This window comes from Arvicanthis niloticus, chromosome 15 (genome assembly GCF_011762505.2).
Source record: "Arvicanthis niloticus isolate mArvNil1 chromosome 15, mArvNil1.pat.X, whole genome shotgun sequence".
Lineage (NCBI taxonomy): Eukaryota > Metazoa > Chordata > Mammalia > Rodentia > Muridae > Arvicanthis > Arvicanthis niloticus.
The window spans coordinates 31598621-32175336 of NC_047672.1; the positions used below are offsets into that span (position 1 = coordinate 31598621).

The window sequence follows — 576716 nt, forward strand, 5'->3', positions numbered from 1 at the left end:
GCCATAGTGACAATCACTGTCCCCAAATGAAGATGGCACACACATTTTATAGCAATATCTAAATGTTATTACTTCTTAACCAATATACACTTTTAATCTCATTATTCTCTTATCATAAACAGAAGCATATATGATTTACAATGATTTGACTTTTTTTTTTTTTAAAGCAATACAATAGTTCTAAACAGTGTCATAGAAAAATCTAGGAAGTAATGAATAAAGTTGAATTAGCCAAGGAAAATAAATAGAAACACAATTCACAGTAATTGAATAGAATTAATTTAAAAAATTCATCTAAAAATAAATTCTGAGACAGCATTTAATTAGAAAACAAGAAGCGCATTTGGTGAAGAAAACAATCCACTGCAATAACCCCACCTAGCAAACAAGCAAACTACTCCTGTCACTCGGCTGTACTAGCCAGCTCCACAGAATTTCAACACAATTGGGAACTCTGACCTCCAACTGATACATCTATATATAGAGGAGATATATATATATATGTGTGTGTGTGTGTGTGTAGAGGGTATATATATACATATATATGTGTATAGAGGATATATATACACATATATATGCATATATATGTATATATATATGCATATATATGTGTATATATATATGTGTGTGTATGTGTGTGTGTATATACATATACCTGACATACACTAGATGCTTTGGATAGCCAAGTCATTTCAACATTAAGACAAATTATACAGACAACCCCTCACAGTCAAAAACCACATATAAAAATTAGTATTATTTGCCTAATGCAAAAAACAAAAACTACATTAAAGAGCCCAACATCTTAATTTGTAAATATTGTCATATACAGACCTCTTTGACATACCTCCAGCAACTATAGAATTTTTGTTCTTGTAGAGCCTGTACATCCTAAACCACAGACTAGCTAAAACTTGGTGAAAATTCAGGTAAGAATTTCTGTAGTGGGATGAGACTATAGATGAGCAAGGATTTTTAAGAAACCAAGTGTTAGGAAGGGCATCTTTAAGAGCTTTGTGACTTTGTCTAAAGTGCACACTATCATGACTTCTACCCATGAAGTCACTTCATAGCAGAGTCCCCAGCTGTTACATGACAGTCAGCAAAGGGCTTTACACTTGTTTCACAGGAAATAAATGACTCACAATTTTCTAAAACAACAAAATAATGACGAGGTAACTTCCTTATATAATTACCATAAGACTTACTATAACTCAGAGAATAGCAATCTGAACATTCTTTTAAGTGCTTTTTGACTTAAGCAACAATCTCAGTCTCTCACTAGATGGTTAGGGTCCTCAGCTACCTTTTATTTACAGATGGACTTGAAGCCTGTTTTGTCACATGAAATTGTTACAATGTATTTCTATGATATTTTTTAAGGCAGATGTGGAGAGCCAATGGAATGGCAAGCTGCCAACATTTATTCACATAATACATATTTCACTCAATATAGTTTTTTAAACAAAGCACTGGACATTAAATCTGACCCAACTTTCCAGTGCTTTCTATCAGTCTTTACTCCTTGGACACAGCAAGGTCAGTTTTAGTAGAGATGGAAAGCATATCAAAAAAGGTAACTTTGATAAAGGCTAATGTTGTTTGTTACCTTTAACACAGAGGTGGGAATCCAATTCTAAATTACTTTGTGTGTAAAAACGTGACATAACTCTGAATCAAACAAACTGGCCAAGTAAAGTCTCATGACATTTCATAAGTAAAATGTAAATACATTTGTGAAGTGACTTGCAATCCAGATTTTTACAGAACACAAGGGTAAAGTAGCATCAGGTATCAATAGCTTATTTCTGATGGAAAGCCATAAATTCTGCTAGAAAAGGGAGATGGAGGTGAGGCTGAGCTGAGGACTCTGTCAAGGAACAGTTTCTACTAGTTAATGTATTTACAGCTAAGTGTTTTAATTTGGGGCTACACTAGACTATAAAAAAAATATTTTTAGGAAAGCACACATATTTGGTTCCTTAAATACTAACTTTTATTGTTTAAATTATAATATTCTGCTCTTACTCCTTATAAACATCTGTACGAGTTCTCAATCAGAGCTGTCATGGGGAATGTGGTGAGCAGCATGCCCATCTTGGTCCTAGCTGTGTAAGCCCTACACTTCCTAAAGTTATCCCTGGAGTGCCCCACTAAATGCCCAAGGCACAGACTCTGGCTTGCCTGAGAAGTCATGTCACTCACCCCCTTAGTGTCAAATGCATCTTATTACTTAGGTAGCTCTGAGTGGTTTCCTAGGATTCAATCATTTAAACATGGTAGTAAAAAATGAAAAATTCTAAACTAAATAAAAGTGAGGGAGGATGGAACTAAAGCAGGCACTATAAAAACAGAGCAAAGAAGGGAGGAAGGGGAAGAATCACCAAGGTTAAGACATGAACTTCACCCAAACAATAGTCAGAGGAATTGATGGGGGAAAAAAAAAAAAAAACAAAACCCTTAGGGTGTGGGAAGCATATAGGTACAAAGGCTGCAGACAGCAGAATCCCAGTTGCCTGTAGTGTCAAGGTGCCAGAGCTACAGTATTCAGCCATGGCTCTCTATATGTTGGCAATTTTCAGTTTAAAAAACAATTTTTTTTTTGGGTCAACTACTGATTTGCATGAGATCCACCAGGATACACTATTAGCTATACAGTTTTTATTCTTCTTGTCCTTGGCTGTTACTTAGAAGAATCACTTTAGGAAGCTGTAAAGTCTTTGAATAGCACAGATTTACTCAAATGTACAGGTAAGAGATTATTCTGTATTGTATACAATTTGGTACTTCCTAATTTATACTGCACACTTTTGACAGGGTAGGGTATTGACATACATGTTTATTAAGTCACTACTGACTACCTTGGGATGCTTGTAAAACTAAAAAGGCTCAAACTGGCAAAAATATATTCCTATTCATCCTCAAAAGTAAACCCAGAAAAGTAAGTAAAGACAGAAGGATGTATCAAAGTCTCCTTACTACACATGACACTTTTGGAAGTACAGGTCAATTTCATAGTCACATAGTCCTAATAGCTGGCACATGGATGGGACACATCCTGCTTTCAACATAGTGGTACTAGCTGCATATGGCACACTTCTGAGCAAATGTGAATGCTAACTGGTCAGATATGAGTTTCTTATGCTACATTCCACAACATCTGATATGAAGGGATGCTCCTGTTTTTGTATGTACAAAATCACAACAATGAAAAGGGCAAACTGTTATACTTTTCTGTCTAATGAAAAACTCTTATTATATATTTTTCTTTTTATCCATTTAAAAAAGTCTGGCCCACATGCTTATTACTAAATGCCTGTTAAGTTGTATGCCAAAAGACAACCACAAACTTCAAAATAGTAGGGTTACATATCAGAAAAATATGAAAGCACAGCTCTGGAACCTATCGTCCCAGATACAACTACGACAAAAAGATCACTCAGAGGAGCGTGAGAGCGTGGGTTCTGCACAGCTCTACCAGCCGAGAGTCTTTTCCTTTAAAATCTCACAAAGATGTAAGTGAAAACAGCGGTCAGGACAGGACCTCTCCTGCTGGTCATCTGGAACATCTCTTAAAGTTTCTGGGTAAGAGCCTTGGTTTCAGGTTTCTGTGATTCTATGCCAATGCCTATTGTAATGTCCACTACAGAATATCAATACAGAAATATCAATTTCTGATCAGGTGTCTGGGCCAATCCTGAGTTTTGCTTTTTGGTGGTATGAAAAAAAAAGTATAAATTCAAGGCCTCTAACCACTCTGTGTTTAATACAAGAAAAGTCAACAACCACAAGTCAACAATCACAGTCACCTAAACATATCCCACCTGTGTCCCACAGAGCTGCACGCCTGTTAAGGATGAGGGAGTAAACCAGAGACAGCGCTCACAGGCTGTGATGTGAGGGAAAATGAAGGGGAAGAGAAGAAAAAGGAAACAAAGGCCAAACACTCAGCAGCACAACCCCAAATTCCTACAGCACTGAGTCTACTGACAGTGCTGGTTTCCTAACTAAAACTAAACTTTGAAAACTTGTAAACCAGAAAAAAAGCCTAATTTTCATTAACTCTTGTTAATTCTTAAAAGCTAAAGAAAAATATGCGTAATTAAATGGGAAGTATATCAATTTCACTTTATTAGCCTAATGCAAGACTATGAGGACAAGGGGACTGAGGCCAGGTATGAGGGAAGAGGGTTAAAACTTGTGACAATCAGGATCCTTCAAAGCTCTGACGCAGTCTGCAGTCACTCCAGTGCCACCTCTGCCCACATCAACAGCCAACTCCAGTTCCTGTCTCCACTTCTGAGCCCACTAATTCCTCAATTCGACTCCCCAGTTTACAGTGTGATGAGGTCAACCAGGTTGCCTTTAGGAGGAGTCATGCTGTCAGGAAAGAAATTTACTAAGGTGTCAAAGAGCTGAGTTCTTTGAGCGTAGGTGTGATCCACATCTGAAAAGCCTGGTGAGGAAAATAAAACAAATGTATGTATTATTTCAAAAGTGCAACACAGAACGAAAAAGTTAGTGTGTACTAACTTAGATGGTAGTCATGTACAATGGGCAAATCAAAATCAAAATAGGCTTTAAGACAACACCTAGAGCAGTGGTTCTCATACTTCCTAATGCTGAGACCCTTTAATACAGTTCCTCATGTTGTGATCCCAACCATAAAATTATTTTCATTGCTACTTCATAACTGTAATCTTGTTACAATTATGAATCATAATGTTAATATTTGTGTTTTCTGATGGTCTTAGGTGACCCCTATGACAGGCGCATTTGACCCCAAAAGGGTCAGGACCCACAAGTTGAGAACCACTGACCTAGCAGCAATGTGGACTATACTATCCATTCCCTCACAGATGCATATTTGTGAAGTCAGTTTACTTCACAGACTATTGTGCAGACTAAATGCAATTACATGGGAATACCTAGCAGAAAGACTGTCACTTGAGAACTTAAAACTGACTTCTCATCTCTCCTTTACTAGACTATTCCTATATTAGTTCATTAAGGAAATTCCATTTCTCTATCTCTTTAGTGCTTTTGTTCATTAATGGTTTTGATAGGGTAATAAAAATAAAACAAAATCACAATTAAGAGATCTTTAGGAATGCAGGCTAAAATCAGAAAGATCTTTAGAGGCAGATGCACTATCAGAGAACTGAGTGAAAGTATAGACAACCAAGAGAAAGAGATGTGTACATAGCACACAGGGTACCTCAGCAAATGCCATTATTATGTTACTATGTAACAGGGTCCATACTAAGTATATTTAAGGAGAATAATTAAGTACTTTATGCAAATAAGTACCCGAGGGTAGAAGGCATTTTTACAAGGCAGTGTTTGTTAATACAAAGGATTCTTTTTCTTCCCTTCATTCACATCTAGCAAACATTGCATTTTCAAGTTCACAGCAACCAATGTCCCATTTTGGTCAGTTTGATCTCAGTTGTTTCAAACTTCTAACACACAAATTAAATACTTAACTTTTTAATGTGCATTGGTGTTTTGCCTGCATGTATGTGTGTGTGAGGATGTGAGATTCCCTGGAACTGGAGTTACAGACAGTTGTGAGCTGACATGTGGGTGCTAGAGACTAAACCCGGATCCTCTGGAAGAGCAGCCAGTGCTCTTACCCACTGAGCCATCTCTCCAGCCCTCAAACTAAATACTTAAGTAATAAATGATTTTCCTATTATACTGAATGGCTAGCTGGGACATGTTAGCCTGTTGTGCCATCAGAAAAAGAACCACCATGGCTGTAATAGTTCAGGGAAAATGCAAATTGGACCAATTACACTCAACATTTTTAGATCCTATTTGTTTTAATCTTGTAAAGAACAGAAATAGGACATAATACTGTCAAGGATACTCGTTTCCTGGAAGGAAATAAACAATGCCCCAAGAATGGTTCATTCCTTTTTATTTTTTAAGAAATTATTATTGTTGTTGTCTTAAGTTTGAGGGGGAGATGTTTCTTCTTTTGAGTGTAGCTTAACAAAGCCTACTATCATATGACAGAAATGAATAGAAGGAAATACTGCAAAATACCTAACAAAGCTTATTTGTGTAGGTAAGATTATAATTCTTTTTCTTTATTATGCTTTTTCGGAATTTCCCAAATTGCTTTGCTTTCGAAACATTTCAAGCACACAGAGGTTTCAAAAGTATAAGATGAACTCATTCAAACCCTTTACTTTGATGAGTCTGTTGTTAGTGTCTCACCTGACACTGTGTCTCACAGTGGATGCATACATGCCCAACTCCTAACCTTTTTGTGTAAGCACCTATGGACTCTATACAGCCTCACTCCTGCATTCTTGAACTCGTTTCAGCTAAACACAGAATCTCCACTAACATGACCAACCACCTCCTTCCTCTTCCCCCCTCCCCCGCCCCAACCCTACACATATTCTTTTGTGGTGTTAGGGAGTGAATGAGGGATGCTGCACACGGCAGTGTTTTCCCACTGAGCTACATCCTCACCCTAACTACATAGTAAACTCAGGAAATTTAACAATGACCTTTTAATAATCTTTTTACTATTCATTTATCTCTAACCAATGTTCTAATCCAAGATCACATGCTGCATTTGCTTTTGAAGTCTCCTTGACCTGAATCTGATCTGCATCTTCTCTGTTTTCTAATGGCATGGATATTTTTAAAGCATATAGAAAAGTTATATTGTGTGTCTTAAATTTGGATTAATTTGTCTCGACTGTTCCTTGATCAGATGCTGGCTATGTAGTCTTGGTGGGATATACTACAGAGCAACACTGTGCCTTCTCAGTGCATTATCTCAGAAAGCACATGGTCGTCAGTTTGTATCAGTATCAACAATATTAACTTGGATCATATGGTTAGCTCTGCCTATGCCAAATTTCTCTGATCAATTTTTAGTTCTACATCTGAAATTTAAACTATTAATGGGAAGATTGTTCGACACTGCATAGATACTGTGCTTCCCAAGACTCCAGGACCTATGATTTAGTAATCACCAATGGTTCTTACTGAAAAAGCAATTATCTAAGTCACTGTGACATTCTGACTGTGATTCTAACTGGCATTCTGTTTAACTTACTTGTTTGGTCAGCGTGCACCCCTCAGTTCTTCTCTTGTTCAATCTGATACTGACATCATTTCAGACTTGACCAATGAGAAATAGACCCACCAATTTTAAAGCACTTCTTCACTTTTCTATATAGTAAGATTTCAAGCTTATTTGTTTAAAAAAAATTTTTTTAATTAACTCATTTTTTTCATTTTATATTTATTAGTGTTTTGCCAGCATATATGCTTGTGTAAGGATGTCAGATCTTGGAGTTACAGACAGTTGTAAGCTGCCATATGGGTGCTGGGATTTAAATACAGTTCCTCTGGAAGAGCAGTCAGTGCTCTTAACTGCTGAGCTATCTCTCCAGCCCTCAATCTTATTCTTTTTCGAGACAGGGTTTCTCTGTGTAGCCCTGGCTGTCCTAGAACTCACTCTGTAGACCAGGCTGGCCTCGAACTCAGAAATCCGCCTGCCTCTGCCTCCCAAGTGCTGTGATTAAAGGCTCAATCTTATTCTTAGCGCTGCTCTGGAGTCAGTCATTTTCCCAAGGAGTCATGATTCTTTGTAGTAGCAAATTATTTGAGAAATCCAAAATCAGTTACACTAACTGCCAATGTACCATTTCTAGGCTTGTACGTATAAACTGCATTCTTAGAATCACTTAAGAAATTGAGTTGTTTAATGAGATCTCTCAGACAGTGGGTGAGGAGACTCTGAAGTCCATCTACTTACTCATATTGCATTTACTGAGTGTGTAGGGCAATGTGTTATGTTCATTTAGTCCTCAAAAGTATCTTCATCACTATTTACCAATAAAAAAATCAAAACTTATACATCCATTAGATGAACTGTTCAACTACAGAGGGGCCCTAGTATCCATCCCTTCAAAAGGACAAGAACAGATTTAGCATAGTTTCATAAAAATATTTCAAAGCCACACAATTAAATAGTATATGCTGTAGAGTATGTTTTTACACTACGTATCAAAACCAGCATATTCAAAACCATATGCTTATATATGCATATTTACAGAAAATCTTCATTATTTAAAGACTTTATATTTACAAAGTCACCTTATCACTGGAATTTATTTGTAATTCCACAATCAAGCTTGTGCATTTCTGTGAGTATTTATAGGCAGGTGTGGAACAGCAGACCAGCTGAGCTCCAGAAGCACATCCTAGCTAAAGTCTGCCTTCTTGTTTCAGGTCTAAAGCATATACAGGTGGCACTTCACACTCTGCTTGGAGGCACATTTTTCAAATTCTGTGATGTTTGATGGTGATCCCACCATTTAATGTGCTCGAGCTGCAGGCCAGTGCTGTCTATGGTTTCTAAGAATAGATAGCTGTGATGTACCTTTCAAAGAGAACACGTTGCAATAGTCTATTGGAGAAGCTAGCAGAAACCTAATTCCCTGAATTTCTCACAAGAGCAGTGACTTGCCTTCTAATTTATTGTCCCTGGGGGCTATAAAACATAATTACTTTGAATAATCAGAATCAAATATATCAACATGTCTCTTTACAAAGTAGTGTTGGGTAAAGACACAGGTAGAGCAGGACCTTACACTTAATCTGTATTCAGTATTTTCCTTTTCAATATATGCAAAAGGTGCAGGTGTAGAGGAATTTTAATCCAGCAACATGGCTGCTCTGCCAAAGGATCATATCCAAAGATATGATCTGTGAAGAATGCAGACGTGCCCTGGATTACAGTATAATCTGTCTGAAATACAGACACGCCCTTAGTACACACCTCAATCCTTAACAATGAGGGTAAGGTTAGTTTGTAGAAGGAAGCAGCCATGTTTGAAAGTGACATCTAATTGAGGGGCAAAGTGACGAATCAGAGAAAGACTTGACAGAGTGAGTCAGAGATAGGATAGGCCCAACTCTCAGGAGAACAGACAAGAAGAGGCTACTTTAAAGCAGAGAGAGAGAAAAAAAAAGGTAGTGTGGTGTGTGGTGTCTAGGGTGTGTGGTGTCTAGGGTGTGTGTGTGTGTGTGTATGGTGGCCATTTTACTAGAACAGTTTTACAGAGACAGGTGACAGAAAGAACAAGCCAGTGACAAGTAAAGACAGAATGAGCCAGAGAGTGAGAAGGAGCCAGAAGATTAGAACATATTGCCAGAGTTAGTATGCGTTAGTTAGAGCAGTTCAGTCAGAAGCTGAGAAAAGCCAGATTGAATTAAGTAAGCTTGGAAGATGAGATTGTATGGAGGCTAGAAGCTTCCAGGCCTGGGCTTAGAGAAAGAACAGAGAAGGAAACACTATGGGCTCAGCCCAAGCATGTGTTTGCACAGCTTGGTTACAGTTCTCATGTCACTTCATCTGAGGAAATAAAAGTGACATTTATAGGCAAGAATCCAGGACACTCCAAAGTCTGAAACAACCTGAATACAGAGAAAGGCAGTACTGATGCCAAGCCTCTTGCTCCTGAGCCTCACCGCTTCTCTCACTCTGCCACTGTGTGCTAAGCATGAGAAGACAGTCACTGCTCTGAAGAGGAGAGGATCTACTAGGAATAAGCTATTTATACTCCACAGAAAACAAACTGCTCTGACAAAAGATGGCAGGGAGCAGGGCAGAGGACAGGAGAAAGGAATTAAGCTAAATGGTAAAAATATTTGCTGACACAATCCTAACATATTTAATCACTGTCAAGAAATTCTTGTAAGACAATTCTTGTAAACATTAGCCAAAGACAGTTTAGTGCTGGCCATCAATAAAGAAAGTACTGGCCCTGGGCTGTGCTTTCTGTATATACAAGGCACACACTCTTTCAAACGAATGGCAGACTCACAATTGGGTACCACTATGTCTGCTTCAAGGAATAAACTTATGAAAGGCATGACCTTTCTAGCAATGTTTTTGCCTAGTTTCTCCCAGTTTTTCATGACAGGGCTGCAATGTTTTGTTCCCTAAAGACACACCCACTGCAATGATGTTTGACAGTGCTTGGTAATTTAGCCTGTGGAGTCCTACATACTCTGGAGTTAGGGACTGCAAGTTTTCCATTTTGTTCTTTCAGTTTCCTATCTTACCATAATGGTCTCACACTATTCTAAAGTTAGAAGTGAAGGCCAGCATTACCTTAATTATTAGAGATGTCTCAACTACTTGCTACAGACAAAGGCGGGCAAAATCCCAAGAACACGGCTATTCTTTCCCATCCCAGGGAACAGCACCAGAATCACATAGTGATGTTCTTTTTTCTTCTGAAAAACATTTATTTTTAGCCAAAAAAATAAAGGACCACCAATTTAAAAACTAAACTAACACTATCCAGGAGTCATTTGGTTCCAAATAAGAGAGCAATATGCACACTACTGTACAGCTCTTGGGAACACTGACAGCACTGGTGTCAGCAGGGCTAGTGTACTCACGCACAATTGTACTTCACAATGCCAACTTCAGTGCTACAACTTCTTATGTTTCACAGATTAGTCTTTAAGGCAAAAGAATCTTTAGTCCTAGGCCAGTATGAAACTGAAACAGTAAAATGTGGTGAAGACTGAAGCTACCTATCCTGAGTTCTAATGAAAACACCCTTGAAAACTCACCAGCACAAAAGCTCTGGTTTCTGAAATTTCTATAGAATCACCAAACTTAAACTTTATGATAGTCTACTTTAGCTGCTCTGTGTGTGTGAGTGGATGTGTGTTAATTTAACTTTTAAATTAGCATACAAAGTAACAGGTTTCCTCTTGGTGTTCTCATGTATTGCTAGCTTATCTGATCCTCTGCCCCTTCAGTCCTCCTGGGCATCTTCTTGCCTGTCTCTCTGCCTGTGCCCTTGAGCCCCAAGAATCTCCCTTCATTCTTATATCGCATGTGTTCGCTTACTCCCTACCTCCCTTCTTGGGGCCTCTATTTTTCTCCCCTCACTGCTCCTTTCTAGTTGTCTGGCATCTCCCTATCAATAAACACATGAAATTTACAAGTTAGGATCTGTGTACGACAAACGTAGTGCTTGTCTCTCCGAGTCTGAGTTACCTCACTTAGTACACATTTTCTGGTTCCACCTATTTTACTGCAAATTTCATTTTTCTTTATGCATGATTAAGATTGCATGTGTGCATGCAATACACTTTCATTTAAGGTGGTTGCATTTCCTTGTGAACAGACAGCAATGAAAAACAATATGTAAGTATTTCTGGGGTGGGATACAGAGTCCTTTGGGTACACATTCAGGAATAACGTAGGTGGATCATATCAGACTTTTATTTTTAGTTTTTGAGAAGCTGTCACATTAGTTTCCATAACTGCTGCACCAGTTTACAACCCCAGCAATACTAAAAGAGGGATCCTCTTTCCCGATATCCTTTGCCAGAGTTTGGTGTCTTGTTTCCTTGAGAACAGCCATTGTGAGGACTGCAGTGAAATGGAGTCTCAAGTATTTATCTACACTTACTTCTCTTGTAGCTAACTATATTGAAAACCTTTAAAAACATTTATTGGCCATTTGCATTTCTTCTTTTGAAAAAATGTTCATTAGCCCAGTTATTGGTTGGCATAATTAATTATTAGATTTCTGTGTATGTGTACTGAATGAAACTCTGCAGCTTTTTATATATTCTAGTTGCCTAAATTATCAGCTGTTTACTAAGCTGATAGTCTTTATCTATGCAAAGGCTACTTGACTTCATGGAGTTAATTTTCAAATTCTTGTGATCATTTCTTGTGCTACTGGGATTCTATAACTTTAGTTAATCATTCATTAATACCATTGAATCCCTAGCACCAAAACTGTTTCCAAGCAACTCATTAATACTAAATAAGAGTACTTCCTAATGGAGACTACTTCCTGAAGTTTAAGGGGGAAAATTTAAAGGGAACTTGAGAATTAATTTATCAACAAGTAACAATTTTCATTTTAAAAAGTTTTTTTTTTTTTTAACTTTCAAAACATTTCACTCCCCACCCCATTTACCAATTCCTGACACAACACAACTTCCCAAAGAACAAGAAGAAATGAGCCCACCCAATCCACCCAGTGGATTTCAAAGGAGTGCTCCAAAGATTACTGTGTTTTGAGCATGCTTCTGTTGCCATGCTTGATGCCTGCATCAAGTGGCATATGAACCGCAAGCGGCAGGCAGGAGATGGCAAATGGTTGCCTGAGCAGTGCACTCTAGCAGCTAGGAATCACTGCCTGCACTTGTACGGATATGTGTCTCACCTAACGTTCTATACAAGAGACCAACATCCAACCAAACATTAGTGTAAAAAGATAAACTGCTGGCATGCTTACCTAGAGCTGTGAAATCTGAGCCAGATTTGAACAGAGCTGAGGCTAGGAGCTGAAACTGTAAAAAAAAAAAAAAAAAAAGAAAGAAAGAAAGAAAGAAAGAAAGAAAGAAAGAAAGAAAGAAAGAAAGGAAAGAAAGAAAGAAAGAAAGAAAGAAAGAAAAAGAATGAAAAGAAAAAAGAAAAAAGAAAAAATACAAGGCAAATTAGCCAGGTGGCACACTTAAGAGAAACAACTTCTGAGACTTTTTACTCATTATTAGCCTCTGTTTTTAATGCATGCATTGTACAGATCTAACCACCAAATATCGGAAAACAAAAACAAACAAACACCATCACATTTAGATTTAAAAGCATGCTGTTTTCTCCTCTTTATTTTTTGAAACAAAGTTTTCCCTGTGTTGCCCAGACTAGCCTTGAACTCATACTCCTCCTGGCTCCATAAGCTTGGATGTCTTTACATTTTCATGTAATGTTTACACACTAATATTTGTAAGGGCCAATTGTCTTTTAGAAGTTCAAAATGGAACAAATATTTCAGACTTACCTTTCTTTTCAAAATTATTTTTTACTATTTTATGCAAATGAATGTTTGGTTGCATGTCTATCTGGTGTCCATGGAGGCCAGATGAGGGTGCTGGATGCCCTGGAACTGCAGTCACATATGGTTGTGAGCCACCATGTGGGTGCTTCAAATTGAACCCAAGTCCTCTGGAAGAGCAGCAAGTGCTCTTCTATCTGCTGGTAGTAACCTTCCCAGTCCCAGTCTATATATTTCTGCTTGTAATATCTTTGTTTAGTTCTCACAGCAGAATTTTGCTGGATTCACCCAAAGACTTAGGAATTATCTTCATCTAATTTCTGAGAATTTATGTAGAATTATAATTTTGTTTCTTAAATGATTAATAAAATTACTTATGGAGACACTGAGGCTGAAGTATTGTACCAACACAGTTTTCATAAACTATGTAACAATTGTAGACCTCTTTAAGATCTCATTTTTTCTCATTTGAGTTTTGGTAAATTACATGTTTTAAGGAATCTGCCCAGTTCCTCAGTGTGCTGACAACATTTTTTATTGTATCTTTTTGCTATATTTTTCATACTGCTAGGGTTTTAGTGACTTTACTTTTTCATGTAATGTTGATAGTTTATGTTTTCTTGTTGAATCTTAATAAGAGGTTATCCATTTTAGTTTTTCAAAGAACCACCATTATATTTATACTTTACTTTTTATAGCATGTTTTCTATTTCACTAATCTTCTATTTTATCTTGAGTTTTTCTTTTCTAACTCCTTTAAAATGAAAAGTAAGCTTCACTGATTCCTTATGGTGAAATTCCAGAGAAATCTGTTCTTTTAACAAATTGACAAAGTAAATTGAACTGATATATACTACTATAATTTTAGCCAATACCAAATTGTATCACAGACCTCATTCTCAAGTCTCACAAATGTCTCTCTGCCACCTAAACACCTCAAGATGGTTGTCTCTGGGTATTTCAAACTGGCCATATGCAAATTAGGCTCATATTTCAGTCAGGAACCCTACTACCTTATGATAACAAGCTGCACCACAGCTGTCTTTGTTCAGCTGGTGATAATTTTATTTTTCCAAGTTAATACTTTCAACTCACTTTTTTAAAATTACATTTAAGTCTTGATATGTTGGTTCTACCTTTACATTTCTGATCTATTTTTACTTCTTACTACTCTCCTGCTGCTCCTGTATTCTGAACAACATAATTTGAGTTTCTGCCACCTCTCTCATGAGTCTTCTTGGCTTTACCCTTGCTCCCTTTTGGTCTTTCCTCAATACAGTAATCAGTGTGGTCTAATTCAAGTACAGAGGTCTTATCATTCCTGTGCACCATATATGGAATTGACTCCTTAATCAAAGTAAAAGCTAAAATGTTCTAAGCAGGCTTATGAAGCCATAAGAGTTTGCTTTCCCAACACCATGTACACCCCATAGCACAGCCAGCCTCATTTATCACACTGTTCTTGTCCTCCCTTCTCCACTTCAGTTACCATGAGCTCCTTGCCATTCTCCTAACCATGCGCAGATGCTCCAGGACTCCCATGGATCTCTGTTCCTGCTGTCAGTAATTGTCCTCAGAGAACTCCCTTACATCTTTCAAGTCTTTGTGCAAATCTAATTTCTATTGAAGCCTAGTAGGATGAGCCCGTTTTTTACTTCAACTACCCCAATTCTTACCCTTATAATTTATGATCCCTTGCCACAGGCTTTCAACTCACTTTAATTTTAGCCAATACCAAATTGTATCACAGACCTTATACAGGGTCTTCTGTAGGCCAGGGTGGGCTTGAACACACAGTGCTGCTGAGAATGACCTGGACTGTCATATTCTCCTGCCTTCACCTCTCAAGTGCTGAGATCTCAGGTATGAGCTCCACACTGCTTCTTCACTCTTCTTATAACATTACCCTTCCATACCACCAGCCAAATTATAATAAAGCATGAAATTTGCTTACTTAATATGTTTATATCTCCCTCAATAGGATGTCAGCATCTTCTGGACTAGGATCTTGTTCTATTTACAAATATATTTCCTACACCAAGAATGCCTGGCATTGTGTAAGGAATCAATACACAGCTATTAAATGAATGAGAGTAATATTTTAAAAACATAAGAGAAGAATTGTATAATTAATATAAAATGTGGTACAGTAGCTGAAAATTTGTTTTTTCCCACTTCTTTATTACAATGTCCTTTTGAAACTGGCAGGCTTGATTTTCCGCACATTTTTCTCAAGCCTTTTCTAGAAAAAAAATACATCATTTTTATTATCATGTTAATTATGTTTCATCATGATATTTTCACACACATATATAATCATACTGTATATGTCCTCTCTCACCAGATAATCCTGTTTCTTTTTTTGTTTGTTTGTTTTTTCAAGACAGGGTTTCTCTGTGTAGCCCTGGCTGTCCTGAAACTCACTCTGTAGACCAGGCTGGCCTTGAACTCAGAAATCAGCCTGCCTCTGCCTCCCAAGTGCTGGGATTAAAGGCGTGTGCCACCGCTGCCCGGCCTTGTTTCTTTTTCATGATTTTTTTTAAAAATTATTTGTTTCTTGTTTTGGTGGTTGTTTTGTAACTACTCCATTTTATTAGTTTAAAAAAAAAAAAAACCAAAAAACAGGATTCTGAGATTTACAAAAGCATGGCATAAATACAATTTCTATAAAGTGTACTGCAAGTTCATCACCAATTCAGACCCAATACTCTAGAGACTGAAGGAAACCAAGAACCATGCTTTGATTTACAATGGTAGGCAATAGTTAGTGTCCTAATCCTAGGTATAATACAATGATGATTATGATAACAGCCACATCTACTTAAAACATAAAATACTTTTTGTTGATGAGAAGTTAAAAGTGAGAAAATGTGTAAAACATAAAACGTACACACAGGAAAAAATAACTCAGATTTTTGAATTATAAAGTAGTTTAAAAGTTAAACCTGATTCTTCATTTTGAACCTACATTGTAGTCTCATAGACCCACAATACACAGTATCAAGTGCTTCTTGTGTTTCGCTATACATGCAAAAAGGACAGAGTTTGAGGGTACAGTGTGAAGTTTAGAGACCATTCTGCTGTTTATAAGCACATACCATCTTACTAACTTCTAGGGCTAAACAACTCTTGCTTAAGCTTTTAGACAATGCAATGGTAATCTATATCACACAAAATATTATGATTCACAAAATATTGTAGCTAACTACCAATACCTATTAAAATGTCTATATTTGAATTTGTAATAGCCCCATGTTCTGATTTTTTCCCCATCAGTTTTATTTGACCTACTTACGGCTCCCACAGTTGAAATTATTTTCTCTGAAATATTTTGTTTTGGTCTGGTTTTTAAAAATAAGGGGAAAATACAGGTGTCCAATTATGGTCACTTTGTATAGAACATGGAGAAAATATAAAGAAATCTATTTAGAACTCTCAAATGCATGATGTAACAAAAATGTTCACTGATGTATTCTCATAACTACATGGTATAACAAATCATAGCGGATTAAACCAAATGTACTCTTTCTCAGCAAAACTACAATAATTTCCCACATTTCAAAATATCACACTCAAAGAGGCAACTTTCTTTGAGGCAAACACTTAAAGAAAAGCAACTTACTGTCACCAACTGAGGGTTCTAAATTGTAGTTTGTTAACTCTAAACCCCGTGAAGAACTATAACCAATCTGAGTGAGAGAGTCAGAACTTATTTTCCCAGCAGGCTAGGAGAGAGTATCTCCCTGTTTTGGTGAGGAAGATATGCAGGCTTTATTGCCTTAAAAACATAATGATACTGCTGTCGGGAAGAATCTGACATTAAATCAAAATCCATGTCAATACCGAAGAAAGGAAAGTGCTTGATAGCGCAGTTGCAAGCCAAAGTAAGGCAGCACTGAGCAAGGAACAGGTTAAGGACCAGAGCTGCAACCCATTCACTCCAGCTGCTATGGTGGAAGGGCCAAATGGCTGCAGTTCAGATGCTGCTGAAATAATGAAAACAGCAGGCAGAGGGACAGGGACACCTGAAGCTGCTAGAAAGAGAAACTATAAGCTCTACTGAAGACATGTTCACACAGCAGATAGGCAAATATCTGTAAGATAGAAATCTTGAAAAAGATTTGCTTCTACCTCATGGAACAAAATTCTGAGAGTCATTTCTCAAGCTTAGGGATTAGGTGAATGAAATTACTGGGTTATAGTCAAGTTATACTGCTAGAACCTTCTTACAAATATTGACACTGCAAGTATTCCAAACCGGCCAACCTCTCTTTCTCTCTACTTTCTCCACACAGACAAGGGAAGTTTAATTCCTCTTTCTTGAAAGATCCTGAACATCAACAGAAAAGTGTGTATTTCACTATTATATATAATACTTGATGGATCTATAAAAACTAGACTTTAAATTTTTTCCTTCATAAACACAGAACACCTAATTTGAAATTTTATACCTAAAAATTATTTTGGAATTAATCAAATGTGATTGTTCTATTTCTTTCTTTCCCCTCAGATGGATGGTGTTAAGAGACACCTTGTCAGTTCAGCGAGCCTGTAATTAGTGGATCGATCCTCCTGCCTCAACTTTCCTAACGCTGGAGTGCAGGCGTTGGTCACTACAGCTGTTGACTTTTATTTCACCCAACTGAGCACTGAGCAGCCTTACGAGCACTGCATCTTAGTTCCTTCATTCTCCTTTAAGCACTTATAGTAGAAATACATTTAAAAGAATATTCTGAATTTTAACCTTCTTTCTTTACCTCTTTTGTCTCTTCCGGGTCCGAATGATCCACAGTTATATAAAGATCGTTCTGTAAATACTTCAGAGCACTAAGGGGATCTATTTGGGCCTTTTCTTCAAACCTAGAAAAAATAAAACAAGGGAAACAATTACTGTGAGTTATAAGAAAAATTCTTTTAAGGCTTGAAGAAAGGTATATTGCTTAGAGATGAACTCTTCTGGATATCCAAAACAAACTGTGTTTCAGCATTCCGAGTAAGAGTTCTCCCAGGCAGACAGTACAGATGTCAGCTCTGTAGAGAGGCAATGGAAATGCTCTGTGGCACAGACATGCTGTGCTGCTAGGAAGTGTGTGACAGCGCTTCCTACCTTTCCCTATGAGACAGCTTTCCCTGTAGAATGTGGAAAGGCTGGCAAAATGCCTCAGTAGATAAGAGTCTTCACCACCTCGATTACTGAGGAGAGTTCAATCCTCAGAACTGACTTTCCTCAGTTGTTCTCTGACCTCCACACATATACTGTAGTATGCACATACATGTAAGTGTGCATACACACTCACATAATAACTTTCAAAGACCCCAATGTATCACATCAAAACCAAGTGGTTATAGACTAAACTTGCTTCCTTAAACTCACAGACTAGGCTCTGTAAGCTCTGAGGCCCTAGAGAAAGCAAAATCAGAAGCAGTCAGCTGAACAGTAGGAGACAATGAAGCAAACAATAAAGTCTCTGAAGCTGTTTCAGCATCATACACAACTCTTCATCTGGCCTCACTAAAAGTAGAGGAGTCTTTCTGCCTGGATTACACCTAAAACAACTGTTTTAACTCAAGTAGCTTATACATACCCCAACCCCCTGCAACCTGAAATAAACCCAAATTTTACTTTCCAGTAGTCTACTAAGTTCAGTTAAAGAACTCAGTTTGCTGAAAGTTCCATCTTGTTTGTGGGCTCTGTTGTTGTTTCCACTCTAGGCTCCTCTTAACCACTAAAGAATGTTTCCAAAATTGGTTTCTGTAGTCTAGAACTGCATTTAATCAACCATTCTTCTCTATTGCTAAACATGATTTTAATATTATTAGAAGTCTTGTTTTTTTCTATACACAAGTCATCATCAAATTTAGAAGCTGAATATTATATGAAAAGCCAATCTGTTCACAAGATTCTTCATTTCCTCAAAATCTATATTTTATCTAAATAGAACAAACAACTTACCTTAAGAAAAGAAGTACTACTAGTAGTACTGGGTAGGTGTCTGTATAATCAAGACTGTCTAATTAGTAGGCTATTTCTATCAAAATGTGTCAGTCACTTTATAGAAACAAGCTTCTATATGTAATATCACCAACTCTTAAATTTAACAAAAGTTTAGCAGAAGGTCTATATGTTTTCAAATGTTTAAAGTGGGCCTTCTATTATCCAGCTGAATGCACCTTGATACCTCTGTCTCATATCCATACAAAAACCTCCAAAAATTCTATTTGTAGAACCTTTGGTGTTCACCCAGAACTTTACTGCGTATCTCAATCTGCCCTGTAGTGTGTGAGCCTCCAGATAACACCAAACATCATTTTGGCTCTTCCTATTCTACAAACTCTCTGCTGATGGCTGAATAATGTACTGTAAGGTCCAGGTACTTCTTGAAATGCTCACAGAGGACTTCCAAAGCACATAAAAGTTTCCCAAATTGGACTTAGCTTTCCCAAAACCTACTGTTTCTGAAGAATTCTCCACGACCTTTTACTCTGTTTGGTAAGTCTGAATGTGTCACTCACTTTTGACAGTTTCTAATCCTGTTTTCTCACAGTCAGAGCTGGAGCCTTTCACAATATGTCCTTGTCGGTCTCTCTGGTCTCTTACTTTCACTTCACTCATTCCACTTCTATACACAGCACTCCTCACATAATTTAAGCACAAACACACCTTTAACCCCAGAACGCTGAATCACCTGGCTAGAACATTTCTACTTCAAAAAGCCATTTCCACTTTATGTGGTTATTTTCTTAAGTCTTTGGGTGGAACTTTAAAAAAAAATCATGTATTTTTTACTGAAAATAATAAAATCAGCTCCTTTACAAGTAAAAAAGGCATCTTTTGATATATTTTGTTTTTATCTTATTCCTACTACCTAGCATACACTTACTGTTAGGCTCCATTTTTAAGAGAGGAAACTTGAGGGCAGGATATTTTTTTCTTCACTGGTAAATTCTGAGACCAGGCCCATGGCTGCCACACACACATGCTCAATAAGTATTTTGAAATAAATGAATAGTTTTGTTAATGCTTTTAAAGACTCTATGTGGCTAACTGATTTAACCATTCCACAAGTGAGAAGGTAGTCTCCAGAGAAGTCAAGATAGGCAATTTAGTAAAAAAGAATAAATAAAAGATAATGCATATTATCTCAGGATGTAGCTCAATGGTAGAACACTTGTCTGGCATGTACAGGGTCTGGGCTCAATAACAAGCACAGATAGATAGATAGATAGGTAGATAGATAGATAGATAGATAGATAGATGATATGCAGGCAATACTCTCTTCATTAAAATCTGAAGGAAAGGCAGGAGAATTAGCTCAGTGGGTAAAGTGCTTGCTGAGTAAGCATGGGGTCCTGAGTTCAGATCTCCAGAATGCACATCAAAAGCCTGGGGAGGCAGTGCACACTTGCCGGGAGGCGGAGACGGGGAGAATAGAATCTCTGGAGTCAGTCTAGCTGAATGGCTAACTCATCTCAGAACTTAACCCACAAAAGCTCTTGAAACAGAATTTAGTGTTTAAAGGCCATTTATCCAGTTTCTTTACTTAGAGTAATAGTACTAGCATAAAAATATAGAACACATTGCCTCGGGCCTTTCTTATGGTTACTTTTGGCATTTGTTCCAATAGCTAATGTCTAATATTGGAAAAAGGACCTTGAATATATATTTATTTTTGTCTTTTAAAAGTTTACTTATGGGATGGAGGGAGGGCTCAATAGTTAAAAGCACTGACTACTTTTCCAGAGGTTCTGAGTTCAATTCCCAGCACACAACTGTCTGTAATGGAATCCGATGTCCTCTTCTGGTGTGTCTGAAGAGAGTGACAGTGTACTTGTATAAAACAAACAAACAAACAAAACTTAAAAAAATTTTACTTACTCTTTTTGCTATGTAGACCAGGCTGGCCTTGAATAGATCATTCTGACTTTGCTTGCTAAGTGCTGAGATTAAAGGCTTGAATCATTTCTCTGGGCTGCATTAGAAGTCTTTTCAAAGCTAACTTTAACTTTTCACCTACCACTTGTTCCAGGTAGCTCAAAGTGCCTCAACAGTTAAACCTTATAATAGTCCATTCTTTGTCAGACTGCCTGTGAAAGCCATACCTCCTCTTTTTAGATTCTATAGAAAACAAACTTGTTAATTTACAAAGATGCCTCATAGTAGCTTCTGCATTAATTTTTCTAAAATACAACTTGTGAAAGCTGAGAAAGATAAGTATATGGTTTTTTTAAAAAAAGCAAAGGTTTGCTTTATACATACATATAAAATCTAAAATGTAAATACACGTGATAAACATAAAAATGCACACGTATGTATACATGTATATCCCTATACATGCATAGTGGTTACATTGAGCTCTCTGTAGCCAGAATGGTCAGGATCAAACCCTCACTTTACCAGTTCAGCTGAGTGACCTTATGAGTTATATAAGCCATTTAAAAATTCCCTCACTTTTCTACTTTGACGAAATAATGACAAAGGCAGTTTTCATTCCATTATCTAATTATGAGACTAAGAATCAGATACTAACATATAGTAATAAATAAATGATGACCTTCTTCTAAACTACAAGCTTTTATTAGCACTTAAGACTGGCAGTAACTCAAACAACAAGTACATTTCTTTTAGTGACTTGCTAGATTAGAATAAATCATGTCTAACCAGTCACACAATTTTTTAAATTATTTCACAATTGATATTTTTTCTATTAACAATTAATTAATTGTAATTTCTTATAAAATTTTACTTGCTTTTTAAAAAATTAGCACCTGTATGTATCCTTACTTTGTATCTTCCTTTGAAAGAAGAAAGCAAAAAGGAAGAACAGACATTTATAAAACCCAGTACCTTAACAACACTTGACTACCTGACAATCACAAGAGACCTTTATCCCACAGTTAGGTCATACCAAGAGTAGCTAACAATGCTAATTAAAGACTTTTTAGTTTTTTAAAAAAAAATCTTTTCAGACAGGGTCTCACTAAGTAGCTTTGGCTATCCTGGAACTTACTATGTAGATCATGTAGGCCTTGAACTCACAGAGCCTCTGTCTCCTAAGTGCTAGTATTTACGATGTGAGCTACCACACCTAGCTTAGTAAACTATATTTATACCTGTGTTTTCTTATGAGGTACTTGCAATGCCTCAGTAAGTAATCTTTTGAAGGTCTGCACAACTTCAGTGACCAGAAGTCATCTAGTCTCATCTTTGGAGAGCAAGATTTTCCTGGATTTCCACCAAATAAATAATGAACCTATAAAACAAAAACCATGTACAGACAACAAACCAGATTTTAAAGAACACAGACACACTCAAAAGACTACAAAGGTCATAATGAAATTTCTTTTACCAGGAGTACTTAATAGTTAACTCTTTTTGACTTATTCATTTGACAATCTTTTAAATTGATACATCCTTATGAAAGGTTTCCCATGATTTTTTTCCATTTTCATTTTACTCTAGAGCATTTTCCTAACCTACTTTTGTATTAAAATCATACTACCATAATTACAATTATAATGGAGGATATTAACAAAAACCATTGTAGAAATAAGCTAATCCAACATAGTTTTTTAGAGAATTACAAATAAAAGGCTTATCTAGTTAATTAAGTGTTGATTAAACTAGAAAACAGTATATTATTTAAAATAATTCTGACACAATATTTAATAAAATCACTGAAGGTCAAGAGAATAAACTTTAATATCTTACTTTGTTTTAACCTAAATGTCAACTAGTATAAGACACTTAAAACTTTCAGAATATTATTCCATTGTTCGATTAGTACTAAGCAAGAAATGTAAGAGAATTCCAGTAGCAATTTCACATTAGAGTAGTTTTGATGTTATTATAAACTTATATTAAGTATTAAAACATTTCTCTGAAAATGTGAAAACATCTGTATGTCTTAGCACATGTGAGATATTACAAAATAAATATTATTTCTAGCCCATTAAATGAAAATTATTCATTAACCTCTCAAGTTGGAAAAGTCTAAGAGAAAGAGCTTGTATTCCTTTTCATGCTATTGTTTATCTGGTTTCAAGTTATATAGCACGGATATTAAACATTCATCTATAGTTGAAATGAAAAAGTAAATTTCAAGATAATCCAAGTCCAGTCACTAAATTACATCAAATTTAAGTGAAAATAGTTACAGAAATCTCTGAACACTTAATAATACAAAAACTATTTTTACAATGCTGGTAGACAGAGGTCACTTATACCAGAAATATATAGATGAAATGATTTGTTACATAATTAGAAAAGCTAATGCTTGCTCCTTTTCAAAATGCAAAAACTATGTTTTATACTTGGATATTGTAATGGTTTAAATTTGCTTGGCCCAGGGAGCAGCACTATTAGGAGGTGTGAATATACAGGAGTAGGTGTGGCCTTGAAGACCCTCATCCTAGCTGCCTGGAAGTCAGTCTTCCACTAGCAGCCTTCAGATGAAGATGTAGAACTCTCAGCTCCTTCTGCACCAGGCCTGTCTGGATGCTGCCATGTTCCCACCTTGATGATAATGGACTAAACCTCTAAACCTGTAAGCCAGACCCAATTAAATGTTGTCCTTAGAAGAGTTGCCTTAGTCATGGTGTCTGTTTAGAGCAATAAAATCCAAACTAAGACAGATATTCACAACATATATACAATGACACAGGTTATTTATCTGTTCTGTAGAATTATAAAGAAGCCAGTAATGATTTCAAAATAGGAAAAATGTTATGGTATAAACCCGTAATCTCAACATTTGAGAGGCTAAGGCAAAAGAAGCTTGAGTTTGAGACTGGCCTAGGCTAGTTAGTGAGACCCTGTTTCAGAGTTGGGTAGAAAAATACAAATAACATAAGAAGTGCCAAGAATTATGAACCATACAAAAGGTATATATATTCTCTTCAAGAATTTTAGGAAAAACTGGGGCTAACAGTTTAATCCTAGTTCAATCCTGTAATCCTAGCTATTTGAGAAGCTGAGGCAGGAGGATTCTAAGCTGCTTGGGCTACAGAGAGTTCAAGGCATCCTGGGCAACTTACCCAGTATCAAAATAAAAAATAGAAACAGAGCAGGAGACAGATATATAGGTACCGTGCTTGCTTACCATGTGTGAGGCTCTAAATTCAATCCCTATTGTGTTGAAAGGGCTGTTAAAAAAAATAGTATTAAATGCCTGCCTCTTATATTAAAACTTTTCCTTCAAATGCACTTAAAAATAATCAGAAATAAGATACTTTCAGATTGCATTTCACTGAAAATGTACAGATCAAAGTGGTCAGCATACCTTGTGTAATTCATCATAAACGAGCTGATGGGCAAACCTTGGACATGGTTCTTCTTCCTGAAGACTTTTATTCAGATTATCTTTTGCAGCTTGATCATTCTTATAGACACAAGACCTGGAAGACATTGCTTTTAAGATGCTGTACTTGAGAGAATCACCAGCAGCCATATTGCTTATACAACTATAGCCAGTAAGTAAGCCAATGCCCAAATTATCAGCAGAAACAAATGTATACTTGTTCATATCAAAGTGCAAAGGCAGTAACTCTCATGAAAGAATACACACTTTTTAGAACTAATTCTGACCTTTCAAAATAGCTCACTTCAGAACTACCTGTCTTGTACTAGGAAACAGAGACTGTTTACACGGACAGACTGATGTGGTGTTTTACTGTGTACTCACTGTACAAGACTCAAGCACTCTTGTTCTGAATGCAAACAAAACATCTTTCTCAGAAAACAACAGCTTTCAGTTGCCAACCATACTGCCATAGAAAATAGAGCTGTTCTTGGAAGTGTTTCTGTTCTGTCACTGAATACAAGACAAGAGCTGGATCTTCTACAACTGTGTTTCCCCAGCAAAACATGTAGCGTCTGCTCAGCCAGATGCTCTGGGACAAGGCTTGGCTTAGAAATGCTAAGTCAAACCTATCCCTTCACCAGCTTTAGGACATGGAGATGTTTACAGAACATGAATTTCAATTTTAACTAGCTACTTGGTGGCAGAACCTAGACCAGTGTACAACTCTTTAAATCTCCTGAAAAGAAAGTGAACAGAGCAAAATCCCACTCCTTTAACACCACTGCATACACAAGTACTAATTTTATTTAAAGAAATACTCATTTCTTTAAAGTACTAATATTTTAGGCCAGGTGGGGTAGGTAGCTCACACCTATAATCCCAGGTAGAAGCAAGAAAACTATGAATCTAAAGCCAGCTAGGGCTATATAATAAGTCTGTTTCAAAATACGTAACAAAAATTTAGTATTCTTTCAATATCACAAATTAACATAAGCCTCCCACTCCTCTCATTTTTAAATAAACCAAATTCATTATGTATCACTGGGATTGCAGCACAGACAAGAGTCCTTACCAGCTATTCCTCACAATATCATAAATCCAGAATGAATTTCTGACATTCTCTTCCCTCTTTTCTTTGTCTTTGCTAAGTCCGGATAAGACATGTATTTCATTCAGTTCTGGATCAATAGTTGCTCTCTGTGTGAATCCAGTCATTGGAACTAAAAATGAAAAAAATAATTAAGATGACAATATTCACAATAAACAGCAGACTAGAACTAACTCATTATATATCTTTAATTTGCTCTATATGACCACTGTATTTATCTTTTAACACACCTCACAGTCTTCTGACTAAAACAACAGACATTGTTTACAGCCTTCCTCTTGATCTAGAATGTAATCAACATAAAGGCAGAGGTTGCTTTGTTTCCTACTTGTTCTTAGGGTCAAAAGTAGAACACATACACAACACACACATACGCAGAAAGGGGGAGGGGAGGGGAAGATGGGAGAAGAGGAGAAAGGGGGAGACGGAGGGAGGGAGCACACAAGTGAGTTTGTGCACAAGAGTGAGCACCAGAAACAAGAGTGAAAATGAATTTAAAAATGTAAAGGTAACCTATAGAATGGGAACAAAGATGTGCAAGTCATAGATCTAAATTGCCTGTGTCCAAGGTAAATAACTGATAACTCATTCTTATATAACAGGTAAGACATTTCCAAGAATATACAGAAGTGGCCAATAGGCACAGTAAATACTACTCAAAGTCATTAGTCCTTAAGAAATACAAATCCAAACCTTGATGCAGCATCATTTTATGCAGGCAAGGTGACACATACCCCTATAATCCTAGCACTCAGGAAGCTAAGGCAGAATTTAAGATTAAGATTAAGGTTTTGATCACATATTCTGTGAGTTTACTGATCTCTTTCTGAGACAGCTCTAGTGTCTACTCATGTTGACCAAGGAGGAAGCAATGGTTTTCAGGGAATGAGCAATATATTCTTTTGGATTGTATAGAGGTGAGGATTCCTAGGCTAAACTTGGAACTGGGACCCACACCAGTGGGTTTATGCAAAATAGAAGAGGAAGAGCAGTAAGGGAGTGAAGCCTAGGCAACAGTGACCACAGCCCTATACAAGGACTCTGTACTTTGAAACCCTTTGGGGGTAAACACAAGGCAGTCCCTAAAAGAGAAGAGAAGAAATGACTAGTGAGCTCAGAGGCCAGTACACTTCTGCTTTCATCAGTTCTGAGCACCTCAGGAGTTCCTGCTGTGGTGGTCTGAATGAGAATGGCCCCACAGCCTCCTGTGTTTGAATACTTTATTCCCAGTTGGGGGAACTCTTTGTTGGGGGGGTGGTGGAGGGATGGACTTTGAGGTTTCAAAAGCACACACCATTCCTAGTGCCTCTCTGTCACTGCTTCCTGTTTGTGGATGAGGTTGTAAGCTCTCAGCTAATGCTTCAGTGCCATGTTTAGCTACCTGCTGCCATGTTCCCTGCCATGTCAGTCATGGGTCTAATCCTTGGAAAATGTGAGCCCCAAATTAAACTCCTTCTGTTATAAGTTGCCTTGATCATGGTGTTTTTCCAGGGCAATAGAACAGTAACTAAGACACCTACATTGCATAATGCTGCTCTTTGGATTCTGACAATGAATGGGTTACTGCTAAGTGCTTCTATAATGATGGGCTAAGAATTACTAATTCAAGGTAGTTTGGAGATAGAGCCTTTGGGTCACTTAGAATGAGTTCTTGACTCCACTTGCCACTCTGTCTTAGGGTTTTACTGCTGTGAACAGACACCATAACCAAGGGAACTCTTATAAAGACTACATTTAACTGGGATTAGCTTATAGGTTCAGAGGTTCAGTCCATTGTCATCAAGGTGAGAAGTATGGCAGTGTGCAGGCAGGCATGGCACTGGAGAAACAGAGTTCTACATCTTCATCCAAAAGAAGCCAGGAACAGACTGTCTTCCAGGCAGCTAGGAAGATATCAAAGTCCACCCCGACAGTGACACACTTCCTCCAATAAGGCCACACCTCCTAATAGTGTCACTGCCTGGGCCAAGCATATTCAAACCACCATACATACTCTCATTTTTACTTCTCTTAGGTTTAATTCGGATAAAGAAACTAGCAGACTGTGTTAATTTACTACTTTGATAATAATATTTTGTACTATAACATCCTATATTGTTTGAATCTTGCTTCATTAATTACATGTACCACTTCTATAATAATAAACTAAAAACTCGATTGAATAAAAACAGCACTATCACAACTCCAAAAGACCCAAAGGTCAAAAAAGCAAAAGAACATTTCACCCTAACATGCCATAACTATCAATCTGGTCATGTATATTATTATTCCCAAGAAAAGGCTATCTTCTCATTTTAATGGTTTTTAATAGATGGCAGAGGTGCTGTGCTGAGCAAGGGGGTAGGGAATTCAGGGTTGTGGTGTGTAACATAGGAGATTTAAAACACATGTGATTTTAAATGCTTTTCAATTCATCTGTTTTTAATAAGCTTGATCAAATGCCAGAGATTTAACCAGTCTTTACAAACTGACCCACAGAAAGAAATGAATCACGCAGATGAGTGAGACCACAAGTTAACCCAGCACGCATACTGAATATATGCTTGTCTGATACCACAATTTAACCATGAACACATTCTCAACACGTACTTGTCTGAGATCACAAATTAACCATGCACACATTCTGAATACATATTTGTTTGAGAAAACAGCAGAATTACACAGCAATTATCTGTCAGTCTGTTGTTTTTGGTTTGTTTAAAAGAATTGTGATAATTCTTCACCTTTCCTACTTTTTGCAGGAAACAGGACAAGTAAGAGGGGAATTAAGAAATCGTGATAGTCTGAATATTATTTCTTTCTTTTCCCCTTCCTTGTTTTGACCACATGATAAGCAGGGATGCCAGATTTTTTTACTTAGAAGAAAACCTTAGAAAGGGGACAAAGAAACTAGTATTTTTAAGTCCTTTCCATTTCTGAGGAAATTTATGTTATTGCATTAATTAATACATTAATCTCATCTCTATTTTGCTTCGTGGTCCACAATATATATTCATAAATTTCTTTAGCTAAGACATAGATAAGAACAATTGGAAAACTTCCACAGAAACATGAAACAAGAAGAACAGCTCTCAGAGGTTCTCTTATTTGGTAGAACACTTTTAAACCCAAGACACAGAAAAACCCAAGTAGTTGATTAACTCATCCCGGCTCTAGGGGTGTCTCAGCACATCTCTGCAGAGTCTCTGGATTGTACTGCTTTTCTCAAAGTTGCCAGCTGTAGCTCTAAGTGTCACACACTGTCACAAAGCATTCAGGAGATGGAGAACACTCCCTTAGCACCTCTCTACTGTCATGAGAAAGGATGTTTTTCTAAATGCCTTTTAACACTTTGCTACGTGTGACTAGCTAGACCTGAGTTACACACAGGTAAAATGAAAGAACCTTTGAAAGGATAATGATGACTGGCTTGAACTAGCTACGACTACTCCCTTGGGACTAGGTAACTGTCATTAAACAAAATTATGGCCTAGATATTAAAAAAAAAAAGGGGGGGGGGACAGTGGCTCCTTGGTAGGCAACAACAGTGTTGTCATCTTTTTTTAAACAAAAATGTGTATTTTTATTTTATGTATATATGTGTTTTGTACACATTTATGTTTGTACATGAGGCATATATCCAATCTCCAGCACTGCATAGACTAGGTGTTATGGTGCATGCATGTAATGTCAAGGCTAAAGTATTAAAATTTCAAGCTATATAGCCAGCTAGAAGACAGTCAGGTATGCATGAGACCATGTCTCAAAAAATGATACAAGAAAAAAATTACCATCCCAACCAGTACTTCATAATAAGAATAACAAAAAGTCATTAGCTTAGAGCCTCTGTACTGCCTAACGTGGTATTAATCGATGGTATAATATAAGAGGGCCAAAACTAAAGCAACTTCTTACATCTTTTTGTTTTCTTCAATGTCATAAGCATAATAAATACATTCCTATGGACAATTTTAAAGTATGATTTTCTTTTAAGGTTTTTATGAAAATAAACTGATATTAACTCACGTAACCCTTGTATGACAAGGAAGAGAGTATAATCTAATATGGTGCCAGAGAAAGACGGCACTTTCAGCTCTGCTGGCCCAATCCTCTCGTTTTCAGAGGGCTTATTAGGTCCAAAGATGCTACACCAGGTGCTAATGTTGAACACTTGGACCAAGTCTTTTGATTCAATTTACTGTGTACCAAACAATCAATCTGCTGCAACAGAACACAATGGAATAAAGAAGGGCAAGTATGAAAGTCAGAGAAGACAGGAAAGACCAAAACAAGGACAGGAAGCTACCACAGGAGCAGGGCAAGACTCTAGGAGCTCTTTATCACCAATGCTTCATTCCCTATCTGCAATATGGGAAGGTTGCATTTCTGCAACATGTACATTTCCGACCTCAACTAAGCAGAAGAAACACTCTAACACAGTCTACAGCTACCTTGAAAGCTGTGTGTCTGACAGTCAAACATACTCACAAACTGCGGCTAAATACAGAGGTTCCATGTGAGAACTATGCCAAATGGCTTGTATTCAGGTTAACACAGGCAACTTAGAAATAAACCCACCCTTCAGCATACTGAATTTTGATGTTAACACAATGCTAATAAGTCCCATCTTTCTGAACTACAGCCATCCGCCAATTTCAATTATAATTTTGTTCTAAGGAAAATGCAAAAGTGTTATATACAGTTAGAAAATAAGAGTTGAGTCAAGTTAGAAAATAAAAAGGTTGAAGGTTTTTTTAGATCCTGATGGTGAATCCAAGAGAATACATTTAAATAACTATAAAGAGCAATGGTTGAAGATTTTATAGTGTTTGACACTTAGAAAGCATTAATAAAGAGAAGCTATTTTGCAGTAAGAAATATATCATCTCTAACTGGAATCTCAACAGCTAAAAAACTTGTTCTATGATTTCAAACAATGTAAAACTCACATTGTAAATGCAGTTTTAACCAAAAAACCCACATGAATGAAGCGCAAACATGTAATCATATATTAAGTCCATCTCAAATTACAGTAATTAACTGGAATACAAAAGCTTCAGAAAAACAGCTAATAAACACTAGAATGTCTTAATACATTACAAAACATCTACATAATAGGTAAAAGTGGTGTTTTCTAGGAACATTTGATAATGTGGGAATTTAAAGAGCGTTCCACCTCATTACTAAAAATTTTTTCTTGCATAGTAATGCTCTAATGAGATAAAATAAAATTTAAGTGTACACTGGTTAAAGTTAAGTAAAAATAATTCTATGAAAACACAATACAATAAGCCATTCTTACTAATATGAGGTTTTCTCAATTATTTAACTTTGTACAGTATATTTTAACAGGAGATTTAGGGTATGGAAGAGGCTGGATGCTTTTAAAGAAATTCTGAGTAAAATGTGTCCCTCCTCAGAGTTTTCTAAAGTTTCTGGAATGCATAGTCAAGGCTGCCCTTGACTATGTTAGCCATTAAGGATAGAACCATATGCTTCAATTCCTAGCCTGTCTTGAGTTGGAAACAAATTTTGAGACCAAAATCTACACGGTAAGATCTGAGGAGTGAACAGAGTTAGGTTTTGGAAGTAAGATGGGAATAGCATGGCAGAAGGGTCAGAGACAAGAGCAATGTTATGTCTAAAGGCAATAGTCAGTGCCAATGAAGTAAGCAGTGCAGGAAGAATACAGCAGCAAGAATAGGGCTGGGGCCTCTTCTAATATCTCAACGCCCATAATCAGCTTGAAGAAGTTAATGAAGAATCAGTGTCCCTATTCCCTGGGCTTGGGGACTAAGGTGGTTAATATTGGGCTGTCTTCCTAGGGAAAAGTAGTGGTTTTATTGGAACAGGGAGGATTAGCTAGGATTTATTTCATAGCCATAACCTATTGGTAGAAATCTGTATAATTATTATCAAGATGAAGTTATAATTTCTTAAATGGTATAAAATTTACTTTGATTTCAAATTTAAGGTTTTCTTTGGTACGAGCTTCTTATTGATATAAAAGTGAGATGAATATTGTTACTCTCATAGGCACTGTGCCTGTATAACACATTTAGGAATACAAGGCTTAGACCCAGTCCTTCTTTAACCTTTTTTAACTGATTTGAGATGGTTAGCCTGTGAGTTAAGGGACTATAGCAAATTCATGGCTTTGAGTTTATTGTTAGGTGTTTTCTATATTTTATTTAGAAATAGCTGAGAGGAGTTAACAGACAACAGTCCAGATTACCTTACATGGATAGTTGGTTTTCAAAACGTCAGAAGTCCACAGAATTGACGTTACAAACATTTCTGTAGTAATGTTCATTTTGATTAGAGACCTGTCTGCTCCTGACAGCTTCCTGTCTTGGATTGTAAGAAGAAATTGAGCATCTTTGGAGTTACTCCGATTGTGGTGAGACAGCCACTAGGCAAGAATTGCCTCTTTCCATCTACAGACAAATTACTATCCAGAAAGGACACACTTGCAGAATAGTCGACTGATTATATCTGCCTAGACAGAGTAATCAGCCCTTAATAATTCTGCATCACTAAGGTCTGGGCTTAAGACCTGGATCCTGGGCCAGAAGGCTGAAGATCAGATGCTCCAACATTTTGTAATATGGGGACTGTCCAGGTGTTCAGCGGTCTCTATAAATTGGCTAAGTTTTAGAAGCTAAGCTTTGTGCTTCCCATAATTTCAATTAACTCAGTCATTCTGGATTTCTGATGGGGTTGAAGACCTATAGTCTCATAGCCAATCCTGGCTATTTACTTCGAGAGAAAAGATTTGAGAGGATGGTTTTCAGCTGACATTCATTCTAAAGCCAAGAAAAAAGCCAGGTTCAGAACTAAGTGTTTTAGTTAGGAGAGATGACAGAGGTTCTAGTTAGTCAACAAAATGATGGACTGGGTATTAGGACTATCTTGTACCTCACTGGTACAAATTGGTATAATATTATGCTCTAATTGTATTTTGAGAGAAAAGTTTTATTTTAACAGGAAGGGTGATATGTAGGAGGAGCTAAGGTGGGAGGAGTACTGAGAGGAAGAGAAGGAGTAAGGAGAGGAGGAGAAGGAGTAAGGAGAGGAGGAGAAGGAGTAAGGAGAGGAGGAGAAGGAGTAAGGAGAGGAGGAGAAGAAGGAGAGGAGAAGCTAGGTGATGAGAGAGAGAAAGAGAGAGAAGGTGTGTGTGTGTGTGGGTGACATGGAGGCAGATGTCTCCACCAGTCAAAGATAGTTGATATATCTAGGTTGGGTGTTGGGTTACACTTCTGATTGAGCATTACCAAACTTATAAAGCCTTTGATTAACATTTTTAAAAAATTGTATAAAAGCAAAAGGGAAAAGAGGGCATGGGATAGGGGTTTTCTAGGGAAGGGAAATGGGGAAAGGGGATGATGGCATCTGAAATGTAAATAAAATATACAATAAAAAAAAAAAAAAAAGAATAGGGCTGGGGAACTAAGCCATAGTCTCTCATGCAGGCAGGCTTCTAAAACAAGATTCCTTTTTTTCTGAATTAGCTCTAATCAAAAAGTCAGATCAGCTTACTTCTTTGTCTTTTCCATTCTCAAAAAGAGCTGTATGAAGACAGAGCCCATATACATAACTGTATTCCTACTGCCTAGCTTATTGTTTGGTACCTGTAGGTGACCAGAAACCATCTACATATTAAAGGTTAGGCCTATGGCTCTCTGTCCTTCATTAGTAATGCAGCAGAGAATGGTTGGAAGAGCTAAGGCTAGTGGAGAGAAGACGACTAACTACAGAAGGCAAATGGGTGATACAGCCCAAACTCTGGAGTAAGGCGGCGATGGGCAAAGTCATGCTACAGCACTGAGGTGACCTGATGGCGACTGGGTGAAACAATATTACCCGAGGTAGTGATGGCATCACTGGAGAAAATTAAGATACCCAACAATACCAGCCAAACTAGAGGATTAGATCACCTCCACTAACACAGAGGCTGTGCATAACCCTCCCCCTTTCTTCAACTGTAACCCTGGTAATTTACAAGTGCAGATGCACGGTCTAAGATATCAGATAAGGCTATCTAAGAACCAAAATAGAACCCTGAGAGCAAGAACTGGGGTTCTCAATCCCTGCCAGGTACTACAATTCTTTAAGAAAGAAAGTTGCAGGGCTGGAGAGATGGCTCAGAGGTTAAGACTACTCTTCCAAAGGTCCTGAGTTCAATTCTCAGCAACCACATGGTGGCTCATAAACATCTATAATGAGATCTTATACTCTCTTCTGACATGCAGACATATATGCAAGCAGAACACTGTGTCCTTCATCAATATTTAATAATAAATAAATAAATAAGGTTGGGGGTTTAGCTCAGTGGTAGAGTGCTTGCCTAGCAAGAGCCAAGACTCTGGGTTTGGTCCCTAGCACTGGGGGAAAAAAAAGAAAAAAGAAAGAAAAGAAAAAAAGAAAGTTTTAAAAAGTTTAAAAAAAAAAGGAGAGGGAAGGAGCAGGTACTTATGGGGGCAGACCAAAACCAACCACTCCCCACCCCCACATACACACCCCAAAACAAAACCCCAAAACCAAACAGAAAAGTAAAAAATTAATTTCAGTTAAACTCTGATATGTCAATTGAGTCAGTGTGTTCTTCAATTCCAAGCATAACTCTTCAAGTTTTAGGTGGGCACATTTACCAGTTAGTTCAAACAAGATGTTCAACTGAACACACAATATACTAGTTTGGAACTTTTTGAGCAATGAAATTCTTAGGATTATTGTAAATATCAGCCACTTGGAAAATGTATACTTAACAGTGATATCCTCAAAAGAAATCTGACCTAGACCCAGAAACAAAATCTTACAATAACTTACTTAGGAAAAAGAAAAATCATTGTTTGGTGGTTCTAATTCTCTCCTCATTTTTAGTCCTAAACATTCCCTCCTCAGAGATGCTTTCCCAAACTACTGTATCATAAGGGTGCCTCTCACGCTACACATTAGCAAAGCATTCAACTTCTTAACAGTACTAAGAATACAACTGCAGCCAGTTTTCACTGGAATATAAACTTTTAGAGTTAGCTTATTCCCTGGGGTCCTCATATAGATCCTTAGTGCCTAAAACAATCTTTGGTAAATCGAAGTCAATGAACTATTTGAGGAGACAGGGTCTAAAAACCTTAAATGATAGTAAACAATCAATAACTACTACTAAATTAATGAATGGATTTGTATGCTTTGTGTGGTTAACTCCCTGTAAACAAATTAAAAATTAATTAAACAATGTACAGCAAGCATGTAATTCTAATTTTGGAAGAGTTGACAATAGCAGTAACTAGTGAGAGACAACTTGCCTGTCTGTTACTTTAAGTTCACAGCAATAAGACTATGATAAAGAAAAATCATCAAAAAAAAATCTATGTAAAATTTAAAATGTCTGAAAACAAAACTGGATACAAACTCCCTTTTAAAAGATTAGGAGGTGATGCATCAAAATGTTAATAGAGTATCTCTGAATAGTTGGATTGTTTTATATCATCCTGAGTTTTGTTGTTGTTATTGTTTTAGAATCTTAATCATGATATTACTTTGTAGTTACAAGACCCCCCACAAAAAGAATTGCCACAATTTGGTAGTCATAACTGATTAAAGACAACAATGTTGCAAATGACTACAAGATTGTTACAAATTTAAATGTTTAAAAATTATAGCCATTAAATTTATTACAATAAAATTTTTTTAAGTAGCTTTGTTTCCACTATTATTACACTAACTTTTTTTTTTTTTTTTTTTTTTTTTTTTTAAGTTTTGGGAAGTGGTGCAATACGGTAAAATCTTCAATCTCTGTTCTATCACCATGTAGTTGAATTATGTTCAATGACTTATTAACCATAGCAGAATCTTACCACCAATAAAAGATAATCTAGCATATAGTAAGGTCAAAATAACTATAGCTGCTGGGCTTAACATGAAGCTTAGACCCTGAGCACATGCCTGGATTCGATTAATAACATGTCATTAGCATTCAATTAACAGTAAAACTAAGAAATGATACTACCAAAAAGACATGGTTATTACTGTCCATCAAACTTCTATTTAGTAGTCTACAAACACTCTGTGAGAATGAATTTAATGCCTGTGTTTCCACAGTATATTCGCTCATACTCTGAGACAACATACTATAGCTTTTAATGTATCTGTTCTATCAGTTACCACCCTTGAAGCATGTACAGGGAGAGCTGAATCATACATTACCCCCCCCCCCAATCCCCTGAGAATGCCAGGGAAAACTAGAATGACTCTTACAAATCAGAAGTAATTAAAGATTAAGTCATGTGTCCCCACACTATCCTCCTACAGTGAGTTAGTAGACGGAAGTGACAGCATGAGCCACCTAAGCTTGTATTCCTGAAGCATAAGCTGAGGCTGCTGTTCAGGTATAACCAAGTGACTTCTGTCTCAGAATAGGCTGATGACACTATCTTCCCACTAAATTTTAATTCCAATTCTTTTGTTAAGCTGATTGTAGTTTCTGTATTATATTGTTTAAAAAAGTATGGTTCATTATAGGGCCAAAAACTTCACTATCTTTTTTCTTAAAATTTTGCTTTTTTCTTTTTACTATCATGTTCCTATCCCCAACCTTTTATGTCACTTGTTACCTGACTACTAATATTTTTATTATAAATGCTTAAATACATCATTAAAACCTACTTTGATCTAGAAGCCCCATGCCCTGCTGGTGCTCACTGGGACACATCTTAAAAATCTCCTTTGTTTTTCTATGTTGGGTTTTCTTTTTATCTTAGCTTCTGTGTTTTCTCTTTTGGTACTTTTACTGGTTTGTTAGTATATAAAGTATCTTCCTAAAAAATAGTATATAAAAGTTCTACCACTTTCTTATCTTGAGACAACAGCTATTTGTCTCAAACCCCTTTCCCTCATTCCCTAAACACATGCATCTCCAGACTCTAGTGAAGCTTGGTTTCAGTTCTAGGCAATGAAATCTAAGCAGCATCCAAGCAGCATCCTACTGGGAGCTGTCAGGACAAGTAGTGCATTCCCTGCCTTCCCTCTACTGAAGGAAAGGAATGATATTTGAAGAGCTTCTAGTAACTTGTCTCCAGATAGCTAAGGCCTTTTATTAAAGACAGTGCAGCAGAAGAGGGAACCTGGGGGCTGAATCACTGCATCAGTCCCAGATGGTCTACTCTGGCCTTAAAGAGATGATTCTGCAACTGTTTAAACTGCTAAGAGGGTAGGTCTAGATTTACCCAGTAGATCTAAAAATATTTCTTCTTTTTATTCTTCACTATTTTGGCTACAAAAATATCTCCAGTTTAGTAACTTTTCCAAGAATTCTCTTTATCTTATAGTACCTAATGGCACTGAGAGTTTCGATATCCTTCTAAGTCCTGTTTCCTTGAGTGCAACTCATTTTGTTCTAGGAGAATTTAGGAGGTCCTCTTTCAACAGAATATAAAAATGCACCTTAATATACAATGATCTGCCTTAATGGTAAGAGGACTTTTTGGTTTTCTGAGATGTAACTTCTTTTATTTTATTTTATTTGTAGAGGGCTATTTATAATCTGAAGAGCAGTGTTTTGGGTCTGCAGAAATTTTCAAATATTTATTTCCATATCTTCCATTTACTTTGTTATATACTGTTGGTAAAACTCTAGGGACACAGGACTGTAGACCTGGCCGTTGAATCAGAGACTAGGCTGTAAGACTGTCCATTTTACTCGTAGTCACAAAGAATAGAACATAGCAAATAAACCTCTAGCCTGAACTCCATTAAGGAGGATATGAGTACAGATCCTGATAGCCAAGTGACATTTTTTCTTTAGTGTTAAGTTTTATTTAAAGAAAATAACTTTTCTTCTTTGCACCGCAAGGACTTTACCCACTGAGCCATCTCACTAGACCAGCTTTTTAACTCTTCTATGTAAACAACTTTAATTAAAAGAGGATTACTCTAACATAGTGCCCATAAATGACACCAACAACATTATGTATTTGTGTGTGTGGATATAGACGTGTGTATGTGGGGGGTGGGGTGGGGTGGGTAAGGTAGGTGTGTGTGTTTGTGTGTGGTAGTGTGCGCGCGCGTGCGCGCGCGTGTGCATGTTTGTTGGTACCCATGGAGGCCAGAGGTCAACAGTGGGTGTTTTCTTCTATTGTTCTCTACCTTTTTCTTTTCAGAGACAGGGTCCCACTGACTCAGCTAGACTGGCTGAGCAAGCTCCGATGATCTGCTTGTTTACTCCCCTAGCACACGTGTTCCAGACCATGCCTAGCTCTCAAATGGGTGCTGGCAATCTGAACTCGGGTCCTCATGCTTGTGCACAGCACTTTACTGACAGAACACCTTCCCAGCTCGAACATAGGTATTTAAAATTTATTTTGTAAAAGTACCATTGTTAAGAGAATCCTTTTTATATATGGCAGCTAAAATGAAAAACAAGCTGATTATATTCTAACTCTAGTGCCAAACTGGGCCTTAATCAAATCTACTCTTCTGGATATAGTATTCATAGGTAAGGCAATTACTGTGTTGGTGAACTGTTCGTTATCAAAATGAGACTTTTAAAGATAGTGTGTACAGTGTTCTACTAATCATGCCAGGACAGTGTACATGAACCTGGTTGGTAAACAACCACCTTATCAGGAGATCCTGATAAGATGATAAGCTTTCACATTTGCAGGGTATAAATGACTGCACGAGACTACCCTAGGCCAGCCATACTCTACTGTGCTCATGTCTCACCTACAGTTTACTACAGCAAACACAAGAAGGAGACAGCATCGGCAAGTGCAGAATGCTGTTTTAGAGGCTGCTATTTCACAAAGCCCATCCCCCAGGAAGCATAGACACACAAGTTTACTTCAGAAATTCACATATTGTATTTGCCTTAAAATAAGTATTAGCAAATCACGTATTTTTAAACAGTGGAATTAGACAGTTTTATTCCTTTTATTTAGAATTATTTCAATTAAAGTAGAGAAAGTATGAAGATTACAAAGAGAAGAAAATGGACATTAGTTTTCTATAAGAAGCAATTACAGCATGAGAAATATTCTTACCCATTCCAGAGTCTTTCTTGGTGCCATCGGAAATTATGTCTACATGATCAGAGTCCACATCATAACTAAAAAAATCATTCAAATAGGTCTTAGATCTCTGGCCGCCAAACACATATAAGCAACGGTTTTTCTAAAATAAAAAGGAGAAAAGGGAGTTGTCATTTCCAATGAAGCACTGAGAATGAGCCTTCACACTTACATCCCTTCATGAGTAGTCTCCCGAGCAACCGCACACATCACTACTTGGTCAAATCAGGAGGAAATAAAGAGTCAGCTCTCTCCACACGACCACTGCTAAGGTATGCCACGAAAGCTCAAGAGCAAGGTTGCTCACTGAGAGCAAAAGTAAGAGTGAACGAGCAAGCAAGAAGTGCGTTTGGATAAATCAAAACAGAATAAAGGATATCTACCCATAAGGAAGAACTCTAACTTCTTACCCCTAAAATAAAAACCAAAGTTCTCTAAAAGTACCTTGACTTATAGTTTTATTTTATAACCATATACATGTTTTATTAGAATTTTAAACTTAAAAACAGAAACAAAAATGAAAAATCTGTCTGTATATAAAGCTATGGCTTTATACATAGAATTCTAACCATAGTCAAATATTGTACTGATTTTTAGTTTTCCATAATATGATCTTATGGTGTAAGTCCTAAATTAAAATTTCACCAGAAAGCAATTATTTTGGAAGCACAGTGAATTTGTTGTCAGCATTGACAGGTGGGAAATTTCACAGATGAAACATACTGTAATACACATGAAATAAGATTTTAACCTTAAAAGATATATAAATACAAAAATCAAAGTCACTAAATAAAAGAAAAAGCATTAACTTGTATTAGATTTACTATCAAGAACTCACGGTTTGCCCTTGCCAAAAAAAATTAACTATGTATATATAAGGGTAAAGAAGCTCCTAGTGGCTACAGACAGATTTAAAAAACAAACCATGGATAAAAAGACAGCATTTAATTTTAAATATGTATATAAAAACCTCATGAGCTCATAATGATGACATTTCTATGACGTCACTAGCTAACTTTGGAACCTGAATCCATTAATATTCAAATCAACAATCAGACGTCCATCCATTGGCTGAGACAGAGTCTTCCTGCATAGCTCTGGCTGATCTAGAATTCACTATGTAGGCCAGAGTAGCCTGGAACTGACAGAGATTCCTACTGTCTCTGTTCATGTTAAAGGCATGCACTACAACACCCAACATTCACTTAGATTTCTTTAAGATAGGGTTTTTCTATGTGTTCCAGGATAGCTTTGAACTTGCTGTGTGTAGCCCAGGTGCATGGTCTACATGTCTTAAGTCTCCATCGTGCTGGGATCACAGGTGTGCATCATCAGGCCCAAGAATTTCATTTTAGAGTAACCAAACAATTTGTAACATAAGGATGAGATTCTGCTGTTCTTTAATTCTAAAGTAGAATTACAGTTAATAAATGCAGAAGAAACAAGAACATCAGAAAAATCACCATTTTGTGATATCTAATGAACTCTAGACAATGACTATCAATGACTGCTGAAAGCAAATTCATACAGGAAATTTAATAAGTGATCAAACTAAAAATTTCTAAAGTCACTGGTACATAAAAAAATTACAACTAGATATTAAATGCCTGTTGATATTCTATGATCAGGGTACTGGTGAAGTGCTGATGTGTTTCCTCTTGGATTCCCCTTGAAAGGACAGCGAATACAGATCAAGCCTCCAGAGAGAAATAGCTAGTTCATAGAAAATATGCTAGAGAAACATATTAAAAGATATAATGACAGTATAATGAGTCAAATGAGGATGAGAAAGATCATAGATTATAAATGATTCTAATTTTTGTTTTTAAAAAGCAGGAATAAGTAGCATGTATGTGGAGAACAGAAGGGCATAGGTACTGATAGGGATGGAGAGAAATGCAGTGCACAGATGTAATGGGATCCTGACCTCAACAAACCAATTTTGAAAAGATATCACTTGGTATCAGAACAACACACATGCGGAGGAGGCATTATCAATACAATGCTTTTGTTGTGGGTGGTATAACGGTAAACACCATTTTTAAGTTTGTGTCAGTCTGTCATACAGAATAGTATTTGTAGGTGCAGCTGTCATACAGTGTCAGCACGGGTCTGCATCCTGATGGCTCCCAAAGTCCTTTAGGACTTGCACATAACATATACATATCCTCTTAGGTACTCTAAATCATCTCTACATTTACTTTTATTTTTTATCTTTTTTTTTTTTTTTAAAAAGATTTATTTTTTAAGCATATGAGTACACTGTAGCTGTCTTCATGCACACCAGAAGAGGGCAACAGATCCCATTACAGATGGATGTGAGCCACCATGTGGTTGCTGGGAATTGAACTCAGGACCTCTGGAAGAGCAGTCAGTGCTCTTAACCACTGAGCCATCTCTTTAGCCCTGTACATTACTTTTAATATTAATATAAACTATAAACTATAGGACACGAGAGCAGTCTTTTAATAAATAAAGTTTTTTTAAAAGTCTGTACATGTTCAGTGGAGACAAAAAAATTTTTAAATATTTTTCAATTCATAGTTGTTTGAATCTGTGGATGCATAGCCCACAGATATAAAGGCCCTGGTAAAGAAGAACATCCCAGCTGAAGTCTTCCTGAAAACACTCCCAACACAATAAAATGTGATAAGCTCTAAAAATGACAAGAAATGAAATTAAGCTAAGAAAACTATATTAAAAACACACAGATTGTTTACTGATCAAAGGACAAATCTGTACATGAAAATTAACTATTATATCCTTCATTGTAATTCATATAATGAATATTTTAAAAACATGCATGCTAAATACCATATGCTCTAAAGCTCTGTTCATAAAAATAAGGATTTCATTATATGCTTCAAAAGTTAAAGTCTTTTTGTTGAATTTGCCAATAAACTCTTGTTAAATTCTATACAATCAAGCCAAAAAAAATAAGCACAAATTATCTTTCTAGTTGCTAAGAAAAGGTTTGCAAATGATTAAATCTTAAAATAGAGAGCTAACTACTCTAGGCAAGTAGTAAGGTCAATAATAAAAGCATCCAGCTTTATGTTCAGGTAATAACTATGGAGGAGTTTCTAAGCTGATGGAAACAACTAAAGGACAGTTCACTGCTAATGCTCTGTTTTCTCTGTCACTGCTGTATTAATCATTTATTTCTAGAAAAGGCTTTGCTTTCTTACTGATTCTTTCATATAAAGACACACATGACAAAATAAATGCACAGGACAGTTTTACCGAGTGGAACAGCATGCAGTGTCCAATCCGAGACTGGATGTCCTCAGGGCCAGCATTACAGGAGTCCTCTCGAAGAAGTTTCCAGGTTTGACACTGGCAGTTGAATGCAAACAAACCACTGAATTGTGGTTCACTGGCTCTGCTGTCATCTACACTGCCATTACATGTCAAAATCCTACCACCAAAGGTGTAGATCATATGTTTTTCTGAGTCCATACACATCTATAAGAACAAAGCAACAGATTGAACAGTTTTAGTTTGCACCTTTCATGTGCCAAAATGAGATTAGTATGTATGCTTTCACATTCTCAAAGAAACCCCAAACTTTGCTCTTGATGTTAAATATGTATTATACACACATACTGTCCAGACATTCAGGATAGTTTTCTAAACACCTTTTGAATTTTCATTCATCCCAAATTGAAATGAATATATCAAGTTAAGGAACTTTGTTTTCTTGATGCTATGATAGAAACATTTTTATATCATGATGATCCATGATATACTGGTTTTCACTAGGAGTGCATAATGATCACAACTCTATGTATACTTCATGATCATAAGCTCCTCTTAATCCTCCTTAGAAAACCTTCCATCTTTCAGTTCTAGGAAAGCATCTTACTTGACATGCTGTGACTTGTTTAATGATAGCAGATACCCAACATGCAAATTAGAGTGATGCAGCTAAATTAACTTTTACATGTATTTTACAAAACTCTTCAAACTATGTTGTAAAATAATACAACAAGCGGGTGGTGGAGGCACACCCCTTTAATCTTAGGATCCTCAGGAGGCAGTTTGAGGCCAGCGCAGTCTACAGAGTGAGTTCTAGGACAGCCAAGACAGAGTGAGTTCTAGTACAGCCAAGACAGAGTGAGTTCTAGGACAGCCAAGACAGAGAGACCCTATCTGAAACAAAACAAAACAAAACAAAACAAAAACAAAAGGCATTTGCAAACATATCTCCAGACTGATTTCCATAATGTGAAGAACTCTGCCTCTTTTTACATTATAAATTTAATTTTCATTGACTTAAGCTATGTGATTAAAAGTAACCTTGGTTTTGTTATATTCCTTCAAATAAAAACTACAGCCTTCTATAAAATAACACGAGGAAAGAGATGTTTGTTACAAGATATTAACAATCAAATCCCATCTCAAAGTCAAGCTCAAGTTCAGCTATCAAAGCTAAGTGGCATCTGCGCTTGAAGAATATATTACGTTCACAAAACATCTGTGCTTTCACTAAAGCACAGTACTGGTTGTTACAAGTCTGATGCTCTTCTTCCACTGAAAACCTGTTTTTATCATATAATTACTTTTTATTTTTATTTTTCCAGACAGGGTTTCTTTGTGTAGCCCTGGTTGTCCTGGAACTCACTCTGTAGACCAGGCTGGCCTCGAACTCAGAAATCCGCCTGCCTCTGCCTCCTAAGTGCTGGGATTAAAGGTGTGTGCCACCACCGCCCAGCTTACTTTGTAATTTTAAACACAAAGCTATTTTAATAGTTGTTAAGGCCAATTAAAAAAAAAAACTACTGCAAAAAGATTCTAGCATGCTTTCTCTGTGTGTGTCTCTCTCTGTCTTCCTCACACTTCCAGCACATGAAACAGGAATAACTTTTATTTATACTACTATGTATATGTAGGTCCTGTACTGATACATATTATTTTCTTTTAATGAGAGACATTTACTAACAAATTTTCATCACTCTAGGCATCTTGATGCTGTTTACCCATTTAATAATTAGCTCATTTTATATCTTTATTTAGTTTTTTTAATCTATATTTTTTAGCATTTATTTTATCTTAAATATGTGTGCCCGTGTCTATGCATGGGCATGTACATATGTGTGAAAAGTGCCATTGGAGCTCAAAAGAAGGTCTGGCTCCCTGGAGCTGGCAATACAGGTAGTTGTGGGACACTAAACATGGGAGCTAGGAACTGAACATGGGTCTTCTGCAAGAGTACTACATGCTTTTACCTGCCCAGCCATCTCCAGGTCCTATTTTGTACTTTTTAATCTCTGAAAAATAGTTATAAAAAACAATGATAAATTGTGGTGTTTTTATAATAATTTGTAAATCAAATTTGAACAACTAGTGGGTATGGTAACATGTGTCTTGATCTCAGCATTAAGGAGGCCAGGGCAAATCACGAGTTTGAGGCTAGTCTTTTCTACATAGTAATTTTCTGAGCAGCCACAAAATGAACCCCCCCGCCCCCCCCCCCCACATATACACAATAAACAAAACCCTATTTAAAAGCTGGAAAACTACTTATCTACTCTATCAGGTTGATATTTCCTAAAACCCCATAAGCAGTCAACAGTCCCAATTTTCTTCTTCTATATTTTACCCATTTTCTAATTTTTCATGAATTATCACAGCTAAGTGCTACTTCATCAAACTAGAGGATGACCTGCTATTTAGTCCTAACCCACAACTCACTTTTGGCTCAGGGTATATAGACTTCTGTTTCCTGATTTTACTGGCTGGACGTGATCTTGCTACTGTCTGCTACCTTCAGGAAAACTTGCACAAACTGGTGACATCCTGAAGGATGAACACTGTTGTTTGCAGCATCACTGCTAACATGTTCCCCTGCAATAGCATCTTCAACTATTTGCTCTGTCAATTACCCACTTTGGTCCAGACAGAAGGCCAAGACAGAGATCTTCACAGGACTCTTTTCTGCTACTTACTGACCAGCTCATATTCCGTTTACTAATTTCTTACAGTGTTTATATTTAAAGAGCAGTTTAGTAGGAACTTACTTCTCGAACACCTTTTTAGATGTTACTTTTTTGTCTCTTGGCATTTGCTATAGTCTGAATATGGGCAGTGTCTCCCAAAGGTTTATATATTAATAGTTTGGATTTACTGACAGATGATGTGGCTTTTGGAAGGTCATTAGCATAAGATCATGAGCACAAAGAAGACTATGAGACTCTGGTCTGCCCTTTCTCTTCTGTGCACCAGTTCATGTAAGTAGTATGGCTCTGCCACATGGTTCTGTCATAATGTGTTGCCCTTACCAGAATACCAGAGCAATGATGCCACCTAGACTATAACATCCACCACCATGAGCCAAAATAGTCTTTTTTCTCTTTCTAAGTTAAATGCTTCAGTTATTTCATCATAGTTATAGAAAGCCAAAATAGCACAGAAAGTAGATATATAACTAGTCTCATTTTAATTCTAAGTGGGCCCATAATTTTGTCTAATAACTAAAGATAGTGGTTTTAAATTTAGTGTTATTAATGAATGTCTTAAGAGGTAGCTAGCTGCCTGTCATTTGACAGTCTTCTCTGTAGTCCTCTCGCAAATACATTTTATTTCTGTTTTATACTACTACGATTCCTATTCTTATTTATGCTTATAGATTAGTCTCCATTTCTAAAAATAATGTATTCTTTGATTTTTATTATTATTTTTTCCCTGTGAGGTGAAGGTATGTGTGCACAGTGGTTAGGCGAGAACTCTGTAGAGCAGCTTCTCTCCTTTACCTTTCCCAGGGGCCCAGGGATTGAACTTAGGTCACCATGCTTGAGTCACAAGTGCTTTTACCCCTGAGCCATCTCGTCGGCCCTCATTTCTGATTTGTATGTGGTTTCTTCAATCTGCTCTTACCATATGGTTATCACATAGGCATTTTTCAATGTATACTTTGTATGTAGTTATCTTCAGTTTCAGGCTTCATTATGTTGTTAAACTGTTAGAATGCTGAAATATAACTCTCACCTACTTTGTTCCAAAGAAAGTATTTTTTCTCCATTCTTTTCTTTGTTTTTAAATATTTATTCATTTTATGTATGTGAGTACACTGTAGCTGTCTTCAGACACACCAGAAGAGGGCATCGGATCCCATTACAGATGGTTGTGAGCCACCATGGGTTGTTAGGAATTGAACTCAAGACCTCTGGAAGAGTAGTCAGTGCTCTTAACTGCTGAGCCATCTCTCCAGCCCCTCCATTATTTTCTTTATTCTCTAAAGATCTGGTGCTTGTAACTGCTCATAATTTTTCATATTTAAGTAAGCTGTTTTTCCTTGGCCCCAACAGCTTTCACAGAGTTCCTACGGAAGAGGGACAATAGGGCTTAAGGACCCTGGTGTTACTAAACAGACATGTACTTCTGGGAGGCCATGTCTTGTCTAACTCTAAGAGCTCATCTGGTTTAAACGTCGTCTATCGCAAGGTTCTGTATGAGCGTGCTTATTTATATACTTGTGCATGCATGCACGGGCCAGGGTCCGTATGGATGTCAGATAATAACTTGCAGGAGTCACTTCTTTCCTTTCATCCTGTACATGCTAGAGATTAAACTTGGCAACAAGCTCCTTTAACCACTAAGCCATCTCACTGCCTGGTTCATGGCATGGTTTGAATCCCCCTAGCTCACTAGCCACTGCAAAGGAACAGTGTCCCCACCTGTCAAAGTGCTTCCCTTTCAGAAAACACTGGTTCTACAACACCATGTGCTTTCTGACACTGCTACAGGTTAATGCTCTGTCTCTCTCCCTGTAGCTGCTCTGCTCTTGACACTGAGGAGTCTGTTGTACTACTCAGGGTTCCCCCTGCATCTCAAGCTCTCTTCATTGCAACGTGTGGGCTTCAGTACATGAACCAAAGTTTTCTGTTGTTTTTGATTAAACTTACAAAAAATTATGAACTTTCCCTGGTTCCCAATTTTTCTGGGTATGTGATTTACATATGGTTTAAAAAGCCTTTCTGTTGGAAATCTCCTAGGCAAAGCAACAACATGGAAAGTCTGAGAACTAAGCTGCCATACGCTCACCAGAAATACAAGTCTTTGAATTTCACTTTTTAATGTTAAAAGTCAAAATGGGAAAATAATTTTAAACATGTCTTTATCTTTCCCACTTTCTTCTAAATTTTGAACATGAAGTATTGAGCCCTAAAGCATCATGGTACCACAAATGATTTTTGGAGTGTCAAATACACAAGTTAGTAAGTTTTAACTCACCACTTCATTTGCACAAAATAAAGCACAAACTGGAGACCAAGACAGATGCCGCTTGCTCAGCAGCATGGGTTATCACTGATCATCTGAACTAGGACTAAATTCTGGTTTCTTCCCCTCTACTGTTCTTTTACACCATGTAATCAGTTAAAAGCCTAGTCTTATTTGTAATACTAGCCAATTTCCAAGGAACATTTAATTTTATCACAGTCAGACAAACAAATGTCATACGCAACTTTGTGTGCCACAGCCAGACTATCACTAAGCTATTCTATTTTCAATCCTATACAAGTAAAATTTGAAAACTTCAGTACTTTTTTGGTAAAGTACTAACAATTTTTTGATCAAAAAGATAGATTGTTCCCTGATAAGATCACCCGCTGATGTTCTGTTCTTAAACAACCAGAATCCGTCTAATGTCTTTTAGAGTTCTTTGTCTCCAGGAGAACAACCCTGAGGATGCCATCAAGGATGAGCATGGCTTTGGAAAAACTCTGCACAGTTCCAAACTTAACTAGAGCACTGCCATTTTTATTTTCCACTACAGCACTGGACAAATGTAGTTGTTTTTCTCCATACTATACCCAGCTACACATTAACAGAACTATAAAAAGAATTTCAAAGCAAAGCAAAACACTCTATAAGGAAACAAAAAAAAAAAAAAAGGCCTGGAATTAGCTGCTATGTTAGACTGTAGGCCAAAGGTGGAAACCAGCACAATTTTATCATTACTTCCTATTTCCCAAGTAATATACAACACTAGCTGATACAGTGGAACAAACCATAAGTCTCTCCCACCTCTGAAAGCTGTTGTAAACAGGTTAACTAAGTAAAACTGCTTATAACATTCAAAGCAGTTCCTGTTCCCTTTGATTATGAGAAGGATGATGGAGATACATCCATAATAATTCAAGTGGCTCCACATCACTAGTCATGACAGTCTTGCCCATAACACCGTTACACGCTGAGTTGAAACTTAATCTACAACATGCCAACGTTCTACATAGTTTTGTAACAAGTTTCTGCTTACAAACAAAGCTGAGTACATTTTAGTTTAACTGGAAGGAAGGCTCTAGATTTCAAACTCATTAACAAATGATTTAAAATTTCTTCAAAAAAAAAACAGAACAAAAATATTAATAGGGTAAGCTGTGATTCTTATAATATATATGTGTATATACATACATACACACATATATACGTACTTATAAAGCTCTAGATTTGTTTTCTAATACTGTTCCATCTACTCTATATTAAAGTTTTAAATACATTAACAATTATGTAACTATTAAGATTAATAGCTTAATATTTTATCTTGTACCAAATTAAAAAACATAAAAATAACATTGCACTTCCTGAAATCATTTTATATCTGCTAATGGCATCAGTTAAACAGCACTGCATGCACATCTAGAGCAGACCTGGAGAGCACAGGCTACTCAGCCCTACTAACTCTACTAGCATTGAACTGCACCAAACCTGATGATCAAACACCAATTTTGGTCCACCATCGGCAGCAGTGTCTTCACTTAGTAACATCCAGGTATTGGTGTCAATGTCGTAACGGTAGAAATCACTTTTCAGAGATTTGCTGTTCCTCACAGAGGAATCCAAGTAACGGCCCAATGTGTAGATTTGTCTCCTCTGAATGTCGATGCACATTTTATGACACGATCTGGCACTAGGACCATTCTGGAGAAAGGGGAGGAAAGAAAAGAGGATATCAAAAACCAAAGCATAGAAATGCTCTTCTCTGCTGTCCTTCATTAAAACTCCCAACAAGTCAACTAATGTGGATCTCACACTAGACAATAATCTCTAAAAGGAAGCAAAAGAAGCAGTGGGAGACACAAACTTTACCCTACAAGTGTTTTAAACCTGCCGGGAAACAGGCATAACCTACGCTGTCCTCTCCGGTACTTGTTTTAATATCCATCATATCATATACAACATTGTGTTTTACTTGACTTGGACACAACTCAATTCCCTATTACACATTAATCTAGTTTAAGGCATATGGGGTCTTTAAAAGTATTGTGAACAAAAATTAAAAAAATCTACGTGTATGATCTTATATATGTATAAGGTGTATGGGTGTGTGTGTGTGTGTGTGTGTAAGCCTAAGGTCAACATCAGTCACCTTAGTTTGACTGTTTTTCTCTACCTTGTTTCAACTTTGACATATAACTAGCCAGTACATTTTCTCAATTAAGATTTCAGCTCCCCAGATGTCTAGGTTTGTGTCACGCTGACAAAAACCAACCTGTATACTTGCTAAATTCTGTTTCCATTTTATTATTGTGGATAAATATGTTTCATTGAATCCTTATAAAAACCAGTAAGGAAGCCATTTATCACTACTTCACAGTCTAACTTACTAATCACAAAACTAGAAAAAGATAATATCCGAGTCCCACTGTAACCAGATTGAAAACATCAGAAAGCCCTTTCTTTTTCACTTTTATAAACAGTTGTTTTTCCTCAGAAGAGAGAAATAAGCAAAAATCTAACTGCTAATAAAATGTATATGCTCACGACTAAGATGGTGAGACAAAGGAAGACTGTTGAATGACTAACAGGAGCTTGGGTGTAATCTGCTGAAAATAAAAAGCCACTGTATGTTCCTAAAACAAGACACATCACAAAATAGCAATATTTTAAGAGAAGTAATATAATGTAATTAACTTGATTAAACGAGAAAATATTACACAAGAAAAAGGCTTGACATTAGTAACAATAATTGAGAAAATAAGCTGATTGGAATCTGTGATTTTATATTCATACAAATTATTCCACTACACATATTTTAGATTTTTTTTTTTTTGCTAAGATTTCATAGATAAGGTCAAAATTTTATTTAAGGGAAAGTTTGTTTCATGATCTCAGAAACAAAGATGAAGTTATATGCCAGAAGCCCATGTGGGATATTCTTTAATATGAAATTTTAATTTTTAAATGAGAGAAACTCTTGGTTCTGTCCAAGTAGCACCGATACCGTTAAAATGACAAGTAAACTGTACGTCAGGGAGAGGGAAACTGAAAACGAAAGTGACAGGAATGAATGTAGAAAACAGCCAGAGAATGCTAACATGTAGGTACCTGGAAAGAGTGACAGTATTTTAAACACTAACAAAGCTAGTTTTTTATAGAGAGAAAATTCTACCAACACCAGAAATAAACTCGGGAATATTACTTAAAAATAACAGGAATTACAAGGAAAATAATGTTTATTAAGAAAAGCAAGTACAATTTGACAATAGTTAACAGTGTAGGTAAAAATTGGACAAATAAAATACGTAGATAAAATAGACACAATCCTTGAAAAAAAATATAACCTACCAAATGTTATGAGACACGGAATAAAGACAGAGACCCCTTCCACACAAAAAATGATTGTATCATTCTAAAATCTTCCTGTGACAATGGACTCAGATATCTGCCCTGGTAAATTTTATCAAGCATTCATACAAGAAATTGTCAATTTTAGACAAACTCCATTTTAAAATATGTTCTCCTTCACCTCTAAGTTAGTTTTCTGCAGATAACAGTGCTGAAACTCAATTACCACTGTCACAGGTGGCAGAGTTAAAAGCAGAAGGAAAAGGGAAGGGAAAACCAATTGATACATAGTGTGAACACCTTTAGAACAAGCACATAAAAGGAACCGTTAATATGATGTTAACAATAGGATCCAGTGATTTAAAAATTACTGAATTTTATGTATTTTATATGATTTTGCATGTGTGCATGCATGTATACATGTATACCATTTGCACGTCTGATACATGTCTGATGCAGGAAGAAACTGGATCTCATGAAAGTAGACAGTTGTGAGCTGGCAGGTGGGTGCTGGGAACTGAACTCAGGTCCTCTGAAAGAGTGGCACATGCTCTTAATTGCTGAGCCATCTCTTATTACCAGATCCAGTAATTTTGAATAGAATAATTCAGTAAAAAGTTTCTTGTAAAAATGCAAAACCAATTTTATAGCTGAAATAATCATGGTAATTTGTTACATTAACAGGACAAAAATATTAATACCAATACAAAAGGAATTTTTGACACAACTCAATACATGTTCATAATAAAAACAAAACAAAAAAACACAGCAAAAGAGGAACAGAAAGTGCTTCAATCTGATAAAGGAATAAGGAAATTTGAAACCTAAGTAACAGGTTTCAAAGTAACACACAAACATTCTACAACTAAGATCTGAAGACAAGGATGCTCACTCTCACCACTCTGCTGTACAGTCAAGGTCAATGGTAAGATGGGAAAGGCATTAGCAAACAATAAAGTTATGAGGTAAAGAAGAGGAACATGAGGCAGTCTCTAGTCATACATAACATAATTATAGCAAAATTATACTATAATTTGGTAAAATCATATAATCCAAACAAATGCCTCTCTCTGGAGTACTTGAGGCAGTCTATAATGTCAAAGTTCTTTCCATGATAATACTTAAATATTTGTCTCTTCATTCTCATTTATAGGCAACAGTTCCCAGAGGCCAAATGCTTTTCTGATAACCAGGTCTGAACGCAGAAGCAGTTGTGGTTCAACTACTTCAACTTCCTTCTATTGCATCAAACATTAAAGAGACTTGAGCAGGGTGGTGGTGACTCATGCCTTTAATCCCAGAGCTTGGGAGGCGGAGGCAGGCAGATTTCTGAGTCTGAGGCCAGCCTGGTCTACAGAATAAGTTCCAGGACAGCCAGGGCTACACAGAGAAACCCTATCTCGAAAAAACAAAACAAAACAAAACAAAAAGAAAAGAAAAAGAAAAGAGAGAGAGACAGAGAGAGAAACTTGAAAAGTAGAAAACAATGCCATTTTTGTGTAGAATGGTTATCTTAAAAAAAACATTTATATAGCTGTTGGTGTCCCAAGTTCATACAGTAATTTTCCCCATGGACTATATTGGGAGAAGAATTACAACTAACCAAAGTATGCTTATTCAGCTGGTTATAGTGGCACAACCTTTAATCCCAGCTCTGGGGAAGCAGTTGCAAGCAGATTTCTGTGAATTTGAGGCCAGCCTGGTCGACATAGTAAGTTCCAGGATAGCCAAAGCTACATAAGTGAGACCCTGTCTCAGGAAATAACAACAGCAACAAAACCCAAATAGTATGCTTATTCAGAAATTATGATCAAGACAGACATTGTTTCAAAAGAAAAGAACCACATTAGAATTGAAGTAAAATGGACCAAATATGTTGCCAATGATATAAAACACATTTTTAAAGAAACAATTAGAACTATGGAAGACTGTCCATTTCCTATTGAGACCGGCAGCAATATGAACAAATGTGTTTGAGACATCACATGATAAAAATAGGCCAACCCTTAGAAGTGAGTCAGCATTTTTCACGTGACTGACACAGAAGTGAACAGCATGTGCATGTTTATAAAATCTATCCAACCAGCACACAAGACCATGGATTTTAACACAGCAGATAGAAAGCACTAAGTGATACGGACTATGTGACAAACTACCATTAAGAAACATTTGTCTGTTTGAGACACAACATTAAAGAAAGCAATATGGAGTTGCCTGGAAAGGACGCTAAAGATCCTTTCCCTTGCCCCAAATACATCTCTATATGGTCCAATTTTCTTCCCTTATTTCATGTACAACATGTCTTACGAGGGTAAATATATAAACAGATACAAGAATTTAGCTGTCCTTGATAGTTATTAATGATATCTCTAAAAATCTGAAACAATGCCATTTTTGAAAATAGTTCTAAACATCTTAACAAAAATATGTACACATGTTGTTGTAAACTAATTGATAAATATTAAAGGTATTTCTAACATTGTACCTTTCAATAAGCATAACCTAAATAAACTGAGAAAACACTAGTAAGTTTTTTAAGTACACAATGGAATTCTAAAACCCTAAGATTTGAAAATCACTAATACAAATAAATATCCAGTAAGTAGAGCCCTGCCTGGTACCTTCTTGCTCAATAATGCAATGAATGAAAACAAGAGACACAATTAAAATGTGTGTGTGTGTGTGTGTGTGTGTGTGCGCACACACAGATGACATTTTCCAGCACTCCCTGTATGAAAAACTAACCCAGCCTTTTCTAAGAAGACATCTCTTCCTATAAAACTCATTTGTATTAATACTGTTAGCCTGGAAAGCACACTAAAGGTAGACCAGGGTTAATAAAAATGCTTTTCTTTGTGCTTACTTGTAGTGCCAAGAAACCCAGGCTCCCAGGCTCTTGCACAAGGCAAGTCCTCTACCCTTAATAACACCCCCGGGCTTTTATTATTTCATTCTAGCTTTCTTTCATTATTAGCTACTTTAAAGAACATCCCAAATCAATAAAAACATACTAGCCTAACTACATAAACATTTACAATTATTTTCTCCTTAAGAACTCAGTCTATTAGCTTTTGATCGCTAAGTGTTCTACTAGACACATGTTTAAATAAATTCAAGTGATTAAGTCACTTTGCTTCCTGATTGTATATCACACTTTTGATATAAATGCACACCCTGAGATTCCATCAACAATAACCTAGACTCAATGGTACAAAAAAGTAGGTATGCAAAATAGTAACTGCTGAGCGTTAGAAGCAATGAACGAGGGCAACGTTAGCACTCAGTTCATAGATAGATCAACTAAAGATGTTTAGGCACTGTCTTAGACACTGTTCTATTGCTGTGAAGAGACACCATGATCAAGGCAACTCTTATGAAAAAGAACATTTAATCGGAGGCTTCCTTATCATTTCAGAGGTTTGTCCATTATCATCATGGCAGGGAGTATGGCAGCATGCAGGCAGGTGCTGTAGCAGTAGCTGAGAACTACATCCTGATCAGTAGGCAGAGAGAAAGAGAAAAAAAGACTCTGGGCATGACATGGGCTTTTGAAACCTCAAAGCCCACCCAAGTTCATATTTCCTCCAACAAGGCCACACCTTCTGATCCTTCTCAAATAGTGCTGCACCCTGATGGCTAAGCATTTAAATATATGAGCCTATGGGGGCCATCTTTCTTCAAACCACCACAGGCATCTATATAATGGAGAAGCAAACTGTAAGAAACCTGAGCTCCAGTATTAAAACATTTTATTAGTTTCAAAGTAACAGAAAATGTTTTCATCAAAGTAATCACTGTGATTTTTAACTTCATATTACAATGTATGCATATGGTATAAAAATAATAGAATGAGCTGGACACAGTGACAAATGCCTGTTATTCCAGCACAGAACAGGTAAAGCCAGAAAGTGGCCAGGTTCAAGGATAGCCTTGAATTTGAGGCCACAGTGCCCTATCTAGTGAGACCTTGTCTCAAAAACACAAAACATCTGATAAAGCCTCACACCCAAATACTCATTCTCCTGAATTTTTATTTATTCTTTTGCTCTACTCCAACACTAACTTTTTATTAATTTACCTCATCTGTTTACTTACAAAAGAATAAGCATATCTATTAGCTGTTTAAAGTAAATTCTAAATAATATGCTTCATGACTATAGAGAATTCAGACTCTAGGTGGGAAAACAAGAATACAAACCAGGCACACCAAAGGAGGTTTCAATTCTGCTTAGCCTCAAGAAAGGCTACAATGAACAAGGAAAGTCTAAACTGAGCTTTAGAGAACATACTGGCTGAAGCTGGAGATAGGAGATCTTAGGGAGAACACAGGGAAAACACTGGCAAATGAGACAAGGGAAGACATGGCGGAACTGCAGAAATGGTTAAATGCAGCTGTTACAGTCAGGGTATACTGCTGGCAAATCGGTGAGGGCTAAACCTGCATGAAAAATGGAAGCTTTCACTAAAGTAAAAGAAATATGGGCAGACTCATTATTTAATTATTGGCTCCCCTCCATACACACTTCCCCATACCCTTTAACATCCCACCATACACTGACTCTGGATTTAGTTATCTAGATCCTTTTCACAAAAGAGAGAAAAAGAAACTTGGTGAATTGTTCATGGCTTCATCCCCTGACAGTCTTGTTCTTGTCCTGAGAACAAGTCCCAGTTAACCTACAGATAGGCAAAACAATTAAGTAAAACGCAGCCATGTCTCAGCTGAAGAATCTAGGCTAGTCAACAGCTGTCTCCCACTGAGTGCAACCAGCCAACCTACTGCCTCACAAGCAAATAAAGGCTTACTGGTATACAACACTGAAGTTCTATCAGTCACTAACATTAGGGATAACTCAACAAGGATCAAAGTAAATGTTTGCAAAAGACTAATAACTTACTAATTTTGTTTATTTGTTTAGAGGCACGGTTTAGATGTGTGGCACAGGTTAATTTAGAACTTCCCTATGTAGTCACAGCTGGACTCAAACTTAAGGCAACCCCTAAGAGGTTACTCAGCATGGTCGTGCATTTCTGTAATTCCAGGAAGATGAAGAAGTATCACAAATCAAAGCCAGTCTAGGTAATTTTATAAGTTGGAAGGAGTAGGGAGTGGAGAGGGGAAGGGAGGAAAGGAGATGGACAGGAAAAAAAATAGCATCAAAAGAAGAGAGAGGAAAGGACATTTGAAATGAAGCACTGACATCAATAGACCCTTGGCGAGAATTTGACATAATCAATGAATAGGGAAGATTTTAAGATGAACCCTATGCTGAAAGAACAGTTACAGATGTAATTAACTCAATTTAAAACATCTGAGAATAAGTAAATTGATTTCAGATATGTCTTTATTTTTGTTGAGTACAGAAAATTTCAGAAAATGATACTTCAACCCTGAAGATTGAAGACCATTTTTTTTAAATGTACTTGGGATTAGAAAAAAAATTAGAATTTCAAGGTCTTATTTGGAAAAATAATTATTACCCAAATGATTAATCCTTGGAGCAGACTGAGTAAGCAAGTACCCCATTTTCAAAGACTGAAGGCACATCACCAGACACTTTGAATCAGCCTTCCTAAATAAAAGTCAGTGGGTTTGATTTAGATTTTTTTCATTTCTTTCTGTTACAGTTTATTTTCCAGTCTACAATCTGAAACAGCTTAGATGGAAAATACAATAAAAATTCTATAATAATTTGAGAACAAAGATGAATATTTCCTTTTCCCTATATATATAATAATGTAATTATTTAATTCAAAGTCATAAATGAAACCTATTTTCATTATAGAAACGCTTCATTTATACATATATACATATATACATATATACATATATACATATATACATATATACATATATACATATATACATATAGGCACAAACACAAATACATATATAGGTACTGTTTTACTTAAACATCAATTATAAAAACTGACAGGTCTAGCTTAATGATGTGAAGTCATCCTTAGAAATGCATTGTTATGCAATTTCATCATGTGCCAACATTCTATACTATATCTATATAAACAACTATTCCTGTCTTGACTATACACGACTGTACAGTGAAATAATGAGGGGCTAAAATGGTGAGACCAGGGGCTGGAGAAAAGCTCAGCAGTAAGAGCACAGGCTGCTCTTGCAGAGGATCTGAGTTCAGTTTCCAGAACTCACATGGTGGGCCATAACCATCCATAACTCCAGTTCAAGGGGATCTGATGACCTTTTGAGACCTCTGCAGACTCAGGCCTGCATATGATACACATATATGCTGGCTGCCAAAACACTCATACACAAAAAATAAAAGGTATTTTTTTTTAAAAGCTAGACAGTGTGGACGTCAAAAGTAGACATCAAAAGCAAGTTTTCCAGAGGAAGTACAAATAAGATGGCGGAGGCTAGGCTAACTCAGTTACACTGTACTCGAGGGTGTGGGCTCCATCCTTTCCAGTGCTCAGGAAAAACAAAAAGAATTTGGAAAACAAGAGTAGAGTGCTGAGGCATGAGAAGGTGCTACATAGCTACACCGCTCAGGTAAAGTGCTCAAAAGTTAAAAAACAAAAACAACAATAACAAAAACCTACTGCTATCTAATTCTACGGAATAAACTTGGCTAACTATATCAGTAATTGATAAGCCAGGGATAGAAATTCAAATGCAGGAGTTCTTAAAACTAACTGATTTTCTTACTTCAAAATTATTTTGCTACAACTGTAGGGAAACATCAGAGAAGAAAAAAAGCATGCAGAAAGTGTATAACCACACTCCTACCATGAGATAGATGAACGAAAAGACTAGGAACTTGCCTCTTTCTCAGTGTCTCTAGAAATACATGTCCACTGGTTCTCCTTCACACTGTATGCCCAGAAGTCAGCAAGATCTTGTGTTCCATCCCAGCCACCAAACAAATACACAGTCTCTATGAAAATCAAAAAAAAAGTACGTATTAAAAAAGCCTTAAGGATAAGGGTATAGGCACCAGACTCACTCAATTGTTTCAAAGCATATTTAAGAAGGTACTTTTCATAATTCTTACAGTGATATCTTTAAATGTGTAGCTTTCAAAATGGACTCCAACCATTCTTAAACCTAAGTATGTGGAAAGTCTGCTGCAGAACTATATTTTGAGAAATTTATTTAAAAATCCTATCACTAGACCATGTTCCCGAGGATTCTGACTCTAAAAAGTTTTTTAGTAGATAAAGAGTCTGTGTTTATAAAGTATCCCAGATGAAGATGCTGCAGTCAGTTGAAGAATTTGTCAGACCATGTGCAGTTTATATTTATCAGTTTAACAATGCAGCAACATTTTAGCTACTAAAGACTGACGGAATTACTCAAAACTCTAAAAATCAAAATTTAGAATACACAGGGGGAAAAGGGTAACATGAGGACGCATGGCTATTACTAGGGGGGAATGGGGGAGGATCACATTAAAAGTGATGTCTCCTTAATGCTGAAGCAATGGTTAAAACTAGCTAAAACTTAAGAATAAACTGATATAAAACATTGGTAGTCCCATAAGAACTGGGCTAATATTTTACAAGTATACTGTAGTAGAGTCTTCCATTTTAAAGATGAATCTAATACCTTAAGAAATAAATATATTGTTAATCTGAAATGTCTACTGCATTTATAAACTTTATTACTGTAACAAAATTATGTCTCAGTGAATCTTTATATAACACTATATCATAGATCCCTTTCCTATATAATGCCTTTCCTTTTGTTAAGTAATTCCTTTTGTAAATATGTTGTACCAACTGCTTATAAACTGTCAAGCCACTGACCCATTGAAGTGTGTGTTTTAAGACTATACACATGGCAGCTATCATATAAATTGTGACTGACCATGAAGACACGAAATTGAAAACTGCCTGTGGAAATACTGTAACACTAAGAAAGCTCTTTCCAGTCATAGTTGGGCTGTCATCTAAGATTTTTGTCATGTTCTCATATTATTTCAAATTTTAAGCATATTTTCTAAGTAAAATGTCTATAAATCCTTCACCTGCTCTCAGAGTAAGAACAGCCTACTGGAGGAAGACTGAGATCTAGTGCTAACTGGATATTATGGTTCAAAACCGAAATATCTCCCAAAGGCTACTCTTGAAGGGTTGGTCCTAGTTGGTGGCAGTATCTGGAACTCTCAGAAGGAGGCTTTAGTTGCAAGAGGTAGGTAACTAGGAGTGTCCTTTAAGACACTATGCTGTCTTGGCACTCCTGTCCTCTTTCCTGGCCTCCACTGTGTAAGAAGTTCTGACAACCCTTTCCTACACTGAACAAATCCCCCCTAAAACTTTTGTCAGGTGTGTTGTCATAGTGACAAAAGGACTTGACTAATGCAGAAACCTGATTCCAGGCGTGTTGTTGTCACTGACTAACCACATGGTTCTTGGAACTTGGTTTGTAGAAAGAGCTTAGGAACGTTTCAGAACAGGCTAGAGAACAACTAGGCTGGCAGAGGGAGAGTTCAGCTGGAATTCCAGTGGAGCTCAGAAGACCATGTGACTGCTAGCTGCATTTAGCCACGTTTAGAGTGAAAACAAAGCTAAGGGCAGATAGACAGATTTGAAAAGCTTCATTTGTTTAGAAAAACTACATGTTTCAAACATGAAGGAAGACATGGTTTCTGAAGAGCTTGGTGCCATTTCAAAGGAAGCCAGGTTCTTTTCAATGAGACAATAGTAAAGATGCCACAAGAACATGTCAGGAATTGGCCAGATGCCCATCTACTGCAATGAGTAAACAAATTAGAAGACTTTTCATTAAGAAACCATTGCCTCTAGGGTACTATGACCTCACACCAAATGAAGTTGCTTCCCCATGCTGATCTATCCAGGCACTCCGAGACCTCTTACACTGGCAGCAGACTTTGGTGTAGTTTACCTGATGCTGGTTTTGCAAACATATAGAATACTAGAGTCTAAATAATGAAGGATTTCAAAGGAAAGCTTAGAAGTGAGACAATGTGTACATAAAGTTCCTGAAAGAAAAATGCATGAAGCTGTGGGAACAAAGCCAAAGATACAAATGAACACCAGGAAGTTAAAAGATTTCAGGAACATGGGATTATACTGAGGAATGCTGCAGGCAATGAGAAAAGCTAGCCTTAAAGAAAGACCATGTGAGTTTTAACCATCAAATGGTGGGAAGCAATCCCTCTTAGAGCTGGCTTTCAATGTTGTTTCTGAAAAGCAGGTTTCTTCCTCATATCCTAACATCACTCATGTACCCCGGATACTGGAGATAGGCTATAAATTTCATTTCTATAAGTTCGTTCCTCCATTTTGGAATGAAAATATTTACTCTTGTCATTTTATGTTTGAAGTTTACCTAACATTATATAGAGGGCTACCTTTAAAAGCTTGCCTTGAGTCTTAGGAGAAATTTTGAACTTGAACTTCTACCCTCTACAGGCTGTCTCTTAAAGGCTTGGTTATGACTAAAAGCACTACTTTAGTAGGTTCTAGGATCTTTAAGAGGTAGGTATAGTTAGAAGAAGTAGGTCATTGGAGCAATGTTCTTAAAGGAAGTATCTTTTCTTAGCTCCCTGTCTATCCTCCCACCTTCCTTCCCTCCCTCCCTCTGCTTCATGGCCATTGTGATGAACTAAAACCTTTAAAACTGTGAACCAAAATAAATACTTTCTCCTCCTAAGCTATTTTTCTGAGGTATCTGGTAACAATGGCAGGAGATTAATACAGAGTGACCAAGCACCAGTCATTCCACCTTCTTCAGTCTGAGTATTTTATTTACAAAACTCTATTGGGAGGTCCCCCAGATCTAAGTTATACAAAAGCATTCTGAAAGTTGTCAAAAATGAACGTTTCTATTTTTAAAAAGGAAAAATGAACAAAAAAAAACAAACCTCCAGTTACTTTTCAGTTCCTAAGTATCTTAGACACAGTAACAAAAGCATTACTGAACTGGTCCCCAGCTAACCAATACCTGGAATCCCTTTGGCACTATAAAACTATGAAACAATGGCAATTATTTTAAACTACTAAAAATCTATTGTATTTCATAACTATAAAACAATCCATTATCATTAGTTAAATAGCATTGTTTCCTCAATGACACACAGTAATGTCCAGACACATAATTTTATAGGAAGAAGAAATCAAAGAATTTTCATCTGGCTTAAGAGTATTTGCCAAGACCTCACTATAACAGCAATTAACCCTGTTAATTTCTGAAGCTTGTAAGAGAACCATATAACTAAAATAGCAATAGCAATTGACCTTTTGTTTTATAGTACTTCTGGGCACCCTCTGGATAAGGTTACCCTGGTTCATTAACTTTAATAACCCTTCCTCTTAGGCTCTGAGTTCTCAATGTTCTTTCTGAAAAGCAGGTCTCTTTGTACACATAAACTCTCACAGCAAAGAAAGCCCACATTTCCACAACAGCCTCATTGATAGCTGAGCAAAATAAAATCTGGCACAGGGCAAGCATCCCAACAGAATTAAGCCAAGATGTCATTCCTGTCCATGGAAGCTTTGTGGCCCAACTGAAGCAATAATACAGCAGAGTGAATTCTGTAAAAACTTATTTTTTGATATACCTGAATAAAAGAGGCGTAACAAAAATTTCTAACTACATCAACTAATCACTTAAGTCTTACAAAGATAAATCATCTAGAAACAAATACCAAAAAGTATCACTAATCCATAAAAGACAAAAAGGCTTAAACTATGAAGCTATATAGAGAGAACTATGGTAAGAAGTACAGTGTAGAAAAGAAAGGAAAAGCATAAATCTTAGCACTGGAAATCTATGCTCATACACACAGGTCCTGTGACAATATATGTGTATATCCTGAGGCAACACAATCTTCCTCAAGCAGCAACCTTCTTCTGTTCATTTTTTCCCCTTAAAGGAATATACGGTATCCTGGCTATGAATTTTTTTAGCACTCCAACAATATATATTTGAAAGGATTAAAGCACTGTTTTGAACTCACAAACCACTGAAAAGAAAGTTGGAATAGTCCCTTATCCTTGAAGAACTTACAATCTAGTGACTATAAAGGGTATGTAAGTGACCACATGGCAGAGTACACCAAGTCCCATATAAAAGTAAAAAGCAAAATAGGTGTTTTAAAAGGGGAAGAGTACCTGGCTGGGAGACACAGCACAGATCTGTGGTAAGGTAGCTTTGTACTCATGGTGAGTAGAATGAGGCACAGAAAAGCTGTTCAAGCAAAGTTAAATGAGTAACAATGATATGGAGACAGCACAATGACAGGGTTTTAAAGGCATGAACTCCAAAGTCAGGCTTTAATCTCGACTCCCTAACTACAGCTGTGTGACCACTAATGTTCTTGAACCATTAATTTGCTAATTTCTAAAATGTGATATGGTTATCTTTCATAAAGACGCAGTAAAGACTAAACCTTCTTTGCATTCAAAGAAGTTAAACTATGTGATGAATAAGTAAATTAAAGAAAATGTATAAAAAATAAGGACACAAAGGTATTAGCCAGATGGGAAGTTTAAAAAGACAGGCAGTGACTAGATCAAGTCAAAGTTCAACTATTAAGGCTTAAACTGAATCCCACAAACACTGAAGGAACTACAGACAACCTTAAGCAGAGGGGTTAGGATCTGAACTTACTGCAGAATTAACTGAAGGAAGACAGGGAATGAGAGAGATCAGCGGTGATATGATTAATAGTAGCCTATTTTCAAAATTTCAAGCCAATTTCATTTAAGAGACCACATTAGGCAATCACAAATCAATCCACAAATTAGTATTTCACAAATGTTACAATTAAACTCTAATTTCTTGGTACAAAGGATCTAATATTTAGTACTAGAAACAAATAAACCATGGATCTACAGTGCTACAATTTACACTGAACATGAATTAAAAATAAGGGAGATATGTTAACACAAGCAAAAAATTTGGCCTTTGTACACCATTTGCACACAGTTTTTTGTACAGTAAAACAGACTTTTTACTTCAAGTGCTCAACTGCAGTATCTACCACTCTACTTAGTAAACCAGACCGCTGATTGCATAAACTTCCACAAGATGGCACACTACAATTAAACAAGTTTGTCCATTTTGAAACTATAGACTATATCAACTATGTTCTAACAGAAAGAGCCAAAAAGTCAGACACAAAATCTCAAGTGTCAACAAGAAGGCAGGAGCCAGTGAAATGGCTCAGTCGATAAAGGCAGATGACCCGAGTTCACCTGACTACACAAAGTTGTCCTCTGACCTCCATATACACATTGTGACACTCACACCCAAACACAAATCATACACACACAATAAAAAAGGCAGAATTATAGCCACAGGAATGTCTGACTGTAGTTAACAACCCAAACTCTTCTTTATTCACTTAATTAAAAAGCTTAAGGAAAAGTGAGATAGTTTTTTGTTTGTTTTTTTTTTAAGCACTTTAATATGATTGTCACAGAGGTAGTTCAAGGTTCAGGAAGTTACAGTGGAGAGCCTCTGTGACAACTCCATCAGCTTCTTTGCATGTATCAAATAACGGCATGTGTTGCCTGAGTCTTATAACCTACTCAGAGGGCAGTCGTGGGATTTATACTTTAAGTTCCTAAAATTCAGCAATAATTACACAGGAAGAATAAATAACCTAAGACATACTATGCAGAAAAAAAAAACATGTCTTTTCATACAACCTGTTTTACCAAAATCACAGTTGAAACCCAATTCACAATTAAAGAATATTAAGTAAAGAGGTATCAGTTTCAGGGACTAAAGTTAATAAAACTAACATCCAGATAGATACAGTAAGACAAACTATCACTTTCGTTTGCTACTACGGTAAGTACAATATGATTCTCATATGATGGAAGTAGTTTTGGCAATTAAATATTAAAATTTAAGCCACTGTAATTTTTATGGTTACTTTACCCTTGGATCTGGCATTAAGCAAGCTTCCAATCAAACTACTGACTGGAAAAAAAAAAAAAAAAAAAAACCACTGAAACTTAGAAACTACGAACCTGAATGTTTAAGAAAACAAGGTATATGAAACACCAGGAAGGAACAACTGTTTTAGCATACAACCACATTAAATGGGCCGAAATAAAACTTACTCAGTTTTACAGGCATGCATCATTATGCCTAGCCGTACTTGGCTTTTAATTTATTTCCATACGTGACTCACTACTACTTGTGGCTATTTTGTTTTTTCCCTTTTAGGATCTGCTGGGAAAGGAGCATGACAGCTACTGTATCCTGTATCTGACCTACTGCTAATCAACATGGCTAGTAGAGGCCTGAGACAGTACAATGCTTCACTCCATCTAGCCCTGCTCAAACCTCAAGTGACTCATATAAACTCTGAGAGTAGGAGAAATCTCAACAATAAACAGACTCAAACACATAAGACAGGGAGGTTTGTTGAAGACCTGCTCTTGGACATCCACCCACCCTACAAGAGCAGAAGAAAACAATACAAAGATTATATACAGCATTGCACCTAGCTAGGAAAGACCTTAGCATGACTTACTCCCATCTCCTTTTAGAACATGCAACACTAACCACACTAGAAGAATAATTATAGGATTAGACAGACTTACTGCAGAATTTAATAAAACCTTTACAGAACCAAGAACAATGCTCTTCAAACTATCCCATAAAACAGAAAAAAAAGACAGTTTCTAGACTCATTCTATAAAGCCAATATTATCCTGGTAACAAATATAGAGACATAACAAAAAGAACATATGCTATATGAATATATGTAAAAATAATTAATAAAAATATTGCAAACTAAATTCAATTAATACCATGAGAGACTATACACCATGATCACATTGGTTTCATTCTAAGAATACAAAGATGTAGTAACATATGCAAATTAACAAATATAATACAACACATAGAACAAGAAGGCAAAAAAAAATTCACACGATCCTCTTCATATGATAGCAGATGTCATATTGAATGAGAAAATTGAAAACATTTCATCTAAAATTGCCTTTCAGCAAAGTAATGAGAGAGATTAAAGGATTATAAGTACAAAGAAAGGAAGAGAGAGGGAAAGGCCAGAGAGAGGGAGAGGGAGGGATGGAGAGAAACAGAAAGATAGAGAGAGAGAGAGAGGAACTGATTAACAGGTTACATGTAGAGAAGCCATTATAAAAAGATAAAATTAGGTACTAGTAGATGGCTAGACTAGTAAATTGCCTGTCACATATACATGAGGACCTGAATTTGATCCCAATACCCAGCTTGTAATCCCAGAGCTGGGGAGACAGAAACCAGGAGGCATCCATCCAGTCTAGACAAACTGGTGAACTCCCCATTTAGAGAGACTATCTCAAGAAGCAGAACGGACAGAAAATGATAGCCATTGTCAACCTCTGTCTCTACATACACATGCATAAATGTGCAAAAATATATGCATGGGTGTGCACACATGAATATGAGTAAACACAATATGTGTGTGTAACACACAAGATTAAACTGCATGACTGTAATAATCATTCTTATTATACTTGTTAAAAACACAATTTCCATAGTTATTCAAACAGGAATGGTGATATGATTGTGGGCCACTTAGAATCTGCTATAATTCGGTCTCTGTTGCATAAAACAGATAATGGCAGGAAAAATGTCCACACTTTCACCTTCTGAGTTTCCTAAGAAGGAATTGCTAAATTCAATCTTTAGACACGTTGTTCAAACTAAGTTCTGTCTTGACACTTGAAACTTTATTTTCCACCTTCAAATCCCATACCTATTTTTAAATTACCTTTTTTTTCACATGTGCACTTGCCCTGTCATGTATGGTCTCTTTCCCCAGACAGCAGAGTAATAAGCACTCTGGAGCTTCTGCCAGTTAAAGGTCAGCTTTAAGTGTCAAGGTCGCCAAACTGGAACAAAGTGCATTTTGCTGAGGAAATGTAGGGGGCTTTTCCATACAATTTCCCTTAGCATGTTAATAACAAGAAAACAGTCTATATTCAAATTTGCCTCTTTAATAAACAAACCTAGGCAAGCTTGTTACTCTGACACAGGAAAGCAAGCGCCTAAGAAACTGCATCCTATTCAAGCCTACTTATGTATGACAGGCGAGTATTTGTGAGAGGGGCAGATTAAGAAACAATATCTTACACCTTGAAAGAAAAGTTTTCCAAAGACTCTAACAGTATTCTCAAATTCTGAAGTTACTATATTTTAACACAGTTTAAAGTGAAATATTCAATCTTATTACTAACAGTTTTGAAAACAGTTGAGACTTAGTATCCAAACTGTATTTTTCTAATTATTCACAAAATAATGAGTCTACAAAATAAATATTTTTATTCCTTAAGTACTAAGGCAGCACAACAAAGTAACAAATACTCTTAGAAAAAAAAAGTAAAATGCTGCTTAAGCAACTACATGCATTGTACAGAGTGAAGGTTTATAAAGTAAAACTACAGAAAGGCCAAGTTTTTCTTAGGATATCTAACGTTATCAGCACAACAGCCTCCTCACTCACTGTCAACTTTCAGATGGGCAGTCAGTGCTTGTTGTCTTTGCTACTCAGTTTAATGAATAATATTTAACCTTAATCATAAATGGAAAGAGAAGTGCCCACTCATATAAACTATTTTAAACGTAGGCAACACTACATCTTAGCATGCAGCTTTAGAATGGTGCTGAACTGCTGCTTATGTGACTCACCTGTCTGAACGTCAATGACCATCTGATGGCCCCCTCTCATTCCTGGTCGGTTATCTTCTCCATCACCTGGAGAAGAAAGTATATGTTCTATAAAGAAATAACAAAACCTTATATTCTAGAGGAGTAATCCCACTGTAAGTCTATAAAGAGTAGTAACAAATATTAAAAATAAGTAAAAAAATTCATAAAGAAAAAATACTTTTGTTTCAAATATTCAAAAGGTTACAGGATTCTAGGATATAGTGTGCCTGCACATGTGCTAAGGATCAAACACAGGTACCCACAAATAATAAGCAAGGGTTCAACACTGAGTTATATTCTTGGTCCTAAGGTTACAGAATGCTAATATCACATTTGATATAAACCAGAAGGCCTAAGGTTTTCTAAATAAATCTCCCATTAGTTGAAAATTAGTTTGGTAAATAAACTTCCCTGGTTTTTATATATAAATTGACATTATCTAACTCTGTACTAATTACACAGGAACACTCTAAAAAACTGAAAGGTCAACTGTTACACAGTCATGAGTTACTTAATAAGGAATACTTTATGAGAAATGCATCATTAGGTGAATTCTGTTGTTGTGTAAACATCAGTATATTTACACAAATCTACATGGATTGCCTATTTTATATCTAGCCATATGGCAAAGCATGTTACTACACTAAGTAGTAACTTCAGGCAACTACAATGTCTGTATTTTTCAGAATAATTACAGAAAAGGTTCAGTTCTTACACTAGATAGGAATTTTCCAGCTCAATTAAAAGCTCCCGGGATCATCATTATTGACCAAAATGTCACTATGAAATATTGTATACAGAAAGCAGAGCCAAGCCAAATTCTTTCATCTACTCTGCATGCAACAATTCTTTCTCCTCTGGCACAGCTAGGTGCCCTTTAGATCCTGCAGATCATTACCACTGAGGCCTTGCCCTTTTCTTCTCTCCTCCAGCCAATCTCATTTGTTTACCTCAAAAATAAATTAACAAAATACTAAGATATTAATTCTTAGCATTAGTGTTTTGTGTATTTAATCTGTTTGTTTGTAAAGAAGTATCTGAATAAAATCACCTTACATAGGTCTATAAAAATACAAGTATGTTCACATAACATATTTAAGTTCAAGCGGAAATTTCAGTGCATATTAACAATTAAAGCTATAAAAGGTTTCTCACAAGCAAAGAGAAAATCTTGGAAATATATGAAGATCACAAGAACCAAGTGAACACCTCCAGAACCATCTTTCTTTCTTTCTTTTTTCTTAAAGGTTTATTTATTTATTTTATGTATATGAACACACTGTCACCAGAAGAGGGCATCAGATCCCATTACAGATGGTTATGAGCCACCATGTGGTTGCTGGGAATTGAACTCATGAACTCTGGAAGAGCACCTAGTGCTCTTAACCCCTGAGCCATCTCTCCAGCCCCAGAACCATCCTTCTTTAATGTAAATATATGCAATAAAACATTGCTTCTATCTGATAAAAAAGTGAATACAATCTACAAGAAAGTGACAAAAATCCCCCATATAAAAATAAGGGGTTAATAAAGAAGACTCAACTCTGAATCAGATTCTGGGTTTGAAAAACAAAACAAGCAAGCCAGTCCCTATTAGACATAAAGGCCCTGTGGATCTGTGCCTCCCAGAAGAAAGCATGAGAAGCAATCACTAAGGCATTCGGATACTCAAATCAAGTGCCTCTAAGATGCAACTATACTGTGCTTTAATTAGAATTATAATGTCAACCTTATTATCTGTGTATAAAGTTCAACATTTCTCCCTCTTATTCTTAAAAGGTCCTGTTGTGTTTCGATATTTTGTAGAAGTTAGATTTCCAGGAGCATATACAGTGACAGCAGTGTGCCTCTCATGATACACACCTATATAAAGTAGTTTGAAACAGCACTCTGTGTAAAGAACAAACAGCACTGCTCAATGTTTTGTCATAGTGATGAAACAAGAACTTAAAAGACAAGTTTAAATACAGTAACCTCGGGCTGGGACTATTGCTCATCAGGGAGAGTGACTACCAAACATGTACAAGATCCGAGTTCAATCGTTTGCCTCAGGAAAAAAAATATGCATAATAATTCATTCTGCCATCTAGTTAAATAACCTATGCTTTCTATTAAACACCTGTTATTTATTAACAGAGAAGGAGAATGTTTGGGCCATCTAATAAAAATAGACTGTAAGGAAGAAACAGAACAAGGGGGCCATCTAATAAAAATAGACTGTAAGGAAGAAACAGAACAAGCCAGATGGTGCACCTCACCTTTGGTGCTCTTAGGAATAATCTGACTCCACCGTGGCTTATACTCCTGTTGACTGATATACTGATTAAACAAGCCATCTGCAAGTATAAAAAATAAGAATTATATTTTATTATATATATAAACATACACATACATACATGCATATATATATATATATATATATATATATATATATATATCCTCCCAGTATGTAGTTGACATAACAACAGAAACAAAACGCAGCAGCAGCAGCCCATATTAAGTTGATGTTCTCACGATGAGTGCATTGGGTGCTGTAAAGTTACTAACAGACTCAATGGATAAGTATGTGACCTCAACAAAGACCCTGCAAGAAGGAAAATGCTGAAAGGGAAAAAAGTAAGGACAATTGAAGGCTAGAAACCATAAGCAACAGAAAATAATTCATAAATAATCTGAATATATGTTTTATTTCATCAAAACACAATCATATATCTTAAAAATAATTTCTTTCATCAACATAAATTCAAATGGAGAAAAGGAAGAATAATGAAAGCCTGGAAGAATTATCTGCCCTAGTGATTTCTCATCACCATTCTCTATTTGGTTTATTATTTTTAAAGCTTTAGCCTCTTTGTAATAATTGATTTTTCAATTCTAATGTTTTCCCATTAAAAGTACTTAGAGCCAATACATTTTGTGACCAGAATACAAAAACAAAAGGAAAAAATTAAGCAAAAACAAGTGCCAACAGCTTTGTTATAGGTACTTTAGAGCAGAACCTCAGAGAAAGAGAAAATACTTTAAAATGCAAGTTCCAGTTTTCTTTGATCACAAACTGACGAAGAGATAAAGGTACTGCCAATAGCAATGGAACTGTATTTATTGATGTTGCCAAATGTTAAAAACCTGTTGTGTCTTAGTTCATTTAATCCTAAGAACAACCCTAAGAAGGATTGCACCTCCCTATTTTAAGATGGAGATGTGCCTATTTAGAGAATTAAGGAGATTCCTCAAACTCACAAATCTTAAGTAGTGGTGTGATGACTCAGATTCCACTTTGCTTTTCTTTGGAATCTTCCCTAGGTATACTTTTCATCTTCGTCCTGGAGGAGTTACTACACTAGCTACTGTCTTGATACGGAGACTGCACTCGTCCTGCCCCTCAGCCCCCAAACTACTACTCCAATGATTATCACGCCCTACACTTCATTTCTGTCAAAAGTTTATAAATGATATCTAGAACCCAATTCTAGATAAGGAGACAGGAGGAATATTCTAGAGAACTTGTAAACAATGTTTTATGCTTCTAAACAGACATTAGCCAAGAAAAAAGAGACTTTTATTATTCTGGACACATTTTTATATACATATGCAATATGTAATATACACAACTACTAAAGCCTAATGTAGACCTAGGGACAGAGTCAACTCTGTAATAACGACAGAGCAGAGGAAGATAAAGAAACTAGATCAGTGAATCAACCAACCCGGAAAGCCACCTCACTCTGAGCACCTTGTTGGGTCACAGGCTTCTTTTCCATCTCTCCACATAAATAACTGAGAGTGCATTTGCTCTCTCAGGAACCTGTCCTTTGACCCTGATTTCTACCTGAATGAGGATTTCCCCTGACACTGAAAACAGAGCATGGTTCAAAAACATAATAAAATGTCTCTTTTCCATAACTTGCATACTTAGAACTTAACCACCCTAATAGCTTTCTTTTCTGGGTTATTCATGAAGCTGTTGTAGCCAACCCTATACAATCACTGATTTCTTTCTTTGCCTTTGTAACCTTATAAAATTAGGGGGAAAAGAAAGTTCCTGTATACATCAGCACCAAAGCTAGATACCTTGACTCCTGCCTATAATCCTTGCACTTTGAAGGCTGAAGTACTAGTACTGCCTTAAGAATGAAGCCAGCCTGGCCTATATGGTAACTTCCAGGTTTCTAGGTTTCCTGGGATAGTCCAGATTCTGTCTCACCTCCAACTCTTGTCACACTCAGAAGTTGGCACTTATATTTTCATTGCTACAGGAAGAAGTACATGCAGCACAATTTGACTTAGTGCATGTTTCTATTACATCATTCACCCCTCCATGGAGTCTTGCTTTATTCAGCCTTCCTGACCCAAACCTTCTTCACCAAAAAATCTGGGAATCTTTTCCCTGCTTCCAGATAAAATGTGTTGGGCTCTTGTTCATTGTAGTAATATGACATGAAAACAAAACAATAAGAAACAAAACCAAATGTAAACATTATATAAACAAAAAAATAAATTTATTTAGTTTTATTTATTTAGGGAGATACAAAGCTTTAAAATGACTTTCAAATTTAAAAAGAATATAAAATTATTAATGAAAGAATTAGAGTAGCCAGGGGAGCTAGTTCGATGGGTACTGCACTTTCCATGATGACGATGTAAATATAGAGAGAAAACAGAAGAATACTGAAGGTAGGAAAAACACAAGGTAAGAAGTCAGGAAAACTACAATAGAAAAATAATACATTGCACTTTTCTGTTTGTTTTCTGAGACAAGATCTCACTATGTAACCTTGGCTGGCCTGGAATTCAATATAAAGGAGGCTGTCCTAGAACTCACAGAGGGCTACCTGCCTCTACCTCCCGAGAGCTGAGATCAAAAGTGTACGGGGCCTTTTCCCATTTGATGTAATTTTTAAAAATTAACACATATTACTTTCCCTGACCCCACTCCTTTCACTCTTCTCCTTTTTAAAGAGAACAACATGTATCCCAGTTTGTCTTCCAATTCACTATTTAGCTGATTCTGACCTGAACTTTGCTCCTCCTGCCTGAGAGGAACTGAGCTTACATGTGCCTATCCTCACTTGTGGAGAGCTGCTATAAAACTTATGGCTTTGCCCATGCTTGACAAGTAATCACCAGCTGGTCTACCTTTCCAGGCCGGAGAAAAATCTTCAAAGAGAAATTTAAAACTTAAATAGGAGAACTAAGAAGATAAAATTAAGAGTAAAACAAATCACAGTGGGTTTTTTTTTTAATTCTTTTTTTCTTGGATATTTTATTTATTTACATTTCAGATGTCATCTCCTTTCCCCCTTTCCCCTCACCAGACACCCCCTATCCCATCCCCCTCCTCCTCTTTGCTTTTATACCATTTTAATTACATGCAAGTATTAAGGTCACTTCCAGGTTGAAGGAGGGTCTAGCAATACAATAGATGCAAATAGTTGAGGAACAAGCAAGACAATAAACACAAATAGTCAAAGAACAAGCAAGGCAATAAACAAAGTTCCATAAACACTCCCTTGATCACTGTTTCTAAGGGCTTATCAGGAAGATCAAAATATCTGAGCCTACTTCCCTGTTCTAGCCCAAAGTCATTTTCATGTCTGAAGCCTACTTTTTTGTTCTAGCCTAAGATTTAGATTCCTGCCTGAAATTACTTCTTTGTTCTAGCCTAATGTCATATTCCTGCCTGAAGCCCATTTCCTTGTCCTTGGCCCATGTCAGATTCTTGCCAAGCAGCCCTAAAAGCTTTCTGCCTCTCCCACTTTTTTATTTTATAAACAAGACTGAGCCTGTCTTAGGTTGTTGTGACAAGAATGCCTTCCTTACCCATCATGGAATATGCATTATCCAAAGCAATGCACTTCTGTCTTAGGTTTGTAAGGCTCTGTGCAGAATCTTACCAGTCCTTGGCTTGCCAGCCTGTTAAATTAATAACTCTGCCTGGGGACAAATTACAGTTTTTAATAGGCTGACTAGTTCAGCACCATAACTAAAGACAACTTTACAAAAGAAGCTAAAGTATAAATGGACTATTTAAACAACCCAAGAAAAACAACAGATTTCTTTCAAAGAAACAGGTAGAAAATTAACAATACATATTTGTCAATGATATCAATAAGAGCCAGTTAACAGTGAAATAATATTGAAAATGTGTTTAAAAGAATAACTGCTAGCCAAAAAAATTCTAAATCCAATAAAAATACCCATCTTTAAGAAACAAATGGTTCAAACAAACAAAAAAGACTTGCCTTCATATTATAAGAATTTCTAAAAGATGTGTGTTAAGCCAAAGGAAATAAAATCTTAGATGAAAGATGTACACAGTACTAAAGAGAAAATAAATCAGACTACAAAAGATAGGGGGAAACCTCAGGAACCCTGTATAAAATGAAGCAATATTTGCAGGGCCTCAAGTATACCATCATAATGACAGTGAGGGGATAAGTAAATAAAGCTGAAAATGCATTTATAATCCTTGTATTAGAAGACAAAAAAGGTGCTCACCAATTTTGTTAACAGTATACTTGTCACAATTTCTATCAGAAATATAATGCAGACCACATTAGAGTCAAGTAAACAAAAGGAAAACTGAAAATAGGCAAGAGATGACAAGCACAAAGAAGAAATAAAGAACATGACAAAACATACAAAGTAAAAAAGGAATGCTCTGACTGGGAGTGCCTCAGGCCCTACTGCAGGAGCAGAAACAGGAAGATCTCAGGATCAGGCTGGTGAGTGGGCCAGCCTACAGAAAGGTTCAGTGAGAGGCTTTATCTCAAGAGACAAAGTAAGAGAATGTTAAAGGAAGACACCCATCATTCTCACCTGGCCTTTGCACATGCACCATACACAAAAATTAATAACAATAAAGAATAAATTTATAAGAGTAACTTCTTTAAAACAAGATAAAGAAAGGTTGAAATTTAAAGACTTTAATAAGTGCTTGCCTAGCATGCACAAAGCCCTGGCTTCAATCTCCAGCACCACATAAAACTGGGCATGTTAACAACCATCTGTAATCTCAGCACTCATGAGAGAGAGGCAAGAGGATCAGACATTCCACATCATCCTCAACTACAGAGCACAATGGGCTACAAGAAACCATGCTTAAAGTGTATAATATTGTCTTTAAGATACTGAAAAAAATACATTTTGCAAATACTATGTAAAAGTTGGTAAGCATCTCAGTAAAATTTAATTAAAATTCTAAAAAAATTATGACATGTAACTACAAACACGGCAACAAAATATAGGAAGAAAATGAGAACCATAAAGAGACATGCAATCTAAACTTACATTCTTCTCCATAATTGTTATCAAATAGAAGCTGCTGATAAAGGTTTATGCAATGGATTAGCAAACCTGACTTACGGATATATACAGAAAACTGCCCCCCAACAACTGCCAAATCCACAGGCTGCTCAAGCACGAAATGTATAAAAGCTGAACAAATCTGGTCATGTAGTGAGTCTAAGTTTGGAAGGACTGCTATAAGCTTGGAAGGACATGTACCTGACCACTGTGTAACTCCAATAGGAGTCAGAAACAAAGACAACAACCCAAAAACTCAATTTATCTGGAAATTTAAAACTATAAAACTCTAAAATTATGATTCACAAAAAAGCCATTTCATTACATAATGAAAATACTGAACCAGACAACAACATATGTAGATCTAATTTTAGAACCTTAATGCATATGAAAATTTTTTTTTAAAATCTGATAATTAGCTTGGCATCTATCTAAAGATGTTATTTTAAAAAAGATATAAAGGCTAGGCATAGTCTAGGCATAGTGGCACATGCCTTTAATTCCAGCAGTCAGGAGACAGAGCAGGAAGAACTCTGTGACTTCAAGACCAGCCTTGGCTACATAGCAAATTCTAGGCCAGCTAGCACTACACAGCAAGGTCTAGGCCAGCTAGACTCTGTCTCAAAATGAGAAGCAAGACAAAACACACACAGAGTGTAGAAAATAACAGAAAAGATAAACAAAGCAGGAATTAATCCTAAACAACTAATTAGCCAAATAAATTGTTTGTAACTGTTGAAATTTTAAAAAGTTAACAATTCATAATAACTAACCAACATAAACAACAAATCACAGGAAACCTTGCAAACATTAAACAGTTAAAAAGATATTAAATATTCATTAATCTCCCTAAGAGTTAAGTTTTACATGTCAATAGACAACTCTTCTTAAAAACATTGTAACTGATTAAAGCTAAGGCAAACAGACTGCTTCTATGAACAGGAGTCCTGCCCTGTTCATAGAAACCTAACAGTTAGGTAAAGTGCTCCCCAAAGGCTCATCTCAAACTAGAATACCTAGCTCTAAGAAGCTCTTCCAGGGAAGTAAGTGAGAAAGAATTTAAATCTTAACACAGAAAGAAGAGATTAACTTCTGAGTTCACTAGGTGAAATTAGAATACTAGATCTGAAAAGACTATAAAGAAAACATTATACAACCTTCTCACTAATAAAACCATGGGGAAGAATTCAAGGTAAACGCTAATCAATCTAAATTTATGATAGACCCAAGGAAATACATAATGACAATGTTAAGTGCATCTGAGATATAAAAAGTCAGCTTAAAATTTTAAAAAAAGTAACTGATTTTCTACATTAAAGGGTTAAATCAGGAAAAACTCGTTATCACAGAAGGTAGAAAAAGAAATAAAATTCAATATTTGTTAATACAAATGCTTAGCAATTTGGGAATCTGATGCAAGACCCTCCAAAATGGCACATCAAATATAACATGTAAGAACACTACACAAGATGTTAATCCATAGGTGCCCATGGATATTTTCCAGGCTAAGGCAACTTCTATCTCTAGTCTGCCACACCCTATCAAGAACAGATGTTGTATTCAGCAAATGTTTCTCCTGTATTTTCTGAAGTGATGATAAAAAGATTTGCTTTTGAGAATACAAACTATACCAGAACATATGCTACCATTATGTCCTCAACCTTATAGAAATACCTTAGCTCAAAAACTAAACATAAAGAGAAAAGGAAAGGGATTGGAAGGAAAAAAAATAAGCCTGTGACTTCAACATTCATAGCAAGAAATTAGAAAAAAAAGAAGAAGAAGAGGAAGAGGAGGAGGAGGAGGAGGAGGAGGAGGAGGAGGAGGAGGAGGAGGAAGGGGGGCTGTTATCACACAATTAGAATTCCAAAACTAGGAAGACAGACGAAGGTAGGCTGGTACAGGTAGGCTGGTACAAGTTCAAGGCCAGCCTAGGGTATAAAACTTGTTTCAGGCCAATCCAGGCTTCAAAAAAGGACCCTGTTTCAGGAAATGAGGAAGAGAGAGAAAAAAAAAGAGGAGGGGGAGGGGGAGGGGGAGGGGGAGGGGGGGAGGGGGAGGGGGAGGGGGAGAGAGGAGAGGGAGGGGGAGGGGGGGGAGGGGGAGGGGGAGGGGGAGGGGGAAGGGGAGGGGGAGGGGGAGGGGGAGGGGGAGAGGGGAGAGAGGGAGAGGGGAGAGAGGGAGAGGGGAGAGAGGGAGAGGGGAGAGAGGGAGAGAGGGAGAGAGAGAGAGAAGCAAAAAAGGAAGAACAAAGTAAGGAGAAGAAAAGAAACCCTAAGAATAAGTCACAAAATAAAGATTCAAAAAGAAATTTTTTTTAAAACTCTGAATTTCATACTGATAAATTTACCAACTTAAATGAGGTGTGCATGCTGTACATATTACTCAAAGGAATAAGCTACAACACTCACTCAAGAATATAAAACATGAGCAGCCTCTTATCCATTACTGTAATTCATTTGAAGTTTAGAAATCACAAATGAACTTCAGGCCCACTTCTCATCATTTATCCTTTTAAGAGTCCACCGTGGTACAATTAATTTATATAAAATTTATATAAATTTTCTTCAGAAAATTAATACGAGACTAATTCTCACCTCATTCTTTCTGTAAAGGTCAGAAGTACCAACACAAGATATACACATTATAACAAAATTGTAGACCAGTATCCAAACTACTCAACTACAGATAAGAACACTCAATACAATTTTACAGATCAAACATACCAAGACCTAAAATGAATACCAAACAGGGAATTTCATAGTATTTCAAAGTTGAATTTAAAAATGAAAATTAGTGTGATTTAAGGTATGAGAAGTTGAAAAGAGCAGAGTCTTTCACCACCTCAAAAGACACAGGAAACACTTTGATAAAATGCAGTATCTATTCCTGATAAAGATTATAACTACAGGTCCTCTATATGACAAAAGGTGTCTATAGAAATTATAACTAGCACTATACTTAATGACTGCTTTACAAAGCAAAGATATCTACTGTCTCCACACTACTCAATATACTACGGAAAGCCTCAACTAATACAGTAAGAAAAAAAAAAACCTTAAAAATATCATGACTGGATGCAAACATGAAAAGGGTCTTTTAATAGTATGACAAGACTAAATCTCTACCGAATCTCTCAGAATACCAAAAAAAGTGAATTTAGCAAGGCTGCAGAGTGAAAAGTCACATAAAAATATTTGCTTCATTCATATATACTAGCAATTACCAATTAGAACTTGAATTTTTAAAGTACTATTTATAATAGGAATATAAAACATAAAATACTATGTAACTGTGGGCTTTTCCACCCATGCTCCAGTTCCCAAGTAACTAGCTGAAGGCTTATTCTTTATTAAAAAATACCTAGGCCATAAGCTAGGGTTGTTCTCATCAGCTCGTAACTTAGCCCATTTAAACTATTCTATGTCTGCCATATTGCTGGTTACCTCTCCTCTGACTTCCTTGAGTCCTGGGTGGATCTTCCCACGACTGACTACCTCCCAGTGTTCCTCTCTACCAGAACTCCCACCTTCTGCTTCCTGCGATTTGCTAATAATAGGCCATCAGTTTTTAACTGACAGATAATTCTTCCACACAGTACTCAAGAGATTATCCCTACAGTACTATGGGACAACCAATATACATATCATATTCAAGACCCAGATACTAAGAACTAATGACAATAAAATAAATGTTAAAAGAAATGGGAAAATGGAAAGTACAAACCACGTTTTAAATAAAGCACTGAAGATTTCAATTCTTGCCAAGTTGATCATGACTGTATTATAAACAAAATAAAACCCTATTAGATATTTTTTAGGCACTAACAACCAGTGTCATATGCTTCTAAAATTCTAAAATTCACATGAGAATTCAGATGACCAAGATTAGACAAAATAGTTTTGAAACAGAACAATGCTTAAAGACTTATACTACTTCATTTGAAGACTTACTATCAAGTTGGGTAAGCAAGACAGTGTGGTTTTGGTGAAACATACTGCACTGTCAAACCAGAAATTATTACATTCCTATCTGGTACCATACACAAAAAATTAACTCCAAATCAAACATAATCATGAATGAAAATCTTAACTACAAAGCTCTTGCAAGAAAACAAAGGAAGTTCTGATCTTTAGTTAGACAAAAAACGCTCAGCTCTAACATCAAGGGCACATTAACAAGCACACAGATAGAAAACTTCTTACCACAAGGTAAAACTTCCAATGTTCAGAAAATGCAGTAAGAAGATGAAAAAATAAACCACAGACTTAGCATATATTATCTTCCTATATGTCTGGGACAATTGATTTTTGGTTTGTTTGTTTGTTTTTGTTTCCTAGACTGCCCTCAAACTTCCTATACATCTGTCCCATCTCCATCCATTACATACAACACAGGCCAGTATACCCGATCCTATGAAAAATATGTTTTCTTATTTTCTTTTTTATCAGTATATACTAATTGTACAAAATAGTGGGTTTCATTATGACATTTTAAATCATATCCCATTAGAATCACGTCTCCCCCACACTGAAAGAATATATTTTGAAATCCCTCCTATATTTCTTAATAAATGACATGTCTCCAGATAGAAGTCTCAAAACACAGACATAGGAAAACAATTCACTAAAAGAATGGGTAAAGATAAGAACAAATGCTTCACCGATGAAGACATAAAAATGAGAATATGCTGAGCATTAGTTATTACAAATGGAAAGAAGAAAATATAGACAGAGATTAGAATACCTAATATTACAATTATTGACAGACGTTACAATGTATGGGCAATTATGTATAGCAACTGGCATTTTAAATTTCTATTCTTTTATTAGAATTCCCAACATGAGCACTGTATTTACATCATTTCCAACAACCACTCTTCCCTCCAACTCCGTCCATGCCCCCCTTACTCCTTCTCAATTTCATGACGGTACCTTCATCACTGAAACACAACTGAAACTCTCATGCGCTATTGTATGACTAGAAAACAGCAATGCTGAAGAACTGAGATTTAAAAGTTAAAACAGACATACAATATGTCACCTGGTGGTCCTATCCCTAAGTATCTGCCTAAAAAAGGCAGGTATTTCCGTACAAAATGTATATGCAAATGTTTACATCAACAGCAATAGCCCACAAGTGTGAACAGCCCAAATGTCCATCAACAGCCGAACGCAGAAGAAAACTAGTATATTTGTATCATGTCTGACTTAGCAATAAGAAAAATGAGTTTCCACAAACCTAGATGAAATTCCAAATAAGCCAAGTGAAAGAAGTCCAAGAGTATGGTCTGTTTACATGAAGTTATAGAAGTACAATCTCATCTACAGTAACAGAAAGGAAACAGTTGCCTAAGGATGAAATGCAAGCAATGCATGAGGGCTAGATTACAAAAGAAGAAAGGAAAATTCAGGGACTGTCAATGTTTGTTACTATGTATAGTGCTGGAAAACTCAGGTATGTGGGTATACACACATATGTCAACATGTAGATCAAAGTATATATTCCAAGTATGTATAGCTTATAGTGTCGTTTTATACACACACACACACACACACAAATCGACCTCTAAAAAGGCTTGTCTTTTTTTTTTTTAAACAAAGCTTAGTCTTATTCTCATATGAAAATTTTAGGTATTAGAAAAAAAGATGCCTCAAAACACAGATCACACGTGTAGATCATATCAATGAGTACATTAAATACACTAAGAGGTTTTTGCTTGCTCCATTTTAAAAAGCTTGATAAAAGATGTTTCAATGTCCTACTTTCCTGCTCAGTGGGCAAAAACTTCTTGGCCTCTTCTATGTTTTCAGTGGAAGAGAAGCCAAACATTTCTCCACTGTTCTTTTCCTTATTTGTTCAACAAATCATCATCAGTGAGGTCAGCAGCGAACTGAAGAACCCTGAAAGGAATCACTATTAACTAAGTGTTCCTAGGCAACTGAGAAAGCAGCCCTTGCCAATACAGAATATTATGTGGCTCTACGTTTTGGTTACTATCACTTCAACTAAACTGGGTTCCCTTTCTAGAGTCAGAATTGCAAGCAACTATAGTAAAGAGAGTTGCATTTGCTTTTAACAGCTTTTCCTAACAATGGGCATTCAACTGAAATCAGTTTAAAAATGTAATTATCATTAATTTGCCTTACATTGGAATGAAATTATAAATGGTAGCTGCTGTTACTTTATATCACCAACACAGTAAAATCGGGTGCCTTAGTGATAAGGATGTAAAACAAGTCAACTTAAAATTATATATACCTCTCTCATACTGAGATTAGAAAAATATGTAAACTCATGCTTAGAAATTGAGACACATTTATATACTTTCATTGGTGGCATTTTAATAGTTTGAGATGACATCAATCATCAATATTCTTAAGTATACTTAATTTCAAAACTATGGCTCCTGTATTTGTAAATATGCGTCATCATGAAGTAAGTAAGGGACAGCGGTGTACAAGGCCTGGGGTAGCTCTGCCACTGTACTTAACAAAGGGAGCAGCTGGGTTTAGGGTAAAGTTTATAAGCTAAAAGAGCAAAGGATGAGTTCTAGTTTCTTTAGTTATAAAGTACCCAACACCATCTCTGAACAATGCAAGCACCTAGTAATAATGAATGACAGCAAAGAGATTAAAATATATAAAAGCAAAGGACTAAAGTATATTATTTCTTACTCTTTGTATAAAAAGATTTAACCCCACAACTTAGCTTGTTTGTTGAGAAAGGTTTAAGCAGCACAGGCTCGTTTGGAACTTGCTATGTAGCTCAAGATGACATTGAACTACTGACCGACCCTCTTGCCTCTACTCTCTTCAGTGCTGGGTCAGACCCAGTTTATGCAGTGCTGAAGTTGAAACCCAGGGCTTTGTGTATGCTAAGCAAGTATTCTACAAATGAGCCATACCCTAGCCCTCCACAAGCTTTATACTGAGTATCTATAATATTCTTGGTCACTATGAAAACCACTGTGGAAGAAAAAAGGGGGAAAAAAGGATAAAAGAAAGTTCTCTCATTCACTAAGGAGTAACAGAGCCTTCTTTTTATTTCAAATAACTGAGACCTTAAATATTCAAATTCAAAACATCTCATTATATTATATACACATGTTGAAAGCCAAATTACAGGCCACTTAAGGAAGTCAGCAAAATTCTACAAGAAAATCAAAGATTATGTAGTATCATTCACACTACAAAGAAAATCATTTTAGTGCAAATTTCCTTGTCAGATACTTTTGCCAATACTCTTTGAATATGTAATTCCCTCCTATCCAAATCACACTATTAAAAATTGAATATTGGCTATCGAAAAAATTAAGGAATAAATCATTGATAATAGTAGTATCAAAATTTGTTTACCTGATTTATTGTTAGCTAAGAGCTTGGTTTCTCAGAATGACAATGTGTAATTTCAATAAACGAGTTCAAATCCATTTCTAATCTTTTTTAAAATTCCTGTGATATTATAAACTTATCTTACATAAAATTCCCTACTCCAAGGGAATAAACAAACTTTATAAAGTAAGAGCACAGGAAAAATATAAAAGAGTAATAGCTGCGTGTAGGCAGCATATATTCTTTTAGAAAGCTTCCTGTAAATACTGAAATATTCCCGATAATACAAGTTTTGAAGTTTCTTACCATTTACAGCTTTTTCAATCAACTCCTCGCAAGCATCAAAGTCACCCTTTAACACCAATTTGTCGTGCATATCTGTCAACATTGGATGCTCCAGTGCAATCTTGGTTTTCTTCTGCAGGGATTCAAAAGCCTCTGTATAGTTGTGTTGTCTGAAGTGTTTTAGGCAAAGGCGAATGGCTTCCTGTTCGCGGTACTACTGGAACACAAGAAAAGTAGGGGGAGGAAAGAGATCTGCTTAGCTGCCACTGTAGGAAACAGTTAACAATTAAACAAACTAACTAATTAAACTGAGCATTTACTATTTACCAAGCACTATATTTAATCTTGTTCATTAGTTACCTTTATTTTCACCTGTCAAGTAGTAAAACTGAAGCTTAATGCTACTGTAATAATTAGCCCAAGATCACAAGTATGTTATCAAAGGAGACCAAACCAGATATAATTCAAAAGCCTTTTACAGGAGGAGGAGGAGGAAGGAGAAGAGGAGGAGGAGGAGGAAGAGAAAGAGGAGGAAAGGAGGAGGAGGAGGAGGAAGAGGAGGAAGAGGAGGAAGAAGAAGCAGGAAGAAGAAGAAGAAGGAAGAAGAAAGAAGAAAGAAGAAGAAGAAAGAAGAAGAAAGGAGGAAGAAGAAGAAGAAAGAAGAAGAAGAAAGAAGAAAGAAGAAAGAAGAAAGAAGAAGAATGTAAAAAGCTGCCAAGCAGTGATGGCATATGCCTTTAGTACCAGCAATTAGGAGGCAGAGGCAGGCAGATCTCAGTGAGTTCAAGGACAGGCTGGTCTATAGAGCAAGTTCCAGGACAGCCAAGGCTACACAGAGAAACTCTATCTAGACAAAACAACAACAAAAAAACTTCTGTACCCCTTAAGGATGTAATTTTATAATTCCAAGGACATCAACTAATAACATCTCAATGCAGACACTAAGATAAAGAACAGCATAAATTTGAAACTCAGCACTCAATTTACAAAACACTTTCTTTAACAGGGAAAATGCTAGAAATAAATATAAGCTCCAAAAAATAATTTAAAAGCAAGTTAAAAATATGTGCTGAAATTACCTCAAATTTTCTAAACAGACTGCTTTACAATGAGAATTAAGAAAACCAATTACATAAAACATTGTACGGCAATTAAAAAGATTTACTGATAAACATTACTTGAATAAAAACTATACCACCCAAAGACTTGGAAAAACAGCCAGTTTAGAGTTACCTCGCTTCTCAACTAATACAAGGTTATCAAATACCTATTCCTTATACAATATAATTGCCAATATGTAAACCCATCAAATAATCAGAGTAATTCTGTCTGGATCCTGCTGATTTTACTTTTTTCGCCTTTGGACCTGGTTTATTATAACGTATGTAACAGCAGTTCTAGTAGGATGAGTGACATCTAGCTAGCATACTGACTTTAGGCATTTCAATCATGGCCAAACATGAAATTTTCTACCAGGCTACAAAAGTAACCCACTAAAAATGTATTCAAAATATTCTTATCACTTTATATTAAAAATAAAATTGAGGGCTAAGTAAATATAATAAGATAACAGCAAACTGTAGAGCCATGCTGCCCAAGCCCAGACTGGCCTAAGCAATTTACAACTGTGAACCTCTCTGCTCTATTCCCTCATCTATAAAATAATGTGGATTGATAATTACTTTTCACAGAATAGTAATAATTTAAATGAGTTAAGACTGCTGAGAAGCTGACAGACCAAAATGCTTTAAAATGTTAGCTGATTATTTATAATTTTTATTATCAACATTTTAAGTTGGTCACAATAAAAAAAATTGGCACATTTCTCCCTCACTAGGTATTAAAGTCTAATTTTAAAGCATGGTCCTACCTTGCTGTACCAGTTCAGACAGGGCTGCACTATATCAGGATCATCAATGCCACTAAGTTCAACATACCAGATGCTAAAATTAAAGCTGGGCCCCCAGGACAAAAGTGGAACTTTAAGGAGAAAAAGCAAAAAGAAGAGAAAAAATTAATGATTCAAATAAAGTTTTAACAAAGCAAAGCCACTAATGTTTAAGTCTATATGGATTTATTCATCAAAATTACTACACATGTGGTACCCACCTAGATTTTTAGCTCTCAGGAAACTATGGTAGAAAGAACAAGAGTTTCTGGACTACACAGTGAAACTCTTGTCTCATAAACAGATTACTATTTTTAGCAAGTGTATCTTAAAAACAAGTATTTAATTTTTAAAGAATGGCTTGCGATATTAAAAAACAAATCTGACTGATGCTATCATATTTTCTTAGTTAATATAAACTGTAATATAAGTTCAAAGTTATGATATATCTACTCCTAAATAAATAAAACTAGAACTAGATAATATAACAGAGGTGATATATACTGGCCCTACATACAGCAGATAATATTTTTAACCTATATCCAAGTATAGAAAGTAAATTTCAACTATGTATCAATATATCAATATAGAAGCCTGAAAACAAAGCCAAAGGGAAAAGTCTTGAAAGGCAATCTCAGCATCTCAGCTCCGAAAACACATCCAAAGAGTAGGAAAGATGTAACAACAACAAAAATATCATGGGTTTTCTTTGTAAGAAACCAGACTTCATTCAAGGATGATTCAATGACAAGATGACTGAATAAAAAGAAATACAGTGATGTAATTTACTACCTTAACAAAAGCTAAAAGGAAAAAAAATGTGCTCAATTACTTTAAAAATCCATCTTAAGCATTAAACATAACCTACGGAAATATTAAATTACTCAAGTCAGAACAAGACAAAGAAGCCAATTCCTCTACTAATTCAATACTACACTAGATGTCTTTTTTTTTCACTTATTTTTATTTTCCAATTACTTTATATCCTGCTCACTGTCCCCCTCCCGGTCAGCCCCTCCCATAATACTCCCCCCCCACCCTCTTAGCAGGTGGGCCCCCCCCCCCCCGAGGTATTCCCCAACTCTGGCACTTCAAGTCTCTGCCAGTCTAGACAGTACCTCTCCCACTGAGGCCAGACAAGTCAGCCCAGCTAGAAGAACACATCCCACAGACAGGCAACAGCTTTTGGGCTAGCCCCTGCTCTAGTTGTTCAGGAGTCACATAAAGACCAAGCTGCACATCTGCTATATATGTACAAGGTACACTAGATGTCTTAACAAGTACAATGGAGGTAGGGGGCTAAAGAGATGGCTCAGCAGTTAAAAGTACTTGTTGCTCTTCCAGGGGACCCAGGACTCACACAACAGCTCACAACCATACATAATTCCAATTCCATGGGATCTGATGCCCTCTTCTGACCTCCTCTTGTATTAGGCACATAGTGCATGATACACACACATAAATGCAGGTAAAGTAGATAAAGTAATTGAAAACTAATTTTAAAAAAAAAAATTACAATAAGAAAAAACTGATCACTTGGAGATGACATAGCTGTCTAACTGAAATTTTAAAAGACTTGACTGGCTATCCAATATTTCTTTTCAACTACTAGGTACACAGAAGAAATTAGACTATAACACAAGTGCTTAAAGGGCTTTAATAAAAATCAATGTTTTTCTGGGACCTGAATAAATACAATAATTCGTACCATAGTTTTGAATCTCAACTATTCCTTTTAAGCCTATTCTTGAATATACAAATGTGTGGGACTCTGGCATTAATTATTGTATTAGACTTCTTTGATTCTAATTTTAATAAAATACGTCTAAAGGTGAGGCAGAAATGGAAATCCAAAGACTCAATCCTCAGTCCTCAACATCCCTGCCCTCCCTCATAATACTAAATCTAAAGGAACACAGAAGAACATGAGAAGGATGTATTACAAGCACCATCATAAGCTAAAACCCTTGATGACAAATACATGCCTTAAGACAGTGTTTCTGAACTGTGGTTTGCAAATCTGAACCACAAGAGTGACTAAGTCAGCTTAACCAACATTTCATGTAAAAGGTGAAACAAGAACAAAGCAAATAATCACATTACAGTGCCTTGAAAACCTCATCAGGGTTTGGTTTCAGCTGATAGCTCTAGAAGAGATGACAAGCCTCCATGAATAATTAAGGCAATTATGTAACTACTCCCCACAAAACCCTGTAAAAACCCTTCCAAGTGAGAAAAAAATTGGAAAATATCCTCATGAAGTTAAATGTCACTTAAAAATGGATTCATAAAGCAATTGTCAGCAAACAGTTCTATAAAGGGCCAACAGGAATCTCTTCAGCTTGCTGGGCCATGTGATCTCTATTCAACTATTCATCTCTGCATCTGGAGCACAAAAGCAGTCAAAACCAGTGTATAAACTAACTACAAACTAATTTAAAAACTAAAATGTAAGGACCCATAAAACCTCATCCATACATTAGTCTATGAACCAAAGGCATTAAGAAATGGTTTTAATTAAAAAACACTAAAACCTTACCAATTTTAATGAATCGACAAGGGAACATCTGTTCATCGATTTTATGTTTCAAGGTAAATGTCTCTTTGTTATAATCGTTCTTCAAGCCACTGTTGGGTGGTGGGGGAAAGGAGAAAAAAATTGATGTTATAAAACATGACTTCATAATTTAGTAAACACACTAATCCTATATTCGGATGTTAAGCTTATGCCAATGCTCACACTGTAGACTCAAGACAATATCAACAAGTGGGTGAAAACAGAACTGGTCAGAATGTGCACATCACAATCAACTGCAATACTGTAGTTCTTAAAACTATGCAAAAGCAATGAAGAATGTTCCATATGAACCAGAGAATGTGGCTAGCTATATGCAAATATGTGGCTATCTTTAATGTATAAGTTAATCTTACAATTTTTCAAGTAGTAGGAAAAGAATTAAAAACAAGTTAGTCATATCTAACAACTCCAACAGATCAAATATTAGAATTTGTAAAGGAATTAAATTTCTTACTTATCTTTTTATCATCCACAAATTTTCAAAGGCAATCTTGTTCTGCTGATTTACTAGCATCTCCTTTAACCTAAATAAAAGCTAGCCCTTATCACCTCTTGTTTAACCAAGACTGATGCATGTGTTTACAGGAAAATCCCTTACCATAAGACCACCGTACACCCTAAAATACTTCTATGACTTAAATCAGAGCATAAAAATAGTATTAATGCAAGTGAAGTCTTTTCTAAATGGGATAACTATGTTACAAATATATTCCAAATCGCCATGGCTTTGTTTCTACTGACTGTATGGCTTTTCCTCCTGTTTGGGATTTAACTGATCTAGAACTCCAGGTTACAAGGCTCTTTCCAGATGGCAAGGCATGCTGTCATGTTTTGGTTTTGGTTACCGAGCCTTCTCCCCCCCACCCCTTTTTTTTTTTTTTTTTTTTTTTTTTTTTTTCCTCTAACAGTAAAATCTTAGAGCACTATTTCTGGACTAGGCAATTCATGTTTGAGTTAGGTTTGTATTTTCCAATAGCCATGGCTTTTGTCCTTCTACCCACAAATGGGTAATTTGTTTTGGAAGTGGTAGGAATTGAACCCAGGCCTTTGGCAGTATCAGAGATTTTCATTAAAGTAGAAAGTATTTCTAAAGTTACTGACAGATCAAAATTATGAGTGGGGGGAAAAAAAGAAACAAGTATTTGATTCTTTCTCCATTATTTAACAATTTTTAACTAGTATCTATCTGGTAGTTAAAAAAAAAAAAGTACCAACTTAAGCCACAGCATTAACAAAGGTACTAGGAATAAAACCAGAAAAAGGTTCTTTACTTCCTAGGAAAGGGCACAAAGATTCAGCTATATAGAAAGTAGACTAGGTCTGCAGTATGTTTCAAAGACAGTCCTTTCTACCCCACAACGAAACCCACCTGGACAACAGCTCTGTCATATTTTCTTCATTCATTCCACCAAAAACTTTGAATTTCTTCAAATTGCACACATGAGTTTTCTCATATTTTCCAAATGTAATATTCTGAACTATAGCAGGCCTTTCAAGCTTCAGAATCAGGTACTGAGGGAAAAAGACAGAAAGAAGAAACAAAACTATACCTTCTGCTGAAAACATGTAACAACTTTAAATATTAGAACTCTTGACAGTTAACAGAATAATAAGAAAGCTCCATCTTAGGTTGGCAAGCTTAAAGATTTTTTATTTTGTTTTAAAGCTAAGAGAATAATATACAGCACCTTAATAATGGCTGTTACTATTCTTCACTCAGAGGCTGCCAACTGTACTCTCCTGAATGCTGAAAACAGACTAAAAGAAGCCTAGTAATGAAAATTCTTATCAGTAAATGATACTGAACTGAAGACACACAGAGTAGGACTAACCGAATACAGCATAAAGCAAGATTAAAATTCAAAAATAGCAACCAACCTATTCTCACAGAATAAAGTTGGTGGATCAAAATCTCACTACATAATTACACACACACACACACACACACACACACAGAGAGAGAGAGAGAGAGAGAGAGAGAGAGAGAGAGAGAGAACTTAAAATTAATCAAAGCTGATCAAAATTCATTTTTAGACTAAAATATTTAAATATAATTTAGATTAAAACTTGGAAGCTCTACACAAAAAGCACACGAGTAAATTTTATGGTATTTTTTTATGTTTCCAAATAAATTTTAAGATTGCTTTTTCTATTTTTGTTAAGGATGGTACTGTCTTTTTTAATTGGGATTCCATTCAATCCTATAGACTACTTTTGTTAAGATACTCATGTTCACCACTCTTCCAATCCATGAACACAGGAGGTCTTTTTATCTTCTATTATCTTTTTCAATTTCTCTCTTGAATGTTTTAATGTTTTCCATGTCTCTCACATCCCTGGTTAGATTTAGCTCAAGGATATGGGTGTGAATTATGATAGGACTGTTCCTCTAACTTCCTTCTCAACATGCTGCTGATATAAAAGACTGCTACTGATTTTGTAGCCTGCCACTTTGCTCAGTGTCTGTCAGCTCTAAGAGTTTCTGGTACAGTCTGTAGAATCTTATACATAGACTCTTATTGTATGCAAATCTGCCCTACTTTTATGTCTTTTGTTTTTCTAGTATGGACCCTCTAGCTAAGAATCCCAGAACTGTACTGAATAACCAATGAAAACGAACACCCTTCTTTGATTTTAGTGGAAATACTTTGACCTCTGTCTCATTTAGTATAATGTTGGCTATAGGTTTGTTATGCACAGCTTTTATAATGTTGAGATATGTTCCTCCTACTCTCAATTCCTTGGGTGTTTTGCCTGCATGAACTAAAAGTATTGTTGGTGCCAGTGAAGGCCAGAAGAGGGTGATGAACCCCGGAGAACTGGAGTTATGGAAGATTTTGAATTGCCATATGGGTATTGGGAATTGAACCCATAGCCTCCAGAAGCGCAGTTAACACTCTGAACCACTGAGCCATAGCTTCAGCTGCCATTTCAGGATTCTTATCATGAAAACAAGTTGTATGATATCAAAAATTGAGATGATCATGATGGTCATTGAGTCTATTCATATGACATATTAGATTCCTTGATTCTGAATGTTGAGTCCTTCTAGCATCTCTGGACTAACGCTAACCCAATAAAAGTGATGATCCTCTTTACATGCTCCTATTTTCAGTTTGTGAGTACTTTGCTGAGAAATTCTGCAGTTATACACATCAGGGAGATTGATCTAATTATATGTTTACAGAATTTTGATATGAGTAATACTACCTTTATAATTAAGTGCTTGATAATGTTTCTTCATTTACTATTTTATGAAAGAATTTCAGAAGAGTTACTTCTAGTTCTTTGGAGATGTGATAAAACTCACCAGTGAACCCAACTGGAACTATATTTTTCTAGTTAGATTTATTATTATTATTATTAATTCAATCTCTCTGCTTGTTACAGAAGTGTTTAAATTATTTCACCACAGTCTAATTTTGGTAGGTTATATGAACCTAGAAATACATCATTCCTTTTAGATTTCCCACTGTAATAAAATACAAGTATATTCATATATGTTGGATTTTGAGAGAGCTACTATTAAGTAGCTCTAGTTGGCCTAGCACTCACTATGTAAATCAGGCTGGCCTTGGAAACTCAGAGACCTGCCAGGCTCTGCCTCCATCAGATGTGCTTGGTTAAAGGCATGTGTCATCATACTCAGGGAGCATATATTTTCCATCTCTAATTTTATTAATTTGAGATATCTCTTTTGGTCATTTTGTCTACAGTTATAGATCTTGTTTATCCTTTCAAAGAACCAGCTCTCTGTTACAGTGATTTTTTGTACTACTTTTGCTTTTTGTTTCTTATTAATATCTGCCCATAACTTCTTATTTATGTATTTATTTGTGTGTATGAGGAAGTAGTATACAGAGGTTAAAAGATGGTGTTGGGTGGCCTCCTCCATTATTTTCACATTATTCCTTTGAGGTCAGGTCACTCCCCATAGTGGGCATGACCTAATGCTGCTTGCATTCTGATATTATTTTGGGTCTCCAAAATTGTTTGCACAAGAGAGTCCAAGTGTCTGCACAGAAAGACACTGAGGGACCCTGCCCCTAGTTGGTTCAAACTGTTAAATAAAGATGCTGGCAGCCAATGGCTGGGCTGGGCTGGGCAGGGCAGACAGAGGCTGGGTTTGATGATTCCCTGGTTTGGAACAGGGAGAAGGAGGAAGAAGAGGAAGATCTGCCATGCCAGGAGAGGTGGAGGGGAGGAGATGTCATACCTAAGATGAGTGGAGGATAGGGAAGCATAGCAGCCACGTGAAGGAGCTGGGAGAGTGTGGCCCAGAGGCTGCCCAACTGGGTCCAGCGAATTTGGTAATTGATAACTCAGAATTATCGGTGGGAGGTGGATTAACAGCATGGAGGTCAGGAAGTGGCCCAGCTATAGCACTGTTTAAGCCATATCAAAATATAAAGGCTATGCATGTGTCTTTCATTCGGGAGTGTAAACTGGGAGCTAGTAGCGAATCACTGGAAGATGGGATTGATTTAAATAACTAATACAACTCCCTAAACCTTACTTTTGTTCTTTTCTTTTTGTTTGTTTTCTGTTTGTTTGTTTTTCCAGCCAGGCTGGCAGCCAACAAACCCTAAGAGTCTTCTTGTCCCTGCTCCCTAGGAACTGCAGCCAACGTGCCCATGGGACCATAAGCGGGTGCAGAGATCTGAACTCAGGTCTTCATGCTTACACAAGTACTCTTGCCTGCTGAACCATGTCTCCTGATCCTTAATTATTTCTTTTTATCTACTGACAGAGTTTTATTCTTATTTCTTTTGTGTTGTTGTAGTTTTTGGTTTGGGGGATTTGTTGTTGTTGTTGTTGTTTTTTGAGACAAGATTTCTCTGTGTAGCCCTCACTGTCCTCGAACTCAACTCTATAGACCAGGCTGACCTTGAACCCAGAGATCCTCCAGCCTTTGCCTCTTGAGTGTAAAAATTAAAGGTATGAGCCACCATTGCTCAGGTTGTTCCTATTTCTTTTTTATAGTCCTAAGATGTAGCCTTGTATGACGAGGTCTTCGGATTTCTAACGTAGGCACTAAGCAGTCCAATCTTCTCTCTTAGTATTACTTTCATTCTACCCAATAGGCTTTGGTATGTTGTGTTTCATTTTCATTTGATTTTAAAATGTTTTTATTTCTTTTTGATAGTGTGCTATTAAACCTCTGTGAGTTTATATATTTTCTATAGTCATTCTTACTGTTGGTTTGTAGTTTTTTCTTTCCTTGTGATCAAACAGAATACCCGAAGTTATTTCTATTTTCTTATAATTGTTAATATTTCTTTTATGTCCTAAAATAAAATTTTAAACAAAATTCCATGGGCTGCTGAGAAGAAAGTATATTCTGCAGTTTTAGGAGAGAATGTTATGTAGATACTTGTTAAGCTCATTTGGTCCATAATGTCAGAATCCAGATGATTTGATTTACTTTTTGACACAACCTCAAAATGGATAGAGTCGAATCACCCACTACAATTGTATTGAGGTCAAGCTGTATCCTCACACCTAGCAAAGTGTGCTTTGTGAAACTGAGGGTACCTATATTCAGTGCATATATGTTTAAATGTTTAAAACTGTAATGTCTTCTCAATGGAGGTCTCTCTCTTTCTCTCTCTCTCTCTCTCTCTCTCTCTCTCTCTCTCTCTCTCTCTCATTTTTTTGTTTTTTGAGTTTGCAGGGTTTCTTGTTTTTTATTGGTTGAGAATTTTGTACTATGTACTTTGACTGTCATACAACCCTATTTCTCCCAGATCCACCCTTACCCACTCAGCTCTGTATCCTCTTTTTAGAAACCCATGAAGCTCAGTTCATGCTTCCCATATATTCTAGCATGTGTTGCCTTTTCTAGAGAATGGTCCACCAGCCAGGGGCCACCTCCTTAAAGAAAAATGACTGTTCCTTTCACAGCAATTATCAACTGTCTTAGCTAGGAGTAGGACTTCATGCCCACCTCTCATCTCCATGTTGTTAGACAGTCTGACCTGCACCTACACAGGACTTTTGTATGCTGCTAACGACTACTGTGAATTCATGTGTGCAACTTCCCTACTGTGTCCAGAAAATCCACTTTCCTTTTAGTCATCTACTGGCTTTGGCTCTTATAATCTGTCTGTCCTCTCTTCCCAAATCATCTCTGAGCCTTGAGAGAAGGAGGTATTAAACAGATGTCCCATTAAGGGGAGCATTCCTCTGTCTCTTACTCTTTGCATCCTGATCATTGTAGGTCCTTGGGTTTATCACCATTTAGTACAAAAAGTATTGATTAGTTGACAGATGTAAATAATCCACGGGTATAAGAACTCACTGGGAGTCAATGTAATACTATATCCATTTAGCAAAGTAATAGTAATAGATTCTTTCCTAGGACCTACACCCTATCCAGCCACAGGTTCTTGGCCCTGATAACAGTGCCATACCTGGGTTCCAACTTATGAAGCATGCCTTAAATCCAATCAGGAATCTTTCTTTCCAAGGGTTACCTCATCACATGTGTGCCACTACTGTACAAGCAGGCAAGTCTTGCCAGGTTGTAGTAGTGTATGAAGCATCCTTTGTTTCTTCAGACTCGGTTGCCTATTTCTCAGTGGTGGTCATTATGCTGGAATTGTAAGGGGAGAGTAATTGGTTTTTCATGTTACCTATTGTTTTTGCATTGGGACTTATGCATCAGAAATTCAATAGTGGGTTGTCACTGCTGTTTTAAGGTCACCTTTCTTTTCTTCAATGGCACTATCTGTAGTTTCTTGGAAGGACTGGGTAGCAGCATGGTTGAGGTGTCATTTTCCACTGTTAAAATATTGGTCAGGGTATCAAATTCTATCCTCAGTCCTCTTCTGAGAGGAAACTACTAACTAACACAATGCCCAGGGGTAGATTTTCCTGACTGTAGAGCCCATCTGGCATTGCTCACATTCCTTTCTTACTTCCCAGAAGGCTGTCTTGCAGCTGGCAGTTCCTCCCTGATGGGAAGTCTTCTTCCTACCCTCTGTATCTGAGGACTACTCTGGATCAGTATTTGGGTCTGAATCTTGTTTTGACTCTGATTCTGGATCCAGATCAGGTTCTAGTTCTGGTTTTAGCATGATATTCCAAAGCCTCTGCAAGTGGGTATCTAAGTACTGAAATGAGTTTCTGGCATTCCTGTACTGCATGAATATTTGGGTTGGTGTTCAGTGTTTCCTTGCCTTAGCTGGTCTTGGTTCAGCTACGAGTATGTGAAGGTTAATCATGGGGATAAGTGGTGTCAATTTCTGGGTGAAGGAGCTGAAGTGAAGCATGCCTTAAATCCAATCACGAATCTTTCTTTCTAAGGGTTACCTCATCACATGTGTAAGGGATCACAGTCTCTGACTTCTCAGGTGGGTTTTCAAGATTAATCTTAAAGTAACTACTTTGAATTAAGTAAGCCGTGCGTGTGTGCGTGTGCGTGTGCGTGTGCGTGTGTGTGTGTGTGTGTAATTAGTTGTCACTGCTGCTTTAAGGTCCTAGCTTTCATAAACCTTAAGCACATGTACAGCTTTAAATCAAGTCCTTTCCACAGTCTTCAAACCAGGAGTCAAAAACAAGTTTTATAACCAACTAATAGTGTAAAACTTCTCACTATTTATGTAAACACCAAAACTGTGCCTATTCTGCCCAATAAGTAAAACCAAGTTGTTCATGTCCCTTGAGACTGGCCACAAAGAATCTCAGATTTGGGTCATAATTATAACTAAGACACATTGATTACATGTTATCTATTTCAAAATTAAAGTAAGTTTACTTAATTACAAAACTTTAGGTTTCTTTTATCCAAGGATTCAATAGATGGACTCCTAACTGATTCAGGGGCCTGCTTGATTCATCAGGAACAGAGAAAATATTTTGCAGCTATACTTCCAATATTTAATTTGGTGCCTTTTGAGTACTTACTAAATAATTTTATTAATGAATGAGAAAGAAAAACACTAAATGATACTACCTTCAAAATATAGTTGAAATGGGAAATTCACAGTAAAAACATTATAATTTCAATAATAATGTCAAAGTAAATAAAAATACAATCTTCGCTCTGACAATACAGTGGTACCATGTTTGGGTAACATATAGCATTTTGAGATAGAGTATATAACTATCAAGTGACCCAAATAGCTACAGCCACAGACAAATAAAGGAAAAGAAAAAGAAGTACAGAAACTAGGCATTCATGAAATCTATTTTTTTGTTTACCCATCTACTTTACGGCACAATATACACTTTATTATACCCTAAGCAGGTACAATGAAAGAATGGTCTCCTTTAGTAACAGTACTACTTACCAGGAAAAAGGAGTATATAGCTCCTGGCCATAACACCTTCTATGTTATATATAATAATGTACACACCATCTTAACATAGCACACCTAGCCAGTGTGATGGCTCAGCAGGTGAAGGTGCTTGCAAAACTCGTATGATGGAAGGACAGACTCCCATAATTCATCCTTGCATCTCCACACGCACATACTCACCCATGCTCAACACACATACATATATATATGTAAATAGACATATTTTTTTAAAGATTACAATAATAATGTAACAAACTATGTTGACTTTTCTCACTAGGCCCCTCAGTCAAAGTTCAACTTACTAACATTTACAGAATGATTTGAGCATAATAGAATGGGAACATAACCTGACTTGAATCAGCACAGCACTCTAGTCCTTGTCTAAAATTTTCTTCATAAGTAGGGTTTTTTTTTTTTTTAGAACAAAACAAAAACAATTTAATTTTGCATCTTTATTGATACATTAAAAATATAAATTAGAATTTAAAATTTCAATAGGAAGTAAAAGTGTCTCATCAAATCCTACATTGTTTTTAGCCATAAAGTAAAAATTTAACAGCCCAAAAAGAAAATGTTGCTCATAATCCTGAAGACCAAATCAATTCTCAATGGATTCTAGAAAGCGGAGAGCAATTGTGTAAGTGCCCATCTATGACAACGTCTAACAGTCTCAGGTGCTACATGCAACCTTACCTGAGGAGGATAGTTGCTCTCTGAAGACCATCTGGAAGATTGATCATTTGGTTTATCCACTAAAATGTTCCTAGAATTAAAGAAAGAAAGATAACTGAAGTGATTAGTTAAAATAGTAAATCAGTAGTCAAAAAATAATAATAATCCACCATTCTAAAACTACTGGAACTACCACAAAGTTACAGAATATTTGTGGTTTGAAAAAGAATAGTATATAAACCATAAAAAGAAGCACAGAAAACTTCTAATTAATATAAGTTTTAAAAAACATTAAAAAGAATGCTGGGCCAAGAAGGAGTCAACCTAGAGGTACGAGAGAAGCTGGTAAAGAACAGAAACAAAATAAAGGCTGTAACATGTGGTTATGACAGGAAGTATGAAATACTACTCAGAGTCCATACTGCCACAAACAATCCCAACACAAACACTGAAGGAGGGGGGAACAACCCACAAATCCAAACTGTGACACTTTAAATAAAAGTTATGACTAGTATTCTTCCAAACACTATCAACTGAAAAACAAACAGGACTGGAGAGATGGCTCTGTGCTTAAAAGTCCTTGTTTTTGCAGAGAACCAGTGTTCAATTCCCAGCACACCACATGGAGGCTCACAACCTCAGGAAGACAGAAAATTGTACAGAGGTTATAGGTTAACTCCTGGAATGACATATTATAGAAAAGAAACTGGATTGATAGTTATCAATGAATTCACAATTAGAAAGCACGCTAGAATTGAACAGAGTATCAAGCAAACACCATACATAAGAGGCTGCACAAGACCTGGGAGAAAAGTACATGGAAGAGGAGAAGGGAAGAGGGAGAGTGGAGAGGGAAAGTCCCCTAAAAGATCTTTTTTTAGAAAAAGTTTGAATAAACAATATATTAGAACCAGACTCAGGTAATACAGATTCTAGAATTACCAGATAAAAAGTGATTTTAAATAAATATGATTATCACTTTAAGAGTTCTATAGAAGTAAGTAGATAATACATAAGATAGGTAGGTAACATTAAAGAAAGAATCTGAGCTTGAAAATATTCTAACAGAAAATTCCCAAACTGAAAAGAGAGGGGGAAAAGAGAGTGGGGGTATCCAAGGGCTGCAAGAAATCAAAGAGTTATGACATATGCATAGCTGCAATAAAAAAAAAAAAAACAGGAACAGAAGAAATATTTAAGGCAATATAGTGACTGAGAAATTTTGGAAGCCAGTAACAGATATCAAACCATCTATCCAGAAAGATAAGACAAAACCAAGAAACAAATACAACAACAACAATAGAAAGAAAAAAGGGAAGAAAATCTACGTCTAGACTATACTGGTTAAGTTTCTCTATTGTTGTGATTAAAACTATACCAAAACCAAGCAGGGGAGGGGTTGGGGTGGACAGCTTACGTTTAAGAAAAGTCAGACTAAGAACTCAAGAAGAGGCAGAGGCAAGAACCAGGGTGGAAGTCTTCATACTGGCCTGTTCTCCATTGCTTGCCCAGCTTATTTGCTTTTTTATACAACCCAGGACCACTTGCCTGTGGTGGCAATCAATCATTTAATCAAGAAAATGCTCCATAGACATGTCCACAGGCCAATCTGATAGGGGCAATTCCTTAATTAGGGTTCCCTCTTCTTAGGGGAATTAGGTTTGTATCAAGCAGGTAAAACTAACACATAGGCATAGCATATTCAAGCAGTAGAAAACAAAACCCGCAGAGAAAGTCATGAAAAAAAGTCAGGAAGAGTGGGAAAAGTCCACTACAGAGAAACAAAGATAAGAATTATATTAAACTTCTCATCAAAAACTCTACAGCCAAATAAAGGAACTATTTCAAGTATTGAAAGGGGAGGGGAAAGAAATCCAATCTTGATATGTGATTTCAAAGTAGAGAGGGAATACTCAGGGTTAAAGGTTTAAGTGGGGTAGGTCATAGTGAGTGGATGGAGGAAGAGACAGGGGTCATCAAAACTAAGGATGGAGTAAAGATCTTCCACTACTTTGTGAGCTATTAAAAAGAAAGTAAAGGTATTTGAACACAGTTCTCTATGTGGGTAAGCAATAATTTCCTCAGAAGACATGGGTTATTAAATGTAAATCTTAGTACCAGGACTGGGATACTTCCTTGTAAGTTATTCATCAAAAATGTCCCATAGCCCCCCCCCCCCCACAAACAATATTGCCACTGCTCTTCATGCCCACAAGAACTAGATCTTAAATACTCTTCCGATCCTCAGCACACAGTTTGATTGTAGGACTTTTATACAGAAATCAAACTAGAATTGACCTAAAACCTTATTCAGACAGCTACTGTTCACAATGCTGGAAGGTGCTACACAGGCAAGTGGGAGAGTGGAGTCATCAACGGTCTGACCCAGCAACGAATCCTGGACATTACAATACTCACTTACTAGGTAAGAAGTGCCCACCAATACAGTGATGGAGTAAAGATTATGGGACAACCAACCACTTTCTGCTTGGCTCTAAGCCCTGCTCCTCAGAAGGGAATTCATGCCCGACACTGTAAACCTGGTCAAAACTCCATGGTTCTGGAGGTCACGGGCCATGGGGGTGGGGATGAAGGTGGGGGCAACCCAAGTCAAAATGCCTTCTAGATATTTGCTTATGCCCACAGATGAGTGCTGCTCTCAACCCTGACCAGAGAAGGTGATTCTATGGCGAGTGACAATTAATGCAAAGATTCATAACTAAGTCAATGTACTGAGAAAAAGTGACTGTTAGCATTCAAATGGGACAACTATTCCCCTGCTCTGCCAAGCTCCAGCAACACAGTGAAGAAAAGGTAGAAAGAATGGACAAGTTGAAGGATGGGGTGGGAACCTGTGAATACAGTATGCTGGGCATGATGTGGCTGCTACATTCATGAACTCACTGCAATGAAGATTACCTGATTATCTGCACAAAACCAAGCCAACAACATCAGTCCATATTCTAGTCGGTAGCACCATCTGGACTCAGTGAGGTTTGTTGTTGTTGTTGTTGTTGTTGTTTTGTTTAAAAAAAGAGAGAGAGGGCATAAAGATGGGAAGGGAATATGTTGGCATGTTGGGAGTGTGTAAGATCCATGTATACATGTATGAAATTGCCAAAGAATCAGTAGTTTTTTTTAAAATATGGGAACTTCCCGAGATGGGTAGTCATAAAGCAGACTTCTGACTGTTTTGATCTTGTCACATATCCTGCATACCAAGACTGAGCTCATTCAAGAAGGATAGAGGAAAGTCCTCTGTCACCAGCACTCCCTTTCCCACCCTTCTGCCATGGGATGCTTCCCACAAAAGACCTTTCCCCCAGATGTTAGTTCCTGAATCTTGGATAGCTCAGCTTCTAAAACTGTAATCCAATACATTTCCTTTACAAACCACCTAATCTGTGTCACTCTGATACGGTCAAACAAGAGAGGAATCAAATATATTCTGAAAATTCAGTATCTATACCATTCATAAGCAGTTTACTATTACTTAAAGCTAGAGTTAGATTAGTTATAAACGTATTTAACAAACTTTAGGATAAGCAGTGTGATGTTTTGAATGAGAAAATGCCTCTAGAGTATCAGGCATTTCCACACAGGGTCCAGTTGAGAGCCCTGTTGAGAGGAGACTTAGGCGGTGCAGTCTCCTGGAGGGAGTATGTCACTGGAGGTGGGCTTTGAGAATAAAAAGCTTTGCCTACTTTAAGCTTGCAGTTCAAGATGTGAGTTTCGTGTTCCTGCCACCTGCTTCCAGGCAGTCCCAGCCATTGTGGACTCTAACCCTCTAGAACTGTACAAAATACACTCTTGTATTAACACAAGCACTAAAAAATTTCAGAGAAATGTAATTAATATGTAAAAGAAAATAGTCACGCTGGAGGCTCATTTCAAATCAGAGATAGAAAAAGAAAAGATGCAAGAAACAAGTGTATGAAATGGAAAACAGTTTTACATATGATAGATACCAATTCAATTATATCAAAAATCAATTTGTATGTGAATGGCTGAAATAAACCAACTAAAAAAGAATGCTAGAATGGGTGAGAAAAACAACTGCTCAAGTACATCACGTAAAAATAAGACACGGTGAACGTAAAGCAACAGATGAAGATGCAGCATGTTTTAAATAGAAGGCAGAATAGCTGGATCCATATCAGGCTTACGCAAGAAGGGGAATTCATCAGGGACAGAGGGGCATTAATGAAATGTGTCAATTCTTCAAGAAGACACAACAATTCTTAATTTGACTGTACCAAACCAAAAAAAAAAAAAAAAAATGTCAAAATACTTGAGGAAAAAATCGTTAGAATTGCAAGAAGCACTGTTATAATTGCAGATTCCCAACCTCCCACTTTCAGCAACTGACAGATTCAGTAGGCAGAAGCTCAGAACACCACTGAACTAAAAAGCACTATCAATCAACTAGATGTAACTGTCATATACAGAACACTTCACCAACAGCAAAATGAATTCTCCTCAACTCACTCACACGGGAGCACTCACTACCAGTGGAAAACGTGTCAGTAACACAAGCAGCTCACAGATCTCAACAGGATTAAATTAGAATCATTCATACAAGATAGCTAGAAAGTCTTAAAATATTTGGCATCTACAACACAGTTCCAAATAATACACAAATCAAGGAAGCCTCAGGATAAAAACAAATAAATCAAACTAGATAAAAATTTTTAAAAAGGAAAGAAAACTTACTGAAATGGTGCAACACAATGAAAACAACACTTAACCGATGTGTTATATACATACTAGAAAAGTGAGAAGACTTTAAAATCAATCACCTAAGCTTCCACCCTAAGAAGCTAAGACATAAAAAGAAATATAACCATGAATATCACAAAAAATAAAAAAACAAAAATTACAGTAGAAATCAAACTAAAAATGAGAACAAGGGAAAAGAATGAAACCAAAGCCTGATTACTTAAAAACAAAACAAACAAACAACCCCCCCCCCCCAGACCTCTAACTAGGGTAAGCAAGAGGAAGGGAAAATCAAAACAAAACAAACAAATGTAAAACAGAAAATACAGATCACCATGCCTGGAAGTTTGGGGTTCGTGGGTTTAGCTCTCCTTTCTTGCTCAGAGGCAGGAGTGCTGGGCAACCTTGAAAAGGAGGCAATAACAGCCTGGCTAGCAGCTAGGAGTTAACGGTTCCATCTCCACCAGCACGAGTAGCTTCCATTCCTGGCTTTAATGCCCAACCTATTTCTTTGGCTCCCAGTCCCTGCTACTTCTTCCCAGCCACAACAGAAACAGAAAAATAAGCTCCAAGGAAGGGAGGACTCATGAGTAAGTGTGTGAGAATATGTTGTGAGTATCTGTGTCTAGAGAAAACAAAGAGGATGTCAGATTCTCTGGAGCTGGAGTTGCAGGCAGTTGTACATCATCAACCATGAAAGCTGGGAATGGACTCAGCTCCTGAGACTGCCAAATGCTCTTTCTAACCACTGAGCCATCTTTCCAGCTCCTGGGTTTCTATTTTTTTAATTAAAATATAATATTTACACTCACTTATGTGAGTGTAAATCAAATGTGATTATAAATCAAATCTATGTGCAAATACAATGTACAATGACCAAACCAAAGTACTCAGAACTTCTATTCCTTAAATATCAACATGCCTATGATCCTGGGAATTCAAATCTTCCTCTCTAGTTATTTTGAAATGTACAATTAATCGCTCTGGATTAGTTCCCCAACTTTGTAACATATGAGAACTATAGCAACTGTATGGACACACTGATTATCCTACCCTCTGACAGCTTCCCCTTCCTAGCTTCTACTAAGTGCTTTTGTACATCTACTTTTATGCGATTCATGTCTTTAGTTTCTGCAATATTTGTCTCTCTATACCTAATTTATTTTACTTAACATAATGACCTCAAATTTCAGTCATGCAATGGCAGGACTGTACCCTTTTTATGATTAAACAGCATTCTTCCCAACCCCTGCTCCTCGCCATACACATAAATATTCATGCACGCATACACACCTTTAAAAACAAAATCTGTGTGTACACATGAATGCCTGTATATGTGAATGCTATTTGTGTGTATGCCTTAGAGGCCAGAAGAGGGCACCAGAACCCCTGAGACGGGAGTTCTAGATGATTGTGAGCTACCATGTAGGTGCTGTCAATCAAATTCCAGTCCTATGCAAGAGCAGCAAATGTTCTTAACCACTGAGCCATCTCTGTTTCCACACAATTTTTAAAATCCATTCATCTGCTGATGGACATCTTGGCTGACTCTATAATTCTGGTTCCTGTGACTAGTGCTGCAATAAGCAGGGATGTGGGTATCTCTTTGATGCAATGACTTTTATATACCCAGGAGTAGGGCTGCTAGATCATAAAGCTTTTTGAGGGGCCTCTGTACTGTTTCTATAACAGCTACACAATGTTATTACTTCCTTCCTTCCTTCTTCCCTCCCTCCCTTCCTTCCTTCCTTTCTTCCTTTTTTTTTTCTCATATCACTAACCACAACATACAATTATCCTTTCTCTAAATCCTAGGCAAGTTCTTACACAAAAATCCACAAAAATCAGTCTACAGAAAGAGTAAAATCTTGTTCTGGTAAGGAGTCTGTTAAAAGGATAAGATGAGAAGATACAGCCTGGAAGCACGTATTTATACATTCAAAAAAAGGACTTACATCTAAAATAAACAATTATTCACAACAATTAGGCTTAAAAACAAACAAACAATTCAATTAGAAAACAAGCAAGACATGAATAACAACTCTTTGAGTATACCCAAGGGGGCAGATAAGCACATGAAAACACATGTAACACCGGTAGCCATCACACACAAACATATACAACCAGTTATCATTACTTGCCTATTAGAACAGCTAAAATGGAAAAACAGTGATGGCTCAAAAGCTATTACCAATTTAGAGAAACTTCAGATGTCTGACAATGGCTCAATGGATAATGACCTGAATTCAATCCACGTGGTTAAGACGGAACTGACTCCTGCATATTCATACTCACACACACATACATACACACATACATATATATATATGCACATATATACATATATGGGGAGAGAGAGAAAGAGAGAGAGAGAGAGAGAGAGAGACTGACTCAGAGAAACTAGAATACCTGTACCCTAATGTGAGTATGAAATAGTACCGTCATTTTAGATGTATATTACGGTTTCTTACAAAAGTATTTTTCGTGTGACTCAGTAACTAAATTCGCCAGGCAGTACTAGCACACGCCTTTATCCCAGCACTGGGAGGCAGAGGCAGGTAGATCTCTATAAGCTTGTGTCCAGTCTGGTCTACAGAGCAAGTTCAAGGACAGCCAAGGCTATATTGAGAAACCTTGTCAAAAAAACCCAAAATCCAAAACCAAACAAAACAAAAAACTTCAGACTCTTAAACACTATCTCAAGGGAAATAACATTTTATGTCCAAATAAAAACCTATATACAAATGTTTAAAAATACCTTACTTCTAATAATCCCAAACTGGAAACAATTCAGATATCCTTTAAATGATAAAGATCAAACCATAGTACATTAAGTGAACAGATATACACGTTAATTGTTTTTATTTGCTTGAACTAGAAACTAATAAAGATAGCTACTCAAATTAGAAGAAATAAAAAGTGCTACAGGGACAGATATGAAGCTGTACAGCTTAAAATTTGAATCCACAAGAGCTGGACAGATGGCTCCTAAGATGAAAGTCCATGTTGCTCTTGGAGAAGACCCAGGTTGGGTTCCCAAGCCCCCACACGGTGCCTCACAACCATCCATAACTTCAGTTCTAAGGGATCAGAGACCCTCTTCCTACCTCCACAGGCATAAATCTAAGAACTTATTTTTCTTAATTTGAAACAATAGAAATATTTTACATATTATAAATAAAACATTAAGAAACAAAATAATCTCTAAAAACTGAAAATAAACTCAAACAAATGTTTCCAAATGAAAACGACAATAAACAGAAGCCAATTAATGTGATTGGGTATCAAGTTAGTGATATAACCATAAGAAGCTATCTTTTAAAACATTTACATTAACATTAAAAGCAATTTTTAAAATCACCCACAGTTGAACACTCTTTGGGCTTGCAAAGAATTACTAAATTTAATCTAATAATACTGATGTTTTTCTTTGGAAATTATATTTGAAGACACACTGTGTACACCAAATAGTGAAGTGGGAAAGTGGTAATTCTACTACTGCTATTAGGAAATACTGCCAACACTAATGGTAAAAAATAGGGCCAAAGAGGGAAAAGTGCTTTTTATTCTTTCAGAGACCCAGGATTAGTTCCTGGCACCCACACAGTAGCTAACAACCAGTTATCACACCAATGCCAAGGGATCAATGCCCTCTTCTGGCCTCTGTGCCGCCATGCACTTGGTGCATAAAAACACACGAGCAAACATACATACATATTAAAGTATTAAATTAATTTTTTGTTAAATTAAGTAACAAATGTGACATAAAAAAATAGAATCTGGCAAATCCAATCTAAAATTAAAATAGTCTAAAGTGCACATTATTTTTTCTATAAAAATTACTTCTTAGGTATGTATCCTATAGAGGTTTAAAAAAAATGACAATCCGGTAGCAACAATTTTTCCTAGCTTCCAGTTATACATTCTAAGTATCATCCTTTTACTAACATGTATATAAAGGACATACTTCCTATGTCAAAAAAATTCAAAATAATAATGAGGGCATGTCAAAGGAACATAGGAGCAAGTCTAGAGAGCCTCCAACTGCTCAAAGTGTTTACAATCTGGCATCAAAGGCAAGGACTGCTAAAGTTGTCTAAAATATAGTGATGGCTGCAGAGACTGCTCTGTAGTTAGGAGCACTGGTTGCTCTTCCAGAGGCCTTAGGTTTGGTTCCCAATGCCCACATGGCAGCTCGCAACTGTCTGTAACTCCAGTTCCAGGGATCTGACACACTCTTGTCTTATCAAGCACCAGGTATGCACTTGGTCTACATACATGTAGACAAGTCACTCACACATATAAAAATAAACTAATTAAAATTTTGAAAGATAAAATATAATAGACATATAAACAGTCTAATGAACAAAAGCTTTCTTTAAAAACCAAATTACACATCTAGGGAAATATGCAACTTAGTTCATTATTCTGCAGTTGGTCATTAAAAGGAAAGAATTAAACACTTGCTTTCCAGTTGATGTGTTTTCAGTAACTAAAAGCTCTTATCACTGAGGGTAATTTCTATGCATAAAAATCAACTAGTGTGTGTGGTGAGGCCTTAGGTTTGATGACAAAGGAAAGGAGGGGAACTGCAACTAACAAGTGTGAAAATAAAATAATTACATTATGTCCACCTTTCATAACTCTCGTTAAACATTTTTTTCCAACAATGATTATCAATGAATGTTAATACCAGTAGTAAAAAGCCAATGGGACTACATTTCTCACAAACTCTAACAACTCAAAAGATAAAATGTAGTCACCATTATCTTTCCTGCTGGAAGGACTTATGGTAATTTTTAAGGCAGTGTAATAGTTCAATTATTCCTCAGTTTCCAGCCTGTGAAGGCAGTAAGAGAATGGTCCCTTCTGCAACTATTGAAGCAAATTAGCTACACTGAGCATAATTCAATCAATAATTTTGCCAATGCATATAGTCTTCTGATTAAAATTGCTGTGGTTGGTTGCAATAAATGACTGTCCTCTACCTCACATGAAATAAATATTTTATATGGTTTTACCAAAAAAGAAAATGACTCATCTATCTGGTTACTTAGTTTACAAATTTTGGATTGTATTTATTGAATAGTCGCATTTATTGAAACATAACATACTGTGCTCTTAGTGTATACCTCAACCATATTTTGTGCTGCTTGCCATTTTCATGCCTTGTACATAACTTGTATAGACTGGATGATATTCCCAATAAAAACTTTTAATGCCAAAAAAAAAAAAAAAAAAAAAAAAGCCAATGGGAAATCTTACCAGAAATTACTACTAGACTATGCATCCTGAATTATTAGCAATACAAGGCACATTATACTAGAGAGTAGTCCTTTTAAAAAGATTCAAATTATAAATCCTAGTATTGTTTAAAACTAGAGAAAGTAGTTAAATGCTACTATAGAAAAGCAACTAGATGCTGGGCAGTGGTGTCATACACCTTTAATCCTAGCACTTGGGAGGAGGAGGCAGGCAGATTTCTGAGTTCGAGGTCAGCCTGGTCTACAGAGTGAGTTCCAGGACAGCCAGGGCTACACAGAGAAACCCTGTCTTGAAAAACAAAAACAAAACAAAACAAAACAAAAAAGCAACTAGACACAAACAAATATAAAAGCCTCTCAGGGCAAATGACAGTTTCTTTAGAAATAGCAGCTGGTAAGGCTAGGAATATAGCTCAAATTGGTAGCTTGCCTAACTAGTAGCATGCACAAAGCCCTGCATTCAATTCTTAACACCCAGGAAACTAACTGGGCATGGTAGCAAACACCTATATTCTCAGCAATATGAAGGTAAAAGGCTAATAATCAAAAGTTCTAGGTTATCCCTAGCTACAGTTTGAAGATACCCTAGGATATATGAGAGCCTGTCTTAAAAGAACAAAACACACACACACACACACACACACACACACACACACACACACAAAACCCCAATGAATTAAAAAAAAAATGGCAAGAAGATGGAAAGACTTCTTGATAAAAGAATTTGAAAGGGGCATAACAATACAATAGGTGCTTAAATTCTGATTCAAAGAGTGAAGAGAAAGCTGGACACGGAAGTGACATCAGTTGTTACTGAAGGGTTACTGCTAACCCTGTAACATCAATGAAGTTATAAGGAGAAAACATTTCTAACAGACTCCAAATTCTAAAGACTCCAAATGATTTCTTCTTGGTATTCATACCTTCATATGATCTCTATTGTAGGATGGCCTAGAGACTTATTTCAAACAACAGAACAAGAAATGACAATATAGTGCAATTTTAAAGCCAGGATACATAAAAGTGGTTTAGCTCTTACTAACAAACTTTCCCTGTTAGTTAGCAGAACATGACTGAAGTCCTGTAAGAGACTTGGAGCAGAAGACGCTTCTAAATCATGCCCAAACCCTTGATACTAAAGGATTATGTAACAAATGTATTGTTTTAAGCTATAATTTGTGGCGGACTGTTACTGAGGCAAAAGATAATTAATGTGGTATATCTGTCTTCATTCATATTGAAGTATTTAGGAGTGAAACAACTTAATTTAAGAAATACCAGAAGAGAAATAGGTAAGTGCAAATAGAGACTGGACATTTTAGAGTGCAAACAGAAGATCACTATAGTACCTACTTACCATCACACAAAGGAAAAATTGACTCAGCTTATTATTGCCATGGAATTGAGCATGTTTGAGCCTATAATAACTGTCTCTAAGGATTCAAAGCACTCTGGGGACACAAGCATGCATACATACTCCACACAAGCAGAGTAACCACTGGGGAAAGCATGCTAATGAAAGAAAACAAGCATTCCAATGCAGATGATAGATGGGGAAATTCTCAGTGGTCAAAAATCAAACTGAAAAGTTATCTCTTATATATTCCAATACTAAGAATTTCCCTGCTTCAACCTAAAGTAAAAATTATTAAATGTGGACATGACTTAGGAAAGGCTTACTGGTTTTAGTATACACATTCATTTGGATTAGACAAAACAACAGTATATACAAAGGGTTTATAAATATTTAAGTGATCAAACTTTCCAGCTGACCTACAAGGTTCATTTATATGTAGATAACTTTAGTAAGGTAATCAGAGTCAAATTCTGACTTTATCAAATCCTCAAACTATCTTTTCTGGGCAATAATTTAATTTACTGTGTTACTGGGGCGGGATGCTTGACTTTTAAAATTTATTCTAAAACATCTTAAAAGGCATAATAAAGAGAGGAAAATGAGTTAGAATAATAGGGATGCAGAAGTAAGGCTAACTGGGAAAAAGGTAGCAGCCAGAGTCCAGGAAAGGGGAGTGAGGGGGACCGAATACAAGAAAAAGTATAATGACACACATGCATACAGAAACCAAATGAAACCTAAACAGGCTATGCTAACCTAAAACACAGTCGCCTTTTCTGGACTATCAACTTTATGCCATCCCTTTACAAAAGACTATCAACTCCTAAACTGCTCACACTGTATGAGAATAGAGAAAATCATGGAGACTTGTCAACACCAGGACTGGGCCAGAACACCTCCTTGTTCAGTGTTCTATCACACTGCACTTCCCACCGCACACGTCCTTCATTCTAGAGCTGGCCGTCTTCCCTCAGTGGAGTCCACTGACTTAAACTATACTAATGAGAGGCCAAGAGAACTTACATTAATCCCAAACTACTCACTCACTGAAAACACTCCCATGACAGTATCTTTGACCAAGACCAAAGTCTTATGATACATGTTGGAAAGTATTTTTCAATGTTATTCCTTAGAAATACTCCAAAGTACTCATTGGCACATTACAAACTATATTAACTTATCTCAAAACTGTTAAAATTTTCAATACCATATACTAATCCTTAACACAGGGGAGACCACTGACCATAAAACCTTTTTATCTGATGTTTGTAATAGATTTCAAGTAAAATTTCAAGAGCTACACTTACCCGTTAACTTCTAAAGCATTTTTACTTATAATCAGTATGCATACATGTGCATGTACATGCATGCATGATGGAGGAACATGATGTGCCATAACTTGTGTGTGCAGGTTGGAAGACAACTGTGTGGAGCCAGTCCTCTTCTTTCATGGGTTCTTTGGATCAAACTCAGGCCATGGGCTTGTGCAGCAAGTGCTTTCACCCACTGAGCCATTCATCTCACTCACCCCTGTACACAGTATCTTCACAAACGTTTCCGAACAGAGTCACTGAATAATATGCTCTTATTAAAGCCTTTCTACAGATCTGTTCCTGTAAAATTAAATGAGTCCGCAACTAAATCATATTCACAGGACTGAGCAGAGCTATTTAACTGTGTTGGGGCTGAGAAATGACACCCTGAAGACCAGAACTTTATCAGGCTAAAAGGCAACAGAGCATGTTTCAGATTCAAAGTCCCTCTGACTTTATTTTACCCTTCCCAGCACATGGAGAGGCTTTCTGCCATATCCACTAGCTTCCTATCCTGACTGGACCTGCCAAAGGGGAACACAATCGCCTTCAGTCTCTCACTGAAATCTCACTAATTAGAGAAGACTAAATTCTTATCACAGGGACAAAGATGGAACTCTGTCCATATACCTAGCCACACTTTTCTCAAACACCACTTATCTTCTATTTCAAATCCCATAAAGAATAACTTACAAACCACTGTCAACTGTTCTGTAGGCCCAGCAGACTTTACTCCAAGCCACGGTATGTTCTCCAAGCCCATTGAGTTCCACTAGAAAGCATTACTAATTTCCTAAAATGATTAACATTCCCCCATTTCCGTCTCCTTTATAGAAAAAGAGTACATATATTATACTGGGGTAGTAAGTACACAATGGTTTCCCCCCCAAGATTTGACTTTTCCCTTTTGCATATTAATAAAATGGTAGGCCTTTTCTTCTATTAGTTTATTGCAACAACCCTTCAAAAGACAGGAGAGTAATTTCCCTATGCACCTAAAATGTTTGTGCTTTCCTTATCAGTCACTAAGAGGGTCATATGGGCACATCATGTTATAGATAATATACATAAATTCAGAGTGCTTTACTTATCTTCAAACTATATAGAATGTGAGAAATTGAGAGATGACTTTGAAATCAAGATTATCCTTGTTCAACCTTCAGACAACTGAGACATCAATCTTTCCACCAGCAAATAAAATAATAGTTTATGGACTAGAGAGATGGCTCTGAGACTAAAGAGTGCTTGCTGCTCTTCCTGTACTCATGTCTGGTAACATACAACTCCCTGCAACTCCAGCTCCTGAGGATCTGAGGCCCTCATCTGTGTTCTAACAATGCCAGCACCAGCACATAAGTGTCACACATTCATGAACATACAAAGACATTAATAAAAATACATCTTTAAATAAGAACAGTTCAAGGCATAATGCTGGGATGCTCCTACAAGCTGGCCAATATTTTGAGACACCCAAATCCTAGACATCCCAGTGACTTATAGCGCATCTTCATGAAATATATTCTTGTCTGCCCCTTCTCAGTAAGGCAACACCTGGAACCTCCTCTCCAGTGGATAATTTATGGACATCATGGTAGGAAGAAATCTTAAAAAGCCAGCTTAGATGGACATTGGGACCAACTATAGCTAATGCCAACCTGTCCTGATGAACTGTCAGGAAAAATTCCTGTTTACCATCTTGCATACACAAGATAAGAGATGTATAAGCATATATATATATATATATATATATATATATATATATCACATTTATATGCAGATCAACCAAACTTATATAGCAGCTGGTTTGCCAATCAGGGTAAGAATCCACCCCCTGGAGGTTGTCTCCTCCCTCCACCTACATTCATAAAAAGAACTCCCAGAAAAGAACCCCCGAATCTTGAGTCATAGGATTGCTAGAGCCCGCTTCCATTCTGTGGAGTGTAGTCTATGCTTTTACTCTCACTTTTAATAAACGTATACTTTTACCTCTCTCTTTTTGTGTCCTGTTCAATTCCCTGTCCAAGACATAAAGACCTAAAACCCTCTGGTAACAATCTTAGTTTCCACAGACTGCTATCTTCATAGTTCAGCATTCATTTCTGCAATGTTATTATACTTTTTGTGCCACTCCTTTTATTATATAAGAGTGAGTGTAGAGGGCTGGTGAGATGGCTCAGCCGTTATGAGTACCAACTGCTCTTCAGGAGGTCATGAGTTCAAATCCCAGCAACCACATAGTGGCTCATAACTATCCATAATGAGATCTGATGCCCTCATATGAGTGTCTAAAGACAGCTACAGTGTACTTTGGGCCAGAGCAAGGGGAGCCAGAGTAAGTGGGGCAAATAAAAGTAAGAGCTTACCAATACTACTCCATCTGAAACTCTAAACCTAGCCTTTAGTGCCTTCAACTCTGCCACTCCACTGAACAATGATGATTACAGCATAATCAGACACTCTCACCCCTTACCTTCAAATAGCCCCAAGGATTACCCACAAGTCAACAAAATACCCTATGGTCTGTGGTAAAGATAGCCAGAAATCTGAAAAGCTCTAATTGCAACTCAAATGTTATAATATAGCAAGAAAATATTTTTTTAAGTCTGTCTTTAAATTTATCATCCAGAGTATCACAGCCTGTTGAAAATCAAGACTTCATTCAAGAAATGCCAAAGACCTAGATGTGTGAATTTTCAACTACCCAAAAATTCTAATCTCTGGGAGAAATTCATTCAAGAAATGCCAAAGACCTAGATGTGTGAATTTTCAACTACCCAAAAATTCTAATCTCTGGGAGAAATTAGAAGTTATTTTCAACACTTTAAAAATGTATGCCTCAGTTTCTATGAGGAGCAAATTCATAAACAACTTTCAACCCTTTCAGAAATATCTTATTCATATTTTATATATAAACAATATACATTTTGTTTGTTTGTTTGTTTGTTTGTTTTGAGACAGGGCTTTTCTGTTTTCTAGGCTGGCCTGGAACTTGCTATATAGACCAAGCTGGCCTCAAACTTGGAGATCCACCTGCCTCTGCCTCCTGAGTGCTGGAAATAAAAATGTGTGCCACAGCCATAAATAACATAATTCTAAAGGTCAATTTTCAACCAATTTCTCAGCACTAATATATAAAAAGTATACACATTAATAGGGAGGAGCAAAAGATCTTCAAGGATGAAAGTATGGAGCACACACACACTCACACACAGTCACACACACACACTCATACATACACACACTCATACACACACACACACTCATACATACACACACTCACACACACACTCACACACACTCATACACACACTCTTACACACACACTCACATACACACACTCACACACACTCACCCAGACACACACACACTCACATACACACACTCACACACACTCACTCAGACACACTCATACACACACTCACACACATTAAAAAAACACTCACACACACTCATACACACACACTCTCCCACTCATGCACTCACACACACTCACTCAGACACACAATCACACTCACACACACACACTCATACTCACACAATCACATACACACACACACACACACTCAACAAAAATAAAGGAAGATAAAAGATTAATCTGTCACAAAAAGTAGTGCAATTGAGTTAATAGCAAGATAATCTAATCTCATATGGTCATTTCAATATAGAGCGTTTGTTTATGAAGTTATATTAAGTAGTTTTTTTAGGCATTTCTTTAATAACAAAAAAGAGAACTGACCAAAAAAAAAAAAAAAAAACCTGACAGTTCCTCAAATAGTTAAATCCAAAAATTCTACCCCTAGACATACATGCTAAAGAAATGAAAACATTACACTCACATAAACAATGTTTATGGAAGCATTGTTCATAATGTATATATAGTCCAAGTGCCCATCAACTAATGAATACACAAACTGTAATACCTCTACATACATTCATATTACCAGTCAGAAAACACATATAGCACTGACACATGATATGGTATTGTGATCTTTAAAACAGGACCACAGAAAGGAGCCAATAATGAAAGAATGCTTTTCATCATTCCATCTATATGAAGGACCTAGAACAGACACTCTTCAGAGACAGAGACACTGCAGTAACTGCTTACAGAAAGAAGGGTGGCTAAGGGGCACTACTCTCTACAGACTACAAAGGTGTAAAATGACTACAGTCACAGTCACACTTATCTCTCACTATACTAAACCTCACTGACTGGGTTACTTTAAATAGCTAAAATGTACTGTACATAAGTTATATGTTAAGAGCAGTATTACATTAAAAAACTAAAAACACTTATAATCAAGGAACTAGAAGAAACCATATCTTACAAGTAATCAAAATGTTGGTAATAATCCTCTAAATTACTAAGTTATTTGGCAAATCAAATTCTGCATTAAACTGAACTAGAAATAAAGGTCTTATTAGAAATATTGTCTATAAAATTTTAAATAACTTCATGATAAATGTCTCAAAGACACAGATTAGAAACACTATTCCAAGTCCTTCCAAACATTATATCCTTACCCATTTCATTTAAGATACTCTCAGCCTTTGTTGAAAACCACTTTAAGACATTTAAAATAAATTATTTTCTATTTTGAACACATCAACATGATATTCCACCCCTTAAGTACCCATCTTTGATACTTTTCTATTGCAGTAAAGAGATACCTTGACCAAGGCAACTTATAAAGGAAAGTATCTAACTGGGGGCTTACTTAGAGTTTCAGAGGTGAGTTCATGACCATCAACAGCAGGGAGCATGGCAGTAGGTGGGCAAACAGGGTACTGGAGCAGTAGCTGACAGTTTACAAGTTGGAGGCACAGAGGGAGAGGAGAGAGGGTGAGAGGGAGAGAGGGAGACAGGAAGAAAGGGTGAGAGAAAGAAAGAGGGAGAAGAGGAGAGGGGGAAAGAGAGAGGGAGAGAGGGAGAAACAGACAGACACAAGACAGAAACTGGGCCTGCCATGGAAGCCCACTCCCAGGGACACACTTCCTCCAACAAGGCCACACCTCCTAATCCTTCCCAAACAGTTCACCAACTGGGAACCAAACATTCAAATATATGAGCATATGGGAGCCATTCTCATTAAGACCACCACAGTCATAATCTTAATAATAATATGATATACTAGTCATAGTAAAGTAACATAAGGATATTCTTAAAATATTAAAAACTAACAGTCATAAGCCAAAAGACTGATACTAAATCCAATTATCTCCCCTCTAAGCATGCCTTAACATAAATAGGTTTCCACAAATGTTCTAATAAAAACACAAACAATATATAATCATATTATAAGAATGGACAAATACCATTTAAGAAAAATTAAATTTTAAATTCCAGACCTTACCAAAAAAAAAAAAAAAAAAAAGTCTCAAAAGAGATTTACAGATCATCAAAAACGCTTGAAGTATTCATAACAAAGATTAGCATATGAAAGGCAAAAGTAATAATTTTTTGTAATTATTACCACCAACCCAAAATGCCTAGATTTCTGTCAATAAATATTTGCTCTTTTCTGAACAATTTCAACAAATGACTGGTTAGACCTTAAAAGAAAAATCACACCTGCTTAAGACATTACATAATGCCTTTCTTTCACTGTTTCACCCCATTAGAGGTGATTTTTTTTTTTGGGGGGGGGGGGGGGGGAATCAATCTCTTTCTTAAATTTCCTGTCATACAAAGATGTAGACTTGCTAACCTAAGTTCAGAACCAAGAATTTCATAGCTAAGGCAAGACATACACACACCAGCCTGCCTGACAAAATTCTCAAACTCACGCTTCCTAACACTTACCTACACTCCTTCAAAGGAAAAACTTCAGATTACTGAACTCCAAAGTGCTTTAAAATAAAAACTATACTACATGTTTGAAATGTCGTTGGGGTTACACAAGATGCACTAAGTGGAAGTACTAAGTGAAAATAAACTGTTTTCTCTGTGGCCTTAAGGAAGCTATAGCAATGGCTTCTTCCACCTACAGTCTAACCAGCTACAGTCTAACTGTAACAGTGGGTGCTGTCCACTACTAACTGGAGGCTGACTAAAGTTACTAACTATCCCACCAGATCAACGACCCCTTTTAGAAATGCCTTCCTCTCTAACATGCCCGTACAACAGGTAACTAACTGGGATTTGGGATATCCAAGTCCCATGCTTACACCACAATGTAAAGGAATGGCAGACAACCTAAAGTGTTAAGTAATCTAACTAAGGACCAGGGGAAGAAAAAAGTCATTCCAGGTAGTGACACACCACCAACTCTCTATCCTAGACACAGAAGATGTTATCTTCAGATTCAAAGGAGTTGGTCAAAACAAACAAACTAAAAATAAAAAGGCCCCCCAAAAAACAAACACCCCCCCAAACCACCAAAAAGGAAAAAAAAAAAAAAAAAGGTTCATATAATGAACAATGAACAGCCACAAGTCCACTTCAACCGAAGTTAGTGTTTATCCAGCTCGCCCTCAAATTAAAAGTTGGGTTCTAACGTCAATCAGAGATGTGGTCATGTACCAGGCATCAACAGGCCACAACCGGCCAGATCAGACCACAGGTCAGCCTTCATTGAGCCAGAGCTACAACGCTCCAGTGCCAACCCTTGACCTGGTGATAGGAAGGAGGAGGGTAGGTGGGCACGCTTCACCTGCAGCTTCGCAAGTCCTGACTGACTGGACTTGACAAATCAAATCTGAAGGAACGTGAAGAATTTTTAAAATACAAATGGGAGGCAATCACTGTTCGGTACACTCCCGAGGTGTAGCAATTCTATGTGAAATAGCAACAGAAAACCGTGCCAGTTACTTGTTCTGTTCATAAAGCCATTTCTGCTGAGGTGGTGGTTCCCTGGGACAAGCAGAACTCCTCCAGACCTGCCTTCCCTTCCCTATCTTTCTTCAGAACTTCCAGCCCCCCCCAAAGCAAAGACACCCCTCTGCCAGTCCTCCAAGTTCTTGCCAGGATGCAGATGGACTCCTCAACTTCTCTCGCCACTCCTGCAAAGCTAAGCACTTTCAACGCGGGCTCACGAACTCGGGCGCTGCTCCCGTCCGAGCCGTACTGGAAGGACCCGGCCCCCGTCGCCCTGACTACCTCCGATGGCGGGGGCGACTCGCCCGCGGCCCGGGCCCCGGGCCCCGAGCCCCGCTCCGCCTCAACTCCCGCTGCGCAAGCTCGCCTCGCCGCCACCCCGAGCTCACACCCGGGCCCTCACATTGGCCTCGGCCCGCCAGGCCGGAGCTCTCGGCCGCCGCACCGAGAGGCTCCAGAGGCCGCGCGTTCCCCTCACAGGCCCCGCCTGGGCCTCTCGGCTCCGCTCCCCTCCACCGCACGCTCTGCCCGGCCGCGCTCTCGCCGAGCAGCGCCGACAGCTCGAGCGCAGGGCCCCGCACTTACTCGGGAAGGTAGGTGGAGGAGAAGGAGCTCCACTTATGCAGCGCGTAGGGCAGAAGCCGGCACTCGGGCGCCGCAGCAACAGCCCCGCCAGCCGCCATCTTGTCAGCACCGTAGCGGCCGCCACCGACCGCCAGCCCCGCCAGGAGGAGGGCGGGGACGTGGCCTGCTCTTAAAGGGGCCGCGCCGTGAACCCAACCGCGCAGGGCCGGGACTGGCTGGTTGGAGGACGCTTCCTCAGGTTTCCCACGCTGTCCTTTCCTAGCTGACCCTCCCATGGAGGCTTTCCTGTGAGGCTGGAAGAGGAGTGGCACAGAGGACTTTTCTCACAAGCGCAGGTAAAGACAAAGCCAAGGACATTTTGAAAAAAAAAAAAAAAAATCTTATCGTACAGGTAGGGAAATTTAGATGAGCTTTGAAAGGGAATACCTTTCCGACTTTGCAAACCACAGCCTTAGCCTGTTTATAAAGCCTTTCCGGAAACAGAGGTGAGGAGAATTGAAGTGCAATAATAATGTATGGCCTTTGTCTCTGCAGTTGTCCTGGGGTAAAAAAATGTCCTTGTCACCGTGTTTAAGGGTCAGGTGGACGCAAGAAAAGGGAAAGCTAGTGTGTTCGCTATCCGTCTCTAATGTCCTTCATTGTAAACATTTCTTGTGAGCCTCTCTTACTGATATTCTTATGGCATCGTTATCCTCAGAAATGATATTCGCCCACATACCAGGAAAACACTCATAGAGTTGGAAAGCTGTGTGCCATCATTTGTCTCGGGTGGTAAATCTGCTTGCTTTTAATTTTAACATAAATTCCAAATGTGAATCACAACCTCTTCAGAAGGGGTAATGAGTACACCCGACCCCACCCCCAACATACATACTGTTCAGAAAGTCTGACAGCAGGCATCATTCCAGCTTTTTTTTTTTTTTTAATCACAAAGGGAACATCTGGTCTAAATATGTGGCAAAGTTAGGTAATGCTCCCACCCAGTACCTTTTAGTCAGGGTTATAAATATTTCCTTGCTTACCCATTGGCATCACTCAAAATTGTGTCACTCTTTGCCTAAGAGGTTGGACTCCTGGAAGTTTGGATCACATCATTGTGTTAACCAGAGGATGCAAAAAACTCAAGCAAAGAATTTATCAATAAATGATCCAATAGTTTACTCCTTTTGATTATGATCATTAATCTGCCCATCAGCTCTCTCCAATTCTTTATTGGCTTCATTTCCATTGGCGAAATGTTAGTAGTAGCCTCTACCAGGATATCATCAGAAATGTCAGCTAGGCCACAAGTATACTCAGTGTTTAAGATTCCACACACTGTAAGTGTGAGACTTTGTTGGGAATGGGTATGACCCCTGAGGTAATGACCCCTGAGGTAATGCTGTAACCACTGACTTGAGTTAGAGACCTGCCTGCCATGGAGGAAGTTAGCTACAGAGAATATCTTAGAGGGAAACATTGTCTCTAAAAGGGAGAAGATAAGGTGGGGAATCACTCCAGTTAGAGGACCCACAATTTGCTAATTCGTCTTCTTCTCTGGTCTTAATAAGTCTTGTTATTATTGTTGTTTTTCCAGGCATAGAATTATATAGTTCCTGATCAAACTTTGTGAAAAACAGGTATAAACCAAGTATTCTTATTAAGATTGTAATTTAAAGCCGGGCGGTGGTGGTGCACGCCTTTAATCCCAGCACTTGGGAGGCAGAGGCTGGCGGATTTCTGAGTTCAAGGCCAGCCTGGTCTACAGAGTGAGTTCCACGACAGCCAGGGCTACACAGAGAAACCCTGTCTCGAAAAACCAAAAAAAAAAAAAAAAAAAAAAAAAAAAAAAAAAAAGATTGTAATTTAATTACAATATTTCTCCCATCCCTTTCCTTTCTCCAAACGTCCTATATAGCTGTCCCTACTCTTTAAATTAATGGTTACTTTTTCATTAATTATTATTGCATATATGTACTTGTATATAAATATTTATTCTCCAGTATAACCAGTTGAGTCCATATAATGTTACCTGAATTACATTTTCAGGTGTGACCATTTGGCACTGGACAACCAACTGGTACACTCTTCCTTCCCAGGGGTCCACTCTCCAGCTCCCAGCTTTACTCGGTGCCTGTAGTTCTTCATGTAGGTTTGAGGGCCCCATGGGCTTCTCCTCACCTTACCCTCTATGCCGCTTTCAGCCAATTCTTGTAAAGTGTTAGACTTTCCTGCAATTGTTTGTTTGTTTGGAAGGGGAGAGTTGCCATGGTTGTTGTTTCTTACTATGTAAACCTGAATTTGCAGAGTACCTCTTGCCTCTGCTTCTCTTAAAGACTGCGGTCTGCCAGGCAGTGGTGGCGCACGCCTTTAATCCCAGCACTTGGGAGGCAGAGGCAGGTGGATTTCTGAGTTCGAGGCCAGCCTGGTCTACAGAGTGAGTTCCAGGACAGCCAGGGCTACACAGAGAAACTCTGTCTTGAAAAAAAAAAAAAAACAACAACAACAACAAAAAAAAAAAAAAAAAAAAAAAAAAAAAAACTGCGGTCACCATGCTCAGCTCCTGTGTGGCTTTCTCTTCTCTTCCATTATCAATGGCTTACCAGGAGGATCTTCAGTGAGTGCTCAGGCTTTCTTCTTTTCCTGCTTCCCTCCCCTACACACACACACACACACACACACACACACACACACACGGGTGGGGGGAGAGGGAGAGACACACACACAGAGACACACACACCCCTCGGCATCAGCACTCTATTCCAGTGACACTAAACACACATTCCAAATTGGTACTTCCTGGTGTACATCCTCTCTGTCCTCGAGGCATAGTCTCTCCCTGGCCTGGAACATCTCCCACCCTACCTTCTACCCTGCTTCTTCTTCAGATCACTTTATCTTGGGAAATCTTTCCCCATCACCTACTTTAAGATCACTTGACATTTTCTACATTTCCCTTAACACCCAGACTTCCCCTTCCTTAGCTTAACAGTCACCACGATATGTTTCTATGTCTTTTGTATTTCTCTGTCCTGTAAAGATGACCCACACTGTGGCAGGAGCCATGCATAGCCAATTCTCAGTCACAGCTACGTGTTGTGGTCTCGATGGAGTGTGGTCTAGTACATAGTAGATGTTCAGTGAGTGCTCACTGAAGAATAAATACGTTGTGCTGAGAGTTTCAGTTAGAGGCCAGTGTGCCACAAAGGAAAACTGAGTGTCACACACAGTAACTGTGTGCCCCTTAGGTATGATTGCCAAGCTCAGTGTGAGGCCCTCACCGTAAGAAGAGCATGGGTTTCCTATGCCACAAATCTCACAAAGGATGACACTTTTAAAGTACTCCTATGTTAATAGAAATACAAACAGGTATATTAATACTCAACCCAAAATTTGTAGAAATGTTAAAATAAAATTAGAGACTCAAGAAACTGCAAACCCCTGACATGCTAGACTTCTAGTAAAAATGGGGTCCATTTTCATTCTCTTCAGCCTTGGAGACAGGACTTTGGGTGATGGGGTTGTTTCCAGAGATGCACATGGAAAGCCTGGGAACTGACAGCAGCCAGAGAGTTACCTTGTACCATTGTACTTCACAGATGGGGCCTGTTATAAACCATCAGGGAGCATGAGGGTCATCATTTTTCAGGGACCAACAGTGTGATAGCAACACACAGCACCAGTGAGCCAGTCTTCTTGTCCTCCAGAGGCCCATGTGCTATGCTTAACACTTCCCAGAGGGTAGCTCATTATCTTTGGGGTTTTGAGGTCCTTCCTCTCTCTCTCTCTCTCTCTCTCTCTCTCTCTCTCTCTCTCTCTCTCTCTCTCTCTCTCTCTCTGCAAGGAGGACTTATCAAGGGAAGCTATGAAGCTATGATGCCCCAGGCATTCCCGGATGCTAGGGAGACAGTGGTGCATAGCAGAGCCAGACAAGGCTGCACTTCATGAAGCTACCATTCTCTGTTCGGCCAATACATATAATAAGTCATAAATAATTTTAGTCTGTGCTAAATTCTGAAAAGAGACTAATCCAGAGTAACTCTTAGATTGCCCAGGTTCCCTAAGAAGGTAGTAGTTGAGCTAATACCTATATAATGAGGAAGCGCCAACCACTGTAGAACACTTGTTTTTAAAACTTCCGGGCCTTTAAAGCATGAATCATTGACTGCTGTGATGATTTATCCAAAGAGACCCAGCTCTCCATGGTGCATGCAGATTGTCATTGGTTCAAAAGCCTATCCTGTTTGATCCTAATTCTTCCAAAATGAGTTGATAATTGGGAATAAATTTAATAAACTATGAAGTACTATTCAAATATCAAATGTAGCCAAGTGATAGTAATAAAGGCCACGAGAGATGCAAAGCAAAACAAACACAGCTGAGTCTACTTTTATGCAAAGGAACACATACCAGTTGGCAGAGGGCAAAAGGCATTTGCTTATTGTTAAGGAAGGGATTTTATAGTTGCTATGCTTGGTAGATTATACACTGCCATGACAAAACACTTGAGGCAGGGTAATTTATAAAGAAAAATTTATTTCTCAGAGATTCAGAGGCTGGCAGTTCAAGATCAAAAGGCCAGCATGTTTGGTGTTTAGTGAGAGTCTGTCTTTCTGCTTCTAAGATGGCTTACATCATCTGGAGGGGAGATGTGTTACATTATAACAATGGAGGAGGAGGGAAAAGGAGCCTAGATAGTTCCCTCCCATCTCTTTATAATAAAGTACTAACCCCATGAATAAAGGGGAAGCCCTATCTCTTATTTGGGGATTATGCTTCAACATGAATGTTGGAGGGAATAATATTTAAACCATAGCAAAGGATTAAAACATATTTGAAAGAAGACTGGAATATACTCGATGCTCTACATGATTGGTTAAAATAAGACTAAAATAAAATAGTTAAGGAAAGCAATCTAGACATAAAGCCCTCTGAGTTCTTGTTTTAGCTTATCAGGGCCACTCAGAGGTCACTAACAGATTTAGAAGGTTAGAACCGGTGAAACATGACAGATTATTCAACTTGCTGTCTTCTAAGCAAACTCTGATGTAGATGAAAAATGCCCTTTTACAGGAGTATACAACAGATGAAACCACTAATGCCTAAGACATCTATACAACTGAGCTGTTTTCAGATGTGCATCTAGAACCCAAATCCCCGATTTTTCCTATGCTTCTCATGAGAAATGTGTGTTATGTATGTTTATATTTATGTGACTATTCTTCAACTCCCCTATCACAGGCACATGCTAAGTACTCAAGAAGCATGCCTTTTTGCTTCCCTTTAAATTTCTTCTTGACAATTTATGTTTTCCACAAAATTGAAAACTAGACAAAATTAAAGATAGAGGTTGTCAGTTCAAATTTTGGTCAGTGTGATGGTTAGTGTTGCCACCCTGGCAGAATCCAGAGTCACCTAGGAGGAAAGCCTCCAAGTGCACTGTATGTTATAATCTAGATGAAGGTTTTGTTCTGAGAAAGTCTGTGGAGAATTATTTCCATTATGTTTATTGATGTGGGAAGACTATTCCCTAGATGGGGAATTCTAAAGTGTGTACTCTGAATAAAGCAGGCAGAGTGTTCTCTGCTTCTTGACTGTGGATACAGTGTGACCTCAAGCTCAGGCTGTCTTAGGTCCCTCCGAAACGTGAGCTAGAATAAACCCTTTCTCCCCTAAGTTACTTTTGTTGGGGTATTTTATACCAACAGGGAGAGAAAGTAAGATAGAAGAGTGGCACCAAGAATGAGGTGATGGCTCCATAAACCTGATCACTTGGCTTTTAGGCCTCTGGAAACAGTGGAATGTGGAAGAGTTTGGCACTTAGGACTAAAAAAGCCCTGGGAGGCTGGAAACAGGGATTCGTGGATTGTTCTGATAGGCCCTTAGGATACAAGAGTGCTGAACAAACACAGTGGAGGCCCAGCTCATGAGTTATCAGAGAGAACCAAAGACTCCACCAGGAACTGGGCCAAGGACCATTCATGTGATATTTTGGCTAAGAATCTGGCTTCGTTTTGACTGTAAACTAAGAACCTGTATGAAGCTGGATTTAAAGTTAATAGATTAACTTGTTTAGCAGTGGAAAGTTCAAGTTAGGAGAGCATCCAGGGCAGTAATGAGGAAACAGAAATGGAGCCTCCTGTACTGCACTGGGAAAAGGAGAAAGGGACCCTGAGAGCAAGACCCCACCCATCAGAGGCTCCATCTCATGAGGGACTACATTTGTTTGAAAGGAGAGAACCCAAACTTAAGAAGGTGTCTTCTGCTCAAACCCAACCACCTAAGGAAGTGTTTTACCAAAGTTGGCCCAGAAAGCATACGGATGTAGCTATGACTGTGGTACAGGGGGCTGGACTACATGAACTGGCAGCAGAATCTGGCAGCCTCATCTGCATGGCACTGGTTTTGAAATCACTAAAAACTTAGAAGCAGTCATGGAGTCCTGATCTAGGGTGATAACTGCAGAGCCACTACAAGCAGGCCCTGAAAGCCAGTGCACGTGGCTGTGAAGGTGACCTGGGGGTACTGGAGATAGCTAGGACCATGGGATATCTGCCAAGGAGAGCTGACAGGATGAACGGAGCCAGCCTAGGAAAAAGGCTGTGTGTGCTGCAGGCAGCAGAGCTGGAGGAGTGAAGCCATCCAGCCCATTTGGAGCCCAGATGATTGTATTACAAGCCTCTGATGCAAGACCCAAAGCTGTAGGATTTGGTGTTTGCCCTACTGGATTTTCATTTTGCTTTGATCCAGTCACTCCTTTCTATGCCCTTAATCTTTCTTTTTGGAATAGGAACATTTACCATTTTATGTTGGAAGCACATAGCTTGCTTATTTTGTAGGAACTCACAGTTAAAAGACTTTGTAATTGTTGTTGGCAACCTCTTTGGGGGATTGAAGGACCCTTTCACAGGGGTTGCATATCAGATATACAACATATTAAATATTTATATATTCATAACAATAGCAAAATTAGTTATGAAGTAGCAACAAAAGTAATTTTATGGTTGGGTGTCACCACTACATGAGGAACTGTATTAAAGGGTTGCAGCATTAGGAAGGCTGAGAACCGCTGGGCTATAGGGACTTTCACTATTAGAATGCAATGTACTTTGCTTTATAAGATGGTCCTAAGCCTGTGAGGACAAGGGGTTGGGCCCTCTGGGATGAGATTCCTAGATGATTATTAGCCACTATGTGGATTCTGGGAACTGAACCTGGGTCCTCTGCAAGAAGAACAAGTATTCTTAACCACTGAGCTATCTCACTTTCAGCTGTAAGGGAGACTGTTCCCTGGGTAGAAATTCTGAATTAAATAAAATGATAAAGTGGCCAGGCGGTGGTGGCACACGCCTTTAATCCCAGCACTTGGGAGGCAGAGGCAGGCAGATTTCTGAGTTCGAGGCCAGCCTGGTCTACAGAGTGAGTTCCAGGCCAGCCAGGGCTACACAGAGAAACCCTGTCTTGAAAAACAAAAACAAAAACAAAAACAAAAACAAAACAACCCAAAAAAGATAAAGTGAGCTGAGTACTTTAGATGAGCGCTCATCTTTTTTTTTTTTTTTTTTTTTTTTTTTTTTTTTTTTTTTTTGCTTTCTGACTCTGGGTGTAGTGTGACCAACTGTCAGCTTCTCTGCCAGGATGGATTGTACTCTTGCAGCATGAGCTGAAGTAAACCCTTTCTCCTTTGAGTTGCTTTTGGTAGTTCTTAGTTTGTTTGTTGTTTTATTAGTTTGCTTTTTTTTTCTTTTTAATCACAGCAACAGGAAAAGAAACTAAAATACTAAAGAAGCTGCCCCTGGAGATGGGAAGCATGAACTTGTCCCCGTCGACCATTCCTTGACTACTTGGAGCTTCCATTGCTATCTCAACTCTTGGAACGCCCCAGTAGGTAAACTGAGGTGCTTGGACATCAAGGATCAGCAAGCTTGTATGTATCCTGTCCTGTAAAAACCCCACGTGTATGGGTCCCCACCATTACCCGAAGGCTCGGGGGTTAGAGAGCTAAGAGGAGGAGTCTTTCATATATTCCTAAAACTGACAGTTCTGAAGTCTATTTTTTTTTCCAGTTTTGGGAGTGGAATTCTGAGCCTCATGCATACTAGATAAGCCCTTTTTACCTGTCTATACTCCCTAGCCCTGAAATCATTTCTTTAAACAAAATGCTGTCCAAAAAGAACAAAGGAAATGCAAAAAGGACAGATGTGATATTTTTGTTGTTGTTGTTGAGTAAGTAGGTAATTAGTTTGGAGTGGTTCATTTCTTAAGGCAAAGCTATTTCAGCCTTTTGCCCAGTGGAGCCTTTAGCCAAGTCAGGGGTGAACCTAGACATGGGCTTCAGGTGTGAAGTTCAGGCCTATCTTCTCCCAGGAGGTGGCAGCAGCAGCAGCAGCATCTGTGTCAGCGGTCAGGGAAGTAGGGCAGAATGCATCTGCTTTCCCTTTGGCATTCAAACCTAAAAATTCTTGGTTCCAGAGGCCACTTTATCCCTTCCTTGGTTTTCTGAGCTTGTTTGGAGCCAGGCACTGGGAGTGTAGGAGCTGGCAGAGAGTCCTCTTCATAAGTGCCTGGCTTTTTCTGTAAACATTTTGGTCTAGGCTACGACCTTGAAGCCAGTGTGAAGGAGCTGAGAAAGTCTCTGGCCAAAAGGAAAGAGCTTCAAAAAGAAACAGTCAGTAACTTTACTCTCTCAGCCCCACAAGCATAAATCTAGAGGGCATCCTACAAAGAATACAGACTCTTGACCTGGGCTCCCAGCCACCAGCCTGCTGACCTTGTCCTTGAACCTGTCAGAGCTACAGTTCTTATCAGCCCGTTGTAGACTGAGGCAGTCTTTAGGCACCTGCTGCTTTTTAATTTGGAGAGGGTGGTCATGGACACATGGGCACAAGAGTATGAAAGCCAGAGGTCAGCTCAAGTGTCATCAACTTTGCCCTTTTGAGACACATCCTCTCACTGACCTGGAGCTCACCAAGGAGGTGAGGCTGCTGGCCAGCAGCCACCCACCCTTCCAGTGCCGGGCTTCCTTGTGCATACTACCACTCCTGACCTTTTCACACGGCTCCTGGGGACTGAGCTCAGGTCCTCCTGCTTGTGCGAGTGAGCCCTTTACCCAACTTAGCTATGATCCACAGTCCTAATTTTTAAATTTCATTTTTATTATTTGGATTAATTAGGACTGCCCTTCACCTTTGCAGAATTTAAACAAATCTTAGACACAACAAAGCGCTACTTGGTTCCAAGTTAATCCCAGCTGAGCACATATCCTGGTTTGGCACACACTGCCAGCTGTATAGGAGGTGGGCAGAAGTCCCGGGAAATGTCTGGATACCACACAGCTATGGATGAACTGTCAACTGCTGGAGATTGCTTTGCAAATTGCCACATCCGAATGGAGCCGACAAAACGATATTTCAAAAGAGCAATTAGCACTGATTCCTAGTATATTTGGAACCAAAAGGCCTTGGGGGTGGGGCGGGTGCAATTGGCTCAGCAGAAAAGTATCTCATCCATCTGGGTTGAAATGTCCAAGGTTCAGGAGCTTTGAAGCTACACTCTTCCTGTGCACCCCCCCCCCTTCCCTGCCATGTCCTGTTTTTTGTGAAACTCCAGACATAACTAGTTTCTCTTATTTCCCCATTCCATCTAGTTGGCTCTACTTCCCTTGCTTTGTTAAACTTCCATCCATTCACTGAAGTGAGCAATTACCCATCCTCTCCCATGTACCAGGTACAGAGCATATGCCTGGCTTATGTCTGTTCAGAAGTGGTTGGTATAAAAATATATATGGTAGTAGTGGTGACATTGGTGATGGCTGTAATCTTGTTTTGGTAAGGCCACAGACCAAATGTCATATTTTTAATGATGGGTATTGATAGACCAGAGTAGAATCATCTAGATAGGATAAGAATCCTATAGTTCCATAGGAATTGGCACCCATGAGTCTGTCAAGGCAACCCTTCCTTGTTCATACAAAAGGCACCATATTGAAATATCTTCCAGATTAGGAGCTGTGGCTCCAGAAAGCCAGTATCAGTGTTAGTGGAGAAATGCATGCATATACATACACACACACACACACACACACACACACACACACACACACACGAGCATATATATGCACACAGACATCTGTGTCTATATTTACACATATCAAAACAGTAAACTGGAGAGTGACTATGATAGGAAAGTTGGTAATAAAACGTAATTCTGGACAACTCTACATTAGAGAAGAGAACCCAGAGGGCAAGTCAGAGAACAAGGGGACACAGGGATGTCCAAAACGACATAGAATGTCTCAGACAGTGGCACACAGCACGAGAGACAGAGAGAGAGAGGAGAAAGCAATCATGTCTCCTGGTTCTACCACATTCCAGATCAGTCTGGGTTGAACTGACGTTCAAGGTCAAAAAGTTACTAGACGTCCTTGTAGTGTTGGAATCGTGTTGAATCATCTCATGTCCCAGGGTAACTTGTAGGAGTCGTTCTCTCCTTCTACCGAGTGGGGCCTGAGGATGGAACCCAGGTCATCAAGCTCGACAGCAAGCACCTTTACCAATGAGTCCTGCTGCCAAGCCCTCAACCACAAATTGTTGTAGACTTTATCATGCTTTCGAGTTTTTTAAATTATTCGTTTAGGGAGACCAGATAGGAGAGGGGAGCTTGACAGCAAGTGCCTTTACCCAATGGGCCATCTTACTGGTCCCTGAAAATTGTGATTTATATTCTTCCTGCTTGTTTACAAATAATGCTCTAAAAACCACCTCTCCCGAACTCCACAACTAACTTAAAGTGATACACCAAATATACAGCACCAAAGTTGAGAACCTCTGGCCTCTGGCTTAATTTTTATCCAGCTTGGGTTGTGGTGTACTGATTTCATAAGACATATGCTGTCTTTGTTTCTATATTGTTGTTGTTGTTATTGTTATTATTTGACCTAGAGTCTTCCTTTCCTGTTTGGTTTTGGGTGCCTGGAACTCCCCATGTCGACTGGGCTAACCTTGTATTTGGCAGACCTGCCTGCCTCTGCCTGCTGAGGGCTGAGGGCCGAGGGCCAGGAGTAAAGGCCTGTGCCACCCCACCTTTCTCAGTTTCTTTCACCAAGGCTGTGATAAACTATTTTGACCAAAGTGACGTGAGGAAGAAAGGATTTATTCTAGCTCACAGAATGGCACCATTCCACAAGCTGGGGAAGTCAGGGGACCAGCAGCGGAAAGCAGCTGATCATGTGAATCTGCAGTCGGGGAGAGGGCAGTAAAGTCAACCTGCCAGTGCCCAGCTCCTTCTTCCAGGGTCCAGTTACGGAATGGTGTCACACACAGTGAAGGGTCTTCCCACAGCATGACAGTCCCCACAGGCATGTGCAGAGGTCTATCTCTCGAGTGATTCTAAATTTTCTCAAGTTAACAACACTAACCATCACATGCTTCAAAAAGAAAAAAAAAATCCTCCAATCTAAGTCTTGTGCTTCTCCTTTCCATTTTTGTTTGTTTGTTTACTTTCCCCAATTTACTGATTTGTGTGTTTTCTTATTTTATTGTTGACAAAGTCTCACTGTGTAGTCCAGAAAGGCCTAGAACTCAAGTTCCTCCTGTCTTAGGTTTCCAGGCACTGAGACAGGCACTGACTACCAGGCTTAGCCTTATTTATTTACCTCTATTTGTGCATGCCGGAAAGGAGAGAGAGAGAGAGAGAGAGAGAGAGAGAGAGAGAGAAAGAAGAGAGAAGAAGAGAGAAGAAGAGAGAAGAGGAGAGAATGAATATGAACAAAGAGCACCTGCCTGGGTAGGCCAGGCTAGGTTCTAGCTATCAATCTTCTTGCCTCAGTCTCCCCTATACTTTCCCCATTTTCTCTGCCCTGTCTCCTCTCTTCCCGTCTGGCTCCCTCCTACCTTCTGCCCATCACTGCCATTCCATCCTAACTTCCCAGTCTGTTCTCATTGCCCTCTGTCCTCCTGCAGCTCCCACTCCCCTTCTCCTTTCTCTCCTCTGACCCACAGCATACACCTCTTTGTTCTGGTTCTATCAGCCTTTCCCTTTGAAGCTCCTTAATTAGAAGGGGGAGGGGCACAGAGGCATTGTCAGACATTTGTAATTTTATTACTCGACAAGATACCTTATTTTAAATCTCAAGAGCAGATAAGTACTAAAAATAGGTTTCTTTCTCCAAAGACCCTAAAAAAAGGAGAAAGAGAAGCCTTGCCCGTAGTTAGCTTGTTCCTTAAATACTAACTATAATAATTATTATTTTAGTAATTTCCTGGGTTGGCCACAGATGACTCTGTTCATGGAGCTCACTGACCCTTGGTTGGAAAGTCCTTCTCAGTTCTTCATAATCCAAGACAGCAGCTGACATCAATGTAAAAAGAGAAACAAGCTAAAAACAGTTGAGTGTGTACGCCCTGAATTGCATATTCAGTTGCAAAATCATCATAATTATTATTATAATTACAGAGAGGAGGCATTTCAATAATTGTTCAAAGTGTCTTCTTGAGGAAATAAGTAAATCAGGGCCAGCTGTCACAAGCCAATCTACAATAATGATCCCCGTATGTGTGTCTCCGGGATTCATAACAAGCCACAATAACAAATTTGTGCATTTGTCTACTGTCCCTGAACAGCCTAAAAAAAAAAAAAAAAAAAAAAAAAAAAAAAAAAAAAAAAAAACCTACCATCCGCTCTGATGTCTCACTTGGTAGTAAACTTGTATTTTTAAATGGCATCCTTGAATAACCTTACAGTCATAAACTGCCAAACAAAAATTGCATCACCAATTTAATAACAAACAACGGTGGGCAGCCTGGCATCAATCCACCTGTAACAGGATGGCCACAAACCTAGGTTCCTGAGCCAAGTGGAAGCCAGGTAGACAGTGCGGCAGACAACTGAAACCAGTTAGAGAGAAACATCCACCAAGACAGACGTGCTTTATTGACTTGAAAATCACAAACAGGAACTGGGAAGGCCTTGTTTTCAGCTTACTTGTGAAATCAACCCAAAGATTTCAATTTTGCTCCTCCCAACAAACAGCTGTGAAATGACTAATAGAAATGAACTGAGGCTGGACCAGGAACCAAATGTGCCACTTCACTGAGAACAGAAAAATGTCCCCTGATAGAGGCTGTCCTCTCAGATTAATACCTGAGACATGGTACGGAGAAACTACTGAACTAGACTGTTCTATAGGCAGAGAGAAAGATTCACTGGGGCTCAAACTTGGTGGGAAGCCAAGCAGATATTATATGACAGTCATCGGGGTGGGATCTGAGCTGATACAGGCCATGAGGACTGACCAGGAACTAGATGCCCTTGCCTGAGGTAGCTTACCTTTGGGGGAGGGTTAAGAGCTGAGGTTCCTGGTAAACAGAAACCTTCTTAAGAGATCTGCTTTTCTAGTGAACAGAAACCTTTAGGCTTGCTTACAATCCTTCTGTTTACCAGGCCAAAGTCCTTTTGTTTAGAGCAATGCCACTGGCGCCATTTTGGAGGAAGAGAGGCTTTAGCCCCAAAGAGACTCCGATTGCTGTAAAGAGTGCTCCAGCCAAGCACAGGCATGGTGTGGTTACAAAGAGAGAGAACCACCCAGGACCTTCTCAAAATGTTCTCCTATCTCAATACCTTTGAATTATGGTTATATCTCTAATTTCATTTTCTTGAAGAAATTCCAGAGACAAGGAAAGAGGAGAAAGAAAGAAAATTTCTTCTCAAATTGCTTTTGTCTCGATGGCCCTTCGGGCCTTCCAAACCTGAATTTTCATCTTGCTGAAGGCTGGGCCTGAGCCAGAGAGAAGGGTGAGTGACCTCAAGCTGCTTCAGGAACTTGCCAGCTGCTCTCCTGCAGCCTCCTTAGGTGCTGAGAATCTTCTTCCTCATTACAATGGCTCAGTACATTTCCATATTTGCACTCCCAGCTAAAAGCAATTTAACCAGCATGCAACTTCATCTCGATTCAGTAGTTCAGACATTTCCTACAAAAGCATCAGAAGGGAATTGACTGACATCCTGAAAGTTGTTTTGAGGTATATCGTGCAGATTTTTAATTGTAAATGTAAGACATTACAATGATTAAAATAAATGGAAAATGATTTTGTATAGGAAGCAAAACAAAAATCCTTCTTGACTTCATCACAAGTTAAACACAGAACTATTTCTTGGCCAATGTTTTCTATATAAGGATATCAAATGCATACAATGCTTCTTTTTAAAAATAAAAATTTATTTATTTTTATTTATATGAATACACTGTAGCTGTCTTCAGACACACACCAGAAAAGTACATCAGATCCCATTACAGATGGCTGTGAGCCACTATGTGGTTGCTGAGAATTGAACTCAGGACTTCTCTAAGAGCAGTCAGTGCCCTTAACTGCTGAGCCATCTCTCCAGCCCCAATACAACGCCTCTATTTTTTGTTTGTTTGTTTGTTTTTGTTTTTTTCAAGACAGGGTTTCTCTGTGTAGCCCTGGAACTCACTCTGTAGACCAGGCTGGCCTCGAACTCAGAAATCTGCCTGCCTCTGCCTCCCAAGTGCTGGGATTAAAGGCATGCGCCACCACCGCCCAGCAATACAACGCCTCTATGCAGAATAAATTGTATATAGTATCCTTTATGTTGTATCTAATAGTATATCAGCAATATTCCACATTAACACATGGAAATCTTTTAGCCACTAGACAAACCATAAAGCCAACCATTCCTAATTAACAGACATTTAAATTCTTTCCACTTTCCCGTTATTATTATAAACAATGCTTCCATGAATAACCTCACATTCATGTCTTTAGGAACCTCTGTAGTGACTTTGTCCACAGAATAAATTACTTCAAAGAATAAATTATGACTGGAACATAATATATGTACATTCAAGATGAGACCAGCAGAGCTGTCTCTCAGTGATAGCACTTTCTTGCCCAGAATGTGCAAGGCCCTAGGTTCAAACCCAGCACCACACACACAATGGAATGCTTCCACATTGTAACCTGCCCACACTGTCAGATTCAACGGCCATCAGCAGTGTACATTTACTATAAATTTTTAAAAACCAATATCTTATTGAACTTCAAGTGTCTGTCACTCATAGAAACATGGGCATGTTGTCATGGTTTCATTTTTCTAAGCACGTATGAAGATGAATGGTTTTTTCCAAGTAATTTTGATCATTCCTACTTTGTTATTTATGTGGTTTGTCATTGTTTTGTGAAATGGGTTCTCAAGGTACAACCCTGGCTAGCCTGGAACTCAGAGATCCACCTGCCTCTACCTCCCCCAAGTGCTGGGATCAAAGGTGTGCGCCATCATACTCAACCCCATTCTTATTTTTAGTATGTGGAGTATTTGTTCGCGTTCTTTGCCCACCTCCTTGCACAGTGCATAAGCATGTTTTCTGTTGGCTGAAAACAGGTCCCCTCTGTTCCATTTGTCTTTGGCTCTGGCGGCAGTGTCTGTCTTCGGCTGCTCAGTGCCATCTTCCTCATTTGCACTGTAGAAAAGTTTCAAATGTCTTAAACAGATTCACTTATCAGTATTTCCCTTTTCGGAGAAATGGGTTTGCTTGTGTTTTAAATGTTGGTTGCCTTGTAGTGGGGGTCTTTCTGCAGTATGGTTGAATTTGAATTCTACTGTGTCCTGTGGTGATACAAATGAGGAAATTATTCTGGGTATGGTGAATTATGTCAGTAATCCCAGCATGTAGGTGGCGAAGGCAAGCAGCTGCTGTGATTTCAGGGCCAACCTGGGCTACATAACAGGATCCTGTTTAATAAATATGGGGCTGAGGAGATGGCCCAGTGGGACAATGTGCAAATGCAGGAGAACTTCTTTTTGGATCCCCAGTAGCCACATCAAAAAGCCAGGAGTGGTCACACACATCTGTAACCTACAAGCGTTCGGGATGAAGACAGACAGATCTCTAGTTTATAGCCAGCTGATCTAGCCAACTGGTGATCACCAAGTTCAGGGAGAGACCCTGCCTCACCAACGAAGACATCAAACTGTGCTCTCCCTGCTCATATATGTTCTCTCTCTCTCTCTCTCTCTCTCTCTCTCTCTCTCTCTCTCTCTCTCTCTCCCTCCCTCCCTCCCTCCCTCTCTCTCTTTTTCTCCACATGAAACCACACACACACACACACACACACACACACACACACATACACACACGTGTGCACATGCATGCACACAAGAAATTTGATTTTGTTGTGGAAAGAAAATATTTACAAAGCCAGTATCATTAAGAGAAGTGGAGATCAGAGACTCTCAACATCCATTATTTTTTGGGCAACTATCTGAACAGAGAATGGTTTAAGTCTCATTTAAAGGACCCCTATCTCTTTTTATATGCACTGGAATGAGGGTCACCTCCTCAGGGAAATGGATAATCAGACTCTGTTGGTCCCAGGAAGCCTGGAATTTTGGTACCTGTTTACCAGGGTTGCCTAAAACCCCACATCCACTGCACAGTGTTAGTTCAGAGGCAGGGTAGAGGCAGAAAGCAAAAAGAGACCAAGGTCTGACCTGAATAGATGAGATGAGACTATGTTTATTAACACACACAGTGAGGGACAGTCTCTCTCCCTTGGGAAATGGAGGGTCTGCAAATGGACCAGCTGGCTGGGGCTCTTTCTATTGGCTTGGGAACAAGGAAGTAGTTGATGCAGCTGTAGGGGCTCCATGACACTCTCACACAGCACCTAGACTTTTGGTGGGATGTTTTATAAAGGAAAGGAAGCCGATGACTTCATGGGAAGCTGAGTCTGTACGAAGTTCTCCAGGTACACACACCCATCCCTAGGCCTCAGTCCAACCTCACACACATGGTTTAAGCTAGCAACTCCAAAGGGGACCTCGGGTTCATTTAAGGCAGCCTGCTCCTGATGTATTAAGTTAGTATAGTAAGAACCCATGAAGTAGAGATGACTCCCCAAACCCAGCCTTTTATTTTGAAGATTTAAAAACCTACAAGGTTTTTTTTTTTTTTTTGGTTTTTCGAGACAGGGTTTCTCTGTATAGCCCTGGCTGTCCTGGAACTCACTCTGTAGACCAGGCTAACCTCGAACTCAGAAATCCGCCTGCCTCTGCCTCCCAAGTGCTGGGATTAAAGGCGTGCGCCACCACCGCCCAGCTCAAGGTTTTAAGATATACAATTAATTACCTATACTTTTCAACTCTGTTTAGTTATTGTTTATATTCTTTTTACCTTTTTGTGAATAGACATGTTTATCCATTGAAGCATTTGAAAGTAAGTTGAATATTAAAATTTCTTAATTGACATCTCACTTGAAATAATCTAAGCATATGCCTTCAAAGAATAAGGGCATCCAAGATAATTATAATACCATTTCAGGCTTAAGTTCATATTAAAATTTCTACAATTGTCTAAATGCCTTATATACCAATCTTTCCCTTTGTTCCAAATCTCTCTCTCTCTCTCTCTCTCTCTCTCTCTCTCTCTTTCTCTCTCTCTCTGCTTGCTTGCTTGCTTGCTTGCTTGCTTGCTTGCTTTTATCAAGGTCTTTCATAGGCTGACTGTGAAATCCTCTGTGAAGCCAAGGATGACCTGGAATTCCTGATCCTCCTCCTTCCACCTCCTGAGTGCTTTGCAGATGTGTACCCTTTCCTCCCCTACCTCCCCCCCCCGCCCCCTCCCCATCTCTCAGTTTATATCCTGCTGGGAGGGTAGCCAGGATTTTATGCATGTTAGTCACGCACTCTTCCAAATGTGTTAGATCCCCTAGCCCCTGGTCTCAGATCTTACATTTGATTCTTTTTCTGTAGTCCAGTGTCCAAGATGGACATTTAGCAATACCTACAGATATTTTTGATTATGGGATGCTTCTGGCATTGCATTAATTCATTTTCTGTCACAATAACAAGATACATGAGGTTGGACACCTTACAATGAAGTTTATTTGATTTATAGTTTGGGAGGCTGAAAGTCCATGATCAGGTGATCATATCTGTTTGGCCTTTGACAAAGCCCCCCCGACCCCATTGCATTCCAACATGGCAGAGAAACAGAAAGGAATCCAGTATACAGAAAGGCTGAATCATTTGGCTCTTGTAGCAATCCATACTTGTGAGAACTGACTGAGTTCCTAAGGAACTGTGTTAATCTCAAGGGCAGGGTTGTGAATGACTTAACCACCTACCAAGAGGCAAGACCTCTACAAAGTTCTCCATCTTCCAACTTTGCCACATGGAACACTAAGCTTCTAGCACAGAAAGTTTTCACTGATAAACCACATCCAATCAATAGTAGGCTTGTAGTGTCTACAACAATACCTGCTAAATGTCCGATAGTTCCCTGGCCCTCATACCTAGTCTAAAAAGCCAAGTGATGACAAGGATTGGAAAACCTAGATGTAGTCTGTCTAGCCAGTATTCCCACTTTGTTTTGCAGCACACTGACACTAGTATAGCATCTAGGCCAACTGTCATAGACTGTCTCACACTGTAATTTCTCTTGATTGTTTGTTCGTGACTAGTTTCCATTTATTCTAACAGCAAGAATACGATATAGGTGTCTGCAACAGTTATCCGTTGCTGCATAACAAACGACTTGCTAAAATTCAATGGTATGAGATTAAGAACCATTGTCTAGACCATTCTGATGTGAGCTGTGCTCTGCTGATTCTCTTTGGCATTTCAAGTATATTTGTTGCTTCTCTTGTTTTGACCTGAGGAAGCCACTTGAGTGAGGAAGGGTTAATAGTTTAAAGGTATCCAGTTCACTGTGGGAGGAGAATACAGGGCAGCAGGTGGTTTCATGGTAGCTGGTGTGTGCAGCCGAGACTACTAACTTCCTCACATCTTGGCAGAATAAAAAAAGAAGGGAACAGACAGAAGATGTGGTAGAGATATAAAACCTCAAGCCCCACCACCCCCAGTTGGCCACTTTCTCTAGGCTGACTATACCTCCTGAAAGTTTCATAACCTTCCAAAACAATGCCACCTGCTGGGAACCAAGTGTCAAAACATATGAGCCTGTGGGGGACATTTTACAATCAGTTCAACATTGAGGGTAGCATCCATTAGGACCAGTTTCCTTAGTCTATTACATCTAGAAGGCATTGCTAAAGGAATATGGAAGGTCTACTGAGACCTTGGCTTAGACCTGCTTCTGTCACTTCAACAGTATTATGTTGGCAAAAGTAAGTAACAAGGGACCAGTGAAATGACTCAGTGGGTATAGGCACCTTTCACACAGCTTGATGAACTAAGTTCAATACCTAGGACTCACATGGTGGAAGGAGAGAAACAATACCCACAGGTTGTTGTCCACACACATACTGTGGCAGGTGCACATACACATATACACATATACACACAAAATAAATAAATGTAATTAATTTTTTAAAAGGTGCTTTGTTTAAAAAATAAAATAAAATAAAAAGCAAGTAAGAAAGCCAGGTTAGATTCCAGTGGTAGAGAAATAAACTTGACCTCCTACTGTAGTTGGCCTACCAAATAAAAGTGATATTGTGTCCTTCTTATTGCACTTTATCGGGATGGATGCAGCATTAAGTCAGCCTACTCTTAGTGACATGAAGTTTAGTGGAAACAGACAAATCTCTCCTTTGAAAGCTCTCCCTTTCATGCATGTGGGGTGATACTTAGGTGCACTGAGGCAATCTGTTCTTCATTATATTGCTTTCTTAGGGCTGTGGTAACACAGTACTCACAAATTGGGTAGTTTATGACTATAGAAATCTATTTTTCAGAGGTTGGAAGCAGGAATATAATGTGCTGGCAGAGCCATGCTCCCTGTCAATCCTATAGGGAGAATCCCTTGCCTTTTCAGCTGGGGGCATTCCAAGACACAACTGCAGCACTTCAATTCAGTATCTGTCTTCACATGGTGTTCTCCTTGTGTGTCTGTATCCTCATGTGGCCATCTTACTATATGTATACCAATCACACTGGATTAGGAGCCCATCTTCTAGTAGGACCTCATCCTGAACAAATGATATCTGCAATAGCCCTGCATGTTGTGAGATAATGAGTACTAGGAAGGGGTCTGATGTTTTTATTGTTTCAGTCATCATAATTCAAACATTAATGCCTATCAATTGTCCCTCAATGGTATCTTCAATGATTGATGATCCCTACTTGATTTAGTTAATAACTTATGGGTTTCACAACAGTGTGTGTGTGTGTGTGTGTGTGTGTGTGTGTGTGTGTGTGTGTATGTGTAGGGGTGCATTGTATATGTGTATATGTAAGTCAGAGGTTGATATGGAGTATCTTCCTTAATAGTTTTCTCCCAGCTCCTTTTTGTAATTAAAAAAATGTATGGGTATGAGTATTGTTTGAATGCATGTAAGTATATTGTATGTATGCCTGGTGTCCAGGGAGGCCAGAGAGAGTACAGGAACCTCTAGAACTGAAGTTACAGTCAGTTATAAGCCACCATGTTGGTGCTAGGAACTGAACCCAGGTCCTCTGGGAAAGTAGCACATACTCTTTCATTGCTGAGCCACCTCTCCAGCCCTTCACCTTACTTTTTGAGACAGGAGCTCACTGATTCAGCTGAACTGGCTGTCTAGACGCCCAGAGATCACACTGTGTTTACCTTTCCAGCACTGGGATGCAGGCACATACCCCCACACCAGCCTTTTCACATGAGTTCCTGAGGGTCAAATTCAGCATGACAAGCATTTTACCGAGTGAGCCGTCTCTCCAGCCCAGTCATTTTTTTTCAAGCTTCATTATTTCTTCAGAATTTATTAGCTGTCATTTTCCTGTAAAGGAGGTTTGTTTTGCTGTCCCAACTCTGATTCTCTTCTCTCCCCTCATTTTTAAAAAAAATCACTAACTGATCATGTTTATAAGCAACCATTTTTCTTTTGGGTGCTAGAGACTGAACCCAGATCTATGCTAGGCAAGGACTCTGCTATGAGCTGTGTCCCAAGCCCTATATAGTTTTTAATTTATTCATTTTTAATTTTATGTGCATTGATGTTTTGCCTACATGGAGGTATACTTGAGGGTGTCAGATCCCCTGGAACTGGAGTTACAGACAGTTGTGGGCTGTCATGTGGGTGTTGAGAATTGAACCTGAGTCCTCTGTAAAAGCAGCTGGTGCTCTTAAACACTGAGCCAACTCTCCAGATCCCCACCCTCTAAGCCCTATATTTTATATAGTCAAACATTTTCATGATCAAATTTCCCAAGCTTGGAAATGGAAGTCTATGAGGTCAACTCATAAGTAAGGGTTTCAACTTTTTTCAAAAGTTGGAATTTTAAACATGATTATTTCAACCCGCCCACCTCTACAGAACCTAATTCTGTCATCCACCAAGCAAAGTTTTTTTTTTCCTCCTCTGGAGAGGTTTCATGATTGTTCCCCAGGGGAAAAGACTCATTATCATTCCTAAACTACAGCCATAGTGAATGCTGTCATCTGCTGAGAAGTCTGCTTTACATATACTTAACGGTCCCAGCAACTCTGTACACAGCAACTCTGTACATAAATAACGTTGCTACATACCACGCAGGAGAAAGTGGAGTCTTAAAAGGAGACACTAGAAAAACCGTCACCTTTGGCAACGGATGGTCTGAATCCTAGATCTCTAGCACCTATTTGATTCAGGATCTGGGGCCTCTATAGACGACATTTACTTATCTGTCCCATGCTGAAGATGAGCAACTGGCCTCATATGTTGAGCATAGCCCCACAATAGATGTTACTAGTTCTTTATATATCCTGATGATAGGTTATGTAACTCCTGTCATGACAGATAATAATTTATGGAGCCACAGGGTCACGACCAATTAAATATAAGTCCATCAAAGTCACCAATTGAGATAATTTGACCTATGCTTCAGTTGAAGTTTAACTTTAGAGATATTTAGGTAACAAAGAGTTTGCTGATCAATTTCTTAAGCAATAGTGTAGGAGAGTGACTATGACCATTCAGCTTCTGACCTCGGGGAAGACCTTTAACACCTCACATGCCTATCAAAAAGCTCTTTGGAAATTAACCTCCATGCAGACTCTGATTTTGTTTACTCCAAAACTGTGTGGTCATTCCTTCCCCAAATAATGAAGGGATGTATTCCAAGAGTGCATAGATCAGTGTCACCCTTAAGGGACTATTACAGAGTCTGCTTACACAGTAAGGATGGCAGCAGGGCCACGAAACCATACAATCTTATGAGTCATTGTCACACATGCATTCCATTTAAACATATATTTATCATTTCTAATTAGTTGTATTGTGTGTGTGTGTGTGGTGTGTGTGTGTTCATAGAGGCCAGATGACAGCATTCACTATTTTTAATTAGTTTTATTCTGTATGTGTGTGTGTGTGTGTTTCTGTGCATGATGTGTGTGCAGGTGCTCATGGGAGCCAGAGAGCATCAGATCATCTAGAGTCAAAGTTACAGGTAGGTGTGACTTGCCTGGCAATTGCTAGAACTGAACTGAGGTCGTGTGCAAGAGCATGCTCTTAACCACTCAACAGCCCCTAATTCATTGAATTTTTAACCTCAATCTTACCTAGAATTACATGATTATGGTATTAAGGACAACTATGTTTCAATGAAGTGTTCTAGGCACCTGGGGTATATCAGAAACTAAAGTAAATATTCTTTGATTTTATTTAGGAGAGATGGGTTTTAAAAAAAGCAACAATTTTGTAAATTATATGCAAAAAAGTAAGTCTTAATAACCAAAACATTTTAAAGTAGGGAATATATAGGTCATTGTAATTTTAAATTATGACTGGTAGTCATTTAACAGGCTGTGTTGGGCATGGTGTGGTGATGCATATCTTTAAGCACTTGTCGGGCAGAAGCAAGTGGATCGCTGTGAGTTCAGTGTTAGCCTGGTCTATATAGTGAGTTCCAGGTCAGCCAGAGCTACATAGTGAGACTCTGTCTATATGATGGGGGGTAGGAGGGGATGGTGTGATACTGGAACAAAAACTTGGATAATATTTAATAAATAGTATACACACTGTATCATTTTTTTAAAGTCTTAGAGCTGGAAAGGTAGCCCAGTGCATAAGAACACATGCTGCTCTTGCAGAAAATCCAGGTTGCATTCCCACCACCCACATGCAGTGTTTCACAACTCCTGCAATCCAGGCCCTCTCTTCTGGCCTCCATGGATACCTGCATGCACATGGTATACTTACCTACACAGGCACTCACTTACATACATTAAGAAATAATCCTTATATTTGTATTTTTCTCATTCAGAATTTCTATAAATATATTAATATTTTATATTTAAAATAAATATTTTTGATTTCTCAAAAAATAATCCTTAAAATCATAAAAGGGCTTTTTTTTCCTTATGCGGTCCTACCTCCACTCTATTCATCTGGGCCTTATTCATTTATTTATTTACTTACTTATTTTTATGTACATTTGCTGTTTGGCTTACATGTATGTCTGTGTGATGGTGGCCGGATCCTCTGGAACTGGAGTTACAGATGGTTGTGAGCTGCCATATAGGTACTGGGAATTGAACCTGGGTCCTCTGGAACAGCAGCCAATGCTCTTAACCACTGAGCCATCTCTCCAGTCCCCTGTCTGAGACTTCTTAAAGCATACAAGAACCTTCCTACTTTGAAGGGGTAAAAGTTAAAAGAGCAGATGGGCTGTTTCAGGTATGTCTTGTTTATGATTTACCAATGGGGATGGGTTAATGTGCTGCTTTTTTAGGGCCTAATGTGTCCCCTGAAGGGAGCTACCTGCTTTAGTGGCACTCCATAACCACAGGACCCTGAGAGAGGCACTTGTCTTGAAAATAATGGAAGGAGTCAAGCTAGAAAACCTCATCCTATTCAATAGACTCTTAGGAACAGCACAGGAGAGTTGGTCTGGAGAAGAGAATATTGATGATGTTATATAATCATCTCAGAATTCGATTAAGGGACATGGAAGCTGGGGTTTATTTAGCACCTACTGTATACCGAGCATCAGGTAAACTCTACAGCATGAACTGACTGTTTTGATCACCCATATGGAAAGGGCAGGGGAACTGGGGCTTAGAGAAGATGAGGAAACTGCCCACTGCACACACGGGGTGACCTATAAGCATAAGTCCGTCTGGTTCCAGAACCCATGTTCCTACCTCACTAATCAATGCCGTCTAGGATTAATCAGATATGGAATATAAATTGTTATTGCTTCTGCAGCCTTCAAATGATTGGTTTCCCTGGTTGGTTCCAGTTTTGAGTCTCCAAGCACTTGTGATGCAACTGTACTCTCTATTCCATCTTCCTCTCCCAGGTACACTTTAAGTGCTCGTTAGAGTCCATTCCTATTGTCTCCCAAATTTTCAGTTGTTTATTCTGTCTCACCATGACTGTCTGTAGCCCAGATAGTCCTACAACCCAGAGCTGCTTCCCCGCCCCACCCCTGAGCCTGCCCCTCTACCACTGAGCAACCAGGCCCAGCGGGTACCGATGCAAGTTTCTAGCTTCTCTGTATTCCTCAACCAAGGTTAAAGGCTATGCTACAGAGTATTGGTTGTAGCGGTAAAGAAGATAATAGTGGGAACAGGTGACGTGACCCAGCATGTGAGAAAAATGATTCCCAATGGGATGAACATCTATCACTGGGAATCAGGAGAGGGGAATGCCCCAAGAAGATGGATTCTTTGTCTTTTCTCCTCCCAAGACCTTATCTGAGGAATGGCTTCATCCTGTAGCATGGTACTATTCTGCAGAGCCACTTGTGCAGGCATACCATCTTTCCATGGATTACTCAAGCACCCTCTGGCAGAACGCCTTGTCTTCTTCTGCTTCCCTTTTCCTCTCACACTGGCTGCTGCCCCAGGATTGCATCTCCTAAATAAAACATTGGCTTAATGTCTCAGCTTGAGTTCTGTTTTTCTAGAAAACATAAACTAAATAAAATATTCAAGTTCAATTTCTCTTCTTAGGACCACTGCTTCTTGGATTTGCTTGAGTGTGTTCCAAGAGATAATAGCTGATAATAATATCATATATATGTATATATACATATATATGTATATATACACACACATACATACACACACACAAAGATAAAAATAAATATTAAAAAATCATGCTGTCATTATCAGTACACCAGCGGTATTTGCATATTTCCCTTAAAATGTGAAGTTTATTTGAAAAGAAAACAAAACTATCGAATGAAACCTTGGTGCTAAAAAGAATTCATCCTTCTAAATCTGCTCTCTGATGACAATAACTGTTGGCCCAGCTGGGCCCCTTTGAGGAACAGGGTATAAAATAAAACTAGACAGAGCCACCACTAAACTAAGTGGTACATAGAAGACAGCAGCCACAGTCAATGGCATCAGACACCAGGATGGTAGCAGACAGCACTGGGTAGAACAATAAAATAAAATAAAATATAAAATAACATAAAAAGCACCATGGAGCAAGGCCAACAGAGGCAAGAATCATGACAGCAAGACACCAGCAGGATACAGAAACAGCACTTCACTATGAGAGACCCTAAAGGGACAGCTGAATTGTTTGCCAGGTCCACTGCCCACTGGTCGTTGCTTCAGCTTAGCTTGTAGTTCCCTGAGTGTAGCTCTGTTCTAGAAATGAAGACGTTGCCTCTTGAGATTTTTATCAACCCAGATCATGACAGGAACCTGAAGACATAATCAACTGAGGCTTTGAAGATCAGGCAGTTATGACGTAGCTACAGACATAGGCAGAATTATGGGTAGTTAGGGTGCTAGGTGCTCGCAGCCTAGTGCTAGTAGAAGCCAGGGATGAAGAGAAAAGGGAACGAGAGCCCAGAAAGAGCAGGAACTATGGAGGAGCATAGCTATCACTGCAAACTTGGAGAGCACCCTGCTGAAGACAGACAGGAGCATCTTCCTCCTCCTCTCTGATACTTGCTAATGTCTCCCGTTTGAAAGCCCAAGGGTTAGCCAGAGGACAAAGTAAGCCAGGTGACATTGCATGGGGGTAACAGATTATCAGATATAGCCCAGGGCAGAGAAGAGTATGGTCTTCCTTGTCACCCAGTATATGTTCACAGCCTAATTTCCAGAACCCAAGGATACTTACTGCATTCCATGGCAAAAGTTGTGATTTCAGTTGAGGGTCATGAGAGGAGAGGCTTAGCCCACATTCTGGGTGGGTCCTTAGTTCAGTCACACACATTCCTACAGGGAGTAGCATGGGAAGTTTTACAACATTGGAGGAGTCCACGTGACCACAGAAACAGATTGGACTGGAGTGGCCAGGAGCCAAAGCAAGCCTGAGGCTATCACTAACCGGAAGAAACAGTAGACCAACTATCCCCCACTCTCCAAGCCTCAAGAGACTCTGACCCTGCCCAAGCCTTCATTTCAGACTGGCGGCCTCTAGAACTTTAAGAAAATAAAACTCTGTTGTTTTAAGCCAACCAGTTTGTGCTAATTTGTTATAACAGTTACAAGAAACCAACAAAGGCCAAATGGACAATAAATAGCACAGAATCTATTCATATCAAATGGCACAATGATGTCCACACTCCTGTTGGCTGGACACTCTTTGACCCATCTTTTCTATGCCATTTGGAAGTTCTATTGGGACCCTTTGCACGCCTCACATCATGGACTTCAAAACACAGCTGCCTTCTTGTGCAAATGCCTCTTCATTCAGATAAGAGTGTAACTGTCCTCAGAGCAAGATCTTGTCCCTCACACCTTGGGAACCCATAACACTCCTCACATACTTCTTTAAGCAGAGTGAGTGGTAAATGAAAAAGAAAGCTTCCATTTGCCCATCCGTAAATGGAAAATGACCACTAACTTGCCTCTCGAAGGCAATGGTGGCAATGTTTTCTGAAAACAATTCCTGTACCTGTAACAGAAGTGATATATCTGAAATACATTCCTACCAGAACAATTCCTTAGGGAAAAAAAGTTAAATTTCATTTTAGCAAAACCTGTATTTTACACTGAAGTGAAACTGCCAGCAGTTCATCCTAAGAAGAGGCCAGGGCTAACTGAGAAACAGAAGCAGGCTGGGAGATGGAGGATGGGGATGGGGGTCAGGGTGGGAGTGGGAAGGTGCAATGGTAGACTATTTGTCTAGTGTGTTTGAATCCCTGGGTACTTTACCTGTCACTTGCACTGAAAAAAATGAGTAAGCCCGCAGTCAAACAGACAAAATAAAAACTTGAGACTGAATACAAGTGCCAAGAAACCTTGACTCATATAATAAACACCTATTAAAGAACTATGATGCTAAAATACAGTCTATAAATGCTGAGGAAATGTAATAAGGCACAATCCCAAATAAGCAATTATAACAAAATATGATGAATGCTTGTGTGCATGTGTACCTTTGTGCACATATGTATGCAGAGGGATGTCAAGTGTTTTCCTCAATTCCTTTCCACCGTGTGTGTGTGTGTGTGTGTGTGTGTGTGTGTAAGAGAGAGAGAGAGAGAGAGAGAGAGAGGGAGAGAGATTGAGAGATAGGTAGATAGATAGATAGATAGATAGATAGATAGATAGATAGATAGGGTCTTACTGAGATACCCCCTCTCCCCAGCTCCAAGGTATGACTTTTATAAGAGTAAAATGCTAGGCGATCAGAAAGAAGGGAATGGCTGACTCTAGAGATGGAGCCACTTTCAAGCTAGTGTTTTAGGATTTCATCAGGCAGAGGCAAAGTCTGGAACATTCCAAGACCAAAAGAAACAACGGCTTGTGCAGCTGCCAGGCAAGCCACACCCTGCTCGGTCCTATTGTATCCGCAAAGGTCTATTTTTACCCCTTGTCCTCACATCCACTTTTTAAGACAAAAAGAGAATGTGGGCTAAGTCCCTTCTTGGCAGTCTGGTATTTTATAGGTCAAAGAAAGGAGACTCTGAGGAGGGAAGGTGGAGGTTGACTTCTGGTGAATCCAGAATTCCAAAGAGTAGAAACTCAAGCTCTTCCCTTTCCTGGTTTCTTGGAAATTGAAGAGAGGCTGCCTTAGTACAGCACCAGCCAGTCCTTCTGAGCTCAGAAGAAAGCAGGAGGGAATGAAGACATCCCAACCAGAGTCACTGCTCTGCGACAAACAGCCTTGACCAGGATTGAGGCCCCTGCTGCCTCCCCTCTGCTGACCTTTAGATCCCTCTACTGAGAGCAGGCACCACCCAGCCTCTCTCCCAAACCAGCCCTGCTAGGCTTCTGAGACCAGAGCTTGCTGCTTGTGAGTGGGAGGGAAAAACCTCTTGGGAAAGCAGCCAGGACAGAGGAGCGGTCAGCAGACACCTACTGAGGGACACAGGGGTCTCTGACCTCCCTGTGAAGCATCCATAGGGAAGTGGGAAGCTAGAACCCCAACCTCCAGGTCCGCATCCCTCATCTTTGTTTTCCCAGGAAGCCTCTACCTTGTGGACCCTGCCAGAAGGCCCGCGGCATTTTCATGAAGCAGCAATAACAAGGACAGAGCGTTCTAGCCTGCCGGAGCCTGCTGGCTGGTCACTCTTTCCACTGCCTTTTGTTTTCATGCATCGTTCCTCTCACTTGCTTCTCAGATTCCTCCAGGCTTTGAAAAGGCCCACAGTGACACCGCCCAGTAGGCTGCCAGGCGGCTCTGACATGCATCCTGTCCTAAGCATTGACTCTAGAGCTTCCAGAAAGGGACCAACCAACTCCTGTCAGTGTAACTGGTAAAGGTAGTTTGTGGACTGGTAAATCACATCTTGCTGTCTTATTAAATGGGTCTGCAGTGCTGGGCGTGGTGGTGCACAACCATAATTCTAGCTCTTGAACAGCTGAGGCAGGAGGATTGCAATTTCTATACCACCTTGTCTCAAAACAACAACAAAACAAACAACCAAACAAACAAACAAAAATATGTATGTGCAAGGGTTGTGGAGCAAACCTTTCTTAATGATCCAAGCACAGCCAAGATAGATGTGTCTTAATCAAAGACAGAGACATTTCTGTAGGCAGTTCAGTGTGAACTCTCTCATGGTTCATGTGCTAACATTTGGTGCCAGCCGGTAGTGCTGTTTTGGAAGATTGTCAAACTGTGTGGCAGGAGATGTAACTGGCAGAGGTGAATCATTGAGGGTGGAGTTTTGAAGGTTAAAACCTAGCCCCATTTCCTATTAAGCTCTCTGCTTCCTGGCCAGCCAGCATGTGAATAATCTGCCAAAGCCCAACCAACAGCAATGCCATGGTTTCCCCCTCTGTAATGGGCCATATTGCCTGAGACCATGAACCAGCATACATCTCTCCTCCCTTAAACTGATGCTGTCAGGCATGTAGTCACAGAGACATAGTTAACTAACACTCACGTGTCAGTGTGTTAGGCTGTTATACATACACATATGTGGGGCAGAGAGGATCTCAGCTCACCAAACATCTCAAGCCTGTTTCCATTCACACTCTTAAGGTACCCTATAGAATCCATGAAAACCCCACATAGATGTTTATTTCCTTTTTTTAAAAAAGAGATTAATTTATTTTATGTATATGAGTACACTGTCACTTTCTTCAGACACACCAGAAGAGGGCATCAGATCCCATTATAAATGGATGTGAGCCACTATGTAGTTGCTGGGAATTGAACTCAGGACCTCTGGAAGAGCAGTCAGTGTTCTTAACCATTGAGCTATCTCTCCAGCCCCAGATGTTTATTTTCTAATAATTTAAAATAGTTTACATGTATTTATTTAGCAGACATAGGCCTTAGCACAAGTGTGGAGATCAGAGGATGACATGAGGAAGTCCTTTCCTTCACTGTGTGGGGCTGGGACATGGAACTCAGGTCGTCAGGCTTGCCGACAAGCTCCTCTGTCCACTGAGCACTCTCTCCATCCTGGTGTTAGCTTTACAGACTTGGTGGTAGTGGTCCAACCTGGTGTTAGCTTTACAGACTTGGTGGTAGTGGTTCTCAGTGTAGAGCAACAGACATTCTCACAAATTATTGATGAGAGAGAAAAAAAATGCCTCTAAAGCAACCTGGTAAAAATCAGAGGTGCATATCCATTTCGGGCAATTTCCATCCTAATTTATACTCCAGACAGACTCCTACATGTGTCTCAGCAGACATACTCAAGAATGTGGGTGGCATGACGAACTGAAATCTAAAAAAATAAAAATAAAAACACCCCCCCAAAAACCACCACCAACAAAACTATTGACATAATGAAGTTCTACTTATGGGAGATTAGAGTGGAAAATAGTCACACAGCAGGATAGTATTATTTCAGCACTCCATAGTATAATGTTACCATGTTATAAAGAACAGAGTAGTTCTATCAGTTTCATATGCATAAATATCAAAGGCATCAAGGTGAGAAAAAGGCTGTAGAAAAATATGAATAGTGCTTATAGACATGCTTAACACTGCAAACTAATATTCTGTGTAGTTAAAAGTATCTTTAAAAGGTCAGTTACTTCTGGGAAAGCTGAGATGCAGAAGACTTTGGAAACCAGATACTTAGTTTATTTAAAAACATTAAGAGCTAGAAAGATGGCTCAGCAGTTAAAAGCACTGGCTGCTCTTCCAGAAGACCTGGGTTCAACTCCCAGCAACCATACAGTTGGTGGCTCACAACCATCTATAATGGGATCTGATGCCCTCTTTGGCATTCAGGCACATTCAGATAGAGCACTCATATACATAAGTAAATCAATTTTTAAAAATATTAAAAGCACAGGAGTTGGGGCACACACCTTTCATCATAGCACTTGGGAGGCAGAGGCAGGCAGATTTCTGTCCAAAAAAAAAATCTTGGATAATGTATATATACACCTTACAAGTGACTTGGAGGAACGTGGTCAGCATAGCAAAAGGTTCTTATACAGTCCATAAACTTCTTATGAAAAATAAGCATCTGTTTTATATAGTGGTCGTCTCCATAAACAGATGCACTAACAAACCCTCTTAGAAATGTGTGCAACTGATGTGGCTTTCAATAGAAAGCCATACAGGTTCACTCACGATGTCTTATCCAGATGACCTTGTGACCTTCTGGATGTGAGAGTATCCTGAAAAGAACCAGAGGTACAGTTGGGTAAGGATCGATGCCGAACCACATGTGGATATAATTATACTATACCCAGAAATTCCCAACTCCGGCAGAAAATCAGATCAAAATGCTAATGCAGTTAGTTGTCCTTCTGTGACCCAGCACCTGGGAGCATGACACAGCAGCTCTGCAATGGTAGACAGGGATCTAGATTTTAAAGGGCTTTCCAAGAAATTCAGATGACCAGCCAGATTTGAAGAATGGTGGTCATCTCTGGTTATGTTCTACCAGTGTTTTCGAAGAAATTGGGCAGGTGAAAGTAGAGCAAGGAAAGAGAGGAGAAAAGGGAGGCAGAAAGGAAAGAAGGCGCGCAGGCTCACATCGAGCCTTTAACCCTTCCCCTTCCCCCTCCAGACTTCTCCAGCCTTGAAGCGTCTTTTCAGAATTCCAACTTTCTGTAACACTCATTTGGCAGTTATCAACTTCCTTCTTTGCTCCTAACATGGCTGCTGTTTTCCCAGTAAGTTTAACCTACATCATAAGCATCTTAGAACATCTTTGTTTTTTCTATAGTGTCTAACACAGTGTGCCTCGGGGAGGAAGCAGTAACAAATCATAATTAAGAACACATCAAGTTCAGAGGTGTGTTAAGGCACAAAATACGTGTGTAAAATCTATTGTAGTTTTATAAGCTATCAATGACATCCAATGTAGTTCCTATCAAAATCTCAACATCTTTTCTTTTGCACAAATTGGCTGGTTATAAACGTCTTATCTAAGTCATAGCCCAGAAGAGATACCACAACGTTGAAAAAGAACGGAGGTGTAACATGAACCTACAGTGGTCTTCCTGTGGAGAGCAGCAAAGAATTGATGGTATAGAAATGAACCCACACATTACGGTCAATGTCAGACAAGGTGTCAAAACAACTTAATAGGAGAGAAATATTTTGTTTGTTGTTTGGCTTTGGTGCTGGGGTTTGAACCTCATATGTGCCGAGTAAGCACTCGACCACCGAGCTACGTCCTTGTCCCTCAGTGTTCACATTTTCTTTGGACACGGGGCCTCACTAAATTATGGTTGCTGACCTTGAACTCATTCTGTAGCCTGGGCTGGCCTTGAACTTGCAGTTCTCCAGCCTCAGCCTCCCAGTTAGCTGGGATTACAGGAGTTGTGGCATATGCCCAAATAAAAAGACTCTATTCAACAAATGGTGCTGGCCCAGCTGAATATCTACATGCAAAAGAGTAAATCTGGACTCTCTTCAGCACCATACTCCTCCCTCAAAATACTATGTGGAGTAAAATATATATGTATGGAGATGCCGCAATGAAACTCATTATTTTGTACTCTAATTTAAAAAATTAATAAAATACTAAGTCAAAATGAATCACTGACCTAAATGTAAGAATTAAAACTACATTTCTTTTTTCTTTCTATTTTTTTTTTTTAAACACAGTGTCTTACTGTGTAGCCTGGCTGATTTGGAACCTCTTATATAGAACAGATTGGCTCTGAGCTTATGGCAATCCTTCTGTCTCTGCCTTCTGACTGCTGAGATTATGGTATATGCTACAATGCCTGGCAAAAAAAAAAAAAAAAAAAAAAAAAAAAAAAAAAAAAACCCTCAAAATTCTTCTGGAATGGAGATATATCTCAGTGGTAGAACATGTATCCAGGATGTGGGAGGGTCTGTGCTTAATCGACACCTAGATAAATAAATATCTTCCTAGAGGAAACAGAGGTGCAAGGGAATCTAAGCTATAACACCGGAACAAAAGTGTCAAAATTAAGAACAATTGGATTTTAAGCGTAAAGTTTTTCTGTTTCATGGGCCAGTGAGACAGCTCAGTTGACCTCACTTCAGTCTTCAGAACCCACAGTGGACAAAGAAAACTGATTCCCAAAAGTTGTCCTCTGGTCTTCATGTGTGCACTGTGGTGTACTCCCACATACATACATACATACATACATACTACTACTACTAATAATAATAAGAAGAATAAACACTTTTGTGTTTCAAAGGATACCATCAAGAAAATAAAAAGGCAGGTTAATATCCATGAGAGACCTCCCCTATTCTGAGGAGAAAGGGAGGACTGACTGGAGAATAGGGGGAGGGGAAATAAGAGGGAGGAAGTGAGAGGAGAGGAGGGAGAGGAAGATGCAATCGAGAAACAAGTAAAAAAAATACAACACAAAAATTCCTCTTTATATTAACGTATAGTACTTCAATAATGCTGTGTATAAGACTGCTGTGTATAAGTTCACTACCCTAGTAGTAGAATAATTAAATTATTTTATTGTTGCTTTGAAATTCAAAGAAGAAGAAGAGGAAGAGGAGGAGCAGAGTAAAAAGAAATGGGTAAATTACAGAATGAAAGATAACCCTATTAAGACACCTGACAAAGACCTTATATTCAGAGTATATGAAACCTACCAAAACTCTATTATAAAAAACAATGAAATCATCAACAAGAAATCTTAATAAACATTTATCAGAAAACTAGATACAAGTGGCCCTTATGCATGCAGACAGTCGCTCAGCACCATTAGTAATTAGGAAAGCACAAGTCAAAACCCCAATACAATCTTCACACCCACAAAAATGCCCATGACGATACCAACTGTTAGTGACAGTATGAGGAAATTATCGTCGTAGAATGCTACTGAGCACACAGAATAGAACACTGAGTTTGGAAAACTACATGGCAGTTCTTCAAAGTACTCAACCACACAGCCACTGGGCAATTCTTTCCTAGTAGCATATATACCAAGAGAAATGAAAAAGTGTATCCAAACAAATACTTGTACATAAATGCTCATAACAGTATTATGTATAATGGACAAAGAGTGAAAACTACCCATGTTTACAAATTGAAGAATGGATAAATAAAATCTGTTATAACCATGTAAAGACACATACTGATGATATGTGCTTCACGTGGGCAAACCATGAGAACACCATGCTAAAGGAACGATCACACGTCAGGATCCATTCATGTAACATATTCATAGTGTGAAAATGCAGAGAGGCAGAAAGTAGATGAGTTGCTCCCTGAGGGTAGAGATCAGCAGCAGGGATGACATCCATGAAACCAAGACTTCTTCAGGGGTACCGGAAATATTCATGGATTGAGTAGTTGCGATGAATGGACCCATCTGTGACAATACTTTTAAAACACCAAGCTTATATAAAAGAGGCAGCATTTACAGCATGCAAAACACATACCTCAATTAACTATAAAGGAAGTAAACCCCAGACAGCTCAGTTTTGCATTCTAGCTCAGTTACCGTTGTGATGTATCAAGGTCCTTTCCCTTCAGAGCCCTGGCATTTGCTGTTTTATTAAGTAGTTGTACTTCACTGTGTGAGCTACTTTTCTATTGCGGTGATAAAACTCCATGGCCATGGCAACTTATAAAAGACAGTTTCCTTGGGCTCACAGTTCCAAAGAGCTAAAAATCCTATGACACAGAGTAGTGACAACAGGTGTCAAACATGGATGTACTAACAGCTGAGAGGGCCTATCTCCAACTACAGACAGAAAGCAGAGGGCACAAACTGGGAATGGCTTGTGACTTTGAAATCTCAACATCCCACCCCACCCCTGCCGCAGTGACACACTTCTTCCAGAAAGGCCACACCTCCTAAACCTACCCAAGCAGTGCCACCAACCTAGGAGACCAAGTACTCAAACATCTGAGCCTATAGGGACATTTTCATTCAAACCATCACAGTTGACTTCACATTACTTATTTCTCTCTCATCCCTCATCCATTGTCTGTGATTGTCCCCGTTTCTGTTTATCATTATTGTGGCAGTGAACATTTGGTTCTTAGTTGGTGGCTGTTTGGGAAGGATTAGGAGGTGTGGACTTGTTGAAGGAAGTATGTCACTGGGGCAGTCTTTGATGTTTCAAAAAACTAGTTTTATTTACTCCCAGTGTATTTCCTGCCTCCTGCTTACAGATTAAGATGTGATCTAGCTATATCTACCAGCATGCCTTTGCTGAACCATCATGACCTCACCCTCTGACACCATAAAGCTCAATGAAATTCTCTCTTTTATAAGTTGCCTTGGTCATGGTGGTTTTTTGTTGTTGTTGTTTTTCACAACAACAGAAAAGTAACTTACACAATTATCAGTTGCCCTGTTTTATTTTTCCTAGAGCATTAGTCACTTCCTGAAATCATCTTGACTCTTAGTTTACAGTTCCTTGTTTTCCTCTCTCACCAGAATATAAGCTCTGTGAGAACAGGGCCATTACCTGAGTTGTTGTTGCTGCCACTTATGTCGGTGACACTGCCTGACACACAGAAAGCATTTGATAATATTTACTGTATGTTGCGTGAATGGAAGGTGGCTAATCACCAAGCTTCCCTGAATCTCTCTAAGTCTTCACTTTTTTTAGTGACAAAATGTCATAATAATAATTGCACTTAGCCCATAAATAACAGTGTGTGCAAAAACACACCTTATTATAGACATTCAATAAACCTGAACAGTGATTTTGTTATGATCCCCACAACTACCACTAATCTATAATTAAGATGGTCCACATGATGATCATGATCACCTGAAATGAGCTATTTTCACTGGAAAATAAATAATTGAGTCCCTTCTTCAGGGGTGGCCAAGCTTTGCATTCAAGGCTCCTAGGACTTTGGTTCCTCTTTAAGAAGGTTGATAAATAACAGCCACAGTTATTACATATTTTTCCTTCTTTTAAGAAACTTGGGGTCTGGAAATTGAACGTATGGTATAATGTACCTAAAAATATTTTCTACCATTGAGTTACACCCTGGGCCAATAGCTGTAATTATTATTGGGGCTATCTCTGTTATAAAGAAAACAATGAAGAAGGAAGCAGGAAAAGAGAGAGAAAAAAACCTAAATAACAACCCTCCTCTTAAGTAAAAGCGAGAATGGGCAGAGCTTTTATCTGTTGATAATAACGTAATAACTTTTTATCCATTTGCTCAATAGTTTGGTGAATGCCCTTGAGTACAAATACAATAGCCAATTGATGTTTGGCCCTCCTTGTTGAATTAGAAACTCGGGGTTATAAGGTCAGTGAGGCAGGCATGTGAAGCAGGTGAGGAGCGCAGCGGTGTGTGGAAGCAGGTCATGCAGATGGCAAGTGATGCCTACCTACTGGTCAGCATCCACATGGAGGCTTGTTCTCCTGTGGTCGCTCTAACTCATTAAAAGTCAGGGAGAGTCTCAGCTACCGTTCACTGACTTTTGTGAAAGAGATGGTATGTTACAGTGGCATAGCCATCAGGGAAATTATGGTCCTTCTCCAGGAACAAGTGACCCTGAGGACCTCAGTGGCTTACACCAGCAGCTGACAAGCCATCCCCGCCTCTCACCAATCAGACGTCCGCTGTGAGGCTGCTCCCATTTTGTCCTCACTCTGTGGCCTGCACTGAGGGGGCAGCTGCTATCTGAAACATGGCAAGGGAAAGAAAAGATGGCGTGAAGCTGCCCCACATGGATGCACCTCACTCCCATAACCTGCATTTCATCGGCTAAAGGAAGCACTGTTAACAGGTACCATCTTCCAATAACATGGAATATTTTGAGAAAGGTGATAAAACCTACTGTAGTTGTCGTCACTAACTTTAGAACTTGGTCTGGGAGAGGCCTGAAGGAGCTTTGCTTTTAAATTTTAAAATGTCCTTTCAGGTAGGAAGGAAAAAAAGTTCTCATGAGATGCAATTGAAAGTACTGTGTAATGAATTACCACATATAACATGAACACTAGAGTCTAGATACAGAAAAATACACGTAAAAATGCAAATAAAGGCATACTTTCGGAAGTCTGTCTCTCAAGAGAATGTAGTTTAGATGACTTCCTTAGACCTTTGCAGATTCTTCCTTGCCCTCCTGGGCCACAGTCACAGAGTGATTCCATGAATTTCCCTGAGGACTGAGGGAGGCATCTGTCTTTCAGGAAATTGGTGCCTGTGCAGCAGATGATCTGTTGGATGCTGGGAAAGTGAAGATTCCTGACGGCACCGGTAACTCCAGCCTTGACAGCACTAATTTCTGGGAGGTGAGTGTTTACCAGCTTGTATCACATCACAGCTGTGTAAAGGATCGATGGTGGTTAAGGAATGAATTATGTAATCCCAAGCCAATTCATGTTGAGGTCCTAACCCACAGTACCTCAAAAAAAAAAATTGGAGATAAGGGCTTTTAAGAGATAGTTAAGTTAAAATGAGGCCTTTAGGGTGGGGTCTTGTTCAACATGAGCCTATCCAGGTCCAGGACTGAGCTCAATGGTAGAGTACCTTCCTTCCATGTGCAGGGACCTGGGTTACATTCCCAGCACTTCCAAACAAACAAAAAACTAGGAGAGACCATGTGGGGATTCAGCAAGAATGTGGCCTAAGGAAAAAGCTCAAGCAGAAACCAAACTCTGACACATTGGTGTTGGACTGGCAGCTTCGAGAACCATGAAGAATGTCTGATATTTGAACTACTTAGTCTATGGAGTTTTGTTATGATGGCCCTCTAGACTAACATGGTGGTTCTTTTGAGTATCACACACAGATGTGATAGATAGGAAAGGAGTTATCATTCTTTCCCCAGGGTTGGAGGTCAACCCTGGCTTCAAATGTGCACTGGCTTAGACTTCTTTGCTTTTCACGGAAAAGGTGATGGGTGTCACCCTCTGGTCCTCCGTGATCTCAATAGTAGGTTATCTGAGAAAACCTTGAGAGAGGAAGTCCTCCACATGCATGGGCCTCTGAAAAGCTCTCACCTTTGGGAACACCCTATTCACCAACCCAAAAGGTCTCTTTGGAGATTTTCATTAATTGGTAGAAAATGATCCAGATGTGCTTAAAACCAGGGGGAAATGTCATTTTAAATGATGCTTAATTACAGAGAACTCTTAATAACATGGAAAAATGATTATATTATCATTTAAGTGCAAAAATCAGCATGCAAAATCAAACTATATAGATAGAACTACATTAGCTATATAATCATATGCATAAGAGAAAGACTGACTAGAAATATATGTGAACATTAGCTTTTCCTTGTGATGACATAGGTTATTTTTGTTTTCTTCTTTATATACCCTGGATTTCTGAATTTTTCATGTTGAGCATGTGTGAGCCTTATAATCACAAAATAGGCTTATGTTTTAAAGATGGGGAGCTGGAGAAGAGTGCATGTAACCCAGTGCCACAATGAGAGCCATCTCCAGGAGACGCAGGCTCCAGAGCTCACAAGTCAGATCCAAATCCATCAGAAACATGTGGCCCAGTCGCCCCGCTTCCATGATTAGGAATTTCAACTCCTTTTTCAGATAAGTCTCTGAGAGCTCCTCCTCTACTCAGATGTCTAAGCTCTACCTCTGAACTTGTATTCTTTCTTGGATTCAAGTTGCCTATGCTTTTCTTAACCAATGACCCAACCTAACCTTTTCCACCCCTCATGGACATAGGAGCAGAAAGCTAGCTGATCACATTTCATCTACATCCAGGAAGGAAGGGAAGGACACAGTAAGTGGGGTGAGGCTCTAAGCCCTCAAAGTCCACCTTCCTCTTCCTCCTAAAGGCTCCATAACCTCTCCAAACAGCACCATCAACTTGATTCAAATCTATGAGCCTAAGGAGACACTTCTCATCCAAACCAGCACAGATGGTCTTAGGAGGCTGGGTCCACGGGAAGTGATTAGGCCGTGAGAGGGAAGTCCTCATGAGTGGGATCTATGCCCTTACAACAGACTGCAGAAAGACTCGCTCATTTCATCCCATGAAAAGATATATCGGGAAAACACCAGTCAGTGTTCTAGAAGGTCCTGGAGGGCCCTTCACCCCAACCTGATCATGCCAGTACCCTGATTTGGGCTTCCAGTCTAAATGAATCTTGAGAAACATTGTGAGAAACAAGAATATACCTATCACATACCTGGCCTTTGACCTATTCTTACAACAATCGAACTAAGATGAAACTGATACTTTGGCCTAAATCTGTTCACTCTTTGTTTGGAGCTCAGGTAAAGAACTGCTATTAGAGATGGAGAGGTGGCTCAGTGGTTAAGAGCACTGACTGCTCTTCCAGAGGACCCCGGTTCAATTCCCAGCACCCACACAGCAGCTCACAACTGTCTTATAACTCCAGGATGCAACACCCTCACATAGATGTACATGGAGGCAAAACATCAATGCACGTGAAATAAAAATAAACATTAAAAAAGAAAAAAATATTCTAAATTTAAAAAATAAAGTGCTATTAATGAGATCTCAGTATCTCACAAAGGAAATGACTCAGCAGCCTACTCTGTCCCACCAAGAAGGAGCTTCATATGTGTTGGTGACTTTAATACTTTTGTGCTAGCGTATTCTCACACGATGCCTGAGCAAAGGGAAGAATGGCATGTTCTGCTCACAGTTTCAGAGGTCTCAGCCTGTGCTCGACTGTCTCCATTGTTTCTGGGCCAGGAAGAAGCAAAGCATCAGAGGGGAAGAAGGTGAAGAAGAAAGTCGCATCATCTTGTGACAGTCAGGAAGCAGAGAGAAGGAACAGGAGGAGGCTAGGACCAAGCAGGCCTCCCAAAGCACAGTCACAGCACCTCACTTCTTCCTTCAAGGTGCCACCTCTCACGGTTTTGCCACCTAATAATCAATTCACAATTGAAGCCCATAAGGGGTTAAACCCTTAGATTTGGTCAGTACCCTTCTAATGTAAACTGCCCCTAAAATTTCCACCAGAGGCTTGCTTTACTCATTCTCTGGCATGTCTCAACTCAACTGGGTTGCCAGTCAAGATTAACCATCTCACCCCCAAAACACATGTGTTATTTTCCCTGTCACAAATAAGGAAACAAAGACTCAGAGAAATTAAGACATTTGTCTAAGGTCTTATAGTTAGTGAATGGCGAACATCTGTCTTAATTTGATAGACCAAGCGCTTCTTAGCGCTTAAGAGCTGGCTTGTCTGCGGCCCCTGATGCACTTCTCAGGAACTGAGGCAGCAACTCTATGTTCCCTAAAACCTAATCAGGCCAAACTTTCATTAATAACCAACTAAGTTATCAACTGAGCAGCATGCCAGATTGGCAAAGATGAAAATGCAACTGAAGTACAAGAGGCACAATTGTATTAAAACTACAGATAGGAAAGCACCTAACATTAAGAAATATATTTCCCTGGACATCTCAGAGGCATTTCCCCCCTTTGAAACAGAATCTTACTCTGTAGCCTAGGTTGACCTGGAACTCATTGTGTAGCTCAGGCTAGATTCTAACCCGTCGAGATCCTGCATCACCCGAGTACTAGGATTAGGTGTAAGAGAGCGTGCTCCTCTCGTGAGTCAGTGGGCGGTTACCTCACCTCCTTTACTCTCAGTGTATGCTCAGTGCTAACTAGTCCTGCTTGCATCAGACCACTCCGTGTTTATCCGAGGCTGCCATCAGAAACAGCTGTCCCTTAACGCCTGCTTGCTGTTGGAAAACAAATGTATGTCCTCCTGCAGATGGACTGAAAATAATTTAAATGAATAATGGAGTCATCTAACCATACATAAAAACCAGAGGTAGTGAGTTAATAAGCAGAAAAGAGATACTAAAATTTAGCTACATGACCTTTTAAACAGACAAACAAAGAAGACGTTTGACTGACCCCTAAAGACAGTCAGCTGGCCAGCTGAACCTCAGTCCTTTTGGGTGAGCCAGAACATACCCGGCTGCCGAGGGACCAGGAATTGTTTACAGGATCTCAAACCACTGCTACTTTCTTCTCATCTTCCCAAGAAAAACTCAGAAAGTACAAGGGTACTCCACAGGCCACTAAGCACATCTCCAATTGTCCCCCAGGGAAATCTGATGTTGAAAAATGGCACTTTTCCAAAATAGTGGTTCAAGCCAGATGAGGAATTACAGAAAAGATGGCCTTCCATGGAGAAGACTCTGCCTCCAAATCCCTAATGTCTTCATTAGGGAACCTAAGCGCAGGCACAGCAGCTGGTCTCCACTGCTCTGAAGCACTGTGATACAGGGGGAGGAACAATGTGTGGGGCTGGTGACAAAGCAGTTCTCCTTCCGGGCCCCAGCCCTGCCAGCATTTAGCTGGGTGATCTTGGCAGAGGTACTTGCAGGCCTGATTTGTTCAATGAGACTCAGCCAGACTATGAGGCTTCCTGGTTCTAAAATCCTGTTATTGCTTACCTTTGGATCGCACCTTTCATTTGATGAAAATCAAGGAAGGTTCTTGAGTGTTTTCTACTATTTCAAAACCCACGCTACCCTCTTTTCTATATCCTTGGTGGCTTCCCTTGCACTTGATGGAAGATAAATCTCCAAGGTGGTATTCCGAACTTGTGACTGAGACATGGCTATTTATCCCAGCATAGTACCTCACTCCCACCAGTCACCTACTTCACGCTCTGGCACCACTACTCTGCGTCTGTTTCCTCACCATGCCCTTGGTGCAATCATGAGCATGCATCATGTGTCAGACACTTTTCCAGTGCTTACCTGTACCACTGTTTGCTTGACTGTCTTGTAATACAGGCAGAGCTTGCTAACGAGCAAACTGTGATACATCATTAGATTAACAAAATAGAAGGTGATTTCTGTATTGTGCAACAATCCCTCCAGGTTACTTTTGTGTTGGAGCTTTGCTTCAGAGTTCTTCATTCCCGGTTCATGACAACTGGGGGGAAAATGGCACAAAGGCACATTCCCTTTCCAGCCCTAGCAAGGACAAGATGCACACCCTTCTGCTCACGTTCCTTAAGTGAGAACTGACCTCCCGGCCTCCCCATGGGAACTTAGAAATTGCTTAAGCTCCTCCCCATCTTCCCCCTAAATGCCGTGCTGTAGAGAGAGGAGAGCAAGAGCTCCCTGTGTTCCTGCCTTGCTTCCCGAGGAAAAGCTCATTCCTCTCAAACGTCAGCCCACGTGCTACTTCCTTTGTGACATTTCCTTGTTTGGACAGGGTGAGGCCATCATTTTCCTAGTCCCATTACACCATGGACCTTTCAGCCACTGTGACATTTGTCATACAGTTGTGTATGATGTGCAGGGCAGTCTGCTCAGTGAGATGGACTCAATCCCTCCCTCCCTCTTTCTCCTTCCTTTTTTCTAGCCTTTCTTAAGGTGGGCTCTCTAGGTAGTCCAGGCTAATCTGGAACTCACTATGTAGTCTATGTTGGCTTCAAACTTGCAATCCTCCTGCCTCTGCCTCCCACATGCTGGCACTATGTACATGTGTAATAAATTTTTGTACATGTCTGTGATGCTCTTTCCAGAAAGGTTTAACTAAAGTGGAGACCTGCCTTAAATGTGGGAAGTACCATCCCATCAGCTGGTGTCAAGGAGCAGCAGAATTTAAAAGGAGACAGCAAACACTCCTGACTGCAGATGCAACTGAGCAGCCACTTCATGCTCCTCCTGACATCCCTTCCTTGTCATGATGGATCAACCACATCTTTAAACTTAATCAGAATAAACCCTTCCTTCCTTAAGTTTCTTTACTTAGGAAACCCTGTCACAGCAACCAGAAAACTTAACAATAAGGGAGATCCATGCTAAGAAGTAGGGTTGCTGCTGCAGTAAACTTGACCTTGTGGTTGGTAGACTTTTGGAATTTGTGTGGGGGGAATGTGAACGAGTTTGGAGCTGTGGGCTAGAGAAGACCTAGACTGGCACAGGCACAGCTTAAAGACCCATTCTGGTAGGGACTTAGAAGAACAGAATGCTGAGAAAATCTTAGACAGTAGATGCTCAGCTCATGAGGTTTTGGAGGGAATAAGGACATCATTGGGAACTGGACTGGAAATACTTCACATTATAGTCTGGCAAAACAATAAAATAAAATAAAATAAAATAAAATAAATCTGGATTCATTCTGCCTGTGTCCTAAGAACTTGTTAGACTGACTTCATATGTCGTGGACTAATTTGCTCATCAGAGGATATTTCAAGACAAGATAGCATCTGAGCTGTGGCACAGTTACTAAGGCTCATTGTCTTTGTTTACAACTATGCTGAGAACAGGTAAAATGATGCAAAAAAAAAAAAAAAAAAAAAAAAAAAAAAAAAAAAAAAAAAAAAAAAAAAAAAAAAAGGAGCAGCTGGGCAAGAAAAGGTATGTGCGCAAGTGTAAGGTAGATAGGTGCAGAAAAAAGCAGTGCTAAGTCAGGACCATGAAAAAGAAGCCTTGCATTCTACACTGTGTCCATATAAACAGTGCCCGGAGGGAAACGTTCCACCAAGAGAAGGTTACAGTTTGTGAAACTGAAACTGAAAATTAATTTTAAAGGATAGAGCCTGAACTAAGAATACCAGTGAAGGAGTCCCCCCTAGAAAACAGCTACAAGGGCAGTGTTTCCTCTGGATCAGCCACCAAGGCACAAAAAGGTCACTACACACGTGATAAAGGGTAGCCAGACTATCTTAAGTTGGCAATGGGAGTTTCAGGGTCAACCATGTGGTTTAGGCTTTATAAGCATGCAAAGTATAAAAGTTATAAAAGTTACAGGGCCATGAAAGGTTGCACAAGGCTTCCAGAAAGCCACTGAGGCCAATTGTAGTAGTAGCATTAGAGTCCTTGCAGGGAGGTCGTAAAGGCCATCTCATGAAGGTGAACGTGAAGCCCAAGTAGCCATGGAGACTCTAGGATGTTGGAGATGCCAAGACCCTAGAAAGCTTCAGGCACAGAGTGGAGCTAGCTGAAAAAAGAGGTCACATGTGCTTTATACAGCAGAGAAGGTGTCCAAGGCCATTTTGTCAATAAGTCTAAATCGCCAGACATGGAGTTTCGGGTTTGATGTTTGCCTGCTGAGTCCCAATATTGTTTTGGCCCACTCTTTTCTTGCTGTGTGCCTATCTTTCACTTTCAGAATGGGAATATTTACTCTGTGCAATTTTGTAGTGGAGGTATGACATTTGATTTTGTTTTGCAGAGCTCATGGGAGGGAATTGCCTTAAGTCTTAGGAAAGTCTTTGAATTCTGGACTTTTGGACAGCATTGGACTGGAAAATTCTAAAGATGGACTAAATCCATTTTGCATTATGAGATGAAAATGAGATTTCTTGGCCAGGGGTAGACTATTAGGCTTTTAATTGATATTTGGAGGTATCACAATGGCTTGGGATATATTGATTGTGTTTAACCTTCATTATCAAGCTGATTAAATTTATGATTACCTAGAAGACAAATTCCTGGGTATGTCTTCCAGAAAATTTCCTTGGGGGGGGGAGTGTATTAAAACTCCCTAAATGTGAATGATTCCATATCATGGCTGGAATCTTCAAATGAACAAAAAGGAAACAGTGAGCAGAGCACTGGTATTCCTCCCTCTGCTTCCTGACTGTGGATGTAACATGACTTCATACACATGCTGCCATGCTTTCTCTACTATGATGGTCTGTAGCCTCATTTCAAACTGATACAAATCCAGCTCATAGTGCACACCAAGACTTATCAACATCAGTTCGCCAAGTCCACGTCATTACCCTCATTATATAAGAAATGAACAAACATTCCTCGAGGAAGCTAAAGCCTCAGTGGGAGTAGATGAGGATACATGGATGTCTCTAAACTAAAGAAAGGTTGCAGACGATGAAGGAACTGTGACAACTACAAAAAGTATGTTGATTGAGAAAAAACAAACAAAAGTAAAATTTTAATTTTTTGAGACAGAGTATGGCTTCTGGAGTCCAGACTATCCTTAAACTAACTCACAGTCTTCCTAACACAGCCTTCTAAACACTGTTAAAATGGTTTTTTTGGAGAAGCACTGGAATGGCCTGAAATTTTATGTCTCCCTCAAATTTGTACATCAAACTCTGTGCCTTAAAATAATATTTAGAAATAAAAGTTTGGGAGGTGATTAGCTCACAGGTCCAGAGCCTTTAAGAATAACCTCCCGAGGGGCCCACTCACATGTAGATGCACTGAGAAGGTTCCATCCTTGACCCAGAAAGCAGACACCAAAGTTGCTGGTTTCCTGCCTCCAAAATGTCAAGACACAATGTCTGTCACTCACTCAACTTACAGTGTTTTGTTATGGTAGCCCCACTGAACTAACGTGGATATGAGAGTAATTCTTTAAATGTTCATAACACCTTTATATTCTATATACTAGGACCTTCATAGGTCCTAGTCTGGCTAAATAATCTATGTGGCTTCATGCAGATCCCAAGCCAGTGTTTCCATGGTAACCATCAGGTAAGGCAACAAGGTGCAAGTAGAAGAGCATTTCACAGCCAACATCTCTACACTGTCTCAGTGTTGGGGGCCGACTTTTAGCAGAAAGCGGCTATCAGCTTTGCAGCCATCTTGAGCCATATACCCTGACATGAGACTTGGATTACAATAGCCTACAACAGCTGAGCACACTCCGATAATCTTGGTTTAGATACCTTGGGTGTGTGAGATTAAAGGTGTGTGAGATTAAAGGTGTGTAATTTAAGAGCGTGACTTAGAAGTGTAGAGATCAGATTTAGAGACAAGACCTAAGGGCATGATTAAAGGCATGACCTGAAGTCATGGCTTAGAAGTGAGACATATAAAAGGATAGAGGCAGACAGAGAAAGTAACAGATTACTTGAGATTAGGTAGAAGACACTTGGTTCTAGAGAGAATCAGACACAGCAGAGAGAAGACAGAGAAGCAGGCACTTGGAAGAGAACTTGGAAGAAGTAACTTGGAACTTGGAGGCACTAGGGACTAGGCACTAGGAACTAGGAACTAGGGACTAGGAATTTAGGACTTAAGACACTTCAGGGAGACTGAAGAATAAATGGGATTGAATCACACTCTGTCTGGCCTCTCTCTCTTGCTGAACCCCGACCGGAGGACCGGAGCGGCAGCTTGGACCGGGATACAATGGCCGTCAAACGCGGGGCAGCTCGGGCCACAACAGGTATCGAGAAACTGTAGAGAGGCCTATGTAAAGACAAGTAAGTTTCCATCTGAGCTGATTGACAGCAATCATGAGATAGGTGCTGATGTTGGAATATTTTTTTTTCCTAAAATGACCAAGAGAAAAGTGTATGGTCTAAGTGTGGAATGAATCAAAAAGGGTAGCATATTTATTTTAGACATTTGTTTAGGGCTGCATAGAAAGACAAGACTATATACTTGCCTGAGAACCCTCTGTGGCAGAAACTGACCAGAGTTAGGAATTCAGCTCTTGCCTACGCTTCCTCTGTTTGTGACTAGATGCTAATGTGTGCCAATGTCCCTGCCTGGTCATTATACAAATCCCTATGGGGTTGTTTTCTAAAGACTTCCTGCCTACCTGGCAGAACGGAAGTAACCTTGGAGAAGATGGAGCCACAGGTTGGAAGAAGCCTGTGTCCCTGAATTACTAGAATTATTCTAAGCCATACCGGATTATGAGAAGAAGGGTGGTACATTTGTACTGGGTCAACTCATTGAAATTTGAGGATCAGTTGCCGTAATTTGCCTATCCTGACCAACTGACCCTATTTCTCAACTTTCCTCTGGGTCATGGTAGGAAGAGAGAGGCATAAGTCTCTGGAGTCTCAGATGATCCAGATAAATGAAGGTATCCAGTGGCTGGGGAGTTGCCTCAGTGGCTGAGAGCACTTGTTGCTCTTGCACAAGACCTGGGTATTCTCAGTACCTACATGGTCGTTTACAATCAGATATAACTCCGATTCCAGGGCATCTGGCACCCTCGGACCTCCATGGGCACCACGTATGCACACAGTGTACTTACATATAGGCAAGCAAAACACTCAGACACATGAAATAAATCTTTTTTACTTTCTAAAAAAAGGTATTTTGTACCAACCTCAACATTAAACATTTTAGTATCTAGCAGATTCTAGAATGAAGCCTTAGACACTCCCATGAGACCGTACAGGCTACCTGTGCTCCTCTACCAACCTCACTAACTGCCCTCTGGACATGTTTATACCCTCGGGAACAGTAAGTGACCATCTCCAAACAGGGGCCATGTGAATCCCCAACACGGCCAATTGATTTCATATATTTAGAGTCCAAATAAAGCCATATTAAATCCTACTTGTTTCTGCCTTTGGTTTTTATTTTGTCTGAACATGCTGATTAAGAAGAACGAATAAATTGTTAAGCAACTTTATGTCCAAGAGTGTATTTTTTTTTTAAAACTGATTATAAGATGTGGTTAGGCACAGTCAATTAGAGGACCTGAACGTCACGTGGAAAATGAGACGTTTGAGTGCTTGCCTCAAGATGTTATGAGGAAACGCTTGTTTACTTACCAACTTTGAGACTTAAGTCTGTCTTCAAGTAGCCTCCAGGTATTAAGAACAATAAATAATAATGTGCTGATGGAAAACATTAAAAAAAAAAAAAAAAAAAAACAACTTGTTACAGTCTTTCAAATAATAAAGGACAAATTTAGCTTAAATCAGAAGACAAGCTCCAAATCCATCCTTCCTACACTATTGGCCACTAAGCTAAAAGCTGGCATGTAGGAGTCATCTCTGTAGTGGTGGTCTACCAAGACTTCAGTGGGCATCGGCTAGTGTTCCAGAGAATGTTAGCGAGCTCCTGCTCCTCAGAGCTAACCTGGCCTGCATGGAGGAAGGTGGTAACCAGCCTTTCTCTCTCAGGTGAGCCAAGAAAGGGATAAACTTTGAGAGAGCCGAGGCTCGAGGTACAGGGTACAGATGAGGTAAGAGATGGAGAAGCAAGCACTTAGAAGAGTCCCTTTGGACCAAGAAAGGAGGAATGTACTTCTTCTGGGAAGACAGGCCTGTGGCTTCATGTTCCAAGGCTGAGAACTTAGGCTCCAATGTTCCTCTCATGCGGCATCTTTTCTATGGACTTTATCTGCATCCTGTTTTCTTCCCACTCCAAATCCCAAGTCTCGATAAACACCCAGGCAACTCGTCACCAAGGTTGTGTCAAAATCAGAGAGAGCTGGAGGCTCGTGGCTGTAATTTCAGCACTTGACAGGCTGAAGCCAGGCCAGCCTGGGCCTTAGACTAAAATCTTGTCTTAAAGAAGGAGCAAGGGGAGGGATAACAAGATGTGCCAATGGATAAGAGTGTTTTCTGAACAAGCTTCCTAACCCGAGTGGGGTCCCCAGAGCCCATGTAAAGGTAGAAGGAAAAAGCCAGTGCCACAGTCCTCAGAATTCCACATCTGCACCACAGCATGCTCCCACAGATCACACGCATGCGCACACGCACACACTCACAATGAATAAATGTTAAATTAAGATAATAGCAAAAACCTCACAAAGGGATCAAGTAGTGGAACAGGTGAGCTTCAGCAAGTGCAGTGTGGTCAGGAGAATTATCACCAGCATAAGGTCCTGTGACAACACAGAGGGCCTGGGACTTCCCTGTCTATCCCTAGTCAGAGACCTGGGACTAGACACGAAAATTCTTCCTTTCTTCCTTCTTTCCTTCCTTTCTTCCTTCCTTCCTCTGTTTCTTCGTTTTATTTATTTATTTATTTATTTATTTATTTATTTATTTATTTGATACATGGTTTTGCTATGTACATCACACTGGCCCTGAACTGGGAATATCTTGCCTCAACCTCCTCCACATTAGGGTCATTGTCAAATGCCACTATACCTGGCTTCAATGAATATTAAAGGAGACTGATGCAGCCATGTACACACACACACACACACACACACACACACACACTCACATACACAAATACATATACGAGAGAGAGAGAGAGAGAGAGAGAGAGAGAGAGAGAGAGAGGAGGCTTAAGTATAGATTTTTATCTATAAATAAACTACATTTATAAAGAAACTAGGTTGTAGTTTTGTTGTAGGCACTCAATGGATAATACACATTAGTTGAGATCATCACAGATAGAAAGTATCAGCCTTATTTTATAGATGAATGAATTAAGGTCCAGAGATGTTTAGATAAATTGCCCAAGTCTTCTTACTGGAAGCTCAATTCTAGTTGGCCTTGTTTCTACATCTATACTCTTTATTTTATACTCCCTAATTAAATAAGTAGGCAGTATCATCATCATATTATTATTATTATTGGTAATGGTATTGGTATTGGTGGTGGTTTTCTTTTGATTTAGTTTTTAAGGCAGTCTCATGTTGATCAGGGTAGCCTTGAACTTGCTATGTAGCTGAGAATAACCTTGAGTTTCCAATTCTCCAGCTGCCCGCTCTGAAGTGCTGGATGCCACCATGCCCAACAAGCAAGGCTGGCAATGGGACCCAGGGTCTCTTGAGGCTTCATTCATGCTAGGCAAGCAGTCTACCAACCGAGCCACATCCTCCACCTTATTTTGTTTTTTTTCAGACAGGATCTCACCAAATAGTTTCAACCTGGCCTTGAACGCAACTCAGCTTTCCTAGTGCTGAGACTGTAGGCCTCTCATACCACTCCCCGCCCTGCACATCCTACATCAGATGACACAACAGTCGGTTTCTTCATGTGGGCTATGGTCTTCACAGTGGGCTTACCTGGTGTACTCTCCCCACACCTTCCAGTCTCATTCCCACCCCTCCCCACAAAGGATGACATTCTTCATTTTTCGAGTCAGTCTCTTCAGGCTTTGATGTGGGTGATATATAAAACCTCCCAGGCATTTTTAAAGTACTGGATATAGTTCACATGCTTCTGATATAACCCTCACAGAACTCTGAGAGTCTGGAGAACCTGGCCTAGAAACTGCATCTGGCAGTTGAAAACAGAGGGAAGTTGGCCAGAGGGCAGTTCAGCACCTAGACCCAGGCACAGCCTGTCCTTCCCTGGGACTCTTCCATTCCTTTGATTCCACCGAGTGTCCTAACCACAGGCTGATGTGAAGCAGAAGGAGCCTTCTAGAAAACAACGTTTGCTAGCGGAATTAGGGAGAATCGGGAGCACACCAGTCCACGCCACTGATGCAGAGGGAGAAGGGTGGGGGCAGGAGGAGGAGTATGGAGGAGCACTAACAGGGGAGGACGAAAAAGAAAAGGATTGAGAAAAGGGAGAAAGCAAGCTTCATACTATCGGGCCTTGCTAGTGAACCCGTAGAGTATCACCCAACGATCAGCAGTCCTAAATAGACATGAGATGTGTGGACAGGCGGGTCCCACTGGAGCGATATTGTCAAGGAATTTGACCCTCAAAGAGATTTAAAAAAAAAAAAAAAAAAAAAAAAAAAAAACACCTTTCCTATCTTGTTGGTAATTTGTTGAATCTAGATTCTTTAAAAGTTGCCCAAGGAATGGGAAAGAAGGTAGATGGCTTAACTAGTTGGAAAATAAAAAAATAAAATAAAATAAAATAAAATAAAATACAAACCTAGCCCGTATCTTAGGGTCAAATTCTGTTCCTCTATGCAGAAAACTCAACAACAGCCGCCCAGCCTGAAACAAAACATAACAAAAGCAAAATGAACATAAAAACAGATAGACAATAGTAACCAAAAAGCCCTCCAGGGACCCAGAAATCCAGGGCAACCTTGGGCAGAGGCTGCCTGATGTAAGGATTTAACTGCTATAAAACAAAGTATTTATTTGGAGATTAAAAATAACTTTTTCCCCCTCCAGAGAGGTTCAGAATTTTCAGTTTTAAAACAACAATGAAGTTCTTTAACTTAATTCTGCAAATGTTCACTGAGATGGCTCTCCCAGTGGCTCACAGTCAAGAGCTACACACAGGAGGACGAGATTTCCCCCTTGCTCTAAAATCGGCGCTGCATAGGAAACAACTAAAGGTCTATTTACTTGCTATCCAAATGAAAGTGCTTCCTTAATTTCTCAATTCCAGAACACAACGTAATTTGCCAAGACAGAGGGGCCACACTTATTTTAGAACATTGCAAAAACAGTTCTCTAATATCTGAATTCCCAAAGTGTTGTGTCATTAGTTAAGGGTTTGCAAAAAGTAAAATAATTTTTTTTTTGTCTATGGTTAAATTCTGAATTATGACCAGGTTGGGAGAAACTTCTGAGGCCCAAAGTACACGTAGTCTCTTCCAGACCTCATAGTTCATATTATGCGCTGATTAGTCAGCTCCCACTGGGACAAACTGGAGCTTCAGTGTGGCATCTAGTTCAGAAATAGGTGAGTCTCTCTCTCTCTCTCTCTCTCTCTTTCTCTCTCTCTCTTTCTCTCTGTATACATATATGTGTGTGCATACATATGTGTGTGTATACATATGTGTGTGTGTCCTTCTTTCTCCTCTCCCTCTGCCTTCTGTGTTTGTTTGTTTGTTTGTCATATATATTTTCTCATAGCTAGGCTGTTTTCCCGAACTCCTGATCCACCCACTTCCACATCTCAGGTGCTGGGATTTCAGGTGTACATCACCACATCCAGCTTATTCATCTATTCTCTATAAGGTAAAGACTATATCCTAGGGGCCAGACAGCTCCCACAGCTCCTTGACAGGAGTATTTGACACAAGGGTCATTCTTTTTAAATAGTGCTATCATCAAGTCTCATCTTTCAAAACTTACCTAATAGGTTATTATCTCCTTAACCCAGAGACTCAATATTAGCCTCATCAATTGTGGGACAGCTAGAAATTATGTTTGACCTAAAATGGTAGTGTAGGAATCACACAGAATTACCCAGAGAACTTTCGCCAAGTGTGTACCTGACTTTTACTGAGCCTTTAGCTCTAACTTCCAGCTTACAAGAAACACAGAGAAGAACAGGTCTAGTGGTGGCGTAAAGAAGCAATCTCATAATAGAGATCGCGGGACATTCCATGCAACAATCAGATGGGACTCAACAAGAACTTGATGTCATGAGAATGCAATGCATGCAGACATGGAGCAAGGAGACAACGCCAGGAGAAAGAGTCTTAAGTCACTGAATGCCTGGATGAAGTATGTGATCTTGTTTGAGTTAAATAGAATCCCAAGATGTACAGAGGGGGAGAGAAAAAATGGGAATTACTCTTTGTGGGTAGAGTTACCATTTGGAAATAGAGGTGATATTATGCAGTGTTTTCAATGTGCTTTATGCCATTAAGCTGTATGGGCAAAACAGGGAGCTTTAGATTATGTACAATTTATTACAACTTAAAAAAGAATATTTTAGTGGTCGGATAAGGAGATTCAAAATGTAGATAGATAGTTAATGATGTTAAATATTATGTGCCTCTTTGTTAGGCATGATAGTGGGATTGGGTGTTCACCTCACCTTTCAGAACTGAATTTTGAAATATTCAGACTACCTATAAATGCCATTTAAAGGACACACATAAGCTTATCTTGTTTCAGAAAAGAGGAAAGTGAAGACTGTATTGCAAAGGTTTTGCAATCATTTGGTCTACATGATAGATCCAGTGTGTTCATGGAATGCTTCTGTCTCCCTGTCTGACTGCAGGGGCCAGAGGAGCAGCAGGGCAGGACAGAGCCCTCTCCAGATGCACCAATGAGAGATACACAATGTAGGTCCACCCAAGATTTGCATTCATTTAAAAATGAGAGAGGGAAGTTAAAGGGTAGAGGGACAATTTCAGCCCAGCATCAGCCTCTGTGTTGAATCCGTAAGCAGAGCTGCTGCCCTTAGCTGAAACCAGCTCCTTACCTATCCACAACTTCCTTCAAGGGTTGAGCAAGTTAATTATACTGAAAGATCAGACTGTTGCACTTCTGGGAACTAACAGAGAGGGAACAGACTGTTTCATCCAAGGCACCCTGCAGATGAGTTTCCTTTAAAGAATCACTGTGCCACACACAAGTCACTGTCACATCTCTTCCAAGCGGTCACACACTTCACCTCCAACCTCAGGCCTTTTCATGGATACAAGTGTACCAAACCCTGGCTAGCAGTGATCTCGGAACAGAAGGGAAGAAAGGGAAGGAAAAACTCACCGCACATATTGCTGTTAGAGTAAGTCTCTGGGGATTGTAACTGATGGCTTTCCCCTGTCCCACACTGATAAAATCTCCAAAACCCTTCACCCACACAAACAGCTATAACTTTGATATAAAGCACAACTTGTTTTAACAATTACACAACTTCTTTCTGGGTTAAAATCCTACTTGAAATCTTGAAAAGTGCAGATTCCTTTAACGTAAGCATGTCCTCATGTGTTCCCTGGCTAGTTATGAAAGCAGCCCAACACATTTATAGATGACAATGTCATGTCACAGTGTCAAAAGGTTGGGCAAACACCCCTGCCATGTATCTCTGGCAAGGATTCTTGCCAGCTCTTCCCACAGCATTCTTACTCTCCAAGGCATCCAATCAGACGGTTTGACCTTGTGTTTTCCTCTACCTCTGTCTTCAAAGCTCTGCCTGAAATGTTTCTCCTCTGCTTCAGTTCTGAATGATAGTCTACTGATAGACGATTCCACATCAGTGCTTATTTGTCTCTTTGGGCATTGAGAATCAATGACCCACTGCCTCCTGGCATCCACTGTTCATATGGAGAAGTCAGTTGTTTCTCTTATGTGGGTGATGTTTTTGCTTGTGGTCTTTCTTGTTGTTGTTGTTGTTTATTTGTGGTGCTGAGAATTGAACCCAGGGCTTCATGCCAGCTAGGCAAGCATTCTTTCATGGTGCCACATTCTCAGCCTGTGTGCTTTGTTTTGCATTTAATATTTAATATTAAAGTTTGGTGTACCTAGGTGTAAAAGTTGTTCTCAGATGACCAGATGGATGCATTTCATAAAATTTCAGGTGTTTTTGCCCATTCCCTAACCAAATCCTTGCCCCAATATGCATATGTTGATATACTTACTGTGATATACCATGATTTTTTAAACTTGTTGTATTTTTAAATGTAGTTAATTGTACAGAAAGTTTCCCATTTAACCATATAATTTAATGGCTCGAAGCACACTGACAACACTGTGCAACCACCACCATTTCCAGACGGTAACTCTGCCCATAGACAGTAATTCCTATTTTCCTCCCCCTCCAAACATCTTGTGATTCTATTTACCCAGAACATGATCGCCTATTTCATTTAGGCATTGTGTTTCTTAGGTAATTCCACATCTGTCCGAGGCTCTTCTTCCTATTTTTTTCAATCTTTCCCTCTGATCTCCAGTTCAAGGAATCTCTATATTCAAATCTGCTGAATTGCTGGGTACTGTGGCACACATCCCTTTAACCCCAGCACTCTGGAAACAGACACAGATCTCTGTGAGTTCAAGGACATCCTGGTCTACATAGTGAGTTTCACCCAGGACTACACAGTGAGAGCCAGTTTCAAACAAACAAACGAAAAAACTCTGCTGATTGTTCTGGTGCAAATCTGCTGCCAAGCCCGTCTAGGGCACTTCTCTTTTCAGTTACTGTACTTTTCCATTCTACAGTTCCTATTTTTTAAGTAATTTCTGTCTCTACAGTTACACCAACAATTCCTATGTATTGAGACATTCATTGTCTTCATGCTCTTCCTTTCTTCTGTAAGCACAGTTTTCTTTGTTCTTTGAACATACAACATCTGCCTTGAAATCTTCATTTAAGTCCAACATCTGCACCACCTTCTAAGCAGTTGCCACTGACTCCTGTTACCTCCCCATATATGAGACATACATTATCCACTCTGGTTTTGTTGTTAGAAACTGGCTGTTTTCAATAGTATTTTGTACCAAGGCTGATTACTGACTCTTTTGATGTAAAGCCCACTATCACTCATTTCTTTGGTGAAATGCCTGATTTCTTTTGGTGAGGAGAAGCATTGTTCCAATGGAGCAAAGCATCTGGTGTTACTCTCAGAAGGTATATATTCAGTCACATGCAGTCACTCCAGGATAGTGGTGCTTTCAGGAAACCTGGCTGTGTTTGTCTGTCCATCCCTCCTTCCGTCTGTGTTCCTTTCCTTTCAGGTTTCTGCCTCTATGATATGATCCCCAGCTGTCAGGCTCCACATCTTGCCATCTGATTGCACTATTCTTTCCCACAATGCTCTGGAGCATAAATTGCTCCACACTTTGATCCACTTACACGGAAGCATTTTTGCAGTCATTTTTGAGGTCAGTCTTAGGGATTTGTCCTGAGCCCAGAAGGCTCTTCCTGGCTCTTCCTTTCCCTACTTTTCACTAGTAAACCAACCAACCTAAAGCTTGTGGAGCCGCCAGCTTCCCTCCTTGTTGCTCATCACCTAAGTCTTCATTGTTCATAAGAACTGACTTCAGTGTGAACTTCACCATGACCTCTTCTGAACATGGCTTCCGTTCATCATCTCTCTGTTCTTATAGCCTGCCTCTCTCCTTACATAAAGTCTCTAGGACTCTCCTCTGGGCCCTGGGCACTCGCAGTCCATTTCCCTCTTGTCTTGGACTGATGGCCCTGCTATATACTAAGAGAGCACTGGGTTGGAACAGCAACCTCTGGTTTTGGTTTTCATTCTTCTTTGTGGAGACCCAATCACATGCAACGAAGTGAGGATGCAATTGGTCCCCAGTTTTCTGAGACTACTTATCTCAGTGGAGGCTTGGGCGGGAATGAAGTCCTCCACTTTTTGGCTGCACTTTTTGGAGACTAGGGTGGACTTTAGCACCCACAGCAAGGATGTAGCAAGAATGAGACTGTAGACCTTGATTGTCAAGAGCTCTGGCTTCCTGGGCAGGTTAGAGTTCCTATCACAACAACCTAGGTTGGATAGGGGGCCTGGAAGGGAGGGTTCATATGCCATAAATTCCCGCTTTTGCTGAACTTTAGTAGATTTTCTTAAATAAATGATTATTTCCATACACCCTTAGGAAACTTTCGAGACTCTGAATGATTGTTTTTACAATATGAATGTTTTGTTGACAGGGGACTGTACAGATCCTCACAGCATCACTCTGGAAATTGCCTTCTAATAGGATCTTAATAGCTATAAACATTGTCTTGACTGCTAATAATGTCTTCCTGAGCTTCCCTCCAGGGTTCAGGCTCTGATAAATGGATTTGGAGAGAAAGTACTGCTTGACATTCCAGACCAAAGACTGCACAGAATACCAGATACTGACCAAAACAAACCCGAAGACCTACGAATTCCTAATTTTCTTCCTAGTTTTTGGTGTGATGGTACATGAGGCAGTCAGCTTTCTCCAACTTGAGTTTTCAGGAATCGTTTATTAAAGTATTTCTCACTGAGTTTCCCAAAATATGGTGTGAGAGTTAGATTAGATTTTTACAGTAGAGCAGTTTTCATCAAAGCAACCCTGTTCCTTCTCCCTCCTTCTCCTTTGTTATTAGCACCATGCATCCTTGGGGTGTCTACTTGAATTTTAGGGATTAAAGTAGCTTCTGCTATTTAGAAGCTATGAGCTACAGACTGAGCCTTGGCATAGATGGTTGCTATGGTTAGTATTGTCAGCTTGTAGACATAGAGAATCACCTGGAAGATGGGCTTCTGGGCATGCCTGTGGGAGACACTGTTGATTATATCAATTGAAGTGAGAAGACATGACCACTGTGGGTAGTGCTATCCCCTAGGCTGGGTTTTGGAATGAATGAAATGAGGAAATGGAACTGAATAAGTACAAGCATTCATCATGTCTGCTTCTGATTCTTAATATGACAGAACCACCCGCATCAAGCTCCTGCTGTCTTGACTTCCCCACCATGATGGGCTGTATTACTTGAACAGTGAGTCAAAATAAGCCCCTTGTCCCTTAAGTTGCTTTTGTCAGGGTACAGGAACAGTAAATAAGACAATATTCTAAGCATATTGACCTTGTTGTTGGATAAATAAGCAAAGCCCCAGATCCATGAGTTTTTAATTTGTGAAAATTAGAAATTTTTGATTGTCTAGTAGTATCTACTGCTCTACAATTAAATAATGTCTCATGATCTGATAGGCTATCCATCTCAAATAGTTAGTCTTAAGCACATGTATATATGAGCAACACTATATGTACTCATTATGTCTTATGAATGTGTATCAGTATGTTGTGCATACATAATATATAGTTACATATACATATGCATAATAAAGAAGAATAGGTCATGAATTTGAAAGAGAATGGAAGGCATGGGAGGCATTGGAGGTGAGAGAGAAAGGCATAGAAATGATGTAGATTCAGACGTCATTTATGAGGTTATCAAAAATTTGAAGGTAAAATACATTTAGTACCAAATGAATAATTACAAATATTTATTATGTGGAATATAATCTTTGTAACATACACACATTACAAAATAGCCAAATCGAACTGGTAAACATTACTTGATGCAACTGTTGATTTTTCTATGGTGATAAGGTACACAATCTGCTCTGTTCTGGTCTTCATATGTAGACGCATAAGAGCAACAGAACCTCGACTCAGTGGGTTATTAAAAAACAAGGGGAGGATGTTTAGTCATCAGGAGAAACTGTTGGGAGCCCTGAGGAGATCTGGAGGGAGGCCCTGGGATGGATATGTTCAAAACACATTGCATACATGTATGAAATTCTTGAATAAATTTAAAATATAAAAATAATGTGTCATCTCCCTCAAGCACTAACATTATTGTGTCGCTTAAACTGGAGCTGGTTCCTAGATAGTTCCTCCCATGATTATGTCCCACTAATTTTAAAACTATGTTTTCCTTTAACAAGATCTCTGTAAAGACCCCATGGTCCTGACATATTTTATACTGACTTCTTAGCATTGCTCACAGACATTCAAATACCTTGCAGACCAAAAGGAGTCAGTTCCATCAGTTTAAGAAGTTAAAATCAAAATCAATCTCCTTCCAGAGATCAGGTTTATCAAGTTCACCCACTTGAACCTTTATGCCAACACCTGTCATGGCATGTCCGAAATCATAGCAACTGACCCAAACAAGCTTAACCCGGTTTTCTCACCAGCAGTGACCTAACTGTATTAGTTGTCTCATTACTGTGACAAAACATTGACAAGGGCAACTAAATGAAGGGAGGGCTTACAGTTCTAAAGGACACAGTCCACAAGGACAGGAAGATACAGCAGCAGGTACTTCAAGTGGGTGGTCACACTGCATCCACAGTCAGAATGCAGAACAGACAGATACCTGTGTTCAGTCTCAGATGACCCCAGCCCATGGGGTGGTATCACGTGCCTTGAGGGTGAATCTTCCCCTCCCAGCCAAGCTGATGTAGATAACCTCTCACTGACAACCCATGCTGATTCTAAATCCCACCAAGCTGACAATTCAGACTGCCCATTGCATTAACCATCATTCTGCCAGCAGAAAACTCTGCAGCATGACCACACTGTTCTATATCTTTAGCGCATGCTATATACTCTGTTCCCCCATAAGTTTATTCATGTACTTGGTCCCCAGTGCGCTGTTAGTGAGGTGGTAGGGCCTAGTGACAACCAACCAAACGTGGGAACTTTTTCCATGTAAAGCAGATGGATGGTGCTTTACTGAATTCCACCTTGCCATGTGACCTCCTCTACATACACATTCACCATTGCGAAGCCATCTACAATGAGGTCCAAGAGGCCAAGCAGATGCCAGTATCATGCTCGTGAATGACTAGACTCCTGAGCTAAATAATACAGAGTATCCTGCCTCTGGTATTTTGTTATAATAACACAAAATGAACTGATGTATAATCTAATGGGGAGCTGTTACTTGACCAAAATAAAATGTTGAAAGTTGATAGTAATGAAGGATGCACAAAATTGTAAGCATACATTTAAAAAAAACTGTGCTGCTTGGACCCCACTGCTGGTGTGTTCTGAGCAATGGGTACCAATGACCTACATCCCCAGTCCAAGATCATGTGTTTACTCTATGCCATCAAATTGTACACTTAAAAATGTCCAGTGGTGACATACACCTTAAATCCCTGTACTGGGGAAGCAAAGGAAGGCAGATCTCTTATTTTGAAGCCAGCCTGATTTACAGAGTGATTTGCTGGACAATTGGGGATGTTACACAAAGAAATCCTATCTGTAAACAAACAAACAAGCCAAAAACCAAAACCATCAAAATATCCAAAGGTAAACTTCATGCTATGTCTATTTTAACACACACACACACACACACATACACACACACACACCACAAATGTTGGTGTCATTGCTACTGGCTTCCTTTTTGCTAGTGTTTGCTTTGAGATAGAATGTCACATGGCTGCAGCAAACTATGAATCACTAATCACCTGACCTCCATCTCCTAAGTGCTGGAAGCTTCTCTCTGTGCTCTCTGTGAACAGTAGGTTTCAAAATGCTTCCCAATATCCATTTTGGGGCTCTGCCAGCATCTGAATTTTTTCAAGAGCCAGGCTTAGGTTTCCTGAATATTTTTTTTTTTTTTTTTTTGCCATTCCTATGACAAATGAAAAGGAGATTAGCTCCCCCAGTTGCTGTCTGTGTCTCCCGACAGTTGGAAGAGATATGTAGCTACTTAAGAGCTCAAGGGTACAGAATGGCTCGGGCTGAGTGTCTGCAGATTTAGAGTTAGCCTAAATTGGTGTCGGTTTCCTTGTGCTCTTGCTAAGTGGGAGCTAGCAGGATCCTGATTTGTTAAACTTAATCCAGAATTATGACAACAGAACCTCAATTAGCTGCCAATACTTTGGACATCCTTTCCTGATCGATAACACCTTTTTCCTGTTAGCTCGATACAGCCCTGTGACCCAAGGCTCTGGAATGGATCAACCCGCCTACGCCTGCACACAGCTCTGTGTCTCCATGGAAACAGCTTGTCAGGCCCTGCTTGGCTGCAGGTACTGAAGACCTCTCATTTGCAGCCTGGGTTCCACACAGATTTGGTCTTAACAATCTGGCAGGTGTTAAGAGGCCCATCCTCTCTAGCTGCCAGGGTCTGACCTCATCATGAAACCCCCTTTGCATTGCACAGAAAAGTCCCCAGCCCCAGTGACATCCAGGTGGTCCTTAGGGGAATGGAAGGGTTTCTGCCCTAGGCTCCTCCCAACAGGTCTTCCTTCCTTGCCATCACCTCTCAACCCCACCCACCAAAGCCTGGAGTTATCAGACTCTGCCCCCCCCACCCCGCCCCCGGGAACACCAGCTTTGTGCCTCTCAGACCCTCCTCTCTGCATCCCTGCTGCCCCTGGCGAGCTTGGACCACATCATTTCCTTTTCGAGGTCCTGCAATTCCTCCACACTGGCCCTAGTGCTACTGTGCCTCCGCTCTCCATCGTACAATCACTTTCTGGAAACATAACTGAATAGCATGTCATAAAAAGAGGCTTTGGAGGGTGGAGGTGTGGGACAGAGGGCCACTGAACAACAGACATCAGTTGGGAAGCAACGATAACAGAACAGGGGGGAATACAGGTTGCACAACTTACTCCACACTTACAAAGAGCTCGAAGAGAGGCCTAGGCTCCAGACATGAAGACATGACAGTCCAATAAAATGGAAAGGCCAATCCTGCTAACTTGATATATGCACATTGAATGCATGGATTGAATCATCACACTCTACATTATAAATTCAAGCAATTATTATATGCCAGTTAAAATAAGTTAAAAAGAAGGTATCAGAATCAAAATGTCAGAACTTGATTACATCTATCAGATTTGTTTCCCTTGTGTATATTAATTCCCATATAATGCTGTGCAGAAGAAACACAACTTGAGTACTCCATGAGTGCTGAGATATTTTGAACTTGAGCTGGACACTGTATGTTGGGTGTTATAGAAACTGAATTGACTATGAACAGAGTCCTAACATTAACTTGTGACTTCCTCTAGAATTTTGATTATTTTCTGCTGGGAAAGTCAGAGTCAGGATGAAGCTGATTTCTTTTTTGAAGTACTTGTCTCTTTTTAAAATTTATTAAATAAAAAACCCCAAAGTATTATTAATGAGAAATAAAAGAAGTAATTCATAATTTTCCCAATAACCATTTGTATAAAGTTTGGTTGAAAACATGATATGAGACTGGGACTGAAATTGTGTGGTACATGTGTGAGGCTTAGTCCCTGAGTATGGGGACACACACACACACACACACACACACACACACACACACACATTTAAAAATCATCTAATGTCCTTCCTTTATACTAAGACAGTTAGTGGTTCCCACTGCCCTAAGGTAGACTTCAGACCCTGAAAAAGACAGCAAGCCATTATTGACTGAGCCAGCTCACCTCCCAGACACATCCTCTTTCGTCCTCCCTGCACATTCTGACGGTGGCTGCTCTGCCTCCTCCATGGCCTCTACAACTTGGCACTACATCCTGCTCCTGGCTCTGTGGTATGTCCTATTCTTGCCTGTCCTCATTTCTTTTCTGTTACTGGGATAAAATACTTTGACCAAAAAGCAACATATGGGGGAGAAAATGGGTTTTGTTTTATTTTGTTTTGGTTTTGTTAGCTCACAATTCCAGGTTATAGTCTATCATTGTAGGGGGATTCCAGGCAGAAACTTGAAGCAGCTAGACACATTACATCCACAGTCAAGAGCAGAGAAAGAATGGACCATTCTTGCTTAGCTTGTGCTTGCTTGCTTGAGCTCAATTCCCTCTCTATATGTATTCTGTCCAAGACCCAAACCCAAGGAAGGGCACTGCCCACATCCAAAGTGGGCCTCCCCCTAAAGAATGCACTTAGGAAAGATCTGTCATAGGTGTGTCTACTGACTAACTTGATTGTGTTAGTTACTTTTTTTGGGCTGTAATTAAAACACCATGATTGGGATCTAGAGGGATGGTCCAGTGGTTAAGAGCACCGGCTGATCTTCTAGAGGACCCAGGTTCAATTCCCAGCACCCAAACGTTATCTCACAACTCTCTGTAGCTACTGTTCTAAGGAATCTGACACTCTCAAACAGAAATACATCTAGGTGAAACATCAATGCACGTAAAATAAAGATAGATTAAAAAAACATGATTAATCCAACTTACAGAAGAGTTTATTTGGGCTTCTGGTTGTAGAGACATTAAGAGTCCATCACATCAAGGAATCTTGGCAGCAGCTGTCAGATATGGTGGCAGAAACATCTGAGGACTCACACCTCAAACAGCAAGCAGTAAGCAGAGGAATGGCCTGGAAATGACATGAGTAAATTATACTCTCAAAGCCTACTCCAGGACATACCCCACCATATCTCCTGAACCTCCCAAACAGCACCAGACTGGGGACTAAGTGCTCAGGTATCTGAGCCTTTGGGGGATATTCCCGTTCCAACCTCCAGGCTGAGTTAGGGAATCTCATTAAGACTCTCTTCCAGATGTAGTACATTGTGTCAAGTTGTCAAAAGGAACCACCATACCACTCCTTTGTACAACTTCTGGCACATTTTGGGAGGCTATGCTCTCAATTCTACAGTTTCCGGGATTTGTTTGTTTGTTTATAAGTTTTAAATGCCTCCCCCACATTTTCCTATTTACTTTTCTCTTGGGGACGGCAAGATGTGTACCTACCTCTGGCCCAGCGCCTACCACAGTTACTCAGATGCCTGCTGCACAAAGGAGAGAATGGGTGAAGCCTCTGGAATAGAAATGTCACCCACCCCACACTGATGGTGAACAGGTCCTGCCTTGGGGGCTTCTTTGGCTGGGTACCTAAACTCCACCAGCCTAATCCAGCTATAACTTAGTCACATGCCAAGGCATTGCAACATGGGCTGGTGGCCATGTTTGGGGATGCTTCTGTGTATGGGTCACTGCCTCTGCTCACCTCTGCCTACCCCTGGTTGCCTCCCTTTTTTGTAAGCCACCCAGGAGGTCTATACCAACTAGCCTTGGGGTTGAGCCCATGTGGCTATGCCAGCAGCTGGAGAGCCATTCCTAAGAGCTGAGATAAGGAGGCAGACTTTCCCCTGCAGTCCTGGAAGATTCCTTTCTTTCTGGTGGTATAATTTCACCCAGGCAACGCTTTCCTAGGGGAATCCAGGATCTGAATCACAGTCAGAGGAGAAAACAGCCAGCTGTCTCAGGGATGGCTCAGACATGTTGAGTGTCTCCAGGAGACAGGATTGTTTTGTCTTGTTTTGTCAGGGGGCTTGGGGTTAGTGGGAGTGGTAAATAACATGTTCAGATATCAATCAGAGGGAGTGGGTGAATGAATGTGGACCCTTGTCCCACAAAATACAATAGTTGATCTAGGGGAGAAGCCAAAAGTTGAGAGAGGCCTTTCACTAGGGGCAGGGCCCACCCACATGGGTACAGGGTGTGGTATGAGGCATCGTGTAGCTGCCTTGGGCCCCCATCTACTCACTTTTTCCTAAGTCATCACATCTTTCATCTTCTAGAAACAAGAAACCAATGCTTGGCCATAGATGAGGCTGAGCTGCAGAGAGAATGGATTTTGCTTCAGTGTGAGCAGAAGGCTAGCTCAGACACGGGGCGAGGGTAGCAGCCAAAGGCTCAGCTCCACTTTCCCCACTGCAGTAAGTAAGCAGAGGAGCCATTAAATGAGAAAATGCATGTGAGGGCACTTAGCACAGTGCTTGGCAAAGGCACGGGATTCGATAATATTGACTTGTTCGTTTTATGTCCACTCAGTGGCAGGACCTATAAGGCAGAACTGTGTGCAAAAAGGATAACAGGGGTACCAGGAAGGGTGGGGTACATCTCTACCTGGAGAGCTGATCAATTTTACCATTAGATGTTTCTTACTTTGACTCTATCAAAACCCCCAAACTCATCAGAGGCCAAAACAAACAAACAAAAAAAACCTTTAGATATTTTCCTTTCACTGTTAAAGTTGATTATATTCCCCACCCCACCCCCAGCAGTAGTGGAGATGACACAAATGCATTAAACATCATAGATGGGGTGCAAAATATTTGGTGAATTTGATACAAAGACTGGTCAGTCTGAATGATAATACAATTACTCTTATAGACTGAACTATAAAGGAGAGCCAAGCCTGATGACAAGTCTGGAATCCCAGCTGCTTGGGAGGCCAAGGCAGGATGGTGGCCAGTTCAAAGTCAGCCTCTGCTAATAGAGACAGTTGAAAGCAATCTTTAGCAACTTAGTGATATTGTTTCAAGATAAAGAGTAAAGGGTTAAGGAGATGGCCCCATAGATAGTGCTTGCCTTTTAACACCAGTTTGGATCCCTGGCCCCCACATAAAAAGCCAGATTCAGCGATAGTGCTGAGACAGCAGGACCCCTGAGTTTCGCTGGTCAGCTAGTCTGGCCAAATTGGGCGAGCTCCAGGATCAGTGAGTGAAGTAGGTGGGGAGCAAAAGAGGAAGCTACCTCCCATCAGCCTCTGCCCGTCTCATGTGCACGCACCCATACCGACACATACTCACGCACATATACATATCCAGGGGGAAAAAGTTTAAAAAAGGATTGGGAATGTGGTCAGTGATAGTTTCCCTATCAGGCATGAGGCTACAGGTTCAATCTCCATCACTGAAAAAGGAAGTCGTGCGTGTGTGTGTGTGTGTGTGTGTGTGTGTGTGTGTGTGTGTGTGAATTTTCACAGGTCTGGTTTTCCAACAGACATGAGAGCCAATGAGGAGGAACAGGGGCCGCGCACTCATCTTGCCTTGGTGCTATGGGGTTTTTATACTTAGATGCTTAGGAGTTGGGGAATGAGGGGTAGAGAAGGAGGCCAAAGGCTGCCACAGATCATGGGCTCCTCTACAGAGGAAGCTCTTAGTGGGCAGCTTCTAACTCTACCCTGTGATTCTCAGAGCAACCAGGACCAAGGACACTACAACGAGTCCCTGCACATGCCCAATAAGTGTGTGTTTGTCTATATGCCGAAACCAAGCTAAGTGCAGAACGAAACAAAACTGGAATTTGTCAACAGCTGTCACCTGCGCCTTGCATGAGGCTCAGTAAAGCTACTGGATTAATATAAGCTCTGAAAGCAAACTTAGCACAGCCTGTGTTTGCATTTACCCCTCAGGAGCTGTCTCTTCATGCCTAACAGTTCCCGAGATGTGCAGTCATCTTCAACACTTCCAGTATAGAGATGGACTATACTGCCACAGGGGCTTGCTCAGATAAGCAACGAAGAGAAAGCATTTTTGAGACAGGAGCTCACCCTGTAGTCCAGGCAAGCCTAGAATTTCCTGCATAGCCAAGGGTGGCCTCAAGTTACACATCACTCTCCTGACTCAGCTTTCTGAACGCAGCAGCTATGTGTGTGTCACCAGGCCTGACTAAAAAAGAAAATCAATGCCTGCCTATAAGCTAAGTTTCCAAACTCCAAGATTAATAAAGTAAAAAAAAAAAAAAAAAATGGGGAAGCAATTATTCTCCTGATTATTGTAACAAAGGGCTATCCTAATTTAATAATTAAATATGTTAATAACTAAAAGGCGCCAGGCAGTGGTGGCGCACGCCTTTAATCCCAGCACTTGGGAGGCAGAGGCAGGCAGATTTCTGAGTTCGAGGCCAGCCTGGTCTACAGAGTGAGTTCCAGGACAGCCAGGTCTATACAGAGAAACCCTGTCTTGAAAAAAAAAAAAACCAAATAAATAAATAAATAAATAAATAAATAAATATTAAAAGGCAAAAAAGAAACCCAGTAGAAAAATTAGCAAAAGATTGGCCTTCCAAATAATAAGCAGAGATCCCAGTAACAATCAAAGAAATAGTTTATCGTTGTTTAAGTTCTGCCTAAGTGTGAGTTCTAAGCTTCTCAGTAATTTGAGCTAGATGAGATCTCACAGTCATGGTTGAAAATCTAAGAAACCTTTTTCCTGCACTAATCCCAAACCTAAATCTTTCAGTGTTAACACCTCCGACTGGGAGTGGAGATAGAAAAGAGTTGGCTGCATCAGAAGGAACAGTCCAGCACTGTCTGGGCCTGGTAGACAAATGTCATCAACTGAGGAGGAAGAACATGGAGGGCAGTGTCCCTAAGCTGCAGGCTGTTTCTCAGGGACAGAGTAAGCCTTGCTCTGTTTTCTGCAGAACTGCTGGAGTCTTTGGTATTCCATGTGTGGTCCCTGGGCTAGTGGGACCTCCAGGGAACTTACAAATGTGCAGAAGACTGCCTTCCATCTGGCCTCTTGAACTGGAGTCTGCATTTCAGCCAGCTCCACGAGTTGACTGCATGCACAGACCTTACAATGACTGCACGCACAGACCTTACAGTACAGTGTAAGGCAGCCTCTGCCCAGCTCACTTCACACAGGTGCTCTGCCACCACCGACAGGATGGAACGCGCAGGTAGTCTCTAAGGGGCCCTTCGAAACTAAATTGCTGGATTTAATGAAAAGTGTCACACTCAGCCAAGCTGAATGTTCTCCGCTTTACAAAGGGCTTTAAGATTAATGAATTAATAAAGGTGCCACGGCGCTGCTGTTCCTACAAGTGAATTTAGAGTTCTCATTAGCATCCTTTCACTAGGCGTCTGGATGGATCCAGGAGGCATCAACTGGGATGACCCTGTCTGTCTTGCATCCTTTGCTGTCCACCCCCGAAGGAGGGAAAACATCTCAGAGTGTAATATCAAGAGAACTGTGACGGAAAGACACACCTGCAGGAACTGGAGGAAAGATAACACATGATCTAAAAACAGTTATTGCTCTGTCTATCACTAGAACAGTCCATAAGCTTTCTCCTGGTATCATCCAAAAATGTTTGTGTGTGTGTGAGAGAGAGGGGGGGGGGGAGGTGGAAGGGAGAGGGAGGGAGAGGAGAGACAAGAAGAGGGAGAGAGGAGGAGGGGGAGGGGGAGGGGGAGGGGGAGGGGGAAGGGAAGGGAGGTGGAGGGAGAGGAGAGGGAGGAGGGAGAGGGGGAGGGGAGGTGGAGGGGGAGGGGAGGGGGAGAGGGAGGGGGAGGAGAGAGAAGAGGGAGAGAGAGAGGAGGAGGGGGAGGGGAGGGGAAGGGGGAGGGGGAAGGGAGAGGGAGGGAGAGGAGAGAGAAGAGGGAGAGAGAGGAGGAGGGGAGGGGGAGGGGAGAGGGGGGAGAGGGGGGAGAGGGGGGAGAGGGGGGAGAGGGGGGAGAGGGGGGAGAGGGGGGAGAGGGGGGGAGAGGGGGGAGAGGGGGGAGAGGGGGAGAGGGGGGGAGAGGGGGGGAGAGGGGGGGAGAGGGGGGAGAGGGGGAGAGGGGGGAGAGGGGGGGAGAGGGGGGAGAGGGAGAGGGAGAGGGAGAGGGAGAGGGAGAGGGAGAGGGAGAGGGAGAGGGAGAGGGAGAGGGAGAGGGAGAGGGAGAGGGAGAGGGAGAGGGAGAGGGAGAGGGAGAGGGAGAGGGAGAGGGAGAGGGAGAGGGAGAGGGAGGAGAGGAAAAGAGAAAGAAAGGTTAGCTGGGTGTGGTTTGCTCTCCTTTCAACTTAGTACTTGGGAGGCAGGGGCAGGCAAATCTCTGTGAGTTTGAGTCCAGCCTGATCTATACAGCAAGTTCTGGACCAGCCAGGGCTGCATAGTGAGACTGTGTCTAAAAAAGTGAGGAAGAAGAAGAAGAAGAAGAAGAAGAGGAGGAGGAGGAGGAGGAGGAGGAGGAAGAGGAGGAGGAGGAGGAGGAGGAGGAGGAGGAGGAGGAGGAGGAGGAGGAGGAGGAGGAGGAGGAGGAGGAGGAGGAGGAGGAGGGCGGCAGGGACGGGAAGAAGCAGGCACCAAGATCCAAAAGTCCTTGTGCTGTCCTATGAATGGAGAGAGGCATAGATGCTAGTCACTGAGGCCCTCCGAGGCCACGGTGTGCACACCAGCATCTCCATTGTAATTTTACTTGCCCTCTGCCAGCCTCTCCCCTGAGCAGACCATCTTGGGAGCAAGCTACTCTCCAGCTTCAAGGTTGTCTCTGGATTTTGGGGCTGCCAGAAAACCAGCTAGATGCAAGGAAACAAAAGAGATTCAGGGGATAGAGAGGCGTTCGTTTGTTCGTTCAGCTAATGAGTGAGGTGACTCACAGGCTGACTCAGATGAACAGGGCGAACAGGGCTCGCCTGGGAGAGGGAAGCAGTGGGGGGGCAGACCTCAAAGGAGCCCTGCAAACCAGAGCTAGGAGGCCAGGGACATGATGTTTTTGGGTTGCTCTTCTTTCCCCCCAGAACTGCTTGGGGCTCTGGAGGGGGAGCAGATCCTCAAACAGAGAGACAGAAGCTGTTTTTTCCCTCTTTTTTATTCTTTCTTTCTTTTTTCTTTCTTTCTCCCTCTCCCTCTCCCTCTCCCTCTCCCTCTCCCTCTCCCTCTCCCTCTCCCTCTCCCTCTCCCTCTCCCTCTCCCCTCCCCCTCCCCCTCTCCCTCTCCCTCTGTCTCTCCCTCTCTCCTCCCCCTCCCTCTCCCCTCCCCCTCCCTCTCCCTCTCCCTCTCCCTCTCCCTCTCCCTCTCCCTCTCCCTCTCCCTCTCCCTCTCCCTTTCCCTCTCCCCCTTCCTCTCCCTCTCCCTCTCTATCTTTCCCTTTCCCTCTCCCTTCTTCTTCTCCCCAGAAGTTGGGTTGTAAATCTATAGCCTTCTGTGCTTGGAAAGCTGTGTAGTATCCTCCAGCTACACTGACCTGCTTGCTGGCAATTCTCAGGGCACAAACTCAGCAGGAATTGATGGTCACCAGGCCCCAGGCAGTGAGCAGAATCAGGACCCACCCTCTAGTTTTCTAGTACTCTCCATTAGCAGGGGGAGGGGGAGCCTCTTTTGAATTTTTTTTTTAAAGAAGTGTTTTACATTTGAGAACATCGCGATCCAACCTGTGCTTATAAATATATTAAAAATGGTTCTAAACATATGACTAAGGCATTTTCTCTTTTGTGAATGGCTAATTGAGGTTCTGAGATGGAAGATTCCAAGGCCACTCATTGTTAGGAAGGCTGATACTTGCATTGCCTTATGAGGATTGTACTTGAAATGGTACGACTGCCCCCTACACAGTATAGCCAGGTCTCCAGAAGATCACATGTTGTAACCCGGCTGATGTAGGGACAGACTACTAGGTGATGAATTTTCTTCATGTGTCAAATAAGTGGCAAAGGATCAAACTGGCAGCCTCAGCCCATTCCGTCAATGTAAACCCACAGAGCTAGCTAGCTAAAAATAACTTTAGTTGATTACATATTTATATGTAATTTGATGGTTGATGTCTCAAATGTACTTCAGCAGAGCAGTATGAGCAGGAGTTCTTGGCAGCTTGGCGACCTGTCACCTTTCAAAAGAAAAAAAAAAAAAGCCATAGAATTTCAGCATCCCTGGCCTCAGCAGACAGCAGCAGTGTTGGTTGGCTGTTGTTAATTTCAGCCTTGGCTAACTACTTTTCTGTCACCATCATGTTGCCTGTATTTAGTGCTGGCTGTTTTATAACATTATAACCCCATCTGTCTTATAATTATGGAAGCGCTGGAGAGTGTTGAGCATGCTGATAAGAGCAGGCTTATTCTGATGAAAATAAAGAGATCGAGGTTCAATGTGTGAGAAAAGTCGTCAAAGCTGCACGTGTGGGTAAGAGGAAATGGTCCATCCATCTACACTGGAGATCGAACCCAGGGCCTCTGCCATGCTAGGCATTAACAGGGAGTATTGGGCTTATCCTGAGAGAAAGAGAGACTGAAGACATTTGGTATATGCTGGTGGGCCTGTGCAATAAACAGTCATCTGAAAAGAAAAAAAAAGAGGAAAAACCATCTTAAAAAGGGAAACTCATTTGAATACCTCATTAGGAGATGGGTAACAACATGGAATACTTAGACTCCAAATGTGATTTCAGGTGAGGGCTGAATTCCGTGCAAGCATTTAGAAGCCAGGCGTGTTCTAAGATACTTGAAACCTTTGCTGAAGGGTCAAGGCCACTCAGATGCAAACAGCCTTCCAGTTCTCCTGTGAGCTACTAAAGCAGAAGGCGATTGGCAGTGCTCACCCACGGCTGTCTTTCCCAATTTTCAGTCTGTATTAACTGCTCTCCTTTGAATGAAGTGACCCAGTTGAATAGATTGGCAAGACAGAGAACAGCTTAGGCTTAAAGCTTTGAAAGAACCAACTGAGCTTCCCAAACTTAAATCACTCTTGGCAGCTTTGCTTATTAACAGTCTTTCAGAACTCACTGGTTTTAAAGCACATACACATTTCTGCATATTCTACTGACTCATGATTTTTTTCTTCTTTGCATAGTTCCTGAACATAATTTTGTGTGCATGTGTAGGTGTGTGCATGTATACCTGCGTTTGCATGTGTACATGTGTGTCCTTGTGGATGAAGGACAGAGGACAGCCTCAAGTGCTATTCTTCAGTTGTCCCATCTTGATTATGAGACAGGGTCTCTCCCTGTGTTCTGGGACTTGCCAATTAGGCTATGCTGGTAGCCAGCAAGGCCCCAGATGCCTCCGGTCTCTGCCTCTCCATCACTGGGTTTACAAGTTCATGCCTCCATACCTGGTTTTTCCACATGGGCGTTAAACACATAAGGATCAAGTTTAGATAGGACCTTCTTTACAGACTAAACTCTCTTCCCAGCTCCTTTTTCAATACTGTGCCATCTGACCCATCTTTTGCTGGACTCAGAAGACTACTTATATTAATGTCATTTGTGATACACTATACATTTTATCAGAATAATTAGCAGAAGGAAGCTACAGATTATTTTTTAACATTTTAATATATTTCTGAATTTCTGTTTAAGATTGTGCTCATTAATATCTTTCCCAGAAACAGATCAATGCTCCTGTTTAAATGGTCCATGTACCTTTTCCAATTAACCAGGGATGTCCTTTCATTTATTTCCATTTTGAGGAGGAAAATAAATTTTTTCTAAGCCAGACAGTGGTAGCTCATTCCTTTAATACTCAGGAGGCAGAGGCAGGCAGATCCCTGAGTTCGAGGCCAGCCTGTTTAACAAAGTGAGTTCCAGGACTGCCAGGGCTACATAGAGATATCCTGTCTCAAAAACCAAAAAAAAAATAAAAAATAAAAATAAATTGTTTTTAAAAATTTGTTGGATTGCCACTTGGTCAATATCTGTGTTTTAACTAGTGATAGGTAAGAATGTTTTTTTATATCAAAAGTCCTACATCCCCAGTTTTTCGTGGGTTTTGTTACTTAGTTTATACTGGTCTCCATTGTCTTTCGTCTCTAAATCTGAGGTAATACCAACCCTGATTAATATGCATGGCTGATGGAAAGATTTAATGAGAAACATATGGGGAACTGTTGTGAAGCACTAAGCTTTGTCACACTGTTCTTCTCGTGATGAAACTACACAGAAATAAAAGGGATTGGCTAAGATGTCTAGCATAAATTTATAGACATGTTCATATCATGTCCTTGCAAATATCTTACCTAACAAAAAATTAATTTTAGTTTTAATAGTTACTAGGGATTGCCCCAGTTCATACATTGGCTGACCCCTCCAAATATCTAAATGTTAAGATTGGTCCCAAGGCCAGTCCCATAGATCCAAAGCTGCAGGATCTCTATGACACAGGGCAACAACAAGACATCTGAGAGGAGTCCCAGTGAGGATCCAGTATTGATAATGTAGCAGAAGCCAGAGCCTGGAACCAGACCAATGACTCATGGCAATGAACATTTATAAGAAAAGATGTGTGGACAGAGGGGTATACTATGTGACACACTGTGACATATTACACCTTCCACAAAGAGATGTTTTCTATGCTTTATTTATTTATTTATTTATTTATTTTTCTTTTGGGTAGTTGCAAGGGCAGAGAGTGGATACAAAGGAACGGGGAGCTGAGTGGGGTTGGGGTGCATGATGTGAAACTCACAAAGAATCAATAAAAAGTTAAATTAAAAAAAAAAAGATTGGTCCCAAGGTAGTGCTAGAATAAGGTGGTAAAATCCTTGCCAGATAGGGTCTAGTGGGACATCCTGGGATCACTGAGGGCGTGCCCTCAGAAGGGAGTATGGGACCTTTGCCCCTCTCTCTGGTTCCTAGACATGAGGTGGAAAGTTTTGCTGTGTCTCTCATTTTTACCCCAGAGCGCTGTCTCACCACAGGCCCAAAGGCTGGGGGCCAAGTGGAACTTCTACAACAACAAGCCAAGATAAACCTTCTCTCTTTATAAGTTAATTATCTTGGGTATTTTCTTACAGTAAAGGAAAGCTAAGACAAGGCTGTTATGAAAATCAACAAAGATGTTTAATAGAAAAGCACTCAGAAACTTTTAGATGATCTCACATAAAGCCAGGTTGTCGCTCTCACATTCTCTAATTCGCCAAGTATAGACTTGTTAAAACAAGAAAGGATCCATGTTCGACACGGTTTTCTACCTCAGCCTGATGAGTTATATGCAGCTCACCTTCCCAAGCCGGGCTATTCCTGGCTCCTCTTCATTTGAAAACAAAAAGAGGTCACTCAGTGGAACACTCTTCTGCAACAGAATGAGGAATTTTTAATTATGCGTTTTTATAAATAGATAAGAAGAAGACGTTTAAATGAATACATGAGGCTCCATTCCCAGTGATGCTGCCATCCTCTCTCCCTCTGCCCTATTCCTGGTCTCCATGGTTTCTTGCATATCATTCCTGTGTTTCCTATATGCAAACAAATACAAACAGACAGAACTTCCCTGTTCATACATGAAGTCTGTTTGATTTTCTACCTCACTGTTTTTTCAACCTGCTAATACATCTTTAGGCTTGAGAATGATGCTCCATGGTAGAATTTTTTTTTTTAGTATATGCTAGATCCTATATTCTAGCATATATTTAGTATATGCTAGATCCTATATTCTCTTTATAAGTTAATTATCTTAGGTATTTTCTTATATTCAATCCACACCACCACAAATCAAAGTAAAACGGACGTCCCTGAATATATCTTGAGAAGAAGATCTCTTATGGAATGATTCAGTATAAACACGGGACAGGAGGACATTGCTCTTGATAAGATTATAAAATCTTGTCCCACCACTGAAAAAAATATAATTATGTGAGGGAATATATATGTATATGTATGTGTATATATATATTAAGTAGCCTGATTTAGGTGGTCTACAATGTAGACATATACCAAAATATGGTATATACCACAAAGGCATAAGACTTGCATTAGTCAACCAAGAAAATTACCTGAAGATAATATAAAAAAACTAAACAAATAAATAAAATGGAGAACCCAGCCCTCCCCCTTAATCTTATGTTCATTATGTCACCATAGTCAGAGAATCTCAGAATTGGCCAGATTGACAAATCCTGTAAAGGATTTGTCACTGGGGCATCAAAACCTGCTTCGTCTTTTTCTGGGAAATATGTTGTGCCCCCTTACCTCACCCTGTGTGTTGCTGCTGCTGCTGCTGCTGCTGCTGCTGCTGCTGCTGCTGCTGCTGCTGCTGCTGCTGCTGCTGCTGGGGGATCTGAGCCGTGAGTGCACATTCAACGACTGAGTGACTCCCAAAACCAAGGCTGTGCTTTAATTTTCCTCTTGGCTGGGTGTGGACACAATGACCGATTTGCGGCACATAAATGAGCAGAGGACATGAGAATCACTTCTTGGTTCAGCCCAAACCCATATCCCCAGTATGCCCTGTTCTTTCTCACTAGCCAGCAGTTTGGTAATGCCTAGAAATGACTCTGTAGGCCGCACATTCAAGATGAAAGAGCCACAAGAGAGAAAGCCTGGGGCCTTTGAACTGCTGCTAGAAAGAGTATGACACATCTTGGATGCTATATGATAAGAGGGCCTGCCCATCTTCTTGAGTCATGAGATCACTTTTTAGGTAGACTACAGCAGCTAACACTGCCGTCATTAACACAGATACCAAACACTGGGCACCTTTAGCCCATCCTTCTGTCTGCAAGTCTCTCAGCATTCTAGATATCTGGGATCCCACAAGAACTTCCACTGGACTGTGAGAGCTCCCTGTGGGAAGTGACTACCTTTTGTGTTCATATCCTTAGTGCCTAGACCAAGCGGCATGTAGAAGGTGTTCAGCAGATCTTCCAAATCCTTTTGGAGGAGTGAGTGAATCCTGGACTTCCTGCAGGGACAATGGCTTACTTTACTACCCTATCAGTTAGTCTGCTGTGACCCCACTGCATTTTACTCTTGCCCCTTGATCAGGCAGTCATACTTTGTCAGCTTGAACCATTGGAACATTATTCATATGGAGCTAAACCTCACCACCCTCTAACTTACATCGCTTTCTTACTGGCTTTTTAGGTACATGGAATAAATCTAAGTTGTCTTCCAGACAGCAGTTCAACTACTTGACAACGCCTCCTCCTACCTCTCCCATAAGAAACGCTCTGGGCTCCAGGCTAAGTAGTCTTCCGTCCTTCAACACTTCTAAGATTGCCCCAACTGGAACTCTTCTGCATTCCCCTGTGCACACTTGGGGCTGTCAACCAGTAGTCACGGTGGAGGACCATCCTCTTGAAATAGACTGACCCACCCATGCTAGATCACCTGTCTCTCTCAACTAGGACTCCATACATTAATCAACGCAGCTCACTGATTTTAACAGTCTTAGAGGTAGCTATGTGGCCTGGAGATCCATCTGAGCTTTCCATCTATCTCTTCTCCCTACCGCAGGAAGACGTCCCCTGCCACCAATCTAGACACCACTTCCCTATGCATTCTTAAGACAAATTACTTCACCTCTTTTGTACAAAAAAAAAAAAAAAAAAAAAAAGAAAAGAAAAAGAAAAAAAATCAGATGGCTGGGCCAAATGATGATTGAGGTTTGTTTCTTGCTCAGAAATCCTTTATGTGTAGAACAGGAAGTTCTGGGAGAATGCATGGGCTCTGACGTAACAGCTCTCACCCATAAAGCAATGGGAGTGTAAATCTGCCTAGAGACAACAAGCTTGGCAAACAACATGAAAAACTACAGGTAGTTTTTCTCAGCTGCATTAAACTGATACCCACTGACGTCTGGATACTGTGATTAGCCAGAAGTATATACTAGAGACAATGGACCACGGAATAAAGTCAAGAAAAACACAGCACCAGCTGACAGTGACAAAGCACAAGAGAAATCAGGGCGTGGCTCCTGGAATCGTAGTTCTGGGAAATATACCACCCATACTTTTTAAACTCAAGGAGTAACTGCCATATATAGTGGGATTTCAAACAACTGAAAGCCTAGTTTGGGAGCATTACCAATTTCTTCTTGTCATTTTACACACGGTCTAAGCATTCCCACCTCCAAAGACCCTCAACTGCTGGGTCAAAAGTTCTGTTTGCTGGGGCCATGAGATCATGTCTGTGTATCTCTTGCCCTTGGACAAGTTCATATAAAGCAGACATCTTATTTGCTTTTAGCTGATTAATTTTGCTTGCTGTTTCTGCTGGCAAGCCCTCCCCACCAACCCCACCCACACTTCTGAGGCTGGGTCCACTTCCCACCTCAGAACAAGATTCTGCACATTATTATTTGACCTCCTTTGAAAACCTCATTGCCAGCTTTCTAACCTGATCTGGGCACATTCCCCATCGGGGCCTGCATTTCCTGTGGATGATGAGTTGGTTTCCTAGGTGACAGAGGAAAGGAATAGACCTGTTAGCTTGTGGCTTCTGACTCACTCTCTGCAATGGACGTCACAGCATCCTGGCTGAATAAGTGGATGCTGATAATAAGCTTGAGCTGAAGGTAGCAGCAGGGCCCTAATGGTTAAGACAATCGAGCTGTTCCGGACTGCCCTTCCACGAGGCAAGCCAACAGACCCCATACATTCTGGATCTGAAGAAACAAACAGCAAAGCCCAGGCCTCTGAGCCCAGTCCTTTATAAATTCACAGTGGAATTTTGTTCTGCAATGATCTCTGTACCGTTTGCTTTTCTGGGACATGGAGGAGACAGGGTTCTCTAACGAAATGGCCCGTGAAGGCCAAAAGGAGAGGTAGCAACAAACCAAATACTCAAATTCAGTTTACTGAGATGACAGCTGTCTTTATAATTTCACAGTCATTGTTCCCAAAGGGATAAATAAACCCACAATGGCCTAATCAGTCATTAGAGACCACAATGAAAAATGACAGATTCATCTTCAGAAAAGTTAGATTTCATGAAACTTGGAGACAAGGATGGACACACACACACACACACACACACACACACACACGATTACATCTCAACTCCTTTTTCTGTTAACTCATCCTAGCACTGCACAAGTCAATGAAAGCTATGTGGAACCAAAAACCTGAAGCGTTCCTTTGTTCTTCAAGTTCCAGTCAGAGCAGGCTCAATGGATTCTTGAGATTCTTGAATCCCTTAAGTGACCAGCAAACCTAAAGTTCCTTACAGGCAACGAAGCATCTTGTTTTTCTCAGGGGCCTTGAGGGGTACTTTAAATAGCACGAGCAAGCATCTGAATGAATTAGACAGCAAATGTAGGTTAGCTTTATTTAGACAGATAAAGAAGCCGAGAAAGCTGTCTGGTTCAAGGGCAGTGCAGCCTGACATGACAGCATTTTTCAGAGGAGGGGAAGCTGCTCTGGGAGAGAGAGGTATTTTGGGCAAAGAGCAAAGTTCCTTTGTAATCTCCTGGGACAGAGATGCTACACTCTTCAGCACACAAGAGCAAGATTTAAGAATGGCCAGCTTGTCACTGAAGGAAAGAGCTATAGATTTACAATGTAAAATGGAGCATAGCATGTCTGAATTCACCTTTTCCCATTCCTAGGGGACATCATCAGAAAAAGATAAGTTTCTTGGAACATAGGCTGGGCCAGGAAGCGCCTTCAGCTTCTTCTGGGAAGCAAGGCTTCAGATCTGTAGCAATGGTCCCTAGTTCCCACTTGGGGTTAGTTACAGTATCTCCCTGGGAGAACAAGACATAAGGATGCTCAAGCCCGTTCTGCAGATGGCATGCTATTTGCACACATCCTAGGCACAACTTCCTGCATATTTTAAATCCTCTTTAGATACCCTGCAATACCTCACATCATATAAATGTTGTATAACTGTTGTGATGCTGGACTGTCCAGCAATAAGAAAAATATCATGAATGCTCAGGATATCTGCAACACCTCCCCACCTCCTCCCACTGCTGCCACCGCCACCAATATCTTCAATGTTGTTGGTTGAATCCTAGGATTCAGGATCCATGGATACGTGGGCCAAGTAGATATCCAGATGGAGGCCTTCTGGAGATACATAAGCAATGGTGTGGGGACACACGTGCATTTACAATAAGTAAGTGCTTGAGAAAACAAGTCAATAAATAGGTTTGGGTTTTTCTTGCTCCTTTCCTCTTCACCTTTTTCTCTCTGAGATTATTCTCTGGAATGGCTGCTCCTTTATACACGTGTTCTGGAAGTAAATGACGAATAAAGGGTAGCAGCTTTAGGAAAAAAGTTAACATTCTGTTTGTATGGTTTGTGCCATGATTCTTAAGGCATCTTCCCTAAGCCTTTGCTGGTTTCTCCTCAGTCCACAAAAGTCAATGTGTTTTACAGTTCAGCAGCTACTCCCCAGTTGTAATTTTAAAATGAAAAAGACATTAGATTTATTCATTTGAATACATTATAATTCTGAAAAATTAATAATTTTGAGAAAACCAATTTCTTCCCAAGACATAATTTTGTGTTCCTGAAGTAACACTGAATTCACACTTATGGAGAAAAAAAAAAAACACCTTGGAAAAAATTCCAGCAAACAAACAAACAAACAAACAAACTCTAAAACAAATTTTTAGCAACTTAAGTTTTCTTTTTAATTTATTAGCTTTTGTTATGCATGTACGTGGGCCAAAAGCACTGTACAAAGGAGCACAGGCGCTCACGTAGGACAGAGGTGGTCCAGCTCCTGATGCAGGTGTTGCAGATGGTGTACAGCATCATGTGGATGCTGGGAAGGGTCCTCTACAAGAGCAGCACTTGTGTAACCACTGTTAAACCACTGCTGTTTCTCCAGCCAGGTGTTTTGGGTTTTTTTTTCCCTTTCTTTCTTTTTCTGCTCTTTAGAGAACATAGGTTCAGTTCCCAGCACCTACTTGCTAGCTTACAACTCCATTTCCAGAGATTCAACACCCTCTTCTGGTTTCTGAGGGCACCAGGCATACACATACAGATGTACATAAATTCACACAGGCAAAGCATATATATATATATATATATATAATAAAAATTAAAAAAAAAATCAAACTGATCACTTCTGAAAACCATGCTTCTTTACAGACTGCCAAAGCGGTGTCACAATGAAAGTGACATAACCCTATTGTGAAGAGTTGGGCATTCACACATACTCTCTCCTTTATCCGTTCCATGCATTTCTTCCTTCAGTAATTATCTGCAGAATACCCTCCACATGCAGAGAAAGCAAGGATCCCTTAGAATTCACCTTCTTCCTCACTGTCTGCTCTTTTCTGCCTGATTGGCCCCTCTCCACTCTGTCCACCTGAGCTCCTCTCCAGTTACTCCTGCTGGTCCTACAGCACAAGCTAAAAACGTATCCAGCGGGGAAGCACTGTTTGCACTGTAGCCAAAGTCCACTTAACTCACCTCGTTCGCTGCCAAAATCTCAACATCCTTTTAACTCTTTGTGACACCGGCAAATGGACTAATCATCAGAGGCCACTCCAGTTCTAAGAGCATGACAGACTGTCAATAGGTATGACTACATTTCTGAAGTAACATATTCAGAAGACTTTTCTGAGGCCCAGACACCAAGTGTATTCAAAAGCTATATCAACCTTTTATAAAACTGTCTTACCTAAAGCCAAATCCTATAACCTTTTCATGTGTGTAGTTACCGGAATCTAATCAGAAGAAAAACTAACTATTCACTTCTTTCTAGTAAAGAGACTAACATTTTTACATGAACCAAAATGATGACTGTAGTGAAACCCGTGGGAGTTGGGGGTGGGGGGGCTCTCTTGCTCTGACATCATCAGTCACATTATGGTCATTAGGATATGTTTGTTAGAACTTCTCAGTGTGTGCTAATAATCAGGTTCGGTGATGCAATTTTATAACCTGTTTTTAATATTTCTAAGTTCGGCAGAATAAAACACTTACGCGGAGGGACAGAGCTAAGTTGTAATCCATTGCTGATACAAAAACAGAAAAACAAAATATGGTGTGCATAACTGTTAAAATAATGATGATCTCCCATTTCTGTTTTTCTGTGGTCTTCATGCTTGCTTTGCCAAATGTGATTTCAGTAATTTCATGTCACTATAAAGAAGAAAGGATTGTAATAGTGTTTGCCTGGGCAAAGTAAGACTCACATGTTTTATTTTTATTTTGTGACATTTGTGTCTCTTCAGCATGACCCTGGCAGTCTGCCTCTCATGATGCAACTTCCTGCTCTGTTTTTGTTTTGGTCAGGGATTGTTTTAGGCTCCCCTTCCTGTAACAGTTTGCTTGTGAGGTACTTAGCTGTCACTTTGTTTTCTGTAGTTCCATTTCTACTTTCTGTGGCAACCCCCACACAAAAATATCTAGTACGCCATCCAAATGGACATTCACTCACATTCACACACACACACATACACATACACACATACACACACACACACACACACACACACACACACACACACACAGCCTAGACTCTTCCATCCTCACCCTGGGACTCACACTATTCCAGCTGTTTGCTGGCTCTGTGGACAAAAGCAGTGGCTGCTAATGTCAGTTCCGTGGTCAGAATGGGGGCTAAAGGAGCTAGAAACACTTAGGGATTTTGGGCCAAGAAGAAGCTGGCCACGCGGGTTAGAGATGACAGAAGTGAAGGCTTTGATCTGTCTGTCATGAGAAGAGCAGAAGAAACTGGACTTGGGTTCCCTCTTAGTTGTTTTTTTCTATCTCCTAACAGGCATGCACTGGTCCCTCCAGGCTCAGCTCACCACTCTTTGGAACTTAGCCTAAGACACCACTGTCTCTTATTCGGCCTCCTGCAGTCCCGGGTTAGATATTTTCTCTTTCTTCCGGCAATAAGCCGTTAGGTTGAAATGCTTAGAAACACAGACATTGGCTGCTTCAGCTTTAATCTTAGTAGCTGCTACACAGTGAGTGTCAACGTGTACTCATAGCATGAGCAGAATCCATGTTCCCCTCTCATGGGAAAAAGTGACTGGCTTTGGTGAAGGAGAGAGACTGGAGTATCCTTACTGACATCCCTTCTAAGACTGGCAGAGAGGAGCTGACCTCACACCAGGGGCTAAAGGTAAGAGTAAATTAGCAACAAATAGTGTTGCCTGGTACCTCAGCCTCCTCAGCCATGTCTTCTAGTGACTAATAAATAGGTCCAACGCTACCCACAAGAGTAGTCATACACAATGGTACACACCTTTGACCTCAGCACTGGGGAAACAGAGGCAGGCAGTGAGTTTATTTCATTATGAGTTCAATGTCAACCTGGACTGAACATCAAATTCCAGACCAGCCAATTCTACAAAGTGAGACCCTGCCTCAAACAAATAGATAAATGATAAAAAATGAATAAAACGGAGTCTCTCAAAACCTTCCAAGATCAGGTCAGAAGAAGCAGTGGTTGTACAGAGGAAGATCGCCCTAGCAAATGGAAATGCATCCTACAGCCTCTAAGTCGATGGGTGAGATCCACATCTCAGAGCATAATATTTAATATAATATAATAGTCAATACTTAAGTGTTCTGAGTATAAAGAGAAGGTAAGGATGAGAGGGATCTGTGTCCTCCTCCTCTTCTTGCTTTTTATCACATTAAAATCCCATAATGCGCATTACAAAGGTGAACCCTGGTCCTCATGGTGAGTTTGTGGGTAGGATTTCTGGTGGTGAACATGGGCGCCAGAGTCTGAAAACTCTGAGTGTGTGAACCAAGGTCCTGTCATGGTAGATGAGATGTCTTTGATCTCCTTTCAAGTCTTGCCCACCTATTTACTGTAACAGGCCACCATGGCTGTGGAGATGTACTGTCTGATAGAATAAATCTGGGCCAGATGACCACCACCCTCCACACGGACCTGGATGTCCAGGCTAGCAGACTAATTATAGAGTTTGCCAATCCACGAGTCTGGAGGACTGCTCACTTTGGTCAGGCCTTCCTGTTTGCAGTACATTATAGCTGTAATGGCCTTTTACAGTGGATCCTGGAAAAACAGGACTACAAGTCTGGGATGCCAGCTCCTCACTGTGTAAAGGGTTCGATTTTTTTTTTTTTTCCTGGAAGGATCCCAGTTTAATTTGCACCCACACCATAAATGGTTTTATTGTCTTCCTTTTCCACATGGAGAAAGTAGGGGTTGCAAGAATCAGAATTAGGAAGGAGTCCTGTTCCCAAAGGATACAGAACTAGGATTTGAACCTGTGTCTTTGTTACTCCCAAGAGCTATTTCCTATTTGCTTGTTTGTCTGGATTGTTTGTTTGTTTGTTTGTTTGTGACAAGCATGTGTCACCAAGCCCAACCCCAAGAGCTTTTTAAGAGACAGACAACGTTTTTAGCAGGACTGGAAAACAAAGACTGAATGTTGGTCAAGGAATATAGCTCAGTGGTGCGATACTTACTTAGCGTGTGTGAGGTCCTGAGTTGGATCTCCAGGCCCAAAAGATCTAATATTATTTGGACACCGTGGGTCACATCTGAGGGAGGGATGGGAAAATGATCCTTCATTCCGAGGACTACTTATCAAGGTTGAGAAGTTGACACGTATTTGCTGGCTGAATGAAACAGGGTTTGGGGAAAAGGGCTTCCAGAGAACTGGAGGAAGGGTCTGCTCAGCTTGCAGGGAATCCAGGGAACACGGGGAGGCAGCTGTGAGCTGTGTCGGGCGCAAGCCCAGGTGCTGGGACACTGCAGGGTGGAAGGGTTCAAACCAGTTCAGCAGAGTTCTGCTTGGGGCTGGGATAGTTGAAGGTGAGGGGGGGGGGGGGGAAGGGGCGGAGCCAGATCACAGAAGCTTCCCAGAAGCGTCTGAACTAGAAATGGGGACTTATTGGGAGGTTTTTGAGTAGAGAAGGCAACGATCCAATTAAATCCTTGATTAAAGTACCCCCAAAGTATTGCTGAATCCATCCTGACTCCTGTATACAAAGCTCACTAAGCAGAAAGATATAGGAAGTCAGTATTCTTAAGACAAAACCACCACCAACAACAAAATCCTGACAAAAACACAGAAGTCTGCTTACTTCTGAGGAAAGACAGCCAAGTCCAGCCACCTTCCCTCTTCCTCAGCCAGGAATGGCCCCATTTTCTTGACTGGGGGTCATTCACCAAAATAACCCCAGGGCAACAAATTCAATCCCTCCTCCTATCAGAGAAAAAATTCCAGCTGGGAAATGACAGTCCCTTCCTCTCCTTCCTGTTGGGCGGTCAGCCCAGGGAAGACTGCTTGCCCTGTTCTCACCTCCGCGTACCAGACCCACTCGCTGGAGTGGGAACAGGATCCTGATGGCTAAATTGAGTTAAAAGGGAAAGTGCGGGTCCTCTAAAAGCCTCCTGGATGGCTTCAATGGGTTCAGAGAGGCACTCAGGGCTCTGAAAAACCTTGTGGTGGTGGCTCAGTCCCTGAGCTAGGGAAAAGTAAAGTGAATTTCCCATAGTGCAGAATTCAGGAGCACTGAGAGCCAGCTGCCCGAGCCGGCACAAGCGGCTTGTTTACATTTTTCTCTTGGGCTGAAACCCTTCTATTTAAACTTTAACCAGAGGCAATTATAAACCCAGGAAAGCCAGACATGGCACCCTGCACAGGACGCGAGTCGGATGCCAGTAGTCTGGCACTGAGTCCGGGGAAGAGAGGAATATTTTGAGACAGGGGTCGAGGAAGAACCACAGAGATCCGAAAGGAAAAGGTATCCCTTTAGGGGCTGGTCCTCAGAAGCCGCACAGAGAAGACTGGGGTGAAGGCAGCAGGGCAGGCTAGAGACAGTGCTCTCGGAAACCTGTCACCCTTCCAGGATTCCAAAAGCCTACTCACCATGGCTCTGAGCTTGCCGTCTTCCTTTTGCCTAGGCTGAGAATAGCCCCTTTCTCCTGATTCTGGAGACCATTCCATCTATCCAAATCCCAAGGTGCTTTGGTTTTTTCCTCTGGTTCATAGGTAGCCATTTTCTTACTGAGCTCTGATTTGGTGAGAGGGGAGGCAGGGTGTGTATAAGGGGGGGTGGGGAGCAGCTCCAGAGGCCTTTTTTGGTTAGGATACTTTCCTCATTCATGAGGGCTCTGGCCTCAAGACCTAATAAACACCTTTGTTTCCTTCCTGGGTCAAAGTGCATTTATCTGCCCCGGGGGTTGGCAGCTAGGGGAGACTGTCTTCCTGAAAGGGCAAGAAAATTTTCCTGGCAAAGCTCCCCTGGGAGCCTTGATGAGCAGCCTAGTGGTCTAGGGTATGCTCAATTTAACAGAGGCTCCCGCTAATGTCCAGAGGGAACTCATCTGCTGGCTTGATATGGGTGAATCCTATGAGCCAGTGCAGAGAGAAACACAAAGCTACAGCTTCAAAGTTGATGTTTTATATTGAATTCCAGGTCCCTGGTGGGCTGGTCAGTCAGTGCCAATTTTTGATACATTATAAGACTTTGAGGAGCAAGGTACACCTTTAATCCTAGCACTTGGGAGAAAGAGGTAGGTAGATCTCTATGAGTCTGAGGGCAATCCAGTCCACATAGTGTGTTCCTGGCCAGCCAAGGGTACATGGCAAGATCTTGTTCCCAGTGCCCCCCCCCCCCCAAAAAAAAAAACCCAGAAAAATCAAACCAAAAGTATGGATAAAATATAATTCCTTCTTCCCCATTCATTTGAAAAAAATCTTACTACCAAAGTAGTGGCATTAGCTGTAGGGCCTTTACATATTAAAGATATTATATTATGAGTCCAGGGCCCTCATGAAAGAAGTTAGTGCCTTTAATAAAATGGCCCCAGAGTGCTGCCTTCTCTTCCAACTATGTGAGGGTTCAACAAAGAAGATGGATGTCTGTAAAGCAGAGACCTGGACCCTCACCAGATACAGAACCTGCCAGGACCCTCCAGCCACCAGAACCATGAGAAAGAAATTTTGTAGATTATGAGTCTCCCGATCTACAGTGTTCTGTTACAGCGGCTCAAAAGCAGTCGTGCACTAATCAAATCCCTCCTATGTCAAAGAGCCCAATGCTACTCCTAGATGCTCATGTTGCTTCTGGTTTATAAGCTTCTTGGTTTTGCTGTCTCTATAAAGAAGCTAATGCACTGGGCAGTGGTGGTGCACGCCTTTAATCCCAGCACTTGAGAGGCAGAGACAGGCGGATTTCTGAGTTTGAGGCCAGCCTGGTCTACAGAGTGAGTTCCAGGACAGCCAAGACTACACAGAGAAACCCTGTCTCGAAAAACAAACCAACCAACCAACCAAACAAAAGAAGCTAATGCATCATACAGAAGACAAGCTTTAACTCAGATGTCATCAGCTAATTTCTTAGCAGGATTCACTTTCTGCTCATTCTTGACACCAGAACCCTGTGGGAAGAAGCTCTGGGTGGGGAGAAGCCCTGGGAATTACTAGTAGGAAGCAGACAGGGTAACAATGAGACATCTACATAAGCACAGGGAGGAACAGCCCAAGGTCTTCCTGACTTTCTGTAAAACCTCTTCTTAGCTCCCAGTTCTCGCCAGGGGAAGCCATTTGGGACCCAGCCAGAGGAACACAGGTAGAGCTAGAGGATTAACCAAGCACCTCGTGATGTCCAAGGCCCTGGTTATGGTCTTCCAGGGTAAACAGGCCAAGGTCATGGGCTTCTTTCCAGACCAGTTTGCTACCCTCACCGGAAGGTCTGTCCTGCAGCTCTGAACCACTTTCTTGACTCCAGCCAATCATCTAAAAAATTCATGATCTTTTGTTCCCAAGAGCCTGGATGGCTGCTTGCAAACTCATGCTGACTGGTGACAGATCTCAGGGGAATGTCTTTGTTTACATGGGGGCAGGGCATTTCTTACAAGAATAATAACACCATTGCTGAAATTTTAGCTCTTCTAAGTTTGTATGTAGACACTCTTTTCTCATTATCTGGTTCCTGGAAAGAAAGGTCAGATTCCATGTCTTCTGCATGGTGGAGTCTTGTTCTTATGGATGTGCCAAGAGTACCCAAAAGGCTCAGAGGCATCTACTTGTTGCCCAACACAAGATCTTATACACTGGGGGAGACATTGTATAAAAACAGACATGAAACTTCCAAAGGAAATCTAGGGAACTGTACAAAAAAAAAAAAAAAAAAAAAAAAAAAAAAAAAAAAAAAAAAAAGGCAGCAAAGACTGGCAGTTAAAAACATGGATTCAGGAACCAGGGTGTGTGATATTAATTGTATAACTGAATCCCCTTCCCAAGACTTCAGTTTCTTATCCACAAAATTCAGGCAGTAGTAATTCCCAACTCCCAAGGATGTATGGAAGGTCTAAGTTACTAAAGAATTAAATGTGTTAATAATATTTAAAAATGCATAGAGGAGTGCCTGCCACATAGCTTTGGATGATGTGGTGGTTAAGTTTGTCAATGTGACACAACCTAGAATCATCTGGCAAGAGAAGCTTAATGAAGAGTTGGTTATGTTGGATTGGCCTATGGGCATATTTGTTAAATTAGTTGATATGGAAAGTATCAGCCCACTATGGGCAGCACCATTCCTTAGGCAGGTCTTGACCTGTGTAAGAGTGGAGGAACTGAGCTGATCACAAGCAAGCCCTTAATCATGCATGCACTTATTTCTCTGCTTTTGACTGTGGATGTGATAGGACTAGCTGTTTTAAGTTCCTGCTACCATGACTTCCCTGCTATGACGTATTATAACCTGGCATTGTAAATAAAAACAAACCCTTTCTCCCCTAAGTTGCTTTTTGTCAGATTATTTCTCACAGCAACCAAAATAAAACTAGAAGAGATAGGGAATGTCACATATTAAAAAGTAACATTGGCAAGCCTGGACACTGTGGCTGGTTCTACGATGGTCATGGTCTTCAGTTGGTTTCCACACGGACATGAAAAGACAGAGAAAGATCTCTGATATGTTCTGCCCCCAGAGAGGTTTTATTCTGAATTCTGACAAATTCTCGCAAGCAGGACCCAGAACAAATAGAGCTGACAAGAAGCTCTGTCCTAAGCCTGTGCTGGAAACAAGACCCTCTCCTTGGAATCCCTCTCAGTTCAGGGACCCATACATCACTAAATTCTGCCCCTCCTGGACACCCTACACCAAGCCAGAGTCCCAAAACAGATCACAGTCATGTTGGAGGTGCAGGGAATGGGGAGGGGGTGCCAGTAGGTGGTAAGAAAAAAAAAGAAAGACCAAGCCAGAGGAAACCAAACACACCAGGAAAAAAAAAGTAGAAAAACCAAAGAAAGTACAAGGAAACTTTTTTGTGTCTCTCTATTTTTGGCCAAGTTGGGGGAAAAAATAAGCACAGGAGAATGAGACAGAGCCAGTGGAGGGACAAAGACAAGCGTGGATGTGAAGAAACACGCTAATTACCTCACCCTCCTCCTGTGTGGGGCTGCAGGCAGAGCCCAGGAGCCTAACCATGATTTCATCTCGCAGCCTTTCTTCCACCTCTGTATTTTCTTACAAAGTCCACTGTGATTCTATTTTGCTTTAGGAAGTAGAAACAGGATCTATCTTTAGGACGCTGAAATGCCAACTGGGCTCAGGTGAGCATCACTGGGAGTAAAGTAGAGTTGCTGTGACCAGGACAAATATCAAATCACAAATATTTGAAATTCTTCCCCTCTGTGCCCTGAGGAGAGAAGAGTCTTTGTTTGCTGAACTGGCTCCCAGAACCACTTGGCCCCTGTCCTGCAGCATGGGATGTTAGATGGGGGAGGAGAAGCCAAAAGACAGGCAAAATATTAGTCAAGTACCTACTATGTATCAGGCCTTCTGTTAGATGCTAGAAAACTGAACACCACAGACCCCTGCCTATAAGAAGCCCATATTTTTTATTTTTTAATATCTATTAAATAATTCCCATTTCATCCAAGGTCTTGGCAACCAAGATTCACTTGCCAGCTCTCTGAATCTATTTTAGGCACTCATATAAGTTAAGTGTGTGTATACAGTAACCTCTATTTCCTGTGATTAGCTTGTTTCACTCAGAGTAGTGTTCTCAAGGTTCATTCAAATCCTAATATGTGGGAATTTCCTTCTCTGAATGATTTTTCATCCTACGTATGCAATGTTTCCTTCTCCATTCTTCTATTGAGGGACAGAGGGAGCTTCCACCTTTTGGCTATTGTGCATAATGTCGCTAAGAACACAGGCATACAACATCTCTTCAAGGTTCCTCTTCTCTTCCTTTTCCTCTTCTTCCTCTTCTTCCTCTTCCTCTTCCTCCTCCTAACTCTCTTCCTCCTGATCAGATCTTATTATGTAGCCTAGACTGGCCTCAGGTTCACAGTCCTCCTGCTTCAACATAAATTCATATTTCTAATCGATGTATTGTCTTAAGCCTTAGAACACTTGTTCTAAGCACCAAGCAATGACTGCTGTATTAGCCTATTTTGCATTGCTATAACAAAACACACAAGGCTGGGTCCCTTTAAGGAAAAAGGAGATTCATTTTGATTTTAGTTCTGAGAGTCGAAAATCTTGCATCTGATGATAACCTTCTTGCTGTCACACTTGCAAAGTTGCACAGAACATCACATGACAAGAGACAAGATATGTGCATGTTTTCTGGTTGTTCTCTTCTTATAAAGCCACCATACCCTCTTTAGTCACTCCATCTTGGATAGCCTCTTCTTGATTACCTGCTACAAGTCCCCTTCTTGAAGCACTCTGGCCATGGTCATGTGAGCCAGCCACCATGCCCAGATAAACTGACCCTAGTTTTGAAAACAATTTTATTTTACTTTTAATTGTGTGAGTATGAGTGAGGACACACATGTGTATGTGAGTGCAGTGCCCAAGTCAGCCGAAGAGAGTTGGAATTTTAAGCAGTTGTGCATGCTAGGAAGTGAACTCAGGTCCTCTGCAAGAGCAGCACTTGGCTCTCAACAGCTGAACCATCTCGCTAGCCCCTAAACTAACATTCTTTTAAAAAGTATATTCTACTGTATGTTTGACATTACCCATAGGTTCAATGCAATTTATTATTATTATTACTTCATGTGTGTGGGTGTTTTGTCTGCATGTATGTCTGAGTGCTGCATATATGCCTAGTGCTTGGAAAGGCCAGAAGAGATCAGATCCCTGGGAACTGGAGTTATAGGCAGTTGTAAGCATCCATGTGGGTGCTAGGAATCAAACCCAGGTCCTCTGGAAGAGTAGCAAGTGCTCTTAATTGCTGAGCTACCTCTTCAGCTCACCACCTCAGTTTTTAATTGCACAGAGACCTGTGTTACATATCCTTGTAGGCCTACTTCCTGTACAGTGTGAGCACACAGTAGGAGTTCAAAAACCATTTGTTAAACAGAATATTTTTATACTTCTTAGTCACCACTGTTGCAGCTGTCTGCTTTACATATTTTAATAAATAAGTTTTGCAATGTTAATGACTGCTATTTTGATTATATTTACATACTAAGTTTATATAAGGAGAGTCATACAAAAAAATATCTAGGCCTCAATCAAAATTCATGTTTTGGATGAAATGCCATTGACAATTCCTTCCTACCCTTGCTGAAAACCAGCACCTGCCACCTCACTCCTTTCTTCTCTCTTTTGTTCCTCAGGTCACGACACTGCCAAGACCTGGAGGACACTCATCAGAGGTCTCCTTGGTCCATGGGGACTTGGCTGAATGAAGCCAGGCATGCACTTGAAATGTGGTTGGCTCAGCTTAAAACCTTTTACAGAGCATTGTTTTCTTCAAGGCACAGGATGAACAAGGCCAAGCCCCATGTCTGGAAGAACTCACAAAACTGTCGCTCTGCCTGGTCCTTCTCCACTACAATTAGGCAAGAGACCTCAGTTTTTCTCAACCGTAGAAAATAGCATTTATCACTGTTCCCCATTAGCTGGATGATGAACACAACACCAACTACGGTGTTCAGAAAGCACTGGGAAAACTCTGAGAGGCCGCATTAGTTTCTTTCTTGTTGCTTTGATAAAATACCACGGCTGTAAGTAACTCAGAGAAGAAAGAGTTGATTTCGGCTTCAAGTTCTAGAGGGATAGGAGTCTCTTCATGGCTGGGGGTGGGTAGAAGCTGAAGGTTCACTTTTTAATCACATGAAAGAGGGAGGAGGAAGGGAAAGGGGGAGGTGAGAAAGGGATGGGGAGGAGAGAGAGGAGAAGGGGGAGGGGAGAGAGAGAGGAGGGGGAGAGAGCACACACAAAAATAGGGTAAGGCTGTGAATACTCAAAGCCCATCTGCAGTGATGATGTAATTCCTCCAGCAAGGCCACACCACCTCCCTGGACAGTGTCACCAACTGGAGATCCAAATGTTCAAGTACATGAGCCTATGGGAGACATCCTCATTCAAACCACCACAGCAGCAACACCGGATCTGGTGATAATTACTGTAGTAACAGCAGTGGCTGAAACTGCCTTTGTACTCTTTTTCTAAATGCATGGTAGACTTCAGATTTTTGTGCAAGAGAGCATTGCTGTACCTAAGCCTTGAAGGCTCTTGCTCAGCTCCAAACACAAAGCAGCGGCTGTTGTATTTGCCTTACCATAGAAAGGTGTATGAGGCTAAGTCAATTTCTAAAGAGTAAAAGTTCATTTAGTTTAGGGTTCAGGTATTTCTGGAGCTTGAAGAGCTTGTACCTGATGATGACTTTCCTACCATCAGACTCTCAGAGTAGCACAGGATGTCCCATAGCAGGACATGAGGTGTGTATGTGCGTGTGTTGTTTGTCTGTTCTGGTTTTTCTCCTTATAAAGCCACCAGTATTAGTTATAGGGTGATTAGTTATAGGCTCCACAGTGATAACCAAATCGAATTCCAGCCAAAACCTCTGTTTGTGTGCATTCGTTAGACCACATTTCTACTCTGTTAATATCTCAAAATGAGGATTAAATTTCAACACACAATCCTATAGAGGATACATACCAACCATATCCACATCTTAACAGTTACTAAAATACAAAAAAAAATTGGTCCAATATATAAAAATTTCCCAAAACTGGTTCAATATATAAAATTTTCCCATCTGTTGGAAATGCAAAGCAAATACAGGGCCCTGGTTGTTCTGAGCTAGTAGAGGATACTAGAGGAGAATGAGGGGAAGCCAGCACCAGCATTTAACATCAAAGGCTAGACCAAGAGCCCCTCCCCATACACACAGACTATCTTGTTAAAGAGCCCAGAACGTTGCCCAATGTCTGCTGATGAGTCTTACATCAGGGAATACACAAGACAGAAAATTACAATCAACACATCTCTGTGATTGCATCTGTCTGCTCTCCCAGCATGGAAAAGGAACTATTAATTTTCCTTATTTGGATATTGTAACTGTCTATGCAGAAAATCAAGCAGGGTTAGAACACCTGTAATGGTAACCCTCGGGAGGCTGAGACAGAAGAATCAAGAATTTGAGGCCAACCTAGGCTAACATAACAATATCCAATCTCAGTAGCCCTCTCCCCAGATTCAACAGGTTCTACAGAAACATTAAATATTAAAGACATTCGTGAATCGTAATATTTGTCATCATGAGGAATTAGGTCTCCTTAAGCTAACAAATACTTTCAATTCATACTAAAAAAAAATCCCAATCTGGTTGGAAACATGGAACAATAATCACAAAGTTCACATCAAAAATAAAATCTCAGGGTAGACAAGATGGCTCAATGGGTTAAGGCACTTGTCCCAAAGCCTGATAACATGAGGGTGATCTGTGGGACCAACATAGTAAAAAAAGAAAAATATCTCCCACAAATTGTCCTCTGACCTCCATACCACACACACACACACACACACACACACACAAAATATAATTCAAAAACGAAAGTTCAAACTGTAGCTGTAAATAATAGGACATAAAACATAAACTATTTTATATCTGACTTCAGCAGTAAGAAATTTACTATTTCAGCTCGCAGGAGAAGCAATATTGGTTACTGCAGCCACACGACTTCAGGACTGGGGACCTTTTCATCTTCCTGTCCACCCAGCCTCCGTGAGCCTGCTTTCAATGTGTCTTCTTGGCTGGGAAGATGCTACCACAGTATTAGGCATTGTATTTTCCTCCATTTTTACACAAGGATAGGAAGGGTAAATCTATTTCTTATGTACCTTTTAAGCTGAGAAGAATCATACTTATCCCCTGCCCCCCCTCCTTTAGCTCTCATTGGAAAGATATCAAACCCATGCCTATACCCATTCTGATGAAATGAATTTAGACTACACATGGAAGGGGCAGGGGACACAGATGCCTGAGGACAGTGGAGATTCCTAGTTGGAAAGGAAAAAAGAGATGCTCTCAGTTGGCCAGAGGAAGAGATGTTATTAGTTGGCCAGAAAGCCCATTGAAAGAGTCAATCAATTGAAGAAAAATAATAAGTCTTGACATTGTCCTACCTAATATCAAATTTTAAAGTCTGAGATGGTACAAAAAGCCAGACTTGGAAAAATAAATTGTTGAATAGGTATGTGTTGAAATAATTGTATATGTGTATACTCTTTTACCTCATAACAGCTTAATGATTGAAATCTTTAAATGTGAACAGTAAAGTTATATATTCCTTGTAAGACATGTAGGTTATCTTTACACACTTGGGTGGGAAAAAAATTAAATAAAGCACAAAAGTATAAAACATAAAAGACAGTGTTATTGTAGTTCGACAATTCAAAATAAAAGAATGTCATTAATAAAGTAAATAAGTTTAGCTTAGGAGATATTATCCCAGATGTATATCCAAGTGCTATAGTTTAAAAACCTATACTAATCTCCTAGAGAGAATTTTGTTTTGTTTTATTGGTTTTTTTGTTTTTCAAGACAGGGTATCTCTGTGTAGCCCTGGCTCATGAAACTCACTCTGTATACCAGACTCAAACTCAGAGATCCGCCTGCCTCTGCCTCTCAAGTTCTGGGATTAAAGGCGTGCACCACCACTGTCTGGCAGAGAAATTTCTTTAAAAAGATTTGAATAGGCAAATTCCAGAAGAGGAAACCTAAAGTCCAAGCACATAAGACCAACCACTATCAATAAAAACTATGGTAAAACAAAACTTAAAAGTCACCACTTCTTATCTCTAAATTGACAACAAAAAATTTTAATTCTGAAAATATTTGATGTTTTTAAAAAAATGCAGAGAAACAGAACTCTAGGGAAGCCAAAATCAAAATATATATGAAAATCAGTGCTGAGACAGAGAAGCCCCAGCTAGGCGGTCCGTTGTCTGGGTTAGTGAAACTCAGCAAAGGGTGGGTCTTCACCCCAGGAAACACCTGCCATTGCTTGAAGACAACTCTTATTGTCACACACAGGAAGCAGTGATGCTTCAGGGAGGAGGTGAGGGATGCTGATTGGCAGGTCCCTCCCAACGAAGAATCACACCCTACCCCCACCCCGCCCCATGTCAGTAACATCAGAGTAAAGCAACTCTGGCCTGGAAAACCTCTGCATCACATGCCTGAGAGACTGGTATGCAAATGTTAATTGCGGCATTGTTTGCTAGAGCAAATAACAAACTAAAAATAACACACAAGTCCTTAAAGAAAGAGAATAGAGAGTAACTTGCAGATAGTAAAAGGAGGCTCGATTTTACAGCAGTTGTAAAAATTGAGTTTATTTTTTGGGTTGCAATGTGAAATCCAAAAACTAATGATGAATAAAAAAATACATACATAGTGATGACATATTTTAATGCTCTACAAACAAGGCAATGCTATGTATGGCTTATCAATAGATCTGAAATAATGGAAGTATAAATACTTACCCAGCAATGACATGATTTATAACAACTTCAAAATTAAAGTTACTTTTGGGGAGCGAGGGAAGGAGGGAAGACATTAAGAATGAAAGGACCTTCAGCAATGCTTACAGACTTTTTGCAGCAGACCCACAAGCAATTCAAATTTGAAGATCTGTTCGGGTGGGTGTTTTAAGTGCAGATGTCTGATAAAGCGTTTTCTGTTTGTTTGAAATGTTTCATAATGAAGATATATTTAAACGTTTTAGGAGCTACATTTGCAAAAAAGGAGATTTTTGGTTGTGTGTGTGTGACTCAGGGGCTGAAAGCTGGGTTAGGGAGTCTGGGCTTCTGGAAGAACCTGTCATCCCACAGGCAGTCCAAGAAAGAGAAGTGAGCCCCAGGCAAAGCATAGCATGCTTGTGCAAAGACCCTCTCCCAGGGCTCATTGGTTTGCAGAAAACTGGCTTGGCTTCAGACTGGGGCGCTGCAGCCAAACCACTGTCCATGGTCCTATTTTGTCCTGGTGGAATTCAGAAGCAAGCTCAACTTCGCTTTGCAGGAAGATGTGGAAGTGTCTAGATAGAGCTGGAAAGCTGAGAGAAGGGTAATGTGCACACAGCTGGTTTGAATATTTGGACAGAAGCCCCTACTACCTACAGCAAATGTCACTAGCAGACAGATGTCTGTCTGGAAGGCCCTTCTCTGTGGTTAAAGGACAGCTTCCCACAGTGAGTGCACTGAGGCCTGCCCAGTGAGGCGGCTGTCATCTTCCCAGCATCTCACATTTACAGCTGTGAGCATCTCTGTTCTGATGCTTCTCACTGCTTCTTTCCTGGAAGACTGTCAATATTCATCTCTGCTTCTTCAGAAATACATAGAGACTAGCAAGTCTTCCGGAAGGCTCAGGGTCTATTAGCCAATAGTTTGTCCTAAGTCAGTGGGTCTAAATGAAAGGCAAGAGGAACTCAACCAGGAAATATATTTTATGGGCATCTTAGACTAATTGCCCATCTTTAAAAAAAGAAAGAAAGAACATTTCCTGGGATCCCAGGAGGTGTCTGGCATCACACAAAGTGATCTGAGCATGAGAGTGCAGAATACAATGTTTGGGAACACAGTGTTCCTTGGGGACTTAAAATTAATGCAGATCCAAAACAGTGCTTAACAAATACAAGAGCTGGTTGGGATAAACAGGGACAGACAAAGTGAAAGGCTTAGGGCCCATCCCTCACCCCAGTGATAAGGGAAGAATAAGAAAGCAGAATATGCCAAGCCAATGGACCTGAGGAAAACAGACCCACTGGATGGACAGAGCACAAAGATATCTACCCTGTAAAGCCATTTTTTAAAAATTTGGTTACTTGTATAAACACACACAGAGTCAATAGCTATTTCTGAAAAGCTAGTGGCAAAAAAAAAAAAAAAATCACCCCTACGAAATAAAATCCCTCAACAGCCTACACTTTTTGTTTTCTGTAGATGGAGTCAAAACCATCCAGAACACAGAAAAAGTGTTTGTGGGGTGGAGGGGACCACGCATCAACAGACTGTAATGACCAGGACTGAGACTGCAGCCCTGGGTAAGAGCTTTGATGGAGGTGGATGAAATTGGACTGTGGACGCTGATTTTTATCAGCAACAAGAAGCTGTGCTAAAAGCTCAATTTGGCGTACTTTCGGCTCCTTGGTAAGTTGGTGAGGAATTTTCACTAGGCTGTTTGTTATGTAATGGGGGAGATGCAGCCTTACACAAATGCTGTGGAGCAAGGGTGAGAAAGCAGCTTAACAGAAATACATTCTCTGGGACAGTCTTCCCACCAAGCTGAGAGAAGGTCCCTGGAATCGCAGGAGCCCTTTCTGGTCCTCTGATTGAGCTTTCTCTATCACAGCAGACTGACTGTGTTTTGTGTTTTAACTTCAACCTTGCCAAGCTGACTGTACTAGGGGAGTCAGTTTTTAAGGGATTCAGTTTTTTTAAAAAAATGTTTTTGATTTTTTAATTATATGAATGTGAATGTGTGCTCATTATGTGCATGTGTGTGTGTGCGTGTGTGCATCTGTGTATATGTATGTGTAGGTATGTACAGGTGAATACAGGCACCCAGGGAAACTTGGAGATAATGTTACAAGTACTTGTGAGCTGAACTTGGGGCTTCTGTAAGAGCCGTTTGTGCTCTGAACCACGGAGCCATCTTTCCAGCCCCCAGGAGTAAGTTGCATACACCAATGTCCAGCTTCTAATCTGGGGACTCCACGGCCCCTGCAATTTGCTCACCTTGACATCCACAGGCTTGTTGTAGTATTAGAGTCATGTGTTACAGGTCTCTCTATATAGATTTAAAGGGTCTGGAACTCTCATTCTGTCGTAGAAAGGAAGGCAATGGACAGTTACGTCCACGTAAATATCTAAAGAGCATCTCAAAACTGACACGGTCAAAGGAGGATTCTTGTTTGTTTCTTTAAACTTCTTGTATCAGATAAAATAATGAGCTGAAAGGGAGGTTAACTTTTAAGTTGTTTTTGATAAACAAGATGCTTGGGTGGAATGAAGGTGAGTGGGTACAGCCCTTGTCTAGCATGCACAAAACCCTGGCTCCAGTCCACAGCACTGCATATGACCAGGACAGTGACAGTGACAGCACCACAGAGTGAAAGAAAGGCAGGAGGCTCCACAGCTTTGTTCATCTTCAATCTTCCAGTACATAGCAAGTCTGAGGCTAGCCTGGGGTTATGTAAGACTACAGATCAATAGACGATTAATGATATTGCTTCAACCACTCAACTATACTAATTAGGACCCAGACATTCTTTCTACCTTGCCATTCTTAACATGTTGGTCTTTAATCTTCACGCCTTTTGTCTTAAAAAAAATCAGGATGTCTACCCCAGTTCCAACACTTGGGATGGAACTCCAGACAGCTACATGTATCCCCAAAGGTTTTCATTCAGACCTCATTAGCTAAGAATAAGACTCCCTTAGCTGCAAAAGGAGATGGGGGAATTGAGCATCTATCAAAAGGGAATGGGATTTTTTATGACTGAATCATAACATCCTGAGTCGTCACTTGGGCTCCATGTATTGTCTTTCTAAGCAAGCATGGGTTCGTCAGTGAGGAGAGATGGCAGGGATAACTACTAGGGAGACATAAACAGGCCTTACTCCCAGAAGAAGGCTTCAGAGTCCCTGCAGCTGGAGTTATGGGTAATTGTGAGCTACCAGATGGGTACTGGGAATCAAACCTAGGTCCTCCAGAAGCTCAGCAAGTGCTGTGTCACCTCTCCATGCCCAAGGATGGCTTACTCTCACTTAGCTCTCACTGTGAATGTGATTAACTGCTTGAGTTCCTGTCTTGACTTCCCCAAAATGATGGGCATGAAATTGTAAGCCAAATAATTTTCCTCTATGCTGTGTTTGTCTCAGCAACAGAAATGGATGCCTCCTCACGTAGCATGTAATGAATAGTAAGACTCCTTGTGTTCCAGTGAGTTGGGACATCATCTGTTGTGTTTCCTGCTGTGTTTCTATTACCTAAAAATGACACATGTTAAGGTTTCACAGGTATTTCTGAGTGAGTGAGTAAGTGAGTGAGTGAGTGAAAGAAAGAATGAATGAAATAAATGAATGAATGAATGAATGAATGAATGGACAGATTTTAAAGTGCAAACTCCAGGAGTAAAAATAACACCTGTAATATATTATCAGCATCCTTGGAGTGATCCATTATAGAGAAAAATAGCAGAGTTAAAAGACAAAATGTGTCTTGCTCTAAGAGATGACAACAAACATCATTAACTGCGACACTGATCCTGGCCCTGCCTGTTTCCCCGAGTCCTCCTTTCAAAGCGGCAAACATCACTTGCACTCTGAGCTGTTGCTCCCTCTGTGCTGTTATTACACGTCTTCTAGGGCAGCTGAACTTTCTCTGTGTTGACTAGCATGATGGCCCATTTTCTCGACATTTTCTGACTGCCTGGGAGAAGGAGAAATACACATCTGGGAAATGTCCTCCTTCCCTGCATTTTTGGCCAGGATTTCAAGAAGAGGAAAGCCTAAATGTCCTTGACGGAAGATGGAAATATTCAGCCTCTGAAATGGTTTCCCTTTCCTTTACATTTTCATATTTTTACATATGTTCTTTCTAAAGGCCAAAGCTATCTCCTCTTACCTTTTAAAAAAATATTTCTCCTCTACCTTTAGAGAATGTCTTGTTTTCTAAAATTATTTAAGATTTATTTGTTTTTTTTTTAATGTATATGAGTGCTCTATCTGCATGTACACCTACATACCAGACTGGAATTGAACTCAGGACCTCTGGAAAAGCAGCTAGTGCTCCGAACCACTGAGCCATCTCTCCTCTTTCTTAACAAAAATATTAAAACAATTTCATTGACTAGTTCTTTCAGTTCTTTGTTGGCAAGACCAACAAAATGAATATGGCCTCTTCTTCTGTTGCACTGGGATCTCAGCCCTTTCCTGGCTTTCTCATCTCTAAGATGGCCTACTATGGGCTCAGATGTTTAGATCAGCAGTCGTCGGGGCCCACAACCCAGGCAGCACTGCAGACCTCTAGCTTACCCACAAGCAACAGCACCAGGAAATTAAAATGGGTGATGCTCACATCCACACTAGGGGCACAGCATCCTAGGAAAGCTTACTCAGATGTCCGAACCACACACATATTTAGAAAAAAAAATCACCAAGTATCACTCATAAATCACAAGAACGTGTGCACATGCTCTCTCACACAAAATCCCTTTATGTTTGAACTTCTAGGATTGCTCATAGAGCATAAGTGGGTGGAGCTGGATTCCGGTGATAAGACTCTTGTCCGTGTGTAAGGCTCTGGGTTCAATTCTCAGCACCATAAACAACAAACAAATCCATGAAAATAACAAAAAAATCATCATATTCAAAGATCTCCAGTGGATCTATTAAAAATAGGAATGAACTATTGCTCTGGGTTCATTAAAATCTTAGCCCTTGCCCCTGCTTTACCGGGCAACGCTGTTCTCCCTACACTAGAAACCCCGCTCCAACCCTAACCCTAGTCTCCACCTCTTAGAAATCCATGAGCCCCTGAAGCACAGTGTGTTTCGAAATAGGCCAAATACATATGCATTTAAAAATAACACCCACGTAGATATTTTAAGCTAAACAATGAAAGGATTGAAATAAAAATTTTAAAATTAAGTTCTTTGACTCCACCCCATCAAGAACCTGTTTCTAGCCTGTATCTCAAGTTAACCAGATAACTGCTTCACTACAGGAGGCAGAACCATAAAGATGGCTACCCCAGTAGGTGCCGCTGCCAAGGGATTTTAATCCCAACTGAATTCCCTTGAACCAATGGAGATTATCCAGGTGGGCCTAGGACAAACCAAGTGAGTACTTTAAAGGAACCATTTTCCACAGTTGGCAGAAGAGAAAGCTGAGGAGATTCTACAAAGGGGGGTGGGGGGTGTTTGCGAAGATGCTTGCTGGCCATGAAGATGGAGCAATCACAGAAGTAGGAATACCAGAGTCTCTAGATTCTAGAAACAGCTCACATTACAGGCAATTTTTCATCCCCAAGGCATCCAGTTGAAAGCCAAGCCTAATTGATACCTTGTTTTTACCTTCAGGACCTAAAGCCAAGAATCCAGCCAAGGCTACTCTAACTCCTAAGACCTATGGAATAGTGAGACACACTGAATACCTGGGGGCTTGTTCCAGTCTCTCAAACCTGTGGGAATCTGTCCTACAGCAGTAGAAAACATCCTGAAATAAAGACAACACTACCTGGCTCTTCCGAATCTAAATTTTGGGCTAGAAAAGGAAGTAGGCTTCAGACATGAAAAATGACTTTGGGCTAGGACAGGGAAGTTGGTTCGGATATTTTGGTCACCCTGATAAGCCCTTGGAAACAGTAATCATGGGAGTGTTCACAAAATTTTGTTTATTGCCTTGCTTGTTCTTTGACTATTCCATCTATTCTATTGCTAGTTCCTCAACCTAGAACTGACCTTAATACCTGTATGTAATTAAAATGGTATAAAAGCAAAAAAGAGGAGGGGGGTGGAATAGGGGTTTTCTAGGGAGGGGAAATGGGGAAAGGGGAAGGCATCTGAAATGTAAATAAATAAAATATCCAATAACAATAATAAAAAGAAACGTTCCAAAGTCAATGTTAAACTTTAATGGGCACGTTGTACCTTTGACCAAAAAGAAATGTGCCAAGTTGTTGCTGAGTGCTGTGATGCTCCTACCAGATGCAACACCCACAGAAGTTCAGTCAAGAACCCTTGTTATGTTTGCTTTGTCATACTTCTTGCAGTTGTAAGACGGACTAACTTTAGAAGCCATCTCACAAGGGTCGGGGGCATAAAATTGCTGCTTATTTGATCTGACCTGCAGCGTTTCTAATTCACAAAAAGTCCGCTGAATTTATTGGTGCTGTACTGGATCTTGCATCTACTTTTCAAATTCAGAGATTTTTTTTCTTCTTAGGCTGTATTTCCCCTTCTGAAAAATGACCTTCTCCTTGGAAAATTCTGCTGAAATCTGGCAAGCTATTTCTGATCTTGAGAAAAATCGCCAGAGAAGAGGCAAGGGGGATCATATACATGTTAATAACACTGACCCCTGAGAGGAAAGAAAGACTGGAAGTAGGTAACAAACACTCTGAGCACATATTCCTCCCTAACTAGATGAAGAAGGGAGTGGTACCGGACCAGCCAGCCCTGATTTCTCCTGCAGAAAATGAGAGGTAACCATGGACACTCTGATGAGCTCAATTCAAGAGCAGATGTAGCTTAAACAAAGCTATTCAGGGAAGAGAAAAGGGTGGCAGTTAAAGAAGCAAGAGGCTGTATCCAGAGTGAGAGCACTCTGATTCAGGGGTAAGCTTCCCAAACATGAAGAGATGGCTGAAAGTTTAGGGGTTGAAACCAGCATGGTCCTAGACAAGTGAATGAAATTCCCCAAGTAGAGGTTTACTCAGGCCAACTCATGGTAAGTTTTTAATGTTCTCAGCATGAGGCCTGGGATGTGGAACATTCAATTAATGATGGCTGTGCCAGGAACAAGCAAACCCATTCCCTATGCTTGCTCCAGAGTTCCTAGTCATCATCTCTATTAGAACAGATACAGTCCTGCTGGCTAGATCCAAGCATTCTGTTCAAAACTAAAGCCAAGAAGCCAGCGTCTGACCCAAAAGCTCACAGCAAGGAACAGGAGTACTTACTAGACCCACAAGAGGAAGGACTTATAGGTAACCACCCACAAATAAAGATTTCATTCTAAAACAATCCTATTTTCTGGTCCCATCAGTTGACAATGACTTGGCCATTGAAGATGCTGTTTTTCCAACATGGTTCACTTTCTTGGCTCTCCTAAGTCATTAATAATGACCACATTTTCCCAAATGTGGAAATCCCCATAGCTCAGATACCGCTACTTTCTGGCCAGCCCTCCTTTCCTGAGAAACTTCCACAGCACAAAAATATTTTTGTTTTCCCCATAGGGAAATTTTCCTTGCTCTTTTTTCCCTTCCCCCTTTAAAACCTTCTGGCAATTTCCAGGAACGCACGTAAAGTCATCATTACTTAGATCACTGGACAGCCGTCAAGACATCCTACATCTCACACGATGAAAAGGAATACAAACTTCAGATTTCACATTAATAAACTCAATCTATGAGCTGCTTTTAATCAAGAAAGACAAAATGACTGAAAGGAGCCTCCCACTCCTGTCCGAGAATATGTCTCTAGGACTTGAGTGTTTCCATTATAAATTGTGACGGCTGGAACAGTGGGTGTCACCTCTAGATAAAGTAGCATTACACATAACACAATTCAAACATAGATGAGTATTTTACAAACACAGGCACTAAAGCAGGTCTACAAGACGCAGATTAGTCAAATAGTAAAAATGTTAGAAAGGAAGCCGGAGAGGAATCTCATTTGACAAAGTATGAGCCTTGAAAGCATTAGGCTCCCCAGAACTCAGGTTTTAAGGTCTGGAGAAGCTGGATGTGACAGCATGTGGGTCACAGGGCTCACTGGCACCAGCCTACCATACTTGGTAGGTTTCAGGCCAGTAAAAGACCCTATCTCAAAACAAACACTTTTTAAAAGGGATAAACAATTTATGAAATAAATAAATCAAGAGGGCAGAGCCTGAGTTATAATAACACCCGTGCGTGCTTGTTCTCTGGCCTCTGCATGCACGTGCCCACGTAACTTGTGCACACACAAACACACAAAATGTTACATGACTCATCCAGGTTGCCTTATTCCTGTTCTGAGCTCGTGGCACGGCTGACGACAGTAGAGGAACCCTGGAGATATTTTGTTCTTTTCAGAACATTCAAGAAGCATTTTTGTGCCAGAAACTAAATTTAGATGATGGAGAAGGGGTGAAAGAGGGATGAATCAGGCTGGGTCTGTGCCCTCCAAGTCTTCACAGCCTAGTAAAGGCATGATGTACATCCTGGTTGGGGGGGGGGGCGTTTTGAGGGGAGCTCTGATCCTCTTCCTCCCTTGGAGAACTCTGATAAGAGCTGGAGACATGTTTGGTTATCAGAACTGGAGGGGGTTAGTGCTTCTGGCACCTACAGGATGAAGCCAGCCGTGCAATAAAGCAAAACACAGACTCCCAACAATAGAGAATTATCCAGTCCTAAAGTCAATATTTCGAGGCCAAGAAACTCTGTACTAGCGGCATTAGCTAGAATAGAGGACTTATTGACTGCCAGCTTAATGGATTGGTTGGTTGGTGGTGAATCACATGGTAAATGACTTTCACCCTAAAACCCTAGTGACTTTGAATTTATAACTATAACCCACAACATCTGTTGTGTGTCTTTTGAACACATGGGTGCTGAGTAAAGCAAGAGTTGGGGAGACACCAGGCAAAATGAGTGGTAATTTAGACTGAACTGTTAAGTAGATGAAATTTCAGATGGGGATGGGGCTTAAGGTAGAGCATTCACCCAGCATACTTTAGATTTAATCTCCAGCATGAGAGGGGTTAAGGACACAGAGAAACAAAATTTTTCTTTTTTTTAAAAAAATTGTTTTATGTATTACTTTATACTTTTTTTCCTTTTTATTAGATATATTTACATTTCAGATTTTATCCCCTAACCCCCATTCCCCCCCACCACCCAGGGACCTCCTATCCCATCCCCCCTCCTCATACTGCTATGAGGATGTGCCCCCACCAACCCCGCCACTCCCATCTCCCCACCCTCGAATCCCCCCCCCCACTCAGTGTTCATTCTTCATGGGACCAAAACAAATCTCCTCTGATGTCTCGGCACTAAATGTTAATTCAGTGAAAATGAACTGGGCATAGCCACAAAACTTAGCAACACTCATTTGCCTAGAGTTGAAAGAAGAGCTTTATTAAAACAATCCTGGTGGTGGTATCTTGGAAATTCCTCATTGCAGGATGGAATTACATGCCATGAAGGTGTTTTTAGATCAGCATTCAGAATGTCCCATGCTTCAGATGAGTCTGTTTCTTAAAGCACTGATCTTGAGATTATCAGTAGGGGGACGGGAACACAGGTCCTGCACTTCGTCTGCCATGGAGTGCCACGAGTGGGCGAGAAGTGACCTCCCCCACCCCAACCCCTTGCCACCTGACAAAGGCAGGAGAGCTGGTCCGGAGGTCATGAGATTAAAGTGTTGTCCCTGCCCCTTGCCAGTTGCAGCATTGGGTAAACTAGCCGGGGACAGGCTGGAGAGCTCACCTTGGCGGTGTGGGTACAGAGCTGGTAGGCTGACCAGCTCAGCTATCACTCAGGCCCAGATCTGGGGCTCTGAGTTGTCCCACCTCAACATCTACCCCATCTATGAACTGCTGGAGTGAGTGAAGGGGCTGGTCCTGCAGATCCAAAGCTGCAGGATCTCCATGACACAGGGCAACAACAGGACATCTGAGAGGAGTCTTGGTGAGAATCCAGTAGCAGAAGCCAGAGGCCTTGAACCAGACCAATGACTCACTGTGAGTAAAAAAGTGTAGACAAAAGGATATACTGTGTGACACACTGTGACATACTACAGCTTCCATGATGAGATGTTTTTCTTTCTTTTCTTTTTTTTTTGGGTGGGGAGTTGCAAAGGCAGAGGGTGGATATGAAGGGACAGGGGCATGAGTGGGGTGCATGATGTGAAATTATAGAGACTCAGTAAAAAGGTTTTAAAAGGTGGGATTACCATTTGAAGTGGGGGGCTTGACATTTTATGTATGATGTGACCCCTGCCCCTCATGCACAGTTGACAAAGGCAAGCACTGGTTGTGTAGTATGCACCAAGTGTATTCATTTTGTTTACTAGCTTCACGTAAGGACACGTAGGACAGAGACAACCTAAAAGAACAAGAGCTCTCCCTTCGTTTCTTCTCTCCATCCTCTCTCCCTTCTTTCTGTTTTCCCCTCTCTTCCATTCCTCCTGTTTCTTTTTCAAATTACTATTTTTTCTAATTTTGTGTATTTATTATGCATGGATGGATGTTTCTTACCTGCACATATATCTATACAACACATACAGGGGTCAGATGCCCTGGGAGTAGGCATGCAGGTGATTGCAAGCCACCACATAGGTTCTGAGAATTGAACCCAGGTCCTTTGGAAAAGCAGCCAGTATTCTTAACTGCTGAGTCACCTCTCCAGCTGCTCCTTTTAAAATTCAACTTAAATCATTTTGAGGTTATTTTGTTTTGTTTTGTTTTGTTTTGATTTCCTTTTATTTTTTTCAAGACAAATTTTCTGTGCAACCGCCCTGGCTGTTCTGGAACTCACTTTGTAGACCAGGCTAGCCTCAAACTCACAGAGATCTCCCTGCCTTTGCTTCCTGAATACTGGGATTAAAGGCATGTACCACCACACCAGGCTTCTTTCAGGCTTATTGCCACAGAGTCTCACACTGTAGCCCAGGCTGGCCTGTAACATATGGCAGCCCTCTTACCTCAACCTCCCAGGTGCTGAATTACAGACTTGTGCTGCCATGTCAGAAAGAGATTTAGTTTGGCTCACGGTTTTGGAGGACTTCAGGCTATTGTGGAAGGGAGGCTGTAGAGGAGGAGTTGAGTTTGTGGCAACAGGAGCATCTAGAGGAGATAATTCACATCTGTTGCCAGGAAACAAAGAACATGATAAAACCAGAGTCCAGGCTGTAAGTTTCAAAGGCTCACCACAAAAGCCCTACTTCCAGGAGCTAAGCCTCTTTCCTAAAGGTTCTACAACTTTAATAGTGCCACTAGCTCAGAGACAAGCAGCTGATGAGCCCGTGTGTGTGTGTGTGTGTGTGTGTGTGTGTGTGTGTGTGTGTGTGTGTGTTTGGGGGGGTGTTCAGATTCAAACTACAACACGAGTATCACTAAAAAGAGAATAATTATGTATCACTTTTAGTTTGGGATTAATTAAAAATGAAACTATATTGCTAAAATACTAAACATAAGTGAAAACATGATTTACTTTATTAAAATTATTTAATACATCTTTTTTCAGGGAAATGGGTGAGGTGGTCTCATATTTTGATGTCAGTGAAATAAACAGCCATTGTTATTCGAAAATCTAGAATTTTGATGAAGCAATTACCTGTGCCATGTTCCGTGGGTTACCCAGGAGTTACTGGCTTTCTTCTTCAGTCTATCTGACCTGTACTCAGGTTGATGAGTAAGCCAGGAAATGGCTTATGACTGTGCCACACTCATCAAATGTGACTGGAGAACTGCCACGCAAATACCTGGAAAAATCTGCCATTTGGGTTAGCAGCAATGTTCTCGGACTCTAACACGCAGTGTGGAGACCACAGGGTTCTTGGGTTTTGTAATATGAAGAAGCAAAGCTTGGGAATTTTCCAGTCAAATTTTTGCCTAATGCGGATTTACTAAGGCATACTTAGGAGCAGAGACAGAGTGTTCTCTTCGCTTCTCATAAAGGAATAAATTAGTAAAATCATTTCAGCTCTACACAACAAAAACAAGCTTAGGAGGGGGGAGGCCCTTAATAAATACATGGGATTTAAAAAATGATGCACATTTTAAACACCAAAAAGTTTGAAATTTAAAAGAATACAAGCTGGGCTGGGGTAGCTCACTGGGAGAGCTTGCCCTGGGTTAGGAGCAGCACTGCAAAAAAGTGATAGTCAGTAGAACCGGACTTGGGAAATCACCTAGGATTCTCTGCAAAGTGCTGTGACTGGGAGGTGGTTCCGCTTGTGACCATGAGGGTTGGAGTTCAGCTCACCAGCACAAACACAAAGCTGGGTGTGGCAGGGTGTGCCTGTAATCCCAGGGTTGGGGAGATGGAGACTTTCTGGCCAGCCAGTCCAAGTGGATCAGTGAGTTCCAGGTTCAGTGGGAGAGCATGTCCCAACTGTTAGAGAGCAACTGATGAAGAGACCCAAGGAAAACCTCTGAATTCCACACGCACGTGCACACACACACACTCAACACACAATGAAAAACAAGTAAATTAATAAATAAGCTTTTATTTCTACATCGGACATGACACAGAAATGTGGTTCCCTTAGTATTCACAATGGTTATCTTTTTTAAAAGGCGAATAAGAGAGTTTATTTTAGAGCCATTTTGGGTAGCTGTGGCCTGGGAAACAGATTTAGGTAAACCTCAAATCCCATGTTCCTATGTGGAAGTAGTTTCACAAAGTTTTTATAGTTTTACAGAAAGTCATAAATTGAGGCAAGTTTAAAATACGTTGGTGGGCAAATCAGAGACATGGGTACAGTAAGACGAGGGAACGTTTTCACGAGTTCAGGATGCTCTCTGATGACGTTCCTAGCTTTGGGGTTGGTGGAAGGTAATGGCCTGCAAAATTAACAGGTCCCAGAAGGTTCTATCTATTAAGTCACAGGATATTATTTCTACCAGAGGTGGGCAAGGAATAGCTGCTCCGGAGGGCAGGAAGTAGCTGGAGATAAGGTGATCGGTCTCTGACCTGCACACAATGACTCCCTTTAGGTGGTGGAATAGAGAAGAGTTTCTTATTTTCTCTGTGCTTGCTAACGTATGAATTTCTTTACAAGTCCTTAAATAATAACCACCTAAAATCCTCCCAGTTCTACTTACTTAGCCAACATCTCAGTTCAGCCCTTTCTCATCTTAACTCATCACCCAAATCTACTTCTCAAAAACCCATTGCCACTTCCATCACTGTGGCTCATTTTACAGGCATCTCCTATGGAGCAAAGTGAAAGGGTGGGGTAGTGGGTGGGGCGTCTGGCTGTTTTCTCAGGGCACTTGACTCCAAGGGCCTTTTTCTTCTGCTATCTGCATGCTTTGTGTCCATAACGGGTGGTTTGAAAATGCTGCTGAACTTCCCACACTCTTCTCAAAGGAGGATTTAGTATTTAGGAAACTTGGAGACACATGACTCAACTGTAAACATTGGACTATTAAGGGCGGGTACCTGCATGAAATACTCTCAGGATTTCTTTTGTGGCATGGTGGGTTAGAGGAATAAAAAGATGATCTAGGAAGACATCTGGACAATATGTGGATCCTCAGGCTTATAAGTATAGCTCACAAATTTGCCCTTATTGTATGGACCAATGAAAGTGTTCTTAAGCCAAATGACTCAGCTTCCTTACTTTCCTTGGGGACCCTACAGGGTTATACTTCATTGAGACTGGGTCTTGGGTAGTAACAGGATTGTCCTCCTCTTCTCCCTCCTCTCCCTCCTCTTCTTCCCCTCACTTTTCTCACTGAATTTATAGTGCTACATGTGCTCTGATGACCCACCTAAATGAAGTGAGGATGAAAGATAGGATGAGTGTTTGTCATGGGAAAGCGACGTCAAAGTCAAGCTGCATGACTAGCTGGTACGTTCCAGAAGACAGACAACCATGAGAAGGACAGTTGGGTTCACCTCTTGTGTTTATCTTCAGATTCTGGTCTCTGAACTCAGCCTGCTCTCCTTATGGTGCTGATGCTTCATGCTGGAAGGACAGGAGTCTCTACTGACCACCATCCTCATTTTGTGCAGAATCGGAGGATTCTGTGACAGTGCCAGCTCTGAGAACTGAACAGAGGAGGAGAGGTGGGTGGAAAAGTACTTGTAGGTAATTCGGAGCTGTCCAGCAGTGAAGGAACGGCATCAGTGAAGTCCAAGTGAATCACACTGAGTGTGGCAGATGGGAACAAGGCTTCAGTGAGGGCATTCCTAATAGGGTGAGTGTGTATGCCTGCATGGATGCAACTGTGGCCTCTGGCCTTGGGTTTCAGCAATCCTTCGCCTTAAAATATGAAATGAAAAGTTCTAGAAATGAGACATTTTTAAAGTTTAAATTGCAAGTCATTCTGGGAAGTATGATAAAAGTTCTTGCCCTTCCCTCCTGAGATATGTATTATCCCTTTGCCCAGTGCATCCTCATTGTAAGTGGCCCATGAGCCACTCAGCAGCCATCTTGTTTATCATGATTACTTGCCATGAGATCACAGTGAGTCCTTTGAGTAACCCCTATGTGACTTACGAATGGCCTAAGGACATGATGGTGCTGACAACAGAGAAACCATAAAGCGTTTCCTTTAAGTGAATAGGTGAACTTTCTTAACTCTCTAAGCAAAAGATAGATGCTGAAGTTTGTGAGACCTACAGAAAAACAAAGCAAAACAAACAAAAATCCTCAAATCTACCTATAAAATGTTAGGGGGGAAAAAAGAAATCTGTGTGTCCTAACTTTGCTATCAATTCCAAACTGCAAAAGTTATAGCTATTGTATACAGTAAGTTATGATGGAAAAGGAATTAAATTATGGATCTTGGTACTATCTATGGTTTCCGGCATCTACTAATTACTAGAGCATATTCTGTATATGAGAACAGTATTGTACCAAACATACTGTGTGCCTTCACCCAACCCACCCCAAAGCAAGGAGTGAGAGGTGGGGGGACTGGAATGTGCAGGGGAAGAGAAAGGAGATTTGAAGATGACCAAAGGCAAAGATAGGATTATTCTACACGCGCGCGCGCGTGCACACACACACACACACACACACACACACACACACACACACACACACGCACAATCCGTAAACATGTTTTGTAAATGCATTGTGGCTTCAGTATTTATGTTGTGCAATCAGAAATAGTCCTTTTAAGTACACCATTTTTGAGAAAAAAGTAGCTAGTCAAAGCCTTCCCCAAGTGTATAATTTAAAAATTAAAGAATGAAATATACATGCCCTGTTAAGAGTCTCCTAGCTAGGGGCTGGTGTGATGGTTCAGTGGTTAAAAGCACTGACTGCTCTTCCAGAGGTCATGAGTTCAAATCCCAGCAACCACATGGAGGCTCACAACCATCCATAATGAGATCTGATGCCCTCATATGGGTGTCTGAAGACAGCTACAGTGTACTTACATAAATAAGTTAATTATTTAAAAAAAAAAAAGAGTCTCCTAGCTAGTCCCCTTTCTAAGTGGTAGATGCATTCCTTTCTGTGCATGCATACATACCTGATAAAATGCAATAATATATTGTACAAGTTATTATTTTTATTAAATGACTTGAGGACTAGCTGTATGTGTCTCTTTCTTTTCCCACTGGAAAACCAAAATGACCGTAAATATCCTAGAGTTGGGAATAGGCAAGGAATCGGGGGGGGGGGGTGGTATTTCTTGTCTAGCTTTCATATCCCATGAAATTAAATATTATTCAAATTTTATAGAAATATTTGATTGATGGTAGAAAGGCAAGTTATTCCTTCGTAATTTTTAAATACTTTGAAAACCTATAAGCAAATAAATATTTTTTATTTCAAAATTGAAAATTCATTGCAGAAAATTTGGGAAGTAAAAAAAAATATGTACATCTCAAAATAAAAACTTTACACAATCTTATTTCAGGCTCAATATTTTTTTTTAAATTAAAAAAAAAAAAGCACAGTAAAAATAATTTTTGGTCCAAACTGAAAATCATTGCCTACATTGATTTACTCTTCCAGTCCAGAAAACCAGGGTCTTGTGTATGTGGCCAAACTACTAAGCATCCTCCCGGTCTGTTGACATGTCTGAATCATCTCCCTTAGCATCTTCTCTTTGGGCCCTGTGGACAATAAGTTATCAACAGCAGGCTAGATCCAGCCGTAAGGTTGTAGACAATCCCTCAGCTTTCTTTTCATAGAGACCCAAGAAATCATGAAGAGGAGGAACATGATGTCACAGAACAACTTTATTTCTGTGAACTAACACTGAAGGTTCCCCACTTTGGACAGCTGTAGTCAGTCACGTGCTACCCAGAACAAAACCCTACAAAAGAAGAAGTTAACTCTAGCCTTGAAAAATCCTTTTATCCTTCATGATTCTGATGCCTTTAAATTTGTCACCTGAATGTGATATTAACATAATCGTCTGCATTTTCCGCTAATGAATGCACCTGTTTCTAAGACTTTATTTTAGCAGTTTTAATGAGCTCTTCAAAGAAGTTCGCCTGGACTTACCGCACCGCTAGGGGAAAAAAGCAGCTGTAAGCAACTAACGCTGCATTCAGAATTCCAGTCAGGGCTCTGTGAAGTTGCTAAACTCGAGTGAGGAGTATCTACCCATCTGTCTGCAAGCAGAGAAAGGAAGCTGAGCTGTAGCTACAGCAACTGGGAAAAGCTCTAGTGAAAGTGGGCCTTCACGGAAGCCTCTTCATTGCTTGGCCAGAAGGTATGGGTCTCAGGCAATTCTCTAAATCTCCATTTTCTTATCTGAATATGGTGTCTACTTGTCAGGGTCACATGCCTCGTGTTATAAGCACTCAATAACGTTAGGTTTCCCTATAACCATAATGTTTATTCTTAAGGAGATGTGATTTAGCAAAGGGCCACATATGGTTGGAATTCACTTATGTAAAATATCCAGACTGGGAACCACAGAGAAAATAAATTGGCGGTGGCCAGGTTCCGGAAGGAAGGAGCCAGCATCAGGCAGTAACTGCTTAATGGATGCAAGGCTTCCCTTTGGGAGTGATAAAAATGTTTGGGAACTGGATACAAGGGGAAATTGTGCAATGTCACAAAGACACTATAGTTTTCTGCATTGTTGCCTTTAAAATAGTGGGTTTTGTATGTGAATTTCACCGGAAGCATAAGACAAAAGCACTCCTTTAAGTAATAATAATAATAATAATAATAATAATAATAATAATAATGATAATGATAATAATAATAATGAATGTGACTTTAAATGGATCAAGCAAATTGTTTGATTGACTGAAGGTCCTAAGAGAATTCTTAGGTGAATAATGATTCAACAAACTTCATGTTAAGGAAAGCAAGCTTCTCTCCTCCACAAAGTTAGGAGGATGTCCTTTCAGTGCTGAATCATACCTTGCATCAGGGAGGAAGTGTCTCAGGAAGACATTACCAACCAATCTGCAGATGTTCAAATCCCTATGCAATCCTGAAAGTCACTTTTTAATCTACTATATAGGTGCCAGCATAGCAGGATAGAGATGCAACACTCCATGTAATCAAGTCTGTCTCACAATTACTACATTTGCGTGACTGCCATCTCCCCTGGCTTTCCTTCCCCACGATCTTCAGTGTACAGACTAATAAACTACCCCAAGCCCAACTGAATAGAAAGTCAAAACTAGGTCAAGTGTTGCTCTAAAATATGCACGGAACAGACACACTACAGATCATGAGGAGGTAGCATCCTAGAGTAATAATGCTATCCCCACCCCCCTTTTCCTTCTCTCCCTCTCCCCTCTGCTTCTCTTCCTCTCCTTCCCTCTGTACAGCAGGTGAGATAGCTGTTAAGAAAATCTCCAATTCCCTTTAAAATTTTATCTCAGTAACAGTGAACATGAGTGGCAGTAAACTGCCTCAAGGGCTCTTCTCTTCAGAGGATGCTGGGTAATGGTCAGTGTTAGGGACTGGTTCACCGGCCATTCACACACACACTCCTCAGTGCTGGAGAACAATTCAGGAACCAGGCTCAGCTAAGGAATCATCACCAGCTAAACATGGGTTTTCTCTGGAAAGGTTCTGATTTCTAGAACTCTCCAAGCCAAGCCTTCTGGCAACACTGTGCACCCCCTACATTCTAAAAGAATCTCTTTATCCAGACTGACATGGAACATCTCTCCAGAGGACTTTGAGTTCCATTCTGAGACCTCAACTTTGTAACCTGAGCTCACCTCCAGCCACCCTCTGGCAGTGTTCAGCCAGCAGGGCACTGGCTGCATGCTGACGAAGGTCTTGCTATGCCGCACACCGTGGTCCTCAGAAAGGGCAGCATCAGCATCACCTGGATGGTCAGCATCAGTTGGCCATGGAGCCTAGGTCCCACCCTCAACCTACAGCATCAGAGCCTACAGCTTAAGTTCAGCTTCAGGAAAGCATCGGTCTAAGGGATCATCTGCCTGAGGTTGCTTTTGCTGGCAACATGACTCACCATGTCAGGCTCCCAAGTTGTATCCGTGCATTTTTCCACTTCAAGGTTCTACACAGATTTCCCTGCAGTGTTCCTGGGCAAGTGAGCTCTACCTTGGATGAGTTCCCACCCAGCGGGCCTCAGGATGATGGTTCTCTGAGTGGTCACACGGTTATATAGAACAGCCTCCTGCTAAACAAGTTATGCCCACCCCCTGGGTCACCCTGCCCTCCTGTTCCCACAGATCTAGTGGTGCCATGTTCATAAATTGTTGTTAAAGAAGGAAATTACCAGAAAGAAAAAAAAATAAATGTCTATAAACCTGCATAGTTTAGAGCTAAAGAATATGTTAAAATTTTCCATTGTGGAAATTTCCCAGCTACTGGGCTCTTTAGAATTTTTTTTTTTTTTTTTTCAGAGCTGCAAGCAAAGAATGGAAATTTCCAAACGCAGCATTGAGAGCTGCTGTTCTGCTGACTGTCTGGCTCAGCCAGGGTCATCTGCTTCTCTAAGACATCAAGGATGCCAAGGTAGGTCTGAGAGAACACACAGGCTTCCTCTGCAAGCAGGAAGGAAGATCTTTGCGCTGCCTAAGAGTTGGGAGGAGAGGAGTGGCAGCAGAGGTGACACCCCCTGCTCCCTCCCCTGAACAGGAAGCTATCCCACTTGACTTCTTTCCAGGGGCAGCTGGCTGGCAGGATTTGTGTTTTTTAAAGGCATTCCTAAGGTGGGTGGGAGATACTGAAACATGAAAGTAAGAAATCTTTGTTGGGGTCTAATTTTGAAAAGACTTTACCTGGTAGATATATCATTCAATCATGTGACCTGACCAAGTAAATCCTCTCTCTCTCTCTCTCTCTCTCTCTCTCTCTCTCTCTCTCTCTCTCTCTCTCTCTCTTTCTCTCTGTGTGTGTCTGTGTCTCATTTAGCCCAGGCTGGCCTTGACATTCTGACCCTCCTTCCTCCACCTCCCAAATGCTGGGATTAAAGGCATGTGCCATTATGCCCAGCATTAATTTTGAGTTTAGAATCTTCACGCTGTACCTCATAGACAGCTCTATCTCCCCATCCCCCATAAACCAAACCATCCACAAATATCCCAGCAGGTTTTGTCCCCACCTCGGCAATAATATCAACAGGCCTGTTCCTTTCCACTGCAGCTACGTAAAAATACACTCCTGTTCACAGCTGGTCCTGCCGACTGAGTCAACAGGCATCTAATAGTTCTCTAAGATCTGGCATGTTCCTTCTACCCACAGATGCTGTTCCTACAGAAGTCTTAACAGTAGCAACTCCATGGAAGTTGGTGTCAGGGCGTCAGCTTCCTGCAGACACTGAAGGACCCTGAGTGGCTTTGGAACAGAAGGAATCTTTTCAAACCAAAGCCGTGTGGTTTTTTGTCTAACTGAAAGTTTTGTTTCTGTTTGTCACCTTTTAGGACGTTCTTAATAAACAGGTGCTATCTATGAGTTCTGTGTTCTGCCATCCCATGGTACCAAGGAAAGAACTGCAAAATAAAGGGTTTTGGTTTGGTTTGTTTTTTTTGTTTGTTTGTTTGGTTGGTTGGTTTTTTTTTTTTTTTTTTTTTTTTTTTTTTTTTTTTTTTTTTTTGGACATCCTTGCTCTTTATACTAAACATTCTTTATTGAAACAAGTTTGATAACAGTGAAGAATTTCTGGCAAGAAACTTTACAAAAAAAGATCAGACAGTGGCTCCTGACTATAAACCCAACACTTGGACTGCCACAAGTTCTGGGCCAACTAGGTCTACCGGGTGGGACCCTATCTTGACAAATTGAAGAGGAACATGGTAAGGGAGGTAGCTCAGTTGGTGAAATGCTTACTGTACAGGCATCAGGACCTGGTATTGGATGCTAGGTATCCTTGTAAAGTCAAGCATGCATCTTTGATCCCAGTGGTAGGGAGGCAGAGACGGGAGGATCCCTGGGGCTCACTGGCCAGCCAGTCTAGCCAAACTGATGAGTTCCAGGATCAGAGACACTTTTGTCTCAAAAAATGGGGTGGAAAAAAGTGGTTGTAGAAGACTTTCCATGTTTACCTCTGACCTCCTTACACATGTACATGTAGCCCGAGAACACAAACATCACACACACACACACACACACACACACACACACACACACACACGAGTAAAAGAGAGAGCATTAATGGTGGTAAAAGCCAGCAAACAGCTAGTGAGCAAAGGAGGTTTCTCTTATCTGTTGGTTCAGTCCCATCTATACAGAGAGACATCAGTGGGCAATTCTAATGTCACCCAGTAACAGCAGTGGGGCACGGAGTGATGAGCAAGAGTATTTTGTATAGGTTTGTTTAGACATTAGTCCCAAAGGATGTCCAGTTCAGCCACTGATGGCATCTAGGGTAATAATTTGCTTTACATGGTTAATGGGTTAAAATCGAGCCTGGTTCCCTAGTGAAATTCATCAGGTTGGGACAGAAATATGGGTCTGGGCCTCATACGATCAGCCCGATCCTCCTCCCCCTCTGTGTCTGTCATGTGCTAGAGGATAATGGTCCCCTCAGTTGAAGAGACTGCTGACTCATAGCTGTGGGTGGGGTTGAACAGACAGGTATGATGAATACATCTTTCCCCATGAGACCCAGAGACGACTTTTAAAAATCCGTGGTTGGGATGCTTGCTCCTCTAGAGTATGATCGATTGCTTGGAATTTCAAACACGGCCAGGTTCCGTCCCTCCGGTCTCCCTGCTGTCTGCAGAGTCACTTTGCAGCGGCTCTGATCAAGAACTGGGGCTGAACTGCGGACCCTTCCAAGCCAGGTTGGCTTTTTGCCTCTCTCTGGCTCTGGTTACCAGAATGGACCAGAAGTAATTGTGCTGAGGCCAAACTGAGCTTCAAGTGCCTACTTCCACTGTCTCTCTTGAACCTGCCCCTGCTGGTTGAGCATAGGCTAACCTGTAGGAGGATGAGCGGATGTCTACAGAGGGCTGAACTGTCCCAGCAGATGGAATCCTAGGCCAGGGCAGTGCACTGGGGCTGACCCTTAGGCCAGGGTTTGCTGACCTTTTATCTAAAGCAACTTGTTACCCACAGAATGGTTGTTACCTTTTCTGGGATCCCAGCAGCTCCATTCAGATTCATCTCTGTCATTCTGGAGGAAAGGGGGCAACGACTGGGTTTACTTCCAGTAGAAGAAGATAAGAAGGGGCTGAGGATATGGCTTAATGGATAGAATGCTTGCCCTAGTATGCACAAAGCCCAAGACTGGAACCCCATGACCACATAAAACTGGGCATGCTGGCATAGGCCTGTAATCTCAGCATTTTGGAGGTAGAAGCAGGAAGATCAGAAGTCAAGGTTATCTTTGGTTATGTAGGGAATAAGAGACCAGCCTGGGCTACATAAAACCCTATCTCAATTTTGGAAAAAAAGGCAAAAAAAAAAAAAAGGAAATTAAAAACAATGAGTGGTTGACGCAGATGAGAGACTGCACTGAGCATGGACACAGGGAACAATTAAAAGCCTCTTAGTCACTTCCTCCTCAATGGTTGCTCGGTTAATGCTACAGGCCCGAATGACCAAGCAATGTTACATTTCCCAGCCTCCAATCTCTAATACTAATTTAACAAATGCACGCTGTATGTCTCAGTAAGGATGGGGCACCATTCGTACTTTGCCTGCTTGGAGTTCCCCGAGTGTATTGTGCTGTTTCACGCCTCCCTAACTCTGCACACAATGTTCCTTCTGCCTGGAACACTCTTAGCCCTTTTCTCTTACTGGCTAACGCCTACTCACTGATCAGAGCCGAGCTCAAGGATACTGCCTCTTGGAAGACTTCCCCAGGAGCACCTCCACCTCCTCGCCCTCAACCTCCGGCCACACGCTCGGTCTCAGCACTCATTTTGCCAGCCTAACAATTAAAGCGGAAAAACGTTTCTATGGCGCTAGGCACTTACTGTGTGCCGACACTGTCTTATAGAATCATCTGGTTGAAAATGTCCACATCCCTGTGTCACGTTGCTGTTCCTCAAGGCAAGCGTACATTCAGAAGTACATGCTGTGAGTTCCTCCCACCTGTTGAGCAAACAAGATGCATGGTGATTTATCATATAAACTGTATTCCCACTGAGGGCACCTACTGCCATCTTCTCATTCTTGGCGTACCCAGAACAGTCTCGGAACAGGCAGCAGATGAACGGACGCAAAGAGCGAACAGGAACACAGCCCAGAACACTTCGTACGCAGTGTTCACAGCTCTCCATGGGGCCAAAATTGGTCAGTAATTTTCTGAGGTAGCTGTTATAATTATCATGGTGCCACATATCAGGAGTGGAAGGCGTCAAGAATTTTCTCTGGTAACTTTCCCAAGGTTGCCCAGCTAGGGTGCGATAGAGCTAGTTCCAGAGGCTGTGTTTACAGCCACAGGAGGAAAGGGAGGCTGCAGTGACTCAGCAGAAATCCATTTCCATCCTCAAAGAGGAAGTCAAAGAATGAAACTCTGAAGACATGAGTGGTCCAATAGGCCTACGTACATACTTGGGCATAATAGTCTACAGGCTTGCATCACATGGGTATGTAGGTGTTCAGTGTAGAGAGGTAGGTGGTACTGATGGGACCTTCAATTTTTTCTGTTATCATGTTTATTTAGCATGGTGCCTCGAAGCCCACATACTGCATCAGGTTGCTGTTTAAGGCCTACCTGACAGCAGGCAAGACCTTATGGCATAACTCCTAGGCGGGCTCATTCCAACCGACACTTTACCAACAAGCATTTAAAAGACAATCTTGGAACTGTCTCTGAGGCTGCTGAACCTGGCACAATGGCCAGCTGCTCACTGAAGCTTTGGCAGTGCCCACAGGGCCTCCCAGGCAGTGTACCTCTCAGTGAGACAGACAAAAGCAGGGACACACAGTGACTGGACTACAGCTGTCTCAGCACAGGCCTGAGCTGCTGAAAAGACAAAAAGAGATACTTGGAATAGAATTTTGCTTCTGGGACAAATGAGAGCTTGGAAAAAACGATAGGTCTGAACACTGAGACATGAGAATGTGAAAATGACCAGTTCCTGCAGACCCTTCATGTCCATAATCCCTTTCAATCCCAAATAAACAGGTCCATTCTCTGCTTCTCAGACATACTCAACCTGTGTTCTAAGGTTATATGCATCCAAGACAGCTATGAATGTGTCCTTCAACATTGTAGATTCGGTTGCTGATGCTGCAATGTCAAGAGGTTGGAAACCCTTGCAGGTAATCTCCCCCTTAAAACTGGAGCCTCTCTGATGGTTTAAAGGGCTGAACAGTGGCCAGGATGACCTCCCAAAGGTTCCTAGCTGTTAGTACAAAACACAACAGAAGCCAGTAAGGCCTCCAGAACTCCAAATATCTTCGTGTTCCCGTGTACCTGCACAGGACTGTGCCCACTGGCTTGACTCCTGCTGAGGAACTTCTCCCAAAGATAATGATGGCCTGGCTGGAAAACTTTAGAAACATCCATTTGCTTTGTATTCATTTTCAGGTCACAAGGTAGAGTTTATAGCATTTTACTTTCCTATTAAAATAGCTCAACTGTTGTGTTTACAGTCTTTTTTTCCAGATTACAGATTAGCAATGTAAAGTCTTCTGCTTGGCAAACATATTTTCCCAACTGACCATAAACTCCTTGAGGGTTGAGAATATAAGCTTTCTCCTTTGGAGTCCTGTGTACAGATGATATGGCACTGTACCTGGTGGAGGTCAGAGGGACAGAGGACAAAGTATTTGGAGGACCCCCCACCAACACCCTCCCATGCACACACCTCATGCTCTAGCTTTGTCGCCGTCTTTGGGAGCAATTAAGTCTAAGATGAGATTTCCTCATCTTTAGATCCCTCTCTGGCCTCCCTACTTGTTGAGAAGATCAAATAAGATAATGCATGTGAAAGTATTGTGTAATCCAAGAACTGCCAGTGGCTGAAACGTAAGGAATCCTCAGAGACGCACTTAGTAAGTATCTGATCGATTTTTAATGATAAGGTATTGTCTTCCCTCTTCTCTACAACCAGCCCCTTTAAGGATTTTATTTCCTGGAATTTAATTTTATTTGAATAGCAAAGCCACTTCACGTCTTCCTGATAGTGTGTGTTTCACCCCGCAGTCACCTTAAAATTTGATTGTAATCTAAGCAAACCAACCCCAAAAAGTCACAAAGCACACTAGTCACATCAATCACCCACAACTCATGGGAACAAATACATTCAAATCCCACTTCTATTTCAGAAGCTTTCTTGTGCTGCTATCAAACTGTGAAAACTGTGCCCTAAGGAGGGATTATGCATACTTTTGTGTCAAGGCACACTCTGTGGATACAGGAATCCTAAGCCTGTATCATTGCTCTCTAAGTCCAGGCTAGCAGAGAATGTGAGAAATTTCACAGAGGTGACACTATAATTTGGCCTCTTAGAACACACCATTTATTTATAGTCTTTGTTCTGTATTTATTCTTAGCAAAGACAGCATGCTTGGCTATGATGAAGTTCTATAGGATACAGTAGAAATCTTTCAAACATGGATCTATCTTAAGTGCTTTGAGAAAATATTAAGTGTGGTTTTTGGATTCTTGTTCTCTTAACTAGAAAAACTAACAAACAAAATCAAAACCAAAAGACGCACACGGAAATAAATAAGTCTTATATTACAGGGATGAGTTTACACCTGCTTCCCCATCTCGTTCTGGAACCAAGTCACATGGAAATAAAGATATCTAGGTTTTATAAAAATGGACAAAAACTAAGCAGCTATAGAACCACTGACTTGGCTCAAGAACTGCATCTCTCTCTGAAGTAGTTCAACATTTATTTTCAAATGCTACTTATGAAACTATAGGAGTCTATTCTCTTCAATTCAGCCAAAGTCTGAACCATTGGGTTTGTGTACAGGTTTGTAGCGTGCTGTTAACATGGTGAACTTGGGCCAGTTTTGAATAATACTGATACATTTATTTATAAAACCCCCATTTAGGGGGCTGCCTTCCAGAGGAATTAATCAATCTAAAGCAGTTGTCTGTGGTAAATACTCCTGAAGATAGAAATAAATAGCAAGTAAACAAACAAAACTCTCCAACTTGTCACTGAACATTCAACAGCTGTAAACATCAAGCCCGTCTTGAAAGCCTCTGTTTGTATTTGAGACAGTCTTACTGTGTAGCTCTGGCTAGCCTGGAACTCTCTCGGTGGACCAGGCTGTTTTTACACTTCCATCGATCTGCCCTTCTATATCTCTAGAGTGCTGGGATTAGGGACGGCACTACCACATCTGCTTTTTTTTTTTTTTTTTTTTTTTTTTTTTTTACCAGAAAGGAAGCCAGGGCCTTCCATGTGCTAAGCTAAGCATCCGTTTGCAGCTCCAGGAGCTTTAGTTTTAGCAGATATTGTTAGTAGCCATATGCTATATAGAAATACAGTTTAATGTTCAAACCTGATAGCAAGCTTATATGACTTCATTTTTGCCTAATTAATTCTATTTTCAACAGACACTTTTCTTTCTAGGTCTCAAAGCTTTCCCCATGGTTCCCAAGGCTAGTAGGAAGTCAAGTTCCTTTTACAGTCAGACCGGAAGAAAAATACCTAAGAGGAGACATGGTGGCTTTAAAATGTGCTGATTTATTAATTATTCTCTCCTTATCGCATATGCCAGTGCTGTTGGTGGTATTAGGAAGGCTGGAAACGACAGCCTTCCTAATGGTTCTTGGTCCCTCTGTGTCCTGATGATGTATGGAAGTGGGGTGGGGCTGTCACACTGCAATCTCAATAGTAAAAGTTAAGGTTAGAGTTAGGGTTAGATTTAGGGCTAGGGTCCACCAGGGAGAGCTACAGTAACCCATGTATTTCAAGGTGAAAAGCTTCTTGTGCATGCAGGTTATTTACTTATTTACTTCATATGTACTGCTAAATATTTTCTCAGAGTACATTTTGCCATATAGAGCTATCATTCCAAAGGCATGTCAAAGTCATACTTATCTTACAGTCAAATCATACTTATATGATATCTTAAATTATATGATAATTTAAAAAAAATAAATGAGAAGAGAGAAGTTGGGTAGAAGTTGTCTGACTTCAATAAAACTTGAGTTTCTCCTTTTATTTTGTCTCTGGTGGAAATCATCACCTTTCCTATCTAACCGGTACCACTTGAAGCATCTGGTTTGCTTTTAGGATCCTTGATTGCTGCTGGGAACAAGTGTGCTGCTGTGGCAGTAAGTGGAAGGTGTAACTGGGAACCAGACGGAGAGAAAAGCTTTTCTGCACAAGCGATACATTCACAGAAATGTAGCACACAAAGAAAAAGATAAGTGATTTCTCTGAGTAACATAAAGGTACATTTCATACGCAAGCTCCTGAAAGAGCCCAAACCGACTGTTACACAAGCCTTTCATGGAAGGTTTTCAGTCCCTTAAAGAACAAACGCAAGACCAGCTGGATGGCTCAACAGGCAAAGGTGCCTGCTGCCAAGCTCGATGACCCAAGTTCCATCCCTGGGACTCACCCAGCCAAACAATAGAACTGACCTGATTCCCACAAATTGTCTTCTGATCTCCACACGCCCACAGGCATTTGAGCAAATGTGTGTGCATCTTCACACACACACACACACACACACACACACACACACACACACACACTGAAAAAAACCACAGCCCAGCATGGTGGCACATGCCTTTAATGCTAGTATGTGGGAGGCAACACTGATAGATCTTTGTGAGTTTGAGGCTAGCCTCATCTACATAGTGAGTTCCAGATCATTTAGTCAAGGCTACACAATGAGACCTCTCTGAGGGTGCCATGCCTGTCCCCCTCCCTGCCTCTCTTTTCCTGACACTGGGTGGCCACCCTGATCACACTCTCACCTCTGTGAACTCTCCCATGCTTCTCCTACCATGATGGACTGGAACCTTAAGCCAAATTAAAGCTCTTTTGAGTCAGGTTGCTTTTGTCCAGTGTTTTTGTCATGGTTACAAGAAAAGCTGACATAGATAGCAAGTCACAATGTGTCCCAGCCATGGTTCCACCATTCCTAATGACTGGTTTCTCAGTAGAGAAAGCAAACCACAAAAATAATAAATAAATACTTCTTATAATTCACTCCCAGGTAGGTGCCTTGTTTTTTGTTTTGGTTTTGATTTTGCTTTTGTTTTGTTGAGACAAGGGCTCATACCAGTGCCCAAACTGGCCTTGAACTCCTATCAATTCTCCTGCCTCAGCACCCAGGGTTCTGGGATTACAGACAACAGTTCTAGATGGACTTTGGAATTCTGGGATGGAAGTGTAACTTCTTCCTCAGTTAGGTAGACCTGGAAAGAAACCTAGGCTTTAAGGGTGGTACCTCTCAACTCTGTAGAAGAGTGTGCGTCAGGCAGGGGTATTCGTAGCTGTCAGTAAAAGACATTGAAAGTAATAAGGGTAATGAACTTCCTCAACTATCAAACGTCCCTAATGATCTTACATGTAACGGCTGAAAAACTAAAATTACATTTGTTCCTCAGAACACTGATGGCAAATCTCTGAGACAAAGGTACACGGTTAGATTGCTTATTCAAGACCAAACCAAACCAAACCAACAACAACAATAACAACAAAAATTTAATGGGAAATTCTGTTTTAAAGATAATACCTGGGAAAATAGATGGTCATGTCAATAAATCTCAAGAAGGGAAAGAAGAATCAATAATATGTAAAAATGAATAAATCTAAGATGGAAGGAACATGAGTAAATACACCTTGGAATGAGTTTCTCTTTCAAAAAATTTGCAAGACTGAGCTAAAAAAAATTAATATATGCGGAAGGAAATTATCTCAAGAAAGTAACAGAAAAGAGAAAATAGATGATGGGGTGGAGAGGGTGTATGCCAAGCCAACCCAAAAGTGGGGGTGACACATTGAAGTCAGTTGCAGGGCCACATGCACGGACTAGGAACCAATGATGGAGGTTCTAGGAAGAGCTTGCTAGTGTTAAACCAAACGCATCAGCCTTGGTTTAAAACGACGAGGTAATGTGTTTGGGTTTACAAATAATAGTTCCTCCATTGCCCTTCCCTGTTCCTTTCAGTGCTGAGGACTTAACTGAGGCCTGTGAATGCTGGCAAACACCCCACCCTGGAACTACAACCCAGCCCTCCAGTTTGTTTCAATTCGAGGTCGGGTATGTAGTGGGTGGGGCCTGCTGAAGGAGACTTGAACTGGAAGCTTCTCCAGTTGATAGTCCTCTTTCTTCACTTCCTGTTTGGAATACCTGTGTGAGAGCTGCGACCGAATGCACCATCTCACAACTATGACTTGATAAAAGATGGCAGAACAGGAAGACAGACAACCACATCTCAGATGATCGGGAAAGACAGACAACTGCATTTCAGACGATCCTGGGGCCAATAAACCAGTCCTAGACCTTCTCTCTCCAAATATCTTCACGTTTGAGAAAAATGTATTTCTATTTATTAACCCACCATTCTCTGGTCATTTTTTATAGACATGGGAGCCTAATTCCCGTGGAATAAATACAAACATGAAAAAGGTGTTAAAAATTGGAAGCTCTTTGCACTGCAAACAAGGCACAAAATTAAAAGGGGAAATCGAAAGTCAAGGAATGTGTGGTGACTCAGACAATCACAATGGCAGGCTTGGACGTCCTCCTGGCATAACTCTCTAGAACAGGACATGAAAAACTCGAAAAGATGGCCAGGACTATAGACTCCAAAGCTCATTATCTGCACAACGACAAATTACGTGGTTTTGATTAGCAAATAACATATAAACCGCATTTTTATATATGAGAAGAGAAAAGGCAACATTTTATGGAGTGTTTACAAAATCAATATACTTGGCCAGAAAAGATGAAAGAACACTGTGGTACAGGGAGTAGAAGAAGGGGCAAAGTTGCCCAACCTTTCTGTGATTGAGGGGAGATATTAATATATAACAGTAATAAACTTTATCACCATTACCCCAGATTAGGGTTTTCCAGCCTGATACTAGTGTGGCCTGTCACTAGCTCTGTGTAGAAAAACCAGGCCATCAGATGGCTGTCACTTCTCCATACTGAAAGGGCCAGCAGCAGGCAGGAAGGTCGGCATTTCTCGGATTGGCCCCAACTGAGCCAGGAACACAGGCTCTACCACAGAGTTCAAGAGCACCGAAAGAATGTTAAATGGATGGATTGTTACTCACAGGAAAAGAAACAGGCATCGTGCTTCCAGTTATTCTTCACTGCAGACAACAACTAGCTGTTTCTGCTGGCTGGCGCAGTCTCTGCTTGGGGGCACTGCTGAGGAAACCCTGATGAAGAGGGATGAATGTGGCCAGTGAATTTTTTTTGACACAGCCCCAGCTATATTTTTGCTTATTGCTGGCAAGCGAACATGAGGGAGACAATGGACAAAACCGTTGTAAAGAAGGCTTGGAGGACAAGAAGTCTTTATAGCCCCTCGCAAATCGAAACGTTTTATACCAACGACCATCATCTCAGACACAGGACAGGCTTTCTTAGCTTAGCTGTTGGTTAGAAGGAGAAAAGCTAACAAAATGTTCTCAAGAGAAGAACATGCAACATTTGTACTACAAAATTTAAATTTTGAAGCATTTACAACACTCAAAAATAGGTAAATAAAGCTGGGTACGCTGGAATGCACCTACAGTCCCCTCTAGTTGGAAATCGGGAGGATTGTTTGAGTCCAGGAGTTCAAGGTTAGACAGTGAGACCCTGTCTCAAAACCACTGTGATGGCCACCAATGATGATAGATATAAGGTAACAATGACATAAATAAATCCCCTATTTTATAATAATGTGAATTTATTAAGAATCCTATACATTCATTGTATGTCTTAATCATTTATTTCATATCATTAAACTACCAACATTTGTGTCATAAGTATTTAATTCCTTGATCAAATTAAGTCTAACAAAAATATCAATTATATTAAAAAGTAAGTTTTGCTTCAGAACTTGTAAGGCAGGCACAAATGAAGTGAAGACAGTAAGTCCCTCAACTCATTTTAGGCCACTAGGCAGAAGCTGGCTGATGTCATCGAGCAATGAATGGGGTGTTTGTTTTGTTGCTTCTGGGGACCTGAGACTACAGCAGCCTTCTTACAGGAAGCCTGTGCTTTGCATATAGTTATGTGCTCTATCTGAAACATGTGGATGTATAAATAGATGAGTTAAAGGCACAGGGTTGTTGGGCTTTTGGGCGGGGGGGGGGGGGAGTCCAAAAAATTTTCTATCCAGCCATTCTTAATTTTTTTTCCCATTGTCTTATGGTATCTCATCTAATGTTTTAAAAAATGGTATTGCAAACCCACAATAATTTCTGCACTTATAAAGATCCTTTCCCAAGTCACATCTGTAATTCCAGCAGTTGGGTGGCTGAGGCAGTAAGGTTGCTGTGAGTTCAAGTTCAAGTTCAGGACTACCCAACAAGATTTTGTCATAAAAGAAAGGAGAGGAGGAAGTGAAGAAATAAAGGAAAGAAGGAAGGAAAGAAGGAATGAAGAAAAGAAGGGAGGGAGGAGTGGCAACAGTAGAAGAAGAGGGAGGAAGGGAAGGAGGAAAAAAATAAAACAACTAAGGGACATTTTCCCCCTAGTGTTTGATTAAGCTTATGTTATTTACAGAAAAGTTCACATAGCAGGATAGCTTCAGATTCAAGAGAAAGCTTTTCCCAGTTTCCTTCTTTTACACACAAGTGGGACAATTCTCCTTCTTGCCCCCCCCATACACCCTTCTACACACACACACACACACACACACACACACACACACACAAGTACACATACAACTGGCAAGCAAAGCAGTATATGTTAGTGTACACCCTTTAGAATTTACATGGTGTCTATTTACCAGGGAGGGAAACAGGATAGAGAAGAGAGACAGGGGGCTAAAGAGTGAGAAGAGAGATGAGGCCCGGCCTGCATGGAATGAGTTATTCTGGAAGCATAGCCTGTTCTCTGTAGCCCTACTGATGAAGCACTATCTGTTTTACTCAACTTGGCTGGTACCAGTGTTGATAGACTGAATTCTCATTTCTTACTAAGATCATGATGAGTAGTATGTGAAAATGATGCTTGTTTTTCTTTTTTCTTTTTTTTTTCTATGTAACCCCACCCTTTAAACTCAAAATCCCCCTGGTTCTACTTCCCAAATGCTAGGGTTCAGGGATGCATCACCATACCAGGGTTTTTTGGCTTTGTTTTTGAGTATGTAAGTGTGTGGCTAAAAATGTTTTGAGGGGGCACAACTATGCTCCTGCACATGGAAGCCCAAAGATGTCCCTGACACCAGGAGTCTTGTGCTCCACTTATTCACTGAGGCAGGGCCTCTCCATTGAACCCAGAGTTCATCAATATGTCTTGTCTAGCTAGCCAGCCTGTTGTGGGAATCCCTTTTCTCTGCCTTCTTGGCATCTGGAATTCTAGGTGGGCTATTATGCCCACCTGGCACTTACATGGACGCTAAGGATTGACTTCCAGTCTTTATGCTTGCTTGACGCATGGTTTACCTGCTGAGTATCTTCTCAGCCCCACCCCTAGCCGTTTGCTTGTTTGGGCTACTGGATATCTGAACCAGGGCTTCTTGACAGAGAAAATGTCTACCTCTAGATTAATCTCCAGCCCCCAAACTACATGACAATTGTTAGAAACATCTAAGGATCATTGTCTATTGTGAAGAATGTCTTTGTAAGGCAGGCCTACATGTGTCTAACCAGGTAGGGTGAAGAGTCATCTGTATCCTTGTCTTCTCTTAACACTGGGGGGCTACATACCTCCTCTCGTCCTTGTATGTGATGGGAAGAGGGGGCGGAAAGACCTTTTAACTGATGATAAAGAATATAGCAGAAAGAAATATGGAGCCATAGGAATCAGGAATTTCTTCCCATGTGGTTTTGAAATTTTCCTCATTTATTTTTCTTGTTTCTACTTGTTTTCCTGTCATCAAGCATGAAAACTCAGCTCTGTCCATGAAGAATTTCACCCATCAGCCAAATGAGGGGGTGAGTGCCTTTAATTGGGAGAGGCAGAGGAGATAGAAGGCAGAGGCAGAGGCAGAGGCAGAGGCAGAGGCAGAGGCAGAGGCAGAGGCAGAGGCAGAGGCAGAGGCAGAGGCAGAGGCAGAGGCAGAGGCAGAGGCAGAAGCAGAGGCAAAAGCAGAGGCAGAAGAAGAGGCAGAGGCAGAAGAAGAGGCAGAGGCAGAAGAAGAGGCAGAGGCAGAAGAAGAGGCAGAAGAGGCAGAGGCAGAAGAGGCAGAGGCAGAGGCAGAGGCAGAAGCAGAGGCAAAAGCAGAGGCAGAAGAAGAGGCAGAGGCAGAAGAAGAGGCAGAGGCAGAAGAAGAGGCAGAGGCAGAAGAAGAGGCAGAAGAGGCAGAGGCAGAGGCAGAGGCAGAGGCAGAGGCAGAGGCAGAGGCAGAGGCAGAGGCAGAGGCAGAGGCAGAGGCAGAGGCAGAGGCAGAGGCAGAGGCAGAGGCAGAGGCAGAGGCAGCAGAGGAGGCAAAGGCAGAAAATTTTCTGAGTTCAAAGCCAGCTTGGTCTACACAGTAAGTTCCAGCCCAACAAAGAACACATAGTTGAGACCCTTTCTCAAAGTTTTTTTTTTTTTTTTTTTAATCTGTCATTCTACAACAGACATCTTGAGATTGTGTGGCAGGAAGTGTAGACTGATGGGGATACTGAGGACTAAATGTCCTCATGATGCCTGGAAGAGGAGGGAAGTGAAAAGCAACAAGCACCTCTGGCTGTCATACACATATATACATACGCTATACATATATTTCTGTATACTTCAAATAGCATTCCTGGTCACCGGATCATTTCAGGAGTTAAAGTCTGTGTCTTACTAAGCTTCACTCAGCATCAGGACTCTCTGGTGTGCCCTTCTTCATTCTTAGTAATGAAGGAAGCTACCTCACCTAGAATCTAGCCCCTGAGAATGAGTCACCATGCCTAAGGGTCACACCATACCTAAGGGTCAGTCGCATACGTCCCCTCACATACAATACTCTTGTCTGCCAGATACTTACCATCCCAAGGGAGCCACAGAGTTTTGTTCCATTGTGTCTGTTGTACAAACATGTCTGTGTATATGCACAAAACACAATGCATATAATGTCTGTAATGTGCTAAAATTATAAGCAAACATTTAAGAAAGCGAGTTGTCAATTGATCCAAGGCAAGAAGAAATGATACATTATGGCATGTCATTCTTTAAAAATCAAGTCATCACTATTCAACTTTTAAAAGTCGATTCAGTCTTTTCTCATCTACTGGGGGTGGGGATGGAATACTCTCTTTTACATTTCAATCTTTCATCAGAGATGAAATGATAATAAGGACTTATAGTGAAATTAATATTAAGGATCAAGTACAAGCAGCTGTGCCCCACTGGATCTGACAGCGCATCTGTTTTTTAGTTTACTGACAAGTACAACAGTGAGTTTCACACACACACACACAAAAGCATGTGCACATCTGCTGTGGTTTCAATGTTTTTACCAAAGGTCTGTGGATTAGAACCTTTAGTCCAGCGTGGCAGTGTTGAGGGAGAGACTCAGAGGAAAGAATTTGGGTCCGAACCTTCTGAATGGGTCAATGTACTTCTCCCAGAAGACAGCGAGTTCTCAGGGCAGTGGATTCAATTTCACCACAGACAGTTGTCAGAAAAATCAAGTTTGGCTTTCTCAGCTCTTGCTCCCTCCCACTGCCCTACCAAGCACTATATGAGACATCACCAAGTCCTGTGCTCTTGGGTTTCCCTGCTCCAAGAACTGTGAGTCAATATATGTACGTGCTATACATATATTTCTGTACTGTTTGAACCTTTTCTTTTTAAGCTACTTAGTCTGTGGCGGTCTGTTATAGCAACAGATAAACGGTGAAAACATTCATCCTCACAAATCACTAAGCAGCCTTCAAACTCTTTTTCTCTATTACATACATATATTATATACATATTAGATAAATATATGTATAATACATACATACATTATAAAGTAATACACTTGTTAGTTTTATTTTGTTTTAGGCAACAAGACTGTATATGTATGCACTACTCCAGACAGCTTCCTTTTCTTCAGGTCCTTTCTCAAATTTCCTCTCTGCCCAGAAGCCTCTTTCTGCTTCATCACCTTGCCTTCCATTTCAAACTCTTGCATCCATGGCTGTCTGTTGGTTTCTGAGTCATCTTTGTACGTTCTTGTTCATTTTTATTTAATGTAGAGGTGTCTTATAACTAGAATGCAAAATCTCTGAGGGCAGAGATCTTATTTTGATCTTTCATGGTGTTTAGAATTCATTGTGCACAAAATAGGTATTTGATACGATTTTAGCGAATAACTGAAGTTCAGGTTCCTGTTTCCTGATCTAAGGCAGAAAAACTCTGCTCAAATGTAGAGAAGTTCAAGTGAACAGAGGTAAAATGCTTGAGCGTTTTCAAGGGCTTGCCTGGAACTCTTCAATCTGTTCTGCGTGGTGGGCGGAGCCCTAGAGATCAGACAGCACAGCGCCCCCAGGAAAGTCAGAGACCCAAGTGTTTTCCTCTGACCTCTCAGACCAAGGACAGCTCCGCGGGCTATGCTCTCAGCCAGGCCACCCTGGAAGGTTTACAGGCTTGGTGAAAAAACCTAGCCTTGAAGGAAGTTCAAACTATCCAGGAAAACACTGCCTCAGACCTTTTAGGTGTCTAAAAATCCCACCTTTCGAAGAACTAATTCTCCAGTGGAATTAACCACTGCCTAACAACAACCGCAGCAATTCAAACTGCCTTTCCTTCCTTTCACACAAAGAGGAGAGTCGAACTTGCGGCTTTTGTACAAAATGTCACTCTCCCGGAATGACAGGAAAGAAGAAACCGCCAACGAAACAGACTTCGTGTTTGCTTTGGTAGTGTTTCTTGACTAGTTTCTTAAGCTCTGTGTGCCTGCCTCTTTCCCTTTCCTCTGTGTATGTGTGTGGAGGTCAGAGGTCAACCTCAGCTGTCGTTCCTCAGTCACCAACCACTTTCTTCTTTGTGATAGGGTCTCTCTCTGGGTCAGGCACCCCCAAGTAGACTAAGCTGTCTGGCCCATGAGCTCCACAGCACCTCATATCTCCACCTCCCTAATACTGGGATTACAACTCCACACCACTTTTTTCTTGGTTTGAGCCCATGGTTTCTTGGATTCAAATTTAGGGTGAGGGAAGAACTTCCTCACCTGGCCCATCTCCTTAACCCTACGCCTCAGTCTTTTAGACAAGCTTCAGTTTTGAGTGTAACTTACCTCCGTCTGAGCATGCACAGTATATAGCAAAGTCTGAATCACAGGATGCTGCCAAAAATGTTTGTGAATGAGGAAGGCCATATTCTAGTTGCTCATACCTGTGCCAGGAACTAAGATGGTTTCCTGCCTAGCCTCTTAGCCATAGGAGACACACAAGAACACTGGTGAACTGTTGGGCTGGTGGACATTATGAACGATGTTTCCTGAGAAGCTCTATTCAATTCCTGTTACGACCGATTTATTTCAGATCCTTATTAAACTGTGCTGCTTGAAATAAATGGCTTGTTATATGGAAAATCTCTTCTTGTTAGTGATTTCCTCTGAAAGAGTATTAGTCATAACTTGTGGGAACATTCCTTTTGATAACGTACATGTCTCCTATTAATAGACTCAATTCTTAAAGTCCAAATAACCACTTTTAAAAGACTCGACTTAATATTTAACAACTAAGAATTTTATTTCATTTTTAAAAAGTTGTTCCCCCTGCCCCAGAAGAGATCGTCTAAATCCCTGAAAGAAGAGTATTAATCAAATCAGATGAAATTAAGTCTAGTTTGTCAGTGAGTGCTTAGGATAGTACAGATAACACAGTTAAAATACTTAGAGTACTTTATTGCTCAACCTGCAAAAGTGCTTGAGACCCAAATCCTATCCCGGGGACCCATGTTTTAAAAACAAAAAGCTGGATATGGTGATACACATCTGTAATCCAGCACTCCGACACTGAGGGGGATGGCAGAGACAGGAAAATCAGCAAAAGCTCTCAAGGGCCAGACAAGTTAGAGTATGCCACCAGCAGAGAGGTGACACCTCAGTAAGGTGAAAGGCAAGAGTGAATTGTTCAAAGCTGTCCTCCTCCTTCCAGTCAAAGACCATGGTATGCGAGTACCCACACTCTCTCTCTCTCACACACACACACATTGAAAAGAGTCTCAGAGTGTTCTGGAGAAAGAACCCTGTCCATTCTATGGTCTCTCCAGTTGTTGAGACCCTGGATATTTCATTAAGAAGATCTGAAGCAGCGAGAAGTTAGGTGGGATACATAGACAGATATTTGCCCTTGGCATCAATTGATTGTGAGTTTCAGGGTGACTTATATCTTTGTTCATCTGGGCAATGTCTATAAAATAAGTTAACCCAGCCAATCTTAGTAGCTGATGACTCTCTACCAAGGTAGCAGCTAAGGGTACAGGTAAGAGACAGGAGGGTTTAACTTTCACTTTGATAGCTTCCTGTAAGTGAATTTAGGTGAATTATTTAACCCTTCTAATCCTTCCAATGTGTAACATTTATTTCTCTGGTTAGTAAGGATACAAAGAGGTAACATAGGCCAAGAGTTTACCAGGGGCTCAGTGGGTAACCATTGGGTTTGTTTCCTTTGTTCCCCTTTCTTTCCTTCTTTTTCAAATCACTTTAGGCTGGAAACAACAATCTTGTTACTACCCAGCCTATGGCCCCTTGCAATATACTTCATAAATCTGTTTTGTTCCTAATAAAATAAAGACAGGTCTGGAGATGTGCTCCGTCATAGAGTGCCTGCCTAGCATGCACAAAGCCCTGGGTTCCATCTCCAGTACTGTGTAAATCGGCATGATTGTGCATGCTGTAGTCTCAACATCTGGGAGTAAGAAGCAGGAGGACCAGAAGTTCAAGGTCATCCTCAGCTACATAGCAAGTACAAGGATAGTCTGGGCTACATGAGACGTCCTCATCTCAACAAATAAAATCACCAAAGTCTTTAATTACGCTAAATTACATAATGTATTGTCTACTAACCTGACTGTGGAAACGAGCCATGTGGGAACCCCTCTAAACGGGGGTAGGAGAAGCTAAACTGAGGACAAACTACAAGAGTTTTTAAAGTGAGGACTTAGCTTATATTTGTCAAGGTATAAGGAATAAGTTGTTTGTTTTCCGCCTTCATTACCCAGTGGTGGTGACCTTCAGGGTCAGAAGGATGCTGCCAACAGCATGCAGGAAAAGAAAGAGGAAGCGGTCTGGAATGAAGGGATATTGAGCCTTGGGGTACTGATGGTCTGTAGGGCCAGCCACCCAATACCACTGACCACTGATGCTATAGACAGGGCCTTTATAATGGGTGGCTTTAAAAGAACTCCAATACCTTTCTGTATTTAGGATAGAGCTGAAATACGGAAATTGCAGGATTTAGAAAAAAATAAGCCAATTAGCTATGCATTTAATGTCAATATTTGATTTAAATTTTTTCATCATGCGTCTTAGTTACTTTTCTACTATTGAGATGAGACACCATGACCACGGTAACTGGTAAAAGGAAATGGTTTGAGACTACAGTTTCAGAAGATTAGCTTAGTCTATGACCATATTAGCGAGCATGGCAGCAGTCAGGCATGCATGGTCCTGGAGCATGATCTTGAGACATCAGTCATGAGGCAGAGAGAGCTAACTGGGAAACCTCAAAGCCTACCCCCTGTGACACACCTCCTCCAAAAAGGTAACACCTCTTAATCCTTTCTAAAAAGTTCACCAGAGGAGAATCAATTATCCCATACATGAGCCTATGAGGACCATTCCCATTCAAACCGTCCTGTTGTGCATGTGTCCGTGCATGTGTATGTGTGTGTACACACATGTTCATGCATATGTGGGGGCAGAGGGCAATCTTTGGTTCAGTTCTTCAAGCAGCAACACCCTATTGCTTTTGAAACTGGGCCTGTTACTGGGTTAGAGTTCACCAATTAAGGCTTGACTAGCTGGCCAGCAAGCCCCAGTGATCTTCCTGTCTATGTCCCCAACACTGGAATGATAAGCATATACCACCACTTGGTGCTTTATTTATGTGATTTCTAGGGATCAAACCCTGATCCCCATACTTTAACGGCAAACACTGACTAAGCAGTCTCCTCTGCTTTCTTCATCTTTTTATGCATATTTAAGGACAACTATACAAATATTTTTGTATGTATATTTAAGGACATCTATACAACCATGAACTCTACATTTTTTTAAATGTAGCATTGTTAGGGAAGCAGCTTCCTAGTTGTTAACCAGCCTTCACAGCCATCCTTTCAACAAACAAATAACAGTAGTAAAGGAAGACTAACTGATTTTTTTTAACCATCTCATATAGTTTTAGTTTTTCATGACATTACAAATATCATATCAATATACATTTTCTGCATATTTTTTCATTATCTGAGACTATCTTCTTAGAACTGACTTTTTCCCAAACATAAAAAGTGGAAGGACATGAACATTTGATAGTTGTTCATATTTGCTGCCAAATTGCTTTTCAAACTGTTTATCGAGCCCAGTTCCAAGACTGGTGTGTCAGAGCAGCAGCCCCTGCTGCACCCTTGAAAGCACTGGATTATTTCAATATATATATCTTCAGTTTCCAGACTGTGATAATAAACTTTAAGTGTGTCAGTGGTAGGCAAGTGAGGGAAGCAAGAAATGCCAAGAGAGCCAGTGTTACTGTTTTTTTAGAAGATGAATGGGAAGGGTTTTCCAAAAAGGGATGGGAGGTACTTAACTGTGCATTCTGACACATACTTACAATCCCAGCTATAAGGGAAACTGAGGCAGGAAGGTCACAAGTTCAAGGATAGCCTGGGCAATTTAGGGAGGCCTTGTCTCAAGATTTAAAAAAATAAAAAAGAAAGAAAGAAAGCAAAATAGAAGAGTGGGTATATAGTTTAGCGGCAAAGTCCTTGACTTGCATAGCCAAGACCCAGGGTTCAATCCCCCAAAATGAAAAATTGAAATAATAATAATAAATGTCTGAAAGCTGATGGGAGGAAAGAGTAAGGTTCTGAGAACTGAGAAAAGATGGTTTCAGGTAAAGCACCAGCACTGGCATCCTAAGCAGATGCTTGGTGCAGGGCCTGTGTCACCAAGGCCCATGAGGATGGAGGGAAAGGGTCAGCTAGGACATGCAAGGCTTGATGAAACACTGTAAAGATTGCTCGGAGCAGAGCAAGATGAGAAGAAGGCACTGCTGAGCTCAGGTAAGCGCCTTGAGCAGGCTGAAGTCAGAACTGGCTCCTGTTTCATATAGTTCTGTTACCTAGCCTGCTAGAAACAGACTGACCACATTCACCCCAACGTCAGCATCTTCCCAGGCAAGCCTCCCACAGTTTCAGCATCTCTGTCTTCTCCGACTTGCTGGTGCTCAGAACCTTCTATAATCTCACACCAGTGGCTGTCAGCACCTGCCAATGCTTCCTCCAAGTGTTTCTTTCCGACCCTTCCTCTGTCATTCCTACAACTCCAGCTGTACCTGAACAGTTTCCTAAGCTAGTTCCCATAGTCTTTCTCCTCCCGACCAGGCCACGTGAGGCTGCCAAGGCCCTGTCCTCCACAGATTGGTCCCTCGTAGGGCATGTCTTAGTTTATATTTTATTGTAGTGGTGAGACTCCGACCAAAACCAACTAGGGGAGGAAAGGGTTTACTTTAGCTTAGAGTTCACAGTTCATCATCTAGAGACAACAGTGTGAGAACTCAAGGCAGGAACTGAAGCAGAGCCCACGGAGGACTCATGAGTACTGGTTTGCTCTCCACAGCTTGCTCAGCTGGTTTCAAAATACACTCCAGAACAACCTGCTTAGGGGTGACACTACCCTCGACTGGCTGGGCCTTTCCATATCAATCACTGATTGAGAAAATGCCTCTACAGACTTGCCTAAAGGCCAATCTGATGGAGACATTTTTCTCAACTCAGGTTCCCTCTTTCCAAACAACTGTAGCTTATGCCAAGTTGGAAAAAAGAAAGAAAGAAAGAAAGAAAGAAAGAAAGAAAGAAAGAAAGAGAGAGAGAAAGAAATCAAACCATGGCTGTTCTGTATCTCTGCTGTTTCCGTGTTCTCCGCCACCAGGAAGGTCCAGATTCTTCCAAATGAAATCTGAGCCTTACTTACCACAGCTCTAATCTACTGGTCAAAACTCGATGCCCATTATTATCCAGAAGCACGCTGCCTTCCTGTCTAACAAGTTTCCCAAACCAGCTCTGCACTTTTCTACCATACACCTTTGCCTACTTTATCTCTCCTTCCTTGTACCTTCTGTTCCGAGCCATCCCAGCCCCACCCTACCCAAACAGCCGGGACCACCACAAGCAGCTCCTTGTCAAAGCCATCTCAGTCTCGCTGGTGCTGACCTACCGCCTCCCCTCCTAATTCCTTTATCACTCGCACGTCTGTCTGGTGCCACGCTAAGCTGCAAATGTGCTTTCTTTCCTTCTCAGTGACATTATAACAGGAAGCAGGATTCCTCTAGAAAAATTCTATGCTTTAGAATGCTGGGAGAAAGATGATCCCCACAGGCAGCCATTCTGGGCTATGCTTCATAGTGGCAGGCTGAGAACGCCTCTCTTCCCAGCTATTGCCAGACCTGTATGTAAGTTTATTTTTCCATTTATCTAGAGATTGTATTTTTTTTTTTTTTTTTTTTTTAGGCAAGTGGGCTCTCAGATTCATAGCCAAGGTGATGGTGGGATGGGTAGCTCTAGTAAAAGTCTTTAGAAGGGTTACTTTAAAAAAAATCTTTGTAGCTTTGACAGGGCCTGTTTCTAATCCCTTGCACACAGTAGGTGTCCAGGCAGTATTGATGAATCTCAGATGCCTCAGGGCGTTTTGTTGCTAAGTCATTAGAGCTTGAACTCAGGTTATCTGATTCTGGGCTCTGCACACCCTTCCCAATTGCCTTCTTTCTGACTTCTTGTTCCAGCCACTGTCAGCTGAGCTGCATCTGAAAGAGCTGCGGGGATTTTAAGTCGGAGTGACTCGGCAAAAAGAAAAAATAATTAAATGAACCAAAGGCTGGAATTTATTTTCCATGTAGCAATTGAAGCCAATGTGAACATCTGACTAAGGATTTGAACTGAATTAAACATAAACAGTGAACAATAACAACAACGGCCAGTACCCTGCTCCCCGCAACATTTTAGCTTCTTAGCGTTTGGTGTTTGAGTTGAGCTTTATAGCCATTAAGTCGACATGTTTCTTGGTATAAACATGCAGTCCAAGGAAAGAAAGAAAAGAGAAGAAATAAGTATGTTTTGAGTTTTCCTTCTCTCTTTAATAGCTCCCAGTAATGCTTCTAGTCCCTAAGATTATGACTTGGGGAGGAGACTCTGTGGCCAAGTCTCATTCCCAATTACCCTAATCATCCCCTGACTTCCAAACCAGTACAACGCTGCCAAAGGGCCAGTGCACGCTGGGCTGAGCTTTCTCTTTGAAACTGAAAATTAAATAAGTAAATTATGCTCACAAAACATGTCATATGCAAGTATGTGTAAAATGAAAAATTTTTTTTAAAAAAGAAAATGAAGTTGCAGCATTCAAAAACTGGTAACAGTTAGTCTTAATGAAGAAGACAGGAGACTTCAGGCGTGAGCATTGAGATGCATGCCCCTGGGGAAGTGAAAGGTTTGGCTGCCAGTGAACCTGTACTCCCCGGACTAGAAGAAGGGAGTGGGCGTGGCGTGAGGTTGCCGATGGAATGGTTTTGCCTCATCTCTGTGGGTCCACTACTGAGGAGAGGAGGAATCCTGTCCCTCCGAGGTGTTCATGAATTTAAATGAAAGCCATAGACTTTCCTTCGAGAGGTGGGGTGGGTGGGAGGATGAAGCAGGGGTGTGGATTCTCCTCACTTACACACATCTCCCTGAGAGCACCCCAGCAGAAGCGACTGACAGGAACAGGACTTCAAAAGGAAGCTCAGACGCCATTTCCTAACTCCTCTCCTGGGTGGGGGACTTCAAGCTTTACAAATAGTTTGTATTTAAGAAACTCCCGTAATGATTCCTCCGTGCGCCCCTGCAGAACCGGAGCCTGACACCTCCCCCCGCCCCCCCACCCCCCGCCTCCTCCCCGGGTTTTCATGCTTTCTAAAGAGACAAGGAAACAGTATTTTGCTGTAGCAAAGGCTCATAGCTGCTTCTGTGGGGGCAGGCTTTCAGTTTCAGGACTCCGGGGTTGAGGCTGGGAGGAGAGGGTATAGAATAATGGGTAAGAATTGAGGCTTGGAGACAGATTTGCCCTTAAGCCACTGCTGTGTGATCACAGGCAATTTACTTAAGCTCCCCTAAGCCTCGACTTCCTCACCGATAATGTAGAAATGATAATGCCGTCCAGCTGATCAAATTACTGTGAGGAATAATCTAGAACAAGGGCTGTCCAATACAAATAGGACATAAGCCACAACGAGAGCCATAGTGTGATTTAAAATTTTCCAAGTAGCTGGTTAAGAAAAGTAGGAAGCAAGCAGGTGCAGTTAATTCTCATACTATAGTTTACTTAGCGTGGACACAGTATTAAGGTATTTTAAACTCTGAGTCTGCTGGGCGGTGGTGGCGCACGCCTTTAATCCCAGCACTTGGGAGGCAGAGGCAGGCAGATTTCTGAGTTCGAGGCCAGCCTGGTCTACATAGTGAGTTCCAGGACAGCCAGAACTACACAGAGAAACCCTGTCTAGAAAAACCAAAAATAAATAAATAAATAAACTCTGAGTCTTTGAAGATGACCTCAGACTCCTGATCCTCCTGCCCCTACACTCCAAGTACTGGGATCAGAGGCGTGTGCCAATATGCTTGTTTTATGTGGTGCTGAGGAATGAACCCAGGGCTTTATGCACACTAGGTAAGTAAGTACTCTACCACCTGAGCCTCCTTCCAACCCTGCAGAGCAACTCTCCACTCTCATACCACGTTTCGAGCCCTTGCTGACCAGGTAAGACTGATGGAGAGTGGGTCTAGGGAAAAGCTTTGTACTAGGCATGTAACGAACACACAGATAAGCATGAATATTAGCCTCAGGGGACCCCATCATCTCAGAGCTTCTGTAGATTGTCCATGCTGTTCTGGGAAATCCTTGGAAAGGCTGGCTGTTCAACTTTGAGCCTTCATTTACCTTAGAGGCAACTTTCTCCACTGCCTAGGGGTGGCACCACCCGAAGTGGCCTGAGCCCTCCCATATCAAATCACTGAATAAGAAAATGCCCTACAGGCGCCAGTGATGTTCAGGGTACCAACACATGAAGCCCTTCGAAGGAACCAACTCTCGAATTCTACCACTTCATACAACAGGTCGTTACTGGATATTTGGCCTTGTATTTTCCACTTTCCAAATAATGAGGCACTAAAGTAATATATTCTGATCAAAGTTGGCTTGGTAAGCTAATGTTTGAAATCCCAGTACTCAGGAGGCAGAGGAAGAGAGATACGATGACAAGACGTTCAAAGCCACTTTGGCTATATATCAAGTTCAAGGCCAACCTGGGCTACATGAGAAGACACTGTCTCCAAAAAACAAACAAACAAACAAAAAAAAGGCAAAACACAATATAAGCACAGAATTTCGATACTAAGCAATTTCACTAAGTGTATATACTCAGGGGAATTATAAAATATGTAAACATACACAACACACACACACACACACACACACACACAAGGAATAAACCACCTATTGGTATATACCATAGTATTGTCCATTATTCATAATAGACAAGAAGTTGGACAGCCACACCAGCTGAGGAATGGGTAAGTCAAAAGTGGTAGGCTCACCATGGAACAGTATTCAGTCACTGGAAGGAAAAGGAAGGAAGGAAGGAAGGGAGGGAAAATGTGTGCCACATCATGAATGGATCTTAAAAAGTGTGCTAAGTGAAAGAGACCAGGCACAGAGGTCAGACTGTTGGTCTCCAGTTACATGAGATGTTCACGGTGCCCATATCCATAGAGACAGATAGATGTTCAGGGCTTTCTTTCTCGTGGTATAAGTGTTCTAGAATCAGATCCTGGCAGTGGTGGCACCATTGTGTGAATCAACTAAAAACCAATGAACTGCTCAACCCAAAGGTTGACTTGTTGCTCACAGGAAGCAGAATCACACACCCAAGCACTGCCAGAGCCCTAGAATAGACAAGTATTTGTGAGACTTTAAAAATAGAAGCGATTACTCATGACCAAAACATTATTTGATAAGATATCATCTTGAACTACAGCACACTGCATAGCAAACCTGTCCCGTTTCCCATAAATGAGAAGTGTTTGAAGTTTAGAATCAAGCATGACTACCTCGCATAAGCACAGACCTAAGGGCAAGGCACACATGGACACCCATGTATTGGGATGCGGCAGAATTTCTTAACCAGGGTACCTGCTGCTCTTCTGTTTACAACTCTGCTGTGGTTCTGTCACCCCCTGGGGAATCAACCCCACACATCTGTGTCCCTCCTTGCCCTACGGTGGGGCAGCAGGGATACAGCTACTGAGCTTAAGACTCCAGAGGGAGGCACACAGGTTAAGGTCTGGACTTTACTAGTCTCTAGCTTTGTGATTTCTGTTCTCTCTCTCTCTCTCTCTCTCTCTCTCTCTCTCTCTCTCTCTCTTCCTCTCTCTCTCTCTTCCCCTTTCTCCCTCCCTCCATCTCCCCTCTCTCTCTTCTGTGCCTCAGTTTCCCATTACAAGAAGGACTTAATTCAAGCACTTGGGAAACAAAGGCAGGTGGCTCTCTGAGTTCAAGGCCAGTCTTGTCTACAGAGAGTTTTAGGACAGCTAGGGCTACACAAAGAAACTCTGTCTCAAAAAAATAATAATAATAAAAATAAAACAAACAAACAAACAAACAAACAAACAAAAACCAAAAACCCAAAAAGCCAAAAAACCCAAAACACAAGAGGGCTGCTGGGTAGTGGTGGTGCATGCACCTAGGAGACAGAGGCAGTAGGAACTTTGAGTTTGGGGCCAGGGCTACACAGACAAAGCCTGTGTGGCGGTGTGGAGGTCTGGGCTCGTGAATACTGAGGTGGGGTTAAATGTAATCCTCTCAGATGAGTGTCTGGCAGGAGAAGCACTTTCTCAGCGGTTTATAAATAAGGGCAAGTGAACACTTAAGCTCCGCCTCCATACCCCACACGGGGGAGAACTTGCTTTCCTCCGAGCAGCTTTTGGGTTCTTCCCTTGGTGTTTCGCCCAACTGTGATTTGGTGACCCTGGCATTTCTTTTTCCTGTTTGCAGCACTTTCCAGACTTCCCTGTGGCCACCTGCTCCTGGCCCTTGTCCCTGGCCATCAGTTCCTACTAGAAGACAAGTATTTGAGTGACCTCTTTGCCTTTTCATCAAAAGAACCCACAATGGCGCCTGAGATGGAGACAGGCCATGCTAATTTCTGAATGGGCAGACATAAGAGGTGATCCGGAGAGCCCAATGGGAGAGAGATGCTCCTTTCTCACACTGTTCCTTTTGTGCTGTTTGATATGGGACCTCATGCTTACCACCTCTCCGTGATGATGAGAGATAAAAGGGCATGAAGCATACCTGGTGCGAGGGGGGAGGGTTGGCCTTCACGGCAGGGACAGGCAAGGACTCTGCGAAAGGCATAGTCAGAAATGGCTCTCAGGCACGGGCTGAAGGGAGAGTGTGTACAGGTCAACAGGACCTCATTTTTATTTTTTTCTGGTGCTGAAGGATGAAGCCATAGTCAGAGCCAGACTCGGTTAATGCTCTACTACTGAGCTACATCTCAGCCGGGACAAGAAATTTTAATAAGATCTTTCGTGTTGCGCAATATGTGTCGGGAACTTACGGGTACAGCGAGGTACTTTTCCATGGCACGAGGCCTGTTTCCAGGCACAGTAAACAGACCGTCTATGGAAGGATGTCGCTTGCTTGTACGACTGCAGTCCAGATAATCAGGTGGCCACAGGGCTTGGGAGTCCTTGGGCAGGACACAAAGGCAGCAGATAACGGCTTTCCTAATTCTCTCATTTTCCACACAACCCTCTGGAACCCTACTAAAGCCCCAGAGACCAACACACTGACTTCAAAGCGCTCCTCTTATAAACTCGCCCTGGCTAGTCTGGAGGCCCTAGCCGTCGTCGGGGGCTGCTCACCTATCATCTATGTCTCCCACTTCTGCCTTGTAATAGGCCTTGTCTAATGCTGTCCGGAGAAAAACAACTGGTGACTCACCAGCCCCTTGGGAAATGTGTCACCCCTTCCAGGAGTTTCGCATTAAGAAAAGAGGTCAATATGGAGGAACAGAAGGACTAACAGCTACGAGGTGATGAGGACATTAATAATCCTGCCGATGATGACAAAGACCCTGTAGGTGACAGTTACTGGCTATTTACTCTGGGCCAGATATGCTAACAACCAACACCATTATCTTACATGCTTATAATGCCAACCACCCTTTGAGCTAGATATTATTTTATCCATGTTACAGATGAGGAATGAAAAATAAAAAATCAAGAGCTCCCTGAGGCAGAGAAAGAGCTGAAAACTATCTCTAAAATTCTTGATTTAAGTTGTGTCATAGCACTCTAATAATACATTTTAAAACATTTGCGTGTGTGTGCGTGCGTGCGTGAGTGCGTGTACATTTGTGGATGATGGGGGTGGCACCAAGGCATGCACGCAGAGGACAGAGAACAAACTCAAGCATTAGCGCTCACCTTTTACCTTCTTTGTAAAACGGTCTCTTATTGTTTGCTTCTGCATTTGTTCATCTAACTGGCCAACATCTAACTGGCTTTTGAGAATTCTCCTGTTGCTACTGCCCGTCTCACCAAAGGAATGCTGGAAATACAGACACACATGAGCAGACATCCAGAATTGACAGGGGCTCTGGGGATTCAAACTCAGGTTCTTACACTTGTGTGGCCAGGGCTTTACCTCCTGAGCAATCTTCCCCAGTCCGAATGAATAGATAGGTATTTAAGGAACTTTGGTTCTGTAGGGAAAGGGGAGCCGAGAGCAGACAAGCAGCAAGGAGGAGGCTTCCGGGACAAGCCACAGGACCTCCCTGTGCCGAAGATTTTGGTTTGAGCGCAATGAGACAAAGCCACAGGCTTTATGACAGCCACAGGCACAAACCCAAGGCCTTCAGAGGCTGTGTATTTTGATTGCTGTAAATCCCAGCATTAGAAGCCCTGTTCTTAATTCCTAGCTTCCCATATAACACAAGTCTTCTTTCACCTGTGTTTCTATTGTGGTTACTGGCCCATTTTCTTTAAGTTTTTAATGAAAAAAAAAAAAGGCACCCTGGAATTTTGAAAGGAGGCACCCTGAATTCCATTTCCCCAACACTGATTTTCTTTGGAGTTTTGCTCAATCTGAGAGGCTGTGGGGAAAGAACACGGCGCTGAATCAGACTTGGGCTTTTGTCTCCAAGAGGCTGCCCGCCTTTAATAAAGTTACATAACTGCCCTTTGCCTTAGTTTTCCCAAATATAAAATGGAGGGGTGAAGCCAGATGAACTTTAAAATCTCTCAACTCCAACAGGAGGTGATTCTGTCTCTCAGCTACTTTTCTGGGCTTTCATAACCCTTGTAGGGAAATGTAGGTGTAAAATAATGTTGATATGGTTCATTAACTCCTTACACTACATCCGGGGAAAACATTTCACATACAGTGAGTCTGTAATGGAAAGGTTATAATTCAAACCTTGAGAAATCCCCCAGGTAGCTTCCAAAGTTACCAAAAGCTATACAAATTGGTATCTTACTACCTGCATGGTAGTTACATATACAGGTAAAGTATTAAGCATTTGAGGCATTAATTATAAGTAATATATTAAATTTGATATGGTCCTCCTAATCTTTGTTGAAACACAGTTCACTATGTAAACATGAGGCTGTTCCATCAGTAAAAAAATTTCCAGACTGCATTTATAATTCGGCTAAGGTTTCTCTATAAGAAAAAGGACAGCCAGGGTAGGACAGTGCTAGTTCTAGCTAATGTGTCAGATGAGCAGAGACAGGTCAGTGTACTAGTCTAAAATATATCTACAGATATGAACAGTGAGTCCTGTCTCTCTTCCATTCTGCCACATGTCATGTAACCTGGTATGACCTTTCTGAAGGGCCATTTGACAATACTAATAGGAGCTTAAAAGTGTTCCTCCCATCACGTTTGGTCACTACCCTTAAAGAAATATGTACTAAGGCCATAGACGGGGCTAGAGATGTAACTCAGTGGTAGAACACTTGCCTAGCATGCACAAAGCCTTGGGTTCAATTCTTAGCACTGCATAAACCAGGTGTGGTAGCATACATCTATAATCCCAAGACTGTAGAAGTGGAGGCAGGGGGAAACAGAAATTCAAAGTCACCATTGGCTACACAGAATACTATCCCGGAATACATAAGATGCTGTCCCTGATGATGGTGGTGGTGGTGATGGTGGTGATAGTACTTTGAAGTGACATTATATATAACTTTAAAGAACTAGAGCTGGATGTGATGGCACATGTCTTTAATCCCAGGACTTGGGAGGCAGAGCTAGAGAGAGAGGGATCTCTGTAAGTGCAAGGTCAGTCTGGTCTACATAGAATGTTCCAGAACAGCCAGGACAACACAGTGAGACTCTGTTTCAGAAAGGATTAGAAAGTGAACTAGGAGAGATGGCTCAGTTGGGAAAGGGCTTGCCATGCAAGCATGAGGACCTGAGTTTGGATCCCCAGAGCCCATGTAAAAATCCTGGCACAGTAGTGAGTGCCTATGACCCCAGCACTGAGGAGTTAGGGACAGAGCATACCTGTGACTTGCTGACCAGCCAGTTAGACAAATCAGAGAGCTTCCGATTCAGTAAGATACCCTGTCTTAGAAAGAAAAGTGGAGGGCCAGGTGGTGGTAGTGCACACTTTTAATCCCAGCACGTGGGAGGCAGAGTCAGGAGAATCTCTGTGAGTTTGAAGCCAGCCTGGTCAACAAAAGGAGCTCTGGGACAGCCAAGGCTACTCAGACAAACCCTGTTTTGGAAACTGCTCTCCTCCCCAAAAAAGGTAACGTAAAGGCTGGAGAGCTGGCTCAGCACGTAAGAGCATTTGCTGTTCTTGCAGAGGATGAGTTCCTGGACAGCACCCGTGTTGTGTGCCTTACTGTTGCCTATAACTCCAGCCCCAGGGGATCTGACAACTCTCAGTCTCCATGGAAACCTGCATGTGTGCATACACAAAAACACATATGTAAATTAAAAAATAAGGAAGACACTTGGCATGAACCTCTACCTCCACACGTACAGACACATAAACACATACACGACACACATGAAAAAGAATCAGAAGCCATCTAAATCACCAAATAAAATAGTTGAGTGATTGTTGTTAAACATATACTAAATATGTGTATATATGGATATATTCACAATGCATGTATGTAATAAATATGCAGACTCTTTTCTAGATCACAACTGGATCACAGTATAGACAGCAGAGGTGCTTGTTGGTACTGGCTTAGTATCTGGGTCTTGTCGGGGACCAGAGGAACTGGGATATCTGCCTCATAGACAAAGACATCATCACTGTATCTCAGCAGCATCAGTTCAAATCAGGGTTGTGGAATTTTACCTAACTGCTTCTATGTTACAGCTATGTTATCTTCCCCCATACTAGTCAGGGTTCTTGAGAGGAAAAGAACTTATAGAATCTGGGCATGCACACAAACACACACACAGACACACACACACACAGAGATGGTTTGCACTAGACTGGCTTACACACTATGGACCAACTAGTTCAACAATGACTGTCTACCAGTGGAAGGTATAAGAATCCCCAGTAGTTGTTCAGTTCCCATTGCTGGATACCTCAGCTGGTCTTTGGGATCATAGGATCCCAAAAGAAGTAGGCTCTAATGCCAGTGAAGAAGCAGCAAGCAGGCAGAGGGCAAGCTTCCTTCATCCATGTCCTTTATATAGGCTGCTAGCAGTAGGCCCAATTAAGGGTGGATCTTCCCACTTCAGAAGATCTAGCTTAAAAGTGTGTCTTCCCACTTCAAATGACTTAAGAAAAAAAAATTCCTCCCAGGTGTACCCAGGCCCTTGGTTAATTCCCAAAGTAGTCAAGTTGACAACCAAGAATAGTTATCACATCTCCTCATAGTAAGAATCCTGTCTCAAGCAAGCAGGACAGAATTCGAATATTTATCTCTAGCAATAGAGTCCACTTGGTTGGTCTATGACACATTACCCACAAGAGCAATATTAACAACTGCCAGCAACATTATGATTTCCAAGAATTATCAAGAACTGGTTTGCAGTTAGTTGGTCCTTAGCATAAAGTCAGTTGGGATAGATCATCAAATTAATGTTGTTGTTGTTCTGAGATATGATCTCATTGTGTTGTTGAAGTTGGTCTCCAACTCCAGATCTCAATTTCCTACCCCAACTTCTTAAGTAGCTACAGATGTATGACTCCATGCCTGGCATCCCTCTGTTGTTTTACTCATAATGTGCCCTGGAAGTTATATATAACATATAATATGTTACTATAATGTGTATATCTGAAGATCTACACTTCCATTTACAGCTTCAGTGAACTCCATTGTGTGGATATACCGCAGTCTGTATTCTTTCTAGTCTCTCTCTCTCTCTCTCTCTCTCTCTCTCTCTCTCTCTCTCTCTCTCTCTCTCTCTTTCTCTCTGTCTGTCTCTCTCCTCCCTCTCTTTCTGTGGTATGTGTGTGGGGGTGTGTGGTGTGATGTGTGTATGTGTGTGTGTGCACTCACATGCAAGCACATTTCATTATTTAAATATGGGAGGTCCAGGGTTCTTTGCCCAGCAGCACACTCACACACAAATAAAGCCAAAGAAACATATGAACCGGATTCAACCTGTGTGCCTTCTTTGTGTCTTGATTCAAATTCGAATATTACTGAAACAACTGGCAATTGGAATAATGAGTATTGTGTAACTTTTAAAGAACTACTTGCTTAAGTTCAATAACGATTATGTTTTATAAAGTCTCTACCCTTTAAAGGTTTGTGTTGGATTATTTATGGATAAAATGACACAACACCTGGAGTTAGCTTCAAAATAACAGGAATAGCGCTGGGTATTCATGTCAGATCAGAATGTCGCTAAGCATGACTGAGGCCTTGGTTTTGATCCCCAACACCACAGATACCAAGATAACAAGGGGAGTACAGGAGATTCTGACATCCTAGCCATGAGCAACAGGTACCATGGTTCATTATTCCCTCTACCAACATTGGTTTACGTTTTTAAATTTTCTATAATAAAGTATAAGCACACATATGTAGTGAGTATTGTAGAATGCGTGTGTGATATGGGTCTATTTGTGTGTAGGTGTAAATACCCATTAAAATGAAAAACAACCTGAGCATGGTGGCTCACACCTGTAATTATATTGCAGGAGACCAAGGCAGGAGGATCGCAGTGAGTTCTAGGCCACTCTAGATTTCAGAGTGAGAATTTATTTTTTTTTAAGGAAACAATAAAGGAATGTTAATGTTGATAACGTGTGTGTCATAAAATTGTGGGGATTTGGTGATCATATTTTCTTGTCATTTTTCAACTGTATACTCAATATATTTCTTACAATGCACAGGTGTTTCTTTATATTTTTTTTCCTGTGGTGCTAAAGGTTGGACCTAAAAATCTCATGTTCTACCACTGAGGCAACCAACCCTCAGTTCTGCACATATTCCTGATAATCATAAAATTTTTATTTTAAAAGATAGATATTTTAATTAACAATATCACTTATATAGTTCAACTGGAGTTGGCTTCTGATGGAATGGTTACAGTGACCTGTACTTTTTATATATGACAAAGCACTGTGAGTCTTGCAGTATCTGACTGTATTTAGTTTTTAGTGGGTACAGATAACCATTTATGAAAATATAGTTCTAACATAAAGTTTAGGGTTAGTGACTCTGTCCTTTGCTGTAATGGGATCATCTCAGAGGTACAGTCTGAGAGTAAACAGTTAGCTGGGTTTTTTTTTCTCCTTCTTATATAACATAAAAACAACAGATCCATTTGGCACCCACCTTTCTCCTCCAAAGTCACCTCTGTACTAGAATCCTGCTCCTCAGATTTCAGTCAGATATCTCACAGAGGAGGAAAGGTTTCCAAGTGAACGTTCATGAATTTTACTACCATGTTTGATCCTGACAGCTTGGGAGAGTCCTTCCTTCAGACCTCAGGGGGAAGGCCTCTCTTTCCTGTTATCCATCCGATACCCAGCGAGGGCAAGCTGTTATCACATTGAATCACATTAAGAAACACAGGCAAGGAGAAGCGATGAAATCAGAGGCCGTTAATGGATATTTTTAGTGTATTGGTAGCCCACAGTAGACCACATTGTTAGTCATTTGATTAGGCCATTAAAATCAGTCTTCTAAGATCAATTAAAAAAAATGTAAAACCAGGTAGCTTTATAAAAACAAACATATTTTACAATTATACATACAGTTATATCTTCTAAACATTTTATACTTAGATAACTGGACAGCTGTTTTGAAATTATTTTGAAATAGGCATCTTATTCATCTAATTTTCCCTTTGCCTTTTGCTCATCATTTTCTCCTAAATAAATAATTGTGAAATATGTTAGGAAGAATATGAAAAGATGATTATTGAAGAATAGTGCTTGCATGTGGACTTGAGAATAAAGTCAGAGGCAGATGTAGCCATGCCCCTGAGAGGGAACACTTCTGGCTAACAAGTAGCTAGAGGCAGATAGATGATGCTGATATGAGCTCACCTGCCTGTCTGGGCTCCCCTGGCTTACAGCCTCTACACTTAGGTCTATGCTCCAAGCTTTCTTTGCTAGGCATTTTCACATATTATCCCAACCATTTAATAATAAGCACAGTAACCTTGTGAAATCATCGTTTAAAAAAAAAAAGTTAGGCCCAGCCATTAAGAGCATGTACTGATCTTGTAGATGACCAGAGTTCAGTTCCCAGCACCCACATCAGGCCACATCACCACCACTTGTAATTCTAGCTCCAAAGGATCCACCTCCCTCTTCTGGTCAACTCAGGTGGCTGTATAGACCCATGCACCTACATATAACTAAAAATAAAATAAAATATATATTTTTTAAAAATCAGAAAATAGGCTAAGGGGCTGGAGAGATAGCTCAGAGATGGAATGCTTGCCCACCATACAAAAGGTCCTGAGTTTAATCCCATCATCACAAGCAATCAAAAAAATGTTGAGATTAAGTCGCTTGTTAAGTTCACATAATAATCTAGTTACTCCAAGTCTTACAAGATCAGTTTCAAGTTATAAGCAATGACAACAGGCAATGTCTGCCACTGTCTGGAGCATCTAGCACCTAGCCTTGAGCTGGACACTGTATCAAATCAACTGTATGGCTGATATTTACCTAGGACTCCTCTACCCCTTGGAAGAAGTACAAAATGTTGACATTGACCAGATGGAGCCAGCTGAGGTGGAGTCTCCCTCTGCAAACAGACCCCAGAATCAGGCATCATGGAGAAGAGAGGAAACAGCTGCTTGCTTTCTGCCTGGATGTTAATAAAGTTAAAGGGTGCTCGTGTACCTTAAGTCTGGGAATAGACAACATTTTTGATTTGGTGACAAACTAGAAGTCAACCAAAGAAAGTTGAATCTTGACATCTTTCCAGCATGGGTCACTTGTTCCAACCCAGTGGACTCAACATTTGAAACTAGAAACCTCAACTTTAGCAAATTATAGGTTAGAAATGCTGCAAGTTCTAATTAGATATACATCCTAAATGCCAGGAGAGCCCACTCTGTTCATTTACTCTTGGCTTTATGAAAAACTATTTGTTTGGAATGTGGTCTCATTAAAGCAATTTACCTTCAGGTTTAAAGAACGGAATATGGAAGAAAATAATTTTCCAAGTTTTACTGACAGTGATTAAAAAAAAAAAAAGAAGAACATGGATCCTTGGTAATTTAAAAAAAATAATAATTCCTTTAAATGTTATGGTTAAATCCAATGAGTCTACTTTCCCCAACAGATCCCTGTTCTTGCTACTAATGTCACAGTGGCTTCCTTTGAAACGCCTACTGTGCATCACATAGCTGCTATCAGGTTACACGGGAGTTCTAACAGAAGGGTTTCTGCAGACACAAACACAGGTTAAGTAACACCTCGAAAGCGGACTTAAATGGAAGGGTATAACAAAGAAACAGGAATAACCAAAATAAAGCATGAGGAAACTCCGCCATCACCAGCTGAACAAATGTTTCCAGGGCCTGGACGCCAAGAAGACAGATATCCACCGAAGGCAAAAAGAAAAAACCGTCTGAATCTACTAGGTCCCTACACTGGATGACAGGAACCAAAGCATAAGAGTCAATCCGACCCCAAGCCCCACCCACCTAGAATGGAGGAACCAAAGCATTGGAGGCAATCAGACACCAAGCCCCACCCACCTAGAATGGAGGAACCAAAGCATTGGAGGCAATCAGACCCCAAGCCCCACCCACCTGGAAGGGAAGAATACATTGACCTTTAGTAGCTTCACCACCTACCGCAGAAATCCCGGTCTGCAGCTCATTTCGAAATTACCAAATCTCCAAAAATTACAGGAGATGGGTAGCTTACCAACACAATCCCTTTGATCACATAGGTCAAGCCTGCATCAGCACAAAGGGTAATTATCGATGAAGGGGTCACCTACTTCATTCATTTAATAACCCATTCCCTGATTTGCCACAGCTCCAGCCCAACTCAATTAGGAGGCACAAGAATATTGGATTGAACTATTTTCCAGTGTAAGAAGGCTTGGACAATTTAAGCAATTAGCTGTTCTATTCCTCCTCTGCTAATTTGTGGGGTATTCAATGTAACTAGTTTTCTTTGTAAAACTTTACATTTTATTCTCTTCTTTTTAGAAAAGAATTCAAATTGTACTTCAAAGGGCTTCAGGGGAAGGGTTGGTTGATCAGTTGCTTGGAACTGCAAGCTATATCTCTGCTACCCAGACTCCAGCCCCATGGACACTGGTTTTCACTGCTGTTAAAAGTCCTGCACACCTAAAGCACAGCAAGTCTAAAACAGTGGTTCTCACCTGGATCTTGACCCCTCTGGGAAGCTGAACGACCCTTTCACAGGGGTAAAATATAAGATATCTTGTATATTAGATATTTACATTATAATTCATAACAGTAGCCAAATTACACTTATGTAGTAACAATAAAAATAACTTTATGGTTAGGGGTCACCACAATTATTAAAGGGTTGCAGAACGAGAAAGGTTGAGAACCACTGGTCTAAACCACGTTGGTGACCGTGTTAAAGCACACCATAGATTTCACCATGAGGCCCCCCCAAACCCTGTGGATATAAGATCTACATAACCCTTTTGTACCTATGTGACCATTTCTTCTCTTGTTCCAGCTCTTGGTGGTGGTGGTGATGTGTGTGTGTGTGTGTGTGTGTGTGTGTGTGTGTGTGTGTGTGTGTGTGTTAGTGAAGATAACTCTGTGCAGCAGGCAAGCATGTCTGCTAATGTCCATTGCACAGGCATGAACCCCAGTTTTCCACCTTGAAGCTATGTTACTCTAGGCAAGTTATCTCAAGCTCATGCCTCGGTCTTCTCCTTTGTTAAACACCAATGCTATCAAGAACACAGATGCACACCACCACTGGCTCTGCCACTACCCCCAAAGCACCTGTTACATCGTACCATGAGGATCTACTACTTACCTGACCATCATTACACCACCCTCACCCCATACTAACAGCTTACCCTCCAAACGACCTCTACATCCCCAACACATTAGATGCACATGGCCCAAGACAGATACTCAACAAATACTTGTTTAAATAGCTATTGTCAAAATAATTGAGCAAGAATTCTCAAGCCTTTTACTGTGGATCATTATGTCTGTCTCTTGCCATCAGAGAGAACCACCCAGAAAGTACTTGTTTTCCTTCTTGTAGAACATACTATGATGCCATTTCAGATGCATCAAAAGCTTATGTGGCTTCTTCTTTTCTGATACGGAAGAATTTATAGAGCACCTACCAAAGACAGGAATTTATTCCTTCCTGTAGTTGTCCATTTGATGACTAAGAGAACATAATTTTGATCAATCCCAAGGTGCTGAAATGCACAGGCTTACATCTAGTTACTGGCACTCCATCAGACATTTAGATGACACAGAAGACATTTAATCTTCTCTTAAAGCTCAGAATTTAGAAGACAACTATCTCTACTGCTTGCCACACACACACACACACACACACACACACACACACACACATGCATGCACACACTCATCATGACCTTGGATTCTTTCTGTATCTCTAAATAATGATGTTTACTGGAACCATTACTACTATTCTTTTGTTCTCTTCTTAGATGATCTTCTAGCAATTTCTCTGTCTGAGCCCAGAATTCATAAAACAGAGCAAATGTGGTCTGCTCCCCAGTGAGCACTAGAGAGCCAGCTCCACTCTCCAGTGTTCTATTGCTATTAATACAGGAGATTGATTTTTTTCGAAAGGGACATCATACGGCGTTGACTCACCACCCACAATCAACAGGAGGCTCTAAATCTTCCTGACGTGTGTGCTTGCAAGTCATCTCGCGCCCACTCTGTACCTGTTTAATTGGATTCAGAGATCTTTGAGGACTTGATATTTGTACCCACTAACTTCATATTGCCAGATGATTCACTACTGCATCCCGTCAGCACTAGGGTAGAGGGGACCCTGACTGCATCCATTAAGTTACTAACCCTCTACTTGTGTGTCATCTGGAAATTTGCTTATCATGCCATCAACGTTATCATCTTAGTCATCAATAAAAATCTCAAGGTGGGTGGGACAGGGACATATACCAGACCTGTATTGAAGCTCCAGAGACATTTCAGCTCCTTAAAAACAGAACCAAAAAATCCCAAAGAACCTTTAAAGACATCATTCAATCAACAAATTTTGGGTGAGTGTCCTCCATATACTGTTTTGAGTACTGAGCCTAGAGTGCCGAACCAAACAAGCTCTCTTGCCCCGCCTGAGGTGTAAATTCTAGGTTAGTGTGGCAGTTCATCTTCAGTCACCTTGACTGGATTTAGAATCACCATGGAAACAGACCTCTGGGCTTCATCTTATGACTGTGTTTCCAGAGAGGTTAACTGAACATGGAAGATGTATTCGAATTTCAGACAGGACCGTTCCCTTGGATGGGATCTTGAACTGAATAAAAAGGAGGAGTAGCTGCCCACTGGCCTTCTTCTTTCTCTCTGGTGACTGGGGACATAATGTACCAGTTGCTTCACAGTCCTACTGCTGACATGCCCTCCCTGCCATGATGGGCTGTACCCTTACTTCCCTTTGCACGGCCTTTTTTCTCAGGTGTTTGGTCTCAGCAAGTCAGGGGCTAGAGAAGCTTGGAATTGGGGCCGTAGGAGAGGCTGTATGGGAACCAGATGCCTGGCACCCAGCTGTCTGTGACGACACTACTCCTGTCCCGAATTCTTGGCACACATTTGGCCCACCATGAGCAGCAAGTCTTTCTGACTCCTCAAAATTCTTTTTCTCCATGAGGAATCACATTTTTTAGAAAGTCAATACAACGACTTTCATTTGTCTTGAAACAAAAAAAGGAAACCTGGCCTCCTCAGAAAGGCTCAGCTTCTTTGTACTTACAGACTATGCAAACAGTGTAGGAACAAGTCAAGTCACCAGGAGGCCAGCCACAACTGCTGGTGAAGACTCCTAAGAGAATTTTCAGAGTTTTGCTCAAGACATATGGTGAACACCTAAACACAAAATAATAGAGAAAAGCTTTGAAGTAACAACTCACCTTATACTGATCCCCCACGTTCTCAACACTGAGCCAGTCACGAGTTCAGTCACTTATAGAGAGTCCAGGGGTGGATTTTTGAGTGACTCCAGAAAATGGCTCAGAGTCTGAACAATGAGCTTCAGAAAAGAAGCCCACAGGGGACAAGTTGGAAGTAACTTTTGATGTTAATGAGATTTCATAATTTTTTGCTTAGTAAAATACTAATTGTACTCTTTTGATGGGAACTTTTGTCTTATAATCTCACAATAACACTCATGACATTTCTTTTTCCTCCTCCTCCTTCTCATTGTGTGTGTGTGTGTGTGTGTGTGTGTGTGTGTGTGTGTGTGTGTGTACATGCTCCTGCCTGTCTTTGTGGATATGTGGTAGCTGCACATGCACATGTGTGTGGAGACCAGAGGTTGACATCAAGTTTCTTTCTTAATTGCTGCCAGCATCATTATCAGCTAAGTCGTTCACTATCCTGGTGGTGCTGCCAAGCCCAAGGGATCCTCTCATCTCTGCCTCCCCAGTGGTGGGATTACAGGAGCCCACTGCTGCCCCTAGCTTTTCATATGGGTGCTGAGAATAAAGTTCTCAAGCAGGCAGAACACAAGCTTTCTTAACTCAGCCATCTTCCCAGCCCACTTCTGCTATTTACATTCATTCATTCATTCATTCATTCTCTTTTTTTTGTTGTTGTTGTTGTTTTTTGAGACAGGTTTTCTCTGTATAGCCCTGGCTGTCCTGGAACTCACTCTGTAGACTAGGCTGGTCTCGAACTCAGAAATTTGCCTGCCTCTGCCTCCCAAGTGCTGGGATTAAAGGCGTGCGCCACCACTGCCCAGATCAGCCATTCATTCTTGACCAACTATTTTGTACCAAATACTTTCTTTGGTGCTAAGAATATAAAGCTAGATATACTAAGTTTAGTCTCTCAGGAAAGGGCAAGATAAAGGCAGTAAAGGCAGAGGTGATCTTCAGGACTTTTTGAAGAGAAAAAGGAGAGGGAGTGGACAGTTGGTGATGTCTACATAGGCACAAGATGTGCAGGAGTTAGTCCTACCCACCAAGGTGGGAAGTCTATTTCAAGTAGTGGGCACAGCAGGTGCAACCTCAGGAAGTCACGGTAATGACCGTAGGCTGAGTATCTGCATCCTGAAGTCCTTCCATAGCTAAGACAGAGAACACCAGCCAGATCGGCCAGGGGTGAGGATGGCAAAGCAAAGAGGCCTGAATGAAACAGAAGCTTACACTGCATATTCTAGGGGACATAGAATCTACTGAAAGTGTGGCCTTTCATAAAAGCTGATGCTAAGACTGGGGATTGGTTTGAGATGTATGCAGTGTGGATTAGATGTCATTCATTAATACAACCAAAATAAGATGAGATGGAGAAGCAGCAGAGGAGGCAGAGACACATTTAAGCCTTGGCCATGTCTGTGATGCCTGGAGACATTCACAGAGCTGAAGTAAGGCAGCTGCACCTAGAAGCTGGATGAAATATGTTCAGAAATCATCAGCACAACTTTACTGGTTAATTTTTGTAACTTGACAAAACACCTAGACATACTTCAGAAAAGGGAACCTTGATTGAAGACTTCCATAGAATTGGCCCTTGGGCCTATCTTCAGGTCAGTTCCTTGATTGCCTATTGATGTAGCAGGGTTCAGCCCACTGTGGGCAGTGCTTTCCCTAGGCAGAATCCAGCCCACTGTGGGCAGTGCTTTCCCTAGGCAGAATTCAGCCCACTGTGGGCAGTGCTTTCCCTAGGCAGAATCCAGCCCACTGTGGGCAGTGCTTTCCCTAGGCAGAATCCAGCCCACTGTGGGCAGTGCTTTCCCTAGGCAGAATCCAGCCCACTGTGGGCAGTGCTTTCCTTAGGCAGATGGGCCTGGGCTATATACAAGAGTCAGCTCAGTAAACCAGAGGAAGCAACCCAGTAAGCAGCATTACTCTATGGCCTCTTCTTCAGTTCTTGCCTCCCTGTTCCTGCCTTGGCTTCCTTTGATGATTGACTGTAATTTGTAAAGTAAAATAAATCTTCCCTCCCCAAGTTGATCTTGGTCAGTGTTTTATCAGTGTTAAACAAACTAACACAACACAGAAGAAGTGGATTCAGAGCGGTGAATGAGAGTCTGGGAGGCTGTGTTAGGAAAAAACAAGTCCATTGGAGACCCTAGAGGAATATCAAAGCCTGGGCAGAGAAAGGATTCCCCAAACAGTAAGTATGAAGGCACATCCATAGAGTCAGGGTGAAGAATGTCTCGGGTAACACACATTAGAGCAGTAAGCTTGGGTCAACAAAGGCAAACACTGTTTAGAGATCAAAAACAAAAGACCGAGGAGCCCACAGATGCACCAGAATTCATGGCCAGTTGGATATCGGCTCCCTGTGAGCTGAGATGTAAATGGAACCGATGTGCATAGCCAACCATTTTAAATAGTTCGCTTTGAAGATGGAAGAAGACATAGCATATTCTTAGACTACAAGTAGGAAAGCAATACAAAAGATCTTAAAGGGATCCCCGTCTCCTTGACCACAGCGCAGCTGATTGACAGCTAGGCTTTGGGGAGACATAGCTAGAAGGTCAAACAGTAGTTTACCAACTAGCGCTGGACTTGGCTAAAGCTTAAACCTTCCTTGTATCTTCCCCTCCTGGGGCTCAAAGGTCCACACAGTCTTCCAGGACCAAGGCCCACTGTGATGAGCGAAGGCATATCTAAGCCCTTGAGCAGCCCATCACTGAAATGAACTCATCAGGGGACAGATCCACTTCTTACACTCATTTTCTCTCCCTTATCTCTATGGCTCATATCATGGGAGCAGTCAGGGCGAGGAGAGATTTGGTCACCTTGGAATCTGGAACAGGCAGCTGGTCCCACAGCTGGCCCTACAGCTGGCCAGGCAGCTATGCGAGTGGGGAGCCTCTCTGAGAGCAAATCCAGGATAAATGGGTCAGGTGGAAAATAGATGACCACAACGGCCAGCACTACTGAAGGTTGGTCCTGGAGCATGAAGGTGAGCCAAGTCCCAAGATGGACACAAGGGAGGGTTTGGCAACGGGAGTCGGATAGGAAACATTGCAAGAGGAGGAACCAAAGAAGCATAGATATTCTCATTCATTCTCTCTCCTCTCTCTCTCTCTCTCTCTCTCTCTCTCTCTCTCTCTCTCTCTCTCTCTCTCCTCTCTTTCCTCCATCTCCCCCTCTCCCTTCCCCTCCCCCACACACACTGAGGCCAGAGACACCTATGCTACACAGAGGTGCAGTTCTCTACCAGCTAGGTCACTCTGCATCTTCCCTGGCTATTTGTCTTCTCAGGCCTCCATGATATGAAGTTTCTTTTCTACTTCCACCTTAGTATGGGGTCCCAGGAACCAAACAAACTCAGGCCAACAGGTTTGCCCAGCAGGTGCCTTTACTCACCAGCCCACCCTCAACAACATAGAGCAAAGTCTCTGACATTCATAGTCCACAAGCAGGGTTTCCATAACCCCTTCTTCTGCTACCAGGATCCTGAATTCTAAGAACATAGGAAAGCTGTGGCCTGGAACTCTTCCCCCATGCACACAGGCACCAGTGCTAACTAGCCAGAGATCACCACATGGATCAGCTAGTCTCCCCAAGTTCCCAAAGGGGAATCAGGGCTTAATAGTTCACTGAGGCCCAAAGTCCACAAGAAAAGTAGCTGAATGACTTCACTAGTGGGACTGTTATGTCCAAAGCATATTCCTTCCGGGTGATCTTGGGTTCTCTGACACACCGGAGGCCTGAACCAAAGGGCTTACCTGTCTTCAGTTCCTGATCAGAGTGCAGACAACAGAGAAGCAGCAGCAAACAGTACACCCACCAGTCAGTGCTCACACAGGCTGTGCTGCTCAGTTACAGCTAGAGATTTTCTTTTTTAATCTCATTTTACTCAAGTCAATAATCATTTACCTGCTGGCTATTGCTTAAAGCAGAGTTTTCATCTAATTCTCATTTAATAGGCCCGAAAAGGAAAAACTAAATAATAATACCTCATTTGTGTATAATGCTTATCATCCAAGAAGATACCACAGCCATCTAGACTTGCTAAAGCACCCTCTGACAATGCTTCTATAATGTAAACACTAACAGAGGCTATTAGCATTTTACTGACTGGGCATAAAGGAAACTCAGGGGAGGGGAGTGTCGAGACAGGACTGGTTCAATGGCACTCCCTTTCAAAGGGTTCCTGGTTGCTTTACTCTTTGCACTTTTATTTCCTTAAATCACCATGTTTAGAGAAACTTATTTTGCTCTTAATTTTTAAAGTAAAAACCACATTGCTTAAATAACGCAGACTAGAGTACTTCTGGGTTCCTCAGACCTAATCTCTTGCATAAACCTAGATCTAAACCACTCAATTTCTCCCACCCAGCTCTGTGCTTCAGGGGCCCAGGCTGCATCTTACTGCAGTTGTGTAATCTGTGTCAACACACACGCACACAGAGACATGCACGCGCACACACGCACACGTGTATGCTATGTGACAATGATCTCATCATTGTAACTGAATTTCGGAAGTACCATTATATTATACAAATTCTGTACAGATGCATTATCAATTTTCTTCTTTTTTGAGATGGGCTGTCAAGTAGAGCAGGCTAACCTTAAACTTACTATGTAATAAAAGCATCCTCTTGAATTCTTGATCCTAGGACTGTAGGCAGGTACCATTCCATCTGGTGTTACCAAATCTTATTAGTTTCCATTTGGGAGATACTAATTTTCCGGTCTTTCATATTCTCACTCATTTACACACTTATTCAGTAACACTCTTGACAGTAACATTCATGTATCCACTCAACAAACCTGACTGCTCAAAGCAATAAACACTATTCTAAGGGCAAAAAATAGAAACAGGTATAAGATCATAAACTTTGAAAAACGTATAAGCCAATGAGAGTTCAGGAAGATTCTACCACTGTTGTATACTGCGCTGAGAGTGGAACTGGAACCATGGTTGCAGGAGTGCAGAGTGGAGATCTGGCTGGCAGAGAGAGTGGATAAAGATAGGCTTTTCCCAGAGCAGATTATTCCAGAAAGAGGCAGTAGTTGTTGCTGGTACATGGAACATGATGTGCAAAGACAACGAATGCAGCTGTAGAACCAGAGAGATTGTGTATCAGGAGTTTCTGCAGCTGCACACCACACAGACCCTAGACAAACCCACAAATGATTCTATAAAGGGAAAGGTCTAATTCACAGATGTCTATCTAGAACATATTTTATATCTGTACCATGGTCCCTTTAGGAACTTAGACTACATACAGGATATCATACAATGAAACAGCAGAAAATCAACACTTCAATCGGGACTCCCCCAGGTTTGTATTCTCTTGATTTCCTGACAGCTAAAATCTAGGGAATAACTGTTAAGCTGAGTCTCACCATTTATCAAACCTAGGTGGTGGCTTAACATCATCTCCATTATTAAATTAATTCTTTTATATCAAAATGCTTCAAGGTCCCACATGTTCAAATTCACTCAGTTAGACAAGTCAGGTTTCTGTTCACCTCTTTGAGAATATTCAGGCTTAGTGATGCCGTGTCCCCAAAAGGATGAGGGTCAATCTGATAGGCCTTACCAGCAACCTCACATACTGGCAAGAAGGGTTAGAAATGAAAACCCGGTGCCATATCCCTGCTGTGATGGCTCTTCCCTGAGCAGCCATACGTGAGAAGGCCAGAGGAGAAAAAAGAAGTCATTCAGAACCTTCAGGAACTAAGGCCCTGAGCTCCAACTCCAGATTTTATTATTATTCAAGGAAAGGTTTCCAAATCGAGTCACATCCTTGTTTCAAAGTACTTCACTGATGTATCAGTACCTGACCAACTTATGAAGCAGCTTTTTCTTGTCCAACCTTCAGTCATTTAGCAAGCATACGTTTTCTCTCTTAAAGCACTATCTATCTGCCCCCATCACACTGCTAAACACACACCATGAAGATCACAGAGCATCGGACCTGTGAAACTTGAAATGGCTTCTGTGATGTCAAGTCCAGGGCCAATTCTAGGTCATCTCACCTTCCCAGCAGCCTCTTGGGGAGAGAAGGTCATGGTGGCCATGATCACTTCCTCTTATGGAAACACCATCTGAATCTGCCTTCCACACAGCCCCACCCTCCTTCCTGTATCATTCATTGGTTGTGTCTTTGTCTCTTATTGGGTTCTTCTGGTCTCTGTTGGAAGCCACTTTGGGCTTGTCCCTCTACAAAGGCCACATGATTCACTTCATGTTTGCTTCTTTTCTTCCTTCCTTCTTCTCTTGCTTTCTCTCTCTCTCTCTCTCTCTCTCTCTCTCTCTCTCTCTCTCTCAGTTTTCTTTTCTTTTTGAGACAAGACCTCATTGTAGTTCCCTCCTTAGTTTTCTGTCTCTCTCTCCCTTTATTTTGAAACAAGGTTCCACTCTAAGTTACTTATTTCCTCTCTTCTCCTCCTCTTCCTTCTCTTCTTTTTCTTCATCTCCCCTTCCCCTGTCTTGTTTTCCTTTTTTTTTTTTTTTTTTTTTTTTTTTTTTAGAAAAGGCCTCACTCACTCTGTAGCCAAAGTCAGCTGTAACTCACTATGTAGCACTGGCTAGCCTCAAACCTATGACAATTTTCCTGTATCAGCCTCCTGAAATTATATTCATGAGCCACCATACCTAGTGACATTGCTTTAAATAAATATCGGGGGTTGGAGATATTGCCTAAGGGGTAGAGCTCTTACCTAGTAGCAAACTATGGGTCTGATCCCACCTATGAAAAAATATTTAATTAAAGTGACAAATAGCTGCCATAATAGCTCAAAACATGCCATTACCGGAACTCACTGCTTGGAAGCCAAAGAAGGCTTTTTCTCCTGGCCAGCCGAAGTTTGGGTGGGACACTGAGGGGGAGCAGGTTGAATCTTCCAAAACAGGTTTTTGTTTGGTTGTTTGGTTGGTTGGTTGGTTGAGGTTTTTTTTTTTTTTTTTTTTTCCCCAAGGGAACAAGACAGGAAAAAGCACAAAGGGTTATGAAAAAGAACAGTGTTTACCAAGGAGAAGGAAGGTTGGTGTGGGTTAGTGAGCAGCAGTGGGGTAGGCTGCGCCCATGCTGGGAAGAAATTTGATTCGTAGCTAAGAAGCTTCAGTGTACACTGAGGACAGTAAGAAACTATCATGAGCTCCTGAAGACAGAACAGTGGTTATTTATATTGAAAACCCTGTGAGGAGGTGAAGGGAGAGCCAGAGTAAAGAGAAATGGGAACCAGGAAAGCCAACTAGAGGCCAGGATGGAACTAAGGTCAGAATGGCCAAAGCAGCAGAGGGGTGACAGATGCAAAGGAGATTCAGAAGTAGCACCAAGGGCACATATGATGGTCAGAAAGAGGTTTGAGTGTAGAGGAGACTGTGGTGGTAGTCAACAACATTAACAAAAGCTAGGGGCTGGAGAGATGGCTCAGCAGTTAAGAGCACTGATTGCTCTTCCAGAGGACCCTGGTTCAATTTCTAGCAGCCCACACTGTCTGTAACTCCAAGATCTGGCACCCTCACACAGACATCCCTCACACAGACATCCCTCACACAGACATACATGCAAGCGAAATACCAACACATATAAAATAAAAAACAAATACATTTTTAAAAAGTTAAACTTGGGAGGGGGGAGCAAGTGCAAGGTACCATTAGTAGTAGCACATCGAACTTGGGGTGACTGCATGATGCCTCTGGTGAATGAACAAATCTGAAAACAAGGGCAGAGTACCTCGCAGAATTGTAAGGGATCAGGTGTGTCACCATAATCCTCGAGATAGCCTGGAGATGGCGCACAATGAGCCAGAACCCTGAAGAAAAGGATGCAGACAGTGGTTAAAGAAAGAGCCAAGAGAGGGGCCTGAGAAGGAGCTTTCAGAGAGATGGATGGAAAGGGGACCAGATGGGGTCTACAGTAAGTGACCTCCACGGGGAAGGTCAACAGCGCTCCCTGGGGAAGGATGAGGAGTACAGTAGGCTTTTTCATTAGCTCTCAGGATGAGGAGCTGGAGATATGTAGCTCTGATGGTAGAGTGCTTACTTGCCTAACATGCAAAAAACCAGGAGTCACAGCTGTGCGTGCCTGTAATCCCAGAACTTGGAGGTTTCAGAAACTTGAGAACCAGGAGCCGGCCAAGTTTGTAAAGACACGGGAGTCTATCCTCTGGTCCCAAGACAACCTTGAGGTTCTGCATACCAGTACATCCAGTTCAGTACATTTCTTGAGTGCTTCTACTCAGGCTTAGCATTTATGTCCCCCAAACAATATGCAAGATGCAATAACATTTTGACTTTTCATTCTCAGACTCTTCTTTCAACCCGTTTTCATATAAAAAAATTTTTTTCTATATAGTGCTGTTCCCTCTAGCTGAGGGTTTTTAGCTGGGCCCCTAGTTCTCCCAGTTACTCTGCTTTTATGAAATAATCCGATTTAATATATATGTTTGCCAGCTGGCTGCTTTCCTCTAGATATCCGTAGGCTTACATGCCAAAGTAGTTCTGAAAGCTTGGCACTCAGGTGCAACTGTCCCCAGCTGGGAAAAGCAGTGTCCAGACCTAAGCAAGCATCTCCTAGGTCCAGAACATAGTTTTTCTTGTCATAGTAACCAAACTCACAGGGATGTTCTGACAGCCACTGCTGGCTTGAGGTGCGGCATAGGAAACTCATATCTTGAGGTCTGGTTTATGTTTGAGCCAAAATTTCACCCTGTTGCCCAGGCTGGTCTGGAACTCGATTTAGCCCATGCCAGCCTCCACCCAAGTCTTCCTGTCTCAGCATGCACCATCAAACCCAGCAATAGATCTATCTACACTATGTATGGTGACAAACCACCCAGATCTTACACTTACACATGTAACATTTACTCCCCACCCCCGAAATACTGTATTTGAATAAACTATTATTAAACATGTATTTCGCTAGTAGTTAAAACATCCAGGGTTTAGGAGTCAGGCAAATCTACATTTGTATTTTGGCTTTGTTACGCAGCCCAGTGTTTTTTGATCCCAAATCATCTGAGAGCAGGAGGTGGGGGTGGGGCAGGAGGGGTGGGGATGAGGGTGAGGTAGATAGCCTATCTCGGCTATATACTATAGAGCAGTTCTGAAGTGCTAACCAGAGCAGCGTGGCTCTGTGTGGAAGTGATCAATAGTCTGGGTTTCTTGCTCTCCTGCTCTTCTCATCGCTTGTGCCATTTTGAGTTGTTTCTCAGATAAATAAGCCTTTCTTTTAGTAAAAGAAATGAATTGAGCCATTACTGGAGCCATAGGCCAAATGAAGAAATACTGCCCTAAGGATCCACTATGGGTTCCTTGCTCAGACTGTCTGTGACTCCTTCTCAACTCTCATGCTTACCAGGAGCACAGACGGACACAGGCCACTCTGAGCTTTGGTTTATCCCCTGTAAAATGGGGTAACCGCTGCTTCTCCCCACACTGGGGAAGATAAGGAATGGAAAGCATTTCAGCAGAGAACTTTGCGTACGGTAAGCACAACTGTTATTAGAACCAATTTGAAACGTCCCAGTAAACCAGGTTTTATTATTCCGCAATGTTTGTGTGTAATCACTTTATCTAATGCTATGGCACAATATAGCCCCGTGCTGTATCATACTGTCTGTTAGGATCCCGTTTGAAATCTCTCTACATTGCCTAGGATGACGAATAGGCCTCAGATCTCCCCACCTAGTAACCTGGGGCCTGGGGGGGGGGGCAGGGGGAGAAGAAAGGAGGAAGGGAAGGAGGGAAGGAGGGAGGGGGAGGGGAATAAAGGAAAGATCATGTGCCAAGCACTTGATCAAGAAGGCTTTCAGCTTCTGCCCAAGGGGAACAATGGACTACCTACCTTGGAGGTCTGGAATGAGGATTTTGAGGTTTATGGTTTAAGGCACGTGGGGATGAGGAAATCAGAATTCTTTACAAGCACTTAACTTCAATGAACCCCCTGCTGGCTCATGTAGATACCGACTTTCTTTTCCTAAGTGGTTTGCTTATCAGTCAGTAGGGTCTGGAATTCACTTTTCCTTTTTTTAAATTATGGGCAAAGTTGGCAGGACCTGATGGAACATGTCTGCAAAGTCAGTACTTGAGAAATAGGAGACAGAAGTATCTCAAGTCTGAGGCCAGCCTGGGCTATGTAGCATGACTCTGACTAGAAACAAACAAAACAAAAAAAAACAGATTTTTTTTTACATAGTTGCGTAAACCCAGGCACATTGTACTTCTCTCCTAAGCAATTCAGAACAACACGCCCATAGCTGCAAACTCTTTTAGTAGCATATATGGATCAGAAGCTTAAAGTTTCATTTAAATTCAAATCTCTCATTTAAATTGAAATTTAAATCTCATTTACATTTACCCTTCATTCATCATGGGCTTCTATTTCATAGTAAGTTTCTTTTTGGTGAATCTTTTTCTTTCTCTAATTACAAGAGCTTGCATGTAGATCTAAAATACTAAGGCAGTTTAGAATATACAGAAATCAGGAAGAAAATTAACTCATCTCTACTACCAAGGTATTATCTCTCTATATATTGTACTGCATAACTCTCCAGTCTCTTCTCCCTCTGCCTCCCCTGGAGGAAAAACACATTTAAAAATAAGTAAGCAAACCAGGCCAGGCTGGTGTCACATACCCTCACACAGCACTTGGAAGGAGGCAAGTGGATCTTTATAAGTTCAAGGCCAGACTGGTCTACATAGTGAGTTCTAGGATAGCCAGAACTACATAGAGCAACCCCGATGATAGATAGATAGATAGATAGATAGATAGATAGATAGATAGATAGATGCATATATGTAACCAAACAACATTTTGTGATGTCATGACACCTTCTGAAAGCTGCTTCTTATTTTGTGCCTAAATTCTATCAGTCTCTCACAGTTCATACAATGGCTCCTTTTAGATGCTTAGGTTATTTCCAAATATTCAGTACTATAAAGAATGCCTCATCAAATAGTCCACATTAAATTTTGCAAGCATGTCTGATTATTTTCTTTGGAGAAAGTCTTGAGAAATGAAAATCCTATGTTAACCATTAAATGGTTCATATATATTAAGAGGGTTTTCATTGTTGTTGTCATTGGGTCTTCCTCCTTTCCTTCCTCCCTCCCCCCTCCAGGGTGGTAGGGTTTAGTTGTGTAACTCAGGCTGGCCTTGAACTTAAAATCTCTGGTCTCAGCTTTCCGGGTGCTAGGATTACAGGTTTGGGCCACCATGTCTTACAGTGTATGCTAAATAAGGTTTTAAACACACAACGCTCCACTGCGCCCTAGAATTCATGTACTACTTTATACTCACAATAGAGAATGAGTCTAGTTATTTCTCTGGGACTTCATCTATGCAGTTACATCATTTTAAAGGTCTTGCTGATGATGCGGTAGGAGGCACACAGCACCTGGCTCTTACCACCTATTGACTGACTGGTTGGTTAACAAGCACTGTGTATTGAAGCCACCACTTTATGCATGTAAACCACACATTCTACCAGGGAAGGTATAGATGGGACCTGATAGCTCCCCTGTCATTTTAGGTCCAGGGGACAGTTCCATTCTGCAGAGTCATTTCCTCATGGTCCCACAACAGTGCCCCCAAACTCTCAGAGCTTCAAACTGCTGCTTTCAATTCCAGGACGGCATCCCTGTCTGGCAATCTCAGCATAAGTCCTGACATTCTCTTTGGTGGGAGGAACTTAGGTCATGTGTCCATACCTGAATCCTTTATTAAGGGATGCTCTTCACTGATAGGCTGAGCTTGGGCCACAAGATTTATCCATTGGGCAAGAAAGTGGATTCAGAGCTCTAAGGAGCGGCAAGGAAGAGGCAGCTGGGGTGGGGTGGGGTGGGGCATGCATAAAACGATGATTAAGGCTGTCTCTTTATATCTGCGTCATTGTCTCAAATAGAAAATGAAGTGTTCTGCCATTCAGAGATTTGTTTGTTTCCATTAATGTTGCAGATGCAGACACTGGAGTTGAAGACAGAGAAGACATGGTCCTCTCCCCAGTAGGTCATGTTGCTTATGAATCATTTGGGTACATCATGGCTTCTAAAGATCTGATAATCTGTGGCTGGAACAATTTTTTTCCAAGATCAAGGTCAAAACGCCTGTTTTCCTCTCCTAGCCTAGGTTCCAAAGATGGACTAGACAACAAATGTTCCAAATCAGTCCTTTATTCTGATGTTGCCTCTGGCTCCTGCCTACCTTTTAGACCATTCTTTGTCTTACATAGGCACGTGCTGGCCAGAATTTCACTTGGGCACTCTGCAATGTCCTTTTCTGATCTGTGTTTCCAAAGCTCTAACGACTTTTCCAGAGCAGCCTTTCCATGGGGTCAAAGCTAAGTAAGTTGGAGCCTGGAGCATCAAGGCTCTAAGTCAATCACCTACTTGATTATGTTCCATGGCAGGGCACAGTGACACATACTCCAGTGCTGGGCATAGTTCGAAATGTCCTGCTGAGGGAAAGCCACTATTATCCAACCCCATCTGAGATAATGTCCCTTTATGCACCATACCTGACCTTTCCAAAACATATTCCCTCTCCACTCACTCTTGCTATGTCTCTCACACACACACAAACACACACACATACACACACACACACAGAGAGGTGGGGGAGAGAGGGACAGAAGGAGAGAGAGAGAGAGAGAGAGAGAGAGAGAGAGAGAGAGAGAGAGAGAGAGAGAGAGAGAGGAGGGAGAGAAAGAGAGTTGGCTTGCAGTGGTCTCTTGTCATTGTCTTGGGATTTTTTTTTTTTCTTTTTTTTAAGACATGGAGGTCTTGGGCATTTTTGACTGATTTTAGTCATGTCTCTACTATTTGTTCTGTTTCAAAGCTTGCTCAGCAATGGTGCCCGTTGACTACCTCTTCCTCCTTCACAGGATGATTTACTTCCCAACATGGCCTCCCAGTTTCTGTCTGACTCTTACCGACATTCTGGTGTGGCCAGTGGCAGAGCTACCACTTTCAGGACACAAATCGGGTCCCTTATCTGCCAGGAGCTATTGATCCCCACAGACCTAGATGTATAAGACTTCAAACCTCCTCTCTTCTACAACCAGTCTGCAGTAGGTTTCGAGACAACTAATGATGTCGGGCCTCCTTAGAAAATACTTTCACATTAGACACATCTACTCAGAGTAGAATCAGAGTTTAGTCATATACGGGACTAGGGAGACTTGGTAAAGTGCTTGCCATACTAGCATGAGGAACTGAATCTGATTCCCAGAACCTATGTCTTATAAAATGCCAGACATGGTGCCATGTGCTTGTCATCTCAGAACTGGGGACGTAGAGATAGGTGGCTCCCTGGTACTTGGCCAGCCAGCCTCACCAAATACCTGAGCTCTAGGCAACGAAGAGACCTGGTCTCAAAAAGTAAGGTAGATGTCGCTTAAGGTTGACATCTGTCCTCCATACAAACACAGACACATGTGCACAAGCACATACATACATACATACATACGTGTGTGTGTGTGTGTGTGTGTGTGTGTGTATCACACAAAGACATATTTCTAAACATGGCATGGGTATACAGAGGTCCGTGGTAGAGAACATGATTACCATGAATAAGTGTCTGAGTCTAATCCCCAGCAGCAAATGCCAAGCCTATAATCTTAGGACTGGGGAGGCTGAGATGGAAGGATTGCTTTGAGTTTGAGGCCAGTCTAGGCTACATAGTGTGACCCTGTCTCCAAAGTCTAAAACAAAAGCCTCACAAACCAAAATGAAGCCAAACAGCTACTCACAATGGTTCAGGCATGTAATTCCAAGAACTAGGGACATGGTCATGGAACCACGTGTGCAAACGCATCCTCGGCTGCACAGCATGAGACCCCAGGGAGAAGGAAGAGTTGGGGAAGGATGGGACGATGAATGAGAATAAGTGAGGGAAAGGAGCTATGCTCTGAGACCCAGGACAAGCTACAGCTGAATGGGCCAATTTTCATTCAGCGACATTAGCCTGCCCCACTCAACAGTATTACTTCTTCACCATTATTCCTCACCACTAAAATAAACAAAGCAAATAGGCTGAGGGAGCAAGCGGCTGGGGGTCAGGACACTCACCAGCAGCACAAGACAGTGGGTCTGGCTCCACCAAACAAACAAAAACCCATTCATTGTCTTCAGCGCTTTCCTAGACTCCAGCTGTCTATGGACCTTAGCCTTCCCAGTATTGTTCGCACAGGTCCGAGCCCTGCGTTTGGAGATGGCCCATTTATACAGCGAGTCCATTCATCTATTCTCCCCGCTGTGGTCTCAGTTATGCTTCCAACTGTTATCCCAAAACGTCAAGTAGAACAATCCTAAAATAGACAACGTGTAGGTTTTAAATAACATTACTTCTAATACACCGCTATCTCGGCTACTGTCTAATTTATGAATTAAACTTTATCATGGGGATGCATAGGAAAAGGGCCACAGTACACATAGGGTTTCTTAAGTCTCCATGGTTTCAGGCATCTATGGAGGGGATTGGAGATCTTTGGAGGTCTTTTAATTTTGTTCTCATTTTTAATTTGTTTTTTGAGACAGGGTCTCATGAATCCCAGTCTGGCCTCGAGCTTGTTACATAGCTGGAGTAACTTCTGATCCTCCTGTCTGCATCCCGGAGTTCCAGGGGTGACAGGCATGCATCACTAGACTCGGTCAGAACCCAAGGCTTCATGTTTGCTAGGCAACACTCTAACTGAACAATATCCCTCATTCCCGCCTGAGATCTCAGGATGCAGCCTGCTCCACATAAAGCAAACTTGTCAGACTCCCTCCTCCCTGCCTTTTTCCTCCATTAAAACCAGGAGCTGATTGGACTGTTACTTGAACAAGCGACTACACTGGTTTTTGTTTTTAGCAATCCCCTTTTCATTACTGACATTATGAATTATACAGACGTGTCCTTCTGCAGACATTTTACCCCTCTAAAGCTTTCCTTCTTAGTTCTTGGTCAGACGGAGGTTCTCTTGCACATGCTCTCTTAGTCCAGTCCAGGTTGGCTCTGGGAGTGCAGAGCTGCCTTCTCTGGCTATTTCCATTCCAAGGGCGAAGCAGTACCTGTTTGTCACTTCTGTTTCACCAACACATTCTTCTTGGCTGGTAGGAATTAAGCATGGAATAGCAGCTCTTCAATAAGGAATTAGTTGGCATTCAAGTTGTGCCAACTTTATTTAATGCTTGCTTCTCAGCAGAACGATATTGTCAGTTGATTGTAAATAAATTGAAGTTCGCCATTACCCCCTATGTTATGTCCCTGTGCCACTAATTTGGTCATCTGTATTGGGAAAAACATTATTGATGTCGCCATCCAAGGCTCACAAGACATGCTAGAAATTGATAATGCATAGCCAGTGGAGAGAGGGAAGAAACCAACACTGGAGTGGGCATACTCCCTTCCCCACGGCACAGACAGTGAATACAGAGGCCAGCCTGGACTAGGAAAGCCGGGCTGTGAAAGGCCTGTTGTCCCTCACCAGGAGAAAAAAGCAGGAAGCTTTTACTATGAAGTACAATAGCCTTCTAGCAGGTTTCCCATGAGGGCACCTGCAATGGGCCTCCCAGGGGAGAACACACATGGTGTCAGCAGGAGAATACAGATGCCTGTGGAAGGCAGCTAGACAGAGCTGAGGTCTACAAGACACTGAGCCATGGTGAAACAGGCTAGTACTCAGAGAAACATACCACCAGTGGAAGACTGACATTCAACACACAACGCCCAAAGGCAGAGGCAGGGACAGAGCTTATGGCAGAAGGCCAGAATTAGTAGGGAGCATACTACGTACAACCTTTGGGTGTCTGGGGTTCCGATGACCTGGCTGGAAGGGAGAATCATGTATTTTTTTACCCAGTTACAATTGGAATTTAAGTGCTGGGGTGAAGGATGCCGCGGAGCTAGGCCCTTAAGTAGGTGGAGCTTCACAGGCAACCCAGCAGCTGGTTGCTACGGACAACTGGCCAGCTGCCTTACAGAATGCTCCTGTGACAATATCGCTTCTGCTTTTATTTTCGCCCAAATGTTCCTTATCGGGCTTGTGGGTTTCTAGACACGGCTGTGACTCTGTGACTTCTAGGTTACTCTGCCCTGCCTGGTTGTGCCTCTTGTGTGTGAATAAGCTGTATCCCTTTATGCTGCCCCACAGCAAAAACTGCTGAAATGTTCCAGTTGTTCACTGTGTCCCGAGGAGTAGGTGATCTATATATGCTCCCTTATTTCATCCCCAACCTTCTTCGCAGGTAGTTATTGTTATCCCCACTTTGAATTAAGGAAAACGAAATTCATATGGTTTATATAATCAGCCCAAGGTCACGCAGCTGTAATGCAAAAGAGCTTACACCTCAACCTCCCCGCTCCCCCTCCCCCTCCTCTCGCCTCCCCCCTCCCCTGGGCTGCCTTCAGTTGCTTCTAAAGATACTTTTTTATGCATTTATACAGAAACAACCCCACAATTCTCACTGATTTTTTTTCAGCCACTTGATTTTCTAAATAGCTACATACCTGCTTCTCCATGTTCTACCCTCTTCTATCTCCCTGATACCCAGGACAGGACTCTGTAAAAGCAGATTTTAACATCTAATGAATGAATTATGACAATCTTTAGTGGGCCTAGTGTGCTGGTGCATACCTTAAATCCCAGCACTTGGGAGGCAGAGATAGAGAGATTTCTGTGAGTTCTAGGTTAGCCTGGTCTACAGGCTAGCTAGAGCGAAACAGTGAGACCCTGTCTTTAAAACAACAAAACCAACTAACTAAACAAACAAACAAATAAGCCCAAATGATAACAACAACAAAAACCAATACACATATGAGTCGGGCATACGGCCTACTTGGTGAAATGCTTGTTGGTATACGAGCACTGGGACCTAAGTATGACCCCTAACACCCATATAAAAATCTGTGTGTGGTGACACAAGTTTGTTATCCTACCATTGGAGAGGTGAAAGAGGGATTTGTAGAGTTGGTTGGTGAGCCCAAGGTACCAATGGGAGACCTGGTCTCAAAACAAACAAACAAATCATCACCACCACCACCAAAAAAAAAAAAAAAAAAAAAAAAAAAAAAAAAAAAAAAAAAACCAAGCTGGAAATGCATAAAAAACAACAACCATGCCCAACTCCACACCCGGGACTCAAAGACCTACCTTGGATGGCTCCTGAGAAATAACACCTGAGGTTAACCTTTGGCCTCTAGAAGCACATGCACACATATGGCCATACCTACACATACAGAAACACTCTCACACACCAACACACACACACACACACACACACACACACACACAGAGTGATGATTTGGATGACAATGGCTCCCATAGGACCATATATTTGAATGTTGGCTCCTCAACTGGTATAATTGCTTGGGAAAGACTAAAAGGTGTGGCCTTTTTGGAAGTGTGTCACCAAGTGAAGGCCTTGAGGTTTCAAAAGATTTGAGCCTTTCCTAGTGTGTTCTTCCTCTCTCTGCCTCCTGATCGTGACTCAAGATCTAAGCTCTCAGATACTGCTCTGGCTCCACGGCTGCCTGCCTGCCGCCATGATGCCCACCATGATGGTCATGGAACTTATGAAATCGTATGCCCCTAATAAACGATTTCTTCTGAAAGCTACTTTGGTCATGGTGTCTCATCACAGTAGTAGAATAATAAGTAAGACATACACACACAAGACTCAGTAGCATTTCTTCTTTATCTTGGTTTTATGTATTTATAAAGCCAACTAGGAAGAATTCTTTATCTTATAAAACACAGTTAAGAGTCACTTAATGATGGAGACATAATCCAAGAAATGTCTTCAAGTGATTTTGTTGTTTGGTAAACTGAGGGTACTCACAGAAGCCTACATTGTATAGACTACTATTCACCTGGGCTATATGATATGCATTATATATTATATATTATATATTATATATTATATATTATATATTATATATTATATATTATATATTATATATTATATATTATATATTATATATTATATATTATATATTATATATTATATATTATATATTATATATTCAGCATATATTATGCCTGTTTTATACATACAAACATACACATAAAACAGTATATTGCTCACAGGACCATAATAAATGAAAAGTTATATTAAATCAAGCATAAGAAAGATATGAGAGACTGATGCTGCTATAACGCAGCACATTGTCCTACAGTCACCATATTTATCGATATGAGTATGTTCTAAAATAATAAAGTAACAGAAAGCATAATAAGCACAGAGCCCATACTATCTATGGTCCTTTATAATAACTACCAAGTGTTATGCGTTCCTTCACTGTACTGTTGGCTATACTTTTATATGACCAGAATTACAGCAGGCTTACAGACACCAGCATCACCCTATCCATGTTGATAATGTCACCTGCTCCAGCATTCTGAAAGCTATGCTATCACTAAGTAACAAGAAGTTTTCAACCCCATCATGATATTATAGGACCATTATCACATATGGGCCCATTGCTGGCTAAAACACTGCAACAGTTACCTCCACACACATTACAAGGAAGAGGTGCATCACAGGAAGACTACTGTTCTTAGGGGACACTTCTGTTCCTTGGTGCAGACCGACAGGTGGATATGAGACATGAAAATAAAGGTGAAAAAAGAAAAAAGAAAACAAAGAAAAGTATTGACTTTGGAAGCCCAAATGTGAACAGTTTTTTCTCATAACAAGATGTTCACACTTATCTAAGCCAGAGGCTGCAAAACCCTTCCCCATGTAGCCCACACCCTGTTTCTGTGTGGCTTATAAACTAAGAATTGTTTTCACATTTAAAAAAATGGTTGGAAAAATATTAAAAGAGGAATAAAACCAAATGACAAGGGATAGGTGTATGGAATCCAAATTTTGTTCTCCATAAATAGTCTCATTGAAGCATAGCCATCCTTATTCAAAACCCTGTCTTCTCACCCTCCCTTCCTGCCTTCCTTCTTCCAGTCATCTTGCTGTATAACCTAGTTTGGCCTTGAACCCGAGATCTCCTGCCTTCCTCAGCCTTCCGAGTGCCTGGGGCTGGGCCTGCAGGTGTGACCTCTGCCCTCAGCTTCATCGATACATTTTGATGGCTGCTTTCTCACTGCAGTGACAGCACTGAGGATTTGGAACAGAGGCAGAGAAACCTAAAATATTTTCTATCTCATCTTTTGTAGACAGCGTTTGCTAATCACTGATCATAACAATGTTAGGATGTCGGAAACCTTTCAATACTGTTAAAGCTCCTGCTATCATTTTAGTTTCTAAAATTTTCTTTAGATTTGTTTCATTTTTTTCTAATGTGTATGGTATACTTCATGTGTACTGGTATGCTTAGAGGCCATATACCCTGGTGGTGGAGCCACAGGTGACTGTGAGCTGCCGGATTTGGGCACTAGGATTCAAAATGGAGTTCTTTGGCTCTGCAGTTAGAAGCCAGTACCACCTCTCCAGCTTCACGATCTTAAAGATTCTAATCAATTATGCTCTCCCCCTACTCACTCTTTTCTTATCCTTTCAAGACAGTTTCCCACACAGCCTCAGCTGGCCCAGTGCTCACTGACCATCTGATTGTATTGCCTCCACCTCCCTAGTGCAGGCCTTAACAAAAAGTGCAATCAACATCGTTTCGGTTTTGTTGTTGTTATGTGATATTAAGGTTTGAATCTAATGCTCTGTGCACACATTCCAGACAACCACTCTCCCAACTGAGTATACCCCTGGTGCTGAGCATCCTCTTCTGTCAATGATTCCCACGTTCTCAGAATGAAACCAACATGATACAGTGGCAGAATGAGAAGCAGGGGATGCATCTAGGAGGGTAACAGTTTTCCTGCCTAGAGCCACCTTTCTCTTTGTAGGAATCTAAGGCTGGGAATCTAAGAGTGGCTATTGTGTCTTCTGGAATCATAGCGACCTCAAAATGGATTCACTGAGAGACAATGACTCTGGATGGGGTGAAATAAACTGTTCTTTTTATTCTCTAGGACATAAAGAAATATAAAAGTGACTTAGGTGGCCCAGACAGAGAAAATGCTTGTCACAGTTCAGAAAAGGCACTTACCAGAAAGGAGAGTGGTCCTATGATCAATTAATCTGCCTGTTAGCTCTCAAGTAGAACAAAGTACTCAGGATTATCTATTTCCTAAGTAAGATTCCTTGTGGTGAACCTCAAATGAGTCTTATTTATCTGTTTACTTACTTATTTATTTTGTGGTGCTGGGAGGCAGAGCCAGGGCCATCTACACAGTAGGTACGTTCTTCTCCTGAACTTCATCCTTAGCCTGTATTGACTTATCTTCTGAGATCCAAACATAAATTCTACAGTCATTGTCTGTCTGTGTATTTCTGCGAGTCACAATTTAACAGAAATTTACTGGCTGTTTATTATGTGTGAGACACTGGACATACAAAAAGGTCTACAAAACCCAGCTCTTAAAGACATTAGGACTCAGGAGAAAGACTCCTGAGCTATGCTAATCTTTCTTGACAGTGCTGAGCCCAGTCCCCTTTTTGTCCCTTGGTTCTACTTCTCTGGGTTCTCTTTATGCCTCCACTGCAAATTTTCTTTTCTATTCAACCTCTATATTGAACATATTTTTATTTTATTTTATTTTATTTTATTTTATCTTATTTTCGCCCACTCTAAGTGATCTAAGTTCACGTTTCAGATTCCTATCTCCAAGTCTATGGTAGACATTATTACTGGGGCAGAACTTCTAATTGTCGCCTCAATCCTGTGGCTGTTGCAACATTCTCCATCTTAGTTATTAAAACTTTGGTCACACATATGATCACATATCTATTATCTTCTAGGATAAGAGAAGAATCTTCAAGTCCATTGTGACAGTGACTGTGTCTCCTTCTGTATCACTCACCATGTCCTGTCTGTCATTAAAGTCTTTAAAGCAGCTCTGTGGGCCTTGGTTATTTCTTGGCCCTTTCATGGCACTCTCCTCACCTGGCAGCCATTCTTTCTCACACATGTTTTTGAAACATCCTTCAGTCTCTCCACATGTGTTCTCGTCCTGTTAACCTTTATATGTTCACCCCGACAATACATTTCAGACCGGAAAAATGAAAATCTCCTTACAAAAAAAAAAAAAAAAAAAAAAAAAAACATAGCAACAAAATAAGTATGTTGTTCTTCATCTATTATTATTAGTAATGTATTGAAAAGCTTAGTTCCCATTGGTATGTCTGGGATTGTGCTGTGTACTGAATGGCCATGTGGAAGGGATCATGTGACATGTTTCCTGCAGGGTGTGGTCCTCTATGAGTGTTGACAGTTGCTGGGTGTGAAGCTTGTATGTGTGTGTGTGTGTATGTGTGTGTATATATATATGTGTGTGTGTGACACACACACATACACACATATCTTCATGTTCTTTCTTTGGGAAATATTTTTCCTACCAAGGTTATTGGAGAATGTCCTCTCTGCCAAAGTTATTGACTCCGTGATAATTAGAGACAGGAGGTGAGGGTGTGTCTAATGTCTCAGCCAAATGGTAGAACACTATGACCTTCAGGAGAGCCCTTAAGGCTGTAGAAACAAACTCTGAAAACATGAGTTCAAAAATATCTAATTTCTCAATTATGCAAAATATAAGGATGCAATATGGATTGTGTAAGGAGCTTCACAGAACTAAAAGAACAGAGGCAGATGCACTGAAAGATGCAAATAAACACTGCCAGGACGCCCTCCACAGAGGTCACTGCCCTTCCACTAAGAACATGGCCGCTTTTCCATCTACCCAGACCACCAGATACTTGAAAATTTCTCTCACTGCATTTACAATGGGCATGCTTCTTGTTTTGAGAAAGCAAGGGGGATATTCTAACATACTTTACATTTCTTTTGTATTTCTTTGGTTTCAGTCTGTTTGCCATATACTTTGCCTACGTTTAGAGCTTTGCTTTGGTTACTGGTTTTGTCTGAAGTAGCTAACTTCTAGGTTCAGTTAGAAACGGTTCTATGGCAGTAGACCATATTTTTGAAGTCACAATTTTGTCATGTTTTATAATACACTTAGTTATTTGTGTGTTTGTCAGGAAAGAAACCAAACTTGTGCTGTGGCATGTGTATGGACGTCAGAGGGTGACTTATACGAGTTGGTTCTCTCCTACTGTGTGGGTACCATGAATCAAACTCAAGTCATAAGGCTTGGGAGCAAGTGACTTTAATCACTGAGTCATCTCAATGGCTTCTCTCTTTCTTATTCTAATAATAAGTAAGTATCAAAAGTTATATGACAGGGGACTCACATTTGGAAGTTATGGAATGACCCTTAGAATTCCTGACTTCCTAAAAGAGCTTGACAAGATCTCTTCACTGCCTACCTATACCTTCTGATTTCACTCCCCTAACAGCCCACTGAAGCACATAATATCTCTAACTATAATGTGAGGTTCAGAGAATGTCAATGCCCAGGGCAACAGAGCTGTAAACTCTTCTACTTTTGAAACCCTAAAAGCCTAGCACATCATCATCAATGGTCATTCCTCAACGCATTAGATACTGACTTGTTTTTTTTCTTTTTGAGACAAGAATCTCACTACACAGCTCAGATTGGCCTTGAACTCGTGATCCTCCGACATCACCTTCCTGAATGGTAGGATCACAGATGTGTGCCACAATACCTGCCTCTGGAAGGTGGCTCTTGGTCTCTCTACTGTCTGTTAATCTGCCCCTCCCTTTCCTCTCTATACACACTCAGTGGACAGTGTTAAGCTCCAACTAAGTGGCAAGAATCTCCACTGAGTTTTCAGTTTAGAAGCTCTCAACTATACAAAATAAAGCAAATGGTGGAGTGGCTTTCATAATATTACAGTGAAAAATTGCCCATGGAGATTAGAAGGGGGAATAGGAAAAGATACATCAGGTAGAGGAAGGAGGAGAAGACGATGTTCAAAGAAAAACCAGAAGGATAGGAAGAGTATCCCAGGAAAAGAAAATGTCCGGAGCTTGGTGGAGCTGGAACATGAGAAAGTGAAAGGACATTGAGCTGGAGAGCTGGTCCAGGATGCCACACAGGGCGTGGGATGCCAGAAAAGGATCCTGAACTGTCTTCCAAGTGCGTGCAGATGATATGGAAGGAATCTAATGAGAGAACCATATGTTATGGTGTGCTGGAAAGAACAAGAACAATCATGGAGACAAGAAAACAGTACTAGAGCTGTGGTTCTCAGTATGTGGACTGTGACCTCTTTGGATGTTGGATGACCCTTCCACGGGTGTTGCCTAAGACCTTCAGAAATACCAGATATTTATAGTACGATTCCTAACAGTAGCAAAAGTACACTTATGAAATAGTAATGAAAATGATAATATGGCTGGGGGATAACTGAGGACCTGTGGTAAAGAGTCGCAGCATTAGGAAGGTTGAGGACCGCTGCTTTAGAGCCAGCGAGGATGGCACATACGTGTAATCTCAACACCCAAGAGACTGACACAGGAGGATCACAACTTTGAGGCCAGCTCAAGAACACATAAATGAGACTCATGTCTTTAATTTTTTTTTAAAAAGAAAGCCATAGTATGAATAGAGAGAGAGGATGCTGGTTTGGAGCATCCTTTCTTTCTCTTTTCTTTTTACTATATATCCTTAGCCTTACAGATCATAAATTCAAACATTCTCTTTTTTTTTTTTTTTTTTTTTTGGTTTTTCGAGACAGGGTTTCTCTGTGTATCCCTGGCTGTCCTGGAACTCACTCTGTAGACCAAGCTGGCCTTGAACTCAGAAATCTGCCTGCCTCTGCCTCCCAAGTGCTGGGGTCAAAGGCGTGAGCCACCACTACCAGGCAAACACTCTCTTCTTAATACCTTCATCTCCCTCTCGATGTGCCCTTTAGTCCTTCCTATCTGAGAGAACCTCCTCCAGCTACTTCCTCTGTTCTCATGTCCCTAAATCCATCGCAGACCAGTGACTCTTCCCCATTTACCCACATGCTTTTTGCCAAATACACAGATGACCTCTGTTGCTAAATACAAGGGCTTTTCAGTCCTCATTTATCTTCAACTCTCTGGTCCTTCCAAAGCATCTACACACTCATCTGACATCTACAGCTCCTTCTTGCTTCTTCTATTCTGTCCCAATATCTCCTTAGCACTCTCCCTTCTTTGCCCCTTTCAATGGTGTTGCCATGGCGCTACCTGTTCTCTACACTCTCTCTTTTGGGGGATTCCATGTGCAACTATAGACTCTCACTCTGATGACTGTAACACAGCTGTCTCCTGAGTTTCAGCTTCCTCTGGTAAGCAGCTCCCAGCTTCCCTCGGATATTCCACGGGCACTTCACCTCAGTAGGTTTAAAATTAAACTGAGATCCTGCTCTCTGTGACCTGTTTTTCTTCTTAAGGTCTCTCTCTTCGTGGCTGACACCCCTACCATCCTGCTTACCTAAGTCATAAATCCTCCCACCATTTCTCAATCACACAGAGAAAAATCAATAAGCTGACTTACTTGTCTTAGTTACGGAATCCTTTCTTTCTCTATCTTCTCTTGCTGTCTTAGTTTAGAGGTTCACTCACCTCTTTTTTCTTATGATGCTGAAACCTTTTGAAGAATCCCCTGGCTTACAGTGTCACTTACAAATTAGCTCAACAGCAGAGATCTTTCTAAAGTGGCCATGTGATTGTGTCAGAGTGTTCCTTAAAATTAATCAACTTAAATTAACCTGGGTTTGGTTCCCAGTACCCACACAGTGGCTCACAACTGCCTGTAACTTCAGCTCCATGGATATCTGACATGCTCTCCTGATCTCCTCTGGCTCCTATATTCAAGTGGTATACATCCATACACTCAGGCACACATAAACACACATTAGATAGATAGATAGATAGATAGATAGATAGATAGATAGATAGATAGATAATTAAAAAATTAACCAACAGCTTTCCGATGTCTTTAGAGTAAGCCCAAACTTCTTAAAAAGACAGAGCCTTTCACTACACAGAAGCCTGTTTATCCTTCCAGACTTCTACTATGCAATCCTGCAATGTAAATATTTGTGGAGCATCTTGTATTTGCTGGACATCATCCTCTGGGCTCAGCTCTGTGAGTGTGCCTTTTCAGCTTAAATTCTTGACACACAGTGCTTTGGGTAGGGTGGATCTGTAATATCCCTTCCTTTATTGTATTTCTCTTGTTGGTTTATTCACTTCTGTAGCCAAGCACCTCCTTTGAACTCTCCTGTAGATGTCATCTCACTATTGTATGACCGACTGTGTTTTCGTGTGTCTCCTCATGATAGGAGATCCTGCAGGCCATCAGCCCTGTTTTATTTATCTCTGTATTTCTAAGGCCACAGCAAGCACTCAATAATGAATTGAGTAACACGAGTTGGGTTTCAAAGTCAGGACTTTTCTTTCCGGCACAAATCTCATATTTCTCCACACTATTCTTTTTAATATGTTGAATTTGAGGGGGTTCTAAATTACAACTGGGTGTGTTTCTATCTGTTGCTAGATACATGTTTCTATCTGTTGCACAGATAGATGTTTTGCTCCATCAGAATTCAACTGATAACTGTTTTGGGGTACCCTTCCTCCATCATCCCTTCACTTTGCTGACAGAGGCTTTAGGGGTTAACTGCATCTGGAGTAACTGCAAGGCCTTTGACTACTCTCACAGACTTTTGTACCTTTTAGTCTGTTGTTTCTATACCGCTATAAGGTGAAGAGAGGAGAAATGCATAGGAAACAAGGTAGATCTTACTCATGTGGTAACTAATATTAAAACTCAATGTATAAACAATAAATCACCTTTTACATGAACACCCTGCCCCCCCATCCCCAATCTTTAAAGTTAGGTATTAAAGATTGAATGCAAAAAAAAAAAAAAAAAAAAAAAAGGAAGGAAAGGAAAAAAAGAAAATAAAGAAAGACAGACAGAGCAAGCTAGGGGCTAGAGAGATGGCTCAGAGGTTAAGAACACTGGATGTTTTTCCAAAGAACCCTAGTTTAATTTCCAGAACCCACATGACAACTCACCCCTGTCTGTAACTCCAGTTCCAGGAGATCTGACACCCTTATGCAGATATACATGTCTTCTCACACAGGCATGTAGGCAAAACACCAATCCACATTAAAAAATCTAACAGCTGAAAATTAGAATTGAAATCAACGTTGAGATCTTTTACTAAGCTTCCATAAGGATGCAGACATGCAAAGACCCAAGATGGCTGCCCGAGCTCATCCGGTGCACAGAAGTGGAAACCAATCTTTCTTCAATACCACAAGTGCTCTATTTCTCATCAAACAAATCATCTCCATCAGAACCCACTTATTTACATAGTCACATCTCTCTGCCATTGCCTTGGAGATATTCTTGCTATAAAGAGGAAGGAACTCGAGTAAAAATATACAAAGCAAGGCTGCCTTATCAGGGACATAGGGGACTCGGTAAAAGAGACATTTAGTTCACAAGGTGATGGGATTTCCTATTTGTAAAGTAGCCTTGCAATCACACTTCATACTCTCAGGGCCACAATGCTAACCCATGTTTATTTGTCCTTCCTGACCTGGAATGAATTCAACTCTACGCCTTATTTAGTCAAATGATTCTTCCAGCTTCAATGTGTACTCTTTTATGCTTCATTTTGGAAATATTATACTTAAATATTTTCTCTTCTTGAGTTTGTTTTAGTTCCAAAGCTGAGGAATGAAGACTTTTTCAGCAGGGGTGGGGGGAGGTGAGGTGTGGGGAGATGGGCTTTTCTTGGCTTTACATGTCAAGAATGGCTTTCTCTAATAAAGTAGCCTGGCAGTGTCTTGACCGCCCTACAATGACGTTTTCCACGAGAATTAGCATTTAATTGGGATAATTTGTTGTCAACGGGAAGCAAAGATTCCTTTCCAAGAGGATCAGCGTGATAATGTCTTACCAGCTAGAGCACAGAGACCAAATATAAACCAGTTCTGAGAAACAGGAAGTGAACCTGACTGGTCTAGTCTGAGTGTCCCTGGCAGTGACGCAGATACAGAAATCAAATTAGGAAAACAAGGTATGTGGGTGTGAGGCAATCGATAATAATCCAGGATGCTACAACACAAGCAAAGAAGCCTTTAACCAAATGCCATTCATTTTAATAACACCCCGAGCAGTTTGATTTCCCTGTAACACACTGGTGATTAGAGAGCGGGATGAGCTTGAGTTCCCTAGCAACCGCATGTGCTTTTGAGACAGTCATTAGCCTTTCCGTTAATCCCCTCAACCCCTACTTGTAAATGTATGGCTGACATTAAAACGTTTCAGAAAGTGCTTCTTGAGATTTCCAGGAGGGACATGAAAAGGAATGTAAAATAATAATAATAATAATAATAATAATAATAATAATAATAATAATAATAATAATAATGGCTGTCCTAAGAACTGCGGGCTGGTGAAAAGAGCAATGTCCCCATGTGCCCAGTCTGTCTCTACAGTTCATTGCTCTCAGGTCTAGGTTTCCAATTCCCCTGGGGGGGGGGAAAGGGCAATGGAGGTGAAATTGTCGGGGAGTTTTAGGTGGTCTCCTCTTGCTACCTGGAGTAGTATTGTTGTCTCTCAGAAGCATCCCTCTGAAGGCAGGGTGAACCCTGGAGTGTACAGGTGGCCATTTGTGTAGTGGCAGACTGACTGACGGCGTGGATAGGGCAAAATATACCACATTTTCTTTCTCCTTTAAGCCCCATGAATTACCTTGGTCGAAGGAGCCTGAGGGAGGAGGAAGGAGGGTGGGCTTTTTCCTATTGATTGTTTAATTGCACCAGAGGCTGCTTGTCCAGGGCCACTGGCCAAGAGCGTTATTTTTGTGGCTAAAGTGGGGTTGGGCCGGTTTCCCAGCCTTTCCCCTAGATTTGAAGAAGACAACCCAGAAAGTCCAGAAAGGCTAGAGGAACCTGGGGTGTGTTGGCCTTTGCTTTTCAAGGGTGTCCTATAGCGCCAGCGCCAGGGCTGCTGGGATTAAGTTCCTGCAACCGTGAATCATTGCCTCTAGCTGGGTCCTGAGTTCGGGATCTACAACTCCACCCACTGTGTGGCTAGGACCAACTGTCATTAGGCAAGTAGTTACTCTTGCTGCTACTGGCAGACTATCTCTTCTATGGCTTGGGCTCCTATTAGTCCGACACTTGACTCCTCGGGGCCCCGGATAGCTCCTAGTGGTCCCACTGTCCCACCTAACCCCCCTGCGCGCTCCCTTCCCACGACGACCACCTGCGCCGCCCCACTTACCCTCTGCCCAGCGGGGAGGGCCCCTCAGGGTAGCAGAACCCTCCCTGCTCCCGGGCGGCTGAGGGGGAGCTCGGTGTTTGCCTCCAGCCCTTCGCTACCGAGGATCAGGTTCCTCCCCTCCTCCCCCTCCAGCTCCGGCCGCCGCCGCCGCCGCCTCCTTCTTGCATGACACAGCAGAACCGCAGCTGCAGCAGCAAGTCCAAACCATCCGCCCAGGAAGCGCCGCAACCAGGGCTTGGGAGGAGCGGATGGGGCAAGGCAGGGGTCTAACCCAGGGGTAGTCTTGGACCCACTTTGCACTATAAACTCCCTCTTTGGCCAGGGCAAGACGACAAAATGTGGTTCAAGCTGACCAGGCCGAGCCGTGGAGGAATGCTGGGGCTTGCCCGCAGAAGGGATGGGACCAGAGAGGAGGGGTAAAGGAGACCCCAGTAAAGGGCAGGCCATTTCAGGTGAAGAAAGGTAAGAATCTGTGAAGTCAAGGGCCAGGGTGTGGAGGAGATTAAAGGAGGTCAAGGAGAGGTAAGGGGGTAAGGTTGCTGGAGAGAGAACCAGCTGCTCCTGCTGCTGGTGGTGGTAGTGGGGTTAAGTATCTGGGAAGGCCTGAGCTGGGTACATAAGCAAAAGGCCTGAGCTGGGTACATAAGCAAAAGGTCTGAGCTGGGAGGTCCAGGCGAAAGAGGGTTAAAAGGATGAAAGAATTAGACTTGAGGTTGGAAGGCCAACAGGATGGGTGTTAGTAGAATTAGGATCTAATGCGTTCCTATGTGATGTAGAAAGACGAACAATCAAGGCCAGACCAACCCACTCCTCAGTTACTGACTTAGTGTTTCCTTTTTCACAATTCTGCCAACCCAGTTTCCCCTCTAAAGATGGAAAAGAGTGAACAAACAGAGAAATAGCAATTTATCATAGATTTATTTATAGGATATTTCCATGGTGCATAAAAATTTAGAGACAGAGAATTGTGATTCGAAGTAGACCCCCCCCCACACACACACATTGCAAGTCAGTAAGACTAAGTACTTATAACTATAGTTTCTGTACGTCACTAGACACGAATAAGCTTTTAAACGTTAATACTTAAGTTAAATGCTAGCAGTGGGGACAGAATTAGTGGTTTAGAATGTCGTGAAAATGCATGTTTGCGCTCAGTCCACACGCATGCAGATATATGCATATATAATTTCTAGTGTGTAGCATGTACAGTATGATTAAGGGATAAGCACGTTTTCCTGATCATCTTATTTTCAATCCAAACGCGCATTTTACAGCAGTCATCTTGTCACCATTTGGAAGAATGTGGTCAGAAAAGTAGTGCCCAAACTGCCACTTTGGTTTCGTCTGTACCTTACAGGTCATGGCTTCATACCTCATTTCCTGACACAAACAAGTTTTTACTGTTGTCAGCAACAAAGCCCCAATATAGCCGCGGAGGAGAAAAACTGCGTTGCATTTTGCCTCTTGAGAGCATCATCAACAATTACCGGAGGAATGTAACTCCAGAAAGCTCTGAAACTGGTAGTGATGGTAATTATGGACCGAATGCCCGATTCTGGTTGTTGTTATTTTCTGGGCATTTCTGTTCTACCAACGATCTGCGAGTGAGCTCACTGAGAGGGCAAATCTGGCTTTTCTTTTTGACTTTGTAAAATTTAATCAGGCCTGATAGGGAACTCACAGCTCTTGGGGGAAAATAAAGTAGGAACCACGAAATGTCATTTTAGCAGAGCGTGGGCTTGGTGACTGCAGGAAAGGATTTAAGGACGCTCCTGTTCCGCTTGCTGTGTAATGAGCACTGACTCCACGCACGCACCGACGCCATAGCTCCCGGATGCAGTGGCTCCCTTATCTGGGCTTTTGCAGCGCCACAAGCCCCTTCGGGATGCTTCGAGGGGCTCCCGGTGGGTGGTGGTACAAACGCTGCGGCCGCCGCCGCCGCCGCCGGTCCTGCTGCTGTTGTTGCTGCTGCAGTCACGTGGGAGCCCCTTTAAGTTTCCATAGAGAGGCCTCTCCGGTGTCACATGATGGACATGATATAATGAAACAACATTGTGGAGAGGAAAGCATTAGGGGAGCCCACGGCTACAAAACAAGTGAGTGAGAAGGTGGGAGAAAGAGAAACTACGCCACCTCCTCTGCAGCCGAGCGCACGCAGCAGCCTGGCGTGACAAGTGGGCGACGCCGGGGGCAGGGAGTGGGGGTCCTCCGCCCGCTCTGGGGAACCTGTCGCCCACCGTGCGCAGAGCAACTTTTAACCGGCAGCCCGGCACCTGTCTCAGAGTCTCCATCGCTCCCCGCCACCATCCTGGGAAAATTCTAGAAGAATACGCTCTCGGAATCTACGTGCGCATCATTTTCCTCCTCGCTCCGGAGGAAGGAACTAGAAAAGAGAGCAAAGCGGTGCAGTGTTCACCCTCAAGGTAAGTTCTTTGGGGTGGGGAAAACGGGTCCAGCAGGACTCGGGGACCGGATTTGGTGCTCGACTCCCACCTTGGGGGTGGAAAAGGCGTCCCCGCACTCCCGGTGAGGCAGATGGGTTGGCGCGTCATCTGAGCTATTTTCCCGGTGGACTCTTTTGATGTCCACCTTCGCACTCCCCGGGGGGCCCCCTTACCGCCCCCCGCAAGGGGCCTGCGGCTGCCGGCCAGGATGCTCAGCGGGCGAGCGAAGGTAGGGTTGCTGCGTGAAACGGGCATGTCGGAGCTATTTCGCCATGTTTGTGTTGCTAAGAGCACTTTTTTTTCCCCCTTTGCGGTGGCTTGATGCCACATGGCTCCTCCGGAGCTGCTGCCGGGTTGAGAGCGAGTGTTTTTTTTTTTTTTTTTTTTTCAATGTCCGCATTCCAGCTAATGTTGCGCAGATAAAATTCAAACTTGAGGTAAACAGACGAAGAGGAGGAGGAGGGGAGGGACTGGCGGGGGGTGGGGGGGGAGGGAGGACTGTTTCCATTTCGAGATCCCACCTCTTCACTCAGAGGAGACCAACATCCCGAACCTAGAGGCAACTCATGCATGGCTCCCACGCCCCCCCACCTCTGCCGTCAACAAGAAGTAAGGGCTGGGGGCGAGAGGTTGGGGGTGGGGGAACGCGACGTTTTGATTCTTGGGGGGAGGGGGGTGGAGGAGAGGCAGCCCCTGGGAAGCCGGAGCTTTGACTTAGGCTATTTTTTTTTTTTTTTTTTTTTTTTTTTTTGGCGGCGGGCAGCAGGATGCGTCCTCTTGCTCTGGAGATGAGGGCCGGGGCGGGGGGGGGGTGCATGTCCCCCCTCTCTGTCACTACCTGATCCTGTTGCCTCCCCCTCCCCCAAACACAGGTTGCCCCTAAAGGCGAGGTGGGTGGGGCTTCGGGGTTCCAAAAGGCAGGTTACCTAGCAGGTGTGTAGGGTGGGCATTTGGGTTTTGGTTAAGTCGCTTGGATTTGGTAGGAGACCGTGGGGGGAGGCAAAGCGAGTGCGTAGGTAGAACTGAGTCTAACGCTTATATATTGGGAGGGGGTGCTTTTAAAACCAAGAGAAAAAGCAAGACAGTCTTTCCCCCCCCCCAATATGTCTGTTTCAGCTCGCAGCGAAGCTGCTGCGTGAGTGGCGAGGACGAGGGCGAGCTTCGTCATGTGGCACACTGTAGGCTTCTGACAGCTTGGAGCCATCTACCCCCTCCCGCGCGCGCCCGGGGCGGAAGGTGTGGGTTGGGTGGTCCGAGGCGGGTGACGTCCGAGGCGGGGTGGGGACAAGACTCCGGAGCGCCTGGGTCCGCAGCCACCGCTCGCTCGGAACGGCGTGTCAGGGAGGAGGCGGCCACGTGAGGGGTCCGCAGCAGCTCGCGAGCTGAAGGCTGGGGGCGAAGTGCGTAGCAAGAGTCGTGACGGGGGTGACACGCAGCCGCCGTGGCCCTTGCTCACTGCCCACGCAGGGCCGCTCCGCGGGTGGGTGCGCACTCACGCGCCCGCTCCCGGGAGACCGTTTCCGGCTTAGGGCCGGAGCCGGGCGGTAAACAGGGTGGTGCCCTCTGCCCTCCCGCCCCCGGCCGGGCGGAGGCGCGCGATCGTGGCGGACGAGCTGCGGTGGCGAGAGCGCGCGCGCGCCCCCGCCCGTCCCGCCTCCTCTGTTTTTGTTTTGATGGAGCCCGCGTGCAGCTGGCGCGTGTCGAGTCACGTGCCGCGGCCGCGCGGGGGCTGGGTGCCGGCGACCGGGACGCGGGGGAGGGTCGCAGACCCTGAACAGTCCGAAAACTACCGCGAGGTACAGTCTTGTGGGGCTGGTCGCAGTTGTTCCCCTGGAGCAGTATTTGGGTTCGTCGTCACCGCATCCTTGCCAGTCGGCTGTCCTCCCCCAGCATCCCCCCCCTTCCGGGCAGGCGACTCAACCGAGGGATCGAGCGGACCTCCCAGGTGTGTTATGTCACTGGGCACAGAAGTACATACATCTGGCTCTTCAACCAAGCTGCACGGTGTAATCAACCCGAGAGCTTTAGAATTAATCCCGATACCCACTCATAGTTAGGGAACTGAAATCCAAATAGAGTCTGGACTGAGGGCCATTTTCTTCACCTCCTCCTTCTCCAGTAGTTGTGACGCAGTAGGAATAAAAACTGATAGGTAGCCAGCTTGATAGGCTAGATAGTTGTTGAGTCATCCGTATTTACGCATCGAAGAGTGAAAAATAGCCCCAATAGTTAACATGTCGATCTATCACTAAATGGGGCCTCTATGTGCCAGACAGGATGACTGCGCAAACATGGCGACAACCTGGAGGAGTAACAGTTTTTACATTTGGAGGAATGGAAGCACCGGGGGTTCTGGCAGAGGTGATGGCTTGAGGACTCCCTGACTGGTGCTCATGGGAGCAGGTCCCAGAGTACATGTTTGAAATCATTACTTGGGGCTGCTTGAGAGACCTTTCACCTTTGTGAACAGCCTAGGAACAGTGCATATTCGCCTGAGGGCCCGAATTTCTGTACATGGATTTCTGTTGTTACAGCTTTTATCTGGAATGGTTCCCTTGTTTGAAAGGGAGGAGAACCATTTGGTAAATTCATTAATGCCTTCAGGCTACCTATTCGAGAAGTTTACTGTGGAGGAAGTGGGAGGGGGCTCTTAGCAATTTGAAGTTAACAGGTGGATCCTTTAGAGTATCTTAATGTTTGTTGTTTAACATACGGATAAACTGAAGAGTCCAGAGGGTGCATCTGTGTTCCACCTATGCTCAATAAGTAAGGACGACGTGGTGGCTCACAGTTTGGATGTGGACAAAATGCCGCATTGGGTACAGTGTCTGAAAAGTTCTGTGAACATTTTGGAGGAAGCAGGCACGCTCTGGAGTATAGAATCTGCTTTTTACGTATGTCCCTTCTTCCTCCTTGGTTTGTTTCTTGTTTATGTAAATCTTGGTGGGTACGTCGAGATGTGGGGGCTCCGATACTTGTTTGAAAAATATGCGTGCCGATACCTGAGACGATAGCAGATAACACATTAAACTCAAGATTCTCGGTTCTAATTCTAATAATCTTGTGACTATTTGCATTATCATTGTTGTTTTCTGTGGCCTAAAGGACTCTGAATACGCACACTAATGATTGCCACCATGGTGGGCACAGGTAAGTACATTTGAGACCAAGGTTTAAAGGTTGGTGTTCACGTTCCTTGCAGTTTGATGAGCCGAGCTTGAAGACCCACCCAGGCCAACAGATCATAAATATGAACTAAGCAGGTCTGGAATAAATAATTGTCCAGCCACACATTGTGTTCCTCCCCTGTCTATCCTGGTACCAGCACCACGAGTGACACCTTTTTCTTAAGCATTGTCAAACTGTTTGGGGACCAGTGGTCTCAACCTAATGCTGTGACCCCTTCCTTATGTTGTGACCCCTAAACATAAAATTATTTTTGTTTCTATAACTGCAGTTTTGCTGTTACGAAATGTAATATAAATATCAATGGTTTTAGCCTACCCCTGTGAAAGGGTACTTTGACCCTCCAAAGGTCAAAGGGGTTGAGGTTCCCAGGTTAAGAACCCAGGGTTTGGGGGTCTTTGCATAGTTCTGTTAAGAGGGCTCGGCTACTTCTTGGGTACCTCCTCTTTTTGAAGAATTTGTTCTTAAAAATTTTTTTTTTATGTTTGTGGGTGTTTGGTCTGCATGTACACCTGCACACCAGAAGAGGGCATCAGATCTCATGGGGTTATAGTTAAAAGGCAGTTGTTAGTGTTAGCCACCATGTAGGTGCTGGGAATTGAACTCAGGGCCTCAGGAAGAGTTGCCAGTCTCTCCAGCCCCAACTTTTTTTTTTTTTTTTTTTTAAAGTGTCATGTAATATGTCTTCCGCACATCCTTGGCTCATTTTGTCAGACATCATACTATATTTGTCATAAAATAGTGTGTTCTTCAAAGTTAGGAATGATTCTGTTTTTTAAATAAGTGTATTAGTGGCCCACACTGGCACTAAATTCTTCCCATTGGTTGCCATTGAATTCTCTTTGCCTCCCTCACCCACATTCATTCTGAAGTACCCTTACCACCTCTGCTGTGAGCGGTCAAGTGAACAGCACATACCCTTTTGTGAAAAAACACAGAATATGGCACTAATGCTTGCTTTCTTTTTTCTTTCTTTCTTTTTTTTTTTTTTTTTTTTTTTTTTTTTTTTTTTTGCAGCTGGAATAGAAAAGATGTCAGTAACAACCAGTGGTTTTCATTTGTTTTTCAGTTTTGCTCTTTGGCCCAATGGACAGTGGTTTTTCTTACGGACAGGCACTGGGAGAGTAGCTCCCGGCCATGGCCCCCTTTCCCCCTTATTTGGAAAGAAATGACATGCATACTGTGTGTGGGAAGGCACAAATGCTTTGTCAGATTTCATTACACTGTAATTTTCAGATTTGGTACACAGAGCTATGTGAGAGCCCCTCAGCCCTGTGGGGCTTTCCGGGATGAAGACGAGATTTTTTTTAATCTGTGATTTGCAGTATGTTACCCGATGGAGGCTCCCAAGCATCTTACATCTTAAAATGTGGCTTGTGTGACGCAGGAACTGAAGTTGGAGTCGATGCAAATGTAGATAGATAGCCACTAGTTGGCTACGCAAGGGACAGCTTGGAGGATTTGCTTCTCTTTGAGTTGAAGCTAAGGCAGTGTACCTTTAAAAAAGAAATCTTGATGATTCTAGGACATTGGCACAAATGCTTCTCAGTCCTAGATTCTAGGGACTTGCTGGTGACATTTTTTTTCTGACCTGGATGAGGCCTTCAGCTAGAGAACATCTGTGTGGTTACATAAGCTGGTCTTGTACTGCATGTGGGCTCGTGGTCCTCCCTTTCAGGAGCAGAGTGAAGAAGTTGGGGATCGCTATAATGACGAGTAATTATTTACAAATGGAGGGAGTAATTGGAGCATAAACCCAACTGAAGGCCTCACAAGCTGAACTAGGTGCTGTTTAGTTTTGTGTTTTAGTGTGTCGTAAAGAGCCAGGCAGGATGTGTCTTGCTGACAGGTATGTCTCCAGCGCTTAGCACAGTGCATGGCGTCAGAAGCACTCAGGTATTTATTGAGTAAGCTGGTCTCGTCATTTCAGCCTCAGAGTGCCAGTTGAACAGTGGAGGAGAAGACGGAGGACACAGTTCTCATGTCACTCTGATGCCACGGTTCTTCCTAGGCTTCTGGTCAAGTGTGACCTTGATTTCTTTCCCGTAGCTGTTACCTTTATTTGATGACAGAGTAAAAGTCACGAGATGTGCTGTACAGGTTAGAAGGAGACTGTAAGCACATGGAGAAAAGGAAGTATTTATTTTGGTTGTGTGGTGAAGGAAGTAAAATTCTGTGCATTGAAGAGCTTTAGTTAATTTGGCTCATGAAGTAAAAAATAATTATGTATGTTAATAATTCTGAAAAGAAGACTGAAAGTACAATCCCAGTATGGCATGACATTCAGAAAACAATTTCAGTATAAGAGTAGGAATGGATCCTTTGGTTTTATTACCCTTCAGCCTCTAATATTTAAAGTAGAAGCAGAATTTAAAGTAGATATTTAAAGTAGAAGCAGAAGCAAGTATTTTATGATTTAAGTAACTACTAGAGAATATTTTTATTAAAAAGGTACAGGACATGTCAAACATTTTTAGAATAAGAGCTCGAAGGTTGAAGGCTCCGATGTCCTTACGCGTGAGGGAGTCTGCTGGGGCTGCATGACAGTGCAGCTGACTTGCACACGATAGTGTTTGCAGAAGATGGTGCAGAAGTCCACTCGCCATCTTGTGTAGCAGATGGGCCCACTTGATGCTGTAATGTATGCCTGGGTTTTAAGCCTGCATTTTTTCCACAGCTTCTAGAACTCCCGATGTCAGGGCTTGTCGTTCTGCACCACTGTATGTCCCATAGTGAAAACTAATTTTAACTATAAAGTACAACACAAGGAAATACAAACCTGTCCCTCAAAACAAAATCAAAAGGCAGGAATATTCCTGTGTGAAATGTGAACTGAGAGGGGGGCCAGGCAACCCTTCTCTTAAGGAATTTCTGCCTATTTTTATGGCCTATTTTTAAATAATTCTGGACTGAATCTCCATCCACCCACCCTCTCTATGCAGGGTCTGACCTCGAGCCCTGTGGAACTCACTATGTAAACCAGACTGCTCTGCCTTTGCCTTTGGAGTGTTGGGATCAAAGGTGTGCATCACCACGCCTGGTGGAATCTTTTTGATGGGTACAAATAATACATACATACATAAATAAGTGTAAGCTCCTCAAACTGTCAACCAAGTGTTCCAGTAATTCCTGCTGTTGCCTTAGAAACAAAACCAAACACAAAACCCTAAGACAGAATCAAACACTACTGATAGCGACAGAAGTGAACCTAGCTAAACAAATGAAAGGCAGCCTTTGATACGGTACATGTTCAGAGGTCAGTCGTGTAGGTTGCTTTTTTTAGGTATTCAATAAAAATTACTTAGTATAAATAACTTTAAATTTGCCTATGTCTATATATCTGGTAATTCTGTTAGATTGGTGATGCAGAATCAAGATGGATTTTGCCTTTGAGTGAGAGCTCATAGGATTAACTGGATTCAGGTGCAGTGTTAAAGAACCTTGGCTTACAGAGAACTGTTGACAGTGAGTGACCAGGGTCATTACGTTCATAGAGAAATTTAAGGAGGGTAGGTGTGTTTCCAATGACCATGCTGGCAGGAGGATCACAAGTTCAAGGCTAACCTACGTACTTAGTGAGACTGTCTCAAAACCAACAAAAATGAATATGAGGAAATGGTTGGCTTTGATTCTTTGTGGAATTAGTTACATTGGGCCCATGGTTCAACAAACCACAGAGGGCTTGTTAGAACACACACTGTTGGCTTCCCAGACCTGACCAGGTAGGCCTTGGGTAGGCTCACTCACACACACACACACCCTGCTTACATCGAAACCCTTACCATTGCTTGATTTCTCTCCATCATGACAAAATTGCCATTTGGTAATGGTTATGGTATAACTCTTTGACAAATTTCTATGTTTTTTGAAAACCTTGGGTCTATTCAAACTCTAGATTATATATCCCAGAGTAGCCAGAGAGTTCTCAGTAAAGACACATTAAAATAGTCTCGTGGCCCATGTCTTTAATCCCAGCACTTTGGAAGCAGAGGCAGGTGAGTTTGAGACTAGCCTGGTCTACAAAGCAAGTTCCAGGACAGCCAGAGCTATTTAGATCATGTTTTAAAAAAATATTTTTGATGGTAAATGTCAAAATTTTAAGCTGTTGATTTAACTTCCATATATTAAATACTAACCCGTCACTTTTTTTTTTTAATGTGTGTGGGTATTTTTCCTGCATGTTTGTCAGTGTGCTATGTATATACAGTTCCTGAGGAAGCCAGAAGAGGGTGTCAGAAGCCAGAGTGTGCCCTGCAACTGGAGTTACAGATGGTTGTGAGCCGCCATGTGGGTGCTGGAAATTGGTGCTCCATCCTTTGGAGGAGCAGGCAGTGAGTGCTCTTAACCACGGAATCATCTCCAGTCCAGCAAACTGCCTTTTAAGACAGGCAGAGCAGTCGTTGCAATGCAGTATTGGGGGCTCACTGGAAAAAAAAGTGGGTTTGTCACACAGAATTTATTTCTAGTTGAGATTCTATAGCTTTGGGTCTATAGTCGACAGTGATAGCAATGACACCGAAGTCCTCTGAGAACAGTGGATGCAGGGAAGAGCATGTGTTCAGGAACGAGATGTGGGATATATGCAGGATACATAGGAAGTCAGAGCACTGTCAGTCTGTAGCTAACAGGCTGTGGGCCCAGTAGTAGTTCTGTGGCTTCTGCCAGCCTGTGGGGCTGGTATCTGGTAGCAAAGGGTCAGTCAGGGATAACAGGGCCTTGTCTTAAAGCAGACATCACAGTGTACTTGGGACTCCGTAGGGCACTCCAATGTGGATTCTAAGAGGACAGGGGCTCTGGGGACTCTCCAAATGATGATCAGGTGAGTCAGGGTCTGAAATAAGATGAGGTAAGACTTCCCAGCATATTCCGAAGCAGGAGAGTTGAGTGGAAAGAAGTGATTCCCATTTGAAGTCTGTACAGCCTTACCCACGAGAAATCAAATGGGAGCTGTAGACAGGAAGGACCTGTGGCAAAGGTGAGATCTTTTAAGATTTTAAAACACTTTATTTAAAGACTTATCAACAGGACTAATTATAGCAGCACAGACTTCTCTGTTAGGAAATAATGGTTGTGAGCTTTCATTTTCTGTGACTGTCACCATGTCCTGTTACTTAACTCATGTTGGGCTTTTTTCATCGTCCTGCTCTGTCCAAGTCAGTGCGTAACACTTAGATGGTTTTGATAATCACTAACATGTTTAAATTAGATTTCTGGAAGGCAGGCGTGTTGCTTCTTCTGGAGTGCGTCTGATGGATTTGTGTGCCCAGAGCGGAGTGCAGCCCCCAGACTGGCTCGTATGCACGAGATTTAGTTTTATCTTGAAATTTTATATTTTGTAACTGCTCTTAGGAAATACTGAAACTTAGACTCCCAGACCTGATTTGGCACACACGTGACTGATTTTAGACTTTCATAGATAGAGTTCTAGGCTTGAATCTGTTTATTATGTCGAAAAGATGTGCTACTGAGATCTACGGCTTTTTTTTTTTTTTTCCTTGTGTTTGACACTGGGCATGGAGATGCAGTTATATATTTGAATTTATTTTAGATTTTATTTTATTTTGAGACAGGATTCCATGCTGTAGCCAAGGAGTCTCTGAACTCATCTGGGTAGCCCATACCACCGGAAAAATCCCATAGCAGTGCTCCTCCTGTCTCAGACTCCCAAGGGCAAGAATTATAAACACAAACCACTATACACAGCTAACCCTTAGTCAATTAAATTTGTGACATAATTTTAGTTTCTGGGATTGGCGGACTGAGAGTGCGGGGACCCAGAGAGTCAGTTGCCACACCTGTTGTAGATTCTTAGTCCCTCCTTGAGAGCCCCTTTCTCCCCTTCCTCTAGAGCAGTGCCTTTTCAATCTGTGGGCCCCGCCCCCTTGGGGATTGTTGAATAACCCTTTCCCAAGGGTCACCTAAGAACAACGCAGATACTTGCATTAAGATTCATAGCAGCAAAATTGAAGTTAAGAGGTAGCAATAAAATAATTTTATTGTTCGGGGTCACTACAACATGAGTGAGTGTGCTAACAGGTCACAGCATCGAAAGGCTAAGACAGTTACTGTTTTTTCTTGTCTTTAATAAAGACCTTTTCTGTACGGGAGCATTTATTTGACTCATTTTCTTTTAGTTCCTTTTTTTTTTTTTTTCCCCAGCCTGTGAAAGTTCTGTCATCGATGTTCATGCAGCCTCTCTGATTGGTTCTGGTGGGCCAACATTGCTGATTGGTTCTGGTGGGCCAACATTGCTGTGTGAATCTTCGTGAGTCTGTTTCCACACACACTTCCTTTTCCTGGCTGATCTTAGTTTGAACATTGAAGAGTAACACTGACCATCCCTTTAACAGTGATATGTGGTTGCTTGGTGCTGTACTCAGAGTTGCTCCTGGGGGAAAGTCTCTTCTTCTCTGTTCCCTTGTAAGAGTTTGGATGGAGTTTCCTGGCCCCCAGGTGCTGAATAGAACCTATTCATACAGTGGTTGGGTTACAGACCCTCACAGGGGCGGTGTTTACCACAGGCCTGATAATGGAGGGAAGGGTCTTGATGCAGGTAAGAGAGTCCAGAGACCCTTACGTGAGTTCAGTTACTCCTGTGGTTGGAACATTCGATCATGTTGGTCATATTCATATTCATGTTCTGAATTTAGCTCTTTGAGTTTTGTAGGTTCCCCACAACTTCATGTAGGCTCTGTGACAAAAGAATTGTCATGGCTCTATCATTTTTCCCACCTCTTCATTGGAAATGCATCTATTTGGCCCTCTCCTTCCCCTGGAGTTTGGGTAGGTCCCAAGGGCACCCTCTACATACTGGGCCATTTTTAGTGTCCTGGCAGTTGAAGTTGAATCCTGCAGCCAGGAAAGGTCACCTACCAGGCTTTGGAAGATTTCTGCTTCTTTGTGGGCCCAGGAGGAGGTGGCTTCTAAAGACAGCCTTTCCTGTGTATTTGAACCACTGAGGAAGTTTCTGGAATCGTCTTAGCATTTCTATTAACGTCTGTAATAAAGTCCTATCCCAGATCTTTCTTCCTCGTAGCTTGTACGTGGCCTGTGACCTTGGTGCTTGTGTCCTGTTTTCAGGGAATCCTTGCCAGTGAGGAATCTCTTTGTTCACAACTACACCAGGCTGCTTATCTGTGTATGGTCAAGGCCATTGGCAGTTGTTTCTGCTTGCTGATGGTGTATGGTGGCGCACACTTACTGCGCATACTGTCCGTGCTTTAAAGGCCTGGGGTGCTTCCCAGTGAGCTTAGTTACGACTGTGGTAAGAAGGCTTAATTAATCACCTTGGTCTTCTGGTTGTTCATGCTCCTTTAGCTTTGCCCCCCCCCCTTTTTTTAGCTTCAGAATTTTATGATGTATATAAACTCTGTCAGAGAGCACCATGATGATCATGGTGGCTCCATAGTTTTTAAAAAGCACATACTGCATGAAAATGTGCATATGCCTTTTGCATTGTGGGACGTTCCTGCGCATGTGCTCAGACCTTTCTTTAAAGAAAAGGGGGGGGGGGTTATGCCCAAGACCCTCCTTGTTTTCACTTTTAAGGAGTTCCAAGTTGAGATTCTTCCTGCTGCCAATATAATCCTGGAAGAGGACCCAAGGGCTCTGCTCGTAGCCACCCATCTTTGTGGCTGTCTAATGAGCCATGTGCAACAAGGACTTCTTTGGCTTAATGAACCAGTGTCCTAGTTACTCATTTTACATTATTTGCATGATATTTTCAAGACTGGAATTTTTAAAAATACAAGATCAGGGCTGGGGGTACTGCTGGGTGGGAGAGCTTTGGATAAGGGTGGGCCTTGAGTTCCAGTCCGGTAGTACAAAACCCGAAAGGATCATTTGGGATTCTTATCAGCAAACTTGGTTTCTGTTGTCTTTAGTGAGCGTCTTGATAACAGATGTGGAACATTCGATCTTTTGGGGACATGAGGCACAGCCTCCGTCCAAGTGCCGCTGCCCCCCCCCCCCAGTCTCTAACAGAAAGCTGCCCTGCATTCCTGAGGAAAAGTCACAGCACCGTCCTAAGAGTTGGCTAGGAATGCCTGTGCACTCACTGTGTTTTGTTAGTGTTAGAGGTACCACTTGATTGCAAGCACAGACCTGCAATTGTGAAAGTTTACAGAACACTCGCTAACACACTGTGGCACCTTTGTGAAGTATGAACTCTTAAGCTCAGACAGGGTTCCTCACCAGGAACCTGTGGGTTTGTGGACACTTCAGGCAATCCCCCTCAGATACCTGAGGTGGTGGATGTGAGTTACTGTTCCTCAGGAGAGTCCTCCCAGTCTTCAGTATGGAAGTCTAACTAAAAGGTACAAGTAAATAATCTCTCTGGTTACTTTCTGTTCAAAAAGAAAACAAACGAAGAGCTTGGCTTGTGTTTGGAATGTGCCTTGTCCCTTGGCAGCTCTGTGGGATGCTGGTGTACTGTGGCATACCCAATTTTGGCCTCTCTACCTCATTCTTTCTGTTTCTACCCTACTTTGAATTTTCCAAATTTATATTTTTTTAGTGTAGATTCTGTTCTGTTTATCTGCTTCTGTTTGTTCCTGTTTGCTCTTTTCCAGGGCTGTTGGTAGGGTGCTTGCTTTGCATTCACGAGGCCCTGGGTTCAATTCCCCACGAAACAAATTGCCCAGAAACATTCTGGAAGTTCCCACATCATCCCCCGACGCCCAACCGATGACCATCTAAAGCTAAAGACAACTTTGACTCTAATGTTAGGATTGTTTTCGTCTATAAACATGCGTGCTGACAGGTAGTAATGAACTGGGAGTGTTTCTGAAATTGTAATTTGTTGATGGTAGGTTAATTCCTAGTTGGATGGAAAGTACACATGAAGTAGGTATGCCCTTTGTTCTTCAGGAGGCATTCAAGTGCAATGCAGACACAGGCAAATACAGACGCATGCTTGATGACTTCCTGCTAGGATTTAAGTTGTCTTTTAAGTAACATATTTCAGGATCATTTCTAACGAATTTGTTGAACAAAAGTATTGTTTGGGTTCAAGCAGTGTTTGTAAATTGTTTAAAGTATGTTTGGCATGAAGAACGTGACAGTCAAATTGTGTAAACCACCACTGTCAGATGAGCGTTCAGTCTATCTGTAATGCCATAGCTGGCTGGTGGAATAATTTGACAACAGGCAAGTAATATTCCTCTTTCTATCAAAAACTCAGGTGACTTGGAAGGGGAGAGTAGGCTAAGCAACATGAATTTTGACTTAAAAATTACCTAGTTACCTTGGATACCACCTAGTTATCTTGGATACCACCTAGTTATCTTGGATACCATCTAGTTACCAGATGGGGAATTACTGAGGCAGGTCCCTCCCAGGTCTGGGATACAATTTGTGTTCTTTGTTCTTTGCTACAGTTTCTGTTGAAGCAGGGCCTTATTCAGGCCACCAGGCAGTGCTTGGCATCTCAGCTAACTAAGGTGGATACTCGTTCAAATTTCAAATCTGGTAGAAGAAGCCCTCCAGTAATACTCAAGGAGAGTCTTTAAGGGGTGCTCTTTTCAATTTGTATTATTTAACAGTGTGAGAGACCAGTGTTACATAAATTTATGAGAATTTCGCCGTCTCCAACTCAGAGTTGCTTTGTTCGGGAAAGCTGAGGGGATTGGAGCTGGTTCTGAGCAGCCCGTGACCGTGGGTGTCTAGGCCTTTCTCCATCCTTAGCAGGTTGGTGGCCTCACTGGCTTGGCAGTATGTAGGACACTGTTCTTTTGCCTGGAGGAAATGAGAAAGAGGCATGGAGGCAAACAGAGGGAAGCCCTTTTACTTTCTGAAGGGTGTGGTATTCATTCACCCAGGCTGCTGGTATGTGCAGCACCACATACAGCCCAAGGGGCTCATTTATAGGCAGCAAATATTTATGTGTTATAGTTCTGGAAGCCTAAGATATACGGTCAGGTTCTTATTTGATGAAGACCAGCTTCCTGGCTTATAGTGATACCTTCTTGCCGTAGCCTCAATATGGCGGAGAGAGGAAGCAGGCTCTGTGTGGCTTTTTATTTTTTTGAGATAGGTCTTGCCATGTGATAGCTCAGGCTGGCCTCCAATTCCCTGCACTCTTTTTACCTCAGCCCAGGGCTTGCTTTGTGTGTTTTAAAAGGCCACTAATTTCCATCCATGAGCGTGCCACCCTCCTCACCTCAGCTAAGATTATTTCTAAAGCTCTTGCCTCCCAGTACCGTCTAAAAAGTGGGATTTCAATAAATGAATTGGTGCAGAGTAGGTGGCAAAGTATTTAGTCTGTAGGGAAAATTCTTCTTGTGCCCTTTAATAGACAGTTTAGTTATGAGAAGGGATTTTTAAGAGCTACTGTGGGGAGAGGGAGGTGTGATGGGGGCTGGTAATTAGGAAGCCAGGGAATCTCATGGGAAAGCACAAAGGAAGAGACAAGAGTTTGTCTTCCTCTTAGAGAAAGACGTATTTTGTCCTCCGAGGATGAGAGGAAATCTTGGAGTTTATTGCAATAGAAAAGTCCAGAAGAGGGTCAATGGAACTCAGTTTACCTTGAAGATATATTTATACCACTTTTAATCAGAAAGGAAATAAATGTCTTAAAATCTATGAGAAATTCTAGCCACAGTATTAACAAAGAGAACAGAGGGTTTGGGATTTAGAATTGAATCTAACGAACAAGAAATAAAGGTCTAAGGTAAGACAGTGACTTACACTGTGGGAAATGAGTGTGTGAAATGAAATACTCACTTAAGAATAATGTCTACACTTAGGGTTTTTTGTTTTTGTTTTATAAACAGAGTCCTATATGTAGCCCAGATTGGGATCTTAATCCTCCTGCCTCAGCTTCCTGACTGTTGTGATTACAGCCATATGCCCTACTACGCTGTTTCCATTTTTGTTTTTTTTTTAAACATTTACTAGAGTATTCCTAAGTTTTATATGAACGTTAAAAGAAAACTTAAATAAAATTTAAATATCTATGCTATTAATTTTCTTGTGATAGCAATGGGATTATCTTGAATGATAGATTTTTTTTTTTAAGTTGGATGTCCATGGAGTCAATTAAGCAGTAGAAATTGTTGGAGAAAATAATCTTGACATTTATATTTATCTGAACATGTCATTCCCCGAACAGTGCAGAGGACTATTTATATGTCATGTGCATTGCATTGTGTTATAAGCCTAAATGTATTTAGAGTATATTGGAAGGTGTGCAGCGAACATAAGCAAATGCTAGGTCACATGATTAGTTGACTTTAAGCATCTGCAGATTTTGTTATAGGTTGGGTCTTGGGTCCAATCCCATGTAGATACCAAGGACAATCATAATTATAGGATGAACACCTGATGTTCAGTCTTTATTAACACTCTCCTTTATTAATACTTAAAAAAAATTAATGTACTAGTGCTTTGCTGCATATACATCTGGAGTCCAGAAGAGGGCATCAGATCCCCTTATAGATGGTTGTGAGCCACCATGTGGTTGCTCGGAATTGAACTCAGGACTTCTGGAATAGTGCTTTTAACTGCTGAGACATCTCTCCAGTCCCCCTTTATTAACACTTTGAGACGTGTTGCATAAAAGAGGAACTAACATTATCAGAATTAACTTAGCCAGATTTTTCTGCTTTCATGTTAAAGTTAATGATTAATTCTTAAGTGCCTCTACTCTTGAAGGCCAGGGTCACTGTTCAGTTACTCCCAGTACCCAGTAGGCACTGTGCTTACAAAGACAGCAGGAGGAGAGGAACTGGGAGGTGGTCTGTTGTGGACCCCTCCTCTAGCCATTATGGAGTATTGAGAGGCTGGATCTTTTTGGGTTTTATGTAAACAGCCACAGCTTCAGCGAGTCCGTGAGGGCTTTTTGCTGCACATCTCCCCACCAAAAACCAAAAACATACAATTAAGTTGGGAAATACAACAGATGTGGCTGTCCACCAGGAGTAAGGTGTGTGTGTGTGTGTGTATAAAATAATTTCATGCAGTGAATTTTGATCATATCCATCCCCAGTTATTCACCTCGCCTTCTCCCACATCCATTCACACTTCCTACGCCCTTCTCACTTTTTGGGTTAATTCAAAAACCCTTTGACATTCTGGCTATGGGGCCATCTGGATTGCAGTTGACCTGTGAAGAGCTACTCCTTTTAAGGACACTGATTCTCCCTTCCCCAGAAGCCTTCAACTATCCATAGCTTCTCAAAGCTGCAGTAAGCTTATAAGCAGACTAATCAATAAGCAGGTAAGTCCCAGTGCAGGTTTTAGACCCTGCCCATTTAAAAAGTAATAATAGTAAGTTCACCCCCAGGGCCTGTGAGCTCTCCAGTCTTGGCCTTTTGGCTAGATTTTTAGTTACCAGGTATGTACCTTCTGTGATGTGGACTTCAAATGCAATCAGAAAGCAGTTGGTGGTCACCTCCCTAATGTTTGTGCCACTGTTGCATCCATAGGCATTGTTTGAAGTGTCAGTTTTTACTGTATGTCATAGGATTCACAGCTGGGTAAGACCATTGATGGCTTTCACCCCTGGTAGTCTGCATAACACCCTACTACTGTCTTAATTAGTACTAGAGGTAGGATGTTTCCTGGTCGGTACCCACTTGGTTTCTCCGTGTCCTGTGACTAATGTATGTGGTGCCTCCAGCAGTGATCTTCAACAGTGAGGCCTTACCATTAAGTTTTGTTAGGAAACCAAGAGCAACAATGATAATAGCATGTACTGTTTTGGGGATTTCCAGAATATCTCCAACCACAAATTTGAGGGGAGGTGTCCCACACCTCAGCACTGGGCTTTTTGTTAGGCATCCTGTGTCTCTGAGGTAAACATGATCCCCAGAGTAGAGTAACTCTATTAAATTCATTGTTTTCATATGCTTTTTGAAACGTTCTTTGGGTCAGACACCTCTCGTGCAACCCCCTCCCTCTGCCTTACCCTCCTGTTCTGTGTGTTTGCTGGCGTTGCCATCTTTGAAGAATACTGGCAGCTCACTATGAAGAAGGTCCTTCCATTTGGTTTGTTTGATATTTCCTCCTGTGATATTCAGGTTTTGTGCTTTTGTAGACATGTCACCCTTCAGACATTATATCCTCACAGTATCACACTGGAGGTATATGGTGTCACCCCAAACCTTGATACCATGGTTAAGGCTAGCTTTTCTCTCTCTCTGTCTATCTTGTCTGTCAGTTTTTCCTCCATTTTTTGAATAAGCAAGTTCATGGAAGAATCTTTCTCAGATTTTATTACTATATTATTATTTATAAGTAGAATTTAAAATTTTTTTGGTTTTGGTTTTGGCCATATTAAGGTTTTTTTTTGTTTTGTTTTTTTTGATTGATGGATTTTTTTTTTTTTTTTTCAAACAAAGTCTCAGTCTAGTCCTGGCTGGACCCTGGAGCCCAGACTGTTCTCAGCTTCTGGCAGTCCTCCTGCCTCAGTCTTCCAAGTACTGGGATGACAGCTGTGAGTCACCACACTAGCTTCTCAAGTTTTGAAAACTAATCTGTAGTCAAACTGATGAGTCTTTCTTACTGAGTCCTAATTCGCCTGTCCCACAGCAGTGTTAGAGAGCAGGCCAGCCCCAACCCCCCCAACCTGTCCCACAGCAGTGTTAGAGAGCAGGCCAGCCCCAACCCCCCCCCAACCCGCCCCACAGCAGTGTTAGAGAACATGTCAGCCCCCACTCTTGGACTTGGACAGCTTATTTTTGTGTGTGGTCTGAGGTACAGATCTAAGTTTATCTGTCTCCAAATGGCTCTCCAGTCACTTTAACACCATTTCTTGTCAAGTGCTTTTTCATGTGTCTCCTTTAGTTTGCACAAAGCTGCATGTTTCCTTGAGCCTGCTCTTTACTTTGGTGTGTGAATTCATTGGTCTGTCTGTCTGATCTGTTTGCCCATTATGTAGGCTTTATGTTAGAATATATTCTCTGGAAGAACACACCATCCTTCCCTCTAGTATCTCAGAGTTTTCCTGTTCTGTTCTACTCATTTATTTTTTAATAAGAAATTCTCTTATCAGTCATCCACTTAAAATTTGGTATGTTTGTGGAACTTACATTGATTTTATGAATTTACTTAAAGTGAACTGACATTTTAATGGTGTTAGCTTGTTCTAGATCAGAAAATATAAGAGGTGTTATTTGGTTGTTTTCATTTGTTCCTCTTTTGAGATGTTTTAAAGTTTTCCTCTGATGGGTTTTACAAATTTCTTATTATGAAACTCTCATTTTTTTCTACTTAATATTCTGTTGAGCAGGTCAGTACATGTTGACCTATTTTATTTTGTAAAATGGATCCAGAGTAGTCTGCCATGTCCCAATTTAATTTAGCTCTGCCTCTGTTGATGTATTCTTGTTACTTTTAATTTTTCCCTCTTCTAAGCTGCTAGAATTGGAATTACTTATTCATAAACCATCTGGATTTTGGAGGTAATAAATGCTGCCAAGTTATCCTCTCAAACCATTTGACAGAGTCATGCAAACTTTATTGCATATGTACCTTGTACCAGATCTCCAAACTTTTTTTAAAGGGAAAAAAAAAAAAACCCATGAATGATACTCCTACCCTAAAAGTTGTGTGTTCGTGAACATGGGTTATATGAGGTGGAAGTGGCTGGGGATGCAACTTAGTAATTGAGTGCTTGCCTAGTGTGTGGAGGACCAGAGTACTACAAACAATAAAGTAGCAGAAGTCACAGCATTTGCCTTGAATAACTACAGCACAGTCTTGGAAACAATACTTATATATATTAGAAAGTATGTAAAGTTCCCATGAATGTAGAACTTGAATTGAGTCCAAAAGAATGAGTCACTGGGTCTAGTGATACGCATCTTCAATCCTAGCACACAAGGGACAGGAGCAGGCGGATCTCGGTGAATTTGAAGCCAACTTGGACTGAATAGCAAGTTCTAGGTCAGCCAAGGGCTACATAGTGAGACCTTGTTTTAATATCTCCCTCCCTCCCCCCAAAAGAAAGTGCTGAAAGTGGTTTGGTGTGCTAATGGTTTGGTGTGCTAATGGTTTGGTGTGCTAATGGCATGGGTTAAGTTGACCTTACTTTGCCAGTGACAGTAATGGCCTAGACTAAAATGGTATCTGTATGCAAAAATAAGGAAAGGAAAGCAGGTGATGGATGACTTTGAGGTGAGGCCCAACAAAACACTGGCGGGCGGTTTGGTCTTTTGCTGGCAAGGTACACATCACCCTCAAATCTAGAGATCGGTGTCAACAGCAAAAACTGGCTTTCTCTACCTGTATTGCTTGGGTTGGGGTTCAGGATTGGGGTTTTGCCTTATATTAAAGTCAGATTATTAGGTTACAGTCCTCTTCCAAGGTGGCATACTTTCTGGTGCTGGCGGCTTCTGGAGATCTCAGTTCTCCCTGTGAGCCTCTCTACAGAGTAGAGTGTCGTAAGATCTGGCAGCTTCACCTCCAGATCAAGAGATCCAGGAAACAAAGGCAGGTGCCTCAGTATCTTTGACTTTCCCTTTGGAAGCCATTCATTGTCTTTTTTTCCATATTCTATTCTCTAGAAACAAGCTGTAGGCTCAACCCCACATTCAAGAGCAGAGGAACTAAGTTTCAGGTTTTCAAGGGGAATGTCGAAGAATCTGGGAACAGATTGTGAAACCTACACACTGTCCTGTCTGTTCTGAAGAGGAGGGATGCTAACATTTTCAAAAGGGAAAAATGCACTTCTCTCCCACCCACCCCCCTGTGGTATCTATGGAAGATCAAGCCAGCTGTAGTGTTAATATAGACTGAAGTGAGATCTACCCCGTGCAGTCATCAAGCCATCTATGAGGATAGATTCAGTCAAGGGCACCTCGAGGGGGGAGGTAGAGCAGGTGGAAGTGTGGAGGCAGCAGAATGATGAGCAAGGGATAAGGAAGAGAGAGGTGGGAGTAAAAGCAAGCTCTGAGGGAAAAGGAAGCTAGTTTGGTTCTAAGCATTCAGTGGGCAAGTCCCCAGGAGTCCAAAATTCACAGCCAGGACCCAGATTGAAACCTCTCATCAGAGAGGCCTAGCAGTGATAGTTACACTGTCAAGGGCTGAAAACTTAGAGAAAACAGAGCCTGGCAGGTCAGGGCCTGTGCCTATGTTGTGGTTTGGAGCAGGACTAGAGAAGTGAGCCAGGTCTGCAGCATGGCGGCGAAGGGAGAACTAGCTATGTTCCTGGCAGGAAGGAGAGATTCTGGAATGATCCAGAGCCCTCAGGTGTTGGGGTTTGCAGAGGTCTGTGTTCAAAATGAATGTGTTTGCCTGCAAGACTGTGAGGGAGACAGCAGTTTTTAAGTGGTATAAAACAGTTTTGGTAATTGGATTATAACATCTACATTGATGGCTTTTTAAATGCTCAGGGTTGGGAGGAAGAGTGGCTGGCATTATAGAAGTTCCTTTCTTTGATGTTGACACTCTTGTCTTCTTGATTCCTCTTAGAACCACCATGCACCCCAAGGATGGTACCCTCTACTGGAGGATTTTTGCCTCATTTTCGGGAATCTTTAACTGTAAGTGAAATCTGTTTACCTTCTTAGCCGCCCCGCCCACCCCCACTTACTACTTCTATCTGTCCTTGAAATGTGTTTATGCGTGTGTATGAACAAGTATGTGCACCACTGCATACATGTGGGAGTCAGTACAACTTGTGCCCGTTGGTTCTGTCCTCCTCCTAAGTGAGTCAGATCATTCCCAGGCTTTGAGGCAGACACCCTTACCCTCTTAGCCATCTCACGAGCCCCTGCTCCTCTCCCCCCTCCCTGCTGGTTCTGCTTTTTAAGAGAGTCTTTTCTTTTTTCTCTCCCACATTAAGCATGATTCTCTTACTGTTCTTGTTAACTAAACTTGGAATTTATATGTAACAAATACAATTAAGATGGTAATTGAGTATCAAGTATGATACTCTTCCATGCCTATATATCTGTTCGATACACAATCAGTTTTCACATTAGGAAAATAGTTTGTAAGTCTCCCAGTGGAACATAGCATATTCTAAGATTTCAATAAAAATTTAAGGTTAAACGAATCAAGGACTATTACAGAGGAAACATCAAAGTCCCCTAAATTGTGTGTGCATTTCCTCCATCATGTGATAGAGTGATAATTTTCTAGTTTTTCTTTCAAGAAAAATACTTAGTTCTACTAAATACTTACAGAAACTAAATCAAAATGGCAACAATTACTCAGTACCAAATTAAAGATTTTTTTTTTTATATTGTTGCTGTTGTTTTGTTTTGAGATAAGATATTACATAGCCCAAGCTTACGGTGTAGCTGAGGCTGGCCTTGCTGAACTTCTGTTTCGATCGCCCCAGTGCTAGCTTTACAGATGTACAGCACTGCTCCTAAAGAACAGTCTTTATAGCTTACGCTGTGATAAAGGAACTGTTGCCGATAAGTTCCTTTTAGTACAAAAAAGTTTGATTGTGGTCAGTATCATCTTTAAATCAGTGGGGCAGCCTCACGTGAAGTTGTCGGGCTCTGCAGAATGTGTAGGGGCTGAGCACGGGAAGAGATTGAAAGGGCGAGAAGTGTGAGAAGAGACACCAGAGACATAGGACCGGGAGACCTACTATTTGTAACCCAGATGGTACAGGCAGAAGGTGTATGGCAAGGGTTGCAGGCTGCCAACCTGCATTGACTCCAAACTATATAGGTGGTTCTTAGTTTTCCTTACATAGAAAAGAAGGGAGTGAGAATGTGTCTCAGGAGATCGTTACATTTTCACTTTTACGTTAAAGGGCTAGAGAGATTTACAAACATGGCATCCTGGCTTTCACCGTTGTACTTGGCAGTTGACAGACCGTCTAGTTAATTGGCTCTGGTTTTTGATATGTTTGAATTTTTTTTTCTCCCTTTTCCTGGTTCTTACCCATCCTGTTCTTCTCTCTTTTTCTATACATTTTTTTTGTGGACACCAGCAGATCTAGAAACTTAGGTCATTTATCTCCATTCCTCAGGAAATACTGTCATCCTCTAAGCTCCTCTGATTCCAGAATGTTCTGGAAACTTCTCTATCACTAGGCTTCTAGGACATATGTTACTGACATTTCATTTGCAAGTTTGTTATCCAAACTGGTAGCTCCTTAGAAGACAGGGTCGAGTCAGACCCATTTGAGCAGCCCTCCATCTAATAGTGATGGAGTGTGTGCATGCTCTGTCCTCCAACTGCACACCGCCAGCAGCAGTGGCACCTGAGGGCTGCCTGTCTGCGGCTAGAGAGGTGGACTGTGCACGATGGGAGGTATCTTGGGGCTGACTGAAGCTGAGTGACACAGAGATGCTTATCTGAGGTGTTCTGCTGAGGATGGGTCAGGAACCAGAAACCAGATGCAGTGTAGCATAATGTGGCGATCTCAAGCCCAGGCTGGCCAGGGACTGTCTGCAGCCCTTCAGAGAAGTCAGTGCTCCTCTCCTTGGGGAAGAACAAGGAAGTGTTTCGAAGGTACCCTGTGGCAAACTATAGAGGTGGGAACTTAAGAAAGGGCTTGAGGCTTCTGAGGGTGGTGAGAAAGTGGTGGGGGATGGGGGTGGAGTGGGGGTGGGGGTGGGGATGGGGATGGGGATGGGGATGGGGATGGGGATGGGGATGGGGATGGGGATGGGGATGGGGATGGGGATGGAGCGGGCCCTGCATGGGCTACTATTGTCCTGTTGGCTGTGGGGAGCTGTTGGAGGTTTTAAATGTAAAGGAATGGTATAGCTTGATTCGAGGACTTGACAAGATGGTGACTGCTTGGAACAGCTGTGGAAGGAATTTAGAAAGAAGAAGGTCAGAAAAGGAAATGGATTCCTTCACAGCAACCAAGGCATGGTACAGGTTGAAGGCACTGGGAACTGGAGCTACATCCCAATTGTTTTTCTTAAACCGTTGCTTTGAGTCTTCTAAATACCTGGCTTTTTTATTCGTCAGGCATTAAAAATACAGTTTTCTGTCTTTAGAGGCACAGGGGGCACCAGGTACATCACTATCATCCATCTCCTGTGGAGATACTGTATGCAGCTAAGCAACTCCCCCTTAGGATAAGTCAGTTAATGTTTGCCCTTTTGTGATAGGCTAATTTCACTTTGCTTAGTGTCTTCAAGGTTCACCTGTATTGTAGCAGGTGACAGAATTCACCTTGGTGGGTTTTGGGACAGGTTCTTGTTACGCACGCAGCCTGCTTTAGCACCGAATTCTCTGTCCCCCGCCTCTAGCCTGCACCTGCAGGGGTCACAGGGGTGCTTTTCAAGGCTTTCCTGTTGTCCAGCAAATGTATCCAGCTCCTCATGACACTAAACAGTTCTTATCTAGCACGTAAGCATTTAGAAACAGAATTGGGGGCAAGAGAGATGGTTCAACAGTTACGAGGTCTTGCTGCCCTTGCATAAAAAATCAGTTTGGTTCCCAGCACCTAAATAGTGGCTCACAACCAGTTCCAGGGTATCCAGAACCAGCTGTGATCACTGTAGGCCACATACCCCCCTCTCTCACACATACACACACACACACACACACACACAGCATGTACATACATGTAGGCAAAACACTTAAAATACATATAAAGAAAATTAAAAATCAAAACAATATCAGGCCTGTGCTCTAGATGTTGTATGTAATCCATTCAAGCCACAGTCATCCGTGTGCTGTGTGTTGTCTTTTGTACAGTTTAATTTTAATTTAACTGTCAGAACAAAGTTGATAGATCTGTAGGACAGATTTAAGAAGAAAACTGCCTTGTAAACTTTTATTTTTATTCATTCATTCAGTCATTCATTCATCATTCATTTTGGCCTCTTTGAGAACAGGATTTCTCTGTATAGACCTGGCTATCCTGGAACTCAACTCTATAGGCCAGGCTGGCCTCAAACTCGGAGATCCACCTGCTTCTGCCTCCTGAGTTCTGGGATTAAAGATGCAAACTACTACCATGAAACTACCTTTAAAAAAAGAAAGAAAGAAAACCTAAGAGGGTCTGTCTTAAAATGGGGAAACTACACACACACACACACACACACACACACACACACACACACACACACGTTTAAGGTTCTCTACTAACCAAATAGTAGTCAAGTAATCTACGTTTCAGGCCAAAAAGTATAATGTGAGAATTACTGTGTTGAAAGGTTGCTGTTTGGAAAGAAAGGGAAAAAAAAAAACCCCAAACCTCTTTTTCTGGATTTCTACATTTTGTGTCAGTGAAAACTGTTTCTCTTTGAAGATCTAAGAGTGATGACCATGGAATTCAGGCTGTTGGAGAGGGCGAGCCCGTAGAGTACCCAGATTCATTGAGCTGTGCTTGCTCCCCCACATGGCCTCTGGGCGGAAGCTGGCCTTTGGTGTAGTTTGCAGCTGGCTTTGTGTGCTTGTCTCTGTTCAGCGGGTTGCTTTGGAACCTGTGAGAGGCCTGCTGATGGAGTTTTATGTGCATCTCGTGACCAGTTGTCGGAGAGAGCCATGGTCTGAAGCTCCTGCTGGTTTTAGAGTTACTCTCTTGGAAGCCCTTTTTGGAAGGAGATAAAAGGGGAGGGGAGGGTTCCAGCAGCCAGGTTCAGGCTGGCTGCGGATGCTCTGTGAAATGATAAGTGGTTCTCTGGGACCATCCGAGGGGATCCTGTTTCGGCCTACTGTAAAAAGTGATGACTGACAGGCTACGAGAGGGATGTGGCGTATCCTCTGGTCTCCCTCTAAGCAATCGTGGAGGACAGAGGAGGGCTTTCTTTCCACTTAAGATGGAGGTTGTAAAATTTCTTATCCGTCAGTGGATCTTGTTGTTTCCATTTCTAAATGACTAGCAAACACAGAGTCTGATTTAAAGTGGGTTGTCTTGTTGAGACTGCATAGCATTTAAAACAGCTAGTATAAAACCAGTTTTAAAACAACTGTCTCTGGAGAAGATTGTAACAGCAGCTAATTAAGTTCAAGTCTCTGAAAATATTTCTCCTCTTCAAAGTCATAAAGAAGGACATTTGACTGAAGCCAAGTGGTGTAAAAGTGCTGCTATTGTATTCAAGTATGAAGGAATGAAGGGTGCACATGCTATGGCAAAGGATATTTTCATAGTGTGCAACTTGTACGACTGTCTGAGTCAGGTGAGTGGGTGATTCTGGGCAGAAAAAAAAAAACCTGAGTTTTCAGGGAGTAGTGAGAAGCCATACTGAGGAGAAGAGGAGTGAGGCCAGGAATACACTCTGGCAAGGAGAGGGCTCCAGAAGGAGGAAACTGAGTGCTTAGGTGGCATGCCCAATAGCTATAGGGAGAAGGCTTTCACCAGCAAGTTCTAGACCTGGGGCCTAACAGGAAAGGATTTCTCTCTACCCAACACTTGAGACTCCCTCGGCCTCGGTCTAGTGGAGGTGGACTTACTCCTGGGGATTGCTAGCCAGAGGAGCTCAGAAGAGTCCCTTATATATTAGACCTATCTTGACAATTGAGTACTATGAGATTACTGTGCTTAAACATATCTAGATGGACAGGACTTGTATTCAGAGACGCATGGCAGCGAGGTTTTTGGTGTATTTAAGCAAATCCTCAGTCTGTTACTTACTGCACAGCACCAAGTAGGTATTTCTTAATAAGAGACGAGAGCAGAAAATGTCTTCATAGCTTTCATTTCCTGTGTATTTAATTAAGATAGGGTGACAGAACCCAAGTGTGAAACCTTCACTAGAGGGCTGGCAGGAAGGTGCTGTATTTTACAGTCTTCTGCCTATAGATAAAGTTACTAATTGGCATCTCTCACAACATGGCTGGTTTGGTTCCCTTAACCACAGTGGGTCAGGAGGACCAGAACTAAAGTTCACACAGTCCCTGGGGATGGGAGGGAGGCCAGTGTTAGAGGCAAAATGGAGTATCTGCAGCTGTCAAGTTTTTTAGGTGTGTATGGTGCAGGATAGCAGGGATCTTGCAGCCTGCCACAGCTCTGTGGTGCATGGGTTTCAGGCACCCTATCTAGTTTGCTTTAAGCACTGGCTTTTGTCTTCAGTGTCTGCATTGTCTCATGAAACCCAGACAGCTTTGTAGTTTCAATTGGAGAAGGCGTAGTTTCTGAGAAGTTCATATGTCAGCTAATGTTTAAAGTCAATATATTCAGTCACATGCTAAACACAGGTATTAGATGTTTATGCAAGCGCTTTATTATATGCTTGTGGTGGGCAGTGCACACAAAAGAGATCCGGATTGCTGGCCTTGACATATCAGCTAGTAGAGCGCTTGCTGAACAGACACAAGGATCTGAGTTCAGTACCCAGAACCCATGTAACAAACTGGATGTGGTGGGAGTGGTGGTCCACACTTAGAGTCTCATGTAGGTCCATGAGCTTCACTGGCCGCCAGCCTGTTTACTTAGTAAGCTCCAGACCAATAAAAGACTTTATTTCAAAAAATAAGGTGGTTGGCAACTGAGGAAGGACATTTGAGGCTGACCTCTGACTTTCACACACACACACATACCCCACACTGTGAGGAAGAAAACCAGGTATAGGCTTCCTCTTACGTAGTCTGATGGCTTGGGTCAGGGGGAGAGGCTCTATCGCTTGGTGTCTGAGAACTCCCTCCGGGTCTGCAGTAGAATCCTGCTCAGCTTCAGATCCTGGTGCTGACATGGACCGTTGTTTAACTTTAAAAAAGGTTCTCTGCTCCCCTAGACCTTAAAAGGATCTACGTCTGACATGTGCCAACAGGAAGCTGTCCCTTGTCATAGAGTACTAGAGGCCTAAAGCAAACAGTGGCTGTAAAGGGCTCACACCCCAGGGTATATGAGTCCTTTGTTCAAACAAACCAGCAGCCCGTCAGTGGCCCCAGTGCTGGTCTAGGAGCCCAGGGAGAGTGAGTGACTTACTTGCAAGTTCACTGTTAGACATAAAGGTTGAGGTCTCGGTGTGGAAGGTTCTCCCAGACTGGATGGCACAGCGAGAGGCAACCCTTTTAAAATAGGGCAGAGCAAGAACTCGACCTTGTGTGTCACAGAAACAGACAAGTAGTTATACTTTCCATTTTCTTTGAAGTTAGGTGAATCAGACTGATACAGAAATAACTCATCCATTCTTGTAATAAACACCTGCTGATCCAGTTAGTTGAACGTCTCTGGGTCTGGTATTCCCTGGTCTACTTAAGGAACCATGTTGATGGTTGACTGTCACCTTTGCCAGGTTTATAAAAAAAAAAAATTGAAATTTTCAGTAAAAGTGAGTAAAACTACTAAATAATAATTTGACAAGTTAAAAGTGGTAGAAATTACTCAGTGGCTAAGCATACTTAACTGACCCTTGCCTAGAGTCATGTGGAAGAGGATTCTGGGAAATGTAGTTCCCTTTAACCAAGTCCATGGATAGTAGCAACCCCCCCCACCACCCCCCCCACATTTGTGCAGTGAAATACACTTCTGTACTCATTGCTATTTTGAGAACTGGGAAAGAGGGGTAGAATTATTTCTGTTTAAAAAATATCAGAAAAGTTGATGGTATATCAAATTAGTTAGCAAATATTTACCTTAATTATTGTTTTTTCTCAGTAGCCTTATCGCCTTTTTAAATGGCACCATAGCTTAAAAAACAAACAAACAGGACTGATAGGCTCATATCCTCCTCCTGAAACTCGTTCTTGTAATTTTGACAGTTTAAATCTCATAATCCAATATTTTCTGAAATTGCTCGGTATAGTGCCATCTAGTGGTAGATTTTTAGACAGTAGTTTACATTTTTCCTTTTTTTTTTTTTTTTTTTTTTTTTTTTTTTGCTTTTGTTTTTTTTTTTTTTTTTTTGTTTTTTTTTTTTTTTTTTTTTTTCTGTTCTTTTAATTTTTTCAAGACAGCCCTGGCCGTACTGGAACTCAGAGATCCTCCTACCACTGCTCAGCTCTCAGTTTATTTTCTTATAAATCAGTACGTTCACTTTTAATCATGCTTCACTTCCTAAATATATTTAAAGGGACTATGTCTAAAACAAAGCAAATACTTACAAATGGAAAAAGAACGAGGGAAGAGAAAATAATTGGAGTGGATTTTTCCTCTCCAGGTTTTTTTTGTACATTAATACACACACATACACACACACACACACAGAGTTAGTTTTTGTCTGTTTACTTGATGATTTGAACACACACAGAAAAATCATTTTTGTTTGTTTATAAAAGCCATATATGATTGTTTCACAAGTGTGATGTAAGGAACATGGCTCAGCTTTGAAGTCAGGCATGCACAGGCATTACGTTCTGTAAGGTAATAGTAATTGCTGTCTGCCAAGTGGCATTCTGGCCACCTAGTGTGTACCAACTCATTAAATATTCACAGACTTTGATTCCTCCTGATAGGATTGACCTTTGCTGCACCTCCCCCCCACCCCGTGTGCATCACCCCTTCACTTTCTGAGTGTGATGATGATAAAACTTTGCACAATGCCCAGCATTATATTGTAATGGAGCGCATTATCCACAGCCCAGTAGTTAGCCTTTTTTCCTCCATCGTAACTTTGTTTCATTTGTTTTAATTAATGATTTTTTGGGGGGAGTCTAGATGAACTTATTAACGCCTCACTCATTTCTAAACTCTTCTCCAGACTTAACTTCTTATGTCTAAAATGTTATTTGTGGTCCTGTTGACTAAGTCATTCGGGGTTAGTAGTTGGTAGCCAGCACTTGGCCTTCCTCTCTGGCCCAGGAGTCTTTTCTCAAGTAGCTGTGGTGTCTTTGTTGCCTCCAAGAAAGCTTGTTGGCCTTAGGGTCTGGCTGGAAGTGGAGCCATCTTTGTATGGCTTAAAGTTCTAGTTAGCAAGAGCTGGGTCAGTCATGAGTGTTCTGCAAGGCAGAGGTATTAATTAATTACTTCTGATAGTGTTTTGTCATAGAGAACATAGCAGGTGAATTTTCTAGGATTTCAGTAAAGACAGAGTCATACACAAAACAAGAACAAACAATAAAATCTTGTTTGAAGCAAACAGAAATCAGAAAGGATCCTTAACATTAGTTAGGTGGCATCTTGGGAAATGTCGATGGGGGAAGCTCGTGACTTCCGTGTCTGCCTCAGCACTGCGTGACCCAGCAGTGTCTGAGACGTGACTCTGGGGCATCGGCATTACCCATGTGGAGGAAGAGCAGAGGACAGGAGTCTGTTCCCACTATTTTAGTAGAAGCATTGGCTGTGGAACTGTTACTAAGGGCACAGAGGTTGCCATTCTCCATGGCCAGCACTAGGAGGCCACAGAGGCCTGCGACTCTGCACACAGGTTTCTCTTCAGGAGGAAAAGAACAACAAACCAACCCTAGGGGGACCAGCACTGTGCAGATGAGGTAGTTTAAAGAGGTTGGTATCTGGTAATCCAGTGAATGGTCTGAATTTTCAGTCAGGACATTGTAAGTATGAGGAGCTAAGCATTTCTGGTTAGGATAACCCCTGCTTCTTAGAGTGGTACTGCCAGTGCTTCCTTGGATGCACCAGACATGCGTGGTGAACCTCTGATTACAGGTCCTGATTCTTTAATGCACAGTTGTCATGTGGCTGGTGGGACAAACTCTGTATTTCTCCAGTCCATTGTGTTAATTGAAACAAATATTTTTCAAAGAAAAGGTGGCTTTGGTCACAGGCATTCTAATAGTATTCTAGTTAACTATCAAATATTATTTTAGGCTCAAGCCTTTATGTCTTCCATTACGTCATTACTTCAAAAATGGTAGTTGCGTGTCTTTGGCCTCCAGGCCCCGCTAGTTGAATGCTGAGGCGTATTTCTAAGTAGCTGTGCATTTTCTCAGTTCCCCTTTTGCTTTTAAAGATAAATCAACATTTCATGTCCTAATTGTCTTTATTTCAGAGTTGGCCCCTTATTCAGTACCTGGTTCACCTCTGTTCCCCTGATCTCCTGAACTCTGTAGAGTTTAATCCACACTACATTGATTTTAATGTATTTACCATTTCTCCTTATAAAAATTCTAATTGTGTGTGCCATTGTTTAAGGACAGGTAGTCTACTCTTCCCTGTGTTTCCTGGTAGAACCAAGTGTGATAGTAAACAGGACAACTACTTTCTTGACAGTAGCACATCCTCTGGGTAGCCACCCCTGCAACCTCAACCTTTCCCCCCCTCCTGCCCCCTTCCTGTGCTTACAGCTCTCCTTCTCCTTTCCTCTCCACAGCCCCCTCCCCCCGTGCTGCATCATAATTCTGAAAGGGTCTTGAAGGTAGCTCACTTGATGAAGAGCTTAGCAAGGCTTGAATTCAATCCCCAGAACTAAAGCCAGGATTGTGGTGTAGGCTTTTAGCCACGGCTCTTGGGAGGTGGACTCAAGGCAGATTCCTAGGGCTTGCTGGCCAGGCAGCCTCCTTGGATAGTCCAGGAGTGACACCAGAAGTTGTACTCTGACGTCCACACCCATGGGCCAGCCTACACACAAACATGCACCTGTACATACATAAAACAGATACACAGAAAGTTTTGAAGTGATGAACTTTTCTGGGTTCTCTGACATCTTATTTGTCTTTAACATTTTATTTATCATTGTTAGATGTAAATCCACACTCTCTCACCCACAAAGAGTAGGTTTCTTCATTTGCCCACCTTATAATTTTTTTCCATAAAGCTCTTGAAGATTTTTTTCCTTATTCTTAGAAAGTATATAGTTTGAACAGACAAGTTAAGTGAAAGCTATTCCTATTCTATGAAATGGCTTTTGGTATGAATTACGAGTTACTACTTGTTGTATATTGATTTTCTATTTGGGAACGTTGACGGACTCATATTTTATCCTAACAGTTTCTCTTTCTACTTCTCGGTATAGAAAGTTATCACTCAAAGATACAGTTTACATTTTTGCATTTCATTTGTATATTTTGTGTATGTGTGGCATATGTGTCCATGCCTTTATATGTGTGTGTGCATGTAGAGGCCAGGAAGTGACATTGGGCATCTCACCTGGTCTCTCTCCAACCTATTTATTAAAACAAAGTCTTTTGAAGCTCCCAGATGTGGTGACATGGGCCAGAAGCCTCAGAGGTCTGTCCCTTGACTCTTGATCTTTCTGTTCTGCCAGCACTGGGGCTATAGACATGACTGGCTATTGCTTCTGGTGATCTGAACTCAGATCCTCATGTTTCTATTGACAGAGCCATCTTCCCAGCCCCTCACTTTTGTCATTTAAGTATATATATTAAGACTTCTATTGTATTTAAATAATAAGCAGTGTTGCATTTTCTAGCTGTTAAGAAATACTTCATTTAACAGTTAAACTGAATTTGTTGTAGCTTTTTAACAACTCTAACCATGTCTTTTCTGTTCTATGACAGGTTTTATTTTTTAAATATTAAGGTCGCTCAAGAATGACTAAAACCAGTTACTGTTCTTTAAGGACTTAATTTACCCCGGATAAATATTCTGCGCACTTCCCCAAAACCTTGATGAGAAAGTCACCCCTGTTGCCTAGCAATACTTGGTACATGTGACCTCTGTTGTATAAACTTGTTTGTGGTATTGGGAGGAACTGTATGTGAATTCTGAATTCTTTGAACTTCCCAAGGAACCCTTACTCTGACTTTTATGGTAACTCTGCCAATAGGCTGGGACCACTAGAGGACACCCTGCTTTCTATTTGAAACACATGGCTTCCAAACCATCATGTTGAGTCCCCACCCTGCAGTCACCCTTTCCTCAGTTCCTGTCTGGATGCCAGAGAGAATAACCCATTGGCAGACCTGTGGACTTCTCCCTCCCACAGACAGAAGTACCTGAAACTTTCTTTAAATAAAGCAGTGTTCTGCTCCCCAAATCCTCTGCTGCCATGCTCTACTTCCAGGATTCACAAGCAGGTGGCTGTGTGTGTGGGACCTTTGATAATTGTGTAGCTTACAATATGGTTTGAAATCCCACATGGGCAGTGCACAGGATGTCTAAAACAAGACACAGAAAGGCAGTGTTCACTGGAGCTGACTTAACATGTACCTTCAAGTTCTGATTTTTAACCATTAATTACAGTTAGCTACAGTTTTACTAACTATACTATAACTCTGAATATAAGGATAGCACAATACATTATCTTTTTAAAATATCATATCTTCTCTACATAATTATTTGTACTTTTTTTTTTTTTTTTTTTGAGACACAAGGCATTATTTAAAGACTTGGCTGGTTTGGGATTTACTATATAGACCAGGCTACCCTCAAACTCACAAGAGATCTGCCAGCTTCTGCCTCCTAAGTGCTGGGATTAAAGGCATGCACATCCCGCCCCCCCCCCCACAATTAGTATGATATATATTAATTAATACATATTAGTCTCAAAATGATTATTCTACCAAAAATGTGTACTTTCCAGTGTGTAGGTATTTACTATTAAGAGTTGGTTACTAAAATTAACTGTTTAAAAATCCTTGGCCACAATATTGCTCAGTGGTAAAATATGAGGCCCTGAATTCAGCCCATAGTCCTGGTCAGTCAGTCAGGCCTTTCTGAGTTACTCTAAGCCATATGTGGCTACCATATTTAATAAATATTCTTTCATCAGTCTAATAAGTTTGATTGCATGCTGTCCAGTTTTATTTATTTCATTAGATTATCAGAGCTTTGCATTTGTATCATATATAATATATACTACAAGGAAGTCTGGATGAGCCAGTCAGCATATCCCACAGGGACAGTTCTCAGGACCCCAGTATATTGGTTATGTGATGATCTGCCACAAAGTCTATTTCTCTGATAAGAACCAGGACAAGTCACAGTTATGCTGAGACTTACTTTCCAGCATCCCTAGGGATAACTTTGTAATCAGGTCTCTTTTGTGTTTGCTTTATCTGTCAGGGAATGTGGAGCCAAAGTTCCGGCACTGTTGAAGTAGTCCCTTGGCTTGTAGATCTGTATGCTTAGTTCCTCTCTTCCCAGTCTCTGAGAACACCTGCCAGAAAGCCCTTTAGCTGGCTTTTCCAAAACACTTTAATTTTCAAAATAGTAATTAAAGAACTCTCACTGATGTAGTTGACAAAACCCTTCAGGCTTTTCAGTGTTGCTAGGGAAATTCAGCTGGGAGTATATTTGTGTCTCAGTTAAGCTTTGTGGACAGGGTTTGCATAAAGAGGCAAGCGAGAGGAGAGGGAGAAGCATTGTGTCTTGTTGGAAGAAGGGTCCTTTTAGGCAACACAGAATTGAATTCTAGGCAGGTATCCTTTCTTAATTGGACGACACACTGCCATGCTTTTTCCTCCTTTCTGTTTTTTTTTTTTTGTTTGTTTGTTTGTTTGTTTGTTTTTTCTGGAACATATAGGCCACTAAGATACTAGCACATTTCAGACCAAAAGATAAAATAGGTTTATAAAAAACAAGGTTTAAGCCATTCTGTTGGGCAGGTTGGTGAACAGATTTGATTTGGGGCTTTCTAGTTGCTAAAGCGAGGAAAGGAAAACACAGAGTTGCGTAGTTTGTGTGTGTTGACAACCAGAAGCACATAAACATCTGCAGAAACCAAACATTTCCTGGAACTAAACTCAAGCAGAAATGTGTCACGTGAACCTTTGTTTAAAGAGTCTAGTGAAAAATATCTTCAACCACAATTACATAACAGTCCAGGACACTCTGTGAACTGGGTTCTCTTGGAGGTGACTGGGAGGCACACTGTGTGTTCCTAGGCACAGGGCAGCAGGCGAGCAGAAACGAGCCTGAGGTCTGGGCCTGTGCTGTTTGGAAATCTGCTGAAGAGAGCTTCAGACAATCACCCTTGTGGACGAGACATTTCCATGTGGCTTCTCCATAGCATGCCTTCCTCCTTGTTCCAACAATGACGAATCCAGGGCAGACACTTTGTTTCAGTGGTCAGGGTAAAGCACTGAAGAAAGCAAAGACCATTTCTCAGGGAACTGTAAGAGCCAGCCCAGTCCTCGACATTCACAGAAATCTAGTTCACTTCAGAGTAGGACAATAGTAGAATCTTTAATGTTTCAGAGCTTGTATTTTTTTAATACAAGTTTTAAAATAAAGTAGCTTAACCATTCATAACTAACGTGATAGGGCAAAACCAGCCCCACCCCCACCATATGAGGGCAGCTGTAGCCAATCGCCCATCTGAAAGAATGCGATCACAGAAGGGCAGTTTCTTTGAAGAACATGCTCTTTTCTTGGATTACAGGTATTGTGGTTTGACTAGGAATGGTTCGAATAGGCTAATATGTATGAATGCTTAGTCACCAGGGACTGTTTGAAAGGATCAGGAGGAGGTGAGGCTGTGTTAGAGAGAGTGCGTTCCTTGGGTTTGGCTTTGAGGTTTCACAAAGCCCATGCCAAACCCAGTGTTTCCCTCTTGCCTGCAGACCAGAATGTAGAACTCTCACCTACTTCTCCAGCACCATAGTTGCCATGCCTGCCACCATGCTTTCTGACATGATGATAAACCTCTGGAATTGTAAGCAAGTCCCCAGTTAAATGATTTCTGTCACCAGAGTTGCTTTGGTCATGGTGTCTTTTCACACCAATAGAACAGTGACTAAGGCACTAGGGTACATCCATTTTAAAAATTAAAAGCATCCTAGCCTGCTGTGTATTTCTCATACAGACGTTAATTATCAACTGCCCGTAGTACTAAAGCAGGAGCAGCAGTTTCTGCTACTTGAGACCAGATCCCACCTACCCAGCAGTGTCAGAGGATGTTGTTAATGGGGTTTAGGGAGGTGTCATGGGTAGCTTTTGAACTCTGGTGATGCGTGTGCGTGCGTTTGTGTTTACTGAACCCAGGATCTGTAACCAACCAGAATATCCCTCCAGGGACAGTTCTGAAGACCCCAGTTTATTTGAGAATCTGCTGGACAAGTGTTTCTCAGATAAGAACTGAGACTTACTCTCCAGCGTGGCTAGAGATAGCTTTGTAATTAACAAACGCTGTGCCACAGAGCTGTAGGCCCAGCCCTTGGTTTTATGAGCCAGGGTCTTACCATCTAAATTCAAGTAGCCTTTGATCTTGCCATGGTCCTCCGACTCTGCCTGTCTGTTGAATGCCAGGGTTACAGGTTTGTCTACTTCATGTGACCATATAAAGTGGGGCTTTTTGTTGTTGTTTTAGATGAAGAAGGCTACTGTACAGCTTATGGCCACATTTAGACCTCTCCTAGGTCTTTGTTTTGTAATACTGTGTTTCTGGGACATTAACCCAGGGCTTCATCAACATAAGTGCTGTGTTATGAGCTACAGTGCTGTTCTTGCATTTAGTTTTTATGTGATAAAATTTGTACATATATTTCTAGGTCTTCTGGACCTATGTTTCGTATTCTGGTTTTATTGGTATGGATTTATACTGGTATTTAAAGAAAATAAAGACAGGTTGATATTTTTTTTTTTTGAGACATAGGTTTTTTTTTTGTTTTTGTTTTTTTTGTTGTTGTTTTTTTTTTTTAAATAATGTATTTCTGGCTGTCCTGGAACTTGCTATGTAGATCAGGTTAGCCTTGAACTCATTTGCCTGACTCTGTCTCCCAAGTGCTGGTATTAAAGGCATGTACCACCATGTTCAGCTGCCCAAGTCCAGTATCCTATAGAGTCCAGAACACGCAAAGGCTTACAGACTGGGGATTATAGAGGGCTTTAAAAGATTAAAAGATGTATTAAAAGATGGGCTTGCACGTAAAGACTTTGAACATACTTAACTACAGACTGAGAAGAACCCTGGGAGTGCTAGGCGATTAGAGTTACACTTGAGAAGACTGGAGGATCTCAGGAGAAGAGCACAGCCATCACAAGACTCTCCCTCTCCCTACCATCCCATTTCATGGTCTACATAGCTATGTTGTCTCCTTCTGTACAGCCTAACAGTCAGGGTTCCCGCTTAGCTTATAGAGGTTTTTCAGAGATGGACTTCCTAAAAGCACACAGATAAACAAATGCAGTGTCGGAAGCAAATACTATAGCAAAGCACGGAGGACTGAGAGCAGGGAGGGCAGCATGATGTCACTTGCGTTAAAGCCTATGACGTCATCTCTGATAAGAAGGATTGGCACGTGGAGGGGAGCAGCCTTGCAGGGAGGAGCCCGACAAATCCCTGTGGAAGAGGAGAAAGGCTAGCACCTTGGGGGTTTGAGAACTGGCCAGAGTAGCCTGGGAAGTTGGAGGAGACCAGGCCCTCAGACCTTGGAGGCTGTAGGCTCAGGAGCTGTCAGGAGTACCATAGAACCTTTGAAAAGTTCCAAGGCATGAAGAGACAGTGCTCAGTTTCTAGTGTGCTGAAGTGGATTAGAGGGGCAAGGACAGGAAACAGCAAGTTTGGCAAAAAGAACGCATCCACGACGAATATTTAGGCTGAATGAAGCATTGATAGTTTTGAGATAAATGCGGAGCAGAACACAACCTCCATTTAATAGAGCATGCCTTAGTCTCACAGGTCCCTCAGCAGCAAGTGGAAAGAGCAGTCTCTTGCTACAGTGTCACTAGAGAAGGGTCAGCTGAAGGGGCTCATGTTCGCAACCGATTCAACATAAACCTTTGAAAACGACTGTGGCATCTGTGAAAAACTTAATGAGATCATAACTATTTTTTTTAAATAATGAGATCATAACTTTTTTTTCTTCTAAAAAAAAGCAGCAAAGAGACTAGTGTGAGAGACTGTCTAGGGAGAACAGTGACAGTTCATCACAGTGCAGACCAAGCCAAGTGATCTTCTCAGTGTTGATGTATGCAGACAGCTTCACGACTGTGATTTAACATCAACATCCAATCACTTCCATGTTTTAAAAATAAGCCCAGAGTTTCAACCAGCTTGTCAATAACATTCTCTACTCTCTTCTCTCTGCCCTTCCCCTCTCTTTCTCTCTCCCTCTTTGAGATAGGACTTCACACTGCATCCCAGGTTGGCCTAGATGTACTATGTAGTCCAGGCTGGCCTCCAAATTATCCTACTTTGGCTTCCCAGTTCTCGTGGTTACAGAAATACACCTCTGTGTCCAGAGTCAGTCTCCAGCCATTTCTCCTTCCTCCGTTGAATCAAAAGTGTCTTCAATTAGTCTTATGGCTAGAGACAGCAGATTCTATTGGGTGAAGGATCAGACTGGTAAAAAATAACCAGATCATGCTGTTTGTATATGTCTTAAAACAGAAAGGACATGATACAAAAGGTGGCTGTGTTGTGTCTAAGGCCATGAATTAACTTGCTCTGTGCCCTCACTTTAAAAAAAACATAACAAAAAGAATGAAATAAACTGATTTCTCTCTAGTCTCCTCGAGGCTTGTTCTGGATATAATGCAGTTTCTTTTCTCCCACAGGCAACCTCGTTGCTTCTTAGGGTTAGAAGAATTGAGCTAACAGGAGTCTGCAACCTCTCTGCCTTGCTGATCCAACGAGGCAGGGGGGTCACTGGTTTGCAGGAGTATATGACTACAGATCAGAGCCACTGGTAAGTAGATGCTGCCCCCCCCCCCGTTCACCGTACAGCTTTTTTAAAAAATGTAATGTCCTTTGGCTTCCACATACATGTGTGCGCGTGCACACACAGATAGGCACACATGTGTGCACAAAGTGTAGAATCTTAGAACTTGGAGGTGCATTTTAATTTGGTTCTTCAACTTCTACTAGAGGGTTGCACGGTTATGATAATAATTTAAAATAGTAGTGAATGGGTGTTTGTAAATGAAGGGATTCTGAGAGAAGGGAAGTCTCTGATATGGGCAATGAAAGCATTTTCCTTATGTAATAGTTCATCTCTGAAAGCATAGTGATGCTTAAATGCAGGCATTACATGTGTCAAAGCCTTCTTCTTGGTTATGTTTCACTGTTCTAAAATTCGAATGTGCAGGTGAGGCAGTTTCTGTGACACTTGAAAAGGTCAGTTTTCAATGCAGTCCCTCAATGCAGGGCGGGCCTGAGATCCATGCCAGCCTAGTAGAAATTGTACTGATAGTTCTATGTAAAAACAACGTCTATGCTATCTGAATGTACATAAGACTGTAGGGTCTCTAAGGACTTAATTCTTAGTCACATGAAGCGAGGAGAAGGACGCAGACCTCTGCAATCAAAGCACAAGCCTGTCGTCTTGGTGGCATTGGCATCTCAGAAGAGACACAGTTTCTTCTGTTATATTCTCAGAAGCTTTTCTGACAAAAGTAGTAAACCACGAGCCTGTCTTAGGGTCTTGTTTTGAACTCTAGTGAACAGAGATTAGATGTTTAAGACAGTCCTCATTCATTCAGATGGTTGGATTTGGGTCAGAACACAACACTGTTGAGTATTACAGTAGCCAGTTGGCCACTTCTGAGCATTGAGACATGGCAGTGCTATTTGAGATGTTCTCTGCAATAAAATAAATACTATTCCAAACATTTAATATAAAAGACTATCATATAGCAGGGCATAGTGATGTATGCCTTAATCTCAGTAGTCTGGAGGCAGGGCCAGGCAGATGGCTTAAGTTCTAAGCTAGCCTGGTCTACATAGTGAGTTCCAGGATAGCCAGGACTGCATAAAGAGATATTAACAACAACATTATTTAAAATTTTATAAATGTAGAAATAACATCATTCATATGTTGAATTAAATAAAACATTAAGATTAATTTCATTTTCCCTACATTTTACCATGTGACAGCTAGAGGTCTCCCTTCTCCCTCTCCTCTCTCTTGTTCTTTCTCTTTCAGATAGGATTTTGCTTTATAGCTCAGGCTAGCTTTCAGATCTCTTTTCTTAAACTCCTGAATGCTGGAATTCAGGCATGTGTCACGATGCCTGGATTAGAAAAATTTAAGTTGTTTGTATCTTGAGTTTGTCAGTCTCTCTTTGTTTACTTTTTTATTAATTGGCACAGTGCATGAGGTCATTCTCCCCATGGAAGATACTCAAGTTAGGTTGATAAAGATGACCTATATTTCATACCTGACCTAGAACTAGAGTTACGCTTTCTTTTCACAGTATGGTCCTCCTTTATTTAGAGGAGATTGAGAACTAAAACATGAAGAACCAAGCGAGCACGGTGGCACATGCCTTTAATCCTAGCATCGGGAGGGATAGATTTTTGGGGCAGTAGATGGTAGCACATTCTGTCAGGAGCTGCCCATTGTCTACAGTAGATCAGGAACCAAATCCTGGAGTCTGGCCATCTTCTCTTCTAATACCCTCATATTTAAAATAGGAGATGACATTTCAGTGTCTTTTGGGTAGATTCCTACATTTTAATTTTTAAAAAGACTGTTCTTTATTCTTAGGTGGTTTCACTCAAACATGTAGTATGCTTGATTGTATCCGCCCCTAACTCCATCACTCCCTCTGACACCTGCCAACACATCCCTCCTCCACTTTCCCCACCATCTAATGCAATAAATCAATAATCTTAGAAAAAACTTCCCAAGTCTAGAAAAAATGGAATTCACTAAGCCATTTTTTTTTGTAGTCACGTACAAACCTATTCAACCAAATTTTGTGTTTCTTCTTTTCTTCAAACTAAAGATCCCTTGCCCTAGCCCTCCAAATTCTGGGGTTGTAGGAAGGTGTGCACTACTCTGTCCACCTGAGGAACTGCCCTTTGAGGGGTGGTATGACCCAGCTGTTGGCCAAGTTGTGGGGAAGTTCCCAAAGACTAAAGCTGGAACCTTGAGGTTAAAGGTGAGAATAGAGTGAAAAGACCCAGTAGCCAGGAGTGGCCTGTCCTCGTGGCTCGTGGAGTGGGGAGATGAGCAGAGCCCAGTTCAGGTTCCTGCCTTGGCCATTACTGCAAATGGTGGTTACTACCAAGGTGGGAGCATAGAACACTCAGGGACTTGATCTGTTGATTGATTTGGGAATGTAGGAACTCACTAGAAAGGTGTTTTTCACTGAAGTAGATGACTAAATCCTGCTTCTTATTTCATGGTCACCTTTGGTGGGGGCAGTTCACAGGAGCATTAGGGAGGAAAGTGACCCTTGGTGGGCTCTATGGCCAGGCAGCATCACAGACTAGAGCCCCACTTTAATATTGGGCACTTCTGGTCATTTATCCAGTGGAAGATTTTTGTATATGAGAGGCTGTATAGTTACAAATCCAGTAGTTCCTGCTAGTAATTACATTTTCTACTTGATCATCTCTCTCCATACATTTGCAGAGATGGCTCTGTGGGTAATGTGTTTGCCACACAAGCCCGAGAAACAAGTTCTGATGCCTAACACCCACATAAAAAAAGCTATGCACTTGTAATCCCAGTGCTAGGGTGGAAGCAGGAAGATTCCTTAGGGCTTACTGGCCAGCCCTTCAAGCTTAATTTCATGACATTATTATAATGATAATACCTGTCCTCCTTTCATCAGTGAGAATCCCTGCCTCAAAAAAAAAAAAAAGATGGAGAGCCATTAAGAAAGATACTTCATGTGTCATGACCTGCTAACCTCCACACAGGCACATGAAAATATACATATATGCACAGAAAAGCATATTATTTGCTTTTCTCTGGAGTAAATGTCTATATGTATGTTAAATTATTTACTTAGGAAAAAAACAGTAAGGTATGATTTCTTTTTAAATCATAGTCATTTATATAGAAAATACATAATGAATAAGTTGGAAAGTTTTAAAATTCAGGATTTGTGGTTAGCACCAAGTACAAGTTTCCCTATTTTTATCCACTGACATCAGTATGTAAATGAGGGTGACATTCTACTATTTTGGGAAGTGCGATTATTTCTGCCTTGTCATTCCAGGAAGGGCTTTCGGTAACAAGTAGATGCACAAAGGAAAGTCCAACTTACATCCTTCTTGGATGATGTGGGGAAAAGCATATAGAAAGTTACTCTTCTTTCTTGGGACAACTGGTCCATGATTCACTTTGTTGGTTTGTTAGTTATCATGACTATTGACAGCATCACTGAACTAGTTACCTTGGAACTACATACAAACACAAGTTAAACCCAGGGTTTCCTGGAGCCATAGGTGAGTCTTCTAGTGACATGTGGTCAGCATATGCTTTAGGTGCAGTCTTGACAACAAAAAGTTCACATGGGCAGATGTTGTATGTCCTAATGCAGTGTGGCGTGGGTGTGGCACACCTGAGCTTGAACACAGGTCCCTGGGAAGGTACATAGAGGAAGCCTCTGAGCAGAGATGAAAGTGTCTCCTCCACTGTTAGAAAATTCTAGAAGGTCCTCCCAGGCTGGCGTGCCACTCCAGGAAGCAGGCTTTTGTGTGCCACAAGAGGGAGCTCCTGATCTAAGACATGAATTCCTTCTTATTTTGCTGGTATTTGTTTTGTGTTGTTCCAGCTTATTATTTAGCCCTGGCCAGCCTGGAACTGTGTAGACCAGGCTAGCCTTAAGATCACAAGAGATCCACCTGCCTCCAAAGTGCTGTGATTGAAAGGCATGGCCCACCATGGTCAGATTTTGCTGATATTTACATATACAGAGAAAAAAATATGAGCTCACTGTATTTAAGCATAATTTTACTGTAATACTTTGAATATTGGACAAGCTTCAGATTTTGGAAGGAATAATCTCAAGCATCTCCCTTTGCTTTGGTTCCTCCTTACATGTTTTTCTATGTGACTTGTTTGTGGCAGATTGAAACACCACCCCAATTCAGTCAGCCTGTCCTGGATCCCATTTCGGTGCTGCTTGCTGGGAAGCTGATGTGTGAGCATTCTCCTGTGGGTTACCTCTCACTCATGTGCAACCTGATGTGGCCTTGAGCAGAAGAAAGTGGAATTTCTGTAGAATGAGGCATAACTTTATCTCACTGTGCAGCATGGTGCCCACACATGTTCTCCTCCCACCCCTGTGGTTTGGCCACAGTACTCTGATACTTGTGTTGATCACAAGAGGTCAACTCTCTTGTTCAGGGAGGCAGAAAGGAGATAGAACATGGCTGACAAGGAGGCAGGCCGCCCTCTTTCTAAGTTACACTTTAAAATCAAAGGTCATACTAGCAATACAAAAAATGCATAAGGAACTCAATATAGAACTCAACTGGTATATGGTCATTAAGACATAATATGTATTTTCCCAGAAGCCTTTGCTCCTCACTGCTTTCCAGAGGGTTGTTAACCTCTCTGCTGAATCTGTTGTCATTCCAGTGCATTTAAAAAACATGACAATATAACTTACATATATTCTCAAACATAGCCAGTGTCATTTCACAGCATGCTATGTTGTGTCTGTTCTGAAACAAAGTATCAGTTGGGTCTGTTGGTAGTTATGTTCCAGGCAGGGAGAGGCTGTGAAGATTGAGGTGCAGGAAGGATGGATGTCAGGTCGACTCAAGGGTTATTGCTTATAGAAGAGAAGAAATCAGGATTGGGCAGAGGGGCAAATTAGGCCAGTCATAAAGGCTCAAAGAAGGCTTCAGATGATCCCAGAGGGAGTGCTAGGGTGGGGTAGGCTGCCCTCAAGGATTGTCCCAAATTGGGGTGAGAGCCAAGCCATTGTAGCTTTGCATTGTAGCTTAATATCAGCCAGTTCTTGGCCTGGCACAGGAATGGGAGGGATGAGACTCCTCCTGCAGACAGCTGTCAGCTCACAGCTGTCCGAAGAGCTGGGGAGTGAGCTTTCTCTACTTAACAAGGGACCAAGACAGTATGTCTCTGATCTCCACAGTGCGTATTGTGTGCAGTGTCTGACCTAGGAGTTTTCATCCAGAGATGGAACTTTGACATTGTTGATATTATCTGTAGCCCTTGTTCAGTATGGTCTTGAAGTTCATTCATGTGTATGTGTGGTAATGTGTGTGTGTGTGTGTGTGTGTGTGTGTGTGTGTGTGTGTGTGTAGGCCAGAGGTTGATGTTTAGCACCTTTTTCAAATGGCTTCATTGTTCCTCAGTGAACCTGGAGGTCATCAATTTGGCTTTGCCAGTTGGCTGTGAGCTTCAGGGATCCACCTCTCTCTCTGCCCCTCCCTCCCTTGCTGGGGTTACAGACATGTACTGGGCTTTTTACCTGGTCCTGTGAATCTGAACTGGTGTTTACCAACTAAATCATCTCCCCAGATTTATGTCACTATTTTTAAAATGTATTTTCCTATTGAAAGACTTCTGAGTATTAACGATTTTTTTTAACCATTAGAAAAAGAGTAACTGTACTTTTCCCCACTTCGTAGGGAATGTACCAGATTACCTCTGAGGTAGATAACTAGGAAGTTCCAGGTCTTAGAGCACTCACAACTTCAGACTTAATAGCTGTCATGACTTGCTCTTTGAAGTGGCTGTTTTGTGCCACAGCCTCATTAACACTTGTCACTGGCAGAGTTTAGTTCCTTCAAAATTAAGGGTATGAAATGGTATTTTGTATTTTTGGTTAGAATTGTGTTGATTATGTAGGAGATTCAGAATTTGTGTTTCTCTCTCTCTCTCTCTCTCTCTCTCTCTCTCTCTGTGTGTGTGTGTGTGTGTGTGTGTGTGTGTGTGTGTGTGTGTGTGTCTACAACATGTATGCAGGAACCTGAAGAAGTCAGGAGAGGGAGTCAGATTCTCAGGAGCTGAAATCACACATGTTTGTGAGCCGCCTGATCTGGGGGCTGGTAACTGCCCTGTGGAAGAGCAGGAAGTGACCTTAAACACCCAGCCTTCTCTTCAGTCTATGCAGCTATGCCTGTGGTGGGTGTTACTGACTTAGTAGTTTGGAAGAAATCTCTATATTTGGTGCATAAATTCCTTAGAATCTATATAAAAACAAACATCTAATCTCAGCGACATTAGGGCTTAGTTGTTATTTTAAAAAATGGTACCTTTTGTTGAAAAAGACTTGACTGCACTAGAAGTCATCAGTGCCCTTCCTGTGGGCAGTGTTCCTTTGTAACTTATTTTTAAAATTCTCCCTTGGGCTTAACTCAGGTAAAATATTCTTTATTTTCTACAGAAAATGTTGAAGCTTTTCTTTTCTCTCCTCAGTCTAAGGCCTTCTAAACTGGCCTTTAGTGTGTGGGAGAATGGACTGCAGATGCCCATGTTTTGCTCCTGCCAGTATCTGTCCACCCACTCTGCCCGTGGCTGAAGTGTCCTTCCTGTCTGTCCTCCCAACTCTGCCTAGGTGTTGTGCATTGTAGGTCATTTTGCTCCACAGACTATTTCTTGACTTATTTTCTAATAGTGGCTTCATTTATTTATCACCTCTTCTCTGATAATTTTAAAGCTCCATTCCTTATACTAATTTAAAATGGCCCAATTCGCTGTGCTTAGGTTTCCATATATATTTTAAGATCATTGCCCAAGACAAATGTGCCGTTGACTTGGGTCATGGATTAGATTTATAGATTAATCTGAAACGATATCCTTGTAAGGCCCACACATGACAGGCATTCTCTAGATGTCTGACTGACTGACCCTGGTTGTTTCCTGCTTGGTTTGCAGATACCCTACTTTGTTATTGATCGACAGCCACACTATCTTATGATGCATGACTCACGCTGCTTGAGTCTGTGAGTACTAGTACATCACTGCCATTTTAGTTCTTCAGGATCTTTTAGGTTATTTCTGCATTATATTTTTCCTCCAGAAGAACTTTAAGAGGATTTGGCCACCCTATCCCATCCCAGGGGCGGGGGGTGGTGGGGGGGACACTCTCTGATTGACAGCGTTCATTTCCTGAAGACATTCATGCTTTAATTTTCTTGCCTGATGATTGCTGTGTATTCTTCTGGTTCATACATTTTTGAAACCGTTTGGTTAGAGCAGATTCGTCCCCAGATTTCTTTTTCAATTGAGATTCAGAGCAATTAAATAAACCCATTTCAGCATACACGATCATGCCATGTGTTTGTCCTGCAAGAACAAAATGTTTTTTTTTTTTCTGTTGAGCATCACCTGAAAGTGTTAGGTGGCTAGCTAGGGTCCACGTGTTTCCCAGCTGGACAGTTTTAGACACTTTTGTTTGTGAACTGTTGGGTTAAAAGTCTTCACATGGGCTGCTTTGTCCTGTGATGCTTTGAAGGATCCTACATTCATGACTCCCTGTGTTGTACAGTAAGGAAGTCAGGCACAGAGGTCTGTCGAGACTGCATAACTCTCACACCTGCTTGGGTGCTGCAGTAGTATTTGCTAAGTGAAATATGAGGACTGGCTTGTCATGTGTTTTCATAGAACACCGATGGCTCTTGTCCAATCACGTTAGTCTTAGTCTTTTTTTTCCTTTGCATAAAATTCCTATTTTTCACTTCAGATGGGGATGTGAGGCAATTCTGAGGTGTTTTTTTTTCCTTGTTGTATGCACACCATCTGTGGTCTCCTGGCATCTCAGACAAATTCCCACATCCCAGATGTTGGTTGGTCAGCACTCAGAGCAATCAGGACCCTAGCATAGGCCTGTCCCTGTTTGTCTGACAATGTCACTGTTGTCACCTGAGTGCTGAGCCTGGATGCTGTGGACTCAGTGTTCTTTCATCGTAACTAACCTCTGCAAAGGTAATGCAGAGAGTTTGCACGTATCCTCCAGCCAGTCCCAAGGAACAAACACGGTAACATAACTGAACAAGCATGTCTGCTTTGTCCACACCCACTGGTGATCCTCTAGTGTCCATTTCCTGTTCAGAATCTCTACCCAGGGGTGCCGTGTCACTCTTAGCCTCATGGCTCCTAAACTTGCATTTTACCTTAACGTAGTAGACTGTAGGTGTTCGCTTTAGCTTTGTTTTGTTGAGACATGGTCTCACATAGTCCACCCTGGCCTGCAACTTTCATGCAGCAAAAGGTGACCTTGAACTTCTAATCCCCCTGCCTCCACCTCCCATGTATCAGTGCTAGAGAACCAGCCCAGGGCTTCATGCAGTCCAGTCACTTACTCTACCACCTGAGCTGCATCCCCATTCTCACACAGTCAGCTTTGAGGCTTGTCTTGTTCCTTTCCTATTGCTGGGACAAAACACTTTGTTTGGGGCAACCTACAGAAGAAAGCATTTAATTGGGGCATAAAGTTTCAGAGGGCGAGCCCATGACTGTCATGATGGGAAGTGTGGCAGCAGGCAGACTGAGCACTCAAAGCCTGATCCAAAGTAGAAGACAGACTAACAACTGGACCTGGCATGGACTATTGAACCTTCAAGGCCCACTCCCAGTGACATGGCTCCACCCTATTCCAGCAGGTCATACATACCTCCTAATCTTTTCCAAATGCTTCTGCCAACTGGGAACAAGTATTCAAATGTATGATCCCCCTGGGAGCCATTCTTCCTAGGTCCTGCAACTTATTGGGTAGATAGTTTGCCGGGGGTCTCTCAGCGTCTGCTTTACTGAATAGTGGATGTCCAGGGTTTGGAAAGAAAGACCACAGAATGAAGTGTTTCATTGTCACTTCCCCATGAAGGGTGCACATGATGTCTGCCACCACTGATGTCACTTGTCACTGGCTCAGTGTTTGACAATTTTCTGTAAAAGTTTGTTTTTTATTCTCCCTCTAACCTTGGAAGCAAGTCACCAAGGACAGCAACCTCACTTGTAAAGTTTTTTTTAACTAACTTCCCTGTAGATACTTGGCATGCTGCATTTGAAATCATGCCTACTTTGGTGGAGGGGGTATCTGATATTAGATATCTGTAGTCTAGACTTCATGTTTAAAGCCTCAAATGCAAGAATAAATAAAGTCTAAATGCAGGAATGTTTTGAAGCAGTGTAATTTTGCAGCTGCCTGCATTTTGATTTATTAGTTTTACTTTAAAATTTCCACAATCTACAAACTGTATCATCTGCTCTGTTCCGATCAGATGGCTGCACAGATTGCTCCCAATTCTTTGAGCGTAAGAAAGCCTCACATTTTTCTTGTAGAATTTGGGGGATAATGTTTATCATTACAACATTGTATCATGCTAAAGTCTGTCTAGTAAACATAAAAATACATTGATTATAATTAATGGAAGTATTTTTTTTTAGTATAAAAATGTTAAGATTGGTGAGTTTTTCCATGGCCTCTGCCACTGGGGCAGCTCACTGCTTCCTTCTCAGTTCTCTTCCCACTTCTCCCACCTAAAAGAAGTCGGCTATAGGAGTTCATGTTCCCTCTGTCAGCCATCTTGTCCTGTGTTCCAGGAACAGGAGAGATTCTTCCAGTTTTGTCTTATTAGTCAAGTCAAATGGCCTTATTTACACTCAAGAAAAAATTAAAACATTACTACTTCAGCATATAAGCAGAATATTCAGGAAATGCTATCTATGATGTGGTTCTTGTGCATGTTTATAGGATATACTCTCAGAATTGGTAATGAATTCTGTAGGTCCAAACTTGAGCCATTCCATGTCATCTGCAGTTATAAACATTGGTCTGGGTGGACTTGCTAAGTCTTTCTTCAAGACTCTAGAACTTAATGTCTCCTCGTGTTTTCTCTTGACTTTAAGCCAGTTTCAGAATCCTGTACTGAGGGAAAAGGCTTAAAAGTGCATCTAAGGAGTCTTGCTCACCGCACGGTCACTTAGAAGGACAAGTAAAAACGAGTCGTGTTTTTAGTCATGCACAGGGGAAATCCTTTCCTTGGCTTTCAGTTCCACTCAGTAGTTAACCGATTTCTTCCGTTCATGTGGGGATTCCCATGCTGACAGTCAGGGGGCCTCATCACATATGTGCAGAACACAGAGCAGTGCTGTGTTTGTTACTTCGTAACTGGGTGAAGTCTGCCCCGAGTACTATTTGCTGTTTTAATATTACTCACTCTTAGTATGGACCTGAATCAAAAAGTTAAATATAGAAAATTGTCACCAAGTAGGTTAAAGGCCGTTTAAGTATAAGGTTTTTTTGATATGTATTGTATATAACGTGTATTATACCACAAATATATAAAACTCTCTTAAATTTTATGTAGCAGGTAAAAAAAAAACATACAAGAACAGAACTTTGAATGCATAATCCCAGTTTATGCCTGCCTTTTACCCACCTAACTGTGCCTTCTTGCATTAGATGTAGACCACTGTCCTTGCTCAGGGGATAGAATGTGGCTTTTTAAATTCTGTGTGTGCGAGTGTCTGTCAGCATATGTATATGTGCACCAGATGTGTACCTCTTGCCAGAAGGGGTAAGATGAAGGTTTTGGGTCCCATGGATCTGAAGTTGGTAGTGAGCCACCATGTGGGTGCTGGGAATTGAACTGGGGTCCTCTGTAAGACCAATAAGTGCTTTTAAATGCTGAGCTGTCTTTGGCCCTAGGATGTGTATTTTGTCTTACTTTGAGCGATTTGGAGGAAAAAGGTACTGATGTGACAGCTGCAGTCTAGCTAAGAGTCTTATAAGATAGAGGACTCTGAAGTTACCATACCTACATGAACCTGTTTAAAATGTGGAGCACTTTTGCTGTTTCTTGAGTTTGTGGAAGAGAGAACCATGGCTTCTGAGTGACCCTTCACTTTGCTCAGCCACCCTAGTTTATGTCCCTAGAAACCATCCCCTGACACACAGGAGCTTGCCCTCTGTTCTACTCTGCCCCCATGTTTGCACGAAGCAGGGAGTGGGAAGTCTTCTTAACTGAGAAGGATGCTGGAGCCCACTGTTGTGATGCCATACCCCTGTTCTGTTAGGATCAGTGTCCTGTGGAAGCTGTCACTCCGTCCCACAGGGTTGTGGCCCCACAGCTGCAGCTTTGCTCAGCTGGGTAAAATTTGGGACATTCCCTTTCACAGTCAGGAGGTCACGATGGGACAGTGTTGGGGCGTGGGGGCCGATGCCTAATGAAGCACATCCTCGGGAGGGCTGAAGGGATACACATTTTTATCTTAGGACCACTAGGGAGCTGTAGTGGGAGCTTGAGAGGAAGGAGATCATAGTAAGTCTGGAGTGGCGTGTGGAGCAATAGAGTCAGTAGTTACAGAAGCACCTTAAAGAATACAGGGAGAGATGGCACCAAGCTACAGTGAACAGTCCCTACTTTCCTCTTCCCTACTCTTTCTTACCCTCTCTTAGGAGCAGCCCTGGGATAGCTGCACAGAGGTTTTAATTGCTTATTAATTACATTATTAATTACTTTGTTTTGGGTAAATGATAATTGGAGGTTTGAGAACAGTCAGAATTGACATCAGGAGCTCAGGAAACAGAGACAACATTGACAGGCTGCTCTACTCTACCTCCTCAGGCACTTTCTAGGACCACAGTAGGAATTTTGTAGTCAGCCAGCCATATTGTTGAGTCTGCCCTTAGTGTCTCCAACAAGTTTGAGTGGCCCTCGTCAACCTTGCATACTGAATGCAGCACAGTGCCCTACTCAGCAGGCCCTCTTGTGGCTAGAGTGCAGGGAAGGCAGGAAGCATCACACGACCAGTACCTGTGTTTCCTGTGGTTGTCCCTTGCTCTTCTTCTCAGGGCGCTCTTACATTATCTTTTATTATAACAATCACTATCTTGTCAACATAGCCATAAAATAACATTCCATAATTTCTTGTTAACGGATTACATTTTTAATTTTTTTGTCTCTGCGTGAATGTTTTGTCTCTATATGTATGTGCACCATATGTTTGCTTAGTGCCCATGGAGTACAGAAGTGGGAGTCAGATCCTCTGGAGCTGCATTTACAGATACAAGAGCAATAAATGCTCTTACCCCCTGAGCCATCTCTCTATCTCTAGGCTTGCTGCTAGGATTTTTAAGAATAGCCCTTTCTCCTCTAAATGAGAATGGGACTTAGTTTGCTTAGCTTGTATTTTTGTTAGAAGTATTCAAAGTTAAGTCATTCCTCACGTACTTTTTTCTCCCGTGCCAGCAAGCTGCACACATCCCTGACTCTGGGCGCTCAGGAAGACTCAGCAGAGATGGGGAGTCGGCCTGCAAGCTGGAACACCAGAGCTCATTTGCAGTTCTCCATTTAGCTAGGAGGTTTCCAGGGCAACCACCTAAGCAGTAATTAAAGATGAGGAGCTAAAAGGTATGTACTTAAGAATCTGAATCCTCAAATGTGGTGGTCGGCAGGTTGGTATCACGGTGTGCACTTTTCTTCATTTAACATTAATTAAATAAATTTTTGAAAATCTTAACATTCAATTAGATGACACACACTAAATGAGGATGTGCATGTTATGCTTTCATTTTTATCTTTTCATACATGTGCACACGGAGTTTGAATGAAGGCAGACGTGAAGCCCTTGAGTGCCCTCTCCCGAGCGTGGGGAAGGGGCACTGACTGGTTACTTAGTGCTAATTTCTATTTTCATTGCTAAGATTTCCCCCTCTTCACGTGAGTTCTTTTTATGTCAATTTCTACTTGGTTGACCCAACGTTTCCCTTCCCCTGAAGCATGGACACTTACTTCCAGGCTTTAACATGAACGTTCATTCAATTCCACCTGAAAGGAATAGGTAATGTTTTCTAATGCACCAGAGAATGAGGAAATCCACGCTAGTTCCCTGACAACTCATTCGAGTGCTTAGAAATAACAGGTGCTTGTAGAGAGGCAGGATATACAGGAGTCCGGCACTCCCCATTCTGAGTCTGGTAACATGGTTCTGCACGGAAAAGGGTTGTGGACTAGGATGCTCCTCTCCTGGAGGAGGAGGGTGCTGTTGCCCAACCCTGAGCATCGTGGGCTTTGAGGATAGTTTGATAGCCACAGTATTCAGAAGGCTTTGAATTGTCACAGTTGTTTCCAATCTGTCACCAACAGCCTGGAGACACTCCTGCTGTAGGATGGTGGCAGATGAAGTCGCTGTGCCCTGTCAACAGTTGCCCCTCCCTGGATTCCTGGAGCTTCAGATGGAATTGTCACAGGGGCCCGCTAGGGAGCCAGGCTCTAGAGTTTACTGTGGTTTTGCCCCCTTTCCTTGTGGCAAAAGTAAAAAAAAAAAAAAAAAAAAAAAAACCATTGAATTGAAATTACATATTTGAAACATCAGGTTATGTTTTATGAACGTTCAGAAGCAAGGGGTTATGAATAAGGGACCATTATGACTTACGTTTTTGTTGTTCCATCTGTTTGTTAGGGTGGGGCTCGTGCCGTGGCTCCAGTGTGAGGTAAGAGGGTGACTTCGAGCTGTGCGCTCTCTCACCGTGGGGATCCCATTGTTGAACTTGGCACACTGGCCTGCTGAGCCATCTCGTTGGCCCACACTTGGTACTTTTAGTATCTACTCTTTGATTTTTCTGTGAGGTGAAAATTAACTTGATTATTCAGTTCCCTCACCAGATGCTCCATCGTGGGGCCAGGGATTGGGATACCAGGACTTAAGGTGTCTGTTGAACTTCTGTCTTGACCGTCCCAACATAGCTTAAAAAAAAAAAAAGGCATGCAAATGAGCAACAACAAAGGCCTCTGTAGCACTTAGTGTGCAGCAGGTGCACCCCAGGTTCCCCATGCAGTTCACGTGTTGCTACGTGTCCTGATGAGATGCTTGACATTCTTCCACTCTTTCCTTGAGTAAACTGTACCCAGAGAGGAAAGGTGTTTGCCCTGGATTATGAGTCTTGTTTGCCTGATAGTTCGGTGCAGCAGTGCAGTAACAGGGCTGTTCAGAGAGAGTTCCACCAAAGCCGTGGAGCCATTGTGAAGGTAGAAAACAGAGCTGTGAATTTTAACGGCAGCTTCAGAAGCTGACAAGTCGATTCCCAGGAATGAGAGGGTTAGGTTTGCCCGTGCAAATGCTGCATTTAATGAGTCCATGGGTTAAAGCAGTTACGGACCCTGGAACATGGGAGATAGTTTTAAAAAACCAAAATCAAAGCCCAGATCTCCACACCTTCAAAGATGCACAAGTCTCCAGTTTTCAGACCAGTACTCTTTCAGTTATGCACATGTATGTGGCTGAAACTATAAAGTGGCATGGGAGGCTTTGGTAAGTGCTGGCTCTAGGATATATGCTCCGCCTTTTTCCTTGTAGCAAAAGTAAGGGACCTGTAAAGAAAAAGAATGACACTTAAAAATTAGTAGAATTATTAATTTATTCATATCCTGTCATATGGGTAACAAGTGACTTACAATTCTTGCAAAAAGATTTTAAGGTGAATTTTGTATTCTTCAGACATTTCTCTTTGAAAGCTCCCAGTAACCTATGCAAATATTCCACGGGAATGCCTGCTTTACTGGTAGATCCTGCCTTCTAGAGAGTGGGACTGGAGCCCCTACAGCAGCAGAGCTAGCAGACCGTCTGTCGTGCTCTACCATCACAGCCTGGTCATGGGCACATCACCCAGATCCACACTTCTCACACCTAGAATTGTAATCTGTTCACTTTCTCCTGTCCATCACCAATGACTGCCTTGTTTCTGCCCTGCCTAGGATTTATTGTCCCCTCTAACTCTCTGATGGACGGACTTTATTATCCTTTTAGTTAAGTTTATTGCCCTATCCTGTTCCCGGCTTCTTGGTTTCGTGGTTCCTTTACTCCAGTGATCTCAACAAACCATCCCAGATCCCTGACCCCCCTCCCTACATTGAGTCTGCCCATGGTCCAGATCAGCAAGTCAGGGACTATCTAAGTACCATGGCCCACGTGAGCAGCAGGTCAGGGGCTATCTGAGCACACTCTGTGTCCATCTACCCTGACACATGCCAGTACTACCTTTTTTTTTTAATCTACCAACTCTTCTCCCATCTTTTTTAAAAAGCCTTCTTTTTCCTTTTAAATACATGGTGGTAGGAATGAAGTCAGAGGGTCAGGTCCCCTAGAACTAGAGTTGCAGGAGGTTGGGAGCTACCTGATTCTGGTGCTAGGAACTGAACTCAGGTCTTCCGGGAAAGCAGTAAGTGCTCTGCCTGAGGCATCTCTCTGGTCCCCTTTCATCTGTTCTGACCTACGTGTTCTTTCTCCTCATGATCCTCTCCCTCAGCAACTTAGAAACATGCTTAAGATTTAAAGCAGTCTTTCCCAAAGCCCTTCATGTCTGACCTTTTAAAACGCTGCGCACGGCAGCAGGATAGCAGGCCAAACTGGGACCTGATCTCCTGCGTCCTGGACACTGTTGAGCATTTCCAGCAGTTGACAGTGTCCCCAGGCTGGTTGTCAACACAGATGACTGCTACCAGCTTGGTCCCTACTCTTTATACCTCCCCTTGGAGGGGATCTATTCTTGATGGTTGCCAGGAGACACATAGCAACCGCTTCACTTTTGCTCCCTTTATCCTTAAACCTAAACTAGTCCACCTCATCCCTGCCTCCCTAACCCTGCTTAAGGCAGCCCAGCCCGTTCCCTTCCTTTTCACGCACACTCCTTGAGCAGCGAGTCCCTTCCTGCATTCACAGCTCTCCTGCAGCCCGCTGCCACAGCCGCTTCTCCACGCCCAGACCCCTTAAGTCCTTGGTACCTATACCTGAAAACTCCCTGGTTTCCTCTTTCTCTCTGTCATTGTCTTCATTGGTCTCACCTCTGCTGTACTGACTTTTGTGAAAAGGTGTGGATGGATGTCCATTGGGAGACAGGGTCTCACAGCATAGCCCAGAGTCTCACTTAATGCTAGGTAGAAATTTACCACTGAGCTACAGCCCAGCCAAGGAAACAGTACTGAATTTCTGTCCTTTTCTTTCTGCTGGAAAACTGGCATTGCTCAGTTGGGGGGCATCATGACACCTCCTCATGATCTCAGCAGTGCTGGAGTGTTGGTTGTTGAATCCTGTACTGTGCACAAAGGGTCTCCTGGGGTTTATTCTGTATATGTACAGGAGTGGGGTTCACTCAGTTTTCAGACTAGAAAGGGACTCCCAGACAGATCAGACCCTGCCAGACATCTTTGGTTTTTAGAGGATCCAAGAAAGCAGGTTTAATAGTGGGTTAGTAGTCAGTTTAGGACTAGGAAGTCTGGATTTAGGGTGTCAGCTCTAATAGATATCATTTGAGACCACTAGCTGCCCTCTCTCTGTCCAGAGACTACGAGTCTCATGAGAAACATCAGGACTTGTTGAAGCCCCCTAAAGAACATCTGGGACTAGAGGAAGGCAGCTCTGCTCTCTAAAGATACAAGAATGCTGAACCATTAACATGTGTGCTTTCAAACTAGAATCGACTATCCTAAGCTCTGATAGAGAGGCCATTGCCCAGCTGTTCAAGATCCAGATATCAGAAGCTCCAAAGTTATAGTTACAGAAACTCTCAAGATCTGAGTAGATGAGATTTAAAAAATAAAATCACACAGAGCAAAGTTAGCTTCCATGCTTTCTTCTGATTAGGACATGAATGCTCCCCTACCCTTACACCTATAGTCTTGGTTTGGATATGATAGTGCCTAGAGCTAAGAATTCTGGGTAGTAATTATGTTTCTATGAGGTCTTGTAGGTGGGACCAGTGTGTAAAAATACAGCAAGCCAGAAGGAGAGCCCTCACCAGGCACCAAGTCTTAAGTGTCCTTTAACTGTCCTAATTCCAGTCAATTCCAGAAACCAGGAAAAGTGACTGCCCCCTTTTGATCCACCAGCTCGGGGGGGGGGGGGTTGCCTGTCACCATAACCAAAGCAAAAGCCTCCTCCCCATCTAGCTTAATACAAAATGCATGCAGGTGGCACAAAATAAGTAAGCAAATCCAAATAATTCTGTGCTCTATTAAGTTTAAATAACAGCTTACTGATCTCTCTCCAGCCACTCTCTCTTCCCAGTAGCTGCTGGAAACGTTGGGGACTTGTTCTTGAGACCTGCACCATCTAATTGATAGCTATTTACTGCTACCTCTTTCAGTTTAAATTAATTAAAAAACAGCAAGGGCCAAGGAGATAGTGGGTAAAGTGCTTGCCCCACACATTTGATTACCTGAGTTCAATCGCTGGAACTCAAACAGCTGGATGCATCCGCAATCCCCAGATTTCTGACTTGGAGCTGGGAGACAGAGCAGGAGGTGTGTGCAGACATTCACGGGCTAGTCAGAGTGGAGCAGAGGACAGGAGAGACACTGCCTCATCCAACTGGACGTCCAGAGGTGACTCTCCAAAGCTGTCCTTTGTCCTTCACGTACATACAGATTTAAATTAAATGCAGTTGAACCTTAATCCTCATCAGTCATGCTAGCCACGTTTGAGGTGTTTAGCCCCTGGTGGCTACCATATGCACAGGACAGGTGTAGAGTGTTCTGTCGACAGCAGGGATCAAGATGGATTCCAGTCCTATATAAACATATACACACAGTTGGTGTAACATTGTACATACTGTTCTGCAGTTTGTTTTTTCACCCAACAGAGAAACTGTTAACTCAGTGTGATCCACATGCGGGATCATGCCAGAAAAGAAACCAAAAGGAGTACACGCGCAGACCTAAAAAGTTCAGCGCATGCAAACTTGTTAATTTCAGGTTTTAGAAATCCTTGCGCCATCTCTCCGTACTTACTGTAACATTAAGTAGACTGTTTGCAGAATGAGTCCACTTAGCTCTGGGCATGTTAAGAAAAAAACAGTTCAGAATATGTATGTGTTCAGGCTGCCCATGCTAACCTAACCACACCCCCAGACACGCACAGTTCTTTTTCCATCTTATCACTGCCCAGCAGCTGCTGTACATATGTTGCTATTGGTGTGTATATTAAATGAGATGAAACTAAAACAGTTTAGCTCCTCGGCTGTGCTGTTATCTGGATGTCAAGTGTCTGCAGCCACATACGGCAGTGGCTTTCATGTTGGGCAGTCTCCATGTTTGCATGAGATTCAGATGGACACTTACTCAGTCACTCTTCCCATGAAGCGCAGTGACATTTCCGTGGATGAAGGTTGGCAAGGTGATGACTGACTAGGGCAGCGAACAGGTGCTACCGGGAATGCTCAAATGTGTTTCCATGCCCTTTCCCCTTGGAGGCGATGATCCTTTTTCTAAAATGCAAGCTTTCCTACTGTCTGGAGAACTGGCAAGCCCCAAGGAGTTAGCAGGGAGAATTGGCACTTAATTTTGTTTGTCGGCTAGTTTGCATGTTTCCTTTTCCTTTGTTGAGACAACACCTCATATAGCCCAAGATGGCCTCAGACTTCCTCTTTTGGTAAGGACAACCTTGGACTTCTGATCCTCTTACCCTCCCTCCCCAAGCATCGGCACTGCAGGCAAGTGTCACCATCTTTTGCCTTTGCAAGATGTTGAAGATCAAACCCAGGACTCTGTGTTTGGTATAGGTAATCACTCTGCCACCTGAGCTGTATACCTGGTTCTACGTATGTAGTCAAGGAGAGCAGTGTACTAACTGTAGAGATGACCATTGAATTTAAACTAGAAAGTGTGTTGACAGAAACTTAACAGACAACTTATTTATACCTCTGTGTGTTTAGGAAATACATGATCTGGAAGGATTCACAGAAGTGAGAGTAGTTACATCCTGGGAAGGAAATGGACGGGGAAGAGACAAGTTTCTCTTATGTTCTCTCCCCCTCTTCTTCATGCATCCTGTAAACCTGGGCTTCCTATGGCTGTCACATGAACCTTCCAGAAGCCTCCCAGTGTACAGTGGCCTGGGGCCATCATACCTTTGCTTCTCAAAGTAATTACTGTGTAGCAGTTAAAGCTACGCAGAACCGTTTTTCTTCATATAAGTGTATTTATGAGGAAAAATATTATTAGCATTGAATTTTTTTTCATGTAACCATTCTTAACACTTGCGGAAGAGAATGCAAGAGATGTTGATTGAAACTCATGGAAATAATTAGAGCAGAAAGATGAGACTGACAAGAAATTATTCCAGGTCTGGGGCACCGTGCTTCAGCTTGTCTTTGAAGAAAATGAATGCCGGTGTTAATTGCTTCTGGGTTGAATAGCGGTGACAGAGCTCATTCGGCACCCACCGCCCACGTTGGAGAGCCCACCTTCCCGAGTGGTGGGGAAGTGGACAGTGTAGACACAGCTGCCCCACCCCCAGCCAACCATGGTACCATAGTTCAGATCCCAGGAGACCACACCTGGGCGGGGGTGAGGGAGGGTGGAAGGGGGATGAAGTATCCTTTTGAAAAATGGCTTCCTATAATTCTGCAGTATTAACTTTGCTGTTAAATCACATCGCTCGATGTGTACTCTGTTCAGGAAAGAAAACAGTGAAGACATTCGATATGGGGAAGGGCACTGCTTACTGCCTAGCTTACTTAGAAAGGAAAATCTTGTTCATCATAGAACTTTAAGGGAGGCTCCCTCGATGTCAGAGTACATCTGACCATCCGTGACTGCCATGGCAGCAGGGGGACCTAGTCGCCAAGGGTGTGGACACTTACACATCCTGAAGGTGAGGCCACTGGGTGGACAGAGAACTTCTGGTCCATTTTACAAGGGATTCCACCTGCCAGTCCCTGATCCACGACATCCGTGCCTTCCTCTCCCTCTCATATTTTGTGTTGTTCTATTTTGTCTTTTGTGTGTGGGAAGAGTGAAACAAATGATCACGTGATCCCCCTCTGGGCGGAGCCTTCAGAGACAACTCTGCTTTGTGTTTCCTCTTGCCCTTTTTCTTTTGTGCCTTGAATGTGCGTGTCTCAGGTTAGGTCACAGTGTTAGAACTAAGCTGCCAAAGCCAAACTTAGCTCTGACTGCATCAGTTTAGTTTCCTAGGCAAGTTCAGCTTGACCTTGTTTAAAATGGCTGGTAATCTTGTGAACTTGGCACTCTCCTCCTTGACTGGATTAGGAGTCTGAAGTTGAGGAAGATTGAGGAAACATGTGCAGCCCCTCCCAGGTAGAGCCAGTGCGCCAGTCCTTCTGGCAGCCTCTCCAGCTTCATGATGACAGCCTATGGCCCATGGTTTTGTAACTTTCACATTTGGCAGAGTCCCAGTTTTGTGGATTTTTTTTTTTTCTCCTAAAGACGTTGGGTTTTTCAGAGAAACTCATCTGTGGCTTTTTGGAAGTGACAAACAAGTTAGCTGTGTTTTAGTAATTCTTATCAGAAAACCTTGCTCTTAATTTCAAAGAACCCGGGCACTATGCCTTTCCAGAACTTAACTTAGTCTGATGATGATGACGTTTCTGTGGAAAGAGATTTTCAGGAAAATGTGAGAGCTTTTTTTCTTTTCCTTTCGCTTCTCCATTCATGGCAAGGACTCGAGAACACTCAGCCACATCTGCTGCATGGCAATCGAGAAGTTAGGGGCATGACAAGAAGCTGGAAGTCCTGTTGAGATTGTCACGTTGTCGTAGCCTGTACAATTGTGCGGTCAGCATTTCTGTGAAGCATTTCTTGCCAGCGCCGCCAGGGCGGGGCAGCTGGCAGCTGACAGTGGAGAGCAGTTGCCCCGTGGTTCTGGGAAGTGTAGACACGTAGTTGGCCACAAAGCCTGAAGTGAAGAGGGGGCTCTCGAGCTGCTGTCAGGGTTCCTTCTGGTGGTGCCCAGGTGACCCTTCCAAATGCATCCATTTTTGTCCTCTCTTGAGTGGAGTTCCTAATTGCTTAGCACAGCAATCTCCCAGTGCAGTCCCTAGACCAGGGCCCTACAGAGAAGAGGAAGCCATGGCCAGTGAGTTGGGAAGATTTCTGTTCTCTTCATTATTTTAAAATCAACCCCACCTCCCTAGTGTGCATGTACGTGTTCGTGCACGCACATTCTTAAGTATGCACAAGTGTTGGGGGCCAGGGAGTGACTTCATGTGGTGGCTTCTTTCCTTCCACCTTCAGGTGGGTTCCAAGGATGGAGCATAGGTCAGCAGGGTACATGGTAGTTCAGGTCCCTCACCCACCAAGCCATCCTGGCAGCCTACTCACTTGCCTGTGTGTTCATTTGAAGTACTGGGCTGTCCTACCTCTCCTGTAAGTTCACAGTGCACACTTAGCACTTTGAAAGTCTGTGAAGTTGGGGAATTGAAACTTTCTAAATAAAAATTAGATGTTAAATCTAAAACAAAACAAAATAAAACAAAAACCCTTCTGGAGAATGACACAGACTTGTAATCACTTGGGAAGGTGGGGCAGAGGCTATCACACTCAAGGCCAGCCTGAAAAGAGTGGCAGAGCCCCTTAGTGCTTCTTTTTCTGTTGTTTTGATCAAACAATCTGAAAAACACAACCCAACGTACTTTAGCTTGGGGCTTGAGGAGACGGACCCACCAGCTGTAGGAAGCTACATGGTAGTGGGAGCATGAGGCTTTGTTTCTGGACATCCCAAGTGGTCCCAGGCTTCCCCAATCTGTTGAGACCCATGAGCCTGTGGGAGACGTTGGACATCTAAACCCTAACAGGAACTATTTAATGGGGTCTTCAGACAAGAAGTTAACAGTGGTTTTCTACCATTAAGTAGATTGAGTTCCTGGGAATGTAAAACTTGAATCAGGCAGCGTGGGGCTTTGGGCTGGTGGTATTTGTTCTTACTTACTAATCCATATTCTCAGATGACCAGTGTGCTTGGTGTTCATTTCATAAAGCAAAACTTAACGCCTGAAAAGCCCTTTGAGATCATCTTATCCCATCTCCTCATTTGCCAGTTGGAGGAACTGACTTTTCAGAGGTTGAATAAGTTACTTTTCAAAGTCCAAAGAGGGTCTGGCCCCTAAGTCTTAGAGCATTAGGTTGGGCAGGTCCTTGTGATGGTTACTATAGGGAGTCCTTGAGTTGTGTTTGTCAGTGTTGTCTGTGATAGGGGTAGGATAAGCAGAAGTCCGTGTTGGATTTCTTGCCATATTTTGAGTTAATAAAAGAAGCAAGATGTGCCCTTGAGGCCTTGGGAAGAGTGAGGCTCACACCTGACTTTTTGGAATAAATTTCTTTGTACGGTGTAGAATGATTTGAAATGGCTTCCATCACTAGAGATCTTGCAGAAAGCATGAGTGGCTCTGAAGATTGACAAGCCAGCTCGACAGTACCTCAGCCATTCCTGTATCTTATAGGCAGTAGCTACCTGTACGTTCCTCTTGGCTACAGAAGTGTCTGGTTGTCATAGTTACAAACAGGCCTGAACTTGAGTGTTAACATCTGAAGGCTGTAAATTAGTTTGCTTTAATTTGGGTTTTTCTTCTTTCATGGGGAAATGAAGTTGGTAAAGCCTCAATTATTAGCTGGTGTGTGAAATTGAGTCATTTTGCTCTTGTAGGTTTCTTTTCTGTCTTACTCATGGTTAAAGTATCACCTGACATGATTTTTGTGTGTTCATCTTAGGCATTTTTCTCATTTTTAAAAATGAAACAGTGTTCATGTGGAACAGTACATATTGTTGTGTCACAAACAAAGTTTTCAGTGCTGCATCTGCCTTCAGCGTTGCTGAGTCCGTTAGGAGACTCTACAGCTGACCTCAGATCCCCATCTTCCCCCTAGCCCTGGAGAAGGAAAATGCCCTGTGCTTGTGTCTTAAGTAAGAAAAATCTCTTTTGTGACCAGCTCTGGGGCACAGTCTCCCAAGCCACCTAAGTGTCTCTTACAGCCCTTCTTCTCCTCCAGAGTTAAGAAGAGACTTGAAGGCATGTGTGATGGTTCCTGTCTGCGGCCTGGCACTCGGAGGCTAGGGCAGCAGGGGGATTGGAAGTCGGGCTTGGTGGGCTCTCTAGGGAGACTGTCTCAAAAGCCAAGACAACAGAGAGGATTTGACAACTAGATAGGGCCAATCACTGTGAGACTCTGAGGTGAGTGTAAATGAAATCACACATACGGAAGATGGAAATAAGTCTTATTTCCAAAAGTGAGTAGTCTTCTCTGCTCTATAGAGCTGAGGGTCATCTCCTAATAAGGAAGTTACTGTTAACTGCTTTTTTCATCACCAGGACGAGACGTATGAAAGCGCTGCAGTTTTTAAGCCTCCTTCAGAGACAGAAAATTTGTTGTTGTTGTTCAGATATTGATGTTGTGTGAAGATTTTACAAAAAGTGTTTTCCTTTCTGTCTACAACTGAAGTCAGAGACAGAGCCACAGAAAACTACTTGGCTGCATTGAGCTCCTCTTGATTGAGCCTCTGGTGTCAGCAGCATGAGCCGCTCTCTGCCTTGTTCTGGAAAAATCCCACACGATATCTGTGTGTTGAAGTGGCCCTTGCCCAATCTCTTTCCCTTCAGACAAACCATCTGTGTGCATGCCTTTGTGCAGTCTGTGTAGCACCACAGCAGTGGAGGCAAGCAGTGTCTCCACGCTTGGTCCAGGTGACTGAGATCTTCCTTTTCCCCTTTCCTCCTACTCCCCCTACTCTCCCTCTAAGAGAGAGGCTTTATTCTGGCTCACTGTTAAAGGGCACTGTCCATTATGGTGGTGGGGGTGTGTTAAGACAGCAGGACCTTGAGGCGGCTGGCCATACCACTTCCACAATCAGGAAGCAAAACTGAAGTTTCTTAATGGTTTTTAGAGACCAGATGGTTTGCCAAAATCATGAAGTAGGTAGCCATGGCTGACCCTGTATCTGCAATGGCCTTTCTTCCTGAAAAAGACAGAGTCCTGGAACTTACCTGCTACTTGGAAACCTGCCCATCTCAGATTCACAGTGCTCACTGGAAGAGAACATAGGTGCAGACAGGAGATAGAGGGATTGACTGCTTGACTGATTCCCACCTCCTCTCTCCATTCATCTGGAAACAGCACTAGATCTAGTCGGCTTCTGTTTGAATGTGATCTGTAAGTGAGGCCTGTTGGTATGCAGTGTCCACTGTTTTTGTAGAGTGCAGTCAGGCATCTTCACTCTCCATAGAAACACAGCGCTTAGATAATAACTCAAGAAGTATCTGTTGACTTTCAGAGCATTCTGGCGTGGCCATTGCAGTTGGGAGGTGGCGGTCATCTCTCTGAGAGCCATCCATACCACCTGCAGAACCTGAATTTCAGAGGAGGGTGTATTGGATTAGAGCAGCATCCCTCAAGGATCCCCAGTTAAAAAGTGGGCAGGTCGAGGCATATGGTCAACGCTGTTAGGAATGTTGTATGCAGAGCTAACCTTCGAGCATAACACCTGGGAGTGTGGCCAGAAACCAACAGGAGTTGGAATTAGAACCAGTTTTTTAATGCAAGAAGCAGTTCGGGCAAGTGACCCAGCACTAAGGCAGTTTTGTATGCTGAATGCTGCCTTTCCAAGGACTGTCCTTGAGAGACTTCGGGGGAGGCAAGCTTAGGACAGCACCACCAATTAACTATGAGAAACGGTGAAAGCCCAGGTCAGGAGCCTGTATTTACTTGTTGGTGCATGGTGGGCTAGGGCTCGTAATTTGATCTTTAGAGATGCTGTCTGGAACTTCTTCTCATCTACTGCACTTGGGCTTCATGTATGAATCTGTGTTATCAACAAGGGAAAGCTGATAGAAATACTAGACTGAAAAGAGCTGCCGGGGACTTCAAAAATGGCTGGTGGGAGGTGTCACTCATGGTCCCATCTGCAACCCTGGCACTCAAGAAGTGGAGGCTTTCAAACTTAAAGCTGGCCTGGGCTACAGTGGGAGGCTGTGCACAAACAAACCAGGTCTTTCTGACCAGTCTGTACTCCGTTCCTCACTGTGGGCTGTCCACTGGTGATCTTTGCTCATTAAGTTGCTGGAGAGAACTCCAGGTCCGTGTTCACCACATCATCAAGCCAGATAGGCATTTTCTCTGTAAAAGTGAGCTAGGGTCTGTCTGCCATTGCCTTCTTTTTTGCTAGCTGTTCTGAGTGGATACAGTCTCTGTAGATCACCTACTCTTGAAAAAGATGTTTTGCTTAGACAGGTGCTGGTTAGTCCAGGCAAACCTTAGCTTTTACAGTTCAGCACACCTGACTAACATTTTTTACTTGCAGTTAAGACAGAGACAGAGCCCAGGCCATGTGGACCTTTAGCCCAGACTGGACTCAAATTTAGGCTAAGCTAACTGCTCCAGCCCCTCAAGTGCTATGTTAATAGGCACAAGCCACTTCTCTAGGCTAACATATTCTGTGATTTGAGACAAGGTCTCCCTGAGGTAGCTCTGGCTGGCCTGGAACTCACTATGTAGATCATGCTGGCCTCAGATTCACAGAGATCTGCCTGTCTCTGCCTCCAGCCAGCTAACAGTTTCTTAGAAGTTTTCAATATATAATTAGAATGTAAATACTTCAGTGCCTTCCCCCCTGGGGTCCAGTCATATTAATACAACACTGAATTTCTTGAGACTTTGGTATAATTTTTTTTAAATGTCAGCATTGACCTAGTAGTGTTGTACACCTGTAGTGACATTTTTGGAATTTCGGTTTCTTTACAAAACACAGAAATAAGAATATGTTTCCATCTTAATCCCAGGTTTGGGATATATGGGGCTGCTTCAACTGTCCACAGGAGGTGACTATGATTTGCCTCGTGTTCTAGCAGGAGTGTGATTTTTCCAGCTGCAGATAGTTTCTGCAATGTGACACTTGGAATTCTGGGGACTTTTCAGAGGGTATATAAGTGCTCGGCCCTGAGAGATGTGGTGGGTTGTTGGTTGGTTGCTGTTGGTCATGGTTGTTAAGTAGTCGTGCACAAAGAAGAGACAAGAAATGAGATATCCTGAAGGTAAAGATCATTATTTGCCCCAACGAACTTGACACCTCTAGTCAGCTGGAAAGTAGTCTAATGATAGCTATAACACACCCTCCTTCCAACTTTGACTGTATTCAAAGATCTCTTTCCTTTCCTCTCTATCCTTTTCCCCCTTCTATCCGGTGTTAGTAGGTTGAAAGAGTAGATGAAAGAGGGGTTGGAGAAGGGTGACAGAAGGAAGAACCCACAAAGCAGCCGCAGACAGCTGCACAGGCTTTTAATCCTAGCATTGGAGAGGCAGAGGCAGAAGATCTCTGAGTTTGAGGCCAGCCTTGTCTACATAGTAAGTTCCAAGACATGACGAGGGTGGGAGGGAGATGGAGACCCTGTCTCTAAAAAGCAAAATAACAACACAAATTAGCCTAGTTAGCACCAAATAACCTAAAAGGCATCACTTTCTCTGGTTTCATTTTCTAGCTAGGCTACACCTTGTGTTGAGGGTCGTCATAAATCACCAAAAGTAATACACAGATTCAGACCAGTGTTTCCTGAACCCAGTTTGCTACAGAAAGAGCCAGGTAGAACCTGTGTAGGCCAAGAGCTTTGAGCTGCAGTGGGTGTATACTGCTCACACACATTGGTGTTGTGAACTGGCCAGCCCCTAACTGTTGTGAAATGTGAGCTTTCTGTACCGAGCTATAAATACAGTAACCCCCACTGGGGACTGCTCTTTTGGTGCTTGAAACCTACATAGTTTCAATACAAATACAGAGATACTGTAAGAAGTTACCTGTGAGGTTGAAAGGTCTTGACTCAAATGGGAGAATGGGTGTGCCTGGGGTGTGTGTGTGTGTGTGTGTGTGTGTGACAGAGACAGAGAGAGACAGAGACAGACACACAGACACAGACAGGCAGACAGACGTAGAGTAAGGAAAAGAAGAGGAAATAGATCCCCTGTTTCAACAGCATCTCTTGTGTGGGTAAACACCTCTCCTTTGTCAGCATCTTCTCAGCACATGGCTGAGATTCATTTCCAGCCCTAGTGCTTTGACTCCCAGAGGCTTCAGCACTTGGCCTGTGCACGTGGAACCAGTAGTTGGTCATGTACAGTGCCCTATTTGTGGATAATAAAATAATAAAGGGGTTTGGTTTTTGTTTTGTTTTTTTGTTTGTTTGTTTTTGTAGCTCAATGGAAATTTTGGATTTTAGACTAGGACATCTCCTCCTGGTGGGTCTTCCTGGACAAACTGAGACATTGTTGGGATATAGCCATGTTGGTCACCGTACTACAACTCAAATTCCTAGCAAAGTTCTCTGTAGTTGGTAGTGAGGTGGGTGGTTCATACAGTGGAATATGGTGTCATTTGTGAGCTAAGGCCTGTGCAAGAGAAGCAGAGTGTGAGCCCATGTCTTCTCTTCATGTCCGTTCTGTTTCTTAGTGACTGAAAAGCTGGTTTGTTGTCTTGCATTTGATGTGTTGTTTTGGACTTGTCGCTCTCAAATCTCCTGGTCCTATCTTCTTTTGGCCAGCAGATGGCGCCTTGCTGTTTCCTCTCTTGCCTGCCAGCTTTGCCTCATTCCTTCTCTGCACCGCCCCCCCCCCAACACACACACACACACACACACACACACACACACACACACGTGTCACCAGGATTGATGCTGTTAAAAGTCTCGCCATGACAAGCTGTCTTGTCAAAAGGACAAGAGGGAAGGGAGGAAACAGGTTTTCGTCGCTTCAGGCTTTACCACAACCATCTCAGTTTCTCTGCTAACAAGTCTGCTAGAGAAACGTTTTATTATGAAGTCAGGTTTACATTTCCATCCATGCTGTTCTGCATGAGAAAGGCTCCTCTTTCCAGTGTTAGGCAGCAGAGTCTCTTTTGTTATTTTGCCTTTTCTTTTTAATATGAAGATATTTTTAAGAACAGTACAGTTGAGTGGATTTCACCTACACATATTTAAATATTCTACAAACTATGCTGAATTCCACTGCCCATCCTTTCTCAGTCAGTAAATAGTTACTGAATGCTTCCAGGTTAAGTATCTGATAGGAATGCCTTTATTGAGATTGTCTTTGTTATTAGGAATGTTGATCTTCTAGTCTGCTCTCTTTACAAGGGTCAGCCTGCCTTTATGTGTAATGTAATCCAGCCTCTCATCTTGTCCAAATGCAGCTTTCCCACTTAGGGCCATCTCCATTATAATAATCTTCCTCCTGCTGACACTCCACATGAATGAATAGAAACTGTTTAGATGCTGTACTCTTAATTTGAAGTCTTTACAGATGGGCTGGGCGTGTTGATGCACACCTTTAATCCCCAATACTTGGGTAACAGAGGCAGGTGGATCTATATATTGGAGGCCAACCTGGTCTATGTATCGAGTTCCAGGAACCCTGTTTACAAAATAAGAGAGAGCGAGAGGCTTCACAGTGGAGAATCACTAAGACTCACTGATGAAGGTCTTCACATAGGGCCATGGTCACTCATTGAAAAATGCAAAGAGCAGTCTAAGAAAGGTGAATTTGGTCTCACACTCAGTCCTTACCATACCTACAGCCTATCTCTGTTCCTGGGAGGTTCTTACCTACTGAAGTTGAAGGGGGTACACTGCTGTGGATGGGGTGCAGAAAGGATGTGGGGGTCAGTTTCACTAGGCAATAGGTTTTTTATGGAGATACATTTGGTAGGATTTGCATTCATGGCAGTTGGAATTGATATGTATATGAAGCATATGTATTAGTTCAGTTTTTAAGTATTTTAAAATACCAAGGGCAGAGTGTTTTATAAAAAGATGTTGTGAACCTAGTTTTAGATGTGGAAAGTCCCAAGGTCAGGTGTCTTAGTTTAGATTTTATTCCTGTGAAAAGACACCATCTAAGGACAACATTTAATTGGGTCTGGCTCAGCAGTTTGAGAGGTTTAGTCCATTGTCTTCATGGCAGGTAATATGGCTGCATGTTTAGTCCATTATCTTCATGGCAGGTAACATGGCTGCATGCAGGCAGATACAGTGCTGTAGACAGAGCTAAGAGTTCTACATCTTGATCTGTAGACAGCAAGAAAGAGACTGGATCCCACACTGGATGGACCTTGTGCACAGGAGACCTCGAAGCCCACCCCCACAGTGACACTCTTCCTCCAACAAGGCCACACCTTTTCCAAGACCACATATCCTAATAGTGCCACTGTATGGGCCAAGTATTCAAACACATGAGTCTTTGGGGACAATACCTATTCATACCATCACATGAGGTGTCCCTGTTGGTGAGGGTCTAATAGCAGATGACATCCTATGAGAGGCATGGATCTCTTGGCCAAGAAGAGAGTCTAGAGAAGGCCAGACTTACTCTTTTAACTCTCTTGGTCTTCGAGGAAGTCTACCCTTCTTTATATTTCACCTGTTGAAGGACCACACCCCCTTCCTGCAACACCATACTGAGACCAAGCGTCCACTTCCATGACATGATACCTTTGGAACAAGCCCCATCTATCACAGAACATCTTTTACAGAAATGGGATGTCTGGGTTGATAGTGTTATGGTGAGTATAGCTGCTTTCTAGAAACAAGGTTCCATTATGTTCTCTAGCCACAAAGGGCAGCTTCCCCAGGCTTGACTATTATTCCTCTACTTCCTGATCTTATGGACTATTTCCATTGCCGTCTTACAGATGCTTTGGCCTTAGTGATATTTCAGCCCCACTCTTTTTTTTTTTTTTTAATTAAAGTTGGATTGTGTCTCATCAGTAAGGCTAATAAAAATGCAACTTATCTTTTGTAGGCTAGAACCAAAAACACAATACTCTTTCATTCATGTATTCCGTTCTGTAAACCAGGTTTGTGTGTCTGTATAAACCCATGTACTTTCTTAATGTGTGAATTATTCACCTTGCGTACCATAGAATCCCAAAGTTTGATAGATTCTGTAGTCACTTTATTTGAGCATGGTTCTGTGAATCAGCTGGGACTCAGCTGAGTGGCTGTGAATGCTTACAGTGGCTTCAACAACACGGTGCCTAAAAAGAGAAAAGACCAAAGACAGCATTGCTAATACCCAGTGCCTACATGGGGATGGTTAAGACTGAGACCTCCTGCCTAGCTATAGGCTTGCTTTGTCTTCCTGACAGAGCAGCCAGAGTTTTAGGAATTCTGCAAGGAGAAGCCTCCACACGCAGCATTTGTGGGGTTTCTTCCATCATGTGCCCTGATGCCCCATTGGTCTAAGCATAGTTGCTACCTGTGGTGTCTGGCTACTCCTCAAGTGGGATCCCATTTGTTACCTGTGGTGCATTAAAGTTGTCAGTATGCAGTACCTCATCACTCTTAACTGATACAGCTATTTGTTTTTAAAGGGGGGATATTTTTATAATTTTTAATGGTGTGGGAGGTGGGTCTGTGCACAGGAGTGGAGGTAGGTGTGTGCACATGAATACAATTGCCTGTGGAGGGTAGAGGGGTCAGATTCCCCCTAGAGAGCTGTACCTGTGCTTGTCAGCCATCTAGTATGGTTTCTGGAAAATGAATTTGGATACCCCAGAATAGCAAGGCCTCCAGCCCCTATGTGAAGGTTCATTTACATTCAGATGATGTTCTTACTGGTCCTACGTGTAAGCAGGAGGTTATTTCTGATTCCAGTTCTTTTCTGATCCCTTTCAACATTCCATGCACATCCAAATACAACCTGAATTTAGCAGACATTTTTTCCTGCATTCAGGCCTTGTCTTTTGTGGCTGCCCAAGGTATTCCAATTGGTTTTTGCAGTGTGCAGCTTGCTCAGATGATAAATGCTGGATACATGTCCCCTTTACTGCAGCCTCTCAAGGCACCTGAGACTAGAGAAGGCAGAGCCTTATCTTTTGTCCTCAGGAAGTTTATGTTTAGAGGTGAAAACTGAACAGATGAAGCAAAAGAAGTTTGAGGAGGTAGCATGGAGGGATTTGAGTTTTGTGTCAAAAGCACGGTTATGTTTTATTGGTGTTTGTCCATCTTCATCTCCACTAAGACATTTAAAGATTCATCAACAGGCCACGGATGTGATGGAAGAGGTGACAAAGACAAAAGGAATACACCTTGCTTTACTAGTGTAGAGATTTTCAGAGCAGTTTTGCTGTGTTTATTTATTAGGAATATCAAGGAGTCTAGGTGACCATTAGGCACTGCCAGTTTGATCTAAGTGACCCCTGGACATCATCTGTGGCTCAGAGGCTCTTCTGACCCAGAGCTGGTGAGCAGATGAGTCTTTATTTTCAAACCACAGAGTCTGGATGCTGAGTTCTCCCTCTGGTACCTGCTCCACCTTGGGTGACTCTTAACTGTTTACTTTATCTGGAGGGAATCCCTGCAGAGCTGTGCTCCAAGCAGTCTTTCTTCCATCTGAACACTTAGTTTGCCTGTCCAGGTCCCCAGCAGCCTGCATATAGGCCGAGATTGGGGAAGTTCTTTTCATTAGGCAGTGAACCTTGTCAGTGGGGAAATCTGCTTCTGGAACAAAGCAGGGTTTTATAGCACAGGCTTGGTCCTTTGTGGTGCTTACTTACTGAGGCTCTTAACAGTCAGACAAAGAAGTGCAGATTATTTTATGATGCAAGTGCTGAACCCAGAGTCTCATGCATATGCCTCCCAAGTAGAGACTCTGGAATTAGGTGCTGTTATGTGTGATGGCTACATTCACACTCGTTATCTATACAACATACTGTATCGCTTTAAAAGTGTAACATTTTAAACGCTTTCCTCACAAACAAATCTCTTAAATAGTAACAAGGTTTTGTTTTAAATCTATGCCCAGGGAGATTTTTTTGCTTTTTGGTTTCCAGTCCATCCAATCTAAGGTGTGGGGAGCGCTTGTTTTCAAGTTATAACCCTGTGAGTCAACTAAGGATGGAGCTGCTGGTGTCCATATCACACCTAGACACACAGGAAATTCATACAATAACTATTTGGTTCTTCTTAGATAGGCTACTATCCCAAAGGTCTTTTAACAGAGCAGTGATTCCCAGGAGAGGTCCCTGGGCCACCCTGATATCGTTCAGGAGGCCACACTCAGCGCATGGCTTGTCATATGTATGCCTCCTGTAATTTCAGGAGAGTGAGCCACACACATACCACAGGTAAGTGGACCCTGACAGAAGTGTTTTCCCAGTTTTAGCTAGGCTAGGTATGGGTGCTTACGCCTGTAATTCCAGTACTTGTAAAGCTGAGGGGAGGCTTGCCACCAACTTGAGAGCAGTTTGAGACCTGGTACACAAAATGAGTACCAGGCCAGACTGAGAAACAGAATGAGAGAAGACCCTATCCTCAACACAGAACAGCTACTGTCACCCTCAGCAGGAGTTCCCCTGTATGTGCCAGGCCACAGAGCTTGCTCCTGGATGCAGCTGGGTGGACTGACACCTGTCACGTTAGCAGATGATAACCCGCTGCTTTTGATCACTTTCACATCAAACATTGATATGTTTTTAGAACTACAGCTTTAAAATATTGAATGTATTTGGACATTAGAAATCAATGTCTTGCCAGGTAGGGTGGAACATTCTCTAATCCCAGCACATGGGAGGCTCAGGTGGATCTCTGTGAGTTCAAGGATAGCCTGGTCTATAGAGCTAGTTCTAGGATAGCCTAGGCTACCCAGAGAAATCCTACCCCGCTAAACCTTAGGTGAGGGAAGGGGGAGAGGGAGAAACTCATGTCTTGGTGTCTTGGCAACACTTTCTCTTACTGCCTGGTTGGTTTTATGCGTACAAGGATGATGTTGGAATGGGTAGATACACAGCTGAGAAAAGGAACTAAAGTATAGTTTGGAGAGTGGGTTTGTACTGTTTGTTTTTACTCTATGCACATTAGTGTTTTGCCTGCATGTATACCTGTGTGATAATGTCAGGTCCCCTGGAACTAAAGTTACAGACAGTTGTGAGCTCCCATGTGGGTGCTGGGACTTGAATCTGGGTACTCTGGCAGAGCAGCCAGTACTGTGAACTGCTGAGCCATCTCTTCAGCCCTAAGCCACGTGATTTTTGACTACAAGCAAGAAAAGTGATGTCTTGTGTCTGGAATGTTAGGGAAGCCTCCTGAAGATATAAAGAAGCCTTTGTGGACTCAAAGATCCAGATGTGGGCATGAAGGAGAAGAAAAACGGCATCCTGAGGCTTGATGTCTTTGGGGAGAGGATGATTTCATAGGAGAATAGTATAGCTCTCATACTTGACTAACTCAGTTACTGACCTTTGTTAGGATCAGCTGTGTGTTTTAAAATAGAATCCATTGTTACTCCCTTCCCCTTAACCACTCTCTCCATTACCTGTTTAGAAATTCCTGCGGTGTCTTTATAGAGTTATTACCCAACTGGTTTTTTTCCTTGTTCAGATTTAGACCTTTAGAAAGATAAGTGTGCTCAGCTTGGCTGCCCCTTTGATTCTTATGTGCGTCATAAGTTTGTCCTAAACTCAGCCTCTAAGGATTAATGGCCTTTCTTTTATTCATTCATTCATCTGTTTGCCCACATGAGCAATCTAGAGTGCCTACCTCTGGGTTAGATCCTGGAGAGTCCAGGCACCCGCCAGGGAACAAGCTAGAACTGGACAGGTGAATCGAATGCCTGGAAACCACCTGATGTTCTTATCATCAAGGTATATTTAAAAGATAACAGCAAAACTCACCCTGCAATCAATAACCGCAAGGCCCTTTCAGAAGCTTGTATGCTGTTACTGTTACAGGATCAAAGCTTTGGCTAGAGTGTCTTCTAACAAGGCAGTGAGAGTGTGAATGGTGGGTGAAGCCTTGGGATGTTTCCAGCCCTTGTGAACAAGGCTTTTTAAGCAGCTGGGATGGCATTGTTCTGTCTGTACGTCAAGGTAGAGACCAGCTCTGATGATAATATTCTAAGGAAAGTTGCATAAAGATGGCACTGGGGAAATTAATTAGGTGTATTATAACTGGAAGGGGCTTCTTGTTAAAGATAGTCTTAACAAGAGGCAGGATAGCAGAGCCCAAGGGGACTTAGTACTGGGCAGCTATGTGTCCCCGAGTGAGTCACCACTCTCTGTACAAAAGCCATGTTGAGATGGTAGTGACCCATCACGAAGGATGAGTGAGGGGTCAAGTTACATCAGCACATAGAGACAGAGGCAGAGGCAGAGGCAGAGGCAGAGGCAGAGGCAGAGGCAGAGAGAGAGAGAGAGAGAGAGAGAGAGAGAGAGAGAGAAGCAAAATTAGCTACTATTTTTTTTTTAATGTCTGCATGCTTGTCTCTGTTCTCAGTGAATGGGAAGCTAGATCACATGAGAATAGCTAATTCCGTCTTCCCTTCCTTGTGCTGCTTACCCTCCTGCCCCTGGACTCCCGTCTTCCCTTCCTTGTGCTGCCTACCCTCCTGCCCCTGGACTCCAGAGTTGTTTGTTTTGTAAGACTGTAACATTTTTTTTTAATATGTGACCTTGAAAAAATCCTGATTAAGTAGTTCTGGGCAATGTTCTAATGCTGGAAAATACTCAGGCCTCCCACACACACCTGCTCAGCCAAGAATTTGTTTGCCCCAGAAACCGTGGGTGGGCGAAGCAAGCACACGCCCAGGCCCATGTGAACTCTCTGTTCTGACTAGAGACTGCCCCGCTGTCACCCTGCCTAGGCTCCCAACTGGCTGCTTAATCCTTGTTTTGTTTTGTTCTTTTCTTCTTTTGGTACAGTTCTGGGACTCGAACCCAGAGCCGATGCACATTAGACTAGTACCTCAATGTATAAGAACCATCCTGAGTTGTTTGCTATTTCTTTTCATTCTCAGTTCTGGACAAATATTTTTTATCTCTCAAACAAATTTCAAACATTTTCCAGCTCTTTTCTTGTTTGGCCTGGGTGTGGATCATGCAGATTTCTGCCAAGCCTAGGTGGGCTCCGTACAGAGTACCCCTATGATCTGGTACAGAGCTCCTCGGGTTCCTAAGGACTGTGCGTATGTGGCAAGGCTGCGTTGAAATGGCTCTGGAATTTCGGTCTTTCCGCCAGCAACAGATAACTTGTTGCCTTTCTGCCCGGAGGCATTACAGGCTCTGACCACAGAGCCTTTCGCCCACTCCCTTTTTGGTTGGCCAGGCATCTCTGGTCCTGCCCCTGGGAGTCTGTTAAATAGTGTTCAGTTACTGGCTCCCATGCCTGTGTCCTGTCGGATCCTGTTGTCTGAGTTGAGTTCTCTGTTTTGAGCAGAGCGGCCAAGCCTCCTTTGTGTGGCTGCTCTGGGAGTAGGGAGAGAGGAGGGCCCTGCCAGCCCAGAAGCCTCCATGATAGCACTGAGCTTCACCTAGTATTAGCCTCCTCTGGGCCTTGGTTGACCAACCTCCTTGTGAGTTGTGGGAAGGTGAGTGTGACGGCTGTGTGTGTGTGTGTGTGTGTGTGTGTGTGTGAAGGTGAGTGTGACGGCTGTGTGTGTGTGTGTGTGTGTGTACACAGAGGAGGGGCTTTGCCTTACTTACAGTTGGAAACATGGTAGGGTCTTTCCCAACGACCGTGAAGCAGACATTCACCTGAAGTGTTACCACTTTTATTTCTGGGCTGGTTTGTTCAAATGTGAGGAAGGATGAGTAGAATAGGCACGGGCACACGCGCGTGTACCCACACACACACAAGTGTGTACAAAAGCTAGATCAGCTTTACAGACAACCTTTGGTGGAGAGCAACTACAGACACTCCTGTTAACTTTTGGTAGGTTGCCGCACTTTTTATCCTTTTTTGCTATACAAGGGTACCATTTTTATTTTCTCTATAGAAAGAAGAAAGATGTGTTAAGTTTAAAATTTTGATTGCAAATTGATAGGTCAGGAAATGTCTGCTGCCGCCTCTAAAGTATACACACCTTGAAGCTATTTTAAGAAAAGCCTCACTGCTAAAATAAGGTCCTTTATTGCCACCTCCTGGCCTGTACCATTCTGCTGGAGAAAGTCTAAGGTCCTCTAATGAGCCCGGGGCTGGATATGCATATGCAGATCGCCACCACCCGCTGTGAGGAGGCTGTGGCTTCTTTCATTAGGCACTACCCAGTAACCACTCTGAGTTGGCCACTCTGCCACCCATGGCCACAGTCTGAAGGAGAAAGGGGAACATAGAGGATCCAGGCCACCTAGAAGGTCAGCTCTGACAAATGGGAAGCAAGTTCAGGGAGGCCTGGTGATGGGGTGTGCTGGTGCCGATGTGCGATGTGTTCAGCCTGGGCAGAGCCGGCTCCCTGCTGTCTGGTGTGTGGCTTTGCAGCCTTGTAGGGAGGATGATGTTATGGGTTATGGAAGTTCTTGTGAATAGCAATTGCCGTTCGTGCCTCGATTCCCAGATTTCTTATTTAATGGGATGTTGGAAAGCCCTGTATCAAACTGAAAAGTTGTGAGAATGGCCCTTCATAGAAGTGACCATATAATATATACCTGTTATATTCTGAGAATTGCTATTAGTTGCCTGTAAAACCGATGGACTGTAGTGTTAGACTATCAGAAAAAAGAGAACAAATAGTAAAATAAAGTTTCCCTTTGTACTAAGCTGAGTTAATGGCTGATGCTGAGTTAACAGCGTCTCTAGATCAGAATTTTGAAGACAGCAAAATCTTGCAGGTTTGCTCTGTGGGTGGACACCCCTGTGTGTGCTATAATGACAGACTTGTTTCAAATTTGAGGTGGGTGCTATAGGTGCATTTTTATAGGCTTCTCACTAACTACAAGCAATTGTTTCATTGTTTGTACTATAAAATAATGTATTCTTACTTAAAAGCAAGTTACTGGGATTGCTTCTAAAGGATCAGCTATACCAGTAGGTTATAAACACAGACAGTAGTAAACCTTTTCACGGGAACTCATGTCTTTCCATGCAGAATTGAGTAATTCAGACTAACTTCCTCCCAGTACCTCCGTGTGCTCTGTAGTGCCCCTTTATTTAGGTGGTAACTTGAGCATCATCTCTCTGCACCTCTTTCTTTGTTCATTTGGAACCTCTCGTCCAGTGAGTGTGTGGATGCTGGAATCACAGTGGTCATCGCTGGGGCTAGCTCATTGATTTTCCCTTCTAAGACCTGGGCTGGGTGCTGTATCCGAGAGGTAGCATCATGCAGAAGCGGAAGCTGCCTGGGTGTGTGGTGTGCCGAGCTGAGAGGGGACTGCCCTCTGTGTGGAGGCAGGGGGCTGCCCGCTCTGTGGAGGCCAGGCGCGCCCACTTGAAAAGAGGTTGGGGTGCAGCCCAGTGTGGCAGTCTGAAAGGCTGGTCTGGAACTAGAGAAGTGTTCTAAGCGTAGTGCCTAGGATGCACAAAGTTGTGAAATTGCCCTTGGGGAGGGACCTACAGCCTGGCCCATTTGGCATGCCTGATACAGGAGAGGAAGGCATGAACAAGGCTGTTTTCAGTAAGGGAAGCACCTTACCTTGAAAATAATTGGTTTCTTTTGAGTGCATGTCCCTCTTACCTCTACTTGGCTTTAAGCTATAAGAGCCACACAGACTGAATCTGTCCCCACTATGTGTCCCGTTTATCCTTTTTTAAATTATCTATTATGTTTTAGTCACCTGAGCATTTTATAGTGAACCTTTTCTCACAGGATCCTTATCTAAAGAAATTTTTTTTTGAAAAAAAAATTTTCAGATTATTTTCTGATTGTATTTCTCTTCTCCTAACTCCTCCTAGATCCTCTCTAGCCACTCATTCATGAACACATGTACATATATATACATACAACAGAGGTACAAAAACAACAGCAGTAAAGAAACAACCCACAAAACCCCCCAAAACAAACCATATAACCAAAGTGCTACGTATTGTGGCACAAGACTTTTAACCCCGGCTCGGAGAAGCCAGCAGCAGGAGGATCTCTTTAGCCTGGTCTGTGAGTTTGAGGCCAGCCTCATCTACATAGTGAGTTCCAGATCAGCCGGAACTAGATAAAACAAAAACCAAACAAAATATACAACCAAAAGGCCAATGAGCAGCCCCCTCCCCTCCTAAAATAAGGAAAGAAAAAAAGCTCAAAGCAGTTTAAAACAAAATGTCTACAAAAAACCATTGAGTTCGTTTTGTGTTCGCCGTCTACTGCTGGGCATGGGGTCTACCTTGAAGAGAGGCTCCTTTGGAGAAAATTAATTTTCCCTTTGGACAGGATGTCAGTTGGAGATATCTTCTTGGTTAGGGGTGGGTGGGAGCTAGTGGTTACTTCCTCCTCTGTGACCCCATGTGGCTTGAGTAGGCCCTGTGTGTGCTGGTATAGTCTCCGTGAATATAAACAAATGATTTTTTTTAAAACTTTACACGTTACTCTTTTAAAGAAAAAGTTTGGTGTGTGTATGCACGAGTGTGCGGGGGGTGGGGGGGTGGGTGTGCAATCCAGGAGTTGGTTCTTCCTTCCATTATGTGGATCCCAGGGAATGAAGTCCGGTGGTCTGAGGTCATAGAGCCAGCACCTCTATCTGCTGAGGTATCTTGTCAGCACACTGTTATCCTTAGAAGCAAACTAAGAAACAGATGCTGTGAGTTGTGGAAAGTGACCAGAATATGAGTAAAGGATTTCCGAGATGAAATGTAGAACATCCAATACATTATTTGCATAGGGACCTCATGGATCCCGGTGTGCTGTCACACGGCCCCAGCTGTGTACAGTGTCAGTTCTGACCAGGCCAGCTGATGGCATTAGGCTGGACTGGACTGAGGTGTTGTGGAAAGGGGAGGGCAGGGATCCACAGCTGATACAAGGCAGCCTCCAGGGCTGAGGGACTGAGGAGGAGCTGCTCTCAGAGCCACACTTAGCTTTTAAAGAATTTCTCCTGTCCATTGTCCTTCCTACCACCTTATCCAGACGTTCGGGGCCTCCTTTGTGTTGGGTTGTTTCTGGCCTGGGCACATTGGCACAGCCAAGCTGGGCTGTAAGGACACTTCTTTTTGACATTTACTCTGCTGTGGGTCAGTAGACCTTCATGTGGAGAGGTGTGTTTTAAACACTCGTGGACTGCCATGACCACGTACATAGAAGGGCCTTTCTCCTCAGCCAGGGGCAGAGAACAAATGAAAAATAGAAGTACATACAGGTGAGCAGTATAAGAACACATATACGATTAGATTTTTTTTCTTTAAGTCGGATATAATCATGGATTAATTCTGTACTAGATTAAAACCGAGGGTTTTTTTTGTTGTTGTTGTTGTAAATACAGTAATTTAGACAGAAACACACCTAGTAAATTGTGTTACTTAGCTAACTGCATATCTATATATCTGTTACTAAAATAAAATACCAGAGATTATGAACTTTTAAATAAACAGAATAGGTTGACTCACAGTTTAGATGTTTCAGTTATGACAACTGGCTCACTGCATGAGGTCTGTGGAGGGGGTGCTGTGCATGGAACAAAATGGGTACAAGAGAGCCCATGTAACATAAGGCCACCTCCCAGGAGTGTTAGCACTAGAGACAAAGTGGTGTATAAGCGCCAGCAATAAAGGTACTCTTACCACTGATTGGTTCTTAGGGGCCTCTTAGAGTTATCCCCAGGGCATCTCCTCCATAGCCCAGGAAGAATCCATCTTTTGGAGGCCCATTCACTTCTGTTTACAGCCCAGGCTACTAAAGACCAACCTTACTTTCTCTCCAGTGTCCCAGAAGCCTTGTAACTAAGTAGTCTCTGCTCTCCACCCGCCCCTGCCTTCACTGTGTTGTCCACACAGCAGCCAGATCTCGGCGACTTCCCAGAGGACCTCTTCTGTGTGCTGCTGAATAAAAGCCAAAGGCTCAGCATGCCATAATGTGAGGTCCTTGCCCTGGCTGGAACTGTCTCTCCCAAGATGTATGTATGACTTTCTTTTATGCCCTTTCTGGGACCATGTGGCAGTTTCTCAGTAAGACATCCCTTAACCAAGATGTTAAGATGCTCATTCTTCCCGGATTCACCCTCTCTTCTTTACTTTTTTAAATGACACTATCATCCACTGTGTGTGACGTTTTCTTCAAGTGCTCATTGTCTCTTCCTAGATAGAACCAGAGCAGATTGTATCTTCACTGTGTCCCTAAAACTGTGCCTGACCCACTTACACGAATACTGTTGGAAGAAGGAAGGCAGTTGGCCCTCTAACCCATGTCTAGATAAGGCATTAGAACCAGGTGTGCCCTGTATACATCTCTTTGCCGCTTTGTTCTTAATCCCCTCACACAAGAGAACAGAGACGTGAAAGTGAGGGGAACATCTCTTAAAAATTAACCACAGCGGTGAGCCGTGTAAAACACTTGGCATCAGTTAAGAAATGGCAATTAATTGTTGATCTGTGAGGCAAGTGGGCAGAGAGCACAGTGGTTGGTATTCTCCACTGTGCCCTGGGCATGGGAGGAGGGCAGCAGAGAGGCCTTAGGATGACCCTCACACCTCTCCTGCCCGCCCCTCATCGGTGACGGCACCCTGAAGCAAGCTCGGCCTCTCGAGTGCGGTTCCCAGCATCTGCCAGCAGAGAACTTCCTTGGCCAAGTGTGTGTTTTCCCTTTTGTTGACAGTGTTTCTTAGTAACCTCTCAGAGGCCACGGTACAGAATTGCTCCTTAGCTGTCCTGAGGAGCTCTTTGTGCCCTCTCTCTTTTAATAGTTTCAGGTTCATTTTGGTCACAGAACTGTTGGAAACAGCAGCAGCAGTTGGCAGACATGAACGTGGACAGCACAGGGAGGTCGGCCTTGTCAGTGAAGGCATGCAGTCTTCCTGGCAGACCCATCCCTCTCTGGGTTGATGCTGCATTGGGATCTAATGGCCCTACACCACCATCCATTCAAGAAGAGATCTACTGAGCCCCTGTAGTAACCTGGAATGAGCATGTTCACCTCGGGGAGCTTGTGGTTTAGTGAGAGAGGTTAAGGAGTCAGAGCTGCAGGGGTAGGGAGTAGGGGCAAGGCCAGGGCAGGCAAGGGTCAGCTGTGGTCCTGATCAGAGAGAGCATCCAGGGTAAGAGTAAGGAGGGCCAAACTACCCGCCCACCATGTTTATGTTTCACAGAGTCCTCAAGATGCACTTTGGTAAGAGATTGACAGGAAGAACATGTGGAAGGTTCATGAAGAGCTGGGGTGTTCGTATTTGTCCAGGGAAAGGGCAGTGGCAGCGTGGCCTGGGCTAGAGGGCCTCTCACTGGTGGTGGCTCCAGTAAGCTCACCAGACAACTTCTCTAACCTAACCTCTAGAACTGCAGTTATTTCCGAGTAGGGCATCAGGTGGGAAGTTATCGGTCACCTAACAATGGTCATCGGAGGAGAGTGTGACTTAGTAATGAAGAACAGGGCTGTCAGAATGGTTTTTGCCAATAAAGGTGCTTGCCTCCAAGCAGGATGACCTGAGTTCAGTCCCCAAGATCCACCTTGTGGAAGCTGAGAACCAACTGTTGCACTTTGTCCTCTGACTGCCACAGGTGCACTGTGGCATGCAAGCTTTAAACCTTTATAAAATTAAACGCGGTACTTTAAAAACATATCAAACAAAAGGATCCTGAGTCAAGGGAACCCTAGCTAAGCTGACTTCCTGGTGTCACAGAGTTTGCTTTGCAGCCAGGAGATAGTTGTTTTTCAAGTTCTTTCTACTAGTGAATGGAGAAATGACTTTTAAATGTTTTTTTTTTGTTTGTTTGTTTGTTTGTTTGTTTTAATGAAAACAGTAAACGTAGCCTGAAATGATCCATTAAGGTTGACCAAATACCTTCTGGTTCTCCCAAGTTTGGAAAATACTGACAATGATTGAAAACGTGGGTGTGCCTTTGTGAACACTCCTAACAATTTTGTCCTCTTTTTTCCAGAAAGAAAAATGGCAGCAGCCCGGTTTCTCTTCATGGAACACAATAAGCCACCAAAGAGGTAACTGAAATCATTTGTGTATGCAGTTGCTACGTTAATATCTATAAGTGCTTAGGATGCTGTCTGACATGGGAGATGGAAGACAGTGTTTGGTCTTTTCTAAGTGATTTTCAGTGTACCTAAGCCCCAAGTGAACCAGTCACAAACATAGAAAATGCCACACAAAGCCGTGCCCTCTGGGTGAATGGAAGGGTGAATGGGCAGCCCTGGTGCGTTCTGAGAACTCGACAATCCTGAGCAGATCTGAGAAACTTTATTCTTGGCACACTGGTTTATTCTCACCTTAAAGTACCCGTTTAATAATAACTCCGAATGTAAAGTTGTTGGTTTCAGTTTTGAAACTAAAGGGCTTCTTTGAAACATGTTGATATTTTAATAATAATCATAGAATTCTAAGTAATAGTAATTATTATGATTATTAAACTTTAGAAGGCAAAGTCTGGTGTAGTTCAAGCCCCTCTAATACTCTTTACGTAGCTGAGACTGGCCTGAAGCTTCTGATCATCTACCTTCTGCCTCCTAAGTGCTGGGATGACAGGCATACACCACCATGCCCAGCCTTGAAACCTTAAAAGGTGGGGGGAGGTGAGGAAAAAAGTGTGTTTTGGGGTGGGGTGGAAGGCAATTTGTGGGTTCTCCTTTTTTACCCAGTGAGCTCCAGAGATTGGCCTCCTATCATCAGACATGTTGGCAAGCAGCTTTACTTCCTGAGTTACCTAGCAGAACCCAGAAATTCTCTGAGACTTTTATCACTTTGGAAGATGGAGAATAGCTTTATAAGCCACCAAGGTAGCTTAGGGATCAGCATTAATTATTCATAAAGATGGCATTGAGAATAGCACCCCATCTTCTGAGGGCAGCAGATAATCAGGTAATATTACCTGATATCTCAGATGAGACAGTCCCAGTTGTCGACCCTCCAGGTCTGTGGTTGGTCCCACTGAGGCTTTGGCACCGAGTGGATAGTGAGACACATGCGCCTGCAGCTTGAGTGAGCACGGCTTCTGCTCCTCACTCTGCCTGTGTCTCTGGTTCTGCACTTATTCTCAGACTCATATGTCCTCTCCTGGTGAGGCTCTGGACTCCATTGCCCTCATCTTCAGCTTCTTTTCCTCCTTGGTTTCTCTCTTTCGGCATGCCAGCATCCATTTAGTTGGGGTGAGGGGCCAGTGTGGTAGACTTTCCTCTGGATGGCCTTCATGGTGTCTTCTTGTCCCCTGATGTGGCTTGGTAAGTTACTTGCCTTATCTTATAAATAGTGTCACTTGCTGTCTTCTGTGGTTCTCTGCATGGATTTGGGGGTGATACTACCTGTGCTGTTGCTTTTCTCCTGGGAGGTGCTAGTGTGACTATTCCTGTGAACACAGCTGCACCCAGTATGTCGAGAGACTCGGACCCACAGAGGAAATAATGCCTGTTAGCATTGCATACATTGATGCTTGCCCCATCTGTTTATTTGGTTTGCTTTGTTCTGCTTTGTTTTGAGATAGGATCCCTCTATATAGCCCTGGCTGTTTTAGAACTCACTATGTAGAACAGGCTGGCCACAAACTCACAGAGATCTGCCTGCCTCTACCTCCCCTGTGCTGGGATTAAAAAGCGTGTGCCACCAGGCCTATCCCTCTAATCTATTTGATGTGAATACTTACCTGTCTCTCTTTAATGTAGACTATGACTATCCCAGAGTGTTGTCCTCTGACAGACTTGTGAGGCCTTTGTGCTTCCTTGCTCTGGAGTTTGTGTTCTGTGCACTGTCCCTAAAACCCCTGCAAACTCACCTTAATTCAACTTAAAATATTATTAAATGTATATGAGTGTTTGCCTGCATGTATATATGTGTGCGGTGTGATTGTACCATGCCCTCAAGAGGCCAAATAGAGCATCAGATGCTCTGGAAGTAAGGTTGCGTATGAGTCTAAGTTAGCTGCCTTGTAGATGCTGGGTCCTCAGCCACTTAATTCTTTGTGCCCAACTTTGTCCCTTTCATTACTGACCCCTGCTTTGCTGTCTCTCTGAACTTTGACATTGCTTTCCTGACTGTGGCAAAGAATCAAGCTTTGCCACTTTGAAAGGTACATTCTTCCGTGCTGTTAGGTCGCACTGTTAAATAGGGCAGAGAAGGTAACCCAGTCAGTAAGGTGTTTATGTAAACCTGAGGGCCTGCATTTGGATCCAGCCCCCATGGAGGAGGCCAGGCACGGCAGGCAGCGTGTCTGTCACAAGCACTGTGGGGGTGGAGACAGGAGAATCCTTCGCGTTCACTGGCCAGCTAATCTAGCCAAGTCAGTTGAGCACAAAGTTCAGTAAGAGACGGTGTCTCCAAAATAAATAAGTAAATAAAAGGCCATGAGTGATAAGACAAGACGCCTGACCACAACCTCTGCCCTTCGCCCCAGCACACACACTCAAGAACATGGTTGCCCCCCAAAAAGATCTTGCCATTAAATCATTTTAAGAAAATAATGACTTCCTCATTAATTCCCATAACTTGTATACTAAAATATTTGGTTTCTCTGAAACATATTTTTTGTGGTGCTCTGACTTTAAAATCCACCTGAGTGGTCAGGTCCAGGGATCAGCAATGGTGGGGTCTCTTGAGAGACACCTGGTGGCCAGAATGTAGTGTTGCATTGCTGTTCTCCTCTGGAATTTATCCTACAGGACCATACTAAGCTTTCCTAGGGTTGGCCTGCATTTTATACTAGAATGTACTGAAGCCTCCTACCCAAGCTCCTCAAGCGTACTTGGAATTTACATCTCACCTCTGAAGAACTGAGTGAGATGTATTCATCCCTTAGAACTTGGTTCAGAGAGCAGAGCTATACTAGAGAAAAGGATTTCATGATAAAACCCTGGTCCCGTCCTTTGTGCAAGCTCAGTGGGGCTGCAAAAGGATCATGCCGTAGTGATTTCTCAGACCTGGGTCATTTAAAAGGTTTTGAAAGGGTCTAATCACTTCTCCAAAACATTTAGAACTTACTTTTAGATATAAGTTTTCAATGGCTTAGTTTGGTTACATGAGAGGTGCATTTGTTTCTCCTTTTACAAACTTTGCAGTAGAAGAATAACTCCAGAGAGGGTAGAGTCCGCTCGGAGATTGAGCGCACACGTAGCACGTGTTGTTCTCAGAGAGGACCCAGGTTTGTTTCCCAGCACCCACAGGGTTGCTCACAAATATCCCCAACTCCAATTCCAGGGGATCTGATGCCCTCTTCTGACCTCCACAGACATTCAGGCAGAGTACTCATGCATAGAAAAAAATTAAAAACCAAAACAGATTTTTAGAAAAAGAAATCTGGAGTGTTGACACTTAGCTCAAAGCTCCTGCCAGAGCATCACTGCAGCTTCTGGGCAGTGCTTGTCTGGGTACATCCTCACTGAATGCAGAGGCAGGCTCGCCACCCCACCCCCATAAGAATGACAATGTATTATCATAAGAAATGATCATGTCCAAAACAGATTTTAAGGACTATCGGGTACAAAATGGTTCTTTTAAACAAAAATATTCCAGTAGTAGTCCACCTGCCTTTGAGAAATGTCTTAAAGGTGATTATTAAGATTCTAGAATTAGAATATTTTTCTTGCTTGCAAATAACTCTGGGATTTTCACCTGTTTTCTAACCTGTCCTTGTTTAGTTTTCTGATCATAAGTATAGGAAGTTGGTAGGAAAATACCAGAGAGAAAGAGGGAGGGAGGGAGGGAGGGAGGGAGGGAGGGAGGGAGGGAGGGAGGGAGGGAGGGAGGGAGGGAGGGAGGGAGGGTGTGTGTGTGTTGTGTGTTAGTGTTAGGACCTGTAGCCAACAACTCTGAGCAGGCAAGGCCAGAACCTCAGTGTGGACCTGTCTGCTGAGCATTCTCTGAGTGTCTCTGGGCCACCTCTTTAGAGACAGCTCTGTGTCACAGGACAGGATTGTGATGGCTTCAGAGAATGGCAGCACCGAGTGGATGCAGCTGATGGCTTAAGGGAACAAAGCAAACATTTGGGAACATGAAATGGTGGATTTTCGTTTTATAACCTCAGAGGTGATGAATGCATAGTTTAAGATACATCTTACACGTTTCCCAACTTTCTGGCTATTGTCCTGTGAAGCTGTTTGTTGCTGTTGCTGGGGCTCCTGGATTGATCCTGAAAACAGAGAGAAGCCTGTGTCAGGCAGCCAAGCTTCAGTGAGACTCGAAGGGATCTTAGAAGAGGGTAAAATGATACGTTCAAAGTAGTGTGTTTGAGAGGGCCAGTTTTCAGCCTCCAGTCTGAATTCCTGCTGTTCTCTGTTGAGATAGTACATGCATTAACTGCTTAGTGAATAGCCACTGTAAAAGGCCCAAGGTAAGATGCTGCCAAAAGCAGTGGCAGTCAACTGTTTATGTCTGCTATAGTTAGGGGTTTTGCTCTGCTTTGTGTTTCTATCTATCTATATATTTATTTATCTATTGCAAAGAAAATCTGTTAGGGTAGGGAGATAGCTCAGTCACCAGCGAGCCTGCTATGTAAGCACGAAGCCCCGAGTTCACATCTTTAGGCACCTATGGGAAAAGATAGCTGTGGGGAGGGTCTGTAACCATAGCTCTGGGTGTGGAGGAAGGACAGAGGTAGGAGGATCCCTGATTGAGAAAGACACTGGTGTCAACATTTGGCTTTTATCATGTGTGTATACACACAAATGCTACATAACGTATATACACAGAGCAATAACTCGTTTTCAGGACTTAGTGATATTTGGGGAGTTTTGCATTCTAAGCATTGGCTGAAAGAAACGGTAGACTCTGCTGCCATCCAGTTTAAATAATACTCAGCAAATTGGAAAGCTCAGGTGAGCGTAGGATAAATACACATCCTTTCCCCTGCTGAGAATCATGTGGCAATGAGTCCAAATAGTGTTTAAGCAATATTTGAAATTTTAAGAAGCTTCTCATTTTACATGAGGGATGAACTTTGGTGCCCAAAGAACAAAATTATTAGAGGGTATAATAGAACAGGACTCAAGCTCTCTGCACTTTGGAGCAGCATTTTAATAATTTGGTGTTTCAAGTGATACTTGGAATTTGTACTACTATCAGATAGAGTAACATAATTTTGAAGGTACCTTCTCTATATGCTTGTAGGAGGTTTGTCTGCATCACAAATTAGGAAGATAGGAGATGGACATGCAAGTCCGGGGTCATAGAGTGGTGGTGGTGGTGGTGGTGGTGGTGGTGGTGGTGGTGGTGGTGGTGTGTGTGGGTGTGTGTGTGTGTGTATGTGATTGCACAGTGTTAAGTAGCAGCTGCATTTTATATCAACAGATACTGTAGAAGGGCTGCAGTTTCTCAGCTCTTTGCTGACATGTTTTTTAAAATAGTAACCATTTCCAGAAGCTGGAAATCAGTACTGTTGTTTGGTTTGAGACAGGGTCTTACTGTGTAAACTAGGCTGGTTCAAGCCTCACAGAGCTCAGCTTACCCTACCTCCTGTGCTAGCATTGAAGGTGTGCTCCCCCTCACCCAGCTCCCACTGTGCTTTTGGTTTGCATTTTCTTGAAAACCAGTAATGTTGAAAGTCTTTTCATTCCCAGCACTTGGGAGGCAGAGGCAGGTGGATTTCTGAGTTCGAGGCCAGCCTGGTCTACAGAGTGAGTTCCAGGACAGCCAGGGCTACACGGAGAAACCCTGTGTCTAAAAACCAAAAAAAAAAAAAAAAAAAAAAAGGAGGAGGAGGAGGAGGAAGAGGAAGAGGAAGAGGAAGAGGAAGAAGAAGAAGAAAGTCTTTTCATGTGCATCAGGGTTATATCTATATGTCATCTTTGGAGAAATGCCCATGTTAGAAATCAGATTGTTTTGCTGCATAGCTGCAGGCACCCCTTCTGTGTTCTGTGTGACTGTCAGATACGCGACCAGATTGGCAGCTGTCTCAGCCAATCCCGTGTCTCCTCCACAGTCCCGCCTCCTGTGCCATGCTCAAATCCCACTTGTCCGGTTTTGCTTTTATTGGTTGTGCATTTGTTGTCCCATTCAAGAAACCACAGCCTAGACACAATGATGTAACACTTTCCCTGTATTTTCTCCAAATAATTTTATACACCCAGGGCATATACATTTGAATAGAATTAGATTGTATGTTTTGCTCACTGTGTATGAGTGTACACTGAGCAGCACACATATGATCCAGTACATATGTGGAGATCAGAAAACAGCTCACTGATTCCAACTCCTTCTATCTGGAGATGGAATGCCAATTGTCAGGCTTGGCTGCAGACTTTCTTCCCCACTAAGGCACTTCAGCATCCATGCATTGTGTTATTTTGTAGGGTGTATGGTAGATCCACTTTTAATATTTTCACCCTCCTTGGCACCATTTATTAAGGAGCCTGCTCTTCTGTAGTCTAGGTATCTTTGCTAAGATCACTTGACTAGCACACTGGTGATGACATACCATACTGCTTTGATCACGGTAGCTTTGCAGTGTATTTAAAAGTCAAGAAGTAATACACCCTTCTTGTTCTTATTTTCCAAGACTGTTTGGACTGTCGTGGAGTCTTTTTTGTTGCATGAGAACTTGAGAATATGTTTTGCTAAAAGTTGTCATCAGAGTTTCTTTTACACTATTAAAACCTGTTCTTTCCCCTGTGAGTGACCACTCATATCCTAGTTCACTGGTTTTCCACTTTGCCAGTTTGAGAGCAGGAAGGACAGAGTCCCGCCCTCATCCTCTTGACAATGAAGGTTTTGTGAGGTGCTTTCAAACCTGGAGCAACTAACTTCCTCCTCTGACAATAGTTCCTCCCTCAAAAATTCCCTGTCCTCCCCAGCTCTGTGCACTCTTCCTCAACTCCAAAACAACTGCTCTCCTCGATTTAGCCAGGGGAGGCCTCAGCCAGATTCTCTGCACAAGCGAATGTCGCTGGCCACAAAGTTAGTAGCTGTGCTGTTTTTACTGGCAGAAATGCAAGGAGGATTATAATCGTTATTTTTGTTTTTGTTTTGTTTTTATACTGGGTCTTAGGGACCTCAGGCTATCCTCAAATGCACTATGTAGCCAAGGATTATCTTAAACCTTTGATCCTCCTGTCCCCATATCCCAGGAACTGGATCACAGGCTTCTGGCACCATGCCTAGTCTTATGTACTGGGAATTGAACCCTTGGCAAGTGCTCTGCCTGCCGAGCTATGTCTCCAGCCCCTGGTGCAGTTTTAATGTTGACTATGTTAATAAATTATGTTTGCAAAGGAAACAGTTTTGTATTCGATTCCCCTGTCCCATAAACTATTCTGTGTTCAGTTAAAAGAAAAAGAAAAAACAAAACACTTAATTCCCACATTGGAGGTACTCCTCTCTCTTGTGGGCTGTCTTATAGAAGAATGCTCCTGCCTCAGCTCAGGAAACAGCCAGGGTAAAGCGGGACAGGAGGAATGAGTAGCAATGCCAGAAAAGTCCCAGCATGCTACTACCACTTGCACCAGTGCCACACTTCCACGGGCAGACATCACTCTTTTCTCCCAAGAGTATCTTTCTCAGAAGCAGATTGACCATATTAGTACATAAGTGAATCATCCTTTTATTTTTTCAAACCACAGTGTGTGTCCCAGACCATGTCAAATGTGCTGGTTTCAGACACACTGAGTACTTCATAGAAACGAACAGCTCAGTCTGTTCATTCAGAGAAATAGCCCTAAAATACCCAAAAAAAAAAAAAAAAAAATCATTTAGTGATGGATAGTAAAGTCATCTCTTCTGCCTCTTCTGTGAATTGACAGTCACGTGTAAACGGTATTATTCATGGAAGACTTTGGCAGTGTTCCATCTGAATTGTACGTTCTAAAAGGAAAATTACTGCATTAGGGGTTTTTATTATTATTTACAATCCAAATGCAGCCCTTGCCTCCCCCTTCACATCCCTTTCCCACCGCTCGTTCCCCGTTCATTCCTCCGCCCCCTGTCTGTTTTGGGTTTTTTTATCCTTTACCATCTCTTTTTAACCCCTCATGGTGCATAGATGCAGAGTGAGTGGCTGAATAAAGACTTACGAGGTATCTTCAGGATCCAGGCCTATCGTGGTGTGAACACATTTTGGCTTGTGATTTCATTCCAAGATAAGAAGGGTGGCATAGCCCCAATTAAAATTAAATTGACATGTGATCCACCCACTTAATTTCAAGCATGACTTCTAACCTTTCCTAATAGACCATTTTCTTTCCCAGAAAGGATTGGGCTTTAAGCACAGATGAGTGCACGGCACACACGTGCCCACAGATGGGTACACAGCACACACGTGCCCACAGATGGGTACACGGCACGCACGTGCCCACAGATGGGTACACAGCACACATATGTAGTTACATAAGCGTGATGAACTCTAGCCTTTCTATTTGTTTTATTTTGTTTTTACAAAAGTGCTTCTTACAGCAAAAATAGGTTACTCCATGGCTTGAAGAACTCAACATCAGACCACAGAGTAACTTCACAGGGACCTAAGGAACAGGAGCATAGTGAGGAGAAAAGAAGAAGAAGAAGAAAAAAAAAAGAACCAAAAATCTTCCATCTAGCACACACATTTTTAAATTTAAATGTATTTTTATAGTCTTCCTTTCCTCATCCCTATCCACCCAACTTTGTTTTTTCCCCCAAAACTAAACAAATATCTAATATAACACCCCCCCCAAAATCAAGAAAACAAAACACCACCCAAAGAGAGAGGGGAAAGAGCAAAGAAACAAAAAACCCCACTAAACTATAAAGGGCATGCGCACGCACACAGACACTGAGGAGTCTATTATATGTTGGTCAGCTTATCACACTCTTTTTCATGTCATCAGTTAATTTTGTAAAGTTTGTGTGATTTAATATTAATTCAGTGGTTCTCTTCCTTTTAACCCTGCAGTGCTTTAATACGAATCCTCATGTTGTGGTGACACCCCCCCCCCAACCGTAAAATTATTTTCATTGCTATTTCAAAACTGTAAATTTGCTACTGTTATAAATCATTAATATCCAAAACTCCGATGTTTTTTGGCAACCCCTTGAAAGGGTCATTCGACCCCCAAAGGGGTCTTGACCAGCAGGTTGAGAACCACTGCTCTACTTCAGTTCACTTTGGGTAAATATGTAACATTAAAATGGATAAGAATGATAAGATGAGGTCCATTAATCATTTTTATAAGTAAATTAGGTTTTTCAGATTATAGTTCTTAACTCTGTCCTAAAGAGTCTTTTTAATTAGAGGACAGAGTTCTGAAAAGCCAACTGCTCTTTCTGCTGGGCTACCTTAGGCTGGAGCCTGTGCCCGGTTAGCCAGCCCCAGGCCTGTGGGAAGTTTACTGCTGTTCATGCTCGGACACCACAAGGCTGACCACACACCATGACACCAATCTGATTCCTGCCCCTGTGCTCTCACCATCTGAGTCACCAGTCAGACCAAATAGCTACTTCCCTGGCAGATTGACAACCAGCTTCTTAACAGGATCACCACACAAAAGCCTTCCCAGATCGTAGACTCTTGCTTTGCACATATTTGGTCACGTGTGGCCACTCACACACCACCTGCCTTTGGTCAGCCCTTCACAACAGTCTGTCTTCCTGGCACAGGGTATATATGTCAACCCAACAGTTTCTGACTGAACTTAGGGGATCTCATCACTGCTCCCCGCTCTTCTTGATGACCTTTGAAGCCATAGTCTTATTCCATATATATGAATGAAATAGGAGCACATACTCTATCTGCATTTTCAGTCTCTTTCTCTTTCCCTAAGACCTCGCGTGCTTTCTTCCCTGTACATTCAGTTGGGAGTACTAGTTGCAGCCAAAAACCGACAGTCACCATCACACCAAAGCAGAAACACACTGTGTTCAACTCAAAGTGCCTGCCCAGCCTTAGTGGTTGTCTTCTTACATTTGCATAAGATAAATAAAAGGTATCCTTAGCATGTTGCTGCTCCAGTGGTGGCCAGCATTGCTCCATGGATGCACACCTGCTCTACACACCTATTTACATACATGACATGTAAGTCATGAGTGAAGTCAGATTCGGAGTGGGGATACCTGACAGTCATGTTTCTAAGGGAAGATGAATTCTGGTCAATGTAATACTAATCTTAAAAATGGTTGCTAATCTCTTCCTGAGCCTAATTTATGAGTTAAAGTTTAACTCAAGCATATATGCACAGGAGAAAGTACAATATATGGTGGGTTCTACACTAGGTGAGGTTTCAGGTATCCACTGAGGGTCTCAGAATGTATCGCATGATTAAGGGAAGACTTTTTAAAAATGCTATTAACTGTCAGAATGTTTCCTCATTAGTTTTAAGAAAAAACTACCTTCAGAATCAAAGGAAAATACATCATTTTATGCTGAAAATGATGATTAAGCATAAATTTGGAAATCCTGGATAGTTTTAATACCCATGAATATTTCTGATACAGAAATATAAAGTTTCCTATTGATTTTATTTCTAGGTAGTATGTTTATTCTAAAGGACAGTTGATTATGGAGCCCTAGGGGTTCCCAGATCCAAGCTGGTGGCCCTGGGTGGCCATCAATATCCATCTCCCCTCGCTGTGGGCATTTTTCCTCATAAACGTTAGATACAGCAGCTTTGTCAGGTGGGACATCTTTTTAAAGACCACAAAATAGCATCCAGAAGACAAGAAAGGACTTCTGAGTTTCCGTGTTTGGCAGAAGCTTAGAAATAACAGACTCTTAGAGATGGCGCTTCGATCTTTGCCCTCTGTCCTGGCTGGCATTAAGATCTTTTGGTTAATGGTTACCTGACATTAAGTCCCCTTTTCAGATCCATGTGCATGAGCTTGCTGCTTGCAACATGTAAGTCTCACACTATAGGGACATGACCTACAAAAAGAGAGAAGAAAAGAAAAAAGATGTCAGATGATTTCATCATTGTGTAAGTGTCAGGATATGCTTTGCAAATGAACAGTCTGGCATCCCTGGGCAACAATAACCTGTGGGTCTGTTCTCATGTAAGGGGCCTGTCCTTGGCAGAAAAGCGAGTACACAATGCAGGGCTTAACACACCAGCAAAAAAAAATTGAGTATATACGTATTTGAGTTGAAATGTAACATGAGCTCTTACACGTTAATATTGTATCCTCATACATTTTGAAACATGTCTTGACAAAAGTTTGTGCTTCTAAAATGACATTAAACTTACCCTAAGGGTCTTGCCCAGGGGCTCTGCCAGTCGAGATAGTAATTTCTGTGTTCAGCTCCACAATTGTCAGAGGTGTGACCAAACTCTGAAGCTTAGAGTAGGTAAGACATTTATCTGAGATTTGACCTGACATGGCTTTTCAAACAAACAAACAAACAAACTCGGGTAGTCCTCAGTCTGAAGACAATGAAGGCGTACATAGAATACATTGATAAGGTTTAAATTTAAAGAAGTAGCAATAGGGTTTGACTGGACCATCTGCAGAATGACATGCTTCAACACAAGCCCAGAAGAGCTTGTGTCTCCTGGGATACCGCATCAATCAGGGCTGCTCCACTACTGCTTAGACTGTGCATCAGGCCTTCACCTAATGTTATTTGGGAAATGAATCAGGTTTCGATGCTAACGTGGAATATGAGAATCTCTGTTCTGATACACAGCCAAATATTACTACTAGGCAAAATACAGGTAAAGACAAACAAAGCTAGATCAGCTGAGAGCACACAGGTAAATGTTAGCTTCCTTCCTGTTTGTGTTGGGATGTCCCAGTAGATAACGATCCTGAAACAAAATGGGGACATTTGAAAAATTTATTTTCAAATACTTGTTTTTGTTAGCTGGGCTCCTCATTCAGGAAGTACCTGTGGAAACCTACCAGAAGGATAAAACCTCTTGCTATGGAAGGAACAAGCTCCTATACTTCACGTTTCAAAAGAGGCTTCCCCACCATCTGGACTGTAACTAGTGAGGATGGAGGAGAGAAGCTGGAAAATCCCAAGGCGTCTAGATGGTGACAGACCTGTGGAAAGCACAATGGAGCAAGGAAATACACAGTGGGGCTGGAGCCATGGCTCAGGGCTGAGTGCTGACAATCCTGGCAGAGAATCCGTTTTTGAAATGCCAGGGTGTCCATGGTCCTCTTTTGGCCTCTAACCTGTACCTACATGGTGCACATAAACTCATGCAGGCACATAACACTTAAAAAAATTTTTTTAGAAATATAGCAAGATGGCATCATTTTAAATATGTTTCCCAGTGTTTTTTTTTGTTTTGTTTTGTTTTGTTTTGTTTTGTTTTGTTTTTACACCTCATTTTAAGAACTTTTTTGTCCACAGAGTGCTAGAAGTAGTTAGGTACTCGAAGCGAGCACCAATTGTGTAGGGAATTCATTCACTTGAGTGCCTGTTGCCTAAGTTACGTAGCTGAGTTGGTGAATCCATGCAGAACTCATTCTGTAAAATTCTTGATTTAAAGCCTGTATCACAGTGCACCTGTCCAGTTCGTGCAGCTTTTCCTCATGCTGGTGCATTCTTTCCCCAGGCAAACTATCTTCTCAGTGGTTCTCAGCCAGTGGGTGGCAGCCTCTTTTGAGAGTCAAATGACCCTTTGACATAGGTCACCCAAGATCATCGGAAAACAGATATTTACATTATGATTCATAACAGCAAAATTAGAGTTGTGAGGTAGCAACAAAAAGTATTTTATGGCTGAGGGTCACCACAACTTGAGGAACTGTATTAAAGTGTCACAGCGGTAGGAGTGTTGAGAACCACTGCTCTAACATAATGTTTGGATTCAGTCTCATAATAAATACTGCTCCTCCTTCCCATTTTTCATCAGCTTGGATTTTACCCCTCCAGCGGGGGCCGAGGGAAAGGCACAGGCAACCCAACCTGGCTCTCCTTTACAGAAGTCCAGCTGCTCTACCTGGGGTTGTCCTGATTACTAGAGTCAGAAGTCACCAATGATAAGTGGAGATGGACGTGTCTGCTGTCAGCAGTGTTAGTTCTATAGACAGGGAAAATGACCCTCAAACTGTAGAGTGCAGGATAATGACCCACGATGCTTGGGTGAAAGCACACTCCTGGGCCCCACAGAGGCATCTAAACACAGGTGGTTCAAGAACACAGTTAGTTGTTCAGCTCTCCATAGATTTTCCTCTCTTGTTGGTCACCAGGGAAACAAAAAGTTAACATTTCCTTTTTTATAACTTTACCACTCTTGGGTAGAATTTGCCACCTCGATGGATTCTCCAAACCATGGCCCTGTCCTCTTAGCCTAAGAATGTGTGTACCTTGCCTGTACCTATGTCGGACTCCCCAGAAATCATATAAAGAGAGCAAGCTCTGGCATTGGTGTGGGGTTCGTTGGTAAATTGCTGGTGTCGACATCATAATTCTCTCTTGCCTGGCGGAGGAGCCAGCTCTCCTGTGGTTGGCTGTGGTTTCCTCTGGGCTGGGGAGAGCGCTTTGGGAACAACGAACCCTGTCTGGTTTTGACTCTCCCCTGGGTATGATGCATCTTGCAGCTCTCCTGAGATGGACTGTGAGAGGCTTACCCGGAGGTCGGCAAATCAGACTTCCACACGCCTCAGCATCCTGTAGCCAATGGCTTGCTCGGCCGACATATATTATTACCCTGTGTGGTTTCATTCATCAAGGGGATCCCCAGCTTCAGCGGAACCCAGCCATGGCTCTTCCTGCCTCCTCCAGAAAAGCAAGTACGCACAGCTTGGTCTAAGAAGAACTCAGGGTGTCCTGGGTAAGCAGAAATGGGAGGAATCCGCCCTTAGTTTCCTCTGTGTGGATTTGGGGTTTTAGGGAAACACGTCGTCTTTTCAGAAGAGCTCAGAACTACTATTTCTTTCTACCCAACTCTACTCAGCGTTTTCTACTGTCTCACCCTCTTCGTGTGTAATTCACTTTCTTCAAGTTGTACTTTCAGTTTCAAATTTTAAATTACAGGATTCCTCTTTTCGTTCTGCATCTGAAAGTTTTTTTTAACTAAGTAGCCACAGTTACTAAGTTACTAATTACGCCTAGGTTCCTGATTCTAAACCAGAGGCCCGAGTTTTAGGAAGTGCGTTCACAGCTAGGCAGAGAGGAAATCTCCCTGTAATTGATTTAGGAAACAGTGATGGTAACATGTCTGTCTGGCTTTCCCGTCTCAAAGGCCAATCTCGGAAAGAACACTGCTGAATCTGTTCCGATGAAGCCAAGATCTCTCTTCCCCATCTGTTGATCTGTTTTCTGTTGGCCAGACCAGCTCATCCCCTGTCTCTGGGCGTGTACGTTGGTCTGTGTACATTCAGAGTGGTGGCATTTTTCTAGAAGAAGTGACTAAAGCTTCTTGGATGAATTCTCTCTTTGAAAGAGGTGGTTGGATTGCATCAGAGAGGCATTTACAGTAAATGGCTCCCCCTTCCTGTGCTGACCACATGTGAAAGAATGCTCTAATTCTTGTTTTGAGGAAGCCGGAGCCATGCAGCTCTGAAACTCCCTAGTCTCATTAAGTAGCCAGATTTGAATCTTAAAATTTTTTCAAATTAGAATCACTTCGTGCTCCCTTAAAAAATGGCGCAGGGAGAGAAAGCTTTCCACTCTTTCTGTTTGGAGCAACCGATAGTTCCGAATTCAGAAAGAGGAAATGGCTTTGAAAATAGTTGTAGTGACATAAGTCTAAAGTAACTTCTTCACAGCCATTTTGTATCACGGTCATCTGGTTTTTAGGTGTCTTGGTGCTTGGTCTTCAGTGCCCTAGTTTTCAGCGTGACCCCATAGGTCTTTACTGAGGGTCTCAGGAAGTAGGGCTTCCCCCTAGTGGATATTTGTGAGGGTGCTCTGGTGGTTCTCTGAAGGTACTTTAAGGTGTAAGCCCCATACAAAACAACTTACCCAGTGTCCCAAGTGAGTTTATGTTAGGTGTTCATGTAGTGAACAATTAGTTTATCATTTTTTGAGCCTAGACTTGACTCTACTTTTTTAAAATACAAAACTATGTTGCATTTTTATTCACAGAGTTCATTTTGTTGTGTAACAGTGGTTCACCCTTTTATCTGACTACTTTAAAGTTTTAAAAATACATCTATTTATTTACTTATGTGCCCACGCACTATGGTGCATGCGTGCTGTGCATGTGCAGAGGTCAGAGGACGACGTCCAAGAGTCAGAGGTGGGTTTCCACCTGACTTTGAGCTCTGGCATGAAGCTCAAGACAGCCGAGGTAGCAATAAGTGTCCATACCTACTGCCATCGTGCTGGCCCATCTGTCAGCTCAAATCCAAGTAAGTTACAAGGGCCTGCTCTATTGTACAGTTTAATGAAACCTAAAAATCATTTCTGCATTGAAATATGAATATTTATACATTGCTTTTATCCTTTATATTGAATTTAGTGAATTGCTTTAGCTTTTTAAAAGCTCTTTATACACTAGTTGAGATTATCATTGAATTTTATTTTGATGGTTTGTTGTTGTTGTTGTTGTTGTTGTTTTTATTATTATTATTATTATTATTATTATTATTTAAAAAAAGAGGGCTTTGGAGGCCAGGGCCATTGCTCAGTGTAATGTGGGGAGGAATGCACTACTGTAATGCCAGTGCTCCTGTGGAAACGAGTCCCAGCTGCTAGGCTGGCACATAAACACGGGCAAATACTGAGGTGGAAGGTGAGAACCTCCAGCCGAGGTTGTTCTTGGACAGCACGCTGGTGCCCATGCTCACGCTCATGGACATCTGTGCAAACATACACACCTGTGCACACACGTACACACAGGACGGCCCTGTGCTGAGCAGGGTTGTGAACCACTGACCTCACTGCTCCTGCTGCTTCCAAAGGAAGGGCAGTGTAAGGAGAAACAGGTATGAAGAGAAGTTTACCCATCGCAGTGTAAACTAGCCAGGAGTTAAAAATAGATGCAGATTTTCCTGCAGTGGGACATTTTGTCCCTGCCTTCTTACCATGAACCTGTTACGCATGTGCTGTTCTGAACTTGAGACAGTCCCATGCAGCCTAGTATACCACAAGAAAGGTACTGATTGTATAGTAGAATGACTCTCCTGGGGCCGCAGCTGTGTGGGTAGGCTGACCAACACAGTGGTTTTTAGTGCTTGCTCTTGGGCTCGTGGTTTTTAATTTCTTGGCCTTTTATTTGGATGATGTCTTGATACTGTATGCATGTAATTGTTTTTCTCAATTCTTTTTGGGTTACTAATGAAAGATTATATTTTGCTCTTTGCTATCCTGAATTTTCTGTTGCTTCCAGGGTCTTTTTGTTGTTTATCTTGTTTCTTCTTGATATCTCTGTCTCTCTGTCTTTGTCTCGCTCTCTCTGTGTGTCTCTGTTTCTCTCTCTCTCTCTCTCTCTCTCTCTCTCTCTCTCTCTCTCTCTCTTTCTCTGATGGTTGTGGGGGTGCTGGGTGGTGGTGGAGGTAAGGGTGCCTCTTCCACGTGGGTGGGTCTCCCTATATTGTGCTATTGAAGAACTGCTAAGAGTTGGAGCTGTCTTTATTTGGGAGTTCTCATGGCCACATTAATGGTTCAGTCCTCACGAGGCTTTGACTTAATCTCAGAGAGTCACCTCGCTATTTTCATCCTCTGGGCCAGATAAAGGTCTGTTCTTCCTTAAAAGCACAGGAAGTCAGTATGGGAGGACTGCTTGTGTGACACCAGACACTGCCATTACCTACTTCCGTTCTTCTGACCACCACTGTCCCATACTACACTTGTTTCCTTTGAACTTGGAGCCATATAGGGGTTCTCCTGAATAAACTCGTTTGCCCTCCTCAGTGTTTCTTCAGGCAGAATCCAGGATGTGAGCTGCCTCTGGTTAGCATATTGGGTTTCACTTCTCCCTCCAGACATCTGAGCAAACTTCTTTGCTCTGGAGTGTGAGTGAGTGTATGTGTCCACATGTGTGCATGTACATGAACACAGAAGAGAGTGTATATATGTGTGCCATGATAAAGAGCAAGAATCCCTCTCGGTAACTGGATGGATATCTCTCATGTAGCACAGCACCCCTGAAGCACAGTCCCATCTTAAAATGGCAAGTCTCCCTATGAGTTATCAGAATTAAATCTGGACAATTAAGTTAAAAATAAGATAAAATAAAAAAGCTAAGCCAGATGTGTTAAGTTTTGTGACACAATGTGCAAGGTAATCAACTTCTAAGGAAGGGAGAGCACTTGGCCCATGTTCTGATTTACAGTCGGTCTGCTGTTGTTTAGGGTCTATGTTGAAGCAGCCACGTACTTGTGAATGTGCTGAGCTCATGGTGACTAGGAAGTGAAAAGCAGTGTTGTCAGTCCAGCATAATCCTTCACGAGCTTTTCTGCAGTGCCCTAGCTTCTGTCTACCGGACTCCACCTCCCGAAGGCTCTCTCTGCCACCATATGTCATCAGGGACTTAGGACCAAGCCTTCGATACATGGGATTCAGTAGCATTTGGCATTTAGTCATGGAACAGGGCTAATTAATGGGGCACTGTAACTGTAATGGAGTCTCTGAAAACTAACTCGGGAATTTCCTCATTGAATGAAAGTGTGAACTGAGGTTATTTCACAGAGTGTGCATCACCTGGCTCTTTGCAACATAGTTATTAAAATGATAAAAGTAGTGGTCGTTGCTCTTGATTTGTGGCCACCATTGCCACTCGGTTCCTTTACTTCTGTGGCACTTGTTTCCTGAGGAATGCAAACCCTCCCATTTCTTCCTGTTCTTTGAGACATTTCTAAATTGTCTCCATTTGTTGGTTAAGAACTGCCAAGCCCATGTTGAGTGTCCTTGTCCCTGTTTGGCATGCGTGCTATGAGATGGGAAAAGTAGACAGCAATTGAATCAGTTCCAATTCCCTGACAGTTGATGAATTAACCATGGGAAGTACACAGGTTTCAGTGGGACTCATGAGTCCATATCTCAGTCAAGAAAGAGAACAGTTGTGTCTTGTGTTGTGTTGTGTCCCTTGTGCCCCTACCTAGTCCTCCCTCCCTTGCTGAGGTAAACATGTTAGGACTGTAGTCTTGTACAGATTGAGTCACAGAGTGGTAACTCCTGTCCACCGTCTTCCACAAGCAGGTTTTACTGCTGTACGTACCTGTTCTTCATGCTTCCTCTATGGTTCTGTAGTATTCTGTGAATTGCTGTAGAGATTCAATTTGTGCATCTTTTTGATCTCCACTTCTTAGATTTTAAGACTATCAAGCCACTCTGAACAGGTTCTCTATTCTTTTTTTGACTTACAGAACATACAGAAGATCTGTTTTACCTTTATAAAGCTTATAAGCCATTCTCCAAGGTAGTTGTACCATTTTGTATATTATGCCAGAAAGCTGAGTAAGTTCCAGGCACTTGGTTCCTTCCTAGCTGTGTATGTTGTTGGTTTTCTAAGTTAACCTACACTCTTGGATATCCATAGTGCCTCATTGTGGTTTTAAAATAAGCATTTCCTTCAGAAATAATATGCAATTGCCGGACATCTATTTATCATTTTTGGAGTATCCAAGTCTTTCACCCTTGTCTGTTGTTTTGCTGTGTTTTCTGTACACCGCAGCCTGGCCTAAAGCTGTTGAGTCTTCTGCTGTCTTCATGGTAGAGTAATTGGTATCTATCACTATGACTGACCTTATGTGCTAATACTTAATTAGGAGGTATCTTCTATTGAGAAGTTTAAAATTTTAAAGAATTTAAACTCAGAAATGTCCTTTACTATTGGTAGATTTTTTTTCCCCTAAATAATCTTGTCTCCAGCTCTGTGAAGCTTTCTCCAGTGTGTTTGTTTAGATCTGTGCTTTGCCAGTGATTGGTCTCTAGTTAGTTGCCCTTGTGTGTTCTGAAACCCTACTTCTTTCCTATCATGACTTGTAAAAGGACTATTTTCCTCACTGATTTTTGTCTTGGTACCATTGTTGAAAGCCAGTTGTCATATACATGTGGCTCTATTTCAAAGGAGCCTAAACAAGTATATAAAATGTCAAGTAAGTACATTTAAAAAAATGCTCAGCATTTTCAGCTATCAGGAAAATGCAAATCAAAACCACACTGAGATTCCATCTTGCCCCAGATGTCATCAGGAAATCAAAAATCAGCAAGTGCTGGTGAGGCTGTAGGGAAAGCCCATACCGGTGTTGATGGAGATGTAAATTATTGCAGGCGCTATGGAAATCTGAATAGAGGTTCTCAAAAGCCTAAAAATAGAACTAGCATCTGACCCAGTCACACTGCTGTTGGGATACACCCAAAGGAATGAAAGTCAGTGCACAGCAGGGACATCTGCACACCCATGTTTATTGTTGCGCCTCAAACAATAAACAAATCATGGACTCAGCCTAGGTGTTCAACAGATAAATGGGTAAAGAGAATGTGGTGTACATGCACAATGGAGCATTGTTCAGTCACAAAGAACAAAATCGTAACAGACACCAGTCCAGATTGCCTTACATGGATAGTTGGTTTTCAAAACGTCAGAAGTCCACAGAATTGACATTACAAACATTTCTGTATTAATGTTCATTTTGATTAGAGGCTTGTCTGCTCCTGACACTTCCTGTCTTGGATCCTAAGAAGAAATTGAGCATCTTTGGAGTTAATCCAGTTGTGGTGAGACAGCCACTAGGCAAGAATTGCCTCTTTCCATCTACAGACAAATTACTGTCCAGAAAAGGGCACAGTGGCGGAATAGTTAACTGATTATATCTGCCAAGACAGAGTAATCAGCCCTTAATAATTCTGCATCACTTGGTCTGTCAGATGATCCTGGGCCAGAAGGCTGAAGATCAGATGCTCCAACGTTTTGTAGTATAGGGACTGTCCAGGTGTTCAACAGTCTCTATAATTTGGCTAAGTTTTAGAAGCTATGCTTTGAGCTTCCCATAATTTCAGTTAACTCAGTCATTCTGGATTTCTGACGGGGTTGAAGACTTACAGTCTCATAGCCAATTCTGGCTATTTACTTTGAGGGAAAAGATTTGAGAGGATGGTTTTTAGCTGACATTCATTCTAAAGCCAAGAAAATAGCCAGGTTCAGAACTAAGTGTTTTAGTTAGGAGAGATGACAGAGGTTCTGGTTAGTCAACAAAATGATGGACTGGGTATTAGGTCTATCTTGTACCTTACTGACACAAATTGGTATAGTTATGCTCTAATTATATTTTGAGAGAAAAGTTTTATTTTAACAGGAAGGGTGATATGTAGGAGGAGCTAAGGTGGGAGGAGTAAGGAGAGGAAGAGGAGGAGGAAGGAGAGGAGAAGAAGGAGAGGAGGAGCTAGGAGATGGGGGGGGGGGAAGAAACATGGAGGCGGATGTTACCTGTCTCTGCCAGTCAAAGATAGTTGGTATATCTAGGTTGGGTATTGGGTTACACTTCTGATTGTATGGGCATCTTGTTATTGAGCATTACCAAACTTATAAAGCCCTTGATTAACATTTTTAAAAATGCATAAAAGCGAAAAGAAGGAGGGGGGATGGGATAGGGGTTTTCTAGGGAAGGGAAATGGGTAAAGGGGATGGCATCTGAAATGTAAATAAAATATCCAATAAAAATAAATTTTAAAAATGATCATGAACATAAAAAAAAAAAAGAACAAAATCGTATCATTTGCAAGCAACTGGATTGCAAATGGAAACCCTCACATCAAGCAAAATAAACCAGGCCATTTTTCCCTCACACAGAATGTAAATTAAAAATAAGGAGAAGAAAGAAAATAATAGAGGAAAGAGCAAGTATGATTAAAGTATATTATGTATACATATGAAAATGCCATATTGGAACTCAAGATGTACAATGAATTAGATGCTAAAAGTTAACAATGAGCTGGGGGGCGTGGCACACACCTTTGAACCTAGCACTTGGGATGCAGAGCCAGGCAGGTCTCTGTGAGTTCAAGGCCAGCTTTGTCTTCATAGGGAGTTCCAGAATAGGCAAAGCTTCAAAGTGAGACCTTGTCTCAGAATAAATAAAGGTAGCATGTATGTATACATACATATATACATATGTACGTATGACCTAAGTCTGGAATGGAATAGCCCCATTGGCCACTCCATCATCCCTTAGCTTAAAGTGTTTATCATGTAGTGTTTTGACTTGTGTGTAATGGGCAGTGCTTCAGAGGTGACTGACAGAATCTATGTGTTTAAGAGGCATTATTATTTTACCTATTTTCTGATGCTGACCTGCTGAGGCCCCCATAAGTTCTATAATTCCCATGTTAAGTGCAAAAAAATGTACCATAAGCTGAGGGTCAACCTGAGCCTGCAGATGTATTCTGGAAGAACAAATACATCTAGTTCTGTTCATATACAAAATGTGGGTGCTTGTGGACTGCAGAGTAACTAACCTCGTACTTACCCTAATAAGTCCAACGAAGCAGCTTGTAAAGCAGTGTGAGTATTTTAATAGCAAGTACAGTGTATGCAAAACCACCAGACCCGAGTTACAGAAGCCCTGTACACTGACCGGGAAACTTTTATATAAAGTTTTAGGTTTTTGTTTAAAAAAAAAAAAAAAACAACATAATTCAGAGTGAATATTTTAACATTAACTGATTCCTTGAGTTAAAAAGTAGGATTAATAACCGAGTAAGAAAGACACCAAAATTATTCCACTAAAGTAAATTAGCCTTCTGTCATTGAAACAAAATACCACAGGTATAAGTTGCTTAAGAAGAGGAAAGGTTTGTTCTGACCCATGTGTTGGAAGTGCTAACCCATTGCCAGCTTTTACCTTTGGAGACATGAGCACCTGAGTGCGAGAGCAGGCAGGGTAAGTGGAGATTGTCTCTCTGCTCATCCTCTGAGTTTTAGACTCCAATGTGGTATCTTCATGGTCACTGTTAGCCCCTTGGAGCTTTACCCGGTGCAGGGAGAATTGGAGTGCTTGTTTCCAGGGTGGGTGAAAGGCATAGAGATATTCTCGATCACAGCCTGGTTTACTTACAGAAATTAATGTTACCTTCATTCTAAAAGGACAAACAGCATGCTTTCAGAAGATCAAAAACAAAAATGTATGAACTGTTGTATAAATCTTCGATTGTATTCATCACTGTGCTGGACAGCTGATCGGGCCGGGTTTAGTATTAATCCATTCTCACCCAGAGGATGTAGGATGGGGGGTGGGGGATGGGGAGAGTTCCCTTCAGCACTCCTTAGGAGATACATGTCCTGAAAATAGCATTATTAATTATTGGGGTTATTTCTCTATATATACAAGAACTTTACAAGGAAACAGCGAGTCTAAGTTCACATCTTTTCTTTCTTGTGCTTAAGGAAAATAACATCCACTCGCTTGAAATACCACCTTCTGAGCCTGTGTTTGGACTTGCATGTCTGTTCTTAGTTCCTGGCCTGTTTCTGCTCTCTTGAGCAGTTTCCTGGCAGGAACGGAACCTGGCAGGAGCGCTGCACCTGGGAGAATCGGTTGGGGTGGGTCTTTCCTCGCTGGCTTGCCTGCAGTGCTCTGGCAGGGTTAGGGTGGGTAAGGGGATGGACAGTGACACCCATGACCCGCACTTTCTTCACACGAGCTGTATTTAGAGGAGCCAACAACCCCAGAAATAAGCCCCAGCTCCAGCTAAACTGGTAGACGTGTTAGTGCTGTGAATTGACTTGTTTGAAGCCATGTTTCTTCGTGAGTGCATGCGATCCACCTCTGACTCCAGAAGGCTGACTTGAGCATGATACTAAAGGCTGGCCACTGCGTTCATCTGTTGTTCATTTCATCGGGGATGGAAACCTATGGGAAGTCCATTTCACTGGTGACAGCTGACTTACCAGATCTTTCTGTGCTGAAAATGAGATTTTTTTTTTCCTGCCCAGCATCCACATCCAGTTGTTTTGATTTGGGTATTTGCTGAATGTCACAGATGGGCAAGAAACTGGGATGTGGACCTTGGGCTTTGAGCCACAGAGAAGCCCACTTGACAGAGTGTTTTTTCCCTGTAGCTGCTGTCACTCCTGTGTAGCAGAGAAAAGAGCAAGGAAAGGATGGGCTCACTGTGTCTGTGCCTCCTCCTGTCTTCAGGGCTGGAGGCCCATTGCCGATGGATCACCCTGCTTAGATCTCAGATGGGCATCTCCCAAGATGCTTTGCACAATCCCTTCTACTTAACTGCTCCAAGCTGACAGAATTACCTAAACCTGTGATCTGTGACATACTATACTGCCTGGACCCTTCTGGATCATTTTTCTCTTGTCTTTGAAGACAAATCTGTTCAAAATTCCACATTCCAGCAGTTGTCACATCTAACTGCTTTTGTTCTCCAGTGTCTTCCCTCTCTTTCCATTGCCTTTGACCTGGGAGTGTCCCTGTCCCTGTCCCTGTCCCTGTCCCTGTCCCTGTCCCTGTCCCTGTTCCTGTCCCTGCTTTGGATATTCTCTCTTGGGCCATTCTCCTGAGTATTCAGCATGATGCTTGTTAAAATCTCCTATAGCTCTGTGTGTCTGTGCCGTCTTCACACAGGTCACCTGGGCTCCGCCCTGTCTTTAACGTGGTCCCAGGGAGATGGAGAAGAGTGCTCTTTGCCACACCATGTAGCACAGCCTCTTGAAACTCTGGAAATCACCATTCCTGCCCTCCCCAGCGCCTGGCCTTAGCTCCCCCGTGTCTTCCATTCACCTGTTCTGCTTCCCAGTCTCTCCCGCCTGGAGAAACCCTTTGCTGCTTCTTCCCTTTCCTCATTCAGAGCAATTCATCTCTTCCCTGAACGTTCTGAGTCTTAGGTTTCATCCGTCTCATTTGGTTCAGCTCCTGGAGAAGCAGATGTTGAATTAAGGATGCTTTCTAATCTAGATCCACTGCTTGGAAGCTAAAGGACCACTCTGTGCTTCAGTTCCCTCATCTTTAGGGTGCAGCTTTGTGCAGCCACGATTAATGCATGCTCCTACGTGACTCTGAGAGACTGGTCAATGGAACTCTGTGAACAATGGAACTCCTCCATCTTCCAGACCAGATCAGAGCCCTCTTGGGTCTGTACCTCTAGCACCTGTGTCTCCTGTAGTTAGTGATGACCAAGTCACCAGATACGGATGGTGACATCACGTGTGCCAACCAGGACCTAGTATGGTGCCTAGAATGCGGTTATATACTGTGAACTCATTAGCCTTTCTTGAATGATATTGGACACCATGTACTAAGAAGATTCTGATTATACTGTTTCTGACATCAGTGACTCTGCTCAGTCCTGTAGGTAGTTGTGGCTGGAGAAACGCAGTGTTCCTCATGCCAGGCTGTGTGCAGTTGGCTGGGAACGCTCTGGGTTCCTCCCCGGGGGAAGTAAGGCCGGCTGCTGTGGTTCCATGGTTCCTCACATCACGGTCCCAAACACGAAAAAGTCCATGGGTTTTTACAGGCTTTAATGTCATGGCGGATAGTGGATGGATCTGGATGTACCCTCCCCCCAAAAAACCCAGGGCAGACCTGAGTTAAATAGGGAGGGAAAGAGGGGGGCGGGGCTGGGGAGGAATGCTTAATTGGCTCCACCCTCTGGCCTTCAGGTACCTCATTAGTATGTAAATCTCTCTAGGGCCAGAGGCCTGTTAATCACGACCTCTACCTGTGACTGAAGGGTGTAGGCAGATTGAATGGAGATTAGACCTCCTGTCAGGAGCCTGGGTTCTGGGGGCGTGGCCAAACACCCACAACCTAAGAACCAGGATATCCTTCCACGGCCTGACACAGTCCCTCCTGGGGGTCACATCTCTGAAGTTGCTCTGGGACGCAGGATTGGGGTATGCAGGGTACGAGCTTTGTCCTGCTCTGCAGTGCTTAAAGCTGAGAATGAAAGGGGAAATGGAGTAGACTTGAGTGTCAGGCTTTCCCCCATGTTACTCCTTGCTTGCTGATGCTGGGTCTTGGATTTGTAGGTTCTTTCCTAGTTGTGGGGAATTTTTCAAGCTGACTTTAATGAGAGGGTCTCAAAAAGCCACAGGGAAGTCTGGTGTATTCTCAAGTTAAACCCAGCATCCCTTCTTTCATTTTTGATCTGTGTTTCTGAGCTGACTTGTGTGATTACATTTAAAGAACTTAGTATCAAAAATGTCTGATTTGATGTTTGCACCACTGACTTCTTTTCTTTTGCCAATTAGAAGCCACCTTCAAGACTTTCCAACATGAAAAGTTTTTTAAGGAGAGTATCTGTATTATGTGTGACTATATGCTCTTAAACACATATATCAGGGACTAGAGAAGTGGCTGAGTGAATTAAGTGCTTGTCAAGCAAGCATGGGGACTTGGGTTCAAATCCCCAGCCCCCACATAAAGGTTAGGGCCTGAGATGCATGTCTGTAGTCACAGCAACACTGGGGGAGTGGGAGCGGGGGTGAGAGTGGCGGTGGGCTAGGAGTGCAGAGACCGGGATCCCTGGGGTTTTCTGACTGGTTGGTCTGGTTAGAATGGTAATCTCCAGGTTCTGTGAAAAAAGACCTATCTCAAAAAAATTAGGTGGATTGATAGAGGAAGACAATTAAATGTTGACCTCCGGTTTTTATGTATACATGCATGGGCAAGTGTGTGTGTGTCTGTGTCTGTGTGTGTGTGTTATATCTAATTGTAAAATATGTTTTAAAACTTTACTTACTCAGCCACCATTCAGTGAACTAACCAGGGATGTGAAATACGTTGACACTTGACACGCTGTGCAGTCACTGCCTTCTCTTTTCAGAATTCTCTCCACCAAAACACACTGTATGTATGTCTTAAACAACAAGCTCTACCCACAAGGATCCTCCTCTGCTTTCTAACTCGGTGATTCTATTGTAGAGATCTTGTATTCATCAGGTCACAGGTCAGGGTTTGTCTTTTTGTTCCTCAGCATCTTCAGGGTCCATTCTTGTAACCTTGAAAGGAGTTCTTTTCCCTTTTAAAGCTGAGTAATATTCCATTGCACAGGAAGTATTTTTGTCTGATCACCATTGCTGGACAACTGGGTAGCTTTCACTTTTTGGTTGTGGTGAATAGTGCTTCTGTAGGGTTGTGCAGGTGGATGTTGGATTCCGTGTCTTAAGTTAATTAGAACCTAAAATTTCCAGATCCTTATATCCTGTCACATCTGTTGTTTTTATGGATTATTGTCTTATTCTTTTGTCTGTTAACAAACAGGAAAAAAAAAAAAAACATTTTTCTCACTTAACCTTTGGAGCATTACCTAAAACTTCCACTTACAATAGAAAACCACATACATATAAGCCCTCCCCCCCAAAGTTGAAGAGTCAGAAAACTGCCATTAACCAGGCCTAGAATCCTATCTCCTCTCTGTAGTCTGAGACACAGAAGGAAGCAAGTTCAAAGCCTGTCTGCATTACAGTGTGAGTTCATGGTCAGCTCAGACAATGTAGTGAACTCCCATCTCATCATAAGAAGTGAGGGGGACTGTGGATGTAGCTCAATGAGTAAGTACTCACTGTGCAGTCCCGAGGACCTGAGCCCTCTATACCCACACAACAGTTTCCCACAGCCGGCTGTAAGTTCAGATGATGGCAGGGACAGGCAGGAGACTCACTGAAATGGCAATCCCCAGGTTCAGTAGGAAACTTCTTGAGTCAGAAATCAAGATGGAGAACCTCAGAGGAACATAGCTGGAAGTCACTCTGACCTACATGCAAGCACACATACAAGTACACACATGTATTCATTACATACAAAAAGAGAAAGATTACTGTCTGTCACTACACCAGTGAACATCGTCATTCAGCAACACAGTGCAGTCTGTTGCTCTTAGGGTCACAATAGCTGGCAGGGAGCTGCAGGAGCCAGCATTGCCCTAGAGGACTGTTTTGGAGTAGAGACTAGAAGATCCAAGTTCCAAGTGTGACTTCCACCGTGTGCACATTGTGTTCATACCACAGGGTCAGAAAACCACAAGCACAACTTGGGGCCATCAGTAATGTTTTGTTCTCAAGATTCTCATGGAACAGGGCAGAGACCGTAGTAGGACAGACAGGGCTTTCTTTACCTGCCATCCCCTGCAGTGTCTGAACTGCTGTTTTGTGAAAGCATACCAAGGCTCCCCAAGGTAAAGGTAAAGGGAACCCCTTAGCAATAGAGCAGCCATCTGTGGCTGCTTGCATTCAGCATTTTGAAGTTGAACTGGCATAGTAACTGTTTCTTCATGTATCAGTCTTAAAAATGTAATGTTGTTACAATATTGACATTTATAGATAATCCCTTGTAAGCTACAGGAAAAGTACTTAATAAAAGCACTGCGCACAGGCAACTACTATGGAGTTTTGTTTTCTCCTAGTCTTTTTTTTTTTTTTTTTTTTTTTTCTGCAAATCTTCATGGATTATGTCTTGGGGGCCTCAAGAAGTATAAACAATATAAATGTTATAGAGCTGAAGAATGTAGAATAGCCATTATCTTAAATTTCTACAGTCACCTCTGCTGGGTGTTAGTAGTATTACAGTCCTGACATTCTCCAGACTCCTGGCCTAGTTGTGTTACAAAGCAAAGCCAATGTTGTTGTTGTTGTTGTTTTCTTATTTGGGTACCTTGTTTGTCTCACTTGGGGAAGATGAGGAGATTGTGAATCCCAGTGGGCAGGAGGAGCTAAGGAGAGGTTCGTAGTCCTTTCAGAAACTTCCCTTGCCCCACACTACCCTGTCCCTTCCCAACCATGAGGCTCTGCCCTGGCCCCACCCTCCTCTCAGTCAGCATAAGCTGGTGGGACCAGAGGATAGAAACAAGGAAGGAGTTGGGGACCAGGACCTCTGGTCATTGCTTAGAGTCAAGCCTACCCCTTGGCTGATTTGGTTGTTCATGAGTAACTGTAGCAGACGGAAAGTAGAACATGGAGCCGAAGCCTGGCCTGGGCAAGTCAGACATCTTGGCTCTGATTTCAGCTGTCTGCCAACTGTCTATGTAACGGGAAAGTTTCCTAACTTCTCTAATTTCTGGACATGAAGAGGGAGAGGAGATGTGCACTTTCAGCTTGGTTCTGAAGTTGTAGTCTAGGCAGTGGGCAGAGCCAGCTTCACCATGCATCTGTTGGGGTCTAATTCTTGGTCTGATCAGTGGGTATGAACCACGTTTTGTAAGATGATGCCAGATGTCGCTTAATACTCCACCTTGGGAGAACTTCTGCTTACTTTCCCTGACTGTCCTTAATCCGCCATAAGCATCCCCTCTGAAAGATTGCTCTGCTTCTTGTTTCTTTCCTCCTGTGTGTAAGCGTTGAGGAAAGGGGGACTAAAGACAGGAAATCCAGGGCTGAGATCACCTTGTCTCTCATCTCACCCACTCTGCCTCTTACTCAGAGCTGTGGCATAATTGTTTCTAAAAGGCTAAGATAAAAACACAACACAAAGCACTACAGCGATAGAAGGAAAAGCTAGGAGCAAATGCCTGGCAACGGTCGGTATTAATAAGTGATTCCTTACGAGTGTATAAGTAGCAGGAACTGCACAGAGAAACAAAACAGCCATCACCAAGTCCTTTGAATTGAAGTGTGGCACAAAGACTACAAGTAATTCCTGTAATGTAAAGTCATACTGTTTCATCTCACTGTTTTTGGTTTGAGGGTGACGGATGGTTCAACACTGGGTGTAACTTATGTAGTTCACCAGGGTGATTCACTCACTGGTTAGTGATACCTTTTTATAAACTCGGAGATTCTAGTGAGAAGTGTTCCGGCTTTGTAACATTTTTCCCCTTGAAAATGTATTGCTCTGGTGCTGTCCAGCGCCTCCTTGTATCTATATACCTTCAGTGGGGCCAAGGTGAATCTGAGGTTTGCCAGGGCTAACAGCACTGTGCAAGAGAGGAAACAACGTGTTTACAAGGACCTGCAACTTGTGTTTCATTTGATGACATTCTGTGTTCTATGGGCGCCAAATAATATTGAAAAATAGCTTTGCACAAACCTCCAATGGGTATTACCTTCAAAGACATGATCTCCTTGATAATTAAGCTTTCAGTTCTCTGTGCACTGCTTTAATCTTACTTGTTAAAACAAAAAACAACAACAACAACAACAAAAAAACAATTTTGGGGACTTGTTTTCAGAGCTTCCAAAGAAATCCTTATTTCACAAGGGCCACAGTCCATTCATGGCTCCGTACATCCCAAGGATACTATTTATAAATGCCTGTTAAGTTTCTTTTTCTCGCTGTGCTAATCTACTGCCTAATTGTCTTTGCTGCGGGTCACATGACTCCTCCCGCCCATAACACACGCACTTAAAATTCTCACTTCCTGATTGAGCCATCAAGATTACATAAAGTGTAAATCAGCCTAAATACCTAGGAGCAGAAATTTTCAGAGGGAAATTCTGTCTTCTTGGTCTGTTTCAGTCCTAAGCCCTGCATGTGTGGTTCCCTAGCCGAGAGACTGTTAAGGGTTGTTTTGTTTTTTTCATCTCTTTTCCTTTGAGATTGAATCAGACTTTGCTTTCATTATAAAAAGTAACATGCCAACCAGATAGGCTGTGGGGGTGGTTCCGTTGGAGGAAATCAAAACGGTTCTGATTACCAGGAGAGCCACCCACTTCTTCATGATCCAAACGAAGAGCCCTGCAGCTCTCAGAGGTAACGATTTCATGTTTCCGACGTGTGCTTGGCCATGTAGCCTTTCTGCTGATCGTCGTTTCTGGCTGGCAGCGCTACCCTTGTTTTATCAGGGGCCTTAACTCTCTCACATTTCCTCAAAGGAGACTTGAAGTTTGCATGGCATAATAGCTTGGTGTTTGGGGCCTTTCAGCCATTCAGTGTGGCTTTGTGTTGTGAACTGGTGTTTCTGTGTTTACCCGTCTCTGACAAAGTGCACCGGCTGCTCTGATACGTATTTCGGGTTCTCTCAGCCTCTATGGCTGTAGTTTTAAGGACTTGATGCTTATAAATGCTTTTAGCAAAGGATCCTAGATAGTTCCTAGTATCTCACATAAGATAAATGTGGGCTTCTGTTTATTCTGTAGAACAGCACAAGTGTTATGGGTTCAGGATTTGATTGTATTTCAAGAGAGTGAGATATGGGAGATACTCTCCTTACAGATGCCGTTATGATATGATTCCAGTTATTTTTCTTTGCTTCAACATATCCATACTAATAATGGAAGAAGGCAAAAGAAAAATGTATCAGACTTAAAAAGATCGCACTCAGACAAAGCACTGGAAGCATGTTCTGTAAATTATCAGACCTCAGTACTACGGTACTCAATACTCCATGAAAAACTGTAATACTGTAAAATCAACTTTATCCGGAAAGTTTGTGGGGAGCTACATGCACGTGGAAATGAGGTCCTGCCTTCGGTGAAGTACTGAACAGGAATTCTCGCCAATATGGTGGAGGTGAGCGAGGAAGCCAGTCTCTCTGGAGTGGAAAAGAACAGGCAGGTTTTGAATTTGGGGGTGTAGAGGTAGTCTGACATAGCAGACCTTTGCTCTTCTGTAAGCATGGCCAGGGAACACAGCATTTTGTGATGGGTCCCTGGTGAGTGTTGTGGGTTCAGTGCTAAGGCCACCGTGCTGGCTGCACTGCCGTGTTTGTTACCCGTGGGCTGTGCGAGGCAGAGGAGCAGCGTGTGCGGCCAGCAGCAGCGAAGGTGCTAATGCATGGCCAGTGATGTCAGGAGTTACGCGACTGCGGTTTCAAAACACTGCAGTAAACAAGGTCAAAGTGTCCCCCTTTTGCTGGAAAGAAGGCTTGTTTTTACGAGCTGGACAGTACATGGATGAAGTAATTTTCCAAACAAGCGTCATATTTATATGTATGTTTTTCTTCTTTCTGAATTAAAAGGAAACAAGTTACCCAGATGAGATTTGTTACCAGTTACATTATAAAGATTACATTTTGTTTCTGTTTTTAGTGAAGGAAATAATCTAGAGTTATATTTTATGTTTACTTTTTAAAAAGACATTTGTTAATTCTGTGAGACTGTGATGCATGCATGTATATTTTGGTCATATTTGCACTGTACTCCCCCTCATAACTCCTTCCAGATCCAGCCCCCATCCCTCTACACACACCCAGACTTCATATCCCCTGATCTAAGAATTTTAAATACATGGTAGATATTAAATTATGGTAGGTTGCAGTCACAGCCAATAGCAACATGGTTCTCCTAGTCTTCTACTTTTGATTTTGACTTGGACAGGTGTCCAAGCTAAAGAAATTTAACAGTGAAGATAACTGCCGACTGTGGGTCTCCTCTTAAGGCATTTTCCAACCTTGAACCCAAGAGTGCCAGAGAGTCGTGTCTCTCGCTGTTCATAGGCATGGTTATGCTGGCCACAGGGTTCTGGAGGTAACAAGTGGGTGTCCTCTGTGTGTGTGTGTGTGTGTGTGTGTGTGTGTGTGTGTGTGTGTGTGTGTGTCGACAACAGCAGCGAGGCCGTGTGACATCCAGAGGTCATTTTAGTCTGCTTTGGGAATTCCTTGTTCTCAAAAGTGTCTTCAGTAGCTCTGAAATGAATTGTGAGCTTGCGGCATCGATAGAAGTGCCGGCGCTTTGGTGTTCCACAGCAAACCTGGCTGTGTGAGTGCAGACACAGCTTCTGTAATGAAACCAGGGCCTTGAGGAAGCAGTTGCTGGGCAGCGGATACACAGCCTGCTTGCAGCTGAGAAGCGGAGTAAGTTGTTTTTTGTTTCTTTGGTCAGTCTCTTCTGCGTGTTTTTTCTTGTTAACATTGTTAGATCCTCAATATCTGGCAAGTGCCAAGCTTCTTTCCCCCTCCCACCCCCCATCCCCGGTCATGTGGAAATGGGGGATGTAGTTTGTTATGGCTAGTTGCTTCATTTCTGCCTTCCCATATCTAAGATGCTGGCTTACTTTAGAGGCTAGCAGTATTATCAAGAAGAAAACAGGCTCAGTTGGTCACTTCCCAGCCCTTGGCTCTTCTCACTCAGTTAAGTGGCAGTGACACCAACAAGTTTCCCACGCTGAAGCTCCTTCAGCAAAACAGCCCAGTTCACGGCCTGGTTTCTGTTAGAAGTAGAAACGGGATCTATCTGTCCTCGGGCAGGTGAATAGGCAGAGTCTCCCTGACCCTTAAGTGAGAACTGTTGCAGAAACCAGTGAGGCGAAGGAGGGGTCACAGACAGAGGGGAGTAATTTAAAAATCTACAAGGAAGTGGAAAGGTGCCAAGGGACACACAATATTTAATGATGTTTAAAAATTAAAGTTAGGATAAAGTAGATAGAGATCTAACCTGTCAGAAGCAACCAGACTTTTCCTCTGATAGGCTTGTGCTGTGCACGATTGTAGAAAGATTGGTTTTTAGCCTTCAGAATACGAAGAGGCATCATCGCCCATGTAAGAGCCTGTGGCAGACGGCTTGTACCTACAGTGGGCTCATGTCTTAGATTCTGGTGGGTTTCTGCTTTTAATCTGTCTCTATAGATGGTGTGATTCAATTTTAGTATAAAGTTGTGTGCCTTTGACATTGCAAGCAAAGCACACAGAACAGAGCAGTTTGTGATTTGTAATTAAAGTCTTTCTACATTAAATGAACTGCTTTTGTCATAGAATATGCCTGACAGATTTTCTATTCTAAAAACACTTTGAGGGCAGAAGGGGAGGCTGTGGAGCATACTTGGAAAGCAGAAGAGAGGTGCCTTGTGTCTCCATCTCTCGTGGCCTGTGTCAGGGTTTTCAGTTTGAGTATCAGTGCCACACAATTCCCTTTTGATCTCAGCATTGTGACGATGGAACTCAGCGTGGCCGGCACTCATCTCAAGCAGTCCAGGCTCCCATGTGAACATCTGAGGATTACTAGTTTGGCAAACATTTTAAAGCATCTTCCTTATGATCGTGACATGGTAGAAGCTAAGATTTTACACAGTTCCGTTTACAGAGCCTCTGTATGTAAATTAAAGATGGAGGGCAGGTTGAAAGGTGAGTGAGCAGAGCATACCCATCAAACCTTCCCTCTTAAGGACGGTGCCAAGCCAGCCTGCAGTCCCCGGTGAGACGCCCCCTCCTAATTAAAGGGGACGGTGCCTGCCATCTGTCTTCTTTCATTCAAGGCCGTAGGGGGCCTGGAGTAGAAGGAAGCAAACTCCTCTTTTATTTTTCTCTTTTTCTTTCTTTATTCTTTTTCTTTCTTTTTTTTTTTAAATTCACTTTCTCCCTAGTCAGTGACCCAGAAGCTCATTGATGACCTGTCTGTCTCAGTATGAATAGTACCATGAGCATGCCTGGCACTTGCAAAACAAAGTTCATAGCAGTGCATTTATCCATTAAGAATTCCACTTGAATCATGTCTCAGAGTATTGCAATCTCCACACAGCTGTCTCTGCCCCTCTGAATCCTGAGGTTACTTCTAATAGGAAAAGTGTGGGGGGGGGAGTGTTCATTTTTATTGATTTTACTTTTTTATGAAAACAGTTTGCATTCCACTGGACATAATCAAAAGTTGGTGACACGTGGCTGATTACCGAGCCAGGGGATGGGTCTCTGGGCCCGCCTGTTAATCCCAGTGTGTACCTGTTATCTGAGGAGAGAGAACGTGGATAAGGGTGTGGACAGTTGTTCATATCACACAGTGGTTTGCTCCAATAATGGCTGGAATAACCTGCTGGTGCATCCGTTGGCTAAACAGTAAGCTTGTTGTCTCCCTTCTCCTGAAAGTGCTTCAAGAGAATTTGCAAGTTTAGGACCATGGCTTGATTGTTTTCAAGATGCGAAGTACTCTGAACAAAACGATTCCACTTTGTTGCCTCAGTTTCCCTCTCAGCCAGAGGGGGAAAATATGTTTTGCTTCAAGTATTTAAGTGATTATGAAATAATACTTGGGTTTTTTTTTTTAATATGATCTTTATTGGAACTGAAATTTCTAAATTCTCTTAGTTTTTTTTTTTTTCAGTTCTTAATATTCTTTGACAAAATGCCAATGGCCATATTAAAAAGGCCAGGAGTTACACACCCCATTGAGCTCCCAGGCATTAATGCGAACTTCACAGCCAATGCCAGATTTTCAGACCTGTCCACATGACATGGAAATGTGGTATTTGTGAGGTCTCTGGTAATCCAGGTGGAAAGCTCAAACGTGGGAGGTTCCCCCTGTAATCTCACTCACAGCTCTCCTCAGATTTGTCACCAACCTGGAAGGAGCTTACTTGGAAGCATGGGTGTGCTTCTGCTCGGCAACGTGTGGGGATAAAGAAATGTAGGCGTCTCCAGACAAGTATCCAGTCTGCAAGTCTGGAAGCATGGGTCTGTTGGGGAAGGGCTGACGTGAGCATGGGCCACCGAGCTGCGTCACTTCATAATTTCATGGGTAAGAGCGTCATGTTCAGTATGTAACCATGTACAGCATGGTTAAAATCCGTGTTACCCTTCAGCATGCATTTCAAGAGGACTAAAACTAAATAAAGCTGTCAATAAAGTATACTTGTGAGGTAATGTGACGAGTGGTTTGTGTGTGTACACGGGGTATGTGAATATGTGCTTGCACGTATGTGGAGAGTTAATGCAAGTGTAGGTCAGAGGGCAGCATTTGGTGTGCTCCTTGATCGCTCTACCTCGGACATCAAGGTGGAGTCTCTCCCCTGAACCTAGACTCTGCCAGTTCTGCTAGTTTAGGTAGTCAGCTTGCTCTCAGTCCTGTCTCCACCTCCTGAGTGCTGGCCATCATGCCTGCTCCTCCCACCAGTTTCAGTGTGCCGGGGAGCTAAACTCCAGTACTCACGTGTAGATGCCACGAGCTTTGCCCATCCCCTCAGCCCCAAGTGTCTCACACGGCAAGAGACACATAAAACAAGTTAATATTAGCCAGAAGAGTTTAAACTTTACTAAGGGTGACTGCCTGGAGCACATTACTTCCTGTCAGCCATTGTATTGGAGCCTTTGGGCCTTCTTTTCTGTCTTTGGAACAGGAAGGAGCTGGTAGCTAGTGCTGATGAATAAGGTGACTGACTATAGAGCTGTGTGTGTGTGTTTCTGGTAGTCAACACCCAGCAGGCCCCCACTTCATACCTAGAGTTGGTGTGTCATGTTCAGAAGCTGCTAGTTCGTGGATCCAACATTCCAGGAGGGCACTGCATAGTGGGATAACTGACAGGTTGAGAAAATACTGCAGAGTGGTAGGTACTGCAGCTTTTAGGAACCCGTTACTGGAACCCAGATCAGGAGCAGATAAAGTCTTATGATAGAAACTTGGGGGAAAGTGGAGAGAGAAAGAGGGAGGGAGAGAGAGATATTGATTGATTGATTGATTGATTGATTGATTGAGAGTTGCTTATATGATCAGATCCAAAAAGGTTCTGAGATTCTTGGAATAACTTACACAGAAGAGTTACTTTTTTTTTTTATATATGCTAGTGCATGCCTTTAATCCCAGCACTTGGGAAGCAGAGGAAGTTGGTCTCTGAGTTTGAGGATAGCCAGGGTTGTGTGGAAAGACCCTGTCTCAAAAACTAAAAGTAAGTAAGTAAGTAAGTAAGTAAGTAAGTAAGTAAGAAAGAAAGAAAGAAAGAAAGAAAGAAAGAAAGAAAGAAAGAAAACATAGCCAGACATAATGGTACATGCTTTAGCAGACAGAACGCTGTGAGTTCAAGGCTAGCCAGGGTTTCATGGTGAGACCCTGTCCGAATAAGTAAATAAATAAAATTTGAGAAGACATAAAAGTATCCCAGGTCATTTTCTGTTGAGGGTAGCTGTCTATCTTACTTGTGGGAGACAGTAAGCTTGAGGGTGGCTCTCCTATCTCTGAGTACATGGAAAGGAGGCCTTTTCAGAACTGCATGCGGATTGTATTCTGAAGGGACAGAAAGTCTGCTGTAGCTGATGGCTAATGTGCACTATGATAGTGCCACTCAGTCATTATGGAGAATCACTCAGTTCCGGGGGGTGTCGAAGAGTGAACAGGACTAAATCAGTGACTGGACACGGACAGTTGCCATACCTTGCAGAGAGTCTACAGGTGAGACTCTCCCTGAGCATGAGTGAGCACTAAAACTTGATACTGTTCTTGTAGAACATAAAGCTAAGATTCTGCACAGATCAAGTTAGAAAGGAAGGTAGCGAATACAATAGAAAACATAAAGATGAATTAACTAGCCACATAGCAACTCAGAAGTACAATAAGAAGGCAATCAATGCTTCCCAGATAAAGGAATTCCCGGCCCAGTGTAGAGAGAAAGGTGGCATTGGACTTGAAGCCCTGGAAGGAAAGCATCCTTATCTATGGGAAAAACTTGTGGTGGTGGGAAATACCAGTGACAGAGTGGTCATTCCCTGTGTCACAGTGGCTGGCAACAGTAAGCCTCAGAGTGACTACAGGACCATTAAGAGAGCAGGGAACCCATAAATACCAGCTCTGGGAGGGCCCCACTTACTGCATGATTAAACAAACTAGTCTTAATTTTGAGTCACAAAGGAGCAGGAGAGCAAAGCCCCGAGCCGGTGTGTGTAAAAGGGTGTGTCCTGGACAATGAAGTGACCAGTGATGAGAATTCCAGTATAGCTATTGAGATTGTCCAGCAAGGATGTGAGGAAGGCCAAAATACAGAGGAGGACTGCAGTGGGGGAAACTTGAGAGTGCAGACTCCAGGCTTGGGAGCTGCTCGGGTTGCAGTGGCTTGGTGGGGGAATGCTATCCCAAGTAGATGGTAAAGAAGGCTGAGGCACCCAGACAAGTTGAAGAAGACTCTTCATTTGTAGGTACAGAAATACAGCTGGTCAGGTGGTCAGTAAGCTTGGTCAGTGGAGGGTGAGGGCCATGGAGGACAGAGAGGCTGGGTACAGAGAGGCGGTAGGAAGCCCAGAAGCTGATGTGGAAGGGATGTCTCCATTCGGATGTAGAGAAGAAGCTTGTAGACAAGGTCACTATCTAGTGAGGGAGGTCTTGGCTTCCAGCTGAGACATGGCCTACAAATGTGCTTTCCAAGGACAGTGTGAGCAACTGGAGAGGAGAGGGAGCAGTAGTGGTAGAGCCAAGGCAAGAGTCGGTAGAACGTAGGACACGGCTTCTGAGAAGGGTTGGAGATAGGGGGCTAGGAAGAGCTCTCAGAGACCACAAAGGCAATAGGGCAGTTTGGATCCTCCACAAAGAGTTCATGCCAATGGAGGCAGCATTAGCAGTGTTTTGTCAATCAGACGAGTGATGTGGGGGAGGCAGGATGGGCTTTCCAGGGCACGGGGTGCAGGGACATCCGTGGGTGAAACCCAGCCTCTGCACGGGAGATTTTATGTTGAAAGAAAAAGCAAAGGGAGGACTCTGTTGGCTGTCAGAATGTGAGTCCATGCTAGCGGCTAAGTAGTCTCAGTGTGTGTTTCTTGGACTAGCTGTTTACTTTCTGTGTCCCTTGTGAAATGGGCAGCTTTCTTACTAGGCTGTCCTAAGAATTCAATGAGTTACAAGGCAGTTCCTGATCTAGTAACTATTATATATTACGTAAGAGGTATGAGCATGCATGTGAATTAAATCAGCAGTCACATTTTAGGTATATTTTCCCTGAATACCGAGATAATTCTGTAGTGTGGGTCTTAACAGCTTCGTTCTACAAACGGGCAATGCTGCTGCTGCCTGACTAGCTCAGTAACTAATGATCTAGTAAGCTGCACTGAGAGACCATCTCCCTTGGTCTGTCCTGAAGACAGTGACTCTCCCACAGGACTTCTCTGCATCGTTGGGTGTGGCAGGAGGAAGTGGTCTTGAAGCCCTCACAGCAGGAAGCCTGGAACAGCTCTGCCAGCCAGGGATAACACTCCTTTTTAATGATACCCACTCTTCCCAGAATCTGCTTGGCACTCAGACTACCCTGTTTGGACACTGGCACTTTGGACATGCACCTTGGGGATTGGATACATCCTTCTGACTCATCTCTGCCTAGATACCCTAGATACCGTGTCTTCTAGATGTATTTTGAAGCTTTTCTGCATACTTGGCATTCACCTCCAAGGGAACATGGTCCCATTGACTTCCCTAGCCTGTCGTGTGTTCTCTAACAGAAAGCAAAGTCACTGTGTAGCCCAGAGGCTTTGCCTCAGCAGAGAACTGCCCACCTTTGAAAAGACAGTGTGGTGGCTAATTAGGACATGTAACCCAGGTGTTTGGTCAAACAGCTAGATCAAAGGCCTTTTAAAATGAGATTACCACTAAACTCAGTAGGGATTTTGGCTAAAGTATATTAACCAACCCCAGTGTACTTGGCCCAGTCAACTGAAAACCTAAGAAAAAAAAAAGAGAGAGAGAAGCCTGTGGAGAAGAAGAGCATTCTGTCTACTGTATTCCAGAACGAAACAGAAGAGCTTTCTGCAGAGTCAATCACTCGCCCTGCATCATAGCAACACAGCTCTCCATAAGCCCCATGAGCTAATTCCTTAAGATACATCACATGTCATGCATACATCACTTGTGTGCATGCATGAATTCATGTTCACACACACATACACAGACACTATTGTCCCATCTCTGAATACTTGCAGAAAATTTATCTCAATTACATGAACATCTTTCATCTGACTCTAATAGGATATCATAACATTCAGATCTTGAGTTGCTGAATGGGGGGTGCCTAGTTCACTAAAGTGATAGAAGGCTCCTCAGGCCTCTCAGTATTATAGAAAGGACTCAGTGTATTCACTGGTTCAGAGAGTTGATGGCATAGCCAAGGGTTGGTTCTGGCGTCATTCAACTGCCTACTTGTGATTCCCCTCCCCCCTGGTGTTTATCAGCAAGGTAATACAGTTGCTGGGCTTGCATTGTGTGATTATTCTTAACACACATTTTTTGCTGTGTTTGAGCTACTGCTGTGTTAATGGTTGGTTCTTAAAATCACCCAGGAGGATAGGGATTAATCTAACCACCACTCTGTAGATTTTAATACCAAGACCCTCTAAGTATCATGGACCTTGCTTGCTACACAGCTAGTGAGGGATAGACCCGAGACAGAGGCCCAGGAAGCCTGACTGCAGCCCCTGAGCTCCTAAACCCTCTGCCTTACCACTCACCAACCCTGAACATTCTGCACACAGACCTCTAGGTCTCCCCGAGAGCCTGATGTAGAACATGTATTACTGTCATGGCACTCTTGGTGGGAAACATAGACACCAGGGAGAGCATGCTTAGTTCTTCTCAATAGCACATCCCATCATCCTTAACAGCAGCATCGTAGGGTGTTCTGTCAGGCCTAGTGACCCTGGTAGCTATCTGGTTTGCCCAACACAATCCAGTAAAATGACAGGACAATAACAAGGCTTACCTCCCTGTCCAGCCTTTGGGAAGAAGAGAACCCCTCCTCATGCTATTCTTTGACCACCATCATGATGAGTTACCGACCCTGTTGTGTGATAGGCTACAGCTGTAAAAGCATTTTAGAAAGCTCATCTCACAGAGTCACCCAACAGTAAAAGAGGCCATTTCACATGGAAGGTGCTGACTGAGGAAATAGCTTAAATGGCAGAACAGAATGTTTTACGCCTCACCAGAGTGGCTGTGCAGTGCTCTGGACCCTGCACTCCCCCCACCCCCATCCCATGCATAGTAGGCCCTTTCTTATGTCTGCCAGTCTTCCCTGCTAGACTGTAGGCTCCCTACAGGCAGGAATGTTTTTACATTGTGTTCACCACATTACAGAGTGCTGTTCCTGACCTATAGTTGATGCTCAGTACTGTTCGCCGAGACCCTAAATGGACTGACTACATGGCTGTGGTCACAACAAATAGCTCCGCAGAGCGGAACGCCGCTCACTCTGTAATTCCTGGTGGGGCCAAGGGAAGAAAACAAACCTGGGAGGGTACTGTGGACTCAATGGGGTTTGATCCACCCAGCCCTGCTTCTAGGGTATCTTCTCCATCCATGCTTTGAGATGAACACACTTGCCTGGCTCTCCTTCCCGAGAGAAACTCGGATGATGTCACCTGCCTCCCTGCTGTTCATGGCCGGGATCATTTTTTTCTGGCTTGTATGCCACACTGGTCTGAACCAATTACCTAAGGGACACCAATGCTCTTAAGGATCAGGAAATTTTACATTTTTAAACAATCCTGATGCTTGTATTCTGCTGACAGGCCAGACTCTCCCCACAGGACTGACTCTGCCTCTCCTCCTGCAGACTCTACTATTTCATATCTCCCTGCCTTTTAAATGAAACAAGTGGAAAACTAGAAATTGAATCCAATATGTACATTTCCTACCATTTTTCTCCTCAAAGTTAATTTATTTTTGCTTCTTACAACTGGAAACTGGTGATAATGTTTTCACTATCACTGTGTACGTTTATTTTTCCTCTTGGAAATGATAAATTATGACTCGTTTGATTTTTTTAAATATGAATCAGAATTAGGCAGTATCTAGTGCACCATCTGCCTAATTCTTTCATGTTTAGTTATTCAAGTTGATTTCTGACAGAGTAAAAGTATTGTGGAGTTTGGTTTTTTTTTTTTTTTTTCTGTGTAAAAATACGACACAGTTTAGAAGAATAATCCCTAGGTCGGTTTGTTCCTTTACTTTTTGTTGTGAGCAAGTGTGCATGTATCTAGGGGTCAGAGGTCAACCTCCGGTATCTTTGCTCAAGACCATCAACCACCGTATTTTAAAACAGGATTTTCCTTTGATCCGGAGCTCACTAAGTAGTTAAGGCTGGCCTGCCAATGAGCCCACATTCTGTCTCCACCTCCCCAGCTGCTGGGGGTGTAAGCAAGTGCCACCACCCCTGGTTTACACTTCTCTGTGTAGTTTGCAAGCACTTTATGGAAAGGTGTCCCCCTCACCCTAGCTAGGAGTTTATGTTATGTTCCAATAAGTGGGTGAACATGAGTCAGTGTACACACCTAAGGTTTGAGCTAGTATTTTTGCATTTATATTTTTTAACCTAAAGAAAAAGGTCTAAATATCTAGAAACTCCATTGTTGTTGACGTGAGAGGCCTTAGAGTTTATATCAAAACCAAGGCCTTAGTAAAACTTTCAGGAAAAAAAAAAAAAGACGAAGCTTGTGTGTGATATCTGGAGAAGCTTCAGAGCAGGGCCGTCTGTGTTTGAGAATGCCACTCAAAGGGAAGCTGGGACACAGGCAAGAATCTAACACTAAACATTTAAACGGAAGCACTGGTATATACAAGAAAGCAGAAGGCATTCTTTCTTTGGAGTCACAGAATTAAAAGTTAAAAAGATCACCTTCCCAAAGGTTTCCGAGCCACAACTCTAGCTGGCATCCCCCAAGCCCCCTTCCAAGTGTTAATTTGGTTTAAGTCTGGAAAAAGATTAAAAATTATCTTAAGGAGTTCACTAGAAAGTAACGTCAGCACTTTGTGATCTTCAGTGCAAACCTTGACTGAAAGAGCAGCCCTCACTTTGGTGAGCTGTGGAGAAGGAAGCTGGTCCTGGGTGGTTCTCCCAGCATACCTCTGCCATGATGGAGAAACTGCCATTCCATTGTAATTCTTCCGTTCTCTGTCTTGCCAAGCCCAGTGGCTTCTGTTATAACATGTGGCAGCTTCTCCCTTGGAGGTAAACTCTTCCAAGTTACCGTAATATTTAGGGCCAGCTACAAAGGCGTTTCTTCCTCTCAACCTCGTGCCAAGTCTAAGTCAAACTACCTCCTCCTCGGCCATTCAGAGAGACCCACCTCTTACCTAAGAAGGGCAAGAAACCTACAGGCCTCATTTTCTTTCCTTTTCTTTCCTTTTTTTTTTTTTTTTTTTTTTTTTTTTTTTTTTTTTTTTTTTGCGCCTGTTCAAACAGATAAACAAGGCACATCATGCCTAGTGTCGCTTTGAGCTCATGGACCCTGCTTCAGAGTTCCTTGTAAAAAGCACGACAACAGGTTGTCTGCTGCTCGTGCGAGGGAGGAGAAGGGCTTAAAATTGATGATGTTCAGCAGAGCTGGGGCTCCGGCAACGTTTTTTGGAATAGTGTCAGCCTCTGGAGACAAGAGAAAGTGGGACCATCCACCTGCCAGGCCGTTAAGTAGCCTCTGTTAATTTTGTCTTCTTAAGACCAGCCTTGAGACAGGAGCTGGTTCTCAGTCAATATGTAGGTGCTGATGTGAGCCCTGGCAGTTTCCTCCTTGGCGGTTGATCTGTACATCATCTGTTTACTTTACCATCCTTGCTAAAGCTAAGGTACCCTGCATGGATTCCCTTGTCTTTTTTTTCTTCTCTTTTGGAGGGTTTTTTTTTTAATTTACATTTCAGATGTTATTCCCTTTCCCCATTTCTCCCCACCCACCCATTAGCCCCCTATCCCATCCCCCCTGCTCCTGCTTCTATGAGGATGTGTTCCTACCCACAAATTCCTCCACAATAGAGCATCCAGCCTTCACTGGACCAAGGACTTCCTCTCCCACCTATGTCTGACACTGTCATCCTCCCCTACATATACAGCTGGAGCCATGGGTCCCTTCCTTTGTGTTCCCAGGCTGGTGGTTTAGACCCTGGGAGCTCTGGTTAGTTGGTATTGTTGCTCTCCCCATGGGGCCGCAAACCCTTTCAGCTCCTTCAGTCTTCTCTCTCACTCCTCCATTGGGAACCCCATGATCAGTTCAATGGTTAGCTGTGAGCATCCACCTCTGTATATGTCAGGCTCTGGCAGACCTCTAAGGAGACAGCTATATCAGGCTCCTGTCAGCATGCACTTCCTGGCATCCACATCAGTGTCTACCTTTGGTGACTGCATATGGGATGGATACCCATATGGGAGTAGTCTCCAGATGACCCCTCCTTCAGTTTCTGTCCCACACTTTGTCTTCATATTTGTTCTCATGAGTATTTTGTTACTCCTTCTAAGAAGGACTGAAGCACCCACACTTTGGTCTTCCTTCTTCATGAGCTTCATGTGGTCTGTGAGTTATATCTTGGGTATTGTGAGCTTTTGGGCTAATATCCACTTACCAGTGAGTGCATACCATATGTGTTCTTTTGTGATTGGGTTACCTCACTCAGGATGGTTCTTTCTAGTTCCATCCATTTACTTAAGAATTTCTTGAATTCATTATTTTTAATAGCTGAGTAATACTCCATTGTGTAGATGTACCACATTTTCTGTATCCATTTCTCTGTTGAAGGACATCTGTGTCCTTTCCAGCTTCTGGCTATTATAAATAAGGCTGCTATGAACACAGTGGAGCATATGTCCTTATTATATGTTGGAGCATCTTCTGGGTATATGCCCAGGAGTGGTATAGCTGGATCCTCAGGTAATGCTATGTCCAATTTTCTGAGGAACCGCCAGACTGATTTTCAGAGTGGTTATATCAGCTTGCAATCCCACCAACAATGGAGGAGTGTTCCTCCCTTGTCTTCTTAAAGGAAGGATTTCTTGCCATATTGTTTTGCAATCGGAGCTACTTTCAGCACAGTTTGTGTGGGTGATGTGCAGAAGGTTATATATGACAGGCATGGAGTGAAGTACACTTTAAAGATGTGTGTCAGGGAATCACTGTCCCGCCTAAGAATCAGCACAACACACACACACACACACACACACACACACACACACACACTCTATGCTGGAGATTTTATTTACAATTATCTTCTGACTCTAAACAGACATAGGATTTTATCATCCCATAAATTTGCATTGGTAGAAGCACTTACAGATGTGACGGTCTGGCCTCACATTGTACGTGGTCTTCTTTGCAGCTTGAGTTTTTCTCCCGTATTGTGTTTATAAAAATCATAAGTGCTGTTGGGGATAGCAGCCGTGTCTTCATCTGTGTTGCTCTCCTGTTCTGCATGTAACTTCATCACAGTTTTTCATTATCTCATTTATGGAAAGAGAGAGATAAGCAAGGGTTTTGCTTCAGGCTTGTGGACTGTGAGATGTGTCTGAGAGGCCACTGAGGACACCAGTGGGCATAGGTTTGGTGAGGATAGGCGGATAGGATAGGCATGCAGACGGCATCCGAGGTATGCATTGTCCAGAATGTAACGCGGCACTTCCTAGTCTGTTGAGTCTTGTGTGATGGTGCTTATCTATTATCTGTTGTGTGTCCTTCTGATGGGTTGGTATGTTGTCTTCTTGCTGAAGTGTGACATACAGGGTAGGAGTAAGGAGCATCGGAGCTTCTAGGAATGAGGAGGGAAGTGTTTGCAAGCCCTAGGGTGATGTGAAGTTAAGGCATTGATGTCAGTGCCTCTCCTAGAGTCTTGTGAGATGGAACCAGTGTATCCATTCTCAACTGTCAATTGACACAAACTGTGTGGAAAGTCAGCATACTTCATTTTAGTATCTGGTTAGCTAGCTCTTGTCCACCGAGTGCCGACATCACCTGTAGTAGCTTCCATTCTTTACTCAAAGTAGGAGAAATAGAAACAGCCATGTACAAAGGGTGGGCCAGCATTTGAATGTATGGGATCAGTTCCTAAGAGCCATGTTCTCACCGGTTTGTAGCTGTTCTTAAAATGACAGGCGTTTACCAGGTCCTGCAGCTTCAGGCGTTTGTTCGGACATTTTAAACTCACAGTTCGTGTGTCTACCTTGAATCCAGCTAAGAAGCACCCTCAGCACCAAGGTCCCTAGATCGGTGTCTGTGTGGATTAGTACCTGTTACACACCCTGGCTTCCCCTCTGAATGCAGTCTCGGTCCTTAGCATGCGCCCAGCTTTCGGGTGCCACTCGTGCTCTATAAAATTGATCCTGCTGATCTGATTCACAGCAGTTTGTTTTAATTAAAACATTAATTTAAAAGTGATCCTTAAGCTGTTTGCCTGTCACTACCAGTCAGTAAACAGTGACAGGGCCTAGACCCCTGCCTCTCAAGCACATACTTGTTTGGTATTAATAAGCCATACATCTCCAGGGAATCTGGCAGAAATGTGAAAGCACTTAAGTTTATGCCATTAAATACAAAGGATCATTCGGGTGTGTGTGTGTGTGTGTGTGTGTGTGTGTGTGTGTGTGTAATCAAAGAGGCCAGGCGATGTGCTTTTCTCTGAGATCTTTGACAATCACGGGTGCTAGGATTGGATCAGAGAGCTGTCCCCTGGTGTTCTGCCTCTCATGGGGCTAGGGGTGCCGAATGAGTTCAATTCTTCTGTAATGCATAATCCCACCAACTGTTAACAGAGGAGTTTGGTGAGATGGTGATGGGTAGGTGGCACTGTGGCAGTTCAAAGGAGAAGCAGGTGGGCTATCTGAATTGCTGCCTCCCTGTGTGTGCAGGTGCTGTGCAGTTAGTTTCATGTGTTTATGAAAAAGCTTTACCACACAAGTAAACAGTGTGAGTTTCCAGAAGCTATGAATCGTAAGCCATCTGAGGACAAAGTGGAGAGTGACAAATCACCTTTGTGAGCAGAACATTGCCGGAGAGATCAGAGTCCCTGAACTAATCACACATGTTGATAGGCTCGTGGAGAAACACGGTGGGGAGAAGGCTTTCTGCAGCGTGGGAGCTGAATTTCTAAAGTTACCGTGATAGGATCCGAATGGAATTACGGGAATGGAGAAGGTCACAGAAGACACAGTATGACAGTGAGCAAAAGTGTTCTTCCCGCCTGTTGATTCAGACAGTTCCCAGGGCAGCCGCCAATGGGGGAAATGCGTGTCTGACTCTGCCACTAGGCGTTAGGTGGTTGTTGTAAACGGTGAATCAGCTCATGGGCTGTATACAGCCCAGTAGGTCAAGTTTATGTCAGTAACTGTTCCTGGGTGAGCTGCCTCAACACTGGAATATTCCTTGTCTCTGAGAGGTTCCTTGTCCATAGGCTTCCTGCAGCTGCAGGAGAGTCACTGCCGTTTTTTTCTGCAGCCCTTGGCGTTTGCCCTCAAGGCCACAGCCTGACCCGGCAACCTCTGTGGAGACAGCACACCTTTCAGACCTTGGTGAGCTGCTTCTGACCCACAATCTGGAGTGCTGTGATGAGTTGTCTGTGGTGACGACCAGTGAATGAGTGGAAAAGAACACAAGGGCAAAAAGCCAGGAGACCTGCACAGGCACTCAAACCTCTGCTCTGGAGCCGCTGTCTGAATAAGCAGCTAGGACCTGATAATCTCAGGGATCTTTGCTGGCACAGGTGACCTGTTTGTGACGTTGTGGAATAAGTCATATGATGAGGAAGCAAACATTCCATTGCATCTGGTAGACCTGGGAACTCTGAGTGTCCATGGGCATCCTACCCGGGTGACGTGACCTGCCTTCCTGGCTGTCCTGTGTGAGGTCGCTCTCCATTCCCCTGACCCTACTGATTGCTCATTAGTGCCTTTATAAATCGAATATTTTCTCTTAGTAGACTTCTGTGCATGTGGGTGGTAAGAATTCAAAGCAATTGCTTAAGATGTTCTACTTTGTAAAAATTCACACACAGTGTAGGCTTCATATTCACAAGACACACCGAGTAAAGAAAGGGGGAAATACAGGATATTTGTCACAATTCTTAACTCTGAGTTCACAGAGCTCATGGGAGGAGAGGGCAGGGAACCTCGGCCTGCTGCAGTTCAGCTGATGACATGGTCAGGAGAGAATCTCCCCAGTGTCTGTGTCTCTGCCACTGTCACAAAGGAGGTTAAGGGTCCTGGGGTCTTACATAGTTTCACACAGTCATATTTATCAGGAAGTATAAATTGTATGCATGAATATGAGAGGAAACAGGTAAAGTACTTACAAAAGCCAGCGGTGTCTGTTCTGTTCCCCTTCCCTCCCTCCTGCCCTCCCCATTCACTATTTCTCTTTCTCTTCCCATTTCTTTCCTTTCCCCTTCCTTTTCCTTCTTTCAGCACACACCATGTTCAAACAGGATCATCACAGACCTTCACTCTTCTTCCCCAAGCTTTCAGGCTTACGGAGGAAGCACACTGGGCAGGCACACCACACAGGCAGTTGGAGGCTATGGTGGTGGAGCCTGGACCATAGGGCATCTCATCCAGCCCTGCACACCTCAGCTCAGGAGGACAGCTCTTCTGTCACAGGTCCACCAGCATGGACACCAGGTTTTGTGGAGCTGTGTAGCAGAGTAATTTGTTTGAGAGATTGCTGTTAAAGATTTTTGTTTTCAGATAGATGCCGGGTGAGAAGGCAGGTCAAGAATGTACGGCTCCTCACATGTGCTTCACAGGATTAGGCAGTGTCTTTGAGTGTGAAATTGAAAGAGAGAAACTTTTCAAAAGTTGCATTCACAAATAAATTAGAACAGATGTCTTTATCCAGTACCACTGTGAGAAGACGGGGGGGGGGGGGGGGGGGGGAATCTAGTTCTGTGGTGTGGATGGCCACTGCCTGTTCCTAGTGAAGACTCCTGGAGAAATAGCAGCAGTGGCATTGGACTGAAAACCACTGATCCACTGCAGGACTCAGAGGCAGGAGAGTGTGCTGGGAGGAGAGCTGCCACCCTACCCTGCTGAAGAGGCAGGTGGGCTAGCTCAGCCTTAGTTTGTGAGTATGAACACTTGTCGTTCTGAAGCCAGAAGCTTTTCAGCACAGTTTCCTGTTACTGAAAGGACTGTGGAGTCCAGGTTCTTTGTATTCCCCAACCCCTAAAAGCAGGCAGAGGAAGAGCCTCTGGTTTTGATAGCATGTCTGATTTGGACTCTTCAGGATCTGTCTCTGGTCCTCTCAGAACAAAGTGTCTCCTTCCCTTGGTTCTTCTGAACTGGAAACAAGCAGGCATGGCTTTAGAACTCACCCATTTTAGAAGATTTCCAGAACAAGAGATTCACTGAAGCTGGGAATTATCTTTGCAGTGAGCTCCTCATTACAGAGGAATGTTAGTGCAGTGGGCTTGTTTGGCTTTGTGGCTGATCACGGATTTAAGTAATTTTAAAACAAACTTTAATGGGACTAGCATTATTTACATTAGGTTCTAGGTCTTTTGTGAACAAATGGATTACTAGATTTCTTTATGGCACAAATTAAATCTAGATCCTAGTGGTTGTTGGCACCTTCTAAATACCCAGGCATTTGCCTTGGATAAAGACGTGTGGGGAGTTCTAATTACTTTTTTTCCTCTTTTAAGTATCACCTTCTTAATGAATGACTGATTGTTTACTGAAGTTTATACCAGGGTTTTGGACATTAAAACAGTTGTAATCGGGATACAATTTTGTAAGAAAATATCTGCTCATTTTCTTACCCTTACATCAGAACAATAAAAATAAATTGACATTCTCCCTCTGGGCGTGTAATGATTTTAGAAATCCCATCATTCTCTTTTTGAAAACTTGAAGTGTAATAAATGAGTTCAGAAGAAATTTAATTATAGTTCTTAAGCTGTAAACCTCTGGAGGTGGGCAGGGCACGGTAACCCCACCTCCTGAGATAGATGAAACATGCAGCTAGAATAAAATTTGACCCTTTGAATGTGATCAGCATCTGAAGAAAACCTGCAGTTAGAAAATCATTTTTCTCCTCTTTTTTTACAAAATAAATATTTTTTCTTATTTGCTTATCAGCGACCACAAAATGCCACACTTGGGCGTCTCTTAGGCAAGGTAAGCAAGAGGCCAGCATTTGTCACCTGCCTAGGTGAGGTCATTATTGTCCTGTGGAAGACAGTGGCTGACTGGGGGAAACTTGGCTCAGACTCTCACTCTCTGGCATTGGAAGCCCTGGCTCTGCATACCAGATCCTCCTCGTGAAATAAACTTGACATGGGGACCTCACAGAAAAGTGCTCCCTCCAGAAATGCTCAGTTTTAAAAAGCCACTAAAAGTGACAGAGCATCTCAGAAGTATTTTCCTCCCAGAGTGGTTCTCAGGTGGCCTTTGGGTATACTACATTCATTCCTCACACCTCCAGTTAGGAACTCCCATGAACTGTCACATGCTCCCTCAGGTTCTCCTACTGGAGCCGTCCATGACACCCCTTCCTGGTCTGGATTTACAGCTTGAGTTGTTCTCTAGGTCCCTGAGCACCAGTCACTGTTGATTTAGACTTAGGTTGGTGAAAACTGCAAATTGCCTCAGAGGTAGGGAATTCAGTGTGGGGCTGATAGTGGGCAGACACAGAAAGTTCTGTCCTATCCTGTGAAGGTAATGAGTGATATTTTCAGGTCCCAGGTGCAGACAGTCCAGATGTCTGTACTTAACAAGGTATATATAATGGAAAGAAATGATCCGACATTTCACATAGGTGACCATAATCTATAGTTTTTGGTATAAAGTAGAAACAGGAAAGATTGTACACACAGACAGTTTACAGCTAATGCCAAGTTTTGGCCACCAGCATCTAGCATTTTTCACCCATTGGCTTAGACCCCTACAGACAGTGCTATCTTGTGTACTTATTTGCTGAAACCTAAATCTTTGAAGTGATGTCTGTGTTCTGCTGAGGCTGCCTGCTTTTATGAATGCCTAATATTTCCAAAGTACATGTGCTGTCCCCATGAATGAGAGCAGCCTTTATATACTGGGAAAGGTTATTTCTATAGAGATTTGAACCAGTCCCCAAATCCCTGCAGCATCCCCTGGGAAGTCTACCCTGTCAGAAACTAGTTTAACTTGGGAACTGCATCCAGGGTTTTGAGTTCAGCTAACCCTGGCCAAAGGTCTGTTTCATTTGTCCAGAGACTGCCTTTCTGTGTAAGCTACATGCATTTGTATCTGCTGGGCCTTGGCTCTGCAGCCCCAGAAGGTATCTGAATGAGACTAAAATAACCCTGCCACTGGGACAGAATGGGGCCTATTTGGCTTGTGCCTTGTTATTTGTCCCTCCAATGATTCCCAGTTGTGACGTCAAGGCTGCCGTTCAGCACAGAGCAAAAAGGAAACTGTGGCCTCACTTTGCATCAGTAGCCCGGACAGACGGTTGTTCCTCAGGCATCCAAAATGCTCTGTCTGGCAGAGCTGTGCATTCCATGCCTGGATGACCTGGTTACATAGAGGAAACCAAATGCTGTTCCCGAATGCTCTCCAAAACAAACCTTCCACCCAGGCATCTGAAGCGTAGGCCCCACAGCCTCCAAGGACTGAATGGCTGGGCCAAGCTGCTTGTGCATTCAGCTCCTGTTAGACTCTGAGGCGAGAATATGATTAGCAGCGGCTCTGATTAGCGGCCTCCTCGACAGCTTCACTCTGCTGCCTTCAGGTCAGTACTGCAGGATCCCTTCTGGAAAACAAAGGCTGGGTTCTCAAAAACTTTTTAGAATCCTACTCAAAAGTGTCAGCTGGTGAGTGATGACAGGCTACCCTCACCCTGTCCTTCATCCAGCTTCCCACTCCCAGCCCCCAGATGCAGACTTCTAAATTCCAGAAAGACATTTGTGCATGCGTGCATTTTAGTCTTTATCCCTTGGTCTTCTTACTTAACGCAAATATGCTTTGGTTTTGCTTGTTTGTGAAGAGCCGCACTTTGCTTTGGGGGGAGGGAGCAGTCAGTAAATCAGAACCCACCTGTGCAGTAAACAAAGTAATCTTAAGAGACCCAGTGCCTCCCTGATCATGTTCTGATGTCTTACAATCGTGGATGCCTCAGATCTACCAACTTAAGACTAAGTCATCCTCCCAGGCCTGCCTCCTCGACTCTCTGCCATAGAAGACCACTTTATTTTAGGAGTCTCAGAGGTGAACATTTCAGTCACTAGGAGAAGCACGGGTATGGCAAACCGCACCGTACTTCAGGGTTGTGTTAGACAAGTCACCGTGTTTGAGGTTTTGCATTAGAAATCACACTCAGCCTTTCTGCGAACCCCCTTCTGTAAACCTTGGACTGAAGGATGCTGGCAGAGAACAAAACCACTCAACCCAACACACACACACAAGTACATATGCACATTTCATATCAGAGTCTTGATAAAGTGAGTCCTTGTTCTAGAGATAGGGTCTTAACTGTTAAAGCCCAGACTAGCCTCAAATTGAATTTAATCCTCCTGACCCTGAGGTATCATAATATAAAACTTACCGTTTTTTAAGACTTGACTGAAAGTTGAATCAATTGTGTCCTATAAAGCATATAATTTGTTTTCATTATGTGAAAGAAACTTGAGACATGATGCAGTCATGTTCTTTTTTTGGACAAAGATTGAATGCTGACTTCTAGACTGACTTCAGAGAGGGTAGTTTGTGTAGAAACACTTGAAATATTCTCAAGTCCTTCACTTAATTTTTTCAATATATAAGCCATTCTCTTCAAACAAACAGGAAATCTAGCTTTTATACAGTCATCTCTGTTGGGCTTTGTTTTCCTTAAATTCTGACTGTGTAACCCCAAAGGTCTTATATGTAACACAGTGTTATTTTGTCAGTTTGATGAAAGTTTCTAGTTTCATGTTACAGGGCAACATAGTCACCCTGTATTCTGTATACTGTATTCTGCCCTCTTAGTCAAGAAGATGAACAAGAAGAGACATCTGGTAACAGAAGGACTAGTCACTGCATGACTTTGTTTGTCAACACTGTAATTAGGAGGAACTTTGCTTCCTAATACAAAGTATCCAAGTGATTACTCAGGAAACAAGAGCCCCTACCCCATTCTCTTTTTTTATGTGTGTCCGCATGTGCTTGTGCAGGTGTGTGTGCCCGAACTTGCCATGGAGACTATCAGGTGTTGTGTTCTTCAGTGTCTGTCTTTCCCAGCTGAGACACAGTTTCTCCCTGGATCTGGAGCTCTCTGGTTCTGTCTTTGTCTTTTTCACTTGTTTGTTTTTCTGTGTTCCCTCCTCACCCTCCAGTGCTGGTGCCTCAGATGTGTGCAGTCACTCACAGCTGTTGCATGAGTGCTGGAGTTCTGGAGTCAGGTCATCATAACTTCAGATCATCACTCTTAAAACTGATGCGTCGCCGCCGCGTTAAAGGCTTTAATGGCCTTTATTATCAGCTGTATGTGGACTTGTGTGTCGTTCATGACTGCTGTAGCTGGCATAATGGGGGGCATATTACAGAACTTCAGGGGTTTTGTTGTCTTGTGTTTTATTTTCATTTATGGAGCAAATGAACATAGTTCAGTGCACATGTGAATGTCAAGAGTCAGTTCCCTCCTCCATGTTAGTTCCAGGAATTGAACTCAAGCAGTCAGGCTTAGTGGCAAGCTCCCTTACCCACTGTGCCATCTCACCTGCCTCAAACTTCAGGTCCTTGAGCCTCAGTGTGGAGTAGTGAGTGGCACAGCTGTGCACTCTGCTTGAACAGAGCCCCTGTAGGTCAAACCACCGAGAAAACACAGAGTGCTCGTAGCACAAAGTAGTGTTCTTGTAAGTGCAATTAGTGTGTGGTTTCTTGTTTGTTTGTTCATTTGATACAAGGTTTCATCATATACCTCTGGCTTCTTAGTATATTTTCATATTTATTTTAAAATTTAATGAAAACTTAGAAACTGATGGTCATAATTCTTTTCTCTGTAAACTCAGTAAGATTACTGAGATTCCTATGGAGTGTAGTAACACATAGAAACTAAATCCGGGGCTTAGAGCTGGGACTCTTTATGCCTGATGACAGGTAATTTGACAGCTATCTTGTTCATGCGGCAGGTGTGGACAGCCATTGACCTCCATGGAAATCATGAAGATCTCCTTTTTGTTCCTCATCTGCCTTCTGCCACAGTCCCTGGCTGGCAAGTGACCGGTTAAAAGGACCAGCCTGTCATTCAGGAACAAGTGACCAAGGTCTAAGGTGTGTGAGGGAGAAGACAGAGGCAGCAGATGGTATTGGACAGACTTGGTGACAAACAGGCCTGACTCAGTGAAGACAAAGGTGAGCACCAACCGTCCATCCCCCGAGCCTTGCTGTATGGCCGCTCTTTAAGAGGAAACAAGTAAAGCCAATGTGTGTTAATTTTCAGGTTGAAATAGTTTAAATACAGAGAATGATTTTGGAAGTGAACATCAAAGAAGGATAGTGGAAATGGTATGCTCAAGTGTGTGTGTGTGTGCGCGTGCTTGTGTGAATATATGTCTGTGTATGCTTGTGTGAATATGCGTCTGTATCTGTGTGTGTCTGTCTGCCTGTGGGTGAGTGTATGAGTGTGTATATTAAAGAAGTTGTGATGTAGTCTCATTTCAAACCTGGCTCAGGATTACACGCTGCCCAGTGGACTCACACTCTTGCCTGCATCAGAAAGCCAGGTTAGGCCCTGGCTCCTCGTGCACTCGGGAGTTTGTTTTGTTGGCTGCATCTTGCTGTGACACTGAGGGATGGACTTTGCCAGGCCCATTCTGTAAATAAATCTGTCGGCTCAGGATTGTTTTCAGTGGTCAGCTGTGCACACTGGTTCTGTTTTCCCCTCCAGCATAGAGAAGCCGAGGAATTTTGAAGCTTGTTCTCTTTTAGAAATAGGTGGGAATTTTTGCATGTGCCTTTAAAATGTACACATCTGACCCACAGAACTCTGTGGGGTGTCACAATTTTCAGCCTGGATCATGAATTCTGACCATGGACTGCAGCCCCCAGGCCTTGCAGGGACCATGCTCAGCAGAAAGGGAGAGCTCCTTTGCCCATAGACTCCTTCCGGGCCATAACAGGATTAGTCACCTAAGATGAAAAAGTACAATAAAGGTTTCCCAAGAGCAAGTCATGTCCTTGGCAGCCTGGAATGTGCACTGACCCCCTCCCCCCTTATGGCCACGTCCCACCTGGAGTTTTTGCGTGGTTGATTTAATATCCCATCCAGGTTCAAGTTTTTATGACAGGAAATGTGTGTGGATGCTTAAGATAGGAGTAAATAGTACTTGGTCTTGTGACTGTAGAGCAACTGTAATAGCAAATTTTGGGGTGGGGGAAAAGTTCTGGCTTGTAAATGTAACTGGTTTTCCAGAATCTTGCACGGAGTTGTTACTCTGTCTTAAATGAAACTAAATTCAGAATGATTCGCCCTCTTTCCCATCTTTCTTGTTAGTGCCTCTGGTTTAGGAAGACATTTTTAAGTAGTTTTTTTTCTGTGACCCAACATGATACAGAAACATTAAAATGTGGCAGGGGAGGAGAGGGAGATGAACACACTGAGTAAGCGGGCTACCACCAAGTAGTAGTGATGATTCTATGTGGAACACTCTAGACCAAGTACGGGTGTCCATGTCATTGAGCTAAGGGATGGCTTTTTGCTTGAAGAGTGAAAGTCTCCAAGACTAAGGAGACTCCCAAGTGCCACCTTAGACGACCTGCTTTACAGGCACCAGAGAAAAGCAGCTTGATGGAAGCCAGGGCGGGTTCAGCTGGGTGAGTCCAAAAGAGAGAAGAGCCGCATGAAGCTTGAATCTGTTCCTGATGCACACAACAGCTTCCTGAGGGTGCTCTTCCTCAGAGAAAAAACACACAAGAAAAGAAGGGTTCTTCCTTTTCAGGCCTGGGTGGGGCAAGGAGCCATGCAGAGCTCACACTAACACAGCTCGCGCTTCCCCGGGGTGAGTGGACATCAGACAGATGAAATCGTCTACCTTGAAGCCCCAGTCTGGCTCCATCACATCCTTGAGCAGGGATGTAGATGTGAATGAAGGGCCAGACTTGAATACCAACACAAGTTGACTGTCAGCCCCCCTTATCCATCCTGGTTGAAAGCAGGTCCTCTGAATTCTTCTCCAACTCAGCATCGCAGATCCGACAGGCAAAGTTTGTAAGACCCATGGAGCTGTTTGCTGTAGACAAACTGACCTGTTCATTCTAGACTTGTTAGCATATTAAAACTTTTATTAAAGTTCCTAGAAAACTGCATTGGCAAGTGATGGTTCAGAAACCTACCCGGTTAGGACCATGCTGTGCCTTTAAGGCAGTTCCCATAGTGCTCTGCTGCTTACCGTGCACCTCATGGAGATGGCTGCCTGGCTCTGGGCTACAAGTCAAGGTCAAGCTCCATTGGCTTTTGAGTGCTGTGTCCACCACCCACTGATTGGCCAGCCTTAGGCAAGTCCCCAAGCTCCCTTGGTTCCCTTATCTGTAGGATGGGGTAATAGTAGACCTGAGCCTGTAGGGTTGTTCTGACAATCGCTTGAGTAGCACAGAGGCAGGCCTGTGTGTCACCAGATGATTAAATTCACTGAATAGGTTGGGTGACCTGCGTAAGAGCAGATCCAGAAACAGAGCTGGAGCCCAGAGCTGCTGTCCTACCCCAGTGAGGCCACTGTGTCTCCTGTCCGTAAAGGCACTGCGCAAAGAGTTTGCTCGTTTCCGTTGTTTAAAGGGGAACTTTGAGTAAATGTTAAGTAGACAGAGCGCTTTTGTGTCAGGGTTTTATTTTGTTTGAAGAGGGTGGACTCTGTACACTTGAATGGTGTCCACCAACAATGCAAGTGGCAGGAAGATGTGGAGCAGCTTTGGAATCCAGTCCCAGTCTGAGTGTCCAGCCTTAGAGCACCCAAGCAAGCACATTCCTCAAAGACAGCAGTGACCTTGGAAGCTGCCTTGTACTTGGTGTGTGTTCCCCGTGCTCCTCCTGGCTTCTGCTTCATGGCCTTCTAGCTTGGCTTTATGTTCCCTGTCTCCCTCCAGCACTTCTGCACTGACATCCCAGTACTGTCCCTTCAGCAGTCAGAGATAGGACAGGACCAGCCACACACCCCCATTGAGGTCTGAGCCTGGTATGTGTGTGACTCTAGGGGGAGAGAAGCTTCCTGTTGGCAAGAGGGGAAGTGAGATATGCAAGCGTTTGAGCAGTCCTCAGAATGCCAGGCAGTGTTCTTCCCTCCCACCAGCATAGCAGCAGCAGGATTTGTAGAATCCTGCTCTCTCCCTGAGGACAGCCATAAGTAAGGTCTCAAAGGTGAGGGAGGGAGGGCAGGAGGGATGAATGTATATTCTCACCTCCAGTTACAGATCCTCTTGATTTGTCCTCAACTTGAAAATTATATTCACGTTATGCAAATGGTTCTCAATATCAATCTGATACCCTGAGGATATAGCCCCACATGCCTAGCCTGTGTGAAGCCCTGAGTCCGGTCCCCAGTACTGCCAAAAGCAAGCAGCAACAGCAGCAGCAGCAGCAACAAGACCATTTGTAAAAGTGATAAAAACAGTATGTCCCATCTTAGTATCCAAAAACAAGGAAGAAAAGGGTCAGGCCAAAACATCCAAAGGCACTGAAACAGTTACAGGAAGGACTTGCTCTGTCTCCACTCCACAGTTGCCAGTGGCAGACGCTTGTGTTCCCTCCTCTGGCCTTGCTGTACACCCCTCCTCACACTGGTCCCCACCACCCTCACCCTAAGTGAAGGCTCATTTACAGCTGGGAAGCAAAAGGCAAGGCAAGCTTTTGAGAGATAGCTACCCTTTTCTCCAGCTTGATGTCCTCAGAAGAAACCCTGCCACGACTGACACGTTACCTTTACCATGAATCTGAGCAGTCCTGCCGTCAGGAGCTCCTCCTCCCTTCTCCGTGGCATAAATTAATAAATAGGCTTGGCAAAATACCAAACACCATACTTCGCTGGCAGCTTCACAGGGCACCTTAGTGTTGGATGACGTGTGGGCTGCTGTTAACGTGACTGTCTCCTGGACAGCTCTGAAAACAGGGTTTTTTATGAACCTAGGGGCTAGCAGGAGAGTCTGTTTAATGCCATCTGGGAGGAAAGAGGATTTCCATGTTTGAAATTTGGGAATAAACAAAACCAACTTTGTCTTTTCTGCTAGGGTTAATGTTCCAGTCAGCTTCAGATGAGTTCTCTTGAATCTTAAAATTACTTTTCTGGTCACGAGCTCAGAAGGTCTAAGCATTTGTGGATCTCACCCCACCCCCACCCCAAATGCTATTCTATTTGGCTGTCTTAATTACACAGGGGTTGGGAAACCAAATTAAAACTAGGCGTGGCTGGGTAAACAGCGATCACATTGCAGGCTTTTAGCTTTGCTCTTGGAGTTGTCTCTCCTCCTCCCCCGTAGCTCTGCTTTTCACTTCTTATTTTTCTGAAGGAAATAGTGTAGGGTCTTTTGGAAATAGTCACAGGAAGTGGGACTCCGTGGCTGGTTACTCACCATCCTCAGAGTCCTGACAGGTGACAAATGCCGCTGCCTCCCTCCTGATCTATGTGAAAATAGCCCCCAGAGAGGCAGACATGAGGCTGGGTGCCTAGCCCAAAGGGCTTTTTGCCCACCAAGTGGCTTTCACGAGGTGACTGGTCATGGCGTGTCATCTGGAGTGGGGGGTGACTCAGAGCTGAGCTGGGGTTTCTGCTCAGTTCTCAGAGTGCAGGCGGTCTCCTAAAAGTGATCTCCCTCCCACCCCCAACAGCCGTCCCTCCTCAGTGAGTCACTTCCAGAAATGAATAGCCGCAGATTTTGGAATGAGCATTGTGAAATCCCTCGTTTATAATGGCAGGTTTTCAGTTGGTGACTTGATCAGACATTTTCTCAAGATGAAAATGAGACCTTGTCTTTAAAAAGAAAAAAAAAAAAGAAAGTAAGTAAGTAAGCCCTGTGGATTCAGAAAGCAAAAGTCTCCCACTGAAGAGCTGTCACAGCCGATCTAGCTATCTCTGTGTCAAGCTGTGTGTCCTTAGATTTGCCTGCATGGATGAGTTCTTGGAATTAGCGACCTCTCGCCAGTACTAGCTGGTGGTTTCCGATGCAGAAGGTTACTACCTACTTGAATCAGCTCTCTTCTGGGTGAGTAGGTGGTAGTTTCCCAAGGTGTTCAGCAACTTGAGCTGTGGATTTAAAAGGCTGCTGGCAGCTTTTACACACTTCTGCTTCCTGAAGCCCAGTGGATGGTACTGCCGGCCAGCAGGAGGACTCTGAGGTGTGTTTTAACAATGTGGATGATTGAATAACCACTCAGTCTTTTGAATATGGAGATCTTTTGAGGAGGAGAAAGTATTTTTGCAGAAGGAAGTGGGTTTTTGGGGGGGGGAGCTTTCAGAGGTGTAATTATTGGGTTTCTATGTTTATTTTAAGCACCAAGACCCTTCTTTGGGGTGAAGGAGATAAATGACTTACATGGTCTTAACAGAGAAGTTTGGCTGACTCTAAGGAAGCTATATGGCACTACTAACGGTACTTTCTGTCAAAGGAGAATGCTAACCCCAGCTGTCTGGCAGTATCCATGCTGGGTCTGCCAGGCCCCATGGGCTCCTGGGTTAGTGGGAGCACTTTGTGCGGCGCAGAGAGAAGGAGCCCAGTTACTGGAATCAGGGAGGGTCGCTGCAGGGATTGTTCTCTGCAGGAATCAGTTGCTTGACCTACTGACTCATTTCATAGGAGTCGGGAAAACAACCTAATGTGGTTTTATTGTTACTGCTCAAGGACTTCAGGATACCATGGCCTGAGGAAGGTAGAGCTGGCACTCAACGCTTTCTGCTGGCCTGCTCTCTGCTCTCCGAATGGAATTCAATCCTCTGCTTCCAGGACAAGCCCAGCCTGCACTTGGGGATCCTTGGGTGACTGTTCAATCGTGAGTATTTTTTTTTTTGAAGCTCACTGATTCTTGCTTAGAAACTTGTAAATGGCATTCTGTCGAAGGAAGAGCTTCAAAGAACTATCTTTGCTGGGGTGTGTGTGTGTGTGTGTAACGCATTTCACACTTACTATGGAAAGTACTGTGGGTGTGATCATAACTCCAGAAGCACACATGACCTACAGGCAACCGTGGGAGCTAAGAATTAAGATTTATGTTTTATTTTTATAGCATATACATAAAAATGAAGTTGTAGTTTTGTCATCTTATTTAAAGCAAAATGTAAGATAGATCAGTATAGTACAGCAGACAAATGAAAGATGCACATTTGAGGATGTAATATGTTTATGTGCAGGGAGACTTACGATTCCTGGTGCTTTGCTTTTCCACCAATGCTGGCAAATAAGCTTCCGAAGAGAACAAAGAGTGTTGAGCCGGGCAGTGGTGGCGCACGCCTTTCTTTAATCCCAGCACTTGGGAGGCAGAGGCAGACAGATTTCTGAGTTCGAGGCCAGCCTGGTCTACAGAGTGAGTTCCAGGACAGCCAGGGCTACACAGAGAAACCCTGTCTCGAACCCCCCACTCCCCCCCCTCATAAAAAAAGTGTGTTGAGCCTGTGTACAAGCAGAGACTTGGAGAAGAAAGCCCTGACGTTGCATGTGTTACTCTGTGTTAGCTGTGCTGCCTGCCTCTTCCTGATCACATTTCCAGATCACATCCTTAATTAGCACAAAGGATCCTTGATAGGTGATTACTGTGGGTGTTCTTACTCTTTCACCAGGGGCTGAGGAGAAGGTACAGTCTATCGTGTTATGTCTATTGCGTATACTAAGTTATGTCCTAATGCTTCAGAGTTAGACTGTTTTAGATTCTAGCCCTCCCTGCACCCCCAAGATGCTGACAGAAGCCATGAGTCCTTCAGCCACGTCATTACACATTTGCTTGCATGATGAGACATCCACAGAAACAGAGAAGCCTCTCCAGATGCTCCAAGTATAGGAGGCTGGCCTAGACTCTAGGGTTTTTATCCTACTAGGCAGCCTGACTTCCAAAGAACTACTATCAAAAGCAGGAAATATCCAGGCCAGAAGTCACTCCATGTGGCTGCTGGGTGGAGATACAGAGCCAGTGAAAAAGACAACAGGGTGGAGAACACATGACTAAGTAAATACTAGAGAGTGGTTGATAGCATCAGGATCGTGACATGTGGAGCCCAGAATCCCTGTCCAGTTAGCCAGGCGCATCTATAAAGGAGTGTGGGTTTAGGGAGAGAGCAAAGGACGCAGCATACGTCACTTCGGCTAGTTGTGTGTGCCACCAAATCAGGGAGGGTCACCTGAACTTGAAGTGTAATTCATGACAAATTGGAGAGATCATTACACGCCTGGAAGAACGTGGTGGGGATAAGCATAGGAGGAGGTTGTTGAATAGTGTTTGAAAAAAAAAAAAAAAACAGCCCTTATTGCTCATGAGCTACATTGAAACCAGTACTGTGGGGCCATTGTGGAAAAAGAAGACAGGGGTGTGTTAAAAAAGAGTGTGCCACAGAGGGTTAAGAGGGGCAGACGACGTTAGCCAGACTCGGTGTACTCGGTTTGAGTCACGTTCGAAGAAAGATGTTCAGCGATTGTGAAGTGCTGATACACAATCAACAGAAATTACATACCCTTCTAGGGAAAGATAAAGGGACCGAGGGTTTTAGTCTGGGGGGTGGGGGGAATTGTTGCTGACAGTCCTGTGCTTGATTTCTCTTGTGTCCTTGGGCCTCCATGCTGCCCACTCGATCTTCATTCACAGCACAGTGGATAACTAGCTGCTGGTTTAGGAATGCTTGTGACCCTTTTGTGACAGACTCCTGCAAGTAAATCCATCCAGATAAATCCAAGGAGCTGTGGTCATGACACGGGGATAATCAATACATTTTCTGGCTGTGATAAATAGATAAGAAAGATGAAAAAGTAGTTGAGCTCAGGCATGTGATGACATCTTTGGTGATAACTTTCTAAAGATGAAAGCAGGTAGCTACTTTGAGTGGCAGAACGTTTATTTCTTTAACATGTAGGGCCTACTGTGATAGGCAGGTTCAAAAGGAAGATGACAGTGCCTGATTACACTACTGTAAAGCAGCATGTGGTAGGGGCTTGTGGCATTCAACCACCACCCCATGTGGCTTCCTGATGGAGTTGAAGTCCAGACTGCCTCCTCAAGGGCAGCCGTTGAGGTTAGCAAGATGAAGGAGTTAGTGGTAAGCCATCCCCATGAGGACCAGGTACAAGGAGGTGTGGACCTAGAAGGTGTGGCAGAAGGCAGTGAGAGCAGACATTAGGGGAACCCCTGTGAGCACAGGACTCACAGTCCTGTGTGCTACACGGGGTGGCCTGGAGATTTCCAAGAGCAAGCCTGGTGAGGTGTGTGACGTGGAAGGACGAGTAGGCAGCAGTTACGAGGGCTTGGTTGGGGGACAGGTTGGGCGAGATAAGAGGCTCCTGACTCAGCAGAGCTGTGAGGAACACGTTTGAAGGTCGTGGATTCCAGAGAGGAGAGTGAGAAGGCAGATAAGACAAGGTCAGCATAATGGCTTAGTTACTGTGCACTGTCAGTCACTGCGGACCCATGACACAGGATGCCAGAAGAAAGTACAGGCCTGGAGGAAGAAACAGGTGGTATTGGATCATGACAGAGCACACACTGGCTAGGTAACTGGAGACAGGTAAAAGACAGAGTGGGAAGTCGGCTTAGTGGACGTGGATGTCAGATTTAATGAACAAACAATTCAAATGAGTAAATTGGTCTTAACTGGTGTGAAAACCCATTTACAAATCAATGGTCATTGGGGGGGAGGGGGGAGTGTGTGTTAGCCTTCACTGGCCTTGAATTTACTATGTAGCCCAGGCTGGCATGGAACTCAGAATCCTGCCTCATTCTCCTGAATGTTGGGATTATAGATATGTACCATACTTGGTCTTTGTATTTTAAATTTGATTCAAAGTTATTAGTAGTAAAAAATTTCCATTGTGTATTCTTAAGGTATACTAACAACATTTTGATAGAATAATTACTTGTTGTAAAACCAGTTTATATACATATCTCACATGGTTACGATCACATATAAAAGCACTGAAATTCCCCTGTACTATATTGTCTGCTATTAAGCAATATTCCCATTGATTTATCTCAAATAACAAAATTTTATACCCTTTAATCTATATTTTCCAATCACCCTTGCCACCTTCTATCGTTTTTCTATATCCTTGACTCTTTTTTTAATTCCACACATAAAAAAAGTAAAATTATCTTCAGTTCCCAAAGATGCGTTGATATTAACTAATGTCTTATTAACGTCCTATAGTAATGCTTGTGTGTGTTTTTCCCATAGCTCCCTCCTCACACAAGAGCTCCGTCAGGCCTTGGTAAAGCCCACTTCTTAAATGAGCATTTTCTTTATATGCGTAAAACATGGCTGTAAAGCGTTTTAATGGTATATTGTGTTCTACTTTGGAGGTTTATATTTTTTACATGTATTCAGATGGGATTTTTTTATTGTAAATCCCCTGGTGTTGCGCACTGAGTCATCTGTGTCTCCCAGGTAGTCTGTGGTGTTCCCGTTACTTTCTGTTCTGCACTGTGTCCTGCAGCAGGACGCCATGAAGTGCTTGGATCTTAGCACTTGAGTGGGGCATGTGGTCACAGTTTTTATTATAAAAAGTCTCAGGCATACAGCAAGGGTGGACGTTTTACAGCGGACCTCTTCTGTCCAGCAGCTGGCTTCCACGGTTAATACTTTACCACTCTCTTATTAAAACCACGTTTTTATTGATGTAATACTTTTTAAACCACCATTTGAACTCCAGAGAAGAGTCTTAAAGAAGTTTTCTCTAATCCTAGTTTTTGTTTTGTTTCCATTTGCAGATCTGGTTTTGAGGACTCTTGGGAATTTATATTATTAGTACTGTAGACAGTGAACAGCACAGTCTGTATCAAGGAAAACTATTTTCCAACATACTTTTGTGGTCTGACTTGGTGGCTTGACTTCCAGGGGTTATGAGGTAGTGAGTTTATTTCTTGAGCACAGTTCCCTCCGCTAACAGCAGTTGTCTTTGGCCTTTATGGCAGGACCTGAAAGGAGCCTTTAAGAATGGCCACAGACCCACCATAGGAGGTTCTGAGATGCTCTAGCAGCTGGGATGAGAGATGGGACCTGGCCAGAAGTCACTGCCTGTGCCACAGTGCTGGCTGGAAAGCAGACACCTGTACAGGCTGGTTTCCTGAGTGACTGAGTATAGCTGCGCATGGGAGCCCAGGAGAGCTTAGCACTCCAGACCAGTCCTCCCAGAGGGCTACCGTTGAGGGACCCTGGTTCACAGAAAGCAGCAAGACCTCAGAGACCTGAGGTTGAGGAGCTCCAGCCCTTCTGTCCAGGCAGAGAGCCATCTCCCATAGATTTCCAGGAGATCCTGGGCCTCGTAGGACCACAGCCTGAAGATAACTTTGTACTGCAACAGCCATGTGACCTGCTTCTGCCTTAGTATGGTATACGGCAGCCAGCCAAAGGGAAAACTCTCAACCTGCCTTGAACGACTCGCCTGTGCTCACAAAGCAGTATGCCATACTGTGTTTTCCCAAGCTAGCTTTGGAGTTAGGATTTTGAAGCTGTTGGGTGGGGCTCCATCAGTGGAATGGGGGCAAGGGCCATGAGGTCCGGTAGGTGGAATGGGTGGCCTCCCTGTAACCATGCAGGGGAGTGACTTTCCTGGCAGGAATTTCAGTGACTCCCTCCTTACTAACCACCATCCTGCCTTGACCCCATGAGACACACACTGTGATCCAGCATCACCTCGGCTCTAAACCCCCTGCTTCCCAGCAGATGGGACAGTTCTGTTTGAGAAGCCTGGCCAACAAATTCTTTCAGACACAAGACTATCTGGAGAAATTATATTAAGGATCTAGCAAGTTCAGGGTTCAGATGAGGCATTCCGTTTGAGTGATTGTATGGCTTCCTGGGATAAAGTGTTGTTCTTCCTGCTAATGTCACCTCAAACCACTTCCATGCTCCAAGCAGAGCCAGCGTTGCCTCCCGAGTCTGCCATGTTGCTGTCAGCCTTTTCTCCACCTCATCCCATTGTCCACTCCTGCATCAGGACGAAGACCTAGGGGAACCTGCAGCTCTACAGAGAGCCAGATACTAAATAAGGATTTATGAAATGAGCCAGGAGCAAGAGATGGGAGAGCCACAGTGCCTCTCTGTGCGTCTCATTTTCTTTAGTGTTAAAATGTAAGGACAGATGCAGACTCCCCTCCTTCCACCACTCATCCCCGTGGTATGTACAGACCGTGTGAATCACCTTCTAAGTCCGCAGCCAGGGGTGAGTTAGCTCCGAGGTTAGAGCCACAGGAAATCGGACCGATGAGGTCAGAAGCCCTGTAGAGGGAACATGAAGCCTTCTCAGCACAGGGAACCCTTAGAACGGTGTCTCGGGACTGCTGCTCTCCAGGTGAGTCGTGCCCCCGTGGATGGGACTTCTGTCTCTCAAATGTTATCTTGCCCCAAAGTACTAGAAACTGCCAACAGTTTAGATGAAACAAAGTTTGGATGTATTCATAGACCCTGGGATTATATAACAAGTTAATGAAGTAAGACTGCTGTTTGTAGCCAAGTAAAGTCAGCACACACTTATCATTCTAGCACTTTTAGTATCTGAGGCAGGGGCATAGAGAGTTCAAGGCCAGCCTGGGCTACATAGGAGACCATGTGGCCTACACAGCCACACCCTGTCTCAAAATGAAACAAAGCTATGCAAAGAGAATATAATTTTTTGTATTTATATAAATATACAAGCTTTACCTTTGAAGCTTGGTCCTGAGGTGGAAGCTATAACTGAGTATTTTCTGCTACTACCTGTGGGACATTTAAGGGGCTTTTTAGCATGTTGGACAAGTTGTGGATATTTCCCAGTGTGGTATTTTTAAGTTTTTATTTAACTGGGAGAGTTTCTCACTGGAGGCTGAGCTGTCATGCCCACGTGCCAAGCTGTAAACTCACCCCATAATCTTCCGCGTGCTTATCATGACTAACCCAGAGCCCCAAGTCACTGTGAGTACATTTCCTATGGTCTCAGTGTTCAGGGACTGGGGTCAGAGTAAACTGGGCAAACTCATGTTTGTGTTGATGTTCCTCTTTCCTGCAATCTGCCCACAACACAGAGCCTCATGGAACATAGGTGGAGGAGGCCTGCATCAGCAACACACGTAGAGACGTGCACCACAGGCCAGGCACCATACCAGGTTCCTGCGTGGCACAAGACCTCTGCAGGACTCACCACACACAGAGAAATCTGAAAGTTGGAAAACTCAAGCCATTTTCTTGGGGATCACACACCCAACAAATGCAGGAACCACAATTCAAAAATTACAGTGGTCTGCCAGCTACACCCAAGCTTTGAATTTGTATCCTATTTGGTTTCCTGACTCATATTTCAGATTTTATCTGTGGGGACCATTATTCAGTTAGATGCAGTCACGTATCTTCAGTATATTACAGAAGAATGCTCTCATCCAGCTGGATGTTTTCATGGTAGTCCATGTTCTAGGTCACCCTGTGACAGCTTATTAGTGATGAATACACTCTGCCTCTGGAGAATGTGCCATGGCCATAGGAGAGGCTGTTCAACAAGGGCACTTCACAAAGCCTCAACCACCAAGAAGGGTCAGGAGAGCGGTGTGGTTCATGAGTCACCCCTTCCCTTTTCATGACTAGAAACTAATGATAGCTCGTCACTCTTGTGCCTTCAAGGAAGGTTAGCTCACACACTTCAAATGTAGCATTGCAACCCAGAAACCAGTTGTCTTGTGATCTGATCGTCGCCTGTTAACTCTGCGATTCCTCTGTCAAGGGAGAACTTGACTGCCCATGTACACTGGTCTCCCCTTTGTGGATGAACAAAACAGGGAGAAGCTGAAGTTTTTGTCCCTCCCTCTTCCACCTCAGTGAAACACATGCCCCTCCTGAGTGCTCCCAGCATGTGCCACTACTTACCAGGGTTTGTCTTTCCTGACTTTATGAACTGGGAATTGGATGGTGTCCATTTTGGGGTAAATGCATGGCCTTTGAGAGGCAGAAATGAGGGTGTTGTGTGATGTGTTCACACACATTTTGTAGATCTCATAGAGGTTTTGATGGCTCTCTGTGTCCCCACCTCACTGATAAGGAGACATCAGCTTGCCCTATGTTGACATGTGATAGTGAGTGACCCAGGCAGGACCTCAACTCTTCAGACCTTGGATCCTAGTTTCTGGTTCTCTGAGCTGCTCCTTAGCAGATGTATAAACTATTCTCACAGCCTTTTACGAAAGCTGTGTGTTGCTCTTGACCTAAACAGCTGGACGCAGAGAATTGGTTGATTTAGGTTTTTTTCCTTTCTACTCCCCCCCACCTATTAGCAGCCTCTTGCCCCCCTCCCCACACACACAAACACACTTTCAGTTAAAGTCTTACACTGACAAGTAATAGAACCCCATCAGATCACAAGGTATCGATCGACATTGAATCTTGTGTGAGTTTAAACCATGCTGGCTGCTTCCCTTCATTGTAGAGATTTGGGGAAGTAAAGAGCCATGGGTTTTGGGTAAAATGCCTGAGCAAATTGAATGTGAAACCATGGTTGTGTCAGTGAGGACTGAACAAGGCAGGAGGTGTGTGTACCTGGGCAGTGAGGAAGTAAGCAGGAGAATGTGCGTAGGCGGCCGTGGGCTTGGCACAAGAGGCCTTAGAGAGGTTGCTGGCTGGGACAGGCTGTGTAATTAAAACAGTTGAACAGATCTTATTAACAGCAGGGTGGTGTTCTCCGCAGGCCTACAGGGGAATGGGAAGAGAGAGGGAGAGAGGGAAAGATTGGGGGGGGGGAGAGGGAGAGAGAGAGAGCGCAAGCGCGCACGCCCATGCGCGTGCTGGAATTGTCTTTGGACACATGGAGCTAGACATGGATTTTCACAAGCAGGTAGGCTGAAGAACATAAGAGTCCAGGTGACAGCTCATAAATTAAAAAAAAAAAAAATCCAACCCAATATTTAACTTAGCTTTTATTTAGGTAATACTGGTCAAGGGAGGGATTCTTAATTTCACAGGGAAATGAATTTTACCCCACAGTAGAACACAGGAGCAAAGTTGAAATGTTATTTTTAATAATTGTGACACTGGCCTGCAATTGGCCTTTTGTGTTTGGATCTCTGCTGAGATCTTCTGCCACTTATTACTCTGGTGTTACGGAGGAGAAAGTTAGGGGGAGGAAGCCGAAGTCAGAGACCCCTCCCCTGGAGTGCTTGAAGGTTGGAGGCCAAGCAGGCTGGCATGCTTGTCCTGCACTCACTGAGCACTAAGCACGTGCCTGTGACAGTCCCTGGTCAGCACTGAGCTCAGGGTGACCAGTGAAGTGACTGGGAAGTAAGTGTAGCCTCTGTCATAGTGGAACCAGAGTGAACCCAGAACATTGTCCAGTAAGAAACCTGCTAAGAAAGAAAGATGTGCTCCTGACGGGCATCTGGGGGGACATTGCGGCAACAGAGCTAAAGGATGAAAAGGAATTGTGGGGTCATGGGGAAGTCAGGAATGAGGGCTCCAAGCTGAAGGAGGCCCAGCTGTTGGGCCTGTAGAGAAGGTCCTTGAGTAGTGGCCCTGCCTCCCGAATCCTGTGGCCCCTTAATCCAGTTCCTCGTGTTGTGGTGACCCCCAATCATAAAATTATTTTCATTGCTACATAATAACTGCAATTTTGCTGCTATTATGAATCATAATGTAAATATCTGATATACAGATGATCTTAGGTGACCCCAACGAAAGGGTCACTCAACCCCTTGCCCCAAAGGGGTCATAAGCTACAGGTTGAGAACCACTGCCCTGCAGTGAGGGGTGGGTTCAGCATTAGAGGATCAACACAAAGGCAGTACAAAGGGTGCCTCCATTTCAGAAGCCTCTGGAATCTCTGGATACGCCCCTGGGAAGTTTCCAGGCTCTTAGGAGCGCCACACCCTAAGCCACTGCCTGCCACTTCCTGTTCCTATGACTGTCCCTTGTTGAGGGGAGTAAACAAAGACTGTGAAAGTGCATGACAGGGGATCTAAAGCTAGCCCTGTTGCAGGTGCTCCTGAGGATGACAGTGGCTACCCAGCTATGAAAGGACCCAGCTACTCCTGCTGCAGCTCCCACAGCCTGGGGGATGAGACCAAAGAAAGGGCATTATGGCAGACAGACAAGGTGGTAGGGTGCCACACAAATGGTAAGTAGTTCTGACAAGAGAAGCCCAACACAGCTGGACTACAGCCTTCCAGGGAGAGTGGTGTGCACAGAATTAAATGGGAATTCTTTCTTCACACTCCAACCTCAGCAAGGTTGAGACCTTTGCGCTCACGAGGGACACAGTCTTGCACCCCCTCACGTGCAGAAGCCACGAGTGTCCCATTTACTATTGTACCTCCAGTTCCCAGTCCCCATCCTGCTTATTTGAAGTACACTGCCTCCACTTGGGAAGAAGTGAACTTAGACCTTGGAGGCTGGTTGGGGTGGGAGCTAAAAGGAAGCACTGTGGAGCCCAAAAGTGTTGTGTCAACACTGTGGTTCTGAGCGTCTAATCTTTTACTACCTGTAGGGACAGGTGGATGCGGAGTTGCTGCTGGCAGGGGAGGCCAGATTCTTTCAAGGTTACGATTGTGCAACAGAGAGTATCTTTTGAAGCTGTGGGAGGGGGTCAGAGCAGCATGTTCACAGAGCTCATTTCTCTGAACTCTACCCTGTACAGGACCTTATTTACGTGACTATCTGAAGTGATTTCTGAGCCAACATATAGCGTATAGCTGGGTCTCCAGAGAGCAGCCATTCCCAGTCTGCAGCTAAGCTAAGCATTTGTCTTCAGTCGGGAGCTTCTTTTTTTGAGTTTTCCTGAGGTGCTAGTCCAGAGCACTTGCTTTAACCACTCTTTTTAGACAATGCCTTTGTTTTAATGTCCAAGGGCAAAGATGAGAATAGTTCTTCACTCTCCAATAAGAAGGGGCAGTAAAGCACTCTTCACCAGGTTGTAATGGCAAGGCTGTGCTGAGCTTGCGTCTGGGACTGCAACCAGACAAGGGGAAGTTTGAGAAGTTGGGGGTATTTTTAGCTGAGCAGGCCTGCTGTGAAACTGATTCCTTCCCCTCCTGTAGCTGCAATGGGAGTGCTCTTCACTCTGAGTGTGTTACCTACTGGTTCAAACACACGTGAAAGGGGTGTGCGTTGTTACGGTGAGGGAGAAGCAGCTTTCAAACCCACATGTGTGGCACCCAGCATCCCTCCATTCCGCTAAGTGTGTGGTGTGACCAGAAGCCCTTTTGCAGAGCTGTAGTTTGCTCAAAAAACCCTCTGAGCTAGAAGACTCCTGTCCCTTCCCATTCATTCCTCTGTCTGCTTTGAGGCCCTGTCATAGAAACGATGGGCCTGCTCAGTACTTTGGGTAAACCAACTTAAGCAACAAGGAGCGTTAACTAAAACTTTCTAGGAGTACAACTTCTTAGATGATTTATGCGGGACCCTCCCTGGGACCTGTGGGCAGTCTCGGGAGTCACTTTCGATGGTGACAGGGTTCTTGCAAGTAACCAGAAAAGCATAAATTACCACCAGAGAGGGTTTTACTACCCTTTTTTATTTGCATGGTGGCTGGCCCTGCTTGCCACCCCAGCCTGTGGTACTTCGGAGTAGTGCTGGAACAGGATCAGGAAGCTCTACCCACTGCTTTCTTTCCAGCTGCCCACCTCTCCCCACATATGGAATTCACAGCCCTGCTGCCTCTGGACTGAGTTCAGAGCACATCCAAGTCTTGAGCACATCTTCTTGGTTGTTCCTCCTCTGTAACATGCTAGAAGCCGTCCTTCAAAGTTGTTGTGCACATAGATCTATCTGGTTGTGTGTGTGAAAGGCCTGCATGGTGATTTCTAGAAAGGCTAAGTCACAGATGCTTGTTCTAGGCGTGAAGTTCAGTTACTGTCCTCTCCCTCTCCAGACTGTTGCCAAGTGTCAGATACCAAATAACTAGAATGTTCTCTTAGAGATCCAGGCCAAGAGAAGACAATCTGGGGAAGCCAGAGGGCTGGGACTGAGGAGCCCAGTTAGGTTATCAAGTCCTTCCTTTTTCTCCTTCTCTACAAGAAGAAGGAAGGCAGCCTTCATCACAGCAGGAAAAGGAGCCACCCTGGGTCCAAGTAGTATTGTATGGGAGGCAGCCTCACCCACCTGCATGTTGTGCCCCAACCCTGAAGGGATGGAGTCAGACCCAGCCTCTACCTGCTTGCCTTTCCCTGGAGGTGACCTCTCACTGGAGCTCCCTGTGAGCCTGTATTGTTTCCCACATTGGGGTGTTTCTTACAAGCCCAGCCCTCTGTTGTGTGTACAGCCAGCCAGTCAGAAACTGCTGCTGCCAACACTCTTAACCCCAGACCCACTGACTGGCCGGGGGTTCTCCTTGGTTTTCAGTAGGAGAAAAGTGTCCGTGTAGTGAGCTTCGAGCTCATACCTCTGTGGCATTCCTGTGGAATTGATGTAGTTCTGCCCTTTGGTGGGTGGGAGCCCATTCCCTCCAGTTTACATGACTAATTTTCCACTGCATTGGCTGTGTGAGGCTGCCACCTGGTGGCTGGTACTAAGCAGTGTGTAACTTGCTTTGTGCTCTGAAGGGACGCTTTTAACAGTGACCTCTGACACATTCACTTTACACACATTGTTCCAGCTTAAGGACTTAGCGTTTCTGCTTTGACATCTATGTAATCTGTATTTTGGTTTCATTGACTTCAGAGTCACTTTCCATACCTCTTCCGACACTGCTTCAGGCAAATCGGTTCTTTGCTGGCTCCCTGGGTTCCAGGTCTAGCCCAGCTATCAGATCTGCCAAGCCCCTCTGCCCCACAGTGTTCTCCCTCCCACTCACCTGGCTGATGAACACCCCTCTGACAGTCATCTCAGGTACCACCTCCCCATCTCTCTCTTCTCTCTCGGCTTTCCTCTTACCAGGCCTGGCTCACTTCCCTCAGCATGCCTCAGCTCCTTTTTTGGAAGAAAAGAAAGAAACAGAAAGCCAAATGGCTGGAAGGAGAAGAGGGAGGGGGAAATCTGAGAGGATTTAACAACTGTATTATAATCAGATGTTTTTCTTCTTCACAAGCTACTTGAAAGTAGAAACTGCCTTTTGTCTCTGGGTCCCTATGTAATAGGATCGTGCCTGGCATCTGACCATTGCTCACCAGCTATGGGGAGGATAAAGGGAAGAGGTCATCTTTGAAGAGATGGCACTTAGAAAAACTTAGCAGGGTGCTCATGGGGCTGAGAGCCTGGCTAGGATTGGGGCGGGTTGTGAAGCTAACAGTGCTTACTAACCTCACAGTATTGCACAGAAGGTGTCTAAGGCACCCCCAGGACTGGCAGACTCCTCTGTTTGGAATGTTTCCTTGTTCAGACCCCTTCAAGTGACTCTTAAGTCCTGGGCCCCCAACAGATGACCCAAACCTACCTGTAGTCTATCCTAAACTTGAGGACTTAGTAACGACTGGATGATGGTGCACCCGTTTGATACGCTGTGCAGCAGAAGCACTTCCTGGGGGTTCTGGACGGGCTCAGTTAAACCTCTCTGAGGGTAAAGCCTCGTGCAGGCCCACTGTAGGAACCATCAGTAGAGTCTAGGGTACACAATACGGGAGCCATTCGGGAGAGTGACAACAAAGAAGAGAGTATCACAAGGCAGCTTGTGATTGATGGCTAAGGGAATGTGGTGGCAGTTAAACAAGATACCTATAGAAGGTGCCTATAGAATACCTAGAGAAGATGCCTTTCTCCTATAAAGGGCCTCACTCATCCTGGAGTCATCCCTTCACACAGCTGTCAGGCTTCACACCTGATAAAGTGTTCAGCCTTCATAAAAAAAAAAAGATCTTGGACTCCAAGCTGCAGATAGACTGCAGCAAATGCCATGTGTAGTTTCGTGCACACAGGCACTAGTCTGCCCTTCCCGTCCATCTCCCTCCCTTGTCAGACCGGTTCCTTACATTTTTATATAAACAGCCCTGAGGCGACAGTAAAGCCTCCAGCGCTCTGGGCAGAGCCAGTTACTTCCTCTGAGCCTCACTCTCCTGGTTAAGCGGCGCGCCACGCTTCTGCGGCTGCCCTCTGTAACTGTCACCTGCTCCACAAGGGACCCTCTCTCTCTCTCTCTCTCTCTCTTTGTAGCCCACGCACTTGACACTTTTTCTGGCACAGACTATGGACGTGAAGGGGGAAAAAGCCAGGGAAGATGAGTTGATTTGACACCATCAAAGGGTGACTGCTGGGAGTGCAGAAAAGGCGACATGTCAGAGTGGGTTTGGGGAGTTTTTAGGGAACAAGTACGAATTGTCATAATTGGACAAGCAAAAGTTTTTTACATTTAAAAGCTTGAAGAGTTTAAAAAGTCTTTCAGGCTGAAGAGCTCTGTGTCTGAGCTTTTTGCCAACTCAGCACATGTCTGGAACAAACTAGGAGGGGAGAAGCCCAGTGTGGGCAACAGGTTGTCTTCCTGGCATAGGGTTCATCTAAAGGAGGGAGCATGCCCTGGGGTCCCTAGATTTCACCATTGAAAGGCCTTAGGCACGCTCGGATGTCTGGCCGCCAATATGTGCAGTTACCCCTTTAGAAGCCACTGGAGCCTTCACAGTTGGCAAGGATAACCCAGGGTTATCTTTTTTCCCCCCTTACTCTTTGAAATAGGGTCTCAGGTAGACCAGGCTGGCCTCTAACTTACTGTGTTGTGACTGAGTCTGGCCTTGAACTCCGCCTCCTCTCCACACTTCCCAAGTGCTGGAGTTTCTGGGTGAGCCATGTGCTACTCCAGAGTCAAACTTTTTTAAGCACAAGATGCCTGTCCTGTAGCCCTGCCCTCATTTCCTGTAGTGATATTCACCTTGGTGTCCTCTTTGTGGCCTTGTGGCTTTTGCCTTGTGGCCCATGTTGCTTAGGCCATAGGTGTGAAGCCCCCTCAGCCACAGGACTAGCCCGTTCTCTTCTAAAACAAAGTCTGCCCTTCAGGTGCCACCTCCAGCCTGGCTCTGTGCTGTCCTTTGGTCCCCTGCCCTCATGACTATAATGACCTGGAAAGCAACAGCCTGCAGGCAGCAGGAGGGCCTCCTGCGCTGAGTCACCGCCCCGGGAACAGTGCCCTGGTGAGGCCATCCCAGGCTAACTGGGTTCTCTCCATCTGGCCTAGGAGCCCGTGAGGGTTCATTGAGTGGGACAGGGATGGCAGAGGAAATGGGGAGTTTCCCACAATTACAGTTATGGTCCGTGGTCGGTCATCTTACTTCAACACTCCAGAATTATCCACTTACAGATGCCTTTTAGAAATAGAAGTGAAAGAATCTTAAAACGGTGTTCTGTTTAAACTTGTGGTTTAAGAGAATGGAAGAACAGTGTGACACCGGGAGAGATACAAGCCATTTGATACTCTATGAGAAATGGGAAAATGAGGTTGAAGCTCTTGGGGCCTGGGCATGCTATGAACACAACCATGCACACACGTGTGGAGGCCACTCTGTTGCTCACCAAACTTGCGGCTTTGAGACAGGATCTTTCCATTACCTGGAAGCTCACTCTTGACCAGGCTAGCTGGCCAGCAGACTCTTTGAGTCCCCGTGTCCCAGTGATGGGGTTACAGGAGTGCACAGCCATGCCTACCTTTCTATGTGGATGCTGGAGGTTTGAACTCTGGTTCCTGTGCTTATGGAATAAGGGCTCCTACCCACTGAGCCATCTCCTCAGCCCTGTTTTCTCTTTCTCTCTCTCTCTCTCTCTCTCTCTCTCTCTTTCATTTTTTCTTTTTCTTTTTTTTTTTTAGGTTATTTATTAGTAGGCTCTCTGATGGTTGCTTTAAAAAGTCCTGGTGCTTATCATGTATTCCCAAAGCAAAAGAAGAAAAAGAAGTCCTCTTAAAAGTTCCTTTTTACAGATGTTTAGTGTATTCACCACACCAGTGAAAAGAGACGGTCTCAGTCTATACCCGCTCCTCAGCCATAAAGTAGCATCCCTCTTTGTCTAAGACATGAGCAGCAGAGGAAAACATGCTGTCTGACTGACCACCCAGTCATGTCAGCCAGTCAGAGCCTTCCAAAAACAACACAGAAAGCAATCATGACTGAACACTGACTGTTAGGAAGTATCTCGCAATAGTGCCATAAAATGTGCCTGATGTAAATGTTTCACCAGATTTACTGTGGTGTCCCCCTGGGGGCTTCTGGAAAGGGAGGAAAAATGTCAGGGCTCTTGATTTCCAAGTATTGAGGTTCTTTTAACCATTAAAGGTTAAGTTCTTTTCCGTTTCTGACCACACACCCCGTGTGAGCGGTAAATTCTGCTGAGCCCAAGTGTCCTGAAGGGTAAGGCCATCATTGTCCTCACCAGTCCTCCCTCAGCTCTGGGTGTTTGTGCTCAACTGGGGATCGGGCTGGGCTCCGCCACAACTTTGAGCTGCTCCTCTAAAACTCAGATGCCAGGTTGCAAACCGCAGCATCAGTCGACTGTGTTCCGGGGGGCTGGGGCTTACTCCTTATTTTTCTGTTTGCCTTCTGTGTGCATAAAACACAAGGATGGCCTACGGGTTTCCTAGTCTCCCTGCTCCCTCCTTGTCGCAGTGCTGGGCACAAAACCAGCACAGGAGAATGGGGGGACAAATTCTAGAATCCAGAACCAGACCAGATTCCTCAACCTTTGATTTCAGGTCATCCACGGTTAACCACAGTTGGTGAAGTTTGAGGGCAGTTAGTTCTGTAGACTGCAGTCTCCAGCCGCACTAAACTGGAGGAGTGTGGTCTGGGGGAGAATGAGGTTCCTTGGAAAGAAGGGGGCTCCGTTATCTTGGGACGTAGGAGAGAACCGACCTGTTTTTGCATAGAGATTACAGAAAAGCAATCTTGGTGATCACATGGCATCACTGAGCATTGGACACCAAGATGCCAAGGTGATGCTTCCTGTAATTGCACCATGTGAGAGCACTCCGCAAGATCTTGGGACTTAGGCACTGCTGGGTTAAAAGGCAAAGGCTCCAGCAGGCATGGGTTTGTTTATCCTGCCTTTCTGAAGTTGAAGCCAACATTCTTCTTAATGGTTTTGAATGATTCAGAAGTCTCCTTTTTTGGCACAACAGCTTTTCAGGCAAGGACTAAAATTAAAATCTCTTCAGGTAAAGTTCAAAGCAGAAACCATCCTTGCACTCAGTGTCATTTAGTAGAATCATCTCATTTTGGAAGGGGGAAAACTATGAAAAATGGCTTGCTTACTTCAGGCAGAGGCCAGCATTGGGAGGCTTTAGCCTGCCAGGGGTCATGGATTTGGGAGAGGAGCCAGTCCCAGACAGGCCTCTGTGTCTAGAGCCTAAGACTCCCAGTCCAAACCGCAGAGGAGGCTCCTGCCTGCCCTTGGCTTTTGCTGGAAGAGACAGCTCGCCTTTGAGGGTCATTCTGGGTGGAAAAGGGAAGTGGAGTGGAGCAGACCTGTGTGTGCTATGAGCGGCCTTTTCAAATGCCCGTGAAGGGGTTACCCATGTGTTTCTCATTTATTAGCTCTTGGGGAGAGAGAAACAGGATGAGCATGTGTCTGTCCCTCTGCCAGAATTGAACTCCACATACCTTTTGTGGGTTTCCCCTTTTAAATGAGAGCTTATGCACAGTAGTTCTTTCTTAATAAAACAAACCTTCCCACAGGAAAAAGAATTGAGCAGTGTTCTTAGAACATGCTGTACTGCGGGGCCTGAGTAGATATCATATTTAGAAGATGCTTTGGGCACTTGAAAGTGCCCACTAGGGGAGATAAGGCAGAGTGAGAAATCTGGGAAAGAGGGTGGGCCTGAGGGCAGCTTGGGAGAGCCGTGGCTCACCCCCTTGCTCCTCAACTGAGGCTTCAGGGAGGCAGTTGCTGCGAAGACTCATTCCCTTGTCAACCTAGGAGAAGCCAGCCACCCCTGCTGTACTGAGGAATGAGCAAGACAGGCCTAGTGGACAAGCTCCAGGAGACACCAGGCCACAGGCAGAGCCATGCAACCGGAGACAACCTGTGCACCACAGCCATAGAGGACATGAACCGAGGTTCGGCACCCATAGCACACTGGCACCCAGCCACCAGCCTTTCCTCCATGAGCATGTGAGACGGCATAATGCTGCCTTTATTTGTATAAGAACAGTAACCTGAGCCAAGAGATTAATTTGTCTAAGGAGAAAATCAAATCAAAGACATGGGATTTGTACCCAAATCTCTGCCATGAAGCCGTCCAGGGAGTGTATCCTAGGCCCTACCTTCTAGGTAGAACTTTAAAAAGCTGGGCCTCGTGCCTTATAATGTTCTCATAAAGGCCTTGTTGCAAGGCTAGCTCTCCATGTAAACCCAGCTTGTCAGCATGACAGGAGGCTCTCCCACACAGCTGTCCTTGGCTCTAGTAACACTCAGTATGGCTTTTCCTCCTCAGAACCCATGGAAGCGGTGTGGAGGGAGGCCGTCCTGTTTAGTTGCTGGCATGATTCTGGAAAACAGTAACAATGTCCCTGACCCCCCACCCCCGCACCTGTATTGTCTAAATGTCTAAAATAGGTCATTTATTTTATGGCAATTTTGTTTTTAAAGAAAAGAGCCTGGCAAGTGAGCCACCGTTTGTCCATAGTGGCCTTTCCTGGAACCCAGTGAAACGGAGAATCAGCAGGAGCCACTCAACCCAAGTCATCCATGGGTTTTGTTTCTCTCTCTCTCTCTCTCTCTCTCTCTCTCTCTCTCTCTCTCTCTCTCTCTCTCTCTCTGTGTGTGTGTGTGTGTGTGTGTGTGTGTGTGTGTGCGCGCGCCCGCGCATGTGCAGGCATGTATTAACAGGCATCTCTAGACCAGAAGAGGCATTGGATCCCTTGAAGCTAAGCTCTAAGCTGTTGTGCACCACCTGACTTAGGTGCAGGGAACTAAGCTACAGGCCTGAGAAATCAGCCAGTGCTCTTAACTGCTGAGCTGTCTCCAGCCTCTACCTTGGGTTTTTATTTCTTTTCCTACAGTAGGGCCTTAACATGACCATGTCTGTCAAGTGGACAGATTTGGGCTGGAAGCTTTGCCTGTTCCCTGTCCTGGTCTCCCCTTTCTCTGCCATTTTTTGTGAGGCCACAAGTTACAGGCAACATTTCTTTGTCTTAGTTGTGCTTTAAAAGTTGCTCCACTGTGAGTGCCATCTGGGGACTGGTAACACAATGACTTCCTTTGCCTTCTGAAAGGAGTCAGGAAACAGGACAAGAACCAGTGTTGAGCTGAAGGGCCTCTCTCTATAGGATATCCTACAAGCTTTTCTCCTCAAGCCAAATCAAATCACTGACACCCTGTTCAGGCCATCCTGGGACACTCGGAAGGAACAGACTCCCACATCCTTTAGTCTTGCCCCTTACGGGACAAAGAATAGCACGCCCTTGGGAGCGTGTATCCAGTTCCCACACTCTGTCCTGACCTGGCCCTAATGCCATCAGTAGTGTCTTCTGATGGCTTGTAACTCCATGTTCTGCTCACTCTCCTGTCTTTGGCATAGAACCTGCACAGGTTAGACCCTAATAAACATTTACTGCTTATAACCTTCTCCCCATAAAATCCACGTTTCTTGTGATCTCCGGCTTCCCTCTTCCCAGCTAACCTCTGGGTGAGGTAGGACAGATACATACATTGGTTCTCTCACACCTCTTGATACCTTGTTACCTCAGAACCTTGCAGACCGACTTCCCAAAGACAGTGGTCCCTGTTTGTCAGCTTTGACAACTCTGCCATTCCTTCCCTGCGGTTTCTTCCCCACCTGCCCAGGCCGCCCTCTGGGAGTCTAGCTCAGAGCCTCATCCTCCCAAAAGCATCTTCTGCCTAGTCTGTCAGCCACTCGGGCCCATGCAATCCAGAGTGACGTCTGTGCTCTGACAGCGTGACACAAGCTCCAGCAGGGGTTCTGCCTCGTGCTGTAGAATTCATCCTGCAGTTGGATTACATACAGGGTCAGGGTCAGACATGGTGCGTTCTCTGCCTAGGTCTTTCGCTAGTGCTCTCCAGCATTGCTAGTGAATGCCCTGGTTATTGTAGGTCTGCTCTGGAGACATAGACCATAAGACCACATTGCGTTGCTATTAGCCTTTTACATTGCTATTTACAAAAGACGTGGCATGTCCCTCCCACATGCATGGCTCACAGGGACTGGCACCTCCTATGTTTGCCTGAGTTACGCCTTGTCTTTCTGTCTTATACCTGTTCTTTCAGCACTATTTATAATTGACTTACACTGAACTTGTTCCTCCAGCCCCTGGAGTAGTACCATGAACCAGTGAAGCCGTAGGCCTGAGTGGGTGGGTCAAAATGGCCAGAGTACCTCAGTCTGTTTCAGATCTTAATCTCTTTTACCCAACTCTTGATCCCTTGTTTTGACATCTCTTAGCCGGGCCTTGACCTCCACCGAAACCTCCAGAGCTACCTTTGGTTACTAATGCCCAATCCTGTTGCAGTCATTTGCTGATCTTATCATCCTGATTGTAGGTAGATACTTACAATGTAGATACTTATCTAAAATGTTAGCTGTGCCAGCCACTCACATCAGGAAAGAGAGACCTGTATTGAAAGCTGCCTGGGGGTAGGGAGTGGGGTGATCCACAGAGAGGAAAGAGAATTTGTTTTGAGACAGTAATACTGTATAGTCCAGATGATCCTCCTGCCTCAGCTCTGAGTGCTAGGAGGGCAGATCTGCACCATGCACAGCTTTCTTGTTCTTAGTTTTCACAGCTCTCAGAGTTAACCCTAAAGAAAGGGTTAAGACGCCTGCTGGAGGCTGTGTAACAAGCAGCAGAGGAGAAATTGACATCTGGATCTTTCTAATCCAGGGCTTACACTGTTTGTCCTTCTAATCCCAGGCTAAAGGTGCCATCGTTTGAAAGATCCCTTTATGACACTTGACAGAGGGCAGCATATATGTCCTGGCACTCAGCAGGTTGCCGCTCCCGAGGAGCAGGAGTGACAGGAGAGGTACTTGTTGGTAGGTCTGCTTCTGAGGTAAGGCCCTCCCTCTGTAGAGTCCAGAGGCCGCCAGAGTTCCTTCCCTTAGTGGCTCTGTTACCTTCTGATCTAGGTGCTCTCTCAGGTACATTGTGAGCCTTGCTTCAGTTCCGCCCTTAGATCGAACTTTCGTGAGCTGCCTTGACAGCAAGTTGTCATGGGGGAGATGGTAGAAGAAAGACTGCAGGCAATCTTGTCAAGCCAGACCCTTTTATGTGAGGAAACTCAGACTCCTGCAGTTTCCTTCACTGCAGAAACTGGTCACGTAAAACACCACCTACAAAGCTACCGGGCGGCAGCCATTGGGCTCCCAGGTTCTCTGTAATTAGGCTTTCTCAAACACTGACCTAGGAGGCTCTTGCCAGCTTAAATGCAGTAAACCACTTTCTAAACACTGACTGCTCCCAGACCAGCTGTAGCAGGTGTGCCTGTGATCTGATAGGGACCTGTGGGACACTGGTCCCTCTCCTTAGGCCTGTGACCACACAAGTTTGGGAAGCTGCTGGTAGTTTATGGTGTCATTGATTTCCTGGCTGCACTTTGGATTTCACCTTGTGTCAGTCTTGACACATCTTCCTCCTCCCCACCTTCCGTAATTCTGAACCTGGGTTCCCCGCCCCAAAGGCTGTTCTATAGTTAACACAGTGTGTGACATAATCGTGGTTGTTTATCTATTTCTCTTACCAGTCAGCATCTTCAGACTTTAATTCCAATGCTCAGTGATCTTCCCAATAGACATTCCATTCTTGTTTGAAAATTATCTTGCACACGCCTTTAATCCCAGCACTTGGGAGGCAGAGGCAGGTGGATTTTTGAGTTCAAGGCCAGCCTGGTCTACAGAGTGAGTTCCAGGATAGCCAGGGCTACACAGAGAAACCCTGTCTCGAAAAACAAAAAACAAAAAAAAAAAAGAAAGAAAGAAAAGAAAAAGAAGGAAAGAAAGAAAGAAAGAAAGAAAGAAAGAAAGAAAATTATCTTTATCTTGAAGGGTGGAAGCTACAAGAAAGAGGAATGTACTTCAGACCTTGTCAGGGTAATGGGCAGTCATTGTGTTAAGTCAGATAAGCCAGACTCAGAAAGACAACTCGTACTGCATGTTTCCTGCCATATATGGAGTCTAAAGTGAAAACCAAAACCAGACAGTGGGATATGGTAGCATACATCTTTACCCAGCCACTGGGGAGGCCTGGGCAGGTGGATCTTGTGCACTGTAGGCCAGTCCAGTCTTCAGAGCCAGGTTCCAGGACAGCTAGGAGTCCACAGGGAAACCCTGCCGGGCTATCCAAATCAGGATCTAATGCACACATTTACACAGGAGACACATAAAGAGAAACGGAGCACTCGGGAAATGGACGGGGAAGGGGAAGAGTGGGTGGTGGGCACTGGCCAGATACTCATTACATGTGTGGAGATGGCATGATGGAGCCCACCATTTGATAATGAAACATGCTAATGGTAAAAAGAAGATGGCACTTGGCCCTGATGTGGTCCGCAGATAGTTTTCTTTCCCAGGCTGACCCACTCACAGACCTGACTCTCACCACCCTGGTCTGATGATCAGCTTTTGAAGCCTCTCTGTTCCAGATTCCCCGAGGGGCATTGCAATCATTAACTTGGACATTGCAGTTGTTAGGATCTTGACTGCTGAGTCACTGGGCCTCTTTTTGTTGCGATGTCAAGTCCCTTGTAAAGCATCCTGTGTGGGCCTGCTGGGACAGCATTCCCAGTTTGTTAACTTGAGTGATCAATATTTCAGAAATGACACCGCCTACGCCCTTGGCTTCTTGTCTAGTGAAAGGTACCTTCAGCTTTAAAGTTAGGCCATGTAGGAAAGGGTAGAATATAATGTAGTTTGAGTCCTGGAATTGCCCTCTGCCTGGCTGTAGAGTGTTCTTGGAGACAAGTACAATGCTTGCATTGCTAAAGCTTGGGGCTTACCAGTCCCCCTTGAAAATAGACCTCCTCCTACCCTGTGCAAGATGCCTTCATACGTTCCTGCTCTAGTTGGACCTACAGGTTTATAGGATGCTGCAGCTCCTAAACCATTCTGCACAGCACACCTTGCTGAAGGGCCAAAGGCATGTTCCTTGGTCACACCCACCCCAGCATCTCCAAATACAGACAGATCGCCAGTTCAAAGCAATGCCTGTGTAAAGAAGTGTCATTCACCAGATAGCAACTTAACCAGCGTAAGTGTCTTGGTCAGCAAAGAGAAGGGACCTTTTGAAAGTGTGTGAGTAAAGAGAACCCTATGTCCCTGGGATACACCCTGAGGTTCATATGTCACTGAAATACCACGTACTGCTCCTCTAACGAAGGGTCTCTGCAGCATGTCTGTGCCTGGAAAAGCCTTGTAGCAGGTTGTCTTTGTGGAAGTAGAGGCACATGCTTGCAAACCACCTTTAAAGAGGTTTTGCTGTAGCTTGTTCTCTGTGAGTCCCCAGTGAGTTTTTAAGTGACAGTTGGAGTTTGCTATCTGCTCTTACACACCCAGCTGCCAGTTCACAGTCAGGGAAGATGTACAGAAACCTGTGCACATCAGCGACAGCACAGGTCCCACATGTAGGCCCTTGAATGGAGAGGTAATCAGAATATATCTGCAGGTGCTCATTCCAGTGCACTGAGATGGGAGGCACCATGCAGAGGTATCTTTAAAAGAAAAAAAAAAACAAACGAGTCCGTTTATGCCTCTCACCTGTGAGCTGTGGTGGACCTCTTAGCCACATCCCTCTACTAAATGCCAAAGAAAAAGTTCTCATATACTGCCTGATTTAACCCTCCTGTCAACTCTGCCAAGCATGGCTTACTAGATGTGTGAGCACAGTTATAACAGTGACATGTATGGTCTGACCCAGATACTTGAATGTGTATCCTTAAAAAAAAAAAAAAAAAAAAAAAAAGTGCTCTCTGGTTTGTCTATCTCTGTGCTAGCCAACAATAGAGATTTTTCTTGTTAACTTCAAGACCATTCTCACAGTGACCCTGTTCTTAGGGAGCTGCACTTGCTGGAATTATATGAGAATTGGGATTTAGACTGAAGATCTGTGTGTGTGTATGTATGCATGAATGTGTGCTTGTGTGTGCATGCATGTTTTTATCGTATGTGTGCGCTTGGGTGTAGGTGCCCACAGAAGCCACAAGAGGGCATCGGATTCCCTTCAGCTGGAGTTGTAAGCCAGCCTGTGTGCTGGGAACTGAGCTCAGACATTCTTCAGCCCCCCCCCCCCCAGGTTTACATATTCTAGACATAGGGCCTCGCAGGCTTGGAATCTTCAGCTGCTAGCATATTGTTAGATTAGTACCGTTACTACAGCAAGACTGGGTTGTGAGAGCGATGGAAGGGAGCGTTAGGGGGCAGCAAAGCTCACTCTGCCTTTAGTGAAGCCGATGGAGCTCAAACGCTTTTTTCACGCTGATGCTGTGATGCTGTTGAGTTATGAGGTACAGTTTTGAGGATAGAGACCAAGGAGCAAGGAGAGGTCCAGCAGCCTTGAGACCTGAGGATGGACCAAGGAGACGTCTGGCAGCCTTGATGAGACCTGAGTTTAAATGGGCAAAGCCATGTGCACACTGGCTATTTCAAATTGTTTCCTCAGGTAGGACAACTTACTGTAATTACATAGAAAAAATGTTCTCCTTAGTAGTAGCAGTAACACATTAGCAATAGCAGTAATGATAACAGTGATAATCTCTCAGATACCTAAGATTCAAAGCTTTACTTCTGGAGAATTGAGTTAGCAAAGACCTGAACTCATTGCTGCAGTCTGAGAGATCCTGGTCTGGCAAAATGTGGGGGTGGGGGCAGAGGTCTCAATAGTATCCGTGAGTTGCTTTGCCTTTGAGTGCTCCGTCATTGTGCCCTTCAGGATCCCAGATTGTGTCACCTGTGGAATCTAACAGACTGATCTAGAAGTAAAAAAGTGTCACGCTTAGAAAGTGTGTCAGCTCTGCCACACTGCACCGAGAGGGTGTGAGCTTCGTGCTCACTGTCCCACGGCTGCTCTAGGGTGAGGGCTCAGTTATCATTTGCAGGGAAGAATGCTGTTGAGTGAATATGTCACCCCCTACACGCACACGCACGCATGCACACACGCACCCCTGCTGGATGAGGTCAGCGTAGGATCGCCTGAAATTGGCAACTATTGCGCGGACTTCACCTTCCCTTCCGTAGGAGACTGCTGGAAGATCATGAAAACAGATGACAAAGCTCCTTCAGGAAGCTGGTTTCATATGGTGGTTTAGATTTAAATAGTGATTGTCTAGCACCATTTGAAATCAGTGTTCTTGGAGGAGAACAACTTCACTGCAAACCGCAAAAAAGGAATGAGTGGTACAGCCTTGCAGTGTCCAGTATCTCAAACAGTCAGGCTACCAGAACCTGCTCAAGTTGCAGCAGGCCTGCCCTCGACTGCCCTGCTTACCTCAGTGTTGGGGATAGCTAATCAGTCATCCGTTGTTAGAACTGCATACTTGTTCATGTAATAAGCCTTCTCTAGGAGCGGACTCCGTCATGCCTGGATGAAGACCCTGCATATATGACAGATTGCAGGCCCGGGCCTTCCCAATGCACACGACCTCTTGTGACCCCTTAGAGGATGACTGATTTCTTTTGGTGTTCAGAGTCAATAGAATTTTCTAGCACCATCTGAAATCGGTTATAATGATTGGGGAAAAGCACCATGCAGCTGACTCGAGACTAATTTGTTACTGACTTTGGAGCCACAGGTAAGAATTAAGAAAACAAATACTAAGACATAGTAAGGTACATTTCCTTCCTATTTTAAACTTCCATTAACACATGTCACAGTAGCAGCATGGTTAACTATTCACATAGTGACAGTGGGTATGTTTCAGAAAGTGTGCGGGGATGCCAGGCTTGATGATAACTGGAGGATAAAGGGCAGAGCAAATGACTGAGCATCCAGTGTGAGAGGGGCAGGGGACATTTACCTCTGGAAGGTTCTATCAGCTCCCCTAGGGATAGTCACCTAGCCTGCCTGTCACTGGCCATTGCATGGTCAGCTGCCAGACTCAGGAGAGCTAGAAGTTAGATGCAGCAGATGCTTCAGATGGCAGTCCCAAGTCTGTGATGGTTCCGATGCTTCAGATGACAGTCCGGAGTCTGGGACTCTGCTAAAGTAACAGGCATAGAAATAAGTGGACGTGAAGAAAGTGAGAGGGTCTGCTTGGGCAGTTGTCCTGAAATGTCCTTAGGAAAGAGATGCACTCAGTAAAAAACACCCTGACTTTCTAGGTCTGTGGACAATGGGGAACCCCACTGCTACACCTCCTAGGTGCTGATGTCACCAACAGACCTGTCTACTGCTACATGAAGGGACACCTAAAGCACTGCTCTTCTGTGCCCACACACTAACAACCCAGAAACCCCCTAGCTGCTTCCTCCTGCCCACTCGCTGGCTTTCAGCCCTCCTCAGAGTATCTCTGGGAATGTTGTTGCCTCCAAGTTAAGACACTGGGTCTGGAGCTAAGACTAGAGTTCTGTCCCCTGGAGCAAGGCACATGAGCCACAGCTCACCACTTAGATCCCCTGGGACTCAGGTCTTCTGCATTTACTGCTGGTTGCTTCCCTGAGTGATCTCCACTCCATGTTTCAGACATAATGACCATGTGATTTTTCCCAACACACTGGAGTTATAGCCCCCGGGACCACCAAGAGGGTGGTGACACCACGTCTCAGGTCTGTGTGTTGGGTGTCTCCTAGTTGGTCCACCTGCTTTTCTAAACCCACCCCTACACCGTATGCCAAAGCTGTGTCCTTGGTCTCCACAAAGCTGCCTGTTCCCACACTGCCCACTGCTGAATCTGAATGCCCTTTCCTGCCCCTCAGCAGACCATGACCCTGCCCTCCCCTTCAGAGTTCTCCTTCAAACCGTTCCCTTCCCCTCTGCGCCTCTTAGTCTCCTGTGTGGCTTCCTTGCTGCTCCCTCTGTTTCTCAGCCTTTGAGCCACCACCAGGTGGATGTGTAAAATGTATTCAGCCTCATTCCCTCTCTCCCTAGGTTTTCAGGGAACTGTTACTAGCCAGGGACAGGCTGTTAAGACTCCCACCACAGACTGCCTTGTCTTCTCACTCTCTCTCGGGACCGAGCTTCTGGGCCGTGGTTGGTTGCTGTCAGTGCTGCTTACCTCTGTGTTGTGAATAACTAGTCATCTGTTGTTAGAATCTTACACTCCTCTAAGCCTGTGTGAGCAGTGCCCCTCTGCCCAGAGGGGTCCTTCCATTCCCCTCAGCCCAAGTCCTCCAGGATTCTGTTAACGCCCAGATCACATGTGCACTGGTCCACATTGCAGCAGAGCCTTCACACTGCCGTGCTGTCCCCGCAGAGCACTGCTGGTTGCTTCACCACCACCGGGCTCCTGAGAGCCAGGCATGGGCTTCAGGTTATACTGACCTGACTTAGCAAGCTTCTCTGTTGTTAGGTGGGGGTGTTCTAGAGGAAGGACCTCTAGAAGGGAAGGACATCCCATGTATCAGGATTTCAGAGAGAGAAAAATGTCACTACACACACTTTTCGTTACTGCAATCTGTGTGACAAACTCATGTCTGGTAGATGTATCCAGCCATTTGACGTTGCAATGCAATGTTGTCATCTACAAAGTTAACAACATTAGAGAATGCAGTGGTATTGCAAAAGATAATTTCATGGGTTTTAAGTACACTTACGATGTGTTGGACAGCATTCATGGCTATTCTGGGGGGTCCGGGTGGTGGTGGCGTGGGCCACAGGTTGGACATGCCTAACCTGTGGTATTTGCAGCATTTCCAAGTAGTACTTATGTCTATGTTTCCTCCTGGTTGAACTTTAACTAGACTTATAAATGAGAAAAATCAAATGAATCATACAAATGACTAAGCTTTGGATAGACCTCGCTGCCCAGAACCCCAAATCCAAGTTTCCTGTGCTTGTGTTTCAGAATGAAAAAGCAAGCAAACCGTTGGGACTGCTGAAGAGCTGCATCCTGACGTTCGTTCATAGCTCATTCCTGTTGAGCCTGAGTGAGATGCCTAGCCTCAGTTACTTAGCGCTACACATCACCCAAGTCAGTGGAAAGCAGAAGAATGTGTTTGCTGCTGAGAGTGTGAACAAGTTCTGTTCAACTGAAATTAAGATGGAATCTACCCCAGACATTGACTAGAATCTATTAGTATTTTTACATATTTTTATTATCAAGATGAAACAAAGTAACACAGCTACAGAAAACACAAAGTGTATCTTTTTAACCATTTTAGAGTATGGAATACAATGGCTCTTAAACCTATCCTGGTGTTGTACAGCTGTCAGATCAGCAAGGTCTAATTCTCCTCACCTCAAAAGAAAACCTAGACCCAGTAAGTCAGCACTCCTCATTCTGTTCTTCTGTCTCTGAGCAAAATCTGCTCTCTGTAGATTCACATGTCCTAGACATTTACAGAAGCATACCTCTGTGAAATTCTCCATCCAGCTTAGCTCACTTAATGTGATGTTTTCAAGGTTCACTCACAATGTGTTCATCTACACTCCAGTCCCTTTTCATGACTAAATAATATTTCATTGTGTGGACATTTTGTTTATGTAACCAGTTTGGCATTTGAATTGTCCTGTTTTGTTTTTTAAGTTTAATCTTTTAATGTGATTCATGTGTTATATATTCACAGACTATACTGGATAGCACTGAACCCATAGCAGTAAGTAGCTGTCCACTGCTGTACCTATATCTTCCCATTAGTCTTATCTTCAACTCTTATCTGTGTCTTCTGATTGCCTGTTTTAAAGGGCTGCTCTCCTTTTATTCTGATTCTCTTCCCTTCTCCCTCCCCCATCAGGATGTGAGGATTTAGCTTTCACAACCCCACCCCCTTAAAGCAGCCCATACAATCCAATTACAGCACAGAGGAAGTCAACTAGTGAACAACCTGCTCAAAAAGCCAGGTGAGCAGTGGTGTCATGAAGAACACCGGAGGTGAACCTAAGGTGCACATGAACACACACATGCACATAGAAGACCTAGAGTTGGTAATAGAGACTCCTGTAGCCTGCCTGTTCAGAATTGACATTCCTTCAGAAGCCTTATTTAAATTCTGAGATGACTAACTATCATTTAAAAAGTCGTTTCCGTGAACTTTACCCTTTACTCCTCATCCTGACTGTGGGGCTTGCAGCTTCCCTGCCAGCATGTTGGGACATGCATGGCGGTCACCATTTTGTGCTTTGTTTTCTCAGAGCCCAGCTTCCTCCCACACTGGTCTGGATGAGTGCCTTTCTCAGCTCTCTGGTTCCCTTGCTTCCTTCCTGGGCTAAATACATTCCAGGTCCTCATCTCTTTAATCCTCTCAACCAGCTCCCGTCTGAGAGTCTGTGTATGTGTTCGTGCATGTGTGTTAAAGAAGCACACATATCCTTCAGTAGTCATCTGGGAAAGACAGACTGGTGAAATTTGGGGGGGCCAGGGTTACATTTTTTTTGGTATGGAATTCCTGGTTAGAAAAAAGAAAATCCCTCAGACTTTCCTTCTCTAGTGCCCAGGATTGAGGTAGAATGCAGAGCTAATCCATAGGCCTTTCTCTCTGGAAGCAGGAGACTTGGTTATCCCTGTAGTCTGTGTTCTTCAGTGGCTTTCTTAATCATCTTGCGTTCACCTTTGCCGTGCACTGCATGGCTTGCGTTACCTCTCCCCCTCGCCTTTCTATCTCTTTGCTCTACTTTCTGGAAGAACTCCCACCATGTCTTCTAAACGTCACAGTGAGTATTCATTTCTGCTAATGGACTTCAGTATCTGAAAGGTGGGTCTTGAATGTCACTCTTCCCTGGCGTGAGGATTCACAGCCGTTTCAGGCTGTTGATTGCTTACTTGTGATAGAGTTTTTTTTTGTCTCCTGCTGTGTCTAATTCTTCAGGTGCTTTGAGTATTCCGGGCTTTTGTGTTGTGAGTTTACTTGCATCTCTGTTCATGTTTGAGACAGGACTAGAAAGGTCTCTGAGCACTGACAGGAGTTCTCACCTGGCTTACCTAATCACAGCACTGTGCAGGTAGGCCTACGATCCTTTCACTCAAACAACAAAAGGCCCCTGTCCTAGGGGCTGGAGAGATGGCTCATCAGTTGAGAGCATATACTGTTCTTACAATCCTAGTACCCATGTGGGGTGACTTATACCTGTAAGTTGGGAAGCTCCATGGGAACCCAACACCCTCCTCTGACCTCGGGCACATGCATATGCACAAACACACATAAATTTAAATTCTCTTAAGAAAAAAGATTTCTTGTCCTAACCCATAAAATCTACGAAAATGTAACCTTACGTGGGCTTGTTGGAGGCAGTGGGTCAGGTGCCTTGAGATGCATCCTGGCTGCTCTAGAAGCCTTCAAAGCAGAGTCCCTTCCTGGCTATGGTCAGGGAGGTGTGGAGATGGAGGACACCCAACACTGCCACCTCAAGGATGGAGTAAGAGGGCCCTGGCAAGGAATATGTCATGTTCTGAGGTGGGAGAGTAAGACAACAGACCAACTCCCCTCCAGCCTCCAGAAGGGAACCGAACTGCTTACCCCTGACTTCACCCCAGTAAGTCCTGTGGTTGACTTGGAAGACTGTGTGGTTAAAGTCTTTGAAGACACTGAGTCTAGAGTGGTTTGTCACAGATGCAGTAGGGACACTGTAATGTGACTCAGTCTGGCGGTCTGCTCGGGTACACCAGAGCTATTACCTATTGGTTAGTGGGTTCCTTCCCTTGGCCTGGCCAATTTCCACCTAGGGGTTGGTTCAGTTAGCATAACAACCTGAATCCTTTCAGATGTTACAAAAATAAATCTTAGTGCGTGGTTGCTTGAGACAGAGAAGTCTGGAAAGCTTCAGCCACAGCAGCGGAGAAATTCTCACTGGATCTTCAGCCTGCATCACAAGAGCTGGAGGCTCTAGAAGTTCAAGAAGCTGCAGACACGGCCCACCAGTGGGCAGCTTCTCAGTGGAGACACTGGGACTGTGGACTGCCGTGTCCGGCCTTTGGAATAATAACTTCAATGTAGGAATTCTACATCTAATTCAGGTTTCTCCCCTTGCCAAACTGTAGCCATATAGAGAACTGGAACCATATAGAGAAGAGGATTCTGGGAAATGTAGTTCTAGCCTTACATGGCAAGATGGAGGTGGTGAATAAGACCTGCATAGGGATGAGCCTGAATGTCATATTCTGGAAGCTGAATTGAAGAGGGGGCAGTGAGTCTTAACTGTTCCAAATGTGAGTTTTAGTTAGCTGCTTCTGTAGCCTGGCACCCAGTACTCCCTTGTCTGTGCCCACTGTCTCCAGGTACACCACACCGAATCTCTGCTTCAGGCTCTCCACAGAGTGAAATGTGTTTGGGTTATTTGGGAAGAAACTAGAACTTAACTGAACCTAAGGTCTGTTTGAGACTTCTACCAGTCCTCCTGGCTTCAAGACACCCCAGGTCCTCCTGCCCTTCTACAAAGGTATAGGGTCCTTGCTAAGGGCTTTCTTCCCTGGGGTCTTTGGTATCACCATTGTGTGCTGTGCTGGATGTAAGCTCTCTGGATCTGCCCATTTGTTAAGGCTTTGTCCACATATCTCCCTGTTCTTGTTCCCTGTCTGGAAGGTTCATGCTGGTGACCTCTTGTTACCACAAGAGTAAATTTAAAGGATGTTTTTTTTTTCTTTTTTTGAGATGGTTTCAGTATGCAGCCCAGACTGCCCACCAACTCTCAGAGATCTGCCTGCCTCTGTCTCCTGAGTGCTAGAATCAAAAGCTTATTCCACCACACCTGGCTGATCGTCTTTGTCATCATCATCATCAATCTGTCTATGTGTGCAGTTGTCCTTCAAGACCAGGGGTATCTGATCTCCTGGAGCTGGAGTTACAGACATTTGTGAGCTGCCCAGTGTGGGTTCTGGGAACTGAACTTGGGTCCTCTGCAGAAACAGTATGTTTATGAACAATCTCTCCATCCTCAACAGAAAAACCTTAGGAGAAAATAAAAGGCCATACAGCTTCATTTTGTTTTGTCTTGTTTATGTGAAACAGTCTCACTCTCCAGCCCAGGCTGGCCTAGAAATCAAGACCCTCCTGCTCGAGTCTCTGAAATACTGGGATGCAGGTGTATACCACTGTCCTGGCTTCAGTTACAAGACTTTTACTACGTACTTACGCTTATTGAATTTTACAATTCTAAATATGGCTTTCCTGTGTCACTGCACAGATTAAAATTCCCACCCTTCAGTTTTCACTCACATACTCAATTTCCACGACTATTATTCATTCCATACTTGGCGCTGAGGTAGGGTATCAGGAGGAGCTCTGAAGGTTGTACCCACCTTCTGCCCTACACTGTTTGGAGCCCGTTCCCTTATCTAGTCTGGACCTGGTCTGGACCATGCAGACAGCTGCTACCTTGCACTTAGCTGCTATACGTGGAACAGCTGCCAACACTGTGCCTTCCGTGCTATGACAGATGGCGCTTCTAAAACCATGAGCCAACAAAACTCTTTAACATCAAGGACTTCATCCTAGCAACGAGAACAGTAACAGCCCCTTACGGATACACATCCATCTGAAGTTGAACACTTCAGAAGGGTCATGCATTCCCTTCCTGTCCGTGACATCTCTGGAACCATCTTTAGATTTAATGGTCTGATTTTCAGTACACATAAAGTTTAATAGATCTGAGAGGTGAGTGTCCTGTTACGAAGAAAGCAAGAAGGTCAAAGAGCCAAAGTATTAATGTGAATTCAGTCCATCGAAGTTAAGGAGCTTAGAGCTCCATGCAGCTCTTGGGTTTTTTTAAGAGAGGGAATACCATGGCCAGTGAATGGAGGTAGGAAAAACCCTTTCCTTGGCTTACTGTCGAGAGAGAGTCAAAACCAGTGGAACAGCAGGTACCCAACCCAGTCTAAGCAGTGGCCTCCAGACAAGGTGCGTTTCTTGCTACTGATTTTAAATTAACTATTGCTGAGAAACAAGCCAACCAGCAGACTGGGCTTTGGAGCTTTCTTTCCAGTCATTTAGAACCTGAAGGCAGTGTGGCTTCCGAGATTGTATGCATCCCAGGCTAAGGATCAAAGTAATTTCTTTGGGGCTGAGACAAGTGATTAGTAACAGAACTGTTTTCTCTATTACAGGGAAAGCCAAGGAAGGAAGAGGATGCCATGAAATCTCTTTACTAAATCTTGTAAGGGGCTTGGACAGCCATGCAATAATCCTGGACCTACTGTGATCTCAGATCAAGTCCTAGGATGTCAAGTTGCCTTTAGCTGATACCTGGCTGAGGCTGCTGGGAACTCCAGAAGTAACTCCCTAATAAGGCACACTTCCGAATGGCCAGATGCCACCTTCAACAGTGATGTCACCTTCCTGCCTCAGACTAAAGGTTAAGTCTGCCTCACGCAGAATACTCAGGACCAGAAGAGCTTATGGTTAAGGAATACTTACTTGTATGTACATAATGAAAACCTTGCTGATGAGACTCAAGCCTATTTGTGATTGATTTGTGTGTCATATGTGTGTGTGTACACCTGTACACACAGCCTGAAGGTAATTTCACACATTATTAAAGCAACTGTGTTTTATTGCAGCCCATCACACAAGGTGAGGTGTAGAATTTCCACCTAAGGAAATAGGTTCCCACCCATGCTGACTGGAAACATTTTGGATTGCAGACTAGGGATGTTCCATGTGTATAGACTCGAGTCTGCAGAGGAAAAGTACTTCACAGCTTGGATGGCAACTCTAACAGCAGTCGCCCCTTTGCTGAGAAGCCTAGAGGTGCATCAACATGTCCTGGGACTTCATGGGCACTGAGAGAGTTAGAAAGAAACTCTACCGCCCCCTCCCCCCCTCCCCCCCTCCCCCCGGTCTGTGGAGGAAACGATAGATGCACACCTTTGCAGGGAACACGCTGGCATCAGCCCTGCCTTGGTATGTGGGTGCGGCCACAGAGCTTTGGGCCAAGCTGTACTGACTTGCTGTGTCAGGGTCGAAGCTTTCTGAAGCCAGAGGAGACACATGGGGCAATGGGCACAAAAGGTTTTCTCCCAGAGGCAAAAGAAGGCCCACTCAAAAGTAGACCAGGAGTTTGTCCATGGAAGTTACAGTGGGAAGAACAGCGTGTCTACCACTCTTGCAGACGCCACTTCTGACATGGAGTCCAGGAAACTATGGCCTACTACCAAACCTGTACCAACCCGAACATGTTGGACACCACCCGCTAGGGGTTGGGCAGAGGTGGCATGGGCCTGGCAGAGGTTGAGTCACCAGAATTGTGCCAAAGGCTTGGTATGGCAGGAGGTGACAAGACAAAGGCACTGGTGTGTGCCAGTTGGGTGCCAGCCGTCTTAGCTGTTAGAACTGGTCTTGGAAAAAAGGACAGCCCTTGGATATACTTTTCAAGGAGGCGTTTTTAAACTTTAACAGAGCCCATAGACATGGCCAACTCCCTTCACTTTAGTAGCCTAGCAGTAATGTGGTTGAATGGAGGAGACCTGAGCATCTGCAGTGTGCAGACACTAGGCACTGAGAGAGGCCCAGCACCCTGCTCCTCAGGCCATTCCCAGACTCTTTGGGAAACTGTTAACACTGATTGCAAGTGCTGTGTTTTCCTGCTGGGGATTGATTTAGTAGGTAGAATGCTTAGCCTAGTGTGGACTCGTGCACAAGGCCCTGAGTTCAACCCCTTGCACTGCATAAACTGGGTATGGGGGTATATGCCTGCTGGTAAAGAGAGCCTAGGAGGACAGAGTGGAGAATCAATCCTGATGTTCACCTAGGTCAGCCTCCTGACACGGCAGGCACCTCCTAGACACATTCCTGTGTGTCCCTCTGTTCACGCCTCCTCCGCATTCTAATCTCTACCTGTGTTTGGGCACAGCGGTGGAGATGGTTTGGGCTGTATTTGTGTCCATGGAAGAGATTAACCACTTTGTCCCAACCTGCCCATGATTAAGCATCTCTTCCCTGCTTGGCAGTCCTTGGAGGGACAGATGCAATCCAGGAGACTCTCGGTAAGAGTCATGACAAGGACATCATAGCAAGATAGAATTCATTTCTAGAATGGGACCCCTACCAACTCAGGGATGTGTTTTTCTAGTACTGGGGAGACAGCTCAACGGGAAAAGTTCTTGCCACACAAGCGTGAAGTCTTGCATTTGCTTCTTAGAAACTACATTTAAAAAAAAAAAAAAAACAAGCATAGGAATAATTCCTTCAGCAGGGAAAGAAAAATAGGCAGATCCCTGGAGCTTACTGGCCAGTTAGCCTAGCCTGCTTGGTGAGCTACAGGCCAACAAGGAACCCTGTTTTGGCAAACAAAATGGACAGCTCCTGAGAAATGGCAACTGAGGTTTTCTGGTCTACACACACACACACACACACACACACGTGCACACATGTCCCTGTACACATGAACATGTATGAACACAAATGACACTCTTAAAGCCAGTCAAATATGTTTTACTGTAGCTGGAGTCGGTGGTCAAGGCTAGAGCTCAGAACTCACAGACTTTTCTCTGGTTACTTTTCAAGGCAGAATAAACCACTGTCACTGTCCTTCCTTTGTGGCATCCCTGGCCACACATCTTATCCTTACTGTTTTCTCACCTAGCAGACTATAAAGCTTTTCCTTTTCTCTCTTTGAGATGAGGTCTTGCCTGGCTTGTGTGTCTGCCTTGATGCTGACAAGCCACTCAAGGGAGAAAGCACATTCCATAACAGGGTGCAGCCCATGTTTCCCCGGGTGGGAAACAATGGGGTCTGGAACGGATGCTGTGGGTCCTAGATCTCCTGTGTACTCAGGCGCTGCTGGGGTACTGTGGGGAGTTGTGAACGGGGGTCTGTGGGTCCGTGCTTCCCCTCAGTATATCTAGATATCAGGCAGGAAGGAGATGGCTGAAGCAGGGATGGTGACAGAATGTAGTTTGGTTACAAATGAGTGCTGAGAATACAGAGGGGCTAGAATCGAGAAGGCCTTCTCCAGAAGATTTGGGCGTGGCTGTTTATGACGAAGGCCTTCTCCCTCCCATCCCCAGACAATCCTTGATCAAGGAGACAGTCCTTGTTTGCTTAAACTGCTTTATTTGATGGTGAATGTGAATGCATGCATCTTTCTCAGGGTGAACCAGGGATTAAATACCTTTTGCAGGAAGGGATGTCCAGGAAGAGAAGCTCATTGGCTGAACACTCAGGGCCATCTAGATACCTCATTAACATGGAGAACTTCAGGCTTTTATGCTACATGACTGACTGTAATGGTCCTCTCAATGGGGTGTCATGGCTATGTGTTCCACATCATGTAGTTTGGCAGGGAGCTGGCCCCACACCTGCTGTTCTCAGTTCTGAGATTCCTTGGGGTTTGGGCCTGCTCAACCTTACCAGTTCTTCTGTCTGGTGGCATAGTCTACTTGCCCCACAGGATTTCAGTAGTTCCTACTGGCCTGGAACTCACTCACTATGTAGGCCAGACTAGCCTTGAACTTAGAGATTCATCTGTCTTTAATCTTCTGAGTACTGGGATTAAAGGCGTGTGCCACCACACCCTGCTGTCTGTAAGCCTCTTAATGTAAGTAAGGTCTTTGCAAATACTGGACACAAAGTGCTATTTGACACACACTTTGTCTCTAGAGGACAAGAAATTGTCCTGTGACAAGTCTCCTGAGAGCCCACCTCTCTAGAATGCCCACACTGAAGCAGACAACACTGAAGAGCAGAAGGCTTAGGGTCATTGTCCTAGGAACTGTGACATACCTGTTGTCATTCTTCATACATGAAATACAATCCTGTGCCCAGCCCGCCTGCAGTTTGCTTTGCAGCCGAGGTGTATTCTGACTGTTTAAAACACTACTCAACAAGATAATTAGTACCCTGAAGGCTGAGCACTGAGGGGGGGGGATCTGAGGGTGGGGAGGGAGGCTGGGAGTAGGTGGGTAAACACCTTCATAGAGGCAGGAGGAGGGGGGATGGGATAAGGGGTTCCTGGGTGGTGGGGAAAATATGGTAAGGTGATAAAATTTGAAATGTAAATATTATATCCAATAAAAGAGGGGAAAAATAGAAAAGCGGTTAGAACCAACATTCTTAATAAAATGTCAGCCCTCTTCTAAAAAAAAAAAAAAAAAAACTATCTTGATACTAAAATTTGTTTTGAGAATTGTATATTGCAGAATGATCAGCCTTGGTGTATCTACTCAACAAGCAAGCTGGGCAAACCTGCTCAAACCTCTGAGGTCCGTGAATTCCTTCTGGAGGCAGCGAAGACACAGCATCAGAGGATTGTCAATTTGCTCTCCCCCCCCACTCCTCTTCTAATATCTCAACGCCCATAATCAGCTTGAAGAAGCTAATGATGAGTCAGCGCCCCTATTCCCTGGGCATGGGGACTAAGGTGGTAAATGTTGGGCTGTCTCTCTAGGGAAAAGTAGTGGTTTTGTCGGAATAGAGAGGATTAGCTAGGGTTTATTGCATAGCCATAACCTATTAGTAGAAATCTGTATAATTAATATCAAGATGAAGATATAAATTCTTAAATGGCACCAATTTACTTTGTTTACAAATTTTAAGGTTTTCATTGGCATGAGCTTCTTAGTGATATGAGTGAGATGAATATTGTTACTCTCATAGGCATTGTACCAGTATAACACACTTAGGAATACAAAGCTTAGACCCAGTCTTTCTTCAACTTTTTTAACTGATTTGAGATGGTCAGCCTGTGAGTTAAGGGACTATAGCAAATTCATGACTTGGAGTTTATTATAAGGGTGTTCTCTATGTTTTATTTAGAAATAGCTGAGTGGAGTTAACAGGCAACAGTCCAGATTACCTTACATGGATAGCTGGTTTTCAAAACATCAGAAATCCTTAGAATTGACATGACAAACATTTCAGTATTAATGTTCATTTTCATTAGAGACCTGTCTGCTCCGGACAGCTTCCTATGTTAAATTCTAAGAAGAAATTGAGCATCCTTGGAGTTACTCCAGTTGTGGTGAGACAGCCACTAGGCAAGAATTGCCACTTTCCTTCTACAGACAAATTACTGTCCAGAAAAGGACACACTTGCAGAATAGTCGACTGATTATATCTGCCTAGACAGAGTAATCAGCCCTTAATAATTCTGCAGCACTAAGGTCTGTCAGATGATCCTGGGCCAGAAGGCAGAAGAACAGATGCTCCAACGTTTTGAAGTAGAGCGAGTGTCCAGGTGTTCAGAGGTCTCTATATATTGGCTAAGTTTTAGAAGCTATGCTTTGTGCTTCCCACAATTATAGTCAACTCAGTCATTCTGGATTTCTGACGGGGTTGAAAACTTATAGCTATTTACCTTGAGAGAAAAGATCTGAGTGTATGGTCGTCAGCTGACACTCATCCTAAAGCCAGGTTCAGAACTAAATGTTTTAGTTAGGAGAGATGACAGAGGTGCTGGTAGGTCAACAAAAGGATGGACTGGGTATTAGGACTATCTTGTACCTCACTGGTACAAATTGGCATAATTATACTCTAATTGTATTTTGAGAGAAAAGTTTCCTTTTAACAGGAAGGGTGATGTGTAGGAGGAGCTAAGGTGGGAGGAGTACTGAGAGGAAGAAAAGGAGTAAGAAGAGGAGAAGAAGAAGGAGAGGAGAAGCTAGGTGATGAAAGAGAGATAGAGGGGGGAGACAGGGAAGCAGATGTTCATGAATCTCCACCAGTCAAAGATAGTAGATATATCTAGGTTGGGTAGTGGGTTACACCTCTGATTGAACAATACCAAACTTATAAAGCCTATGATTAACATTTTTTTAAAAAAATGTATAAATGCAAAAAGGAAAAGGGGGCATGGGATAGGGGTTTTCTAAGGGGGGGGGAATGGGGAAAGGGGATGGCATCTGAAGTGTAAATGAAAGATCTAATAAAAATATATATATAATAATAATAATAATAAAAAACACTACTCAAGTTCAGGTGATGACGCTTAGGAACTGGACGTTCATCTTAGCAAATGCCCTCTAAGAGAGGCCAGGGAAGAGAGGCACTCAACAACGTAGGCAGTTAGTGGAATCCCAGCAGGGACAGAGGGGCACTTGCCCTGCTCTTCTGAGTCTCTTCCTTCACTTCCACCACTCCGGGGTTCTCCTGCCGGTGTAGGAGTTGTGTTGCAGAGGTAGGAGCATTCAGCACCACGGTCAGAGCCTAAGATCAGCTCTACTTCATCTTTGTTCCTCCAGTGCCCTCCAAACCACTTCCAAATCGGGCTACAGCAGGTCCCATTGTCTGTGGGTTTGCCTAGACTAAGTCCTCAGTTAGCAGCCAGTGCCTGTGTTGACACTAGCTCTCCTCCCAGGTGTGTGTGCAGCCATGGCACAGGTGAGAAAGACAATTCTTGCTAATATTAAGACGCTTCAAGTTATATGATTTGGGCATTGCTGAAGAGGTGTGTGAAGTTAAGCCAAGGATCAGATTCTACCAGTTTTCATTTTAATTTTGGATTTGGGGGGAAAAAATCTCATGGGAGATTAAAACCTGGCAGCTGCCTTCACTCTCTGCCTGTCAAGCATGTGGTAATGCCAGGCATGGTCTAAACCCATTGCATAATCCCATCTGGTTCCACTCTAGCCTCTGCAGGGCCTGCACATTCTGAGGCTCGATGGAGCCGAGTCATCTGTGCCACTGCTGAACAGCAGAGGTGGGATTTGAACTGAGTTCTGACTTCAGCAGGTCTGTGTCTCCTTGGGCATATTGAAAACCACAGTGGAATGCTTTTATCTGTTGCCTGTTGGAAAGAAAGTATTTCCTGAATGTTTTCATTTAATTTTAAGGTTTTTGTTGCTGTTGTTTATTTTATGTGCATGAGTACACTGTAGCTGTATTCAGATGCACCAGTAGAGGGCATTGGATCCCATTACAGATGGTTGTGAGCCACCCTGTGGTTGCTGAGAATTGAACTCGGGACCTCTGGAAGAGCCGTCAGTGCTCTTATCTGCTGAGCCATCTCTGCAGCCCAATTTTAAGTTGTTTGAGGCAAGGCCTTATGTTGTCTAGACTGATCTAATACAGCTCTTCCGCCTCCACTTCCCAAGTATTGGGATTACAGGTGTGCAGCTCCACACTCAGATGAAAATGTTTTCTTATAAAAATAACAGTGTTTAAATTAAAGTCAAATACTACAGAAAAGTTACATCTATAAGGTAGAGAAACAGTAGGCAAAGGTTCTTGGTATCCATCCCCACACCTACCCCTCACCTCACAGTAGAATGTGTAGCTGCCTTTTTGAGGGTACATTGTTTAAGTTCCTTGATCAAGTTGGGCATCTAGCAAAGTTAGAGGGGACCCCGCCCCCAGCTAGGAATTAGAAATGTTAAGTCTCCTGAGTGGATGGCTAATTACTCCTCAGATCTTCCCTGTTAGACACGGTGACACAGACACACTGAACACTTGACATTCATACCAGCAGGGGCTGTGGCAATGTCAGGGTGGACCCGGGATGTCAATCACTGAACCTCTTTTGGCTTTTATCCCGAGATGTTAGTCACCTAATTGTTAGCCACTTGCGTCTTAATTCAGGCATCTTTAAAGTTTCCACGTCTCCTGTTCTACGTGCAAGTTCAAAGCCAGCTGCTGCTTTTATGGAGAAGCCTAATTGCCGGGAAATCTTGCATGTGCTGCTTCCTTGTCCAAGCCTCCGCCCTGTTACCCAGCTTTAGGCTACTGGCTGTACCGCACCTTCTCTGGTCCTGCAGGCCATTGCCGTCTTCATCTGTGGAATAAGGCACTCATAGCTTAGCTTGGTGATAGGAGACATTAAAGGATACTTATTTCAAAAACACAACAAACAACAAATTAGATTTCTTCTCTGGCCCTAGGAAATTTTCTCCCACACCCTCTGCTTGAGTTTCCTGCATCTCTGTGGCCCGAGGCTTGCATGGAAACCTTAGTGTACAGGGAAGCATGCTTCTAGTTGTGGCATTTTAAATAGTTCTTTAATTATTAAAAGGGGACAGAAAAAAAGCGAGCCTTAGGTGCTAAAATGAGCCATAGTGAGAAAGCGGGCCGATAGCCTGCGAAGCAGTGACTCATGGGAACTCTGTATTCCATGATATTCCATGTTATCTGTGAATGAATCCCTTGTGTTCATGTGTTTGGTGCCGCCTGAAGAGATGCCTATAAAATATGCATTCTGGATACCTCTCATGAGCAAGAGCTGACTCGTCTCCTGGTCCCATCATTGACCAAACATTTTCTGCTTCATTCAGAGCATAAAAGTAAATCATGCTGAAATTCTCACCTGGCAGATGGGTTGCCTTGTATTTATATGGACGTTTTTGTGTCTCTGATCTGACATTGTTCCATTCCAGTGGCCTGGAGCTACAATGGGAGAAGATGAACTTGAGAATAACTCTCACGTAAGGATGGCAGAGAAAGACGGGAGGGGTCTGCATCTGGGATGGACCCACTGCCTCTCCTACAGCTTCAGACTCCTTTAGCATTGCTTTAACTGAGCATCCTGCACACGTGTTTAAGTCACTGTTAATGTGGCTCTTTTATGCTTGAGGCCAAAGATAAATAGGAACCTGTACTGGCACAGCTTCTGATCCTTAACCCTCAAAGGTCTGCATGTGTATCTCCTTAAGTGTGTAGAAAAGCTACACAGCCTTCTTACCATAACCTAGAGTCTGGACTTTGGTACTTCTATATCCAGCCAGAGATAGATAAATACAGGATGGAGTTAAATGTAGAAGAAAATAAAGGAGACGCAGGTAGTTACACATGAGTGGTTACTAGGCTTTATTATACCAATAGCTTGGCAAAAACAAAACAAAACAAAACAAGTCTGCCCATCTCAAGTGCTGATAAAGCTGTGGGAAAATGGAATCTCAGTTCTGGTGAGTGAGTGACTTGGAGCAGCCACTTCCAGAAAGTGAAACTGTGAAAGGCAAAGAAATGTGTACTGTAGGAACACTTGCACACTTGTGCCCAAAGAAGCAAAGCCAGATCTGCATGGGTGCAGGTGGACAATACGGCAGCTCTAGGAGCTAAGTGTTATCATTACAGGGTTGCCATGTGATGGACAGGCCATCTGTAGCCAGAGATAGCCATATCAGAAGGAGTTACAGCATGGAAATTGGCAACAGCTACAGACCTCCCACACACACCACCGGAAACAAGTGTTAAATATTTACCAGCACATCACATGGGCAGGCTGTAAGTGGCCAGGTTTACTTGAAAAGGCAAGCATTAGCAGAGGAGGGGCTGGTGAGTTGTTCCATTGTTGTCAAGTTTTGATTGTGCAAGATGAGTGTGTTCTAGAGAGCCACAGGGCACGGGGCCAACAGTGCTGTTCGCTCAGTTGAACGGGGTACGTCTTATGGACCATGTTCCTACCCACACACAACGGGGTGGGGCTGTGGATACTCAAGCAAGCACTTGGAGGTGACAGTGTCTTGTATTTGGACTGTGGTGATGTTTTTACAGGTGTAGGCACATGTTTAGACATCTCAAATTGTGTACATTGACTATATGCATCTTCTTGGATTCCCAATTACGCCTCAGTACAGCTTGTTGGGTTGTTTTTGTTTTGTTGTTGTTGTTTGTTTCTTTAAATAAAACATTAAGGGTATAGCCCAGGCTGACTTCAATCTCTCCGTCCTCCGGTCTCTACCTTCACACTACAGGCATGTTCCCTTGTGGCTGGCAGTGCGGCTGTCTTAAAATCAGAGCGGAGTAAGACATATTACCTTTCATAGTATGAGTGAGCCTCATCCAATCAGGTGAAGACTCCAAGAGAAAAGGATCAGGTCCCTTCAAAGAAGGACTTGCTGCCCTCCCCCTCCCGGTACAAGACCACAGCCCTAGCTCTTGCCAAGCCTGGTGGCTAGTTGCAGCTTACCCACCCCCAAGTCCTGTGCTGGCCTCACTGAGGCACTGGTGCATGTATTCATCCACTTACTCCTCCAGATATACAGGCGTGTCTATATTTGTGTGTTAACTATGTATGTGAAGTATACAGAAAACCAACTGTAAGAGCTGTCTGTCGAGGAACTGCTGACATTCCGAGTACGCTGGACTTCTTTTGTGTAAAATATGTATTTTTACTTTTTTAAATTATCTTTTTTTTTTTTTTTTTTTTTTTTTTTTGGTTTTTTGAGACAGGGTTGGTTTCTCTGTGTAGCCCTGGCTGTCCTGGAACTCACTCTGTAGACCAGGCTGGCCTTGAACTCAGAAATCCGCCTGCCTCTGCCTCCCAAGTGCTGGGATTAAAGGCTTAAATTATCTTTTATGTATGGGTGTTTGCCTACATATAAGTCTGTGCACCACATGTGTGCCTAATGCTTTTAAAGGCCAGAAGAGGGCACCAGATCCCTGAACTGGAGTTACAGATTCATGCACCACCATGTGGGTGCTGGGAATTGAACTCAAGTACCATGCAAGGGCAGCCAGTACTCTTCAGTACTGAGCCATCTCTAGCCCAGTCTCTTTCATTCTGGATTTGGAGATGGAAGAGCTGGCTCACTTATAGCCAAGCAAATTCATGCTGCAGTGCATAGGTCTCTGGTTTTAATGGTGACACGGAGTTTTGCATGAAGATAGCCTCAGATGAGTTCAGGGAAGCAAGGAGAGAGATCACGTGCCCAGATGCCTTGCTGCTGACACCTACGGTGTTGAAGAGCCAGTGAATTCCTAGGGGATGAACAATTATAGTTCCGATCCTGCTCCTGCCTCTCCATCCTGCCTTATCTTGTTCTGCCCTGTGCATTTTCGGCCTGTATTATTTCTTCAGTGGCAGATTTTCTTTCTGACCTGCTAAGTCTGAAAAAGGCTTACCAGCCAGAGAGCAGCAAGCTCCAGGTTTGAAGGTTTGTCCAGGAGAGAAATAAACAAAGGTGGTTGCAGCTCTGAGGGCAGGGCAGGGGAGGCATCCCTGGAGGGAGGGATGTGCTTCCCTTTCGCCTGAGCCAAGGACATACATGAATGCATCCCTGAGTCTTGCTGATGGAACAGGCTGTGTGGCCTAAGGGACCAAGAGCTAAACAAAGCTAGCCTGGCCTTGGAGACTGCCCCCTTGAGACTGCTGTCCTTGTCACCTGTCTTTAAATATCACTGTTCAAGTGTTTTCCTGACACCCTTTGGCGTTTCTAAACTTGAAGTTTCCAGTGAGGATAGAGGAATGTGAGAAAAACCAGAGGCACGCAGTCCCTAAGGAAGAGTCAGTGCCAGTCAAATGCTTGTTCTGGTTTTGTTCTCAGTGGTTTGTTCTCTGGTTTGTTCTCTAGGAAATGAACCCATGCATGCAAGGCAAGCCCTCTACCATTGACCCACCTCCCCTGCCCTCTTCACTGTTTATTTTGAGAGAGGGATGTCATTAAACTGCCAGGGCCAGCACTGAACTCACGCTGTAGTTCAGCTAAGGACTTGAACTTGTGGTCCTCTGGTTACTTCAGACTCCTGAGTAACTGGGGTTACAAGCCCATACCACCAGACCCATCTTGAAATACAACCAACAAAGCAGACATCAAAAATGGCGTGGGAAGCCCTGTTCACACAGCACAGGAAGCAGCCATGCAAGCGAGTGTTCAGGCGCACCACGCATTGTGGTCGCTCTAGCCGTGGGCACCTCTGGGCTCTTTAAGTGCTGTTAATGCCGCTGGGCATTTTAGCCAATCACTACTTCTAAATGTTATTTTGCCGAAAACAGAGATCGATATGGTGGTGGTTTAAGTACAAAATGCTTCCCCAGAGGCTCAGGTGTTCAATGCTTGCTCCCCAGCCGTGGTCTCTTCTGTGAAGTTCTGGAAACTTCAAGGAGTGGAGCCCGGTGGGGGAAGTGTGTCACTGAGGGGTACACCATTGCTTCCTGGCCACCTTGAAGTCACGACCTTTGCCAACATGTTCCCACTACCATGAAACCATGAGCCAAAATTACTTTTCTGTCTTACGTTGTTGGCGTGAGGCTTTTTAGCTCAGTGACTGGCACACTGCTCCTTGTGACGAACGGCTTCCATATTGGACAGCACAGCCATAGGGGCTTCCTAACTCCCTCACCCCTGTGTGCGGGCATAGCTTGGGGAAGGAGTACTCTAAACAGACCAACTCCTGGACCCTTTGCTGGCGTCCGTCTGTATCTGAAGGACTCTCATAGTGCCCTGGTTTGGTTTGGCTTTTGTTTTTTTTGGTTTTATTTCTGCTTTTGTTGTTGTTTTGTGTCTTTTGTTGTTGGTGGTGGTGTGTTTCTTTTTGGGTTTTTGATTGTTTGTTTGTTTTGTAGTTTGGCTAAGTTGGCATTCCTGGCCTGAATCTCTCTGAAGGGCTTTGACCTTACAGCAGGCATCCTACCTCCCAGGTGCTAGAATTGCAGGCACGTGCCTCCGTTCCTTCCCTGTCATTGTGCTTCGGAGAGTTGGGGGATGTGCTAGTTATTTCTGCCAATTTGATATAAATTAGGATCACTTGGAAAGAGAGACCCTCAACTGGGCAATTGACTGGCCTGTGGGTAAGCCAATGGGCATTTTCTTGTTTTATGATTGATGTGAGAGGGCTCCACCCACTGTGGGTGGAGCCACCTCCGAGCAGGTGGTCCTGGGCCATATAAGAAAGCAGTCTGTGCAAGCCACAGGAAGGAAGCCATTTCTCCATGGTCTCTGCTTCAGTTCCCACCTCCGGGTTTCTTGCCTTGGTTTCTCTTGATGACATGCTGTAGCCTGTAAGTCGGATAAACCATTTCTTCCCTCAAGTAGCTTTTGGTTGTGTCCTATCACAACAACAGAGACCAAATGGACAGGAGACCGTGTGGGGTTTGGTCTGGTCAGCTGTGACTTTGTGCTCACTGCAGACATCTCATCTGGGCCAACTAAACAGGTTCTCAGAAACTTGTGTCTGTTACTTAAGATTTTAGAAAGAAAGAGAACGTCCCAGCCTGCTTCTTCCTAAGGTGGGATCTTTAAAATGTGCTTATCTCTCTCAGTTTTTTGGAAGATTGAAATTAAAGTCCCTACAATTTGAGGAATCATTTAAATCCCCTTGCTCCACCAAGGGAGGTAGTCCATTAAGAGTCTTTTGTGCCACTGAAGGAGCTAACCAGTGTTCTGTATGGACGCTTTATAAACAGGAAAGAATACCATTTGTCATGCTTATCTTGGGATAAGTTTATTGAAGTGGTAAGAAGCGGCTGGACTCAGAACATGGAAATGTTTGTATTGGAAAGGAAGACCGAAGGTTGGGCCAGGAATAATTTGGTGTTTGGTTCCCAGCAGGCATGTGTGTGTTCAACCCTATTTGTATCTGCCTAGAGGAATGAGCTCTGCTGGTCTAAGTCTTCAGCTCGAGCCTCTTGAGGCAAGAACTCTGCTCCCACTACTGGGCTTCCACATCTAGACCACTGGGGGGGGGGGGGGGGAAACAGCCTTTTCAGGTTTTCTTTGAGGAAAAGGACAAGGTACACTTTCGATATAAAGCATTTTTAACAATGATAAACACCCCCTTCAATACAAATTGTAACAAGTTATGTATTTGATCTCCCCTTTGAGGGTGTGGGAATTCAGTGAGTATAACTGTGGATCACTTTAGTAGGAGAGTCAGGCACTCACCGGATAATTGCATGCTAAGAGAAGGGTTATTTGGTGTTGTGAGTCTGCTCCTGAGGGAACCGTCACAGACTTCGAGTGAAGAAAGTGGCTTTGTAGATCCTGTGACTAGTTTTGAAATAATGACTATGACTTGAGTCATTTCTGAGGAACAAGTAAACAAATCTCTTCAGGTTGACTCTGGATTCTGTTGCTCACATCCATCGCTTGTGCCCATGAGGAGACTCCATCACTCACAAGGCTCACTCCATCGCACACAAGGCTCTATCACACACAAGGCTCACTCCATTGCACACAAGGCTCCATCACACACAAGGCTCCATCACACACAAGGCTCACTCCATCGCACACAAGGCTCCATCACACACAAAGCTTACTCCATTGCACACAAGGCTCCATCACACACAAGGCTCCATCACACACAAGGCTCACTCCATTGCACACAAGGCTCCATCACACACAAGGCTCCATCACACACAAGGCTCCATCACACACAAGGCTCACTCCATCGCACACAAGGCTCCATCACACACAAGGCTCACTCCATCGCACACAAGGCTCCATCACACACAAGGCTCACTCCATCGCACACAAGGCTCCATCACACACAAGGCTCACTCCATCGCACACAAGGCTCCATCACACACAAGGCTCACTCCATCGCACACAAGGCTCCATCACACACAAGGCTCCCTCGAACACTGCTTTGGAGGTGGTCACGCTGAGTCAGACTGAGTAACTAGTTAAGAAGCTTGCTTTTCCTCTCATTTACTTCTTGCTCCATCCTCCAGATCCACCCCAAGTTTTCTTCCTCCCTCAGAGTCATTTAAGCACATTAGTAGCCTTTCTATTCTGAAAAGGCCAAAGGAAACCCACTGAAAATAGGCTAGCACAAAATGTATTGTCTAAATCCAGACATGTTAGAGATTAAGAGGACTGTTTTAGTAATTATGCCAGGACAGCAACTGTAAACTTCTCCACCGTTAAAATCAGCCTCATTAGCTATGAAGGCAAACCCAGATGAGACCCTCATGTCCTCATCAGACTGGCAAAGTGTTATGATGGTTTATATATGCTTGTCTCAGGGAGTGGCACTATTAGAAGGTATGGCCTTGTTGGAGTAGGTATGTCACTGTGGGTGTGGGCTTAAGACCCTTACCCTAGCTGCCTGGAAGCCAGTCTTCCACTAGCAGCCTTCAGATGAGGATGTAGAACTCTCATCCATGCCTGCCTGGATGCTGCCATGTTCCCACCATGATGACCAGAGACTGAACCTCTGAACCTGTAAACCAGTTCAATTAAATGTCCTTGCAAGAGTTGCCTTGGTCATGGTGTCTGCTCACAGTAGTAAACCCTAACTAAGACAAGTGTAGACTACAAACGTTAGTAAAAGCACTGAGCACAGGGTGCGGGGGGGGGGGTGTTGGGGGAGGGACATTGTGCTGTCACTGTTGATAGCACAGAGGATGTAGTTCAATGGATTCACCTATAAACCACTTTGAAAGCGAGTTCACATTAGCTGCTAAAGATCAGTGTGCCCGTGTCCAGCTTTCTTCCCATAAGATAGATGTTTAAATACAGAAACACTGTTTATAGAAACCTAATGTACCCCAACACTAACAGGAATACCTTTAAATGACCTCTGTCAGTCTGCATAAAGCACAAGTGTTTCATCTATTATTGAAAGAAACAATTCAAAACACAACCGTTTCTGTGAGTCCAAAGTGGCTGGAACTAAGGGAGAGTGCGTGGATAGGTGAAACCAAACATAGAAGGTTGGATGCTGGGATGGCGCCGTGGATAAAATGCTTGCCTAGCATGCAGGAGGACCTGAGTTTGAATCCCCAGCACCCACATAAAAAGCTCAATGTCATGATGAGCATCTGTATCTCCAAAGGGACAGAGACAGGAAGACCCCCAGCACCTGTTAGCCAACCCATCCACCCCGTAGCCAGGTCTGGGTTCATTGAGGATAGCTTGTCTCAAGTAGGTAGAAAAGACATACTAGCATTACCCGCTATCCTCCATAGGCACGTTCATGGCCATATGCTCCACATACACACACACACACACACACACACACACACACACACACACACACACACGAACAGGTACATGTGTGTACACCACATGCCAACACAAACAAATGAATAATAAAAGCATGATATTGGTGTTGGTCAGATTTTCATACTAGGACACATTTTTGGATAATCCCCTTAGAGGGATGATAACTGGGGTGCAATTTTGGAGATTCCAGACCTTGACTAACCCCATTGCTCTGGGGCCCGCGGTGGTAAGTCATTGCATCACAGTGGGACCATGTGGCTGTAGTGGAACAAATGTACTCACCTGAAGCCGGGGAAGCAAGAGGTGGAAAGGATTAAGGTGCCACAATCCCTTTTGGGGGCACTCCCTTCCAATGATCTAGAGACCTCCCACTAAGCCCCACCCCTCACCAACAGCACTACACCAAGGGCCAAGCCTGTACCACACTGACCTTCAGGAAGCACTTGACATCCAACTTAGAGCCGCTAGAAAGTCAGGGCAGAGGCTGCTCCTTGGAAATGGAAGAACATAATAAGGAGGGGACTCTGAGGTCTTAAAAGTATTATAAAAATTCTCAGTTGAGTGATGGGTATACAGATTTGTCCTTTATTCCCTCAAACTAGAGAAACATTGTGCACACAAAACAGTACGAGGGCTGTGGAGGAGTGTCACGTGCCCTCAGAACACATGCTAGACTGACCTTTCTGGCCTTCTGTGGCAGGGCGGCAGCATATACTTGCTTTGCTACTCAGGAGTGTAAACAATATGTGTCATTTCTAGGCCAAATACTGGTGGTCATTGCATGGCCTTCAGAGCTGTCTCTAAGTCCAGCATGATAGCAGACCTTGTTCCAGACAGTAGATGCTCTCCCTCTGCCTTGAGTGAAGACATCATGCATCAAGGACTTCCATCAACCTGCAATGTATAGAACCAGCAAGATGTAAACCTTTCCTGTCTTAAGTCACTGCTGTGTGAAGACAGCACAGACAGTGAGTAACCATCTCACACGAGCCCCATTCTGTGAAGATGGCTGTGGACTGTGAGGAGGAAGAGCATTTCTAACTGTGGGAACTTCCAAGTACAAAGACCCTGTTGTGGAACTGAAGGACAGAAAGCACACTGGGGAACATAGGAAGAAGAGGTCGGTAAGAGCTGGAGCCAGAGGGGGAAGGCAGAGGCCTGAGCACACACAGAGACTGTAGGCAGGCTCTCAGAGCCAGTGACGGTCAGGAAAGAGGATGACAGCATGCTGATCCTGTCTGAAAGGGCTCATTCTGTCTGCAGCATGAAGGGTTGTGTAGAGGGCAAGCAGGAAATACGCAGAACCCGCTTACAAAGCCATATGATTGAGAAGCAGAAGCAGAAATAGAAATGCATGGACTTTTGCTTTTGGAGCTCAGGTTGGGCTCGGCATCTCCATCTTCTGCTTCAGGTTGCTGAATGCTGGAACACAGGCATACCCCACTGAACTCCGCTAGCAATAGGACTTACGAGGGTATGTTGGTTGTGTTTTGTACCAGATTGAGCTTGCAAAAAGACGGAAAATAGAGTGGGGGAAGAATCAGCTCAGTGAGAAAAGGCAGTGGCCACACAAGCTTGATGACCCACCATAACGTTCAATGTGGTGGCCTTCATCTGGGAGTCTAGCATCCCTACTCCAAGATGGGAGAGGATAGTTTGCCTAGAGACTCGTGGACCAGCTAGGGTACAAAGAGCAACAGAGAGACCCTGCTTCAGCAAGGTGGGAAGAGAGAACGGACTCTGACCGTCTCTCTCTCTCTCTCACACACACACACACACACACACACACACACACACACACACACACCATGGCACACATGTGCCCACATTCACATATAAGTTAGTTAACTTTTAAAATAAATATTGAAAGTAGAGATCAAAGGGAAAAGTTCCCCGAGACCTCTGGTGCTCTTGGTTGAGCGACTGTGTTTATGACGGGCCCATGTACCAAAAGGGCAACAAATGAGAAACAGTTTTGAAGAGAGGAAATGAGGTTTTTGGTTTCGTTATTCACTGCACAATGGCACACATGGGTTAATCATGCCACCAAAAAGACACTGAGGATGTATTTAGTTGAAAGTTACTAGCATGTGAGTGATATTTAAGTCAAGGATCTACATCCAATCATCTAAAGGGAATATAAATAGCAAAAAGATGTAAAGATTTGAGGAAAATGGCAGGCAACATATGTCTACTGAAGTCACAGGAAGCAAGTGTCTCGAATGCTTTTGAGAGGGTGCGTAGGGGAAGGATGGTGTCTGACACGGGGAGGGATGGGGAAGCTTTGACTCATGAAGATTTGATCACATTCTGGAAGGGAAAGTCAGGCAAAAGGAATTGGAGGAGAGATAGGGAGAAAAGGGAGAAAGGGTAAACTTGTAATGGCTTTCACTCTGGTGGTACCAATGATGAGAGGGAGGAACCAGTGAAAAGGGAGACTGAGTTTCCTTTAATATTAGAGATGCTGTGGGCGGGGTTGCTGGTGGAGACCCAGGAGAGGAAGTTCCTTCCCAGGGAAGAGATAAATGGCTCGGTCCCAAGCAGATGAGACATCCTGCAGTCGAGTGTACCAAATGCAGAGAGACAACTGTGAGAGATGGTCATACAACATATGTTTAAAACACCAGGACAACTTGCAACTCAGAGGAAGTGGAAGGGACTCTAGGCTAGGGAGAGAGTATGGTGAAAGGAAAGGCACACCTGCCTGCCACAGTTGACCTTGAGGGTATTTGCCAGTTTATGGCAAAATGCAAAGATGGCTCCACAGGAGATGACAGATAGAACCAGCAACCACATATGTAGAATATTCAATAGAGTGAGCAGATACGTCATTAGTATGAATAAAAGTAAGATGAAATAATAACATGACACTAATGTTAAAAAGTCAGTCTCACTGGTAGCTTGGGGGTAGAGTACTTGTCACGATTTTATCTCCAGCTCTGCAGGAAAATATATATTTCTATCTTGGGCCTGATTAGATGGTTCGTCAGTTAAACCTGCTCAATACCCTGGCAGAGGACAGAGTTCAGTTCCCAGCGCCCACAGCATCAGGTGCTCACACCCACCTACAACTCCAGCTCCAGGGGTCCCAATGCCACCATCTGGCCTCCACTTTCTGCACACAGACACTTAAATAAAAACAAATCTTTTTTTTTTTTAAAGCTGTCTCTTGGGGCTGGAGAGATAACTCCTTTGATTAAAGCATTTGCTTCTCTTCCAAAGAGGACCTGGACTTGGTTCTCAGCAACCACATCTCAGCACTCACAACTGCCTGTAACTCCAGCTCCAGGGAATCTGACATCTCTGCCCTCTGTGAACACCTGCATTCATGTGCCATTCCTACATGCAGATGTATGAACTGATGTACAGTCTTAAATAATGAAAATAAATAAAAGTCTGGCTTCCTAAGTAATTGTCACTTCTCCTCCTCCCCTGACCTGCCTCCTCCTTCCCTGACCTGCCTCCTCCTTCCCTGACCTGCCTCCTCCTTCCCTGACCTGCCTCCTCCTTCCCTGTCCTTCTTCCTCCTACCTTTCTCCTCCTTCTCTTTCTTGTATTTTCTAAGGATGGACACAGTAATATTTTCTATCTTCTATATTCCTTTTAATTCCTATTTCTAGAATACTAAGCCATAGGCGCTGTTTCATTCACAGTGCACATCACTGTGCTTTGTTTTTATCCCATCGCTCAACCTTACCCATCCCTGGCTTCATTTTCTATGGGCAGAGACAGTGCTAGGGTCATGAGAACCATGGAGGAAACATGTATGGTCAGAGTAACAAATGTATAAAAACGAGTAGACTCAGCCAGGCGTAGTGACACTCGCCCCCAATGACAGTTCCAGGCTGAGGCCAGCAGGTCTCTCCCTGTGAATTTGAGGCCAGCCTGGTTTACATAGTGAGTCTAGGCCGTCTGGGGCTAAGTAGTGAGACCCTGTCTCAAAATAGGGGGTGGTGGTGGGATTGGCCATAAAGGTGAAATGGAGAAGGTAATTTTCCCCAATATAATAATGCATAGCCCGTGAGTCACAAAAGAATTATGGACTTGTGCACATTTAGCATTTTATTAAAACATAACATTCATACTACACACGTAGTAAGCATGCGGCTCGTTGGCGCTCTACAATACGAGCACAGTCTCGCAATTACCACACAGATCAAGAAATAAAACACTATTAACAGTGAAGTTTCTTTTTAATTAAAAACAGTAACTTGTAGAATAAAATCAAAAGATAGCAAAAAAAAAAAAAAAAAAAAGAAAGAAAGAAAGAAAGAAAAAAAAAGAAAGAAAAAGAAATTATTAAAGAAGCCACAATTCTTTCAAGTCAACAGAAGAGGGTGCTCATGAGCCAGCAATGTGACAAATTATCTCAACCCTTCCCGGTCAGTGAGCCTGGGAAGAGAAAGAACATTTCCAAATGGATGGGAAACTACGAACACTTAAAATTGTTATAGATAGGTAGATAGATAGATAGATAGATAGATAGATAGATAGATAGATAGATAGATAGATAGATAGATGATAGATTTAAAATAAACCTCCTTTCCACAAAATAAAGCAGAAACTAGAACACATTAAATCCTGCACAGACACAAAAAGAAAGCACCTAGAACTATATATTCAAATGCTCAGTACAAATCTAGACAGACAGATGGACAGACAGTACAGAAACATCTAAAGCAAGAGTGTGTCTCGGAGGTGGAAGAGCTAGCTTGGACCAGACTTCCTGCCAAGTGGCAGCCATGATTTCGTTCAAAACAGTTGGAAAGGAAAACAACTGCAGCCAGACAACCGTGGGGCAGACTTGGCAGGGACTAACAGCACTGCGTAAGTTTCCCATTTAGGTGGCTGTTGGCTGAGGGCAAACCACAATCCATGCCTTCAACTGACTAAACCTTGCATAAAACCACAGGCTCACCACGTTGCACTGAAGAGATGTCATGTCTGAGGCAAGCACCACAGACAGAAACGGAAGGCTTTTAGAGGTCCTGTCAAGTGTGGAGGTAGCCCCCACTATCTCCCAGTATGACCTGACTTGAGGACACGGTCATGGGGATTCACTACCCCTCATCACAAAGAAACCATGTCTTGAGGGGGAACATGGGTGTGAGCAAATACAGGGCAAGTAGCATGAGGGTGGAGAGCAACAAGAGAATACATTTCCAAAATTTTGTAAATACAAAAAGGCCATTTTAAAGAGTCAAGAAAACAGACTGCATATTAAAGCAAAGCACATGGGAAATGGAACAATAAAATATTTCCTAAAGCAAATGTCAGTCATTTCTGTGCAAGAAGACACTCACCAGAGTGGAGGGCTAGCCCCTCTCCCCCACCCCATCCCCATAAGCTGACCAGCTCAGCTGCCACCAAGGCCAAGATCCAGGTCTCTGAGTTGGCCCACCCCAACATCTACCCCATCTATGAACTTCTGGGGTAAGTGAAGGGCCCAGTCCTGCAGATCCAAAGCTGCAGGATCTCCATGACACATGGAAACAACAGGACATCCAAGAGGAGTCCCTGTGAGGATCTAGTATTGATAGTGTAACAGAAGCCAGAGGCCTCGAACCTGACCAGTGACTCACTGCAATGAACATTTGCAAGAAAAGAAGTGTGGACAAAAGGGTACACTGTGGGACACTGTGACACACTACAGCTTCCATGATGAGATTTAAAAAGAAAAATCTGTTAGGGGGAAGGTTACAGGGGTGGAGAGAGGGTACAAGAGGAGGGAGAGAAGGGTGGGATTGGGGTGTATGATGTGACATTCACAAAGAACCAATAAAAAAAGAAAGAAAGAAGACACTCAACTCTCAAAGAAAAATACTTACAGGTTCACTACAGAACGAATGTCTACATCTTCATCTGAAGGCTGCTGACAGAATACTGATTTCCAGGCAGCTAGGATCAGGGTCTTAAAGCCCACACCCACTCCAACAGGGCCACACCTTCTAATTGTGCCACTCCCTGGGCCATGCATATACAAACCATCACAGTGGCCTTTTAAGAAGAGACACCAAAGGACTTTTGGTCTCCCTCCTGTTCCACCTTGATCCCTTTCCTCCTCTGATGTGTAAGATCTCATCAGTCAAAAGATCCGAGACCCAGGTTGCAGCCCAGTGGTAGAGCTCTGGCCTCATGTGCTCACGGCCCTGGGTTCAATCCCCAGCACTGAACAGACACATTCCAGCAGTTCTATAGATTTGCAGAGATGTGTAGTCTGACGAACAGAGAAGGAAGGTGTGAGAAGAGCCTCAGGGGCACACAACTCCTCCACTCACGCCAGTGCTCTCCCAGTGTCCGTCCCCTTGGATAACTCAGCTCAGGACACCTTTGCACACTTTAAGGAGGGATGAGGTGAGAGGGCCTGCATGGAGCACAGACATGGAGAGACGACTTTTGAGGGGAGGATGGACATCTTCATGTACTCATCCCTCCCCTCAGTGTGAGGGAGGAAGAGGTGGATGAACACCCAGGTTGGCTAAGAACAAGGCCCTACCAAGAACCCTGGAGGGAGACGCAAACTCAACAAAACTTAACTAGCAAAAAGAAAACCTAAATGTAATTATGAGATAGAAAACATTAAGGTTATAAAGTTATAAGTGAAGCATAACACTTCATTAATGAGTGCCCTATGGCCAGCAATGTTATCCTGGGGGTACACACTCAAGGAAACAAACTCAGAGAGACGCTTGTAATCCTGTGCTCACAGAAGCTCCACACGGCCCAGTGCAGACTGAGCCTGGTCCATGGTGGGCAGCTGAGTGAAAATGAAGTGTACAGTGAATTCCTATGCGGCCAAAAGAGAGAGGGATCCTGTCCTTTGTCACAAGGTTTACCTGGAGGACATTGTGTCAAGAGAAATAATCTAGACACAGAGGTGTAAACACCACAGTGTGTTCATTCATATGCAGAATCAGAGAAGCAGAGCACAGGATGGTGGTTGTTAGGAGGTGTGGAGTTGGTGGTGACATGGGAGCTGTTGGTTAAAAGATGGAAAGTTCTGGAAAGCAGTAAACGGCATGGTTACTATAGTGAACACTCTACTGTACATCATAAATTTGCTGAGAGCAGATCTTAAGGTTCTCACCACACCTGCACAGCCATTTACTATGATGGTAGATGCTGGCTAACTTGTTGAGGTGGTCATGCTGTCTGGCCACAGCCAAATTAAATTAGAAGTCAATGGTAAGATAAGCGGAAAACCTCCACACATTAGGAAAACTTGAAGTACTAACACATAGAGGAAACTGAGTGAAGGTGTAATATTACAGAAACCCTCATTTGTGGAATTGTATAGCTCTAAACTATTCCAAAATTTAAAAATTAAGCTGTGGAAGACAGACTATAGATTGTGTAAAAATGTATGCTTGATAGATAGATAGATAGATAGATAGATAGATAGATGCTAGATAGGTGATAGATAGATAGATAGATAGATAGATAGATAGATAGATGATAGGTGATAGATAGGTGATAGATAGATAAATAGATAGATAGATAGATAGATAGATAGATAGATAGATAGATAGATAGATGATAGATAGATAGATGCTAGATAGGAGATAGATAGATAGATAGATAGATAGATAGATAGATGAATCTGGACTAAGTAAAGAATTGCATTCAGAATGAATTTACAGAGTGTACATAACATTAATAAAAGATAATCCAAATTAAAATGTGTAAGCTACAAAACGGGATGGGGGGACGGTCGGCAAATACCTGAGAAGGCTCTCGGCATCATTATTAATCAAGGAGTTATGAGTGCAAACCACACAGAGGATACCACTTCACACCCACTAGGATGCAGATAAGCATATAAAACAGCCAGTTCACACATTAACCGCTGCCTCAAAATTAAAACTCAGACCACTTTGGAAAACGTTTCAATAATTACCTACCACAGGACGGAGAAACTCCACAGCACACCCCCATGAGTAATGAAAATCCATCTTCCCAAAATGACTTACTTAGGCGCATATTTACAGCATATTTATCCATAATAAACAAAGTCTAAAAATAATGCAAATGTTCATCAGGCAAATAAGGAAATAGAGATATAATATTCACCAGTGAAAAGGAACGGATTGCTGCTGGGTACCACAGCATAGGTAAGTCTCCAAAAGACATACTAGTCAGTTATCCAGAAAGGTGAGAAGAGACATTGTATACATATGGAGAGATATAGATAACAGGTAGGTAGCTGGCAGAAGACAGAGGAGAGATGGATGGGTAGGTGATGTAATGTAGCTGATGTGGGTACAGATAGAAAGAGAAAGCCAGAGTCTGTTGTGAGAATTAGCTCATATCATTATGGCGACCAAGATGATATGTTGCCATATCACCTGGTGGCCACAAGATGGGGGCCTAGAGCTGCTGGCTCTAACTCAGCCTGATTCCAAAGGCTTGGAAAGCTGAGTGGGGGTGGGTAGCGTTGGCGTTGTAAGCCCTGGAGATGGCAGACCCAGGGATAGGACGCAGGGGCTGACCTAGCTGAGGAAAAGAGGCGCTCTACCTCTGTTTTTTTGTCCTATGTAAACCTCAGGCCTGGGGTGACATCATCTACAATGGTGAGGACAGATCCCACCCACAGATCAAACTCAGTTTACCAGTTTGATACTAATGTCTTGCAGAAATATCCTCATAGGCCCAGAGATATTGTTTACATGTGCTTTGGCCTGCCTTAGCATAGTCAACCTGGTCTGTGAAACTACTGCCATGTATAAGATAAATGAAGTCAGTCACGAAAGGAACTCACCTTTCCTATAAAGTTTGCAAGTAGGTAAGCTAATCTCTGGCGATGAAAACCAGAATAACTTCCGTGTGGGAAGAATTTACTAGAAAGTAGCACAAAGGAATTTTGGAAGACGGTGAAAATGTTCTCTGCATTGATTTAAGAGCTGCTTCGTAGGTTGACACATTTGTCAAAAGTTATCAATGTGCATACGTGTCTGCAAATTTCTTTACATAAGCTATACCTTATTAAATCGGAATTTTAGGGCAGAGCAGATGGCTCTGTGTGTGAAAGGGACTTGGTGCACAAAAGTGAGGACATGAGCTTGGTTTCCAAAAGCCCATGAAATGCTGGTGCCATAGCACATCTATCGCTGGTGTGCCTCCTTTAAGATGGGAGATGGAGACAGGAGAATCCTGCCATGCTCCAGCCAGCTAGCCTGGTGTGTGCAGCTGTGGACAGCTGCGATTGTCATGACATCTCTCTGCTCAGTGTGGCACAGACATCTCTCTCTCTCTCTCTTTCTCTCTCTCTTGTTCTCTCTCTTTCTCACCTCTCTCTCACACACACACACATTTAGAAAAACTTTTAAAAGTAATTTATAGAATTAAATTCAATCATAAATATTATTACAATAATTTTTATTTCTGTATTTCTTCTGCTATGGTTATCAGAGAAGTCACATGTAACCAGGGGCATACATACCCAGGTCTTCTAAAGCTTGAGTGTAATTTTAAAGGCTTACTGTGATCAATAGGACCTAATTTCACAAACGTAAATTAGCCATGAATATGATTTAAAATTATAAATGTTATCAAATTATTTTTGAAGAAGCTGACAAATATCACAAACAGTGCCTATTTTTTTTTAATAATTTTCTGCCTGAAGCCCTGTTTTTCCTATGTGTTTTGGCTGCATGATATTTGATCACCTGTTCATATAACAGCAGGTTTATAGTGTTTTCTCCAGAAAGATAACTCACTCGTCTGGTATAGCCAGTACAATTTTTGTTGTTTTTGAGTCAAGAGTCTCACTGTGTAGCCCTGGCTGGCTTGGAATTCACTACAAAGACTAAGCTAGTGATCCCCCTGCCCCTGACTTCTGAATGCTCAGGTTGTAGGTGCACACCACCACACCCAGCTTGAAATAACTGTTCTATGATTTATTGTTGGACTGCATTAAGAGGCACAGCTTTGCCTGCAGAAACCTTCATGAGTGCTGCAGGCCCACACCTTATAGGAATTCCTTCATGGGATTCCTGTACATGTGCACAGTATTATTTACAGCTGAGTTACATTATTAATATACATCAATAATTATTAATATACATTATTAATTATTAATATGCATTATTGATATGTATTTCTGATAAAAGAACACTTTTATTTTGCTTAGATATCTGTCAGAGTCACATCCTGAGCTTAGCATTGTCTTTGTCTAACAAGGTATATCCGAGTTCCCTGTGGACCAGCTTTTGCTGTTGGCATTTCTACCAACATCATTTTGGTGCTGGGCACACACTCTTCTCACAACAGGACCACACGTCCACACCTCCATGTCAACATGTGTGGTTGATGTAGGAGAGGCGCCAGAATCCTTGAAAGCTGTTCCTGCACCAGGCCACCTTGCAATAACAGTTCCACAGAAGTGATGGCATGTAGGTTCCTCCCATTAACCCCAAACTACAAGAATCCCAAGCCCCATCCCTCCAACTCTCTATCCCTTCCACCAAATCCAAGTGATGCCCAGTGATACCCAGCAGAACTCAGCCTCAGTAAGTATATGTCCAAGAGAAATTTGATAAAGAAATAGCCCTCTGATTCTGGTTCCGATAAATGTCACACTACTCCAAACTTTACAAAACTGTGACATTTTAACACATTGCCAGGTCTCTTCATGGAGCCTGGGAAAGAGCTTGTGTATGTGGGTGGTCCTGAAGATTCCTTTCATTAAATGGGTTTCTGTCTCTAATCCTTTGCCACTTGTAGAGCAAGCATGCCTCTCATTCCAGTCGTGCAGAAGCACCAGCCATTTCCTTTTTCTTAAAAAGAAAAAAAAATCAGAAGTGTGTGTATGTGTGTGGGGGGGGGGGGGAAGAGAGAGAAGACACCCAGTTCTTTTAAAAATAAGAATGAGCAAGCCTTCTAACACATTCCAAACCTCAGATTTATCCCACAATAAGTAATTCAGAGGATGCCAAAGAAAGCAAACCCCCATGCAGAGAGTGCAGTAAGTTCAACTGCAGAGACCCCTGTGGGAAATGGTGAGCTTACTTAAGACCAAAAGACTCGTGAGGTGAACAGAGTGTGTGCAGAATTAGCCTGCGTACCATATCCAGATAAAGAAAATGTTCTGTGTAGACACAGTGGAGTTGCAACATTTTAAAACACTTTCGAGCATGCATGTGTGTGTGTGTGTGTGTGTGTGTGTGTGTGTGTGTGTGTGTGTGTGTGTCTGTGTGTCTGTGTGTCTGTGTGTCTGTGTGTGTGTGGGTTTGTGTATGTGAATGCAGGGCCTGCAGAGATGGAAAGGGTGCCAATCCCCTGGAGCTGGACCGACAGACAGCTGTGAGCTACCCGGTGTGGATAACTCAGGTCCTCTGCAAGAGCAGTATGTGCTCTTAACCTCTGAGTCCTATCCCAGCCTTACAGTGGTTTGTGCAGTCATGAGGCAGAATGAATTCCTTTTGTTTGTAGGGAAAAGCATAGAACTGCAAATCGCTGTGCCATAAAATGTAATGTGTAAGGAGTTACTTCTCAGGGGAGCAACAAGACTCATGGCATTTTATGTTTTCTCTCAGGTGTGGAGTTTATGGTAAAAAGTAAAGGACGTGGAATTAACAGGGGAACTGTCAGAAACACGGAAGGAGGGGGAAGAAGAGGGAGGAGGGCAATGAGTGGGAATAGAACATAAGTTATGGAAGCAGAACCCCCTAGAGCAACGGGTTCTCAACCTGTGGGTCAAAACCACCTTGGGGGTCAAATGACTTTTTCATAGCAGTTACCTAAGCCTATTGGAAAACAGATGTTTCCATTATGGTTCATAACAATAGCAAAATTGCAGTCATGAAGTAGCAATGTAAATAATTTTATGGTTAGGGGTCATCACAAAGGGTCACAGTTGAGAACCACTGCTTTAGAGTGTACAGTTGATATGTGATACTTAAAACTTAGAATTCATTCTGTATTATAGTCTGTTAAGTATGTGTGTGAAACATAGTGTGTATGCTTCAATTAAAAATACCTTATTGCTAAAACTGCTAACAACCACCTAAGCTTTAATCATAATCTTTTGGGGGTACTGATGTCTGCTGATCAAACAGGGCACAGGGCACCAAAGGCTGGTGTAGTTTTGGCAATTTCCTAAGTCAGCAGTGATATCTGATGTATCAGTTGACTCTCCCTTTCACAAAAGATTTGTCTGTAACACAAGATGCAGTTGGGTACCACTTTACCCACAGCAGAACATCTTTCAGATTCGAAACCAACCTTCTCAAACTGCTGTTGCCGTAGCAACTACATTAGTGTCACATTCCTAAGCCAGCACTGTGCACAGCATCTTCTCTTGGGTAGACTCCATCTTGGGGGAATGCAGGGGAAGCACTTTCTTTGCTCCTCCTCAAGAAGCTCCTTCTGCATTCGACTTCTATTCGATCCACTTATAACCGTTCAGCTATGTGACTAGGCTCCACTTCTGATTCTAGTTCTCATTCTGCCCTATCTGCAGATGCTCACCCAAGTCTTTGAACCCTTCCAAGTCATTCATTTTAGAAAAGAGTCTAAACTCCCATGAATGATAACTGTCTTAATCAAGGTTTCTATTCCTGCACAAACATCATGACCAAGAAGCAAGTTGGAAAGGAAAGGGTTTATTCAGCTTACACTTCCACATTGCTGTTCATCGCCAAAGGAAGTCAGGACTGGAACTCGAGCAGGTCAGGAACCAGGAGCTGATGCAGAGGCCATGGAGGGATGTTACTTACTGGCTTGCTTCCCCTGGCTTGCTCAACTTGCTTTCTTATAGAATCCAGGACTACCAGCCCAGGGATGGCACCATCCACAATGGGCCCTCCCACCCTTGAGCACTAATTGAGAAAATGCCTTACAGCTGGATCTCGTGGAGGCATTTCCTCAAGGGAGGCTCCTTTCTCTGTTAATTTCAGTTTTGTGTCAAGTTGACACACAAAACTAGCCAGTACAATAACATTTTGGCCTCCAAGGAATCAATTTTATTTCTTTACTTTTTTGACACAGAGTCTCACATAGTCTAGGCTTCAAACTCACTAGAGCACTGAGGCTGGCTACTCTAGTTGGCTTTTTGTTGCTGTGATAAAACACTGGCCAACATGGGAGGGAAGGGTTTATTTTGCCCCAAAGGTTACAGCCCATAGTTAAGGAAAGCCAAGGCAGGAGCTGGAGGAAGCAGAAATCATGAAGGAATTCTGCTTGTTGGTTTGTTACACTTCCACGTTGCTGTTTATCACCAAAGGAAGTCAGGACTGGAACTCAAGCACATCAGAAAGCAAGAGCTGATGCAGAGGCCATGGAGGCCCATCTTGCTTAGCAGTTTTCTTAGACAGCCCAGACTCACCCTGCCTAGGGATGGCACCACCCAACATGGGCCCTCTGAAAGCAAGTATAGATACTTTCCTGGTTTCTGCAGTTATTCCACATTGTGTATTTGGAGCTAAGAACTACAGGGAAAGATGTGAGTAGGGGTGGGAAGTTTGCATACTGTACTGACAATTTTAGAGTTTTGGGTTTTTTTTTTTCCAAAATACAGAAATAGTATAAGAATATGGTTTCATTTTAATCCCAGGTGTAGGATGTGGGGCTGTTTCAGATTGTCCACAGCAGCTGACTATGACTTGCCTCATGCTCTAGCAAGGGCAGGATTTTGCCAGCTCCAGACAGTTTCTGCAGGTGTGTGACATTTGGGATTATGAGGACTTTTCAAAGGGTGTATAACTGCTAGAGCCCTGAGAGGCAGGATGGTTGTTGGTTGGTTGCCCGGAAGTCACCACTCCTTTTATTCCATTTAATATCTTTCATCATCTTGAACACAGGATTTAGCTCCATTGCACTTCCTGGTGCCCCCTCTTTCCTTGGACCATACATTTTGTATTTTTTCTTCCTCAACTTGCTTCATTTCATCAAAACACTCTTCATAAGAGTAAACCACAATCTATACCAGGCTGTTTTGGGATTTCTTTTGCCAATGTAGTTACTCTAAATCTCTTCACTTTAGCCTCGGGCAGACTATTCGGACAAGGGCAAAAAGCAGCCAAATTCTTCATCAAAATACCACTAGAATGATCTCTAGACAACATAATACTTCTTCTCTGAAAGCTTTTGAGCCAGGGCCCCACAGTTCAAATCACCCTCCACACCACTGTCTTCTATATTCCTATTAAGACGTCCATTAAGTCCCACGTAAAGCATTGCACTGCTTACTAATCCAAAGTCCCCAAATCTACATTGGTCCAAACAAAATCATGATCAGGTGTAGAGGGAGATGCTGATTCCCTAATTGGTTCTTGATTGTGTCAATAAAGAAGGCAGAAGCTGATTTCTGGGCAAAAGGAAAAAGGTGGGACTTCTGGGTCCCAGGAGGAGGAAGAGGAGAAGGGGCATAGGGGAAAGAGGAAGCTTTTCAGGCAGGCTTTAGAAGGGGAGGCACCTGGCAATTTTGTAAGATCTTGGGTGGCTGGAAATGGTGGCCTCCACCACCAGTGGATGGCTGAAATAAGCTAGCTGGTAAGGTTAGGGCAGGAAATTCTTCACCCAGCATTTTGCTATCTGGCAAGTTTTAAAATAATAAAATGGTCTACTGTGTCTCCCCCCCCCCCCCCCCCAGAGCTAAGGTGGGCAGAGAAAGAGCAGCTGGGGCAGTTGATGGTGACTTAGAGAAGCTGGCCAGGAGGAATAAAAGAAAAGCCAAAAAGGAACCAGTGGAGTGTGGAGAGCAGCTCTCAATTCCCAAGTTGGGGGATGGTTGTGCCCCATCCTGGGCTGAGTCAGATGCAACAAAGGGAACCTGGAGGGCGGAGTGCAGGCTGAGCTCCTGGGAAAGACATCAGCTGGCCATTGTCAAAGCATAGGCCAAACTCCCAGGGAGGTAGCATGCTTTGTAAAATTACACTCAACAATCAGGCCTACCACAGCAATACCTGACTTCTGGTATCAACTTCTGTCTTTGGGTTTCCATTGCGGTGAAGAGACATCACAACCAAGGCGACTCTTAAAGAAGGAAAACATGTAACTGGGGCTGGCTTACAGCTTCACAGGCTTAGTCGATGGTCATCATGCAAGGAGCATGTCAGTGTGCAGGCAGGCATGGTGATAGAGGAGCTGAGAGAGTTCTACATATTGATCTGCAGGCAGCAAGGAGAGACTGAGTCTTACACTGGGCATAGCCTGAGCATATACAATCTCAAAGCACGTCGCCACAGTGACACGCTTCCTCCAATAAGGCTACACCTACTCTAACAAGGCCACACGTAATAGTGCCACTCCCAATGGCCAAGCATTCACACACAGGAGTCTATGGAGTCCATACCTACTCAAACCACCACAAGCAGTTTGGATGGAACTAGAAATGCATTCATTTCTTTTATGTTTTCTAATTTAATAAGTATAGATCTTTAAAGCTTTTCCTGAGAATACTCTGAATTAATTTACTGTCTCTTATAATGTGTCCCAGTTCATAACAGACTCTTAACCTGGGATGTTTCTTTCTCTTTTGGTTAATTGGGCTTAAGATTTGTTGATCTTGTTAGTCTTTTAAACAGTCAGCGCTTAGATTCACTGATTCTTTGTATTTTCTTTGTTACTAGCTTATGAATTTTTGTTTGTGTTTTTCCTAATTCTTGAGTTGCATCATTAAGTAGTTTTTGTGCTCTTCCTGATTTTGTTTGTGTGTTTGTTGTTTTCTGTTTTGTTTTTAATGCAGCCACTTAGAGCTATAAATTTCCCTCACAGAATTGCCTTTACTATATTCCAAAGGTTTTCTTGTGTTGTCATTTTCATTTAATTCCAGACATTTTTGGGTTTCCTTTTTATTTCATACTTGACTCGTTCATTAATCAGTGATGTGTTCCTAAATCTCTATGTGTTTGAGTAATTATTAGAGTGTATGTGCTGTCCGTTTTAAGTTTGATTGCACTGTGGTCAGAAAGAATACATAGAATCTTTTCAATTTTCTTAATTTATTAAGATTTGTTTTTTTGTCCCAAGATGTGACCTATTTTAGAGATGCTTCCATGGGCTGCTGAGTAGATTGTGACTTTATGGTGCTTGGATGGATATCTATTTGATCTATTTCATGTATAATGTTATTCAATTTTGATGTTCCTATTTGTTTTGTTTTGTTTTGTTTTTGTCTTGATTAACTGTCTATTAGAGAAGGTAGGATATTCAAATCACCTACTTCTTACTGAGTTTCAGTTCACCTGTGCCTCTAATCCCAGCAGTATACTTTTTACAAAATTAGTTGTGCCAAACTTTGGTCCTTGTATGTTCATGACTGTGGTGTCTTCTTGCTTCGTTCTTTCCTTGACTAGTCAAAGAATGAAGCATCCTTCTTCATCTCCTCTGATAAGTTTTAGGTTGAAGTCTATTTTGTTGAATATTAGGATAGTGACACCTGCTTGCATCCTGGTTGTCTTAGGTAGGGTTTCCATTGCTGTGACAAGACACCATGGCCAAGGCAACTCTTAAAAAGGACAGCATTTAATTGGAGCTGGTTCAGAAGTTCAGTCCACTATCATCAAGATTCAAGCATGGCAGTGTCCAGGCAGGCATGGCACTGAATGAGCTGAGAGTTCTACAGCTTCATCCAAAGGAAGCTAGGAGCAAATTGTCTTCCAGGGGGCTAGGAGGAGGGTCTCAAAGCCCACCCTACAGTGACACACTCCCTGCAACAGGGTCACACTTCCTGATAGTGTCCCTCCCTGGGCCAAGCATATTCAAACCACCACACTAGTTCTAGCTACTTAGAATACTCTTTCCCGCCGGGCGGTGGTGGTGCACGCCTTTAATCCCAGCACTTGGGAGGCAGAGGCAGGTGGATTTCTGAGTTCGAGGCCAGCCTGGTCTACAGAGTGAGTTCCAGGACAGCCAGGACTACACAGAGAAACCCTGTCTCGAAAAACCAAAAAAAAAAAAAAAAACAAGAATACTCTTTCCCATTCTTTCACGTTAGGATGAATTCCTTATGGACAGAAGAAAGATGGATTTAGTTTCTTAATCCATTCAGCAAGTCTCTGTTTTTTAGTTAGAGGTGAGCCCTTTAACATTTAAAGTTGTTATTAAAAAGTATGTGCTCATTGCAGTTGTTGTATTTATTTTGACTGTGTATGTTCTTGGTCCCATTTTATATTTCAGTGATTATACCATCATTCATTTTCTTTCTATAGTCTCCTACCTCTGCTTATTCTCCTCCTCAGTCCAAAATATTAGTTCCTGTAGTCTCTGTAGGGCTCATTTAATGGACATGTATTCTTTTAGACTGTTTACTGCATGGTAACAGGTTTCTTTTTACCCTTCAGCTATGGCAGGTAGTTTTGCTGGATGCTATAGTCTAGTCTTGGAGTTCATTGTTTCAGGTTCTTCTAGCTTTTATATGTTTCATTGAGATATCAACTGCTATTGTGATGTGGTTTTCTTAATATTAGACTTGTGGGTGTTTTTCTTGTAGATGTAAATATTCTTTCTTTGTTCTGTATAAATTTAGTGCTTTAACTATAATGCTCCACAGAAAGTGTCTTTTTTGGTCATATCGATTTGGTGTTCTGTATGCTTCTTGTGTTTGTATAGGTATGCTTTTTATTTTGGAGATTTTTTTTCTATTATCTTGTTGAGGATATGGTATGCACTATTGACTTGAGATTCTTCTTCATCTGTGCCTATGATTTGAAGATTTGGTCTTTTTATGGTGTTGCATAATTCTTGCATGTTTCATTTGTGTGTTTTAAAGTTTTTAATATTCTTTGCTTGAGTGCTTGTACATATTATATTTGTAATACCCCTCTACTGTAGGTGTCTCTGCAAACATAACCAGCAGAGTGTTGGTCCAGAAGTGACGAGAAGGAAGCTTGGTAAACATGACTCAGTAGCACATGTTGATTCAAACTTTAAGAGTCTGACAACAGGCAGTTTATTTTCGTCATATTTAAGCACAGCCCGATTTATGAAACAGTTTTCTGGTGATAATTAATTCAGTCCTGTGTGAATAACAAAGCTTAAGAGTTTACATCAAAACTCTTGTAAAGTACCAGTAACATTTTTCATAAATACTAACACAGGGAATTTCCATCAGCGCCCTGAGCTGCCTCAGTGCCACAGCTCTCCATATCGAAATACCACCAGGAGACAGCTGGTCTCCCAGGAATGCTGACACACCTGTGAGCACAGGTAACACAATGACTTCTCAAATTCCTGGCCCAAGAGGGACCCACCCAGAGCCATTAGGACAAGAAACCAAGGAGCAGTCTGGACAGCATCCTTCTGATTTCTGTCTGCACTCTGGAATTGACCCTGTGCCACAGCTCTCCATACCCAAATTCTGGAAGAGAGCTGGTCTCCCAGGAGTGCTGACACACAGGCTTGCAGGAGGGATAAGCCACAATCAGAGACAGCAAGACCAGCTAACACCAGAAATACCCAGATGGCAAGAGGCAAGGACAAGAACATAAGGAACAGAAATCAAGTCTACTTGGCATCATCAGAACCCAGTTCTCCCACTATAGTGAGCCCTGGATACCCCAACACACCAGAAAAATAAGACTGTGATTTAAAGTCACATCTCATGATGATGATAGAGGACTTTAAGAAAAATATAAATAACTCCCTTAAAGAAATACAAGAGAACACAGGTAAACAGGCAGAAGCCCTTAAAGAGGAAATACAAAAATCCCTTAAAGAATTACAAGAAAACACAACCAAACAGGTGAAGGAATTGAATAAAATCATTTAGGGTCTAAAAATGGAAATAGAAACAATAAAGAAACCACAAAGGGAGACGACCCTGGAGATAGAAAACCTAGGAAAGAGATGAGGAGTCATAAACGCAAGCATCACCAAAAGAATACAAGAGATAGAAGAAAGAATTTCAGGTACAGAAGATACCATAGAAAACATTGATGTAACTGTTAAAGAAAATGCAAAAAGCTTCTAACCCAAAAACATCCAGGAAATCCAGGACACAATGTGAAGACCAAACCTAAGGATAATAGGTATAGAAGAGAGCGAAGATTCCCAACTTAAAGGGCCAGTAAATATCTTCAATAAAATTATAGAAGAAAACTTCCCTAACCTAAAGAGATGCCCATAAACATACAAGAAGCCTACAAAACTCCAAATGAATTGAACCAGAAAAAAATTCCTCCTGTCACATAATAGTCAAAACAAAGAAAGAATACTAAAAGCAGTAAGGGGAAAAGGTTAAGTAACATATAAAGGCAGACCTATCAGAATGACACCAGACTTCTCACCAGAGAATATGAAAGTTAGAAGATCTTGGGCAGATGTTATACAGACCCTAAGAGAACACAAATGCCAGCCCAGGCTATTATAGCCAGCAAAACTCTCAATTACTATAGCTGGAGAAACCAAGATATTCTATGACAAAACCAAATTTACACAATATCCTTCCACAAATCCAGCACTACAAAGGATAATAGATGGAAAACTCCAACACAAGGAGGGAAACTACAACCTAGAAAAAACAAGAAAGTAATCTTCTTTCAACAAACCCAAAAGAAGATGGCCACACAAACATAATTCTACCTCTAATAACAAAAATAACAGGAAGCAACAATCACTTTTCCTTAATATCTCTTAACATCAATAAACTCAATTCCCCAATAAAAAGACATATACTAACAGACTGGCTACATAAACAAGACCCAGTAATTTGCCACATACAGGAAACGCACCTCAGTGACAAGGACAGACACCACCTCAGAATAAAGGTCTGGAAAACAATTTTTCAGGTTAATTGGCCCAAGAACAAGCTGGAGTAGCCATTTTTCGAATAAAATCGACTTTCAACCAAAAGTAATCAAAAAAGATAAGGAAGAACACTTCATACTCATCAAAGGAAAAATCTACCAAGAAGAACTCTCAATTCTGAACATCTATGCTCCAAATGCAAGGGCATCCACATTCATAAAAGAAACTTTACTAAAGCTCCAAGCACATATTACATCTCACACAATAATAGTGGGAGATTTCAACACCCCACTCTCAGCAATGGACAGATCATGGAAACAGAAACTAAACAGAGACACAGTGAGACTAACAGAAGTTATAGACCAAATGGATTTAACAGGTATCTATAGAACATTTCATCCTAAAACAAAAGAATATACCTTCTTCTCAGTACATCATGGTACCTTCTCCAAAAGTGACCATATAATTGGTCATATAAGAGATACAAGATTGAAATAATTCTATGCATCCTATCAGATTACCACAAACTAAGACTAGACTTCAATAACAACAACAATAAAACAATGGAAAGCACATTACACATAGAAGCTGAACAACAACCTACTCAATAATAACTTGGACAAGGAATAAATAAAGAAAGAAATGAAAGACTTTTTAGAATTTAATGAAAATGAAGGCATAACACATCCAAACTTATGGGCCATAATGAAAGCAGTGCTAAGAGGAAAACTCATAGCTCTAAGTGCCACCAAAAAGAAACTGGAGAGAGCATACACTAGCAGCTTGATAGCACACCTGAAAGCTCTAGAACAAAAAGAAACAAATACACCCAAGAGGAATAGATGGCAGGAAATAATCAAACTCAGGGCTGAAATCAACCAAGTAGAAACAAAAAGAACTATACCAAGAATTAACAAGACCAGGAACTGATTCCTTGAGAAAAATCAGCAAGAAGGATAAACCCTTAGCAAGACTAATCAGAGGGCACAGAGACAGAATCCAAATAAGTAAAATCAGAACTGAAAAGGGAGGCATAACAACAGAAACTGAGAAAATTCAAAAAATCATCAGATCCTACTACAAAAGACTATATTCGACAAAACTGGAATATCTGGATGAAATGGACAATTTTCTAGACAGATACTAGGTACCAAAGTTAAATCAGAACCAGATAAACCATCTAAACAGTCCCATAACCACTAAAGAAATAGCAGCAGTCATTAACAGTCTCCCCACCAAAAAAAGCCCAGGACCAGATGGGTTTAGTGCAGATTCTATCAGACTTTCAAGGAAGACATAATACCAATTCTCTCCAAGCTATTCCACAAAATAGAAACAGAAGGAACACTACCCAACTTGTTCTATGAAGCCACAGTTACACTCATACCAAAACCACACAAATGCCCAACAAAGAAAGAGAACTTCAGACCAATTTCCCTTATGAACCTCAATGCAAAAGTACTCAATAAAATTTTCCCAAACCAAATCCAAGGACACACCAAAGCAATCATTCACCACAATCAAGTAGGCTTCATCTCAGGGATGCAGGGATGGTCCCATATTCAGAAATCCATCAATGTAATCCACTACATAAACAAGCTCAAAGAAAAAAATTATATGATCATTTCACTAGATGCTGAAAAAACATTTGACAAAATTCAACATCCAGTTATGTTAAAAGTCTTGGAAAGATCAGGAATTCAAGGCCCATACCTAAATATAGTAAAAGCATTATACAGAAAGCCAGTAGCCAACATCAAACTAAATGGAGAGAAATTTGAAGCAATCCCACTAAAATCAGGGACTAGACAAGGCTGCCCACTCTCACCTTACCTATTTAATATAGTACTTGAAGTTCTAGCTAGAGCAATTAGACAACAAAAGGAGGTCAAAGGAATATAAATTGGTAAGGAAGAAGTCAAAATATCACTATTTGCAGATGATATGATAGTATACCTAAGTGACCCCAAAAATTCCACCAAAGAACTACAGCTGATAAATAACTTCAGCAAAATGGCTGAATATAAAATTAACTCAAACAAATCAGCAGCCTTCCTATACTCAAAGGATAAATGGGCTGAGAAAGAAATTAGGGAAACGACACTCTTCACAATAGTCACAAACAATATGAAATATTTTGGAGTGAATCTAACCAAGCAAGTGACAGATCTGTATGACAAGAACTTCAAGTCTCTGAAGAAAGAAATCGAAGAAGATCTCAGAAGATGGAAAGATCTCCCATTCTCCTGGATTGGCAGGATTAACATAGTAAAAATGGCCATCTTGCTGAAAGCAATCTAGAGATTCAGTGGAATCCCCATCAAAATCCCAACTCAATTCTTCACAGAGTTAGAAAGACCAATTCTCAAATTCATTTGGAATAACAGAAAACCCAGGATAGTGAAAACTATTCTCAACAATAAAAAAAACCATCCTTGACCTCAAGCTGTACTACAGAACATTAGTGATTTTTAAAAAAAAAAACAAAATAAAAACAACAACAACAGCAACAACAACAACAAAAACTGCATGGTATTGGTACAGTAACAGGCAGGTAGATCAAAGGAATAGAATTGAAGACCCAGAAATGAACTCACACACCTATGGCCACTTGATCTTTGACAAGCGAGCTAAAACCATTCAGTGGAAAAAAGACAGCATTTTCAACAAACAAATGATGCTGGTTCAAGAGGCAGTCAACATGTAGAAGAATGCAAATTGATTCATTCTTATCTCCTTGTACAAAGCTCAAGTCCAAGTGGATCAAGGACCTTCACATAAAACCAGATACACTGAAACTAATAGAAGAAAAAGTGGGGCAAGGCCTCGAACGCATGGGCACAGGGGAAAAGTTCCTGAACAGAACACCAATGGCTTATGCTCTAAGGTCAAGAATCAGCAAATGGGACCTCATAAAATTGCAAAGCTTCTGTAAGGCAAAGGACACTGTCAATAGGACAAAACAGCAACCAACAGATTGGCAAAAGATCTTTATCAATCCTACATCCAACAGAGGGCTAATATCCAATATATACAAAGACCTCAAGAAGCTACACTCCAGAGATCCAAATAACCCTACTAAAAAATGGGTAACAGAGCTAAACAAAGAATTCTCAACTGAGGAAACTTGAATGGCTGAGAAGCACCTAAAAAAAATGTTCAATATCCTTAGTCATCAGGGAAATACAAATCAAAACAACCCTGAGATTCCACCTCACACCAGTCAGAATGGCTAAGGTAAAAAAACCTCAGATGACAGCAGATGCTGTCGAGGATGTGGAGAAAGAGGAACACTCCTCCATTGCTGGTGGGATTGCAAGCTGGTACAAGCACTCTGGAAATCAGTCTGGCAGTTCCTCAGAAAACTGGGCATAGTACTACCTGAGGAACCAACTATACCACTCCTGGGCATATACCCAGAAGATGCTCCAACTGGTAATAAGGACACATGCTCCACTATGTTCATAGTGGTCGTATTTATAATAGCCAGAAGCTGGAAACAACCCAGATGTCCCTCAACAGAGGAATGGATACAGAAAATGTGGTACATTTACACAATGGAATATTACTTAGCCATTAAAAACAATGAATTAATGAAATTCTTAGGCAAATGGATGGAACCTGAAAATATTATACTGAGTGAGGTAACCCAGTCACAAAAGAACATACATGGTATGCACTCACTGATAAGTGGATATTAGCCCAAATGTTCGGAATACCCAAGATACAACTCACAGGCCATATGAAGCTCAAGAAGAAGGAAGACCGAAGTGTAGATGTTTCAGTGCTTCTTACAAGGGGGAACAAAATACTCACAGGAGGAAATATGGAAACAAATTGTGGAGCATAGACTGAAGGAAAGGCCATCCAGACACTGCCCCACCTGGGGATCCATCCCATATACAGTGGCCAAACCTGGACATGATTGTGGATGCTGGAAAGTGCTTGCTGACAGGAACCTGATATGGCTGTCTCCTGAGAGGCTCTACCAGAGCCTGACAAATACAGAAGTGGATGCTCACAGCCAACCATTGGACTGAGCACAGGGTCCCCAATGGAGGAGTTGGAGAAGGGACTGAAGGAGCTGAGGGGATCTGCAGCCCTATGAGGGGAGCAAAAGTGTCAACCAGTCAGACCACCCCCCCCAGAGCTCCCGGGGACTGAACCACCAACCAAAGAGTACACAAGGAGATACCCATGGCTCCAGTGGCATGTAGCAGAGGATGGCCTTGTTGGGCATCACTGGGGGGAGAGGCCCTTGGTCCTGTGAAGGCTTAATGCCTCAGTGTAGGGGAATGCCAGGGTGGGGAGTCAGGAGCGGGTGGATGGGTGGGGGAACACCCTCATAGAGGCAGGGAGGGGATGGGATAGGGGATTTCCAAAGGGGAGACCTGGAGAGGGGACAACAATTGAAATGTAAACGAAGAAAATACCCAATAACAAAAAGGAATAATGGAGGAAGCAAGCTTAAGGTAAACAATGCTTCCCATAAGGGTCTCAGGGAGAACATAAAACTATGGACTGAGCTAAGCATGAGTCTGGGGGAGCTGGTTTGGTCCAGCCATATAGATAGTTCTGAAGTCACCAGACTATTTATTAACTACTCCATTCCCAGCCTTCTGGGCAGGAGACAGGCTACCCATCCCTGCATATTTAACATTCCTCTTTCTGTAGAGCATATCTGTGAGCCCAAGGACCTGGGAGCCTCCGACATTTGCTTTATATTCAAGTCCTGATATTCTATCTCCAGCTTGATCCCTTGTGTTTGGAATTTTTTCCTCTCCATTTGCTAATTGGGTAATTGAAATTTTTTGATTCCATCAACATTTTGGTTGGAGTTGCCTTCAGTATTTCTATCTCTTTACTGAATTCCTTTCTCAAATCCTGAATGGTCTTCCTCATTACATTCAGCTATAATATTTGTGGGGCTTGGGGGGTAGCACATGGTTGTCTGTTGCTGTTTGTGTCTTCTTTACATTTCTTGTATTCTTTCATTAAACCTATGATCTTTCAAACCCTGTGACTTGGGGTTCATCTAGGTGATTCTCATTGGAGACCATTTTATAGGACTAGTGGGTTAGGAGCAGGGGACCATGTTGTTTTGGACTTTCATATTGTTTATGTTTTTGTGATGCATCCTGGGATGTGGACTTCTTTTCTAGGTTCTGCATCTCATGCAGAATTCTAGGTTGCTTCAGGGCTAATGCAGGAGCTGGTGCAGGAGCTACGTGGCCAGATCTAGGCTTGGAAGTATTGAATGGGTCTGAGCAGACCCACTGGGGAAATCTGGTGTACAAGCTGTACATCAGAGGCTAACCTGGTAGTGTGGGGATGGCATGCACAGGCTTGAGAGACTCCTCAGGAAAGTCTGTTGGGTAAGCTGTGACATGAGCAAGCCGGGGAGTGTGCCTCTAGTTTTTGAGGGCTTTTATCATGACAGATAATATTGAACCCTATCAAAAGTCTTTTCTGCGGCTATTGACATAGTCATGTAATTTCTGTAATTCTGAGTCTATTTACACTATGCATTTTATTAATTGATTTATAGATAGTGATCCTCTTGTATATTCCAGATCCCTGCATCTTTGGAATAAAGCCAATTTGATTATAGTGAATGACTCTTTTGATATATCTTAAATCTAATTTGCCAGTATTTTATTGAGAATTTTTGCATTTATGTTCTCTGAGAAGCTTGGTCTATAGTGTGTGTTTGCTTGTGCATATATGTGTGCGTGGGCATGCACATGTGGGTGCATGTGTATAATACCAGCTCCATAAAAAGATTGGTAGTTTTGTTTTATTTGGTTGTTGTTTTATTTTTATATAATCATTTGAAAAGCATGGTTTTAGTTTGTCAGAGGTCTGATAGAATTCAACAGCGAATTTATCTGGGCCTAGACTGTTTTAGTTAAGAGGGCTTTTTTGTTTTTGCTTTCTGCTTCAACCTCCTTCCTTGTGAGAGATCTATTAAATTGTCTATCTATTAAATTGTTTAATTTTAATAGTTCATACGTGTGTCACAATTCATTTATTTCTTTTAGATTTTTCCAACCTCTGAAATGGTAAGGCAACACCAATTAAATATTTTCCTTTGTAAGAGTTGCCTTGGTGGTGATGTCTCTTCACAGCCATGGAAACCCTGAGACAAGGAACTTTTACACACTACTGATAGGAATGGAAACTAGTTTAGCCACTATAGAAATTAGAACAGATATTACTCCAAAAAAGTAGCAACAGAACAAACTTATGATCCATTCTATTCCTCTTGGGTACATACCTAAAACCAAATAAGCAAATCAAGGAGACACTCAGACATCCATGTTTATCGCAACACTGTTTATAGCATCCAAGATATACAATCAACCTATTTGTCTACCAGTGTATAAACAGTTACATAAAACGTGGTGTACATACCCAGTAAGCTTTCATATAGTCACTCATATAGTCATGCAGGAGGGTGGAATTATGCCATTTTCAAGAAAATTGGTAGATCAGCAGATCATTATGAAAAAATGAAAAAGCCAAACTCAGAAAGAAAAATATCTCATGTTTTCTCTTATATAAAAAATCTGGGATCTCGCATCTGTCTGTCTTCCATCTATCTATCTGTCTACCATCTATCTGTCTCCCATCTATCTAGCATCTATGTAGTGTGGGAGGCAGGAAAAAAACCAAAGAGCGAGCAGGAAGGGGAGGGGGGCAAGAGATTAATAGGAAGGAATAAAAGAAAGAGGAGTACCACGTTTTCTCTCATATGTGAAATCTAGGTTTAAACATACATTTATACGTGCCATAAAAGCAGGAGGAGGATTGTAAGGGAGGAGGAGGTGGACCATTGTGACGGAGGAAAGGGGGATGGTAGAAGTTGATGGTGAGCAAATATGACCAAAGTAGAATAGTGCACAAGTATTAAAATGCCATAGTCAACCCCTCTGTTTTATTTTTTATTGATTCTTTGTGAATTTCACACCATGTACCCCAATCCCACTCATCTCCTGTAGCGCGCTACCTCGCCGATAAGGAGCACGCCACACTCAGGATTCTTCTGACAGCATTTATTGAACAGCTCTTCAATATGGTAAGGTGGAGGGAAGGACGCCGAGCTCAGAAAGCCCGCTGCTTAAATAGAGCTTTGGGAGACGTGCAGATCCCTCATTGGCTCAAATCTTTCATCCAATTGTCATACTCGGGTTTTAGCGCCATGCGCAGGCGCATTCTCAAGTAAAGCTTCCGTGAAGAACCAGGAAGCAGAAGCCTGCGCCATCTTTTAATGGCAAATGCGGCTCCTCACATCTCCCCCTTCCTTATTAAACTGCAACAACAATCGAGGGCTGTTAGGTTGCCGATCTAGCCCACCGTTCTACCGATAGGCGTTCAAGGCAGTTAAACAGTACGAGACCCTCCACACCTTTTATCCCGTGCAATGGGAACCTGAGCCCCGGGAAGTGTGGAGGACCACCACTAGGATACCTGGTGCAATGGGAACACGAGCCCTCAGGATATCCTGTTAAGTGATGGTGTCTCATTGTTTAAGCAGATTCAACCAGGCTTGAGGGGATGTTCCCTGCTCCACGGCAAGCAATGCTTGCATGATCACCACCTTATCCTTTTGATGTTGTTGTTTGAATTTGCAGAGCAACCAGAGGGTAAGCAGCACTCCCCCAAAGATCATGCAGCCAAATAACCCTACCCCCACCCATTCCTTAAAGTAAGAAAAGACCAAAGAGATCCATGAGGAGAGTCCCTGGGTCAAGGGGAAATCCAAGCGAGTAGAATTGATCTGGACGATAGCAATCCGCAATCGTCACAGATAAAGACAGCCTAATATTAACCACCTCAGTCCCCAAGTCCAGGGAATTGGGGCGCTGACTCCTCATTAACTTCTTCAAGCTGAACATGGGCATTGACTTTTAGAAGAGGAATGAGGGGAAGGGTAAATTGATAAGCATCTGAAGTCTGTCTTAACTGCATCCAGCTGGAAGTCCAGGGCATCAGTGAACATGCAGGTGATAAGATTCATTCTCCAAAGCTGTGTATTCTGCAATATACAAATCTCAAAACAAGTTTTAGTATCTAGATAATTATTTTGTTTCTCTGAAATCTAGTGTTCTGGAGGCCTACCTCTGTCATGTCTGATCCATATAATTCTGGAAGACATAACTACTACCTTAATGACCTCATCAGAAAACACATAGAAAAACCTTTTTTTCCAAATTAACCTTTCCTTAAGCCAGTAACCAGAAAAACCTTTACATTGAGTTTTTATCCAGAAAAATATAACTATATAACTCAGAATCACACCCATTTTGAAAGTTAAATCAATTAACATTATCATTCTGCTTAGTTCTCTGTCTAGAGCAGCCTTCTATTTATTCCTCGCGTCTTTAAAGCCTTTTTCATCTGTTTTTACTCACTTATTTCTTGCCCCATTTTCGTTACTATAACCTTTATTTATTTGTTTGGCTCTCTTGACTCAGAGCAGCCTGTAATTTACTCCTTGCATCTTTAAATCCTTTTTCATCTGTTTCTGCTTACTTATTTCTTGCCCTGTTTTTGTTACTATGCAATCACCTTTGTTTCACTTCTGAATTCAACCAGCTCTGTCAGTTGACTGGTTCTCCAGCGCAGGGTGTCTTCCACTGTATCCCGCTTACTGGAGTTCAAACGTTGAGGCTCTGTCCAAATTAGCCTTTCCTTCTTAGTTTTCTTCTCTATCCTAGTTTTCTTTTCTATTTTATTATCGCTCTCTCCCTTTTCTGCTTCTGATAGGCTATCTTGTTGTTAAGCCAAACAAGATCCACCATACCTTGCAGAAAAGCGTCTAGACTCTCCGCGCCGTCAGTTCTGAATCCTCTGCGAGCCAACAGGGTCCTTCGTGACTGGTCAAAACCCCGAGATGTTCGGCTTCATCCCGGGTTTCGGTTCCACTATGTAGCGCGCAGCCTCACCGATAAGGAGAACGACACACTCAGGATTCTTCTGACAGCATTTATTGAACAGCTCTTCAAGATGGAGAAAAAGCTCAGAAAGCCCGCTGCTTAAATAGAGCTTTGGGAGACGTGCAGATCCCTCATTGTCTCAAATCTTTCATCCAATTGTCATACTCGGGTTTTAGCGCCATGCGCAGGCGCATTCTCAAGTAAAGCTTCCGTGAAGAACCAGGAAGCAGAAGCCTGCGCCATCTTTTAATGGAGAATGCGGCTCCTCACAATCTCCCAGTCCTTCTATATCTGCCCTCCACCCTTGTATCCTCCCCCTACCAGGAGAAAATAAAAACTAAAAACATCTCACTGTGAAAGCTGCAGTACGTCACGGTGTCACAGTAGACTCTTTTGTCCAAACAACTCACTTGCAAATGTTCAATGCAATGAGTCATTGGTCTGGTTTGAAGCCTCTGACATCTGCAATACCATCAATACTGGAGCCTCACTGAGACTCCTTTCAGATACTGTAGCTGCCTGCAGCTATAGGTTACCGGGTTCTCCTGAAGATACCCTGCTGTTTCCCTTCACACACTCCGGCAGGTCACAGGTTGGGTAGATATTGGGACGGGCCAGCTCAAAGCTCAGAATCTGGGTTTGCTGAGTTGGTCAACCTGCCAGTTCTCCTGTGTCTTCACCTATGGGGCCAGCTGTTTCATACTGCCCAGGTAAGGGGCCAACTCTCACATGCCCATACCATCAGGGCTAGCTCTCCCACACTGTTTTAGTTAGGATTTTACTGGTGTAAACAGATACCATGACCAAGGCAAGTCTTATAAAGGACAACATTTAATTGGTGCTGGCTTACAGGTTCAGAGATTCAGTCCATTATCATCAAGGTAGGAGCATGTCAGCATATAGGCAGGCCTGGTGCAGGAGGTGCTGAGAGTTCTACATCTTCATCTGAAGGCTGCTAGGAGAAGACTCACTTCCAGGCAGCTAGGACGAGGGTATTAAAGCCCACACCCACAGTGACACACCTACTCCAACAAGGCCACACATCCTAATAGTGCTACTCCCTGGGACAAGCATATACAAACCATCATTCATACTGTCACCCTCAGGGCCAGATCTCCGGTACCCATGCCACCAGGGCAGCTCTCCCGTGCTGCCCAAGTAAGGGGTAGGGCTGGCTCTCCTGCACCCCTGGCACTGTCCACTCGATGGCCAGTAAAGTGCAGGGCCAACTTGGCACAGTGTTCAGACATCAGCATGGCCTCAGGCAGCAGCCCAGGCTAGGGACATTAGAATGGCCTTTGGTGGTAAAAACAGGCCTTGGACATCAAAACAGACCCTGTTTGTGTTAAGACTATGGACCCAGACATGGCCCCTGGCAGCACCATGGTCTCAGATGTCACCATGGCCTCAGGTGGCAGCACAGACCACTCAAATCAGTATGTCCCCTGACAATAGCAAGGTCCCCAGACATGCACATGGTCTTGGGTGGCAGCCCAGACCAGGAACATCTCCATGGTCTTTGGTGGTAACTTACACCATCCACTTGACACAGACCTTGGCTACAGGAGGACTATGAACCTAGACATGGCCTTCAGTGACAGCCTGGACCAGAATGTCATCATGACGTCAGATGGCAGCACAGGCCACTCAGATCAGATTGGCCCTAGTGTCAGCACAGCCCCCAGACATCAACAAGGACTCAGGCAGCCTCCCAGACCACAGACATCCAAATGGACTTGGGATGCAGCCTAAACCCCAGACATCAACACAGCTCCCGGACGTGGTAGAGTCACAGACCCGGATAAGGCCTTTTGGTGACAGCCCAGCCCTGGACATCACCATGGCCACAGGTGGTTGTGCAGGCATCTTATGTCCACCTGTTCTTCACCACCATCAGGTCTCTAGTTCTGCCTCTTCTTCACAGTGAATGATCACTGGGCTTTGCTTTCTCTCCCATCTCTCTGCCACATATCTTTCCCATCTGTCTAACACACATGTACTCATCGTCATGATACCTGACACATGGCTGGGGCAGGCGCTTGGGTGTCTTCCAGCCACTATGGACCTCTGTGCTTTTTTTTAATCCCCCCTTTTTATATTTTAAATATAAAATATTATAATATTATAAATATTTATAATTATAATAATATTATAAATATTTTATATTTAGCATATAAAATAGCATATTTTATATGCTAGGTTGAAAAATTGTAATTTGAAAGGTTTTCTAGGCATAATAATCACTAATATTTGTGTGGTATTTATAATAAGAATACTTGCTTTCTGTAATATTCTAGAATTAGCAATATCTACCAAAATTACTTGAAACTGAAAAGTCATACCTCAACCAGACCAAACCCTGTTAAATTCAAAAGAACCTAGTAGCAGGTTTCCACCAAATTGTACCAGATGAAATCTTTCGAAAAGGCATATCTGTATCATGAGTGTTGGCTGAAATGAATTCTGGGAAGAACTGAAGGAGGCTAAAAAGAGTTGGGCTTGAAGTGAATATAGCATAACTGGAAGTTTCTGGAGAAACAAACCCTGTATTTAGGCTTTGTTTAATGTAGCTGAGGGATGCCTTCTTTCATTGAGAAGAATCCAAAGACCCACAGGATCCTACTTTCCTCCAGTGATACCAGCAACAGAGTATTAGTGTCCACTAAGTCAAAAGTGTCATGGACACTTTCCCAACTTTCAAAGCCAGACGGTACAGACCTGACTTGTAGGCACCATGCTTGTGTTCAGGTCATGCCCATCCAAAACAACCTCAAAGCAAATGCTATGCATTTCAAACATTGTCGGGATATAAAGAGAAGCCAGGCAGCAATGACATTTCCATTTACAGCAAGACATTTCCCTGCTCCCTCCAAGACACAGGCATTGGAGCTCTGCTCAGCTAGAGAAACGGACACTTATCAGAAAACCAGATTCTTTGAAACATAAAGCAGATGCTTTTCCAACCAGAGAAAGGGAACTATCTAAAAGTACGCCAAGAAGGAAATTGGGAAGTTGCAGCCCAACATGAGAAAATGAGCACAGTACCTAACCACTCTTGCCAGCTCAGGGAGGAAAGAAGTCTCATTACCTCAGGTTGTAGGAGATGGAATATAGAATTTGGGTGACTCTGGTTTCCAGTTGCTGGGTTTAAAAGAGAAAGAGAAGGAGGGGAGGAAGGAAGGGAGGGAGGGGGAACAGATGAACCCACAGACAGACAGACACAGACACAGACACAGTCACACAGACACAGTCACAGACACACAGACACACAGACACAGACACACAGACACACAGACACACAGACACAGTCACAGACACAGACACACAGACACAGACACACAGACACAGACACACAGACACAGACACACAGACACAGACACACAGACACAGACACAGACACACAGACACAGACACAGACACACAGACACACAGACACAGACACAGACACACAGACACAGACACAGACACACAGACACAGACACAGATGAGACCAAGCCCTTTAGACAAGAGGTTTATTACATAACTGGTACAGTAGGCGTCTGAGGGAGCATGTCCACCTCATTTCCACCTCACCAGACAAAGCAAGGTGTCCACTTGTGACAGTTTCCAAGGAGTGGAGGATGTTTGCATTGTGAGGGTACACAGGCTTGGCTAATATGTGACCTATGCCACACGACTAAAGCTGGAGAGAGGGGTATATTTAACTTAGGCTACTTGACAGGGGGTCACTCTTTATCTGGATAGGGAAGTGGAGACTGGTTAATGTGTGAGCCCCGCGCGCATGCGCCCCGCAGTGTGTTAGTAGTCAAGTTGTCTGACCCCGAGCAGCAGGAGGTGGGGGCTGGATGCACTCTCTCTGTTAGCCTGGGGTCTCTAACACCTGAGCCCTGCCCAAGAACAACAGAGGACTCATTAGCACCCATTTTCCATACCTTGTGCTCACAGCTGCCCTTGCTGGGTTTAGGATATGAGGTTTCAACCTCCACTTACCAACAACTGTTCTGAAATCAATAGAAGGATGCGGTTTAAGGTAGTAGTCTTAAAGCTAATTGGACAACTCACTTCTCAGGCACTCTGACTAGGACATCATAAAGAATCACATCCTGACCCTAAGCTGGGCCACATCTCTAGATGTAACAACTCCATCCATTTTCCAAGATGGTGATGTCCTTGGTCATGTCAAGATTTTCTATCTTCCCAGTCCTCTTGCTGTGAGCTGCCTTAGAGAAAATGAAGTATTTATGATGTAAAGTTAGAACTTATTTCTTCATCTCGAGTCTTTTTCTTAAGATTTCCTAAAATATTTAAGAGTAACTATAATATTTAAATGCACTGTTTTGTGAGCCTGGCTTCTTTATCAATGAAGGGCTTTTTAGATTTGCCTTTCTCAGGCTAGGTTCCCACGGCCATTAGTGTTGTAATTGGGCTTTTTTTTTTTTTCTTTGTCTTTTTCATTTCCTCCTCTACTCAGAGGGTTAGCAAGGAAATACGAAAATTACTGAACATTCAAAGTGGCATCATTGACTTATTGTCTGACCCATCCTCTCAAAAAAAAAATGACAGTAGGACATTTCCAGTAGGAATTGAATCTTTGGAGGGAGGGTTGGGAAGATGTCTCCATGGATAAAGTGCTTGCCACCAGACACAATTTCAGATCCCTAGGACCCATGTAAAGATGGGCATGGCAATGTGTATCCTAGCTCTCCTATGTAAAATGGGAGCGAGAAGCAGCTGAGTCCCTGGAAGTTCACAGGACAGCTGTATGTATGGGAATGAATAACAGAGCCTGTCTTAAACAAGGTAGAATATGAGGAATGACACCCAAGGTCATCCTCTGACCTCCACATACCTGCTCCACACGCACACATGTATGTCCACAGGCACACACTCACACATGCCTGCTCCACACCCACACACCCACACTTGCACACACAAACATATGCGCACAAACACATTTTTAGTTTTTATGCTGGCAAAGGAAATTAGTTAGCTCTTTTTATAAGAATTTATAGCTGTATTTTCAGTACCTGCCTTCCCAGGATTCTTTATATTGTGGTCCCAAAATAAGGCTTGAAGTCTTGAGAAAGGGTGAGTTATGTTTACAGTAAGCAAATGCTTCTCTACAGAGGCCATCGGATAAAGATGCTCACAGCAGTGCTTCTCAAAGGAGGTTTCTAGACCAGCTGACAGCCTCACAGAGAACATGCTTTCCCACACCAGAGCAACAGAAACAGGTTGTAGACATAGCTACCAATACCTTTAGGTACCACTTCTGTATGATTTTCCCCTAACTCTGAGGTGTAGGGCTGTAAATGACAATTTCAATGAAAACAAACTCCATCAGGAGAAACAAAGAAGCAGTGATGGGCAGAGACTGTTGCTCTGGCCACAGAAGCTGCTCGCACATTCCTCTTGAGACTTTATCAGTCTTCTCTTCACTCAGCCTCAGCATCTTGTAATCCTATTGTGTCAAAACAAACAAACAAACAAACAAAAAAATAACTTTAATATCAAGCCAGAAGAACTCAAAAGCCATCGCCTAACCTGACTGGAGAGTATTCACACCATGGAAGGTTTTGGATATAATCTCCCCGAGGAAGCTGGCACAATGCACACCAAGTGAGAAACTGCTGCCCTGGTGTTTCATCCACAGCTTGTAACAAACACAAATGAAAGACACAATATAAAGATAGTGGGGCAGGACAGAACAGATGGAAGAATTCACTCCAGGAGAACAAAAAGAGAGGTGAAGGTGTAGAAGGATCAAAGGAACAATCAGGGAAAGATTAGGGATCCAGGGACCAGCATCCGTGAGGAGCCATTACCATCTGTCCTGGCTAGTTTTATGTCAACTTGACACAAGCTAGAATCATCAGAAAGAGGGACCCTCAATTGAGAAAATGCCTCCGTACTATCCAGCTGCAGGCAAGCCTGTAGAGTGAGTATTTTGTTAATTAGTGACAGATGAGAGAGGGCCCAGTCCCTTTTGGATGATGCCCTCCCTGGGTTGGTGGCACTCGGTTATATAAGAAAGAAGGATGAGAAAGCCAGTAAGCAGTAAGCACCCCTCCATGGCTTCTGCATCAGCTCCTGCCTCCAGGTTTCTACCCTGTCTGGTTCCTTCAATGATGGACTATAATGTGGAAATGTAAGCCAAATAAACCATTTCCTCCCTAACTTGTTTTTTGTTTACAATGTTTCATTGCAGCAATAGAAACCCTAACTAGGTCACTTTCTCTTTCAAAGAAGAGGCAGAGAGGGAAAATATCCCTGGAGAGCCAGTGGCCCAATGGAAGCTACTTTCAGGGAAAGAATCCAGCATGGGCAGAGGGAAAGAAATGTTCTAATGTAACTCTTTTGTACTCTGAATCTTTGGAGTTGACAAACTCAGGTGGATACAGCAGAAGGGAGGCTCAGGTGATAGACCCACAGGGTGTTACTCCCTGGACCAGAGCAAAGCGGAAAGTCTAAACTGGAAGGGGCAGCTGATAGGTAATGAATAATAAGGGTAACTGCAAACAGGACTTCACAGTTTGGACTCTGCTGAAGCTATGTTTAGGGAAAAGGCATTGTCATTTCCTTTCTTAAAATCATTTAAATTACACTTTTATGTGTTTATTTGGAGTGAACAAGAGGAAAACATGGCTGGTGTGTGGGTGTGGAGGTTGGCGACTTGCAAGGGTCATTTCTACCCTTCCATCACGTGGAGCCCAAGAACCAAACTCAAGCTTGGTGGCAAATGCTATCCTGCTGGCACAGCATTTCCCTCTTTATGAGAGGCAGTATAAGGTTGAACTCCGTCTTTTAAGTTATTGAAGTAAATATTTACTGTTGCAGCGTGTCAGAAACTCTAACGACGTCTGTAACTATAGTCAAATTAATTATGAGAATTATCGGAGACTTTTAGAAGTTTTGGTTGAGGATGTCATTAGAACAATTTACCTCGTCAAATAGATTTAAAACATTGCTTATATTCTGCAAGAAGGAATCTTAGGAGGCATTAGCATATTTTAATTAAAAGATTCGAGTAGCACAATTATATCCAAATTACACTTTGTGATCTCCCTAATAGCTTTACAAGTAATTTTCAGATATATTTGAAACCTTGCCCAGAGGGTTTTACTTGGTATAAAACAACCAAAGAATTTTTAGCAACATTTATAGAAGCTTCGTAGAAACATCCAATTTTCTAAACCATATCAAGATTGAGGTTTGGACACTGTGGAAATGTCTAATTAGTACTGAGACTGTCACATGGTCACCTCCTCTCACAGTCACCTCCTCGTTAAGTATTTATTAACTTGCGAATTTTTTCACATTTTTATTGGATATTTTATTTACATTTCAGATGTTATCCCCTTTCCCCATTACCCTCCCACCAGGAACCCCCTATCCCATCCCCCCTTCTCCTGCTTCTATGAGGATGTGCCCCTACCCACAAATTCCCCCACAGTGGAGCATCCAGCCTTCACTGGACCAAGAACTTCCTCTCCCACCTATTCCTGACACTGTCATCCTCTCCTACATACACAGCTGGAGCCATGGGTCCCTCCCTATGTGCTCCCAGGCTGGTGGTTCAGACCCTGGGAGCTCTGGTTGGTTGGTATTCTTGCTCTCCTCATGGGGCCACAAACCCTTTCAGCTCCTTCAGTCTTCTATCTTATTCCAACATTGGGAACTCCTTGATCAATTCAATGGTTACCTGTGAGCATTCACCTCTGTAAATGTCAGGCTCTTGGCAGACCTCTAAGGAAACAGCTATGTCAGGCTTCTGTCAGCATGCACTTCCTGACATGCACATCAGTGTCTACCTTTGGTGACTGCACATGGGATGGATACCCAGGTGGAACAGTCTGCAGACTACACTTCCTTCAGTTTCTGTCCCACACTTTGTCTCCATATTTGCTCCCATGAGTATTTTGTTACTCCTTCTAAGAAGGACCAAAGGATCCACAGTTTGGTCTCCCTTCTTCATGAGCTTCATGTGGTCTGTGAGTTGTATCTTGGGTATTGTGAGCTTTTGGGTTAATATCCACTTACCAGTGAGTGCATACCATGTGTGTTCTTTTGTGATTGGGTTACCACACTCAGGATGATATTTTCAAGTATCATCCATTTGCCTAAGAATTTCTCAAATTCATTGTTTTTAATAGCTGAGTAATACTCCATTGTGTAAATGTACCACATTTTCTGTATCCATTCCTCTGTTGAAGGACATCTGGATTCTTTCCAGCTTCTGGCTATTATAAATATAACTTCTATGAACATAGTGGAGCATGTGTCCTTGTTATATGTTGGAGCATCTTCTGGGTATATGCCCAGGAGTGGTATAGCTGGGTCCTCAGGTAATACTATGTCCAATTTTCTGAGGAACTGCCAGACTGATTTCCAGAGTGGTTGTACCAGCTTGCAATCCCACCAGCAATGGAGGAGTGTTCCTCTTCCTTCACATCCTCGACAGCATCTGCTGTCACCTGAGTTTTTGATCTTAGCTACTCTGACTGGTGTGAGGTGGAATTTCAGGGTTGTTTTGATTTGCATTTCCCTGGTGACTAAGGATACTGAACGATTCTTTAGATGCTTCTCGGCCATTCGAGTTTCCTCAGTTGAGAATTCTTTGTTTAATTTTTAATATGGTTATTTGGTTGTCTGGAGTCTAATTTCTGGAGTTCTTTGTATATATTATTAGATAATAGCCCTCTATCGGATGTGGGATTGGTAAAGATCTCTTCCCAATCTGTTGGTTGCTATTTTGTCCTATTGACAGTGTCCTTTGCCTTACAGAAGCTTTGCAATTTTATAAGTCCCATTTGTCAATTCTTGATCTTAGGGCATAAGCCATTGGTGTTCTGTTCGGGAACGTTTCCCCCTGTGCCCAGGGTCTTCCCTGCCTTCTCTTTTATTAGATTCAGTGTATCTGGTTTTATATGAAGGTCCTTTATCTACTTGGATTTGAGCTTTGTACAAGGAGATAAGAATGGATTAATTTGCATTCTTCTACATGCTGACCACCAGTTGAGGCAGCACCATTTGTTGAAAATGCTGTCCTTTCCCACTGGATGGTTTTAGCTCCTTTTTCAAAGATAAATGACCATAGGTGTGTGGGTTCATTTCTGGATCTTCAATTCTATTCCATTGATCTACCTGCCTGTCTCTGTACCAGTAATATACAGGTTTGTTTTTTTTTTTTTTTTTTTTTTTTTTATCACTATTGCTCTGTAGTACAGCTTGAGGTCAGGGATGGTGATTCTCCCAGAAGTTCTTTTATTGTTGATAATAGTTCTCGATATCCTGGGTTTTTTGTTATTCCAAATGTATTTGCAAATTGCACTTTCTATTTGTATGAAGAATTGATTTGGAATTTTGATGGGGATTCTACTGAACCTGTAGATTGCTTTTGGCAAGATGGCCATTTTTACTATATTTATCCTGCCAATCCATGAGCATGGGAGATCTTTCCATCTTCTGAGATCTTCTTCCATTTCTTTCTTCAGAGACTTGAAGTTCTTGTCATACAGATCTGTCACTTGCTTGGTTAGATTCACACCAAGGCATTTTTAAATTATTATTATTTGTGAGTATTGTGAAGGGTATCATTTCCCTGATTTCTTTCTCAGCCTGTTAATCCTTCGAGTAGAGAAAGGCTACTGATTTATTTGAGTTGATTTTATATCCAGCCACTTTGCTGAAGTTGTTTATCAGGTTCAGGAGTTCTCTGGTAGAAGTTTTGGGGTCACTTAAGTATACTATCATATCATCTGCAAATAGTGAAATTTTTGACTTCTTCCTTTCCTATTTGTATCCCTTTGATCTCCATTTGTTGTCTAATTGCTCTGGCTAGGACTTCCAGTACAATATTGAAGAGGTAGGAAGAGAGTGGGCAGCCTTGTCTAGTGTCTGATTTCAGTGGGATTGTTTCAAGTTTCTCTCTACTTAGTTTGATGTTGGATACTGGCTTGCTGTATATTGCTTTTACTATGTTTAGGTATGGGCCTTGAATTCCTGATCTTTTCAAGACTTTTACCACGAAGGGATGTTGTATTTTGTCAAGTGCTTTCTCAGCATCTAGTGAGATGATCATGTGATTTTTTTCCTTTGAGTTTGTTTATATACTGGATTACATTGATGGATTTCTGAATATGGGACCATCCTTGCGTTCCTGGGATGAAGCCTTTTTTTTTTTTTTTTTGATGTGTTTTTTGATTCAGTTTGCAAGAATTTTATTATTAAGTATTTTTGCATTGAGGTTCATAAGAGAGATTGGTCTGAAGTTCTCTTTCTTTGTTGGGCATTTGTGTGGTTTAGGTATGAGCGTAATTGTGGCTTCATAGAACAAGTTGGGTAGTGTTCCTTCTGTTTCTATTTTGTGGAATAGTTTGGAGAGAATTGGTATTATGCCTTCCTTGAAGGTCTGATAGAATTCTGCACTAAACCCATCTGGTCCTGGGCTTTTTTTGGTGGGGAGACTGTTAATGACTGCTGCTATTTCTTTAGGGGTTATGGGACTGTTTAGATAGTTTATCTGCTCCTCATTTAACTTTGGTACCTAGTATCTGTCTAAAAATTGTCCATTTCATCCAGATTTTTCAGTTTTATTCTACCTAGGCTTTTGTAGTAGGATCTGATGATTTTTTTGAGTTTCCTCAGTTTCTGTTGTTATGTCTCCCTTTTCAGTTCTGATTTTATTAACTTGGATACTGTTGTCTCTGTGCCCCCTGGTTAGTCTGGCTAAGGGTTTAATCTATCTTGATGATTTTCTCAAAGAACCAGCTCCTGGTTTAGTTGATACTTTGTATAGTTATTTTTGTTTCTACTTGGTTGATTTCAGCCGTGAGTTTGATTATTTCCTGCTGTATGATCTCAGTCCAGGATCTTCTGGCTTTCATATTCTCTGGTGAGAAGTCTGGTGTAATTCTGATAGGTCTGCCTTTATATGTTTCTTTACCCTTTTCCCCTTCTGCTTTTAGCATTTTTTCTTTGCTTTGTGCATTTGATGTTTTGATTATTATGTGACAGGAGGAATTTCTTTTCTGGTCTAGTCTATTTGGAATTCTATAGTCTTCTTGTATGTTCATGGGCATCTCTTTCTTTAGGTTAGGGAAGTTTTCCTCTATAATTTTATTGAAGATATTTACTGGCCCTTTAAGTTGGGAATCTTCACTCTCATCTATACCTGTTATCCTTAGGTTTGGTCTTCTTATTGTGTCCTGGATTTCCTGGACGTTTTGGGTTAGGAGCATTTTGCATTTTCTTTGACAGTTGTGTCAATGTTTTTCATGGTATTTCTGCACCTGAGATACTCTCTTCTATCTCTTGTATTCTTTTGGTGATGCTTCATCTATGACTCCTGATTTCCTTCCTAGGTTTTCTATCTCCAAGGTAGTCTCCCTTTGAGATTTCTTTATTTTTTTCTATTTCCATATTTAGATCCTAGATGGTTTTGTTTAATCCTTCACCTGTTTGGTTGTGTTTTCTTGTAATTCTTTAAGGGATTTTTGTATTTCCTCTTTAAGGGCTTCTACCTGTTTAACTGTTTTCTCCTGTATTTCTTTAAGGGAGTCATTTATGTTCTTCTTAAAGTCCTCTATCATCATGATGAGAAGTGATTTTAACTCTGAATCCTGCTTTTCCAGTGCGATGGGGTGTCCAGGGCTTGCTTCAGTGGGAGAACTGGGTTCTGATTATACCAGATAACCTTGGCTTATGTTGCTTGTGTTCTTGCGCTTGCCTTTGCCATCTGGTTAACTCTAGTGCTACTTGCACTCACTGTCTCTGACTGGAGCCTGCCTTTCCAGTTATCTTGCTTGTGTCAGAACTCCTCAGAGTACAGATATCTCTGTGATCATGTGGTAGTGAGCTCCTGGGTGGAAGAACTCCTGGGACTCAGGCTGCTTCTGGGATCCTGAAATCCTGCTGCTCTGAGTGCAGCTCTAGGATGGCTCAGGATATGGTGTCTTCACAGGAGCAGACTAGCTAGATGTCTGCCCTAGCCAAAAGACGTGCATTTTTTTTTTTAAGATTTATTTATTTTATGTATATGAGTCACTGTAGCTGTCTTCAGACACACCAGAAGAGGGCGTTGGATCCCATTACAGATGGTTGTGAGCTACCATGTGGTTGCTAGGAATTGAACTCAGGACCTCTGGAAAAGCAGTCAGTGCTCTTAACCGCTGAGCCATCTCTCCAGCCCTGCACATTATTTTTTTGAGACAGGATCTTGTGTATCCCAGGCTGGCCTCAAACTTGCTGTGTAGCCATCTTGAACTTACAATCCTCCTGTCTCTACCTCTGGCATGCTTAAGTTAACAGGTGTGAATCACAGCACCTAGCAGGTTGCTGGGGATCAAACCCAGGGCTCCGTACATGCTAGGCAGCCACACTACCACTGAGCTACATGAACAGAGTTTCAACTTTGTGGATATAGACTAGTAAACCCCTTGCAGTTGGCCCATGAGAGCTGACTCTGTGTATTTCTTTTCCTACTTGGCCTTTATTGACTGTGCACTGATGGCTCTGGAGAAGAGGAAAGTTTATGACAAAGAGACTAACAAAAGCTAACACATCCTCCCCCACTCCTTCCTTTCTGAAGCAGAGGCCCACCAGCCTGTAGCTTTTCCCTTGGACCTGGTAGAGGCTGTAATGGGGTGTGTTGCTGTCTGCGGTTTGCTGGGGAAGGGCTCCTGCCATATGATTCCCTGGAATTTAACTATTTCATTGAACTCTGCTGGCCTTATGAGACTGGCGGTTTTCCTTTTGTACATTTGGGTAAGAATTGTAGTAAGGGATGCGTCTCTACCCGGTCTTCAGTGGCACTCTGTGCTAGGCCCCTAGCCTATCCATCTCAGGAAGTGGTACCCTCTTTGAGACATTTTCTCTCACCCTCATACTGCCTGTGCCTTGCACTCAGCCCAGCTAGTCTCAGTGGACTTTCTTCTGCCTCTCTGGCTATCCTTAAATGCCTCTTGGCGCTAGGCTCCACCCCTCCCCCTGGTGCCTGAGGAGATGATTTTTAAATTAATTTTAGGATATATGATTTTCCTTTGACCTGTTCTGTCCCTCTGCCTTCTCCTCACACACTCCTCACTACCGGAGGGTAGAAGCACAGCCTGGCATCACCCGGCTACTCTCAGTTCAGAAGTCCCGTGAGCTGTGGCCACCGGCCAAGATCCCAAATTAACCTATGCCATCCTTTCCCTCCTAACACTTGAAACTGTAGCATGTTCTGGGCAAGATGCCAACAGCTTTCTATCCTGGGCCCTAATGGCCTTCATTGCCTAAATAAAATGTTGCCTGAAATAGACAAGTCAGATTTTTTTTTTTAACTCTTTATTGACTTTTTCTTTCTGTCACAAATTGAGATTGAGCACCCTTGTGAGCTGTGGTGCATCTTGGCGAGGATGAGGCTTCCCTGTCACATTTTCAAGGTTAGCCCAAGCATTATAATGTCTTTACAGACTCGAACACCAAGCAGTTTTGTAAACATTAAAAGAAGAAATCTCTTTATGTCAGCTTGACAATGGAAGTTCTGTGCAGCTGTGAACACCACACGATTCTTTTTTTTTTTTTTTCCCTGTTTTCCTTGTTGTGGTTTTTGTTGTTGTTGCTGTTTTAAAATCCAGAATAATATTTGTATTGATTGTTTGGGAATTTCACACAATGCATCCTGATTGCCTGATCGCACTGGCCTCCCATTCCTCCCAGGTCCATACTCTCGTTGTTGCCCGCCCCAAAACAGAAGACAAAGAGGAAAAAAAAAATACACCAAGTCCAGTTTGTGTTGCCCAGATACTCAATGGAGCATGCTCAAATGCCCAGTGGCCAGCCACTTAAAAATAACTGAGTCTTTCTACCCCACCCCCACCAGAAGCCACCAGCTGTGAAGAGCTACACTGTAGCAGCCCTAGTACATTTTTTAAAGGACTCTCTCCAAAGGTTTACTGCCTAGTCTTCTTTCTTTTCTGTTTATTCAGCGAGTAGGGGTGGGGGGTGGGGGGTGGGGGGTGGAGGGGTTGGGGGTGTTGTCACAGGCGCCTTCTATGTCTCTCATTCTCAACAGTGAGTCTGCAGTCGACACCACTGGCAAAGAAGTTTCCCGGCCCATAACAGCCAGTGGCAGCATGGATTACGGACCTCAACATGGTCCCAGGTGGCAGCATAGACCACGAACACCAACATGGCCCTCTGTGGGAGCATGGACCACCGATACCAATATGGCCTCTGGCAGCAGCCCTGACCACAAACATCCATGTGTTCTGTGTCCGTAGTATGGACCATGGACATTAACATGTCTCCACCCTCACCTTCAACCCCCACGGTAACGCGTAACACCAACATCCGCATGGCCTTTGGCAGCAACACAGACCTTGGGTAGGTATCAACATGGCCTGCAGCAGCAGCACGGACCATAGACGACTTTCCAGTAAATTAATTGTTCTTCATCTCAGACACCGGATCTCTGCTCAGAGCCAAGGGAGATCTGTGGCCCAGCAGTGTGTTCGAGGGAGATGGGGGAGGGGGGAGTTGCTGTGAGAGATCCAGGCTTCCGGTGCTATTCAGGAACAACGTGCTCCCCCATCCTCTGCAAAGTCGACCCCAGGTCTATCCTGTGCCGCTCCATTCTGCTACCCTGCTCCACCTCTCCATCACACGTATATTCATTGAAGGGGCATTACAAACTGCAGTGTCTCCGCTCATTGTGTTCATTTCTCACATTGGTTTGATACTGTGTATTGTGCGTGTCAGTTGTGCTTATATTTTATAAAAGGGGTAAGATGAAGAGTAGTGCATTTATTATGGGTAACTTTCTCCTGTGTCTTGGTGTTCTATTGCTGTGAAAGGGCACTGCGACTCCATCAATGAAAGCTTTTAATTGGAGATTTGCTTACAATTTCAATGTTAGTTCATTATCATCATGGCAGAGAGCATGGCGGCGCGGTGCTGGAGAAGAATCCAAGAGCTATATTCTGTCCTGTAGGCAAAGAGATTTGCGCCCTAGCATGGGCTTTTGAAACCTCAAAGTGCACACATACACAGTGACATACTTCCTCAAACAAGGCCACCCTCCCTAATCCTTCTAATCTTTTCAAATAGTGTCACTCCCTGGTGGCTAAGCATTCAAATAGATGATCCTTTAGGGTTGAAGTGGAGAGTTATCCTTATCCAAAACACCACATCTTATTTCTGTGAATTGAAGGTCTCTGATGGGACTCTGCCAAGTTGCTTTTAGAAGTCATTCATTATACTTGTCTTGAGAGGCATAGTCAAGAAATTGCTACCTCAAAGATGAGGAAAAGAAGCAGAGTTCAAGTGGGAAAACCATGGTCACAGAAATAGAATTCTTAGTGCTAAAAACTCTTCTTGCTCCAGTTGCCTTCGCTCCTTGAGAAGTTTTTTTTTTTTTCTTTTTCTTTCTCCAAATTTCTTTATTTCCCTTATGTTTGTCTGTTTGTTCATTTGTTTGTTTTTAGGCAGTCTCGATATGTAACCCAGGCTGGTCTTTCATTTGATATCTTTTTGCCTCAGCCTCATAAGCACCGTGCACATATGCATAACTGTGTGCACACATGCATGTTCTGAATGTGTCTCCTCTCACAAAGTAAAGTCATACAAACAGTTTGATAGAGTCAGAAAATTGCAGAGACTGGAAAAGGGGACTATTTTCTAACTAATTGTATCAATACTTTAATCTATTTTTATTTATCCTACTAAATCTATGTTATAACTATTTAAAATTCTCCTAAACATCAATTCACTTAAATGGAAATAAAAACAAATGGATAGAGAAAATACAGTAGATAAAATTATATATACATATATATATAGATAGATATCAATTATAAAATGCTAATTCTGTTACTTAAGATTTTCTTGATCATTTTACCCCCAACAAGGAGTTCTCTATCATGGGAATTTTAAAGAGTTTTAAAACTAAAATATTCATACTCCTAGATCTGAATCAATAGCTCTCACCCAATTCACTTGCCAGATTAGGGTTCCTAATTATTTCAGAACTTTTTTCTGTTTTAAAGCCGAAAGGATTACAGACTCATCTACATTTTTATTGTAAATAATGTGTTCATTTGTAGAACAATTGAAGACTTGTGCTCCTGCACCTCTGAGACACAAAATAAAGCTGCCTGAATCAAATAGTCCAGGTATGGGGAATCGTAATTTGGAATAAGCCTTGATAAAAGAATGCCAATTAGCCAGGTGAAAACCACTTTTATGGTTGTGCTGGTGTACTGGTGTACTGGTTATAGAGTTCTAATTCACATCTTTTCTTTTTACTAAGAACACAATGCCTGACCTAGAAGGAGACTTCCTCTAAGTGAGCAACACCTGTACCAGCATATGAAGGTACAGGATGGGCTGGAGCTCCCCATCACCTCAAAAACAAGACCACAGCGTCATGACGCTATAGCTTCTGTTCAGAGACGATTCCAAAGGATTGAGGCACACTGTCACCAACCAGCAAGAGGACAGTGCACTTCAAGGAGGAAGAAATCATACTGATGCTTTCAGGCATCAGTGTGGATGCTAAGAATTTTACATTCTAGTAGAGACTCTGACATGAGATTCATAAAGAAGGTCATTGCGTGTTTCCTCTCATAAGTGCATTTGTGTGAGCATATATATTTCATATGTAGCATATATATATATATATATATATATATATATATATATATATATGATATACATCTCAGAAGGGGAACTATTTTGGAGAGAGGATGAACACCAGTGGGAAGGGAAACGCATAGTAATAGGGAAATTGAATATTATTGTGTGTTATATATACATATGCATACATGCACATATATGCATATCTTGATAAACATATACATACACACATATATATGTATATACACACACAAATATATATGTATACACACACACACATATATATATGTATACACACACACACATATATATATATGTATACACACACACATATATATATATGTATACACACACACACATATATATATGTATACACACACACACACATATATATCATTATTTTGTGTGATAATTTTAAAAAGAAAAGAAAAAAACTACTGTCATGGAAGTCAGACAGGAGTTGCTCACTTAGAGGAAGGTACTGGACACAGAGGAAACACCTCCTGAATCAAGAGGGGAACATCTTCAGGGAACCAATGGACAGGAGGACAAAGAGCCTTAGGGGTACAGAATCCATCAAATGAAAATAGGATCCCAAGAAAAAGAGCAACATAGAATTAAAAATAAAAAATGTTGTCAAATGGAAAAACCCAAGCAAAACAAACAAAAAAATCAAAACAAAATCCCCCAAACACCGACATAAGACATAATGAAAGTTTCTTTTTCCTCTGAGGAAAAATAAGAAGAGACAGCCAGGTATGGTTTCACTGTATGGATGGCTCTGGCCCTGCCCCACGGTCACACCTCCCTGTGCATCTTGTGCCTCTCCACGCTTTTCTGTCCTTTTGGGACCTCCTGCTTCTAGCTCTCATCCTACTTGTTACATTGTTGCAGAAAACCCTGGTCTGGGGCTAGACATCACAGCCTGTGAGCAAACAGAGGACCGAGCACACACCAGCAGTAGAGGCCAACAACCAGGTGCGAGTCCTGCTGTGACCTCAGAGTTTGAATCTGGGCAAGGTCCTCAACCACTTATCTGTAAAGAGAATTTAATAAATTGTGCAGAGCAGCTGATGTGGGCAAAAAGCCCTTCGCTGCCTTCCCTCCCCTGACTGAACCTCTTTACTCAGGCCAGGATAATGAGTCACACTTGAGAGAAGAGAGGAGCAATACATGAAACTAGAGGGATTTGATTTCCTACAGTTCCATATGAAGCGGCTGACCACAGGACATGGGACAGACACCAAGTTCTTAAGATTCCCTAGGCTATGAGAGCATAGATCTCTACCCAGAATTGGGGGAGGGGGTGGAATCTGTCCTTGAATAGCAGTTAGCTGCTGCTTTGAGCTCTCCTGAGAGTTCTTTTTTTTTTTCTCCCTTTGTTGAATACTCTCCCATTTTTGCACTTTGTAGTGTGCTTCACATCTGCGCGCACACACATGCATATGCACATATATGCGTGTTCTATACAGTTGGAAAAATGACTCATGATAGTCACACTTTTAGTTTTGAATGAATGTGTCTTTTAAGTTACATAGCAAACCAAAGTAAAAAGAATAAATAACAAGAGATAGATAAACAGCAAAACATCATCAAATTACAGCTCAACACGGCCAGCAGAAATTGACTGGGGAGGCCACTTTATGGCAACCAGCTGGAGTTCCTAACAGAGTCCCAGACAGAGCAAAGTGTTCCTGTGGATGGAGCTTTTCATAAAAGAAGGAACAGCAACCAATAGAGATGACATCATGAAGTCAGGCACTCATGACACCCAACAGAAAACTGAACAGGGAAACTGAGGCATTCAGTTGCAGTCTCTGGTCAACCTTTCTCTTTGGGGATAACTTGGGACTTCTTGTTCCCACTGCAAGTGACTTAACATCCCAGTGTAAACAATAGTAACCTTTGTTGGAAATTCTCCGTCTCTGTGTGTTCAAGGACGTGGTGCTTTTATTCTCCAGCCATTTTGCTGTTCTTTCATCCCTGTTACAGATTTGGGGTGGGGAGCAGCCCATCCTCAGCCTTGGAGAACACTCTGAAACAAACATGCTTGGGTCTGAAATGGGGGAGGGCATGACCCTGTTTTCAGAGCCAGCTTCTCAGTGAGCAAAACAGCATTTGACAGTTCACCACTACAATGTACGTTACAGTGCAAGGGCAACTCAGATGTTGTTATTTCAGAGGTATCCACCTTGTTTCTTTGAGGCAGGGTCTCTCACTGGCCTGGAGTTCACTGATTAATCTAGGCTTATGGGTGGTTTGATAGGAATGGTCCCCCATAACTCCTGTGTTTGAATGCTTGACCCATAGGGAGTAGCACAATTAGAAGGTGTGGCCATATTATTGGAAATGTGTCACTGGAGACAGGCTTTGAGGTCTCCTATGCTGAAGCTATCTATGCCCAGTGTGGTGCACAGTCTTCTGATGCCTGCTGGTCAAGATATAGAATTCTTGGCTCCTCCAGCATCATCTCTACCTACCCTCTGAAACTGTAAGCCAGCCCTATATTAAATATTTTTCTTTATAAAAATTGTCATGGTCATGCTGTCTCTTCATAGCAATGAAACTCTGAGACAGAAGTTGGTACTAGTGACTTGGGTAATGCTGTGATAGGCCTGGCCATGCTTTTATTTGGAGAAATATAGATCTTGGAGCCTTGGGTTAGAAAAGCAGTGGAACGCTTTAAGCAATGCCTAATAGGCTATCCTAGTAGAAGCATAGAAGACAGTGGTGTTGAGGGTGATTTCAACAGTAGGGACCTGGCTCCAGAGGTTTCAGAGGAGAATAATTGTAGTATGTTGCCTAGAGAAAAATGTGGCTGCTTTTCTTCCTTGTCTGAAGAATTTGCCTGAGGCTAAAATGAAGAGTTTTGGATTAATTGCATTGGCAAAGGAAATCTCCAAACAGCCTAGTGTGGGCTGTGCTGTGTGGTTATTAATGGCCTTACTTACGAAGATCTATAATGAAGAGGAGAACCAGAAAGAATAGAGTTAAATCCTGAGTTCAAGATTAAAGATATTACATGGAATACAGGGAGTGGTGATCCCAGAGCAAGGACCCCCTCAGCTAAGCTTCCACTGTGTGAAAAGAAATTAAAAATTGCATGCTGATACACGCCTTTAATCCCAGGACTCAGGAAACATTGGCATGCGGATCTCTGAGTTCAAGGTGCCAGTCTACAGGACAAGGTCAAAAACAGGGCGCTGATGGAGATGTAAGTGAACAAGGGGATCGTGTTCCAGCCCCAGCAAGCAGCAAAAGTTGGCAGCCTTATCCACATGGTTATTCTCTGTTGTCAACTTGCCTATATCTGGAATGAGTTACATTCCAGAACTTATGAAGATCTTGTGAGGAGGTAAGGGAAGGCTTAGGTTCAGGTGTGGTAGTTCACTCCTTCAATCCCGGCATTCAGGAGAAAGAGGCATGTAGATCTCAGAGTTTAAGGACTGTTAACAGAGCAAGTGCTAGGACAACCTAGTCTAAGCAATGCAAGATGTAATAGAACAAGGGGCTCATGTTCCAGGCCCAGCAAGCAGCAGAACTGGTCAGCTTCAACCACATGACTCTACCCTTAGAGTCAAGAATAGAAGGAATCGCTGGTAATTGATGCTGGTTAGTGTAATGGCCTGCTCTGTTCCGCAGGTCCAGGTCTAGCGAGAGAGACAGTGGGGATAGAGGGGAAGAGACACGAAGAATGGAGACAAGACAGGGTGTGTGGTCAAGTCTCAAGTCTCGTTTATTGTGCCTCTCTCTCCTTTATTGTCTCTCTCATTGTCACCCTTGTCTCTTATTGTCTCTCTATTGAAGGGAAATCTGGGGTATTTATATGCTTTTGCCACATGCCTTGTGGGCGCGTGGATACCACGTGCCTTGCAGGTGTGGATATGACGTAAGCCTTACAGGCTTCTATAGCGTGGATAGCATGTGCACCATGTGCCTTGCAGGCTTGGATACCACGTGCACCTTACAGGCATGTATGGCGTGGATAGCACGTGAATAGCACGTGAACCGCATGCCTTGCAGGCATGGATACCACGTGCGCCTTGCAGCTGGGGGCAGTAAATAGCAAAACAAAATATGTTGGATATCAGAGTGTGCTTCAGCTGTTGTAGGCTGTTGAAAAACAAGTCTCACGTCAGGGTATATGGCTCGAGATAGCTGCAAAGCTGATAGCCGCTTTCTGCTAAAAATCGGCTCCCAAAAGGTTAGCTGGAACTAAGAAATTAGCAGTGATTAAGAAGGGACCAGCATCAGTGAGGTGAAATCTTCTGGGAAGTGTTTTCTGAGAGCACCAAGAAGCTGTGTTCCAGAGACAGCCAAGGTTGTACCTCATGCTGTAGCTGTACTTGGTAATGTGTAAGAGTGACCCAGGTGTTACTGGCTTTGAAAGCATGAAGGGGTCATGGAGAGCAGTTGAGGCTTGGAACTGTGAGAGGCCAGGAAAGGTTATTTGGTGAAGGTGCAGTCAGTTGCAGTTGATGGCCCAGGACAGAAGGGGCCATGCAAAGAAGTTGCGGCTTGGCACTATGAAGGGGGCCTATGAGAGGCTATTGGTGAAGCCTAGTCGTAGCAAAAGATCTCAGCATATTGGAGATGCCAGTACCATGGGATGACCACCAGGAACAGCAGCAGCAGTGGAGTGGATCAACCTGAGCTTAGAGCACTACACAGGGCAGAGCCGGAGATGTAACCCAAGCCCCTTGGAGGAGACCAGAAAATCATAAAACATGTGTGGATCTCAAACATTGGAACAAGAAGCTGTAAAGTTAAAGTTGCCTTGGATATCCACCGATGTTAGAGATGCCAGAGCTGTGGGATACTTGGTGAGGAAAACTGCTAACAGGGAGTGAAACCAGCCCAATAGGAAGAAGTTTGTTGTAGTCAACAAAGCTGAAAGGATATGGAAATCTGAAGAGCACTCTTATATCAGACATGGAGATGCAGAGTTTGGAGTTTTCCCAGCTGATTTTTGGTCCTGCTTTGGTTCAGTATCTCCTCACTATAACATTTTGGAATGGTAATGTATATCCTGTGATGTTTGTGGTGTATGATCTGCCTTTTTATTTTGACTTTATAGGGTATAACAGTTAAGTGATTGGATGAATTTCAGAAGAGACTTTGAACTTTGGACTTTTAACATTGCTGAGACTTCTATCAGACTATGGGACTTTTGAAGTTAGACTAAATGTATTTTGCATTATGCTATGGCTAGGTGTGGCCCCCATAGACTCATGTGTTTGAACAAGCCTATGGGGTCCAGGGAATAGAATATGGTGGTTTGTACATGCTTGGCCCAAGGGAAGTGGCACTATTAGGAGGTGTGGCCTTGTTGAAGTAGATGTGGCCTTGTTAGAGGAAGTATGTCACTGTGGGAGTTGGCTGTGAGGTCCTCTGCTCAAGCTTCACCAAGTACAGAGAGACTTTTATTCTGCTGCCTTCAGTTCAAGACATGGAACTCTCAGCTCCTCCAGCATCATGTCTGCCTGGACATTCTCATGCTTCCCGCCATGATGAGAATGGACTGAATCTCTAAACCTGTAAGCCAGCCCCAACTAAATGTTGTCTTTGATAAGATTTGCCTTGGCCATGTAATGGAACCCTAAGACAGTGGGGAGGCTGCAATGGCAGAGGGAAGATACAAGGGAATGGGTGTAGGGGTGATATTTAGAAAATGGCTCCCGTTTTGGCTTGTTCCCAGGCAGCCACCATGTTCCTGCTGCTCCTTGGCTCTGACTGGGGCTCCAGCTAGCTAAATGTGCAGGCCCTGGCACGCACAAGACACCAGCATGGGGGATGATGGCTCTGTCAATCCACCACACTGCATGCACAAAGCTTGGCTGAACCCCAGACAATATCTGCCATCCTTGCAGTACCAAGTAGAATGAAGACTCTTATTGCTTAAAGAATATCCAATGGATTTATATATTTGGAAATACTCAATTAACAGGATGCCCACACAATTAGAGTTGTTACCCAATATCTAACCTTTTGATAGAAATTGCTACCCAGGACTGCTTTTGACCCATCCATCTTCCTCTATAGTCCACAGCCTTCTTTCCCTCCTCCCCTTCCTCTCTTTCTCCCCTCCCCTTCCTCTCTTTCTCCCCTCCCCTTCCTCTCTTCTTCTCCCAGCTCCACCTTCTCTTCTACTGCCTAATCACCAAGCTCCACTGCGAATACAATGTAGCAAAATAAATATTCTGCTACAAATGGGGAGACGAGTGGGATTGGGTTACATGATGTGCAACTCACAAAGAATCAATGTTTTTTTTTTTAAGTGGATAGTGGCACATACGTGGAACCCTAGCATTTTGAAGCTTAGATAGGAAGATTACAAGTTCAAGTCCAACCTGAATTACATATCAAGATTATATCTCAAAACAAATCCTTTCATTTTCATATTATATGCAAACAAAAACATCAAAATAAATGACTGGTTTTAACATAAATGTTAAAATTACCATTGCCTGTATGGCTTTGGGATTGACCTAACTGGGTGACAGGAAATGAAGAAACAACAGAGGAGCTGGTTTTGGGTGGGCCATGCACTCTCATGGAGATGTACCAGCAGCTCCCCAGAAACACGGTGCATCTATTATACAGTATATATAAGGAGGGTTGAGATTAGCTAATGATCAGGAAGCCTCACAGGGAGCTCCATCTCAGGTTGTCGTCATTTAAATAGGAGTGGTGGTTGGTACTTTGCACACACTGGTTTTAGCTGAAGACCCTTCTTCAACATCCTTGGGGATGTTGAACCTGGGAAAGGCTAATTAATATATACATTCACTCTGGACTTCATCTGCTCCCCACGCAAAAAACAATTCTAGAACGTGCAGAAGAAAACATAACTTAAAATTTTTAGTTGCGTTTTAGACAAAGACCCAGCTATCTGGTGCTATCTAGTGCTTTAACATTTAAAGGCATATGAAGTGTATGTAGATGGGGAAGGGCTGGAAAAGGTGGTCAGACATGTAGATGCAAAAGTAAGCAGAGACTGCCAAGCTACTCACACAAAGTGGACTGGGAGTGAACAGCTGTAAAATGATGCAAGTTAAGCGTGAAATATAATGAAAACAGAATCATCAAGAAAATGTAGCAACTTAGAGTGTACGCTTCCAACATTGGATCTAAATGTATAAGCCACATAGTGAACCTAAAACAAAAAATCGATACAACAGCATCCTTGCTTATTCTACTTACAATGAAGATAAAGAGAAGGCTCCATTGGGTTCACCTACCCAGCACCCACACAAAAGTCAGGTGCATTGGTGCTGGCCTGTAGTCCCAACACCAAGTAAGTGGAGGCAGGAGGATCCTTGGGACTTGGACTTGCTGGTTAGAGAGAGTTTTGCTGAATCAGTGAGCCTTAGGCTTGATTCGAGATTCTGGTCCAAAGAAGGCGAAGTATGTGGGAGAAAGTTACATAACATGGACTTCCGACTTCCACCCCTCTCTCTCTCTCTCTCTCTCTCTCTCTCTCTCTCTCTCTCTCTCTCTCCCTCTCTCTCTCTCTACCTCTCTCTCACACATGCACACCCACACCCACACTAAGCAAGGCTGCTGTTGTATTGATTTGGTTTTTTTGTTGTTGTTGTTTTAGGTCTATTATATGGCTTATACATTTTGATCCAATATTGAAAACATATATTTTAAGTTGTTATATTTTCTTGATGATTCTGTTTTTTATTATATTTTGAGCATAACATGCCTATAGCTCTAAGGAGAGAGAGAGAGAGAGAGAGAGAGAGAGAGAGAGAGAGAGAGAGAGAGAGCGAGCCATGAGAAGACACTGGATTTGACTATGCTTTAGGCCATGTAATTCACCTAGACATGTGTGAGCTCTACCCAAAAGGAGAAGCATACATCCATACAATGACTTGGACACACATGTGGTTTTATACATTGTAGTCCAGAACTAACCCAGCCCAAGGGCCCATCAACATCTAGACATGTGGGATACAGACATAGTGAAATATATATGCAATGGGATGGAAGTGGGCAGTCCTGGCTATGTCCCAGACATGTTGAACAAGAGAAGCCAGACACACACTGTAAAGTTCCATTTTTATCATGTTTTCTAGGGAAACATGGGTGGATCTATGGAGAGAAAGAAGGTTTTAGAAATGGCTTCAGATCAGGGTGAGGCAGGGATTGTCTGTCAGTGACTACAGAGCAGGTAGGAGTTTGGGGGTGAGAAGAGGAAGGCAGCAACGAGGGAAACAGCTCACTCTAAAGTAATTACACCGTGGTTTAGATGGGAAGTTTATTAAATGCCAATTTTGTTTTGATAACGATGATTACATTTTTCTTTTCTTTTCTTTTTTTTGTTTTTTGTTTGTTTTGTTTTTGTTTTTGTTTTGTTTTGTTTTGTTTTTCGAGACAGGGTTTCTCTGTGTAGCCCTGGCTGTCCTGGAACTCACTCTGTAGACCAGGCTGGCCTCGAACTCAGAAATCCACCTGCCTCTGCCTCCCAAGCGCTGGGATTAAAGGCATGCGCCACCACCGCCTGGCGATTACATTTTTCAACATGACATTTTTTTATCGATTCTTTGGGAATTTCACATCATGCATCCCGGCCACACTCATCTTCCAGTCCTTCCATGTCTGCCCCACACCTTTGTAAACTCCTCTCTCCAAAACAAAAAACTCAGGCTCAATTTATGTTTTGGATATACTCATTGGTGTATGGTCAAATTCTCAGTGGCTCTTAAATAGAACTGAGTCCTTTTGCACCTCCACTCCCATCAACTGTGGAGAGCTAACCTCGGCATCCTTATCACACATTTTAAGACTTCTCTTTGATGGCTTCCTGTTTAGGCTGCTAGTTTTGGGGGATGGGGTGAGAGTAAGGGTTGTCACAGAAGGCTTCCATGTGCCTCTTTCTCAACTATGTACCTACAATCAACAATATCACTGCAAAAGTAGCTCTTGCTCCTCACAGTCAATGGGAGCATGGAGTGTGGGCTTCCACATGGTTTCTGGCACCAGCACAGATCATGAACACAGCCCACAGACTCCAGAACACTGCAGACTTAGACAAGGCCCTCGGATGCAGCCTGAACCACAGACATCACCATGGCCTCCAGTGGCAGGACAGGCTGCTCTCATCAATATGGCCCCCAGTGGCAGCATGGCCCATGGATGATTTCTTTTCTTTCTTTCTTTTTCACAATGTGTATCTTTCCTCTCTGCCTCCCGCCCACATGTTTATTCAGTCCTGCACAATGTGACTTCTACACATCCCCAGACAACCAGGCTGTCACCTCAGAGCCTTTGTGCCCACTGATCTTTCCATCTGGAATGTTGGCCTCCAGAAGCCACATATTTCTCTCCCTTCTTGGGAAATCTCTTCTCAAATTCCAAATGACCAATGAGTCCATCTTAAGAACCCTATTTAAAGGGACATCCTCTCCTTGCATTCCAAACATCAGCTATTTGTTGTCATTCCTCCTAACTGCTGGGACTGTACATTGCAACAGTCATGTGAATAGGCAATTTGGTCTGGTATACTAAAATTTGGGGTGATCTTTCCCTTGAGTTCAACTTCTATCCTGGAGAAGTACCTGCAAGTGTCCCCAAGGAGACCTGTGTCAGGATGCTTACTGAAATAGTGTCTAAAACAGTAAAAAGCTAGAAGTGATTATAAATTTTAAATATTTGTCATTATTATTGTGTATATGTGTATGAGGGTCCTGCATGTGGCAGCACACATTTCTAGATCAAGGGACAGATTTGTGGCATCAATTCTCTCCTCCCACTGGAATGATTCCAGAGATAGACGCAGGTCATTAGGCCTGTATCACAAGCAACATGTGCCTCTAGCTGCCGAGCCATCTTGTGGATCCAAAAACTGGAAATAATTCAAAAATTCATTAGCAGAAGAATGAGTAAATATAATGATCATAGCCATACTGTGAAGTTTTTTTTTTCAGAATCTAAACAGAATTGGCTGTTTTACTAACTTGAATTAATCTCCAAAACATTCTATTTATTGAATTAGAGATAAAAATTAATTTATCAGGAAGCAAAGGACAGAATCTGTATAATTATCATTGTGCAGAATAGTTCAAGGAATCTTTTGATGGAAAGTTCTCCCTGCTGACTGTGGAGATAACAGTTGTGTGGTAATGGTGTGGTGTGGAAGATCTGCACACGTGCTACAGTCACACTGATGTACACCGTGACTACACGCAACCTGGTACAATCGGAGGAAGTCTGTGGTCTGTACTGATGTCAGTGTTCTAGTTTTGACACTAAACCATAATTATATAAACTATTCCCTGGAGGGGAAGAGGACTGAAGGGTGTTCTGTTCCATTTCTGTAGCTTCTTGTGAATCTGTAATTATTTCAAAATGTAGACAGTTAAAGAGATTAAAAAAAAAATTCTTGATGTATCTGAAAATTCAATTTCATGAAACAAATTCTCCCTAAACCTTATATGAAAAAGAAAAAAAAAAAGAGAGAAGAAGGTATCACAGGAGGCCTCTTGCATCAGAATGAAGGACAAAAATGTGTTCTGGCCAATATGGAGTTTATGAAGCTACGCTATAAGTAAGTGTGGCACAGGAACAGAATAGGAAACCAAGCAATGAATATCAGAACAATTGATGGATCACTATAAAGTAGACAAAGAGGTTAGACTGTTCAATAAAATGTGTATATACAAAATAAAAGTAGGAGCTAGGTGCACACTCAGGAGGCAAAAGCAGGCAGATGTCTGAGTTCAAAGTCAGCCTGATCTACATAGCAAGTTCCAGGACAGCCAGAGCCACATAGAAAATACCCTATCTTTTAAAAGAAAAACCTTTTTAATGAAATTAAACTTCTGCCCCTCTACACCAAACACAAAACTCAATGATCAGTTATGATCACATTTACAGGAGATAAAAAAAAAAAAAAAAAAAACAGTATCAGTAAAAGAAAGGAACATGGAACTTAATAGAATACCCAGGGCAGAATTAAATAGACATTTAGAACAAGAAAATGCAACTTGGTGGATGAGTTCAGCTGCAGAATGGAGAAGAGAGAGGAGAGTGGGTGGAGCTGAAGACAAGAATGTCTACTAAATATTTAAAGAGTGCACACTGTGGACCTGGAAAGGGAGCCCACAACCACCACTTTACTAAGCCAGCATAATCTCCAACTACACTCTCAATATTTGTCTTTATATCTACAGGTAAGTATAGATCACACCCCTCATTAAAAAAACTTCTCTTGCAACAGATGGAGACCGCTACAGAGAACCACCACAATCAAGTGCAGAGCTGTGGAGCCCAGCCCCAGCAGATACACCTCCAACATGACTCCTGTATAGCCTGGAGCTCAGTCCCCACATGTTGAACAACTACATGACTCCTGTAATCTCAGTCTGGGGGATCATTGCACAAGATGGGATGGAATGATTGTAAGAGCCAGAAGATTAGGGAGTTTGCTGTGAGATTGTGTCCCCCAGGAATGTAGGAAGTACAGGCATGAAATCTTACAAACATTAAAAAGAAAGGATTTCACACTGATTCTGTCCAGCAAGCTATGAAATTATGAGGCCAGTTTTTCCATAACATAAAAATATAACAGAAAGAGGACCATGAATGCAAATTTGATACTAAAATGGAAATAAAGCATGAACCATGACTAAGGAAGGAGGAGAGTTTTGCTGTTGAAAAGTCAGTGTGATCCACCATATTCACAAGTTTTTAAAAAGTCACCCAATTATACTGTCTTTGTTACATTGTTATATGCTGTTATATTGCTGTAAGGAGACACTATGACCAAGGCAACCCTTGTAAAAGAAAGTATTTAATTAGGGACTTGCTTACGGTTTTAGAGGGTTAGTCCATAGTCATTGTTGTGAGATGCAGATAGATTTGGGGCTGGACATTCTGATGTGTGTGTGTATGTGTGTGTGTGTGTGTGTGTGTGTGTGTGAGAGAGAGAGAGAGAGAGAGAGAGAGAGAGAGACAGAGAGAGAGAGAATTATCAAGCCAGTACCTAGCTTAAAAGCTTCACTACTGCTAAGTTGCATTCACAGTCTTGGAAGGTACTCTGCACACTGCTGCAGGTGAAAAATAATCATCCATATTACCTAGCTACAAACCCTGCAACCTACAGCAGAGACCTGCCCTCAAGTTATAAGGGTGCAACTGTAGCGCAAATGTTACAGGAGTAGCCAACCACTCTCTGCTCAGATTTAAAGCCTACTCCAAGAAACTGATTGTATACCTAAAGTAACCAAGAGTGTGAAACAAAATAGACCACAGGCCCTAGGGAAAACCTAGTATTATTATTATTCTGCTAAAGGAAAGTGTCAAAAAAATAGCCTATTGCCATGCCCATAGATCAGTGTATCACCCAGTCTTCACCAGAGAAACTTCTTCTTTGTACAGATTGTAATCAACACAGAGACGCACAACTGGACAATGTGCAGAGAGGGAAAGATGTTGAAACACTCAGTTCTAAAAGGGATGTGTTAATCAAAGCCTCTCTTCAAGACTCAGGGATCTATGTGGGGAAAAAAGGCAGAAAGATTGTTAGCCAGAGGTGATGAATGACTGAAGAAACTGTCTTCTAGATACAACAGGACTGATACACTGACAGGGACTGTGGCAGCATGCACAGGGCCTGCAGAGTTTCAAGCCAAATGATGTTCCAGTGTTGAAAGGGAGAAGTAGACATAAGCTTCCATCTCTAACAAGTCTGTGACTGATACCTGCTTGCAAAGGAAAAATTAGTTTACTTCAGCGGATTCTTACTGAGTGTATTAACCACACTTCAGGGCAGGTGCCATGCCAGGGAGTTGTTGGCCATTCAGTGGGGGGTGGGGATTGGGAGAACCTCTAGAAAGTCTCAGAGACCTGGGGTGTGAGAGGCTCCCAGGACTCAATGGGGATGACCTTAGCCAAAATGCCCAACAGTGGGGAGATGGAACCTGAAGAAACCACCTCCAGTAGATAGACAGGGCCCCCAGTGGAGGGATAGGGACACCAACTCACCTTCAAATTTTTTGACCCAGAATTGTTCCTGTCTAAAAGAAATGCAGGAACAAAAACATAGCAGAGACTAAAGGATAAGCCACCCAGAGACTGGCCTAACTTGGGATCCATTCCATGAGTTGGCACCAAACTCTGACAGGAGCCTAGTATGGCTGTCCTCTGAGAGGCTCTACCAGCAGCTGACTGAGACAGATGCAGATACTTAACAGCAAACCATTGGACTGAGGTCAGGGACCTCTATGGAAGAGTTAGGGGAAGGACTGAAGGAGCTAAAGGGGATGGCAACCCCATAGGAATACCAAGAGAACAGTATCAACTAACATAGACCCCTGGGAGCTCCCAGAGACTAAGCCACCAACCAAAGAGCATACACAGAGTAGTTGGACCCCCACCCCCACCCCCACACATATTCTGGCATATCTGCCTTGTCTGGTGTCAGTAGGAAAGGATGTGCCTAATCCTGAAGTGACTTGATGCCCCAGTGAAGGGGGATGCCCAGGTGTGGGGGTAGTACCCTCTCAGAGGCAAAGGGGAAGGAGGATTGGGTGAAGAACTCTGGGATGGGGGAAGGAAGAGGGGAACAGTTGGGATGTAAATAAATATGTTTTTAAAAAACTTAAAAAAATAAAAACTAACTCAACGGTATTTTCATAGATGTTCTGTCTCATATTGCTTTCTTTGGGCATTTTTTTCTGTTGGTCTTTTATTTGTATATTTTGGCTTCTGTTTTTGTAATTTGGTGCATGTGTGTGTATGTGGTTTTGTTGTCTGTTTTTTAAAGGTAAGGAAAAAAAGCATGGGGTTGAACAGGAGTGATCTGGGAGGAGTTGAGTGAAGGGAAAAGCATGATCAGAATATATGTAAGAGAAAAAAATTAATTAAAAAAAGACTAATAAGGGGAGAGATTAATAATAATCCAAGCAACCATAGAAATGACCAGCAAAATTTTAGAGTTTGGTAATCATCCCTCAGAAAGGAAGGAGCCAGTTTTCCTGAGAGAGTTTTACAGGGACAGGTTGCAGAGAGAACAAGCTAGACACAGATGAAGACAGAGTGAGCCAGAGAATGAGACAGAGCCAGATTAGAACAGATTGCCAGAGTCAGTCTGAAACCAAGCAGAGCAATTCAGTCAGGAACTTAGAGAAGCCATATTGAATCAGTCAGCTTGGAGAGGACTTTTGAGCCAGAACACCTAAGTTAAATCAGCATTTCAGAGATCCGAGAGAACTAGGAAGAGGGAAGCATATTATCCAGCAGCAACTCTCAGAGGCTGAAAATATTCTGGGCCTAGATTAGATTGTACTGGATTACACACATGTTCTTAGTAATCTTTAAGCTAGGCACTTCCAGAACTAGGCCTAGGTTAGCAGATGGTGGTAGTAAGCTTTGGAGATGACAATTAACGCAGGAAAATAAAAGTTACATCTGCACTTAGTCGTCAAGAAATTGCTAATTAAAATTGTAACAAATTAGAATAGCCATCACCAGAAAACAAATGCAGGAAAGGATGTGGGAAAGTGGAATCTTTGTACACTGCTGGGGGAAGTGTGTCTTAGTTAGGGTTTCATTGCTGTGAAGAAACACCATGACCAAGGCAACTCTTCAAAAGGAAAACATTTCATTCAGGCTGGTTTACAGCTTCAGAGGTTCAGTCTGTTATAATCATGGTAGGAAGCATGGCAGCATGCAGGTATGATATTAGAGAAGGGGCTGAGAGTTCTATGTCTTGATCTACAGGCAGCAAAGAGAAGACTGTCTACCACAGTGGGCATACCTTAAACAATACGTAAGACCTCAAAGCCCATCCCCACAATGACACACTTCCTCCAACAAGGCCACGCCTACTCCAACAGGGCCACATCTCTGAATAGCGCTTCTCCCTATGGCCCAAGCATTCACACACACACACACACACACACACGAGTCTATGGGGGCCATACCTATTAAAACCACCAGAGAATGTAAATTGATGTAGCTACTCTAAAGCTGCAACACAGCCTAGGTCTGCTGCTGCTGAGCATATACTCGAAGGGCTCCAACCCAGCATGGCAGACAGAGATCCCTGCATATCCATGTTTTCTGGTGCTGAACTCACAATAGCTAAGAAATGGGCCAATTAGGTCTCCATCAAAAGATGAATGCGTAAAGAATGTAGGACAATTACATTTTATTTGGCTATAAAGAACATGAAATGAGGTTTGCAGGAAAATGAGTCCAATTTGGAGTCATTATGTTACACAAAGTAAGTCAGACTCAGAAAGACAAATACTGGATGGTTTTCTTACATATATGAACTCTCTGTGTGTGTGTTGTGTGTGTGCGTGTTTGTAGAAAAGAGGGGATGTGAACAGGAGAGGAAGGAATCTTATGTGGGGCAGAGAAATTAAATACATATTACTTAAAAGCAGAGAATATTTGTGGAGAAACAGAAAGAGGGGTGAGCAGATGAGGGAGGATAGCTAGAGAGAGGCAGATAAAGACAAAAAAATTAACGTAAGTATGAAAACTCCATAAACAACTGCATATCTTTGTACATTAAGTTTAAAAAAATAAAAATATCAAAGTAAAAGAAATAAACGTTCAAGTTGTGGTGTAGATGTAGATTTTTGTTTAACTCTTTTAAAATAATTTTTTTTTAATTTTTAAATCTTTTTTACAGTTCAGACTTTATCCCCCTGCCAGTCCATCCTCTGTTCCACAACCCACACCTCCTCCCCACCCTGCCCCTTCCTGTCTCCAAGAGGATGTCTACACCCCCTCCCCCACCCTCACCCCCACCCCACCCCACCCCAGCCCAGCCCAGCCCAGCCCATCAGACCTCCCCACTTTCTGAGACCTCAAGTCTCTCAAGGGTTTGGTGCATCTTCTCTGACTGAGTCCAGACCCGCATTTTCTTTTTTAAAAAATGAAATATTCTTTTGCCGCACCACTCCAGATCTGGCTAGAGCTCTCTTCTCACTACTATGACACAGCAGATAGAGGACTCAGTAGTTAACCAACCATGTGAGCTCTTCATAACCAGCTCTCAGAAAGATGGAGCAGAGACTGAGGGAGTGGCCAACCAACGACTGGCCCAACTTGAGACCCATCCTACGGGAGAGAGCCAACCCTGGACGCTATGAATGATGCTCTGCTATGCTTGCAGACAGGATCCTAGCACAACTGTCTCCTGAGAGACTTCATCCAGCAGCTGACAGAAACAGATGCAGAGACCCACAGCCAAACATCAGGCAGAGCTTAGAGAGTCTTGTGGAAGAGTTCAGGGAAGGACTGAGGGAGCTGGAGGGGTCGAGAACACCACAAGAAGACCTACAGTAGAGTCAACTAACCTCAGCCCATGGAAGCTCACAGAGACTGAACCACCAACCAAAGAGCATGCAACGGCTAAACATAGGCCCCCTACACATTCGCAGCAGATGCAGCTTGGTCTTCATGTGGGTCCCCTAACAATTCGGAGTAAGGCTGGGTGTCTCTGACTCTGTTGTTGCCATTAGATCCCCTTCTCCTAGCTTTTGCCTTGTTGGGCCTCAGCGGTAGAGGACATACCTAGTTCTGCTGCGACTTGATGTCCCGGGCCAGGTGGTACCTAAGTGGAGCTTCCCGTTCTCCTTAGAGAAGGGAGGAGGATAATGGAATGAGGGGCTTGTGGGGTGTGGCTGGGGGGAGAGGAGGAAGGATGTAAAATAAATAAGTAAATTAATTAATAAAAAAAGATTTGTTGATCAAACTGAGAAAATTAAGAAAACATACCTTCAACTCCTTCTTCCACCAATAGAGGGCACTAAGTCTCCACTAAGACAGCGCCAGGAGCTTGACCGGGGGTGGGGGGCTGGGGAGGTGTGGCGCGGGAAGGGGGGCAGGGAAGCTGTCCCCCCCAACAGCGAAAGCTTCCACAAAGATTATCAAGTCGTCCCGAAGGGGAAATGAATGTAAACCCTTCCCAACAAAGAAATGTCGATCCCAAGATGAGATAGCATCTCTTTATCGTAGGTCTGGACGCTCTGTACTTTGGACCTGCGCCATCCTTTTCCGCCCGTACCTTAAAAAGCAGTTTTACAGAGTCTCAAATTAGATCCTGTGTTTTGCTACCGCAAGAAAACAAATTTGTGTCTAAAACTCATTTCTCTTTCATTTACCACCTCGGCACGAATCCCTAGAAGTGTAAAACACTTGCTGCGTTGAGTTAAAAGGTTAAGGTTCCCTTTTAAATCGTGTGTCTCTCTCAAGAAAATCCAACAAGGAAGAGTTCCAGATTTACAAAATACAAAAACGACGTGATAGTTATAAAAACCTTCTCATGGTTTTATTGACGGCTTCAACACAAGTCGCAATGGGATGTTCACTTAAAACACGGTCCTGTTTTAAGAGTTAAAGCGGCAGCCTGTTTCACAGGGGTGTATGTGATTTGAATACTGATTAGCCTTTGCGATGCTGGTAGACAGGCAGACAAGTCCACTCACAGGGGCAGCAATTATTCCAGAAAAAAAGATGTAACCCGAACACCTTTGATATCTAAAACAGGAGTCTACTAGATGTGGATCTGCTGCTGTAAAAGCCGGGACCCACGGAGTCTAGGAACAACCAGTGAGTCTCCATCACTAACCCGCCCCACCCCAGTAGCTAGCCAAGTCCAAATCCCCACTCCCCAATTTACTGATCTCTCTGACTCGATCAATGCCCAACTCCTCCCGAGCTTCCTGTCCCCTATCTGAAACATGAGCCTGACAATAAGACTCCTTGCATAGGAATCTCTCGAGGGTTAAACAAGACCTGATACAAAGAACAGTAACTGAATGCTACATTGTAAGCACTCAAAAATAGGCACAGTTACTCATAATCTTACTGCACAGATGACGTAGGAAATGTCTAAGACATCATGCTGGCACAGAGTGGGCACACTAGGTGTGGGCTGTTTATTATCCTGTGAGAGAAAGGCGCTAGATGCTCATGGGGTTCTTGATCCCCTTGAAAGATGCGTCATCCTCACGAAAATATGACATGAGACATCCCACTCTTGGGAACCGTGCAGATTCCTGGACTCTGATTCCATAATCAGCCAAGGTGCCTTCTGCTGGTAAAGCAGCATTTTACAGAAATATCTTGCCAAGAAGACTGTAAGGAGCAGCGGATTTGGGTATATAACCTGTAGTTTAGGATACAAAATAAGCTCACGTTTCCACTAATGTTCAATTTGGAGAGGCTTTAAACCTCTCCTTGACCAAATTCAATTCCTTCTTAGCCACAAACTGTGACTTCCAAGCATGCTTTCCCTGTGTTTTTTTCTTCTCTGTCTTACTTCTTATTAGCTGTGCTAGTTCATATAAGGAGTTTCATGGTGGTGTTCCACACGGAGCTAATGGATCCTGATCCCAGTCGCCTTCACCCATTTCTCTTCCTTCTCCCCCAACTCCTGCTGAACGCTGTCTTCTCACCTAGTCCTCCTGCTACTTTCACTTATTTTTATTTTTTGATGGTGTATTTATGTTTACTTAATTGGAGCATGCGGGAGGGGTTATCCTTAGGAGCATAGCCCCTCACCAGTAGCCACTGAAGGAAACGTCTCTCCCTTCCCTGACAATCATTTATAACCCCCAGGGATGGGTGGGGTCCATGAGTCCCTCCCCCTTCTATTGATTACACGGTGTTGGTGGGGGCTCCAATCTTTTTCCTGGTAATTCCAATTGCCCTGAGTTCAAGACAGCAACATCCTTGTCCTGCTCCGAAGTCAGCAGGCCACTCCCCGCCTTCTGTAGATCCCTGAGTATTCTAATGGAAAGAGGATAATTGCATTCAATCAGCAAGCCTTTACTGAGTACCTGCTGTGTGCAGGGTGCAGTTCAAAGCAATACCGAGAAAGGCAGAGAACAAGCTGCCCCTGCCCCCTCTCTGCTGTCTTTATCTGGGTTCTAATAGGGGAGAGAAGGATTAAGAGTCAGGGATAAGCACTAAGGAAAAAAATTAAAAATTTGAATGACAGCCTTTGGAGAGCTAGGGGTAGATGGATATGGCTTTGGATGGAGAAGACAGGGCTGTCAGGCATGAAAGGAGGTAAGGGTGACACAAGAGTCAGTTAGCCTTGTGCCTGAGCCACGGCAGTGGCCTGGAAAAGCAAGAATTCCAAGTGTTCCTCTGTCTGGGTCTTCACAGTGTTTTGTTGTATCTCCCTTCTGCTGAACTTATAAACATCTTAGAGACGGGACCATCTGGCCCACAGACATCCTCTTAATCTCGGAAGGCTACAGCCCAGAATTCCCCTGCTACCACTCTCTCCGATGAGACCTCAGTCCCACTTCTCAGGGCCTCTAAACATGGAGACTTTGAAGCGCCCCCCCCCCCAACCTGTTTGCCCTCATCCCATATCCCATACCTTTGAGTCTAGCCCAGTGACCACAGAATCTTTCCTTTCTCAATTTCAGCCAGAGTTAGCCATGCCTAATGTGAGAGGCAAAAATGGGTTGTGACCCCAGTAGGTGACCCTCGAACAGTCCAGTCCGGGGGTGCTCCATGGAGCCTGGGGCCTCACCCCAGCCTTGGTCTCCTGATACCAAGAATTCTCTGATCTAGAGTTTGATAAGCTTCTCTGTTAAGAGTCAGAGAAGAATCACTTACAGTTTGTGGGATAAATAGGTTTCTGCCACCTAGTTCTGTTGCTATTTTACTACCGATTACAATTTTTTAAGGGTTTTTTTTTTTTTTTTTTTTTTTTTTTTTTTTTTTGGTTTGTTCTTAGCTGTAGGCTATGTTTACTCATGCCTTGGGTCACAGTCTGCCCACCCCCATTCCAATTCATTTGTTGATTCTTACTTACAGTAATATTCACCAGTGGCAGTCTCCTGGTTGATAAAGAAGTCATTGTTAGCTTGGGGATTTATTGGCTTAGTCATTTATTTATTTTGGGTTTTTATGACAGGGTCTCACTATGTAGCCCAGTCTGGCCTTGAATTTGCAATCCTCCCGACTCAGCTCCCTGTGTGCTGGGACTGCAGATAGAGCCACCATGCCTGGGCTTGCTGGCTTATTTTTGGTGGTTAATTTAGAGTTTTCAGGATACAAGGATCTGTTGCATCAAATAGAGTATTATTATTCTCGAAAGACCCGGCACATAGTAGGCCTTCAAATTGTTGCAAGGTGGAAATATATATATATTTCCTCTACAGCAGGCTCCATAGTTCTTCTATAGAGGGAATCACTTTCTGTGAGATTGTCTTGGCAAGACCTTTGGCCATGGAGGGTGAGAGTCACCTGACAACTGAAAAGGGACAGCAATACAGCTCAGTTCTGCAGGATGCACTAAGAGGCAGATGGAAGGTGGGGGGGAGGGGCAGATGGGCGGTGGGAGAATCGGAGGTGGAGCTTGACGGGCATTTGAGCTAAGAAAGCCTGCAGAAGAGAGACCAGAGCTACCGGTCCTTCCCGAGTGGTCAAAGCCTTGTAAGTCTGTTTAATGGTCCATCTTGCATTCTTAGAGCTGATGAAGTATGAACCCGCACAGAGCTCAGACCTTTACTTTGTCTCTTGGGTAAGACTGTGGATAACTTCCAAGCATCTGGTCTTAGAAGATACGGAGCAGGCAAGAGCACTGAAGGACATATTGAGAAAAGAGTCTTGGAAAAGCAGTGCTGGAATCCCTCTGGACTGCTGTTCTGGAAGCATCTCTCTCCAGGGGCGGGGGGTCCAGGAAGACAACCTGAGATTAGTTTGACCCCCGCAGCCTAGGTTCACAAGATATTTTAGCAGCCTGCTGTATACATGTCTATTAGGTGAAGCGTAGATCCCCGAAGCAGAGTAGACCACAGCACACCAGGAAGAGGGCTTGTAGGCAGGCAAGAAGAACAGATGTTCACCATAATTGTTCTAAGACACCAACTTGTACCAGTGGGGGATGGAATGGGGGAGAGGGATGCATTTAGGAAGATGCACTTAGGACAAAGGCTATATGAGGAATGAACCCCCAGAATTCCTAGGGAAGCCACTAAAATTTCCTTAGGATGTAGGGAGAGGCTCAAACAATTTTTAAAAAAAAAAGTTTAACTTTGTTTATTGATTTTTTTTAAAAGACATGTTTTCATATGTCTCATGTTGGTCTTGAACTCAGAATGTAGCTGAGACTTAGATTCTGGTCCTCCTGCCTGTACCTCCTGAATATCAAGGTGACAACTGCCCCCAGTTATGTAATGCTGGGGACTGGACTCCATTTTGCTGATTTACCTGCCGGTTGCCCACTGGGGTTCTATGCCAGTGGTACCCAGCTGACATCTCCAGACCAGCAGCAAACACCTAGGAATGTGTTAAAAATCCCAACTTTAATACCTCCCAACTTTAATACCTCATTTTTTTTTTTTTTTTTTTTTTTTTTTTTTTGGTTTTTCGAGACAGGGTTTCTCTGTGTAGCCCTGGCTGTCCTGGAACTCACTCTGTAGACCAGGCTGGCCTCGAACTCAGAAATCCACCTGTCTCTGCCTCCCAAGTGCTGGGATTAAAGGCGTATGCCACCACCGCCCGGCTTAATACCTCATTTTTAACTTGCCACTTCTGCATTTGAGGGTGGGGTCGACGGTGAGGTCATCTGCCAGCTTGTTCACAAGGCCCCCAGTGCTTCTGGGGGAGGCTCACCTTCACGAGCCACTGTCCCAAAGATCTGTCCCAAGATACTCATAGTTAGGGATGAGAACCTGAGTTTCAGCTCATTTCTTTTTCCTGTCCATGCAGAGTTCTTTGCGGTCCTTTCTCTTTCCTTATGCTACGTACGTAGTGAGTAGTGACGTTTCACTTCAGTTAGCCCTGTGTCTATTAACCCTGCATCTGTGTCCGAGAGCAGGAGATCTCTCTAAAGCTATGCACTGTTGGGGCAATTTATTTTTCCTTTTCCACAGTCAATGCTGGGATAGTTTTGCCATTATCCCTTCCCTAATATTTCCTCTGAGACTACAGGATTACTATTAACGTCTAATCTCTTCTCAGCCACACTTGCCAGTAAGTAACCTCAACTCCTGTTCCTGTCTGTCCTAGGACACTTCTTAAATCCCTGTGTTTCAAGGCAACTCAAAGGACAGAGATCTCCCTGGCTCATAAAGCATAAGAACACCTTCTGGTCTCCTGATGCTGCCTCAGATCATGGACAAGGAATATGCTCCCTGGAGCTGAGTTCAAACCCCCATTGAGCATGGCTCATATGACTTGATAGCCTCTTCTTCTGTTGATGTTTCTCTGCAACTTTTTCCTCATTTCTGCCCCATTCTCAGCAGCAGAACAAACCCAATCCCAGGAGATTCTGTGAAGATTCTCTATGGAGAGACAGCAGGTCTTCCAGTGAGCACTCTAGGACCAATGGGGTTATCTGTGCTCAGAGGAAGCCTTATTCCCCTCATGTTTCCTTCTTCTCATTGAATCTGGTGCCTGTGACACACAGCACTTCCCTCAACTGCTCTAATGTTTCTGGGACAGTCTGAGCCTTCCCAGCAGCATCTTGGGACTATGTATAGCATACCCCACAGCATCAATAATGGACCCAATACGAAGTCAGGTAAATCCTAGAGTAGGGGTAGCTTGGACTGGTCGAAGACTCTGAGTCACCGCCAGGCCCTTTTCCTAGAATAAAGAAGCTCAGCCTGTCTGGAAGCTGGATGAAAAGGGGCCGAGAAAGAGCGGCTCAGCTGGTTTAAACACTGAGCACTCTGGACAATGTCCTAGTGAGCGAGACTATTCTGCTTGGGGTCTGCTTCTCTGTTTGTCTGTCTGTCCTTTCCCATTCTACTCATGAGGGGCTCCCCCAACACTGTAATTCTTTGGATCCCTTTTTCTTTTAAATACATTTTTTTTAAAAAATTAATTAACTACTTAACTTAATGTATTTGAGTACACTGTAGCTGTCTTCAGACACACTAGAAGAGGGCATCGGATCCCTTTACAGATGGTTGTGAGCCACCGTGTGGTTGCTAGGAATTGAACTCAGGACCTCTGGAAGAACAGTCAGTGTTCTTAACTGCTGAGCCATCTCTCCAGCCCCTTAAATACAGTTTTAAAGACAAAACTGAGACACCTATACCACCACATTGCCTCTGGATGTGGACCATTCCAGGTCTTTCTACATTTTTCTATACTAGAGATTCATTGTGTGTGTGTGCAGGCTTATTATGAATAGCAAGCTATCATAGTATAAGTCAGCAGAGTGTCATCTGGGAGGACATCACCGTCACAGGGCATTGTATCATTTATCAATACAAAAATAATTACATTTGTTCCAGAATCCTCTTGTATATTATGTTAATGCCACAGTGGCACCTGTGAAATGTGTTTCTTTGGCTGCTTTCATTTCCAATATTCCTACCCAGCTTACTTCTGGTTTGTTTGTTTGTTTGTTTGTTTACCTTCTTGGTCAATTCCATTTTAGAAACATCACATAACCACGCCCCACCCCTAGCCTCCATCCCCCCACCCCCAACCCCTGCATCATTGAGGGTGATAACTCTGGCTTTTGGTCATTTTTAGTGAATCACCTCATGGCCAAAGCTGTGCTCGATTCCAGTCTCGTCCATTTATTTCCTGCTTCTATTCTTAATACTTCCCTTTTTTCTTACTCCAGCAATCAGATTTATTCCCCCTCCCATTTGTGATTCGCAAATTATTTTCCATTTTGCTTCCTTGTTAAGCTTACTCAATTGAAAATGTATAGACAGAGTCGAATTGTGCTTCTTTATTTCATTAACTAAAAGCAACTGCATGAGTGAAATGCTTGCATTTGAAAAGTTCAAGTAGCAGCTAAGTATGGTGGGGCATGCCTGAGACCCCAGCCTTAATTATGGTAGGGCATGCCTGAGACCCCAGCCTTAAGTATGGTGGGGCATGCTGAGACCCCAGCCTTAAGTATGGTGGGGCATGCTGAGACCCCAGCCTTAAGTATGGTGGGGCATGCTGAGACCCCAGCCTTAAGTATGGTGGGGCATGCTGAGACCCCAGCCTTAAGTATGGTGGGGCATGCCTGAGACCCCAGCCTTAGAGAGAGGGTGAGGCAGGAGTATGCAGGTGGGGAAGTGGGGAGTGAGTTGGGGCTAGCCTGAGTTTACATAAGGAATTTCAGGCCAGCTTGGGCCACATACAGTGAGACCCTGTCATAAACAAAACAAAAGTAGAGCAAGATGAAGGTGTACAGTGAAAAGCGTGTCTTTCATGGTCCTGAACCCTTCGCCCTCCAATACCCGCCCAGTGTGAACCACTGCGCTCACACAGATGTGCACTGTCCAAACCTTTTCTGTGCATGTTCGTGTATATGTGCGTCCAGATTTGTAAATATTTCAAAAATAGTAAACAGAATCCCTCCCCATGGCTTCCTGCTCTTTACTTCCTCCATGATAGATCTACGCTGTACGCTGTACGTAGGTAGGTAGAGGGCCCCTACTATCAGAGCTCACAGACCTGTCATTTGTGCCGTGGCAGTAGCCCAGGAGATGGCTTTTCCTAAGTTACATACCATTCCTCCATTGTTTAAGTTGGTTCCCGTTTTCCATCTCAACTATGTTCTTGTAACAAATCTTTGAGACACGTTGTATTAATACTTAAAGTGGAGTTACTGGGTCAAAAAGTACGTGCCTTTAAGATTTTGGTAGTTACTACCAAACTATCCTTCAAGAAATCGAGGGTTGGTGAGACAATTCAGTGGGTACAGAGGCTATTATACAAGTCTGGTGACCTGAGTTTGATGTCTGAGATTTGGGGAAAGAGAACTGAACCCACAAATTATCATATGATCTTCATATGCATGCTTACACACACACACACACACACACGCACACACACATGCACACATTCACATATACACACATGCATGCCTATGGGTACACACATGCACGCACACAAATACATGTACATGTGCACACACATACATGTACATGCCCTCACATGTGCACACACACACATATACACACACACTCAAGAGACACACCTACTGCCTCACACCCTAGCTAATCTGCTGACTTGTGAAAGTGATAATATACCAAGGCTTTAAGCCACACCTCTCTGGCTAACGGTGAGCTTGCCTTTACATATTTTCAGACCCTGTAGACTCTGTGAGCTCCCTGTTCTCCACCCTGTACCTTGTGTGTATTACCCAGTTGCCTATGTCATCCCCCGATAATAATTTGTAGGTATTCCTTGTATATGGGTGTTAATCCTTTGGGATATTTGATGAGAAATAGAATTATGAGTCCCTGACCCTATTTTGGTGTCACTGTTTAGAATGACTTCTGCTTACAAGATTTTAAGAGTTTGTAAGATATAAATATTCCACATGTATTTTCTTTTATGGCTTCTGGGGTTTATGTCTTCTACTCAACTGAACAATCATAAAGATATATATGTGGGGTTGAGGAGATGGCTCAGCGGTTAAGAGCACTGGCTGTTCTTGCAGAGCACCCGAGTTCAATTCCCAGCAACCACATGGCAGCTCACAACTGTCTGTAATTCCAATTTTAGGATATCTGTCACTTTCAGAGTCACGCATGCAGGTAAAACTCCAATGCACATTAAATAAAAGTAAATCTTTAAAAAGAAGTTGTATATGTTTTCACAATAATTTTTAATTCACATTTTAAAATTTTCATACAAAAATCTCTTTTTGGAGTGTTCCAGTCCAAAAATGTGAACAAATTCATAATTATGTAGTGGCCATCATGACAATAATATACAAAAGAGTTCTAAAACCCTCAGAACTCACTCTTCCTCCTATACCAGTCTACAGTAACCTTTGATCTAATCATTATGATGATAATGTGTAAGTGTGTGTGTGTCTGCATGTGGGTCTGTTCATATGAGTGTAAGGGCCTTTGGGGGCCAGTGGTAGATCCCCTCAAACTGGAGTTACAGGTGATTGTGAGCTGCTTGACATGGGTCCTGGGACCTGAACTCAGGTCCTCCAGAAGAGCAGCAAGTGCGCTGAACCACTGAGCCATCTCCCCAGCCTCTCTGAAATGGTAAGGGATTTCTCAGGTACAGGAAACTGACTTCTTCCTCTCAGCATAAGGAGGATGAGATTAGCCCCTGGTGTTGTCTGAGTCAGTGTGTCTTCTCTATTGCTTATTTGTGCTACATTCTATCACAAAGAAGAACCCTTCACCAGCTGAAGGGCTCAGGCTATTTCTGAAATTTGGCCTTCTAAAGGGTTGGTGAGTCTTATGGTGACAGTCTGGCTGTACAAACTGTCCAGATGCCCCCCAAAGCAGTGTCACTGTTTAATGACCCTCCCTTGGTGTCTGGGGAGTCCACTTGCTCTGAACTTAGTGTTGTCTTGTTAGAAAGTTACTTTCTGGTAGGCATACATTAGTAATTCATGGTGAATTCATTGCACTTTAAAGAACTGATAATGTTTGGCATCTCCCATATGTCTTTTTGAGTGACGTGTTTGTTCAAAGATTCTGTTCACTTTATAGATTGAGGGTTTGTTTTTTAAATCGAATTTTAAAGTTCCTTATGGTTTTTTTTTTTAACATATCTCTGGTCAGATATACAATTTGCAAATATTTCTTCTAGTCTATGTCTTGTCCTCTGTTTTTATCAGTGCTTTTTTTTTGCAGAAAAAATATAATAATTTAAAACTATTGTAATTTTAAAAGAAATACTGTTCTTAAAAGCTTCTGCTTTGGTACTGTGGATAAGAGAACTTGCCTAACCTGAGAACACAACCATTTTCCCCGCTTTTGAGGAATTTTCATAGCTCTGAGATTTACAGTTAGTTCTATTATGATCTACTTTAGCCATAATTTTTCAGAAGCTACAAGGGATGAGCTACAAGCTTTAGATTGATAATTGTGTTTGTTTGCTTGTCTTTTGAGACAGGCTCATACTGTGTAACCCAGGTTGGCTCCAAATCATACTGTGTAGCCCAGGTTGGCTCAAAATTTGTGATCAGGCTCACACTGTCCTAGTGACTGCAGTTCTAGATAAATTCCCAAACTCAAATGTATGACAAGACGAATTTTGTTCTTTTCTGGAACTGTCCTGTCTGTGGATGTGCTCTCAGGAGTCACAATCCAAATGGGATTCTCACTGCACTGAATCTATGCAATTTCTATCTGGTGCCACATCTTCCATAAATTGGTACTTGTGGAAATGCTAGCTTTCAATGGTGTTTATTATTTTGATAATTACATATAATGCATAAACATCTATTAAATAGTTCTCACTAGTGCTAATTTTAATAGAAAATATATATTTTTTAAATTTTGGCTTTTATTTGTCCATTGTCCATATATAAGAATACTATTGACTTTTTAAAATAGTGATCTTACATCCTAAGACCTTACTAAAATTGCCTTTTGATTTTTGGTAACTTTTTGATAGACTCCTTGGGAGTCTCTGAATGGACTGATCTCGTGTGAGATGAAAACCAGTTTCCTCTCTGACATTCCAGCAGAGATGCCCCTTGGTTTAGTCTTCACGCCTCACTGCATGAAAGGGGATGAAAAACCTCCAGTAACATGTTGTTGAATGGAGACAGGCGAGGAGAGAACCCTCGCTCCCCTGCAGAGGGGAAGCTCACCCATGCGCCATCGTTAAGGACAATGGAAGCTCTTTCAGGGATCCCATTCACAATGTAAGCTTTCTGAGGGTTTTTAGAGTTTCACCAAATACTTATTTTATATCTATTGAGAATGCTCTTTCACATTTTAAAATGTATGTCAGTGCTTAAAGGGCTAATTCACATAGTTTTTTTTTTAAATTGTATGTGAGAGTAATTGAACGTAATTTCCCCCCCAAGTGATTAGCTGTCAATGTTCTTCAATAAATGTCTGTGTTTCCACTCACTTGAAATGTCACTCTTGTTTCTGGTGCGCCCTCTCATCTGCGCGGCTGTTTCTGGATCATGTCTTTTGTTATACCAACTAACTAGCCTATTCCCATGCCAACACCACACCAAATCAGTTCCTACGCTTTACGGTATGTTTTGAAAGCTGCTATAAAATGTTACTCCTGTCGTTTTTTCCCCTTCCAGATAAACTTGAAGCTGCTTGCAGAATCCCATACAGAAACCTGTTGCTCCTCAGAATGGCAGAGCATTGCATTTATAAATATTTATAAATACACTCACTATTGTATAGCTGTGGGTCCTTACTGAGCTGATTTTTATAAACAGTGTTGTTTCACAGCGCCAAGCTTCTTTATAAGGAAACAGTATGTGTTTCTCTATTTATTCAAACCATTATTTGTGTATTTCAATTTAGTTGCATATTTCCTCCATGAGCATGTGTATATAGTTATCCCATTGATATCTTACTAGCTACATAGATTTTGTAGACATTTCTCTTGGACTTTTTAAAGTGTGGAAATAGCTGTAAAAAGTAACAATTCTGTATCTTTAAATCGCTCTCTCTCTATAGCTTATTTTTCACTCTTAAAGGTATTGTGTTGGATAGGGTGTCTGGTTCAATGCTACATTTACTCCTGCATTGTTCTTAATATAATGGAAATTCTTCAAGTATTTCAGGATTGAATGGTAAGTACAAGCCTACAATTTTTTTGGTAGAGAACTGGTTTCAGATAGCAAATGTTCCTTCCCCCTAGGACTTATGTGCTAAGATACATTTAACCGGAACTGTGTGCTGCATTTTATCAATTACTTTCTGAAGCACCTATTGAAAATATCATCCTTTTTATCTTCAGAGAATACAATGAATTCTGTCAAGGTCCAGCTGGGAAACACTCAACAGCTTGAGAGTGCTTCAGTGCTCCTCCGATACACCGCTAGGTTTAGACCGTTTGTATTGCTGCTCACAAGCAAGATTAACTTCTTTTTAGGTTCCACCATTACATTATTTCAGAAGAAGGTAATAGCTATTCCTTGTGGATGAAAAGATGTCCATCTGTTTTGTGAGCTTCAACCACGTACCTAATAGAGAAATGCCTCTTTCTTGGTTTTCATAGCTATACATGGCAATATTACTTGTCTGGTTCTGGCTTCTTTTCTTTCTGATCTTCTATTTATTTTCTTATTTATTTATTTATTTTCTTATTTATTTATTATTTATTTATTTATTGAAATAGGGGTTGTGTAGCTCAGACTGGCCTGAGACTTTCTGTGTAGCTAAGGATGACCCAAGAGAACTAAGTGTCTGCCACCACATCCAGCATATTTGTTTCTAAATGACAGTCTGGTGTGTGTGTGTGTGTGTGTGTGTGTGTGTGTGTGTGTGTCTGTCCTTCCTATTGAACCATGACCCTTGGGGATCTGTGCTTTCATGGATAGAGTGTTTCTTCTTAATTTTAGTTGTATTTATTTTAAACTGTATGCAATAATCACTCAGCTTCCCCCACACTTCTTCCTGCTTACATTGGTCTTGTCATTTCTATTTTTCTCAATCAGTTGCTCATCTATTTTATTGATCTTGCCAGAGCATAGTCATTGGTTTGGTTCTGTTAATTTCTGCTTCAATTCTCATCTTCCCTTTTTTCCCCCTTGGGATTTATTTTCTGTTATTTTTCTAGTGCTGGAGTCAAACGCTCTGTTTCCACGCAGCGTCCTTGTTTCTGCCCCAGACTGACACTTTGGCAGCTCTCACAGACCTTGGAGTGTGACGTGCCCAGTTTGTCCATTTCCAAGTCGCTTGTAATTTCAAATCTAATTCCTCTGTTATGCAAGTTAATTAGATATATGCATGCTCATTTCCAAGAGGATGGTGGTTTCTGTCTTTATTTGGGTTTTTAAATACCTTTTCATTGTCAAATAGTGATTTTTATGCATATGGTAACAATTGTAGGTTGTATAATTTCTCATCTCACACTTTTCTGGTAAGAACTCCGTGCAAGTTTGAACAAACTGCTCATGCAGAGTCCCTTGAGTATAAAGTCTCTTAATTACTTTATTAGACTACGCCAAATCTTCATTTTGCTACTTGAACTGTTTAAAAATAACATTGGTTTGTACTCTTGTGTTTTAGGCATCGTAGACACATGGCATACAGTTTTTAGGATTTTGTCCTCTCTCTTTTTCTAACCTGAAGCTCTCCATCTTTTCAGTGTAGTAAACCCGTCCACATTACCACCATGGCTACTTCGATGGAGCCAGCCACTTCCATTTACTTTTTTCTTTTTTAGCATATTTTTCCTTTTTTCCCCTGCCCTCCTTTGTTGGATGGTGCTTTTCCTCTTATTTCACTTAAAACAATAAATAAATAAAAATAAATTGATGGTTGGGAAGTTATGCATTTTACTTCATTCCCACCCCTCCAACGGTTGGCTCCTTAATTTTTAAGCGCGTTTAATCGTATTTATAAAATCAATATGCTCAATTATTCCCTCTAACTAGCTCCTCTCTGAACAACCAGAAGCCCCCCACCTGAACCTTCTGTTGCTTTCTAAGTAGAAACCATCAGGGATTTTAGTGGCAGCTCGTCAGATGGTTGCTTCGTCTCTCCCCGCCCCCCTTTCCCTCTCTTCCCCTCTCTCCTCGATCAATAATTATTTTAAGTTTCACAGTGTTTTGTCACTAAATTCCCTGCCCTTCCTGCCTTTCTCCTTTCCCCTGTCATTTCCCCAGAGTAGTACATTGTCTAGCCATTCTTCCAGGGAGGGTCTTTCATGGTCTGTGTTCTGACCCTGAGTCTTTCTGAAAGTGTTATTTTGCCTTTACATTTGACTGATTGGTTTACCTGGACAGAGAATCTGATGTTCTAATCATTTTCCAAGAGAACCTTGAAAGCCCCACTTCACTGTCTCCCCGAATCCACGTGGCTTAAGGGAAGCTCTGCCTCCTAATGGCCCACATCCCCCCACGAGGAAGCAGACTAAAAGGGTAGCTGTTTCTGGGGCTGCTTCCCCAGACCCTACCTTCCTTAATCACCCACTCATTACCAGCTATTTGTTGTGCATCTAATGTTCCAGCTGTGTCCTGGGACTTTAAAAAAATAAAACATCGCATGGGCCCAGAAAAGTATAGAGAATAATAAAGCAATCAGCAGTGTACTCACCGCTCATATTAACAAATCTTATCATTTTGCTTCATCTATTTCAGTTAAAAAAAAAAAAAAAACAGTAAAGAATCAGTTGAAACTGTCTCCTTTCCTTCCATACACTACTCTGAATTTGTTCATTTACTACAGCTGATATGTTACATTTTTAAAGAATGGAAACAGTATTGTGAATGTAGGTGGTTGAATGATATACAGATAAACATCACACAATAACAAATACCGTGCTTGCTCCCTGCCTGTGTGCAATATAATCATATTGCATATCTTAACATATTCCTGTTGTAACCTGGTGAAGTAGGTGACATTATTCTTTTTATCAACCAGGGACTGCAACGTAATTACTGTCACAGAGCTGGTAGGTGACAGCATCAGACCCTGGTAATCTCCCTACAGATTGCACTATTCACAAAATAAGATGTGCTGATAAAGTAACAATTAGCATGTATTTTAAAATATAAGTGGGTTTTTTTTTGTGGTCATCATTGTTTAAAATAAAAATGGTATCATTTTTGAGAGTTTTAAAATCTTGAGATGTGCTTTTTATTCCCCCTATCTTGTTTACTGAGCAGGGACACTATCCATGATCCATGATCTTTGGTTCATCAATTATTTTTAATCTTATATAGCACCAACTTGCATTTTCATAAATATTTAGGCCGCTTCAAAAGATCACAGGAAGTGCTTCACTGAACATGTTTTTTGCAGATGATCTCGGAGGGAGGTTGTGTCTCTAAGGTGTGTCACACAGCAAGAGGTGGCTAAGTAGCAGGGCTTGCATATCGTCATCTTGCCAGATCACTGTCCCATTGGTGTTACAACTTATAATCCCTTCACCCCCTGGGAAAGAGGAAGGCACTCTTCCCCTATCTAGCTTGTAAATTCCAAATCACATGCTGTTTAGCCAGTGAGCTCTGACTCCAGAGAATCTCCCAGGAACTACTTCCTTTCAGTCTAGATTTAGATAACTCACTTGAGTCAAGTCTTATACAAAAGTTTACTGAGGACTTACTCTGTTTCCTTGCTTCTATGGCTCTCCTCTGAAGCTTACGCTACAGGCTCTGGGAAGTATTGATTCATTAAATTAAGAGCCTTTCTGTTTTTGAAGTACACAGAGCATCTAATGTTAACTGAAGTTGCTGTGTTGTGTGACAAAACAGAACTTACACTGTTCAGCTAACTATAACTTTGAGCTTACTGACCATTGCCATAAGAGAGTATATAACTCCCTCAGACTTGTAAACTAGCCTCAGTGTGAAATGAAGCTGTTCAGTTGGATCTAAATGAAACCTGAGGGCTAAGAACATAGCAGTTTACTGATCAAATCTAAAGTGTTGTATTTCACATAAGATTTTTTTATAAAGGTTTTACTTCTAGAACATAACACTAAATCAATAGTTTTAATGATATTATCAGTATAGTAAAACTTACCATGCAAATGATGACACACAGGATTTTAAGGAACGCTACTAAGAACTCAAAATCCTGTCCTTCAGAAATAGCTGTGAAAACACGCTGGCTCTTTGATTCTTTTCTCCTACTGCTCAGCCAGGATGCAGATGGACCTCAGGCAGCAAAACCCTCATGGATATCACTCTGCGTCTTTACTTACACATCTCTAAGAATGGTTCAGATACTCTGAAACCAAAGTCCCAGTTTTTGTCTACTTCTTCTTAAGTGTCTGTCTCCAAACATTAAATATCTTCTTCTAGTTACTGGGATGAAATCTTTGGAGTAGCTCACCAGTCTTAGCCTTTTATACCCTTCAGCCAACATATCTGCAAATACCCTACACTCTGTGAATGACACCTCACATCTGACCACAGCCAACTGCATTTACCACGACCATCACGGTAGAAACTGCCACTACCTCTTGCTTGTATCTGAAGCAGCCTATGGAGGGGTGTCCTGCTCCTAGTCTTTCTTGAACCCTAGTGTACTTGCCATGAGACATCTAGGAAGAATCTTTAAAGTTAATTTATATGGTCAAAATTCTCTTTAAGATTGCTTAACGTACTCCTATTGGTTTGCAAAATGCTACATGGCTTGACTCCTACCTGGTCCAGAAGCCAAAGCCCCTTCCCTCTGATTCCATGCTTCCTTTTGCTTTGGGCTAAGCAGGATAATGCTTCCCCAGAGATGTCTACATCCTAATACCCAGAACCCAATAAACATGTTAAACTGCATGCCAGTGCAGAGTTAAGGTATTAAATGAACTATAGGTTACTAAAGCTGGTCTCAAAATATAAAGATTATCCTGGGCCATTCAAGTATGCTGGATGTGATCACAGGGATGCTTTAAGTGAGTGGCAGACTGATGCAATACAGAAAGATGTGACACATTCTCAATGTGTTTATAGATGTGGCATGTGAGCTTGTAGGAGCCAGTTTTCTCTTTCCACTATGAGGGTCTTGGAGATAATGACTTGAAGGCATGTGACTTAACCTGCATATCCCCAGCCTAGAAGGTGTCCTTTGTAGATCAAGGTTCAGCATCTTCTGGAAGCTTGGGCAAGAAAACTAATTCTAGAACATGCAGTGTCTTTTTCCCCCCTCTTCTCATTGAAATTGATTGTGAACTTCTGTACTACAGACCCATGAAAAAACAATGGGGTTTTTTGTTGTTGTTGTTGTTTTGGGCCATTGAACCTACATGGTAATTTGCTACAGTAGTCACCAAAACCTGCTGTTCAGCACTTCAATATGTTCCTGCCTTGAAATTTCTGCATATTCTCTCTCTCTCTCTCTCTCTCTCTCTCTCTCTCTCTCTCTCTCTCTCTCTCTCATTGATAGACAAGGTCTATCTATGTAGTTATGTCTGTGTCTTAGAACTCACTATGCAGAGCCTTGGACTTATGGAGATTCATCGGCCTCTACCTTACCAGTGTTGGGATGTACCACTATGCCCAGTCCAAGATTTTTGCATTTTCTATCACTATGTTTGATTTCCCAGGAACTCCAGTTTTGGAACTGCTGTCTCACTAATCCTACTGTTCCATTCTGATACCATTCATCAACTACCTGAAATATACATCCATTGTCTTGTTTGTTATTTGTCTTCCTGATTAAATATAAACATGAGAACAAGAGACTGTTCTGATCATTCCCGTATCTCCAGTGCCTCACGGTATGCCAGGCAATGAGAATTCTGATAAATACTTATTAAATGGCTCACTTTGTAACACAGGAAAAAAACCAGGGGTTAGATGAAGGGTTCTTAGGGTAAGAAGCAATAGTTAAGTGATACATAAGAGTTACTGAGTTACTGAGTGAAGGAAAGAGTAACCCAGGGTAAGGAAAGGGAAATCTCACCGGAAGCCGTTTAAAGCTGCTTGAGGACTCAGTATTTTCAAAGCCAGTGGAAGCTACAATGCAGCAAGGCAGGAGAAGATAAGATTGAAACAATCACAAGCCAGATCATTGCCTGCCTGCTGTTTAGGATGTGCCTTAACTATGGCTGGTTTTGAGGGCTTTGCACCTAGTGGATGATAGGGAAGAATGTTGAGTAGACTGAGAGGGGAGCAGAGCAATCCAGTAAGGGATCTCAGGAGCACTGCAGCTCGCTCAAAAACAATGATGGCTTGGAGAAGGGTGTTGGTAAGAAAAAGGAGAAAAGTGGACAATCTCGGTCTATTTTGAAGATATAATTACTCGGACTTAAAGAGGAGTTATATATGGGCTAATGCAGGGAGAAGTGACAAGGATGGCAAGTTTGATGGACATGCCAGATGCTGGGAAAGGGAGAAAGCACACAGCAGATCTGAGGAGAATGTACAAGAATTCAACTTTTAAATCTAGTGTTTAAAATATCTGTCGGGCATGTCAGGAGGGCTAAGGGTATCATCGAGTGGTTAGACAGATTTGAAACTGACATCTCTGGAAAAGAGATCTGAGTGAGAGACCAGAATTTTAAAAGTCAAGGGTGTACACATGTACTAAATCATGAACAAATACTATAAATTACCTAGAGAGACTGGGTAGAACTGAGAGAAGATAGCCTGGGCTATAGCTCTTCAGAACTTTAAATTTTAGGGGTTATGTAAAACGGGGGTGAAGGGAGGGTGAGCAATTAAGACGTAAACTGTCAAAGAACCAAGAAATGAAGAAAGCCTTGAGGAATGCCAAATCACAGAAGTCGCCAAGAGAAGAGAATGCTTCAGGATTGCTCAACCCCTCTGTAGATTCTAGTTATTTCATGGCTGGATTTAGCAATGAGAGGATCCATGTTGCACTCCTTCCTTTTCTAAGAAAGGAAAGTTTTATGGTGGTAAAATATCTATAGCCAAGTTTGCTAGGCTAAAACATACAGCTCAGAGGGCTGAGTACAGGCACAGTGAGAGGCATCTGCATTATCTTAACAAGAACAGTGTCTGAAGGAACAAGAAGTAAATGTTGCAGTGACTTTAACATTATACAAGGGTGAGGAATTGGCGGCAAGAATACATTCAGGCTTGAGAAACTCTGAAAGGCAATATAGTTACGATAGTTGCTACATTGAAAGAGATAGAAGGATTTTTTTTTAAATTAAAGCTATTAGTCTATTATTTAATATTGACTCAAATTATGCTGTAGAGAAGGAAGGACAAAAGATGCGGGAGAGGGAAGAAAGCAAAACTGGGAAAAGAGAAGGCAATGCTGTAGAATAGGAACGGCAGGCTTTTGACAAAATGGAGGGGGGGGGGAGACTGAGCCAGGCACACCCCCATTTGCAGTGTTCCCAGCAAAGCTGTCTGTGAGATTGGTAATCATTCATCTATTCTGTGTGTATTTATTGAATTTCTACTCCCCCCCTCCCCCTGCACTGAGTCACTTAGGCAAAAGGCGATGTCGAGATGGCCTTCCCAGACATCTGTGTGACATTCCCAGGAGCCTCTGAATGGGCTAGTGAGACTATTCTAGTGACATTTGTTTCAAGGCCACTGTAAACGTCACATTGAGAAATTATCCTTATTATGCTTTTTATTTAAAATAATCCTCAATTGTGTTTCCAGGAGCCAAATCCCAAGAACTCACACAGTAAACACTGGCTACAGACTCACTCAAGGGACCTAATAACAGGGAAATCCAGGAAGAGTGTTCTTCTGGAAAACGAATGTTTGAGAAATCACAACAAAGTGTTACACTCAACACAAGTGTCAGGGATTAAGAAAAACAAACACAGAAAATAAACATGCATCTGTATATTGAAAGAAACAGACCTTATCAGCTGAAGCTGCCCATTTGAAAGGATCACAGACAATAAGCTTGTAAAAATATATAAATAAACCTTTGCTAAGAGGGAAAAAGAATTCACAAATATGTATGTATACATATATGTACATATATGTATACATACATATATGAAATAAAAATGGAGTATGACAACAGATACTGTAGTATGTTAAATGAGATAATACAAGTCAAAATTTGAAATTTTGTAGGCTTTAATATATCTATTTAAGATAAATCTGAATCACCAAAATGGGTTAGTGGGTTAGAGAAAGTGCATTAAAATTTCAAAATATGGTAGTTTCACTAAACATCTAAGGAATTAATATCAGAAACAAACTTTCAGAGAAAAGAGGAAAAGAAAAATTTCCAAATCCATTTTTACAATGATAATATAACCCTGATACCAAACAGTAATCAAACACAGCATAAGAAAGGGAAATCCTAAGCCTACACATATAAATACATTGCTAACATTTTTAAAAATATAGATTGTCTAAAGCAGTGTATTAAAACTATAATGGCAAGGCACTGTTTTATCTTAGCAACTCAACAGGTTCACATTAGAAAATCAATCAGTGTGAACTGTTGCATTAACATACCAACAACAAAATCTATAACCACCTCAGCAGTCTGGGGAATAGAATACAATTTCAGTGTTTATCTCAGGTTTTTTTCAAACTATTGCTACTTTAAACACCACTGGGATAGAAGAAGCTACTCCAGCCTGACAAAGGATTTCTATTTTAAAATGCACAGCATATGGAATAAGCAAGGATGGACACTAGACATATTCTCAATGAGACAGAAAGGAAGGGAGTGTGCTTATTAACACTAGCTGCCCTGGAGGTCTGAACTCAGGCAGTGAGATTAAGGAAGAAAAGCTGTCAAGGGTTTTATTTTCAGATAATATGATAATATACGTGAAAACTACTATAAAGCTATCTAAAAACCAACTAATAAGAATGTTTGCCTTTTAAACAAGATCATTAGCCCCTTCAAAAACAACAATCAACAAATTATACTTTTAATAGAAAAATTATCCCACTGTCATGACAACAAAAGCTGTGAGGTGTTGGGGGAGGGGACCTAACGCAGAGGCACAGGTATTTTGCAAACAAATTATAACATGGTATTAAAGGGTGCTTGAAAAATCAGAATATCAATTGGCTTTATAAAGATGTCACAGATCCTCAAAATAAATTGTAAATTTACCTCAGCAAAATACAAAAAAAAAAAATTTTTTTTTTTTTTTAGAATTTGATGGGCTGATGCTAAAGTTTGTATAGGAGTGAAGTGTTAAAAATGGCCAGTGTGGTTGTAAAAGGAACAAAGAGGGGCAAGCCCTCCTCTACATTAAGAGTTATTACCAAGCTGTCATAATTAAGGCTCATTATCAAGGCATGGTAATTAAGAGTGTGCCTTTGGCTCAGAATTGGTTTGGTCCATGGAAAAGGACAAACTAGGAACATTTCCATGAATATATGGAAATTTAATTTACAATCATGGTGGCATCACACATTAATAGGGACATGATGACTGTTAAGTAAATCAGGTCACAGCAGGCTATCCTTGGTGGGGGAGAGAGGACTGAAATCAATTCCTGCTTTACACCAAGTTTTTCACATGTGGAAAGGAAACACCAGGGAGAAAGATGTAAGCACTGTCTTCATGCATCAGGTGTGGGTCGTTTCTTTAATGATACAGAGACAATAAAAACTGTTTTTAAAAAATTGTTGTGTGTTTTTTTAAGGGAATAATATGGCTGCAACAACATTTAATGCTTTCTATAATACAGGCACATCAAAAGTTAAAAGACAAGCTATAGATTGGGACAATGTATTCAATGTATATACACATGAAACACTATAAATCCAAGGGATGAAAGATAAAAGGCACACATAGCCTATTGGAAAAATGACAAGGGCTGAGAAAAAACAAATCACAGACTCAGAAAATTCAACAGCCAATAAGTACATGGAAAACTGCCCAGCCACACTAGCAGTGAGGGAAATTCAAATAAAATAACAAGGTACTGGGTATTTAAAAGAAAATACAACTGATAGAAATAAGTCTGACTCTAGAATGGGTTTAGCATCATGTTAGGAAACAGGACGTCTCATCTGCTGCTGATGGGTGTGCAAATTGGGGCGTCATTGGCAGTTTCTAGTAAGGCTCAAAACACGAGTGCTGCCTAGCACTCGTCATCTAGGTACACACTGGAGAAATGCTTACATATGTGCAAAAGAAACATGCACCAGCAATACCAAAATACTGGCAGCAACTCCAACATTCATCAGTAGGACCAGGAATAAATAGGACACATTCATATGCATGGATCTACAATGTAACAATTAAAATGAGTGAACTGCGTTTATATTTACCAACATGATTAGGAGGGGGGGAAAACCCCAAAAACATACCAAGGAGGAAGAAACAAGTCGAAGAATAATGTATACAGTCTAAAACCATGTATATACATTTTAAAAAAGCAATAGCTCATATAGATGCATATGCAGTTGAAAGTCTGCAGCCTAAATTGCAAAGTTGCATACCAAATTCATGATAGTGTTTGCCTTTGGGGGAAAGGTTGGAGAGTGCTGCCAGAGAGGCATGCAAAGGACTTGAATTTCATCAGAAATGATGAATAGTTAAAATTTAAAAAGAAGATCTGAAACAGATATGACAAAATAATAACATTTGTTAATTATACAAGACAGGTACACTTGTATTACATTCTTTCATCATTTAAAAATACCTCCACACGTTTTTTTTTCTAAATCATAAATTTAAAAGAAAAGCAGGTACTAAATCATTCTGATAGAATTTTCATGTATGAATTGCTGCAGCGTCTGAAAATTTGAGGCAAATACCTTTAACAAAAATTATCAGTTTTAGAAGTGGGTCTCTTTAACCACAATACAGCTGCCAATATTATTTTAAAGCTGCTGAAATAAATGATCAGTTCGACAGGTATCAACATAAAAATCATGCTGGGAGAAGCAAGCTGCAAAATGACATGTGCAGCACAGTAACACTTATTAAAATTTAAAATGCACTAACAAAGATACACGTGTCTGTTTACATACTTAGTTAGCTGTGCGATAAAGCATAGCAAACGTTAGAAGAATCTGCCCTTTATGATACTGATTAGCGAGGGAGAAAATGAACAGTGCTGAAGAAACGAGGGAAATGACATTCGACCCTCTCTGGATGCTTAATATAAATTTAAAAGTCCGAACCAAACACGACAAAAATATCATATTTGCTTTTTCTAGTCATTAAGTGTATGGACATATGTTATTCTTGAAGCCTGTGCATCATTTTAATTTTCCAAAGAAAAAAAAATACTGAAGCATTGCAAATAAAATGCACATAACTTAGTAGTATAAAAGTAAAGCCTCTGTACATCCCAAACTGTGGTAGCACTACATTTAGAAATTATCCTGTTTATTTTCTGCGGGGGGGGGTTTAATTTTAAAAAATAAAAAAGGGGGAGAGCAAATAAAGCAATGAAGACATGTGAAAGAAATCATTCATATTTGCTTATAAAAAAGAAAAAGCCCCCACAATCATAAACCTCTGGATGAGCATTCTATACCATTTTGCTGCATATTCTTATTTTTAATTTTTTATCAAAAGAGAAATAGAAGAGGTTGCCTAATTGGAAACGTGACTTTCTATTATTAAAATTGTGGGAGTCCATTTTAATGTGTTTATCTCGTTGCTAGTCTGTAATTTATATTTCAGCGTGGAAATTTGTTTGTGTGCCTGTGACAGGTTAATGCAGTTTAAACGTGCATTTTTTCTTTCGTTGCTTGAATAGTTAAATCGTTACTCCACGGATTTTAAGTTTCTATTTCAAGCCGGGAGGATTCTTTGCTCTCGCCAGGGTTAAAACCGCTTCGGATTCAAAGCGCTATTAATTAATGGCTACGTGGTGATCTATTGGCGACGCGGCTACCGATCGTGCATTATCAGCCGAACTGCTAAATGAGAAAACTTTGTTTCGCCCCCGTTTTCTTTTGGATGAAGACTTGGGGCTATTTTCCATTTGAGCTGCGAGCGGTGGACGCGAGTCAAACGCAATCCCAGCCCATTTCGCCAGCGATCGCGTTTGCGAAGCGAAAGACAAGTCAGGTATTAGCGCCGCTTTTTTTTTTTTTTCCGCCGCTCCCTCCTCCCCCTTAAGGAAAAAAAAAACTTTCTAGGACTCTGCCGGACACCCAACTGGCCAGGAACCAGGGGCGCGGGGGGGCGAGGCCGGCAGACTGCCCAGAAGTTGCGATCCGGGACTTGCGCGCATTGAAATTACCTGGCTCGCCAGCAGCGGAGAGAAAGCGCAGACAAGATAATTCTCAGGCTGCTGGGAATGCCTTAGCCCGCGCGGCAGCCCGATCCAGGGGTGTCCTCGGGCCGGGGCGGGTCCCCGCCATCCCCGCAGGCTTCAGTGCGTCAGGGCGCGCGTCAGGCGGGGCGGGCTCGGCTCCGGCAGCAGCGGCTGCGGGCGGCGAGCGGCGCGCACCGGCTTCCAGCTCGTTCGGCTCCAAGCGGCGGGACGGACGCTCCCGGGGACTCACCGGCCCGCGGCTGGCCGCGCTCGGACGGCGCTCGCCCGCAACCGGGCGCCGCCAGCATGTCAGCCGCCGTGGCTTGCCTGGACTACTTCGCTGCCGAGTGCCTGGTGTCTATGTCCACCCGAGCCGTGCTGCACCGGCGCGCAACGGACCCCGAAGGCGCGAGCGCAGCGGCTGTCTCCGAGGTGGGTACCGTGTCCCGGGAGTCTGCAGGGAAGGGTACGGGGTCACGGGGGGTGCTGTGGATACCCCCGGTCCTCGAGGTCCCGGCTCCAAGCCCCGGAGAAGGAGATGCCGCTCCCCACCTGCTGGCTGCGAGCGCTTTGGCTGATTTAAGCTGTGGTGCCCGGGAAGGCTCCAGGGAGGACCCCGAAGACGCTCCGTGTGCCTCAACTAGCCGCTTTGAGCCGACCTGGTGCTCCAGCCCTACTGGGTGCTCTGAGCCTACCCAGGCCTTCTTTGAGGATGAGCTCTCTGACGCCGAGAGCTCCTGCAGCGATTTTGCCATCCTGGGTGCGCCTGAGGCCCCAGAGGAGCCGGATGACAGCGGAGAAGTGCCCGAGGGGCCCCCAGGGGCCCGCCCTGCGCCAGCAACCGGCCCGGCGTACCGAAGGAGGCAAATTACGCCCGTTTCCAAGCGACATCAGTGCTCCTTTCATGGCTGCAACAAAGCCTATTACAAGTCATCGCACCTCAAGTCACACCAGCGTACCCACACGGGGGAACGCCCCTTCTCCTGTGATTGGCTCGACTGCGACAAGAAGTTTACGCGTTCTGACGAGCTGGCCCGACACTACAGGACGCACACCGGTGAAAAGCGCTTCTCCTGCCCGCTGTGCCCCAAGCAGTTCTCCCGGAGCGACCACCTGACCAAGCATGCCCGTCGCCACCCAACTTACCATCCCGACATGATCGAGTACCGGGGTCGTCGTCGCACTCCCCGCCCTGAGCCACCACCCCCAGCCCTGGTGGAAAGCTCTGGTTCCGACTCTGGCTCCTCTTCTGGCCAGGAGACCAGCTTCACTGCTTGCCTGTAGGACTGTCTTGCTGTCTGTCTTTCCCTCAAGCACAACCCCCGTCCCCCGCCACTCCACCCCCCAGGCCGCTGTCCTTGCCTTCTCTCTGTCCATTCCTATTTTCCAGGATCATTAAACCAAGGCACAGACTGGTTGCTCCGCACTGGGGATGGTTCCAGACAAACTTGTCAGACTCTGGAGAGGGACTGGGAGCCAGAAGATAGTGGGATGTCTTGCAACACAAACATCTCCTGAAATGAACTGTTTCTTCAACACAGCCTGCAGAAACCAGTGAGAAGGGATGAACTCTCCAGTATTGAAGATTCTTCCCTCCATGGCACCAGAAATGTAAAACTGAATTCTGAGATGCTTGTGGGTCCCCCAGTCCCAAATGACTCTGGTGTCTTACCCATTGGCCAGGGCGGACTTTGGAGAGGGTGTCCAGGGTGGCAGTCTTGGAAATGTCCAGACTTGGATGAAGAGAGGCCTTTGGAAACAAAATACTTCTATTTCTGTAAACAGCAATGTTTACTAATTTATTTTCAGTATCTTGAAAACAAAAATTTCAGGTTGATGGGAAGCTAATGTCTTTGACTCTCCCTATTGTCCCAGCTACCTCTGCTTTGTGGATGTATGGCTGGGAGACGCTTTTTGGTGCCTGGGGAGTGGTATGAGTCGGCTTGCTGTTCCTATAGCATAATTTGGAACCCTGCGCTTGCATTGTAAACCCCCTCCCCTCTTTTTAAAATTCCTTCTCAGGGGTGGTAACTTTCTGGCTCACGATTATGGAAAGATTGGTTAAGTAATTTGGAGGCTACTGGAAGAGCACAAGAGAGAAAAGACTGGTCTGAAACAGTTTCTCCTTCACCTAGAGGGCAAGCCCAAGTAACTTTTGGGTGGGACAGGTACAAAACAACGCTTTTCACAACCATTGTTAGCGGTTCAGAAAAAAAGGGGAGATGATGTTCCTGCTGCCCCACCCACCCTAAGTAATCTTAAGGGTAGTCGAATGTGTTCACCTCTTAGTGGCTAAGTAGGGCTTAATTTCTGTGGAGGTGGTCTGCACATTGTTGTTTCTGTTACAGGTGAATTGGTAGGTGAGGGGAGAAGGGAGAGATTGGTTTACTTTAGAGAGCTGCTGTCTTGGATTTGGGGTGGAAACAGCTAGACAATAGTTGTTAGCAAATAGGAGCGCCTTTCTCTAACAACAGAATCTTAGGTTAAAACCTCAGGGCCCTTCTGCCCCCTTGAAGGAATAAGACATCAGAAGTATTCTTCTGTTGTGTGTCCCAGCTACTGTGGATTGAAATCACTGATGTTTGTGTGCGCGTGTGTGTACGTATACGTGTGTGTTCCTTTCATTAAATATGAGGCTGAGAGGCCTTTCCTAACCTGATGAGCCCCTATGGCCCCCTCCTGCATATCTTATACCACCCATCTATCACACTTGTAAAGGGTGTTGTGATCTCATGGAGTTGTAAGAGGCACTTGGGTAAGCAAATTGCTTTCCCCTGTTTTATAGATCAAAATGCTGATGCTTAAATTATCTTAAAAGTTACATGCTAAGTTTCTGCCAAGAGCTACGAGTAAAAGTAAAGTGTATTGACTTTTAAATTGTGTTCCTTCGTGCTGTGTTCCCATGTTCTCACCCTACCTCCCTATCACCATGATGCCCTGCCATGCTGTTTTCTGCTGCTATAAATCTTTAAATGCTGAGAACTTACCTGAGTCCTTTGGCTAATGTATTTAATAACAAAACCCTTTTCTTAACAGGCTAAATCCATCTCATGTCTACACCTGGAAGTCTTGGGTGAGACTGGTTTTTCAGCATCCTGGGAGAGACTTTTCTTTGGGGCTGATAGACTCATAATGTCATTTCTCTTCTGTCTCTTGTCCTGGGCATTCCGGTATCCTTGAGAGAATAAATGATTAAAAGCATAGCATTGGAATGCTACTGGGTTCTCATAAACTATGTGAGGAAGGGATCCTTGGGTTGGCCCAAAGAAGGTAGCCTGTAATCCTCAGGAGGGTCAGAGTTTTACAGTGAGGGCAGGAAGAGCAGGTAGGATTGCCCTTGAATTACACATAAGAGTACAAGATCCCTAACCTGTTGGGTTTTTTTTTTTTCCCCTTTAATTGGGAGAAGGTCTCCTTTTGCTTGTCTGTTTCTTCATGTGAGGCTAGATAATTTGGATACTCTAGGGCCCACCGAGGTAAGGTTTTCTTTTTGCCCCCTTCCGTAGAAGACCTACTATTGGGTAACTGAATTAAAGAAACTAACAAGAACCTCTATTAACTATTCAGGAGTTAAGTTTTTAAAAAAGTACTTAGATTCCCAACTGATAAATAACTTAATTTTCAAGGCCTCAAATAATGTCCATAGTTAAGATTCTACCTTGGGGACTTTTGTTTGGGAATGTCTTCTGATACACTACTACTATCAGGTCTTACTTAGAGTTCTGAGCCAAGAGATACTCAGAACTCCACAGTGGACAGATGAAAGAAGCAAGATTTTTTTTTTAAATGGTCTTTCTTGGTCTGAGTATTGTTCTTTGCACTTGAGCAGTTTGTGGGGAATATTTATTAGTGAGGTGCCTTAGAAGAACAGTTTGAGTCCCTTGGTATTTCTTTTTCCTAGTTTTTGTTAAACAGATCAGGCTTAGTGAGAAAATGTATCTGGGTGTTGGTTGGGTTTGGGCTGAGCCTCTGTGGCCCTATGCCATCTTTATCTCCTCAGATCTGATACAGGAATGATCAAGTAACAGAATCTAATAATAGATGTCTTTTTTTTTTTTTAACTTACAAAGACCCACCAACCTCTGCTTCCTGAGTGTTGAACTTAAAATCCTGTACCACCACACAAAATCAAAACAATTTTTTAGGTTTGAAAAAAATTTTTAGTTATAATAAATTTATTTTTACTCATTTTTTTAGAACATTAAGGAGGTTAGAAAGTTGTCAATTTTTTCTTTTCTTTCTTTCTTTCTTTATGTATTCATTTATATTTTTTTAGATGTATTTTTGAAACCTGGGTTGGAAGCTGGGGATTAATTCCAGAGCAGACCTTGAATGTGAGACACATGTATTCCCTATCTTCACCTCCCCTAGAGGGTACAGGTTAGCCTCATTTATGGAGGCAACAATCTGTTATTTGTCCCCATTTATCTTTTTTCAAGCAAGGAGTCATTTTTGGGATATCTCCCTCTGCCCCGTCTACCTCTCACTTCTCCCATTAGAAAAAGATGGTGTTCTTTAACTGGGACATGAGGAATTGGGTTATTGCACGCACATCCTGCACCTCCATTTCTTCTGCAACTCCCCAGCATACACACAACTCAGATCCTGCTTCCATGTGGCTATCACACTTGGCTGCCTTCCAGAGGCAGGTCTGAAGAGCATCTTAACTGCCTTGAAGGCATCATGGTCCATGCTGCTGTCCAGGTAAGTGGTTTGTTTTGGTTTTTGTTTTAATCTTCTTTTGGGTGGGTCACCCCAAGTCTAAGGACTGGGTGATATCGTGGAGACAGAGTATTAGAAAGCCCCTCTTTGATCATGATATAGTTTTATCAGCAAAGTACTAACATTTTGATTTTTAATTCTATCTCTATTACACATTTGGATGGAGGGATATATATATATATATAATATGTAAATAATTATATATAATTAATTATTTACTTAGATAAATTAATTATATAATATATAATTATATATTAATTCCTCCTTTAATCCCTAACATATTTAAATGTATATTTGATATTAAATATTGATTAGGAGTTGTACTGGAGTTAAGGGACTGAAATAGGTTGTCTAATGTGCTAGGACAGCTTTAATGCTTTAGTTAACTTTAGAAGTTAACTTTTTAGAATTTGCCGTTCTTTGAGTTTTTCAAGTCCAAACAGCTTAGGCTAGCGATTGCTTACCTTTAAATCACTACTTTTGAGAGACGTAGGAAGTTAAGGCTTGTGAGAGTGGCCTACATAAGAGACTAACTTGGTCTTCGTTCTTGCAGATATGTCAGAAAGGGAATGCATCATACAGCTGAATGGGTGTTTGTTTTGCTTTGTTTTGTTTGCTGCCTTTATTTCCAGTCACAAAGGGAAGTGGTGACTTGAGGTTGCAAATTCCACCTATACTTTAGAACACAGATTTGGGAATGCCCTTGCCCTAAAATTGTACTAGAGACTATCACAAAGCATTAGATTCATTTTCCAAACTTGATGCTTCCTGATTATGATATGAATTGCATCTTTACACAGAGTTAAAGAAAAACTGTTGGGAGGGACCAGGTTCTTTGCTTCATGTGGGATAGGTAAACCTTCTGTTTATGTTCCGAGTTGGTGCTAGATTTGTTGACTGTGTAATCCCCAAAACGGAATCTCAGGGACCTACTCAGTTGGAATTCTCTGTGTCCAACCACAGAGGAATGATGGATTTTATTATAAATAGGTAAAGAATAATGGAGTGTACATTGAAGAGAGTTTTATTCAGAAAGAAGCAATGTCATTAGAATCCCAATGGCAGAAAAGATATTTTAAAGGGTTGTGTCTAGATACTTCCTCCTCTACAATCACATATGCATTTAGATATTGAATTAAAAAAAAAAGAAGCAGGGAGTTAATGAGAAATAAAGGGAGGTGGTTGGTCCAGCTAGACAACATGGATTTATTAAGAAGAAAAATTCGATAGTAGAATTTAGAGATAATAAATCTTAAAGACAAGATTAAAAGAGGGTGACTGTAGTCATTGCTAAATTAGAGAAAGTAATTGGAAAGAATGCTAACAAAAGACAGAAAGCAAGTTTTCAGAGAAATTCCCATCCACAATGGAGATCTCAGGGTTAAGAAGTTATTAGGAAGCACCTACCTAAGTCAGCAGAGAAATTAAAGGAAAACACACCCTCTCAGCCCTGATGTAGGAAGATGTGACTGCTCAGAGAGTGAAATGATTAGACCCCCAAGAGAAAGCAGAGGAAGACAAGACTCAGAAATATGTACAGATAATTAATCAGATGAACTGAAATGAGCAAGGAAAGGATACGACACTAACATCTTAATAGACTCCAAAGTAAGCATTTGTAAACAGTCAGACACCAATTTGTGGTTTAATTTACAACGAACTGGTAACAAATGCTGACTTCTGAAATTGGTAATGAGTGTCTATCAAAGGATGGGGAGGCAGAGGCAGGTGGATCTCTGATTTCTAGGCCAGCCTGGTCTAAAGAGCGAGTCTGAGACAGCCAGGGCTACACAGAGAAACCCTGTCTCAAAAAAACCTAACAACAACAACATCAACAACAGACTATCTATCAAAAGCCCAAGGTAAACACCAGACTGAGATGGTGAAAGTTTACACGCTTTCTTATTGGCTATGTGGTAAGATAAAAATATCTCAGTAATCAAGCAGATAAGAACATAAAATACATCTAATATATACCCATTGCCTTACATATTATAATTTTGGAACTTTAAAAGAAAAAGTCTACATAACTAAAATAAAAAGAGAGATTAATGAAAACACAGAACTGACTAGGAGCAGAAAGCATGCTGGGGACATGAGTAGCATGAGGGAGAGAAATGAGGTCTGTAGCCACAGGCTTTTCTTTGATAAAAGGAAGGTTGGAAGTAAAGGAATTAAGGTTTTTAACTATTAGAAGAAAAGAAAAACAATCAGACTCAAAGCAGACAGAGACATGCATGCTCTCCATATTCTCAGAAAGGCAGTGGCCCCAAAGCAGTTTTTAAGAAGTTCTTAAAGGTGGGAGAGGCCTCTTAGTGACCATGGCTTCCAAGAACCCATTATATAGTCGCTGTATGTGTGATTTAAGATTTCATACAAGCGAGAGGCAGGAAGTAATTGGAAATCCAAAACAATCTTAGTGGGATAATGTTTTTAAAACTTAAAGGAAGAAATTAATGAGACAGAACACAAAATTAGAATAGACACAACATTTAAAAGCCTAATAAAATCATTTTTGTTTAAAGTAAGAAATGGATTTAAAATAGAGTTAGCATAGAGATGTCATCAGGAAAAAGAAAGACAAAATCACATGGCAGATGAGCAGAATTTTTAATCATAAGAGAATAATACAAACAACTGTATTAAAATGCATTTTGTAATTTATATAGTCTATAATTTTATAATAAGAATATAGAATTGAAAATGGTCTAAGACAACATAGAAAATCTGAAATAGTAAAATAGTAATTCACTAATAGAAATTCTCCAATGGATATCACCCCAGGCAATTGTATAGCTAAGTTCTGTAAACTTCCAAAAAAAAAAAAAAATTATGTCATAGAAGCTGAAGAGCTGCCTTCAGGAATGGCTGCTCTTCCAGAGAACTGGGATAGAATTTCAGCGCCCACATGGTAGCTTACAACAAGCTGTAACTCCAGTTCTAGGGATCTAATGCCCTTTTCTGGCCTGCATGGACACACACACACACACACACACACACACACACACACACACTACTTCTAACTTGTATAAATTACTCCAGAGCATAGAAAAAGAACTCTGGCCGGGCGGTGGTGGTGCACGCCTTTAATCCCAGCACTTGGGAGGCAGAGGCAGGTGAATTTCTGAGTTTGAGGCCAGCCTGGTCTACAGAGTGAGTTCCAGGACAGCCAGGACTACACAGAGAAACCCTGTCTTGAAAAACAAAAAACAAAACAAAACAAACAAAAAAACAAAAAACAAAAAAAACAACCAAACAAAAAAAAACAAAAACAAAAAAAAACAAAACAAAAAACTCTGTTTTGTATAGTAAGCTCTGATACCAAAATAGACAAAAGATACCTGTTTAATCTATAAAAAACAAGTGTAAAAATCCTAAACAAAATATTAGAAGTTTAAAGTCAGCCTCAAATGAAAACCAAAAACATTCTCACAATCACATGAAGCCTGTACCATCAATGGAAGATTAATTCAGTAACAATAATATATCAATATATTAAACTGTTGACTGGAGAGATGGCTCAGCAGTTAAGAGCACTGACTGCTCTTCCAGAGGTCCTGAGTTCATTTCCCAGCAACCACATGGTGGCTTACAACCATCTGTAATGATTTTGATGCCCTCTTATGGTATGTCTGAAGACAGCTATAGTGTACTCATACACATAACATGAATAAATAAATGTGTAAAAAACAAAAATATGATGAAGTAAATAAAGAAAAAATCAAGTATGTTTTTATATTGCAGCAATTAACAGTCAGAAAATATAATAGAATAAGAGATTCTGTATATGACAGCAGCAAACAGCATGAATAACCTTTATGGAGATAACTGTAAAACTTTTACTTACTCCGAAAGAGTTGGGAGTAAGTGTATGAGTCACATCTGTGGGTGGTGAATTTCAGTAATTCTGGAAAAGTAATAGTTTTTTCCTTTAGATAACCCTAAATTGTTAGTAACATCTCGAACAACACCCAGATGACTCTCCACTGAGCTCACCTGCTTTCTCTTCTTTTTCCTTTTTTGAATCCAGAGCCTCAAGCATTCTAGGTAAGCTATCAGCCTCAGCCCTCACAGAGCTTTTAAAAAGAACCATTTGAGAGGAGCCAGAAAAAAGAAAGAAAGAAAGAAAGAAAGAAAGAAAGAAAGAAAGAAAGAAAGAAAGGAAAAAATTTGATTCAGCAGATATCAAAATATTACAAAGTCGAAATGATTGAACCACCATAGTGTAGTGTAGCATCAGACAAATGGATAAGAAGAATTGAATAAAGAAATAAACCTATGAATAGAGATCCTGATGGATAAGAACAAAGACGCTTCCTGTCAGTGCAGATAAGAGAGACAGCTGATAAATGCTACAGAAACAATAGATTAATCACAAGGAAAGGGAAACAAAGAGTACACTGGTCTCTGTTGCAAAGCTTTCCAAAAGACAAATTCCACACAGTAAATACTTAAACTGTTTAAAGTTTAAAAAAAAAATTAGTTAAAAATGCTAGCAAATCTCTCTGGTCATAAAGCAAGGAAATTAGTCTTGGTTATGACACAATGTGAATTTTATATACTAAGTTATCTATTGTGGGCTTGGGCCTTATGCGTGCTAGGCAAAAAAAAAAAAAAAAAAAAAAGATAAAAACTTTAAGAAGGAAAATAGTTTGGCCAAATGAAAATTTAAAAATATTTTACATTTGAAAACCAATAAATAAATGTATACAAAACTACATTCTGAGAAAAATAATAGCAGTCAGAAGTTTAAGTTCCAGAATATATTAAGAGTCAAAACTTCAATATATGAAGGACAACATACACACACACATACACACTCATACACACACACATACACTCTCATACACACACACTCATACACACATGCTCACACACACACATACACACTCATACACACACGCTCATACACACATACCACACACACACACACTCATACACACATGCTCACATACACACATACACACTCATACACGCTCATACACACATACCACACACAAACATTCATACACACAAACTCATACACACATGCACTCATACACACACATACACTCTCATACACACACATATACACTCATTCACACATACATGCACACATGCACACACACATACACCATACATTCATATGCATTCACACACACAAGCTCATATACACACGGATTCATACACACACACCACACACACACACATTTACACACACACATACAGTGGACAAAGAAACGTACAGAGCTAAGAGTGACAGGAACGTCATCCTTCTAAAAGGGAAATCTCTTTATGTGTAGCTTGAATTAGTTAAAAAGGATAACATTTTAAAAATATCATAAAGGAAAGAGAAATATTATTTTTAAAAACCCCAAAGCATCCAGGTACCATGGTTCACCCCTGAAGTCCTAGTATTTGGGAGTCAGGCGTAGAAGAGTTCAGAGTTTATGCCAGTGTGAGCTACACAATGAGACCGATGAGACCCTGCTCGAGAAAATAAATAACAGCAGGCGCTGGAGTGGGAAACGTGTGCCGACCATAAAAGCCAGCATGCTTCAATTTCAAAGCACAAACGTTAGTAGGATTAAGAGAAATTTATTTTATGTAGAAAAAAAGAGTATACTAAGAATCCAAAGTAACCTACGACCTTTTGCCTCTACTTAAAGGCTATCAGCTCAGGAGATATTGTGCCTATTCTAGCGCTCGGGGAAGGGCTTCTGCGTTCGTTCGCTACTCCTGTGGTTGTAATTCCACCGCAGGTGCAGCCAGCGCAAGTGTCAGCACAGATTAAATCACAGAGAAACAATGTGCATCCCTTCAAGAAAAATCCCCCCACCCCTCCCCCACCGTACTTATGCCCATTTTAGTTACCCAGGAGGGCTACCGCAGATTCAGGGCTCAGCGCTGAATATCGGTGGCATTTCAAATTTTCTAGCTCTGTAAAGGCAGAGCCAAGCAAAACCAAATGTACAAACATTTGCAAACCAATTCGAAGGGAAGAAAAACTGTTGCGCCCTGTCTTGTCTAGAGCTCTGATTAATACATTCCCACTCCCATTAGTGACGGAGGAGACATTCAAAATTGTCAATTAAGGTAAGAGAATTAATTTCTATTTCAATTTGCCATTTTCAGTTAAGAATATTCCCATTCAACTTAATTTTGTTTTTGAGCTAAAAGGGGAATCAATTTAAAATTCAAACTCTCTCAGGGCTCTCCCCAACCTCTTGCCATGGTTCCTGAGTGTCAGACAGTTTGCATAGAACGGCAGAACAGTAGTCAGGGCTCAGTACAGGGCTGTCCTGTGGGTCTTCACTCAGTTTCCCTGCTACACGGCCAGGATGGAAGTTTCTGGACAAATTGTGAGTGCGCCCAAGAATTACAACGGATCTTGTCTAATTGTGATACTGTTTTGTTTTGATGCCTTTCTGGTATTCAAGCTGCTAAATCTGGCTGAATCTGATATCTGTGATGTCCCCACTGAGTGTGATGGTCTCATCTGCAATCTAGACTTTTAGACTTCCAATTCTCTCAGTATGCCTGCTCGATCCAGCCAAAGTGGGGGAAAAAAATATTCTGGCTCTCCTCCGTATCACAGGAAAGCCACAGGAAGCTGGAAAGAAAAAAACAAAACAAAACAAAAATCCCCAGAAGTCTGCCTGCATAGACGCCTCTGTTTCTTAAATGGCACTGTTACCCTGCTGTCAGTAGGCATGGAGTAGGACTAACCCAGACATTATGAGCCTACCTTAGTGTATACAGGGTTTCTGATTTCATGGTGCCTTCCTCTATTCTAGCCTATGGAAGGAGGGACTGGTTGGTTACTTTTCAGGGATCTATGTATCCAATTCAGGTCCAATCCTTTAGCCTTCCTCCAAGCCTTGGCTCTTCCAGTGGGGAAAAAAAACTTGACTTCCTCACTCAGGAGGTGCTAACACCCTAAGTTTGCTCAGCCTGTCTACTGACTTAATGTTTGGATTCAGGCTACACGCTTTGCTCTTAATATTTGCCAGACTTGGAGATTTAGGCTCCCTTTCGTTTCCAACAAAAATTTCAGGACTACTATTGAATCGGAGATCAAATGTGCAAGACGAAGTAGAGTCCTTTACTTTTACACGCCTGCCCCGGCAGCCTGCATACTGCTTGGTTGAAAGAGAATAGTCATATAGAAAAAGCAAAAAAAGGAAGAATGCATCATGGTATTTTTCAAAACAAAATTCCTCCCTTATGCCAATACGTGGACTGCTTAAAGACTGAGTTCTTAGTCCTGAGGGTTGAAACATTTAAAAAAAAAATCACTTTGTTTTTACATTTTGCTTTCCTGTCTAACTAAGCCCTTATCCATGAAGACATTTGTCAATATAAGTAAGGCAAAAGGAAGCTTTACTCTGCCTTCTGCAGATTCCTAAGAATCAGGGAAAGCCCAAGACTGAAGAAGATCTGCGTCATTGCTGCTTTGTGTAAGT

The 576716-nt window shown here is 42.3% G+C and overlaps 3 protein-coding genes and 5 long non-coding RNA genes across 31 annotated transcripts; 5 read left to right on the plus strand and 3 right to left on the minus strand.

Moving 5' to 3' along the window:
• Nucleotides 1-4102: 4102 nt before the first annotated feature.
• Nucleotides 4103-114105, minus strand: Mkln1 (muskelin 1). Of its 2 annotated transcripts, none has more exons than XM_034518873.2 (18): nucleotides 113973-114105; nucleotides 93939-94008; nucleotides 86312-86454; nucleotides 84904-84992; nucleotides 82347-82456; nucleotides 80498-80690; nucleotides 67811-67888; nucleotides 65532-65597; nucleotides 56675-56787; nucleotides 48014-48226; nucleotides 41549-41770; nucleotides 38279-38408; nucleotides 25221-25368; nucleotides 24128-24242; nucleotides 21960-22099; nucleotides 17606-17708; nucleotides 12312-12366; nucleotides 4103-4456 (listed from the first exon to the last, which is right to left on the minus strand). In XM_034518873.2, the coding sequence occupies exons 1-18, from the start codon at nucleotides 114068-114070 to the stop codon at nucleotides 4335-4337; spliced, it is 2208 nt and encodes a 735-aa protein (XP_034374764.1). In that variant the 5' UTR covers nucleotides 114071-114105; the 3' UTR covers nucleotides 4103-4334. The 2 variants fall into 2 exon arrangements, with proteins under 2 accessions (XP_034374764.1, XP_076769689.1); XM_076913574.1 differs by having other exon boundaries at nucleotides 65532-65618.
• A 48-nt stretch (nucleotides 114106-114153) lies between these two features.
• LOC143434545 (uncharacterized) lies at nucleotides 114154-138773 on the plus strand. Its single transcript, XR_013104131.1, has 3 exons — nucleotides 114154-114307; nucleotides 121709-121882; nucleotides 134213-138773. It is a non-coding gene; the product is annotated as an uncharacterized LOC143434545 (long non-coding RNA).
• LOC143434544 (uncharacterized) lies at nucleotides 127927-292767 on the minus strand. Of its 22 annotated transcripts, XM_076913575.1 has the most exons (15): nucleotides 292606-292745; nucleotides 290382-290491; nucleotides 280902-280954; nucleotides 279286-279502; nucleotides 278480-278718; nucleotides 228540-228657; nucleotides 186815-186969; nucleotides 185842-185913; nucleotides 176904-176975; nucleotides 176108-176145; nucleotides 175589-175730; nucleotides 164137-164201; nucleotides 161113-161178; nucleotides 144577-144891; nucleotides 127927-129575 (listed from the first exon to the last, which is right to left on the minus strand). In XM_076913575.1, the coding sequence occupies exons 5-8, from the start codon at nucleotides 278527-278529 to the stop codon at nucleotides 185898-185900; spliced, it is 339 nt and encodes a 112-aa protein (XP_076769690.1). In that variant the 5' UTR covers nucleotides 278530-278718; nucleotides 279286-279502; nucleotides 280902-280954; nucleotides 290382-290491; nucleotides 292606-292745; the 3' UTR covers nucleotides 127927-129575; nucleotides 144577-144891; nucleotides 161113-161178; nucleotides 164137-164201; nucleotides 175589-175730; nucleotides 176108-176145; nucleotides 176904-176975; nucleotides 185842-185897. The 22 variants fall into 22 exon arrangements, 1 of the variants encoding a protein (XP_076769690.1); XR_013104119.1 differs by lacking the exons at nucleotides 127927-129575; nucleotides 144577-144891; nucleotides 161113-161178; ... (7 more) ...; nucleotides 279286-279502; nucleotides 280902-280954 and adding exons at nucleotides 218697-220262; nucleotides 222166-222284; nucleotides 227689-227734; nucleotides 235782-235889; nucleotides 264249-264361 and having other exon boundaries at nucleotides 292606-292764; XR_013104126.1 differs by lacking the exons at nucleotides 127927-129575; nucleotides 144577-144891; nucleotides 161113-161178; ... (7 more) ...; nucleotides 279286-279502; nucleotides 280902-280954 and adding exons at nucleotides 218697-219196; nucleotides 219983-220499; nucleotides 227689-227734; nucleotides 235782-235889; nucleotides 264249-264361 and having other exon boundaries at nucleotides 292606-292761.
• Nucleotides 222702-226004, plus strand: LOC143434547 (uncharacterized). Its single transcript, XR_013104135.1, has 3 exons — nucleotides 222702-222889; nucleotides 225021-225132; nucleotides 225862-226004. It is a non-coding gene; the product is annotated as an uncharacterized LOC143434547 (long non-coding RNA).
• Nucleotides 292768-292846: 79 nt separating the features above from the next.
• Nucleotides 292847-294331, plus strand: LOC143434546 (uncharacterized). The gene is made up of 2 exons (XR_013104134.1): nucleotides 292847-293067; nucleotides 293963-294331. It is a non-coding gene; the product is annotated as an uncharacterized LOC143434546 (long non-coding RNA).
• On the minus strand, nucleotides 293507-295421 carry LOC143434548 (uncharacterized). Its single transcript, XR_013104136.1, has 2 exons — nucleotides 295099-295421; nucleotides 293507-294988 (listed from the first exon to the last, which is right to left on the minus strand). It is a non-coding gene; the product is annotated as an uncharacterized LOC143434548 (long non-coding RNA).
• Nucleotides 294894-463677, plus strand: LOC117720747 (uncharacterized). 2 transcript variants are annotated; one of them, XR_013104132.1, is made up of 8 exons: nucleotides 294894-295028; nucleotides 314649-314719; nucleotides 331402-331532; nucleotides 343751-343912; nucleotides 373051-373108; nucleotides 425291-425513; nucleotides 430986-431133; nucleotides 463334-463677. It is a non-coding gene; the product is annotated as an uncharacterized LOC117720747 (long non-coding RNA). The 2 variants fall into 2 exon arrangements; XR_013104133.1 differs by lacking the exon at nucleotides 463334-463677 and adding an exon at nucleotides 435250-438951.
• A 101178-nt stretch (nucleotides 463678-564855) lies between these two features.
• Klf14 (KLF transcription factor 14) lies at nucleotides 564856-565833 on the plus strand. Its single transcript, XM_076913197.1, has one exon. It carries the CDS (start codon nucleotides 564856-564858, stop codon nucleotides 565831-565833), a length of 978 nt encoding a protein of 325 aa, XP_076769312.1.
• Nucleotides 565834-576716: the final 10883 nt, after the last annotated feature.

Bases quoted from the DNA above. Each gene is read 5' to 3' on its own strand.
- Mkln1 (XM_076913574.1), bottom strand. From the start codon at position 114,070: ATGGCGGCTGGCGGGGCTGTTGCTGCGGCGCCCGAGTGCCGGCTTCTG. The intron at 82,457-84,903 runs GTAAGGTTTTAG...TTCTCCTTAAAG, and splicing joins TTGTCGATTCATTAAAATTG to TTCCACTTTTGTCCTGGGGG. The intron at 41,771-48,013 runs GTTTGGTGCAGT...TTGTTCTTATAG, and splicing joins AATTGGTGTTTGATCATCAG to ATGTGTATGGACTCAGAAAA.
- LOC143434544 (XM_076913575.1), bottom strand. From the start codon at position 278,529: ATGGGTTTTTGTTTGTTTGGTGGAGCCAGACCCACTGTCTTGTGCTGC. The intron at 228,658-278,479 runs GTGAGTGTCCTG...TTTGCTCAACAG, and splicing joins CCCACTGTCTTGTGCTGCTG to GTGGGAGGAACTCACAGCAT. The intron at 186,970-228,539 runs GTAAGTGCCTAG...GTCCACACCCAG, and splicing joins TAAGACAGTGTCGGCACACA to CCAAGAGGAAAATTAAAGCA.
- Klf14 (XM_076913197.1), top strand. From the start codon at position 564,856: ATGTCAGCCGCCGTGGCTTGCCTGGACTACTTCGCTGCCGAGTGCCTG.